Raw genomic sequence first — 553,750 nt, 5'->3', positions numbered from 1 at the left:
GCCAATGGCTGCGCGGGACGCGGCGCGGGCCCGGCCCCCCGCGCGCCGCGCCCGCCCCCGCCCGGCCCCGCGCAGAACCTGCGCGCGAAAACCCTCTCCTCCAGCCTGGGCACTTGCACTTCCACCGTGCGGATCGGATGCATCGTCCCCGCCCGGACGGAGGAGGAGAACTCGTCAGGTGGAAGACGCACCGCGAACTTCACAGCTCCCGCACCTGCCACGAGAAAAGTGCAAGAAAAAAAGAAGCAAGTTTTACACGGGGGGAGCTGGAAAACGGAAGCCAAATAAATTCCAGTTCAGAAAGGGGCCGTCATATCACGGCCGCGTACGTAACCCCCTGCCTGCCTCTGCAAGGCTCTTCAGGAAATATTTGTCGGATGAATAGATTGTTCTGTTTCTTAAATAATTGGTCACCCCCCCCCAACACTGTTAATGCGATTGAACATATGGTTTACTACACATGCTGCTGCTTTTATGTTGCACACAGGCCCCGCGTGTCCGAGAGAGGACATTAGCTGTCATTTCCATAGTTGGTTTATGGAACTTTTTTTTTAAAGACAGAAAAAGGAGAGGTGGGGGAGGCAGAAAATACTGAGATTAGAGTTGATTAAAATGCTAATCTCCAAATTCTATGTGTTTTCCATATAAATTAAACAGCATTTGTATTCAAAAAGGGTGCCTATACTATAACTCCCAGGAGGTCAAACTCATCAATATTAAACATGTCACTATTGTGGCCGCCTATAAAAAGGGGGGGAAAAAACCAGAAAGGAAACACCCTTGGCACAAACACACAAAAATCAGATTTTATGCTATAAACCACCACTTTCCCAAGCAAACCCTTCCAGGCACAGTTTGTCCTGTGACGGAGTTTCTTAACACTTTGACCTCAATATTAGTATAAACACTTTCCCTCATTGTACATTTTGTGACCGTTTCAATTATTTATTTAAATAAATATTTTTAAAGTATTTAAAAAACATCATTGATATCTCAAGAAGCTTTGAGCAGTAAACCAAGATTAAAGTGACATTACTATTATAAATGTTACAAGTATTTAAGTTAGAAGTTCATTGTTAACCACTTTGAAAATATGGATAGCTATCCAACTTGTTAATATTTCTAAATAACCCAGAGGAGGGAACAGTACTACATATTATACAATGCAGTTTCAATGTGGCAAGCAAACGTGTGATATTCCTTTGCATATTATGAACCAACATTTTAAACCTTCCTCAATGATCCTTATCGAAAACAAAACAAACAAAACAAAAAGTTGGTCCTGTAAGTCTTTGATTACTAGTGTTTTTCAAACTATGTTTTTAAAAATAAATGTAACTTAAGGGCAGGTAGCCAGCTGTCCTTAGGTGGCCCTTTGGAGTACATGGTAAATCAACTTTAATAACTTTGCCAGGGTAATATCCCAGTCTTCAAGTGATTCCAGAGTAGTTGAAAAGCCTTTGTTTCCTCTTTCACAAGACTGCCCTTTTCTTTCTTCTAGAATCTAGGCTCCTCAGAGGGCACAATTTGCCTGTGGCTATTAGAATTTTCTGCTTCTTTGAGTGCTAAGGTACTTTTTGAATCTTGATTTTTGCTCTTTCTTTAACAGAACCTCTTTGATTCTGAACTACTGGTTTCCTTATTGTCTTCTGTGATAAATTCTAGAAGCACAGAAGACATAAAGGAGGGAGGGAGGGAGAATGGGAGGGAGGGAGAGAGCTGCTGATTTTCTTTCACATCTTTTGAATATGAAACAATAGGTGACAGTTGTGCAGCAGGTCACAGTTGGCAGAGCTTTATTGCGTGCAAAGGCTCATTTGAAACTCACAAGTCTGGGCATCAAATATAGATAAGTACTCTCAACTCAATAATAATTAATGCGTAAACTCAGGCTCAGAGAGGCTAAGAGATTTGTCCAGGGTCACATACCATCAGAGGCAATACTCGAACCTACAAATTTAGATCCCAAATTCTTTATAACAAACAACACCCATATAGTTTGCCTTTTGGGAACTGGCAAGGATATCACAAAGGCAAACTGCAAAGCTTTGCCAAAGCATTGTTTGGCATTTAGTAGGTATTTAGTAGTTCCAAAGATGCCTGGGGCATGGCCTAAGTTTAACATCATTTGGTCAAGTAAGAATATCATATCTGTGGTTGCAAATATGCATTTAAGAAATAATTAGAGATCCTACCTTGTGCCTGGCCATATCCTAGTTTCTATGATACAACACTGGCTGTAACCCCAAGACACTGGACAACCTCAGTGTCACTTAGCAGGTGACTTGATTATTGACCCCCAAATGGAAGAATAATAGCTAATGTTTATGGAAAAAAAATAATAATAATGATGATGTGACCAGCCCCTATAGTATTCAAGGATCTAACCTAGTGTAATTGTTAGAAAAGTCTTCGGTATTAGTATCCCAAATGGTCACAAAAACTGTTTATAAAATAAAATGTAGTGCTACCCATTTTCCAGCACAGAAAATTGGATATGGATTTTAAAAATAAAATGAGTAAAAGTAGGAGGGGAAAACTCATCTAAACAAACAAATATTGAACTCTAGTTAATAATATGTGTACTCGTATAGTTGGCTTAAATGCACTAATCTCTGCACCCTACTCTAAAATGCATCAAAAAATAAGATGATTTAACGTGTGCATGGACAGATACCTGATAAAGCAAATATAATAAAATGTTAATTATGTAATTTATGTGGTAGATATATGGGTGTTCACTAGGAAATTCTTTCAACTTTTTTATGTTTGAAAATTTTCAAGCTTAAATGAGGAAGTGGGTTATAAGAATATGTGAATTTTGTAGCTTTTTTGAAATTAAAATTATGAAATAATTAATAGCACTCAACAAACACTAAATGAATAATCCTCTGCCTCTTCACTGTTAACCTATTTGTCTGAATTCCATGTCATTTTTTTCTCTCTTCTTTCAGCTCTCTTCCTCCTCTGTTACTATCTTAATTGACTATAAAATATGCTGAAATGTTTTTGATACTTGCTTTTTGTTTTGTTTTTTTTAGTCTCTTTCTACTTAATCTTGGTGGCATGGTTTAGATTTTCTGACAGAACTACTAGTTGGCATTTTAATTATCCAGCTCATCCTTTTCTCTAGCAGGTAAGTGATTTTCCCTTTGAAAAGACAACTTTTCTGCCCTGGTGTCAATTACTAAGTTATTTCCTCCCAAAGCCACCTGGGTCCTGACTTTAATCCTGCCCCCGGGGCCCCTGAACCTACTCCCCAGAGAACAGCGTCCCCCAGTCAATTCCAACATGTCTCAAACTGAACCCATTTTCTGTTGCATATCTCCCTCCTTTATCTGTTCTTTCAATAAGAGCATCACAATCACTCCAACTGCCCAAACCAGAGTTGTTACTGATGCCTTCCTCTCCCTCAGTCCCCACAATGTACCCAGCCATTAAGACTTCTCTACTATTCCTCCTTCATGTCTCTCAAATCTACTCATGTCTCCCAGCTCAACTGCCACTTCTCTGGCCTCCCTTCTACCCTCACCTCCACCTCCCATCTGTTCTTGCCCATTGCCATCAATGCTTCTCACCTAGAGTGATGATTTTGCTGCTTAGGGAACATTTGAAAATGGAGACATTTTTGGTTGTCACAATGGGGGAGGGGAGGGTGATGCCACTGGCACCAGGTTGCTGCTAAACAGAATAGCTCCCATAAGCAAGAATGATTCCACTCCAAATGTCCCTAATACTGTGGTTGAGACACCTGCTTCATCACGACGCCTCTCACAGCTGACAGTCAATAAATGGCTACTGAATGAGTGAAAGAGGAAATCAAAATTATATTTCTCAATTAATCAATTGAGATCAATCACTAAACCAATCACTAAATCAGAAACTTGAAGGCAGAACCTAACAGAACTAATATGATTTGGTTTTTGTGTGTGTTTTTTTTTGGAGACAGAGTCTCACTCTGTTGCCCAGGCTAGAGTGCTGTGGCATCAGCCTAGCTCACAGCAACCTCAAATTCCTGGGCTCAAGCGATCCTCCTGCCTCAGCCTCCCAAGTAGCTGGGACTACAGGCATGCACCATCATGCCCGGCTAATTTTTTCTATATATTTTTAGTTGTCCAGCTAATGTCTTTCTATTTTTAGTAGAGAGGTGTCTCGCTCTTGCTCAGGCTGGTCTTGAACCCCTGACCTTCAGCAACCCTCTCACCTCGGTCTCCCAGAGTGCTAGGATTACAATGTGAGCCACCACGCCACGCCCAACAAATATGATTTTTAAACACTGTATCTATAGTACCAAATATCTTTTTTTTTTTTTTTCTTGAGACAGAGTCTCGCTTTGTTGCCCAGGCTAGAATGAGTGCTGTGGCATCAGCCTAGCTCACAGCAACCTCAAACTCCTGGGCTTAAGCAATCCTACTGCCTCAGCCTCCTGAGTAGCTGGGACTACAGGCATGTGCCACCATGCCCGGCTAATATTTTCTATATATATTAGTTGGCCAATTAATTTCTTTCTATTTATAGTAGAGAGGGGTCTCGCTCTTGCTCAGGCTGGTTTCAGACTTCTGACCTCGAGCAATCTGCCCGTCTCAGCCTCCCAGAGTGCTAGGATTACAGGTGTGAGCCACCGTGCCCGGCCCTATATTACCAAATATCTTAAATGGGGAATTAACTCTTCTCTAAAACATTCAAAATTCCATGACACTATGCAATCTGTATAAATATGCCAATTCCCCACTTGATAACACTATATAATAAGTCCTTGCTCTTACTAGAAATTTTCTGGTAACCAGGATGGAATTTCCAGAGCTCATTTTACAAGGGTGATTACATGCATCACAAACAAGCGGTTAAATACGTTTAAATTTTTATCACCAGTATTCATTTTATCCCCACTGCAGAACTTAAAAAATAAAGCATTTACAAAAATAGAAAAAGTAGAATATTACTTTCCCCAAGCGGTATAGAATGCACTACAGATTTGTTTGTGTGTTAGAAAAGTTAAAGGTAAAATAATTCTAGCTCACTTAAATTCTTCCCTGCTGCAAATGGAACATAAATGCCATTGTCTCCTAACCTCTGGAAAACTCATTAGATTTCTGAGAAAACTTCCCTTCTGGTTTGTAGGCGACCTTTAGTTTTCAGCACATTTTAGCCAAAAAGTTTTTGGATTATTTGTAACTGAGAAACAAAGGAAGACATGAAAACATTTATTTTGTTCTTGTATCACAGAAAAATTCCTACAAGGGTAAAGGGTTCTAGTATTGAGTCTCTAGATATACCCTTTGTAAGTAAAGACATACTATTTCTATCTGAAGGGGACCATTTGGGTTCTAAGTGAGTTGTCAAAACCATTCAGAATTCCCTATAGAAGGCCTTGTGAAAGTGACTCCACCCATAATGCACCTTGTTCGGTGGCAAGAAGTGGCAAAAAGCATCCTAAAGACAGAGCCAATAAGAAAGTAAGGTTGAGGAAGGCCATCTTTGGCTTTAGAGCAGAGCTCTGCACCAGAAATACTGTATAATGTGAGCCTCAGACACAATTTAAAATTTTCTAGTAGCCACATTAAAAAGGTAAAAAAGAAACACAAAAGTAACTTTAATAATATATTGTATTTAATCCAAAACATGCAAAGTATTTCAATTTGCAAAAATCAACACAAATCATCAATGAGATAATTTACATGCTTTTTTCCATACTAAGTCTTTAAGATCAGCACATATTTTACACTAACAGCAACATTTCAATTCCGACTGGCCACATTTCACTTGCTTGATAGAAACTAATGACTACTGTTTGGGACCCTACAACCTTAGCCTTAGATTTTTCAGAGCTTACTGAGCAACATTTAGAACCTGATCCAAACTGTTATGAGTTTTAAAACAGCATTATATATTTTGATGAACTTAAAATGTCATATATATATGTATAAAGAGCACTACATGTTTTCACATGCAGGCATAACATGTCATATTTAATAATAATACATTGTGGAAAAAATTTACAATCCTTTTTTTAGCCATTCAGTTTAATAGAGGTCTAATAGGAGCGAATTCTTGCCCTTGCCAGAGCTTTGCCACTACTGACATAAAGAATTCCTGGAACAGGAAGGACCATGGGAAGGAAAGGAGGGAACTTGATTCTGGTATAAGTATGGGCAAAAGAGGTGAAAGCATATTCCAGAGAACACTCTGACTTTGTCAATATTTTTTTCTGCCTAACTACTAAAATAAGTGCCACCTGCAAAAATTAGGCCAAAGACATGGATTTTCATCAAACTGAGAGTAACACCAATAGTAGCTTGCATGCACATGTGTTTTACCTAATAGATATTAGTTTGTCCATATTCTAATGCATGATATGGATGCTCTTAATATTGATTTAAATCACACGGTTCCCTAAAATCTTCACTATTTATATATATTTTTTAGAAAATGATTTCCCCTTGAAGTCTAACTATCAACACCTTTTCTTAGAATATAAAAGCTAATCTAATTATCACCATATGGAAAAAGACCAGCAACCGATGAAGCAGAAAATAAATGTTTTAATTTAGGGGCAATGGCTTACCTGTTCATGGTAAAACACGTGCCTTAATCCTTTGTGCTTCCACACAGAAATTAAGAGGAACTTGTTCTAATCAGAAAGGGATCCAAAGGAAGTCTTAAACGCACATCGCTCACTGCAGATCTTTCCAGGAAATTGCTCCCAGGTAACTCAGACTTCGCTAGAAAATGGCGTGTTGCTGTTTTTTTTCTGCAACTGAAAAAGGTAGCTTTCACCAGGAGGTGTGCATGAAGTTCGTTTTCCTCAGAAGGGCAGGAAAAGGCTAGTGGGATATTTGATTCTGCTCGCTTGTGTTGGAGCTTCAGCTCAGGGTGATCTCTGGGAAGTGGACGATTTTACTGTACATAACCTAACTAGTATTTCTCGTAATAGTGTAGAAACATCCGTCTCCAGAGTTTCAGGGAAAAGTGATTCCATTATTCACTTACTGGGATTAATTTATCAGTACCTATGACAACACTTTAAACACTTCCTCTCTCAGAGATTAGGAGGGCAGGATAAGAAAACTGATTTGGAAGTCTGCCTTTCCTCGCTCAGGGTAATGCATTAAAGATTGCTATAGCATCGTTAGTGCTTTAATGCTCATCTAGTCTTCTGGATGCTTCCTAGCCAAGGAAATATATTCTAGCCATTTCTTCCTCTGCCCCACCAAAGCTCCTGAACTTCATTTGAGGAAGATGTAAATACAAGATTTTAAAATGACAATAAAATAAAAAGAGTGGCTAAATATGTACTCTCCATTAAACTGGTACTATTCGATCAAAACTTATGTGCACAAATGGAAGTAACATTCATAGGATGTCAGGCAGGTGGGGGGGTGGGCAGAGGGGGTGGGTAAACTCATACCTAACAGGTGCAGTGCACACTGTTTGGGGGATGGGCATGCTTGGGCAATTTATGCCACCAAAGCATTAGGGCCCTTACAATACTCTGAAATAAAAAGAAAAAAAAAAAGTGGTTGAACAGTTGGATTGTTTTGTTTACAATTTAAAACGTCTCTTCTTTGGACATTTTAGAGTTGTTGACTCTGGGATCCTGGGGGAGAAAGGCCCAGGGTGTGCTAACTTGTCTCCACAGAGACAATAGCTCTATGGGCCTCGTGCAGTGATGGGTTAGAGAGCTTCCACCTCAATCAATCCCAGCTGTAGGGATTGAAGTGGGCAGGGTACAACTCAACCCCTCTGCGCTCACCAACCTGCTGGTCTGTAAGATGTGTTAGCTTCACTTCCACCAAGTGGCAGTTCCTTTCAGTATTTGAAGAACTTGAAAGGGGACTTAGAAGACACTACTTAAAGCCTGACCTCCTTGTTTTACCACTGATTTGGTCCATGATTCCTTTAGATTATTTAAGTGCTAAATACCATGCTAGCATGTGGTTCTATAGTGGTGATCAAAACACACTTGCTCCCTGACCTCAGGGAACTTGCAGTATAATAGTCCAGGGCCAAGACAGACAATGGACAAGACAATAAATAAGCACATCATTACGAATTGTGAGCAAGGATTTGGAGGTTAAGAATGGATGCTCTCAGAAAGGGAATAACCTACTTTAATGAGTGGGGTCAGAAGAAGCCTCTTGGAGAACCTGATATTCATGTTAAGAAAAAGAGGTGAGAAGGATTCCAGCAAGCAAAATGTGTGACAGATATCTGGGCAGAGGAAGAAGTGGGAATCAAAGTTAGGAAGCCAAGTAGTTTATTGATAAGAGCAAATGGTAAGGTAGTTCTGTGCCTCCGAATCTATTACCCTACTCTCACAGCATCAAAGATCCCGGGAAGTCTCTTAATATTTTATATTTCCATTCATCACCTATTTTCAATATAACAGAATGGAATATTAATTATTTAATACCTTTTAAGAACTATCTGATCCTTGCAACCATTTATGTAGCTAGGATATGAGGCAAGCAATGGTATGGAATATAGCAACAGAGGTGCATGGAATCACCCTGGGAGCAACTTCAAACTGAATAGGCAGGCTCCTCTTCCCTTAATCTCTGTGAGGTTCAATTTCCCCATTTGAAAAATAAGCATAATAGCAGCTACATCATAAGATCATTGCAAGGATATAGACGATGTATGCAAATGGCCTGGTGGATATTAGTTGCTCAATAAATGTGAAGCAGAGGAAATAAGAGGCAGTTATAGAACCCAAATATTTCCAGGGCTCTTATATCCAAGCCACCCTGGAAATGCAGAAAGGCAGAATTGTTAATTCACCCAAACCGAGGAAGCCTGCCAGGCGCGAGAAGCTAGACATTCTCAAGCTTTGTTGCTAAGTGTGAGGAACCGTTGCCTTGCCAGCAGAGACCCTCTACGGATGCCACCCTCAGATGCGTGCCAAGGGGTAAGCGTTTTTCTGATTGGTCCAGGATTTTCCTGCCCTTAAATGCTGATTTCACTACCACAGCCTCAGCCCACAGGGTAGGAAAGATCGAGCCCTGATTCAGTGCACCCAGCACCTCTAACCAGAAGGTTCCGGCTGAGCTCCGCCTTGAGTCCACTGTAGGGGAGGAATGCTCATCTAAGAATCCCCAAGTGTAACAAAGGGAAACATGAATCCATACTGGATACCCCCAAATCTGACTATCTCTGGCAGGTTCCTCAAAATACGTTTTCTGGGCATGATCTAGTAATAAAGATCAGTAATTTTAGTGAATGAATAAAGAAAATGTGTTGTATCTGTGCAGTGGAATACTATTTCTCAATGAAAAAAGATATTGATTGATACATGCTGCAACATGGATAAACCTCAAAGACATTATATTTTTTAAAAAAGACCATATCTCCCTATCTTCTATGATTCCATTTATATGAAATGCCAAGAAAAGGCAAATCTATAGAGACAGAAAGTAGACAAGTGGTTGCCCAGGGCTGGGGGTAGGAATGGAAAAGTGACTATAAATAGACATGAGTTTAATCTCGGGGGTTGGGGTGGAAATATTCTAAAATAAGATTGTGGTGATGGTTATGCAACTCTATAAATATACTAAAAATTACTAAATTAAAACAGGTGAATTTATGATTTGTACATTATACCTCCACAAAATCATTTATTAAAAAATATAATTTAAAAAAAATCAATAGTTCTCACTTTAAACCTCAGCTTAGAGGCAGTGATTTCCTGATGAGAAATGGCCTAAATCCTTTTACTTTGCAGCATTGGCCCGTGTGTCCAAATTCAGCTCACCTCTCGGGTCCAAAAGAAACCCAAAGTGGTTCCAGGGATGATTGTTCCAAGGCCATGAAGGGCAGGGTGGCTCAGGAATGAGCTTGTCTCCCTGGACAAGATGAGTGAGGAAAGGGCCTCTAGTCGGGATTTAATTGTCATGTTTTATTCACAGGAACTGGCCAGCTACTGTACACATTATAAATTTCAAATATCCCCAGGCCCCCAAACCTTAATTTTTCTTTTTAAAAAGAGATGAGCTAAAGAGAATAAAATGTTTTTTTTTTTTTTTAAATCGCTATGCTGCAAAAATGAACCAAAAATGTATTAACTGTCAGTGGGAGTGACAGGGGCCATCAAACATCTCAGTCTTCAGCCAGGAAGCTTTTCTTAATTAGTTATTTACCTCCCTTATTACTGGTCTGAAAGATACATTGGAAAGAAAATGGCAGAGTGGGAAACTAAATCAAACCTGAGATTTAACTGGTTTCTATTTCCCAGTTTGGTAATCAATGATTAATTACTTCTCCTATGTATAAATAGTCTGAGACAGGGAACATGTTCTTACAAGGAGCCCGAATCCACTCAAGATCCAGGTAAAAGGGTTTTCATCCAAGGACATGGTACATATGGGCATGGACCTCCATGGACAGCAAACGAAGGACCCTGGGCTCTATCCAGTGACTCAAACATCAGCAGACAGCTACTTTCTCTATCTCTGCTCTGTCTTTTCCTCTACCTCTCTCTTTGTATGTGCGATCTCCTGTTTTCTCTGTTTGCTAAACAGTATGCACATGGCCTGAAATGGCTGAGCAAGGCCAGGTTCTGCATAACTTTACACCTCAAGTACTCAGCAATGTTTGACTCATTCCAACTACAGACTGTGTCATCAATTTCAAGTGTCCACTCTGACCCAACCAGATGTGGCCAGCATAGGAGGGTCACAAGGTCTATCATGGTTACATAGGCCCACACTGGAAGGCAGAATGTCAGCTACCAAAGATACCAATATCCTAATCCCCAGCACCTGTAAATATTAATAGGTATGTTACCTGGCAGTGGGGAATTTAGGTTGCTAATCAGCTGGCCTTGAGATGGGCAGAGTAGCTTGGATTACCCAGGTTGGCTCAATGGAATCACAAGGGTCCTTATAAACGAAAGGGAGGCAGAAGAGTTTGAGTTAAAGATGTAAAGACAGAGGCCGGGTGCGGTGGCTCAGGCCTGTAATCCTACCACCCTGGGAGGCCTAGGAGGGCGGATCGCTCAAGGTCAGGAATTGAAAACCAGGTCTGAGCAAGAGTGAGACCCTGCCTCTACTAAAATTAGAAAGAAATTAATTGGCCAACTAAAAGTATATAGAAAAAATGATCCGGGCATGGTGGTGCATGCCTGTAGTCCCAGCTACTTGGGAGGCTGAGGTAGAAGGATTGCTTGAGCCCAGGAGTTTGAGGTTGCTGTGAGCTAGGCTGATGCCACACACTTTAGCCAGGGCAACAGAGTGAGACTCTGTCTCAAAAAAAAAAAAAAAAAAAGGATGTGAAGACAGAAGCAGAGGTCAGGGTGATATGAGGAAGGGGCCATGAGCCGAGGAATGCAGGTAGCCTACAATGGCTGGGAAAGACAAGGAAACAAATGTTCCCATAGAGCCTCCAGAAAGCACAGAGCCCTGCTGATACTTTGGTTTTAACACATCTGACCTCCAGATCTGTAAGGTGTGTTGTTTTAAACCACTAAGTTTGTGGTAATGTATTACAGCAGCATTAGAAAATCCAAAGAATGAATGTCTATGTTGAATGGATTATCCTCAGAAGGGCTTCAAATTTAGCCTTCAGGGCTTGCTCACTAGCAAACACAGGGAAATGTCCTATTAAGAGACTACTGGGGGCCAGGAGTGGTGGCTCCCGCCTTGATCCTAGCACTCTGGGAGGCCAAGGTGGCAGGATCACTTGAGCTCAAAAGTTCAAGACCAGCCTGAGCAAGAGTGAGATGAAACTGCATCTCTATTAAAAATAGAAGAAAAAAAAATCAGCCAGGTGTCGTGGCCTGTACCTGTAGTTCCAGCCACACGGGAGGCTGAGGCAGGAGGATCACTTAAACCCAAGAGTTTGAGGTTGCAGGAAGCTATGATGACACCACTGTACTCTAGCCAGGGCAACAGAGTAAGACTCTGTTTCCAAAGAAAAGAGAGAGACTATTGGGAAAAGGTGCTGGTATCTTGTTTTTCGTGTTGGGTATGAGAATCTTGACTGCAATTGTGAATTTGCAGTATAGCTAACAGATATCTATATAAAATCATACACAAAGTAGTTCATAGTTTGAGACATTCAAGTGATAACAAGATAGATTGAGACTAAGGAATCAGAACCACATCTAGTTTCCTTAACAATTAATTGAGAGAATGAATAACATATAGGCTTTGTTTTATTACAACTTTGGTCTACTCTACCTTGACATATGTAACTGTCTTTCTTAGTGAGTAAGCATCTTCTCAGTTTCAGGAAGATGCTAAATGTTTAGGAAAATCAAGATCATACAATTAATACTTTTATGTTAAAAACATTCACGAATTTCTTTCTTATGTGTAAAATAAGTTGTGTACTAGAACTTCAGCTTTGTAACTCTAAAATGAGAGATGGATCAATAGATTTAGATTTGTGATTTTAGTTGAAATCTTCCTGAGTTGGAATATTTATGTGAACATAAATTCCATTGTATTTATAAGTTCAATTTATTACATTTATAAGAATTACCTAGTATTCAGGGAAGTTTTGTTTATTAGGTCAAAATACTTTTGAAGGAAATGGAATTATTATATAAATGGAAATATTAAATTTGCAAATGCAGTTTAAAGGTTTAAAGACATAAAGATTATAAATGAGGCCAGACTTAGCATTAATAAGGGCTCTCTAGAAGTGACAGTGAACAATTTCTCAAAATAGAATAAGAATACTGTATTAGGTTAAGGACTTTAACACTTTAGGAAGATTTAGGATTTTTGAATTTGTGACTTTAATATGAACATTAATTTTTTTAAAATCTCAATAGACTTTTTGGTATATACAAAATTGCCTCTGATGCAAAATAAAACCAAACCCCTCATATTTGAGATCCTCTTTCAATTAATCTTTTAATCGATTAACCGTTCCTTCAATCTTTCAAAGTTTTTCTAGAATTGTATACATCAAAATTTACTTTTGGTTTTTTGTATTTGTCTCTCTTTTCTACCATCCAGTGAAATCCCAGACTACAGGGACATCATCTTATTTGTATTTGATTCTATAGTCTCTGGCATGGTGCCCTGGCATACAGTAGGTGCTCAATACATGCTGACTGTACACAATACAAAGTATCAGGGAAAAGAGAGAGCGCAGAGTGGCAAAAAGTCTCAAATTTATACTTATTCACTATCAAGTTAGCTGCATCAAAGCAAATTGTCTCACGTGCATGTCTCAGATGATCTGAAACATGATAACCATTTTGGTCAAGTCTCAAAATGCAAAAATCACATAACAGTTTATCTCTGTTTCCCATCCATTTATGCCAGTTAAATTCCACAGGAGTTCCTGTTGGCCTTTTATTTTTTTCAAGATTCAATAAGCTTTATTGATAAACATTACTTGATATAAAGTTAAAAACGAAGAGAGTGCCTACTACAAAAGAATTATGAGAAGGTTCTTGGCCATTTCATTTAAAAGTTAGTTATTTTCTAAAATAGAATATGGTATAATTAGTCCCTGAAAGCTACTAAGTAGCACATCTGATGCATAATCCTTAAGCAGCTACAGAAACTGATGTCAAATTCTGGAGTACACAAGCAGAGGACCAGATTTCTTCCCACGTGGCGTGGATAAGAGGCCAAACATCTGATGATGCACAAGCGAGTGATCCAATGGCAGATGTTCGGATTCCTCAGTCTTCTTTCAGAATTAATCTCTTCACCCCCTTTTTTGTTTAGGCTTGTCGAAGTTTTCTTCCTTTTGTGTGCCAAATGAAATTTTATAGAAGCCTCTTTTCTTTGGATTTTTCCTGCCTTACTCACCTGGATGGGGAAAGACAGATCACAGGCATGTCGATTTGGTTGTTTCAGGTGGTTCAGATATACTTGATGTTAATTTTACGTGGCAGAATATTCCCTGGGGGAATCATTTCAATGCCACAATGAGCAATGCTGTAGAAAAATCCATATGAATCTTCTAGCTCCTTGGTGACAGGGCATCCTTCACCAGGGTATGCATGCGGCTTGTCAAATATAATTGCTTTAATCCTGACCTGGATCCAAGATGGCCACATGTGCTTGAACTCTGGGGATAGGGGAGGGAGAAGAGAATGAGATGTTCCAGCGCTTGTGAGCCACTTTGTTATACCTTTCTGGCTTTTTGAAACAGCCCACATCAAGGAAACAAAGAGAAAGAGCCACGCTAAGGGGAGAAAGCTCTTCATTTCATCAAATCCTAAGCCAAAGTCCATTGGAGAAATAGGAAGTTGTCTCTGTTGGTCCTGTAATGGCGGCCACTTTCTACTTCCCATCCTTGAGTAACACCGATGCTTCTGAATTCATTGACACTAGATCTTGATTTCAAACATTAACTTTGTAAATTGAGAAGAATTTGGAAACAAAAACTTGAGCTTAAGGTCTGATTTTTTCATAAGCCTAATATAATGCACCACCTATTCAGCCTAGGCTGATCACTTGCCCTTTCTGAATATCCTTTTCCTTGGCAGGGAAAGAAAATATCAGTATCTTCGTTACAGCATTTCCGTGTTTATAAAATGCAAGAGTAATTCGTAAACTTGCAAGAACTACACAAATGAAAGTCATACGTGCTATATGTATGTCCATGATAACTATTTCTCTAATTTGTCTTGACAGTACCTTCTAGATCTTTCCTATTTTGAGCACGGTCTGTGGACTGACAGGACTGGCCTCACCTGGGAAATTGTTAAATATGCAGCATCTCAGTCCTCACCACCCCAAAACTACTGAATTAGGGGCTGCATTTTAACAAGGTGCCAGATCATTGCACATTATAGTTCAACAAGCACAGGCTACGTAGAACCGAAGATCTATTAATTTCTCATTGCTGTTGAACTAAGTCAACACAAACTTAGTGGCTTAAAATGCACAAAGGTATTATCTTACAGTTCTAGAGATCAGAAGTCCTAAAATCAAGGTGTCACAGGGCTGTGTTCTTTCTTGGGGCTCTAGGAAAGAATTCATGTCCTTACATTTTCTGGATTCTAAAGGCCACCTGCACTCCTTGGCTTGTGGTTCCTTCCTTCACTCTGATCACTGCTTTTGTCTTCAGATCTCCTTCTGCAACTTTGGCTTTTCTGCCTACATTTTCACTAATAAAGACCCTTTTGATTGCATTCAGTCTACCTAGACAAGCCAAGATAATCTTCCCACCTCAAGATCCTTCAACTTTACTCATTTCTGTAAAAGTCTTTTTCATCTTATAAAGTAACATGTTTACAGGTTCTGGGGATTAGATTATGGAGATCTTTGAGGGCTATTATTCTGTCTACCAAAGATACTTTGTGACTAAACATAGCTCAATTTCTCAGATACCCATTTCAAAATAATGATAGCTGAATGACATGCTCTCATTCATTCATTCACTATATCTTTAGCAAGCTGGCGCCTAAATGCTGTCCATAATTAATCTATGTTCTTTGTTTTCATTACCCTCTTCCATTCCCACCCCTTGCAAAACTCTACTTTTAATCTCAATAGGTAACTTAGCCTCCTATTTCACAGAGAAATTCATGAGCCACCAGGTGAGAATGTCCTCAACTTCTTAAGATTCTCTTTTTTCCCCCTATTTACTTATTCAGCAAATATACATTCTGTATCAAACTATGGACTAAGCACCGTTCTAAGTTTTCAGATAAAATGGTTCCAGTTGTCATGGAGTCGACATTCTAGTTGGGAAGAGATCAAAAGAGAAATAATTAGGAAAGTAGGAAAGGAAGAAGAGGAAGAGGAAATATCAGACAGTGGAAAATGCAATGCTGAGAATATATAATGGACTAGGTACCTACTTAAGAGAAGGTGGTCAAAGAAGCTTCTCTGAAGAAATGAAATTTAAGGTGGGATGTGAACACAAGAAGGAGCCTTCTATGAGAAGGTGGATGGTGGCACCCAGCAGAGGGGAGTGGAGAGGGGATAAGGAAGCTGGTAGTCACTGACCATTGAACGGTTCTGACTGCTCTGAGCCAATTGCTGCAGAGGTGGTGGCTTGGTTGGCGTCCTGGACTGGTTGCTGCAGAGGCTGTGGGTCAGAGTTCTATTGTCATATATGGTCTGGTCACTGTCTGCTTGTATATTACATCTCTCATAAAAATCTCTGATAACTTCAAAGACTGAGTAGCAAATCCCATTGCAAGTCAGGTTATTTTTACTTCTTTGCTTTCAACAGAATTGCAGGAAGGAATCTAGATCACTAAACACTTTTTGATGATAGGTCATTCTAGGCTATTTTGGAATATATCCTGGAAGGAGTTAAGAGAATTAAATAAAATTGCTTCAGTAAAACACCCTTTATTGCTTCCACTTATATGAACAAGGTAATACTTTAATAAAAAGAAAAATATGAATAGAGTTGATGCTGAAATTGACAATTTTTTAATATATAATATTCATCCACAGATACATGAACTACATTTTAAAAGCCCTATTTATCTCTGATAGGAGATATATTTCAAGACTATTTTATATTTTATGTTTAACAGTTATCAAGATTATAAAAATAGCTATATTGTTTTTATCAATTATATACTAAAATAATAACTAACTCTATTTCATTTGTATTTTTATGCAGATAAGTATGATAAATTGATTAACAGGATAAAATTATGTTGGGGAAAAGGTTATAAATGTTCAAGGAATGAAGGTAAAAGTTCTGTTAAAAAAAAGAGTTTGTTCATCTTTTTCAATGTGTGGCAGTGGGTACCAAATTGCAAATATATTTTCATTTCACTGAATGTATTTAAAAGACTCAATATTTTTTATTATGCCAGTGGAAATTACATACTTTGCAACTGTTTATACTTCTAGAGAAAACTTTTAGATGTCAAATTTAAAATGTGTGAATGGCACATATTTTTTCAAACATTTTTTTAGAGCACTAAGCAAAAGAGTTTGAAGACCTGTGTGCCAGGACATCGGTTTTCAATGCTCAGTGTTCAACTTAAGTGTGCGTAGAATCACTGGGAGAGCTTATTAAAATACAGATTGCTGGTGGCTGCCTCCAAAGTTTCTCATTCACTAGATCTGGGGTAAGACCCAAGAATATGCACTTTTATTTTTTTTTAATTTCAGGATATTATGGGGGTATAAACATTTTGGTTACATGTTATGACTTTGCCTCACCCAAGAGAGGATTGGAGGTGTGCCCTTCCCCTATACAATGCTCACCACATCCATTAGTTGTGAGTTTACCTACCCCCAGCTCCCCAACCCCCCGTGAATATTACTACCGTGTGAGGTGTGAGCACCTTAGTGTTGATCACTTAGTGCCAATTTGATGGCGAGTCCCTGTGGTGCTTATTCTTCCATTCTTGAGATACCTCACTTCGGAGGATGGGCTCAAGCTCTACCCAGGAAAATATAAGAGGTGCTAGATCACCATTGTTTTTTGTAATTGAGTAGTATTCCATTGTATTCATATACCAACGAATATGCATTTTTTACCAGCTCCCACATGCTGCTGCTGCTGCTCTGTACATTGAAAACTACTGCTCTGTCTTCTTTTAAAAAACTTCTATTCATGTCTTTTGTCCACTTTTTCATGGGGTTATTTGGTTTTTTGTTTTTTTTTTTTTTTGATGATTTGTTTGAGTTCTTTGTAGATTCTGGATGTTAGCCCTTTGTCAGATGTATGGATGGCGAATATTTTCTCCCATTCTGTAGGTTGGTTGTTTACTCTGTGTTGATTATGTCCTTTGCTGTGCAGAAGCTTTTTGATTTAATCAAGTCCCAATTATTTATTTTTGTTGCTGCTGTATTTGCCTTTAGGGCTTTAGCCACAAATTCTTTGCCTAGAAGAGTTTTTCCTATATTTTCTTCTAGAATTTTTATGATTTCATGCCTTATGCTCTAGAATTGTTAGCCTCCATTCAGTTGACTAAACTGAAAATGCAAATGTCTTTTTGACCCTCCTCTTTCTCCTACATCCATCACACTTAATCATCCAGCAAGTCTTTTCTATTTATTCTGCATGCCAAATAACACGCCAGTGCAGCCACTACGCTCCATCCCTTCCACCATTGGCCCCGAGCAGGGTCTCCTGATCTCACTGGGTGACTGCTGAGACCACTAAGACTCCCTTCCTTCCATTTCTCCACAGTGCAATAAAAGACTTTTCCAAAGCCCTGCCATGATGATGTCACACCCTGCTCAGAGCCTCCAGTTATCCCCAGTTATGCTCAAGATGCAAGAGCAAACAAACTTCTATGTCTCTTACGCTCTGCTCATCTTTAACCCTTCATTTTAGGATAGTACAGTTCTTCACTTTCCCACCTCCAACCCACGACACCACTGTTAGAAACTCCAAAAATATCGAGGGACTTATTATTAATATTTATTGTCCTTTTAATGGGCTCTCTAGTCTTTCTCACCTCTGGGGATGCCATTAATGTGATCTGGAAAACTTTCTCCTCTTCCACTCTTGTGTACTGTGCTAAGTCTCACCCTGCTTCAGATTGCAGATTAGAAGTCACTTCATCCAAGAGCTCATCCTGGACTTTTAATAACCAGCTCAAGTTCCTCCAAGTGTGTTCTCAGGACCCCTAAATTTGGCTTTAATGATTGCACCTATCACATGTTGGGGCTCAAAAACCAATACTCCAAAATACAGTGCTTTGACATGCTGAACTGAAGAATAGGCCTCAAGGTCTCTCTGATACCTGTCCCTACCCACCCACCTGCATCTCCTGTCTCTCAGTCTCTCCATCCTCCTTCTCTCCCAAAGCACAGGATGAAGTTGTTCTCTGAAGTTCCCTTATCTGCCAAAAGTCCAGACCCGCCAAAGAAGAAAACAATTACCTCTGGTCCCTTTCCTGAGTTTTCATTAACTGAACTTGGATCACAGAAAGAAAGACTGAAGTCTGTCAACACATACCAGGGCAAACTTTTATTTGCCCTGTGAGTCCCAGGCCATTCATTATATGTTCTCCAAGCCCTTTGAATTCTCCTAAAGATCATTTATTACCCCCCTAAAATCATCCACACTTCCCATCTCCCTTTCCCCTAAGATGTAACCATCTGTACCCTGTTGTGTGGTGGAGTAATCACTCTAATTTCCCCTGTGCATGCTAATAAATGTGTCTGCCATTTCCCCAATTTATCTGCCTTTTACCAGTTGGTTGTCACCAAACCTTCAGAGGATAAAGGGGAAGTTTTCCATTAATCCCCATGCATATTTTATGGTACTTGCCTATTTCCTTGTCTGTCACTATCCCACTAGATTTCAGTCCTCTGAAGACAAGGCAGTGTCTTGTTTACCATTGTATCTCTAGGACCCCACTCAGTGCCTGGCACGTAGTAGGTGTGCCTTCAATGGATTAACATACCTCGCATTTGCATGGGACTAATGTCAAATGAATAAGAAAGGTTAATATACTCTATGGTTCCTGGCTCTAGCAATTCCACATAAGAATGTGGCAGGAAGACAAAAACACAGAGAAAGAAAAGACAGTATGGTTAACTGTGACAGTATGGTTAAGGGTCTAGGTGCAGCAGAAGTTTAGTCTGGGCACAGTGGCTCACACCTGTAATCCCAGCACTTTGGGAGGCTGAGGTGAGAGGGTCGCTTTAGCCCTGGAGCTTGAGACCAGCCTGAGCAACATAGTGCAACCCCATCTCTACAAAAAATAAAAATAATTAGCCAGGCATGGTGGCACACTCCTGCGGGCCTAGCTACTCAGGAGGCTGAGGTAGGAGGATCACTTGAACCTGGGAGTTCAAGGCTGCAGTGAGCTATGATAGCTTGGGGGACAGAGCAAGACTCTGTCCCTTAAAACAAAGTGCAACAGAAGTTTAGAGAGAGGGGTCATCATACTTGATGGAATGATTGGAGGACACCAAATGATGAGGACCTTGAACCTTCACATTTCCTCTTCACTATTTTTACAGTTCAGGACAAAGGCTTGTTTTTTTTTTTTTTTTTTTTTTGAGCCCTTGGGCAAGGCTGTGAATGATTTATTTAGTGTCAATCTTTTCCCAGAGTGGAGCCATCATGAAAAGAGGGGGTTGGCAGCCTGCCCCATGACCTTCATTTGCAATGAGTCCACGGCTTATGATTTCTATTGATTAGTATTATTTTTGCATTTATTTATATCTGATCACAATGGATGTAGACAGATACAGAATTTCAGATTTTCAAAACTGCATAGAAGCCTTGTTGCATCAAGTAGATGACAAAGAGTGCCTCCACAAGCTAGTTTGGTAATTGCTCTAGTTGAAAAATATATATTAATAACAGTGTCTGCTTTCAAAGTGGTTTAAAGGCTTGTACTTTCATTCAAGTCATAAACTGTACAGAATGGAAGTGCTCAAGGATTCTAAGAATGAGATATTCTTATGTCTAGAATAAAGACAGTTTTAAAAAACCTTTTAGTATGTCAGCCTGGCACTTTTATTAAAAATTTCAAAATTTCTGATAGTAGTGGTTATTAAAACCCTACAGCAAAGATGTAAGTTTTCTGTGTGTGAAGAATAATTTTAATTCTATCCTCACTGTTCCATATGACTATCAGTCAATAGTGGCATTTCTGCTCATATGTTTGCTTTATTTACTTAAAAGTTGTGTGTGTTTATTTAATATACATTGACGCAGATTTCCTGATTATTCCTATTTAAAAAGAAGTAACCACTCGAATGTTTATAGCAGCACAGTTCACAGTCGCAAGAGTGTGGAAACAACCCAGGTGCCCATCAATACATGAATGGATTAATAAAATGTGGTATATATATATACCATGGAGTACTATTCAGCTTTAAGAAACAATGGTGATATATAGCACCTCTTGTATTTTCCCATTCTACTAAATGAAGTATCTCAAGAACGGAAAAATAAGCACCACATGTATTCACCAGCAAATTGGTATTAACTGATCAACACCTAAGTGAACATATAGGCAAAACATTTATTGAGTGTTGGGCAGGTGGGAGGGGGGAGGAGGAGATGGGTATATACAAACATAATGAGTGAGATGTGCAACGTTTGGGGGATGGTCACGCTTGCAGCTCTGACTTGAATGGGGAGGGGGGCATGGGCAATATACATAACCTTAACATTCGTACCCCCATAATATGCTGAAATAAAAAAATAAATAAAAAAGATTATTCTTAACAAAAATGTGCAAGACTGAAAATTTCAAAATTTAAATGACAAGCTATTGAAATAAAAGAGCAAAAAGTCTAATTTGGATTTTCTAGAAAAAAAAAAAAGAAGTAAGCAGAAAAAATTAAAGCACTAAATAAAACCTTTCAGGGAAGAAAAGTGAATTGCTACACACAGATTGGAACAGCCCCGAGTGTAACATGCAGGCAGAAAACAGGAACACTTACAGACTAGAAAGCTCTTCTGGGGAAATGATTTGAGGGAGTGCAGTAAGGAGGTTTATGAATGTTTGTGGGAGGCAGTTCCGAGCATAACGGTCAATAAAAAACAAGGGATGGAGTTTGGGAGTGGGCGAGGCAGACAAAGGGTGCAGTCAGAAGATGGGCTTGGGCAGAGTAGCCAGGGAGTGGTGTGTAGGAGGGTGGAGGGTCAGAAATGTACCCAGATGCCAACTGAATCAGATCTATATGAAGCAGCAGGATGCCAAGAAAAGAATGCAAATAAAAATGTGGCCCAAAGAAGGGTGAAATGTTTGGAGCAGGTGATCTCTAGCTAAAGAGGAAGGGGTAGAGAGGTGAACAGTGAGAATGAATGTGGGGAATGTGTCGCAGTACTTAAAATGCACAGAAAACAAAGTGCACGCATTGCTTTTGTAAGATAAATACTGTATATTCTTCAGAGAAAGTAGCTATAGGAGTGCAAGAGGAGCAGCCAGCTAATTTATGATGCCGAAGAAAAATCACAAAGTCTGCAAATGACAAACACAAGGATTATTTTTTCATGTCATTGGTAGGTTGGATAAGATGGAGGGAGTTACTAACAATTGAAAATAAACCATATCAAGAGAGAAAAAGGGTTTTGTTCAGATGAATAGGAGAAACAAGGTACCACATGCTAAGTAGTAATTTTAGAGTACATAAAATGTATTAATTAAACCAAAACTGTTAAAATTATAATTATTTCACATATCCGTGCAGCACGCATTTAGGTTTAACGAATACAGTAGAGGAATATTAAATATATTTTGGCATCAAAACAAAAAAGAGCCGGTTATAGTTAACTGAATGTGTCCTCCTATAAATTATAGCAGCGCAAATGAGCATCCTCTATAGCCTTGACTAAATGGTCATACGCAGATAACTCATGTTCAAAATCTCAAATGCAGCCACCTGAATGAATGAGCAGATAAGTAAATATTAGTTTCTTCCCTCAATTTATTTGCTTATGAGTAATGAGAATGAAAATATTGAATATGTTTGCATTTTTCTACCGTGCTTTATAAGGAAGTTAGTTTAAGAGCCTAGAGATTGAAAAACAAATATTGACTGGCTGCAGAGGTATTCTTCATTGGAAAATGTATGTTGTAATTTACAAAAAAGCATCTGAAGTTGTTTGTTTGTTTTACAACGCTGCGAAAGCTCACACTCAGCTGATAGAATATAAGTGTCATTTTCTGGCATTCTAGTGTGCTGATAACATTGGCAAATTTCGTGAGAATTGCTCGAATGAAACAAACTTTAAAATTACAGACAGATTATGGTGAATTCTTGCAGGCATTTTTTTAAAAGAGGGAACTAAGCGTTTGAAGTCCCTTCAGTTAGCTTTCCTCACAGGGGCTTAGCGGTTGCTATCTTTGTGTTACAGACGCAGATGCTGAAGCAAAACTCATGGTTAATGACCTTATTCAAGGTCACTGAATAAATCAGTCCTAGGGCTAGTCTTCTAACCACAGAGTCATTATAGGCAGCCTGTCTCCTGAGCCATGTTGCCATTAATTGACCCTTTAAATACTTCGAGTTTTCAAATCTGGTTTAAAAATTTAATGTGATGACACCATAAAAAAAGATCACACCCACACACACACAATTTATTTTGCAGCACCATTTAGTGCCAAGCAAAAACCTAGAAGCCTTCAGATCTCAGACAAACCCAGAAATGTGTAGAAATGTGATATTTGGCCAAGAGTGTGCTGGTGTTTTGAAAACTCTGGTTTTGTATTAGTTGACAACACTAAGAAATTAGGGATTTTGTGTTGCTGGCTTCCTGGCTTCTTTTTAAAAATGTAAAGATCTGGGTACATCGGCCTGTATTCTCACATAGTAAACACACCTTGGAGCTGGGAAGCCCGGCCCCTTTTAATGGACACAGTTCATCACCGTCTGTCTCCACCTGGCTTCTTCATGATTTACATTAAGTGCCCGGCCTCTGCAGGCAAGCGAGTTAGAGAAGCTTGGGGTAGAGGGATTTAACTATGTGACCAGATTAGAAATGTTCAGTAGCTTCCAGCCTATTTTCTGCTCTGTCGTTCAAAGCCTTAGTGATGGACCCTCAACTTATCTTTCTTTCTTAGTCCTCACTTCAATCTTTCTGTTTCCATTCCAACATAGGAAACTTCCTCTCAATATAAAGTACACTATTCTTCATCGAAAGTACTCATTGTGCCCTTAATACAACGTGTCCATGCTGGTGTTCATGGTCCCCCTGGTTTCCCTTGCTTAAAGGGCTTTCCCTGTCCCTCCAGCCCAGGGCAACTTCCTATGGGATTTATTATCAGCTCCAATATTTCTTCCTGAGTGCAGACTTGCTACCTCCATCCTTTCTGGAGTTCCTCATTTCCTCCTCTTTGATCTTCTATCATGGCACATAGTGATTCCCCACCTCCACACCACACTGTGTTTTGTGTTATTTGTAGCTCTAACCTCAGGATCTAAATTTCCATCTTCTTAATTGTCTGGGAGCAAAGTTGTGGTCAAGATCACTGACAGAGCAGTAGTTCATTCTGGGCATAGGCTGGGGTAGCCTTCATTTAGCTGGGGTAAATCCAAAGAATTTTTTGCAAAACAGACTCTTAAAGGGAACGTATATGTCCTTCCCGATTCTTGATTTTCCCTAAAAAGGGGATTCTGCCATGGGAATAGTAGAGTTGCTTGGTGTAAGACCCAATATCCTTTTCCAGACGGGGGATTCCAACAGGCAGCACCACTGTATCATTTGAATATTAAAAGGGGCACAGAGTTCTGGCTCAAGAGCCATCAACATTGCTTCCGGGCAATGTCACAATGTGCTGATCATGAGGAGTTAGGGGCCCTGCTTTAGCCCTCACTGAACCCAAAACCCAAATCAAAATGACGTGTCCAGCCGAAGCCTACCTTTACATTTTTACTGAAGTGGATTATGAGAAATTGAGGTGTTGTGTAGACAAGGTCCTGGTTAGTGTGCCCAGCTATAACTCAACCCAAAGCACTACAGAGGGAAGCTGTAACTGGCCCCATGGAAGCATTTCAATGACCTCCATATGTCTTTCTATAATTCTTGTCCTTAACTGACTACTTGGCCTTTTGAGTTGTTTCCCAGAAGTGGTGGATTTTCTGCAAGACAAAGGAGCTGAGATTCTGAAGGGCCCTGGGCAGACTTCCTGACACCCAGACTCGCCATCTCCCACAACCTGCCCCAATGCACCCACCCCCTTGTTAGTTACTCCACAACCTACCACAAGGCATGTGGGCTCTTCTTTAAAAGCCCATGACCTCCGTTAGTCGGAGAGATGGAGTTGAGGCACCTTCTCCTGTTCTCCCAACAAGACGTTTGTCATATTAAAAAGTCCTTTCTTCCTTAGCAATCTGAATAATTGAATTAGTGTGCAACAAACAACTACACCTACTACTGAAACCCCCTTGTGGTTTCGACCGCAAAGCCAGGTGTACAACCCATATTGCAAAGAAAAGCAACCTTCTTCCCTGCACACATCACCCCCCAAATTTAAGGAACAGCTATGCTCCTTCTCAAACTTTCCCATTTTGGGGTGCTGTATTTTGGTGTTTCCATGATCCCACTATTTCTGAGGAAGCACTGACTGCCAAGTAAAGCGGCAAGTGCAGCCCTCAGGGCTTCACTTCTCCAATTACAAAACACCATCCCCTTCTTGGAATATTCACCAGATACAGCATTTATTAGAAGGATGTCCCAGACCAGAAATTCACGGAATTACCATTATGCTAGAAGTACAACTGCATACTTGACCTTATAGCCAAGACTTATAACCAATGATCCTTTGAAAGGAGTATATTAGTTTCAGAATATAATTTTAGGATACTTTCTATTAATATGAAAAGCATCATAATATCCAATTAAAAATAGTTAAAACACATGTAGCAAAAATTCAAGAGAAAGAATTCTAGGGTTGGTTAAATCAGAAGTACAACTTCCATATCAAGGACTTAGGTGTATTCTATGTTCCCACTTGTCATTTTTTGACTTGTTCCTGTATGGTTTCAAGATGTTTGTTGTACTTCCAGAGATCAAATTAAGACAATGTCTTATTAAAACAAACAGTAATTTCTTTTCTTTTCTTTTTTTTTAACTAGGGAGAAAATTCATTCCAATAAGTCTCCCAGCAATCCCAAACCAGGTCACATTGGCCATGATTGGATCTCATGCTTAGCCCAAACTAGAAGAAAGACTGGGACTACAATATCTGTTATTATCAGACCTATGCTTATCCAGAATGGAGGATGGGAAGTGGATGTGGGTGGGGAGAAGGGGAGATGGCACTTTCAAGGTAGCCCACAATGCCCAACCATCCTCCAAGAATGCAAAGACTGAAATCAATGCCAAAGAATTGTTCCTTTGTTGCCTCCCAATGGACCACCTATGTTCTTGAGTCAGAATATTAAAAACCTTTCACTAACATCATTTAAATTAATTTCTAGTTTCTTATGTACTCTTATCCTGATCCAATTTCTGTCTAACTGCCAATATGAGATGCCACAGCCTGACTCCAGTCTTGCTTTTGTCTACCACTACTTGATGTTTGAACTAACTACTCTAGTGTTTGACTCTTTCTCACATGCTTTTAGCTTAGGCTTACATCTCTGGCTTCTACAACTCCAGATTACCTTAACAGGTGATTTAGTTGCTGGAGACCCCATAGGCAGCATTAGCTGCCTGACAAGAGCAGATGAACTTGGCCTGCCTTCCCATCCTCCACAGTGTCCTCATGGAGCATGCACTTTGTACAGCAAGACCCCAGTTGGGAAACATACAGTAGAATCAACCAGAAAACTTCCTCCCTTCTATTGCCACCAATGATAGGAATTAGGTAGATAATCTTCAGGGACAAAATGATTCCAAATGTTATAAAACAAGAAACTCACAATAATAGAAAACCAAACTGTTGTTCTTTTTCTACCCCTTCCCCCCAAATAAGAAGGCCCCATGTATTGTATGATTCTATTTATATTAATAAAATGTACTGAATAGGAAAATCCATAGAGGAGAAAGTAGATTAGTGGTTGCTGGGATAGGTTGGTTGGAAATGGGGAATGACTGCTCATGGGTACAAGTTTCTTTTGGAGTGTTGGAAATGTTCTAAAAATGGCTGTGGTGGTGTTTGCACAACTCTGTGAATATACTAAAACCTATTGAACACTATAAAAAGGTGAATTACGTAATATATGAATTCTATCTCACTAAAATGGTTTTTGTTAAAAAAAACTTATGTAAGACTTTTTTTGAAAGATCATTCATTGGATTCCAATGATATGATTGCAGCCTCATAACCACTTCCCTAGCCTGTGAATTCCTCACAAATTATAAAAGAAAAAAAATGAGAAGTTGCTGATTCTCTGGTGCTATGTAGGTATTTTTGCTCCTCGGTGTTCAAATCAAGAACTACGTATCACTTGCGGCAGTAGGAAAAGCAGAAGACATACTCTTACTTAGTTAGACGTTGTCTTGAGCAAAAATGCACGCAACATAGTCCTATGGATTTTTTGGTCATTGATGTGATTGCCATGATAAAAAAGTCTTTAAATTAACCCTCCTTTTCTGGGCTAAATCAATGGTTTTACATCATTATCACTGAAATATAATCATTAAGTGCTTAATTTGTCTCATATTAACAAACTCTGTACACTGAGTGTTTTTGCTTAATGACAAAACAGGAAAAATATCACTTTAATAAATGTTTGGGAAGCAGTTTTCCTGGAGTGGAAATGTTCTAGTCTAGTTTTTGTATCTAAACATCATGGTAATCTAACTCCAGGGAAATTTTTCTGTCTCTTCTCTAAGAAATACTACCACCTTCAATATGTAAAGGGAATGTGTTATTGCTAGAGATACTTGGATTCCCAGCAGCTTCCCAGACTCTTTTCAATAATCACCTTGGCTGAGCACCATTAGACATCTACACTTGCAGCTTCAAGCTTCAGAGCTTAAATTGTTCTTCTGATAGTTTTAACTGGCTCTGCAATACAATGAAAAATGCTAAATTTTCACTGTATAGAGCAGCTTCTTTAATTTTTTATATTCTCTATTAAATTATAATAATTCCAAATTATGTACTTATCATATGCATTGACACCAAATTTGGGGAGGAGAGACTATGAAGAGCAGCCTCGACTATTTTGCTTAATTTTATCTTTCTCAGAAACTCCCTAAACAATTAAAAATTTTAAATGAAAAAATAGGCTAAGACTTCAAAGCACAGCAAGAAAACCAAAAACAGACAAATGGGACTATATTAAATGAAAAAGCTTCTGTACAGAAAAGGAAATAATCAACAGAGTGAAGAGACAACCTATAGAATGGAAGAAAATATTTGCAAACAATTCATCTGATTAGGGACTATACTATCCAGAATATACAAGGAACTCTAACAATTCAACAGTAAAAAATCCAAATAATCCCACTAAAAAGAGCAAAGGACCTGAATAGACATTTTCCCAAAGAAGACATTCAGATGGCCAACAAATACATGAAAAAATGCTCCACATCACGAATAATCAGGGAAACGCAAATTAAAACCACAATGAGATATTATCTCTCCCTAGTTAAAAATGGCTATTATCAAAAAGACAAAAGATAACAAATGCTGGTAAGGATGCAGAGGAAAGGGAATTTTTATTCACAGTTAATGGGAAAGTAAATTAGTATAGCCATTATGGAAAGCAGTGTGAAGGTTTATCAAAAAATTAAAAATAGAACTACCATATGAGCCAGCAATCCCACTACTGAATATTTATCCAAAAAAAAGAAGGAAATCACTATATCAAAGTGATACCTCTGCACCCTCATGTTTATTGCAGCACTATTCATAATAGTTAAGGTATGGAATGAACCCAAATGTCCATTAACAGATGAATGAATAAAGAAAAAATTGGTATATACACAATTATTATTCAGCTATAAAAAGAATGTGGCCAGGCATGATGGTGGCTCGTGCCTTTAATCCTAAGTGTATTAGGAGGCCGAGGGGGGATAATTGCTTGAGGCCAAGAGTTAGACACCAGACTGGACAACATAGTGTGGCCTTGTCTCTATAAAGAATAAATAAATAAATAAATAAATACACCAAAAATACCTTCTTAAAAAAATGAAAGAAATTCTGTCATTCATAGCAACATGGATTAGATTGGAGGACATTACATTAAGCGAAATAAGTCAGACACAGAAAGATAAATATCACACATTCTTATTTATATGTGAGAGCTAAAAAATATTGATCTTATGGAAGTGGAGAGTAGAATTGTGGGTGTTAGAAGCTAGAAGGGTGGGGAGAGGGGATGACAGGGAGAGGTTGGTTAACAGATACAAAATTACAGCCAGTTAGAAGGAATGAGTTCCAGTGTTCTGCAGCAATGTAGGGTGAGTATAGCTAATTATAATTTATCGTGTATTTTCAAAAAACTAGAAGAGAGGATCTTGAATGTTCATGGCCAAAGAAAGGACAAGTGTTTGAGGGGATGGATATTCCAGTTTCCCTGACTTGATCACTACAGATTACGTGCATGTCTCGAAATATCACTCTCTATCCTATAAATATGTACACTCATTATGTGCCAACTAAAAATAAGAGGAAAACAATTAGATGTGTAAGATATGTAAAAGCAGTATTTAAAAGAAAAATAAAAGATATGAATAAAAGATATGAAAAAGAGATGGGGCAACACAAAGAAAATTAGATGTTAGGGAAAAGGCCAGCTAATTAAAGGAATTGGGAAATAAAAGCTCTTTAGATAAATCACAGATTATCAGAATCATAAACAAAGATGGGACAGAAATCTGTCATATTTGGAATGAAGAAACAAAGACCCAGTAAATGTAACAGCTTTCCGAAGTTAACAAGCCAAAATTTGACTTGTGATTAAGAAAATAATGCTCATTTTCATATTATCTCTTTGTCCAGTTTAATGCAGCCATTTCATCACACTTTTAGAGGAGATCATAGCCCAGGATGAGAGATCGGCAACCCCATAAGAGATCTTGAGCTACAGGCACCCAGCTAAGATTCATTCAGATTACTGACCCACAGAAATGGTGAGATAATACATGTCTATTGTATTAAATCCTAAATTTTGGAGTAATGCGTTACACAAATTCATTTCTAGGAGTTTATCCCAAGAAAATCAGAGAATTATTCAAAGATGTACGTGAAGTGATAGCCACCAAAGGTCGTTATAGTATAGACAAGTTGGAAATAACATGAACATCCAAAAATCGTGGCTTATTTAAAGCCAGGGCCTATTTCCATATTGGGTGACTGTAGCAGCTACACCCAAGGGTGGTGTGCCTCTGTGCCTACTCATGGGGTGTACACTGGTGTTCTATTTCCTCACCAATCAGGACTCCAGATTTCCAATGATTGATTCCAAAGCTTCACTTCTCGGCCTCAAAGACAAATGGAGGCTGGGCTTAGGAGAACATTTGCATACCTCACATTTGTTTGTTTTTCTGTTTATTTATTTATTTTAAGACAGAGTCTCACTCGGTCGCCCAGGCTAGAGTGCAGTGGTGTCATCATAGCTCACTGCAACCTCAAACTCCTGGGTTCAAGCGATTCTTCTGCCTCAGCCTCCTGAATAGCTGGGACTACAGGCTTTTGTCACCACACCTGGCTAATTTTTCTTTTTTTTTTTTTGTATTTTTTTGCTCTTGCTATGTTGCTCAGGCTGGTCTCACACTCCTGACCTCAAGCAATCCTCCTGCCTTGGACTCCCAAAGTGCTGGGATTACAGGCATGAGCCACTGTGCCCAGCTCATATCTCACATTTTAATTTAGATTTGTAATCATTCTATATCTTGTCACCTTCAATTTGATCATGGGCCATTGCCACTTTCCTAGAATATTCAGATATTTAATCTAATCAATCCAAGGACTATTGATTTCTAATGTTGAGAGTATAAAGATTTGTTATAGGAAGCTACATTTAGAATATTTTTACAGAGAGCTGTGTTTGTTTACTTTAGGTTTTTAAAAATATTTGTTATAGGAAGAGGAATTGCACACCAATCTTGTGATAGTTAACAATACTATGATTTCATCATCTTGTTAAAATAAAATCAATCAGAATGAAAAGTTATGTAGAGTTTCTTGGAGTGTTCCTTTTCTACTCTTTTTCTCTTTGCAAACCTTTTTTTTTTTGCCAAGGATAATAAACAAGTAGTTCTAATAGATCCATTTTAGAGCACAATTTAAAAGTTGTATACAAAACTGTTAACATTCCCTAAATACATCACACTATTTCTCTGTGCCTTTGCCCATGTTTCCCTCTCCTAAAATGATTTTAGCCTCCACCCCATCTCTGGCACCCCCTCTGTGGTTGCTGATTTCCTACTTACCTGCCAAGACTCTGCTAATGCCACCTCCTGGGTGACATCTTCAAAGGCCCTTCCAAGAAAAGTTAATGTCCTTCTATTCCCTAGCACTTTGCCCAAATCTGTATCAAAGTACTTATTTCATTTTACTACAATTTCTTATTTATAACTTCTTCTGCCATTGTGGACTACTTGAGAGGTGCCATACCTTTTTCACTGTGACATTGTCATGTGTGTCCAGGAAGCAAGGGAAGCAGCGAGGGGGGAAAGTCTACGTGAGAGGCATTGAGGGGTAATGAGGAGTAATCAGGTAAACAACGTGGGGAAACATCCTCATTAGCATTTTGCTTTTTTCCATGCACACAGTAGTCTACCTGGAGAAAGACAGGAAAAAGAATAAGGAAAAAAGATCAGCCAGTTGGAATTGGGGGATGTGGGGCAATTAGAGGTAGAACTTCATGTTTAGTTTCATATTTTTTTAACATTCCACATTTAATTTATTTATATTCCTTTGAAAGATGATTCCTTTCCTTGCAGAAAATACCTGCATGTGACATATTTTAAATACATTCCATGTGGGCTCTAGTCATACCCTGAGACTCTCCCCAAAATCTTGACATAAAATATATTTCTTATTAAGAAAATTAGTGAATTATGTGCAAAGTTACCAGCCACTGGGTTATTAGTAGTAAATGAAATGCAATTCTGTGCTGAAAGATGTTTTTCTTTTCTAAGTCTTGATAACAAGACCACATTTTAGAAGGCTGCCATCCTCAAATAATTATCATAATACCTATGATATTGCCTAAGTTCATGCCAATTGCTATAACAAAATACTATAGAGTGAGTGGCTTGTAAACAACAGAAATTTATTTCTCATAGTTCTGAAGGTTGGGAAGTCTCAGATCAAGGTGTCAGCAGATTTGATGTCTCATGAGGGCCCGAATCTGAGTTCATCTCACTGTGTCCTCACATGGTGGAAGAACTGAAGAAGCTCTCTAAGGTTTGTTTTAAAGGACACTGATATCATTCACTTCACCTTCACGATCTCATCACCGAAAGGCTCCACTTCCAAATACCATCATGTTGGGGATTAGGCTTCAATATATGAATTTTGAGAAAATGCAAACATTCAGACCCTAGCAGATATTGACATCATTTATTGCTCCTGAGTTTCCAGACTGAATTAGCCTCAACTATGGTGGAGAGAGTTACTTAGATCAACTCAGCAGAGTTCTCCAAATTGGTCCTTATGTTTCCTTAATTTAAAAATCAAGAAGAGGGGCAAGATGGTGGCCAAGAAAAAACACCAGCCAGAGTGTCTCCAAAAGAAAGACAGATTTTAGAAGAAAGGGAAAAAAATACACAGGCAGACAAACATAGATCGGAAGAGGGCTAGAAGGAAGAGTACCTGAAACTACAGGAGACTACATGGGAAGAAGTTGTGGAGGAGAACTGGAAGGAGAAAGGCCCCCAAGAGGCTTGGAGACCAGTGACAAGGGTAGATAAAGCAGTTAAATTTCCCCTCCCTTGTGCCTCAGACTGCTGGTGGATTCCCGAGAGGTTGGAGAGATGTGCTGACACCAGCCCAGAAGCGGTCGCCTACAGTGAGTGGTGAGCCTCTTATGGACAGGACATCGGGCTCCCAGCTCCCTTGGAGCACCTCCTGGCCCACAGACCGAAGCTGGCTGACAGGTGCCACATTGTTTCATTTCCCCTTCTCCCTCCCTGCCTGCAGCAGCTGAGAGAGACAATTTAGCCTGAAAAATCTACAGGGAATGGGACCTTTCCTTTTGGGGACTGAGGAGTACTCAGACTGTGAGTACTCCCTGTCAGTACTCTCTATCTGCCAGCCCTCCCAGGTGCTGCTAGCCTGGTGACTCCAGGACATCGGGGCACATCCCGAGATGAACAGACATTGTTCTAGCTCAGACACACAATAGGTGACTTGGCAGGGTCACGGATTGATCTCCAGGGCCCAGAGGACAGCTCTGAAGACCAGATCCCCTACACCCAGGTCTCCATCACATTGCCCTGGGGCACAGAAGGGATATTTGTGAATCAACCTACTGAGGTGTGTGTGCCTTTAGGGGCAAATCAGTGTGATTGAGGGGCAACCCTCCTCCCACAGGAAGGCCATGCACTTAGCCCAGGCTGCGATCCTGGGCAGGGAACCTCCCAGGCTGCATCACAGACAGGGGAGATCCACTGGCTTTAGGTACTGCCTGCTGGCAGAGGACTGGGAGAAACTGTGGAATAGGGGAGGGTGGAAAGGAGTGAGGCCTGCTTCAGACTACAGATCTCAGACAACCCCAACCCCACATGCAGGCTTTTTGGCTGAGTAGGGCCATATCAGCCCCTCTCTGGCAGCTTTACCCAGAAGCATAAAACAGATTTTTGACCCCTGCTAACAGCATTTGTGGAGCTTTAAGGCAGGCTCACCCAGCCCAACTGTGCCCAGACTCACTCTCAGACCTTCCCTTACTGAGGTGGAGAATAAGAAGACACCTAGAAGTCCCAGGTCCCCACCCACCACCTGAGGCACTATGGTGCCTCTCCAGAGGAACAAGACCTGGTTACAGGACTCAAACAAAACACTGCAGCCTGCTCCTCGCAGCAAGCACCACCTACTGACAGGGAGATCATTCTGCATACCCTTTAAGTGCATCTACTGACTTGTCATAAAGGATATGATTGAATCTTACTCATATACACCACCTACTGGCTCAGAGACTAAATAGGGTGTGTCAATAGCCAAACAAAAATCTAAAGGTAAGAAGCAACAGCTGATCCAGATGGGAAGGAATTAGCTAAAGAACTGTGGAAATATGAAGAATCAGATAGAAAGCACACCTTCAAAGGGGAACACCAGCTCTCAAGCAATGGACATCAATGAAATTCAGAAGACTAAAATGACAGAAGAAGAATTTTGAACATGGCTTGTAAGAAAACTCAATGATATGCAAGAAAGAAATAGATAACCAACACAAAGAAACCATAAAAGAAATGCAGGACTAGGAAGAAAAATACACTAAAGAAATTGAAATATTAAAGAAAAATCAAAACAACTTCCTAGAAATGAAGAATTCATTCAATGAATTACAAGGCACAGTGGAAAGCCTCAAGAACAGGGTAGGTCAAACAGAAGAAAGATTCTCAGGGATTGAAAATAACTCATTTCAATTAAATAAATCAGTCACAGAGATAGAGCAGAGAAATTAGAGAAAATAACAAAGACTACAAGAAATATGGGATCATGTAAAGAGGCCTAATGTGAAAATCATACACATCCCTGAGGGGAAAGAAGAAAATTCACAAGGGTTGGATAAGCTATTTGAGGATATAATAGAGGAAAAATTCCCAGGCCTTCCTAGAAATGTAGACATCCAGGTACAAGAGGCTAAAAGATCTCCTGGGAGATTCATCAAAACAAGAAGACACCACAACACACAGTAATCAGACTGACCAAAATAACCACCAAAGAGGCCCTCCTATGAGCTGTAAAACGAAAGAAATAGGTAACCTACAAAGGAAAACCCATCCAAATAATGGAAGACTTCTCAACTGAAACCTTATAAGCATGAAGAGACTGGGGCCCCATTCTCACTCTTCTCAAACAGAATGATACCCAGACTAGAATCTTGTACCCCGCAAAAATAAGTTTTGTGTACAAAGGAGAAATAAAGACCTTCTCAGATAAACAAAGACTGAGGAAATTCATCAAGACAAGACCTGTCCTCCAGAAAGTACTCAAATCAGTATTCCACATGGATCAGCACAATAAAAACTCATGAATGTAAAAATCATCCAAAAGCTAAAGGTCAAAGGCCAGATATCAGAATGGCTCAAGAGAAAAAATCAAGCAACAAAGTTCAACTCAACAGGGTGAACAGAAATCTTCCTACTTATCAAATCTCTCAATAGATGTGAGTAGCTTGAACTGCCCACTAAAGAGACATACGTTGGCCAAATAGATAAATATACACAAGCCAAGTATCTTATCTCTTCAGGAAACACATCTAATCCACAAGGATCCATTCAGACTCCAACTGAAGGGATGAAAAACAATATTTTAAACAAATGGAAGCTAAAAGAAAGCTGGTATGGAAGTTCTGATTTCATATAACTTATTCTTCAAATCAACAAAGGTAATGAAAGACAAAAAGGGTCACTATATAATGGTGAAGGGTACAATTGAAAAAGAAGACATAGCAATTCTAAATATTTATGCACCTAACTCAGGTGCACCCAGATTCATAAAGCAAATCCTACTTGATCTAAACAAAATGATAAACAGCAACACCATAATACCCAGAGACTTCAACACCCCTCTGACAGAACAGGATAGATCCTCCACACAGAAAATGAACAAAGAAACAATGAACTTAAACAGAACCCTAGACCAAATGGGCTTGGCTGACGTTTACAGAACATTCTACCCTCAAACCACCGAATCAGCTCATGGGACATTCTCTAAGATTTACCATATCCTAGGCCACAAAGTATGTCTCAAAACATATAAAAAATAGAAATTATACCATACATCTTCTCATACCACAATGGAATAAAATTAGAAATCAACTCCAACAGAAACTCTCACCTCTACACAAAGTCATGGAAATCTTCTTACTTCTTAAATAATCTTCTGCTAAATGATTATTTCATTAATGAGGAAATCAAGATGGAAATAAAAAGATTCTTTGAACTAAATGACAAACGAGACACAAGTTATCAAAATCTGTGGGATACAGCTAAAGAAGTCCTGAGAAGAAAATTTATTTCCATAAATGCCTACATCCAAAAGACGAAAAGATCACAAATCAACAATCTGAAGAATTGTTTCAAAGAACTGGAAAAGGATTTGCAAACCAAGCCAAAACCCAGCAGAAGAAAAGAAATAACAAAGATCAGAGCAAAACTAAATGAAATTGCTAACAACAACAACAAAAACTATACAGAAGATTAATAAAACAGTTATTTCTTTCAAAAAATTAACAAAATTGACATGCCTCTAAGTAGATTAGAAAGAACTCTAATAAGCTCCATCAGGAATGAAAAAGGAGAAATTACAGCTGATTCCACAGAAATATAAAATATCATGTATGAATACTGTAAAAACCCCTGTGCACATAAATTGTAAAATGTGGAGAAAATGGACAAATTCTTAGAAACACACAGCCTCCCTAGGCTCAATCAGGAAGAAAGAGAATTCCTGAATGGACCAATATCAAGTACCAAAATTGAAACAGCAATAAAAAAAACCTTCCTAAAAAGAAAAGTCCTGGACCAGATAGTTTCAGACTCAAATTTTACCAGACCTACAAAGAACTGGTGCCTAGCCAGTAGAAATTATTCCACAGTATCGAGAAGGAAGAAATCCTCCCCACACATTTTATGAAACCAACATCACCCTGATACCAAAACCAAGAAAGGATGTAACAAGAAAAGAAAACTACAGACCAATATCCCTTATGAATATAGATACAAAAATTATCAACAAAATGCTAGCAAACCGAATTCAGGTGCATATCAAAAAACTAATCCATCACAACCAAATGAGCTTCATCCCGGAGATGCAGGGATGGTTCAACATATACAAATCTATAAATGTTATTCACCACATAAATAGAAGCAAAAACAAAGACCATATGATCCTCTCAATAGACACAGAAAAAGCATTCAACAAAATTCTACACCCTTTTATGATAAGAATGCTTAACAAAAGAGGCATAGACAGGACTTACCTCAAAATGGTACAAGCCATGTATGACTAACCCACAGCCAACATCAAACTGAATGGGGAAACATTGAAAACCTTCCCACTTAGAACTGGAACCAGACAAGGTTTCCCTTTATCACCTCTTCTATTCAACATACTGCTGGAAGTACTAGCCCGAGCAATCAGACAAGAGAAGGAAATCAAGGGCATGCAAATGGGGGCAGAAGAGGTCAAATTATCTCTCTTTGCTGACAATATGATCTTTTATCTAGAAAACCCCAAAGATTCTGCCATGAGACTACTGGAGTTGATAAACAAATTCAGCAAAGTCTCAGGTTACAAAATCAATGTAAATATATCAGTAGTATTCCTATATGTCAACAACAGTCAAAGTGAGATCCAAATCAAAGACTCAATACCCTTCACAAGAGCAACAAAGAAAATAAAATATGTAGGAATATATTTAACTAAGGAGGTAAAAGATCTCTACAGGGAGAACTACAAAACACCGAGGAAGGAAATATCAGAGGAAGTAAACAGGTGGAAAACCATGCCATGCTCATGGGTCAGAAGAGTCGATATTGTTAAAATGTCTATGTTAGCCAAAGTGATCTATAGATTCAATGCAATCCCTATTAAAATAGCATATTTTTCTCAGATCTAGAAAAATTTAATTCTACACTTCATATGGAACCAGAGAAGACCAAGTATAGCAAAAGCAATCTTAAGCAAAAAGAACAAATTGGGAGGCACCCATTTACCAGACTTTAAGCTATGCTACAAGGCTATAGTAACCAAAACAGCATGGTGTTGGCACAAGAACACACACAAACCAATGGAACAGAACTGAGAACCAGATATGAAACCATCCTCATATGGCCATCTGATCTTTGACAAAGCAGACAAATACATACACTAGGGGGGAAAAATCCCTTTTTAATAAATGGTGCTGGGAAAACTGGATAGCCACTTGTAGAAGGCTGAAGCAGGATCCACACCTTTCACTTCTCACAAAAATCAACTCACACTGGATAACAGACTTAAACCTAAGGTATGAAACTATTAGAATTCTAGAGGAAAATGTTGGAAACACTCTCCTAGACATCAGCGTAAGCAAAGAATTTATGAAGACCCCAAAGGCAATCATAGCAGCAACAAAAATAAATAAATGGTACATGATCAAACTAAAAAGTTTCTGCACAGCCAATGAAATAGTCATGAAAGCAAACAAACAACCTACAGAATGGGAGAAAATTTTCTCATCCTACACATCTGATAAGGAGCTGATAACTAGAATCTACTTAGAACTCATGAAACTCAGCAAGAAAAAAATCAAACAATCCTGTCAAAAAGTGGGCAAAGGACATGAACAGAAACTTTTTAAAAGAACGTAGACCAATGGCTAACAAACATATGAAAAATGCTCAACATCTCTAATCATCAGAGAAATGCAAATTAAAACCACAATGAGATATCACTTAGCTCCAGTGAGAATGGCCTTTATCAAAAAGTTCCAAAACAATAAATGTTGGCATGGTTACGGAGAGATAGGAACACTCATACACTGTTGGTGGGACTGGAAACTAGTACAACGTCTGTAAAAGCAATATGGAGATACCTCAAAGAGATACAAGTAGAACTACCATTTGATTTTGGGCATCTACCCAAAAGAACAGAAGACATTCTATAAAAAGACATTGGCACTAGAATGTTTATAGCAGCACAATTTACAATTGCAAAGATGTGGAAACAACTTAACTGCCCATCAATACATGAGTGGATTAATAAAATGTGGTATATGTATACCATGGAGTTCTACTCAGCCACAAAAAACAATGGTGATCTAGTGCCTCTTGTATTATCTTGGATAGAGTATGAACCCATTCTACTAAGCGAAGTATCCTAAGAATGGAAAAACTAGCACCACTTGTACTCACCATCAAATTGGTTTTAACTGATAAACACTTAAGTATACATATAGTAATAGCACTGATCGGGTGTTGGGCAAATAAGAGATGGGAGGAGGGGATGGATATATATATACCTAATTGGTGCAGTGTGCACAATCTGGGGGATGGACATGCTTGAAGCTTTCACTCAGGTGGGGCAAGGGCAATATACATAACCTTAACATTTGTACCCTCATAATATGCTGAAATAAAAAAGAAAAATAAAGAATTTATATTAAGTAAGAAAAAGTATACAAATAAAAAAAAGGAAAACCCTAAAGAATCTACCAAAGAATGGTTAGAAATCATAAAAAAAATTACTAAATTTGTAGGTTACCAAATCAACATATAAATATCATTTGAGTTTCTATACACTGACAATGAACTATCTGAAAAATAAATTAATAAAACTATCTCATTTACAATGGCACCATAAAGAATAAAATATTTAGGAATAAGTTTTACAAAGGAGGTGAAATATCTGAATATTATAAAACATTAACTGAATATTATAAAACTGAATATTATAAAACATTAACAACAAAAATTAAAGATACAAACAAATGGAAAGATACAACAGAATTATTATTCAATTCCATATTTCATGATACATTGACATAATTTACTGTTGTTCTTCATCCAGAAGAGCAGATCTTTCAAGCATCATCAGAGAAAGGGCAAAATTCACCAGGCATGCTCATTTCTCAGAAAAACATATATTTTAGGCACTCTCACCTTAAAATTAATTGTTCAATGAAAACACCACTACTAATTTAAAGCTATATTAAGCTTGACTTGTCCGTGCCATTATTGCTTTATGAATAAAATCCTGTCATTAACTTTAGCTCTGTAGAATCTAATATTCTGAAAGGCCTACCTTCTAATGGTGAAGCTCTTTAATATTCATAAATCTCATACTTGCAATTGACCAAGAGGAAAGTGAGCTTCAGAGACTGTCTGGGTCCAGCCATTCTGGCAGCCATTCTGGATGAAGGGCCTCTGAAGTCTCTGCTAGTGTCTGGGCAGGGCAGCAGAGCTGGCTTCCGGCTTTCAGTAATTGGTAAATAATATTACAGTGTGGGCTGCTCTGAGCCCAGCCCCGATGGTTTGAGAGCACTGCTTCTCAGAGAGGAACCAGGAGGCTAATCAGAACTGTCAGCGTAATTCCTCTCTGCTCAGTGTCAGAAAAGGGGACTTGTTTGTTTCAAATTATTGTGCTCAAGAAATTTTATTTTTGCGTTTTTTTTTAATTATTGTTATTTTTTATTTTAGCATACTACGGGGGTACAAGTGTTAAGGTTACTTATATTGCCCATGTCAAGAAATTTTATTTTGACATGGTTCACCACCAACAAAGGTGAACCTACAACTAGGAGAAAGGAACTCTCAAACATTATGAATTTGCTCAATTCTGATCAGTTCAGTTAACTTCTGATTAGATTCATAGAGAGGCTACTATTTTAAAAGCACTGGCTGGAAATCGGAAGACACCAAGTGCAAAAAGAGCTTGTCTATTTTCCCAAGGTCGGTTGGTGAAGGGGTTGGTGGCATTGGGCACACCACACCCCGTCTCTGGGCCCGGCTGCCCCACCTGTGAAAAGCAAGGATTTTAGCGTTTGAATTCTAAACTTCGATTTGTGTTAAAAAGTGATATTTACAAGGAAATAAATTACAGAATTTTCTTAATCTAGGCATTCTAAGAACGCAGAATAGGTTTTACCTTAAGTTCCATATTTTTAAATGATAGTGTCAAAAACATAAAAGAAAAGCATATATATATGGCCACAATGTTTAAATTATTTTATTGCCATTGGTATCAGAATATTGCAGTCTCTGTTTTTTTGCAATCTAGTTTTCTTATTCCAAGAAGGAGGACAATTAAATCACACGATGTTCTAGTATTTTTTCAGAAATTGGAAATTATTTTCTAGCAAAAATGGCATGAGATTCCTTTTCTTCCCTACATGTTTTTGGACATCAGAACCCCTATTGCCAGGTGAGGCTGCTGGAAGAGATGGGTGGAGAGGGGTCACGTTGGGTGGCATGGGCCCTAGGGTCAGCACGCTGGGGGAGTCTCCTCACTGGAGTTGGGATGAGACTGCAATCAAGGTCGAGTGCAGAGCCAGGAGCAGGTGATGGCAGCTGGGCCACAGTAGGGAGATCCAATGAGCTACCGAATGGGCTCAGAGGTGTTCCCTGAGACTTAGCATGAAGTACCACATGGGAGGATGATCAGAGAAGCCAAAGTGAGCAAGAGAAGTTAAAGGAGAGTGCTGATTCTGGAAAATACCTGGGACCCGGTGGATCTAGGCTGGGGTTGCCATGGGAAGACAATCAGGTTTAAAGAGCCCAGCAGCAGGTATGATGGCTCACACCTTAAATCCCTGAAATTTAGAAAGCTGAGGTGAGAGAATCTCTTGAGGCCAGGAATTCACAACCACCCCAGGCAACATAGTGAGACCTCATCTCTACCAAAAAATAAGAAAAATTACGTGGATGTGGGGGCACAGACTTGTAGTCCTAACTACTTGGGAGGCTGAGGCAGGAGGATCACTTGAGCCCAGGAGTTCAAGGCTGCCGTAAGTTATGATCTTGCCATTGAACTGCAGCCTAGGCTACAGAGCAAGACCCTGTCTCTAAAAAAATAAATAAAAAGGTTAAATTGTTTTAAAAATGAAGAGTCTGACAGGTTAACAAGCCTCGTGCTTATGGTGACTTCACATCCGGGCTGTTCTAAGAGAGTCCCAACTTCATATAGCGTTCAACAGCCTGTCAGATCTCGAGTCCCAAGTGCATTCACTGGGCAGTACTTGGAGCCTCTGCTTTGCCAAGTGCTGGGCTGGGGACCTGTGACACAGTCAGAACCAAGCGTAGACTCTACTCTCAGGTCACTGACTGTCTTATGTGGGTGACTAAGGATTACAATAGAGTATGTGGTACGCAGACTACCGTGTAATTATAATAATAATCTAATCTGTCCCTCAATTTGGTTACAACTGCTTTCCATTATTCTGACTTGATGCTCTTTTAGGATATAAAGGATTTTAGCAAAGTTCCCCAGAGGAGAAAACCACGGAATGCTTTGCCCATAGACAGGGTAGAAGAGCATGTGTCCCTGACCTCGGCTATACTAATCACGAGACCTCCCACTTGGACAGACTTGCACTGCGACCTCCTGCCAATCACCTGTATTATGTCCTCCCTTGTTTCTGTTACTTTTTCTCTCACCAGCAGACCGTTTGCTACCGAAAGATTCTCATCACAAAGAAGGAGAAATATTATATAGACAGATGTTTATAGATGGATGGATGGGGGTGGGAGGAAGACTCGTGGGATTGGACACATAATTTTACAAGTCTGCACGAGTCATCAAGGTGCATCTTCCGGTTAGTGGGTTGTCTTATATTCATTTATCGTGTGGGATTTTCATTCGCTTCCTAATTAAATTTGTAAACCTTTTGCAGTAATGCCCTAGAAAAGCAGTCATGCACTGCCCTCTCGTGGCCAATTGATAAAATGACATTAACGCTGCAGGATTCCAGGCTCCTGTCAGCAAAGGAAGTCAACCTTCAAACTTAGACTCCTTGGACCACAGGATTGTTAGACTATATCCAAATTCCATAAGAATCAATGCCTTGTAGAGGAAGGCATTGTTTCTCCATTTCATATTGTGAAAAAGAAGTCTCTTTACAAGTGCCATATTTCAGGGAATGCTTTTTGAGCACGAGTCAGGTCCTGGATTCCAGGGAAAGAAATAGAGACCAGGGGCCTGGCTGTGTGGCTCATGCCTGTGATCCCAGCACTCTGGGAGGCCGAGGCCAGCGGATCCTTTGAGTTCTGGAGTTCAAGACCAGCCTGAGTGAGACCCTGTCTCTAACAACAACAACAAAATAGAAAGAAATTAGCTAGACAATTTATATATATATATATATATATATATATATATTAGCCGGGCATGGTGGCGCATGCGTTTAGTCCTAGCTCCTTGGGAGGCTGAGGCAGTAGGATCGCTTGAGCCCAGGAGTTTGAGGTTGCTGTGAGCTAAGCTGATGCCACGGTACTCTAGCATGGGCAACAGAGTGAGACTCTGTCTTAAAAAAAAAAAAAAAAGAAAAAGAATTAAACAGTAGGGTAGGAAAGTATTGAGAATTACTGATCTACACACAGGTATCTCTGACTGGTTTAAAGAAAATAGCATATCAAATCAAAGCATATTGATGGAATCTTTCTGATTATATAAACAGTAAATATTGTATAAAATTTGAGAACTATTACCCAAAATATTTGCATACTTTCATCTAAATTTAGACATAGGGTTTTTCCAAAAATGGGATCATCCTATTTTCTCTGTTGCTTTTCTGACTTCATATGAGCCCTTATCCACACCATTGGATTATTTTGAAAATCTGATTTTAACCACTGCATCGTATTCCTTAATATATCAAGTCCATAAATTACATCCTACAGCTTCTGCTGTCATCTGCCTCCACCAACCAAATCTGATTTATCTCTAAAAGGGATATTCAATTACTACCATCTTTGGGCAGCTTCCCATTCTAGAATAATTGACTGGACTCCTGGAGCACTGCCATGTTATCCTTTCTTGTGTTAGGATAACAGGTTCTTTATACCATGTCTTGTCTCCTTCTATAGACTCAGAGCTTTTCCCAGGCCTGGTTGCTCCTCAGTTCATAACACAGTGCCTGGCATACAGTAGGCATTCAATAAAGATTTAAGAAGCACAATAAATACAAATGAGTTACTGTTGCAGAGATCTCCAGTTGTCCATCAAAATCCATTCTCCCTTTGGATACACAACTGGACTACATTTCCCAGACTCCCTTGCATTAGGTATGATCATGTGAGCAGTTCTGGCAAATGATGAAGAGTGGAACTGGTGTGAGCCACTTCCAGACCAGTCCTGTAAAATCCTCCCAGGGGCATTTTTTCATTATCCATGCAGATGGGGATGAGGTCTCAGGGGTCAAACTCAAAATAAAATATAGAGACAAATCTCTAAATGCAAACATTTCATCTTAGGAAGCAAGAATTCCAATTTGGTGAATACACTTAGTCTGTCTGGTCTTCGGTATGTCCGAAGGACAAAGAGAAGGCTTTGGAGGTTTTATAACAAAGAGATATGTTACATATTGCTTTGAAAATAAGTTCATTGGCACTGATGAAGTTTTGCAGAGATTTCAAGCTCTGATTGGTGAGTGATGGCAGCGTGTAACCCTAGTGTGAGATTCAAGGCAGGTCATTTCAGTAGCTATTAGATAAAACTGGTTTCAGGTTTCAACAGGCAGTTCCAGCTGTTAGGCTTGCAGAAAATTAGATCCTTGGAACAATGGTATGTGTCCCAAGTGCTTTATCACTCTGGCCTCTCTGTTTCAGTTGGGTGTGATAAGAGTGACCCAATTGTAAGATCAGCTTTCACACAGGATTGGTGAAGACACAAGACAGAAGAACTCTGGGTTCCTGAATGACCCGGGAGAGGAGTCCTGCCCCCCAACCTGAGCACCCAGCCAGCAAGGCCGGATGACACAAAATGCAGTGATATGCCACTGAAGTTTGGGGATTATTTGGAAGGCTATGGGGAGGGGGAGAGCAGGAAGCGACTGTTCTCAAGTGGTGGGACAGATGTCTCGGTATCCCAAGGTCAGGTTCTGTACCGCACTCCACATCCTTCTGTCCCTGTCATCTTCTCAACTATTGACAACATGACTTTTGTACTCAGGTCCACCTTTATCTGGTCTTGTGACATTTCATGATAGTGGTGTATGCACTGAAATCCCTGGGGGAAAAAAAAATAAAAAATAGAAAAATGGTAGCGATGCTAATCCTGAGTTTCCAGTTGCCTTTTCCAAGTTCTGGTCCTGGGAATCTTCCCTCCCTTCCAAATGTCCCATCATCACCCCAGGTTGTCTCCCACGGAGCTCCAGAGGCCGCCGGAGATTCCTGAGCAGAAGCGACGTTGCAGGCGGAGTGGCCGTTACTGGACACCATGGCAGACTAGTCACGTCCGTCCACTGCTGCGTGTGGCTTTAAGGCTGTTGCTGCAGTTGTTGCTTTTGCTTTGTTGTTGATGTGTGTGTGTGTGTGTGTGTGTGTGTGTGTGGTGGGGGGGTGAAGGGGGATTCACAGACATTTGCCTTGGGTAAAAGCTTTTGGGGACACATTTGACTTGATGTGGGAACCTCAGGTCATGTCCTCTGGGGTCTGCCCCGTCACTGGCTGTCCCTTCTCTCCAAGTTTGCTGGACTCGTTGGAGAAGAGCAGCTGTCACCTCTGCCCCTGGACCTCCTGTGCACGTGCCTCAGTGACACCAGGAACACTCCAGGGACACTGCCCTCCCAGATTGCCACCCTGGGCCTACGAGGTACCTGGGGGGGACCGGGAAGTGCTGTCCCCTGCCCTGGTCAGCACACCTGCCGCTATGAAAGGCCAAACTAGTTAGGACAATTCTCTCACCCTTTGAATTTCCCATGCTGACAGGAAATGGTATTTTTCCTTAAGCTGTGAGAATCACTATGCAGAAGGGTACACGAACACAAACCTACCTCTGAATGAGTTGCTACAAATGAACAAACTCCTACCTAGATCAACACCTGAAACCCATGTAGCTTCCAGAAGCTTCCCACCTGCCCCTTCCTGCTCATACCTCGCTCCCTGCACTGAGCAGTGACCACATCATATCTTCCTGATGATCCTTTACTTGTATTCCTGACAATTTTCTGCTTAGTGAACTCCCAGCAGGTCTGGTTTTAACCTGTAGCCTTATCACATCTGTTCTAAAGTACCTGCCTCTGTTCACTAAAAATTAGGGAATTAATAATTAGTGACGCATCCACCTCCGTTGCTCATAAGATGCACCATGGCGTGTTTGTCCATTCTAATGGTGATGGACATTGGGCTGTGCCCAGTTTGTGGTCCTTAGGCACAGGGGCTATGGCCACTCCTGTGCAGGTGTCTTGGGGCACAGGGGCCCACCTGCCTCTGGTGACACAAGCAGGAGTGGGATTCCAGAGTCCTGTGTTATGCTAATACAAGCCCTTTCGAGGTTAAAAAAATTGAAAAGCCAACCATGCAGATGACAAGATTCACATGAAGACAATGAAACAAAAATGAAGGTACACAAAGCATTGGCCATGTCGATTCAGGACTGTGTGTCACAGTCCCAAGCTCTGTGTTTCCCCCACTCCATTCCCCTTGCACATCCTGACCCGGGGCGGCAGGAGCAGGGGGCTGAGCAGGGGGACTGCCCGGCCTCATGGGGTCCAGGCTGCACGGCCATTTCATGGGGGAGATTCTTGTGCTTTGGACGCTCCAGAACCACAAGGTGGGGGTCTGGCCAGTGGGGGCCTGGGGAGGTGGGTGCTGGGAGGGGACAGTTCTGTGCATCATGTAGAATGTGTCCTAACCCTGGGGAGTCCCCGTGGAAGAGTCCCCAGAATCAGGGAAAGGGAGGAGAGGTGAGATGCTGGTTTTGTGGGAAGACAGAGGCCTAAGGGCGGGAGACCAGGGTGAGCTCTGGGCATAGGGTGGGATCTAGGGGTGCTCTAGAGAGAGCTAGAGCATCAGGGAAGAGAATCCCCTTGTTGGGGAATTGCCCCTTGCTGGGGCCAGGGAAGAGAATCCCCTTGTTATTTAGCTCACATTCCTCCTCCTCCTCCTCCTCCTCTCTCCCTCCTTTGCCCAAACCCTGCCTGTCCATCCCCCTCTGCCTCCCCTCCATCTCAGCATGGCGCATGGGGTGCTATGGTCTAAATGCCCAGGTCCCCCCAATTTCTCATGTTGAAATCCTAACCCCCAAGGTGATGGGAATATTAGTAGAAGGTGGGACCCCTGGAGAACAATTCGTTCATGAGGGCAGAGCCCTCTGGAATGGAACAAGTGTCCTCATAGAAGACCCCAGAGAGCTGCCTTCTAACATGTGGGGACACAGCGAGAAAGGGCCATCGATGAATCAGGAAAGGGGTCCTGGCCAGAGAACGAGCCTGCTGGTCCCTCTTGGTCCCCTCAGGATCCCACCTGGGAGAGAACAAATTTCTGTTGATCATGAGCCACCAGGTTCGTGGGGTTTTGTCACAGTAGCCCGAATGAGCTAGGATGGACCACAGGGACGGGCACAGTAGGCTCATACGTCACATTTTAATTTATTTTAAATAACTTTATTCTAGGTCAAAGAAAATGTTTTAACATAAAATAATAATGCTTTGTCTTTATGATAAATATAGGGTAAAATACGGAAAAGGGTACTGTATAGAAATAAATAAGGAAATCAAAATATTTATTCTGAATTATATCCATGTCAACGGTTGTAGCTTTTTTCAAGTGGGAATGCTACTTTTTGTGAAAAACTTTTAGTTTTCTCATAGTTCCAGCAGTACTTGGTATCTGGAAAAAAAAAAAAGAAAAGAAAAAGAAAAGAATCCAATGAGAGTCTGTGAGGTCTTGCTGGTGACTGAGTCAGGGGGCGGTGGCTGAGTAGGACAGACCCAGGCCACACTGGGCTCCTGGGGTAGGATGGGCTGAAGAGAACAGTGACAGCCACAGGGGAGACGAAAACCTTTCGTTGTAGTGCAGACAATATTCATGGGCTTGATATTAATGTGAGAAATGTCAATTTCAGGATTTGTTTTAAATATTCCAAAGAAAATACTAAATTCTGTTATGGGTAATAAGAAGAGATATCGTTTTCTGTACAGTGGATTTTGATGTAATGATTATTTCTTATTTGATCCTATATTCAAAGCACTTTGAGCAAGTGTGCTTTCAAGTAGATCCGCTCTAGGTCTAATCCATGTGTCCACCTGGTTTCTTCTCCATCCCCCCCCCCCCACGTTGCACACACAGCACTTTGCGGGGACACGAATTCCATCGTGGCTGCTGGATGCTCAGCCATCTCTGTGTAGGAGCCACACATCTGGCCGCTTGCACACCCATAACCTGAGGTCACAGTGGCCCCCTTGTCTGCTTTCCCTTTAGAAGCTGTTTGGAAAAACCCAAACCGTGTCCCTTCTCTGCTCTCACATCACACTCAACCATCATCACAGAGCACGGTTGTCACCAAATGTGGGGCGTGTCTCTGCACCACCAAGCAATCAGTCAGTTCTGCAGCAGACACCAGCTGTGTGTCCCTTAGTTCAATTCTGACTCTGTCTACCTGGATAATGAGGGCTCAGTCCCCAAACCACCCTCCCCTTAGACACCATTCGCAAGTCCCAGCCTCCAGGACTTCTCACTGACCGACTTCAAGTTGGGGTCCCACCACCCCGTCTTTTGTTTGCACCAACTTGCTAGAGGGTCTCCCAGAACTCAGGGAAACATGGTTACTGGTTATTAGAAAGGACATTACAAACAATGCAGATGAGGGATGCACAAGGTGGCCATAGGGGAGGGGCTCTGAATTCCACCCCACCCAGGGTGCAGCACCCTCTATGGGCCCCATGTGCAGATATACAGGAGCTCCCTGAGCCCTGTAGCTTGGGGTTTTATGGAGGCTTCATTATATAGGCATGATTGATTCAACCACTGGCCATTGACCATCAACTTAACCTTCAGCCCTTCTCCCCTTCCTGGAGAGGGAGGGTGGGGCTGAAAGTCGCAGCCCTGTGACCTTCGTCTCCCCCTTGGCCAGTCCCACCTGGAAGCTCCTAGGGGCTGCCAGCCCTTAGTCATCATTACCATAAAAAAGCCATTGCTCTGGCTGGAGATTCCAAGGATTTGAGGAGTCGTATGCCAGTAAAAGGGACAAAGACCAAAAACATCTTTCAAATATCTCAACCCCATATTAGAATCACCTGGGAGCCTTTCAAAATACTGATGCCCAAGCCACACCCCAGATCACTGAAGTGAGAATTTCAATCTGTGAGTTCAAGGCATCCATCGCAGTTAGAATCTCACCAGGTTGTCAGGATGGGCAGCGTGATTCAGAGACACTGACCGGACCACCCTGATTTCCCTTCATTCTCTTTTCTCCACATTTCTCTCAAGATTGGCTTCTTTTCCCCTTTGCCTGTGGATTCAAGGCTTCTTGCTGACAGTTTTAATTCCATCAGTCTCTGGTCAATGGGGCTGGCCTGAGGCATGTTGTCCTGTTTTCCTGTCTATCATCTGGGGTCTTCCTATTACAATGCTGCCCCGGAATCATATTTTTAAAAGTTAATTCATAAAATGCTCCCTTACTGCCTCTGGCATGAGGAGTCAAAGGAGTGGCATTTTGGACTCTTTCCTGGACTTGTAGCGATAGACATGGGAATGAAATGGACAGAGAGCAGATGGGTAAGCACCCTATGGTCTATGAGGGTTCATGTCCTGCCCTGTGTAACTACTTCTGCACTGATGTCACTTTAGGGTGCCTTGAGTGTCCTTCAGTTAGTGTCAGCTCAAATGAGTACACAACGTCTGGAGTCCCTGGAAACTCCACCCCACCACACAGCCCTGCACCTCTGGGGCTGAACACAAAGGTGACGAGGCCAGTGCAGGTCTCCTGCCTGTGACCCAGGTTCCAAATTACTTTTTGCAGTGAGCAAAAATGTGCCCACTTTCAACTGTTGTCATTCGCAGGCAGGAGGGAGCCAGAGCAGGGGCCGCTCCTGGGGAGCCACATGTTCCCAAGGGCGGAAACGAAGGAACAATCTCGAGTCCTCACTGCACATTCCAGGCACCCGCTAGCCTGGCAAAGTCACTGATCAACTTGACCACGAGACCAGACAGAGGTCACAGCAGCGGTTGGAGGGAACAAACGTGGCAGAGCAAGGGCAGTGGGAGAGGGGCTGTCGCCTGGCACAGAGAGCAGATGGGGCGCATGCGCGTGAGACCGCAGGTGGGGTTACCTCTGCACCTGCAGCCGAAGGCCTGGGAAACTGCAGGCGACTCTCCACTGGCTGAACAGCGACTTCCTCTCGCTCATCCTCGGTTTCAGGGGTCTCGGGCCAGCGAGCAGGGGAGAGACCGTCTGGGCCCGTGGGGGGAGTCTCAGCTGCACTCCTGGGAATCCAAGAAGGAAAAGACAGAGCAGAGGGAAGAGCAGAGACTTCAGTGACACGAGTTGCCAGGGCAGGAGTCTGGGATTCTCGTCCTGTGATGTGCACTGAGCACTCTCCAGCGCCCTCCCCATGGGGCCAGACTGGGGCTCCTGACCCGCCTCTCCTCCTGGACACCTGGGGCTTGCCAGGTGAGGGCATTGCCCGACAGAGGAGCCCCAGGCAGCCCCACAGGCCCCAGGAGGAGACGGAGGAGGGACAGAGAGCAAGGAGGGGGAGGACCCTGGGGGATAGGAATGGGGGCTGGGAGCTCTGTGTTAAGACAGTCTGAGCAGAAGTGGGTCCTTCTGAGCAGGAAACTGAGGACACGGCCCTGCCATGCGTGCAGGTGACGAACCAGATGGATGGTCACAGGGGAGACTGATTTGGACAGTTTGCAAAAAAAAGTTGCCCTTTATTTCATAAAAAAGGATTAAAGATGGGGAATAAAACCTGGATAAATCAAGAGACTGACCTGTGGGCCCAGGACAACATCGTTAAAAAATTGCATGTAAATAAATCACTATGTAAGTGACAAATCACTGAATTATATAAGGATTAGATATGACATAGTGATAGCTTTCATTGAATAATTGGGCCTCCCTGTCCCCGCCACCCCCAGCCCCGTGACAGCAACACCCAGTTTAGAGCCTCCTGTTTTCCCCTGTCCTTCCCTACCTGGGAACGGCAGCCGCGGGGGCGCAGAGTCAGCGCTGGCTGCGAGGCTCCCGGGCTGCAGGGTCGGCTGCACCTGGCTAAGCCACGGCCACGACCCCACTGCTGGCCCCGCTGCAGCTGCAGACACTCGGTCACCAGGGTGCCTGGCTGCAGCCTGGGGTTTGAAGCTGGCACCTGTGACACGCAGGGAGGCATGTCTCCACTCTGAGGCCCTTGGGGACAGGCCTCCTGTGTGGGAGCTAAGAGGAGAAGAGGCTTCAGTGGGAACAATGCTAGTGCTGTCTTTGCTGCGTCCTCCCAGGACAGCCACCTCTGATGTCCCTGCAGGTCAGTGAGACCACCCGGTGACCGTGCCACTCAGAAAGACTCGTGTCGAGTACACGAAGGAGATGCCACCTGTCGGGTGAGTGTCTGGGGACTCGGAGATGCCGGGGCCTAGGCTGTGCACCCCTGAAGTGGGAAATCTGCCACTGGAGCCCACAGGGCTTTGGTGGACAGACAGGGACACGCCCATATTCTGTTCCTATTAACACTAGTCTTTCATGTTAGAGAGAAGGTTCTAGAGAGGCTGTAGGGCATAGGATGGAGCTAGTGATCTGTTCCCATAGCAAGAAAGATCAGCAGAAGTAGAGCTGAAAGGACTGGGAATAGCATGCAAACGGGTGTTCAGCAGCTATAAATCATGCACCAAATGAAGGAAACTATCAAAGGTTTTGGAGCCTTGTCAATTTCCTGTTTGCAATATTTGACCCATACACACGTGAAATCCACTGCCACACAGAGGGTAGTAGCAGCCACAAGCAATGTAGAAGAGATGCCAGTCTCTTAGCGGAAATGCAGGGCCAGGGGATAGAAAAAAATCTCACCGCGTGGTGCTTCAGGGCAGCAGCAGTGACAGCCCCACCCCACCCCCGACTCCCCCAGTGGGGCCTGGGCAGGTCCCCATGGAGCTGCAGCTCCACCTGCAGAGTGGGGCCACTCAGGATGTGCAGGAGACACGAGGTGCCACACTCAGCAGCGAGCTCGGGCACATGCTGTGCACGTGCTGCAGAGACTGTGACCTGCCTGGGCACCTGCGGCCTGCACAGGGCAGTGGGGACAGGCTGGCAGGGACACAGCCAGGCGCTGGGAAGACGGCAAAGCTCCCAGACCCACCTCATCTCTGTGCAGGAAAATCTGCCCAAGCACCTGACAGGAACCAACAATGTCGCCTGTGTCAGCCTGCAGGGACATGGCTCAGCCTGCACAGAGGACCCAGCACGCAGCGCAGGGAGGCCACCGGAACGCCAGTGAGACTGACCTGCTTCATAAACAGGAGGACTCACCCGCTCCATCCGGAACAGAGCCGACCTCAGGCCCATCAGACAGGGAGGTGGCGCTTCTGGTTGGTTCCTGGCAGTCAGACAGGTCAGCACCAGGAGGGACGTCCTGCTCACTCAGGGCCTGTGACAGTCCGCAACTCCATGTGTCCTCCTGCAGCTCACTGAGGACACTGCTGAGAGGAAGAGCCAAAGATGGAGGCAGGAGGGACGAGACCCCTGAGCAGCCCTCGGGGTCTGACGGGAAGCAGGAGGGTGGGGTCCGATGGCATGTGGCTCCCCCTTCATAAAGAAGGCAGGACACCTCCTCCTCTGCCTTGGGCACATCTCGCTGTCTTGGGAATGGGGGGGGGGGAGAGAGAGAGAGAGACAGAGAGAGAGAGCACACATTAGTGCAAAGTGACTGACACGCTGAGGAGCTGATGAGGAAGGGTCACCAGATGCCCTGTCGGTACAGGCAGGACACACGGCACACAGGGACCCATGACACTGGGTCCACCCTGTGCACAGACCATGGTGAATTTCCCAGGCAGCAGTGCCGGGAACACAGGGCCTGAGGCACCACAGACTCCCTGAGATCCTGTGCGTTCTACGTCTCGCGTTTCAAAATTGTGCCATGGGAAGACCGTTTGGTCTGGTCACATTGCTTGCGAGGACATTCCTGTCACCGACCAAAGGCAACAGTGTGGACACTAGACATGCACACCTGCTGGTCACAGCCTCACACGGGAGAACACTCGATCTATCCACGGGCAGGATGCCCCTGACACTGGTGAGTTCCCTTGGTCACATTGAGCTACAAGAGCCACGAAAGAGACAGACCACGGGACAAGGAGGAGGACACTCTTGCTGCAGGCTCTGCCGGCTCCGGGCAGTGAATCGTCAGGACAACCAGCAGCCTCCGTTTCCCTCGATTATGAAATTTTGGAAACTTGGACCTCATGTTCTGTCATTTGGACACCACCGTGCCCTGCCATGTTGTACCTTTGCTTCTAGTCTCTGATAATTCAATATTACCTGGAGGCCAGTGATTCTAGATCTTCTTCCTCTTCCTCATCCTCATAGTGCTCTGCAAACAAATTCGGCAATGTGCAGACATTAAATATTTCCACCATTAAATATTTCCACATTTCCACCCTGACACACGCGTGGCCTATCTGGGCATGAGACAGACTGTCCGTGTGAGTTCAGGGAACCCTTGGAGAACCGCACCCATCTCGTCTGTTGACGTCAAAGCCGTGAGGAGGGGCCACATGTTGACCCATCCTGTCAAACGTGCTTGATATGGCAGGTCACTGTCATGGTGAGCTCTGACTTTATTGGGAAAAGCTAAAACACACTTGGGTCTCAAGATCGCTGGATACTTGCAAGGTTTCTTCTGGATTTCTCTAGCCATGTGCCCGGCTTTCTACAGGGAGGCTCAGGGCTCTATGTCCCTTTAGATGACTCACAGGGACACTGCTTTAACTAGATCAGCCCCAACATTTAGAGACTTTGTCCCCTCTGGACGTCCATCCCTGGGCACTCGCTGATCCGAGAGTCACAGCTACCAAGCGGCACATTACGTGAGCAGTTACAGATGAGGGAAGAGAAGTCCACGCAGGATAAATCCACCCTCGCCCACAGCTGTGACGGCCAGCGCTCAGCACTCAGGCAGGAGCTGGAGAGACTGTCACTCTAGTGCAGGGCTCGGTGCTCCCTAACACTCTGCCTCCTGCCCCTGAGGCCACATTCCACAGGGAGGACAGTGGCAGTTGGAAGGCCATGGCCTCACCCCAAGTGAGTTTCTCTTCTCTGTTCCCACCCAGGCCCTACTGAGCCTGACACAGCCACAGATTTGGAAATTTGGAAGCAAATTATGAAAGCAGGACTGCAGGGAAATGTATGCATAGAGGTTGAAGTCTCTCGAGACCCGGCACCTGGCAACAGCTCAGAGTCACCAGGGCTGTGGCCACCCACCTGGGCTGAGCGAGCGGGTGAGGCCCTCTGCCAGCCTGCGCCCCTCTGCCAGGTGCTCTCGCCCGCCCTGTCCCTGGGGGTCCTCAGGGTGCTCATGGGTGAGGAGGGCCTGGAGGTGCCCACTGAGGACGGAGGAAGCCTCTCTCCCTTTCCTCAACAGGTGGTGAAGCCAGGTCACCTCTCGCACCTGCACCTCAACGAGGAAGTCCAATTCACTAAGGCGGGACAAAAAGAGAAATGTAGAATTAGAAGTCAGGGAATGATAAGTCATTAGGGGTTGGGTAGTGATTTCATGGCAGCTATGCCTTTGAAGACTTCCAAAGAGAATTCTGGAACACTTTTGGCAACTCTGCACAATTTTTTCAGTGTGACCTCTGGAAGCCATCGCAGCTCCTGAGAACCTGTGGACTCCCAGGTTCGGAACTTTCTAGGCCTTCTCATATCAACACTGTGACACGACATGTTTGCTGCCTACTGACCTTCCTGCTGTGAAATTCCGGTAGAGACCTGAGATGCACTGAGTGGACAGCGAGGGTGACTCGCACCTGCCTGTCGGCTGCACATGGGGACCAGGTGGCCTCTGTGGGGACAGGGAGGCCCTGCCTGGCTCATTCCCCTCGGCTGAGACCAAACTCAAAGCTCCAGAAACTGAATCCACAGCCATGTTTAAGGGGCTACGTCACTGGCGGCTGAGAAAACGCAGTTGGAAAATCAGCAGTTTATATTTCCCCTGCGTCGTGTACGTGGCTACATTCCCCTTGGCTCTTTCTAGAACCCTCTGCAGACATTACCTGCTCTGGTCGTTCATTTGTGGCTCTTTTTCTTCTTCACCCTCCTCATCTGCAGGATTTTCTGCAAATTCAGAAATGTCCAGTGAGACATAACGTAGTTCTCTGTCACTCATCATAGACACAGTGGCCTGTCTGGGCTTGGGGACATCAATATCTATGTGTGATTTTAGGACACACTGAAAGGTCTTGTCTCTCTATCAAGAAGTGGCCTGGTTCAGTTTCATGACCCAGCACAAAAAGTCTCTTTGATCCCATGTGTCACTTTGTTGCATGTTCTGTCTAAAGTTGTGGGAAGGGTTAAACACCCCTTCTGTTCTCCAGGTCACCAGATGCTTGTCCAGGTTCCTCTGGTCTCTGCGTCTGTACCCGCCCTCCTGCCGCAAAGCTGGACCCAGCCCAGCTGTGTTCTAGAACCAACTCCTATCCCAAGTCCCTCTGTCCACCTGAGTCGGCTTCTGTGGCTTCATCCAGGAAAATTCTCTGCGTGCAAAAGGATTTCAGTGTAACCAACATTCCTGCCAGCAAGTTCCTCTACCCCACGGGCCTTACCCAGCCCACACACTGAGGGGCTTTTTACCCTGTCGGAATGCAGCTGTACATGTTCCCACTTTGCATCGCTACGGCTACCGTGCAAGGCTTGGCCACCGTTTTACAGAAGAAGAAGCAAAACTCCAAGAAGGAGAAACCAGATACTTGCTCCCGTGGAGTGAGGGGCGGCACTGGGGACACCGCCTGGGAAACTCTCCGTCCAGAACTTTCCACTCTAACAAGCTGCCTCCTGTCCTTCCACCCTGGCCTCCAGCCAGTGCCCTTGTCCCATCTTCCCAGCCAGGCAGTCCTGAGCTTGTCACGGCCCCAGATGTGACGTGAAAGGACAAGTGAGTGACCAGTGTCACCCGTGGAGGTTTGGAGTCTCTCCTGAGCCTGGGACTGTGTGTGATCAGGGCCTGTGTCCTCCTTGCCGGGGCTGATCGCACGGGTGAGACGCTCTGCCAGCCTGCGCCCCTCCGCCAGGCCCTCCTGGGAGTTGTCACTGTCCTCCTGTGTGAGGGGGTCCTCCAGGTGCTGAGTGAGGCAGGAGGAGGCATCTCTCCCTTCCCGGAACTTCCGGCGAAGCTGGGTCAGCTCTCGCGCCTGATCCTGAATTAGGACGCGGTACTTCCTAGGGCGGGTAGAAAAGAAAAGGTCAGAGTGGAAAGGGGGTAATGACAGGTGGGAAGGACTTTGAAAGAGATGCTGTGACTATCACCCCAGGCAGCTCTTCAACAGAATCCTGCAACACGTTTGCAGAATGCGCATCACTTTTTCTGACATTTCTGCACAGGCAGGTTTATATCTGGGGCATTGCATACCTAGTTGCTTTGCCTTCTTGATACGAACATTCTTTCCGTCTAGTTACTTTGCTTGCTTTGGAGAACCTGCCAGCAGGCTCGGCCCACAATGAAGAGGGCAGGGACACCTGCCTCCCTGATTTTAACCACAGGTCGTATTTGTTTGTGACTATGGAAACCATGAATGATGACACTTCACCGGGCTGACTCTACGTTACTCAACATGAGAACTTCATAGCAAGTGGCAGTCGACACAGGAACAGCAGGGACGACAGCACCATTCCTCATACAGACCCTTCCTGGTCAGCTGATGAGGCCACAGGAATACGCAGCAGATCTGTTTCCCTGCATCTCCAGATGAGATGCCCACACGCCGCCTTAGTCCCCACGAGGAGTCCTTGACTGTCAGACTCACCTGGGGACCGCTGGCTCTTGTCCTTCTTCATCCTTAGAATCGTGCAGGTTTTCTGCAAATGAATTAAGGTGACACAGTCACATGCCACGGTTTCTGCTTTGTACAGAGCAGACACAGGGATGCACATAGTCTCTGGGGGAAATAAAGATATTCTGAGAAGGACACTGCAGGGAACCCTAGATGTGTCCTGCAAGAAGGAGCTGGCCCTGCTTTCCTGAGCCACCGAACAGACGGTGCCTGCTATGACAGACCCTCAACGCGTGTGCACTGCTTACACCCGGGTAAGTAGCTGCACGTATTATTCATTTTCAAGATCACGGGGAACTTGCTCGCTGTGTTCTGGGGGTCACCTGTCCTGGTAGATCCCCTGTTTGCTGCGGATGGACATGAGAGTGTCCCTGACATTAGACTGAGGGATGCAACACACAAACTCTCACAAAGAAGAGTCTCGGGTCCTCCTTAGAGCCATGACCCTTGGCCATTCATAGAGGTGGGGACGTCAGAGCCTTCAGAGACCATCCCCCACCCAGGCAAGGCCAGGGAGGGGTTTATGTTCCAGTGCTCAGATGCAGCTTCGCAGGACAAGCCACTTGGAGGACAGGGACTAGAGCTCAGAGCCGAGGGACCCTGGGCACACCATCTCCATGGAAACTTACAGGGAAGACTGTCACCCTACTTGACGAGCTACAGGTGCCAAAGAAATACTGCTGAGAAATGAGAATTACCCAGAAGGGTAATTGAAGGAGAGAGGAGATATCTGAAGGAGAGAGGAGATATCTCATCATAAGGAGCATCTGTCTGAGGATTCCGTGCACGTAGAGCACAAGGGACAGAGTGGCCGGGACACCCCCACTCTCCCCACTATGGCCTGTCGTGGTGCCCACAGCCTGCATTTGCCACTGAGTGCCAGAGTGACACTCGTGTGCTCTAAGGACTAGGAAGAGTGCAGAGCTCCCCGACACCCCTAATGTCTGTGGTTACACTTCGGACTAGACTTTGGTCCCAGTGGAGGTGGCCTACGGGACGTGGCTGCAGAGAGTCATCTCTATACATCGACGGGTGGGCACAAAGCTATGGAGGCTGCCGGGGACACCCCTGGGGTCCTCCTCCTCGATATGGGAGGACTCACTCTCCATCTCCCAAGCAGCCCAGATGTCATCAGTCTCGAAAGCAGGACTGTCTGGAGCCCAGTGGGTATCAAAGAAGTCTTGGCCGCTGGCAAGGGACAAGTAGCAAGCATCCAGGGAACTCTGCCCCAGTTGGTCCACTGGGGCCTCCTCCCGCAGCTCCCTGCTGAGGGCAGAGGGGGAGGGGAGCACCCTATCAGCCAAGGAAGGATTGGACAATGCAGCATCTCAGCGGCTCCTGATTGGAGGCCTCAGGGAGAGGTCCCAGGAGGCCCAGGGGACATCCCTCCAGAGAGAAGGTAGGAAACCACTCTCCCCTAAGGCAGAACGGGGCTGGGAGGGCAGGTGTGGGTGGAGAGTGTAGCAGGTGCCCAGAGCACTGGCCACGTGACTCGCTGTCCGGGAAGGACAGTCCTCTCCCACTGCCTGGGGCCACTGTGACAAGCAGCACAGAAGGAGAATTGTCACACTTGCTATGGCTCTGCTGCAAGGTGGGTCCCCTCCACTTGTAGCAGGGCAGTGAATGGAGACCCCTAAGGCTGGGCTGATCGTCAGCATTGCAGGCCTTGATCCCTGCATACTGTGACCTCATGTGATTTTGCTCAGTCTAGTTACATTTCTTCTTATAAAATCCCTGGCAGATAACTAAGGCCACCCTTGCAAAAAAAAAAAAAATATGCACATCTCATCTTGGTTTTCCCCATGTGGGAAAGATCCATTGTTCTCCCTGAGTTCAGGAATATCTGTGATCAGTTCACCTCCAGTCTACCTGGCACTGGGTTACTAAAGCTGAGAAACCAATGGAAAATGGAAACCAGGGCAGAACCACCAAGAAAACAGCTGACACTGTAAAACTGCTCATTGCCGAATGAAGGAGACAGGTGTACTCGGCACACTCAGGCTGTCCTGGGTGTGGCCCTCGGATGTCCCAGGGCACCGACAGCCCTCGACTGCGAGTTACCTGCAGGGCATCGGCTCTGTTCCATCCTCCTCCTCGGCAGTGTTCTCATTTTGAACATTCTGCAATGACATTTAGAGAAGCCAGCCGTATCATCCAGTTCCTGCTTCACACGCCACACAAAGCCCTGTGCGATCCCGGGGATGTAAATGTTCTCTCGAGGAAAAAAGACGAGCACATTCTTCAGGGAACCCAGCTGGCGGCTTCCGCCTGTGCCTCCAGGGACGGGGCTGGGCCTGCTTTGCTGAGTCACCTGCTACGTCACCCTCCCATGCCCTCTGCCCCAGTTGGTGCAACAGTGAAATGTGTCGTCTTTGCCAGAGACTCGGGGAACGTGCGTAGCTGCCTTCAACGTGGTGTTCATGCTGCATTCAGCTGTCGCCTTATAGATACGGGGGCTGTCGCCGGTGGGATTGTGCACTGAGACCACACCGGGGGTGGAATGTACAGGACGGTGAGCACCGATGTCTGTGGGAAGGAGGATCTGGTGCCTCAGAGCCCAGGATCCTGCGCGGCTCACAGAGCTGGGAGGTGTCAGCACCCATGTGGATAGCGAGGACAACTCCAGCCGTGGTGGCCGGGACAGGTGCATCTGCTCTGGTACTCTGACGCACCCTTGGCAGGCGTCAGTGGAGTTGGAGGGGACAGAGGGATTGTGACTGGAATACAGGAACTGCGGTAGCAACGTCTCCACAGACACAGGCAAGACACCAACCCACTCGGACAGTCACTGATGCTTTTTTTTTTTTTAGCAATTACCAGCACCCTGCGGGACAGATCACACGTCCCCACATGAAGGATTGGGTAGCGCAGACCTTGCCGTGCACATGCATCAGCGATGGCTGCGAGTGGGTTACAGTTTCCTCAGTCTCCCCACTCTGCTTAGCTGTGTGGTGCCCACCGTGACCTTGTCGTTGAGTCCCAGGGTGACGTGTGTGGCCTGGGATTGGGGCAAGCGCCCGGCTCCTTGACACTCCTAATGTCAGTGCCTAATGCCACCCTGATCCAAGCCAGCGTGCGTCTCCACGGCCTGTCGGCACCTCTCTCCCTGGACACAGGTGTGGGCACAGAGAATACGGAGGCCACCCGGGAGGACACTGGGACTTAGACACACTCGCCAGCTGTGTCCGGGAGGCGAGGGCTTCTCCCTACTCGGGCGGCGTGGCCGCTGGAGAGAGCGAGACGCTGCTCCCACGGTGAGGTCTGCGGGGTGGGATCGTCTCCTCCTCCTCCCGGCTGAGCCTGGGGGTGGGAGGAGAGAATATTAAGCCGAGAGACAGATCGAGATCGGGCAGCACGGCGTCCCCAGCCGGTCCTGAACAGGAGACAAAGGCGGAGGTCCCAGGGGCAGGGAGGCCACCCCTGGAAACAGGAAGAAGAAAACAGCCCTCCTAGGACTGCGGCTCAGGGGGGCTGCCATGGGGCACTGAGGAAGAGGCAGGTGCTCAGTGCACTGGCCACGTGGCATAGTGACGAGGAAGGACACGGCCGTCCCCTGCACGGGGCATCAGGACATGCGGCACAGGGGACCGTGACACTTGCTGCTGCTCCTGTGCATGTTAGTTCCACTCTACGCACCCCATTGCAGTGAATAAAAGCACTTGAGGCATCGTGGACTCTAAGAGATCTTGGCCCTTCTCGGCCTTGTTCTCTCAATACTGGGAAACGACGGGACATTTTTCCTTCTTCGTTTCTTGTCCCTCTATACGACTTGCAATGGAATCACTGCCAACAGCCTAAGGCCACCCTTGCAGACAGAAGCTGTGCCTCTCCCCCAGTTATCTCCCATGGGACAGGGAAGGGGTCACCCTGAGTGCAGGGACACCTGAGACTGGTTAGTTCATCTTGGGTCACTGGACTCCAGCTTCTTAAATTTGAGAACTTAGTAGGAAGTGGGCACAACTATAAAAACCACCAGGTCGACAGACACGTTCTCGCCAGGCAGGATGGGTGAGTAGATCTACTCAGGTCTCTCTGCTGTTCCCTGGAGCAGAGATCGCCAGGTGGCACCGTGTCACTCAGCCCATGACTGTCACACTCACCTGGGCTCCACGGGATCTTGTCCTTCCTCTTCTTTCTCATCACTTTGAGTTGCTACAAATACAGTCAGACAGGAGCAGTCACAACAGGTACTTGCCTCATGATCAACTCAGGGGCCTCAGGGGCCTATGTAATACATGGAGGAAAGTACTGTTGGTGTGAGAACAGTATTCTATGAAGAATATTCCAGGAGGCCTCAGGTTGTGTGTCTTCCTGTTCTGAACCTGCCATTGGAGCCCAGCAGGCACAGAGTCTACCTCTCGGACAATTTGGAGTGCATTCTCTTTATAATAGAGGACTCACTAGCTGCATCCAGCAAACAGAGGTCTCCCTGCTCATCAAACAGGATGGCACTGGTGCATGAGGGCTGGTTGGTATCAAACAGGTCATGGTAACTAGGAGAAGTCAGGTGGCCTTCATCTAATGGGTCCCACAGGACTCCATTCTCCTTCTCCTGGACCTCTCTTCTCAGCCTGGTGGAATAAAGAATAGGACCAAACCAAGAGGGATGGACACCAGATTCTAGGTGGTGCTGATTAGAGGCATGAAGGACTAGTCACAGGGGCCAAGGGGCTGTCCTTTTGAAGAGAGAGAAAACCATCCTCTTATGATGAAGGAAGAATGTGGGTGGCTCGAGGGCAGGAGTGAGAGAGGAGTAAGTGCTCAGTGCACTGGCCACATAAAGAGATGGTGAGGAAGGGGACACAACTGTCCCCTTTGGCACAGTGTTGGCAGGCAGCACACACAGATTGCCACACACTGGCTGAGCCTCATGTGTGGACAGTGTGGAATGTTCCCGCAGCAGCACAGTGAGCACAGGCTCCTGACACTGTAGGTTCAGGAGCTCTTGCACCTTCTAGGACTCCCTCTAGCCATACGGTGACATCATGGAAATATTTCAGTCTGCTCATATCCCTTGCTATAGATTCACTTCCAAAAATCGAAGGCCAACCACGCAGAAAGCAGATGAGCATCTTGTACTGAGTTCAGCCATGGGAAAGAGAACAGGTAGATTCTGTGATTGTAGAAATCCCTAAGACTGATTTGTTTTCCTTAGTTACTGGGAAGTACCTTGAAGACAGTAAACAACCTTGTTAATGGAAGCAGTTTTTCACTGGTTGCATGAATGTCATTAAAGAACAAGCAGTTTCAGGTCCCTTTGCTGTGAAATCTGTGGTTACTTTTCACATCTTGGCCAGTGCAATTGGGCTGGCCCATATTTTACCCACCCTCCCCCAGGTCCTGCTTATTCATTGCTACCTGGGGGCTGGTGCTTCTTCTTCTTTCTCATCCTCCTCATCTTGGTTTTCTGCATACAAACTCAGAAACGTCCAGTCAGACATTGAGTAGCTCCACATCAGCCCTACACACACAGTGGGCTATTGGGGAAGGGGGACATAAATACCAGTGCAGGACACTACAGGTTCACTGATGGAATTAGGCACATGTCTCATATTTCATATTTAAATTAATGGCTTGGCCTGTTTTTCTTATGTACCAGATACAGGTTGCCTGATCTGGTGCATTACCATCAGCTCTCAGTTGTGGAAACTGAAAATAAATGTTTAAAATCTCTTCTGTTTGACAGTTCACAATATACTTCTAACGCTGGCCTGGATTTCTACAACTGCAGCATTCATCCTTCTGTAAAGACTGTTTTCAAGCATGGTGGGAAAGTCCTCTAAAAAGTTAAAAAAATAACTATCTCTCTTTCCTGAAGACATCTGGAGGAATCTCAGTGTTTTGTCCAGCATGTCAGAATAATGGAAGTCATCACTCCTGTCCTCACAACAAGGAAAAACCTCAACAAATGAAACACCAACAGTTCTTGCATCTGTCAGAGCGTGGAGTGAAGAGGGTAGACTGCTCCTGCAAACACTGGAGGTGAGGACAAGTGAACACACACAACGGCCACCGTTAGAGCCGAACACCAGCACATACATCTAAAGGTGGACCGTTTCTATGGTAAGAAAACCTAAGGCATAATTGACTAATTGCTGGAGAACGAGTCTGCAGAAATATGAGAAATAAAACAAAAGGAGGTTGCACTCAAAGAAATGCCCAAATCTTTATGGGAGATGATAAAGATCCCAACCATTTTCTCATAGTGAAGATTAAAGAGGAACCTATTAATGCATCTGGAAAAGGGAGGGGTGCTGGTAGCTGCTTGAACAATACCAAGAGCATTCTGCCTTCCTCACAAATCCTACTCTCCAAACAAAGGATTTGACTAGAGCTTAACCACCTGGGGCTTTCCCAGACCTGACCAGGCCTGTGGGAAGGAGACTCTCCAAGCCCAGGTGCCTCTAAGCTTCTTCTTTCCCCCAAGAAGGAAGAGTGGAAGCAGATCTTGACTTGTGAAGGTCACAGTCCAGGGACTCAGGCTCACTGAAGACTGAGACCTGACCATGAGACTAGGGACTGCCACCCCTTCTTCCACGCCTCACCAGCTCATCTTTAGGGCTCCCATATAATGACAGAAAAATGCAGCCACAATAACTGTATATTTCCCTCCTTATTTAAGGAGCACTCTCTAGGGAAACCCAAGACAACAGAGGAGACAAGAAGAAGAACATTGGAGGAAATTACAGACTCTGTCACCTACAGCTACTGCAAACAGTAAACACAAACTAACCCCTGGTCAGCCAGACAGACAAACTCACACTACACAGCTGTTTACCTCAATTCCTTCTACGCAGAACATCATGTCTGACTTTCATTTGAAAATTAACATGTCAGAAGACAAACCACACAATTTGAATAGATGCATGAGAACCAGACTCAGGCATGGGATCTCTATGGAATATACAGATTAGGATTTTAAAAAATAAACTCTAACAGGGGATGGAGGCTGCCTCCTCACCCAAAGGCCACGATGCATCTGGAGGAAGGACAGAGTGGGAACACTGGGACGTCCACCCTGAGCATTCTGTCCTCTGCTCGGCCAGCTCTGATCCAGTCAAGGCCATAAATGTGATGTGCAAACCAGGACAGCCAGTTAAAGACCCACATGGTGAGTGGAGTGTCTTGTGAGCTGGCACCTGGGAGCAGCTCAGAGTCACGAGGCCTGGGGCCACCTTACCTGGGCTGAGCATGCGGGCGAGGTGCTCTGCCAGCCTGCGCCCCTCCGCCAGGTGCTCAGAGAGGCCCTGGCCCTGGCAGCTGTCCTTGGATGAGGAGGGCCCTCAGACGTTCCTTGAGGAGAAATGAGCCATCTCTCCCCTCTTTCAACGTCTGCCTCAGTTGGGCAAGCTCTCGGGCCTGCTGTTCAATGACCATATTGGCTTCCCTGTGGCATGAACAAAGGCAAATATTAACAGGCACAGTTGAACGATAGATTATATGGGTTTGGCAGACATTTCTGTGAAGACATCCCCAGGAAGCCTTCCAGGTACAATCCTGGCACATATTTGGTGACCTGCTTGTGGCAAAGAGAGAGAAGAATGTACAGGGGAAGCCTCCTCAGCATCAGAAAGTGTCCCCGTGAGATCCCTGACACTTTCTTCCTGTTGTCTCCTGTAAGAAGAGCCAGGTGTCTTCCTGAATCAGCTTCATAACGGTGTCCCTTCAGTTCCTCGCCTTGGCCAAGGCCTTTTCCACGTGGAAACGCACCCAGCACATTCTGCGGTGACTGGACACACAGCCACAGGAAGAAATGTGGCAGGGCCAGCCGGGCCAGGTGAAAGGATGACAGCCACAAGATGGCCAGGCCAAGGAGACAACGTTCTTTGGGTAAGAGAATCAGAAGCCACGTTCGGTCAGGAGGTGACTGTGATTCAGAGTAAATGGCATGGGGACTGTACAACATTTTAAAATTTTAATTGGATGAACGTAAGGGGTTCAAGTGCAAGGTCGTTACAGGGATATGTTGCATAGTGTTAGAGTTGGGATTTAGTGTTTTTATCACCTAAATGCACAGTTTGACTACACTCACTGCTGCTGCATTGGTCACTTTCCTTTGGTTAATTTTATGTTATGTGACTTTCAGCTTAATAATTTCTTGTTTGAAAGGAGAAACCATGGCTCTGAGGAACAACTGTAGCTTGGAATACATTATTAGTTTTGTTTTGTCTTGTTTTATTAATATCTGTGAAAAACGTGCCTGCCTCGTCAATTCCTGCCATTCTCCTGGCCCAGGTGAGCTCTCAGATGTCCCCGCTGAGCTGCCCACTTCAGAGACTCACACTTGCCACCTGCCTGCCCCGCACGCAGTCCCCTCACCTGGGCTTGTCCTCCAGGGTTGGCGTCCCGCCCGCTCCTCCTCCCGGAAATCCAGCCTCTCCCCCAGCACGGCCTCCAGGATGTCCCCACACTCCTCACACTCTGAGAAAAGACACACACGCCTGCCTCAGTGGGAAGCAGGACACGCTACTGTGGCCACTACACACGGGGAGGGAGGCAGGGCCCATCCCAGGGACAAAGTGTCCCCAGTACCAGGTTCTATGTGTGGATTTCTAGGACTTTAATTCTCAACCTCCCACCTCCATGGCATTGATAATCCCCTATTGGAAGATGAGGAAAGGGAAGCTCAAAGGCACAAAAAAGTTACTTGACAAAAATTGAACTGGGGTTTGAGAGAGTAGAGTTCACATCCCTCAAGGTCTGACTCTGATCAGGGGTCACATGACCAAGCCGTGCAGTCTGTGACGTAAATCGCTGCTTGGGCGTGACGCAGTGACTTCTGCACAGCTGGGAGGCCCCGAGGACCACAGGACTGGCGGTTCCCTCGTGCTGGGAATGTGAAGAACGCAGCAGCCTCTCCCAGATAAAAATCGTATCTGGATGCGCTTGGGTGAAATATCAGGCATTAGACCACAAGGACCTGAGAGAACATTCCACACACTAGTGAGACTTGGGTCAACTTGGAAGTCAGAGAACTGTGCACTCACAGTGGTTACTCTTGTCAGGCTCTGCTGTAAAAGCTATGCAAGAATTAATGAATGTTCATTACAACTCAAATTAATAGGTGCTGGGTTAGCACCGCATAAATGGAGGAGGAAACTGAGGCACAGAGACAACAAACAACTTGAATTGGCGCCCGAGACTTTTCCATGGTCCCTGCTGTACACACTGCACTGTGTGTACACATTTCCATTTGAGGAAATAGGTCTTCAGCCTTCTTCCATCTTCTTCCTCTTAACAATATTTCATGTGCTTATGATTAGATGGAAAGGTGTTAATAAAATACAGTTTGTTCTTCACTAGAACTCATCTCTTCACTTTCATAACAGGCTTCAATTTTTATTCTTCTCTTAATTTCTTTTGATTAAAAAAATACTTTTTGATTTATTGGAAAATACTTCATACGAGAAGGATGCAAATTCAGCCTCAGAGTTGCAAGATTCCCCCTGATCCTGCAGGTGTGCACCTGCCCCTGCTCCCAGGATCCCTCAGTCCCTTGAGCTTCTCTTCCTGTGCAGGACAAGGGCTGGCAGTGGCCAGGCGGACTAGGGTGGGGGTGGGGGCCCACCCCCCACACTGGTTTGCTTGTCACAGGGGCTGATGCTCTCCTCCCCCTCATCCCTTGTTCACACGTGGGCCAACATCTCTTAGCTCAGACTGTCACAGTCCACCCGCACCTGCTGGCCATCCTGTGTCTCTTAAAGTTCCCAGCTCAGGGGACACAGGGTGGGAAAGCTTCCCTGACATAGCCAGAGGCACCATCTACCTTCCTGCTAAGTTTCAAATGACTTTCTTGGACTCAAAGTAGAACCCGTGTCCCAGGAAGCAGAGCTTCCCTCCCACCAGGGTTGGCTCCCTGGATAGGGTCACTAAGGAATGTCACAACTGTCACTAGGAGCACTCTACTCTGGAAGCTCCATGAAGCAGGGGCTGTGTCCACCACCTTCCCCAGCGGACAGCTCAGTGCTTTCTTTCCTGTTGGGCCTTAACACAAGCTTGAATTGAATGGCAGCTCATCAGTCCCAGAAATTACAACAGTGACGTTATGTGACTGCAGGATTTGGTACAGTACAGAGGCTCCTAAGACAAACCAGGGTAGCTGGTGCCCAAACTCCCAGGCACTTCCTTGGCAGCTGCAGGAATAAATAACTCAGATTTTACCCCACATCCCACCCTACTCCTCACCTGGAATGGTGGCCAAACTCTTTGTGCCTCAGTTTCTCCATCCTCACAAAAATAAGGTTAAAATACCCTTTTTTCCCTTTCTAGGAATACAACCAGGGTGGAATTTATTTTGATAAAGGGAAGAGAAGCACCACGCCTAGAGACTTTATTTTCTCAGAGAGACACATAGGATCGTTCGTCACTGTGCGGACGCTGAACCGACAGAACTTACTGTATTTCTGCAGCCGGTTGGCCGGGAAGAAAGCCGTCGATTCTGAAATATTCAGCTTCTCCCTGAGGTCTCGAATCTGCTGTTTAGCCTCTGCCAGCCGGGAGCGCAGTTCCCTGGTGTTGTCCCGGACGTCCATCTCCGCCCCTGCCTGGACAGAGGGCAGAGAGACCCTGCCATGCTTCTGGCCGTGGCAGGAGAGGCACAGCCAGGGACCGGGGAGAAGACACCCAAACACGGGACGGGTGAAGAACAAATGAAATCAAACAGGTTTCATGGGGACTGAGGGAGGACCAACACTGTGCTTCTTAACTCACTGTTGGAAAACAGGATCCACACCCCACAGACCTCGACTGTCCTTCGCTTTGCAGTGGATCGGGTTCCAGATGGCAGAGCTCGGTGCCAAAGGCACTGCCCGCAGCTCAGACTCCCACCAAAGTGAGGGCGTGAGCTCAGCGCGCCGGATAACTGTCTGCGGTTGTCATAACAGAATCACGTGCAGGTGCATGGAATGTCAGGGGCCCCTGCTCCCCAGGTGCCTGGCCATGCCGCTACACGATCCAGGTGGCCTCGCCTAAAGGGGACACCATTGATGGGGACACCCCCTGAGCGGCCATGCTCCAGCATGGTGTAGACATGTGCTCACGCCCCAGACCCCTTCATTTCTCAGTAAATCTAAGCATCTTCCTCTTGTCCATTCTCGTGTCTATACAGAAATATCTAGGCAGAAACAGGTTCCCCACGAGTTTTATTTTCTTCATGGTTGGTAAGTAGTCACCCCACTATTTCTTCATCATTAAAACAAATCTCAGGACTTTTCCTAAATTAAAGAATGTCAAACGTTTGCAATATAAAAATGTAGATCTCCCATGACATTCTCTGTATCACCTCCCATCTCGCCAAATCCATTAGAAAGTCTAGAACAAAATGTAGTTTAGGACAATAAGTGAACAAACACTTAGTTTTTGCATATGGCTTCCGTCCTGTCTGAATATTCCTGCTGCATTCCAGGGTTACTTTGGCTCAGTCCTCTCACAGGGGGCTGTGTCTGTCCTTATATCTATGTCAAGTGTGACTTCCCACCACCTACGTCCTCCCCTCTGGGTGGGCTGCTTCGGGTTGTTATTTCATGTCACTGAAAGTTACCTTTCACACTTGTTGCTGATGGATTTCTTTCTACTCCCTTGTATTCTCTTTCCCAGCTTTCACAGTGACTACTCTAGCTTATGTGCAGCTGCTTGAATACACGAGTGACCGTCTGCATTGAAAAGACTTGTAAACCTCACGGCAGGTTTCACGTTTTTGGTCAGGTCACTCTCATTCTGCACAGGACAGGGATCCAGAGCACTTTTAAGGAACCTTGTCCCATAGATCTGTGTGTGTTGACCTGAAACCGCGGAGCTGTGGTTGAGTCCCACTAACCGAGCATGGAAAGGTCAAGGTCATGGTTCTGGGGTGATGAGGATCCATGGTGTCCACGTGTAATGTGGTTTAGAGACACAGCAGGTACGCTGAGGTGAGGAGGGGAGGCAGGCAGGGGAGAGGGACCCCTGAGCCACCTCCTCACGTTCTTGGCTTCCATCCACCCAGGTCTGGTGACCCTGAGATCTGGGAGACACCCATAGCCTGGGTCCCTGCAGTTTAGCTGATGGAGCTGCTTGAGTTGAGGGTGTAACTCCTGTCATCGTGGGCCCCTGGGCACTCATGTCAGAGTGAAGGAAGGAGGACTGCTCAGCCACTTTTGGAAGTGTCCGTCACAGCCTAAACCATCCCCACACTACGCTGTGGATGGTTTTGGTTTCAAGATGTCTGTTAAGCCTCAGTGCCCACTGGGTCCACATTTTCACCAAACTCATTTTTGGAAAAGATAATATTTCTGTTTCTCTAAGCAGCTCATTTACAGCTCCACAGCCTGCAGCCAGTGTATGTGCTATATGTTGGCCACTGTCGTAAGGTTCCAGTCTGGCTCATCCTGTGTCACCCCCATGGGACCCATGTCATTCCCTGGCCCTATAGGCAGAGCCATTTTTCTAGCTTATTTGCTGCATTATAGACCTTCTGACCTGGTGTAGAGGGCCACCATTTGGGAAAACTGGAGAATGTTTTTTCTCCGTAAGTCACCAGGGCTGTGTGTGACATGCCATCAAGTATCTCCCACCCACAGGACACTGATCCCAGCTCACCGATGTGTTCCCCAAAGATTCACTTTCTGAGCAGTTTCCTGACCTTTGTAGAGACCTATTGCCCAGCCAGACACCATCCAAGGTTGTCTAACACGCCACTGCGCTGCTTCTCTTCTTGTTGCTACAGTCTAAATCTGATCTGTCATATAAGCTACATGGAGAGGACCCACACTGAGGATGTGACACTCAACTGGGACATGGAGAGCTGGGACCCTCTCTGCAGGACGTTCTCCACAAGGTTTGGACATGGGTCAGGAGGGAGCATAAAGCCCAGGGCTGTCACTGCTCTTCATCATCATCTTCCTCATCAGCAGGGAGCCTGAGGGCTGAGCTGTTGATTTGCCACCTCCACACGGCCCTGGCTGAGTTCGAGCAGACAACTGTCAGCTCCTCCCAGTGGGGACCGGGGCTCCTGTCCTCTGCTCCCCAGCGTGGCGAGCACAGGGCGCTGCCCACAGGGACCCGTAACTGCCCTCGCTGAGCTCCACTAACTTAGCTCAACGGCCCTAGAGAGGGACAGATGTCGGATTTCACAGAAGGGGACAGGGTGGACACAGGGGTGAAACTAGGGGTGTGGGGGGGTCTCTGTGTCTCTGAGCACAATAGTCACGATGTGCCACAAGCACAGGAACACAGAAAGCGGCTCAGCCCCCGTGCCCTGCTTGTTCCCTGCAAACGTGGAACCTGCTTTATTCCCTCCGCAGTCGTTTTTGATGTGAGATCTGAGAATAAATCATGAGCTACTGGAATTCTAAAACTAGAGTTGTTATTTAATTAATTGTGATGTGACGGGAGATTGGGAAAGTGTGGAAAGCGTCTGACTGAGCGGCAGGAACGGGGGCCAGCGTCCCCTTTCTGCGGACTCACGCGTCCCACTAAACTTGCCTCATGGGGTCTCCGGGTGGCCACGACACAGCCAGCAGCTACTGGCGTCAGCAGGTTTCTCTGGAAACCTCCGCAGGCAGTGTTGACCTTGACACCACCTCGGGGGCAGATGTTGGTGGCGTCCTGGGAGGTCAGGAGGGTCGTGTCCCACAGAGGCCACCCAGCTGCTGGACACAAACAGAAGGGGACCAGGACAGCCACTGATTTCACCCCACGGCGCATGGGACCGTCCCTCACTGTCACCACACTTGTCACGACTCCCAGCCTAGGAGCCTGAGAGCTCGAACGCTGGGATACAGTGTCATTCGTCTCCGTGGTCTCGGTCCCCAGCTCGGGCCCAGCACTGCGGGGTCTCAGCAGTGGCATCGGTGACTGAGGAAAAGTGGTTTCTAACTCCAGCTGTCCCCTCTGCATGCCTTCCTCAAGTGACCTGTGGGGGACACTCTGCTTCCTGCCAGGGAGCTGCACATCTCCTGTAGAGAGAGACCCCTGCCCCACGATATCCACACCCGGGGACAGTCCCCTGTGGGGGTCTGATGGCACTGGGACTGCTCTCAGGAATTCCCTTCTGGTCGCCCCGTCATGGGGACAACGTGTCTGTGACCTCTCCACCCACTCCCTGGGTTGCCACAAGACCTTTCTCACCTGACGGGGCTGGAGAACAGGCCAGGTGTCACTACTTCATGTGCAGGGTCCCCTGTCCCTGGGTCGCTGGCCTAGAGCAGCGTGTCTAGCCCTTCTTCTGCAAAGCCCACCCTGACGTGGAGGTGCCCACTGCCAGGGCAGCCCCGAGGTGGAGGCTGCTGGGGCTGGGCAGGGTCTCAGGGTCACTTCCTGCCCCGTTGGAGTTGGTGCTTCCGTCAGTGTGGACCAGCTCTGAGTCCAGCTTGCGGGTGTCCATGGCCAGGTGCCCAGGGTCCCTGTGCCATGAGCTCCTCTCCCATCCCCACTGCTCAGCCCTGGCTGCCCCTTGAGGGTTTGGGTGATGACAGGCGTCCCTCGGTGACCCCTGATTTCTGAACCCAATTTGTCCTCATTCTCACCCTGCTCCACCATTACCGTGTCCTGGTTTGGGTCATTCTCATCCCCAAACCTGCTGGCTCTCCTCCTTCCATCTGCTCCCTCCGTGCTGAGTTCTCAGGGTGTGGCCTCAGCTCAGGGTCCTACAGGGGACACTCCCAGTAGGGACCAAGGTCAGGTAGCAGCTCCAGGTCCCAGGACACCTTTACCACACAGCTCAAGCCCCAGAGACTCAGACAAACCCAGCAGGAAGGTCCCTGGGACAGGGACAGTAGGATCCTTCACTTCCTGATGAGGAAACTGAGGCCCAGAAGGACTAAGATTGTTCCCAGCTCCCTTCGTGGATGACACTTGATGGCAGCAGGGCCACCTCACACGCCTGGGCCTTAGCTCTCCCTGCCCAAAGCTCCGAACTCTCCCACCAGGATCTCACAGCTCAACTTCCGGGATTTGGGATCCAACATGGATATTTCCACTGTTAAAACAAAATCTCAGCTGGGCTTGGTGGCTCATGCCTGTAATCCTAGCACTCTGGGATGCTGAGGCGGGAGGATCGCTCAAGGTCAGGAGTTCGAAACCACCTGGAGCAAGAGTGAGACCCTGTCTTTACTAAAAAAAAAATAGAAAGAAATTAATTGGCCAACTAAAAATATATAGAAAAAATTAGCCTGGCATGGTGTCACGTGCCTGTAGTCCCAGCTACTCCGGAGGCTGAGGCAGGAGGATTGCTTGAGCCCAGGAGTTTGAGGTTCCTGTGAGCTAGGCTGATGCCACGGCCCTCTAGCCTGGGCAACAGAGTGAGACACTGTAAAAAAAAAAATAACAGCAAAATCTCTGACGGCTCTTTCCTGGGACAGGTCTTTATCACAGTTCTATAGTTCTTAGTCCTGTGTTTTGTCTTTTTTTGTTCTTTAAGAAGAGGGTCTTCCTCTGTCACCGAGAGTGGAGTGCAGGGACGTGAACACAGCTCAAGGCAGCCACACACTCCTGGGCTCAAGGTATCCTCCTGCCTCAGCCTGTGAGTGGCTGTGACAGCAGGTGCACACCAGTACACAGAGCTCATTTATTATTATTATTATTGTTAATATTATTATTTGTAGAGATGCCGTGTCACTATGTTCTCCAGGCTGGTCTTGAACTCCTGGCCTCAAGACATCTTTACTCCTAGACCTCCCAATGTGCTGGAATTATAGGCAGGACCCACTATGCCTGACCTGGTTCTATTATTTACACTCAGTTTTCAATCAATGACTGGTCTAAGGCGACAAAGGAACACAACATATTAAGTTATATGTAACACACTCACAAAAGAAGTATATTTATGTGATTATCTATAAATCGTGTGTCTCTTCAGTAGGAAGATGATCTTCAGCAGACCAGGGACTCTGTCCGCCCTGGTGACGACATGTCCCCCAGTGTCTCCACGAACACCTGCTACAGAAAACAGCAAATACTGGTCAAGTGAATCATTACGTGTCACTAGGAATAATTCACTTTTACCAGAGATGTCTTATGCCAACACCGTCCCAACCAAATTCTACCCTGGGTCAAGTCAGAAGCAATAACAGCACAGCCTCTGCACAGGCAGTCTGAGATTTAAATGCAGTTTTACGAATGCCAGAGATGCTTTAAAGGTTAATTTGTCTGCCCTCCTCTAGGCTATAATCCTCATGTGAAAATAGGGCAGCTCTCACCACTAGGGTCTGGGATGATTAACTAGAATAACACGAAGCTGAAAGGCATCCCAAACCTTTCTAGACACAGAGCTAAAGAACATGCATACGAGTCACTGGGATACTTATTAAAAGTCGCTGGAGATAAGGCCCAAGAATCTATTTCAGGGAAATTTCCCTAGAGATTCTTACATAAGAAAAAAGGCCACCCTTAAACATACATCCTGAGAAAAGGTCCCCAGAGCTCTGGTGGCTACAGGAAGAACTCAGCTAGAGCAGGCCTCGTCCCATGTCCATGGTGGCCTTTCTTTGGGAACTGTCCCCCTGTCCACACAAGGTATCCCCTCTGGTAGGGAACACGAGCGGGAACCCTGCTTCCCCAGCCTGGCTTTAGCTCCTCCATTCCCCTTTAGGTTTCTCCCTCTGATTTAACTGCTGGCGAATCTCAGCTGTCATGTGGGGCATTGTTCTAGAAACATCCTTCTTATTTCATCCCCCTTGGAGATAGCTCGGGCAGAGACGGGTTCTGGTTCTCTGCAGCCCTGGGCTTTCTGCTAAGCCACCCAGGAGAGCTGAAAGCAATCAGGACTGGCAGAAGAAGTCAGGTCAGTACAGAGGGCCCAGAGGAGCCTGAGAGTACGAGGGCAGCCCCCATGGGAGACAGAACCATGCCATGGTCAACGTCAGACCAATGTGGGTGGGAAGCATGTCCCAAGCCATTAATGGGAGGGTGCTGCCTTCAGGATGAAGAGGAAGAAGCAATGAGTGTAAGAAGAAAGAAAAAGGTAATGATTCCAATGAAGATGAAATACTTGCAGAGTCAAGAGCCCAGAGACAAAGTCCCACGTCACAGAGGGTTTGTCCAGGCTTTAAACCTCACTCAAGCCACTCAAGCAACTGTTATTGCTGTTTAATTATAACCATCCTAGTGGTGTGGACCGGTGTCTCATTGTTGGTTTCGATACATTTCCCTAATATCTAATGCTGTCGATCATCTTTCATGTGCTTCTTTGGCATTCACGTATCTTCTTTGGAGAAATATCTGTACAAGTACTTGGCCCATTTTAGTTGGATGTTTGTGTTTATGTACTTGAGTTATAAAGGTTCATTATGTTTTTTTGGTACAAAATCCTTAATAGGTTTACCATTTGCCAGTATTTTCTGGCATCCTATGAGCTGTCTTTACCATCTCTTGTGAGTTTCTTTTGATGTACAGAAGTTTTTAATCTTCTTGGTTCCGAATTTATCTGTTTTTTTTTTTTCCTTTCTTCCTTTACTGCTAAAGTTTTTGGTGACATGTTTACAAAACTGTAAAAACCAAGGTCATCAAGATTTGCCCCTACATTTTCTTCTAATACTTTTAGTTTTAGTTCTTAAATTTGGCTGTTTTATTCATACTCAGTTAATTTTTAATATTTTGTTTGGTTAAGACCCAGCTTCACTGATTCATTCATAATTTTACATGTCTGCATTGTAAGGACATACATCTCCCAGTTAGTGGGATAACCTTAAAATTGCGTATGTATGAAATTTTCATCATTTCCAAATGATATTAAAGAATAATAGCAAATAAACAATAAAAAAAAGTTTCCCTAAGATAACAAAACTTGTTCTGAATGCTAGGCTTTAAAAGTATTGAAGTGGATCAATGTCATTGTCATAAGCAGTCCCACACTGCCCTCTGGTGGCTGCACAAGAAAATGGCACGAATACCGAGGGGCTCCCTTGTTCTGTTGGCAAAAGGGGAAGACATTCATACTTAGATATCCCCATATGCTTATTATTCTAGGCTCAAAACCAATTTCTGTATGATCTTTCCCTCTTCTAGAAAAATTCTTCGTTTTTTCATTTTACATTATAAAAAAGCAGGTGTCTTCCCAAGTGTAGAATTTCAGTGGGTATTTACTGAACACCTGAGTGAGACCCTGAATTTCAGGGTAGAAAACTGAGATGGGGTTGGGATCTCACAGGCCCAGCAGCAGCTGCAGGGAGGGATGTGCTGTGAATACATGGTCTGCATCACAGCTATGGATTGTATTAAGGAAAATAGTGCATCAAACCAAAGCACATGGCTGAAATCCTTCTGATTATAGAAACAATAACCATTTGAGGAAATTTGACACTACCACACCCAATGTATCTGCATACATTCTTCTAAATTTATATATGGAGTTTTTCCAACAATGGGATCATCCTGTATTGTCAGTTACTTTTTCACTTGTTATGAACACTTATCCATGCCATTTAGTGCTTTTCAAAATATGATTTTAATGTCTTCATATTATTCCTTAATATAACCTACAAATAAACTACATGAGTTGCCATTCCACTGTAGAAATTTAAGGCCAAGAACAGTTTTTGATTTTAACCCAAAACTTGCCTTTTAAATTTATTTTAATGAGAATTTTTCTGAAGAGGTAAAATTCTTATAAAAGTAAGATTTTTACAGTCCTCATTCCTTTCACTTTTGATACCATATTGTCATTTGCTTCTAAGGACCTTATGATTTTCTTAATACTTATGCATTTGATGCTGATTTTTTTTCACTCAGATAGCATTTTAAATTTCGTGTTTTAAAATGGTAAGAAAAAAATTGGGGAATAAAAATTACCTCACTATATTAAATTCTAAGTTATGTACTTGAAGGACCTTAGTTCATGTGCCCCATTATATGCGATTCTTCTAGTCTATCATGGTACCTCATTATGACTTTGTTATATTTTTTGAAATAAGAGTGATTTATATAGTATTGCATAATGGTAAGAACTTAGCTCTCTTCCAAGGCACGTTAGTTTTTAAATTTCTTTCCAGCTTTTTGAAGTATAATTGATGTAGCAATAAACTACCAAGATTTAAAGTGTACAGTTTCATGAGTCTTGACATATGTATATATCTATGAAAATATCACTGCACTTACGGCAACACACGTGTATCCATTACACCCCAAAGGTTTTTATGGCTTCTTTATAATCTGTTGTTGGTTTGAGGTACAGATACTTTTGTTTGTCTTTACAGATTTGTGCTCTGCCCAGGGAGAAGGTGGTCTATATGAGGAAGGAACCTCTTTACCCTGCTGCTCTGCATTGACAGGCATCCATAATAAAGGGTAGATCTAAAGGCAGATGTTAACATAGCCAGGAAAGAGAGTTACAAGGGCTGCTGCGGAGGAGACTGACTACACCCTGAAAGCTTACCCGATCTTGCGGGTCTGTGTTGGAGAAAGCTTGGGCAGCAGGCATGGGAGAGGGTCCTAGGGAGATGGACCAAGGAACAAAATAAATGTCTTCACTGGTCTGAATTCACTGATGCAAGTGTGCTCACTTTGGAATTGGGTCCATTGTACTGGCTTGACCATCTGATGGTGGTGTTGGTATCTGGCCTCTAGTGTGGCCTACAGTTAATGGGGCCAGAATGCTGGAATTTCTTGCCCTACTGCTGAGGAAGAGAGGAGGAGTGAGAATGCACAAGGCGGGAAGGCTGGAATGGATCCATGGTGTGCACTCTGCCCAGCCATCCCTCATCATGCCTGCTGAAGGAACCACAGCTCACTCCCTTCCTGGCAGCATTAAGAAGCACGTTGGTAAGGGGGGAGGCACCAGCGTCCTTGAAGAGCTCTGTGCGTGGCTGAACTTTATTGCTGCAGAGGACAGTAGGGGGCATGAAGAGTGGCAGGATCAGGTGGCTCAGTCATCAGAGACAAGGTGTGCGCAAGTCATGCAGACCAGACCAGAGCAGATGAGGAAGAGGAGACCAGACCTGGTGAGGAAGAGGGAGCCAGACTGGAGGATTAGGAGGAGGCCAGACAGGAAGAGGAGGAAACAGAAGAGGAGGAGGAGGTGAGACTGGACTAGGAAGAGGAGACCAGACCCAAAGAGGAAGAGGAGGCCAGATGGCACGAGAAAGACACCTCCTGGACACCTTGCACTGTGTATGGCCAGATCACTGAGGTGTAGCCAACGGGACGTGAGTGGCAGCGATGTGTGTCACTTCTGGGTTATGACTGTCAGATGTGGCCATGCCCGCTCTGTGCTCTCTGCCCCCATCTGCTGGCTGACATTCTGACAAAATGGAAGAAGTCTGTCTGAATGGCGTGTGGAAGAAAACTGCCTATCAGCGAGAAACACCACTGGTCAACACTATGGTGCTCACACAGTAGTAGTAATATTCTCCAGGAATTAGGGGGTTGGGGTGGGTGGTAAACTCACAACTAATGGATGCAGTGAGCATGGTGAGAATTGTAGAGGGGAAGGACATGCCTCTAATCCTCGCTTGGGTGAGGAAAAGACATAAAATGTAACCGAAATGTTTGTGTCCTCATAATATCCTGAAATAATAACAATAATAATAATAATTTAAAAAAACAATGAGAAACACCTGCTTGGAGTGTAGGTGAATGAGCAATAAACATCTGTTACATCAGGACACTGAGATGGGGTAGGGGTCTCTTGATTTTTGCAGCTGGTGTTCATGTAACTATTAATAATACAGATGTTGAGGTGAGTGATAGTCTATATCACTGATGTCATGACTTGTGATTTCCCCAGGTTAACTCTTCACTAGAGGTGGCTGAGATAAGTTGTTTCCTCCCACTCTCCACACTTTTCTTCTTCCATAGTAATAAAATGTTTGATTTTATCTGGGAGTATGATGGCTCAGAATAAATGTGGTGTGACATTTTCCAGTCTCCGCTGTGCATCATGGGTGTGGTCATGTGACTAAATTATGGCCAAGGGGCCAATGGAACAGGAGCATCATGTGCCTGATAATGAGATCCTTCCTTCAAAGATAGATGCTTTGTGCAACATGTCCTTTTCACCTTGGTTCTTTTCTTTATTCTGCTATTGGGAATGCAGATGCGATAGTTGGTGTGCTGGCTGCCATCCTGAATCATGACGTTGAGTGCCTCTAAGGTCAACAAAGTGGTAGGGCTAGAAGGAACCTGGACTATGAGGATTTCATGGCTTACCTACATTCAGAATTATATATGAGAGAAACAAACTTTGAGTGTAAAACACTCCTATTTTGGGGTCTTGGTTATGTGTACTTGCACTGAATTTTCATTCAAATACTTGGTTTTGAAGAGTAAGGAAATGTTTACCAGGCTCAAAAGCATTGAAAGGACACTATAAGAAGAACAATCTATATTTGCTTAACTCTCGTTGCCATACAGAGAAAAAAGTTGTTCACATTGCTCATCTTACAGTGACATTTTGAAGCGGACATAAATATCACACAGACAAAGGGCTGTTTTCTGCCCTGTCTCTCTCCCCTGGCTCCCCTCTGAGAGCTCCTTTGTCACCATTTCCATCTTCTGGGGCCCCAGGGGATGATCAGCCCCACAACTTTGCCTCTGGCCTTCAACCCTCCTTGAATGTGCCCCTGTTATTCCTTCTCCCTGAAATCGCTGGCTCCTCTCCTGATTTGGTATATTGCATCACTGTTTCCTAAGTTGATTTAAGGGTAGGTGGGACACCATTTATTACTAAGGATATTCATAAGTCTACCTTTCCTTCCTGAGACTTGTTGATCCACTCTTCTGGGCACTACCAGTTTCTCCCCAATGCTCCATGACCTGAGTCATTAAGGACAAGGAAGTTCACGCTCTGGTTCTTCAAACTCTGGCTGCACAGGGATTGCTTAGGGTACTTAAAAATACTGATATAGGGGTTTTGAGCCCAACAGATCTGTAAAATAATCTCTAGGTGGGTTCGGTGCTCAGCCAGCTCTGGGAACCCTAATTCTCTCCCGGCATTCCGGTGAGCTAGCATATGTGAGGAAGGCAAAGGGGTGTGAACACTGTTAATGGAAAAAAAGCCAAACTCCGTAAAATAATTTTAAAGAGATTTATTCTGAGCCAAATTTGAGGACCATGACCTGGAGCCACGGCCAAGAAGCCTTGAGCAAGTGGACTCGGTGTGGCTGGGTTACAGTTGGATTTTATTAGATTTCAGGGAGGCAGGGGTTACAGGTAAAGTCATAAATCAATACGTGGGAGGCATACATTAGTTTGGCCCATCTCAAAAGGTGCAGCCATCTCAAAGGTGCAGGGGGACTTACAAGTAAAGATTCTTTGAGTTGTAATTGGCTAAAGACAGGAAGCTTTGTCTAAAGGCTTGGAATGTTCCAAGATAAGGAGCTGTTAACCAGAGACAAGCCACTGGATATATGTTTGTTTTGTAAATTGAGGACCTGCAGATTTATCTTGCATACCCTTAGGCCTGCTAATGGGTTACAAAGGATGTCTCTAAGAAGGAGGGGGGCATGATAAGGCATCTCTGACCTCCCTCATGGTGACAAGCAATTTAGTTTTAGTATATCCTCTTGGCCAAGAGGGAGTCCATTCAGTCAGCCAGTGGGGGCTGAGTCTTAAGATTTTATTTTAGTTCACAATACTCATTGTAAATCTGGTCAGGTCACAAAGTTAGCCAAATAATTGATTGTTGACCTGAATTATGGAATCCTATGATGGTAAAGTTTTAAAATATAACTAGTGGGAAGACAGTAAAAGTTTATAGCAAAATCCTTCTCTTCTGCTTATTTTAGTTTTCCTATCTTCTTCTTTTGGATTTAAATATGACTCAATGAAAAGCCACAAAAGGAAAGGCTCTTTTGTCTTATACAAGTCTTAGATTTCAAGGGAGGGAAAAAAAAGAGAAGAGAGAGAGATGGAAATCAACATTTAATTTAATTGGATACTTTCTATTAATAATTCATTGTATTATATATTGATTACAAAATAGTGATTATCACTTCAATTCTAAATAAAAGGTGACCAAAGCTTGCAGTATTTTAACATGCATTTCTGAAAGACTTAGAATAGTCAAAATAATCTTAAAGAACTAAATTGAAGAATTGTATTATTTGATTTCAAGACTTACCAGAAAACTACAGTTATCAAAACGGTGCGGTATTGGCATTTCAATAGATGTATTGATCAAAGGAGCAGAAGAGAATCCAGACATAGATTCATACTTACATAGCAACTGTTTCTTGACAAAGACACAAAGACATTCAATGGTGGGAAGGGGAATTATAATTTAGGTGCTCTTTCGTGTGACTTTTTCTGTATCCCGTGATGTTTTTGAGATTCATGAATTTTATTGCATTTATCAATAGTTTGCTCTTTTATGGCTGAGGGGTGTTCTATGGTACAATTATCGCACATTTATATGCTTGGCTATTCTCCAATTGATGGATATTTGGGCTATTTCCTATTTGGAGCTGTTATGAATAAATAGGTTATGAACGTTCTGGTAAAAGTGTCTTTGTGGACATGTGTTTTATTTCTCTTGGATGAATACTCAGAATTGGAATTGTTGGATTATAAGGCAGGTATATGTTTATAAGAAACCACCAAAGTGATTGAATAATTTACACTCCCACAAGCTCTATATGAGAGTTCTTGTCATTTCACATCCTCACTGATGTTTGGTGTCGTTAGTCTTTAATTTTTAGCCCTTCTAATTTGTTTGTTGGTACTACATTATGGTTTTAATTTTGGTTTTCCTGATGGCTAATCGTGAGGAGCACTGTGTCCCTGTTTACTGACCTTTTGTAGTTTCCTTTGTGAAAGGTCTAAAACGATGTTTTTGAGACTCCTCAATTTCGTTGTGTTCATCAATAGCTTGTTTCTTTTCTTGCTGAGTAGTAATCTATTGTAGAAGTACACTACATATATATGTATTTTCTTTTGTGGCTGGTTTTGTCCTAGAAAGTTCTATACTTGAAAAGGTCAAACTGCTGCAGAGAAAGGAGTTATATGAGGCAATGTGACTTGAAGTCCTGAAGTTTAAACCAACATGCAATGCTTTTTGTCAGGTTAAAGAGAATAGAGTATAATTAAAGAGAAAGCGTGTCAATTCATAAACTTTGGAAAAATGGCTTAGGAGCAGTATTATAAGTTGAGTTCAAAAATATACATATAATACATTTATATAAATAGCGCAGTCCACTGCAGTGTCTAGAATGGAGAGAAACTCAATGAAGAGTCTTATTGATGCAATCATTTTTTAAGTGTTACAAGGAAAACTAAGATACCTATCAAAAAGATTTTAAAGACTGATGCAAGCATCATTTGTTTTGTGAGTCTTAGCTTACATGCTGACCAGCTCATCATGTTTTGGGGGTTGCCAGAGTCTCAGAGCCCATGCATGGTTCAGGTTTATGTTACTCATCTTTGGGCTACTCAGGTTCACACAGTCAGCATATGGGAACCATAAAATACTCCCCAGATCCGAATCAAAATATATAGCTTGTGGAAGCATTTGCATTTTTGGAGGGAGGGTTTTATTTTTTTCCTTCTACAGAATCTTCTGATTTCTCAAACATTTCCCATAGCTTACTGGCAAATGAGAGGTGTCAAAATAGGCAGAATAAAAACTTAGGGAGGGGTGGAGAGATGAGGATTGAAATCTCAGCAACGTCTCTCACTAGCTATCTGGCCTTAGAGAACTCTCTTTCCACTCTGTTTCAAGATTGCTAGTAATTCTACTCTTACAAACTGCGGCTAAAATACTCTTTAGAAACACAATGTTGAAGAACGTGGGAGAGTTTCCACAATCTGAGGCTCTTGTTCCAACATCATTCTCATCAATATCTTCCACATAATGGAAATGGAGTAGTCTTTGACAGACTATTACTATAAATGATGCTTGTGCCTTTTCATAACATGCAAGTTGTTGGTTAATTCTCATAAAGAATGGCAAGTTCCACTAAAATATGTGCATGACATCTTCGAGAAACAGAAGCAAAAATTATAATGAAGGGGCAGTAAGCAAAAATGCCCAAGAATGACTATAATTAGATCAAGGAACTTCTGTTTCCCCTAAAGAGCAGCTGGCTGCATTCTCTTTCTAACTCTACAAATGCTCTGGGCCATAGGATACCTTTTCAAAAAAGTGTTATATGTGTGTATATATATATACGTGTGTGATATGTATACACACATATATACTCAATAAAAGATGATGCATGCTCATTGCTTAATTTTTGTTAATTTTTATTTTTTTAAAAAATATGCCGGGTAGTTTAAAATATTATTATTAATTTTCACTAGAAATATATAGCTCCTATGAGAGACTAGATAACATCTATATCAAGGGTGAAATGTCTCATTTCAGTCAAAGAAAAAGTGAAATAATTGGAGCAAATATTTAAATCCACCGGTTGGTCATATTTTACACAATTTCTTCCCCACGTAACCATTTGCAAAAGAGAGTGGCAATCCCCCCTCTCCCAAAATCTATTTATCACCTCCCACCAAAGCACTTTTCATTTAAAAATCAACTCATACTCAGTTGATCTTTTCAACATTAAGATATATATTCTTATGATTTATTAATTTTCCACACTGCCAGCCAATGTTTGTTTCTATAGTTACGTTTTATATTGAATAAATGTATGTGAGAGATTAAGGAAGACTTTAACACAATAGGAAACTCCTCTGGTTTCAATATCAGTATGAGTTTCACGAAGAAGTATTATCTATTATCGGAGCATAGTGAGAAAAGCAGTTTCTTTTCTGGCCACCTACACTGAGCTAAGGGGTGACTAAGATAAGATAAAATGGCAACACAGAGGGGGGGGCTGGGCAATGCCCCAGGGAGCACGTGTGGAAATTGTAAATTGAAGACGATTTAATGACAGACAAACAAATTTGTGAGGGAGAGAAATATCAAAGAGATGAGATAAATAAAGATAAAGATACATTGGTAGCTGACAGAGAGAGAGAGCGAGCATGCATGCTCCTTGCTCTTGCAAGATGAAGTCAGGAATTTTTTGCACTAGAGACCATGGTTGGTTTCTATGGGACAGGCTGTGAAACAGCAAAATAGCCATAAAGTAGCCAAGCATGACATTCAGAAAAATGTCATGTCTTTTTTCCCAGAGGAACTTCAGTTTGTACTGACGCTTCTCATAATTTTAAAGTCAGAGCAATAAAATATGAAGCTTGATTTTTTTTTCCCCAGTGGGAAAACACTTTCTGGTGGGTTCAAAGGAAACAAAAACAGAACTCAAAGGAAAGAAGATAAGCATTTCTTTAAAAAGAAAAAAAACAAACAAGGAAAATGCCTCTTCCATGTATATATATATATATATATATATATATATATATATATATATATACAGATAAACATTTTTCTTCACATGCACTCTTGGAATTGTGGCTACCTGTGCAGATTCAGTTTACACGTGCATAACACAAACTTCTAAACAGACGATTAGAAGTGTTTTGCATTGTTATAGTACAATGATGGTTGTTGAAGAAAGTTCTGTTGTATGTAGAAAACAAATAGAAGTCAATGAAACTAACAGTCTGTTTCAGAATTATCCCTTCAATGAATTCTAACCTTTCATACAATAAAAAGCTGCTGCTGTATTATAGACCTCGGATTAAAATAAAGGCAAACGACATTCTTTGTTCAATAATAGTTTTATTTACTTATTTCACTGTTAAACTTGGGGGTAATAATTCACCACAAAGTTGCAGGCATCATTTTATAGTACAGACGATTGACTTTTTTTCAGGAGAAAAGAATGAAAAGGGTTTTGACACACCTGAAATGCCTACTGAGGAAGTGCTGGCCACGAGGTAATAAAAAAAAAAGGTAAAATTCAGTGCCTTTGGCAAAGATGTGGACACTGTTTTAGATGCGAGTATGATACATGCCCCTTGCTTACAAAGCAAATATACACCCATCTGTTTTTGGACAGCGGTTTCTCTACCTACCCAAGTGCATTTCTAAACAATTCTTAGACATTTCCCCAAAAGCTTCCTGTCAAGAGAAATCAGTGTGCTGATTTGCCAACGTGGAAGCCCACTTTAATGCAATGACCCTTCCGGTCTGTACCAGACTTGGTGACAGTCCCCATATGCAAAAGACAGAAAGACCTTGCTCAAAGTGTGGCCCTCACATAGCTCTAAGCAGAATCCCAGAGGAATTTTGTCTGAAGTGTTGTACATAGGAGGTTGCGAATGCCCGTGTACTGGAGGAAAATGACTAGAAAACGGAGCGTTTGTTTGATTGTTTACAGAACACGATAAAGAATTCTCTCCTAATAACTTTCCATGCCAAGCAAAACTACATGCAAGGATGTTTTAGACCAAGCTGCAGATCTTCACTTGCACAAACAGAAAACTTACGTTTATGAACTCTCCGGGCCCTCCTGATATTTCTCTTCCTAAGCCAAGCAACAAGGAGAGTCTCTCTTTGTTGACCAATCTAGCAAAAAAGTTTCTGAGTTCTTGGAATAAAATAAGAGAGTTTATGTTTTCTCTTCTGGACTCTTAAATTATTTATTCATTATCTCAAATCTATTTAAAATATTTCACCCTGTATTGCTCAGTGATATTTTATTAGATTGCCATCTTATTTACGAACCATTTTTCCTTTTCCAACTAAATAACTCTGACTGCAGCAGCATTGGACACTGATGGGCACTGAGTTTTGATAATATTTGTTATCTTAACTAATGGAGTGCTTATTAAATATTTGATGAAATTTATTGAATCCCTGCTGTTTACCAGATACCGTGATACTCGGGAGATAATCTTTTTAGTTTAAGATAGGGTTACTGGATTTTAATTTGGGTGAGGAAAGATTTACTAACACTTCCTTGCAGTTGAGAGTGTGGACCTCTTCTCCATTTACTTTTTTTGCAGACTGTCTTATGCAACTGAGACGTGAACATCCTTGGATCTCTGGGTGATTATTTGGGGCGGTCTTAGCCCAGGCCAGAGCAGTGGTGTCAGAACTCTGCGCTGAGTCTTTGTGGTTCTGCTAGAACAACCGCAGGCCTAGTGTTAGAGCAAAGCATTCGATGTCTCCTTCCACACATCCAAGTGCACTGTCTGTCTCTGTGCGTGGAGCTGTGGGTGCAATGTGTGTCTAACAATATACTAATACTTGCTCATTATTAAAACAAAACATTGTGCAGTTATTAATACACACTTATGCTGAGTATCGTCATTTTGTGGACTTGGTCTTCTTTATTCATTCTCACTATCTTAACATGAGCTTCTTCTCTCAGACAGTAACCTAACCCTAAAGCCAGAAAAAGGAAATGGAATTCTCCACTTCCGAAGAGCACTGGGTTACTACCCTTGAAGCCCATCTCTTAGGTCTGTAATACTTATTCACACAGCATTAATCCTGGTGGAGGCTGAATATTTAGAGCCATGGAAACAAAAGAAGAGAGAGCGTGACTTAAGTCTGTAGAAAGGAAGTAGTAGAACTGTCCTTGCACCTATTAATGCTGGAATTAATACTGTTTTAAACAAGTTTGTTGCACATTGCATTGCAGAAAAATGTTCTTTCAGAGGGGGTGGTAGAAGTAGGGTTGTTTAGACTGAAGAAAAGATAACTGTTGAGTGTTATATTCTATATAGTTTCAGTCCTTTTATGAGAAATACTATTGAAAAATCAAAACAAACACTTGGCTACCCAGAAACTCTATTTGTAAGGTTGCCAGACCTCAGCTGATGGTGCCAGGTTGGAGTGGTATTGGAAACAATACGACTCCGGATTGGCCAACGCATTTCAAGAGCTCCTTAGATTTTTGTTGTGTTGAAATCTAGTAAATAAATAACTTCATGGGCATATAAAATTGGAAACTTTCAGGCATTCACCAGGCATACCATTTTACATTTATCATGGTAGCTAGTGACCTCAGTTTTGACCTGCTTGCTATCCTGCTATCCCAGTTTTGACCTGTTTGAAAGCAAATTAGAGATACTTTGGTGCTGTTGCTTAGTTTGAGCATGAGGAGAGAACAGCGAAGGGACAGGTATGCCTGAGGACATAGACGGTGACAGCGTCTGGCCAAGAACTCAGTGTTCCTCATACCAGTACCAAATTCAATGCTTCTGTGATCATACTGTGCTTCCTGCACTTGTTCTCTGAAGCTCCCAGCGGCACACTGTCCGTTTCTCAGTGGCATGTCCCCACCTTTGAATCGTCCCTACTCAGAGGGTACAGGACACCCTCGGTGACCCCTGGGCCCCACTACAGTCTGCCTCAGGCTTCTCCACTGTGTCCCTCCTTGAGGCAGAGGCGAAGCTGCCGACCTCACAGCAGAGCTCTGCCTCCCGCTTCTCTGCCTCCCGCACAGAGGGGCTCCCGCCCCGCGCAGAGCTAGGGGACCTGCCCGTGTGCGCCACAGGAAGTGTGACAGAGAACGCCGACACGCCTTCCAGATCTTTAGCCACTGCAGCAGCTGATGTGTATGATTTTTTTTTCTGTCGGAGTCTAGAATTATTATATATCCTATATTAAAAATGGAACCTATGTAGAGAGTGGAGGCTGGGTTTAAGAGGCAGAGAGTGATTAGGAAAAGGAGATCAGAAAGGACCAGAGAGGCCACAGGGAGGTGATGGGCAATGGAGAGCAAAGTTGAGGGGAGTAGATGACCAGACAGCTCACTTCTTCTAACTGGCAAGGCCTGGAGAACAGAGATGTGTGTGCCTGTGACAGAGAGAGAGAGAGAGAGAGAGAGAGAGAGAGAGAGAGAGAGAGAGAGAGAGAGAGAGAGAGAGAGAGAGAGAGAGAGGTGCTCTCCACATGTGGTTTATTTTAGGCTTGAGCAATTCTTGATCAATTCTTATTCTTTCAATTAAAGTGGATAATGCCAAAATCTCTGCAAACCTTGTTCATATGCTATGAGATAATTTGATTCCCAGTTTTGGGGATAAAGACATCTTATGTAAATGCTGGATATCTCCTCTAATGACAAGCCCTTTGAGAAATGCATGTGTCACTGATGTCCAGTGATAAACACTCACGACATCTTCAATTATACTTCAAAATTCTTCATATTCTAAAGAATCTATTTTGCTTGTTCTCCTTCTCTGAAAACAACCCAAGAGTTGGACATACCTTTCCATAAACATTCAGCAGATAGTATTTAAAAGCAGGTTTCATCTATAAGAGGCTTAAAAACAATTCTATAATAAAACCAGTAGCAAAAAAGGGGATCTAGACTCTTGGATTTGTCTCTTTTCTGCCAATGTTGGCATCACAGAAGGACAAGGATCAGGACATAATGACGTTTAAGTAGAATTGTAATCAACCCTTGAAGTTCTGCCAAAGTTCAGGGTTGCTCCTTTTCTCACATTTAATTCTCTCTAGTTTTTTATTTTTATTTTTTTAATATATATAGGAAACAGCCCTTTTGGAAGGGAGACAGGATGAGAGTTTCCAAAAAAGATGGGAATTACTGAAGTATTGGGACACTTGAATAAGCATTCACACATTTATTAGTGCCAGGCCAACTTGAGTAATAAAATATAGGTGCAGTTGCTCACTAGACGTTTCACAGGTGGATAATACAACATTCTGTGGTTTGCTATACATGTCAGAAAATAGTCTCTGTTTTTCCTTGTTCTTTGGTTGAATGTGGGCCAAAAAAAATGATTCTCACAATTTTGCTGATTTGATTTTTTTTCCCCTTGGAATATGATTTCAAACACAATGGTGGAGGGTGGCTTTGTTCAGTTCCCATCAGGTGCGACTAAAGAGTGGTTTTAAACACTTAGGTTGAAGTGACAGTTGCCTTTTTATTACCTAGAGTTAGATACTTGCTGATGCCAACAGGACGACATTTTTCTTCTTAAGCCACATGAAAGCTCAATATATTCTATTCATTGCTCGAGTGGACTTTAAAGAACCACTTTCAAAGGACACCACGGCTGAAGACTGAAGAGTAATATTTATCAACATTAAATAAACACTTGGTGAAGTATCCATAAATATTTCTTCATATAAACATAACACGAAATTAAATAGTTCAGATACACAGACACAACTGAGTACACTTCCACTGTTGTCAAAGTCGTTTGTAAACACCAGCCCACACTGAACACAAAAGCAGCTTCTAACCCAGCTCTGGGTGCACGACACGGATGCCCTGTACAAAGGGAAGATTTCTTCGCGGCCCTCCCACCTCCCTCCCCTCCCGCTCCCCACACGGCCCCAGCAAAAGGAAAAGAGGGAACCCCAACAACTACAGCAGCAACAAGAAAGACAACGATGACAGCAGCACCCCAGCCCCTCCCCCAAATAAAACATTGAACGTTTTGGTCAATTCAAAAGATAATGCAAAACTATTTTTTTGCAAAGTGTAAGGAAACCAATTTGAAGCATTTCCTTTCGAAAGTGTCATTCTCTCTTTAGAGGACATGTAACTTAACTTCCTAAACCTTTACCTAGTCCTGGGGAAAGGTTATACAGTCATCGCCAGAAAGCACTGGCCATATAGCTAAGTAACAAAGGTGCAAGCCCTATTTTCTTTTAGAAGGTGCCAGGTAGCAAGAATTCAATTCACTGTTCTCCTTCATTCTTTGTCACATTTCTTTTTGCTCTGCCATATATATATATATATATATATATATATATATATATATATATTATATATTGCTGCATGAGACATTCAAAGGTGACACTACTATTGAGTTTCAAGCAGTTTAGATGGCAGAAATTTTGCTTTGACACATTCAGATCTGGATGATTAAATTCAAACATGTGGGTGTGGCTCATTCTTTTGAGCTCAGAGGGGCCCTGATTTAGCTCTGTTGAGAGAGATGCCAACAAAGGAGACTGCTGACACTCGAAGTCTGGCCAAGCCAGACCTGCCGGGAAGGCCTGGCTGCTCTCTACTCAATATTCTTCAAGGGTGGTTTGTGGAAAACAGCTCCAGTTTCAAAACCATTAAACTGGGCGTATTTCACTTTTAGGTTGTGTTAGGATCCTAGAGAACTTCAGTGACCAAAGTACTGAAAGTGTCTATTGCAGGAGTAATTGGCCAGTTCAGTGTTTCCCGTTATATTATATACAGTGTGTGCGTGCGTGCGGAACTCACACATATATATATATACTTATGTATTTTTATTTGTACGAAACTTGAACTGCACAAAACAATACTTTGCAAGAATCAAGAATCAAGTCCACAAATAGAGTTTAACAAACACACCAAAGAGAAGACAGGAAGCTCTATTGGGACAAGAAGATTTCAGCTTTGCAAGGTATGAAATAATTTCAGAACCGCAGATTCACTAGCTGCTGCGTTGCACGTGGGGTCTGGATCAACAACGCTGGAATCCTTGGGAACAACGTGGCAACTGGGCCAGCTACGCTCATCTGAGGTTCCAAAGCTAATGGGAATTAAAAGACCCAGGCTAATCAATTTGGGTGTATAATTGCTGTGAAGCAATATTTTTTTTCTTCTTTAAGAAAAAAAAAAAAACACTTAAAGTCTATTTCAGAATATATTTCTTTATATTCAGTAGTATGCTTTTTTTTTTTTGCTGAATTGGTATTTGACTTTTTATATTAAAATGGGTTTATTCAATGGATCAGTAAACAGGCAGCTTCTTTCAAATCTGGGTGATAGAAAACATTTTTATCATCACCAGGAATCACCCCCACCCTCACCTTCCTCCTCCTCCTCCTCCTCCTCCTAAGGTTTGTGGGTTGATGTGTGCGTTTTTGTCACTGCTATGGATAAACCTTCACCCTACAAGGCCTGCTCAGGCACGCGCTTGTGGAAAATGACCGACTGTCTTTGCTGGTACTGTTGCTTGCGCCTCTTTTTTTTGTCACACTGGCAAAGCAGCAGCATCTTGAAAGTGGTTCTGAATGTTTTGTTGCACAGGGCATAGCACACGGGGTTCACGGTGCTGTTGATGTAGCACAGCCAGTAGCCCAGATTCCAATAGGTTTTGGGGATGCAGCTGTCACAAAAAGTGTTCACCAGAACCATGATGTTGTAGGGGGTCCAGGTGACGATGAAGGCAAGCAAGATGGCGCTGAGGGTCTGGGCCGCCTTCTTCTCCTTGATGAGGGACATCCTTTTGCGCTTGGTGATCTGACTTCTGGTCTTCAGAGCAAACCTCTTGGCCAGCGTGGCTTCCTTGAAGGACAGAGGTAGAGTGGCCGCGGTCTTGCCCACTGAGGAGTTGATGTCAGAGGTCTTGGCTGTGTCCACGGCTGACTCTAGCTGGATGGGAAGCTTGGAGAAGCTTTTTGGGAAACTGCCTCCATCGTCCACGCTCTTCTGGGCCTGCAGCTTGCTGGCTTTCCTCTCCAAGTCCACCATGCCCAGCTCTTCCTCGGGCACCTGCAGGTTGTCTGAGGAGGGCAGTTTGGTGGAGTTGAGGATGGTGCTGTGCCCTGGAAGCTTGAGCACGATGGAGTAGATGGCTCTGGTCTCCGAGCCAATGTCCTCCTCGTCGGAGGAGGCGGAGTTTTCCAGGGAGGCGGCAGCGTCGTTGTTGTTCCAGCTGTCGCTGCTGCTGTGGTCTTGGTCCATCTGCTCGGCGCTGGGCTTCCAGCTCTTGGTTGTGAACCAGAAGTGGCAGCGGCCGTACTTCCTCCTGGCGGAGCGTTTCACGCTCTGCTGTTGCAGTTCGTAACTGCTGCAGCTTCGAGAACTGCCCGTGGGGTGGACAAAGTTTTCCGCCTCTGCTTCTGTCCCAGAGGCTTGCAGGCCGGCAAGCTCTTTGGTACGTTTTTCGGTTTCCTTATAGATCCTCCAGTACAAAATAGTCATAATGGTGACAGGCATATAAAAAGCAGCGATGGCCGTGCCAAAGGTAATGGTGGGCTCGCTGAGGAACTGAATGAAGCACTCCCCGGGGGGCACAGTCCTCTTCCCTACGAAGTACTGCCAGAACAGGATGGCAGGAGCCCACAGGACAAAGGAGATGACCCAAGCCAGACCGATCATCACACCGGCTCTCTTTGTTGTTCGTTTGGCTCGGTAGGTGAGTGGCCTCGTGATGGAAAAGTACCTGTCAAAGCTAATGACCAGGAGGTTCATGACGGAGGCATTGCTGGCCACATAGTCAATGGAAAGCCAGAGGTCACAGGCCAAGTTCCCCAAAGCCCATCGATTCATGATGATGTAGGTAGTAAACAGATTCATCGAAATGACACCTATAATCAGATCGGCACAAGCCAGGCTTAGCAGGAAGTAGTTGTTGACTGTCTTCAGCTGCTTGTTGACCTTAAATGATACTATCACTAGGATGTTGCCAATGATGGTCACCAGGGCCAGGATGCCCGTTAAGAACGCGATGAAGACCACCTGCCAGATGGTGTGACCTCCCAGAGGGTCATCGGCGGTGCCATTTGGGGAGGAGAAATTCCCAGCTGCTAGAGAAGCGTTGTAGCTGCCAAAATGAGTGGCTGTCCCTGGTGGCAGCCCTGCATCGGAGGGGCCGTGCAGCCAGGAAGAGCTGATGTTTGGAAACAAAGGCGAGGTTGTACTGTTATTGTGCAAGGTCATTGTGACTCTCTGACATAGTCTGGAGAAAAAAAGAGAGAAAAGATGGAGTTAGCAAAATTCTGCCTTCGTTTGTTTGTTCTTGGTGCTGCATATATTAAAAGACACGGAAGACCTATTATAGAACGCTGAATCTCAAAGAAGCCAAACATTTTTACATTCATTCTCTTATTTTAAAAGGGAGGACACTAGGGCAGGCACAGATTGACTTGTTGGAGACAGTATAATTAGTGGCATGCACTGAACGTTGTGCTTTTCTCTACATTTCTAAATATATTCCATGTAGTGCTGTTATCAAACAAAATCGCCCTTACTTCTCTTCTTTTGTAAAGGGGAAAACTAGTAGATGCTTATATGACACTTATTCAACACAGCTTTATCAAACTGCCACTTGATAAATTAACTTGATTTATTTGCATTTATTCATCTGGGCATTTTACCTATCTGAGGCTTCAGGTGTAAATAATTTTAAGGTGATACAAGCCATTTAAGCCTCCCTGGAATGAGCAATGCCAACCCAGACAAGGGGAGAAAATAAGTATAAATTAATTCACATTATATTTAAAACATGGATTGGGAAATATGTCATTCCTTCTAACAATCGGTAACATGACCACCTACAAGGCAGCGATCTTCTGCTTGACCGCACGAGCAAGAGCTTTTACCAGAATGTTTTGAATGGACCAAACCCGTTTTGAATTATTTCTAGTATTTAGATGTTTTTTTTTTTTTGAGACAGAGTCTCACTTTGTTGCCCAGGCTAGAGTGAGTGCCGTGGCGTCAGCCTAGCTCACAGCAACCTCAAACTCCTGGGCTCAAGCGATCCTTCTGTCTCAGCCTCCCAAGTAGCTGGGACTACAGGCATGCGCCACCATGCCCGGCTAATTTTTTCTATATATATTAGTTGGCCAATTAGTTTCTTTCTATTTATAGTAGAGACGGGGTCTCGCTCTTGCTCAGGCTGGTTTCGAACTCCTGACCTCGAGCAATCCGCCTGCCTCGGCCTCCCAGAGAGCTAGGATTACAGGCGTGAGCCACCGCGCCCGGCTAGTATTTAGATGTTTTAACTCCAATAATGAAAAAGTATTTTAGCACATAACACTTGTAAATTATTGCAACTTTGCAATTAGTGTTTTCGTACACTTGCTACCAAAGTATATAAACAACTAAGACTCATTACAATCAAGGTGTCACCAATAAGATCCCCATGGTGGTGTCGCCAGCCTTGGCTGTGACCTGTCCCATCCTCTCAGGACCTCCAGGGCTGTACAGGGACACCACTGGCTCAGGAATTCCCACATCACCAATGGTTGTGGACTAGACCCAGTAAATCATTCCTCAGTGAGTGTCATTTTATGAATTCAAAGTATGATCATCAAAGCAAAAATCTGTTGGGTACACTTCTGTTGTGTTTATGCTCTTGGTTAAAAAAAGTCTTCAACTCGGCCAGGCGTGGTGGCTCATGCCTGTAGTCTCAGCTACTTGGGAGGCTGAGGCAGGAGGATCGTTTAAGCCCAGCAGTTCAAGGCTGCAGTGAGCTATGATTGTGCCACTGCACTGCAGCCTGGCTAACAGAGTGAGACCCTGGATCTAAAAAAAAAAAGTCTTCAACTGTAAACTCTTACAAATAAATATATTTATATGCATGTATATCACAAGAGTCCTAAAGTCAAGCCTTGCAGTATTGCATGCCTAGGGTAAAGTGTCTCTCAAATGAGTGCAATCAGATTCAACAGAAACTTCTGGAAAGGCTTTCTGGTGTAGCGGAAAAGAATGTAGAGACAATAGGGCTTGGTTCCAATCTCAGTTTGACCACTTCCTGGAGGTGGGGTCTTCATGGATATTTTTTATTGGATATTGGGTATTGGATATTGTTTATTCTCTGAATCCCAGTTTCCTTATTGAAAAATGGGCATGACAATTTTCTGAAAAAATGGAATAAATTGTTGATAAATTCCTCCCAGAATTCAATCAAAAGTGATCAAAGAAGATTTGTTTCTCATCGACATATTTTAAGATACATAAAGTACCTTAGAACAGGGCCTGGCACATGGTAAGTGCTATGTGAGTATCTACCATTCCTATCTTATTATTCTTTTTACCGAACAATGAACTCACTTTGCTTTTGGCTGTGAGGATGCTCAGAGCTAAACTTAGTGCAATAATAAATGTCAAAAGAAAATATTTATTGGACATTTACTATGCGGTACACATTGTATCATATATACGATCTCATGTAATCCTTACAAATAATCACATTTTACAGGAAAGGGTGACACAGAGAATTAAGTAATTTGTTCAAGTATTTGAGCTAATGAAGAGGGGTTGAGGGATGGAGAGAGTCACAGGCAGACATTCGGAGCCCACAGCCACCATGTGTAGCTGTGATGTTATCCTGCCTCTCCACCAGCTCCTTCCAGTGTCCGGAACAACTAGCTCCTCCTAACTGGCTCAGAATCATTACATACCTCTTTAAAGTGGAATTGATGTGCATTTAAAAATGAATGAGATGTCCGTTGCCACGAAAAAGACTGGCAAAAATGCAAATGTTCTAAAACATCCAGTGTTGACAATAGTGTGAGGTTAGTTAATACCCATGGTTTTGGGGTTGCAATGGAAATTGGTCAATCATTTGAAAGGAAACTTGGCAGTATCTGTAAAAAATAAAAATGCTAAAATCCGTGATCTCAGAAGCTGTCTGACTCTGCACGTGTGTGTATAGTATGTGCATACATAATACCTACACAGTTAGAGAGAAACACGCTCACATGCACATATATACATACACGTGCCTATTCACTTTAATACTCCCTGAAATAATACAAAATTGCTAATAGTCTAAATATTCTAATATGATACTCGGTTACAGAGAATAGTTTAAATAATTCTGTATAATCTATCACTATTTTCCCATAGATGAAATCTCCCACACTACACTAATTTCTGATTTTAGCGAACTGGTGGGCTTTTTTCTCCTTTAATTCTTTTTACTTCTTTGAATTTAATTAAGTGATGTCAAAGCATCCTCATCTCTGGTCCCCGCTCACTGAGGGATGTCTGTTTGTGAAGTCTCACACGCTGTTTGGAGCACTCCATTACGTATGCGGTTTCTTCCACGGCGCATGTATAGAAGATCTGTCTGCTTGCTCTCTGTGCGCTCAGATCCTGGGCGTTTGCTGTGTTATTCCCATTGCACCTGAGACTAGGATGGATGAGGACAGGCAGCTCAGGACGATGCCCCGTCTCTGAGGTTAATATCTACTATCACTGCTGGTCTACCGGGCATCTCGGCTGCCTCCTGAATGCCCTGCACCCCACATGCTGATCAATGGCACTTTAATTCTTGTTAGATTACCCTTAATCACACATTTCTTGTTTCCCAGCCCCAGATCCTCCTAATTTCTTACATACTCTTTGACCAGCCTTTCTCTTACCAATGTCTCGTTCCCTCCCAAGATTCCTGGACGTAGCAGCTGAGTTTTCCTCGTCCACTGCTTGGGTGGTGTTGCAGGCTTTTGTGCAACCCTCCCTTTGCGACCCAAACCCTCTGAATCTCACAGAAACTTCTACAGCCCCTTTTAAAACTCCTATCCATTCAAACATTTTCTACGTCTCTGCTTTCATGCCCCACGGGAAACGATCATGTTCTGTGGCCTCATTTTCAGGTCTTACGCCATGCTGATTTTATTATAAATAAATATAATGCCCAATAATCCCATGCTTCATATCTGTTCTCTCTCTCTCTCTTTTTCTTTTTTGCTTGCTAAGGTCATGCAGTGGGTGTCTGTTATCTGTCTTCCCTTCTAAAATCTGTCCTTTTAGAAATTGCTTATATGCATTTCAGGACAGGCATTGATTACATGGTCTTGAGTTCTCTGCCACAGTAATGGACTTGAAGAAGACCCAAGCAGGAAGGCCAACTGGAGAATTGATATGGGTGCCGGAAAGAGAGAGAGTAATTCTCTTATCTTTGGGATTACTAGGTGCTGGTCACAGAGCTTTGTAAGGGAGAAGTAAGCAAACATAGAGGAAAGACACAGGGAAGGAAAGAGATGGGAAGGAATACGGGAAACAGAGACAACATGATGATAATGTTCTTTGAAACCTGGATTTAGCCACTCTCAAAGTCAACACCACCTCCTTGACCTTACTGGTTATGTGAGCCAACAAATTTCCTTCATTGCCTGGACTCCCTGAGACAGTGTCTGTCATATGCAACTAAAAGGTTCTTGATTAACATATTTTGTCTTTGTTGACATTGACACACGCTCACTGAAGCCACTGCCAGCTTTGGATTAAGATGATTGGTGCTGTAGAATTCAACAAGGCACAGCCTCTGCCCTCCACGAATCACCCCTAGATGAGAGATGGGACGTGAATAAAATCCTTTAAAAAGCACAAAGTTATTTAGTCAATACCAAATTGCTCCCTGTGAATAATCACATTACGTTTGTATGAATTCAATAGCAACTCAATTTGCTCAGTTGACCTATATTATCTAAGGATATAAGCAAGAATTGAGATTAGCCTAAAGTCAATATTTTTTTTTAGTCCATTTCATCCTGTGAGTCTGTAGAGCACCACACAATGAATAGTTTTCTAGTCCAATTGTGCTTTGTTGGAATATAGAAAACAAAAGAAACCAGAATTGAGGAAAGATACACATAGGTGAGTCTAGCACTCTATGTCATGTTCATTAAATACATGTCTGGATGCTTCTTGCCTAATCATTAGAAAACCTTTATATCACAAACTGTCAGGCAGGGGATCTTTGACCTGTATTTTCTGGCATATCTACCAACGGCCATCATTCTTCTTATAATTCAACACTAATTCAATATCTAATACCTTTTTGAAATTCTTGGAGATGTGTTTTTGCTTATTTTAAAAATGTTCCCTTCTTTTTCTGTCATATAATGGATATAGTTAAGGGCTGAGAAAAAAATTTAAAGCTATAAAGGGACCATTAAAGGGAATGACCTGTAGCAACTTGCTTACCTGTGTGGCACAACATCCAAAGGAAAATAGTTAATAAGTTAATAGTTAATAATAACCATGGCATTCCTGATGACCACCCTTGAGTTTCCTTCTAATAACTGCATATGTGAAAGCAACAAGAAATAAGTGAATAAGTGGTAGATGAACATATCTTTGAGGAAAAGAAAACCTTTTTTTTTTTTTTTTTTTTTTTTTTTGAGACAGAGTCTCGCTTTGTTGTCCAGGCTAGAGTGAGTGCCATGGCGTCAGCCTGGCTCACAGCAACCTCAAACTCCTGGGCTCCAGTGATCCTTCTGCCTCAGCCTCCCGAGTAGCTGGGACTACAGGCATGCACCACCATGCCCGGCTAATTTTTTATATATATATCAGTTGGCCAATTAATTTCTTCCTATTTATAGTAGAGACGGGGTCTCGCTCTTGCTCAGGCTGGTTTTGAACTCCTGACCTTGAGCAATCCGCCCGCCTCGGCCTCCCAAGAGCTAGGATTACAGGCGTGAGCCACAGCGCCCGGCCAAGAAAACCTTTTGAATGAGAAGCTGAAATTATCAATACGAGCAAAGCACATTACTAAAACCCAGTATGACTTGCAGCCATGAAGACAGAAATGTCTAGGAAATTGCAGGCACTCATCTGATGCTATGATGGAATGAGATACATCCATACCTCTTCTAATAATAAATATGATGTTCGCATCATCATTAATCATTTTTCATTAGAAGTCAGCAAAGCATAGTTGGAGAGCCATGGTCTCTGGAGCCTGGCTGATTTGGGTTTGGGTTCTGAGTTGGCCTAGAAGGTGTGTATGTACACTTAGCAAATTGCCCGACTACCCTGAGATCACGTATTTTTTAATCTATAAAACTAGAATTCTACCACCTACACTGTGGGTTATGGAAAGGATAAGAACATTATGGTATGGTAGGCTAATATTCTGAAGTATTAAAGGACATCCTCTCATTTCTCCCAATGCCGGCTTCTCATATCCTCAGGGTCGTGTTGTTACTGCAGAAATGCAGGGAGAAAGAAACCTGTGTGTGCTCAATTTTTGGTTTTGAAGTAGACTTTAAATAATCTGGTAGAGAGAAGGGCTTTAAAGGTAAGGTCTTTTGAACCGCAAACATTTGGTCCCGACTAATAAGAAAGATCTCCCCTTGTCCCACCCAGATGAAATAAGTTGATGCAAATACTACATTTAACAGTATCAAAAACACTGATTTAGCAACGTAACTGCTAGGTATCTACCCTCTAGAAAGTACCGCATATATAAATACACAAAGAGAAATGCGCAATGATGTTTACTTGAAACATTTGTTGTTATGACAAAAATGAGGGAAATGAGGCTGGGCGTGGTGGCTCATGCCTGTAATCCTAGCACTCTGGGAGGCCAAGGAAGGAGGATCACTTGAGCTCATGAGTTGGAGACCAGCCTGAGCGAGAGCGAGACCCGTCTCTACTAAAAATAGAAAAAAAAAAATAGCTGGGCAACTAAAAATAGGAAAAAAATTAGTTGGGCACGGTGGCTCATGCCTGTAGACCCAGGTACTCTGGAGGCTGAGGCAGAAGGATTGCTTGAGCCCAGGAGTTTGAGGTTGCTATGAGCAAGGCTGACGCCATGGCACTCTAGCCCAGGCAACAGAGCAAGACTCTGCCTCAAAACAAAAAACAAAAGCCCCAGGGAAATGTAAAAGACCTCTAATTTGAAATGGACAAGAAATATGGCCACACATAAAAGGGAATACTATGCAGCAGATAAAAGCAATCAACTTGATATATATATATATATATATATATATATATACACACACACATATATATATATATGTATATAAATTCTAAAATATATTGTTGAGTTAGAAAAGCACATTGTGGGATGACGCATATAACACGGTATCATTCAAGTAACAATAAAATACACACAACAATAGTGTCTCTCATATACAAAAGATAGTATGTGTCTTTAGATCTTTTATACTTATATAATTAAAATTATAAAAGGATCGAAAGATACAGGCAAATCATATATTAGCAGTTGACATTTTGGGGGAAGAAGATGATTAGTATTGAGGATGATGGATAAAGAGGACTTTGGCTTCATCTCTAATGTTCCAAATGGAAAAAAAAATCCAAAAGTTACCAAAGGCAGAGGGAAGTGGAGAAGAGAGTTAAAGGGGGTTAGATTCCAAAAAGGGCTTGGAATACTGCCCTTCATGCTGGTGTTGCTTTTAAATGGGGAGAGGGTGGGAGAAAAAAATGAGTCTGATAATGTTGGTGTTGCAAGACTCAAAGGAGATCTGGGCCTCACGCCCTCTCTGTGTGGTCCCCCCAGAGGTGACAACTGCTCAGAGTTCACTGGTGCACTGTGGCCAAAGCTCCAACCGCCTGAATGCACGTAGAAACGGATTCTTACTGCGTCCCACCGTCAGATGAGAACTCAGCTGGGCTGACACCTTGATTTCAGCTTTGTGGGACCCTGAACAGGCATCTTAGAGGTAAGCTGCTAAGTTCATGGTGACTTGGTATGCAGCATGGGGAGTCAAAATGCAGCTTTAAGTTAAGTAATACAAAAATAAAATTCCTGATCTTGCTCACCTGCATATGATGGACTGAAAATATTATGCACACTTTATACATAAATGCCTAATGGGTCACCTCACAGACAGTAAAGCCCAGTTCCCCTCTAGGTCATGGGTTTTCTCTCCTCCCTGCTGCGGGGGCGGCCCTACTTCCCTCTCATTCCCCAGAGGGGATGTTCACCACCTGCTGTGTCTCTGCAGGGGACACTGTGTCTTGTCCCCCAGCCCAGGTGAGGCTCACTCCTGGTCTCCTCGCCCTACTCATGTCAAGGCTGTGCCCAGCTTTATCTAGGAAGAGAGTGTCCCCATGTGGCCAGGAAACAAGATCCCTCCCATGCACCCATTTTTTTTGGATGACTGTACCTAAGACATTTCTTATAGCCTCCTCCCTGGCCCCTGCGCCACTGCACCAGCCTCCCTTCATTCAGAGGACCACGCTCTGGAGGGTCTAGCAATGTAGGGACTCACTGGTACACAGGATGGCATAGGAGAAACTGATGGGCAAGCCACGTGGGCTTCAGAAAAAGAATATCCAGAAATGTTTATTAGAAACAAAAACCACCTCATGTCTTACTTCAGGTTCACTTATTATTTCATGAGTCATACAAACTTCCTAAGAATCAGGGGTTCTGGGTGAGACCCAAATGAAACAATGGTAAACTTGGGCAAAGAGCCTTCAACTTAGGGCGCTTTGCCTGAGATGACAGTTTCATTTCTATGCTCCACGCTCCTCCCTCATTCTGACTCATCAGCTTGTGTTCTGGGGACTTATATTTTTGAGTCAAGGGAGTTCATATTCTGCGCTCATTGAACTCAATATCTCTCCGTGAGCCTTTCCTTTTCATGCTTAGGAAGAAGCAGGTGGTGGGAACAGAGACCCCAGCCAGCCTACTGACCTTGGCATTTCATAAATGATCCCAGGCAGGAGTTGTAGGTATTTAGCCAGAACGAGGGCAAAGGGTATGATCAGGCAGGAGCTCTGGGATCCAGCAGGTGGCTGGAGCTCCCCGCCTTCGCAATGGGTTGCTGGGCATTTGGGCAATGGGTTGCTGGGCATTACTGTCGTAGGGTTTCAGGCACCAGACCTCAGGCAAGAAGTGGGAAACTGAGCATGCTCCTACCAGTGGGTAACTTGAGCATCTTTGAGAGCACTCAGGGATTCTGGGAGGACGGCCCTATCCTTCCACGTGGGTTAGTTACATCTGTGTGTACATATCGGTGGGTTCTCAATTTCATCTCTAAGTGTAGTATATTTTTTTTTTTGACCATTTCCACTTCATTACGTTTAGGAGCACATACACAATAGATCCTCTAAGTTCAAAATGCAAGGCAGCCAATTAGTGGGCCAACACAAGAATTAAAAAAAAAAAAGAAGATAAATTACACTGAATAGGACACATCAGAATACACACCACATAATGACAATAAATATTGTTTCATTAGAATTTTGCCTGACACACACACACATTTATTTTCATGCATATGGTTGTGATGGACATACAATGTATTTTGTGCTTAACAGTGTTCGAAAGCCACTGCAGCAAATATTTTGTCATCTTTTATTAAATTTAAAAGAAGAGGGTGAAATAAAAAAAATATGTGGACCAAAAACAAAGAATTTGAGAGTCCTGAGGTTTGGAGAAATTGAAGGTTAGTTCTGGAAAATTTACCACCTTCCCCTTGGTTATGGCAAAAAAAAAAAAAAAAATTCTGCGGTTACAAACCTGTAAAATATATAGGTAACTTTTCAAAATTAAAAAATTATGTAAAGATCCAATGAAAAAATACACGAGAAATTGCTCAGAGAAACAGAAAAGGCCAATAGATATGTGAGGCACTTTGGTTATAGTGAATTCCAAGGGGACGGACGTATTTTATTTCCTCTAAGCCATCCTGGTACATCTTCAAGAAAAACAAAGGAGGGCTCTCAATTTTTAAACCTCCTGATCTCATTAAATATGTGTAAATCTTTCTAGAAGTCTAAATTAATTCTACTTCTACCATTATCACATTTTTACTCATGACCAGAGAAAAAAACCCCCAAAATATCTTTGCCGTTACAGCCATACTGTTTTCTAAGAACCACTACTTAGTGTTTCACCCCTATTCGGAGTACAGTGTGCATTGTTTTCCAGGGCTCTCTGTTTTCTATCATAATTCATCACAGCATTCAACAGTTAAAGTGACTTTCCCCAAAGCTATCTCGGTCCGGTGGATGAAAATACCACGGCCGGCCACTAGATGACAAAACAGACTCACAGAACGACCTCTCTGCTAACAGGCGTCAAAGCAGCAGCGTGTTCCCCGAGCAGAGCCGGTGACCAGGAACTTCAGCTTAGCTCAGTCATGCAGTCCACGGAGGATATCAAACAAAAGTCAACAAAGCTTCGCCATCAAACGTGTCTTTAAAGGGAATCAGACTTGTGAACTTAGCTCTTGGTATTCATTTCAAGTTGCAAGAGGGAGAGATGTTACCTAATATGGAGCGATGGCTCTTGTTGTGAACAAAAAAAAAAAAAAAAAAAAAACATTTTTGAATGCCAAAACCGGAATAAAATTCCATTTGAAAAGGAGAAAGTTTGTTTTTTAAAAATTGATGCATCATGCTGCCTCCCTTGGTTGCTGCCTTTCATGGGTTTTTAATTTGATTTGACAACGAAAATGCAGGATGCTTGGAAAAGGACTTGTATCAGTACTGCTTTTGCGTAGCTGTCACCGCTGAAATAACACAGTTTTACCTCAAAAAGAAAAATTCACATTGGGCTGATGTTTATTTGCATTAGCACTCTCAAGCCTAATACCTTTTGTTATTAGATTTTGTAGAAAAATGGCATGAAGTAAAAAAAGAGACAGAGTTCTTTTTGAACATTTAGTAAGATACCTTCACCCAGAAAGGGACAGACACCCCTGTCTCTGGACTTATTCTTCTCTGAGAGAAAGAGGAAGGAGTGGGGCTGGAGTCTGTTCTGCAAATCTTTGTGATCTAAGGTTTACTTACTACTTATTCAACATTCAGAAGATGTATTTATTTTATTTGTTTTGAATGCCGTGCTTTTGTAATGGAGCATAAAGAAGGATGCTTTTAAAGCACTAGTCTAGCTAATGCAACTTTGGAAATAATTCTGATGAAAAATCTTCTAGCGAAAACAGTCATTTGGACTAAATATTTCTAAGATGTCAGTTTATGTACCGAGAGGACACCTGGTGAAGCAAGTTCTTTGGCTTAATATTTATGCTTTTATGATTAATTTAAGTTAGACTCGTGATGATTTTTTCCAAGGTCCATATTTATCGGAGTATTTATTTTTATGCCTGGACATGTTCCACACATCTGATTTCCTTTCAAACGCTCTATTAGCACGCCCCAATTCATAAGTGTAGATATGACTGTGTGTTTGCAAGAGTGCAGAAGTGATATGGAGGCTCCTATTAAACAGCCAACAGGCCCTGCCACGGCACATTAGGGTCAGGAAACGTGCCTGACTCTGCCACTTGGGCAAATCGCCTAAGCACTCTGATCTTGCTTCCTCATCTATAAAATGGGGATTATAATACCTGAGGATTAGATGGAAATTGTATAAAGCACCCAGTACTGCCTCTTCCATAGTAGTTTCTCAAAAATGGTAAAAATCAATTTAATCATTTTCTAGGATTGGTTGATTTGAGAGAATGGCCTTTTTCATGCCTAACAAGAGCTAACATTTGTATCGCATGAAGCAACAGTTGCCATCCCAGGGGGACTCTGGCCCTGGGGGGTATTTGGCATTGTCTGGAGCCTTTCCTCTTGTCACAAGTTGGGGAGAAAGCGCTGCTCGCATCTAGTGGGTAGATGCTAGGAATGCGGGTGAACACCCCACAAAGCCCAGCACAGCTCCCTGCAAAAACGTCCTTCTGCCCAGGATGTCCAAAGGGCTGAGTCTGAATCGCTTCTCAGCCTTTTGGCTAAGACCAAGTGTCCCATAGTGCCACTGTGGGGAAACCCTGGCGTATAGAGTGACAACGGAGATCCAGAAAAGTGTGGTAGCATTCTGTGTGTCAGGAAAGTCTGGAAAATGTCCCGGTACTTATACAAGAGGCAAAGTCTTTGTGTCTTCAAGAATCAGCTCCCACTTAGCTTCTCTCTGGAAGTGACACTCTGCACCACCCCAAGGACGCCTCTCACATGCATGGGTGCAGCTCTGTCACTGTGATTTCAGACAGCAGTGACGGCTGAGGGCCTTGGACTTGGGAAACGGTGCTTGCCCTGCAGGAGAGGGGCCACTTGTAGGCGATACCATCAACTAAACAAAATAGCTGCACTAGAGGGGGCAGGGTGGCTAATTAGCTTTGCCTGAGTCTGTAAGGAGGTAGCAAAGAAGGGGGTATTTTGTGAGTCTTGAAGAGCAGGATCCCAAGCTGTCAAACGGTAAAGACAGAGCACCGGCTTCCCGACAGGGAAGAACCTACACCAAGCTCACTCTCCAGTGCTCCTAATGCACCCACGGTTTTCCTGTGGCATTTCCCTCTGTCTCTCCCAGGACACTGATCTTGAACATTCCATCTTCTCCTACTCGGTGTTTTCCCTTGAGACCTGGCACAATTTCTTTTTTACCTCAGACCCAGAACTACTCTCTCCACTCTGCCTCTATGGAGAGGAACACAGCTACACTTGGGATGGGAGAACCACCAGTAATGGAGGCAAAATTCAAGGTCAAGGTAGAGATGGCAGGAGTGGAGGCTGCGTCTGATGGGTGGTACTGGAAGGGACGGAGCATCAGGAGCTGGAGGCTGAGAGGCCAATGTAGGGAAGGAAGGCTCCAGAACCTAACTTGGGCTTCCTCAAAACCACCTCAGATATGGTGGCGTTTGGAGGGGACTCGCCCAAGAAAATAACCAATTCGGTAGAATTCATTTCTCAGAACAGGAAGGAGGTGAACCTGGGCTGCTGCTGCGAACCTGCTTCAGCCTCTCGCAGTGCAGAGAAAGAGAAGTGACTTCTCAGATAAACACGTCACCTCTTCTAATGTCAGTCTGGTCATGGACACGAGGCAGCTAGAATTTTCTGAGGAAAACGAGCATCAGCTAATACAAAATAACCTTGTAATCTCTCTTTGCGGCCCCTTGAGTTTATTCCCAACAGCGCCCACTTAATACTTGTCACATACCCGAAGGTACTGCAAGGTCACGGGAGTTGCCAGCCACCTCCAGTCTGAGTCCCGGCTCGGCATTTAGGAGCCGTAGGACTTCAGGTTGGTTATTCAAGCTCTGGGATGCTCAGTGTCCACACCAGAAAAATTAAGAAGAATAATAATACCATACGGTTGTGAAGCGCTTCCACGAGATAACAGGCAGAGCCTCTGATGCAGCCGTCAGGAGGTGCTTTATAAATGGGAGTCTTCTCTTTGGCCTCCTGCACACACTGGCAGCTGAGGCCCCTGGGACACGCCAGCCAGGTGGCTGTGACAAGGTCTCCATCTGCACCTGTGCTCCTCCTTGCTTATGTCTTTGAAATATCCCTTCCTGTGCACATGCATTTCTATTTTACTATTAAGTTGTCGATCTCTTGAGGACAGTATCAAAAGCTTTTTTCCTTTTTCCTTTTTTTTTCAGTTTCCAAACCTGTCTCAGAATCACCTATCTGTAATTAAAATAAAGCAGCTCCTCGTAGATAAAATATTTAGTGGATCTATATTTGATGCATATGGTTTTGTTAATAATATTCGATTTTTCTTAGAAAATCAGACCAGGCTAGAAAAAGACAGTAACTTGGGATTCCTTTTAAGCAGGTGAGGGCAAAAAACCCCCGAGGAGCAGATTGAATTCGACTGCAGAAGAAGAGGCAGAAAGGGAGGAGGAGGCGATACAAAGAGGAAAACCCTCCCCGGGAATAGGATAAATGGGATGAGATACTTAGCAAAGAATCTTAAACAATGGCTAAGGTAGTAAAAATTATTCTGGGAGGACCAGAAACTATGGAAATGAAAACAAGACATCGGCCGGGTGCGGTGGCTCATGCCTGTAATCCTAGCACTCTGGGAGGCTGAGGCGGGTGGATTGCTCGACGTCAGGAGTTCGAGACCAGCCTGAGCAAGAGCAAGACCCCATCTCTACTATTAGTAGAAAGAAATTAATTGGCCAACTAATATATATAGAAAAAATTAGCCGGGCATGGTGGCGCATGCTTGTAGTCCCAGCTACTCGGGAGGCTGAGGCAGGAGGATCGCTTGAGTCCAGGAGTTTGAGGTTGCTGTGAGCTAGGCTGACGCCATGGCACTCACTCTAGCCTGGTCAACAAGTGAGACTCCGTCTCAAAAAACAAAACAACAAAAAGAACAAGACACCACAATTTTATTTGAATTTCTATTATTTTTTCAGGAATATGCTCCCTAAATTCTTTTTTTTAATGTTTATTTATTACCTCTGGATTACTTATTATACCTACTACAATGTAAATGCTATGCAAATAATTGTTATACTATATTTTAAAATTTATATTATTTTTCTAATTGGTGCATTGTTGAAAATATCTTTTCAAATAGTTTCTTTCCACAGTTGGCTTTTTAATTTCAGCATATTATGGGGGTACATGTGTTTAGGTTACGTAGAATGCCCTTGTCCCTCTCTTCCCCCCAAGTCAGAGCTTCAGGTGTGGCCATCCCCCAGACGGTGCTCATCGCATCACGGTGACCTCAGGGCACTGCAGGTCCAACCCCACTCATGCTTCTACTATTGCCACTGCTGCTGCTACTGGTCACATCTGTGCCTCAAGGAGCCAGGGGCGTTTCCAAGTGATATGCAAGTATTGGCTCATTTCATTCTCACAATAACTACAGGAGGTAGGAGCTGTTGTGATTTCCACTTTAAGTGTGAAGAATCGGATGTACCCAGTGGTTTAAAGACTTGTCGCAAGTCACCTGGCTGGTTGTCAGTGCAGAGGCAGGCTGGCTCCCAGGTCTGCTCCCAACCTCTGCCGTAGTAAGCAGGTCAGTTATGCACAAGCAAAATGTGCAGACAATACCCAAGCTTCTAAAGCAGAAACTCAGTCCTCTTGCCCTAGCCTCTCTCATTCCATGCGCTACAGGTAATCACTGCCAACAGTTTACTTACTAAGTAAATATTTGTTAGATGAATGGGTATGTTCTCCCAAAATTTACTCTTCTACAAAATTATATATGCATTTTTAAGCAATCACTATGTGCCAGGCATTGTTCACTGTATGTACAACACAGTCCTGTGAGTTGAATCAATTATTTAATCACCAGATGAGAAAATGGTGGCATAGAGAGGTTCAGAAACCAGGCCACTGTCACACAGCTCTTAGGATGTGGAGTTAAGTTTTGAAACAGGGCAGTCTGACCCAAAATTTTACTCCCAGCCACCCAATGTCTCTAGCTTGCTTTTTTTTTTTTTTCATTAAACAATATATTGTGGACACTTCCCCCCTTCAGTGCAAATAAATCTCTATGTCACACACACTTTAAAAAGAACTCAAAATATAAAGAGGGACTGTCCAGGATTCAGAAATTGGCACGTTATGTCCTTGGCTAAAATAGAATTTCCAGGGCAGGAAAGTGCATGAGACACTGTGTTTGCCGAAGACTCTTTTAAGTGAAATGTTGCAGAGCTCAGCACCAGTGAAGCCAATACAAATCTCCAAGATATTTCAAAAAAAAAAAAAAAAAAAGCTGGTTTCTAGATTCATTTTCCTCCCTTAGCTCTAGTACAACTTTAGTAAATAAAGCCCCATGTCTCATTTTGCCAGTGTTTAGAGGAGAGAGTCATCAACTATCTGGCTCCTTTCACAAAACTCTGTAGAAAATCAAATAAATGAATAAATATGAAAAGGATTCTGATGAAGTAGGAGACGGATCAAGAGCTTAAACAACTCTCTTCTTACAAAGCTAAACTCCAAGGGCATTTGCAGATTTCAATTTAAACATGAAATGTTAATTAGATCCTTTAAATTTGATATGCAAGTATAAAAAGATGATTATTTTAATGAAAGGACCACCTACCTATGAAATTGAAATGAGTACAGAAACTGTGAGAATCAAAATAAAACAATAATAAAATGTATATTTTGGCACAGGCTATTTAATTAAATAGTAGAAAACAATGATCTCTTGTTTTGAATTTCCTGAAAGCAAATGGAAACTAAAGCTCATATCACTATTAATTCTGGCTCTATGGGATTAAAAAACAAAGAGGTAAAGGAATAAAGTTGAACCAGTCAAACAAAACAGTATGAATCCTTATTCTAAAACCTGAAAGGAATAGGACTGAAAAAAATTAAATACTGAAAGAAAGTTTGAAATCAATGCAAACGGAAACATTTATTCAGATATAAAAGAAGAAATTATAACGAGGCTTATGAATAAAAACAAACAAAAAATAACTTCAGGTTAAATGTTGAGGTTTGGTGGCTGGAATTATTTTTAGAAGAGCCCATTAAATTACACCTCCTCTGGACGGTACAGCATTTGTCACCTGGGCTGTGCACAGAGACCTTGGCATAGAAGGTCTCTTGCATTGATAAGCTGGGATGTGTCATGTCTCCCCACCTGCCTTTAGGCTCGTTGAGAGCAAGGAATGGGCGCATATGCATATGCAGGCAATAAAGTGTCTGATTTGGAGCCGGATACACCAGACTGCAAACTGTCAGTGTACACACAGGTTACAGGGGCAGATGACTCTCTATGGCTTGTCTTTCTCTTTCTGGGGATATTATACAAGCAATGCATAATTGAGTGGCTGATATGGGATGAAGTCTCTATGGTAAATATTATTATTAACTGTATCATCCTGACAATAACACGTATCAAATACCTTATAGAATTAATATACCACAATGGAGTGGCCAACCTTCACGGAAGGAATTCTTTCTTGCAATTGCCAACTCCCAGATGCAAATGATTTTTAGAGTCTTTATGATGCTAGTGAAAGATTTCACATGTCCTACTGTATTAATATTGGAGATTGCACCGCACCATGCACATTGTAGAATTGTTGTACTGCAGGATGCACAATATAACTCATGCCATAAGCAACTTTATAATAGTTAGTATTGCCCACCATATATTGGGTACCTAGTATGTACCACTCCATATATGGCATATAGATTCATTAGATTAGATCTTTATGATAACTCTCCAAGGTAGATATTATTCTCAATATTTTATGTATGAGAAAACTGAGGCTCAGAGGGGTTAAGAAGAAACTTGCACAAGGGACATTTGACTAGTTAGGTAGCAGAGCTGGGATATGGACTCTAAAACTCAACTCTTCACTAAAACATACCCCCATTTCTTTAACCTCCATTATAGTGGGGTCCTCTTGTAGTTGGAGTTAGCCACTTGATTATTGTTTTTTTCATACATTGCCAGTTCTAGAATCAGTACAGATTTGATTCCTCTTTACTCTCTGATAGATAAACCAGGAAATCTATCCTAAGAGAATGAAACACTAAAGGCTCTTCCTAAATTTAAATTTATACTCCATAAGGTAAGCATTGTCTTTCTCTTACCACCTTCATGCTTGAAGTTATCCAACAAGACTGGAATTTAGAATTGGTTAAATCTCTTCTTCTTTTATTTCAATAGATGTAGGGTGTACAAGTTGAATTCCATTACATGTATATCTTGCATAGTGGTGAAGTCTGGGCTTTTACTGTACTCATCACCCCACTAGTGTACACAGTACCCATGATGAGGGTCCTAAGCCACAGGCTCAACCCATCCCAGCTGACTGGCTGAAACACCACCTCTCTTGAACCACTGAAAAAAAATGAATGGATCAACTTATAGCTACCAGCCAACTATGGAGATGACAAAGCACCTCCCTGTTGTCCATTGCTGGCTTAGCCTGCTTGTACCAGCCTGCAAAAGCCATTGCTAAGAGCCAAAAACTGAGGCGAATGGAGTGCTCTGAGCAGGCTTTAAATGGTAGAGGCAGCAACATAAAGATCACTGCATTCCTTCCTCCGACTCTAGCACCTTAGCAGACCTGGATGTAGGAGGCTATTGATGCAGCTTACTTGTTCAGGGAGGCCAATGAACACACTACTTGGCTTCTTGGAGAAGGCACTGGCAATTGCATCAAAACTGACGGAATGCCATGTGACCCTGCCTTATCAGTCTATTTCTCGGTTGCTATTCTTCCTGACATATGAGTGTTGGTGTCAGAATGCATTTATCTGCAAAGATAAACACCACAATAACCATTAAGACCACCACCTCAATGAGTAACCCTTTCAAACTACAAAAGCAGGCTATGACCAAAAGGGCCTTTTACAAAATTTATATTTCAATACATGCCAATCAGGGTCAGATACAGAGTTTGTGGAGACTGAAGCTCATACAATTTTGCTGTCCTCCCCTTTAATAGTAATAAAATAAATACAAAATTATGAATATAAAATGCTATCATTCCTCTCTTCCTCAGGGCCCCCTGTGAAGGGACTTGAAGTTTTAGCTTTATTAGCTTCTGATTTCAATACAAATCTAGATGAACTAGTTATGGTTGAGTACTGAGAATTTAATAAATTCTGTATACTGTATAACTAACGAAAGATATGTATATTCAAACACTTAGAAGTAGTGAAATTCTTCTCAAAAACATCTCAACAGATGCAAATAAAATTCTGGAAATTCTGATGCCATGAGAAAGGAAATTCAACTTGCCTAGGTGTACTGTATTCCAACAAATTAGGTTTTAAAGGTTTAATTAGCTTTTAAAATGGTTGAGAACTCATGAGTTACTACTGCATGCCATCAAATTATCACATTCGAGAAAGAGGTAAATAAGAAACAACGGTGATATAGCACATCTTATATTTTCCTGGTTAGAGCTGGAACCCATACTACTAAGTGAAGTATCTCAAGAATGGAAAAACAAGCACCAGATATATTCTCCAGCAAACTGGTATTAACTGAGTAGCACCTAAGTGGACACACAGGTGCTACAGTAATAGGGTATTGGGGAGGTGGGAGGGGGGAGGGGGGCGGGTATATACATACATAATGAGTGAGATGTGCACCATCTGGGGGATGGTCATGATGGAGACTCAGACTTTTGGGGGGTGGGGGGGAAATGGGCATTTATTGAAACCTTAAAATCTGTACCCCCATAATATGCCAAAATAAAAAAAAAATTAAAAAAAAATTTGGTAGAACATTAAAACAATTACAAAGAACACAAAAAAAAAAAGAAAAAAGAAAAAAGAGAAGGGTAGATTATCTGTGCTGGAAAGCTTGTGTCAAGGCACAACCTAAAGTAATACGGAGTCCCTTTGTAAACACAGGGAACACGAATGAATTGCGAATTTCGGGGGGAAACGGAGAACAATAAGGAGGAAGAGGTCACTCTGATAAAACCGCATGTAGCTCACATGGAAGCCCAGTAACGCTCTTTGGGACCTGGCTGGAATACAATTAGCATACGCTGTGACAAATGGCACCACCTCCAGCGGCAGGCAGGTGTCTACTGAGATTCCTGAAGGAATGTTAAGTTCAGCCAACTTAAAAATTCTTAATTAGAGATCTGGAAATGAATGCTAATGGAATTTTCACATATTAGATTTGCAACTATTGTAAGCACAGGCAGACACATGGAAATCGATGGGTCTGCCCACATTATACAATCTATTTAAAGAAAACCTCTGACCAGATGTTATGCTACCCGTGGCCACTGAAAATAGAAGACACATAGAAGAATTAAGTTTAAATTGATTCCAGGAAATATTTAAATAAGATATGATAATAAGACAGAAGAGCTGGCCCTCAGAAAATGTTTCCATGGGAACATCTATTTTTTTCTTCCCTGTGATAGTTTAAATTAGAATACACATCCATCAGGGGTGGAAACCCTCAGCGTACAAAATTGAAAGTAATGTCACTGGTCTTTAGCAGTGGCCGCTGCTGGCCACCCACGGCTCAAGATCTGCTTTTGTGCTGCCCACGACGGCAGCTAAGCACTTTCCTCTCTCGGTTCACCAGCGTTTCTATATGAAAGAAAATAAAATCAAGGCTCAGACTCCACCTCAACAAGCACCAGGAATCATTCGTTCTCATCCTCCTTGCTTTCTCGAAAATATCACCATCGCATGACTTTCGCTGCCTTGAAATAACGAAGTCGCTTATTAGACATTAGGGGAGCAGCTTATGTGGTACTCAATATTTTGACAAAATTTGGTTGATCATTTAGAAATGCATAGCTACAAGACTCTTCAGAAGCAGCTCCGAGAGCATTTCATCAGCATCCCCTCAGCAAGCTAGCGAGGAGTCAGAGAGGTTACTTTCCATTTGACAGATCCAACAAGGAGAATGACCTAGAAAAATGTTAGCCCGGTGCACTTGGATCATTAGCTATTTAACTTAGGGTCGCCTTTCACTCCATTAGAGTGGCCTAATAGGGACCTAAAGATTCCCTATGGGGCCTTTAAGCAGAAAGCTACTGCAGGTGTTGAGTTTAGGGAGGATTAATGGCTCAGTCAATATTTATGGAAAGCACTGAGCAGGGGTGCCCTGTTTGATTAAGACACAATGGGTTGCAGGAGTCCATACCACAGAAAGGCATTGTTTGGCATCAAAATTACCATGAAATAAACTTCTTTGCTGCAAAAAAAATATACTAAGGGCTTTAGCACAAAAACCTGTAGAGATTCTGCTCTAAGGGTATAAGAATGATCCCAAATAACTGCCAACAAGCCAACCAATAAATAAGATCACTACATATTAATACTTGACTGATAGGAGTTTTCTAGACCAGTGGTTCTCCAAGTATGGTCCCTGGAACCCCAGGATCACTCAATATCTGGTTACTTGTTTGACATGTCGATCTTTGGACCCCATTCCAGATCTCCTTATCTGCAATTCAGAGGGTGAGGCCTAGATAGCTGCGTTTTAATAAATCTTCTTTCCAGGTGATTCTGATGCATGCTAAAGTTTGAGAACCACTATCCTAGGTGACTGTCATGTACATGACAAAAATTGGGCCTATCTTTTTGCTGACCACGACAGTCAGCATAACATAAAACATGCCAAGTTTGGCTGTCCTCTTGCGAACAGAACTATTCCCAGACTTGAGCTGGTGTCTGTGGGTGTTTGCTGGGGTTCTCTTTTCATGTAATCGGTATGACTAGATTTCCTTTGGAACTTCAGGTCAGTGTGTTTTTTAACTGCCTTAGAAACATTTTCAGAGGAGAGATATACTTCCAATAATACTTCACAAAAAGATCAAAAGATTAGAGGTGGGGACAAATATGGATGTCAGAAGTGACACTGTAGACAGGAGACATTTCATTCTTAAGCCCCTTCACTTACACTTACATTTCTTTCATTTATTCATATGTTCAACAAATAAGAATTGATTGTGTATGCATTTGTTCAAAGTAATGGCTGAAGGCAAACACAGCACTAGACTGTGTGGGTGGAAAACACTAGGCCCAAAGGCACAAAAGTTACTTAATCTCTCCATGCCTCTTCATTCAAAATAATATAGAAGCAAATAAAACAAAACAACAAATAACAATCACCTACGCACTGAAGTGGCTCTGCCATTAATTGGCACATGATAATAGGGCAAGTAATTGTTCTCTGTAAGCCTCAGTGTTCTCATGGGAAAAGGAGTATGTTGAAGGTAGTGAGTTGTTCTCCAGCTATACCTTTGTAGACTCTGTGCTTCCAAATCCCTGAGTGCTTATGTTGATCTAGGACTTTACTAATGGTCCTATTCTTCTTATGCCCTGCAGGGGAAGAACCATAAAACTGTTGGAATTATGGGATGTGTGTGTGTGTGTCGGGGCAGTTTTTGTGCTGACAAGGTTTTCTTCCATCGGTGAAACCTGAGCTCAAACAACTTACTTTAAATCCTTATTCAAAGAGCCTGGGAAACAGATGGTTGAGTGTGAGTTCCAAGTCACTGGCTTGGGAAAGCATTCTGGGAAAATTGAGGCCTAGTCTGGAGATGTGGATTTCTTCTAATTGATTTAGGACTTGGGAAGCTTGGGTGAAAATTTGAGGACAAGGTGAGGCAATTCATGATTACTCATGTATATCTGTGGTTGGAGCCTCAATCGATGGGCCATTTTCTTTTATTCTCTCCCTGTTTCTTTCATTTCTTTTCCTTTCTTTTTCTTTTCTCCTCTTGCACTTTCTCTTGTTGGGCCAGTTGGTTGATGGGAGCTCTGGCAACTGGCACTAACTCCCTTCTAGTTCGGGTTATGTTCTTTGATTTGGCACCTGCCTGCCATCTTCCTTACTAAATATCTCACCCCTTCAGCCTTCTTCAGCAGAAAACTGGGGTTTCTGCTGTTTCTTCTTCGGAACGCACTGGAATACCATACAAATTAATAGCAACAAACAGATGTTTGAAATTCTCCATTACATTTCCATGATGCTCAGAAACAGGTTGAACCCTAAATATGTCCACAGTTGTTTTTATAACTGGGGTGGGGGAGGCTTTGACAGAAGCCAAGTGACCAGCCACACAGCTGGGGGTGAGTGTGGAGGGGTGTCCAGTTGACTGGCTTTGTTCTGGATTATCGAGCGCTTGCCTCCCCCCTCCTGCATTCATGGCTCCCGGCTTCTGCACGCTGGGCAGCGCCAGGCTGCGGCCTCACGTTTGGGGGACAGAACGGTGCCCTGCGCCTGGCCCAGCCAGTTCACCAGGGAGCCTGATTTTTAATTCGATGATTCATGGCTTCCTTGCCAGGGGAATATTCAGATTGAAAAAAAAGAAACCTAACAGATTTACGGCTGTCTTAATAAACACAAGCAATGCAAAACCGGTTTCTGAGCTCACACGTGGCTATAAACACCAAATTGATTAAACCTGGAAAGCGCAGCCCATTTCTGACGCCCTACGGGGGCTGTTCCGGCTGTGCCGTTTCAGGCGGGGCTCTGCAGGGTGGCCCAGCAGCAGCAGCAGCGTCACCTGGGAGCCTTGGAGCAATGCACATTCTCAGGCCTCAGCCCAGATCTGCTGAATCTGGAAATTCTGGGGGTGATGCCCAGCAATCAGCACTTAAACCAGCCCTCTGGGTGATCCTAGGCACACTGAAGTTGGAAAACTCCCGGCGTGCGGGAGTTTTTCGGATTCATTTTCTCTCCTGCATCTCTACATTGGCCACTCTCGATCTGGAAAGTCCTGGTTCACCTTCCAGGGTCATCTGGTCAACTCCAGTAAGACACAGCCTTCCTCCTTCCCTTCCTTCCCTTCCTCCTCGGGCGGAAGTAGCTGCCCCTGTCCCGCAGCTGCAGGGGGACCAGCACACACCCGCGCATGGCAACGACAAAACTGAACTGCATCTTCACTGCCCGATTCCCAGCTCCCTTAGCACCTGTGATCATCTCGGGGCAGAAGCTGGTCTTCATCACCCGCCTCTCCCTAATGCTTGGCAAACTGCCTGGCAGGGTCAGTGAAGGGATGGATATGGGGTGTGAGGGAGAAAGAAGAGATTTATTTATTTATTTATTTATTTATTTATTTATTTTTTTTTGAGACAGAGTCTCGCTTTGTTTTCCAGGCTAGAGTGAGTGCCGTGGCGTCAGCCTAGCTCACAGCAACCTCAAACTCCTGGGCTCAAGCGATCCTCCTGCCTCAGCCTCCCGAGTAGCTGGGACTACAGGCATGCGCCACCATGCCCGGCTAATTTTTTTATATATATATCAGTTGGCCAATTAATTTCTTTCTATTTATAGTAGAGACGGGGTCTCGCTCTTGCTCAGGCTGGTTTTGAACTCCTGACCTTGAGCAATCCGCCCGCCTCGGCCTCCCAAGAGCTAGGATTACAGGCGTGAGCCACAGCGCCCGGCCAGAAGAGATTTATTTTATTTTTTAAAAATATAACAATTCTAAAATACTGAGAAGATAGTCATTACTTTATATAATAATTTCTGAAAAAAGAAAAAAGTCTGGATTTTTTTTTTTTTTTTCGCTTCATGGGAAGAAGCATGAAGCAGTCATTTGACACCTGGCTTTGAATTCTCTCACAGAACTGTGTGGCTTTAGGAAATTTAATTCACCTCTCAGTCTCTTCATCTGTAAAATGGGGGTGTTGTCTTTCTGCAGCAATTTTGAAAGTTAAAAATAATGTACAGAAGTCTCTGATACACAGTAGGTGCTAATTAAATGGCAACTGATGCTATTATTTGCCAGTTAGAGTTTATTGCCTATGTAGTTAAAAGCAATTTATTTTATTCTCCCCCCCACCAAGGGAAAGAATCTTGCTATGTTGCCCAAGCTGGCCTCGAACTCCTGGACTTAAACGATCCTTCTGCCTCAGCCTCTCAAGTTAGCTGGGACTTTAGGCATGTACCACCATGCCAGCTTATTTTAGTTTTTAAAAAATAGTACTTTCCCCTAAAGTCCCCAACTTTCTATAGGATTTTAAAGAAAAATGCCTTGCTATTTCAAAACAAAAAGCTTTCAATCAGTGAAGGAATGATTCATTGGAATCTAAATTATCTGTGAGTACCTTTCACAGATTAAAATTGCAAGCAAATGCAATGACCTACAATGTGTGTGTAGGTCATATATGTGTTTTAGAGAGAGAAAGAAAGAGAGAGATTGAGACAGAGATAGGGCAATTTCAACATAAATTTGCTTTATTTTCTGTAAGCCCTTTCTAATGTAGCGATTTTTCAGACATTTTGCACTTGCTCTCTCTGTTGAAGATACCAACTATGATTCACGGAAGGTGAAAACAAAATGACATTTATGTCTTTTCCTGGGAGTTGTTCAATCGGCAGATGACTGCTTGCAAATGTGCCTGCTTTGTGGAAACTCTTTGGTGAACCTACAAGCTAAGCAGATAAAAGTAAGGGTCATGAAGGGAGTGCAGAATAAACTCTAGGGAGCTGATTGTGGCCATAACCCAAATATATATATATATATATAGCATACCCCAGATGCAGAGTCACCTCAATAAAAATCCCTCTGGCTTCTTAGTTTCTGCTGTTTAATCCTGCACTTCTGAAGCACATGATTGACGAGAACGGGTCAAATAGAATTCTCTCTCCCAGGGATGCATATCTGGGACGGAACAGCAGTCAGTAGGTCGCCTGATGGAGACTAGTCTCATGCTCAGTGGAGATAAACATTCAAGGATGTCGTTCCCCACTCACCGTGTATGCAGAGACACAGAGAGAGCTGGTCTGCAGAGGACATCGAGGCACAGCTGAAGACACAGAACTACTTGGGTCCCAATGGCTTCCCAAGTCCCAGTTAGGGCCCACCATAATGCTGGCTCTCATCTGGCCTGCAGGTTCCCTGAGCTACCTCGCTATCACGTCACCAGTTCTCCTTTTTGCTTGCACTACCTCCACCTGGTTTCTGAACCAGGTGATATCTACACGAGCCCTAAGTACTGCTGTGTCAGCAATAAATGCATACCGATATTTTAACATTTAGAAATGAGAACAATATTAAGGGTGTAGGCTCCTCATCTCTGTGTATAACTAGTTGTTGAGGTGTATAGGACGATCCCTTAAAATGAAGCCAGTTGTTCAAATAATTCCTATGGAATGTGCGAATACTACTAAGATCTAGCAGAGAGCTGAAAGTGAACAAATGAGCTGAACAAATGTCTCACTCTTCAGTTTTGAATAATAAACAACAGTGGAGGCCGGGCGCAGTGGCTCACGGCTATAATCCTAGCACTCTGGGAGGACCAGGTGGGAGGATCGCTCAAGGTCAGGAGTTCAAAACCAACCTGAGCAAGAGCAAGACCCTGTCTCTACTAAAAATAGAAAGAAATTAATGGGCCAACTAAAAATATATAGAGAAAATTAGCCAGGCATGGTGGCGCGTGCCTGTAGTCCCAGCTACCCGGGAGGCTGAGGCAGAAGGATTGCTTGAGCCCTGTGAGCTAGGCTGATGCCAAGGCACTCTAGCCCAGGCAACAAAATGAGACTCTGTAACAAAACAAAGCAAAACAAAACAAAACAAAACAAAAAAACAGCAGTGGAGTTATTCAGCATGTTACCAGGGGAAAGGTATGGAGATGCCCCCTTTCCACAATCCAAGGATTAAGATGTATCTCAGTTTGGGGAGTGCTATTTACTTCTTTTTCTACATTTCATAAAACTACCTCCCGAGGGGAGGACTGGGGTGGCAAAAAGTGCTCTGATTTGGGGATGGAGGAACAATTAAATGTAAGTTGCTGCCCTTTAATTCATTTCACACTGTCTTGAAAGAAACAACAGGAGAAACCATAAAAAATATTACACAGAAAAACATTAATTCTCAGTTAATTTTTAAGCAATTGCTACTCCTTTCCCCCAACATGCTGAAATCAAACATCAAGATTGGAAGAACAACAATTTGAGGCAAAATGAATGTAAAGCAATAATGCCTACACAATATCGTCTTAAGACGTAGCCAACGTTGTCAATAAAGACCTATTTCAGATAGGAGTCTACTGTTACAGGACTCCATGGAGCGGGGTATGCTGTGCATCTGTGGATCGAATCCTGCACACTGCCTTACTTTTGAAAGGCCTGTGAGCTGGCAATGGTTTTCATGTTTTTTAAAAGGTTGAGAATAAAATCAAAAGAATAACATTTTGTGACACGTGTCAAGCATATAAAATTCAATCTTCAGGGCCCATATATATCAAGTTTACTAGAGCACAGCAGAGCCCATTTGTCTGTGTGCTGTCTGCGGCTGTTTCTGCACTACAACAGAGTCCAACAAGTCGCAACCGAGGTCTTACAACCACAAAGCCTAAACTACTGACTCTCTGACCTTCTATAGAAAATCTCTACCAGCCTCTGCCACAGAATCTTGCTCCGCTCTTTGTAGCACTCGTCTGCTTTCCAGCCTTCTGAGTCCTGAGGGGCAGAAGTCACGCCTATAGTATCCGTGCTGCTTCTCTTCTGCTGCATGCAACACGAAGTTGACGTCAGCATACGAGCGCTGTCCGGAAAGTATCCAGCCATGCAGTGTGTTCTTGTTATAGTAACCATGGCTGGATACTTTCCGGACAGCCCTTGTATCATCTTTCAAATCATTGCATCCATCGTCAACAAATACCTTTCTGGCATTTTGCTGGTCACGGACAGATACAAAGACATAATAGACAGACTCTGCCTCTTGGTTTAAATTTAACTAGGGCCATTGAAGTGTGTGTATGGGTATGTGTGTTCTAAATGAATATACATATATATATATACACACACACACACACACACATATAAATGAGACTCACACAGTTCAAATCCATGTTGTTCAAGCGTCAACTGTATGTATGTTCCAAAACTAAAGTTGCAAGGAAGCTGCAAAGAAAGCCCACATGTAGTAAAGTTCAAACTGAGTTCAAACTGACTGAGTTCAAAACCAGTTCCATATATTAGTGCTGGTACCTTTGGCAAGTCACTTGTCCTCCTGAACCTAGTTCCTCAGCTATAAAATGGGGATAAAACCTACCTCTTTGGGTTCTTGTGAGGATAAAAAAGGATGATGTATATAAAATTCCTAGTCCGAGGCTGGGCACATGGTATGCACGAAATGAGAACTGAGAGCTCAGTAGGTCCCTTGGTGGGTAATGAGATGAGAGGAGGGGCTGGCTTGAAGGAGACGGTAACTGGGCTGGGCTGAAAAGAGCTAGGTCTGAGATCCCAGAGGAAGGCAGGGGTCAAGAGACGCATGTACATGCAGAGGAAAATGAGACAAGTGTGGCAGTAGCAGAGGGTTCATGGATGGGGAAAAGGGAGAAGGACTGTAGGGACAGAGAACAGCAAACTGGCCAGTGCCCGGCTTCAGAGTTTTGACTGTCACCTAAAAATAACAGAGACCTGCTAAATGTTTTCCAACAGGCAGTGACAGGTGCAAAGTAGTGTTTAGAAAGCTTCCCTTTGCATTATCATCTTCCCAGGATGGTGGACAGTCAGGATTTGCAAAACGACATGGGGATCCCATGAATAGTTGTGTTTCCCTGGCAATTCCTATATTGGGGTCATTTCAAAAGTATATTCTGGAGACTTTTTCCGGTCCCGGATTCTACATGCAGTGCAGGAAGGAAAAAAAAAATACAAACTGGAGGGTGGTTCTGCAAAACTTTTAAGCTGAACAAGAGAAACTTTGACTAAAACACTGTTTTTGTGCAGGTGGCTTTATGCTCTGAAGGATTCAGAGCCTGCTGATTTTTGAGGTCTGTTCATGACATCTCTCACAGCATGTATATTACTTGAAAAAACATACCCATAATGCTAAAAATACTCCACAGTCTAGCTTGACTGCAGGCTGTCAGAATGTTATATTCTGATTTTTATACTTCCTGCTGATATTTGGACATTTTCATGAGTATAATGTTTACCCTTATTTTGTTTTTCTTTATAAAAGTAGATTGCAGATGAATAAGGCTTAAGAAGGGCTGCCTCGGAAGGGATTTGTTTTATAACCCACCATTTCTCAGTTGTTCTGGATAAATGGTTTTGTTCATCTGTGAGCTGATTCCAGGTCGAGGCTGTCTTGCACAGGGGCGAGAAGTCCTGAACTTGGAATCAGCGCCACAGATAGAACCAGCAATCGACAGTAGTTCTCTTTGGGAAGAGTCTCACTTCTCAGGAGAGCTACTCCCTCTGCCTGGCCCAGCAGAGCCCCACACATCGGTTGGAGATAATTGGTGCCATGATTTGTCATAGAAGGTCTGGGCTGGAAGGTCGCTCTGGGACATGACAGTTCATCACCTCATTTTACAGAGATGAAAAGTGAGGCCTTTAGGGTTTCAATCTAAAACTAGAATGTAGCAATGTGACAAAGGTTAGTATTTTGACCACACTTTGCAGTCACCTTTCTGGACACATGAGTCTTGCCTTGACCTAGTGTTTAACAAGCAGCTCCAGGCGGAATACACAAGCTTCCCCTATGTAATGAACACCCTCGGATCCCAAAGAGACCAGTGACTAGGATGGAGGTGAGGTGTGTTGGCCACTTTAACCAAGTTTATCAGAACAACCACGGACTAATTATTTTTGTTTCTGTATTCAGAATTCAATGAACACAATTGTCCAAAATAATTAGCAGGAAGTAGAGAAGCTATGTGTAAATATGGACATATATGTGGATGCAAGAACGTTTTTCTCTCTCGGACCCAGTGTGCCCCTCGTATCTGGCCAATATTTGGGAATGCCACCTTTTATGTATGAGGAAAGGAAAAACTATTCTGGGTTAAGGCACTTATATAAGGTCTAAGGCCGCAATCATGAATGCTCTAGCATCCCTGTAGGCTGGATAGCTTGTGGAACCGTATCATATGAACAGTATGTACCTGTGCAAAATGGGATAACAGCGACATATTGCAAATGAATTAACCAACAAACAGCCGGAGGGAAGAAGAAACAGGCCACTAAGAATGTATTATGGTTGCAGTTCACTGCAGTGCTTACTTCCATTCAAACTGTACATAAAACATAGCACATAATATAATAACCCCATAGGCTGGTCTGTACTGCACCCCAGGCATCCTGCCGTCTTTCAGCCCAAGAAATCCTCTTTCTATGTAACATTATCTATTTAAATAAATTCCATTATAAAGCCAGCCTTCCGCTTTTCTTGACCATCTTCTCTCGCTAGCACGTTTGGAGTGATTGCACCGTCCTAACTTAGCAGCACCCGTGGGGACACGTCTCAAAGCAGAGACACCCCTCTGGGCCGGGGCAGGAAGGGCAGCACGCAATCAACGTGAGTCTGGGCAAAGCAAGACGTAAAGCACAAAATCGCCTCTGTAGTTTCTCATTTTTTTTTTTTTTTTAACTTTGCTCATTTGAAGTGCATCTAGCTTTCAGGTACGCCTCAGGCGAAACCTAATGAATGTCATTTGAGTCAAAAAGAGGATAAACACATGCCCAGCACCTGTGATCACTCACCTATTTAATGCACCAGTGAGAATGACTGAAAAGCAGGATCTCCTTAGACCAGTTCTGCTTTTGACAGATTTTAATATGAAGGACGGTGGCTAACGAACATTGCCAGCTCTTCTAGAAGCATGACCATGGATAGACCGAATGCCCAACACAGAACATAGAGGAGGCACTTTTTTTTTTCCCTTCTCGGAACACCAGGTGAAATTTTGGGGAAAAATCCCCAACGAACGAAAACAAACAAACAATCAAACCAACCCGCACTGCTCACCTCTGAGACTGAGCCACCTTGTCAGCTGATCCATTTTATGTTTGAATTGTTCGTCTGTCTAGCGCTCCCAGGAAGAGACGGTGTTGGATGTCTGGCACGTTGCTAACACTTAACAAACAACATTAATCCTTATCATATGACTTAACTGAAGGCCTGCACAGGAAACTACCGGACAAGGTTTCGTCTGTCCTTCCTGCCTGGAAGGGGTATTTCTACTTATTTGGACAACTGTCACCCACCTGGGAAATGGATGACTGCTCAGCTCTGGGCTCCTCACCTCTCTTAACTTCCCTATGTATACACACGTGACTGTACACAGATGTGACTTCTAGGTCTCTTTCCTTGTCGGCATTGCATACAAATGCCTATTCTTTCCCTCTTTAGATAATGAGCTCCTTGTGTGCAGAGACTGTGCCATTCACACATTCAGAACCCTCCCAGGGGCCCCTCACAGAATGTGCCTTAATCCTCCGTAGTTCAAGTCCCCAGAAGGACTCACCACCAAGAACTTCAGACCGGCCCCCAAACTTAAAGGACTCATGACAGTAGAAACAATAAGCGCAAAATGACCTGTTCTGGAGAGAAGACAGTGTACCCCAAGCCAAATATCGATGACTTGAATGTGACTCCAAGGGCTCATTCTTCTCTCAGACTCTTTTTTTCTTTCCTGATGCTGAAACCTCGGGCACTGTAACAATCGGATGATGAATGGCCCCGTAAATAAATATTTACCGAGGAGGCATAAAAAGAAATTCAGACACAGCCTCTCCCTCCAGGAGGTCCCAGTTTAGGCAAATGAAGACGTATGCACACGAAGAGACAATTCTTAAAAGAGGCAATAAATACTGCAATAGGTACAAACGAAAAGCTCTGGGGGTCGGAGGGAAGGAAGGCTTGGGGGTCAAAGGCTGGGCTCTGGAGTGTGCTCATCCAGGAGGGCGTGACCCACGACTCCAGGCTGAGCCAGGCCACAGGGGACTTTGCCGCCTGTGGCTGGTTCTGTAGCCCTGGCAGAGGCCACTTAAAGGCTTACTCTAAGGACTAAAGAAGCTGCAAGCCTCAGAGTGAAGAGAATTCCGTGCGCTCCCTAATTGCCTAATTATCATGTTCCAGGCTCCCAAGACTGTGCTTTGACTGTGGGTTCTTTTCCGATGGAGGGGTTAGAGCCTGGTGGGAAAGCGCTCTCAGCTCGTGCTCAGGGCTTTGGCTTGCCTTCTCTCTCTGTTTTAGCAAGGGCTCACGCAGATCCTCAGTTTTAACTCTGTCCTCCCCCCAAAGACTCCCTCGGCCTTCAGTTTGTATCCTGTGGCTCCTTTTGGTACATACCACTGGGGACCCTGCCCAGGGCCCTCCCCACCCCCACCTGCTGTGCTGGGGGGACTCGCAGCTGCTCCCCGTCTCCAGCTGGGGCCAACCCTGGGGTGTAGTCTAGGCTCTGGAGCTTTCCTGGGCTCAGGCAGAAGCCATGATCCAGCCAAGGCCCGCCCTTGCTGAGCTCTGAGAATGCGCCTCCAGTAATCCCAGCCCCAGGCTCTGCTTCGAGGGAACCTGACCTCGAAGTTTTTAAAACCTGATTTCTCAGGTGTCTTTATTTCACATGAGGCAAGTTATTATTACCCATCAGTTATCACTCTTGGAGCTGAGGCTCCAACACATGGTGTCACGTGGTCAGTAATGAATGTGACCTCTATCCGTACAAGCCGAGGCTCCATTCGCAGTATCCACCATACTTTCATGAGCTCATCTGCTCCCCCTGCAGGGCTGGGATCAGGCTACAGGATCTGGGGGGGCCTGTCCCTGATTCTGGGCTGCCTGTGTGAAAGCCAAGCCCCTGATGTATTCAGCGGGGCAGGGAGGGAGGCGCAGAGACGTGAGTACTTGTGGTGCTGGAGAACCGATCTGAGAACTCCCTGGGACTAGGTGGTGGACAGGCTTGGAGCTTTGGGTGAGAGAAGACAGCTTAAAATTGATAGCAAAGTGGCCTTTGTTTGGGGCTGTTTATTGTGAGATATTTATACCTACCTCAATTGTCATTAAAAGTCAGGGGCAGTGACTTACAGAGAGAGAGAGAGAGAAAGAGACCACGACAGTGATGGGACGAGCACCTTTGCGTGGTCCTGCGGTGCCAACCCGGCTACACCTTGTGAATGAGTTAATGACAGCTGGCAAATCGACATGCCCAGTGGAAATTTGCACTCACCTACCCTGATGCAGCATTATCATTTAAGGTCAGGAGAGGCCACTTTTGCCACCGCAGCTCCTTTCTGTTCTCTGAAAACACTCAGGGCTGTTGCTGAGCAATTTCTCCCCCACACAATAGTGCCTTCCTGTAAATGACTTCAGGGGTTTGCCTTTCCTGTTTCTTTACTGTGCGTGAAAGATACAGGAGGGAACGGTAATTAAACATTCGGAGCAGGGTGCCGTGGGCATGCCGGCAGGGGCTTTGGCCCCTCTTTTATGTTCTCCCATGGCTGAGCCACGACTGGCTAAACACAAGACAGGTGACAGCGAGCTCCTCCAAAGCGTATGTGAAATGACACCGATCACCAGGAGGAGTCTGGCGCCACATCACTTCCCGGGCCTGGGGACTTTGCAGTTACATAGTTAATCTAAGGCTACCCTTGGAGGCGGAAGATAAAGCAGGAGGCATTGTGTCATCTCTGCGCCGCAGTGGGCCATGGCCATAGAGCTGTAAGACCACACGGTGTTTCTCTGGGTATAGTCTTAGATGCGTCCATCGCATCATGGACCTGTACGTGACTTTTCATCGTCACTTACAAAATGCCCTGCTCCTAGTGGGTATATGCCTACATCCTACGAGCTGATTCGGTTTTCAAACACGCAGAACCATAATCTATGCCCAGCGAACGCTGGTTTTGTACCTGCAGGCTTTGCCACACTTAGCACAATCTTCATTGAACAACGATCCTCTCTAGCCTTAGTATCAGGGAAAGAGATTTATTTATTTATTCATTTATTTTATAATTGCATCTTGTCTTGAGCAAAGTCCCTCTGTGCTGTGGGTATCTGACTGAGGCTCTGGGTTTGAGCCCTGGGCTAGGAAAGATGGCTCTCTGGGCAAACGCTCCTGCCCTGGGGTTGGCTGCAGAAGCTGCAGGAGGCAGCCCAGTACCCCAGCACAGGGTATGGCCCCCACGTTCAGCAGATGCAGGGTGAGTGTGGTTCCACCATACACTAGCTGCGTGACCTCTGACAAAGCAGTTTTCATGGGTAAGCATCCATTTTTAATGAAGGCAGTCTATTTTATCAGATTGTTGATATCCAGTGGCAAGATGTATGTGATATCCTAAGTCAGAATTTACTAATTCCAGGTGCATGATAAATGGCATTTACTACTTTTCATAGATAATTTTCAAAAGAATGGCTAGTAATTTATTCATCTATTACCCAGTCAAGGGAATTTCCTTGCACACAAGTATTTAAAAACATGGGTTGAATGAATGAATATGCAGCAATATCATTTTTCCCCTTAAAACACTTTTGCATTTATTATCTAATGTAACAATAAATGTAAGGATGTGACCCTAAAATTGCCCAACTTAGTGCACTGTGTATTTCTTGCTTCTGAAACCTTGCCCTCCTGTTCATGCCCACTGTCACAATTCTAGTTTACAAAGACATTTAGAACTGAGTTTAATAATGTTCTTTAAGAGCATGGTCCCTGCAGCCAAGTGTCTTGTGAATCTAGGTTCCACCCTCCCTGGCTGTTCTTTGGGCAAGTTTTTTAAATCACTCCCAGCCTCAATTTCCCCCATCTGTAAAATGGGGACAATAGTAGAAGCCTCCTCATGTGACTGTTGGGAGGGTTAAGTCAGGGTCTCCATGTAACACCCTGAGAACAGAGTCTTGCAAGAGGCAAGTGCCCTTGCCCTGTCTATGCCTGCACACCTGGCTGCTCTGTCCCAGTATTGCTCTGGGTACAGGAACCGCAATGGGGACCAGCCCCAGTCTCTGCTCAAGGAGCTGACATTCCGTGCCTTTTCCTTTAAATTCATTCCTTCCCTCAGTAACAGGCTAGGCTTTGAATAGAGCAGGTCTGATCATTTCACTTCTTTAATGAAAAGTCTGTGATGGTCTTGCATTGTCTGCCAAGTATTAGGCAGCCTCCTCAGGTCTGGTACAAATGTCCTAAGAAATGCTGTCCAGCATTGCTCCCTTTGATCTTTCCTCTGCTCTCTCTCTGGTCACCCTTAAATTCTTGCTGACCCTGGAACATCCACAGCCACTCTGTTTTCCAGCTCCACCCCTCTGCTCTAGTGTTTCCATCTCTCCAATGGGAATGGCCACAGGGCTCCCCTCCGCCTCTTACCACTCCCCCAGGCGACGGGTCCCTCTAGGGAATTGGACTGGACCAGCCACTGAACTCCAAATTCCTGCCATACTCCCTGTGCCGCCATGGACTCCTCCTTTTATGCTGATTTTATGTCTCATTTACTTATTTATTAAAAAAGTAACACATTTCCTATGGTTCAAAATTCAAAAGCTACAAAGAAAAATGTTTCCCAGATGACATCCTTACCCCCTGGATGCCTTATGTTCTGCCCCACAGGCAACCAACGTTTCCAGTGCTTTGTGACTCCTTTTGGATATATATGGTGTATATACATGTTTAGATATCCCATTGTCTTCTTTTTACACAATTGGAGTGTTTTGTATACTATAGGCGTCATTCTCCGTTTTGCTTTCTTCTTGTCACAATATATCATGGAGAAGATCCCATGTCCCTTTGTAAGGAGGTTCCTTCCCTTTGTGACTGTGTTGCACTTCATTGTGCGGATGGACTGTAACTTAGTCAATGGTAGCCATTCAGTGGTTTCCATGTTTCTACTATTACAGTCAATGCTGGGGTGTATTTTCTTCATTCTGTACACACATAACACCTGTAACTCGCTGGTGAGAGGGAGTATGCATTTGTGATTGTGACAGATGACATGTGGATTTACACTCCCACCAGCCACATGCCAGTGCCAGGTCTTCTCTCTTGATAATATAACGTGTTACCATAGTTGTTAATTTCCTTCTAATCCAATAGGTAAAAAATGACATCTCAGGTTGTGTAATTTGTATATGACTCTATACCTAGAGAATCAAGGGAAAATCCCTCATTTTTCTAGTGTCTTGTCTGATTGCAGCCATTTCAGTAATAACGGGGATAGTGATTGTCTTTGCCTTATTCCTGATTTAATGGGAGGGCTTCTAGCCATTCCCCTTTAGGCTTGATAACTAGTTTGACAGCTAAGATATTACATTTCTATTTATACTTCTTTTTTTAGGTTTTTTTTTTTTTTTTTTTTCTTAGAGACAAGGGCTTGCTATGTTGTCCAGGCTGGACTCGAACTTCTGGACTCAAGCAATCCTCCTGCATCTGCCTCCCAGAGAGCTAAGACTACAGATGTGAGCCACCTAACCTGGGTGAGGTTTTTTTTTTTTTGGAGGCAGAGTCTTGCTCTGTTATCCAGGCTAGAGTGCCATCATGTCATCGTAGCTCACAGCAACCTCAAACTCCTGGGCTCAAGTGATCCTCCTGCCTCAGCCTCCCAAGTAGCTGGGACTACAGGTGCATGCCACAACACCCAGCTATTTTTTTCTGTTTTTTGTAGAGACAGGATATTGCTCTTGCTTAGGCTGGTCCTCCTGACCTCAAGCAATCCTCCAGCCTGGGCCTCCCAGAGTGCTAGGATTACAGGCGTGAGCCACCGTGCCTGGCCTATCCTTCAAATTTCTACTCCATCATCACTTCCTGAGGAAACCTTTCCTGATCCTTTAACAAGGTCAATCTCCCATTATAGGCTTTCATAGTGGCAAAACACTTGCCTTCAGAGCTTTGCCCAATTGCGATCTTATGTTTATTTGTGTGGTTACTGGACTCATAGTTCTCTTCTCATTTATGAGCCCCATCGCTTGTTTTTGTCCAACCTCGAATCCCTAGGGTATAGTAGAGAGCCTGAATTGTAGAATACACTCAATAGAGTATAATTGGATGTTAATAATAGACATTAATGGTAGGAAAGAAAAGCAACTCCTTAATTTTTAGTCCTGGTTCTCCTACTAAGTGACTTACAAGGTATTGGGGATTACATTTCTTTGATCTTTAGTTTTCTTATCCTATTAATATAAATAATGAGAATAGGACTCAAAGAATATTATAAGTACAAATAGTAGATACGTATGACTATAGGTGGTAGGGGTTAATTTAAAGGGTATTTGAAATGCTTCAGATTTCTTTGATGAACTATGTTACTGGTGTATTTGACACTAAGAATTTCAGCTGCACAGGCTGATTTCTCAATTCTACTCCATCAGTTGCTAGAGGTTGAGCATCCCTAATTGGAAATGCTCCAAACATGACATCACAAGTGGAAAATTCCACACATAAGTATTTAACACAAATTGTTTCATGCACAGTATTATTAAAATCTTGTATAAAGTGACTTTCAGGCTATGTGTATAAGGTGCATATAAAGCATAAATGAATTTCATGGTAGGCTTGGATCCCACCCCCAAGATATCTCACTATGTATATAAATATTCCAAAATCCCCCAAAACCCCAAACCTGGAACACTTCTAGACCCAATCATTTCAGATAAGGGATACTCAATCCATATATGTATATTTAGGAATAATTAATGGATGAAAAAAACATATTCATAATAATTTCCACTTTCAAAAAGATGTACACTTTTATACATGCTTGCTTTAAATGCAGAAATATAGGTATTTATACATTTTAATAATAATAATGTTTTTTGTATGGTACTTCTACAGTTTGCACTGAACTTTCATAGACATTATTATTATGGTCTCATTTTATAAATGAAATAACAGACTCATTTATGATTAAGTGAATCGCCTAAAGTCATAGATCTAGTAAAGGAAGTGCTGACATATGAACAGAGAGCCTCTGGTCTGAGTTTAGTATTCAGTGCCAACTCCCTGGGCAAACTCACATCACCTGCCAATTTTTTAGGCAGCTTCCTTCTCATTGTGTCTGCATATAATTTAGAGAAAAAGGGGCTTCCTTTCAAACAGGTGATTGTGAGGTTCTCTGGGCTGCACGTTGCAGCCTTTGAATCGTTTGAGGTTGAGTTTCAGCAGATTCCTGAAGGTCTTTTGGATCCCAACTGGGGACAGGTCGTCTCTCTCTCAAACTAGTGTTTTGACCAGATGCTATCAGCAATAATGACAAGCAAAATAGTTACTACCTTGGTAAGGTATTGAGTGCCTGCTCCATTTCAGATGCTGTTCTGGATCCATTTTTTTTTAAAAAATCCATTCATTGTATGTAGCTTTTATGACAATCCTGCAAAGTTAAGTATATTATATCCATTTTAAAGATCAAAGACATGGACTTGCCCAAGGCCACATTGCCTGGTAACAGAAACAAGAGCCCAAACCAAGTCTCTCTGGGTCTAAGTTCTTCCCAGTATAGCCCTGTCTCTTTAAGTCATACGAGAAGATCTAAGTACAAAAGAGAGAGAGTGATCTTAGACAAGGCATCTATCCAGCTAATATGCATTGTGCTGGCCACACCACTGTTCAGGCCAGAATCTTTTCTGATTGGTTAGGAAGCAAGCTACATCTGTTGGTACATATTTTTACTCTAACCCCAGATATTAAGTACGTAGTTAGGACCTTATTGATTGCTCATCAAACTTATTGACTGCCTTGTTGATTGCTGAATCAAACATTTCTGAAAAATTAGGTTGTATTAGTTTGCTGAAACATCCCTGCAAATTTCTTACATTTCTGGCTACTATGAATGGGCTCTAATAGACCAAATCTTTGAGTTATATGTAAATATTAAAGAATGAATAAAATAGTCACATTCTCACTCTTACTCGAAATTATGATTGGGTGTGAGAAAAAAAAAAAAAGGTGTAGATTTGCCCCATAGCAGTTCAAAGGAGTGGCTGAATTTGAGGTTCACCTCTGTGTCGTCATTGGCTAACAGAACAATGCAGGTCCTCAAACACGCTAGAATAATCCTGTCCTTCCAGGGGCTGCTTTGCTGAGAGCTGTCTTTTCCCTTCTTCTGCCTATGAGACTGAGGTATGCTAAAGGCAGAGGAGAAGAAGGGGAAGAAATTCTGCTGGGGAGCAGTAGTGGAGCAAGACTTGGTGCCACCTTCTTAATAGGTTGCACAGATCGACTATTTAAAATTCTCACTCCTTTCTCTGGTCCTTACTTGTGTTTCCCTGGAGCCATGTCCCCTTCCTTTCTTTACTTCACCCCCACGTGACATGCTATATATTTACTTTGTCACTGTTTGTCTTCTGCCTTGAGAATGTAAGCTCCAAAGGGAAGGTCCCCTCCTTTTTTTTTTTTTTTTTTGTAAATTTCTATTGCAAAGCTCCTAAAATAGTACCTGGCATATAACAGGTACAATACATAGTCATTGAATGAATGAACCGATGAATATATTAATAAGATAGGACTTCTTTCACGTTTACATACTAATAAAACCTTAAAAGCAGCTGTGATCTACCTTAAGAACAAATTCCCCATTATCAAATCAAAGGTCATGAAGTGGTTGTCCTACGTGTGGCATATTCTGGTATAATAGAATGGCCAGAAGAAACAACTTTCATATGCTTTGGGTATTCAGTTGTGAATGGAATAAAAATAATGATGATTTTATTTATCACAAATATCAATCAATGGTATGAGTAATAAGAAATGGAAGATATAGTGTTCTTTTCTATGCTTGTTCTCTTTGGTTTTTTTCTTATAACTCATATTTACTATTTGCAACGTACTATTCTACATGCTTTACATATAATAATATGTATTTTGAAATTAAATATTATATATTTGTATATATAAAACTTACAATGTCTGACACATGGCATGCACTACATAAATATTTATTTATTTTCAATCAATACTTATTTAAAAACAGCATAAGGTCAATCAATCCATAAAAAAGATGCCTAACCTCACTTGTTAATAGAAAAATGCAAGTCAAAAACCACAGTGAAATATACCACTTCATGCCTACTAGCTTAGCCATAATGGGAAGAAAAAATGAAAAGAAAAAAGAAAATAACAAATGTTGGGGAAGATGTGAAGAAATTAGAACCCTCAGGCACTGCTGGTGGGAATCTAAAATGGTGTAGCCACTTTGGAAAACAGTCTGGAAGTTCTTCAAATGGTTAAACATAGAATCATCATATGACCCAGCAATTCCACTCCTAGATATATACCCCTGAGAAATGGAAACATGTGTCTGAACGAAATCTGTACACAAATGTTCATACCAACATTATTTATAATAGCCAGGAGACAGAAACAACTCAAACATCCATCAACTGAAGAATGGACAAACAAAATGTGGTATTTGCATTCAATGGATTATTATTCAGCCATAAAATGGAACACACCGTGCCACGTGGGTGGATCTCAGAGAAATTACGCTAAGCAAAAGAAGCTGGACCCAGTGATCACATATTGTACAATTCCCTGTAAGAAACATCCACTATAAGTAATTCCATAGAGACAGAAAGCAGACCGGGGGGCTGGGTGGGAAAGAGGAAGTGACTGCTTAATGGGTATAGAGTTTTCCTTTTGGGGTGATGAAAATGGTTTGAAACTAGAAAGAGGTGATGGTTACCAGCACTGTGAATATATTTAAATGCCACTGAATTTTACACTTTAACATGGTTAGTGGTTCATTTTATGTCATGTAAATTTTACCTCAAAAACAAAAACAAACAAACACAAAAACCCAAAATTATATGAGGCAAGTATGATTATGATCTCAGTTTCTTTCAAATGAAAATACTAAGGCACGTATAGGTTAAGTAACTTGCTTCAGGTTTCACAGGAAGTTAGAAAAGCCAAAAGTTAGAAGAAAAGCCAACACAGGAATCCAGACAAGAGTCTGATTCAGAACACATCCTCAAACTACATACTAGAATTTCCCATATTATTCCTTTCTTCTCTTCTTTGATTTGATTCAAGTGACAACAAAAGCTGCGACCCAGCTCTGTAAGGGGAAGTGTGGAGAAGGAACGAGATGATCCCATATATACTCAGAGCGAGTGCATTCATGTGTATGATTAAAGAACAATGCCACTTGGTTCTGCAATATTGTGAAATCCCAACAAGGATGCCAGCTTGTGAGAGCTACTGAAGACTGCTCAATGGGTTTAATTGTTGAAACTTTCTCACTGTCTAATAAGTACGTCATTACGTGAATTAACTTCAAGTCATCTTGCTCTTTGGTAATCAGTAAGATTTACGATGACACCTAGCATGAACTATATAAGCTCTACTTTGTATACACATATTGATAGCCATATTACTAAAGTGTTAACCATTATTTATATATATCTATCTCAGTTCATTTCTTCTTTTTCTGAGGGATCACACCAGATAATGTCCAAAGGAAGTTCAAATCATGTTAGAACAGAAAATAAGATGTCTAAGGTTTCAGGCAGGTGGCGATAGGAGCAAAACATGACTAAAAACCTATGGATAATTGAACAAACTGTTGGCTGACAAATTATTTAACCTTTGTGAATGACAGAACCAGAAAATCTGGCTTTGACTCATTATTATTAGCCAGCTATCTTCTAGGTCTCTTCATGGACCTAGACAAGGTGAAACAATGACACTTTGAGAGATATACCAAATTACTCCAAGAGAACTCTGGCACCATTAAATGGTAAAAATTATTTAAAAATCTTTTAAATAAAAACAAATGATACACACCAGTTGAGTTTCCAGAGGCTCTTTTTGGAGTCTTTATATATACACATACACACACAAACACACATGCACACACACACACACACACACACACACACACACACACACAATTTTTGATTATTTTATACTTTTTCATGTTTTAAAGCAATAAACCTTATCTTTAGAGGAAAGACTATTATTTTGTTTATTCAGTGAAGTTACCATTATATAAATCGACTTGGGACAGGCTCCTTAGTTTTATATACTAAATATAAGAGATTCTGGTTCCAATGGAAATGTCAAAAAGTATTTTTATTCTGGCTCTTTCCCTGTGGGGTATGTGTTGTGACATTATAATTTTCCTTATAAATATTGGGAGCTGTGGATGAAATGTAAGTGTCTATTTTTTTTGTTTTAGCAACTTTCTGTATGTCTACTAACTTGCCAATCACTCATTTCTAACTGCATAACTTCTATCTGAATTTTAAGTCCCTTAAACATCCTCCTACCAAATCACCTAAGTTTTAAAGACACTCTTCAATGCTGCTTGTTTTCAGGAAGCTTTCTCCAGTCAAGTTTCTGCCATGAAGAATTGAAGTACTGACTGGCCATCTCAACTTTTAATTTAGTAAGTGATTCTTTACTATTAAAATGCTACAGAAAGTATGCTATTTGGGGATTCAGTTAAAATTTACCACTGAGCTGAGTTTTACCTACATTCTTTACCAAATACCACTGAAATAGATGTTAGCTTTTCTAGGAAGCATTCACTTATGATCCTAGCCAGTGGTATCCCTCTCCAACTCTTCCCCGTTTCTTCCTTCCTCTTCTCTCTCCTTACTTCCTTCATGCCATAAATCTTGACTGAAAATCATCCATGAGCTAGACACTGTGTCAGGCACTTTGCCAACTACTCCTGCCTTCATGGTTTCTAATCTTCCATGGCTTTTCATTGCCTTGCTGGTAGTGAATTCATACCATTTACACTACACAGAGTGTGTTGGGTTCAAGAACTCTTTCTGACTTGTGGTTGAAAGAGATGGACATGGGGACTTAGAGATGGGACAATTAGTACCAGGCTCAAGGGAGTAGTGGATGAATCCATAAAGAGAATAGAGAATATTGGATCTTTGCGGAGGCAAGTACAATGGGACTAGAGTTTGAGTAGCTTATAATATTTAAGATCACATTCTGAGAAACTGCCAAAAACCACAAAAACATAAAAATTTGTTAACATTGATATGCCTACTGAAGTATTTAGGAGGAAATGTCTGCAACTCGCTTTGAAATGCATCAAATAAATACGAGGGCTTGTTAGATGGACAGAGGGACCGATATGTGATATTACAGTATTATCACAATGCTGATTACTGACTCTAAGAGGTGGGTTGATGGATGTCCACTATAACATTCTTCCAACTTTCCAGTATGTTTGAAAATTTGTATAATCAGAATTGGGAAAGAATGCAAGTTATAATGTAAAAAGGCAATAAAAAAAGAAATGTCCCCTTATTTTATCCGCTGATCAATATATAAGCAGACTGTGATCTATCAATAAAGCCGTTTGTGTGTGTGCATGTGTGTATGTTAGTGAAAAAAGGCCCATTGGTTAGTAACATCCATGAATGTTGACCAGGTTCAAAGGACATCCTGCTATATCGGGCTAAAATGCATTCATCTCACTTGTACTCTGCCTTGTCTATGCATAGTGAAGGAAATGCTTGTCTAATTGGGAGGGAGTGGTTTTGGAAATTGCAATTCATCTGAAGCTTAAATGAAAATAAGCATGAAATTGAGCTACGTAGTTTCTGAATGAATTTCACAATGAAGCTGTTGGATCAGAAATGATCAACTTTAAACCTGAAACCCCCTCTGTAATTTTTTGCTCAAATGCTAAGAAACGTTTTGGGGAATGTACCATGACTTTGTGATTATTTTGGCCATTACAAAGCCATTATTGGAAGGCCAACATTTATTCCATGGACACTCATCATTTATGTGGAAGTTGGTATTACTAAGACACTTCTAGCAAGGTGGGATATGCTGAAGAGTGTCTGAAACACTTAATGCATCTGGATCAATAAAACATATTTCAATTTGCGAAGTCAAGAGTGAAGGGCATTACCAGAAACAACTACATAATAAAGCTGTTAAATCACTGCCGACTTCATGAATGAAGTGACATCTGATTGATGCACAATGAAGGAAATACGTGACAAAGACTAGGAAATGGCTTTTATTCTTGAATCTGAGCAATGCAATTTGTAAAATGAAGCAATTAACTTTAAAATACCTTCCACCTATCTGAATTCTTTTGAGTTCACTCAGTATCCAGCTTTAAAAGAATGAAGGAACTATGCTAGTGCTTAAAGTAAATTTCCCATATTTTCACCTAGGAAAATATTCATGAAATTCCTAATTGCCATAGTGATTTAGGATGACCAGATAAGTACAATCTTTGGAAGTATATTTCTTCCCTGGAAATGATATAAGCAGAGAACTCATGAATCATGATGGATATGACTCCTTAGGTATGGAAGACAAGGGAACAGACATTTGGAAGTCACCAAATGTCTTCTCAGACTCTGTTTTCTGTGTAACATTTATTGTTTATTTATCATACCATTGTTAGTGATTAGTATTCCTTCTTTTTATATTCTTTTATATAATATATATATTATACATATAAATATATAAAAGAACATATTCTTTTATATAATATATATTATATATAGAAATATATATTTTTATATAAAAGAATATAAATATATAATATATATATATTTTTTTTGCAGGGGTAAAACACTTAGAATGCTATGATTTCTTACTGCTGGTCATTTGACTAGAAGACCACTTGCAAGCCCCCAGAGGAAGGGATGTTTCTTTGTTCACTGCTACATGCCTGTGCTGACAACAGTCCCTGGCACATAGGAGTTTAGTAAGTATTTGACAAATGAATGATGACATTAATGACTGGATATTACAAGCAAATCTGGAATTATTTCTTGTTCAGAGGGACTGAAGAATAAGATCATATTCTAAAAGCATAACCATTGTTTCTGACATAATCCTTGATCATTTCTTCATTTACGTTGCCTATTGTAGTCTATGTTTTATTATAAGTTTCCAAATTCTAGAGAACAATGAATTTACCTTAATCAGACATTTTTTAGCTTTCGCATCATGACTTATACCTTAAATAAAGTATCATATACACTCTCCTTAAAGCTGTGTAGGTAAATTCTTTAAAATGACTGAAAGCAAAGCAGTTGCTAATTTCTCCATCAAGGCAGGGCCCATATCAAAATTTGAAGCAAATCAGATCATATCCTTGCCCTTCCTTTTTTCAAGTCTTTCTTTCAAGATCTACTTCTAGTCCTCTGTACTATGGAAAAGGATTGAAACAAAGGTCAATATGATCAGTTTGAAAATTAAGTTTTTTATGGCTTAGAGGCAAGATGTAATTTCTTCCATTATCCCTTCTCCTTTTAACTTAATCTAATTTGATAAATATTGATTTTGTATTGAACCTTTGCATAGAGGAAGGAAGAAGAAGATACAGGTGAATTAGACATGTTTCCTGAAGATAAAGAGTTTGCAATCTATGTAGGGAGATACACACATGCTGGCTAGTTTTTATACAAGAAACAAAAGAGGTAAAAGGATATTCATTTATTTTATTTCTTTCAAATTTAAAATCAGTTAAATTCTACACAAAAAGGCAATGTTTTATAATGTTGGAACTTAGAGATATATTTAATTTATAAGAAAAAGTAATATTTTCATTTAATAACAAAAATAGCTGTTACCTACATTTGGCTAGAAATTGCATTTTTCAAGTCACTGACATACTATTGACATTGGGGAAAAAAAGAAAAAAAGTTTCAGTATGTTGAATTTACTTTACAAAACTTATGAGAGTTTAAAATTTAAAAAAATACATTTTTAAACAGAATCTACCATTAAATTTATTCTAAGAAAACTAGAAATTTATAATAAAATTATATTAAACTTCTAACTCTTTAGATATTAAAAAAATACTTTAGATATAAAAAAATACTTTTAGATATTAAAAAAATATTCATTTGGTCATAGAGATAATATTTAAATAAAATATGTATTTATAAATAAAAACTCATAGGATAAGACCAAAGTTTTATTGAGAGATAAATTTTTCATGATGAATGGTTTCCCTGTACTAAGAGAAACAAAGAAAATAAATATCTTAGCATTCGATTTAAGAAGGTGAAAAAAGAGCAAAGATAAAACCTCAAAAAATAGAAAGAAAAAAACAATAAAGTAAAATAATAAATTCACTTGAACACAGAAAACAAAAGTATAATAGTCTGTAAAACCATGACAGAATATATTAATTTTTTATGAGGGAGATTAAGGGAAAAAGATACAAGTAAAAATCACCATATCAATACATAAATTAGAATATACACAATGATGGATGAATTTTCTGTAGGAATACTGTCAAGTGTAAACCTTTTTCATTTTAAGTGAATGTCTTGAAAATATTTTATGTCATGAATTGAAAAGTGTTTGCTGAATAATCCTGGAGTATCTGAAGAATATTGATAGAATACAGGCAACTGGAAAGATTTAGGTTGGCTGCTCATAATCCAAAATTTTATGCACATTATTCATTCCCACACTATTCACTAAACAGTATATGGGCGTGGTGGGTCTGAACCCTGAGTCCAGAGACCTGGGTCTTGCTGCAAATGAAAAACTCCCTCTCTGGGAGGACATGGTATCACTTCTGTCTGACATTTTATTCAAAGAACATAGTAATTGAGGATTTGGAAAAAAACTGCCTGATTGTTACACACGGCACAAGCACATCACCATGACTTTTATAATGGAAGTGACTTTAGAATTTTCCAGAGGGGGCCACAGGCTCAAAGTTATAAATGACTAGACCAAGTGCACATCACAGTTAAGGGCACTGCCTAATTCCCTGTTTTATTCAAATTCATCAGACTGTCTTTTTTTCTTTACCTCCCTTTTATGAAACAAACATAGGTTTTATTTATTTTTTTTAGGTATTTTATTTTATCTTATTTTTTTATTTCGGCATATTACGGGGGTACAGATTTTAAGGTTTCAATAAATGCCCTTTCCCCCCTCCCCCCACAAGTCTGAGTCTCCAGCATGACCATCCCCCAGATGGTGCACATCTCACTCATTATGTATGTCAAACATAGGTTTAAAAAAAAACAAAAGCGTTTCCCAAAATACTCTAGCATGATTCCTTGCGGGAAACATTTCCTTTATACCCTTTCAACAAACCCAGTGTAAATAAGAATAGGGGAGAAAGTTCCTTGGAGTGGAATTGGAGCTGTTGATCACGTTTCTACTGATAAGGAAGGACAGTAAGGATGGCCGGGAAGAAGAAGATTATCTAGATCAGCACTTCTTAAGCTTCACAATGCCAGCAAATCATCCAGGGATTTTGTTAAAATCCAGACCCTGATCGAGCAGGTCTGGGGTGGGACGTGCCAGTCTGCATCTCTGGGCAGCTCCTCCCTGCCACTGCTGTTGGTCACTTTGAGAAGCCCAGGTCTACTAGATGGCAGGGAAGCCATTTGGAAGAAAGCCTTCCCTTTAGAAACTGCTTTTTATAGAAAGTTACCCCTAGAGGCAAGGAAACTATCCCTTTCTCATACTAGCTTTATGGAAAAGAAACAAACGAATAGTCACTAGGCAAGCAGATGGCTGCGACACTTTCTATAAATCAAGTTCTAGGCCACTGCTGAGAACAGCACATGCCGCTTCCATAAGTACATTTCGATGCTCCTGGGTCCCTAAGAAGGTGTCAAGTGTTGCTATTTATTTCCTATTTGAAAAGGGCTGTGGGTGTCTAATATGTTTCAGGAAGGGTTTTAATCAAACATGGCCAAATTTGGATTCTTAAAAACCTAATTTTCATTTGCCAGACAATTGCATTATATGAAATAGTTTCTTTTCAATGAGAGTGGGGAAAGTAAGAAGCTTAAGCCTCTTTTTCTAGGATTTTGCCTACTCCTGCCAGATAATATTGGAAGATGGCATAAAAACACTAAAAAAAGGTATTTTTTCTTAGCATTTTCAGGATCTTACAGAGTGATGAAAATTCCAACTTAAATAGCTAATTGTTTCTTAATGAAGACTTTTAAAACGCACTAGATTGCTGTCTTTAAATTTTCTTTAATTTCTGAGACCAAGGATTATATTTGCTACATTGCCATTACTCTTCAAAATGAAGTATTTTTCATTCATGCAATTCACTTCCTGTACTTCACCGGAAAGTAGTAAAAGTGAGTTTTCCTATCAATATTATTTTTCCTAAGCCAGGCCAGCTTTGGTTTATTCACTTTTTTTGGAGCTTCACTGTCTTTTGGGATAGAAGGCCTGAATCTTAGGGTTTCTAATAGACATAAAAATGTTGCCTATGCCATGGCCAGAACTTATTTTTCTCCTGCTTGATATAATATGTGGGGCAGCAGAACCACTCCATGTTACGACATTAAATGAATATCTTTTTATCTCTTACCAATGATAACATACAGCAAATAATATTGTTAGAAGCTGGCATATCCCATAATGGGAAACCTAGTCTCCATAAACCTACTGGTTATAACAGATTTCCCAGCAAATGACATGACATTTTTGAAAAGACTATACAGTTGACCCTTGACCAACACAGGTTTGAAGTGCATGGGTCCACTGACACTCGGATTCTCTCCCACCTCTGCCACCCCTGAGACAGCAAGACCAACTCCTCCTCTTCCTCCTCTTCCTCAGACTACTCAGTGTGAAGATGACGAGGATGAAGACCTTTATGGTGATCCACTTCCACTTAATGCATAGGAAATATACTTTCACCCACTTACAATTGTCTTAACATTTTCTTTCCTCTAGCTTGCTTTATTGTCAGAATATAGTATGCAATACATACATGCACAAAATGTGTGTTAATTGTTTACTAAAGGCTTCAGGTCAACAGTAGGCTATGAGTAGGTAAGTTTTTGGGAAGTCAAAAGTTATACATGGATTTGATTATTAGGGGGGTAAGTGCCCCTGACTCTCACATTGTTCAAGGGCCAAATGTGTATTAGGTATTTTTCCAGGAATTTAAACATATTTATATTTAAAAGGGTATGCCAAGTATAAAAAAGGGAGTAGACACATTTCAATAAGAAAACCAGGGTTCATCAGGTGAAGATAGCAATTTCACCCACAATTATATAAAATATTAACAAGAATAGTTAATATTTACTGGGAACTTACTAAGAGCATTTTTTGCAAATACCATATGAGGAAGCTACTGTTATTATCTTATTTTAAAGGCAAGGAAACTGAGGGAACAACTTGCCCAAAGTCTCACAGCTAGTAAAAGGAGAAGCCTCTTTGATCCAGTCAATATCAACCTGCTTCAAAAACTTATGTTTTTAACTACTAACTTAGAATAGGAGAAAAAATGTCAAAATATTTTAATAAGTTTTCTGGTCTTTTTCCACACAATGAATATCAATACAAATGTCTGCATTTTTTTATGTTTTATTTATCATCTGAATTTTATCATAGTATGTCTCAGGACAATTTTTCCAGTATTCAAAGAGATGAAGTCATCAATCTCTATATGCAGTCAGGATCTGAAGTTTGTTTTAGGACTTAATCCCAGGCGTGTAGTGCACCTATAATATAGCAAAAGCATCTGTAGATGGAAGAAGGTAGCTGTTGGTCTTATCTCTGTGCTACAATGAGACTTGAATCATCACCAGCAATGGAGACTGCCGGGACACCAAAGTAAATACGCAAAATCAGAATGGTATTCAGTGTCTTCCTCCATTGATGTGTCGGCTTTGCTAAAAACAGCCCCGATTTTGCCTGAATTGTAAACTAAGCAAATATAACTAGAGGATACATAGGGAACAGATGTTGATTTTTAAAAGACCATTTATCCATCATCACTTTTTTATATAATCAGCTGAAATGAGCATTCAATCCCTTTTCTTAAAATTGCTTAAAGTTCCATAAATTGTTAAAAAACCCATCTAAGCCTCAGAGATTCCAAGGTGAAAATGGAGTAATTTATTTTGAAAACTCTAACTCTACTGTAACTATAGTTTGGTAAAATTATTTGTAGATGGTCAAATTATTTTTAATCCTGTTGGACCAAGAATGTTCAGAACTGTGTTCTGTGCATGCCGTGGAAACACCATGACACATTTATACCAGAGTTAATGAGTCAAGCTGCCTTCTATCTATTCTTGATATAAACAATGGCATCCTGCGTTCTATCCTTGCCTTCTGCAATATTGAGGCGATTCGTTTGACTGAATTTCAATAAAGTCTGCTGGATTTTTTTGAGTTTATAACCAAAAATTACTAGATATCTACTAGGAGTAATAATTTTTGCTTTATGTCTGGATAAATGTTTGAGTCTCCAATAGCCAGTAACTACAGTAGTCCCAAGAATATAATTTTTGTTATAGGCCTTTCAGGAGAAAGCTTTTTTTTTTTCTTCTGAAATTTACTTTAAAAATGACATTGACACTACTAGCTATGTCAGAAAGAAAATTAACAAGGAAACAAATCACAGAATTATGGTATCCACAGGAGTCCTGGCCCAGAAAATGTCTATTAAATCATCGCTTAAAAAAAAAAAAAAAGTTGTAAGATTCACTTTAAAATCACTGACCTGAGATAAGCCTATCAAGATACCATTTCTTCTGTTTCTTCTTCAACAGCTGAAAACTGATCGGTGTATATTTTTAAAAATTTCCCACCTATCCCTCTATTGACAAATTACTTTATACCAAACATTTATTCTGTAAAATCAACACAACTTAAGATCAGTTTCCATAAAGGGAATCCTTAGCATTGATACTTCTTTGGAAAAGCAAAAATAATTAAAGTTAAAAAGAGCAAGCAAAGACCCATCTGGAAGTGTATGGCTGGCGGTGCTACATAAATATGTGTGATTGAAACTTTATCCTGTATCTGCAAAGCAGGCCAGAAGCTATTATATAATTTGGTATGCAAGACCTCAGCTCTCAGCTGTTTTGATATTGTTGTCCTTTAGATTTACTGAGTTGTGTTTTTTTAATGTCTCTTTAGGCAAAATTGTTTCAGGAATAAAATGATGACTTGCTCATTTACTGAACTCTAGCAACTTAAAAAAAATATTCTTAACACTGGTGCAAAGGATGGGTCCAAGTTCAGGTAACCAAATTACAGCTGTGCAGATGACAACGTATTAAAACAGGCCATACCGGAACCTGCTAAAGACACAGAACTGTTGGGCTGGAGATTGACACAGACTCAGCAGGGCTGGAGATTGGACTTTTCAAGAGAAGCCTGTAAATACTCTGATTTAAAAATATTGACAACTAATTATTAGAAAAAACAGAAACAAAGCAAAAAGCAAAACCTAGCAGGGTAAAAATCAAATGAAAGCAAAACAATACAATGTCAGTGGGTTTGAACTCCTAATTTGGTCCACAGGCACCCAGTTATTTATTTACTCCACACCTCAGGGAGGAAGCATTTCCTACAGTTTTCTGGTGTCTCTTTGTTAATTGGCTCTTGCAGATCATTGTGTCACTTCTTCGCACTGCTACTACATGGAGCTTAAGGGAAGATTTACTGTGGAATTGACGACAACCTTTTATCTGCAAATATGCCATTCAGCTCATATGTGTGATCCCTGCCATCTTTAAAATGGGCTAGTCCTTCAGAGGTAGATTAAATCCTGCCTGAATCCGGGGGCTGGAAAACATTTTAAGTTGTCTTCTATAGATGCACGCAGGTTTGCGTTGCATTCCACCTACCAAATTCTCTGGCCATCTTCTCCCCCCTCCCCTCTCTTTCTCCACCCACAATTACCACAATGGGCATCAGTGTCTGGGTTAGCAACCTGGGCCTTAAAGTCAGATGCATGGGGGTGACTCCCTGCTCTGCCACCACTCACCACGTAGCTCAGCATCAGATACTTAGTCTCTCTGCATCGCAGTATCCTTATCTGTAAAATGGGCTTGATAATAATAGAATCTACTTATTGGGGAGACTAAACAGAATAAAAAAATTAGAGTTTGCTCTATCCTAAACACCAGGTAAACATCAGCAAGGGCATTCATTTTATCAGTGTATGGCTCTAATTCTCAGAATTTGAGTGAAAATGTCATTCATTAGTCTTACTGATAACCTTCAGGGCCTAATCCATCAAGTTTCATCCTAAATGTAATCTTAGAGTGAACAGATGTTGTTTGATCCATGTGGAGAGGGGGTATACTACCACCCCCTCTATTCTAGATATTGTATTGCTTCTCCTGTAGTTTGGAATCACATCTGCCATAAAACAATAAATGCATCCTACTAATGATTCATAGTGTGTTCAATGAAAACATTAAATCCCTAAACCTTGATATTTTGCATCCACATACAGAACTTCATATTTTATACCTCCCAAGCCTAAGTAAAAAAGATAATCTGTAGATAGGAGGGGCTTGGGGAGATGTTGATCAAAAGATATCAAATTCTTCCTTGATAGGAGGAATAAGTTTAAGAGATCTATTGTACAACATGATGACTATAGTTTATAAAAATGTATTTGTATACTTGAAAATTGCTAAGAGAGTAAATTTTAAGTGTTCTTACTACAAAAAAAAATGAAACATATGTGAGGTAATGCATATGCTAATTAGCCTAATTTAGCCATTCCACGATGTATACATATTTCATACATTATATATAATACTCATATACAGTTTGGGAAAAAAGCTTGACAAATAATCTCCTCTAGATATAAATTGCCCGTCCAGGATTTGTTGAAAGGGAAGCTAAAACTAGCACCTTTAAGCCCTGGCTTTTAAAATTTTATTTGCTTTTCCCACTTTTTAAGGAAGGAATGGCATGCTACTTCTATGTATGTGGACAATGAAAGTTTTCTTAGCTGGAAACATGTGGAAATGCCATCTCAATCTTAACATCCTTTATTTTCTATCAGAGTACAGGTACTGGATTAATCTCAATTTTCGTATGGGATACCCCTTCTTTTTTATTGGTAGCTAAAACCTCTGCTGAATTCCTTCCTCTGCCTACATAAGACCATTGCTGAACCATTCATGCCTCCAGCTAATCTCCTATATCAAAGCAAATGATAAGTCCCAAGAGAAATGAGAATCCAACAGAGTTTATGATCTAAATAGATTAGGTAAGAAATGTCCATAAATAATTATAGTATGGGTCGGTGTGCCTCCCTGGGGGCTACAAAGGCACTATTGAAGGATGATGAGAGGAGGTGAGTCTCACATTCTGCATCCTGGAAGAATGCAGGAAGGGAAGGCGGAAGTTTGGTAAATGGCAGTGGGGAGTTTGATAATGAGTTCATGGGCAGGAGGATTAATAAGAGCAAAGCCACTAAGTCACCAAAGCATGGCCCTTGTTTGGGGGCAGTAAATTTATATTACCTGGAAAGTAAGGAATAAAAAGCCAAAAAAAAAAAAAAAAAAAAAAAGCAACAAAAGCAACTTGAAACAAGAAAGCCCCATAAGGGGTTTGTCCTTATTTTGTGTGCAGTGCGATCAGATCCACTGACATTTATGGGGGAGGTGAGCAAGATGACAACCACAAAACTTCAGGCTATGTGGTGAAGGACAGTCAAGATCGTGGGGTGTTTGGAAGTAGAAAGACCACTGAGGGCCTGGTGGCATAGTTGCAGGAATGATGAAGACCTGAATCCTGGATGGCAGCCACGGGAAGGGACATCTAAGAGCTCTTGAGGTATGGTGACATCATTTTAACAATTTTTTCAAATCTGCTGCTAGCTATCCTTTGTGTTTAAAATGTGTGTACCTGTGTGTGTGTGTGTGTGTGTGTGCGTGTGCGTGTGTGTGTGTGTGTGTGTGTGTGTGTATGTGGGTGAACCGATGATCCATCTAACTTGGAGGTTTTATGGAGACACTTGGATACCTGATGTCTCAAAGTGAATAAAATTTGGGGCAAAAAAGATGCCTATATGCTTCTGTACTCTTGTAATGTGTTCAGCAGCCCTCTCTCTTTCTTTTTGCCTTCAGCTCTCCCCATCCACCATCAATAAGAAAGAAAAATGTGGAATTTTAAATTCCATGTTATGCAATCACCATAGGACTTAGAGATGGATGACATGGATTCAAATTCTAGCTTTGTTAAACGTTGCATGGCACTGAATCAATCTTTCAATATCTCTGAATCCCATTAGCAAAATGAAGGGCAGCCCATTTCGATACCACCTGGAGATGATTTTCAAACTATCCAGGCCCAAGATTTTGATAATAGGTGCCCCCCCAACCCCCACCTGATGAGAACTCCTTGGAATGAATGAACTCCAAGTTTCCTTCCAGATGTAAAGTTTTATCATTTTATAATGTCATTTTGCACCATTTCCCCTTCAAGTCACGTCCTCATTCTTGCCTGCTTACTTCCAGTTTTCAATCATGAGAGATGGAGACAACTTTTCAGGGCTTTTGATAGTTTCAGAAGGCCTGAAAGACTGGCGCTGTCTTTCCATTGGGAAGGAAAATAGGAAACCAGTTATGCTGATGCTTTCAAAGCTGTTGTTGAAGAGTCACACACCGCTCACGAGGACAAGTGGAAAAGGAGGTAAGTCTAGTCACCTTCAGGGGCCTTGGCCAGCTGAATGTTGGAACCCAGTTTCTACCTTAATTGCCAATGGATTTAGGATACCAAGTCCCACTGCCTTTCTGTTGTCTAAGCGTATAGAGCTTCTTTTTGTGGCAGAAACCCAATTTGCGATGTGTGGGCCTAATGAAAAATAGCAAGTCAACAATTAATGAGCTTTACACCCTATTTTTCCTCCTCAGAGACAGCACTGGAAGTCGGTGAATCTGCACGCAATAAAATTCTACAGTGAATCCCACCAGGTCATTGGAAACGAACATAATTCTGCTTTACTAAAATGTAACATCAGGTTCAGACATGCCCCACCAAGTCCCACATTTCTTCTAAATTCATCTCCAGAGCATACTGACTCATGGTACATTCTGCAAGTTCTATCAAACTGTCACCCCAGGGCCATTATCTAACACATATTACACTGGTATTATTCAAGGACAGGCTGATTCCAGGAGAGAAATCAGAGTTAAGTGTATCACATTTGAAGTCATTCTCTGCCCTTCCAGGTCAGTGAAAGGCAACGTCACATGGCCTCACTAATTGTTGCTCACTACTACAGAAGATGCCACAGGTCAGTTTAACTTCGGAGAAGAGAGTCAGGGTGTCTTGAAGTCCAGTGTGGGTGGATGGCCTCTGAGCAATCTGCTCTGGTGGCTGGGCCTTTGTAAATGGCCTAAAATGACACTTTCTCAGTGTTGGCTGCTGCCCACACGTGCACCATGAATCAAGGGACAATCAGTTCATACGCCAGGGTGACAGCAATGAATATTCATCACAAAGAAATGGAACACAAAGTAACTGTGCTCAATATTCTGAATACCATCCTACAAATCAAAACTCTCCTGGAAATGCTGAAGAGAAAACACCAGGGTGGCTCTTTTCTTATTTTAATTGACAACAGGAAGAATACATGAATGTGAAAATGGTATTTCTATTGTCCTAAAGATTTTGTTTGATGTGACTTTTAAAATCAGATCTTTAAAACATTTTGTTTTCTCTTTATCTCAGAATAAGGGCCAGTTTTGTCCAGGAACAATTCTACGATCTTGCTGTAGATCAATGGTACCCACTACCGATGCCTAAGCCTTTTTCTCCAGGGCAGTAGACTACATTTTGACACTAATGGTCATTTACTTGTTCACAGAATTGAATTCGTTCGTATATTATGTGTCACTTCCCTCCAGATATCAGTTTAGGAGTTCAACTGGAATTGCAGAACCAGATTGCTTCTTTGGGCATGATTAAGAATACAAAATCAATGCTGTGTGACGTATGTTGAGAGCTTCGGGCCACTAATCAGCTCTTAAATGAGTTACGGGGCATAGAAATCAGGTTAATGGGGTTAATGCTCAAATTTTCACAGTGTTCTAAGGTAATTGACTTCTTAATATATTTAATGAGACATAAAAAAATGTCCACCACCAAAGCAAAACTATATAATTCTAAATGCACACATAATGTATAGGTGAATGTATAGACAACTTTCTGGAAGGAGATTTGCTCCAAATCGATGAGTGTGTTTCCCTCTGGGGAGGAGAGTGAGATTGAGTACTGGTCAAGAGGGATGTTTATTCCATCTTTCTCCTGTTCACAGTTTTCAGAGTAAGAATGTATTCATGCATTATTATTGAAATGAAAAAGAAATAAATTTATAAAAATTTTCATTAATAACTTAGAAACTGATGCCTTGGTGGATTGCACTCTATACCAGGGAATGGGGCTTCTCCTTGCAGGCTAGGACAGCCTCACCTGTGGCTCTATCCCTTTCCTCTGCCTTCACTTCTACTCCAGCTCTGAGAGCTTTATGCAAAGGACTGCTCCCCTCCACCCCTACTTGAATGTAATATCGAACTTCCCAAAGATTTACTGTACTCGTTGGTCTCTTTATACACCACTCTACCCTTGCCTCTCTCTCTGTTTAAAGGATGGCTATGAATAAATGGACCCCTAGGAAGTTCTTACCATTGACCTTGAATGTTTTAAAACATTGAAACAGAGCGATAAGTGGTAAAGTTGCTCTTAAGCATTATATTCTGACTTGGATAGTGCGTCCCAAAAGCCAAACAGAGATTTGTCCCAGTTAAACTTAAAAAAATGTGGTTGATTAATATGTAGAACTACTGGAGTGAATTATATCTCCTAAAGTGAATACACTGTATTACAACACATGGTTTAATCATCTCTAACATCTTCAAGGGTGATGTAGATGTCATGGAAGTATAAGGGGCTTTGAATTAAGAGCCACAAAACCTAGCTGCGTTTCAGTGTCAGCATGATTTGGGGCAAATTAATAAGCACTGATAATCTCATTTTCCAGAGCAAATAATAACACTTACCTAGTCTATCTTATGGAGTTATTTGGAGAAACAAGCATTTTAAAAATTCCCCAAAAAGCCAATCAAATTGAATGGAATATTTATTTTGCATCATTCTGTATATTTGAGTATGAATATGATACTCCCTTCTTTTTACCTGCCTCATAGAAAATCTGTCCCCATCCAAGCTTTAATTTTCTAGAAGACATGATGCTTTGTTTGACATTTTGCTTAATCTAATTTGAATTTTCTTGATTATTCCCTGAGTACAAAAGCATATCTAGCTGCATTTTTCTGAAGTGTCAATTTCCCAGGAAAGAGTTTTACATTTCTGCGATAAGAGATCTCTTCTTTACCTATTATAAGGCTTTGCACATAAAAGGGCCCATCATATTTTACGACTTGTGCTAGCAGTACAATGAGAACGATTTTCTGGGGACCCTGTCATATCGTGGGAAGTTCCTGAGTCCAAAAGGAGAAGATGCCAAGTCTGCTTGATCACTTACCAGCTATGTGACCACATGACAATCACCAAACCTCTGTGAGCATGGGTCTCACTGCCTATAGAAAGGGATAAAACCTCGGAGGCTTGTGGTGAGGGACAAATGAGATCACCTGCATTCAAAATTGGCATGGAAATTTTAAAGAGTTTTACGAACATCAAGAGGAGCGATGAAAGAAGGACTGTATTCCCCATGTGTTCTGTTTGCCAATTACAGCCACTGGGATACCTGTATAGTGTAGATTTCTTCAAAACAGCATGGTAACAGATGGTGTTTGCAGTGTAGGTTGGAATCTTTAATCCCAAACATTTGTCTCTGATCAAATCACTCCTTTTGGCCTAAATACCTTCCACGGAGCTCCATAGTCTAGAATTAAGTCGAAGCTCTGTTGCCTGGTATTGTCTGACTCTAAGCTACTTTTTCAGTTTTATATCCCATACTTCCACTTACAGACGCCATTCTTTGGTTAAAATAAACTGTTTCCCATTCATTAACCACTTCGGTACAAGCATTGACTATAGTGGACAGCCACAGATGAACACGCACAGCGACTTTAGCTGACAGTCGAAGGTGTACAGCCGAGCGTTGACTTTAGCGTTAATAACAAAACTTCTACAACAGTACTCTGAATCGAGGCAATACAACCCTTGTACTGCATCAGAAAATCTCATGCCTTTTAGAGAAAGACATTTTCCAGCACCTTACAATAGTGATAAAACAAAAAGGAACAATCCATTAAGAAGATGTATTGTATGCTCAAAAAATAATAAAAGGCGTAGTACTAGATACTATTGTAAACAATGTAATGTTGGCCTATGTGTAGCCCCATGCTTTGAAATGTATCATACCAACGAATAAAATTTATGGTAATATTCAAAAAGTTGCCTTGTTTCTTTATGATATGAATGAAATAAAACTATAATTTTGAATTGACTTTTCTAATTTTTCATTTCTCAAAATAAAATTGTGAACATTTAAAAATAACGTAATGAAAACCTGTATGTATATGTTACCTATTCTGATTTACATGACAAGTAAAGCTGCCTGTAAAGTAAAACAAGCTTTCAGTGCTTTAAAGCTTTCTTCATCACACAAGAGCAAAACGGACTCGTTGTCAATGCACAGCACAAACTATTGTGCGGACTGTGAGTGCCGGCTGTGGGCAAGGGTTCTCGGCCAGTGGACTCCATACCGAAGTGGTTAAATATTCTCTGGCGTTTCCTACCTCACTGTTTATCCACTGCTTAGAATGTTCTCTCCCAGTTGTACACCTCATGGCCTTTAAGACTCAGTCCAAACACCACTTCCTTCATGATCTTTCTCTGGGTCCTACATTCTGAAGGTCTCTCTCTCTCTCTCTCTCTCTCTCTCTCTCTCTCTCTCTCTCTCTCTCTCTCTCTCTCTCTCTCTCTCTCGTCTTTAAAATTCCACAGAGTGTTGTCATTTTACTATCTCTACCTTTTAGTAGCGTTATCTATGCATATAATTTATCTTTCTAATTGCACTGTACCCTCTTGAGGGTAGAACTCTGTTTCAACTTCAAAGTAGCTATAGTTTGGCCCAATACGTTGCACTTAAAAAAAAAGACTGAGTGAATGTGTAATGAATGAATGGATAAGAAAGACTACACTCAGTAGATACAGATAGGAGAATATCAAAAGGAGACCCCTAACTCCAACTCTTCTTAGGAGATTGGGGATTTGAAATAAACACATAAGATCAGCAATCTATGAAATCTGGAAGGAGGAATGTCTACTAATGATGATGTAATTGTGTAGTTAAGTACTTAAGTGCAAAGATATTTTGCTGGCATTACCAAATTCACTACTATCATACAGTTTTCTCTACTTCACCTTAAGTTCTGTGGGGGCTAACTTAAAACTTATGCAACATATTGTAACCACTGAGTTTATTGAACAGATTGGTTGCAAAAGTCAGGGTTTCTAGCTTACTAAGGATAGCAGGGCTGAGAGTGGGAAATGGTGGGGACTGACCCCCACTCCAGGGTCCTTCCCAGCTCAGAACTAATCAGTAATGTCAGGAACAGGAAGATATGGAGACAACTGGGGTTTGATGACTTCCATATCTTCATTCTAATATTGCAATTCTAGAATCTTGGATATTTCTCTGGCTTTTTTGATCCATCATTAAGGATGTCTTAAAGGTATCATTTTATTGGCTCTGAACAGAGTCTTCCAAAGGCAAGCATGGGAATGAAAGAAAAGTAAGATGTGTTCTCTGTGCCTCATGCATCCTGAGAAATGACAGATTCTCAAAAATCGTGGATTAACCAGCATTTCTGTGGATGATCCACGAAGCACAAAACTAAAGGGTTACATTTTTCCTTCTTATAACCCTGTTTATTATGCATTTCTGACAGCAGGAAATGGTGCTGACTGTGTTGCCCAGAGATTCTCTAGACTGCCTCCCCCCACCATCCATCTTATACTTAAAGGAATCTTCCTTTAGGTACTGATTCCTGCACACACTGACAGTGGCCTAGGAGTCCCAAGAGGGTCTGCTGTCAGGTGCAAAAGAACTTTGAGGGTTGTGTACGGGGTTGATGGAATGACTCTGGCTTCCATACTCCTAGCAGAGCACGGTGTTATCAAAGGACAGAAGGCCTCCTGTTGCAGCTCCCTAAGCAAGAAAAATGGAATAGAAATAACATAATTCCAGGGCTTCTTATATTTTTATCAATTGAATTATATTTATATTCTGCTTGTTAAAAAAAAAGGACAAAGAGAAAGATTTGATAGGGTTCCATTCAGCAAACCCTGTGCCAGGCTCAGATGCTTGGTTATGTAACAGAATGGAGAAAAGCACACACCTCCTCTAAAGCTACACCCTTTCTTGGTCTGAGGATAAGATTTTGTTTTTGAGGCAGCTATGAGAGAGAGGAAGATAACCACGTGCAAATCCTGATGTTTTGTTAAGTGTTCCTGTTTCTCATTTGTGCACTGCTGGCTGGGGAATTGGTCACCAAGCTTCTCAATATGAAGCCAACATGCCCCTCAGTTAAAACTCAAGGTCACGCCAGGTGATTGGCTGGAATCTGTAGCCAGCTGCATCCATAAAATACCACCCATGCCTGTGCACACATGGCATGGACCTATTTCTTCTCTTATTAATATATTTCATCAACTCAGAAGAAGTGGCATGGACATAACTCAATTTTGGCAATTTGGATCCTTGGAGCTTATTAGTTTGATGTGGAGTCTCCCACTTCTTCTTTCCTTCAATTTCTTAAAACCTGAACTATAGTAATTGATGTCTATATTTACCGATCCTTCTGAATTAGCGGGCTTCTAAGTTTTTGACTGTGTCCTACAGAAATAAATACATTCTCCATTGTGACCCAGTACACATGCATACACACTCAACTAAGAATAAATTTCATGCAAGAATACCCTCACTCCATGGGAGGTACTCTGATGTTTTCTGTTCGTTACTATTCTAAATAAATACAAATGCTCTTTCTGATGCACTAAGTTGATTCATGACTTGAAATTTGAAAATCACTGTTTGAAACTCTAAGGTTGAAAACCAACTTTGATGAGTCTTTTAGACTGCATTTACACATAGAAGAAAGTCAATAAATCCTATTAAATAAATAGTTTCTTTCCAAGTAAAAAGAATACTCTTGTAGACAGCGTTGTCCAAAAAGGACTTATGATTTCCTCCACTGTGTTGCAGAGAACAGAGCGGGCGTTTGTCAGTTGCTTATTGAAGGACTACGGAAACCTACAAAAGACTCATGCTTTAATGTCTTCATTGAAGGAAGGAATAAGAAAGGGGAAAAGAAAAAAGAAGGAGAGGCAGATCCAGCTCTGTTCATCTTCAAACAAAAGGTACAGGAACGTCCTGGCACAGAGAATCTGGAAAGACTGAAGGTCTGCCTAGTCTCATGTTGGCCGGCAAGAATTCGTGTGATTTATATTGCATCATTGCTAGACAAAACACTGCTAAGGGGAGAACCATATTTAAGTCACAATGGCAATTTAAGGTAGAAATCACTTCTCCCTGCAAGTCTAGCCCCATTACCTGAATCTTCAGCCAATTGGCCCTCTACATCTCCAAGTAGTGAAAATGAACTAATTAGCCTAGAACTAAAGCTTGCTCATATATCCATTTCCATTTCCTCTAGCACTGTCTTTAGACATACAACTGAGGGTAAGTAAGCATTAAACTAAATATATTTATTTTAAGGACATTTCCTAGCCGGATGCGGTGGTGCATGCCTGTAATCCTAGCACTCTGGGAGGCCCAGGCAGGAGGACTGCTTGAGCCCAAGAGTTTGAGGTTGCAGTGAGCTATGATGACACTCCTGCACTCTAGCCTGGGTGACAGAGTAAGATTCTGTCAAAAAAAAAGAGTCTTACTCTTTTTAAGAGTCTTACTCTTGTCAAAAAAAAAAAAAAAAAAAAGGAACATTTCCCTAAGAGAATTTGTTTAATGTACTCAGTGTCACTGAGAGGTTTATCTGCATTGGGTGTGGGGCTAGACAATGGGGCAGAAAGAGAAGTGAATCCTGGACAGCTCTCAGTCTAGCTGGGGAGGCGGCCACGTACACAGCAGGCTATGTCACTGTAGCGCAAGTGTTGTTGTGCCGCAGGGCTCAGCAAAGAGCCATGGATACGCAGAACGACAGCCACGCCACTCTTTCTGCCCTCCGGGAGATGACCTTTGAGCAGAGCTTTGAAGACTGTGCGGGAGTCATTACAAGAGGAAACACAGAGGACATTCCAGTTAGCGGGACTACAGGAACCTGGCTGTCCCGGAGCTATCTTAGGGACTGCATAGTGGGCAGGTGTTTTCGTTGCTTCACGGTCTATCATGCAAGTGGAACAAGAATACGTTGATATTATAATAAGTTGAGGAGACACAGTTATGGTAGGGAGCTGGGTATTTATTGGGCATTTAAACATGTACTACTTTGTTTTTTCCCTAATTGTCGAGTGTGTGTAAAATCCTGTCCTCCCTACTGTGTGCATAGCATGGAATTATACAGCCAGAAGGGGACTCGGGTTATTTATCCCCAAACCACTAATTTTATACACGAAGAAACAGAAGCATAAGTCATTTGGTTAAAAGGGTCTTTTCCCAGGGATTGGAGAGAACTCAGCCTATTTGCATATAGATAGAAAGCAATCTTCCTGCTGCTGTTGTATAGACTGGCTCTCAGTCAAAAAGAAAAACAGCTCACTGTTTATTTAAATCCAGCAGGAAGGAAGCCCGAGAGCACTTACTTGGTTGTGCCCGATAATCTCGCTATTCAGGACACAGAGGAACGTGGTGTAAAGGTAGCTTTGCTTTGGACACCGTCCAAGGGAAGTGAGCTACAGAAGTTCCAGACGGACTTGGCAAGGAGGCAGTGTTGTGCCCAAAGTAATCACAAGCCGGAGCCTCTAAGTCCCACCAGAGCATCTGCTACACTCAGGTGTGAACAGCACGCACTGAAGGTCGTCCCCTCCTCCCCCTCCTCGGGGATTGAAAAGAAAAAGTTCTCTTCAGTGAGCGTGCAGGAATTTCTCTGCTGGTAACAATGAGGCTGCAGGTAGAGGCCAAATCCCACGAAGACCCTGAGTCTGGGAGTATCAGGCTCCTTTGATACGTTCTGTTTCCACCTCCACCGGGATGCAGCGTAAAGCCCACGGGATGACACGTGACCCAGGAGGAGGCTCTGAGAAGGCACCGCCTGGAAGAGTCTGAAAAACTCTCTTCCTCTCACCGGGCTCTTTCGTTCAGGTGGGCATCTCCTGATGTCCAGGGACATCAAGCTTGAGCCTTGACCCGACCACTGTCACCCTAGGCATAGGACACAGCCAGGTGTCTTTGCATGAGCAATCAAGAGGCTTGCTGAGAAAGATCCCGTCCTGAGAGAGTAGCAGGGGTCCTCAAATGTTTTAAACAGGTGGCCAGTTCACTGTCCCTAAGCCCACTGGAGAGTGCGGTGCACATTCCACACATGCGCACTGTGGGCCCCGGATGAGTGGGCTGCCAAGCAGGACAGGCAGCATCGGCAAAAACACCTGGCGGGCAGGATGAATGTCCTCAGTGGGCTGCATGTGGCCCGCGGGCTGCAGTTTGAGGACCCCTCAGTAAAGGGTTGAGATAAATAAGCGCGTTATAAGGAAAAAAACCTCACTTCAGAATGGAATAACCAAGTCATTTTAACCTCTGTCCAGCCCTGGCCCAGCCCTACAACACTGGAGGGAGAGCACCGAATTGAGTCAATGCGGAATTGCAATTTCAGTCAAATGTACGTGAGGACTGAGATTCGAGGCTCTGTCACTTATAGAAGGTGCACAGTGGGCCCAGGGGCGGTGTCCCTACTGCTAGGGAAGGCTTGGGGGGGGGCCTTCTTGGCGTGTTCGGGGAAGGACGAATGCGGTGGGGGGGGGGGGCCCACATTTCTAAGAGTGAAGACAAATGCTAAGGATTTTGCCAATGGAAAAAAAAAAAACCTCATTCAAAATCAAACAAAGTAGCCACGGAATTCCAGACGGGCTTAATGGCAGCGCCAGACTCCAATTTGCTTTCTGCACACCGTGGCAGCTTTTTTTCTCAGTTTGACAAAATTATAAACGGAAAACAAAAATATGACAAAAGGTAATTGGCTGGCAACGAACCCGTGGAGAAGCACGATTTCCTCCAGAAACCAGGGGGTGGCGGGACAAGGGACAGACCACACTGGCTCACGTGCAGCCGTTTTGCTCGAGTGATTTCACCATAAAGCATTCGGTGACAGGTTCTGTCCTAGACCACAAGCAGGTACAGTTAATTATTCTCCTCATTTCCATAAAGGTCATAAGCAAAAAGCGAGCGTGACAACTGAGGCAAAAGTGTAATGGTCTTTTCAGTAAATACACAGAGGAAGCAGATCACATTCGGAATGCTAATGCCCATTCGCCTGTTGGGCTAGATGCTTCTAGAAGCTTTACTGCTTGATTCCTGATAAAATACATAAATACTGCCTTTAATCTACAGACCTCCTGATTTCATGGCCAGGGCACCGGGCGGATTATGATCCCGAATGCTGTGGGCGAAGCGTCCTCCCCTTCCAGGGCGCAGGTCTGTGTCCGGGCCAGGCACCTGCAGGCCTTGTGTTTGCAGCCGAACCTCTGACTTCATTTCCAGATAATGGATATTTGCCAGACTAACTCTGAAATGATAAATGGTTCCCTTCCTTGGGACTCTCAACAGTTCCATCCGTCTCTTGGATATTCTTTCTATAACCGGAGATGAAATTGTGGAAGATGAGTTCTCATTTTTCTGCTTATGTCTCTTACAATGGCCAGGACCTTTCCCACGATAGGGTCTGGAATAGAAATATATTCTTTAAAAAAAATAACATCCAAAGAAAAATGGTGCCTTTCAGTATCCTGATAGCGCGTTCTTTCTGTTGATCAAGAGGGTATTGATTTAGAACTTGGAGGGGAGGGCTGTGAGGATGGACCAGCGGCCAGGGGTGGAAGGACTTCCTTCTCCTGTTCCCCCAGGCCCAAGGGAGTGAGCCCCAAGATCTTCCACAGGTGCTCCCCCCCCCCTTTCAAACAAACCGATCGCAGGCAGCCAAATGATTATGGACGGAATGAACATCCCAGAAAGCATCTCATTTAATATCTTCCGCTTAAGAGTTGAGAAAATGCAGAGGCGAAATAATTGTGCAGAACCCCCTGGCTGGTTAGGTTGCATGGGGTTGGCCCTGTGTCCTGACTCCCTGGTCCGCACTGTTGCTTTTAAGCAATGCTGCTTTTATCTCTCAGTGACATGTGACAAAGCAGTAAATAACGCACTGTTGTACAGCGCTGCCATTTCTTAAATGTGATTTTAAAATGCAAAGCCCACATAAAAAAAAAAAAAAAAGCCCAAACACAAAGAAAGACAATTTTGAAAATCTCCTCATGAAATGAATAGGGGAATTTTCTTTCCACCCCTTAGCCAATTGGTACTAAATGTTCTGAAATTAGGACTGAGGCACCACCAAGTGAAAATACGCTTGTTTCAGAGTGGCAAGAGGCTGCAGGGATCTTGGGTAGGAGCCTGGCAGTGCCACAGCTCAGAGACGTCTCTGGCCCCCTTTGCTCACAGAAGCAGTGCCGCCATATATATGGCCTTGTCTTCCGGTAAGCAACGCTCAGCCATGCGTGGTCCACAGACACGCTGCATTCCTGAATCTTGGGGGCAGCATGTTAAATTTCACAAACACTGCTTTAAGTCACACACATTTTGACTGAGGGTATAGAAGTAAAGAAGGCAGCATGTTTTCCCGCGCTTTGCATACGTTACGTCTTTTAATCCTAATGATAACCTGGAGAAGTACGTATCTTAATCTTTATTCCAGAGATGGATGAACAGAAGCTCAGAAAGAATTCTCCCTCTCCGCCCCCCCATATATGCAGCCAATAAATGAGCACCACAGGATTAATTGAGTTCTTTTCTGATTTGGAAAATCCATGGTGCTTAAAAAGGCACATTTCGCAAACAGTCCATCTTAAATTACAGTTCCAAGACATGGGTATCACTTTATCATTAAAAATAATTCCTTGAAAGAAATGCAGAGATTTAAAATATCAGACATTTTTCAAATTCTTTAAAAGTCAAAGTAGGTACAGAATTTCAGCAGGGAGACGGAATAATAATCATATAGAACCCCTGTTTAGTGTTTCTGTGTGTCAGGCAATGTTCCAAGTGCTTATTAGACTAAATCCACATAGCAATCCCATGAGGGAGCTACTATTGTTATTCCCATCTCAGAAATGGGGAAAGAGAGCACAGAGAGGTTGAACAATTTGCTTAAGGTCACACAGTAAGTGGCAGAGCTGGGCTTCACACAGCTCTTTCTTCTGGCTCCAGAGACCCTTTTTAAACCACTCAGCTGTTCTCTCTTTCCCAGCCTTCCTCAACCTGCAGACTGTGTGAGTCAAACAGTTTTTAGTAAGGCTGTTACAAGAAGAAACACCAAAGACTGATTTACTAAAATTAACCTGAAAATACATGCTTTATAAATATGGAAAGTGAAATACAGTAATGGATAGCAGGTGTTTTAGAACCCTAAAATTTCTGGAAGAATTGTTGACCTCAGTGGAAACTAAGCTAATCAACATGATAAATTCTAAAATTTCTTTCTTTCTTTTTTTTTTCAAAAAAGAAAAAAAAAAATCACCAAGTCCCTGCAGGCAATTAAACTAGTTCCTTCCCAGTGCCCGTGGGCTGTAGCACTTGGGAAGGCCTTTGACCAAATGGGTACCAGGTTATAGTTCTGGTAGGAGAAGCACAGACTCGCAAAGCTAGCACTTTTTCTTACTTTATAATTGAAGAAACGGAGGCTCAGAGAAACCAAGATTCCCACTGTTGGAATTAGAACTGTTAAGTCTACACGTATCTATAGTTAAACAATCCCGTTTGGCACAGAGACTCATTAACTTCACTCTACCTTAAGCACAAAGAGATGGAAAAAAACAAAACAAAACAATAATAAAACCAAAAGCAAGCTGACATAAAGGACATTTCGAGAAAGCACGTGTCTGCACACCTGCTGCAGCAGATCACATAGGGCTATGTCCCCAAAATCTACCGCCCTTAGTACATGGCCTCCGTCAGCAGATCCCTCTGACTCTACTTCAAATATGCCCATAATCTTAGTTCAAGCCATGATCGTGATCACTCCTGCTAGAGTCTCCTAAGTGTTCTTCTTCGTTCATCTTGGACCTCCTCCCATCTACTATGCACACAGCAGTCAGGGGGACACTTCTAAAAACATAAGTCAGATCACATCATTGCTCAACATGAAGTCCCTCCAATATCTTCCCATTTATTTAGAGCAAAATTCAAATCCATATTATATCTCCAAGCTACCTGCCTGACCTTCTCTCATCCCACTCTCCGCTTCCCTCTGCTCTCTGGCCACACCATGTCTGTGCTGTTCCCCGATTCTCCAAACATGCTCCCACCTCAGGCTTTTGCACCTCCTGTCCTCTCTTCCGTGACCTGGTCCCTTCCCAGAGAGCACCATCATTTCAAGCAGTTCTTTGCTTTAAATGTCATTTAAATGTCACTGCATCAGAGAGTCCATCCCTGCATATACTACATAAGCCATCTTATTCATGTTCTGCCCTCTGTAACCATTCTTAGCCATGGTAGTTATTGTCCCATAACATCATGTGTATGTGTGTGTGCATATGTGTATGTGTATTTACACGTGTGTGTATATCTATGTGTGTATGTATATATATGACAACTGTCTGGAAAGTATTCAGCCATTGTTAATATAATAAGAACAGTTACATGGTTGGATACTTTCTGAACAGCCTTCATATGTATGTGTAACTATGTGTGCATGTATCTTATGTGTGTATATATACCTGTTTATCTGTATGTGTCTACATATGTATGTATCTATATGCCTATGTGTTTCTTTTTGTGCATATGTGTCTATGTATATGTATTTGTATCTCTGTGTGTATTTATATGTGTGTATGTATGTATATATAAGTGTGTATGTATATATATATGTATAAGTGTGTATGTGTATATATATTTATTTTTCCTAATAGGAATATAAGCTCAAAGAGGGGTCATATTTACCATTTCATTTGTGTTTAATTCACTATTGCATCCCTTGTGTTCAGAACATAATAGATGTTCAATAAAAATGTGTTGAATGAGAAATGAATAATTTATGATCATAACAGTGAATCTGAAACAAATAAAGAAAGTTAAATTATCTTTCATGTATTGAAAAAAACAGAAAGAATTATATGGTGCACTTTATAATAATTTTTTAATTTAAAATGTTAAAATTATTCTAGTGTTTAATACTTAGTGCTGTAAAAATCTTTGCAGTTCAGTATGACTTACTGACTCAAATTTATGAAAGGGTGAGCTTTTACCATTAGGTGGAACTATGTTGAATTTCTTTTATTGGGTTAAATTTGTACTTAAAATTTTTTTTATTCTCCATGTATATGATGGCTATAGGTTCATCCAGTCACGTAGCAAAAATAATAGAAGGTAATATTTATTGAGATGTGCTATTTCCAGGCCTTGGTCTAAACCTTTTACCCATCCTAAGTCATTTACTCCTCAAAAAGCCTCTAAAGTAGGAACTAGTGTCACGTCCAATTGCCAATGAGGAAACAGAGATACGCAGAGTTAAAAGATCCTAATTGAGGTCACACAGCTAATCAGCAGTGGAGCCGGAACACAAAAGGCAGTCTGTCCATTCTTCTATTCAGTCGCCCATTGTTCAATTTAAAAAACACCTCCTGTGTATCTATAAGGCACCAGGAACTGATTTAAGTAACACGGATACACAATAATGATGTAATCTCTATCATCACGACGATCAGGGCAAGGGACAGAGGAGTGGACCGGATGTCAGGACGCCCAAGAGACCAGCTCCACCTGGCCAGCTGGGAACCTGCAATATCTTACTGAGCAAGGAGTCGGTCCCTTCCCCCACTTTTAATCCCTGTTTTAAGGGTGGAGTCATTAAGCATCATAGAATGATCCAAGTGCTTTGTTTTTCTTCTCTAGAGTCTTCTACTGAAGCCATAAAGAAAGGGATTATTTCAGTAATAAGTTGCCTAAGCTTTCATGTTTGGTTCTGTGGGTGGCCTTGAATTTGTAACTTTGCAGCGTGCCACTCTTGTTGCACTTCATCCAGGTTTTTCTTGACATCTGAAGAGGCAGTATCTCTAGGGAGTATATTTTTGTGTTTCTCCATATGTTGCTTTTTGTCTCCTCACACAGATTGCCAATAAGACTTGTGAGTTCCACCACAGGCCAGATCTGCAACTTATGTTTAGTATTGGCCTGGAAAGAAATATATTATTATTATTTCCATTGGTTCCTGTCTTTCCCTCTATTGTAGAAATGAGATTTTTCTTGCATTTTTCCTCAACAGATTGATGTACTTCCTCCATCCTACTTTGTCCACTTTTCTTATATTGCTCACAGGTTTCCTTCATTCATGATCCGCACCTGCTTCCACCATTTGTCAAAAATCTATTTAACAAATTGCCCTCCAGCCAGGGGTGGGGAACTGCGGACTTAAGGCCACATGTGGGCTTCTAGGTCCCTCAGTGTGGCCTTTTGACTGAATCCAAATTTTACAGAACAAATTTGTTTTGCTGCTGAAGAACCTTCTCTTTTCTCTTTCTCTCTCTCTTAAGTGTTATTTGCAGTTGTATTTGAGTAAGTCTACTTAGCGTGTTTGTTAATTGTATGTTTTTAGTGTTTAGACAACATAACAAATGACAATGAGGATCATAAGATAGATAACCAAAGGCAGGGTCCCTCAAATTTCTTACAAATGAATGGGGTGGGGGAATGAATATATATAAATTTTTTAAAATTTTGGTAAAATACACATAACATAAATTTGCCATCTTAACCATTTTTAAGTGTACCGTCCACTGGCATTAAGTACATTCACACTGTTGTGCAGCCATCACCACCAGCCATCTCCATGAACTTTTTTCATCTTGCAAAACTGAAACTCTGTACCCACTAAACAATAACTCCCCATTCCTCCCTACCTCCGGCTCTTGGCAACCACCATTCTACTCTCTGTCTTTATGAATTGGCCTGCTCTAGGTACCCCATATGAATGGAATCATATGGTGTTTGTCCTTCTGTGACTGACTTATTTCATTTAGCATAATGTCCTAAAGCAGTGGTCTCCAACTGTTTTGGCACCAGGGACCGGATTCCCGGAAGACAATTTTTCCATAAACCAGGGGGTGGCTTTGGGATGATTCAACTTCATTACATTTATTAGGTAGTCCAACCTCCGCTAACAATAATCTGTATTCGTAGCCACTCCCCAACTTCACTGCCTCAGCTCCACCTCAAGTCATCGGGCATTAGATCCACTCAAGGAGCTACTGCCTAGCTCCCTCGCACACCCAGTTTTCAATACAGCTCACGCTCCTATGAGAATCCAATGTTGACACTGATCTGACAGGAGGCGGAGCTTATGCGGTGATGCAAATGATGGGGAGCAGCTGTGAATACCGATGAAGCTTCACTCACCTCCTGCTGTGTAGCCTGGTTCCTAACAAGCCACGGACACAGGTACTGGTCCACGGGCTGGGAGTCCGGGACCACAGTCCTAAAGGTTCATCTATGTTATAGCATGTATCAGAATTTACAAATTCTTTTTTTAAGGCTGAGCAATATTCCATTGTATGTGTATACCATGTTTTGTTTATCCATTCATCCACTGATGGACACTTAGGATGTGTTCACCTTTTGGCTATTGTGAATAATGCTGCTATGAATGTGGGTGTACAAATATCTATTCAGAGCACGAGTAATTTTAAAGGCTCAAAGTCACAGAAATGACAATAACATACATACACCATGAAAACTCACAGCCATACACAAGTTCTTAGGGTGTCATGGGAAGCAGTGAAGTCAAATGAGAACTTCGTGGAATAGTTGAGTGGCACTTCCAAGGTGGCAAGCGATAAGATTTGACAGTGAAGAAAGAGGGAGGTACTTGCCATATTTGTATTGTGCACAGAACGAATGTAAAAATCGAGAAATGAGTGATGTCGAAGGTAGAGCAGGGATGGGACATTTTCTAGGCTAGAACGGATAATATTGGCCTAAATAAATGAGGAGAATTCTAGTCAATTGATAGAAAACATTAACGGCCATGCTTTTACTGTTTTCACAGGGCAACCACTGCAATGAAGAAAGTGTTTTCAGCACTATGAAGGCATTCGCCGGCCTGCGTGTCCTGTGAGGGGGGCCTGGAGAAGCTCGCCCAGCCCTCCCCGTACCCCTGTGCTGATCACAGCCCTTGCACTGGGAGGTGCTCAGTAAATATATGGCAGATACAGGAATGAATGAACCCACTGCGAAGGATGATTGTCACTGATGAAGACAGGCTAAAGCTGAGAAAGCTGGAGTTGCAGGTTTTGTCTGAAGGCATTGGGCTGGAATATCTGTAAGTAGTCATAAAGTCATTAGGTCTGAAACACGTGAAGAAGGAAGGCTCTGTCAGACTAAATGCTGGAACTTTTTGGTTAGGATTTTTTTGTTTCTATCTATTGTCAATACAAAAATGCATTTGTTCATTCCAAGTTACTTTATTTGTTTTCTCACGCTACCTTGCTTAAGAGTCCAAAGTTATTTTAACTTTTTATAACTGATGGGTGTTTTAATAGGTGTTAATTTTTCCCCCTCTGCCCTAGATGTGTTCTTAATCACTACTTTTCGTTTACAAGACTTACTTGTAGGCAATATTTTCTCATTAAGATACTCATAATTCTGAGGGTACAAGAACACAAATGTGATCCTAATTAATAGATACTCTAATTGTTTTGTTTTGTTTTTCTTAGACTGTCTTTATCTCTTACAGGAGAAAAGAATCAATACATTCATTGATTATCTTTTGCTTATCTACAAATAACAGAGGTTTTTATCATTTGCACCTAACTTTGTGATTATTTGTATGCCAGCAATAAATGGAATTCTATCGGCACGGTGCAAGTATTGAATGTTGGGATTTGAGGGGCCTATGCATTAAGCAAGGGTATGAGTCTACATTTCCACATTGAAATACCTCAGCTGAAAGACCCAACAGTCCACCTTGTGTAATCTTTCGTCCTCCGTGGAAGATTACACTGTATTTGCTGACTATTGTTCTCTGCAATGTCTAATTATCAGCATGGCATCTTCAGTGACAAAATTGTGAAGTTTTTCTATTCTGAGACTCAGGATACAAAACGAATGGATATACTTTAGAGAACAAAGATGCGTGATGCGATGGCATGAGCTGGAGTGAAACGAGGCCTCGCCGGGGTGGGGGGGCTGAGGGGACCCCCGCAGGCTGGCGTTCTGTGCCTGGTAGCAGATGGCCACACACATGCTGCGGAGCTACGGGCACAGGCGCACGATGGACCTCGCGGCTACTTTCGACAGTTATTATTCAGGAGCCATTTTCTTTAGGTGTTTGTGAAAGGTCAGTGTCTGATCTAATTCCACCCACAGTCACACAGTTATAGTTTCCTTGACTGCATTTGTCACTGTTTTAGCATCATTTGACATTCTGTTTGCTTGCCAGTTTTCTCGTCAATTCTTTTTGGAAAACTATTTTTCCCCCCCCGGAGGTTTGTCATTTTACTTAAAAAAGAAATCACAAAAGGGTCTTCTATGTTCTTGAGTTGTCCACTTTTTTGGCCTCTCCTATTGTGAAAAATCTCACATAAACCACTTCCTGATGAGAAAAATAATTTATTTAATCTTTACCATATGTTTATAATTATTTTCTGATTTTGTGTCTGAAAGACGACCCCAATGCATTAGTAACTTATCAAACTGAGAATGGTCTAGAGAATCAATTATAATATATATGATATGGTTTGGATATTTGGCCCCTCCAAATCTCATGTTGAAATTTGATCCCCAGTGTTGGAAGTGGGGCCTGCTGGGAGGTGTCCGGTCATGTGGCATGTCCCACAATGGCTTGGTGCCTTCCTCATGGTAATGAGTGAGTTCTCACTCTCTTAGCTCCCTCAAGACCTGACTATTAAAAGGAGCTTGGAACCTCCCTGCCCTCTCTCTTGCTCCCTATCCTGCCACATGACATGCCACCTCCCCTTTACCTTCTGCCATGAGTGGAAGCTTCCCGAAGCCCGTACTGGAAGCAGATGCTGGCACCATGCTTCTTGTAGAGCATGCAGAACTGTGAGCCAAGTAAACCTCTTTTCTTTATAAACTACCTGGCCTCAGGTCTTCCTTCATAGAAATGCAATATGCACGAAGACAACATCTTTTCCATGACACAGACTTGAGGCTGAGAGGCAAGGGAGCAGGGACAAAGGCATTAGGGTCCCTAGGCTGGAAAAACAACACACAGGAAATTAGTGAAAGCTGGGCTTGGCCTCAGGCATGTCCTAATCAGCCTCCCTGGATCAAGGTTGGAAGAATTTATCATAATCGACTTGTTAACTATTTAGGGCACATTAGAGACCATCTTGCTTAAGGAGCAAGGCCTGACCACATGGTACCTGGGAGTCAGTTCTAGTTCTGTGATTCCACAGGCTGCTGGTTTTTACATTCCTAGTTGAATGTGATGCAAATGTCATTGACCCCCAGCCTCAGTTTCCTGAGGGATATTATCTCATCTGCCTCCCTCATTGAGTTTTCTTCACGATGTCATGATATAGTGTAGCATACAGTGCTTTGAAGTTCATAAAATACCATATAAAATTAGAGCTATTAAGTTATGTACAAGGATTATTCACTCACTGGAATAAATCTGTGATAAACTTTCAACCATTGGTTTATAATATTTCAGCCTTGAACTCCTGAGGACTTGGTGGAATAATTTTTTATGATTTCTGACATTAACTTCTTTGTTATCGTTCTTTCTTTCTTTTCTAGTCTACTTCTTTGCCACTTTATAACTATGGGGAAACTATAATTGTTGGATTTGCTTCTCCATGCATGTCCTTTATATTTTCCCTCCCATAACATTACTACTAAAAGTATCTATGTGACTTGGGAAATGGTGCAAATATTGCAAATTGTGCAGGCTCCTCAAAGACATAACTTAACGGAAAGCCCTTTTTCATGTCTCATTCACAAGCAATGGTGTCCATACCACAAATTTAAATTCTATTGATTAATTATATTGTTTGCCTTGCATGTTAGGGTAAACATGGGGTTAGATAATAAGAATTTCTGTGCTTACTAGGGTTATGATAATTTATTTAAATATAGCAATAAAATTTCCTTTCTGGACTGATATCTGGGTCTCACTCTACATTTTTCAATCCAGGTCAGTATTTTTTCTAGTTGTAAAAGATATTTGAAGAAGTACTGATTTGGTTCATGCAGAATAGCGATTCTTTAATAAGCTCACATTCTGTGCTAGATAAATCATTGACATCACTGCAGACCTATCTTTGGATGTTCTGGTTCAACAAATGCACAGTCCCTGGAAAGTAGAAAGTGCGTCTGCAACTTGTGGTACTCAATTTAGCTATCTTTTTTGCCAGTTCTTCCTCCTTGTTTTAGAAACACAAATAAAAGTTACAAGATCCTCGTTGGGAATCCCAGCATTCAGAACCAAGTATGGGTTTTGGTTACAAAAGAGCAATGGTTGCTAATTATTATTTAATTGTGTTGATTTGGCTGCTCTAATTTTTGAAAGATATTATATTCCAGTGGATTAGCTTTCCATCCAGAAGTACTTCCATTAATGCTTCTCTATTAGCTTCTGAATGCTCAAAGCACAGTTTGAGAAAAATATTATAATATATTGATACGATTTAAAAATTCTGTCCCAGCTAAACTTACAACTTCAACAAAGTATTTTCAGATCTGACCACTTTATTTTTATTTATTTATTTATTTTTGAGACAGAGTCTCGCTTTGTTGCCCAGGCTAGAGTGAGTGCCGTGGCGTCAGCCTAGCTCACAGCAACCTCAAACTCCTGGGCTCGAGTGATCCTCCTGCCTCAGCCTCCTGGGTAGCTGGGACTACAGGCATGCGCCACCATGCCCGGCTAATTTTTTTTTTTTTATATATATATATATCAGTTGGCCAATTAATTTCTTTCTATTTATAGTAGAGACGGGGTCTCGCTCTTGCTCAGGCTGGTTTTGAACTCCTGACCTTGAGCAATCCGCCCGCCTCGGCCTCCCAAGAGCTAGGATTACAGGCGTGAGCCACAGCACCCGGCCTGATCTGACCACTTTATATTCCAGAAGGTGTGAGTGTGCATGGCTCATTCCAGCGCCTGGGAGACTGGTGCTCCCAGGGACCACGTGCACCGGGTTCCTATTTCCCACCCCGCACTGGTGAGTGCATGTCCCACTGGAAAAAATTAGGGGGAATATCCTGATTATGGATGTGACTGAAGAGTCACTTCAAGACCAGCAACCATGTTGATGTAAAACGCAGGGAGGCTTCGTTTTGCCCTGTTTCTAGGAGGCAGCTCAGATCTACATCAGTTGCTAAAGTGGGTTAACTGGGGCAGACATCCCTAATGCCATTTCTCTCTCAGATGAAACAGAGATCTATATTTATGTGGCTGATTATGGCCTGTAGCGATAGTATCATTGAAAGTGTTGGTCACCTTCATCCTGAATGATGGAAACACCGTAAAGTGTGAATAAGGCACTTGGGATTTTAAAATCAACCGGATGGCCACCAAAGCCATTAAATCAGAACATGTGGTTCTTTCTGCCGTCCTCCTCTTTGGATGACCCGAAGGCAAATCATAAGACGATGATAAGCCCACATAAATCATGATGGGTATGATTTTCCTAGTCTGACTCCTGTTTGTCAACGTAAGAGAAAGATGAGCAAGAAGAGAAGAAACCTCACTCAATGCCTTCGTTGTGTGAGTCCCTAATGAACAATATGTAAATCTAAATACTATCATTTTTTAAATTTATTTTATTGTACATAATAGATGTACATATTTTCAGGATTCATTCATATAATGACCACTTTCTGGGTAGTAATTTATGAAACTGTTTAAACAAGTATATAGTTTTTCTGTTATTTTTCCTAGAATGCAGAACAGTAAGAGCCTAATATTTGGCCATTTTGTTGTCCTGAAGACCAGCACTGCATATTCCTGATGTTGGGGCTCACAAACCAATGCCCTAAAATACGGCACTTTGTACAATCTGAACTAAGAAAAGAAGCCTCAAGGTCTCTCTGACCTTCTCCCCTCACACACACGAAGATTCCCAAAGCAAAGGATAAATTGTACTTTGAGGTTCCCTTCTCTGCCTAAAATCTGGAGAAAATAATTACCTCCTGTCTGTTCCTTGAATTTTTATTAATCAAACTCATATTGTGGGAAGGGAGACTAACATCTTTTAACAAACCTGGACAGACTTTCGTCACAAACCATTGACTGCTCCGTGGGCCCAACAGACTTTGTTCCAGGCTATTGCATGTTCTTCAAGCCCACTGAATCCCTCCACCCAAATCATCTGCTATCTCCGTAAAATCATCCCTACTTCTCTCTCTCCCTTCCCCTGAGAAGTAGGGAGTGTGAGCCTCTGTCTCTCGTTGGGATATCGGGCAGTCCCTCTGTGACTGTCCCCGTGCATGCAATCAATCAATAGTAATAGATTTATAAAGCCTTTTCTCTTATGAATCTGTCTCATTGTGAGCTGATTTTTCAGTGAGCCTTCTGAGGGCGAAAAATGTCGCCCCTCGGCCCCAACACTGCCTACAGGTCTTTCTGGCTTGTGGATTTAGAAACAGGGCATGCTCTCTCGCTCCCGTCCTCACTGCCCGGGGAGCAGTGAGGCATCCGCTGGACAGGCTGTGTCTGGAAATCTCGGTCAGCGAATGGAGCCAGGAGCAGGGCCACACTGTCGGGGAGAGGGACTTTGAGGGCAGTCAGCCACACAGCCTCTTCTCCTATGAAACCGGAAGGTGACTGGCAGGAAGCAAGCTCCCCAGACTGCTCTAGTCTGCTCTGTGCTCCGACCCTCACCACAAACACCACCTTCTCCGAATGACCCTGTTTGATTCCTCGGCCGCATACATCTGTGCTCATGGTGACAGTGCTTTTCTGATATTCTTACCACATGAGCCTCTTCAATGAGCATTTCTGCACAGAAAATACTTCCCTCAGCCCGTCGTGTGCCATTATCCAATCCTTCCTTACAGGATTTTATACATGTATTGGGCTGCTTTGACCAAATTTCCCTGATTGTTTAAATACATGTGCAGCTCAGTGAGCCCTTTTGCTGGACACTGACAGAGAGTGACAGAGAACTGAGGGCAGAGGCAGGCTGGGCTGGAAGGGACTGCAGACCCCCACTTTTCTCCCTTCAAAGGGGCAGCAGGCCCCAAGGTGATTCCTGATCTCCAGAAATAACAGAAACTTAAACATGTGGAAAGTGCTGATCCAACCCCTTCATGGGCATGGATGAATGAACTGCCTTCTGCCTGACCAAGGACCTCCTGGAAGGCACCTAAGATCCCCACCTGAGACTGCGGGATCCATGCATATCGGCTCGTTTACTTGGGGTGACATCAGCTGGAGAGAGGACAGGGTAGGGGTGCAAGCAGGGTGAGGCTGAGCCCTTAAGGGGCACAACTGTATCTGCTTGTGGGAGCTTCAGGCAGGAAGGAGCCCGGGTCAGCAGCTAAGGACATAAAGGTGATGATTGACTCATGTTAAATAGAGTTTATGGGAGACCATTTTTTTTAACAGATAAGATCTCACTCTGTCCCCCAGGCTGGAGTGCAGTGACACAATCATAGTCCACTGCTGCTTTTAACTCCTGGGCTCAAGCGATCCCCCTGCCTCAGTTTCCCGAGTAGCTGGGACTACAGGCATGGGCCTCCTACAGTCTGAGCCAAGGGAGGTTGTTGTTTGGAACCAGCCCCCTGCACTAAGGCCCCGCAGACCAGACCAAACCAGCTTGGACTCACTTGTGCCAAGTGCCACATAATCAAACTGACCTTTGACATAGGACAGTTTTCCAAACAACAGGGGGATTCACAGCAGCCCATCAGAAGGGGCCCAGTGTGCCTGGGCCTGCATGATTAGCACATCCCCTCTATTTTAACCCTATTAGCAAAATCACTTTGAAACGACCCATCCACTTTTTGTTCCCCGTTTCTGCTTTTTCAGCCCTTTTCTGCCTATAAAGCCAACTCTCTCTACTCGGCTCAGTGGGGCATCCGTTCTGGTTTAGAGAATGAGGTGCTGTCTACTTCTAGAGTTGCAAATAAAAGCCAACGAGTTCTTGAAACTAAGTTTGGTGTAATTTTGTCTCTTGACACACAAAAACACGGGCATCACTAGGACAGGGCATGCTCTCGGGAGCACGAAGGGCCACAGCCATGGGAGGCCGGCATGAGGAGAAGCAGGGCTGTGGAGCTCTCGGTCAATGGGCTGCTTCCGAGCAGAAGCCCAGGATGGGGCAGAGGCACCCACGGGAGTCAACGAATGGAAACCCAGGAGGTGCCAGGGCAGGGAGGGAGCACAGGAAAGGAAAGGGCAGATGTCGCTGTGCCCCTGTGATGTGTATTAGGGACTGAAGCGTGTCCCCTCACATTCATAGATTGGTGCACTCACCCCTTGTGCACCCGTATTTGGAGACAGGGCCTTCAAGGAGATGATTGTGATTAAGGTCAAATGAGGTTGCGGGGTGGAGCCGTAATCTAGCAGGATGGGTGTTCTTTAAAAGGGGAGCAAGAGACACCAGAACTCTCCCGTGGTGTGACACAGAGGAAAGCCCGTGGGACCCAGTCCTGGACTTACCCCCTCCAGAACGGTGAGAAGTGAACGCTCACTGTTCAAGCCACACGGTCTGTGGTATTTTGTTGCGGCAGCCCAAGTGGACTAAGACAATGTGCTAAATACCATATGTGTTATTAGCTCATCTGATTCTCCAAACCTCCGAGTAAGGCAGGCTTTATTATCTCCATTTCCTAGATGTAGAAACAGGTTCAAAAACCAAAGTCATTTCTCTAAAGTCTCACGGCCAGTAAGTGCTTCCTAACATTCGAGCAGGAGGGTGGGGTGTGATGGGGCAGGCTGGGAAGGGGTGGGTAGAGATGCAGGAGCTCGTTAACTGGATGGAATCACAGTTCCCTGAATCTGCAAAGGCAGATTTCTTTCTAAAGGTCTGAGCTTAGAGATCTGTATGTGTGTGTGTGTGTGTGTGTGTGTGTGTGGGAGGGGGCAGGGGGGAAAAGGGGGCAGGGATAGTGGGTTTTTGGAAGGAAGAAATGGGGGTGCTTGCTGCACGTGTGTGCCTGTAAATTTGGGGTGGAGGCACTGGCCGGGAAGAGGTGGGGGAAAGTCAAGGCTAAAGGCAGAGGAAGGCAAAGGCGGTGCCCCCAGTAGCCCGTGGGAAGCTTCCACATGCCTTTGAGGGACCGCAGGAGGGCCCAGGCACCCATGGAGCTCTGGTCTTTGGCAATCTCAGTGGGGCTGGGTTCCATCTTGAAGATATAAACAGTTCTGGGAGCGAGGCAATTAGTGAATGTGACTCATATCAAACTGATCATAAAACCTTGGTTGGGAAAGGAACAGTAAGAAGAGAAAGACAGCTCTGCAGATCACTCAGGACAGGGTGCTTGAAGGAAGAGCTAGCCTGGATTTGGACAGGTCTTCAGGCTTGCACAGCGTGCTGCAACACCACTCCCTGGGCACCCAGGGCTCCAGGGCAGCCCGGGAGCCTTCAGTGTCTGGTCTTGCTGTTCCCACAGCGCAGTGGTGGACGTTCCTGTCCATGCGGAGGGTGACAGGCATAGTAGACCCACAGAAGGCATGTCTATGTGTCTATGTCCAAATATTGTGCAGAGCTTTGGGCAGACACCAGCTCACAGCACCTCGCCTGTGCTCCGGGAGGCAATATCATCCCTAGTTCACAGAAAACGACTGAGGCACAGAGAGGCTGCCTACTGTCTCTGTGGTCACACCAGCAGCAAAGAGCTTAGGCAGGCTTTGAGCCCAGGCGACCCACTAGATTATGCCACTTAGAGGCTTCCTGAAGAAATCCATCTCGCTCTGTTCTTCCTCGACCAGGAGAAGGGCAGGCAGGCCTCGCGGGGGAGCCTACTTCTGAGCTTGGTACCTGGAGGTCTGGGGCTGAATCCTTTCCTCTTCCGCCTGTGCCTCAGTTTGCCTTGCTTTAAACCGTGTCACTCACCCTAAAAGATCTGACTTTTAGACTCTGCGAGGATTAGTGGGGGAACGCTCAGAAGTTATTAATATGGCTCCTCAGGAAAACAGGATTACATGGATTAAAAAAAGAAAAGGAAAAAAAAAATAAAAAGGAGCAGCCGAGTGGAGTAGTAAAGCAGGACTGTATTAGGAAAGACCGTGCCTTTGAAGCAAGACAAACACATTCCCTCGGCCTGAATCAGCCGCAGGGGAAGGGCTGTAGCAGACATCAATCACCCAGCGCCGCCTTCTCTGCATTCTGGATGCTTCTCTGCAGCTCAGAGGCTCTGCCAACTATAGACCATCTAGATGGCATCAACCGGTGGGTGGTGAATCCTCTGGATGCGTGACAATCGGGAACAGGGTGTGAAGGCACTAAGTTGACATGGAAGCCTGTCCTCCCCCCACCCCCCATGAGAAAGTTTTAGCAAAAGAAAAAAAAAAGACAAACTAGATAGAAACATATTTATATCTGATGAACTACAGTGACTCCAGAGATACCATCTATCTAATTTGTCATTGAGATAAAAGTGCAGCACTGATTTTGCTGAAGTGCTGTCATTGTACATCAGTCACCAGGAGAGGAGTCAGTTAAGAGTGAAGTTTAAAGATGCATCAAACCTGGACCTACGGTGTAGCACTACACACCACAGGCACCGTGTGCCCCTAGATCAAATTCAGGTCCCAAGATGAAAATATCTTCCTCGTCCTCCCAAAGTCAGTTTACTTCTGCTCAATGTTTAAGTTTCATTTTATTTTGCATTTGATTTGACTGCCTACAGGCCAAATTAGACCTCCCCTGTGGCAGATGTTCTGGTATTTTCTTTATGCTTGGGTCTAGGAATTCACCTCTTTCAACTTTCCAAATTAGTTTTTGCAAGATGTTAGCTTTCTGAAGGATTGTACTACGTTCTTCGTTTTAATTACTGTAACTTCCAAAATGAGCATAATAGCATTCAAATGAGGATATGGATTTATGCATAGTTTATGGAACCAGAGAAAAAGGCAGGGGAGATCTTAAAAAGTTTTCGGCAATCCTCTTCATTTTGCAAATAAAGAAACTTGAAAAGGAAAAAACTCCATAAAACAAAGTAATGTGAGTTTAAAAGCCTAGTTCAAAGTTACATACTTCCTTTAGTGGGTGAGTCATGAGAATGGGTACATTCTGAGTGGCTATGAATGTACAGAGGAAAGTGTAGATAAATAAGCATTGCTACATTCAATATTATTTACAAATCCCTTTCAACCGGCTTTGACTGTCAAAATTTACTTCATCTCTACCTCCTGCTAACATTATAAAGTGCGGAAAGTGCATTTAAAAAGATCAGTGGATAGTTTGCCGGAGGAAAGAGAGAGAAACGTAAATGGCAAAGGAACAGGGGAAATCAGCAGGTGCTGCAATCCTGTCCCTACCTCTGAGGCTGACCGTGAGTCACCCTAAGTAGCCACTTTCCTGGCTGAAACACAGTGTATCGTTTATGGAACTTCTGTGGACCATGTTTCTGACTAGCGCAGTCACTAATCACGTGCCTCATCCTGGGAAAACTGAATCAGCATAGAAGGCAGTCTCACTGGTCTCCATGACGCTGAACAGGCAGGTCCATGTGGTAGGTACCACAGAAAAAAAGGAGAACAGGTGCGTTTCCTGGGTTGGGAGCTGGGGTGGCAGAGGCAGCTCTGGTTGCCTCTGAAATGCACCTTACATTCATCTCTAGCCCCAGGCAGCTTCAATGTGACTCACAACCATTTCTCTTAAGTGTGACTAAGCGTTAAAGCAGCCAACACCGTAAGCAGAGGAGGTGGGATTTGCTGAGAAATTCATCAAACGCACCGTGCAGTGCCTTTCTTAAAACCAAAATTGTCTCCCATGAGCACGACCTACAACCTATGCAATGCCTGTGAATTTACGATTTTGAAAGACAGAGAGAGAGAATGCACACTAAACGTCTCACTTGAACTTAACAATTTGACTTCTAGTCCAAGGACATCTAAAATTTATTATAACCTATCACTTAAATTTGGACTTAAATAGCCAAAAATATTCCAAATTGGCCTTCTGAGATTATTTCCTCATCAGTTTTTTTTAAGCAATAACTTTCACATGATTATTATGAAATTTGGGTGTGAATAAAAAGAGAGGGCTTTGACAATATAGTAAGGCAGTCTACAACTCTAAGTTTGCTGGTACCATCACTTCATTTTGTTGGAATTTCCCAAAGTCTTTCCGTTTTGGACAAGACCGGGGGAGTAGAAGATAGGTATTTGCTGAGGCAGCTGAGAAAGGTAAATATTTGCAAAAAATTAATTCATGAAGAAACAAGTGTTTTGGTCAAACAAATGTTTGAAATGCTGGTCAGTCCAAATTAGTTTTTCTCTCTCTTTTTTTCAGTATGAGTTTTAACTTCTTAGAACCACTAATATAGGACATGAAACTATGTGACCTTGGGCACTTAACTTAGCCCTATGGGCCTTGGTTTCATTTGTAAAATAAAATACTTTGTACTTGCAGGCTGTTGGATTGGAAATTGAGCAGTGTGCTTGGCACAGCAGAGGTAGACAACAAACCCGTGGGGCTACATCATTATTTTCACTTTTATGATGAGTTGACGCTTTGCTCATTATGATCATACAGTTGGAAACAGATATATGTTTTGCAGTTGTAGAAAAATGCAATTAGTTGCTAGCTAAGTCAGCCTTCCAGACCTCTATACAAATTGACTTTAAGTAAAATCTATGAAAATTTAAGCCATACTACACGGCACTCCTATTATAGTTTGCAGTTAATTATGCAGAAACCCTCTAATTTCCTTTACTTATGTCTTATTTTAAGTAACCCTTTGAGTTGCCCTAACTCGGTGGGTAGGGGTCTCTTTCTCATTATTATCTAATGCCACCATTGTCCAAATGGTGTTAGGTACCTCACTCGGGACACACTAAATCCTCTATACAAATGACCAAATTAATATCTTCCTCGGCCCCACCATCTGAGAAATGTTTAACGATATAGTCTCTCTGTAGTTTCTGGGAAGCCCTGCTATTACAACTTATTAGTAACAAATACATGTTTATAGCAATATTCTCCAGTTGGTAAAGGAAGTTCAGGTAAAAAGTGATTAAGGTTCAGGGAATTCCTCCAAGTTTTGGCATTAGTTCCGGGTGTGCCTCGGTGGCATCCAGGCTCTGGCTGTTTAGCAATCACCCACACCACTGGACTGCCCTTCCCATTGCTGGTGGTTCATCACACTGGTAGGGCTAGATCATCCTTCCTCTGTGTGAAGTGATGGTTTCCATGCAACTAGATACTATAATAGATTACAGCGTGACTCCACTCCAGGGGACAGAAACCCTTCCCCAGGATGGTGGCAATCAGCCAGCTCATGCAGGATTGAAACTGAATCAGGCTTTGGTCCCTGTGCCGAGCCCAGGCTCTGCATTGCCGAGGTACCAGGCATGGTTTCAGGCTCAAGCATGAAGCCTAAGTGTGCTCCATACACAGTAGAAGTCCAAAGATCTGAGAAATGAACTGAAAAATTGTGCAAAAGTACAACTGCAAAGAGACTAACTAGTATTATTATAAAATGTGGCCAAATTTTTTTTTTAGCATAAACCATGAATCTTAAATAGTATTTAAAAGAAGTAAAGAAGTAAACAACCTAAATGGAGACCCCTGTCCACTACAGTTTGTGACACCCCCACTGTATCTTATATGTGCTTCCTCCCTGGAACCAACAGATTATTTTGTTAGGAGAATAGGAGCCATTTTTCAATATTTTTTTGAATTCTAGGGGTTAAAAAAGAACTCAACAGAGCCTCTTGATATGCTTTTGTTAAACAGATGAATAAATGCATAAATAGATGTGAATTAAAAACTGATCTGTGCCTACACTCTGTTCCATGTTGCTTACCTGCAAAATCGACCCCTCATTTTGGTCGCCTCCTCGCACTGTGGCAGTTTTTGCTGCTATACATTCTGTCTCTTTTATTTTGTTAAAACATCCTTACACAGTGGTGCTTAAACTCATATTGGAACAGTTCCTTCTTCCCCTAGAAACTTCCCCTGGAGAAACGTTAAATATTAGGTGGCCTGGTGGCACGCACAGAATATGCAAAGCGTGAGTCACCGTGCAGGTCTCACTCCGGTGTGTTCTGCTCTAACTCCTGAAGGTTAGGCACGGAGGGAACTAGCACATGCTAGACGGAGACTTTGGTTTGTAAGCGTCCTTGTTCTATTTTGGTAAACTGTACTAGGGAAAGCAAGGTATCAAAGGTGTCAGATTGTGTCAAAGGCGTCTGAGAATAGCTGGCGCAATAGAGTTTGACGAGGAGACGGGTGGGGGAGGGAATGTGCGGTTCTGGAAGGGCTGGGCTGCAGCGGCCACAGTGCGGAGGCTGAGGCTGCCGTGAAGGGCTTTAGGAAACAGCCGGGAGCCTGCAGTGCGGGAGTGACAAGATCAAAGTGGCTGGCAAGGAAGATAATTTTCACAGCGGTCTTGGATGGCCTGAGCGGGAGACAAGGGGTCTTGCAGGCAGCATGTCAGCACGCTATCTGGTGCCAATTGTGCCGCCACACCATAAGCGCTAAAATCAATCTAATCACTGAATACTTAGGAAACACCAAAGGGGAGAACCTCACTGTATTGCTCTGCTCTCAGTTTCTAGAGCGTTCTCAACGATGCCTTAAAAGGTTATCTGGACTTGGAGTAAAATCACCGCAAATTCAAATTCATGAACTGTTTACATTCATAACTGCTTTAATATATATATATATATTTAGTTTGATTATGAATATAAAAGATGTGAAGGTGGTTCTTTGTTCTTAGAGGCAAAACGTAGGGTGATGCCTAGGATTTCTCTGGAGGCTGTAGCTCAGTTAGAAGCTATATTCACAGGTACAGGTGTGCTTGGCAGTGAACTTTACACTTATGGACGGCCACTTTCAGAAAGGTTAGCAGGGTATACTATGGCGTGTGAATGAATGGTCAAATGAGGACACTTACTTCACTTAGCCTCAGACGGTTGATAAGCAGGTGGCCGTGTTTAATCACGACTAAATTGTTCAGCCCCATTTGTTAGCTCTCACTAACAAATGATCAAGGTGCCTTTGGCTTTGGCCAACGGCACACTGATAATAATTGTAATTACTCTGAAATTTTAGCATTTGTCACTCGGCCTTCGATGATAGCTATTGGGAAATGCAACCTCCAGTAAATCCCGGGGAAATAACATTTGGGACAAGTGGCATGGTTTTAAATTCTGGAATCCTAACCACATGATTTGGAAATCCTCCCTTCTCCCACCCAGTCCTCCAGGCTGTTCCCTTGGATGATCTGGGAATGAGTACTCCTGGGAGAGCATTTTCTCTCATCTCACAGCAGGAAGTATCGTTATCCTGACTGGCCTTGCCGTCCTTATCTTCCAGAACCACGGTCTGGAACCCCTGCACTGTGGACCAGTACCTGTGCATGGCCTCTTAGGAACCGGGCTGCAGAGCAGGAGGTGAGCAGCAGGTGAAGCTTCATCTGCATTTATAGCCACTCCCCGTGGCTCCCATCATCGCCTGAGCTCCGCCCCCTGTCACATCTGCAGTGTCATTAGCTGCGGGAAAACAAGCTCAGGGCTCTCACTGATTCTGCATTGTGGTGAGTTATATAATTATTTCATTCTATATTACAATGTAATAATAATGGAAATAAAGTGCATAATACATCTCATGTGCTTGAATTATCCCCAAACCATACCCATGGCCTCCCTGGGGCTGTGGAAAAATTGTCTTCCATGAAACTGGTCCCCGGTGCCCAAAAGGTTGGAGACCACTGCTTCAGAAGACAAGCAGCACAGTCCCCTCAGCCCCGGGGAATCTATAGGCTGTGACTTTAGCCCCCCTGTGTCTTCGGGTTCTTTCTGCAACAGAGCTACAGCGGGATGACAAAGCATGCCCTCAAGTTTTCCAGCACTCCTTTAATTGCCTGGGGAATCCAGAGCAGCAAGGATCCCTTTTTGGTGAGGATTACCTCACAGCTGGCGTTTCATCACAGCCCCAGGGATTGCAAGAGGATATGTGGACGCACAGTCATCGCATGCTGGCAGCTGCAGCACACAAATCAGCGCACGTCCCCCAGGCCCGCGGCTTGGCACAGGCTGATCAGCACAATAACAACGGTGGCCGCATTCCACACGTGGGCCTCCTGTGAGCTCACTGAACCTCAAGGCAGATGGGGAGCCTTGCCAGTCAGTCCCAAGATCAAAAATGGCAATGGCCATGAACACCTGCTCCTTAGCTGAGCAGACACTGCCTGCTGCCTTCGCCTTTACTGAGTGGCTCTGCTACCCAGGTGCGGAAAAGAGCATGGCTTCCAAATCTTCTCATGTCATCAGTCAACTCAGGTGAAAGGGAAAAAGGAACGTCTGGCGAAGCAAAAAGGAAAACAACAGTGATAAAAGGTGGGCATAAGCTTCACTCCTTCTGCCCACTTAGTCGCTTATGTCACTCAGTGTGGGGGGACAGACTGAAAGCAAGGAGGGAGGGCGGAACACACGCTGGCTTCAGAGCTGTAATGCTACCGGTTCGGAAGCTGATCTAAGACATTTGGATTAAAAATGGACTTTAGAGTTAAAGACCCCTGACCCAGTCCTTGATGGCATGAGGAAATTATCAAGTCACCAGCTTTCTCCCTTTTGTAAAGATTAACTGGGAACCTCGTAAGACTTTACCAGTAGCAAAAAAGGCAGTATTATAAATAAGTCTTTTTAATAACTGCATGACCAGTACATCAACACAAGCAGTCATCTACGATGGGTTATATAAAAGAATGCTGATTTGATGCTTATAATCAGTGGTGCAATTTCTAGGAAATGCAAATATTTGGGGTGACTATTTGAAAGGCGATTGTGTAAAGTCTAGGAAAAGTCTAACTAAGGTTATGGATAAAACCAGTGGTTCAGCCTGGCTTTTTCTTCATGATCCACTTCTAGTTGCACGAAACAGGAGGGATGGCAGTCTTGTCATGCTCGATTAATCAGTACTTAACAGACATGGCAAAGACTATCGCTAGGCACTTTTGAGGTGACAAAGAAGAGAGTCTCCTCTTTATTCCTTTCGATTTGATCTATTGCTATGACTAGAAAAGATCACCTGTACAGGACTGAAAAGACACGCAGCATGTAATTAAGGCAGCATGAGGCTGTCCCCTTGCACAGCACGACTCTAGGGCAAATTCTATTTGTCTCCCTTTGTTCAAATGTCTAGCATGAGTCCCCACCTTCCCTGTTGCAGATTAATCCTGCCCATAAAATAACCTAGCATTTTATTGAGTGATATCAGAGCCATACTCATTTACCTTGCCTGAAGGTCACGTAGGAGAAGAAACAAAAGAGAGAATTGCAATTCCTTTCTGCTCTTTGGGACTTTGGGGCTGGACAGATTAGGGTCAAAACTACTGGTTTCTCAAAGTGGGAAATAGCAAATGATTATTCATAAAGAATTCAAAGGAATTTTGCAATATGTTTCTTTAAAAGACTTCATTTTTATATAAAGTAATGAATATTCATTGCAGAATAGCCGGAAAACAGAGGGAGGAAAAGAATAATGAGGTAATCATAATGACTCACGATGCAGTCACCAACCAGCAAGTACTTTTATCATTCTGGTGTATTCCAGCGTTTCAGGATATGTATGAGTTTGTGTAAAGCAAAAACTTCAATTACATGTATTCCCAATGTCTTACAGCACATTTGCTTCTCTTACGTAGACTAAAAGGTATGAATTAGATATTTTATTTGATGGAGCTGATGAGCTTAAATACAGCAGAGATCAAAGATGAAATGAGGAAAGCCAGAAAAACATTTCACTTAAATATTTGACTGCAATGCATGATTACTAAGCCAAAGAGAAACTATTTATCTGCCCTGAGAATGTTATTTAAATCCCAAGCCCATTCATGCTAAACAGAGGCAACATTTTCCATTCACTTCTCCAAGGCTTCTCTTCTCCTGGAAGTAACCCCCCTTCAGCACTCCTATTTATGGGCTTAATGCCCACAATTAAGAAGGACAAGTTTAGAAGGTGGTCATTGCCAAAATGATGATATTTGAATGGTAGGTTCACTTTTAAACAAGGTGATTTTTTTTTTTATTTTGTGCCAGTCTATAAACATTACTCTTGCCATAAAACTATAAACTAAACTCCACTAATAAAAAGGCCAGAAGAATTATTTACAATGATGTATTAAGGAGTTTGAGCCACTTTTCTTTTTCTAAAGAAGTAAAAAGAAACTGCATTTTTAAACACTGAACGGCACATAATCTCCTACCTAAATAAGACTTTGGGTTTCTTTCTTGTGTTTTCATTGTGTTAATGACTAAAGCCTGCAGAACAATGTATTTCTCAAATTCTCATATTTTGCATTTGGATGCAAACATCCAATTCTAACCTTAAATAAAGAAATTATATTAATGGGAATTTTCATTATCATCACCATCAAAATTCAGGTGGAGCCACCAGTATATAGAGAATTCTACAGCCAGGAGCAGCCTATGGAATGGTGGCAGGCGCTAGTCTCGAAACAGAATATTCCTTTCTTTGGGGTTCTTCTGTGAGCAAGTTTATTATTTTCATGTCTTGAATGGTAATGGAAGCACCCCTAATATTGCCAGATACTCTGTAATTCTAGCTCTTTTTTCAGCATTTCTCTTTCCTGGCCAGCACTGCCTATTCCGAACAAATAAAGGAAATTAAAAACGGTAAATTTTATGTGGTTTTTTTTTTTTTTTTTTCAGAAGGGAAGATAGCATGTGGATGTGTGTTTATTTTCTATGACATGTGCATTTGTAAAAGTGAACACAGTAATGTTCCATTTCCCAGAGGAAGCCCTGCCAGGGCAGCTCGTGCCCACACTCATTGCTGCCACGTGACCTGCAGCTATGCAGGCCACGAGTCCTGAGCCCTAAGGCATCTGGCCCACTAATTCACTTACTGCTCTCAGTTTAATTCCTGCATCAATCCTATTCTCTTGCTAAGCACGCCCATCTGCTCTCAGTGGACACAACAATGATAATCTCTGGGTGTCCACAGATGTGTGTGTGTGTGTGTGTGTGTGTGTGTGTGTGTGTGTGTGTGTGTGTGTATGGGCCCTATAACTCCACCCCATTGGATACTGTGGGTCTGCTTAACACTTGCAAGTACAAGTGGTTTTAGAAGTGAAAAAGGCCAAAGCAATTTCAAGCAGGCAGTCGGGACGCTGGGAGATCAGACACTCTGGGGTTTTCAGTGGTTGCTCAAAGCTAGGCAAAAGCTGCCACTGAATTGGAAGCTGACAGCTGAGGGCTCATTATGACATCTCAGAACCTCTCTCAGGGATGTGCAGACAGGAGCGGGGTCGGGGTTTTATGTGGAGCTGTGCCAAAGGTGTCTGAGCAGGCTGGGTTCCCCCACAGCCTAGGGGAATCAAAAGCTTTCAAAACACAGAAGTGAGCCCCGGGATATATATATCTATATATACACATTTTTTAAAAAAAAAAATGTGGCAGCGAAATAGCAATTATGAAGATGCTGGGAAGAAACAGAGTGAAAGCAAACCTCTTTAGAATTAACCAATAAGGGAAATCAAGTGCTTTGAAGTTAGTATGGTTAATGATAATAAAAATAATGATGCTAATTATAATCTTCCTTGGAAACTGTTTTATACTTCATGAAGCATTTTAAAATATGCTAGTTCATTTAGTTCTTACAATAAAATGATGAGATATATGGCACTAGTATTCCCATTATTTAAAAAAGTAACAAAGGGATACACACACACACACATACACACACACACATATATATATATATACACACCCACAGCACCCCTCACAGACACCCCCATCTCCCTCCCATCACTGCCCCAAACTTCGGAGAGCTCAGCTGGAGCAGAGGCTTTAAAAGCAGGGAGGAGTCAGTTCTTGTCATTTTTTCCCCTCTCCTAGCTGTTTCTGTTGTCCCCTCCTCCCCCTTTTCTTCTCCTAATTCTCTACTTGTCTACCCATAATACCTAAGTTTATGAGCTTCTTGAAATCAGTATCAGCAGATACTTCTGGATAGATTTGCAGCAAAAGAAATTTATTTGCTAAGTGGACATACATCAGTAAATGGTCCTGAATGAAATGGTATAAATATTTGTCAAATTTCGCTGCAGGCCTATGAGTTATCGTTCATAATTAAGCATGCCGTGTCTTCTGTTGTATACCAGGAGCCAGATAAGCTGTGCTGGACCAGCAGCTTTGCCAGGGACTCGCTGTACGAACCACCCCGAATCTCATCCATTCAAAGGACATGACACCATCCTCTCTTGCAGGGATGAAAGGAGGCGCCAAGTGCAAAACATGTAGCCCAGTGTGTCATGAAGCATAGAAGGCTTCAACATAGGGTAACTATGACTCTTGTCATTTCCACTTAGGTTAGAGCTAAAAGGGAAATAGTGTAAGAGGGGAGGAAACGGGCAAAGGATGATTTCACAATTGTGAAAGAATAGGAGGTAGAAATGAGCTAATGATCTTTGGGAAGAATGCACAGGGTGTAAAAAGGAACAATAACACAGGGAAGTGACAAAGGAGAACATTTCCCAGAGAAGAAAAGAGCTTGCACAATCACAGCCAGGAGGAAAGAAATTACGGGAAAAACGTATAAGCACAAAGTAACACAGAGAGAAAAGAATCAATGTGAGAGGCGAGGGAAGACGATTTTGAAGAATGATAACTCTCCTGCTGCCTCAGCACCAGTTAGGAAGGAGAAACTGCATTTAGCTCATGCAAGGTTGCAGGATTTGGGGACGAAGTTGCGCGTGCCCCATGGACCGATGTGACTGCACGGGAAACATTCTGTGGAGCGCAGAGTCATCCTCGGCTTGTTTCTCTTTGAAACCCAACTTCATAGCAAACTCCCTTAAAAACGAATGGCAGTTCTGACCCAAACGAAGGCAAGACTTGCAGTGATAATAAGGGGTGGGTGGAACCTCCACTGCAGCTCAAAGGCCCTGCGATTTCCCAGAGAGAGTGTAGGACAGAAAACACGCAGAATGAGCAACTTGCACAGTGTGGTCCGTCGTGAATAAAGAGACGCAATAAACAACATTTGAGGCTGCAAAAGGATGAATCGAGGGAAAGAAGTCAATTTCCCCTGAAAGTAATGACATCTCATTTTTCACTCCTGAGTTTTATCCAGCTTCTACTTCATAATATGCTTCCTCTTTCCTGTACCATGGCTCTTGGAAATATCTCGAAAGACTGTCGATTTTGTAAAGCTACCTTCCGCTGGATTTTCACGGTAAAATCGTAAAGCTGTCATCACTAAGGAGAGATAAAAGCTCCCTGCGCGGGGGAATGCCGCCTCTGTCTCATGACCACAATGCCTGCTGCTCCTGGAGGGTATCAGTCCTCTGAGAGCCACGGTTTAAAAGGCAAATGGGTTTGTCTGGCAATGCTTGCAAGCCTTAGAAAGGCGGTTCTGCAAGAGTGAGTTGGTGGCCTGTTTTTCTGCTTCTCTGCAATGTGGCACATGCTCCTAGCCTGCCTGCATCATTTGATTTGATTTACCCTGATCAAATCTCCTGCCTTCCAGACTCGATTTTAGTAGCTAAGACTATAAAATTCATATTAAGAAAAAAAAAACCAAACAAACTGATCTTCAAGAATTTAATCTATGATTAAACTTGAAACCATCAGATCTTTGACGACCAGTGAGGATGAGTAGAGAGACCAGCATTTTCATGAAATTCAAGCCTCCTTGTATCAGCTGCATCTGTCAAAAACAAAAACATTCCCTAGGACTCTTGCCTAACATAGTATGACAACATACTTTCCTGGGAAATGCACATCTTTTAAGAAGGATTCGGTAAACCCACTTATGGTTTTGAAGGGAGTGCAATGTTGGAGCTGCTTGCCCTTGTATTTTTTAAGTACTTATTTAAAAAAAAATGTTCCCACCATATCCAAGCCAGTAAATGATATCAAGATATGCTTGATCAATAAAAGAAATTCTCCTGCAGGGTGTACTCTAAGGGAAGTGGTCTCTCAGGGTGTTGCCACGTGTCTGGCTTTTGTGTTGTAATAATGGGCTATCCAAGTGGCCTGGCAATGGAGTCTCACCCTTCCCAACACTGGGAAGAAGGTGAGACATGTGGCTGTTTCCTAACGTCCTTGTTCATTAAGAAAATACAGCTTTCCACCCTGTTGCCCTAGGAGGGACGTCTCCAAAAGTATTTCATAGTGATCTGAGAGGAATTTAATGTGCTATCCATCTAAGGCATATTTCTATTTTGAAAAGAACGGGAAGAATATGGCAAGGGTTAGCATGGAGGACAGATTGCATATGGTAGATTTTAGTGTTGACTAGACGAGAGATTTCCCTGTGGGGCAGCTTCCTTGAAGCTGTCAATCAAATCTCAGATTAAGATGTAGAAATGCCTACACCTGCCACTTACATGGAAAGGGGACCCTATGACCCTCTCCTTCTTTCCCTCCCACACGCTGTGTACTGCTTTGCTGCTGCTGCCAGGCAACACAGGGCATCGAGAAGCCTTCTCGTGGGATCTTCTGCGAATCACTCTCGGAGCAGGGTGGGGGTGGGGGCTTGAACTGCCTTATGTGGTGTTTTCAGCTCCTGCTGTATTTCCTGATAATGAACTGTGTTAAGCTGAACATATTCTCAGCGACTGATATGAAATAATATACAAAGTGATGTGATTTGTGGCGTTCAGATAATATTTTTTCTGTAGCATATGCTTACTGGCAATTAGCTTGAAGGAGAGAGATGTAAAACTTCCGAGGCTCTGCCTACCCCGGGGTCTGGCAGTGTCAGCTTGTATCATCTCAAAGCCGGTGGGCGTCATCCAAGCCCAAATCCCTACAAAGCCCCACTTAATAGAAACGATCCAGAATTCCTCATTTTCGCCAATGTCAGGGATTCATCATAGGGAAGAGAGGAGAATTAAGTCTATTTCATAGAACAGAGGCCCTTAATGCATAAGAGAAATTGGCCTGTCGCTGAGACTGCTGCTATTGATGCAAATGCTGTGGGCCGCTGGGTACACCTGTAGGCAGTAGGCATGTCTGTCCTTGTCCCTGGGTGAGTTCAGTGCATATTTGGTATCACAAACATCAAAGTAGTAGTATCACAAGCCTATAAAAACACAATGGAAGATTTGTCTGGAAAGCTTCTAGAACATTGAGTTGAATTGCATAGAAGTAGAGAATTCATGTTTTATAACCCTCCTGGTACTACTCTTATTAATTCCATTTGTGTAAGGAAGGAAACCCATTAACTGTTCACCTAGTAATGCAATTCATGAAAGCTCATTATAGACACCATTCGCCTTCAACTCTGATGGCTGCTTGGCAGGAGAAGTACACATTTGTGAGAAAGTATTGACTTTTCTATGAGCCTAGAACCATGGCTCAGTTACTGAACAGAAAACACAGTTAATCTGCTTACTGTTATCATGAAAGAAACAAGGAAGGAGTACATGTTGGTACGTTTCTGTAATTTTCAAAAACACTCTTTGGAAACACCAGGTGTTGCCAAATTGCATGAACCGGCTTTATCTCCGTGGAAAATGGTGCCATCTTATAAACCGAGCCCCAGACACGAGTGAGAGAGTCTGGTTCTAGCACCGGCTGTACCTGCTTCAGAAAGCCCTAAATCTCTGTGGTTGACAGCAGGGACTTTAATATCAGGTGTGTGTTCTGGGGCAAGCTACTCCGCTGCTCTGAGCCTCAGTTTCCTCAGGTCCAAAGTGGGACCAACAACAATATGTACTTCAAAGCCTGCTGTGAATAGTTGATGTAGTCGTGTATATATTTTGCACCATGCCTGGATTTTAGTAAGAGCCCAATAAATGTCTGCTGTTGTCATCAATATTAAAATTTTGCTAATTAGCTATTTAAACCTCCCTGGGTTCCCCATTTTCTCATCAGGACTAGATTTGTGCTTCTGAAATTTTCCTCTAAAGCGCCCCTAACAGCAGATAAGGAACGCGTTCCCCGGCGGCCAACTTGAGGTGTAACCTGAAAGGAGAAACCTCAACTCAAAAAAAAAAAAAATCCCTTACATATATCTTACATTTTTTTTTTTACAATTTACATTTTTCTTACATTTCTCAATCAAATTTTGAATTCTGCTTCATAATAGATATTTAACTATTTTTTTTACAAACATCGTTTAAATGACCTTCAGTTGTATTTGCCACTGTAGGAAGATGAGCTACGATCATCCTGTGACTCTGGCCGCCCACAGTGGGGACAGACCCCACCGGAGGAACACTCTACTCCGGATCCTTGTCACTCAAAGTATGGTCCGCAGACCAGCATTCCTGCATCCCTTGGAATTTCTGAGAGAGGCAGAGTCGCAGACCTCACCCAGACCCATAGGATCGATCAGAACTGCTCTGGGTGATCAAATCGCCCCAGCTGATTCATATGCATGTTAAAGTTGAGAACCATGAACGAGTGAGCTCCAAGTAACTTCCAGAGCCAACCTGCTTTGATTGGGTAATACGGGGAAATCGGCAAACACTCACTGAGCACCTAAAGGGAGCCTGGCACTGTGATGGCTGACGTGAGGATACACAGATGGAAATGACATCTTCCCTTCTTTTGAGGGTTTTCTAGCCGGGAACAAGGGAGCAGCAGTGACCTGGCTCCATGGAAACCTGCCATCTGCTCCATGAGAACTTTTCTCAGCTGTTCTTATTGTGACTGTCCACCTTTAAAGACAACTGAACACAAAGACTGATGATCTCAACCTGGATTGCTCAGAACAGTGAGGAAACTTCTCTCTTCCTTATATCCCCTTCCCCGCACCCCTACCTATCTGCAGCCCTATTAATGAATTCTTCAGTGTTCTCATCTGTCATGTTTATGTTCCTGCATATATCATCAGTGTAGGGAAAAACAAAAACAGAAACCAAAAAACCCCACATGATATGAAGAAGAAACAAATATCTATTTTAACAGACTGATAACAGTTTTGCTAAGGCAACCCTTACGGTGCATAATGAGTTAAGTCTGTGGCTTGCAGACACCTGTTTACAGTCTAAGCTTCCGACGTGCTCTCATTTGGCTCTGTTGCTCATAATTCACGGGTTCATTGAGAGTCACAAGTGAATGAATGCTTTCAGCTATTTTATAGAGCCCTCCTTCCCCCCCCGCAAGACAGGGCTGTGTCGAGTTGTGAACGTTTGACGCTGTGCAGAGTGACATTTTCACCTGAAGACGATGGGATCTGTACCGAAAGACTGTCAAGGCAGAAAAAGCAAAACAGTCAGTGGAAGACTAGTCTGACTGTCCTGTCTACAGTCTACAAGGTGGAACTGTGTCACTAAAAGTGGCAATGGTGGTAAAGTGTGATCTGTTAACATAGGCGCATTGGAGAAGAGGAAGAAGAGGATAGGAAGTTGAGAGACTCCGCGGGGAGCCGCCCAGTTCTTCTGAGCCTCAGCACATGGAAGGAGAGGAGAACGCTCCATCCTGCCCTTTAGAAGCAAAGATCCCTCAACTCTTGCACCGCTCCCTCTTTCATGGCATTTACGATGCCTTGATCCTTTTTCTGCCTAATTCCATGAACATATTGTCACACCAGCCACCTCTCTTTCCCACATGCTCAGTTTCCAGCCTGTTCCATCCAACTCACACTACTCCCCATCCTTTAAGTTGCTCTCTTGAAGTCTACCAGTGACCTTGTAAGTTCCAAGTCTAGTGGCCGTCTGGAAAGTCTTCTACTAAGGGTTTACTTCCATGTCTGAAACCGTTTTTTCTCTTTTAACATTCTCTCTTACATTGGCACCTCGTGTGTTATGATTTTCAACATATCTGGTCTTCTCTTCTGTGTTTCCTTAAATGGCTTGATCTTTTTACCCTGCCTATGAAACACGGCCACTACCCAAAGTCCAGTCCTTGCATTTATCTATTTCCTAGATAGCCACTCAGACAGCTTCAAACAACACTTCACTGCAAATGTCTCGAAGATACACTTATAGAAATCTGAGTTTTCCCCCAGGATCACTAAGTAAAGCTTCTACTGCCTTCCTGATGTTTGCACATGATTGACGATCCTTCCACTTGCCTGGATCGGACCGTAAGGACTCCCCACCATCCCTAGCTGAGCACAAGTCCTGTCTGTACCAGGAAGCCTTCAAGGACTTCTAAGCCAAGAGCAACCTCTCTCTCTTTTCATGTGTGCCAAGTGAGAGCTGCAAGACTTTGCTCTTTGGTATTTCACAGAGCCATTTTTCTCCCTGAGACCGTGCAGCATGGAGCAGTTTCATGTTGTGCAGAGTGGCATTTCTGCCTTGCATTATCCTCTCATTTAGCACATATTTAAAGAGTGTCTACTGTGTTCCAGACACTGTTCTATGTGCTAGGAAGAGAGGAACCGGGAAAAAAAGAGTTTGCCATCAGGTAACTTATACTCTGGATTGGGACGGGGGGCTCACTAATATACAGTTGACCCTTGAATGACACGGGACTTAGGGGTGCTGATCCCCCCTACAATCAGAAATCCATTATAACTTTTGAACTCCCCAAAACTAACTGCTAATAGCCTGATGTTGACTGAAAGCCTTGCCAATTTATATATATTTTGTATGTTATATGTACTACATACCGTATTCTCAAAATAAGCAAGCAAAAGAAAATGCTATTAAGAAAATCATAAGAGAAAATATATTTACTATTCATTAAGTGGAAGTGGATCATCTTAAATGTCTTTTTTTTTTTTGAGACAGAGTCTTGAGTTGTCACCCAGGTCTAAGTGCAGTGGTGTCATCGTAGCTCACAGCAACCTCAAACTCCTGGGCTCAAGGGATCCTCCTGTCTCAGCCTCCTGAGTAGCTGGGTCTACAGGCATGTGCCACCACACCTGACTAATTCTTTTCCTATTTTTAGTTGCCCAGCTATTTTTTTTTTTTTTTCTATTTCTAGTAGAGATAGGGTCTTGCTCTTGCTCAGGCTAGTCTTGAATTCCTGAGCTCAAACAATCCTCCAGCCTGGGCCTCCCAGAGTGCTAGGATTACAAGTGTGAGCCACCATGCCCTGCCTATCATAAATGTGTCCTCATCATCTTCTTGTTAAGTAGGCTGAGGAAGAGGAGGAAGAGAAGGGGTTAGCCTTGCTGTCTCAGGGGTGGCAGAGGCAGAAGAAAATCCATGTATAAGTGGACCTGTGCAGTTCAAATCCATGTCATTCAAGGGTCAACTGTATATATAACACATACCTCTTGTATACGTATTTGTGTGTTTATGTGTGTATGGCAGTAATAAATACTATGAAGAAAAATTTAAAAAATGTAAATGGGAAAGAAAAAATGTGTTCTTAGAGGAGGGCTATTTATTTAGGGTTGTCTAGGAAGCTCTCCCTAATAGGCTCATCTTGAACAGGGATCCAGAGAGTGAGAAAGCAAGTCATGAAGACAACTGCAGGAAAAGCATTTCAGTTGCCGAGACAGGATTGTACGGGACATGGTGGCGAAGCCGGCACGGGCCAGGTAGTGAGGGAAGAGGACGGTGGTAGGAGATGACCTTGGAGAAGCAGCAAGTGTCAGGATGTGGTTTACCTTTCACAAGAATTGCTCTGGCTGCCGCGTTGAGCACAGGCTGGAGGGACGCGCGTGCTCAGAGATGGAAGTGGGAGAGTGGGGAGCCGATCAGAACAGTCGGGGCAGAGCTGACGGTGAGCTGGACTGGGAGGCAGGTGTGGAGTGGGAACCACTGATCAGATAGTATGCAGTTTTGAAAAACATAGAGCCAACAGCGGCAGGAGGGAAGGAGAGAAACAAGGATGATGCCCAGATTTTAGACCTGAGCAACTGGAAAAAAGCAGGTGTCAAAGATGGAAGGAGGCATAGGGTTACGGCTGTGAGAATGTGGGATTTGGTTTTGGACATTTACAGTTTGACGTGTATTCAGTATGAAGCACGTGAGTGAAGAATCAAGAGGGCAATGGATTAAACATGCCCTGGTTGCCTCACTCTCAGACGACCACTGCACCGGAAATACAGCTTTTAAAACACTTCGTAGCAAAAGGAAATAAACCCCACGGGGAACGAACAAACGAGGCAGATCACACAAACAGCTAGGTTCTCTTTTGCATACTACACACCAGAACTAGGCATCCACCATATAAAGTCATTTCTATTATATATTTGAATTATTCCTTTAACTGGGTCTACTTTCATATTTTTAAAAGACTATTTTGGAGCAATTGAGACCTTTTGTCTTACTCTTGATGCAAAAAAAAATATCATAGTGTTAGGTGAAATGAAATAATCGTATAGCTGATGAATTATGTTTATGTTTTTTGCAAACAATAGTGGAGAAAAAGTGTCCTGTAGAAAGCCTCTGAGAAGGGCTCAGCCACATGCTGGGATCGTGGACATGTGCCTAAGCATACACCCTCGAGAGCCTAAGGACATAACTAACTGCATCCAAATGTCCATGGAGCCCACACAACTGATTTCCAGTTTCCATTGATCATTGACGAAACAGTTGATAAATTACACTGAAACTGTGCCAATCTGAAAGGACCGTTCGTGCTGTATGCTCATTCCATGAGATCTGTCTCTCCCAAAGTGTTGTGATTTTTCTCTCCCCTGTGCACACAGATAAAGATCTATTTTCCATTTCCCTGTTTTCTCTGCGACTGCCCTCCATTTCACTCCATCGTTTGTCTGTCTGTTTTCTTTCTTCAACCGTAATGGAAAAGATGGCCTTACAAAGGCCAAAGGAAAATATAAAAATTCTAGTACCTACATGGACCCGTGCAATCCTGGATTCTCTTCTAAGAAGACGGGCTGCCATCCAGGTATGTATTTAATACATATTTTTTCAAGGCAGTCATAGTACCAAATGTCCTAGAATGAACTATAATAGCAATAGGATTTTCAACATTTTGCATTTCTTTGATGAACTTAAAAATATGCTTAGCCAGAAGACTCCAAGAAATTTGTTCCCCATGCCAGAATGTAAATGTCACTGAACACAGTCAATGTAAAAATATCAGCATAAACTCCCCTTACACTTTATCCCTGTGGAGATGATGGTTTATTTATACTCAGCTCAGACTAAGATGAATTGGTCAGATCCAATGTGCTGCCAGCTTGGTAAATGAAAAAAAAAATTCAGTTATTTCAAAACTCGATCCCTCCAAATAAAAAAAAAAATCATCTGTTCATGTAAACACAAGGATGATCAACTTTAAATACAAATTATGAATCTTTTTGGTGTTTTCCTAATTTTGAGGTGACAATAAATCCATCAAGAAGTACGTTTATCACAGATTCATAAAGCACTTTATAGGAAGATGATAACAAATGAGGAAGAGAGAAGCCTTCATCTTTATTCTGAAATGGGGGGCTGTCCCTGCCAGTCTCCAATCGGTGTGTATTTGAACAGTTAACAGGGACTGAAGCCAATTTACACACCATGGAGGAAATCTGTTTCACAAAAGATTAATCAGAAAACTTCCTGAGACACTGAGGTGCTAACTCACAGCATAAGGGGTTGGAATGATGAGTAATTATACAAGTCACTTGCAATGCAATTGGGGAGCAAAACTTACAGTGACATTAGTTGAACGCATATATCTTCTTGGAGGCTCTTGAGAAAAACAACTTTTAAGGACCATCAATAATATCCTGTAAATCCACCTTCATTAAGGTGCATTAATAAAATTTCTTTTAAAGATCATCAATAAAAATATCCATTATTGCCCACCTACTTTTTATGCCAGTTCATTTTTAAAATGCCACTCAACAAATCAAAGTCACAGGATGTTAGTAAGTTACCAACAGAGAAGCTAATACTTTCTTACTTTCAGTTAAAAAAAAATGGTTACTGCATAAAATGTATTTATTTGCTTTTCACATAAAAAGCAAAATATTTATTAAAGGTACTTCTACCCTCTTAAAAATAACCAATATAAGAAGATTGTGAAGATTGGTTAGTTCACATGTGTGAGTTAATTAATGGATTAATGATCTATTCTCATGCATGAATCATGATATAAGCATTTGGGGAAATTATCCAATATCTGATATTTACAGAGATGTGATGACAAATTAAATACTGTTATCTGGCCAACATAAGGGCTATTCTGTTGTTTACAAGACCTATTAAGTTTATTGATATGATCAGAAACACCTTGAAAATATGTAATGAAGCGAAGAGTGATGGGAGGGAGGTATATCAATGTAAAATCAATTACTTAATGTCTGAAGTGGCTTAATATGTTGTAAAACTTGCAAATTAATAAACAGAAACACCACTCCTTGTTCAGAAGGTGGTAATTAAAAGCACAGAGTTAGATCTGAATTTGTATAGCCCAACGCCCACGTTTTACTGGTGAGAAAATAAAAACAGAGAAATGATGTATGAAGAGCCCAGCTGCCAGTAATTAAAACAAAATGCAGGATGCACATAACAGATTCTTGGTTACCACTCCTCTTGCTCTAATGTCTGGAATCTTGCATGTTAATGAATCATCCATTTGAGCTATGCGATGATCAGACAATAGATCTAACACGAATTATGGGGCAGCCCAAGGAAAAAAGACCAAAAAAAGGAACAAGCTAGTTAGTAAGTGGGAGCAGCAGAGCAAGACTGAATTCTAAGGTGTTTGCTTTACTCGTGAGGTTTTCCCTAACCACGTACATGCCATCATTAGAAAAAATAGCGTATCATTTATTACCCTGTGTTCTCTGTACTGTCTCCAGTAGGAAATGTGAGAGCTAATACCTGGCATATCATTTATTTTCCTGTAATCCCTAGACTTTCCATTGAAAAATATTTGCTCTGCGGAAAATATGAATTTTCTGACCTAAACAATTTAAAGCGGGTCATGTGGGGGGAAAGTAGATATTTCATTTCCAAGTCCACATTTGCTCTCACTTCTAACACAGAAGGCTGTGATCAAGTCAGAATTCCCTAAATTCCTCAAAAAACTAAGGAGATATGACAATTTCCCATTTATGGTGCTCTGCTTAATCCTAGCAGATGAAATATTTTCATGCCTAAAAGCTCAAAATAGAAGAGTACCTACAGCTCCACTCCATGACTCCTAATCTGGTATCTTTTAATTCTTCTGCCTGGGCAGTTAGAAAATATTTTGAATGTTTCTAGCAATTGCTTTCCTCAACTTTGTGATCTTATTGTTTACCATCAGTTTTCAAAAAGTCCCTAATGTTGGTTGACATGCTCCTTCTCGTTATTTTATGGAATTATGATAACTGGGTTGAGAATCAGAGTGGTGATTTCCATCTAAGGGGTGGCCACTGGTCCTGTCAGGACCCTCCCTGACAACTTCATCCCAGGGGATGATGACAGGGTCATTGTGATGTTACTTCATCACACTTCCCGAGGCACACTAAATCCCCTCCTCTTGAAACAAAAGTTAACATATAAATATATAATCCTAAAGTAATCCCTGGAGAATTAAGAAACGGGTATTATAATACAATACCTTTGAGAATGGCTATTCATTTGGAAAGGCTGAACAAGAAGATAGCAGTGTTTTACTGAAGCTCTATAATTCATATCATTCTAATATTGAGCCAAGTGCAAGTATGTGACAAATGATGAGAAATGATTCAAGTATACTTGTAGTGTTTCTGGAAAAATAACTATGAGGCAAGTCAAACTCTCCATCTAGCAGCAAAGATCTTCCAGGAATTTCAGGATTTGGCATCCTGCGGAGACTTGTATTATAAAAGATAATAATTTTCTATTTAATGGCTTGTGTAACTAGGCCATTCACAAAAAAAGATGAAGTGCTTGCTGTAAAATGCAAATCACAAGTGTGTCATTCAGGCATATAATTTACTGAAGACACCAGCAACACCATAATTTGATGAACAAACCTCAGTCCTGGGGTCCAAGGCTTAGAATTTAAATTTCATTCTGTGGCCTACTATTTGAATAACCTTGGCAAGAACCACTTAGCCTCTCTGAGCTTTGAACTTTTCAATCTTTAAAATCTATTCAAGTCCTAGTGTACTATAAATTTGTTTGAACACATTTTATTTTTAACAAATTACTATCAATGAAAGCAGAATAATGAATTTGGGAGTCATCTTTTTCTTTTTCTTTTTTAAATAGAGAACGGGGGGGGGGGGGTCTCGCTCTGGCTGGTTTTGAACTCTTGAGCTCTAGCCATCCTCCCACCTCAGCCTTCCAGAGTGCTAGGATCACAGGCGTGAGCCACCCTGCCCTGCCCAGAAGTCATCTTTTTATAATTTGTTGAGTATGAGAAAAAAATTCAAAATGATGTCATTACTTTGTCAACATTAAAATGCATGCTCACACTGAACATGTTTTTTTTTTTTTTGACTTGGACCTACATAAAAGAAAGTAAATGACTTTTGTCTCTGTCGACTCTAAGCCCTTGCCCAGAGCCTGGCAGACAGCCTTTCTTTCTTTCTATCTTTCTTTCTTTTTTTTTTCTTTGAGGACCTCCTTTATTTACACAGACTGTAACTGATAGACAGCTGTAGATTGCAAGATGGTAAAACTGACCAGCACACAGGTGCATGGAGGGCAGTAAAACTCAATGGAAACCAACCAGGGGGCAGAGGAGCAGGGGTGCAGGGGGAGCAGGGGATGGGCGAAAACCTACCTAACTCGAACAACGAGCATTATCTGGGTGACATGCATATTTATCACCCTGACTCCAGCGTTATAAAAGCAACTGGTGTCACCAAAAGCATTTGTACGGCTGCAGACAGGCTTTCTTTATCTGAGGGATGAACATTAATTCCACATCCCAGAAGGCTTTTGATGAACAGACAGCAAGCTCTCAGAGCGCTGGGACTTCTGCTCATCATTGTTTCCCTGGTCTCTGGCACTATGACAAGTCACATAATAGGTACTTAATAACACATAAATAAACAAACAAATACATATCACAGTTTTTCCTCCTCCATAATCCGGGCAGTGAAAGCCAGAAAGTAAGAAAAGCCACAGAAAGAATTAGGATTAGCCTTGATGCCCCAGCGACCAAGGACTCAGAGAGGGAAGCTGGAAGACCAGCACTGTGTCCTGCACGGCAGTGAGACACACCAGGGGACAAGGAGGAAACCGATTCTGCATCTCAACCTGTCCGAGTGCCTCTTTTTCTCACATAACCAGAACTCAATGGACTCTTCTTCTTTTTAAACCAGTATTTAGAGGAGGATTTATAAGAATGCAGATATTTGTAGACACACACATTATTGGAGGGCTTGTACCTGCTAACCTACCCACTGTGGTTCTGGTGGCCATATGCCCTGTCACTTTCTCATCTTCACAGCTAAATCCACAGATGTTCAAGACTGTGTCTTAACACAACTCAGTGAGGAACTGTTTTCTCCTGTCCTACCATCTTACTGTCTGTGCCTAACGAAATAGCTCTCTTTCTCTCCCTCTCTTTTTTTCCCCCAAACTCTCTAAACCAGCAGAGATTATACTAAGCCCTCTTGGGTTTGTGATTTAGGGTGGCAGGGAAAATGTATCACTGTCTCACACATCAAAAAAGAAAACTGATTAGAAAAGCAGAAATGCCCATAGTGGCATTTCTACAGCCACTACACATGCAGAGACAACCAGACCTACTCACTGTTCCCAATTCTCCCTGCTCAGCAAATCCTTTAATGATATTACTGAAACTGTTCAACATGCCCCTTTTAAAGAAATTGCTATTGATCTTGACAATCTGTGGGATGTCCTGTTTTTCCCCCCTTCCCTTCAGGACAGACCCCTGTAGATATTTTCATATTTTTTGGTGGGATTTTGCCAGGAAAAAAAAATACAAAAACAAGTCTCCATTGTTTATCTGTGAATGATTTCATTGCACATTTTCTTCTTAATAGTTACAGATTTACACACTGAGTGCAATTATAGAGATGAGACTTTATCCTACAATTGACTGCAATGTCAACAAAGCTGTATTTTGAGGTATAAGCTCTGATGTCAACAAAGCTATATTTTGAGGCACAACCTCCTTGCTGTATTGCGTTCGTGCTCTAGGAAGTTAATGTGACTCAGGAACTAATGTTCTGAGCAAGAGGTCAGGAAACTTCTCTTCTTCCACTTTTCGGTCTGCTAACAGCTTTGTGAGTGTCTCTGCTTAGATTTCCACAATTGCCAGGCCACAGAAAGGAGGCTGATCTTAAGTAATACTCAAAAGACGAATGAGGAATTTGCAAAATGGAACTAACTTCACATCCATCCAGTGTGGCTAGGAAGGTGGTGTTCTGCTTAGTAATAGTAAAAGTATATGCCTATTTTATGTTGCTTACATACTGTGCAGTGGCACGGTCAGTCCTCACCAAATTACTTTTCTTTTCCTTTGGGGCATATAATTAGATGACATTTTCCAGCCTCTTTTGTGATTAGGCATGATCTGAGTGCTGACCAGTGGGACATTGTAGAAATCATGTGCACCACTTCAAGCCTGGCCCTAAACACCTTCCAATGACCAATCTCACATGCTCTTTTCCTCTTCCAAATGGCCGCTATGAAGACACCCTTAAGGTGATCTTGGAAACCATGTTTGAACATGGTGGAGTTGGAGGACGGATTTTTCCTCAAATCACTCAGAGAAGAGATACCTGACCAGGAAGACCCAAAGCGGACTCTTCCATAAGTGAATATAAGATAATGTTGTCCTGATCTACTGAGTTTTTGATTAAGGACATCAACTAGAATTACTATAATTAATACACATTCAATATCTTTTCAAAGAATTAAAATGGAATAAATTATACTTTACAATTGAATTCACTTTATTTTTTCTTTGTTGATTTAACATGTATTGCAGTCTTTCTCAGGGTTATCATTTGAAACACGAATTCCCTTGAAAGGAGCCATCAGAGTAGGCCTGGAGGAGATTTGACGGAAATCTGTTCACCATAATATAAATGATACCATTTATCTAAATGGTATCTAAATACAATGGAATCTAAATACAAAATGTAAAAAAAAAAAGTCTAGTTGTTGAATCTCAGTGGTTGTGTATTAAAATACTTGCCCTAACTGACACTCAGGGGAAGAAAAACACTTAACTATTTTATCTAAGAACTACAGTGAAATAACAACTACTCATATTAACAACGTACTTTAAATACATATGCACACACACATAAAATATTTTGTGTTTAATCCCCAAGTACACATTGAGATACATAGAATTAACGTTACATGTTAGAAAATTGAGGGTAAGATGTGCTAAGACATTATTTACCTAAGATCAGAGAACTTGCAAATGACAGAGCTGTAATTTGAATTTGGTTGTGCTGATTATCATGTTAATTCTCATGAAAAGAGGAGTCTGAGCTAGTTGTTCCCACTTCTGAGCATGGGCCAACATGATCCCTACAATCCCTGTCTGCTTGTCCGTCTGTCTGTTTCACTCCGCTGAACTCTCCTAAGGTCGCAAGGACCTCTGACTCACTGATACTGTTTCCATCCTTATTTTCCCTCTCTCAAGAAGGCAGGTTATCGATCTTTCCTGCCACTGGAAACTCTTGTTTTGGTTTTTGAGACATGATTCTCTCCTGGTTTCTTCTCTCCTTGAAGGCTCCTTTCAGGCTTCTGCACGGCCTCTGCGAAATCCTTACTACCGAGGCTCTGCCCTCTGCCCTCCTGACTCCTCACTCCAGCTGGGGTGGCTTGACCCAAACTGCCTGCTCCACAGCTTCACCAGCCACCCAAAGGCGGAACGGTCCTTCAAAGCAGATATTCCAGATAAGGCTCTTCAGCTGCTAGGTGGATACCAAGATTTGATGACTTTGGCATTTCAGACTCCAGAAATCCAAAATCAGACTCACCATCTTTCCTTTCCAGTCAGGTCTCCTCCCATCCTCTGTCCGAGTCGGTGTCATTCATCTATTTATGAAAGCCAACGTTATGGGCGAGGTGCCGGATTTGAATGTTCCCCGCATGCTACCCCTGGTTTACTGCAATCACTCACTAATTATTAGTCTTCCTGACTCCTGTCTGGCCCCTCTGCAAAACATTTTACATTAAAGCCATGGTAGTCTTTCTAAAATATAATTCTTACCATTGAATTAGCTTGTACAAGGTCCCGCCATGGCTTCCTGTATCTTCGAACTCCCTGGTTTAGGTACAAGATTTTCCAACACCTGACATTCCTCTCCAATCTTCTCTTCCACTCTGTTCACTGGGTTCTTACCTTTCCTTCCATTATGCACATGATTCCTTAAAGCTGGTTGACTCTACAGTGTTGTCTCTTTTGCCTCAAAAGCCCTATTCCTTTTGCTTTCTGTGTGACATCCTGTATTAGCACCCCCCACTGTGGGAAGGCCTCCCTGCCCTTGGCACCCTGCAATCTGTAGTGGGCATTCCTCCGGGCCCACTGACCAGAGAACACATCTGTTGTAACAACCATCATAAGGCACTGTCTTCCTGCTTGAACTGCTTAGACAAAGCTCATCTCTGAGTAGCAGTTTAGCTAAGAGATTAAACACAGAGATTTGCAAGCTAGACTACACAGGTTCCTTTCCTACTACTCAATAGCTGTGTGGCCCTGGGCAAATTGCTTGTCCCCTCTGGTCTCAGTTTCCTTATCTATAAAATAGGACTAATGACAGTATCTATCTCATAGTAATTCTGGGAGGATTTAAATGAGAAAATACACGCAAGTGCTTAGAATGGCACTTGATACTTAGTAATTTATGATTTGCCTTTAACACAGTAGATAGAAAATATTAATATAATGAATTATACACAGCTGAAGGAGTCAGTGCTGTTATGATTTGTTTTAAAAATACATTTAAATCACACTGCATCTTGATGAATATCCAGTCTTCTTGAAATTAAATGGATATCAGGAAAACTCTATATAGGCTAATACTATTGTAGGGGAAATAGAAAAAATAGATAAAATGTGTAGTTGATGAACCCCTAAATGTGTAGTTTACTCAATCAAGTAATCTGAGACAATATGTTTAAAATATTATACTGGTCAATATCATGAAAACACTTGAACCTACTTCCCTAAGGACAGTTATACACATATGTGCAAACATGTACACACACATACACACATGACAGGATGTTATATACATACATATATATATATATATATATATATATATGTATGAGAGAGAGAGAGAGAATTTTACACAAAGAAAATATTTCCATTCCTTTCCTTATGAAAGGCTCCTCAGTCCCAAAGCAGAAAGGATTTGCAAACTAAACCTTTCTAGGAGATTAAAATAAAAACCAAAGCCTATTAATGGCAGCTGCTTCCACTAGTCAGTATAATTCTCATTTTCTCCCTGAAGAAACTAACCTTTGTCAATCTTAGATGATATCTGTGAATTTAGAAGAAGTGGCCCAAGGCAAAAATAAGGTGAGAAATCTACAAAGCATCAACAGAGATAATAAGAAACTAGATAGGCATTAGGAAATTCTCTTATTTCAGAAAGAGATTCTGTTACTGAAATAAGAGAGATGAGTAGGGAAAACATGGGGAAGGGGAAATTAAAGGGAGCAAAGAAGTCAATGAAATTGTAACAGATATAAACAAACCATCTATGTGGTCTCTATGCATGCAGACAGAAAGCTAGGGGTTTAAACGATTTATTTTTCTATTTTAAAATCTTCAAATGTTCATCTCAACTAAATTCCAAAATCGATTTAAAACAATGCAGGCTTTGTAACTCACAATTTAACTTTAAAAAGTCACACAACTAGGTTTTACATGTCTCCCATCTCCATAAATTTCAACCAATCTACATAAATAAAATACTCCTTAATTAAGTGACAGGGAGTTTTTCTATAATCGTGGACCAGAGGATGCTAGACTTGAACTGCTTGGCCTTACAGAGGAACAATCATACTACAGAGGTTGGAAGGCTTCCCTCTGCCTCCCTGGTTCTATTTGTGCCAAGACCCTCAAATTGTGCAGAAGGAGCTACGAGCCTTGCTGAGAGGTTGCACAGCTGGCACGCGGGCAGTGGAAATATTGCCAAGTCAGCAAACTGACAGATGGCAAATTGGAAGGAGAGCAAGGGATCTGAGGAGACAATGGAAATGCTAGACAACTGTAGGATACAATGTGGATTGGTTTTAATTAACAATTTGGTATGCAAATCTTGCAAGAAATAAAAGAGTTTGAAAAGGCAAAACTAGAATCACTGAAAAATAAAGCTGGAAGGGACATCAGAGATCATTAGTTCTCCTCCTCCCCAGAATTTATCAAGGGAGGAGAGAAATTTAGAGAGTCTCAAATAATTTCTATTAGCTTTGTTGCTATTAAGTTAATTGTCACTACAAATATAAAGAAATAAAAATGAGCACACAAAAACCACAAGGAAAGGAAGGAAGAACGTTAGAAAAGGAATAAAAGAAGGTAAAATAAAAACTTATTTTTCTGGTTTGAAATCTAACAGATAAGATATTGCTTATAATAATAATAGTAACAATGTATTGATGAGTATTGATGATTATAACCAATATATATGTAAAATGAATGACAGCAATGATATAAGGGACAGGAGAGAGAAATTTGGAATACTATGGTATTACATACAAGGTACTCATACTACTCATGAAGTAGGATAGTGCTATTTGAAAGGGGACTTGGATTAGTTGTAAATGTGTTGCAAAGTCTAGGGCAACCACCACAAAAAAGTTAAAAAGAAAGAAGTATAACTGATATGCCAAGAAAGAAGAGAAAATGGAATCATATTAAGATGCTCAATTAAAACCACAGACAACAGAAAAAGAATGGAAGGCAGAAATAGGAACAAATAACTAGGGCAACATATAGAAAAAAACATGCTAATATGAATCAACAAAAAGCAGGAGTACTCATATTAATATCAGACAGAGCGGACTTGAGAGCAAGAAAAGTTATCTGGGACAAAGAACAGCATTGTGCAACCATAAAGGAGTCAGTTCTTCAAGAGGACACAACAATGCACCTAACAACATAGTGTCAACATATATGAGGCAAAAATTTATAGAACTGCAAGGAGAAACAAATGACTCCAGTATTATAATTGGAGACTTTGACATCTGCTTATGAGTAACATAATAGAAAGATCCAGCATGCAGAAAATCAGTAAGAACATAGTTGAACTCAAAAATACCATCAATATAATGGACATCTGTAGACTACTTCATACAATAACAGAGTACACAGTCTTCTCAAGCTCACATGAAACATTCTCCAAGATCGACCACATTCTGGGCCATAAAACATATCTTAACAAATTTAAGAAAATATAAATTATCCAATGCATGCTCTCAGACCACAATGGAATTAAACTATTAATAGAAAACAATCAGAAATATAGCTGAAAAATCCCCCAAATAAATGGAGATTAAACAACTTACTTCTAAATAACACATGGGTCAAAGAAGAAATCTCAAGATAACTTTAAAAATATTTTTAACTATATGAAAATGAAACACTTTATAAAAATTTGTGGGATGTAGCAAAAGGGCTTAAAGGGAAATTTATAATAGCGAATGCATATATTAAGAAAGAAATATTTAAAATCTGTAATATAAGCTTCTACTTTATTTTAAGTAAAAAAAAAGAAGAGTAAATTAAATCCAAAGTAAGCAGAAAAAAAGGAATAATAAAAAATAGAGTGTATATCAATGATATTGGAAACAGGAAATTGGTAGAGAACATCAATAAAATCAAAAGCTGGTTCTTTGAAAAGATCAATAATACCAATAAGCCTCTAGCTAGGCTAAGAAAAAAAAGAGAGAAGATTCAAATTTCTGCTATCAGAAATGAAAGAGAAGACATAGCTACAGATAATATGAACATTAAATGGATAATCAAGGAATATTATGAACTATGAACAAATCTTTCTCATAAATTTGGTGATCTAGATGAACTGGATCAATTTCTTCAAAGTCACAGTCTGCAAAAACTCACACTAGAAGAAATAGGTGATCTGATTAGGCCTATATCTATTAAAGAAATTGAATAAATAACTAATAACTTTCCAAAACAGAAAGCATGAGGTGCAGATGGATTCACTCATGAATTCTACCAAACATTTAAAGCAAATATTACAGCAGTTTTCTATAGTCCTTTTTAGTAGATAGAAGCAGAGGGAATACTAACTCATTCTATGAAGCCAACATTGCGCTAATACCACAACCAGACAAAGACATTACAAGAAAAGAAAACTATAGACCAATATCTTTCATGACCATAGATATGAAAATCCTCAACAAGATATCAGAAAACCAAATGTAACAGTGTGTAAAAGGAATATATACCACAATCAAGTGGGATTTATCCCAGGTATACTAGGCTGATTCAATATTTGAAAATTCATTAATGTAATACATCATGTCAACACAGTAAGATAAAAAATACTATGATCATATCAATAGATATAGAAAAAGCATTTGACAAAATTCAATATCCATTCATTATACAAACTCTCAGTAAAATAGGGAGAGAGGGGAACTTCCTCAATTTGATAAAATGAATATCATAAAAAACCTGTAACTAATATCATAAAAAACGTGTAACTAATATCATACTTACTGGTGAGAAACTAGAAGGTTTACCACTAAAATCATGAACAAGGCAATGATGTTTCTCCCTTCTCATCACTGCTTTTCAACATAATATTGGAAGTACCAACTAATGCAATTAGATAGGAAAAGGGAATAAAAGGGATACAGATTAAGAAGAAAGAAATAAAACTGTATTTGCTCACAGATGACATGCTCATCTATGCGCAAAATCCAAAAGAACCCACAAAAAATCCCCCAAAACAACACAAAACACCACAAAAACCCAAAACTTCTGAGACTAAGAATTGAGTTTAGAAAGATTGCAGGATGCAAGGTTAATGTATAAAATCAATCACTTTCCTATACCAGCAATGAATACGTGGAATTTGAAATTCAAAACACAATATCACTTATATTAGTACCCCCAAATGAAATACTTCGATATAAATCTAACAAAATATGTGCAATACCTACATGAGGTGAACTACACAACTCTGATGCTAGATATCAAAGAAGAACTAAATAAATGGAGAGATATTTCATGTTCATGGATAGGAAGAAGCCATATTGTCAAGATGGCAGTTCTTCCCAACTCATTGTCTATAGATTCAACACAATAACAATTAAAATCCCAGAAAGTTATTTTTGTGTATATGGACAAACTGATTCTGAAGTTTATAAGAAGAGGCAAAAGATCTAGACTAGCCAACACAATATTGGAGAAAAACAAAAGCAGAGGACTGATACTACTTGAATTCAAGACTCACTAAAAGTTACAGTATTCGAGACAGTGTGGTATTGGTGAAACAAGTGAAAAATAAACCAATGGAACAGAATAGACAATGCAAAAATAGGCCCACATAAATACAGTCAGCTGATATTTGACAAAGGAGTAAAAGCAACATAATGGGGTGAAGATAGTTTTTTCTACAGATGGTGCTGGAACAACAGGTTGTCCACAAGCAAAAAATAAATCTAGACATAGACCTCATACCCTTCACAAAAAATTAACGTAAAATGGGTCACAGACCAAAATGTAAAACATAAAATTTTAAGATTCCTAGAAGATAACTATAAGATTTTAAGATTCCTAGAAGAAAGAAGGGGAAAATCTAGATGACCTTGTGTTTGGTGATGACTTTTTTGGTGAATGGTTCCCAAAGTAACCATTCATTAAAGAAAGAATTGATAAGCTGGACTTCACTACAATTTAAAATTTCTGTTTTGTGAGTATACTGTCAAGAGAATGAGAAGACAAGCCTCAGTCTAGGAGACGATATTTGTAAAACACACAGCTGTAAAAGCACTGATACCCAAATATACAAAGAACTCTTACAATTCAACAATAGGAAATCAAAGAATCTGGTTAAAAAATGGACAAAAGACATAAACAGACTCTTCACCAAATAAGATACACAAATGGTAAATAAGCACATGAAAAGATTCAACAATCAACATAAAATGTCCCTAGGGAAATGCGAATTAAAACAACAATTGAAACACCCCTGCACTCCAATTAGAATGGCAAAAATCCAAATCACAGAGAACACCAAATACTGGCAAGTATATGGAGCAACAGAAACTCTCATTTATTGCTAGTGGGAACGCAAAATGGTACTGTTGCTTTGAGATACTGTTTGGCAGTTTCTTATAAAACTAAACATATTCTTACCATACAATCTGGCAATCACACTACTTGGTATTTATTCAAAGGAGCTGAAAACTTATGTCCACACAAAAACCTACACATGAATATTTATAGCAGCTTTATTCATAATTGCCAAAACTTGAAAGCAACCAAGATGTCTTTCAGTAGGTGAATGGATAAATAAACTGTGGTACATCCAGCCAATGGAATATTGTTCAGAGCTAGAGAGAGATGAGCTATCAAGCCATGAAAAGACATGGAAGAACTTTAAATGCATATTACCAAGTGGAGGAAGCCAATGTGAAAAGGCTGCATACTGTATGGTTCCAAGTACAAGACATTCTGGAAAGGGCCAAACTACAGAGACAGTAAAAGGGCCAGTGGTTACCAGAGGTTGGGGGACAGGGAGGAATAAACAGGCAAAGCACAGAGGATTTTTAGGTGAAATATTCTGTATGATACTGCAATGGTGCCATTGTATATTTGTCCAAATGCCCAGAACATACAACACGAGGAGTGAACCCTCACATAAACTAGGAACTTTGGGCAAAAATGATGTACAACAACTGTACCACTGTAGTAAGCAGATTAGTGTAAACATAAGGATAGAAAAGCTGTCTACTTATCCTTCTGACCAGTGACAGAAAAAATATTGGTAGAATACCTTTTCTTGAAGGAACAATAATGGAAATGGAATCGCAATCAGAGATCTCACCTTCCTGAAACTACAAGTTTTAAGGATCGGACTTTATATGGTCATTGCAAGTGTTTATAATCAGAGAAGAAAAAAGCTGGACAAAAAAGGCCAAAATGAATAGGACCTGGCAACCCCTATAATTGTGGCTTTAAAGAGAGGAATTACAGGACTGCACATGGGTAATGTCCAAGTCATTTCTGAATCAAATCCAAATCCCCTAGCTGCTTATCAGGAAAATACTATATGTGAACTAACAGATTCACAATCATCTACCTCACAGTACAGGTCGTGGGTTCCTATGACTGCCCTACAAGAATCCTATAAACTTGCTGGAGAAGGGCCAGAGAGAGGCAGTAGGAATGACCCAGGTCAGAAGGGGGTTGTTCAATTTGTATAAATTCTTGTCTGCCCAGATAAATGTTGGGGACGGAGCTGATGAAAGTCTGTATCATATAAAGGGCACAGGTAAGGTAAACACAGACGCTGTTAAAACCAGGGTTTGGGGAGAGGGCTGTAGATAATGATGCTTTGGAGATTTCAGAAGTAAATTTAGGACAAATAACAGTACTATTTAATCAGCACAGAGTATACATTGGTTACTCATTACTTCAAGAATTGGTAAAGGTTGAAAATATAAAGAACTGCAAAAGATGCCTTGCATAATTTTAACTCTAACAGTTCAATTTTATGTTTTGAGACTATATACTTTTGAGTTTAGGGATAAACTTGATGTGCTGTCAAGCCTACTGCTGGAGTAGACCGTCCAAGGTCACCTAGCACTGCGTTTCTCATAGTCCCCTGAGGAAAAGAAACTGGCCAAAGGCATATTATATAGGTGACAAGAAATACGACTCTCCAACTATTTGGAGGATTCAAATTTTTGGCTATTATACTAATATCTTACATAGAACCTAGAATGCGGTGAGCTCTCTGTGAACATTCCTTTCTTTGTTTTTTATGCACTTAATTTGCATCAAAATAGCATAAAGAATATGGTCAAATAATAGGAGAAAGCTGGGTTCAATCACCTGTGTGTACCAACTGTCCCCCTAATTCTCTAAACAAAAACTTTGTGCCTTGTCCAAATTTGGGACCTAATGTTTATATACTTAAATGTCATAGAGTTAATTTTTTATCTCCCAGAATTCTTCACTGCAATTCAGGCAGTTATTACTATCCCACCCCAAACCGCAGTTTCCAGAACAAACTTTCATAGAATAATGTGTAATTATTTACAACTTTTTAAATAGTCACTGAGCTAATTCAACATCCATCTTATTGCCATATTAAGCAATCCATGTTTTCAATCACAGTACCTTGAGAAACTTTGTCAGGTGTTCTTTGGAAATCAAGAGGGACTGACCTACAGCAATGCTTTCCCTTTCTAGTCTGTTCTATCATAGATGATGATGCTGGCTTGGCTTGACTTTCTTTTAGTGGGCTCTTGTTTATTCCTGGAGACGTCTTCTACTTTCTTATTGTTTACAACCATCTGTTAACAACCTTTTCCAGCATATAACCTTTTCTAGAATAACAGAATGTGTTAACACAGAATAGACAATCAAAATTCCTTGGCTGAAGGAATTATTGCTCTAGCTCATGAATGAAGGATATGCTAGATTATACAATTTATAATCATTAACTAATGTAATCCTTATATCAACCTTAGAAGACATTTATTATTATTCTCATTTCACAGAAGAGAAAACTGAGGCACAAAGCTGATAACTTGTATATTGATAACTCTAGAGTATAGAGTTGATAACTCTATATTCAAGCCCAGGAAGTCTGGCTCCAGAATCTCTGCTTTTAGCCACTGGACTATGCTCCTATGAAAGTAATAGGAGGAATGTACACGGAGACCAAATCATCATTTGTTTAATGGAGAAGACAATACAAAGAAATAATTAAGGACATATATAAACAAGCACAAACAAAAGCAGGGATTCCCCAAACCCATCAGATTTCTCTTATTATAAAACATGTAAGACTTTTAGTCTAGAAATAGCTACGAGAGCTACAACCTCTTATCAAAAATGTTACAATATTGCACTATAGGCAAATCAATCTTTCCTGGCAATTTTCCTTCTCATAACTGAATCTCATTCAGTAAAGGTGAGAACCCGCACTGAACAGCAAACTTTTCTGTTCTTCCTGTCATCACTAGCATTACTCTTAAGCCTCGGCCTCCTTCCCTTCAAATTCTGCCCTAAGACAGGCTGTTTCTCCTCTCCATTTCCCTGATTATATGATGACTGGTGCAATACCCCACATGCTAGTTTGTCCCATAACATGATGCTCTTCTACAATTACTATTTTACAGCACCTTGTGCTTTCTTCCACTAGGCAGTCTAAGCTGGAATCTTGATCAAACTCCCTACAGGCATTGCCATAATGACACGCCACTCAGGGAAAACAGCAACTGCTACCTGGTGCTGAGATTTTGGAAGTTCTTAAAAGTATAAGTTAAAGCTGAATTGTACTTTCTGTTTAAGAAGACTTGAGGCCACATCTTTATCTTTATTATGAAAGATAATATATTAATATGTTTTTAAACCTTTTTCATGGCAAAATTGTTTTAGGTAAGGTTTTCAAAACTGAAAAATTCCTCCCATCTGGATAGGATCTTGAACATGCTCATAGAAAATTCTGTCTCTTAAAAAAGCTGCATGTATTAAATATAAAAGGAGAACCTAGAGTTTCTAAAAAAAAAACTTTTCAGAGAGTAAGCCCTAATTGTGCAAGGCTGCAGCTCGAATAATCTTGAAGAAGTGGCATGTGTTCAAGCTTCAACAGCTTCTTCCATAGTAAGCATAAAAGTGTAACCTGATTACGGATGTGGATGCCAAAGATAAAATCATTGCTTGACACTTTAGTAATTCCCAAAACTGATCTGAATTCTTTTTTAAAACTTACCTAAAGAAGTAAAATGAACTTGTTTTTATCCATGACCCTAAGTCTGATCAGACAAGAGAGGCTATCAGATAAGGGGAGAATATCAAATGGCACTTATTGGGACAAAGTTTTCATTCAGTGGAGTCTCCAAAAAGACTGAATTTATATAAAGAATACATGGTAGGTCTTTTGCTTTATTGATTTATTTTTCCAGATCCTTTGTTTCCAGAGAGCTTGATTCTCCTATGACAAGAAAGGCTCCAAAACTATTGCACACTAAAGTTTGAAGAAGTTATTTCCCCTTCCCCAAATCATTCCCTCTCTGCGTCCCAGAGCAGCTGTCAGAAAGTATCTGATGGTGATAAACAGGCTCCTTTTCCTCTGCGAAGGGAAAACCTTCCTGGTCTTTTTTTATTAGTAGAAATAATGACAAGTTATAGATCAGATAATTCTTGTTTCTAAACTGAAGGACTTCCCCCATATCTTTCTATGATCCAGTGTGACCTCAGGTTTTGGAGAAAGCTGCCGGAAGGAAAGGATAGTTAACATTATTCTGAAACATGATGCAATCCCTCAGACTCATTATTTTATTTAATGAAATGCCTGTCATTGTTGATAAAAAAAAAATTGATTCGATGAAAACTATGGCATCCAAAAACTTCAGCCTCAAAAGAAATTTCATTCTGCATTGGTTCCTAAATTAAATTTTCTTTTTCTACATCCTGATTGTACAAATCTTTCTTTCCTTTCCCCACCTTGAAAGACTAATTGGCTTTCGTGACTAAGCAACACAGGAACTGCTGTATGTTGTGAGCATCTCATTCCTCTCTAATAAACACATGGCCTAGGTATTCCTATTCTATTCAAATACAGTAAAAGCACCTGATTTATAGCTGACCTAATGACAAGTGTAAAAAAAGGAGAAGTGTACCAGTGGACTTGAATAGACACTGAAACTCAAGAACACAGCAGAATCAACCAAGTTTAGTCCCTGCACCCAGACCAACAAGGAAGGGTCCTGGTGCTAATAGCGTGCTGACCATGTGGCACACGTGTGCTAGGATTTAGGTTAGTCTGCCAAGGTAGCCTAACCTCCTCCCAATAGTTCCATAAGAGGTGGTATTTTCTCATATTTTGTAGATAGAAAAAAACATCCAGAGAATTTAAGTAATTATCTCAGGTTCCCATAGTTGGTAAATAGAAGAACATAGAAGAACTAAAATCTTCCTGTCTAACCTCAGATTTTATGATTTTTTTTCTTAGTATCTCTCAATTGAATCACCTACCCATCTGACAACGGCTAAGCAATACTGGAGCAGACAAGTCTCTGCTCACCAAAGGAAGACACTTTTTCCTTCCTTTTTCCATTCTAACAAAAATCCCTATGCATGGAGGTAACAGGGAGAGACTTTTTTAATTAAGGAGGGCTGTGCTCATCCTCACAAGCCTAAGGATTAAACCATGTTTGATTTCAACTAGTTATCTTCATCTTGCTTCCCCTGGCTAGTGACTGACAGCTCACTGGCCACGTGTGAGGGGCAATGGGCTTTAAGCCTGCTAGTAAGGACTCCCCTTTCAGAATTAAAAGACAAAGCAGAGAGAGTCTTTTGATCCTTTACTTTCATTTCGGCCTGAAACATGGCTGTGATTCCCGGTGAAGTAGGTACCCTGCAACCACAAGGAAACAAAACTGGGGATGAAAGCCAACATGCTAAGAAACAGCAAAATAAAGATGGAAAGAGCTTGTTCTCCAAATGCCAGTGTTAAGCAGTTAATTCAATATCAGCAACTGACTTTTTCTAGACCTCTCCATATTTGAGATAAGTAACCATGTAGTTATTTAAGCCATTCTTAATAAGATATTCTACTGCTTGGAGCTGAATACATTTATTATGAATAGAGTCATAAAGTCAACATCTTAGAATAAATAGAAGGTGTGGTTTGACAATGTAAAAAGCTTTTGTTTGTGTTGGCTACTTAGTTCAGGGGGTCCCCAACCTATGGTGATTTGTATAATTATTTCATTAGATAGTACAATGTAATCATAGAAATAAAGTTCACAATAAATGTTACAGACTTGAATCACTCTGCAATCATCCTCCCTGTCTCCCAGGCCACGGAAAAATTGTCTTCCACGAAACAGTCCCTTGTGCCAAAAAGGTGGGGGGCCACTGACTTTAAATGATGCTGAAAATGCTTGCAACTCTTTAGCCATAAAGCAGACCCGAATATGCACTCCCCGCTTACAGATCATTAGTGTAACCCTTTTCTAGATTGGGATGTTTAAATATCGCTACCATATGAATCTATGTTGTAGACGTTCCCAAACATTTTAACTTTCAGTGTAAAATATCTCCTATCATATCGCTAAGAATCTCAAAATATTTCCTTAACTAGAAGTCTTCATCTGCATAGATTTAATGAGTGTTTACTGAGTGCTAAGCTCTGTGCTGAGTGTGAGGATTCAGAAATGACAAGACAACATCTTTGCTTGAAGAAACTCAGTGTGATCATGGAGATGGAAGAGGAAAATAAGTATACATTAAAATAAAATGTTCAGAGCAACTTCTGCCTTTAAGGGACAGGAAAGACATGAGAGAGGAGGGGACATCTGGCTGGGGCTGTGGAGTATGAGTAAGAGTTTGTTGGGAGGGAAAACAGGGCAAAAGCCATTCAGAGAAACACATGGTAGCGGGAAGGAGGAGTCATAGAAAGGCATGTATCCTGGGAGCAGGACACTTTGCAGGCAGGGCAGCAAAACAGGACACAGAGCAGGGCGGACTGTGTACAGCCTTAGATGTCCTGACAAACTGCTTAGAGTTTAGCCTGTAGACAATGCAGAACAACAGAAGGTCTTTAAACATTGGATACTTTAATGTTTTCCTGCAATATAAATATAATACACAACCATGTAAAAATTTAAATAATAAGTATACACATATAAATGGAAACTTCCTTTGCCCTCACATCTACCCTATCTCAGGGAAAGCTCCTAGTAACATTCGCTGTGTATTCTTCTGGGTTTTTCTTTTTTATGCATGCGGTATCATCTATTTTATCTCCTTTTTATTTCTCTGTTTGTCCCTATCTTCTGTCTACTTATCTATCTTTTTAACAAAGATAGAGACATTACAGATGGTTCCATTTTTTTTTGTAACCATGTAAATAAACACAGGATATTTTTGTGATATACTGTTTGATCTAAGAATATATTGTGAATATAATATATTGTCCACACATACACATTTACCACATTGTTCTTAATATCTGCATAGTAATCCTGAACAAGGCTTGACAATTCATAGGCCTAGGGACCAAATCTGGCACACTCCTGTTTTTGGTTAAAAAAAAAAAAAAGAAAAAGACAAAAAGAAAAAAAAAAAGTTTTATCGGAGCACAAACACACCCATTGGTGTATGCATTGTCTACAGCTGCTTTCTTGATCTCAGGGCAGAGCTGAGTAATTATGATAGAGACCATACAGCCTGCAAACCCCGAAATGTTACTGTCCACCCCTTTATGGAAAAAGTTAAATGACCCTTGATCCATACTTTGTACACACCAGAATAAATTTCATCATTTCTGTATTGATGGACATTTAGGTCACCCAGTTGTTTTGTCACAAATAGGGCTGCAATGAGCATCTTGGTACATCTTTGTGCTTGCAACGTAGTATTTCTGTAGGAGAGTTTGCTAGCAGTGGCTTTGCTGTATGAACAGATTTTCATTCTTTTTTTCTTTTTTTTTTTAAGGAGAGAATTCTGGTGGCAGAGTGGAGAGAAGGCTGGAGCTACGAGTCTCATTAGGGGACTATTCCTATAATCCACACTAGAGAAGAGGAAAGCCCTAAGGTGGGAATGGGAGAGGTGTTAGAATCAAAGAGATATTTAAGATGAAATACTGAGAATGACACATGGGATTAAATGAAAGAGGAGGGGGAGGGTGGTAAAAAATGCTTCTGAGATTAGAAGGTTGGGAAACTCATCCACTGAAAAGATTAGCATCATCTGAAATGTGAAACCAAGGAATAATATTTTACTTGAATGTCACTTTTAAGATAATTGATGTAAAACTCATGTGAGTAGTTCATTCACTGTGTGGTAAGCAGGTTTGTGAACAAAGGTCTGTGGTTTCTTTTATAAATGTCAATTATTTTAAGTCCACGTGGCTGTCATCATCCTGTGGTCCCTCCACTCTCCTGGACATGGCAAACCTTCCCTAGTCACCCAAGTAGCCATCTTCCGTGCAGTCCTTTCCCTTACCTCCTCGTAACTGCAGACTACATTCCGAACATGGCAAAGATCCTTGAGTCCTTAAAACCATGATTCCTGAAATGTTTATCCGGGCTTCCAGCTTGCTTCGGAACCGCATTTTTATAAGGAGGCAAATATTTCCTGTCTATATCCTCACACCGCAAGTTAAACCAATTTTCACATTTAACTAAAATTATGTCTTTCACTTCACCAATTTTCACAAAGAAATAAATTTGCCATGCCACGGGCATTACTGATTAAGCCGAGATGAGCAGAGGGCGGTGAAGTCAAATGAAATCTGCAAACACAAACACCGTCTAGGCCCACTCACTCATTTTGGAGCCCGTTCAGATCTAGGGCTCCACACACCTACACGATCCCATGAATTTCGCGAGCGACAACACATGGCTGAAATGAGAGCTAATAAATCTGAAAATGCCATAGGTCAGCTGTACTCTCCAAGCGCTGCAAAATTTTCCACAGTGTGTGTTCAACATATTTTGATATAGAGCTTTTGTGAGTATGAAACTCAAGTGCTCTAAAATCTAAATAGTACTAGAAAAATGAGGTAATACCATTACATGGAGCTTTTTTTTTGTTTGTTTTCTTTTTGCAGTTTTTAAGAGGGAAGATGCCCTTGTTACAGACAGAATTTGGCTAAAAAGAAGGTTAAGTATGGCCCTAAAAGGGAAAGGCTAGCTCCCAACAAATGATTCTGAGCCTGAGGCAAAATAGCAGTGGCGGTACTGAGTGATCGGGAAGAAGAAATACAGCAACAAAGCTGATAGCAGAATGTCCTGACCCCTTTTGGAACACGGTGCTTATACAACTGTTCTACATCCTGAATAGGTCAGTAGTCATATTGCCAAAATCCACATTTTAAAGCAAAGAACATATTGGGGCACTTTGTCTATGAGAACCAGCAACTTTGATACTGAAGTTCTTAGATAACTCTGGGGCCAAGTCTTATAGGTTTGACATAACAATAACATCAATGACTTTGCCTGAGACCTTTGAGATCAGATCCAGGGAAATGCTGGTTAGGACAGATCAAAGTCGTATTAGGCCAGCCCTGGGCACAGCAGTGCTTCCCTACTTAGCCACTGCCTACCCTTGTTCTCCCCACCCTGGGAGGAAAAAGCAACATTCCCATCCCCATCCCTTTCCTTAGAGAGCAACTGAATTAAAGAAATTCATGGCATAGATGTGCAAAATCATGCAGAACATATTCTGATGAAAAAAAAAAATCACTACCATTCTAGACTGGCCCCCCAGGAGAAGTAAGGCAAAGAAGAGACTTACAAGATGAGAAAAGGTTAAATCTGGAAAAGGTTCTCAGGCCTCTACACCCCCCCATGAGCAGTCACTGCAGTGTCTAAAGATTTCAATAAAATATCAGATAAGAAAGAAAAGGAGAATTCCAAATTATTAACAAGTGTTGAGAATTCACAATTCCTCCCTCTATTGCTTTGCAGCATGTTTATTTGACCTGTATTTATAATTTACTTAATTATGCCCTGCAATTAATTTTTTACATGTTTATTTTCCCCAGGTTGAGCTCTTCCTAAAGGCACAAGTCCTGAATTATTCATTTTTCCATCACATATTCACCCCACTGCTTTCCAACTGCAGTATCTACCTGGCATCTATCAGACACAAAAGCAGCTGTATAATTTTACTCTACCTGGCTGCTTTCTTTATTTCTGTGATTTCCCCCACAAAGTCCTATCTCTAAACAGTCAACTTGATGCAGTTCAATGCTTCCAAAGTAAATGATAATCCTGAGACATGCTTTAGAAGAAGAGATTTATACTGCCAAACAGATTTGAAAAATTGGGTATACTTTATGCTCCTTTTGGACAATCACAATTCATATTAACAGATTAAAGGCTCTGAGAAGACTTGGAATGAAGAGATCACTTTTTTTGTTTGAATCCTTTGTATTGACACACTGTGGAATTACTGTGCGTTGCAACTTTGCTATTTGAAATATGGCTCATGGACCAGTAGCACTGACATCACCTGGGGCTAGTCAGAAATGCAGGATCTCAGGTGCCCTTCCAGCCCTGTTGAACCAGAGCCTGATCTTTAACAAGATGCCCAGGTGAGTCACATGCCCATCAATGTAGAAAACACCTGAGGAAACTTTGGTGTAGAGGAAAAGGCTTTAGCTTGGGAACCACCTGATTCCATCAATTACAAAGTATGTGATATTCTGGGAGAAAACATGTATCTTGCATGGTCATTGTAAAGATTAAATAGGTAATATACTTAAATAGCCTGGCATATAATAAATACTAAATAAATTATGGCAACTTATATTATGGTCATTATTCATGCTGCACATATACTTCATTTATTATATATTATATAATTATAATTATTCATTTGAACTGATCAACAGAATTGATTTTTTAATGGTATTGATTCTAGAAGGTTAGTATAATTAATGTATACTTCAGTCAAGAGAAAATTTTATAACCCCCAAAGTTCCTTTTCACTTCCCTTTCAAAGGAGCTGTTTTTACTGTAGGGAATCTATATTTTTAGAGGAATAGGAAGATGTTTTATGCAAGCCTGAGATGTTTCTTTTCTGATTGCCTCCCTTCTTTCCTCTGGAGCAAAAAAAAGAAGACTCAGAATTGGAATTTAAGTCTCACGCCTGAAAGTTTAGATTCCTGAGGACCACACCTTTTATGCTATTAAATTAATACCCTAATATTCAATTAGCGATTCAACTTCAGTTTATCTTAGGCATGTATAAACAATATCCATTTAAAAAAAAATCACACCAGCCTGATTTTCATATTTCATTTAACAGAGATTTACTGAGATATTATCAGAAAGAAAAATATACAAAAGACAGTTGGGGAAGAGGAGAAGCTAAATGAGGAAAAAATATGATTAGCAAGCAAATATCCTTTCTGTCTACATTTTCTATTTTTACTACATAATTTATTATGTATCCTGTGTACTCCGTATTTTGTACCAACAAATGCTTTAAATGGCCTGAACACATTCCACTTTTTCTTAGAATTTTAAGTAAATAAAATTCCTAGAAATGTGTTTCAATCTCTCTACATATAATCTCTCTATATTATATGCTTATGTATTATGTCTCTTATATAAGTATTATAATAACAAGCTCAGAAGGTCCTTTCACAATTACCTCTCTTTAAATATTATAATATTTCCTTAGAGGTAGAAGGGACACACAGTATGTTTCTTAATAGGATATTTCAGAGACCTGGGAAGATTAAGGAACTCACTAAGGGATGTACAGTGTTTTGCAGGCAAAGCCAGGATAAGAACTCAGGGTGTTGTTGTCGTTTTGCATTCTATTCCTTTGCAAAACCTGCTATGGTATCAACATTAAGTCTTCTGAAAGTTTTGGTTCTGAAGTGTGGTTGTCTGCATGTTCTTCAAGTAGCAAAGCTAGTTGGAAGCTTGACTGCCTGTCTTACGTAGAAACCATTTCCCCTCCACCTGGACAGGAGCATGAGTCTGATCTTGACTCTAGGAGCATCCATGTACTTTGTACTTTGATCCCTAGAGTACATTCAGTATCCCAAAGAGAAAACCTTATGAGAGGAAAGGCCAGGAATTTTGTGAAGTCTTTACAACTTGCTATGTATGCTTAATAAATACCAAGTAAAAACAAAAATGCTGTTAAGAGTTTACTTCTTCCTAAAGCTGAAGAGGGTAATATTTTAAACTTCTTTATTTGCAGTATTGGCAGTCTATATTCATTATGCCTAAAGGACTCTTGTTATCCATACGTGCAAGTCTGGGTGACACAGTGTGCTGTGATGCATGGATGTTTTCCCTCCATTTCATTCTCCCCATATGGTGTCATATCCATTTATGGTAATCCCACATTTGATGATAGGCTCTCAGGGTTGCAGTTACTTATACATACCATTTTTCTTCCTATTTATTTGTCCCATTTCTAGCATTTATTTTTGTTAAGAAAATGCTCATTCATTTTATTTAACTTATGTCACTGCCAATTTGATGTTCTCCCCAGTTTGATCATACAAATGCATGTTGCATACATTGACTGCTCAAGGGCCTTTTTAACATGTCCATATATTCTTAACTGCAACCCAACCCATAGGAGTAAGACGTTGTGCTTTTTCCCTACAATGCCATTATTTTTGTGTAAGGAAAGAAGTAGGCTTTCATTTTTATTACCGATTAGATATAAGCAACAACCGAGAAATTCAACTACTAGGCTTTTTTTCCTAAAAATGTGTTGAGTTTATTTCTGTCAAATGTCACCGACTGTCAAAATAAAGTCTGCATAGGTTCCTTGTCTGCTGCTATAAACAATTAGCATTACAAATGCCATAACTAGAAAATAATAAAGCATTAACCGGACGTGACCCTGCACAGGCCTTACCGCCCTAGAGCTGAGTGCATAAGTAGCCGGTGAGGTATAGGGACAAGTGGCAAAGGACCCCGGCGTTTCCTAGGAGGAAACAGAGGGCAGCAGACAGGGCAGGGACAGATTTCCAGGCTGCTTGAGTAGACAGAGATCTGCAAAGAGGTTTGCTGCTTTCCCCGTAAAAAAATCAACATTTATCACAAAAAGACTAGTGCCTTCTGGAACCATCTGGTTAAGGTACCCTGTGACTGTACAGTCTGCTCTTCTCTAAGATGAGGAATCTCCAAGGTCTCTTTCATTTTCGGATTTCTGTCAATCTACGACTCTAGATGGGCCAAGGAATGTTCTTTTCTGGTGTACCCTGAGTTGTACGGAAAAAGGCAGGGCCTTTGGAGAGTCATGTTATTTCAACTTCAGTGGTGGCCAGTCGACTGTGTGACTAACTTCCTTCACATGATCACACTGGCTATCCAACAATAGGCGATTTCTGGCTCATTGAACCACATTCTCGTGAATAGTAACCCTGCGGGAGATGTCTTTACCTGTTCCGAATTTGTCAAGCCAAAAGATAAATCTGACGAGAAGTGGCTAGAGAATAGCCTCTTTTTGTGAAAATGACTGTGTTGAGTTAATGTAGCCGAATTTATCAACTCATTTTCCTATAGTGGGACATAGATTTACATGTTCACATAATTGTTTTCTGTTACAGAAGAAACCGCACTAAGCATCTGTATGTACACACAGAAAGGAGATAAAGCGATTCAGAGAAGCGAGGGGGTGGGGGGTTTGCCCAGCAGCTATGTAAAACTCCTTTGGATTTCTGCAAACCCCTCCTGCACTTCATCACCTTGCCTACGCCCGAGTCTCACGCCCAACACACAGTCCGAGCGGCTGATCTGCCCTGTAGAACACACCAAGGAAGGCAGAACAAGTCAGGTGAAAACTTACTCAACGTTCACCCATCGTGTGGCTTCTATGCTAATTCTTTGCTCTTTTCCTTCTGTTCTAATGGAATTATTCTTCATGCTAAGAATAATTCTCCTAATTAGCATCCATTTAACACTTTCTGCCCAAATTTTTAACATCCACTTCAAGGATCCCTATAAACTTACAACTCTTAAAGAGGCACACAAAGCAACATAAAATGGACACATGGATGGTGGTGGCACAGTAACATAATTACTAATTCCTGTATAATAGGGTAGAAGTTGGCAGATCATCAGTCTATGATATTAATGCCCACCTCACCTCTCAAAGATTTAAAGAGATAGAAGCTTCACTGAGGGCACAGGTCATAGATTGTCTTTCATATTCCCAGTGCCAGAACATGCAAAATAATTAGTAAGGATTTTTTTTTCCTGAATGTTGCCTGAATTCATGGGAGTTCGCTGCAGTACTTTTTTAGGGGGGACAGGTCTCTAGACCACAAACAATAATATTCACTGCCTCCCATTTCAAAGAATTCTCAAAGCACTGCTACATATAGTCATGCATTTGGGATTACTATTTGTTCTACATAGCATTACAGAGACCTCTATGTCTGTCTAGGCTATGTTGTGAATTAGCTACATGACTTAAAAGATTTGAGTTCGTTTCTCTGGGATTGCTCAATTTTATCATCTGTGAAATGGCAATAATATGTCACAGAATAGCTGTGAGGTTTTAAATGATGTTATGTATTCATGATACACTGAAAAGTCAGGAGTTATTTAAATGTTAGGCGTTCTTTTGTATGCCTCAAATCAGTTAGTGTAGTACCCATTGAAAATCTATGACTGCTAATAACCTTTGTCACATTTTTCATTTGCAGACTTCCAACAGTAAGGCTACTGCTTTTGTTTCAGTTTAAGGCAGTGGTTGTTCTTTTTTTATTTGCATGCTTTCTTTGTTACAACATGATAATTTTCTGTATATGCACCTTGTTCTCCCAGAAAAATAAAAAAGCAAACAGGGAAAAAGGGAATAAGGTTTCTTCATGCGCTCCATGTGCAGCATTTTAATAGCTTTTTTTTCTTAAAACCCTTTATTTTCTAATGCTCTTAAAATTAAAATGAACCTAAAAAATGCCACAGAATTTTATAAGAGTGTTATAATTTTGACTATAAAACGATATTTATTTTTGCCATTCTTACACTGCATCTTAGAACAACAGGAAATTTCACTTTTGACTCATTTCCAACTTGTGATTCACAATGGCTCCTACAATCTTACTTGGATCCAACCATTCCTATCATGACATGTGGCTTAGTTTCCTTCTAAAATTTAACACCTTGTAGTTTCATTTACTGTATTTGTGATCTGCTTGCCAAGGACACAATCTTGTATTTTGAGATCATGATTTTCTGTGGATTTTGGTATCGCCTACAAATTTAATGAGCATGCTATTATTACTCCCTCAATTTTGTCACTGGCAAAATTGTAGAGAAAGAATATAGGAGGGGCACGGAGTGAAAGCAAAGACAGGCATATGTATTTAATTTATCTGCAATGTTAAACACAGGGTCCATTCTCACATGGTAATTAATGTGAACATATTAAATGCCCTTTGAGCTTCATAATTAATTCAACTGACCTTTATTAAAGACCATCTACGTACCACACACTTTGTTCTGTGTAATGGGGGATCTTAAAAAGGGTGTGTCACAGAGCCTTGTTCTCAGGAAGCTTACAACACAGTGACAGGCGGCTCGCAGACCTCGAGGACAAACGCAACATAGAACACAGATGTCCTGTAATGATGCTAGGAGAAGGGAAGAGCTGCAAAACTGCAGATGAAGTCACAATCTTTTGGTTCTTCTGGACAGAAAGGGGATTCACAGACTTTCATCAGGGATGTGATGGTTGAACTAGGATTAAAGGATAAGTTAACAGGAAGTCTGCTTCCTGTCACGACAGAGTAAGAGAAACTGGATTTACCCTCCAGCCTCAACTACACAAGTGGCTAAGATACATGAAACAAAGGTTTTCAGACACTGAGAACAGGCAGTGCAGGACAGAGATCTCCAAGAGAAAGGAACCAAAGGAAGTGAACTCTACGATCCCCCCAGGCTACTGCCTGGAGAGAGGGCCAGGCTGCAGTGCAGGGAAGGGAGCCCAGGGTTTCAATGAATCCACAAGACCAAATTGGGAATTCCAGGAGACTAAAGCAGCTAGAGTTGGCAGGGCAGACTGTCAAGGAGAAGAGAGCTGCAAAGAGAGAAAGAGTTCTAGAAATGTGTCAGCTATAACTGATCAGGGCAAGTGTGTGAAGAATCTGCACGAGTCCAGGGACAGGACCACTGGGAAGGAGCTGCCAGAACAATGTGCACAGCACGCAGCCGAGATGTAGTTTGTATTTCAACCAGCCAGCGTGGAAAGACCTCCCAACACGTGGGACGTCCAGTTGAGCACTCTGCAGGGTACTGCCTCAGTAGTAGTGCCAGGGTAGCCTTACCCTAAGGCCCTTTTTTGGTCCCTCTTAACATAGCTTAAAAGAAAGCCTCAAAAAGATTGAATTATTTCCAACTTGAATGGAACAAAGATACAGAACAAAGATAGGACATTTTAGAGGAATACAGAAAATTCAGTACCAGGTGATCTACTCAATATATCTGACATCCAATCAAATAGTCTTTAGATACGTAAACAAAACAGAAACATGCAATTCATAATGATAAGAAAAATCAGTGAATATAGATGGACCAAGACATGACATAGATGATATCTTTAGTAGACAAGGACATTAACAGAGCTCACACACACACACACACACACAAACACACACACACACACACACACACACACACACAGATACACAATCTGTCTATGTTCAAGAAGGTAAAGCAAAGCATGAACATGATAAGGAGAATCATTCAAGACATAAAAAGAACTAATCCAACTTCTAGAGATAAGATATACAAGTGCATTTTTTTAAAAAAATGCACTATCTGATATTAATAGCATATTTGAAACTGCAGGGGAAAAGATTAGTGAGATATAGAGCTATTAACTATCTAAAGGAAACCAGAGAGAAAAAAGACCAGAAAAATATAACAAAGCATCATCGAGCAGCAGGACAACATGCGACAGCCAAATATTTAGACAATTGGAATCTCAGAGGTACTAGAGAGGAATAGGGGAGGGGAAAGGGAAACAGAGAAAATATTTCAAGAAACAGCATCTGAAAAATTTTCCAAATCTGATGAAAACGATAAGCCCCCATATTCAAGAAGCTCGACAAATACCAAGCACAAGAAACATGAAGAAAACTACACCAAGGAGCATCATAATCCAACTGCTTAAAACCGGTGAGAAAGATAAAATCGTAAAAGCAGCCAGAGAAAATACACAAATCAAGTACAGGGGCATAAAGGTAAGAATAACAGCTGAAATCTGGCGAGAGCTAATGCAAACCGCACGTGAACAGAGCAACAGCTTCAAAGGACTCAGAGAAACGAAATAACCAATCCACCTAGAATTCAGAGCCAGAGAAAATATCTTGAGAATATGAAAATGAAATAAGAGAAGAGGCACCTCATGGGGAGACAGTGTCAGAAAAGGTGTGTCAGAGGGAAAAGGCCCAGTGAGTTCAGGAAGAGACAGGAAAGGAACCCGGGTGGTAGCAGATGGAGACGTGAGCAGGCTCTGGGTTGGAAAGGCAGGTTAGCAGCCGATCAAAGAGGCTCTGGACTGTCACGCTACAATAAAGAAACCATTTTCTGCCCCCAAGGCAAAGTGGAGTTTTCAGTGATGATTTTAAAATGGAATGGCAGGATACACAGTATTTTAGAAACCTTGTTCTGAATGAAGAATGGAAAACACAATGGGGAGGCAAAGTTTGGAGGGACATATAATTATAAAATTATTGTAAGTAAAAGTATTCAACATAAATATATCAATAGAACTTAAAGGACACCTCTTTGAAGTAGATTATACATGACCAACTAAGCCTCTATAGGTGCAATCAAAAATAATGTTCTTGCTCCTTAATTAACTAAATACTCAGAATTTTAGTGTCATACAAAGAGCTGGGGCTGCTCTCGTTTGCCCTGTCACTTCCTGACTGCAAAAAATGGACAAAACAAGGCATGACCACACCTGGTTTTCAGAGCCAAAAATCTCTGCATTTTGCAGTGTAATTAAAAATAAATTTAAAGTAACAATATGAATATTTTTGCTAATTACTTTTATATGGAGACTTAAGAGTACATTTAGATACTGAAAAAGACATGATCAGTTCTGCTTCATCTTAAGCAGTAAAAGGGCTAGAGAATACCACAGTTTAATTCTCCAGTCCCTTGTTTTGTGGTTGCATGGCCAAGGTTTATTTGGCATACCCAAAACCCTGTTATTTACTTTGCTGCTGCTCCTTTCTTTTAAAGTATGAGGGCCACCCATATTCATCCTCACTTCCACTTTGATAAATTAATATGAAATGAAATCGCAGGTAAAATTAAACAGATAATATATTAAAGAGTTTGTTCCAAAATAACATATTTTTTATAGAGATAAAATTTAGCCAGAGGTGTGTATGCATATATTTTAAAATATGAGTTTCCTCTCTGCTAAAGCTCGAAGACTTTCTAGGTAAGCCTCTTAAACTAAACAGAGAGTTCAGGGGGAAAAATGTTCAAGTTCTGATTGGTCCTTCACCCCTGCTTTTGTGATTTCAGTATGGAGCCTTTGAATAAATTTGAATGCTTGACTCCAAACACTAAGGAAAAACCTACAAATTTAAGCATCAAGTACCTGATCGTAAGATAGTCTATATATATTGCTGATTCTCTGACATCTCAGAAAAGATGCCTTCAGCTTTGCACCTCCTGACAGCAGGTCTTACATAGTAAGATGCAGGAGAATTAGAAATGGCACCACTATCTCACTTTCATTTTCATGTCAGCCCAAGCTTTACTATGTGAATATCTACAAAACAAAGTTATACACTTCTGAAATTCGTCAGTAGCTGCAGTAATTTACCAAAAAAAAAAACACAACTGACTCTGTACACTAAGAGTTTCCTAAGGGTAAAGAAAAACCATAGAACCATACAATAAGAAGTAATCCTTCCTTTGAAAAACTGCTTAAATAGACAAGCCAATTTAAAGCAGAATTGCTTTTAATAAACAAGCTGGTTCTGAAAAACTGTGAACGCTCCAACATTTAACAATTTCAGTTAACTCGAATTATGAAGCATGAAGACAACTCCTAAAATGTTGGATAAATTTGGAATCATTTACATATGTGCTATTAATACTCTCATATTACAATACAACTGCCAACAATTTTCATGTAAATGTGCTGCTCCTACAATATAATTACAATCATTACATAGCACCTTGTTTGTTGGGGTGGGGAGGAGAACATGTTATCTACCATCCACTGACTCACTCCACTTGGATTTAGGAAGATTTGCTAATGCAAGAAGAGAGCAGGATACTGCAGGGAACATGAAGATGGACACAATGTATCTTCTGCCTATCACTTAGTACACAGGTATTAAACATACTGGATATAAAAGATATGAAAGGATATTCCTTTATCCTAATTAATATTTTGAGACATTTCTTTAAAGTTTCAAGAGCTATAATCCTTTGAAAGTATTTTATTAAGTCAAAGAAGGCTTTTCCCCACCCTCACTCACCCTTAGTGGGAGACAGATTAAACCTGGATATTTGTTATTCATATTGGGATATTTTTATGATGTAGTCAGAGCCCGAAGTTACATAGGTGACAAGCAAAGAAAGGGTTCCTCTGATATATATTATTCTTGGTTATAATGGCCAAAGAGACCGGGGAGTTTCAGTCATCCATGCTAAGTGCTCGAGAGTTGTGTAAGATATTCACTGTTAAAAGAAATATCAATAGTTGTTATTTATACAACAAACTGGGAAGATCTAGCACTACTGTATTGGACAGTACCAGGAATTACTTAATTGTACAAATCAACTTTGATTTCTTAACCTCAGATAAGATGCTTGCAGTTGACTGACTGTGTCTAACCTAGAGTCACTCAGAAAGAGTGAGTTACATTTAAATATCTTCATACCACTGGGATTAAGTGCTTAAGTCACTGCTGCCTTATTAAGGTACCTGCTTCCTTTTGTCTATTTCATGAGATGGGCAAACAGAATACATTAACATTCAACATTCATTTACCAAATGTTTATTGAGCATTAAAGTAAGGAAAGCACAGGATTAAAATGGATTGCTTATATTGAACTTCAACATTACACAGCCACTGGCAAGAACATGAAAAATACTTGCACAGCTGCCACTTGGTTATTCTTAATAAAGATATCATTTCTGTAGTTATTTTAAAATAGGTTGTATATACCGAATGGAGATGTAATATACACTCATTAATAAGACGGGATACGATAAAAAATGTATGTCAGCAGTTGATCTTTCAGTATTTCACTCCTTGATTTAACAACTAAATGAAGTTTGGGATAAATAGTCATTTGAAGCTATTTCATAGACTAAAGGAGATTAAAAAAAATTGCAACAATGCTAAAACTTTGTCTTGAAACTCTCAAAGTTCTTTACAAACAATATTCATAACATCATTGTGTGAGAGAAAAATGGTAATTTTATTGTCAAATGAGAAATTTAAGGCTGCAGCAAGATGTGTGTTCTATTTTAGATTCCATTAAATAGACTATGAATAATTATAAAACTCTGATGATTAGAAGTCACTTGTCAGATGCGTAAAAACTCAAATGATAACCTGCATCTTAGAATATCCTCCTAAGCCAAATATAAACAGTCTAAAAATTTACCTCTGCACAAAATTGTTATGCAAAACCTTGTGTAAAAGTCTTATGTGAAACTGTTATATAGAAAACTCAGAAATAAATAAGATAATAAGAGGCAGCATGGAGTAAGGAGAACAGTTTACCCAAGCTTTCAGCTCTGGGCATCAAAATTTAACTGCAACTCTATGGTTCTGTAAGTCAAAACTTTATACAGAAAACAGGTCAGCTTTTCCTCCCTACCAGTTTTTGCATATATAGCATCCAGTTCATTCTGTTTCTGAGTTTTTTTTATATAATATTTTCACATAATAATTTCACATAATGTTTCGCACAATTTTGAACAGAGGTAAATTTTTAGACTGTTTACATTTGGCTTACAAGGGAATTCTAAGATGCAGGTTACCATTTCAGTTTGTAAGCATTTGACAATTAAGGCATTGTTTATCATTATCATTTCAGCAGCTATTATATTTTTCTCCCTTATCAGACATTGGATATTAGAACCTAAGTGGTCCCATATTTACAAACATTTCAGGGCCACGTATTTGAAGATATCAACATTGATAATTCCCTCCCCGAAATAAACTGATAGACAGAAGCCTACTCTATAAATACAAATGCAATTATATTAATCTGAGTTATTAATAAAGAGATCATAATCTGCTAGGAAAGCTTTAATTATTATGTCGTAGAGATTTTTCATTTTGGTAGCATTGGGTTTCAGTCCAATCCCGCAGTCCTCTTTATTCATAACAGTGCAGACTGAAGCAGAGAAGCTCCCTGCATCCACTGCAACACGCGTTGACAAGTTTCAGCTATATGCATGAACTGCCTTGATCATACGCACTGCTGAGACACTGAGTCCTGATGGATCCAAATGCACATGAGAGAATCAAATGAACTCGAGCCTGGATTAAGAAGTCTGTAGGTCAGAGGGACACACATTCTAGCCAACTACACAGTTTCTTTCTTGCTTTCACTATTCGCAGCTTTCAAAGGTAGATTTCTGAGTTTCACACACGTCTCCCTCCTTGATCTGGTTTTACTAGGGAATAAGATATTCCAAATAAGTCATTTTTCCCCCAGACAATTATAGCCCAGTCTTATAATTATCCCAACTTTAAAACATTCAGAACTCGAGGGGATCCTTGTAAAATGTGCTACAAACTTCGTGACTGCCTACAGTACAGTTATGACAATCGTCAACGGCTCCATCTACATGGGAAGCCGCAGTGCTTCAGGAACTGCCTAGGTGTCAGACCTCTCTAACACAGCAACCTGCTCCCAGACTCTCACGGCCTGGGCACGTCTTTATTATTTTCAGTAGCTTTTTTCTGTACCTTTTCCTTGCTAGGTTATAGGCAGTCTCCTTCTGTGGCCAACCTGAACTATACAAATCTCTGGCTGTTCACTTTCGGTTGGGAGCTAGAAAACCATATCACCAAGCCTCTTAGAATTATATGTAAATTAAAAATAAATAAACTTTGAGGAGAACCTGAAGGTTTCCCATTTTTGGCATGAAAATCAGGAATTTTGTGGCTCGGGCTTGCTATGTCCTAGATATTTGAGGTTCACGGATATGTCACTTCCTGATAAGTGAGGTTTTATTGTGCTGCTGAAATAAAACACAATGGTTTACAAAATTCAGCTGGGGGCTGCCTGACATACCAAAGGTAAATAAAACCTTCCAGAATGTTGATCACTACATGCCTGGTAGTTTTAGAGAGATTTCCTTAAAAAAAATAAAATAAATAAAACAAACAAACCAAAACAGGAGGATAGAATCCTCTGGAATCTTTAACCTGGGTAATAAAAAAGCATTGATAAGGACAAGGTTTAGATTTAGTTTTAAGAGAACAAAGAAAGGATAAAGCTCATTAGAATTAAAAAGAATTTTACCTCAATAAAGTAGGAGGAAATCTCTTGTAAGCTTTGATGGAACAGAAAAGTCTCTTAATCCGGTTCATAATTCTCTTAAGACAGGATAGGACAGTCTTGGGTCTGTACATTTAAAATTCATTAAGGATCTTAGCACGAGAATTAGATTGGGCATGTTTTTCCCCACAATCAGACAAATTATGCAAGAAAATCTTCCACCTCCTTCTGCCTCTATCAGCCTCTGGAGTATTAGCTCATAACTCTTGGATTTGAATGATGTTTTATTCTTCTTCACTGTCCTCGTAAGAACTGAAAATGTCCTGATATCATTCCCAATGCCACCTGGAAGGTGGTACTGCCCCCAGTGCAGTGCTACTTTAGAAACTGTGCTTAAACATCTATGGAAGCAACCACTACCACCGCCCCAACAAAAGCATTCAGGTTAAAATAAGGCCAGCACTGATAGAAAGCCCATTAAATAGTTGCTGCGTCAATATGCAAAAGGTGTTTGGGTTCTAAATTATCTGATCACACGGGACACAAATATTTATGCTTTGTAATTGTGGTCATCAGATACATTTCCTCTGACCCAGCCTCTGCAATCGAAAGATGTTTGCCTGGAGCCTCTCTTAACACCATCTGCACATGACTGTATTTGCCTCTAAACTATAAGCTCCATTAGGGCAGGGTCCTTGTCCCTCTTGGTTGTCACTGTAACCACAGTGCTAAGCACAGCATCTGGCATAAGTAAGCACCAAAATAACAAGCAAATGAAGGAACATAGCAAAGCCTCTACCTGCCATTTAAGATACCTATAATCAAACAGCAATGAGCTCTATTACATGTGATTGACGATATTCGAATGGTCAGCAGAGGAAATGATTTACTTGTATTGAGTTGCTTTTCTTACTCTGTCTAAAACCATCTTATAAAAATTCTCTTGGCAAATATTGACTGTTACCTTTGTAACAACTATGGTCATTTATTAAATGACATCTTCCCAAACTATGGCTTGCTTACATAACCAGGATTCAGCTGAGGCCTCTCTCAGGTTCTTCTGCATTCATTCATTCATTCATTCATTCATTCATTCATTCATTCATTCATTCATTCATTCATTCATTCAATAAAACATGAGCACTTACTCTCTGTATCTATTTGGCATCCCTCTAGATCCTGGGGCTGTATGCTGGTGCACAAGGTGACAGAACTCCTCCTGCCTTCAGAGAGTTATAACGACATGTCTATATTTTTGACCAGAAGTCATTCTAGGTGTTAATCTCTTTGGGAGGGGTTTATATGCTCCCTCCAGCAGATTTCAGAAAGTCTATAAATTATTCTAATCTATCTTTGCAGTCTTGCCCTCCACCTGAAGTATATTATCAAAGTAGTTCTTTCAAACAAATACTGTGCTGCCCAAAACAGGCATTAAAAAATCATTGCCTACCCTCTTCTATGTAAAACTGGCATCATTAAACTATTCTGTTTTTTTTAACATGTTTGAATGCACAGACTTGGCAGTTTTTTGTCGTAACGTGCCTTAACATTATTCGCATTTGAAAATGAAAAACAAAAAATAAATCCCACATGGTACTTATCCTATATTTTTGTTTCCTATAATTTTTCAACTGGGGAAGACATTTAACCAAGATGTTATCTTGCTAACAAGACAGTATTATTTCACTCTATAACACCAAGAACTGAAGCCATTTTATAAGCTGTTTATTCCCACTCACTCATCTAATAAAAGAAAAACCACATAACTATAAACTGTAGACAGGCTTGGCTCATAAACTCAAAGGCAGGCAATTTCCTTAAGACCTGTGTGTGCTCTTGCAATTTCTCTTAGAAGATTAATGGCTCAAGGGGGAAAAAAAAATCCTTCTATTCTTCTATAGAAAGAGAACAGAGGCTGGACATATGGCTGCATAGCTACATTCTTTTTCCCAGCTGCCCTTGCAATTGGGAATAGCTTTGTGACTATTTTTTCCCCAGTGCAATCCGAGCAGACCTGACAGGTGCTACTTCCATGCCTGGCCACAAATCTCCCACATTTGTCGCTCCATATTCTTTTGACCTTCCCATGTACTGGCATGATGCTAATCAGAACGATCTCGAAAAAGACGACATGATGTAGAACTCACTGACCCAGAACACCTGTTGAAGAGCATTAAGTGAATGGTACATAAATATTCCTTGAGCCACTGAAATATGAGAGATCTTTTGTGAGAGCAGCTTATAACTAATACATCGCCTAACTAATACAGCACCTGACAAAGTCTGCAGCATATGAATTCTATTTTATGTCTTCTCACATACCTTTAAGATAATGTTAATATTTTTATAGCTTCTATTTTTTAAATGCTTGGTTTGTGTTACACCCTATATTAGGCCTTTTTCCTGAATCCTATTACATATTCACCACAAATCCTGTCCGGTGGATCATAGTGTTGTACCTATTTTGTAGAAGAGAAAATTGATCCACTTGGTGGATCTGAGATGAGAGTTTCAGTCTGTCTGACTGAATGCCTATGCTCTTTGTTCTGAACTGATAATTCTTTATTTCTCTGGAGTTGCACTATCTACTTATATAATTTAACAGTAGCAAAGAGGCCCAGTATCTAAAAGAAATGATGTTATAAGTAAAAATATCTTAATAAAAAGAATCCTAACAATATATATTTTATTTAGAAGACCAATGCCCACTTGTTCTTATCTCAACAGTGCTAGTCTGTTTGAGATGACTGATATAGACTGCAAATTTATATTGCAAAAATTAAACTGCACAAATTTATAGGGTGGTTGGCACCTTTAGCTCAGAAACCTTGCCCTTGTTTTCTCCTAGAACAACACAAAGGATGCATGTAGGAAGTGACAATGAGTATCACTTCAGTGAACATCCCCTCAAGGGATAATCAAGTTATTTCATGCATCTTAATATTAGCAGAAAACTCCAAAGGAATCCCTTAATCCTTTGTTAAGGACACAAAGAAAGGATACATCAGGAGATAATTTATATTAAAAGATAAACTTTAGACAAATTACATTTAAAAGAGTTTAACTGAGCAAAGAAAGATGTTTGAATCAGGCAGCGCCCTGAACTAGAATAGGTTCAGAGAGACTCTGGCATCGTATGGTCAGAGGGGATTTACGGACAGAAAAAGAAAAGTGATGTACAAAAAACAGAAGTGAGGTACAGAAACAAGGGCACTAGTTGCAGCTTGGTGTTTTGTTTGCCTTATCTGAACACTTCTTTGAACAGCTGACCGCTTTGATTGACCAAAAGTTGGTGACTGGTACAAGAGTAAGTAGGTTACAGTCTATTTATAAATCCAGTTAGGTTTCAGTTCACTATGTATGGAGAAACCTTTAGGCCAAACATAGATGTGTAAGAGGGCAGATTTAGGCTAAACTTAATTTAACACTGGTAAAGAGAATATTTTGGGATGGCAGCAATATAAATTCCTTGGATGGGAAGTCCTCTCATCAAAATGGAATTAGAAGAGTTCACCAAATGATGGAAGAAACACAAGCTGTCAAAGGAAGAAACTTCTAAATAAATTGCAAAAATACATTGGATTATAATAATACATATCACCGGAGACATCCTAGAGTATTTGTTCACCATAGGTTCTGAATGATTTTTTTTTTCCATTTTGTTATTATAGCCTTTCATGTGCTTTTTTTCCAAGTGCTTTTGTATCTCTTTGTCTATCATTTTCCCATTTATCTTCCTGCACACAGTCACTAAATCCTCTGGCAGTCAGTCCATCAAGGACATTACCACTGTCCTGCTGAGTTACAGGTGCACAGATAAAGTTATGTACACATCAGAATGGTAGGAAACGGGTATTCAGAAGGCAGTGGGAAGAAGAGATATCCTGGAATGGACAATATTTAAGATAAAACTTGGTGTAATAGGACAAGTATTACACCCATTAATAAAAATTCAATCTATAAGTAATTATTTCTTTTTTTTTTTTTTTTTTTGAGACAGAGTCTCGCTTTGTTGTCCAGGCTAGAGTGAGTGCCGTGGCGTCAGCCTAGCTCACAGCAACCTCAAACTCCTGGGCTCCAGTGATCCTTCTGCCTCAGCCTCCCGAGTAGCTGGGACTACAGGCATGCGCCACCATGCCCGGCTAATTTTTTATATATATATATCAGTTGGCCAATTAATTTCTTTCTATTTATAGTAGAGACGGGGTCTCGCTCTTGCTCAGGCTGGTTTTGAACTCCTGACCTTGAGCAATCCGCCCGCCTCGGCCTCCCAAGAGCTAGGATTACAGGCGTGAGCCACAGCGCCCGGCCAATATAAGTAATTATTTCTTAAACAGCAACCATGAAGTATCCTAAGCTGAGACTCAAGCCATTCACACAGCTCCTTATGATTCAACTACTGCCTTATCATTTGGCCAGGTAACTTCTTCAGTATTCTACATGGACTATTTTGGCATTTGAGGTCAAGATGTCCCACGTAAGTTTTAATTTGTTCACAACAGAAACTCGTGTTTAACCAAAGACAGTAATTCTGGTTAGTACCTAAGCTGCCCTTGTACAAACGTGCTTCCAGCTCCCTGAAGCTCAAATGCTCACGCAATACACAAAGCTACCCTGCAAACTTCTTGCTGAGCACTTCAGAGTCTAAAGTGATAATGACAACACTTCTGCTCTCCTCCTTTAGGATTTATCCTAAAGTCAAGTTCAGCCAAGCACAAGCGTGAACAAAAATCAGTCTCCCAAAAGAACACGAAAAAGAAAAAAAGGATTCCATTTAAATTCACTACTGCAAACATGTCAAGGGTTAAATAGGGTAAGATGTGACCACCAGTAATGACTCCTCTTTCTTTACCAAATAGTGCCTAACCTAAACCAGGCAGGCACTGAGGGCCCTAGTTCACAAATGCAAGTCTGTGTTTGGCATTCTGCACTGGTGAGAAGCACAGTTTTCGATGCTGGTTCGGTGCCCAGGTTTTCCCTGGCTGCACCTTTACTGAGTGTCTCATATTGATGTCCATTCAGCACCTGATTCCACACGGCCACCAGGATGGTGCTGGTGTTCCGCAGAAGTCATTTTTCCCTCAATAAAGCTAACTGCTCAATACCATGGTCAAGTTATCTCAGCCCTGTGTAAATCTAGAGAAGTGCTAACTTATAAAGTAGAAAGTACATCAGAATATGCATAAACCTCCTTCGTGTTCTGTAAATTATTCCTTGTTTAATGCAGTTGGTGTTTAAAGGCTAATTGTATTCATCAAATGAATTAAATCCATCCATTTTGAACTAATCGCATATTCCCTGATCATTCCTTCCTTCCTTCCTTCCTAACACTGAGGTCACAATGAAGCAAGATATATGCAAATGGATTCTAGTTAATAACTTCACAGTTTAAATTTTTCTGACCTAAAAATTGACTTCAGTGCAGAACTTACTACTCAGCTGTCCAGACATTACATTAACTAAAACACAAAGTATATAGAAAAATTCTATGGAATGAAAAAGAGTAAAGGATTTATCCTTTTCCAGAATAGTGGCTGAGCAAAGTCCACCATGGAGTGGTGGTGATGGGGAATTGATCAGGCTAAGAATTAGAAAAAAAAAAAAAAATGCCAATAAAACTCTGTCCTCACAAGAAGAGAGAATTGACGTTTAGAAAACCAAAATAAAACAAAAAATGAATGTGACTCTGAAAATGAGAACTAATGATAAAAAAGCATTCAACATCAATTAGTGCATATGATAGGCATATGGATTCTTTCTTCTTGAGTGGTGGTTTAAAATAACCGAGAAGTTGGTAATCCAGTACAATTTTGCAGGTCAGTGAAATGTATAGGTGTCTATTTAAACTATAAGACCTTTTCCTTACTCCTTTTTTTTCCATTGTGTTACTTTAAACATCCATGTTCCTAGTAGAACATTATTCTACTTATAAAATTGTTTGAAAACATGGTTCTAATACTTGTAAAATGCAGAACAAGCCACGTATTCTCAAAGTAAGAATTATGTGCCCTGTGTTTTCTTAAATTGCTTTTTGTGCTTGATTGACAATAGGAATTTGATTTAAAAAACAAAAACAGAGGAACAAGAATGTTTTTAATGGGAAAAAATGAAAGCAGCCCTTGCATTTCTGAAGTTTCTTGTTTGTTCCCAGGTTTCTAATCAGAATCCCCTATAAAGCGTTAAAACGTACAAACTTCCTGGAATCCTGAAGGGCAGTTCCTTGCATTTTAAACGGTTCTTTGGGTCATTCTGATGCACAACTCTGGTTGAATTTACTGCAAACTTACACTGAACAACTGATCCAAAAAGGCAGGGACTTGGGATTCCTAACCAGCTCCCAGAACAGTGCCTGGCAGATAGAAGGTGCTCAATAAATATTTGTGCAATGAATGATATTTACTGAGTTCTTTGAAATGGAAATAATACTAGAAACCAGTCCAATTACATGTGGGAAAAATGAAATAATTCATATTTTTTTACAGGATACAAGAGTCAACTTTAACTTTTCTTTCAATTCCATCAATTATTCACCAGACTTAACCAAATATCTTGTTGACGGATTGAAATATTTGGAGTTATAAAGGCAAATCTCTAGTAAGGCTTTTAAGTCTGGCAAAAAGAAATATCCTTATTTCTGAAGACACAAAGACACAGAGAAGAAGCTGAACAAACAGGCCTTGCTAAATTCCCCTTGGCTTATCACCAGTAGATTATGCCCTTTGTCCTCCAATCGTATTTCTCCACGTCTGTCTTCATCAAACCTAAGTATAAAAATACATGGATTTTACCTGTATCTTTGGATATTCATTTCTGAAAAGTTCCTGTGTCACATAAAATTTATACCAAATAAATTTGTATGCTTTTCTCCTGTTAATGTGTATTTTGTTATGGACACCTCAAGCCATGAACATAGCAAGGGGAAAGAATATTTCTTTTCCCCATAGGGCTTACAGAACACACACAAAGAGCTGAGAAGAGCAATATATGAATACACCAGGAAAAAAGAAAATCAGGGAATGATAAGATTAAGCTGAGGGTATAATTTTTAAAAATAACAATGCTTTATTTAACTAAATTTAACCTTCACCCTCACCTCAGTGCACCTTTATAAAAATATCTTCAATGTCAACTTCCTTGGTAGTCAGTGGTACCTCAGAGCAAACTAGAATATCTTGCCAACATTCCAAACTTCCAGCTTTGAAAACTGATAAACAATAGTAAGGAAAAAAAAAAAAAAAAGAAACGATATTTCCTCAAATATTAGGGAAAGCACTTCACAGTATTATTTTTAAGCAATTTCTAGTTGTTGTACTAAAAGACAATAATAGTTTTCTTAACTTCAGTTTTAACCTCGAAAATTCTTGGACTAGAGAACATCCTATTCCTTTGTATTGTTTCCGCCCCAACAGGAAGTAGAATGTTGTTTGACAGAAAGTGACTTTGCTGCTGGCCACGGTGGCTCACACCTGTAATCCTAGCACTCTGGGAGGCCGAGGCGGGCGGATTGCTCATGGTAAGGAGCTCGAAACCAACCTGAGCAAGAGCGAGACCCCGTCTCTACTATAAATAGAAAGAAATTAATTGGCCAACTAATATATATATATATTATATATAATATATATATATATATAATCAGCCGGGCATGGTGGCACATGCCTGTAGTCCCAGCTGCTCGGGAGGCTGAGGCAGAAGGATTGCTTGACCCCAGGAGTTTGAGGTTGCTGTGAGCTAGGCTGACTCCATGGTACTCACTCTAGCCTGGGCAACAAAGTGAGACTATATCTCAAAAAAAAAAAAAAAATCCCTAATGAATATAGATGCAAAAATTTTCAACAAAATCTTAGCTAACCGAATCCAGACACTTATCAAAAAAATAATCCACCACGACCAAGTGGGCTTCATCCCAGGGATGCAGGGATGGTTCAACATACGTAAATCTATAAATGCAATTCACCACATAAACAGAAGCAAAAACAAAGACCACATGATTCTTTCAATAGATGCAGAAAAAGCTTTTGACAAAATTCAACACCCTTTCATGATACGAACACTTCAGAAAATAGGCATAGAAGGGACATACCTAAAAATGATACAAGCCATATATGACAGACCCATAGCCAACATCATACTGAATGGAGAAAAATTGAAACCATTCCCACTTAGAATTGGAACCAGACAAGGCTTCCCACTATCTCCACTTCTGTTCAACATAGTACTGGAAGTCTTGGCTACAGCAATCAGACAGGAAAATGGAATCAAAGGTATCCAAATAGGGGCAGAAGAGATCAAACTTTCACTGTTTGCTGATGATATGATATTGTATCTAGAAAACCCCAAAGATTCAACCAAGAAACTCCTGGAACTGATCAATGAATTTAGTAAAGTCTCAGGATACAAAATCAATACACAGAAATCAGAGGCATTCATATACGCCAACAACAATCTAATTGAGAACCAAATCAAAGACTCAATTCCCTTCACAATAGCAACAAAGAAATTAAAGTACCTAGGAATATACTTAACCAAGGACGTAAAAGACCTCTACAGGGAGAACTATGAAACACTGAGGAAGGAAATAGCAGAGGATGTAAACAGATGGAAATCCATACCATGCTCGTGGATCGGCAGACTCAATATCATCAAAATGTCTATACTACCCAAACTGATCTACAGATTCAATGCAATACCTATTAAAATCCCATCAGCATTCTTCACAGATATAGAAAAAATAATTTTACGCTTCGTATGGAACCAAAGAAGACCCCAAATATCAAGAGCAATTCTAGGCAACAAAAACAAAATGAGAGGCATTAATATGCCAGATATCAAACTATACTACAAAGCTGTAGTAATTAAAACAATATGGTATTGGCACAAAAACAGGAATATTGACCAGTGGAACAGATGTGAGAATCCTGATATAAAACCATCCTCATATAGCCATCTAATCTTTGACAAAGCAGACAAAAACATACGCTGGGGAAAAGAATCCCTCTTCAATATATGGTGCTGGGAAAACTGGATAGCCACCTGTAGAAGGTTAAAACAGGACCCACACCTTTCACCTCTCACAAAAACCAACTCATGCTGGATAACAGACTTAAACCTAAGGTATGAAACTATTAGAACTCTAGAGGAAAAAGTTGGAAACACTCTCCTAGACATTGGCCTGGGCAAAGAGTTTATGAAGAAGTCCCCAAAGGCAATCACAGCAGCAACAAAAATAAATAAATGGACATGATCAAACTACAAAGCTTCTGCACAGCCAAAGAAATAGTCATGAAAGTAAACAGACAACCTACAGAATGGGAGAAAATTTTTGTATCCTATGCATCCGATAAGGGACTGATAACTAGAATATACTTAGAACTCATGAAAATCAGGAAGAAAAAATCAAATAACCCCATTAAAAAGTGGGCAAAGGATTTGAACAGAAATTTTTCTAAAGAAGAAAGAAGAATGGCCAACAAACATATGAAGAAATGCTCAACATCTCTAATCATCAGGGAAATGCAAATCAAAACCACAATGAGATATCACTTAACCCCAGTGAGAATGGCCTTTATCAAAAAATCTCCAAACAATAAATGCTGGCGTGGTTGCGGAGAGAGAGGAACACTCCTACACTGCTGGTGGGACTGCAAACTAGTTCAACCTCTGTGGAAAGCAATATGGAGATACCTTAAAGCGATACAAGTGAATATACCATTTGATCCAGCAATCCCATTGCTGGGCATCTACCCAAATGATCCAATGACACTCTACAAAAAAGACACCTGCACTCGAATGTTTATAGCAGCACAATTCATAATTGCAAGGCTGTGGAAACAGCCCAAGTGCCCATCAATCCAAGAATGGATTAATAAAATGTGGTATATGTATACCATGGAGTACTATTCAGCTCTAAGAAACAACGGTGATATAGCACATCTTATATTTTCCTGGTTAGAGCTGGAACCCATACTACTAAGTGAAGTATCCCAAGAATGGAAAAACAAGCACCAGATATATTCTCCAGCAAACTGGTATTAACTGAGTAGCACCTAAGTGGACACATAGGTACTACAGTAATAGGGTATTGGGCAGGTGGGAGGGGGGCGGGGGGCGGGTATATACATACATAATGAGTGAGATGTGCACCATCTGGGGGATGGTCATGATAGAGATTCAGACTTTTGGGGGGAAGGGGGAAATGGGCATTTATTGAAACCTTAAAATCTGTACCCCCATCATATGCCGAAAAAAAAAAAAAAAAAAAAAAAGAATGACTTTGCAAGAGACACCTAAATATTTCACAGCAGGCTAACTCTTTCTGCTACAACTAACCCATTGTGCTCCACCCCTTTGGGAATATGTCCCATCTGAATGTATCCCACTCTTCTGACTCCAAAGCTAGCACATTTATTCCATCAATGCCCAGAGAAAGGTGAAGCTCCATCCAAACACACATCTCCCTGGGCAACTCTCCCATGTAAAGCATCTCATGTTCCTTCCTTAAGCAGCAGGACAAAGAGCAAAGTCAACTGGCCTTTGGATGTGTAGCACCCACCAGCCAGCAGAGTGTAAGAACAGTCTGAATGTATCAATATCTTTAGAAAACATTTGATTGCTAAAGAAAATAGACACTACGTCTTCTAATATCATTTTCAGTATTTTTCCTGAGATGACTCGGATATGCCCCATTTTTTCTGTGCAGTCTTTAAGACTAGCAAAAAAAAAAAAAAAAAAAAAAGAAATCCTGCAGCATGTGACTGAGGCTCTCTGGGTGTATAATATGATGCTGAGCTCTTCAGAATAATACAACAGCCCAGCATTATGGCATTATAGCTGAGCTGGCTGTTTTCCAGACTGTGTGGGGAACCTCAGCATTCACCATCTTCATTCAGCGTGAATCCTATAATATCTTGTGCACAAAGGGAGTGTCTTGCCTAAAAGTGAATGTGATTTAGCTTGCCTGACGAAAGCTTGGAAACAGTTATGTGATGTTATGGTGAAAGACTGTTACAGTTGGCTTTGATTGGTATGGTTCTGAAAGAGAGAAGCTTTCAGATTTTTTTTTTCTTAGATAAAAAAAGGGCAATACAAGTACAAGTTCTGAACTCCTATTAATAGTCCCTGCAAGCACAGCAGCAAAGCCCAGTGCACACTTGTTTTCAAGTGCTTCTGAAATGACAGGGAGCTTTCAAACAGAACTGGGCAATGCATTTTTCCAATGCCGATGCGAGCCGGGGCTGCTGTGCCCTGTCAAATCTGTAGTATTGAAAAGCCCAACTGGGCACCTACTTGCTACAATGTTCCTGGCTGTTCTCCACCCATCATGTCCTCAGAATCTGCTCAGAGCAGCAAGTCTATTCTTAGGAGCTTCCTGTAGTGAATATTAACAAAACGATTGAAATCTACCGAAACAGGTAGGGGTGATGTAGGCGAGGGTGGTGCAAAAATCTTCCAGGAGCAACCTTAGAAGAGACGTTACGTGTTCTGTGCTTTAGCAGTGACCGAGACATCTAGCTCACCAATAAGCCTTGAATGAAGGTGGCCATAGGTGGATGGATATTTTGCAACCCTTTTCTAATGGCTACATGACTCTTTGAATAATATCTGGTATTTACAAAGGCACTTTTCTTTTAATTTCAAAATATAAAGGGGGTACAAATGTTTTAGGTTACATGGATCATTCTGTAATGCTTGAGTCCTGGCTATAGGTGTGCCCATCACCCAGATAATGTTCATAATACCCATCAGGTTGATTTATACCCCTGGCCTTACCCCCTCTTCCCTCTGGTTGCTCTCCACTGAGCTGTACTTCCTTCTGTGCACTTGTGTGTTCATCGGTTAACTCCATCGGTTAACTCTACTAAAAGTAGACCTACCATTCTATCTAGCAATTCCACTACTGGGTATTTATCCAAAGGAAAAGAAGTCATTTTATCAAAAAGACACCTGCACTTGAATGTTTATTGCAGCACAATTCACAGTTGCAAAGATGTGGAATCAACCCAAGTGCCCATAGACAACTAATGATTTTAAGTGGACCCAGGCATATCATTTTAATTATGTATATTTTAGTGTAACATATTAGAGAAATAATTTGCATGAGGAAAATGTAGGTATTATGTCAATATACAGTTACTTGAACAGAAGTTAGTTTTGGGGAAAAATACCTAAAATGAACCAATAACAATAAACTATTTAAAAATACTTCTGCAGTAGCAGTAATTCTATGCAAATATAAATGTGTTATATAAATGTATTCACACGTTTTCAGCAAGACTGAACTTTCATGCATAACTAAATTGGGAACGGCGAATCAATTTCTATGATTACCCAATGGAATATTTTAAATGGATTCCAAGTTGCAGCCATTTTTGTATGCAATTTCTTTACCAGTTACTTTATTGTACTTTATATTTAAGGAAACAAAACATTAATACCAGTGCTGCCAATGCAATGCTTGGAATGTGAATTTTATTGGCATCATTTTTTATGGAACTAACATCAGCAAGATCAACAATTAATCTTGGAAAAATTTCAAAACCAAAAAATCTGAAATGGAGTTTCAAAACTAAGATATAAAGTAAAATCTGCAGCATTCTGTATTAATATGACAGATGCATTCAACATCTTACATCCTAAAATAAGTCCTTTGTTCCCACAGCAAAAGCTACAAATACACCAATGTCCTCACATATAATGCATGTGAAGCTGGTGTCATTTGTTTTAGGGAAGTATTAAGGTGGAGATGGAGTTAAATAATGATGTATCAAGTCTTACATTATTATTATTGTTAATATTATTATATTAATATTATTATTATTAACCTTATTCTTCAGCTAATAGTAATAAAAGAGGCTGTTTATTAGGAGAGATGGTAGGGTTCAAATCCTGAGTCTATCCATCTAGCTTGTGGGCAGCTTATTTCTTTTCTATACCACTAGGTCCTCCTATCTGCCTATAATTCCACCCTACTCATAGAGTTTTGTGAAGATTAAGGGTGTTAATATTTATAAAGCACTTAGAGCTACATATGGTACATAAGAAAAATACGGTCTACACCAGCTGCTATTATTGAGTCCAGAGCATAATGACATTAGGTTTGGTTTGATTCTCCTTGCTCTCCAGGTTCAAATCTCATATGGGGTTGGGGGGAGGTATTCAAGCTGGGAATCAAGTTGTCATTCATTTTTTTCAAAGCGTCTGCAGAAAGATTCCTTATTGAGGAAGAGGATGACCAGAAAACATCATGGCACATACATGTATCTCCAAGGAAAACCCTCCTGCACGTGGTCTCAGTTGCTGAATTATTTCAGCATAGCCGCTTTCCGATGTGTTTGGGTTCCCATAAATTGTACAATAATGTTAATTTGTCAGCATTCTTCTCTCGGGAGGAGAGCATTTTTCTCTAGGTGACACATTCTCAAGGACAAAAGAAGGAAAAGTAATTGAACCAAAATCAGCCCTCAAGGGCCAATGATCAAATACCGTACTACAGATGGTCAGAAAAAGAAATGTGACAGCAACTTATACCTCCAACCAAAATACTGCTTCATTTATTATTTTTTGTTTTTATTCATCACTTTGATTCCAAAGTAATGAATCCATGTTTGGGAAACAAAAGTTTGACGGTGATCTATTTTGACAAAAACATTCAAAACTCTTCCATGATTTACAATTTGGCTTATCAAGTTTAAAAGAATAATAAACACAGGAAAAAAAGTTGTCTCTCATTTAAAAGTTACCAGGTACATGAAACATCTGCAGCTGCAGCAGACAGTATCAGAAGCAGGTGCTGAACATGATTATTTGGGAGGACAGGTAATGGGCACAGGCAATGTGCTCTGAATAGCCTATTTATGCATCAAGAAAACCAGCATCATCTATAATGTGGTGACAGAAACTATTTTATTTTTGCTTTGAAAGAAGACCTATGCTGCATAAGTTAAGTTAACTTCAGTCACATCATACTGATCTCACCATGATCTCACCAGGGTGGCATTAGAGATGATAAACTAATGTTGCCCTGATTTTATAATAAAGTTTCTGTTTATGTCTCTGAGCACACATATTCAGTCTATTTTCTCCCCCACCAAAATAGGCAAATCAAAAGTATGGTAATTCTTTTCCTGTTCTAACATAACTACTGTTTTGGAACAAATGCAAATGCCCTATATTTCAAATGAATACGGAATATTCTATGTAATACGGAACAGGAAAAAATTTTTTTTCACTTTTAAATAATGGAAAATTTCCAACATACACAAATGTAGAGATATATTATAATGAATTCTGTCACCCAGTTTCAATACTTGTCAACATATGGCAATCTAATTTCATTTAAGTTCCCACCTACTTTTCTCTATCTTGGGTTCTTTTGAAGCAAAGCCCAGATATCTCATCATTTTGTCTACATACTCACCAGTATGTGTCCCTAAAAGATACTTTAAAAAATATACAGCCACTATACTAATGCCACAGCTTAAAAAATAACAAAAATTCTCCAATCCTTACTAATAACATTTCTCCATACCATGCATGTTATTTTATGGTTGGTTTATTCAAATCAGGATCAAAATAGGGTCCAAATATCACACATTGAATTGTTTGGTCTTAACCTGTTAATTCCCAACCCTCTCCCTTTTTTTTCACTTTGTTGAAAAACCTGATTTATTTTTCCTGTGCAAGTTTCTCATCAGCTTTTCTGCTTATGGTTTTGGCAATGATGGATGGTAACTGCCCAGGTTCATTATTTCATTTACAGGTTAAAAAGTGTAGACTCTTCTTCAGTTATAAACCAGAATTCTTCTAAAAAGATAACATTTCCCTCATCAATAACTTGCTATAGCTTAAGGTACAGTTTCCAAAAGAGAAGCTAGAAAAAAAAATCTTCATTTTTTCCTTTTATTTGCCAGTTTTCAGAATGTTGAGTTGTGTCCCACCCCCTTAGCATTCTCCAAAAGTTAATAATTTTCTTTTATTAGTATTAGAAATCCAAGGGATTGTAACACACAATGTATTTCAATTAACCATGAATATTCTTTTTGATTTTCAAATTCTGCCACTGTTCACTAGTGACAGTTCATTCAAGTTGGCTCTGAGTCATTTCAACATGACCCCAGGAGTCCCTGGCTTCTTAGTTGTCTGGTGCAAAAAGATACCCCACACTCACCCTGCATGCTTCCTTTCCCAGACCTGGAGTCTGTCATTTCTCTAAGAATTATTTCCTCTAAATGGTAAGTGATTGTTAAAGGCCAAAATCTGAATGCTTTAAGTGCTCATTGCTATTAGGCTGGTTGCCTTTCACGAATAAAAGTTTTGCTTTATAGAGCTAGAGATGGAGGTAATAGTAATGTCATGGAAAAAATTAACTGACAATGGACTAGCACCTTCTACATTTTGTAAAAGTGTGGAAAGTCTCCCGGATGCAATCATTTCTATCATTGGGAAAAAATGCTTAAATAAAAATAAAATTTGGATTGACAGCATCTTGAATCAAGTTTAATATCTTACGCTAAGGAGCATAAAAGAGAACATACTTTATATTAAATTGAATTAAAAGAAATAAGATATGTAAAAAGATCTAGGAATGACTGACCTATTATAGATGCTTAATAAGTGTTTATTCCCTTTCCCTTCCTTTCTTTTTTCTCCACATAAGGAAAATGTAGTGAAACCAAACATAAGTCAATGTTGGAGTTTACTTCAACTCAATTTCCGATTTAATCCTAAGCCTTCAATTTTATTTCAAAATTTTTTGCTCTAAAAATAAATAGAAATGTGCTTTGTGATAAAGGAATGGTACCTATGTATGCATCTACAGAGCAAAATTAGCACTTATTAATAGTCTCTAACTTATGACTACCTAACTTAAAAATGACTAAATAATTACCATCATGAAATATTTCTCAGATGCTTACTATATGTCAGGCAGGTATAAACCTACAAATAGCCACTTGCTCACTGTTAGTGGGACTTCTTTTGTCTTAATTCTCTCTTTTGTTCATAAGTCTTTAAATTAGCTGGGGAAAGCTCTGGAGTCTTCATTTCGGATTTTCTCTTGCATCCTTCTTGCCCCCGGGGCCTCTTCCTACTATGCAAACTTCAGGGAGCTGCCCAGATGCTGGCTCTGCACCCATCTCCACTTTGGCTGAAGGCCGGTGAACACAGTAGGTGGCAAGGTTTGGGGTTAGAGGCCATTGAGAGGTTTGTAAATCAAGCAGGTCAGAAGAATTTGGTCAACCTAATTAAATGGCCAAGAAACAGAAGACAAAAGGATAAGATGCCATAAAAATCTTTATTGAATAAAATGGCATTTAGGCAATGGTGACGTATGGAAGGAAAATACCGTCACTTGTAGGAATGTAAGCAATCTTAAAATGACATTTGGTTCTCTTTTTGGATAAAATTAGCCCAACTAAACAAGCAGAATGAGATATTAAGTATGATTAATACTTATCTAATTGTTATATGTTTGTTATGTTTGAATCACTGAACTTTATCATTACATGGGGAGACCGCAGAACAGTGCAGATCTAAAGCAAACTGTGTCCTAGAGTTGTGTATCTGATCAGTTTCTAGATCCAGAGATTCTTCTGAGTTCGAACTAAAGGTAAGAGTTGCTAAATAATTCTGTTTGGACCTTTATTACATTTACTCTTTATAATTTAGAAACAATCCTCATGAAGTAGTTTAATGTGTATTTTAAAATGTAAAACACAAGCACATATGGCTAAATACTGGTTAATTTTTCAGTTTTTGGACTATCATTTCTCTGCCAAAACCATCAAGGCCAGAAGTAAAGATGTTTCAGTGTTTTTGAGGAAACAATCTTAATGGCTATATATAGCTCATAAATCATTGGCAATAGATGCGTTTTGAATCTGAACCAAAATTAAAATGTTCTAAGTTATCCGACTGCTGCCAGATAATTAAAAGGGGAAGATTTGTAGAAGAAAATGTTCGCAGTTTCCATATACATTCACATTCACTCCACTCTGTCCTCCCTCTCGGCTCCTCCCTCCTTTCCCCTGTCTTGTTCTCGCTCACGTGCAAACATGCACACAGATTATCACTTTACTCAATGGCACATAAAAACTGTGACAGAATCAATCACTGAATTATTCAGTTATGAACAGATCATCAACTAGGATCTTCCTTAATCTCAATTTTAAATAAGACTGTGTGTATTACGGTAGCCAATCCTCCCTTGCAGTGTAACACCTCTGCTCCTGTTCAGCCTGGCTGTGTTCTCACCCTGTACCCACTGTCTGGGTGCCCGCACGCAGTCAGACCCATAGATTCCCCTGGCATCTCTATACTGATGACTCCCGAACCTCTATTTTTAGCCCCTTCATCTTTCTTACCAAACAGATGTGCACACTCATCTGTTCACTGGCTATCTACACTTGATGGTCCACAGTCCATAAAGCTCAAAACCTTAAACTAAATTTATCAACACCCTCCTTCCCCCACTTCCCCTCCTTTTTGCCCTCTTGCACAAAAAAAAATGACACCACTGTTTTCTAACCACCTAAGTCCAAAACTTAAAGTTACATTTTTTTTTCTCATTCTTCATCCTCTGCATTCAGTTGACGCCCATCCTATCAATTCTACTCAGTTAACTTTGGCGAAACCCACTCCCTTCACTTTCCTCCCTGGTGTTCCTGCCCTAGTGCAGCTTTCATCGATCCTCGCTCAGACCACTGCAATGGATCCCAAATTATTTCTCTTTCTACTAGTCTTTCCCAACACCCAGTTAGCCTCTATGCTACTGACAGAGTTATAATTCTAAGATAGGAATCTTTCAATTGTGCCCCCGCACAGTCAAAACCACGTGCAAGTTGTGCTGCTCACAATCTCTCCTACAGATTCTGCACCCACAGTTTGCTCATGCAACCCAAGCTTGCAGTTCCCAGAACGTGGCACGTTCTCTTACAATCAGTTTCTCTGAACAGACTGTTCCCTCTAAAAGAATGCCCATTCTCTCCCTATTGGCCTAACGTGAACTTGAACTTCAAGATTCAGATAAACTTTAAATCTCTGATAAGACTGATAATGGCCTTTTAGAAGTCTTCTGTCTCCCACTTCTGTGAGTTAGAAACCCTATTTCTGTCTTCCCATAGCCTTCCTACAGACCTTCACGACAGGATCACATGAAGTGTAGCAGATGTAGTTCTACCTCCTCTATCAAACTGTAAGGGTGGAGACCATGCCTTTCATGTTGCATCCCCCATATCTAAAACACTGGTTTTCAAAATTTTTGATCTCAAGTCTTCTTTACACTATTAAAATTATTGAGTACACCAAAGAGCTTTTGTTTATGGGGCTACATATATTATACATACACACACACATATTTCAATATATATCATATTGAAATTTAAAACTGAGAATTAAAAAAAAACAATTTAAAAATAGTATTAAGCCAATCATATTTAAAAACTATATATTTTTGTTGATGAGTGTCTTTGTTCTCAGACAAATATTTATTGATAAAATTTGTATAGTTTTATATCTGTGCAAATTGGATTCATATTGGGCTTAATAAAAGACAGGTACAGGTGTCTTTGCTTCTGAATTCAATCTGTTATGGGATATATTCTTCGGTTGATACATATGAAGGAAATCCAGCTTTGTACAGATATATAGTTGGAAGGAGAGGAGTATTTTAGTAGTCTTTTCAGATATTTGTGGATATTTTACTTTGAAAATATACCCAAACTTGACCTTAATAGTTTCTTAAATATGAAATGCAATGTGGAATCTATAACCATATCTATAAAGTTTCATAATATGTTATATTAAAACCTATTGTATTTTGCATGAATTCTTTACCCATGTATAATTTTGTATCATGCATTTTTTAAAACATTTGTTCACTGAGTTATGCAGCTATTCCAAATTTTGTCACATTCATTATATGATACAAAAAAAGCACATTAATTAATATTATCACCAATCTCATCAGAAAACTGTAACTACTATGAAGCTGTCAAGCTCACTGTGCTGAACAAAGTTTTTCCAAAATTTCAATTTTGATTAAAATCTCAAATTTTATCATTGGTAATAAGTACTGTCAACTGTTTTCCTTGTAGTGACAGCTGACTTTATTCATTTTTGAGAAAATGTCTGCAAAATACCCAAGTATGAATAACCAGAGTGTGTCCTTCTTTCAAGTACAAATGGTGTTCCATGAAAAAGGTAGTTAGTTTGGCTTATATTTGAAATAAGGCCCCAAGTTTTTTTCCGCAAGCAACCATCATGTTTCAATAAGAAGCAAAAATGTATGCCTACTTCACACTGTGCAAACAGAATATTAAAAAGATGTGTACTGAAATATTAATATGTAACAAAGTTAATTTTTTTTTTACTCCTTTGTCATGAACACTCTTAAGTGAAATCCAAGTGAGCAAGGCTTAGTTGAGAATATAATGACTAGTACAGTTTTCTGTCACTGCCTCGAATTGCACTAAAGTACCAGCAATTTTGCTTACTATTGCTTTTACACTATCAGTACAAATGCTAACACAGTAAGTTCATATCCTTCTAGGTATTATAATGAAGAGTTTTGACCTCTTGTACTCCCTGAAAGGGTCTTACAAAAACACACAGGTTCCGCACACCACGCTTAGAGAACTGCTGATCTAGACAATTCCTAAAATACAACAGACACCCGAAACCTTCTGAGTGAAGGGCTGAATGAATGAATTCAGGTTGGTTTCATCTACAGCAATAATGAAAGTGCTTTTGATGGTTCAAAGGATATATATGTGAATGTATATGTGTGCACACACAGTGGAACCTTGTCTTCTTGATAAAAAGATGTAGTAGACCCTTTTAGTCAGTTAGAATGAAAAACAGATTTTGTGCCAAAAATTTCATTCTGATTTTGGGCTACACTAACCTTATTTTATTTACTGCACCACCTTCAGCTTCAAGTGAATATCATCATGTTTTTGCTTCATGTTATAGAGAATTAATGATATTATGATTGTTTGAAAAGCAACTTATTTATATAATACTTAACTGAACTACCATCATAAATTATAAAACATGAGACAAAGATTCAAAGATTTAAAAGACTCAACCCAACTAAGCAGGGATGTTAATGGATGGACATGATGTCTTCTAGAAGATTTATTCATTATATCTACATTACTTTCCTTTATCAGAGAGTCGGTCACATCATAGGTATGTCTTAATGTTACATAAAACAGAAACTCAGAATTTTTGCCAGAACCCCTAAGGTCTCATTATCTTATATCTCAATGTCATTAGAATGGGATATAACCCTGAAAACTAATGTTCAATTTGGCTTGTATCTGTGGGGTGTCATGAAGTGTGTATATGTGAAGAGGTGAGCATAGGCCGGGGGCGGTGGCTCACACCTGTAATCCTAGCACTTTGGGAGGCTGAGGCAGGATTGGTTGAGCATAGGAGTTCGGGATCAGCCTGAGCAATGTAGCAAGATCCTCTCTCTACAAAAAATAAAAATAAAAAATTAACCACTATTGTAGACAGGCACCTGCAGTCTCAGCTACTCAGGAGGCTGAGGCAGGAGGATCGCTTGAGCTCAGAAGTTTGAGGTTGCTGTGAGCTATGATGACACCACTGCATTCTTGCCAGGGTGATAGAGCAAGACTTTGTTTCAGGAAAAAAAAAGAGGGAAGCATAGCATTTGCTCCACTTACAAAAATCCTTATCCACATTGAGCAGAAAGCTAGGTAACTCTCTAATTCTGCCAAATTGTGTAAAAAGGAACTAGATTATGTAAATTAACTTGGCTGGGTATCCCTTCTTGAAGAAAAGTATTTATTGTCCTTTACTCTCACAGAGTGACAAGTGTAATCTTGGCAAAGTTCAACAAGGAAACGTCAAGGGCAGCAAGAATTTCAGAACAATTTGTAAGTACAGTTGGTGTAAAGTGCTTAAGGTGCCCTTGTCCCAAGACTGTCAAATTGTGAAGGTACAAACTAAACAGATGCGGGGTGGTTAGCTGTCCATTCCAGGGAACACACGTGGAAAAACTGTCTGTCAGTGGAGCAAGTTTGCAAATACACGATATGTGAGACTTGCCATTGGTCTTAATGAAGCATGCATAATTCAGGGCTGAAAGCAAATGGTGAGGTCGTTTTTTTGTTGTTGTTGTTGTTTGTTTTTGTTTTCTTTTCCTTTTGTAACACTTCTCTCATGTTCTCTTAAAAAAGTCATTATGACCCTTGCTGATCTGTGGAGGCAGAATGCCCAATTAAATTACTTTCATTATAGAAGCACATACAGCCAAATACTTTTTATAGCCCACGATTCCAAACCTGTAATAAGCATCAAGGAAAAGTAGCACAAAAGCTTTTTAAAATTATATACACTTTCAAACAATTGGTCCTACCAAAAAAGGTCAGAGAGAATGCCTCACTGTGGAAGGTTCAATTGGCAAAGGAATTATGAAACTGACATTTTGAAATGAGAAAACATTTTAATATTCATCCTTTTGGGATCAGGGGAAGGCAACTCAGAATAACAATTATATCCAAATAGAAGATGAGGACCTTCCAGGAAGAATTACCTTCAAAGCAGGCTACAGCCCTCCACTGAAGCATCGCATTAATACATGATAATAACTTACATTTGCTGAGCACTGACTATATGCCAAGTACATCGTTAGTGCTTGATTTGAATTTTTTTTTCATTTGATCCAATAATAACTCTATGGGATGAGTACTATTATTATCCCTAAAGTACAGATGAGAAAACTGCAGCTCACAGCTTAAATAACTTGTGTAAATTTATTGAGGGAGTAAGTGGTAGACCCCATATCCAAAGGCAGGGCTGCTAACTACAGCGCCCACCCTCCCATGGGTACAGCAGCCTTCCAGAACATCTGTAATTCTCTACTGTGTCATTATTAATTATCTATCAGGCACTGCTAGATGCTGGGATTATAATAATAAATAAAGTGTTCTTATTTATTCACAAATGCAAAGTCTTATCAGCACACCATATCTTGGAGTTGGTTCAGTGAGACAGTTAGTGCCATGTCTAATTTCACAGAGGGAAAAATAAAACAGGGATTGCACAGGATTTTACAATCAATGGAAAACAGAATTACTGCTCATTGATTTCACCTAAGCGTTTTGTATACTAGGTATGTCTTCCAGAGAATCAGGAAAGTAATTGTTGAAGCCATAAAAGTCAGTTCTCATCCCCCAAAAACCTGGTACAATCACCTGATAGATGTTTTTAGATACAGGACTTATCTTTATACTTTAACTCAACCATAAGGCAAATGGTAATAATATTTTTTGAAAGGTAAATCAGGATTAGTGAAAATATAAGAAGCTTGGGGGGCAGGGGAAATCTAAATGACCATTAAATGTGGTCTGGTTTTGTAATCTATGGTGTATTAACTCCATGGGATATTATGACTTTTTTAAATACAAAAGTTCAGTACCAATATGAACGCTATTTTAGTACATAGTGAAAACATAATATTAACTCACAATGCACCCAAATTACTTATTAATATAATTAAATTTAGACAAAAAAGAATAAGAAGAGCACATGACCTACAATATGCTTTACCACAGGTCAATACACTTTTCACTAAAGGGCTTTAAGGGTTCCAAAGGCTATTTTACAAATGCAACTACTCAACTCTGCTATTATAGTGCAAAAAGCAGTCATAGACAACATATAAATGAATGGGCATGACTGTGTTCCAATAAACTTTATTTACAAAAACAGGGAGTGGGCCAGGTTTTCCCTGGGTATTGTGGTTTACTGACCTCTGTACTAGAATATATCAGTAAGAGGGGCCGGACATGGTGGCTCACACCTGTAATCCAGCACTCTGGGAGGCCGAGGCAGGTGGATCATCTGAACTCAGAAGTTCAAGATAAGACTGAGCAAGAGTGAGACCCCATCTCTACTAAAAAAGAAAAAAAATAGAAAGAAATTAGCTGGACAACTAAAAATATATGGAAAAAAGTAGCCAGGCATAGTGGCACATGCCTGTAGTCCCAGCTACTCTGGAGGCTGAGGCAGTAGGATTGCTTGAATCCAGAAGTTTGAGGTTTCTATGAGCTAGGCTGGTGCCATGGCACTCTAGCCCAGGCAACAGAGTGAGTCTGTGCCTCAAATAAATAAATAAGTAGAATATATAAATATGAGGGAGTTTAAAGATACTTTTACTAATGTTTTTAGTACTATTTTATAATACTGTTTAATAAATTTTTAAAAAGGAAAATTCTGTGTATCTCTATAATCAAGTTACACATTTGCTCACTTGAATTCAAGCCATTGGTCATTATTTTTACACAATCTACTTTACTTTCTGGAAATAGTTTGCAAATTCCAGAGAAGACTTCGTGGCAAGAAGTCTTTATAAAGTATTTAGCAAGACAGCAAAACTCTAATTACTGTTGGTTAAACAATTGAAAATTCAAGACCCAGCCATCAATCTATCAACAGGAATTTAGATATCAGTGACAGAGTATTTTTCCCTGCTCTAAGATACTTGTAAGACAGTCACCCTGCTGTCAAGCAGTTTAAAATCTAATAAATGAAGCAATAATATCCTATTTATTTATGCAATGAGACAATTGGTATAAAAAGCAAGAGCAGCCATAGAAACAGCAGGCATGTCCAATAACTAGAAACAAAAATATTAATCTATCATGCTGCATATGGTGGAATTACTCAAGTAGGTAATAATATCTTCACTGCATCCATTTTCAGTCGAAGTATATTCAATCTCAGTTTATATGTGTATATTTCTACCTGATATGTTTACTCATCGATTTTATAATAGTTGGGAAACAAATGATCAATAATCCAGTGATTTCAGGTTTTTATTAGTCTCCCAAGCTTTAACTTAATCTTTACAATGGTAGAAAAAGGACATAATCGTTTGGTAAAGTATACTAGCAATATACTAACACAAAAGAGAAAGGCACTGGCATTATTCTCCAGACAATGATAAAGCTACAATTTTTTCTAATAGAAAAATAATTTTAAAGCAATCCTTTACTAAGTACCTCCCTAAGTGTAGAATAGGTTGTTGGAGGAAATTAGATTGAAGAGGAAGCAGCAGCTCAATCGAGAAGGCATCCTACTGAGGTGCTTTGCCACATAAGGCACCGTTAAAAGAATGTAGAAGAGAGAGCACGATTAAGAACATTTAGATGGCAAAACCATCAGGCCTTACCATTTGGCTAGATGCGGGGGACAGGGAACAGAGAGTAGGCAACAAGAATTTCTAGCTCAGACAACTCATAAAAGGCTGAAATATGACCAACAGATGCATCACTGGATCGGAGGGAAGAAAATTAATTGGAGGGAGATATTGGTGAGGTATATTTGGAATATCTACGTGAAGAGAATACCAGATTAGTGAATCATTATCGTAAACTTTTTCCTATTTTAACATTAGCATTTATTGAATGTGTTCTACGCACTAGGCACTGTGCTAAGAACTTTACGTGTATAATCTCACTGAATCCTCACAACAGCCCTACTTGACAAATGCATTTTTCACGTGAGGGAAGTTAAGTGAGGTTCAATAATTTTTCCATTGCACAAATGAATTCAATGGCAAATCCTGGATTTGAACTCATTAATTCCTAATTCTAAAATGGACCCTTAACCCCTACCATGTATAGTGATAAAGTGAAAATACAGCTCAATCTGAAGAATACTGCAAAAAAACTATTGCTTTGCCAGCGTTAGCCCGACAGGTGTACTGTTTGGGCTTTGCCATCTGTCTGCTCACAAATGACTTAATAGAGGGTAATACTCTTATTTCACTTCACTAAGAGCTCAAGAAGTATTTCTGTAAATTTGGGAGGTTTATAAGGACTGGGATATGTTCATGCCCTCCTAAGCCACCATTCTTGCCAAGTTGACATTGGTCCAGCATCTACAACATGGCCAAAAAAGGGAAGGCTTATGGCTTTGGGCCAATATTGATTCAAATAGAGACAAGGGGGCAGATTTGTGGGTTTTCAACCATTTTTTAGCATAACAGAGGTTGTAACAGCTTGGCTTCAGCGACTATCAGCTCAGGGCCAAAATATACCCATTCATAAAATAGAATTTGTTTCCCTACTTCTTGTGGTGAAAGCCCCTGGATTTTTGGCAGGCTCTTCAACCTGGCACTCAGTTGGATTGGTGCTGCCAGGATGCAAACTGCTACTGGCCTCTACCCCAGGCTTCATCTTTAAGTTCTAGAATCAGTGGAGGCTACAGAAGAGGAGGGCCTCCAAACCGTATCAAGCCCCGGGCCAGTTATGATGACCCATGCCACGGCAACTCCCGATCTAGTTCTTAGAAACGTCCTGCACAATTTGACCCAAAGAATGGGGATTGTATTTAACCACCTTCCATCCTGCAAGCGGTTGGTGTGGTGAGACAGAGCATAGGAAGCAGTAAGCAGTCTGGCACACAGGGATCGTACAGTATATGACAGAAATTATTATCAGTTACAGTAGCATAGTTTAATAATAGCCATATGGGAGCTTCATAGACATTTGCCTAAGTGTCAAATTTGCCAGGTTCATATTGATCTATTATTTATTTTAAAGATAAAGTCAAAAACAGCAGTCCAAAATAAGGCACAATCTAGTTCTGTTCATATGATCTCTATTATAGATAAAACAAATGACTGACCTTTCAAAGGAAAATACTGACATTAGCATTTTAAAAATTAAAGCTATAATTCATTATACTTTAGAATACATTTATTTTTCCTTTATTTTATCCTCATAATAGAGTATTTACAGAAATTATTTAGGCATGATTTTATGCTTACTGAACAGAACTGTTTCTTGCATTTAGCATTTCTGGCAAGTAACTGAGACCTGATGTCTGGTAGATAGCTTTAAAAAATGGAAGTAGTTACCTCTTTTCCGTGAAAGCAGATTCAGAAATCACTGACATTCCAACTCAACAGTATTTCTCATCTTACACAGAGGAAATCAGAAATAGAAAGCAGAGGATACTGAGTGAATTCATGTCTCTATTGACTCCAAATGCTAATTTAGATACAACACATTCTTCAACAAAAAATTGTATTTTAATCAAAACAAATTAATATAGTAATGACACAATCAACAAATCCTAGTTTGACCTTTATTTCCCTTTTAATTTTTTACATTCTCTAATTGATATATGCTCGTATCTACCCTGGGGAATATGCTCAAACTTAATAAACCAAGATAAAAGAAATATGATATTCAATAAAGTACAATCGTGTTTATGAATATTCTTATAATAAATGCATAGTTCATCCAGACAAGAAAAAAATTCTGTTTAATGATCATCATAAATGCCCCTCTTGAATATTACTTAGCTCTAAATGAAATGTATTACTTGTATGAAGTTCTACTTAATACCTTAAGAAGATTCCTAATTCCAATACATTTGCACTGCAGAGAATGTGTTTGTTTTGCTCAGTGTGCTTAATGGATAATAATGCAATGAAGAAAAATTAAGACTAAAAGACGTTAAATAACAACCAAAGCCACAACTCCAGTGAGCAATGACATTAATGCTAGAATCTAAGTCTTCAAAGTTTGTTATTTGTGTCCTTTTACTATTAAACTGCAAGAGGAAAGATTTTGTAAGCTGGTAAAAATAATACTATGGAGGGGTGGGAGACAACAATAACATCTGTTCGTGCGACTGAGTACACGTGAGTGAGTGGGGGGTAATGTATGCCACTGGGCACCAAGAAACGTGTGTCAGGTTCTTTAGGCCTTTGTTAGCTATCAGTCAACCTGACTGAAACAAAGATACATTTCACAGGAGTCGAAGAAAATTGGTTTCAGTCGATCCTTTAGCATTTTCCAAGTGACTGCATCGTTATAAATCACCTGACAAAATCAAGTAGTTACACTGCTACACAGACTTTGGCTAGAACATTAAAGAAATTGAATGATTTATGGAGGAGAAGATCAAATAAGCTGAATATATCTAAATGCTTGTCCCTTGAACCAAAAGCTGAATGTGAACTGGCAAATTAATTATTTTTCTTTTTCTTCTGGGATTTCATGGTCTCTAATGCCTTTTGTCATTGGGACAAATTTTGCCTATTTGTAAGGTGCATCTTAAAAAAGAAACTTCACTGTGCTGCTGCTAACCTTTCATGTCAGGTCTGTCTCCCTCTACTCATCTTGTATAACATTTGTATTGTTTTTGTTTGTTTGTTTGTTTGTATCTTTCTTCAATTGTTTCATGAGTACATTTTTTGTGAAATGTATCTTTGTTTCAGTCAGGTTGACTCAATAGCTAACATAATACACCTGAGTGCATACAATCCCCAACTAGATTATATATTACTACTTCACACTTGTTTCCTACTTCCGATGCTGTAAAAAGATAAACCTATTGGTTATTGCATGATGAATTTTCAATGTAGGAGCCATTTCAATGACATGTTCTTCATTTGGACTGACAATATATAAGAGATATTTTTCAGTCCTTTTCAATCTTTTAGGAGGCCACTTCTTCTGTACTTCATTAAAATATAAACTTGAACTTTGACTTACTTTTAGCTTGAGACCTTGTATTCCCTATCAACGAAATGTGTTTATATCATTCATGAGACACATGTTCTTTATTATGTCTTAGAAACCCTGGAAACATTAATGGTTGCTCAATAGGTTTAATGTCATGCCTATAATTTAAACATGTTTCATTCTATTTGATCCTATCATACCTGGATTCCAATCTAACTATCTATATCTAAACTGGGAGGAAAAGTGATTCCTATTGTAAGGTGAACTGGGGAAGGACATTTGTTTCACATCTGTCAAGATCTCATCTTCTCTATTGAGCTCTCTCTCTACAGAGAATTTCACTCAAAGAATTAGATAAGTAATCTTTGGTCATGTCAGCTTTAAGGAACTAATACCCGCTGGGTTTTCTGAGAAATAAGTATCATTATGTCGCATACAGTTTGGGCTTTTGACACATTTCCAGTCCTTTAATTGAGCACTTATTTGACTAGATCACTGGAATAAAATTAAGGTTATTCAAAATTTTGCAATATACAATTCTCATATCATAATAATTTATGGAGATCCTTGCTCAAATAAATATATGTTCCTTTCAAATCAATTTCAGGTGAGTGCAAATTAAGCAAAAATAAATTTCAAAATGCATCTTGCCTCTCAACAAAATACTCCCTGCCACAGTTGTTCAAACAAGAAGTTTTTATTCATGGAGAAAAAAAGTGCATTTAAATCAACATATGGAGCTAACACTTGTTTTTATTTTAATTATATTCAGGAGATGACCACTTAGCTGAAACATGCAGAGACCGAACAATACTCATGATTTTCAACATGAATTACAGTTCTTAAGACTTTGTCTTCTCTTTAAAGCATTCCTGTTAATGCACTGTACATTAAAAACTCTGGAGAATAGGTTAACAGAAAATCTAAAAAAAGAAAAGAAAAAAAAAAAACACATTCCCAAATCTTTACAGATAAAACTCCTTAAAGCTTGAGATTAAGCATTTGAAAATATCAGCAGCATTTTAAAAATATGTTTACACTTAGCTTTTTGTTCATTTGCTAACTGTCTCAACGTGGAAAGGCTGGAGCTGAGTGGCATGAGAGCACTGCCGTCTCATTTTAATAACCCAAGCTTAATTTTTAATACATCTTTTAATCCTATTTTTTCTTAACTGTTTGGATTTTTCTTGAGGGGAGGATACTACTTTTTCTCTGAATAAATGGCAAAATCATTAACTTACCACTAACTATAAGAACATGATATAAACTGTATAAGCAAATAAAATAGGGCAAAGTTTTTAATTTTAGCAAAACTTATGCTCATACTCTACATATTCTGAATTATTCTCATTGGAACAACACGCAATATCTCAAAATGTTGCTGCAACATGACTCATTAGTTTGTAGTATACTCGGCATGTTAAATCCTTTTCCCTGAACCATTATGAGTAGAGATACAGATATAACACAGTTTGCAAGTCTTAGCTTTGCTCCTCACATTTAATGCTATCATAGGTCTCCTGCAGGAGAAATTTTAGCGCCGAGTCCCTAGCTCAGTGCTTAACAATCCTGCCGATCCTTGGGTTGGAACAAAGCTTTCGGAAGCAATTAACTGCTCTTGCCATCTCAGGTGCCAATCACACACACACACACACACACACAATGTCCCTTTATTTGTGGAAATACACACAGATCTATTCTGCATGCGCTCAGACCACAACACAAATATCACCTCTTTCCCACAGGCAGCAGGAAGGATGTGGTTTGAAGGACACAGTTGCTTCATCTGAATGTTCAGTTGTTCAAAAGACTTCTTGTTTCTACCCTGAGTTGCTGCTCTACTAATCACGTTTAAGAAGATGCAACCAGTCCGTGCCCAAAATCCCACTTTCATTTATCTAAAACTGGCATTCAAGTAGATCATGCAGTTTTTTCTTGGCCCCTTACCTTCAATGGACACATGCTGAAAGTGTGCTCATAATCAAAAGACATATCCGTGAGCTGAAGACCCAGTAATTCCTTAGGTATACAAGTCAGCCGCAACAATACGGTACTAAAATCTCCAGATGAAATGATCAGAATTACCCAGTGGCTTGACACAATCAGCTTACTTTTGAGTCTAATCCGGGGATAAATACACAGAAAGCTCCAAGCAGTGGAAACTGTAAACATTGTAGAACTGCCCCCTGAAACTGTAATACTGCCAGGAAAACAAATATTTGCTGAATTGGAAGGTGCTATCTTGGTTTTACCTGAATGCAAATGAAAGCTAAATAATCACAAGCTACTGTTTAAAATGGAAAAGTATAGCACACAGTATAGGGGACTAATTCCACCAACACCATCACCTCCACCCCACATAAAGCCCCCAACTATATACTCGGAACAATCAAACCATCAAAGCTGATTTCTAATGTCACATATTCTGCATTTCTGGAGCTCACCCATGTCTTCATTATTTCATGAACACTCATGGTCTACCTGTGAACCCCTAATCTACAGCCTCACATACTTTACATTTCCCCTCTATTCTTGAGTCCCCCGTTCCTAGGGTGTTAATAGACAATTTCTTTTTCCAGTCTAGCATCTTGTACCTTCCTGGAGCCCTAACTAAACTCAGAATTCCTAAGCTTCTAAGTTTTTCAACTTTGTAAATTCAAAGTCTTTTTTTGGGACTTACCATAGAAAAAGATGTATTGTTAGTTGCCAGTGGCTTCTTCAGCTTTGCATACAATGTCTATGTCTCTTTATGACTCCCCTGCAAAGTTACTAGTTTATGAGAACCTATAATTTAAGAAGAGAGCTTTGGCAAGGGGGTAGGTAAATTGCTACTGGTGGTGCCTTCTGAATTATTCCCTTGTGCTTTCCCTACGTCTCATTTTTACTCATCAGTTTCACTATGTGTGATCCATGACGTTCCTTACAACTATGCAAACAAGCATCAAGAGAAAGAAGAATGGAAATTTGATGAAAATATTTTATCGGTAACACTCAACTAGAAATATCACCTCGGAGAAAGTGTACACAACTCCATGTACCAGGTGGAATATGACTCCCGACCCAGGAAATTATATAAACGTCTGCATCTCCTTCCCCAATTAGAAACAAATAGCTCTGGAAATGTCTGTGCCCTGGTCCTTCAGAAGTCTATATCTGACTTTAAGATGCCAGGAAAATTTCACCTTGTGTCATGCTTCACGCTGAGAGGTTTGTGTAGCTCTTGTGTAAACGTTGGTCTCTGAGACACATTCCATACTGAATTTATTTCAAATTCCAAACTGAGTTTATTCCATTTCACTCACTTAAAATTCCAGTTGTGATTGGAAAATATACACTTCATTTACCTTCTGTGCAGTGTTCAATGAACCGCTTGTCGTGTTTCACCCTCGTAGGTTGCATTTCAATCCTCAGTGTGTCTATGTATCAGTTGATTAGAGCTTTGCTATTATTTGTAAGGGATGTTATAACACACACTGTCATCTTTATTGGCATTTTTTGATACTGTAACACGAGTATTCTGGCAAAATAATATGGTGGTGGCTATTCTTTCCCTACACCTATACCATTTACTTGTCAGTAAACAAAATCATGTTTTCAATGAAGCAGAAATACAGAAAACTCAACTTTCCTATCCTGTTGCACCTTATGCTACTCTCTATAAACTGACATGGCACAAAATGAGGTCACTTGATGAAGTGCTGTAGTAAAACAAATATGACTGCCATTTAGCTACAGCAGGACATGCCACTCGAGGACATTGTCTTGAGGACTGTCAGTTCTAGAGGAGGAAGGATAAAACCCAAGTAAGGGAGCCAGCTCTTTCTTTCAGTATGGGTGAATTTCCTGGACAATGTTTAAGCCAGAAATGACAGGAAGGATGAAAAAGCAAGCCATACCTTAAAAAGGCAACCCCACCCCAAATTTATGCCACAAGAAGACTTTATCATGTAGGTTAATGCCCAGATATGAGGAAATGTTCATTCCAATCCCTAACCAATTCATAACAACCAACAACCACATTAGTCATTATCTACTAACATAAACATTTTCCAATGATGATGGAATTGTATGTTAAAAAAACCATTAATATTTCAATTTCTGCTAAAGGAATGGTCCCCACTTCCCTCTGTGACACTGTTAATGTCCACCATGGCTCTTGTTATTCAACAGGCTCTGTTATATGTGCTTTTGGTACCAGCCTAAGAAAGTCAACACAACTGGTTGCTTTCAAAGCCAGTTTAACCACCCAAGGCTACTTCCTCTGCCAGGGTACAGTTTTAACACACCCATAAGCCGTATTCGCGATCCCAATCTTTTGCAGTTGAGAAATGAATCCAAAAATACTATCTGAGAAGCTCACATTTCAACTTGGATCTTATACGTGAACTTTTCCTGTTTTGGAAGATACGCTCACAGTACCTCTTCTCATGCAAAAATCAAAAGTGATTAAGAATACCTATGTTTTTCTGGCACTGAAACATTTCAATTATTGTCCCTTAAAATGTCATCCCATCACCATCTTCTAGAATATATATTCTTCAGATACACTTGTATGGATGGTTAAAATCAAAGCAAACTAATAAATCTAAACCAAACCAAACACACACGCACACACAAATAATCCAAAACCTTCTTGTATATTCTTATCCTCAGAGAGAACTACATTCTCCTCTCCACTGTAGCTGCATTTGGGATCTTTCCTGCATTTTTCAATATTTTCTAAAGTTCAGGTTCTTTGCTTCTTCCCCCTCCTTCTCTACCTTTCCCTCTTCCTTGTATTCTTTTAATCCCTTTATCTCAGGATATACTTGTTAGTTTTCTTCATTACTAACTTAAAAATATTATTTCTTCACTACCTGCAGAAAAGGCTTTGCTCTGACACCCACACTGCTCAGCTTTATACTTCATTTCTCCCTATGAGTGGCTACCATCCCATTGAGACCTCCTACTTTAACAAAAACTGTGGTACATGGTTTAAAGTCTTAATGTCCAACCCCAAATCATGTATGACTTCAATGTCTTTTGGAATAATTGCCCAAAATCCTGCTTTCTGGTGCCCTGATTACTCATTGTGATAGTCTTAACTTCCACTCGGTTTCAGACAGTCACATCCATGGAGACCCAAAACTCTACTACCGCTGTACTTGTTCACTCTGTGATACTATTCTCTAACCAGAATCTTGTATCTTTTCAGCTCTCTCAACTTATTTCAACCACATCTGTTTTATTAATACAACCTCACTCAGACCTCAAATCCCTTAAAAGTAGCATTTTCTTTACTTCTAAAAGCTCCTTTTGGCTCTACTTTTTTCTCTCTTTTTAACTTAGACATCACAGCCTATCACTTCAAACATCCTCTTGGCAATACCTACTGCTCCCCTGAATTCTTGTCATCCCCATGCCTTCAATATTTCAACCCATGAACAATGCAATCCTATACTTGTGCTGGTAAGTTCTGGATAAATCCATGAGACTGCAGATTGGTGCTAGTGCAAAGCCCAGTTTTCAACATCATTGGGACCTCAATACTGTCCAACTTTCCTTCCACATCTCCTTGTCCTTAAAACTTTAACTGTTCCTTCCAACCCAACATTGTGTACCAACCGCCACTTCTTCACTCTCAGCAAAGCCCTCATGTCCTAATTTACAGGTAAAGTAGCCTATGAAGTGAAAATTAATTCAATTTCCTTTCCTCTGTATAAATTTATTCCAACCTAATTCTTTGCCACCCAACTCAGTAGAAGAGGCATCTTTTCTCTTATTCAATGCTAATCTTTCTACCTTTGTTCTGGATCCTATCTTCCCCACCTTAATCTGCTCTGATAGTTGTCCCAATTCTAACACAAACTTCAACCTGTCCCACTCCATTGGCATCTATGCAGTGACATGCTGGGGCTGGTAGCTGACTCCAGATATCTCTTCTCAAATCTGTATCCAGTAACATCACCTTGACACCCTCACTTTAGCCATGATGAGAATATTTACACCACAGTCATCTGCAAAAGCTACATATCGGAGCTTTTATTAATATTACCCCTCAACCCCAACCTGTTTTGTCAGAATACCACTGCCTGCTCAAAACAAAACAACAACACTCACAAAAATTCTTGCATGTAGCCTTCTTCCTCTTTTAGTTATGTTGCCCTCTATTTTTACTTTTATGTTCTAACTACTTAAAAAACGCAGTGTGTACTCAGTCAATCATTTGCTCCTAACCAATCTAAATCCGCCTTCAATCCTTACCAGTTCCTCAATGAAGCTGATATTTCCAAGGTAATCAGTAACCTCCTAGTTGATAAATCGAATGGATACTTTTCAGGTTTTGCTAACTTAATCTGTGGTATTTGGTTCTGCTGGCCACTCCCTTTTTACAATTCTCTCTTGCCCTGGCTTTAGGACATCATCATTGCCTGAATTTCCCCCTTACCTCGCTGGTCATTTCTTCTCGGGGTCTTCTCCGGGACTTTTCACTTGCCTGCTTGCCTCTTACTAAGTTCTTTCCCTGTGTTTTTCTCTTTCCCATGTATGCAATACCTTACACATTTAACATGTTAGTGGCTTAAGTAAGTATTAGCAAACTACTGGCAAAACCTTGATAGCTCTCAAAGCCCTCTCTTTCTCACTTCTCTTCCACGCGTTGTAGCTACCTTCATACAGCTGTCCGTTCAGGCGGCTCAAGACAGCAGGCATCTCAAACCCCACACTCACCAAACTTCGCCTCCTTCCTTGTCACCTCCCCTCCCCTGGTTCTCCTGCCTCTCAATCTATTCTCCACAGATTGGCTCAGCTGGTATTTTCCAAGTCCAATTCTAATCATATCACTTCTGGCTGAAAGCACTTGAGTCTCTTCCCTACCTTTTGAGCTACTTCTGCAGCCTCGTTTCCTGCAAGGCTTTCCTGCCTGCTGTGCTGTGTGCTTGTGCAAATTCTGTCTTTTCTGTTCCCTCCCAAGCCTGTGCGCAAGCTCCCTTCCCCAGGGCCTTGGCACAAGCTGTGTCCTGCCTCTGCTCATGTCTTCATCTAGGTGTTTCTGATTGATCTTTCTGATCTCAGCTCAAAAAGTTTTCCCTGGGCATCTTGACCAGCTCAAATCCCCTGATTGTGAGTCCTCAGAGCACTCTACACCTCCACCTCTTATGTAAAGCATTATGAGATACAGCATCAGAGGTTCAGCTTTACATTTGTAAAATTAGTGATATCTGTTTCTTCCTTTAGACAGGGAGCTTCATGTGGGCCAAGATTGTCCATTCTTGCTCACCATTCCACACCCAGGAACTTAAGTCACGCTAGCTATGCTTGTCCTGTGAATATTACTGAATGAATGCAGATCTTGGAAATTTCCCAAAGTTCCAGAATTGGGAGACGGGTAAAAGACTAGATTTCCTGTGGGCAAGCAGAAAGCAGTTCTAGGTCAGCAAATTAAGGCCTTGAACGAGACATCTCCTGATTTTGTAAGCACTGCTGGTTAGCTGTACACAGATGAGCTACCCAAATGAGATCAGAGAACTCTAAAGAGCAAGGCTTAAAACCTTAAAGAGCTACATATATTTCTCTGGTTTTATGTATTGTCTCTCATAAAGAATATCATAGAACATCCTTATATATGTTCCTTTATAAGGAACATATATAACATCATCCTTCATAAAGAATATCATAAAACATCTTTATATATGTTTAAATAGGGTGACCACATAATTTATTATCCAAACTGCTGCATGTTTGTCCATGAAAGGGAGTGATATTAATAATTATGTCAGGACAACACAGGTAAACTGCAGAGGTCTCTGGCAAACTGGGATACAGGGTCACTCTAGCTTTGGCTGACATAACAGAACAAAACAGGTAAATGCGAAATTCTCTGGCCATGTAGAACTATGAGGGGAGCTATAGAATAAGCAAACCCGTCATAGAGGAGGGTTTCGTATAACATGGTGTTAGTGTTTGTGCAAACTGTGGAATAAATAATGCATCTTCAATAATGCAGAATGTATGATGAAATTATAGTTGCGTTAATCATTCCACATTTTCTTTGGAGCTTATTCCAAAGAAACAAGCTTTCATTTTATTCCCCGCAACACACCTACCTTAATTCCTCAAAAAGCCTCTATTGAGCAATGGGCCAGGCACAGTTGTGATGTGAAGGAAGAACAAGATGTGAACCATCCCTAGAGAATGCCCAGTTTAATAACAGGGCAAATAGTTTCACCCATATTGACAGATGAAGCACCTGACACCTGGAACTCAGAAATGACTTGGCGAAGGCTGTGCATGCAGTCAATTGTGTGGTTGTAGCTGTAATTCAGATCCCTGATTTCCAGTTCAAAGTTCCGTTCCTTTTTTCTAAGCTGCCTCCCAAAACAGAGATAACACACTTAAATGTATTTTATGCTCTTGTCTGCTACTGAGCAGAAATGTCATGAAGTACGTTTACACAATCTTTGCAGAAGCAGACTGTGCCCGGGCTCGGCGGGCAGAATTTGTGTTGCTTGTGCAGACTTCCTTTTTAGGTACTGGGTTCTGGCCCTGGGACAAGGATTTGAAAGGGATTTAGAAGGCCAAACACATCTCCGATTGGCTTGTCATTGTATCATACCTATGTTTAAATCCTGGGTAATTAAAAGGCCAAAAATACGTCCTTTTACTTTATGGTCAAATTCCATTTCAGAGGAGTAATGAAATAGTCCAGATATTGTCAGCCTCCCCCCAGGGAATAACAGATCATCTCTACTATACAAAATGTGGGTATTTGTTTATGATGAAATGTTTTATCTTATCACTGGAGGCATTCTCATTTATTAGTGCTTTGGGGTTTACAAAATACAGTCTCTACGAAATAGGTTTATTACTATTCTCAGGTCCTTAAAGGAAATACTTTCTGAGATTGCAATTAGAGTGTTAGGGGAAATGTGTCATTATGCTTATATTCTCTTAAACGCTGGCAGGAGGCACTTGTTAAAATGTACGGTATTTTCAGTAGTCAGAAATATCTCAATTTACAAAGATCTCTAGTTTCTCATTCATTCCACCTATGTAGTTCTATTACTATAAGATCCTAATAATAAAGGTAAATTTTGATATTTTCAGTTTTCAAAAAATGGCACTTCACTTATTTTACAGAAATATTTCCTAAGTAAGAGATGACTTTCACACAATCCTTTCCCCTCTTTGACTTGAAGAGAATTCTGTAAAGGACAAAAGGAAAGTCAAAATAGCTCACAAATCAATTAAGTCATTCAAATCACAGTCAAGGATAACTAAAATAGAAGATTTCTAAAGTTACCTGAAATTGGTTGGGGACCAAGGTAACTAAGACCAGTATAGTCAATAAAAGTATTTTTCAAACAACTACAGAATTATTGATCCAACGCTCATGACAAATATGGATAAGATGTGTGTCTGAGATGAAAAACAAATTTTCTTTTTGGGTAGTGTGACAGTTTTTCTTAAAGGGAAAGCTTTCTTTGTTGGGAACCTTTCTGAATAAGCTTGCTATGAGGATAGAATCTGAGCTCATATGGAGCCTAAGCCTGGGGAAGGATCTCTGGGGAAAGATCTGGCTACAGCTTTAAAGAAACAAAAGGAAATGGAGAGAGACAGAGGAAGGGCAGCAGCGGACTGAAGATCTGATGGAAGGAGATCTGTTGTTTTGTAATCTCCTTCTCAGATCCCCTTTCTAGAATTTGATGAGTTTAATTAATGATTTATTGTTAATAATGATTTGTCATTATTTACTGCTATTTAATATTAATATATTTTATTATAATTTAATAATTTATTAAATCATTGGGCAACAAGACTGACTGGTGGGTCTGGGTGCTTGACCATTATTGAGATTCTTGAAGACAGGAGTGTAGACACTGTGGATGGAACAGAAATCAACTTGAGTAATGTTCAAGACTCGGTGGGAAGAGAACTCTGAACTCTAAGAAGATGCAAAGTAGGATGAGGATTAATAAAGTGAATAAAGGCTACCTGATCTCAGAGGAGCAAAAAAAAAAAAAAACTCCAACTTGTCTTCAGAGTTACAGATACAATCCATGCATGATCCCCAAACCTCACAGTGGGGAGGAAGAGACACATGGGCAGGCGATTCATAAGTTCTAAAACTTCTACTGCCTGCCACTGTAGCTGCATCTGAACAAGATCATGGGGCTCCCAAGGCCTCACTTACCCTACTTGGGAACTCACAGAGGCATCATAGGGGAGATGTCATTTTTGCTACATCTTGCAGAATGAGCAGGAGTGGTCCGACAGTTTTGGAAACTCAGGACAGTATCCTTTCCAATTGCCTCACATGGGGTGGGATACGACTGGAGCACAGGAAGACTGCAGAATTACCTTTAGTAAGCAGCTCATGATACAATGAGATTTCATTGCCAAATAGCAACTGATATCCTTTTAAATTTAAACACTGTAGACATTGTTTGGAATTGTGATATCAATTTTCAAACACTTAGGCTTTAAAGATAAAATAAAACAAGGTAGGTAGATTTGCTATCAAGTAATCTTTGTCGAAAATGAAAAATTTTGATCTACCATTGATTATCTCTTTAAACTAATTTGGAATTTAACAACTCAAGTAGAACTTCACAACTTAAAAGAAATGGTAAGAAATTGCCTCATAGGTTAGAGAACTCTCAAGAGCCTGTCCCTGACAACAGTATTTCCAAAAGCAGCTAATGACAACAAGTTAAAGGGATTTGTAAACCCCCTTCAGCAGCTCAATGTCTATATGAGTTCATTCATTCATTCATTCATTTCTTTCAACAAATATGGAGCCCCTATTATATAGGAAGGATGTTCTAGCTGAAGACATAAGGGTGAATTAGACAAAGTCATTGATCAAAAGGAACCTTATTTTAGTGGAGGGCACAAAATTGCAACTAAATTTGTATAGCAACATGAGCTACTTTAATGAAAAAAATAAAGCACGGCATGTAGGTAAAAGTCATTGTCAGAGTATGGCTTTTTTAAAGTTTTTAAGTATGAAATGTCCAACTTCCTTAAGTACTAAATTTGACAGTTGATATCTCTGACATTTTACTTTGACACTTCTTGTTTTCTTTTTGCTGTGAAGGTACATCCTCATTCTTTCAAACGCATGGTTTGACTTGTGATTATCTTTCAATTTTTTTTTTTTTAGAGTAAATTTTGTGAAACCATGGATAAGTAAAAAGTTTGTGTTATTTTAGAATATGAGTTCCCTCGAGGAAGCAGTGATGTGCAGACAGCTTGAAATATCAATGAAGTGTTTGGGAAGGATGTGGCTGATGAACGCACAGTGTGTCGATGGTTTGAGAAGTTCTGTTCTGGTGATTTTAATCTTGAAAATGAGCCATGTGGGTGACCTGAGACCAAGGTGCATAATGATGAGCTGAAACCTGGAGTGGAAGCGAATCCATCTCAACCAATGTGTGAATTAGCAGCAAGGTTTGACATTACTATTCCAACAGCACTGGACAATTTGAAACAAATTGGCAAAGTGAAGAATCTTGATAGATGGGTGTCACATGAATTAAATGAGCATCAGAAGAGACACACTTGAAGCTCTGAGTTGGGTGGGGCAAAGGCAATATATGTATCCTAAACATTTGTACCCCCATAATATGCTGAAATAAAAAAGATTAAAAAAAAAACAGAAGAGAAATCGTCTCAAAGCTTGCTTTTCTTTGCTGTCATGACAGAAAGGTGAATCATTTCTACATAGTATTGTTATGTGTAATGAAAAATGGATTCTTTTTGACTATCACAAGCGTTCAACACGATGCTTGGATAAAGATAAAGTGCCGAAACACAGTCCAAAACCTAATGCTCATCAGAAAAAGCTAATGGTGTCTGTGTGGTGGTCCAGAGCTAGTATTATCCACTACAGCTTCATGAAACCTGGTCAATACATTACAGCAGATGTCTACCGCAACCAATTGGACTAAATGATGAGGATACATATGATAAAGCAGCTGAGATTGGTCAATAGAGACAGGCCAGTCCTCTTGCAAGACAATGCTTGACCACATGTTGCACAAGCAACGCTGGTCAAACTACTGGGATGGACTCGGAAACTCTCTATCACCCACTGTATTCACCAGACCTTGCATCAACTGACGACCACTTCTTCCAGGCTGTGGACCACTTCTTGCAAGGAAAAACATTCAATTCTCAACAAGCTGTAAAAAAAAAAAAAAAATGCCTGTAGCAATTTCATTGCCATTTGCTCTCCAGGCATATTTGCTGCTGGCATAAGCAAGCTACCGTTAAGATGGCAAAACTGTGTTGATAGTTTAGGCCCACACTTTGGTTAATTGTACTGATGCTTGTTTGAGATATACTAAACTACACTTTCATTCAAAATCGGACATTTCATATTTAATGGCCTGATAGCTATGGTGGTCAGTAAAAGCTGCTTCAAGGTGGACGTATTTGAGCCAAAACCTCTGCTCGCCAGGAGGCAGTCTGAAAAAGCATCCTGGACACAAAGAAACAAAGACCTAGGATGGAAACAAGCTTCATGTGCCCAAGAAACTTCAAGAAGGTCAATATGACTGAGTGCTAAAACCTTTGAGTGCTAAATACCAAACATAGTTGCAGAAAAATAAAAAGTAAGAGGAAGCATTATATTTTTAAAGGTATGCAAATAACTTGTAGGACCAGATAGAAAAGAATATGGTTTAGGAAATATAATTGGGCTTAACACCTCTTTTCTTTTCTTTTGTTGTTTTTCTTTTCTTTTCCCACTGGGGGAGAGGGTAGAAGACTATTTATATTGCCAACAAAATGAAGGTTTTCATCCCCCAAACATATCAAACAACTCAGCATAGGCTAATTACATTTCTCTGAGTTAAGAAATAAAATGGGATCCTAAGGAAGATTAATTAATTTTTAGTATTAGTGACTGGTTGTGAGGAGAGGAAAATATAAATTTGAAACTTCTGTTTCATCCATTAAAGAATCATCAGAGAGTACCATGAAACCTACAGATTCCAAGCACCAAATAAAATCATTAAAACCAAATAAAACAGAAATTTAATCGACATATATTTCTGTCTGACTTATTATGTGCTCGGCATTGTTCAGGAAGCAGGCATAACATAGTAACCTTGGCAAAGAAAGTCCCTTTATGGATGGAGTTTGTATTTTTATGTGGTTAGGCACACAAATGAACACATGGAATTATGGGATAAAAGTTAGTGAATAGCCATACAGCAAAAAACAAAGGAGGGTGAGGGGTTGAGAGAGCACGGAAGCTGGAAGTTGGGGGGTCTTCTCTTAGGTAGGATGAGGAAACATGAGAGACCACGAAGGGTTTTGAGCAGAGGAGTGCGTTATAAAATACACTGCAGCTGCAGTGCTAGGGGTAGGCTGAAGAGTGTCCTTGCAAAAGCAAGGAGAAAAACTGTAATTATCTTGCAATCCTCTAGGTAAGAGCTAATGTGAGTTTGGACCAGAGTAAATGGTGAGAATTTGTTCAATTCTAGGTACAGCTGATGAGAGTGCCAATGAACTCAATGTGGAACAGGAAAGAAAAAGGAGACTGAAGGATGGCTCCAAGGTATTGGCCTGAAACACTGTATGCTGTTGTCATTTAGCAAAATGGGAAGACCATATATAAATGGCTTCATCTAAAAATTAAGGTGTTATTACACAGATTCAATTATCCTGCGGGCCACATCCTCTCCCACGTTGCAGAGTTAATATATTCAGTTATTGCCACGGCTCACCTATTAGGAATTAAGTGCATATTTTTTCTTAATGAAATATTCCACAGTATTTGTTTATCAATTTAGAGACAGATCAAAAGAAAGAGTAAAAATAATATTCATAAATGAACTTAATGCCTACCATAGTCTAGAAGATCGTTTCAAGGCCAAGAATACCCAATACTTTTCTATATTAAGTTATCTCAAGGTACGTTTATTTTCAATCCATGCTTAAGTTTAGCCACAGAGTCAGGGATAAAGTAGGATAAGTGAAGGTATTTAATTACTGTTTTCTTTTCCAGATCCTCAACAGAATAATTGCTGACAAACTGTTGCCCAGAAAATGTCTATTGGAATTATTGAGTACAAAAACATACAAAAGCAGTGAAAAAAAGGAGGATGTTTTATTTACATCCTATTTCAAAACCAACGTTTTCATCCTATTATATGTCTTTGCAGGCCTAGTTTCATGTATTTGCATAAAAAATTTAAAATTGTTCCTTAAGTTTTCTTCTAACAAACACTGCTATATTCCTTTGAAAGCATAGATTTTATTCAACTCCCAAACGGGTATCTCATTATTCACAACATTCAGGTTTGCAAAATGACTGAAGGAAACTTTATCCAAACAATAGTTACCAGTTTTGCTAACAACTATCACAGACCCGTAACAGCCATGGGTTTTTCCAAACAGACCTTCTGGTTTCTTTTTTATGGTCCAGCTATTTTCTTTTCAACTCACGAATAAAATAGCAAGGCAGTCCGAGCACAAGCACACGTTTAAATCTATGGGAAGAAATACCTGGAATCCTTTGGTTATCAAAATTAAAATTCACATCCATAATAATGAAAGGGATATGCAGCACTTATTGTGTACTTTATATAGTTTATTTCATCTAATCCTTCAAATAGCATATGACACATTCATCTCTACTTACATAGCATGTTAACCAAAGTGTGCAGGATTAGTTCATTTGTCCACAGTTACCAGAAAATTATTTGTGCAGCTTATGAATAAGGCTGTCTGAAAGATTTCAAACTCTGTGCTCCTCCCACCCCAAATATTGCCTTCACTTTTTCCACGAAAGTTGAAAAAATATCATTCTGCTCTTCATATTTTCCTGGGAATTATTTGTGTTAAGAAATTCAGTTTGTTGTCTGTAGCACATTGGCACGTCTATGCCTGTACCATCGGGAAGGTACCAGTGGCCGTGCCTGTGTGTTTGTGTGTACCTGCAAATAGGCGTGAAACCTGGGGGGAGGGCAGAGAAGGAGCACATTTTTTTTTCTAGATGTTAAGTTTCAAGAAGTTAGTGGAAATCCCTCCAGGTTCTGCTCCAGAGCTAGCAAATTCTACCCCTGCTAAATCCCCAGAAGACAGCTAATCTCACCCAGCAGACAGTGTTTGACAACAGGGCTGTAGGTACTTGAATAAATGGGGGCCTGGTCTGTGTGTCCAGCCCTGGGATGTCCCAGCCATGTTCAGGGACTTTTCCATCTCTTGGAAGTTGAAGGAAAGGTAAAATTTTCCTTCCATCTCTTAATTATAAATTATTTATAAAAATCTTTAAAATTACTTAGAATAAGAAATGTAATAATAATAATAATAACTGAATTTGGCTGGCATGGTGGCTCATGCCAATAATCTCATCTCTTTGGGAGGCCGAGGTGTAGGAGGATCACTTGAGCCCAGGAGTTCAAGACTGCAATGAGCTATGATCGTGCCACTGCACTCCAGCCAGGGTGACCCTGTCTCTAAAAAAAGTAACAAACAGAAAAATCACAAAATCTTACTTCCTAAAGAAATATAAATTATATTAAAATGTATTTTTATTATAAGTCCTGTTTATTATATTTTATTATATACAATATTTATTATTTATTCACATTTATTATAATTACTTATATCATAAATTATTTGTGATTTATATATAATTATAACATATAAAGTATATCATAATCAATGTAATAATTTTAATAATAATTTGAAATAAATAACCTTCCATCCAAATACCTCACTTCAGACATATAATATTCTGACTATTCTTTTAGCTTCATTTTCATCTATCTCTATTATTTATTTCACAACTTTGCATCCCAGTTGTATATAAAAGCATATTTAGGATCCCAAGGTGATTTTATCCCTGTGTACATATTGGCCACAGAGCTCCATTGCCTAGAATAATGTCTATATTCCTTATTTTGAACCTCAAGGCCACTCAATAAATATACTGAATCTGTCTTCCAGCCTAAATGTTGTTTCTCTTCTTTACATACTCTTACAGGTTGATTTGTGCTTGCTCCCCCACCCCCCAAATAAGTTGATATCCTAACCTCCAATATTTCCAACTGTGACCTTATTTAGGGACAGCATCTTTATAGAGATAATGAAGTTCAAATGAAGTCATTAGGGTGGGCCCTAATCGAGTGTGACTGGTATCTTCATAAAAGTGGGACATTTGGACATAGCGACATATCCCGAACACCATATGAAGATGAAGGCAGAGACTGGACTACTGCATCTAGAGTCAAGCAACTTCAAAGATTACCGGCAGCCACCAGAAGCCAGGAGGCAGACATGGAATAGATTCTCCTCCCAGCCCTCGGAAGAAACCAACCCTGCTGACACCTTGATCTTGGACCTCCAGCCTCCAGGACAGTGAGACAATAAATTTTTATTGTTTAAGACACTCAAGTCTGTGCTACTTTGTTACAGCTGCCCTGGCAAACTAACGCACACACAGCAGAATGGCATTTTTCAGTATTTATGAGAAAAGCGAAGGCAGTGTACAGTAAGAGAGGGCATTGTGAGTACTACTGTACTCAGAGATTACTGTACTCATGGTTGGCTTTTTCCAACCACGTTCCATACTTTTTCTTTTCTAAATTTATTTGGAGTGGCTTTCGTTTTCACGTATGTCTACAGAATTTCCTATTATCATATAGCCCAAAGACGTCTTCTATGTAAATTCTTCTGCCGTATCCTTAGCTAGAGTAAATTTGTTTCTTTTAAGCTCCCTCTAACTTTATTTATATCTTTATTATAAAGATTCATCTATCCTCCCTTGCATTGTTAATTATATACACAACTTATCTGCCTGAAATAGTTAAGCCACGACCCCAGGGAGAAGGGCTAACTTCTCCTCCTTCTGGTATTGCTCATGCTGCTGATCACACTGCCCTGCACAGAGAAGGCCTTAATATTGATTTCATTGTGTAAATTGCACAAGAGGGGCCTGGCTACTTGGGAGAGGGTTTTTGTGAACTGTGTTCCTGCTTCCGTGATGAGAAGCTTAAATAAACTTTTATTTGTTTATTCTCTTCTCAACGTTCTTTGAGGTTATATATCTTCTTCCTGGATCTGGTTGAGGTTGATCACATTTTCCTTTTTTTTTTGATCGCCAATACAAAACATTAAATCCCAATTCTGCCAAAAATTCTTCTTTGATTAATTCACTAATACTTACTAATTCACAAGTATTTACCATTTCCACAGCCAGCTCTTTCTTGTCTGTATATTCCACACTTTGCAGCTGGCCACGATGCAGCTCCACTTTATTACTGTATGTGTGTTGGATTCAGATATTTCTGCTATTTTTGACTCAATTATCCTAAATGTTCTTTGTGCAAAAACCATAGCCAATATAGAATATTTGCAAAAAGGGGGCATTTCAAAAACTTTCCCAAACAACACTTCTTTAAAATGAGCATAGCTGGGAAAAGCCTATTTGCACCTTTCTAAAAAGCCTGAAGGATAAATGTGTATCACCTTTCCCAAAGAACTACTTCTCCAAAGTTATTCTACTTCTTCCCAATTGAAACATCAAATTGGATGCAAAAATTAGATATGCCTGCATGAATTACTAAATAAAACCTGTGTTCCTATCGTCCTTTCATTCAGGATGTTTTCTGATTATTCTTTTGTTGCAGTTATGATTTACATGTCTGTTTCCACCACTAGATTCTGAATCCAAAACCTGACAGGCAGTGAGCGTTCACTTAGCTGTGCTGGTGGTATCAGTCCTTTGCATATGCAAATGATTCTGAAGAGTAGGGAATCAAACACAAACTTCAAGAGGATTCACCAGTTCTTACAGGATGATATTAATATTACCACTTTAATGATATTTTGCAATTTGTATCATAATTTGATTAAATAATTTTTAGCCTAAAGCTTTGAGAACAGATTATCTCAAAATTAATAGTTTGAATTTAATGCTTATGTTATCATCTAGCCAAAGCAAGAGGACTTTGCTTGCTTTAACTGGGAAAATAGGGCATATGTTTTGGGGTAAGAAGAGAAAATGAGATTGTCAGGTAACAGTCATCAATCAACCGTTTGTCTCTAGGAATTTTTAAAAAATTTATATGGTAGTCATTTCTCACATTTTTCCTCAAAAAAAAAGGAAAATCAGATTAATAAACATTAATCTTTTTATGATTTCCTTTACATGACACCTCCCAAATATGACTGGAAATTGGAATGGACTCACATTTTGCATTTTGTTTATAAGCCCAGCGATAGTGAAAGCTATTAAATAAGTCATCCAGCTCAAAGGATTTCAGTGTTTTGGAATTTGCAATCTCCCGACAATTTAGGAACTTCCCTTGATACCTGAGGAAGGAGAAACTGATGTAAACTTGCAAGAGAACTGAGCAAAAAAGAGTTTCCCAGGAGAGTAAATGCATGGCTTATTCATGTTGCTCTTTCTATAGATCATCAAGCCCACTGCCATGCATAGTTAGGGACATGGCCCATATAATTCTGGGTGGTGACACAACTTTGTGTTAATCATAACAATACTTGATATAGGAGACAAGATAACAGTCTGTGGGATTTTGAAGTAGTTAAAACTTTTATCAATTTGCATATGGCATCTATTAAAGATTATAAGTGTTGCCGAAATAAATACATTATAAATCAGGACACACAAAAATGTCACCTGTAACAAGCTACTTTCTTTGAATGGGAATTCAGGTCTCCACAGAAATACATAACTAAACAGATTAAATTTGAGTCTTAAGATCTTACCATATAGCAAAATGAGGTGAATTTTATTTTTGTAAATGTTAGACATTGACTTAATATACAAGACAGAAACTTTCTGTAAACTATTATAATACTAAAATTTTTTATTTTGCATTGCTCTTATGAAACTAAAGTGAATTAAAAAAAAAAGAACTCAAAGGAGAAAAGGAAAAGGTTTACTTTTCTAGACTTATATTGAAAACACATGAAATATGCTGTGAATGCTGGTGTATGAAAGTTAGCTCAGAGTAGCACCCAGGGAAAGATTATTTGGCAAAAGGTAGAATTTGTGTGAAGAGTTTTAAAAATAAGAAGTAACTATAGTGCCCTCCCTTGATATGAATTTCAGAATTTAATATAAGACAGCCATGTTTTGGGGGCAGGTAGGCAGCTCTTCAGAAATACTGTTTAGAAGAGCTAGGCATAAATTAATTATCCCAAATGTTGCCCTCAACCTGAAATTCCAAGATCAGAGACTAATTTAAGCACTACCTTCCTTCAAAAGGTAAATATATCAACCAAAGAGCAATGTTTACCAAGCATCAACCATTCGTTTAATGGTATTTTGGGAAAAGTGGTTTATACCAAAGCATTAAATGAAATTACCACTCATCAAGGAAATTTTCCTCCAGCCAGAGGGAAAAACATAACCCAACTGGAACTGTTCAGGAAGTGTTAGTAGAATAATTATTTTCTGTATGTAAGGAGCTGATGTGCGCTGATTAATGTGGACAAAAATAAATAAGTTACATAGAGGAAAGAGGTTTAAATCTGGCCCTTAGAGAGTAGACAAGCTTTGGATAGTTGATAAGGAGAACGAAGAATATTCCAGGTGGAAGAAAGAGCATGAGCAAGGAATTGGGTGAGAATTAGCAAACATGGTGAAGGTTGCAGGGGTCTAGGCTTCATGGAACACAAGATGGGTTGGGAAGGGATGAGATGACTGAGGCCACGCACTCTACAGAGAGGTATTTGCATTTCTCATTGGGATCTATTGAAAGATCAGGAGCAGAAAAGACACGATAAATGTGATATTTTAGGAAAATGATAAGGCAATGTTATGCAAGATGAATTCAAAGTTAGAGATAAGACCCAGCTAGCTGAGCTAGGTAATTACTGGGAAAACTCTAGCCCTAATTTGATGAGGGACAGCTCTCAATCACGAGAAAGAAGAGAACTTGACAGTCACTCTATGGACAAACTTTGCATGCCTTGGCCCCAAGTCTTGGGGAAAGATGAAAGATTCAAAGAGAACGGAGTGTGGAGGACCCAGAAGGAAAGGGGACCCAGTACTTCAGTCTGTTCTTGTTCACCAGTTTATCAGGACGTGACAGAGACAGAAAGCTTTCTGCAAAACACACAATCCTGCAAAGGACTGACAGAACAAGGACGCAAAAGGTCCTCAAAAGTCTGCCTTGTTGGACTGACTTTAGACAGATGATGCTGAGTGGAAACACCTACAAAGTCTTAGGCTTAGGTTAAAAAAAAATTAATCACAAAAGCAAAAGCTAGCAGACAAAATGACTCAGCTGGATTGTCAAACAGTGGGAAAAAAGTCTTAAAAACTTTAGTTATTATTAATTATTGAGGAGACAATTGAAGAGTCAATAAAAGTCAAGTGTGTGAATGGCTGATAAAAAAGTCAAATTGGTTTTAACCCATTAATGTAAGGTAGCTATTGTAGAGTAGGAGGATGACAGCTCTTCTCCAAGCCATTCACAGCATCGTGCTCAGTGAAGGGAGCTGCCCTTTTTGTCGTAACCTGAAATGCCTCCCAAAGTTGGCAGAGACCTTAGCTGAGTAAAAACTTCTGGGAGTAAGAAAATAGGAAGGAGTGTGCCAAACTAAAAGAATAAAGCTCCTTATATCTTTCTTTCTTTTTTTTTTTTTCTCATCCCAAACTCAAGAACCAAGAACTAGGCTGCAGGCTATGGGTGTCTGATTTCTGCTCTAATAAGAACATGCCCACAGTGTACGGCATTGTGAATGTGACATATCTCACAAGGGACAGAGGATGAACTGATAACAAATTTACCTAGGGAAAGGCTTGTTTGGTAGCTCTTTTCAACTTTCTGAAGGGTTATCAGGCGAAATTAGATTTGTTCCTTCTGATTCTTCCAGAGGTAGCACCAGTATCAATGGGTAGAAGTTGCAGAGTTGGGGACTTGCTCTTTGGGGCAATTTCCAACAGTCAGAGAGGGATATCACTCAATTAGACTGACTTGTGAGATAGCGAGTTCCTTATCACTGAATGTGCTCATGCTGAGGTTGAATGAACACTTGCTGATGATGTTCTAGAGGGAATAACATATGTTATATGGGATGTTAGATTAATAGATCCTTTCTTAAAGCTAAGATTCTAACATTATATAACGTCCAGGTCTCAAGAAAGGGAGAATGGAAGAGAACACTGGTGTACCCTAACAGAAAGGTATACAAGTTGATGAGGAAAGAGTCCTGTAGCTATTATCTTGTATTTCTTTTATGAGGACATGTTCATTAGATATCAACTTTCTCACGTAAAAAAAAAAATGAACTAAAAATCTAATGGCATAAGGATCCAGGATTCTTTCTCCTTCCAGAATGAAGGAAAATATAATCCTACTACATAGAATGAAAACTAAGAATAGGAAAAAGGAAAGAAAATGGAAAGTAAACCCAAATTTCTTCCCTATTTTCCTAAGGTTAGTATCAAATGTAGTTGTGATATTCTAACTAATACTAAGAGAATTTTGGTCATGTTTTCATGTTCAATGTTGTTAGGTGGATGATATATGTTTTTTATATTCCCTTTGGGTATGCAGTTTGGTGCAACCAATTTATAAATCTTTAGCAAATGTTCTTATGTTTAATCAAGTAATTCCATTTCTGAGAATCTGCACAAAGGAAGTAATGTGGAATATATAAAAAACTTTATGCACAAATATATTACATTTATATTAATGTTATAAATAATCAGAAACGAACAATATATTATATATCCACTTGTCTTAGTCTGCCCAGATTACTATAACAAAATACCACAGACTGAGTGACTTAAACAACAGAAATGTGTATCTCACAGTTTGGAAGCTGGGCAGTCCAAGATGAAGGTACTAGCCTATTCAGTTCCTGATGAGAGTGCTCTTCACTTGGTTTGTAGACAGATACCTTCTCAATGCACTTTCACATGACCTCTTCTTTGTGCAAGTGCACTGGGAGATAAAGAAAGTGACAGCAAGCTCTCTGGTGTCTCTTCTTACAACGGCACTAATCCCCCTGGACCAGGGCCCCACACTCACGACCTCCTCTAACTCTAATTACTTCCCAAAAGCCCCATCTCCAAATAGTTCAACATATGAATTTTGGGGAGACACAATTCAGTCCATAATATGACTCAGTAATGAGTTTTACAAAACTATGTAATAAAGCAGAACATACTTTTAATACATTAAATAAAAAGAATACAGAAACTGCCTATGCAATATTATTAAAATCATGGTAAGAATATCTTGGGCATAAAAAAAAAAGATTTCAAAGAAAAATACAAATAGTTAACTGTTGCTGGCTTAGTATAAGACTATGACTGGTTTTAATTTTTTTTTTCTTTGTATAACTTATTATTTTCCAGGTTTTAATAAACTAGCAACTTTAAAACTGTGTTAGAAGAATTAGGTTTGTGAGAAAATGCGTATAAATCAACTCATCAAAAAGAACTGATGGACAGTCTATTCTACTACTTCCATAGTACAAAAGTTGGCTCTGCAGGCTAACAGAGACACAGACAGCCAGTGCCTTGGCCACCTAGAGGGACAACTCCCATATACCACAGTCAGAGCTCAAAGGACACATGGCTGACCATCGGTAATTGTTTATTGAACTCAGTGCTTCCACACTAAGATAGTGGCTGAATACCTCTGGCAGCAATGGGAAAATCAGTGTAGTAGTGTAGTTTATTGAACTCAGTGCTTCCGCACTAAGATAGTGGCTAAATACCACTGGCAGCAATGGGAAAATCAGTGTAGTCCCCCCCTAAGCAAGGGCAAAGGGCATGTGTTCCAGTTAATTTGCCTTTTTATTCAGCAGAATTAACTTTTGCTAAGTGTGTATATACTTGACTGGAAGTATGTTTTATTTATCGCATTTGAAATACTATATACTGCTGATCAACTTAATAGCTTTATGGTCTTATGTATTTTACTTCTTCCCCAAAAGAGAAATGCAATTGATATACACTTTACTCTTTGTTGATAAAGTATTAAGTTGAATTCCAGAAAGTCAGGAGAGCAGATAGACATGTTCCTGACCCTTGTGAGGTCCACAACGATAAGTTAAATTATTGCAGCATCTAAAGAACAAATCTGCTTTTAAACTTTTAAGCTATTTTTTCTATGTGCTATTCAAGTCCCATAATATTTCCTTTGAGACTGATGACTTAGGAATAATGATCTTTGAGGAGGAAATAGGAGAGTGATTTCACAAGATTTGAAATAATCTATTCTTAATTATGTAGTAATGTCAAGTATAGACATCATAGTGTTCATAGGACCTCTTGTGGTGCACCGTTGTACAAAATAATTACCTCTTAATGCCTGTTTTTAGAAAATGAATTTGACAAACTTGGCCTGTCATTTCTTTCCCAGAATCTCTTTCTTTTAATTGCCTGTACGTATGAATAATTACCCAGTTCTGACTACACGAAACTGGGGCTGTCAAATTTAGTCACCCTTTTCCTCTAGTTTTCTCTGCTGCTAGTTCTCTCGCACCATTCTCCGTACTTGGATGCCACAGGTATGAAGGAAGTGATTAACGGAATTAAGCTACCTTTATTTTCTTCTTCTTCTTGTTCTTCTTTTTTTTTTTTTTTTGAAGGAAAGGACTGGAAAGTGGTTTATATGTGTTCCTCCTGACTCATTTCCCACTATACATGAGGGTATTGCTGCAAGAAAGCTTTGGAAACATTTCTGCCAAATACTATGAGGGCAATGGTGAAATCGGTGTAATTCTACCCTAAGCAAAGGCACAGGTTTTAGTGGTTCAGCCTTTGAACAGGGCAGTAATTCTCACTCCTTGTTAAAACTACCCTGGTTTTAAAAGTCTGTTGCTTCCCTTCCTCTTAACACTTCTCATGAACTTCTTCCCCTCACGTTTCTGCTTCTGTTCTTAGGGACTAGTTTCTGTGCAACCCAAACCCATCCCCTTTCTAGCCTTGTCATCTGTTTACCTTGATCTGCCCTGAAATCAATTTTGCTCAAATACTTTTCCTTCTGAAACAGGCTAAACAGTGATTTTTATCTTGGCAGTTAGCTGCCAGCTGGTTTCTGTTTTCTTATTGAAGCTTCTCTGTCTATTATGAGCTTTTGTAGCAAATATGCATTATTTAGTTCATAGAAAAACTAAATAGCATAAAAACTAAAAGATCATACATTTTTTCTCCTTTACACACATAATACTCCGAGTATATACAAATGCCACATACAGAAATGTGCCAGTGTGCTGCTGAATATGTATATTTTAAAATAAGGCAATATTAATTGTTTATTTTATGCTAACTACCCGCCAGGCTCTTCTATAATCGCCTTACATGTATTTTCTTATCCAAAATGCTGTACTTGGGTCCTGAAAAGTGGGTTTTTTTTTGTAAGTCTCATTTTGAAGATGAAGAAAGATGAAGAAACTGAAACTCACGCATTTATGAAGGATCTTGCCCAAAATCACCAGGCAGGTAAAAGTGACAGGTGAGATATGAATCCTAGGAGGACAATTGTGTCTGTGTTTCAACCAAGGCACCTACACCGTTGCTCTGAGGACAGCTCGCGTTTTCACAGTATTTTAAAGCTTACAAAAGACAGCGCACTTACATTTTTGATATAAGATTTCCAGACTAGCCATATGGCGGGTATCATTATTTATATTAATATTTTAATGCTGCATAAACTGGATTTAGAGAAGTTAAGCATCCTACCCAAGGCCAGGCATTTCACAAACAGCAAAGTTAGGGCCAGATATCACTTCTTCTGGCTGTTAAGTCCAAACATATACTTTTTACTATTTTACTTGATAAAAATGTAATGATCTCGGTATTGTAAATAATGGTCTTAAGAGAGAATATAACAGTGTATACCTGGAAAGTGTAGAGAAGATGTTTAATTTAGAGGTAATGTATACATATAATCATATATTATAATGCCTATAGAGGTAATTCATTCCTTGGGGGAAAAAAGGAATCAAGATAAAGGATTTTGAAGTAGTTAGGGAATGTGAATTATGCAAATTCTCTAGCATAATCCCCAAACAAGTGAAGTTAAATAACTGTATAAGTCTAGTTCAAAAATCCAATTATAGAACAGCAAACCAGAAATACTTCAAAGATAAATAAATTTTTTTCTCTGGTTCTTAAAAATAATTTCTAAAATAAGTTTCCTTTTCTTTTCATTTCCTCTAAATAGCGCTCCTCTAAAGGGAAAAAAAATCAGTTCATATAACTGTAATCATAGTTTTAAAAGTTCTGAGAGCATAAGTTTGGATTTTTATCACTGTGGCTTGTAACATGAACCTCAGCTTTTTTTTGTTTTCTAGGGAATGACTGTAGCTGAGCACAGAGAGCAGAGGATAATGATTTTAGTCCCTGGCTCCTCAAGATCTACCAGATTTCTTATAAAAGTGAAGCAAAATAAATATACAAGCAATATGAATATGCCAACATATCAAAGCAGTAAACTAAATCATACTAAGTAATAATGATCTATAAAATACTATTTAATTGGTTAGTACTTTGTATAATAAGATACTATACAAAAAAATAAGATGGTAAAATACTAAAAAAAACTTTATACAGAAAAAAATTTCCACAATTAAAAGAGAAATATGTTTTAATAATCAACTCCAACTTTACCTGAATCATCATATCTATAGTATTTTTTGTGTGTAGAATATGTCAATGAAAAATAAATACATAACTCTAAAAGGTAATAAAAAGACATTAATGAAAATGAAAGTGGAATTTTTATTAAAACTACCTATACATATTTATTAATATAAAATGACATATACTGATTTTTTACATTGAAAATGCAGATAAAAATTAGTGTGGTAACAGTAGGATGTTAAGTTTGTCTTAAAATATAAAAGATGACTCAGAATTTTTCTTCAATTTTATTTTCACATGCTCATTAATGTGCAAGAGAATGGAACATTTTAATCCCTTTGATTTTTAAGCTCAGATTCTCAAAGTAAAAAACAAAATATTTTTAAATCAGAGGGAGGAAAATCTATTCTGCCACCAACTAGCAAAACATTATTAACTCACCATCATGCAAGAATGCATTCACTTTCCACATGCACTTTTTACCAAATAAAAATGTCAAAGACCTTTTCTTATTTCTTGGAATGTTAAACCTCGTTTGGAAGATTCAGAACTTAGAGGGTCCTTTTACACAAGGCCACCGTATAGAAGCTGGAACACAATCATATGGCCCATATTGCTGAAATTCCCAGAACTTAAGACAAATGATTTGCGCCTACTATTTTTGACCCAGGCAAACCCCCATGAGCCATGATAGAAAGTGAGGCAGAAGAGGATCTTGTATTCATTATGTGATTTCATACCTAAAAATGACGTAAAGTTGTCTTCATTGCAACTGTAAGTTTTTAGGTTCATCTTGATCTAATTCTTTATGAATAGCACAAGTTTGAGAGGTAAAGAAGCTGATGGGTAAGAGAGTCTTCAATTGCCAACCACAAGACAGACTTCAATTATTTTTGATATATGTAAATCTTCTCTACATTATATATTTCTCAATGTTGATTTTTTTTTGTCTTTAATTCTCTTGGACTCTATGGATACCTAATGGTCTGAAACCAGACTATTAGACAGCATAAAGCTCAGTATATCTCAACGCACAGTATCTAATATATGAACCATTGTTACCTGAAAAGGGATTGGAAATCTTTCAGAAATAGGGTGCCTTTCTGTCATTCACATACTGGCAGAGGCTGACCCATCTTTTATTCATAATGGAAAAACAAGCCCCATCAGGTATGAAATGAATGGAAACTCTTGACGTCTATCTCCTAATCTAATATCAAAGCATTAAACAAGTCCAAATGAAAGGGTATTCTTACACTTCCCTCGTACATCACAGCCCGTCCCTGTTTCCATTCTAATGAGAAACAAAATGTGAGCTTTCCTGAGGCCTCTCACATCACCCTCATCTGGTCCTGACTATGCTGAGTTTTCCTGCCTCTCACTTCTATAGAGGTAATTATGAGGAAAGGCATCTCCCATTTCTAAGGTTTTCTTTAATTAAACTAACTCAAGACTAATGAGATTATGGCCGTCAAGGAGCAAACTTGTGTGTGAGTCTGCTTTAGCTGCCATTAAGAAATGCCACTGAATGCCTTAAACAACAGACATTTATTTTTCATAGGTCTGGAGTCTGGGAAATCCAAGATCAAGGTTCTGGCCAATTTGGCTCCTGGTGAAGGCTCTCTTCCTGCCTTTTAGGAGGCCGCCTTCTCAAATGGCTTTTCCCATGGAGAGAGAGAGAGAGAGAGAGAGAGAGAGAGAGAGAGAGAGAGAGAGAGAGAGAGAGAGAGAGAGAGAGAGAGAGAGAGAATGAGAGAGAGAGAGAGAGAAAACCCACCCATACAGCTTCATTTAACCTTTATTGCCTCCTAAAAGCCCTATCTCCAAAAACAGTCACATTGGGGGTCAGGGCTTTAATGTAGAAATTTTGGAGGTTTCAAAATTCAGCTCATAAAACTCTGAAAAGTCAAAGAACTATTACAACCTTGTAAACAAAAAGGAGATGGAAAAATTCCGTTTTGAACTGGATAGCCATAATTGTTTAGCGAGCCAGAGGCAACACTCACAGCCCTTTTCCTACAAAGCTGTGTGAGGAACACAGGGAGGGAGCACAGGTGTTTGTGCACACAGAGGATCTGACTTCTTACGCCCAAACGCACTAACATGTGTGTTTCTGAAGTACCTGAATAGAATGCACAGAAACTGTTGGAAGGTCAATATAAGGTCAGAATGTACAAAGACAGCTGCACCCGAATGTTTACGGCAGCACAATTCACTATTGCACGGTCATGGAAACTACCCAAGTGCCCGTCAGTTCATGAGTGGATAACTAAAATGTGGTATATGCTCACAATGGAATATTACTCAATCCTAAGAAACGACAGTGAGCTAGCACGGTTTATGCTATCCTGGATTAAGCTCAAGCCTGTAATACAAAGCGAGACGACACAAGATCTGGGAAAGGGGCTACACATCTACTCGTCATCAAATTGGTACTGATTGACTAAAACTACCGTGCTCAAAAAATGGTAGTGTTCAATGGGGATTTGGGGGGAGGGTGAGACCCACATTTTAAGGATGTGGCGAACATTGTTGGGGGGAAGGGATTACCTCTATCCCTTTTTAGGGAGAGATAAAGATATACATTGTAACCAAAATGTCTGAGGAAAAAATCTGTAATCGGGAGGTGGGCAGGGGGAAGGGGGGAGGAGGGGAAGGGTATGCACTTACACAGTGGGTGCAGTGCACACCACCTGGAGGCTGGACACACTAGAAGCTCTGGCATAGCGGGGTGGGGGAGGGGGGCAGGGGCAAGATATGTAACCCTAACAGTATGTGTACTCCCATAATATGAAGTAATAAAAAATTAATTAATTAATTAAAAAAAAGGATGTACTCGAGCCAAAACAAACAGATGAAAATGTATCTTCTCCTCAGCCCAATTCTTTGAACAATTAAATGTCACCATATTCTTTAGTTCCCACTCCTGTTACTTCCCCAAGTTTGACTGGCAAGAAACCATTTCCTTCCTCCATTTTAACACCCTCAGGTCTGTAGTTGCTTTCTGCTTCGTCCCTTACAGAAAGAGCCAAACAGGACTCTCATCTTCGCTCAAGTAGGTATGCATGAGTTTAAAGAGCATTTAATGTCTTGTTGGCAGGCACTTCAATTCTCATAACTTTTCCTGCCTTTTCCTCTGTTATTCTTTTTTGTGATTATCCTGAAAACCTTCTTCAAATTCTCTTGAGTTATGGAACCAACATACTCCTTCGAGTCCCATCAATATTGAGTCTCACTGCAGGATTACCTTGTGGTCCCCTCCATGCTAGTTCTAAAAATAGCTGACAAAATTTCAAAATAGTGAGACACAACAGTTCCTTCCTGAACCTCAGCTGCTATCTTGCATCCCAGGAGAGTTCACTTCTCAAAATTTTATCTAACCACAGATCTTCAATTGTTTCTTATACGGAAATCTTCTCTGAGTAGAGTTTAAATTCCCAGGTGTTGATGCTTGGACCTTAATGCTCTTAAACTCCACATATACTCTGCCCCACAGAAAAGCCTGGTCTACACATATGCACAATTCTCAGGAAGTGGGAGCACCATCCACAGGACCAAAAAATCAAAAGACACATACCCCAAATTATCACCCCGCTCCACTCATACCAGCCTCCAAATATTTATCTGGAAGATATTACTGTTTTATCTAAGACACCTAAAAGCAACAGCACCTTTTTAGATTCAAGAGAAGGAACCTGGAGCAGATTCCAGGAAAGAAGTCTAGAAGGAACCTACATCAGATACCGATGGCATTTAAAATTGCTAATTCATTTTGAGATCATTGCCTCCTCTGGGGTCTCTAGCCTCAGGCTCCCTGTCAAAACACTGAAATAAATACTTTGATTTCATTACTTCACAATAGATCTTTCCAGATGCTTAGTCTGTAGGGGAAATCCTCTAATGGCATGCCTTACTGGGCTTGTAAGCCCTAAGTCTAAAGTAGACATCCTATTTCACATCAAAATATGGAGAGAAAGATTTCATCCACTATTTATACACATATCCGAATTAGACAGCATTAACATAACTTAAGAAAAAAAGGTTAATTACCCATAAAATATTTAGAGTTCATTTAAAATTGTGACTATTTTCTCCCTAGGAACAATATTTAAAACTTAAAATGTATGGATTACTATATGATAAGATACCCGGGTGGACATGAGGGACGCAGCTTAATGTCATTCTAATCAGTCTTCAGATAATTACTTAGTAGTTACTCACTCAAGTTGACAATTTGTTAAAACTAAACTGAATACATAAACTGTATTATCTATGTCTCTTGGCCAAATGATGAATAGCTTGTAGCCTCTGACCTGTAGGATATTTTCTTTTTCTTTTTTTTGTAAGAATCAGGAAAATGTTCTAACAACATGTTGAGTGAGGTAAAATTTTCTGAGCAAACACAAAAAGCATATCCATAACATTTAAAAAATTACTCCTAACACTAAACCTTTGAAAGTTCTTTGTTGCACTTACCAATACCTCGCTTCATAAGTCTCATTGGCTCCTACAGGTTTAAAATGAAAACCAACTGCTTCCTGGAAACCTCAGGTTTGCCCTTCAAGCCGGTCACTGCCCGGCTCCCGCGCTGTGACCTTGGAGGACTTGTTACCTGAATGGGACTGTCTCCTGGCTTCTCCAACCCCAGAGCGGATTCCTGCGGCAGAGCTGAGTGAGGGCTCAGCTTGTGACAGCTCCCATCCGAGCCTGGCAAATTGTCCTGAGTGATGCTAGTTCTGCAGCTTCCTTGGTCCCGCCTAAAGACCATTAGCTAACCAGAGGGTTCTGCTTTCTGCTCCCCTCAGCTGGGGTCCAAACATCCCTAGTACTTCAACCTCAAATATTTTGCTGTTTCTCCTTAACCCTCTGGATTCCTGTCTTCCTGGATCACCACACACACACACACACACACACACACACACACACACACACACACACACGTACAGCATTTTGTTACGAGGAGACAAATTAGAAATAAATATATGCTTTCAAATTTTCAGCCACTACATGTCACACAGACATTCTGAATTTTTTGGAATATTAACAAAAAGTGCAACCCTATGCAGCTCTTTTAAATGATGATCTTTTCTCAAGCAAACAATCATTTATTGTGAATTTCCATATTAGGCGTAATTTTTGAGGAATACAGTCCTATTTTTGAGTGACTTTTTTTTCTTAAGATGATAAAGTAGTTTTACATGAAATATGCTCAATTTATGTCCATGTACCCTCCTCCTTTGTCTCTGGTGATTATTTTGCCTAGCTGGGATTAATTTAGAAATTTCAAGTATTATATCTCCAAAAACTTGCTTTCATATTTTAGTTGGATAAATAAACTGAAATGTGAATAAAAGGGATTCTGGGTGGTATGACAGAAAGGAAATGTACTGGCTTTGAAGAAAAAGAAAACTCCACCCAATTTCCCTTTCTCTCTGAGAGTCAGGACCTATGGACTCAGAAACATGGGCAGTATGTCTAGGGTTCCTGTCCCTTCTCACTCTACCTACTTTTTTCTGGACAATCTCAGCCCTCCGTAGGCTTTGAATCAGCATATAATAACATGAAATATTTTTAAATCTTCCTTCATCTAGCAACTCCTGACTGAAATCCTTACTCTGGCTGAACACTCTATATTTACTTGTGCATTACTGTGCTTTCTATTTCCCCTACTAGAAAATAACTCTGTAAAGGCACAGACTTCTCTGTTTTATTTGCTGCCATAGCCTCAGTGCCTACAAGGACGTTTGGGCCACAGTGTGCAGTCAATAAATATCCCAGTGTCAAGACCTCTCGGAGAGAGGAAGTGTGCTCTTTGAAGACATAGTGCAAAGTTGTCGAAATAAAGGAATTCTCTCCTACAAAATAGGTATACTATACTTGGGGCACAATTTTATGTTTGTTTTCTAATGGGCAGCATTATCAAACATCTAATTCATAAGCACTGTAATTTGCAAATCTTTTCATTCTTATTAAAAACACATTCTAGAGAAATCCACTTTTTTGATTCTTTCTTGTGCAAATAAATGTTTACATAGCCTACACCCGAATGTAAATCTTTCTGTGCACAGAGAGGTGCTCAAAGCTAAGGCAGTGACTGCTCCATTTTCTCCTGCATCTTAAGTCTTGTGACATTTCAATATAGAATTTATCCCTGAAAAAAAAACTCTCATTCTGTATTTTTCAACAAAAAAATTAGTAACATTCAAACAAATCACACTGTCACTCTAATTGCTATGAAAAACTCTCATAGAATGGACTGGAAGGCTTTACGCTATTTTTAAACAAATATAGTAGTAATATATATAAAAAAGTTGCATCTTTTAATTATTATCTTGAACTTATTAGTCTTTAGATCTTTGAATAGCAATTTTTAATTCTGACTTGATGAGTGATGCATTTACCAAATATGACAATTAAAGTGATAGATTCTTTCACTCTGATATCAAAAATAAATAGAATAAATATGATTTCAGTGCAAGTGTAACTATATTAAGAGTACACAGTGATTTAAAGAGCTTTAGAAAAACCTATATTATTGAAAGTAATGTTCTTTGAGTATCATTCCTTTTTCACTCCCTAACACACATTCCTCAAAAGTACCACTGTCAATACTTTGTTACCTGAATTTGATATATGCTATATAAAACAAAACAAATAAAACCCTACAATTATATGAGCTTTCTCTTAATTTAGTACATATCAGCAAACTTTTATATTGTTGCAATGAGTCTTAAGAAAAAGATTAATTTTTAAAAAATACCGTGTTGAATAAACAAAGTCCAATGGTTTATAAACAAGAACAATAAAAGAAAAATCTAAGGAAAAATTGAAGTAACTAGAATTTTAGACTAAATGTAGAAAAGAGAACATAGTTACAATAAAAAGAATGTCAAAGGCATACATTCTTTCCAAAACATTAGTGGAAACATATTATTTTTAAAAAACAATGCTTTTCTTAAAACTTAATTCTCAGTTATTCGAGTTCATCCATTTACTTTGTCAGTTATTAAACAAGCATGCATTAAGTGTCCAGACTAGGCACTACCTTAAGTTCTGAGAATGTAAAAACAAGTGATATGTGATTCTTGCTCCTTGGCTGGGAGATCAACACGTCCTCAGCAAAAACACTACTCTCTGCCACGCTCGTGTGGTTCAAGGATTCTACAGAACTTTAAATACTAAAATCGCTAAATTGTCATCATTTTCTTTAAATGCATTATATTACTACCTAGTATTTCTGGAATGTTTACTATGTTTCGGGCACGCCAGGAGCTGTCAGGCTGCTAGCAGCAGTGGCAGGTTAAGATACACTCACTCTCGTATTTCAAAGATGCATGACCAGGAGACACTGGCTAATCTCTGCACACTGCTTTTTCTTTCCTTCCCTCTGTTTACATAAAATTCAACTATTAAGGTCTCTATGAGGTCTACACTAAAATCACCGTTCTTTGAACTCTTACCATATCCACGTGTAGAGCAAGACCTCTAACTAACTCCCTCATTTCACTGAATCCTCTCAATAGTCCATAAGGGGCGCTCTCTTATCCTCCCTGGCAGAATGGGCAAGCAGAGGCTGAGTCAGGAAACAGGAATTCAAAATTTACATTTTAATCCAGGACTTGAACCAGGGCTGCCTGACCCTAAGCTCATGCCAATAACCGTTAACACTATCTATTTACTATATGGAAGTACTTTTAAACTATAAACACATGAACATGCAGTATTATTAGTCCTAGAGAAAGATGGACATGTGTACAAATTAATATGCATAATGTGTTAGTGGCCTTCGACAATCTTAGCATTAAAATATACAGTATCTAAAATATTAAATATTGCATTGATGACAGTTTGAATAAAGTTCAAAAGAAGTCATTATGGCAGGGCATGGTGACCCGCGCCTGTAATCCTAGCACTTTGGGAGGCTGAGGCAGCAGGATCACTCAAGGTCAGGAGTTCAAAACCAGCCTGAGCAAGAGCGAGACCCCATCTCTACTAAAAATAGAAAGAAATTAGCTGGACAACTAAAAATATATGGCAAAAATTAGCCAGGCATAGTGGCACATGCCTATAGTCTCAGCCACTCAGGAGGCTGAGGCAGAAGGATTGCTTAAGCCCAGGAGCTAGCATGATGCCATGGCACTCTAGCCCAGGCAACAGAGTAAGACTCTGTCTCAAAAAAAAAAAAAAAAAAAAAATCATTAAAACTTTGTTGAAAATCTATGTGCTAAAATGTTTTGGAAAAAAAAGACAATGCTTTTAAGTTAATGGGAGATATATATATATATATATATATATATATATATATATATATATATATAGTCATTCTACAAATAGATAAATGAAAAAAACCTTACAATATATTAAAAGAAAATGTTACCAAAACTATCAAAACTTTCATTTTTTTTCTGACTGGAAACTACCTTAAAAGCAGAGAGTTTGGTGTATTGATATGAAGCACCCAGTATGGCATGACACATTAATAGCAGTAGAATCTGACAGTGGTAAGAATATACAGTCATGTGTCGCTTAACATTGGAGATACGTGTCAGTGGACGATTTCACTGTTATGGAACATCATAGAGTGTACTTATGCAAACCTAGATGGTAAAACCTACTACAGACCTAGACTACATGCTATTGCCTATTGCTCCTAGGCTACAAACATGTGCAGCATGTTACTGCACTGAATACTGTCCCCAGTTATAACACAAGATTAAGTATTTGTGTATCTAAACATATATAAACATAAAGAAGGTCCGGTGAAAATATGGAATTATAATCTTATGGGACCACCATTGTATATGTGTCCATATGTGCTCAATTCATTTTTTTTTTCTCATGAGAAAACCAATGAAACGCCCTTTAATGGGAACTGAGGGGACAATATGATATTCAAGAAGTACTTGCTTTGTAGTAGATATTCATTTATTCCTCACCACAATCCTGGGAAGAAAATGTTACTATTTTGACTTTTACAGATGAAGAAACCAAAGTTCAGAGAAGTTAAATATCTTTCCTCAAATTACAGAGCCACTCAGATCCTGGCTGGAGTTCTGTCACTGGTAGAACTGAGATATAGGTAGTTGCAGAGGAAGACAGAGCCACTAAACAAGCACCACATATACTCACCAGCAAACTGGTATTAACTGAGCAGCACCTAAGTGAACACATAGGTACTATAGTAATAGGGTATTGGGCAGGGGGGAGGGGGGAGGGGGGCGGGTATATACATACATAATGAGTGAAATGTGTACCATCTGGGGGATGGTCATGCTGGAAACTCAGACTTGTGGGGGGATGGGGGGGAAGGGCATTTATTGAAACCTTAAAATCTGTACCTCCATAATATGCTGAAAAAAAAAAAAGAATTGAAAAAAAATATGCAATCAACCTTGACATTTGTTACAATCTAAATGCCCTGTGGCATCTGCCCTATAGAATCAGAGAAGCTAGGTGGAGACTTTAAATTCTGGCGAAATGGTAACTGGGGCTAGAGCAAGAGAGGATACAGAAGAAGACATAAAGGAGATTTTTTTCTCCTTTTAAACACATGTCTCTTTTTGCTCAACTGCAAAGGCATCCCCTGTCTTACCTCTTCCTCTTCAGTCTCCGGTCTCACTCTCTCCACTGTCCCTATCTCAGAATACTCTCATCCACTCTCCAACTACCTTCCTTTCTAACTCACTTTTGTATCCTTTCACCAGTTGCCCAATATTATCCTCAGGGCAATCACTGAGACATGTTGGTCTGGATAATTCTTAGTTGAGGGGGGCTGTCCAGTGCAGCGTAGGCAGTCTGTACCATCCCTGGCCTCTGCCCACTACAGTCCTCCCAACTGTGACAACCAGCTATGGCCCCAGACATGGCCCAGTGTCCCCTGGGAAGCAAAATGACTGGCTGAGAACAGCTGGTTTAGAAAGTAAGAGTTTTGCATTTGGAAAGAAAAAATACTCCTGGTTGCCATGGCTTATCCTTAGAACTTAGATGGGGAATTACTCACGATACGGTTTTCTGTAACTCACTCTTTTTCTATAAAGTGAAGATGATATCCAAGTTAAATATGGGAAAAGTTCTTGATTTTAGAATACTTCTAATGAAATTTATAATTAATCATTATTAATATTCTGATAAAGAATATTGTTTGAAAAATCCCTCCCATGTGGGAATAGGATTTGGGAATCCTAAATATAAGAATTACTTACTCTCTGAGGCACAGCATATTGTTACACTAAGAAATGTAATTTAATTTCAAAGCGAAATTTCACAACTGCTGAGAAAAATTATTTTATGTGTGAATAGCTTATATTACTGTTGATAAGACCATCCCATTGATTTTCTTTCTGAAATTCAAAATGGAAACAAAGTAAAGCATAGCACCTTTAACTGGGTTTGTGTTCTGCCAAGAAAAGTCAGAGATTTAACAGAAAAATAGACAGAGGCATGGGAAAGATCCAAATTCTTCCTACAGAGTTTATTTAGGCAATATATTACCTGACAGGGCAACATTAGAAACTATTCAATTGTTCACAAGTGCACCTGTTTCAAGACTAGTGTTTACAGCAATGCTGTTGTACCTTATCTCTTAATGTTTATTCATATGATTCTAGCAAAGTTGTTAAGGACAAGAGTGGCAGAAAGAAAAAAAAAAGGCTTTAAAGATGGAAATACTGGGAAGAAGATGAGAGAAATAGGCAGCTATGCCTTAATAAAAACAAGATGAGCTACTAACAAAAATATTAGCTTTTTTGGTCTTTTGACTTTGTCTAAATCTTTCAAAAATGATGTCTACCTCTCTACTTCAATAGAGCATATCAGATATGATACGATCATTATTTTCATTGCTCATTACTTCCTATACCTAGTTCAGTGGTTAAGTCAGTTCCTAGCTTTGGTATGATTTCATCTGCTGGTTTAAAATAAAAATGCATTTGAATTATTCATTTACTCATTCCACAAATACTTACTGAAATATGGTCTAAGCATGGAGGATGTTGGAAGAATACATCTTTTGCTCCAAAATAATCACCCTCAAAGGTCAATACATTGGTCAACAGGTGCAAAGTTAGGTAGGTAGGAGAAATAAGTTCTGGTGTTCTATTACACAGTAGGGCGACTATGGTTAACAATATTGCATGTGAGTTCTGTCTGGAAAGTATCCAGCCATTGTGAATATGGACAGCTTTTGTATATCAATATAGCTAGAGGAGGGAATTTTGAATATTCCCGTCACGAAAAAAAATGATAAATGTATGACATGATAAGTATGCTAAATACTCTGCTTTGATTTTTACACAATGTATACATGTATCAAAGTATCACATTGTACCCATAAATATGCACAATTATGTGTCAATTCAAAACAAAAACAAAAGTCAACAAAAGATGCCAGAAAATGACAATTATAAGAAAGTTTGTTTTGATATAATAGTAAATAATCATTAACAAAGATGCATATATTTGAGCCATTTGATGTATTAATATAAAATAATACAAATCTTCACAATCCATTCAATATTACCAAGTATCCATATTGTGTTTTCTGTAAAATAAATAGAGAATATGTTTATATTTTATATTAGTCTGTTTAATGAATCCTAGCCAATTTTATGCCAGTTTTATGGAATCTCTCTGATTAAAGGGAGTTAATAGCAAATTAAACAAGTAGTAGAAAATGCAAGATGAAGTACACTTAAACCAAGGTTAATTTCAGACTCTATTAGATGCCCCCCCCACAAAAAAAGTTCTTCCATGTGGTGGCAATATGGTGGATTTTACAAAGATTTTAATCTTCCTTTATCCTAAACCCAGACACTCAGGGATATAAGGAATTTCGGGGAAAAATGACTTTACATTATTTGAAAAGCTTTGCCTGTACTAATATATAACTCTAACAAGTAAGGGACATCTCTGCCTGAATCCTTTCAAAGAAATTCCTAAAATGGCATGAAAAGAATCTGTGACCTCATTATAGCTCTGTTCACCGCAGAGAAAAATTATACACAAGGCCAGTCCATCTTGATCCCTAAAGGAAACACAAAGGCACCAGGATAGTAAGCATTGTTCTGTGATGTGTCTCTAGGGTGCTCAGTACGTACGTGTTTGTGTGTCTCTCTGTATTTTGGTCCCCTTTTTTTAACCCAAAATAAATACTTAAGAAAAAGCTCAAAGGTCAACTGTTTTCTAAAATTCAGAATAGCTTTGCACAAGCATATTATTTGGGTAAATTAGGTCCCCAAACACACTTTACCTTTGCTGATGAAAATAATTTAGGGTAAAGAAGGTAGTTTTATGCCTCACACATTAATTTAATACCTAGGTAACTGAGTTTATAATATCTTCATTGGTCTCAATTAAGTGAATGTCATACCCACATTATTTGTCAACATTAAACACAGGACCTTGAACTTTTTTTCTACTCTAAATTGTGAAACATTGATGATTTTATATTGAAGACAAACGTTGACACCAGTATGAAATAAAATTCAATTGCATCATGCACCGAGGGTGTGATGTGGACCCAAGTTTCCACTCACCTTCAGTGTGGTTTGAATTTATTGATTTCTTTTAAAATCCTTATTAAAATAGCATCAATATAAAAAAGCACCTCCAAGGGTGCCTTTTCTGAAGAAACTTTCTTTCTTGACACCCTACCTTCTTCCCTACTAATGGGAAATGCAAAGTCTACCATACTGGGGTGGTTAAGAGTCTAAATGAAAGATGTGAATAGCTGAAACAATGGTTTCTCAGGAGGGGGAAAAAAATCTCCACTGCAGTTCAAATAAATAACTGGACTTCCATTATTCATTAACGAAAAGGAAAGTCACCTACATGTCTGAGCAACAGGAGAAAAGACCCCAGAATGTTCCTAAAGGAGGAATATTCAGCAAACATTGTAGGCGCCATATTGTAACACACACCATTGTGCTCCTGAAATAAGGTGGGATCAGGGCACTGACTGGGCAGTGATTTGTATGAGAGGTCAGGGATCCTTATGGCCTGTGGGTCACAAACTGGAGGACCAAGCAGAAGGGACTGTCAGATTAAGCAACAGGCCAGATGTGAGAATCGACTAAAATCGCCTTGTTATCTTCTGGTACACCTTTGATACTCTTTCTTCCATTTGCTCCTGAAATTGAATGTCTCGTGACTCCATCCTTCAACAAAGCCTGAACCCAGATTCTTTATTCAACCAATGTCTAAATGATCACCTTCAATTTTTGCATTATTACTGTTCTTACTGAAAAGGTGTAAGAAGGAACTGACTAGATATTTTTCTATAAGCACAGTGACTCTGGCTGTTGGGTGGGGAATCGATTGAATAGGACGAGAACAGAAATGAGAAGATAAGAGCATCATGGGAGATGGGTGACAGGAAGACGTGGTGACTGTGACTTGGACTAGGGTGATGTTTTGACATAAAGAGAAATGAAGATATTAGAGTACATTCTTTTGTGGCTGCACAAAAGAATTGTTGGGGGAGCTTTGCAAAAAATTCTGCAGCCTGAGCTCCACCCTCAGGTGTTGACTTAATTTTCTGGGGAGACGCCTGAGCACCAGCATCTTTTCACAGTGAGAGCCCAGTCCTACTGGCTATGGAGGGCTTGATGGGTTAGGTGTGGAGAGGTCAAGAAGAGGGAAGTATCTTGTATGGCAACTAGATTTCTGGCCATTTACAGAGAAAAAGAAGACTGGGAGCCCAGATTTTCATGTGAACTGTCCTGATTTTTATTTGGCAATTTTTAAAACAACATAAATATCAGTTTTGTGCAGGCCAAAATAACTATAAAATAAACTAAAATGGATCTGACATGTAGGTGATTAGTTGCAACTTGTGCCTTAAATCAGAGCGGTTAAACTCTAATTATGGATTTTGGACTCTTACAGAATGTACTGGTGAAACTCTTTGAAGAACCTTAGAAACACATCCATTAGCCACTTGACACCTCACTAAGAATAAAGGTTACTTGATTTACTTGGGGCATTGCATTTTTGGGTTAATTTATTTACTCTCCTTCTTTCCTTTCTTCCTTTCCTCCCTCCTTCCTGGCTTCCTCCTTTTCAGATTTAAATAGCACTCTTCCTAAGGAAGTACAAAAACATTCCCAAGGTCATTGTTAAGTAATTAGAGTTAGGTCTTGAATTCACAGCTGATTAATTCTCAAGCCTATGCTATATCCCAAGCTCAGTTTTCAGATTTTTTTTTTTTTTGGCATATGGAAGGAGGAACAGAGGAGTCTTTATATATAGTATTCCTTTTGAAAACACAATTTATATAGATAAGGCACTTTTCTAAGTATAATAAAGTATCCCTTAGTCACAGCATACAATATATACAAACACACACACGTATTATGTAATAATAGGTATAGTGATATGTCTATGTCTGTATCTCTATTTATCTGTTTATCTATCGTTTGTCTGTTTCATGTACTCACACAGTACTCATTCAAGTAAGTCTGAATTGGACAGACTCAAGAGCTAGAAGGCTTATATATTGTGAGAATATAATTTGAGAATATTTGTTTCGAGAGGATTCATTAAACAATATTGTCAAATAGTGTATTTTTATTTTTATGTAATATTTATATCATTATATACCAAGGGAATAACTGTCACAAAATCTGAGAGATCAAGCAATCATTGATTAACTCATGTGTGTAGTCATTTAGCCTACAATTTAGTTACTTACTTTTCTCTAAGCCTGAACTAATTTTGGGGGGGGGGAGGTGAAAGAGGTGATATTTTTTCTGTTAGAATTTTTAACATAGCTACTACATTTATATAAATGCCAGAGTACAAATTTTATTTCATATATCTGATTTCCATAGAGCAGCAGATAAATCATACTATTTTCAGATTCATATGAGCATACAATTTCCCCCCTGTCTTAAAATGGCTATGTTCTTAATTTGAGTTTATCACAAAACAAAGAAAATGAAGTGGTCTTCAGGAGTTTTACACACATATTTTTAAGTAGAAAAGACAAAGGTCATCTCTGACACATGAGTTTAAGTCTTTAGAACAGATTCCATTCTTGGTAGTCAGCTGGAATAGATATACATCCATAGTTATGATTCAAAATGGGGGGGGGTAAGCATATATTGGAAGTTTTACATACCTGTTCCAGGTAGGATCATCAAACCAATCTAATGTATCAAAGACTGTGCTGTTTGTTGAACTTTCCTTGTAGGAGGAAGCCAGGTGCTATGCCACCACAAAAGCTGAAAAATCAAACAAATAAGGAAAGGGTAAATAAATCTAAAGCAAGATAAGAGAATAAGTAGGATACTCAGATCACTAAATTGTGAGATGGGATATTAATTAAATGACAGATTTCAAAAATGGAGATTTATCCCAGCATTTTCCATACATGCTTCATTAAGACATCCTTTTAGTCTACATCTGTTAGCATCCTGCTGAATGAGTGATCCACAACAGTTACTGGGGAAATGACCCACTTGTGTGACCTACCTTCCCACACTGATGCCACATTGTGTGGTCTATGTCTTTTGGTCACATACTCTCAGTTTGAAACTTGCCATAATTAACAGTATTTTATAAGTTTTCCCCCCAAATACATATACATAACATACATATATTCATATTACATATAAATTACAAGGCCATATGCCAGTGCCTTGATTTTGGACTTCCCAGCCTTCAGAACTGTGAGCCAATAAATTGCTGCTAATTATAAATAACCCAGTCTGTGTCACTTTGTTATAGCCACACAAAACAGAGACACTGCTAAGCGTGAGCTTCCCCCACAAGTTTTATAGCAAATAATTTAAGAAACACTCACTTTACCAATTCAGCTTGTTATTTCATGGCAACAAGTATTTGACATTCACTCATCATTTCAGTCAATATTTACTGAGCAAATAATCTGAAGCAGGTATTGGGTTAGGAAAAGAAAAAAAGATAGGGCTTGGTTCCCGTCCTCCAAAAGCCAAGTTTTGTCACGTGGGAGAGGCCAAGTTGGAGCAGATCACCCCAATACAGGGCATGGGGAGCTAAATAACTGCCAGTCCAGAGAAGATACAGGGCAAGATGGTGATGCCACAGAGAAGAGGGCCTTTAAGTTGAGTTTGAATGCTACATAGGAGAGGGAGAGTGAAAGACAGACAAACACAGGAAGATGGGGGCAAGGAGGAAGGAGAAAGAGATTCAGGCAGCATGGTCCAGTGCAAGAAGCTGAGGCAACATGGGATGTTCTGAAAGCTGCATTAATGGGACTCACCACTGCTACAAATGACATGGCAAAACATCCTTTTACAGATTTAAATTATTGCAAATCAGCCTTACAGCACAGATAAAAGCACAAACCCCAAGAATTTCACAGAACTTGAAGCTCTTTCCAAAATCCTGTAAGCACATTATCTTATTTTGGCTTCACAATCTTTCTCCCAGGTGGGACAGTGTGACCTTAGCCGTACCATGTGTCAGGGGAAACTGAAGTTAAGGAACATGCCCAAGGCCACAGAGTGATGTGCAGACTGGGACTAGAGGCTGAAATTTGGGGGCCAGTCCTCCTCCTGCCACAAGGAGAGATATGATGCCAAGATCCTTGAAAAAGTACATGGGGCACAATGAGGAATGGGGTGTGGACATTATAGTCACTGTCCTATTTCATGACAGCAAGTGCTTTGCTGCTGTGTGCTACAAGGGGACTGGGCACAAGGGGACTGTTCCCACTCTCACCCTTCCTGTTTCCAGTTTGATGAATGGAAACATGTGGCAGAAACACAAGATGGTGATTAGGTCCACATTTTTCCACCCTGTCAGTTTCAATAATAGAGCTTTGTACAGCCTTACCGTGGACATATCTGGCTACTGTGTACTGACCAGCAACTATAGAAAACTTAGTAAATCTGTCTGAATCCAGCTGTGAGTCTCAAATTTTCCTGCAGCCTTAATTATTACATAATAATAATTATGTAATAATTATTACATAAACCTTATAGTTTCTGCCTCTGAAGTGCTTTAGATTTTAGCAACTTTACTGGTGCAATTTTGATGCGCATAAGTCAGACTGCCTTGTCTATCAGATGCCAAAGGAGGCTGGTACTCATTTGTTTTGTGGGAAGTGGGGACGGTGGCCATGGACACAGCACAAAGCAGACTTTCCCTGCAAAAATGAAGAAACCTTGTCAATGACACATCCAAGAGAAGACTCATGTAAGGATAAAACAATCTAAAGGAGCTCTTGGAATTCTCCAGAGGATGCAAAATACAGTTGCTGGAGCTGGGAAGACTGCAGAGGATTTTCTCCTTTTCTACTTCCCTCTCTTCCTTTATTTTTCCTTTAAACTGGTGACATGGACCTACGTAGAATGCTTCTTGCTCAGTTCAATTTCTTGTCATGAAGGTGAGAGACTAGAAGATCTTTTGGTAGCCTCCAAATTGCCTTGCCTTATGAAAGAGGTATTTTCAATGCTTTTCCAATTGAGAAACTGTTTACTTGTTACAGGCTTTCCAATACCTTGTAACATAGTAGAAATCACTTTGACTTTAAAGAAGAGTGATTGCTTAAAAAGGCAGCTCCAACTACAAATTCTCTCAAGATAGAAACCAATTTCCAGGCCACAATGAGCAATAATGCTTAGAAAATGGACACCAGGTACGAGACAAAGTCCAAAAGGTGGCACCATTCCTATACATGATGATCTTGCAATGGATGCTTTTGTCTTGCAATTTCTCAACGAACTACACTTGTTACCACAAGAAGTAAGCTTACTGTTCTTGGATAGGATGTAGCAGATAAAAGGTTAACTAAGGTATTGCCTGAAACCAAATCAAAGAAGCAGCAAAACAAATAAAATAAATCTCAGAAACCCAATGGGGGAAAACTTGGATAAGGCTACACACAGCATGCTAGAATGAGCAATTTTTGGAAAAATGTTTATTTTGAGGATGTTTCCCATTTGGTTGTGTGAACACTTGGGGAAATTCATGAGGTCAACAGATCTGACTTTAGTGATTGCAATCTAAGTCAGCACTTGCTGCACAGAGATCAGATCTCTAGAGAACACTGGCAATTGTCCCCTACGGAAATAAATTCTGAGAAAGCAGGATCTAGAAAACTTTGTACCAAAAGAACCTGAATGGGTAACCCATGCACGAAGTTGGGAGTTGGAGGGTTGGTAGATGAAACTAGAGAGGCAAAGACAGAGGGGCGAAGTGATAGTTTCCCATGGTCAGTAACATAGCAGGCATTGATTAAATCACCAAATCATTTATACAATCTTGTGAAATAGATATCACTGTTAACCAATTTACCAGTGAAGAAACTATGTTTTTTTCAGAGCCAAATCCACTTAACATAGAACAGGAAATGGCTCAAGTTGAGATTTGAACCTATGCTTGTCTGATATGTGTTATTTCTCTAATTAAGGCACACTAATTCACAAACAGTGAGCAGTATATGCTTTTTATCTCAATAACAATCAAGAAAATAAATTCAAATCAAAACGAAAATGACATGGATTACATTAACTACAATTGTAAATAACAGAATAAAAATGAAGATGAGACTATTGGAAAATGAACTAATAAATTCATATTTCTGGTGGCATTATAGATGTGTACAGCCCATTGAATCACCAATCTGATTCATACCTGTATTGTCCTTAAATATATTCATATCCTTAGACCTAATAATCCCACTCATAAATTATCCCAAGGGAATTATTCAAATTTGGAAAATGGCATATTTTAAAAGAATGATCCTCATAGCATTCCATGTTGCATATCCTTTATTCAAAAATGCTAGAGACCAGAAGAAGTTCAGATTTCAGAGTTTTCAGAGTCTGGAATATGGAATATTTGTACTGGTTTAGCATCCCTGATCTGAAAACCTGAAATCTGAAATACTCCACCAAAAATTTCCTTTGAGCATCATGCCAGTTGCTCAAAAAGTTTCAGATTTCAGAGCATTTCAGATTTCAGATTTTCAGATTAGGGATATGCAATCTGTATTTATAATAGCTAATAATAGAATATATTTGTTTATACACAGGTAAGAATTTAAGAAAATGTTGGTATATTAATTTCATAGTATATCAGGTAGCCATTAAAGTAATATAATAAGTAGCAATATGGATAATGATAATAAAAGCAGAATATAAAATTGTATGTTCTGATTATAAATATATATATAAAATATATATATGACTAACTAACAGGGTGGTCAGAAAAAAGAAATTAGCTGTACTAGAGCAGACCAATTATAATGTATTAAAAATTGCACCCATTCTCCCAATATAATAGTAAACTATATTCATTTTTAAAAATAAACATTGAATAAAGATAAAGACACAGAAATATTAAAAAAAAACCCACACTTGATATATGTAGGGTATGTGTTTACATGGTTAAATAATTTCTAGCATATACAATGTTGTTTTGTTATATCATTAACTATTTGATAGTAGAGACAGGGGGAAGGTGATACACTTAGTATATATAAACACATATGCACAGAATGATGACAATCCATTTCTTATAATAACAGTTCACGAAAAAATAAGATTACAATAACAGGAAAATCTGTTGACAGTATTGCTATTGTATTTGATTTTATTTTTTTGTGTATGAAAGAAAGTTTATTGAATTAGAAAACAAGGGAAGGCTTGATATGGCTAAGAAAATTGGCCTTGGAGCTGTCATTTTGTCCACCCAGCAGGGTGTATGGGACTCGTGACATTTTTTTGTTTTTGTTTCCATCCTTGTTCTGTGCAGGCTGGGAAGTGACGATGCCCGTTTTGAGGTGAGCATGGCCAACGACAGTTGCAAAGTGCACCGTTTCGATCCCAGCGTCAAGTGGGCTCATGTTCTGGAGGGTCAGCGCCTTTGGTATCACCGTTTGTCCATCGACTGGCGGGACCCCAATCCAGCTGTTGCCACCCCAAAACCCACATAGCAACTCCGGAAAACTGGGAAGCATTTTGAATGAATTTGGTCATCATAAGGTGAGATTTTTCATTTGATTTCATACTTAGATAAAGTGAACAAACCCACAAACTTTTTTAAAAATGCAAACCAAGGATAACAACATTGGCATTGGATAGTTGACGGTCCAGTTTTAATCTTACTAATCACTCAAAATTATTTATGGAGTCAACTCTGTAAACATAAAGATTTGGCAAAGATATGAATATTTAAATTGATTTGGAGATTTTGGTTATTGTTGAGTAATGCTGAAGTCCTGGCCAACACTGAGCAAGAAGACTGAGAAACTTACTTCTGGCATAGGCTGAAGAATACCATTTCTGTTTGGCAATTATTTAAAATTTTCAGAAAGAGCAAACTACTTATGTTGACCTCTAACACAAAAAGGAATCAGAGCCAGGTTTATGTTTGTAAGAGATTGCTTGTGCATTGTTTCTCACTGTTATAACATATGTCTCATGTTTATCACTATTTTGCACCTCTAGGTTCTTAAAGCTCGGAAAATATGTGTAGCTTTGATAAAAATCTACTTTATAAAATTGAATGAACATTATGTATTTCATATAATGATGTCAAAGAATGTCAAATCTCTATAAACATTTTATTGCGAATGGACAGCAAAAATGGAACTGAATCTTTGCACTGTGTTCCTTGAAAGCAATTTTTAGTGTAGTATACCCAAACGAATTGCATTCTGTTGGCAGATACTAGAGTTCTCCTCAAAATGGCTGCGTGAACAGCAGTCTCTTCCACTCTGCATTACAGATTTCACCTGCTCAGATTCTCTCCACCCCATTCCTATCCCTTCTCTGGGGGAGGAGGGAGCTAAAGAAAGTGGCTGAGCTGCAGAATCCCCCACTCCTTCATGCTCCGCCTTAAGGCATGAGGCCATGTCCCCAGCAGGGTGTCCTCTATCTCTGGGAAGCCATCCCTTCTTTGGTCTTTGGCTGAGTAGGAAGAAGGTGCATTTGAAGAAACACAAACTAAGTTTTGGCTGCTTGCTTCTGTCTCCTGTAGGAATAGGGGTGAGCTAGCGAGTGTTCACCACCCAACTCACACACTGCCCTATCCACATCTCTCTAGTCTTGCTGTCATGCCTGGTTTTAGGCAGTAAATTCCCAGCATCTACAGCTCCAAAATATCTCCTATCTTTAGACATGAGATGAGGGTGGGGAAAGTGCATTGCCCACCCCCTGGACTAATAGTTCTTGGAAAACAAAGCGACTCCCTAAGTTTACAAATCCTACAGATCATTAGAAATTCACAAACCCTTGCCCTATTCTCTGAATTATGTTTATACAAGCCTGTATAAAAATGCAACACAAAATTAAATGTAATTCAGGCACTGTTCAATTTCTTTTGAATAAGTTAGCCTATCTTTTAGCCTTCCTCTCACACTTTTTTTTTCCTGTGTGTGTGTGCATGCATGTGTGTGTAGTGGAAAGAAAAAGGCGAGGTTTAAGTGAACTCAGGAACAGATAAAAGAGTCTGTGTATATCTCGAGATTTTGAATATCTTCTCTGACCTATGGCGCTGGACTCCTTATCCATCTGGGTGCCCCTGGCCCTGCTGACATTTATAGTGAGGTTCACCACTTGCATGCATGCCATCAGCATTTCACTGACCTATTGAGGTTAGGTAGACATCTCTTAAACTCAGCTTCATCTTGCCTCCGGCTGACAATGAGGCCTTTTCCGAGGTCTGGCTGTGATGTCCATGCAGCCCTGGAGTGCTGCAGCCTTCAGGGCAGGGCTGCCTTCACCCCTGTGATGGCATCCCTTCCTCACTGCCAAGTCCCCCAGCTATCCCAGGGTCCTATCTATGCCACGCCAGAACTTAAATTCCAAGGCTTTCCTCTGACTGACCAGGCTGAACGCCCAAGTTCACTACGATGTTGGTAGAGCGATACATGTGAAATATTAATAGCTCCCTGTCCTGGAGCATACTTCACTTTCACTAATATACCTCTCCATTCTCTGGGATAAAACTCCAAGTTGGGAAAGCTGGGAGGCACAATCTAGACTACCTCATCTTTGTCCTTTTCAGTCATTCTTGTTCTGCAGAATTCCCCAAACTCAGCAAGGGGGCTTGTTTTTCCTTTTCTGCCTTAGTGTCATATTTTATTAGCACCAGAGAGTGAGCCAAACAGTTTTCTTCTATACAATATGCCTTGGCCCATGATTTTTAAAAATCCGGAAAATTCTTTCTCAAAAACTAACCTAAATTTCCACTTACAGGTATGACAGAGTAAGAACTATGACCTACTTCCCTCCTACCTCCTCAACAAAACAAAACAAAAAAGAAAAAAAGTCTCTAGAAAACCATACAAAATATATGAAATAACTGCTTTCAAGAATAAGGCTGTGACAAATGAGAGAAGGGAAACCTACACCTGGCTTTTTATTTTGGAGAAACTTCTGGATAGCGTGCAGAAAAAGAAGAACCCAAGCTGAATTTGGTTGCTTCACTGATTTGAAGAAATGGTGATCAGAGTTTGAGGTGTCCAGTTATCCTATGGTTAAGATGCTCAAATTAATTATTAGGGAAATGCAAATTAAAGCCACAGTGAGATACTATCACGTAGCCATGAAAATAGCTAAAAGCAGACCAGCTGACTATAACTATGTTGACAGTGATGTGGAACAACTAGAATGCTCATACACTGCTGGTGGGAATGTAAAATGGTACAACCACTTTGGAAAACACACAGTGGAAGTTTATTATATAGCTAAACATGTACTTTATAGATAGCTGAGCAATTATACTCTTAGCTATTTAGCCAAGAGACATTAAAAATATATGACTACACAGAAACTTGTACATGCATGTTGTTCATAGCATCTTTATTCATAATCACCCCAAACTGGAAAAAACCCAATTGTCCATCAGATGGAATGGAGGAGCAAATCATGATACTGTCTTGGAATCAAATTTTTAAAATGTGATTAAAAAGGATGAACTAATGATATTCACAATATCATGTAAAAATTTCAAAAATATGCTGTGTCAAAGAAGCTGGACAGAAAAATTCTTATATGATGCCATTTTTATAAAACTCTAGAAAAAAATCATATAATCTATAGGGCAGAAAGCAGAACAAAAGTTGTCTGGGGCTTGGGTGGGCGTAGAGTGTATGTAAATTAACTAGGAAAGGATATAAGAAAACTTTTTCTGATGATGGAAATGCATTATGGATTGACTTAGTGGTAATAACATGGTAGATACGTTTCTCTAGTCTCATTCAACTATACACTTACAATGAGTGTTTGCTGTTGCATATGCATTATACTTCAATACAGTTGACTAAAATAAAACCTTTCCTGGCTTCTTATTGTTTTATAGTGTCAGAGCTGCTCTCTTAAAATCTAACATTTTAGTTTTAAAAGTCATGTATTAAGGCATGAATTTTGGTATATTCAGAAATATTTTTGTCTTGCATTTGTTTTCAAATAACCAGGTGTTTGTGGGAAAGGGGTTCCACATGGGAGAAACAAATTGGTCAATTATTATTAATTACTGAAACTGAGTGAAAGGTACAGAGGGTTCAGTATATTATTCTCTCTTCGTTTTGAATATGTTTGTAACTTTTTATTTAAAAAGTTTCTAAAATATAGTGGATTGTATTTTTTAAATTAAAATATTTTAGTAGTAGTATATTAGACTTAGGTGTCTATTTTAACTTCCTCCTGTCCACACTATTATCCCTTGATCATGTGTAAAATCTATCTGGCTCTGTCTTGTTTTTTCTATGCCCAAACTAAATTTAGTTTTTTCTTTTTATCTCTTAGTCAAAAGGGCCTTTTATATTAGAATCAACTTGGGTGACATGTACAGGTCAAGACCTGACCTATTTGAGGAAAATTAGTTAAATCTATGAGTCTGGTTCTTTATTTTAAATAATAATGAATTTCTATGCTCTTAAAATTTTCATCCAGCAAAGTACTAAAAAAAAAAAAAAAAGAAAGAAAGAAAAAAAGTAAAACCTGGCCTGCCGAGATAAGCCCCTTTAGGAACGAATGAAACAACAACATGTAAAGAAACACCACTTTGTTAATTGAGCGAATAATAAGTTGCCTCAATAAGCTGTCTGAAACAAACAGAACAAAGAAACCAATTCAACACAATGAAGACAAAGAACAGGAGAGTTATAAAACATATAAAAAGGAAAGGACATTGGACTTAATTATTTTCACCCTACCTTTCCCTTTTAAGGCATTAGAATTCTTGCCTAACTTCAGGGAAAGTTGGCTCCCAGCTCACAGTCACATGAGTAGGGTTTGTGTCCAAGCACCGAGCCTATCTATTCCTGACTGGGCACCAAGTGTCCACAAGCTCCACACTGACAGACTGAAGCTCAGGGTGAAGTCAGTCAGGACAGAAATTGATCACGGATGTAGAAGACAGTTTTCAACTATGTAAGGGAGGGATGCCCTTTAAAGAAATTAATGTCCCTTTCGGTTTCTTAGCGCTGTATCAAATGGAATATGGCATTTCCCCCTGATCCTATTATCCCTACAACTACTTGTTCTTTCTCTGCAAAAGACCCCAAACTGCCTTTCTAATGAGCAGGACTAGACAAAAACAGGAACCAAAAAACCACGTCTTAATGAAGACCAAAGAACCTGAGCTTCTGCAATCCAACTCTGATGTGATAAATTGGAATTCTGTTCTCCAGAAACAAACACATGATGGATGAGCTGAGAATTCTTTTTATTGTTAACCTAGAACAGTAAAGCACCAGAATGTTTAAGCCCTACCCAGGCTGTAGAGAGGCAATGCAAAATTCTATTGCTGTAGAACTCTATTTCTTCTCTAGACACATTCTTTTACACTTTAACTATTTTTACATTTTATTTTTTTTTTTTTTTGAGACAGAGTCTCGCTTTGTTGCCCAGGCTAGAGTGAGTGCCGTGGCGTCAGCCTAGCTCACAGCAACCTCAAACTCCTGGGCTCGAGTGATCCTTCTGCCTCAGCCTCCCGGGTAGCTGGGACTACAGGCATGCGCCACCATGCCCGGCTAATTTTTTGTATATATATCAGTTGGCCAATTAATTTCTTTCTATTTATAGTAGAGACGGGGTCTCGCTCTTGCTCAGGCTGGTTTTGAACTCCTGACCTTGAGCAATCCGCCCGCCTCGGCCTCCCAAGAGCTAGGATTACAGGCGTGAGCCACAGCGCCCGGCCGATATTTTTACATTTTAAATATGGTTTCTTGTACTTTACCCCAAGGGCAATGCAGTGTCATTGGCATGCTTTGAGTAGGAAAATAAAGTGATAGAGACAGTCTTTATATAAAAGGTATTTGAAAGCAATGCTCAGACAAGACATAAAGGGCAAGGGACTCAAGAGGTGGGGGCCAAATCAAATTTTAAAAGTGTGTTTGACCTTAAGTGATGAAGAAAGAACATTTCCAAGTAGTGGTAAACTCTCAATAAAATTAGGTGACATGGAGTCTGCACAGATTCCCAAATATCAAAGCAATGCAACACAAAACACCTACTGCATATTGCTTTTAGTTGTAGAAGCAACACAAAAGAGTTTGTGATAGTTACAAAGGTACAAGTGTACACAGAAGGATAAGTTCAATTCTCACCAGGAGTGGGAAGATAAGGGAAGACAAGACAGAGAAAGCTGATTTGTGTTGGATACTAGAGAGCGGGGTAGGGTTTTGACATGAAGACTTTGAAGACAAGGGGATTCAGACACAGAGAAATACAGGAACACACCCGGAACCCTGCAGCACAGAACTATCCAGGCATATACACTTATGGGAGGTGGCGTATGCAAAGGTGAGGGGCATTTTTTGAGAAAAGCACTGCTCCCCTTTGGGCTTCAGTGTCTTCCTGGAGTTCTAAATTTTCGTGGTTTGGATTCACACTGAAGACCTGTCAAAAAATTGAGTGACAATCAGAGTGTAAGTGATAGGGCTGAGGTCATGTGATCATGGGAACCAGTTACAGTGTGGGGCCGGGAAGACGGATGAGCCCTTAGGGGACACCTGCAAGGGTCACAGCACACAGCCACCGACACGTAGGCAGAGCTAGAGGTGACATGCAAGGGACATTTAACTAGACTTCTCAACTGGATGGACAGAAAAGAAAATGGAGATTATTCACATATTTGTATAATGCCAAGGGACCAGAGGAATAGTAATTCTTGAAAGAGTAAAAGAAAAAGGAAAGTGTCTTTGTGGCGTGATACAGGTGTATAAATTTTAGGCAAGATAATAGTAAATGAGTCTGGGTTTTAGGGATGCTGAGTTTGGTGAGAGGGTGGCTCTATATCTTCACTGATATAAACAATCAGTGACACAGAAATTAAGCCTTGAAGAGATCATTTCAAGATGGAAATATACAGATGACCAGCTGCATAACAGCAACAAGAGAGATTTGAGAGGAGAGGTGCAGAATAGGAAGAAAAGAGAATGTGTCTAATGGGAGAGGCAGAGAACTCACTCTCAGGAAATAATAACGATTTCTTTCAGGTGGCAGGAGTTGGAAAAGAAAAATCTAGCCCCAAACCTAAGAAATAACAGAAGAAGGTGGAAGAACACAGGATTCTGAGATATGACTGATGGCGACGCCAAGAAATACGTAACAACTGTCTCAAATTCTAAGAAGTTTCCAAGGAGATGAACCAGGGGGAAAAAAAGTAGCTTAGGTTCAAAAGGAGAAGGGTCCACTGATAACCTTTAAGACAGTGTCTGGGGACAACTAAGGGGGAGGTGCAAAGCGGCGTTGAGTGCAGGATGAGAAGGACCAGAGGGAAACGCACTCAAAGCTGAGAAGCCGGAGCTCCAGGAGGCAGGACAAGGTCTGGGGACTGGAGGAGACAGAGCCCGCACACAGGGGCACTTGGTGTCGTGGATGAGTCAAAGGAGACAAGGAGGTGAGGTCAGGAAGAATGGGTTAATTCGTTAAGAAAAAAGTTCAATTTTTAATGTTGGAAATGCCAGGGTGAGAAGTCAGGCTTAAAGGACCAACTGAGAGGGAGAATGGAGAGGCCAGGTGGAAAAAGGGAATGTCCCAGCAGAAGGGACATCTGTTCCCCAGAGATAGGAGGCGTGAGGAGAAGACGCGGGCACAGGTGGACCTGTCCCAGGTTCTGGGGTGCAGACGTGTGGGCCTCTAGGTTTCTCCCAGGAGCAGGTGATGGGTCATCCAAGAGAACACTGGTTTGAGGGCAGGGTTTAGAATTTGGGTCAGGAAGGGAGACTGGACTTTTGGCAAAGCCACTGCAAAGCGGCGACTGAGACGTTGTGAAAGGTAGACTGGAAGTGTGTGGAGAAGATAAGAAAACCTACGTTGATAATGGGCCTGGTCCACAAAGCTTCTAGATTTTTCCAGGAATGACTGGCAACACTGAAACATGAGAAGAGAAACCCTTCCGGGGGTCACAAGAGAGCTCAGGGAGGACAGAAGGCGTGAGAGAAGCTAGAGTCTCAGAGAGGGTGGTACCCAGGGAGGCTGGACAAGTCCCTGGTACGGCCAGAAGGGGACTCCCTGTCTCAACAGGAGACTGACTATGAGGAAGAAATGGGGCCCAGAATCCATGAGAAGAGAGTCACAAGATGGCGGCAGGTGGGGGGGGAGAAATAAAATAAACTTTCAAAACTGTACAGGCCATTCTTACAAAGAGACAAGGGAACTTTTCTACATTTCACAGAATAGAAAATGAAAAGGTTTGGAAAGTAAGTATTTTGGATATATATATATATGTATAAATAGAAGGCCCCATTAGTTCTAGGATGAAAGACCAGTCTGCCTGTAACTTTTATGCGAAATCACAAAGAACAAGGCCACGTACAAGCAGAAAATCTAAAAACACTTTCGATACTATTGAATCAGTGACAAATCAAAGACGGAACGGAAGCTGGTTTCCTTCCCAGGCTATGCACATGCACTGAGAGAGCTGAATCTAACAGGACGACTTGCACGGAGGTGTCACTTTCTGCCCGGAAGAACTTGATGTAAATATTTGCAGGCAAAGAGGGTTCTTAGATGCTGCATTCTGATCTCATAAAAATAGTTTTTGAGATAAAGACTAAATTAGAATTTTGGTAATTTTTACTTCTCCGTGGGGGCCAGAAGGAAGACCCAGAGGATAAATTTCAGTATCACATTTGTGAAACTTTGGTTTTATGAAGAAAAAAAAATTAACATTTGTTTTCTTCAAAAAGTTGTTTTGATATTAAAAAAAAAAACAAAAAAACCAAGATTTTATCCTACTGGTCCCCTAACCTGGTGAAACCATCAGAATTTCCCAGAGATTTCTTTAAAGGAGCAGATTGCTGGGTTCAGGAGGCCTGCAGTAAGGCCTAGAAATCTGTATTTTTTAAAGTCTCTAAAGGAATACTGAAAAGTGGTAAGGACATACTATAATTAACAAAGTCAAAATAAATATGCTTAGATTTGCACTGCACAAAATTTAAGAGTACATTAGCATTTTTCAACTCCAGCCTCAGATATAAGACTAGCTTGTTTCATTTGGGAATCAAATATGCAAAGCTTTAGTTTTAGTTGTTCTGCCTTAGAAATACAAATAGGTCTAAAAATAATTGCACAGCACACTAAAATTAATTTCCTGTGTATAGTCTTCCCTTCTCTTACGATTGCAGCCCTCCTGACTATTATGGCATTGAAATGTGATGAGGTCTTCGGTGTGTCTGTCACAGGAAGCGCTCACCTTTCCCTCTTCCAGGGATGTGGGGCAAGAGAAAGAAATGGGAGTGTGTGATGTGAAGGACAGGGATCCAGGAGGTTAGCAAACTGTCGACAAAATCCAGGTGTTAACTCTTTCGAGTTACCTGAGAAGATAAAAGCTGGTAAGTTAGCTGAGGTCAAAGTCAAAGCTTTCGTGGTGATCTGCGAATACAGGGAGTCGGGCAGACAATGTGCAAAACAGAGAGAGCGAAAAAGCAAGGAGCCACCAGAGCACACAGTGGGTGACACACACCCCCTCTGCCCTGGCGTCAGAGCTGCCCCAGCACCAGGACAACACTGCCTACCGCCTAACACCTTCTGCCTCCCAAACCAACAAATGTACCCGAGAGATTAAAAAATAATAAGAAGAAAATAAATAAAAACCAACCAACCAATAACAACAAAAAAACCCAAATCACCAAATGAACACTACTGCCTTTATTAATGGCAATTGTAAAAAAAAAACAAACAAAAAAAAACTAATTAACTTGAGTTCGTCAATAATGAGACTTGTATTTAGTGAGTACCCATCCTGAAGGCTGGCTGGGGCACAATTGTGGGAACCAAATAAACATACTTTCTATATTCATGGGTTATTTCGAGAATTTCCTATGTATCGGGGCTGATATTGTTTTTAAGCTACAATTCAGTTGTGCTACACTCAAAAGCAAAATCAAGATACTCCCAATATTTTACCAAAACTTGAATAGGGCACTATCAGTAACCCAATCAAGAACATTGCAAAATGTCCTGACAAAAAGCATTTTGTCATCTATATCGTTTAAGTTAATTTTATTTCCCAGGGTTAAAAGCTTTCATAAAATATCCTACAGAGATCATGTACAATCATTTTAGAGAAAAGACTGCACCAATCTCATTTCATAGCCATTAAAGCCCATGGATGAAAGACTGCTCCTACTTCTGCAAGGCAGGTCTACAATCATTGCTAGACCACATGGCTTTTCAATCAGCTGGCAAGTAGGCGTTGTATATTTGCAACACTCTCTAAAACAGTGGCTTCCAAAGATTTTGACTTCTTTTCCACAGTAAAATATATTTTTTTTGAATATTCCTTGTGTGCACATATATTTATTATATGTATTTTATATTGTAAGCCAGTGCACCCATACACATGCACACATACACACAGAAACATACAGAAACACACACACACACAGGTATCTAAAAGTATCTAAAACTGAAACAGATGTTTCCTGAAACAATATTTATTCTCACAGTGCACAGTGTGCTTAGATACAATCTATTCTATTCTATTTTTTAATTAGTAGACTTTATTCTTTAAGTGTGGTTTCAGGTTTGCAGAAAAGTAGGACGGAACTATAAAGCACACCCATAAACTTTTTCTCCTCCCTTCCTACCATCTGGCACAGTTTCTCTCATTATTAACATCTTGCATTCATGTAATACATTGGTTATAATTAACAAACCAATACTCAATTATTATTATCAACTGAAGTGCATAGTCTACATTAGAGTTTACTCTTTGTGTTGTGCACTCTATGAATTTTGACAAATGTATAATGACATGTATCCACCATTGCAGTCTCTACCAATAGTTTCACTGTCCTAAAAATATGCTATGTTCCACCTATCCATCCCTCTCTCTCCCCAACCCCTGGCAACCCCTGATCCTGTCTACTGTCTCCATAGTTGTACTGTTTCTAGAATGTTATATGGTTGGAATCATACAATATGTAGCCTTTTCAGATTGGGTTCTTTCACTTACAAATATGCATTTAAAGTTCTTCCATGTCTTTACATGGCTTGATAGCTCATTCTCTCTGTTACTGGATGTATTCCATAGTATGGACATGCCACAGTTTTATTATTTCTTTCTATTTTATTAAATAATTAGAGTATGAACATGGTAAACTGATTTCAGAACCTATTCATATCCATAATTTGGAAAATATTACCTAAAATATATTGTTAGGTGTTTGCTAAACTACAAAAGAGAAGAAAACTTGGTCCATACCACATGTGTGAGATTTTTAAAAACAAAGGGGTAATAACAAAACAAAAGTTAACAACAAAATAAAACAACAGTAGAAGAGATATAACAAAATAGCAGTTCCTTAGCATTGTCGAGGACTAAGAAGAACTGGTTAAGTTCCGGGATGAAACTCTTTACAAACATTTCTGTCACTTGGTGATCATAAGAACCGGGCAAGTTATTTTATATGCCTCAGTTTCCTCATAGGTAAAAGTTATAAAATAGTAACTTTTATCTCACTAGATTCTTATGAGAAGTAAATGAAATCATGGACACATGCTAAGAAGAGTATCTGACATATAGTAAATTTTCAACAAATATTAATATGTTATTATCATTATTACTAACTACTCGATGCTTCATGCTTGTCTGGAATCTCTTAAGACCACAATAAATATCTTTTAAAAGACTGAAAGACTGTAATTTTCACAGGTTTATTTGGTCTGAGAAGCTTCTTAGAAGAGCCAAGACATGAGCCTTGAAGAATGTGTGTCATTTCGTAAGTGCAGAGTAGAAGCAGGATGTAGGAGGATGAGGGGACAGCAAAATACTAGGCTGAAAAGTACACACACAAAAGTAGCATTTGGGGGATAGTGAACAATTTGGTTAAAGAAGAGAGTTAGAAGTGAGGAATGAGAACCTTACCCTGGGCTGCCTTTTAGAGATCACTGATGATCTTTGCAAATGACAGACATTTGAACCTCTTTTTTAATGGGCATGAAAGCAAGACCTCAGTTACCTATGCAGAAAGAATAACGTTTTAATGACTTCAGGCATCCACTGCATGTAATGTGTTAACTTCTCTTCCACTCGTGTTGGAACGGTACTAGTCATGTACCATCCTTGGGAGAATAGACTAGATATACTCAAATGGTTTTGTGTGTTCTGTGGTTCAGATGATGAACTCTAAACGGGAATGTTTACCTGTTGTCCAACAGGGTAGGCACTTGCTCTGTGTGACTGTTTCCAGTATAAATTTGAAACAGAGAATGAAAATTTCCTTTACTCAGGTTATGCTAGTTACATTTCAAGTGCTCAATAACCACAAGTACTTAGTGGCTACTGCACTGGACAGCACAGATGTAGGACATTTCTGTCACCATAGAAAGTTCTCTTGTGGGGGTTGGGCATGTGCAGAGATAGAGACGCACCTGTGAAAGGGAGGGATGGGATGGGAGCTGGAGGTGACAGACAGAGAGGGGAAGGGGAAGTAGAGTTCATACCAAAAGAGAAAAGACTGTCAGGTCCTTACTGAGAGGGGACGGCTCCAGACAAGAGGAAGATATGACAGTTATTAGAAATATCGGGAACAACTGAGGTAGCAAGACCCCGGGCAAAAGAAACTACTGGCAGAGAAGGGGCTGATGTACAGGTGAAGAAGAATTTCTTTCTCCCCAGAAACATAAGGAGCAGAGAGCATGTGCAAACACAGAGAATGTGAAGGAAGATGTAAGAACTCATACCTGTGAACCCTGGGTGAGAGGAAAAACAACCATGGAGAGTAAAGAAGTTAGACTGGACCACTGTTTTCACAAAGTGGGCATGGAAGAAATGCACTTACTAAAAATCAATCAGTAAAATTATTCTGAAGAAGCTCTGAGAGGATGGTCTTGAAGGTATACAGATGCTTTTTATGACTTTGCAACTTTTAGGGGCCAACATCTTTTTTAATTTGTATAGTCATTGATCAGTCAATTATTATTATTTATTGGGTCCCAATATACCAGGTATTCTAAGCAAGCATATGATCAAGATGGAAAACTTGCACTTACAGAAAGGACCTTGAGGACAATATAACCGAGTGCTAAATTACAGGGTACAATTTTGAAATGTTATCTTACATTAGGTATAGCCAGCCCCCAGCCTCATGTTGTGACTCGTGGCTCTTGTGCCTTTTGTAGACATCACAAATCAATCCTGATTCCTTCTGGTTGAGGCCAAAGAAGCCCTGAGATGCTTTCCAACACAGCACCCACCATTCAACCTACTAGTAAGTATGAGACATACAAAGTATTTGTATATCTTGTATAAGTAATACTAGAATTACATTGTCATTCACACAGAGGAAGCCCATGGTAATGCTACAGATCTATTTTGATAAATTCGCTTTATTGCTTGAAGCCCAAAAGTCAATCAGCACTCAGATTAAAAAACTAGTCTCAAATTTATTAGATATTAAACACTGAGTGTCAGGAACTTTTCCTATTTGAGAGATAGAACCACCACAAAAGCAAATTATAAGTGTCAAATTAAAATTAACAAGAAGGGGCACAGAACAGACTGCTTTAAAATAGCCCCAATAAAGTATATTCCATTGTTCTCAGATTTTTAAAGAAATTCTACAATAACATAGCTGTCATAGTGAAAAAAAAAAAAGATTAAACATTGCAATGTCTCTCCAAAGAATAGTAAAGGAATGATGTAGATATATTAATTATATAAGGGACAAATGAAACCCACAAAGTAATCAAGGGCTTTAGAGACAGATGATGTTATTATGTGATTGTGTTTTATTTTAAAAGGTAACATACCAATGTGAACGTTTTCTGAAGTTCAGTGATTTGCCTGTCCATATTTCAAATTATAATTCAAAATGGTATTAAAGTGGTTTTATCATGAGATTTAGTAGCTAAAATATATTTCTGACTGAAGAAAAAAGATGTCAGTGAATAAAGAGGCAATTAAGGGAAAAAGAGCTTCTCAAAGGCCTGTGGTCACCCCAACCATGGGAAGTAGTTCCTACGAGCTGGTGATTTTCCTGTTTCGAGTCATCAGGGTGCATCTCTGCTGGGCCTACCTTGATAGCCCTGCTTCTTGAAGCCAGGCTCTGCAGGGGAAAGAAACTGATAGGGTTGTTGATTGTACCTTGGTATCTCTAAATTGACCTAAACATTGCAAACTGAGTGCAAGAATATTGAGTATTGTTTCCATTTTCCTCAACATGCTTATGTAAAACTGGATCATTCTACAATGGCAGTGATGTAAAGAGAGCATTAGGACACTTCAAGTATTCCAGTTCCTCTTCATGCTCCACTGTAAAATGGGTATCTCCAAAATAGTTCTATGCAATATAATGTCATTAGATAGAATTTTATTAGATTTGAAATATTATATACATATACAGATATACATGTTGGTTCAAATGCAGCTGTTGGCTTTTCTTGGGAAGGGTCCATGTTTATTCTAAGATTAGGTCCTTTCTACCAGTATAGTGTTATACAATATCCTTCCCTTTTTTCTTAAAAAGGCTGACAACAAAGATTAGTTAGTTGCTTTTCAATGGCCTTCATTTTCAAAACCAATAGTTCATAATTTTGTATCAGACCCTAAATGATTTTGAAATCCAAATATTTGAAAAACATTGATATATGAGAAAGTAACTTTTTAATACAAATAATCAGCATGTATTTCAAGGAATATATATATATATTTTGTAAATAAAACACAGAAGTTATAAAAGTAAAGTATAATAACTCTGATTATAAAAATATTTTTAATAGACCGGTAAGGTGGCTCATGCCTGTAATCCTAGCACTCTGGGAGGCCAAGGCGGGCAGATTGCTTGAGCTCAGGAGTTTGAGACCAGCCTGAGCAAGAGCAAGACCCCGTTTCTACTAAAAATAGAAATATGAGTCTCTAGTAAAAATAAAAAACCCAGCCGGGCTTCGTGGGGTGCATTGTAGTCCCAGCTACTTGGGAGGCTGAGGCAGAAGGACCCCTTGAGCCCAGAAGTTGGAAGTTGCAGTGAGCTACGAAGATGCCACTACACTCAACCAAGGGGGACAGAGTGAGACTCTGTTTCAACAACAACAAATAAGGAAACAGAAAAATATTTTAATAATATCTTTTTTAACTCTAATATAAGTAGTATTGTTCATTATGAAGAATGTAAAAAAAATAAATAAAAATCATTAATATTCCCAACACTAAAATTTTTATGTCAGTTCTTTTTCTTTGCGTTTTCTTAATATTTATTTTTACCAAAAGAGCAATCAACTGACATTAAGTCGATTGCTTATTACATATTACTTGGGAAGTCGTTAGACAGACTGTCCGTACACAGGAAGCATTTCAAGATTACAGTAACATTATGCCTGATTGTGCAGGACAATGAACCAACTTTAGAGAAAAAAAGTCATGTGGACACCAAAGTTTGATTAAAAGTGGGATGAAGGCAGCTAATCCTTGGCGTAAAGAATTACGCTAGGGGAGAGAGCTGCCGCAAAGCCACAGGCACAAGGACATCCAAAACATGTTTAATTTTGGACTCTGTGAAGGTATGTTGAAACCAGGGAGCTCCAAAAGCAGGGATACATGGAAGTAAGATGATCTCCCATTCAACAGATGGAAAAAAACCCTAACTCAGCCAACAGTCCAGGAGGTCAAAGAAGAGACTAAAGTTTCTGATGCAGTTTTGAGCTCTATTGTTAGGTCTTGCAAGTTTTTGTAAGAAATGAGAAACAGTTTGACTTTAATTTGCTTGGCCTTTTGGCCTGCAAAAATACTAAGGCAGGCTGACATTTCGGCTACAAATTTTGCAGCTGTGTAATCACTGGGGTCTGGGAGACCTTACTATACTTGGTTCATCTCTTGAATTCCTTTTGAGATCAAGACAATAGAACTTATAATTAGCAAACTACCATAAGTCTTTGAGTATGACACATGAATAGAACTCTTCCTTTTTCTCTTTCCCTGAACAGGAACATAAAAATAGAACAAGTAACTAGTGTATTTGCACTTCTAATCACATCAACTTTTAAAAAATATATAGCTAAAGACGAAATTTGGCAAGAACAATGTCCAGTAGGGGGTGATTATTTTTATTTTCCTATAGTATCGAAGCTTCTTGTTGACATGAAAAAGTCAATGTGAATCTATCATAAAGGTATTTTTTTTCCAAATTGCTGTCCTTTCCTTTACATTCCCAGTATTACAAATCCACCTCAGGGCCTTATTATTTTTCCTGGGGAAAATATGCTGTTCTGAGATGAGGATCTCCAATATAAGTTACACAAGTTCCAAATGCGGGTTTCATTCATTCATTTATTCATTCATTGTTGTCCAACACCTAGTAGGCACTAGGTACTGAGCTAAGTTTGCTCTCACTATCCTTATGTTCCATTTGAAAGATAAAGACACTCGACTTTATGCATATATATGTGCATATATATTTACACACATATGTTTTAATACCCCATTTTATGTTATTTGTGTGATACTACAAAACATATTATTTTATTTAATTGAATAAATATATTTTACTTTGTTTTAACGTTGTTTAGAGCATTGGTTCAGATGCTATGATATAATGTGGTAATTAATGTCACTTCCCAATATAAAATCTCATTACAGTCAGTCAGTCTCTGCAGATGTTAGTTCTCAAATGTGCCCATGCACACACAAAATCTCCCCTCACCTTTAGTGAAGTCAAAATGAATCTAGTTTTTTTAAATATATCAGCTTCCAATGAAATGCTGGTCCCTGGCCACACCATCAGTCTTTAATTGGCTTCCATTCTTTTATAAATTAAATTTAAAATTTTGCCTCTATATCACAAATCACTTTTTCTCTCTGAATCTTCTTTAGAAAGTCAACAATTTCTGTGGCACCCTCCCTGACACTCACTCATACTTCTTTTTCCCCCTTTACACTTATTTGCAAAGTGCTAAGAATTTCGAGTGCAATTTCTTTTTTCTTTTTTTTTATTTGCACAACAATCATGTCCAGCAAGGTGCTTTATTTGCTCTCATTTTGCAGAAAGAAACTGAGATTTAGAGAGGTGAAATAATAACCCCTAACATTGCCAGGCACAACATAAATGTAAGCAGGTTTGACTCTATGAATTTTACAGTGTTCTCATTCATGCTCAGCCCACCTGGGAGAAGGATTGTTTTATAGTTTTTGTGTTACGGAAGAGGCGCCCAGGCAGGAAGGACTTTGTCCCTTGACCCAGACTTACATGTCAGTTGCTGACAGAGCTGGAGTCCCAGATCAGGGGCCTGGGCTCCTGATCACAGTCTCACAGCTGGAAGGAAGGCGGCTGGGCCAACGCACAGAAGGCTGTCCGCAAACAAAGCCCCTGCGCTCAGTACTATGCACTCAGCTTGCTTTCTTCAGAGCCATCCTCCTAAATCCAAAGGACTTTTAAAACTCTTTACCTAATGTGAATTCAATGGAGCACAGGACCACAGTGCCCCACTGCCCAGTCCCGTGTAGGTGGGAAAGGAAGTAATAATCTGAGCACCACTTCCTTTTCCGATCATTGTTATCTATTTGTGCACCAGCATCTGTGCCCATGAGCTGTGCCTCCCTCCTTGCACCTGCCCACGGCCAACCCATCTTGCATGACCTTTGCTCTTGCGATGGCCCCCTTTCTCAGCCATCATCAGTTTCTCCTTCCTTCCTCAACTATTTCCATCATTGCACCAACAGGCTTTAGTATCTCCTAGCTTCAGAAAGCCCTCACTTGGCCCCAGGTCCCACCTCTTCCATCTGAAACACAACCACTGGCATACAACTTTGCTGCTTCTTTTAAAGATCGAGTTTGCTTATGAAGTCATCTGTGTCACCTGCCTCCACTTCCTCAGTTTTAATTCTGCTTAAAACCCTGTGTCAAATCAGACTTACATTTTTCTACTGTTTTAGCCTGTCTGGGCTATTATAACAAAATACCATAAACTGGATAGTTTATACACAACAGAAATTCATTGCTCACAGTTCTGGGGGCCGGGCAGTCCAATATCAAGATACCAGCAGGCTGGGAGTCTTTCTGGCTCATAGACGGTGCCCTTTCATTGAGTATTCACATGGGAGAAGGGCAAACAAGCTCCCTTGGGCCTCTTTTCCAGGGGCACTAATCCCTCATAACCTCCCAAAGGCCCCATCTCCTCACACTATCACCTTGAGGATTAGGATTCTAACATATGAATTTTGGGGAGACATAAACATTCAGACCACTGCGTAGATTGCAAACATTTCTATAACAAATATTGTCTACTGTTGTAATAAAAATATATTAAAATATGCAGATATAATACAGTATTATGTATGGCACTAGATAGACACACATACAGATGTGTGCGTATGTGTACACTATAGCTAAAAAATACTGTGACTCAATAAAACTGTATTTATAGATGTGGAAGTTACTATCTCTAATCCTATGCATCTCTGATTTATGTGTCAGTCATGTCCATTCCTCACTCGAGACTGAAACTCTCTCTTCTTGTGAATCTTCGTACAGAAGATTTTACACAGATACAAACGTCACCAAGTCAGCATGAGCTCTTCTGTCCTGCCAGCAGCCCTGCGTCAGCCCCTTGCACACCAGGCCACTATGAGCAATCTACCAACTGGCATGCAGCTTTTCCTCACGTCTTTGCTTTACCCAAAGCTCAGCTTATCTTTCATACTGCCACAATCCCTTTTGCACTGCCCTATTCAGACTTCCCCTTCTTCAGTTACCAGACCCGGACAGAGGGGCAAGAGCACTAGGGCTGGCTCCACTGAGGGCCCTTTCTAGAGGTACAACTGGTATACCCTACTGCTTATTCTCTTCCACTGCCCACGCTCTGCTCTTATACTTCCACTAGAAACCACCTAAAGATAAACAGGGTGGCCTCTACCATCAAACAGTACCTTTGTCTGAGAGGCGGATAAAGATGAGCACACGATGGCAATGTAGAGGGTGCACTCTAAGATAATGGCTCTCTAGGGACACAGTGGGTAAATTAATTTAGATTTGGGAAAAAGGAGGCAGGAAGATGTATCCTGGATACATTTTGGAGCAACAGTGGAAATTATCAAAGCTAAGTCATGATCTAGTAGGAGGGAGAGGCACTGTTGAGTTTGGGGGTGGACAGGGTGAAGCAGGCATCCTAGAGCAGAGGTACAGAAACTCTGGCCTTCTAAGTCCTTAAGTGCAGCCTTTCGATTGAACCCAAATTTCACAAAACAAAACCTTTTATTTTTACTAATACATTTTTGCTCATTTTTTATATTTTTATTTTATTTTAAAAATGAACATATTTAAAATACCAAAGAATAAAATAAGTTTCAACAAAATAATCCTCCCAGGTTGACCAGCACAATTAGAACATTAATAAACCATAAGGGCTAAACTGATGGCTGCTATGCTCACGATTTAGTCCTAACTTCCCCCACCTGACTGATGCCACTACTGCATGATGCTAGTTGGTGAGTTCATGGGGGTCAAGTACCCCAGTCTGTTATCAGCTTTGGACAACGGTGCACTGTGTTTCCATTTGAAGTGGAATTTGTGAATAGTTGCACAGCTCGACAGTATTTTTTAATTTTGTCTTTTTAACACTCCATCATCTCATAAAAGACCAAGACAATGCTGAAGGAAGAAAACAGATTTTTTAAATGAGAATTGGGGATTACAATATTATCTTGTTTCTGCTAAAGATAAAATGATTTGCTTGCTTTGTGACACTGCGATATCAACATTAAAGAAATTCAACGCTCATCAGCAATATAACACTCATAAGGACCACAAATATTTTAAATTAGACGGAGAAGTGTGAAAGGTTGTATTGTAGAAATTAAAAGATGAAAATTAAAAGGAAATAAACTTCTTTCAAGCAGCACTAAGACCTGGAAATAATGCCACTGAAGCAACTTATAAAGTAGCTTAGAGACTTGGGGAAGAAGGGAAGCCTTTCACGGATGTAGAAATTGGGAAAGAATACATTGTCGAAGTTGTAGGATGCTTAGATCCCGATAACATTTCAAAGTAAAAACAACTGCCTCTTTCAAGGAGAACCATAACTGATTGGCAGCATGAATTAGCCTTCAACTTGACAGAACGACTCCATGCAGTACTTCAAAAGGAAAATATATATTATTTGAACACTTTAGATGAATCAACTGATACTGAATCAGTGCAGGTTTTATACTTCATTCGGGTCATAACAGAAGATTTTCTTCGCTACGAAGAAGTTACTCACTTTGGGCACTCTTAAAAACAGAACACAGGAAATGATATCTTGAACAACTTTTAAGATAAATCTCGTGACGTTGGACTGAATTTGGTCAATTTAGTGAGTGGTATATACAGACAGATAGGGCACCTTCCATGACAGGAAAACATGAAGAGTTTATTGCACAGATGAAAAAAAGTATCAACATATCCAGATGCTTTCATTTCTTTTTCATTGTATCCTGCAACAGCAAAATCTCTATGCTAAAGCTACTATTTTAAGTGACATTTTGCAACAAGTTATAAGTATTGTTAACTATATTCAGCCAAATGCAACATGGCATCATCAGTTTTGTAATATACTAAAGTTGAAGGATGAAGTATTCAGGGTGTATTTGTGGTATCATTCGAAAGTGGGTTGGCTACCAAAGGGACAGGTGTTAGCCAAAATTTTCTCTCCGTGAGAACAGACAGTTACATTTTATTAAGAGCAGAATCAGCAATGTTAATTATTGAAAGAAGATTTTTATAGGAATGTAGCATTTCTGTGTGATATCATGTCAAATCAAAATCGCTTGAATATTTCTTTGCAAAGTAAAACTAAATCTATATATGATATTTGGAAAAAAAAATCCAAGCATTGTGAAAAAAATCTATCCCTTTTCAAAACACTTCTTATATAAAAGGAAATTTCAGGTGAACATTTTCCCAGTTAGCAAAGGTCACTGATGAGTAGCATGATATATGTGAATCATTTGACGAATATGCAGCTGTTACAGACATATTGATTAGAGAATATAATGAAAGCTTCACTGACTTTGAGAATCATGACATCACACTGAAATTTTCATTTCAGCCTCACCTAGTGGATATCACCAAGGCACCTAAAGAACTACAGATGGAATGGGTTGAGTTCCCAGTAGATGACATTTTAAAGTCATTGTTTGATGCTAAGAAAAATCCCATTGAAATCTGGAAAAATGCATTAGAATACCCACGCCTTCGGCAACATGCCCTAAAAAAAATGCTTTCTTGCTTTTCCACCAGTTATTGCTGCAAATCTACATTCTCCTACCTAACCCAACTCAAGATGTTCTTAAGGTCACAAATGACTGATATGCATCTAGAGGATCAACTGAAACTGCAGACCTCCATGCTGCAATCCAATTAGTCAAACACTTTCTAACAAAGAGTTAGGTAACTTTAAAATTAATTAGTTTTCATTGCTTGAAATTATTAAGTACATAGTAGTTAGAGTTTTACAAAATAATGTACATTTTTAAGTATATCTAATTGAAGTCTCTTGAATGCAGCCTTATTTGATTATAGCGAAATTAATGTGGCCTTCCAAGGTAAAAAGGTTCCCCACCCCTGCTCGAGAGGGTCTTTCTTGAAGGGTAAAGAGCAGGCTTGAGGTGAGAAAATGGTGAGAAATGAACCTCAAAAATTAAGCAAAATATAACATGCCAAGGAGTTTTTTTGTTTGTTTGTTTGTTTTTGCCTTTTTCTTTTTCCTTTTAACCCTTTGCACTTGGATGTCAAGTGTGGATAATGTCGAGTGGATAATGAGAAAAAAAGCAAGTGAGTGCAAAGGGTTAAGTAAATGGGGAGTCTGATTATTCCAAACAGTGAAATAGTTAATGTTTATTGAGGGCTTACATTGTGCCAGTTACTATTTTTACAACATTCCTGTGAGGCAGGCACTATTATTTTTTCCATTTTATAGATAAGAAAACTGAGAGGCATAGAAGCCAGGAATGCTGAGCCAGCTAGGAAGTGACTCAATTTGAATTATGATTAGATTTCCATTTCAGAAAGGTTAAAGGGATGTTTTCTGTGTGGGTGTTGCACCTGTTTGACGCACAGAGGGCTAGGATGGAGGTATGGAGAAGCAGGGAGAATCACAGCTCAGTTTTGCCTTCCTGATTTGGGTATAAGGTAAAAACCCCTTTGGAATTGTCCAGTTGGGGATATGGATGTGGACTAGAGAAAAATGTCTAGGGTGAGGCACAGATCTGAGTCATTGGACTAAAGGTCACAGTTTAAGCCTGAAAGTTACATAAGAAGGAAAAAATTCTGAACAAAACTTTGGGGGACTGGGAGAGGGATTCTCACTTTAGTAGTAGACAGGGAAAAAAAAGCAACAGAAATAAAAGTAAAGAAAAAAATAGAAAGAAACTGATGAGAGGAAAGGAGTACAAGGAGATTCAAGGAGAGGGATGGTTCTTGGAATCCAAGGAAAGAGAGAATTTCTAAAAGATCAGCAGTAGCAAAATTTGCTGAGAAGTCAAGAAAGCTAGGGACCAAAAGTTCTTGGGGTTTATTAACTAGAAGATCTTTACTCATTTTGGCAACTTCAGGTGGGGCGAGGTGGTGGGATCTGAGGTCAAACCGCAGTGGTTTGAGGAGTGAAGGGAAGAGGACAAAATGAGCTGCAGGAGTGAGGTCGCCCAAGGTCATGGGAAGAGAAGGTGGGTGAGGCTGAAGTCCAAGGGGAACCTAGGGGGTGGTGCTGTTCATTTTTCTTTTTACTATTCAAACCTATTTGCATTTATATATGAAAGACAAATAATCAAAAGAACTAAAAAGTATGAAGACACAAAAGAGGGCAATACAAAACTGATGTAGGAAGGAAGAAATGAGATCCGCACTTCTTCATGGTGTCTGCTGCATCCATCCTTTCCTAACTCACCCTGCTGCCAGTTCTTGTTTAGTCTTGAATCTCTTCTTTCCCCATAAAAGTGATCTATGTGCATATCTCCCCACTTTCTATTTCCATAAATTGTTGCCCAGTTCATTATCCTCATGGTATTCCTCACTCAAAACTCTTTCAGTGGTAGTCTGTTAGTTTTAAGATAAAATCCAAGCTCTTTAAAGTATACAAAGTCCTTCTCTTGCTGGCCTTACTTGCCTTTTCCCATCCTGACAGCCCTCTCACCCACATCCACACACATCACAACCCTGAAGCTGTCACTTGCGTTCTACTTCTTACCTATGACTTCTTGCAGTGCCCTCTGGTTTCTTTCTGCCTATATAAATCCTGCTCTTTCTCAAGTCCCATAAAATGCCACCCTTCTTATAGAAGGGTATCCCCATGCCCCTGAAACCATATGATAATATTACCTTTTATTCCGTCTTTGCATACCAATTAACACATCATTTTCATAAACGTTTTTCAAAAGCACGTATATGTGCCTATCACTGTGAAAAGCATCCAAACATGCTAACCATAAACACCATGACAACTTGGTTACATCAGTTACGTTTGGTGTCATATTTAACACTCATAGCATTTTTAAAACATGTATAGCTTGTCATCGAAACTGGATTGCAAGCTCTTCAAAGATAGAAGCTATTTACTAAAGCTTTAGTATAGATCATTCAAAATTTCTGTCTCAGGAACATAAGCAGGAATTGAATAACTAGTTTGCTGAAAGGACATGTCAAAATTGGATAGGGTTTGTAGCCTCAGAATAAGAAACAGTGTAAAATTGAATTTTTTTGTTTTTGGCTATGGTACACTGGAATGTAAATATTACACATATACACAATACAGCCTTTTCCTCTGATCACATTATAATCTCTCTTTTTCAATGCATTCTTCTATGTGCTCTGAATTTATTTCTTCTTATACTTGCATGCAGGCTGCATGTTGTTTGGTGCAAAAGTTGTGCCTTTGATTTTCAAGTCCATTTCTAAAAATCATCCATTGTAATTCTAAGTGCTTTCTCATTTCTCTTGGAATGTAATTTAATTTCTTCATGTTATGGAACTATGTCAAAAACCCTGTTTCAGTTAAAAAAGTACCACCTACAAACTCCAGACCTGTATTTTATGAAAGTAAACCTCTATATTATTTCACCTGATTACTCCTGGTTTTCTATGGCTGTTCTTTCATTGAAATGCTTTATAGTCATTCCATAAGATTTATTTTACTTTTGATGTCCATATTCTGATGCTGTTTTTATTTTTGTTGTAAACACTATCTGTAATACGGTTTGATAATTGAACCAACTTATTTTGATTTTTTTGCGTTGTATTTGCTTTGTGTATAGCATAACATAGGCATTTTTTTCTCAAATGTTTCTTTTACTTAAAAATACTATTATTTTCTGCTTTATTTTTTTGTTCCTGGTTTGAATTTTATTTTCCTTATAGTCCAAATGTTCCTCTGAGAATTTAAGCATAGTTTCTTTAAAATGAAATGTTTTCATGTGGCTCATCTCTGGAAGGTTTAATTTTGCTTTTTAATCTGAGCTCATATGATGTATTACAATATCTATAGAGGACTACTGCATTTTCTATCTCCACCTAATGTTCTTTTTTGTCCTGGTATACAAGAGAGACAAAAATACTCAGACCCCAGCAGCTGGCAGAGCCTGGGTTGGGGTGCTGGGTCTCAGGTCTAGACAGGCTACAAACACGTTGGGGACACTTGGAACCTGCCTCTCTTCTATGATACTCTGAGTGCAGCTGAGGTGGGCTCTGCCACCCAGATGTCAAGTTCATTACCCAGCCCCAGAGTGAGCCGCCGCCCATCATGGACAGGGGGCTGGTGAGCTGATGGAGGAACGAGAGGTTCAGTTTGTCAAGGATCATGGCGAACATTCGCGAAGAGTAAGGGGCGGGGAGGCCAGGCTTGGGGGTCCAGGCTTCATACAACCAGGTCCCCGGAATTCCACTCCCAAAGCTCACAGTCTGCTCACGCCCAGGGCATAGAGTGATCTCTTCACCAAATGCACTCCCCTTATGCACCTGGGACCCAAATATGTGGCCAAGGGGCAGGCATGACCCAGGGGAGAGAAGCCCTTTGGACTTTCAGGCTGAGGGTGAAAACCCTAGGGGCACAGGACAGAGCCAGAGGAGGGAAAAGGGTGTGCTCCTGGAACCTCCAATTGTACTGTAGTTTCTAGTCCTGCAGACGTTAGGGTCAAGTCCACTTCTGTCCACTTGCAGCTGATATACCCCTTTTGGGGGATCCAAGCCATGTGTAGGGTGGGGGCCATAAGTGAATATATGCTTGCCAGAAATTTTTGAAATAACTGACACTATAAAGTTAGGTTGGACTCCAAAATCATTTGCCTCATCCCACAAAGTTTCAACATTGCATTTATCAATGAAAGAAAGTAATGGCTGTTAGACTCTTTAAATATAATTCCAGTTACAGGAAACTCCTAAATGGCTAAAATAATAAAATAAATTTCCACATTTTCTATTATCTGTTCTTACAAAGCATCACACAGATAGTGACTATGAAGGCTTTGATGAGACCGTTAATCAAGTCACTAATTCCTTTTTTTTGGTATTTTTAAAAAATCGACATATAATAGTTGTATACCAGACACTATTTCTAATATAATATCTTATAATAAAGACTTACATGTTAATTGATGCTTCTCATCAAAACATTTGAAAATATTTTATTTGGAAACTCTTTATAAATTCAATAGTGTTCTTCCTAATACTTTTTATTTTCTCTTCATTTAATACCAAAAATAGGTACTGAGTTTTTTCCCCCCCAAAAGCTCCAGATAGATATCCAAAATCCTATCCAATTTACCCACATACCATACAAATATTGACATTTTTATGGGTACAGTAAAGTGAAAAGGGTGAGAGGTAGGTATTCAGTTCAACAGAGTTCCATAAGAAAAGCTGAAGTACTCAGGACAGGAAGGGTTGGGGAAAATATTCTCTTATATTGTATATACTGTGTTTTTGGATCACACATATCTACTATTTCTGATTTTTATTAGACATATATCCTTTAATAAAGTGGGTGCCCTTCCTTTGTACAATTTTAAACACAGATTTTTCTCTTGAACAGATCAGCTTCAAAAAATTTTTTTACCATTTTCCTAACATATAATTATCATCTTCCAAAGACCCAAAAGTGCTGTCAATGTGACTGAGATCAGAATGTAAATATTTTATAAACAGCTGTCAAATCTCAATGGCAGAAAACAAAAAGCCCCCCAATTGCTGTCATCTAACCAGGAGGCCACATCATTTAATTGACAGATAAGACATTTTCCTAGTTTCCATTTTTCTTGTCAGCATTTTTAATACATTAGCACGGTGTGCCACTCTGGAGAGTCTCTATGACAATTTACTTGAAGATGGAACAAACTCTGAAATGCTCTAAGGGAGACGGCTAGCAAAGTAACCGCATTCTGTTTCATGGAGCATTTTTTCACACTCATTGTATCGGGAATGTCTGTTACCAACATGACTAAATACTGGCACCAAGGGAATATTATCATGCTCATAAAACAAAGGGGCAAATATTTGCGCCTAGCAGTTCAATAATTTATTATTTCATTATTTCAGGTCTTCATTCAACAAACATTTCTTATTGTGAATGTGCCAAGCTAAGCCAATAAATAAATGTATGTACAATCCAAAGAACTGAGCCCTGTCACCTGTCACTACAGATCAGAAATGTCACCGAGTAAAGACGCTCAAAGTGATTCTGCCCAAGGAGTTACTGCTATCTTCTGTTTAGACCACTGTTGGTCCCTCTGTTCTTCTCCCCAGATTGTTTTTTCATTTTTTCCTCTTTTTCTTTTCCATCTAAGCAATAGATATGTTGGGGACATCTAGATTAAATTGCTTAATTTCTTTGGGGATATTTAACCTAGGCCATTTTCTGATTCTACATGCACTTATTCAATAAATATTTAGTGAGCATCTTGCAGGGAACAGTTATCATTATAGGCATGGTGGTTTGGGCAGTGAATAAAACAGACAAGGACCGGCCCTCGTGGAGCTTAGATCATTATTATGGTGAGAGATAAACAACAAATTACAAACACATGTGACAGAATTCTTTGCGTGTTGTCTAAATCCCTTAAGCCAATATAGGTAAGTATTTTGTCAATAAGGGGGTATTTAAATATGACTTAAAAAAATAAAACTCCCAATTTTTAAAGGGAATTAAACCTGAGTGCCTGGGACAAGGGTCATTTAGAGAGAGAGAGATTAGGGGAGGTCACAGAAGCTGGGATCTGAAAGGCTGGGCCCTGTGGTAGCAAGGGGCAGGGACAGAGCACTGCAAGCCAAAGGACTCTGTGCCAGGGCCCTGAGGGGAAAGAACAGAGAGAAACATTCAAGAAACAAAGACAGGGAGGCTGGCGTTTAGGAAGCAAGGGAGAAACTGCACCAGCAGAAACCAGATCGTATCAGATTCGTAAGTCATGGTAATAAATTTGGGTTTTATTCTCAACGTAGGGGAAGGAGCTGAAGGGTTTTGAGCAAGTATTAAATAGGAGATTAACAAGATGTGATCGAGGTTTCCCAAAAGCAGACACTGGTTGTGAACAGAATGTATGACAAAATTCACCTCCAAAACCGCAATTCCTTGTGCACCAATATTTTGGTGTGTCGAGCCAGGTGACCACCAGAAAGCTAACACCATTGTCCAGGCAAGACAGGATGATGACTTGGAGTAGAGTTGAAGCAAAAGACACAAGAGATTCAGGATGTCTTTAGAAGAAAGTCAAGGACAAGGAAAACACCTGATAACTCTTAGGTTCGATGGGAAGACAAAAAAAAAAATTGTGACTTTGGTACATATGAGAGCAAGTCCCTGCATTAGCAAAGGAGACCCAAGGAGGTAAGCTATTATTGTGTACTAACAACATATCAGAGTATCTTACACTCTCAATTTACAAGTAAGGAGCAAAAGCCCAGAGAGATTAAAAGGCTTTATTTTTATTTTTATTTTTTTTAAGCCACAGAATAGCTGGGCTACCCCCTGCAATCCCGCGGTCTCATTTTCCAGCCCAGGGATTTTTCCATTATCCAACACCTCTGTCCCCAGACTCAGCTCAGCGCCTTACTCAATGACTTCCTCTGCAAAGGAATTTCATTGTATAATTTATCTTCTACTTGCGTTGTTTTTTTGCTGAACCAAATAAGCATGAGTGAATTAATGGAGATGGTTAGGAGAATACTTAATATTAGGAACACAGGTTAAAAGCTGAGTTGGGGTGGCCATACTTACACCATTAGTTCTAAACTCCTATTTCAAAAGAACAAATCACAAACAAAAATGCTCTGAATTAATATTTCCTTCCCTACTTTTCACAAGCAATTCCAATTCAACCTGATTTCCCCAAACAAGAGGTTTCTCTTTTCTTATTTATTTTTTGTCACGTAGGAATACCCCTAGTTTACTTAGTTTTATAATGGATAATCTAATGGAAATTATTGAAGGGTACTGTACTCAAAAGGTTGGTGAATTGACAATCTGCAGGGCCTAACTATAAAATGTAATCAGTGACAGCACAGGCTCCTGGCACCATCCTGTCAGGACCAGCGTTGAAGCAGCCACAGACAGGGAAAGGTACCTGGCGGGTCCAAGATCAAACCTCACCCCGCCACTATCATAGGACAAAGTTCTTAACATCTCAGAGGTTCCGTTTCCTCATATATAAAATGGGGATAAAAATACTCTCCCTGATAGTCCTACTGTGAAGATTAAGTAAACTATGGTAGCACATCTAACACGATGCCCAGATATGAAGGCTGTTGAATCGCTAAATCCACATTTGGCCCAGAGTGTCAAAAAATTTATCAAGCTTACCTAAGTTAGGGTGTGTGTGTGTGTGGGTCTCATGCAACAAGACATCTGGCCAGAACTAGAGCTCATCTTATCTTCCTGCCCCAGTATCCCTGACTGTGGCTTCTGTCTTTGTGATTTCAAGATAGGAATATGGGATAGGAACAAAGGAAAACATTCCCAAAGAATTCTCCTCTTAAAGGTCTGCTCTTGTCATTCAGGAAGGGAAGTGCTTCCCAGGGCCCAGGACTGGGAGCTCACTGGCTAGCGCTGGGTCACATGGCCACAGTTAAAGAGTCCAGGAAGATGAGCATTTTTAATCTGGGCACTTTGCTGTCCTTCACAACATCAGGATTTTGTTAGGGAGGAAGAAAGGGTGAATGGATTTGGGGTGGGATATCAGCAGTGTTTGCTGAATAGAGAAAGCATTATTAATGATAACAGTTAAAAAGGATTGAGCATTTTCACAATGTGGCTGTTTATGTTCACAGATTTTGCACAGCATTCTGAATAAAGGGAACATAAATCAAGGATAATTCTTAAGCTTCCAAGAATTAGGCAAGCTATAAGGTCCAATGTATATATGCTAGGAATTCAAACATTTTTCATTATTTCGAAATCCCACATTATTACTAAGATAAAAATGAGCTTTTGAAATAAAGTTAACTGATTTCAAATCTGAATAAACACGCCTTTCTATTATAATTTTGAATTTGGTGAGCAAATGAACACTAGCTAGCTTTATTAAGTCACAAAAATTGAGCATGACTGACAGTAGCAATTATAAATTGTATCGAAACATCCCAATTTATAAATTTGTATTCCTCATGAATCTGTTCTCATAGATCAGGCCATCAATCTCTTTTTTTAAGCAACGAACTCAACTAGAAAAAGCATCGTACCTTACTGTACCTTACATGACCTTAGCTGAAGTTCTGAATGTCATCTATTTGGCCACTAATCGGAACACAAGTGCTAGAATAAAACAAGAAAATGGGGCTAACAAATAACCAAGACCCGGGAAAGGGAATGTCATAGTTTAAACAAAACTTTTGAATTGGAAGTGACTTTATAGATCATGGTGCCTAACCTCCTAACATAACTGATGAGGACACAGAGGGTCAGAGAAGTTAAGGTACCTGTCACTCACAAAAGAAATGTATCTATTGACTTTCTCATTCTGTAGCCCCATGCCTCATGCCTGCCTAACCTCCAGTTACAAGGAAGGGACACAGAGTGAGAAGAAGTGGAGAAAACAAAAGAAGTTGCTCATCCCTTAAATTTATACATAAGTGATGGTTGCTTTCTTCTTTTAGCCAATTGGTTAATACTGTCTACCTTCAAAGGGAAATCATGAGAATGATCTCTGAGAAGTTCCAGTTTGCTACCATCTCCCAGACATCATTCAAAAAAAAAAAAATATATATATATATATATACACACACAATGATTTTATGATCAGCGCCTTCTCACACAAGGGATAGAATGAAATCTCAGTAAAAACCTCCTAACTCCAGTTCAAATGCTGAAATACACTTTTTTTTGAAGTGTACAGAGCCTGACATCTAGGCCAGAACCTTAGGGAAGCATCTCTTTCAGAGGCTGACCTAGAGAAATAAAAAGAGGTGCCATGGTCCACTGGGGAGCAAAGGAAGCATGTCATTGTGAAGGATGTCACTGAGTTCAGAGGGTCACAAAGGAATGAACCCTCTGAACTCAGCAGAGTGTCTTGGAAGAACTTGAGGGTGAGAACTCCTGATAAGATGTTACTGAATGTTTTTAAAGGGAAGAAGACTTTGCAGTTTCTTCAGACTGGTGAAGGTGACGCCACACGAGCAGAGGACCTAGAAGAGACTGCAAAATGACACGCAGAGAGATCCCAGAGGTGCACGCACAGGGATTTTCCTCAGCAAGGAGGAATGGACTCTTGCCTCTGCAAGCGTGGTCTGAGACAAGATCAGCGCAAAGAGGGAGAGCAAACATTGAGAGAGTTTTTTTTTTTTTTATCACAATCAGACATGCAATTAATAATTTTAAAATAGATTTGTATTTTGCATGTCTTTTTAAAAAAAGTATTAATATGCAAAGGCCTCTTTTTCATCCTTCATCAGTTTGAGAAGCACTGCTATCCCAGAGAGCATCGGCGCTTTGATGCCCTGTTCTCGCCTTCCTCCTCTCTTCGGGGCCTCTCCCTCTTCTATTGCTTGAAATGCTGCAACTGTCAATCAAGGGACCTTCTCCTACCTTTCGGCAAAGGCGGGCACATTACCCAGGCAACACTTCTCAGACTCCTCCCCTCCTTGGACCCCCAGTTGAGGAGTGTCTAATGGAAGGAAGGGCTGGAGCTGATAATTCCTTGAGATGGATTCACTTTATACAAAAGGAAACTGAGACTGAGGGGATAAGTGGCCACAAGGTCAGAACTTGAATTCATTTCTATCTCTTTCCACTAATTACCTTTCTCCTCTTTTAGATACGAGCACATGCTCAGGAAATAGTATCTGTATACTTGAAGATTCAAGAGCAAATTCAACCATATCAACAGTCGCATTCTAGAGGGAGTGATGGATAAGTCGCGAAACAATACTTTGGTGGGAGGATATAATCATTTCTCTCTCTTGTCTTTAACAAAGGGATATTTTCTGCCATTTAGAGCATGCTGATGAGCACAGAATTCATTTTTCACTGCTAATATCCTTGTAGAATCTAACGACTCAAAGGATAAGTACTCTGTTAATTCCATTTAATCATATGCCAGTCCTCTCAAAGCAACCCACTGTCTTGCACATAATAGTTGCTCAGTAAGTATCTGTTGTATGCATTTTATCATTAAAAGTAATAAATATCCAAAATACACTTGCAAATTTTAATTTACGATTTGGAGTCCCAACACGCCTATGTGTTAAGATTGAGATCATTTTAAATAAGTGATTACATATCTCTTAATAATGAAAAATTAAGTAGCACCATTAATGTTAAAATAAAAATAAACACTACTTAATCATTAAAGTGGCTGGTAATGTAAATGTTTTATTCACTAAATGAAAAGGGAAACAATTAATGAGGTTGAACATTCTGAAGTATCTCTGACAAAGTTTCTCCAGTATCAGATTCAGCACAAGATTCGGTCTGAAAAACAGCAAAGGAACTGGCTTTTGGCTTAGCTTCAAATTCATTCTATTGCAAATTAATTGCACATCACATCCATTTAGGGGTGAGCTTCAAATCTCCAAGTACAGATGGCAGGCTTCTCCAAACCCCACTAAATATAGTTCAAAAGGTTATATAATCAAAATATGATTGGCAATTCCAGAGATTACTGTCATAATCATATAGTTAGCCAAAAAAAGAGGAAAACAAAGCTAGAGACAGAATAATAATTATGGAAGGTCAGATGAGAGGATTCTTTCAATAGGCCAACAAAACATTTCTCTGATTTAGGATATATATATAGAAAAAGGTAGTATTATTTTGTTGACCTCTTTAAAGTGGTACTTGGAGATAATGTGGGTTTGGTTCGAGACCACCACAATAAAGGGAATAGTACAAAAAGCAAGTCACACAGATTGTTTTGGTTTCTCAGTGCATATAAAGTTACGTTTGCACTATACTGTAGTCTGTTAAGTGTGCAACAGCATTATGCTTAAAAAACAATGAACATATCCTAATTAAAAATGCCTTATTGCTAAAAAGATGCTGATGGTCATCTGAACCTTCAGTGAGCTGTAATCTTTTTGCTAGTGGAGGGTCATTTCTTGATGTTGGTGGCTGTCAACTGATCAGGGTGGTCTTTGCTGAAGGTTGGGGTGGACGGAGTGGCTGTGGCAATTTCTTAAAATAAGACAAGAGTGAAGTCTGCCACAGCAATTCTTTGATGAAAGATTCCTCCGTAGCATGTGATGCTATTTGATAGCACTTTATCCAAGGTAGAAATTCTTTCAAAGTTGGAGTAAATCCTGTCAAACCCTGCTGCTACTACTTTAGTTTATGTAATATTCTAAATAATCTGTGGTCATTTTAACAATGTTCACAGCATCTTCACCAGGAGTAAATTCCATCTCAAGAAACCACTTTCTTTGCTCATCTATAAGAAGCAACACCACATCCATTAGTTTCATAATGAGGTTGCAGTAATCTTCAGACTCAACTTCTAATTCTAGTTCTCTTGCTATTTCCATCACATCTGAAGTTACTTTCTCCACTGAAGTCTTGAACCAATAAAACTCATCCACGAGGGTTGGAATCCACTTCTTCCAAACTCCTGTTAATGTTGATATTTTTAAATCTTCCCATGAAACGTGAATTTTCCTAATGGCATCTAGAACGGTGAATCTTTTCCAGAAAGTTTTCAATTGATTTTGCCCAGATCCCTCAAAGGAATCACTATCTGTGGCAGCTACAGCTTTGTGAAATGTACTCCTCAAATAATAAGACTAGAAAGTCAACATAACTCATTGGTTCATGGATGTTCTGCTAGCAGGCATGGAAACAACATTAATCTCTTCATGCATTTCCATCAGAACTCTTGGGTGACCAGGTACATTGTTAATAAGAAGTAATATTTTGAAGAAAAGTCTTCTTTTCTGAGCAGTAGGTCTCAATAGTGGGCTTAAAATATTCACTAAACCATGCTGTAAACAGATATATCGTCACTCAGCCTTTGTTGTTCCATCTGTAGAGCATGGGCAGAGTAGATTTAGCATAACTCTTAAGGGTCCTAGGATTTTCAAAATAATGCATGAGTATTAGCTTCGACTTAAAGTCACCAGCTGCATTCACCCCTATGAAGATAGTCAGTCTGTCCCTTGAAGCTTCAAAGCCAGGCATTGACTTCTCTTCTCGAGCTATGAAAGTCTAAGACAGCATCTTCCTCCAATGAAACATGGTTTCATCTACATTGAAAATCTGTTGTTTAGTGTAGCCACCTTCATTTAATGATCTCAGCAAGATCACCTGGATAGCTTGCTGCAGCTTTTACATCAGCATTTGCTGTTTCACCTTGTGCCTTTATGGTATGGAAATGGCTCCTTTCCTTAAACCTCATGAACCAGCCTCTGCCCATTTCAAACTTTTCTTCTGTAGCTTCCTCACTTGTCTCAGCCTTCATAGGCTTGCAAAGAGTTAGAGACTTACTCTGAATTAAGCTTTGGTATTGAGGAATGTTGAGGCTGGTTTAATCTTCTGTCCAGATCACTGAAACTTTCTCCATATCCTAACAGGTTGTTCTGCCTTGTTATCATTTGTGTGTTCACTGGACTAGCACCTTCACTTTCCTTTAAAAACTTTTCCTTTGCATTCACAACTTAGCTAAGTGTTTGGCACAAGAAGCCTAGCTTCTGGCCTATCTCAGCTTTTGACATGCCTTCCTTACTAAGCTTAATCGTTGCTAGCTTTTGATTGAAAAATGTGACTTGTTCTTTTACTTGAACACTTAGAGGAATTGTAGGGTTATTAATTGGCCTAATTTCAATATTGTTGTGTTTCAGGAAATAGGGAGGCTCGAGAACAGGGAGAAAGATGGAGAAATGCCTGGTCAGTGGAGCAGTCAGAACACATACAACATTTATCAATTCAGTCCTCTTATATGGGCATAGCTTATGGTGCCCCAAAACAATTACAATAGTAACATGAAAGATCACTGATCACAGGCTACCATGTCAGATATAGTAATATTAATAATAATAATGTTTGAAATACTGCAAGAATTATCAAAACGTGACACAAAGTCAGCACACGGTGTTGGAAAAATGGCTCCAATAGACTTGTTGACACAGGGTTCCCCAAACTTTCAATTTGTAAAAAATGTAGTATTTGTGAAGTGCAATCAAGTGAAGCACAATAAAACAAGATACCTATTTCCTGTAGTGTAACCCTACCACTCATATTACTATGCATATGCCCTTCTCAGTAAACAATATAACATGTATTTCCTATCCATCCATATGGATCTAACTCAAACTTTGCAAGAGATAGTAAATCTACCTCAGCATGGATGTGCTATAATTTATTTCATCCTTTTACTATTTATAGAATTATGGTTGCTTATTTTTTCCTATTATAAACAATGTAGCAATAATAATCCTTTTATATATGTAGTTATATATTCCTAAAACTATGATTTATGGGTCACAGAGCATTTCCATTTTAACTTTTAGTAGATACTGCCAGATTACTTATCAAAAATGTTGTATCCAAAGCACTTTTACCCCCATAATACTATGAAATAATAAAAAAAAATGATTCTAGCAATTTTGTTTACCCTTTCCTCACCATAATTCTTCCTATCTATTAATGTATCTATTTCTATCTGTATATGTACCTATCTATGTATCTAATTTTTGACAAGAAAAACAATGTTCTCAGAGGTCTTTCTTTATTATCTACTGGGCCACAGAGAGTCTTGCATCCCTGCAGACTGTAAATAATCTTTGGCCAATGTTCCAGTGCTGTGGCACAAGAGAGAAATGACCCTTGGAAAATGTATTTTGGGAAAACAACAGTAATGATTATTCAGAGAAAGAATTTTAAAAGGTTTTGTCTCATATTGTGTTGAAACTACTAAACACTCCATTTGGTTAAGTTGCTCTACGTAGAAAACACATCCTGAGCTAAAAGTCAATGTTATTATTTTTCCCATAAAACTGTAATTTTAAAAATGTCTAACCCACCAAATGGTTTCCTGCAATCTTTAAAAGTTCAAAAAAAAAAATCTATAACAAAGGAAAACGTCCAGTTTTGAAGTTCCTTGATTTTTAAAACAATATTATATTTTTAAAATGCCATTTTTATCCAGAGATGGCTCAGTCCAAATACTTGGAAATGTTAATCACCCTTTTCCTTCTGGTAACCTTTCAGCAGTTTGAACTCAGGTGGCTTATACTTATGGTCCTTAAGTCCCAGCCTCTCCTCCCTCCCCACCTTTTTAAGTCACAACATGGACATGAAAGCCAAGAATGAGGATCTTTGGTCAAACCAGTGGTATAGAGAGCCACCAAACAACAGTGTGTACAGGGGTTCAAAGAAGTGATTTTAAAGAGAAAAAAGTGTTCCACTGCATATATGTACCACAATTTCTTTATCCATTCTTCTGTTGACGGACACTTAGGTTGATTCCAAATCTTGGCTACTGTGAGTAGTGCTGCAATAAACGGGAGTGCAGATATCTTTTTGATACACTGACTTCCCATCCCTTGGATATATACCCAGCAGTGGGATTGCTGGGTCATATGGTAGTTCTATTTTCAGTTTTTTGAGGAACCTCCATACTGCTTTAGTCACAAAAAAAGAATGACATCCTGCCCTTTGAAATGACATGGATAAAACTGGAGAACATTATGCTAAGTGAAATAAGCTAAGCACAGAAAGACAAATCTCACATGTTCTCACTCATATGTGGGAGCTAAATATTAATCTCATGGAGAGATTGATCTCATGGAGACAGAGAGTAGAATGACAGTTACCAGAGGCTGGGCAGGGTGGCAGTTGAGGGAAAACAAAATGGGGCAGGGTAATAGGTGCAAAAATGTAGTTAGATAGAATGAACAATATTTGATAGCACAACAAAGTGACTATAATCAATAATAAGTTCGGATATACTTTAACTAAAAGAGTGGGATTGGAATGTTCCTAACACAAAGGCATGTTCAATGCCTAAGGTAATGGATACCCCCAATTACCCAGATTTGATTAATTCACATTGCATGCCTGCATCAAAACATCGCTTGTGCCCTATAAAGATATACAACTCTTATATATCTATAATAATTAAAGAAAACAATGGACCTGAAATTTAGATTTTTTTATAAAGATAGTTCCAGTAGGAACCAGAGAAAGACCCACCAGTCCCCAATCTTTCTGACACCAAGGACGGGTTTTGTGGAAGACAGTTTTTTAACGGCATCACTGCCTGGGGTCCCCTGCAGATCATCAGGCCTTGCATTCTCACAGGGAGCATGCAGTCTGGATCCCTCTCAAGTGTGGTTTGCAGTGAGTGGGGTTCATGCTGCCCTGAGGGTCTGATGCGGATGCTGATCTGACGAGGGATGGGGCCGGTCATGATGGAGCAATGGGGAGCAGCTGTGGGTGCAGGTGGGGCTTGTCCATAGCTGGCCTGTGTGTGGCCAGGTCCTGACTGGGCTGTGGACAGGTGCCCTCTGCGGGGGTTGGGGACTACAGCCTTAAAGGACCACTAGTGAAATTTGCAATCCAGAATCTCTCCTTTGTAATTGAGGAGCCATTATCGTCAATTACACTTTGAAACTGATTAGACTGTAAGAATTAGTAACAATGTTGATGTAGTTAAAAAGAGTGATTAGGGTGTTGGGGGGGGCGGTAGACTCACAACTGAGGCACGTGGTGAGCATTGCAGAGGGGAAGGGCATGCCTCTAACCCTTGCTAGGGAGAGGCAAAGATTTAAAATGTAACCAAAATGCTTATACTCTCATAATTTCCTGAAATAAACAAAATTAAAAAAAAAAAAAAAGAATTTGAAAAAAAAAAAAAAAAAGAAAAAGCTCTGCAGGCAGATATATTCTTAAAAATAAAAACAAAGCAATGCAGGAATAGTTTGCTCCATGTCTAGGATCTGGTTGTTTGGAGCGTATCTGATTCTTTTTCACTTTTCACACTACTGGCAGGAGGTCTTCATGGTGCATCTTTAGCAGAGGCTGAGTGTGAACTTTGGGCAGTCCTGACTTAGTGCCTTAGTTTTCTCACCCACAGCCTGAAGTTAAAAACCATCCATTTATTCCCATGTGACACTAAAAAAAAAAAAAATCCATTTACATTGGAAGAATGATACAGTAACTATACCTTGAAGAAAATAAAAGGAAGGGAAATATGACATCTAAATATCAACGTACCATCTTTTTAAGTGATGTGAATGTACATCATCATTTTTTCCCTAAGATTCTTTTTTCCAAGTTTTGTTTATTGTTTTTGTATTGTTTTTTTTAAAGGGGCACGTATTACATTCTAATGAAAAAGTGACTTGAAAACGAAACTCCTACAAGATGAGGCCTGAGCTCCTATGCATGGTAGACAGGAGCAGACTAAGCTCTGTCAGCCTCTCTAAACTTCAGCTCCACACTCCCCCTCTGGACTTCTAGCATCTTCCGTGGCTTACCACTCTGCTTATAATTAAAAGTTATTCCTACTGATTTATTCATGTGTCTCTCTCTTTCGCAGGATGGTAAGGACTGCATGCCCCAAATATGCCCTACATCCACATTGCTACCCAGATAGACAAACGGTTAAGACCAGAAGAAATTCGTAAAAATGTGACACTGGGTACATTTTTAACTATAGCACAACTCTGAGTATACCACAACTAAGCCGAACTCCTTAGGAACACAGCTGATAAAAAGAAAAAGAAAAAAAAAACAAAGAAACTGCAGGCAGAGATTTATAAATGCTTCTAAAAAGCAGGATGCTTAGTGATACTATTATGAAACAATAATAGTGTAAGGGCATAAAAGGGTCTGTCACAAGCTATTCAATCTAGACAAAAAAAAGAACCTCCAGTGTAACACTACAGTGGCGATTTTATCTATAGATTGTTACCAATTGTGAGTGTTGGCGGGGGCAAGGAGATGGCAATTAATATTAAAACTCTACATCATGTATGGTATGTTTTATGTAATTATGCACATAAGCAACTGTATATACTTGAATGCCACATTATAGGCTCAAAATGGTTTTCAACACTTCATCCTCTTTACAAATGTTAAGTCTTGCTGTTTATTATAAAGAGCCAATGGTACTGTCTGGTTTCTAATTGATGAGTGACCAAGAGGATAGTATTTAGAGTAGGCAAAATCAAGCAATCACAAGATACTTCACAGATTTTTACAACATTTCCTAGATGTCCCAAGAGCTCCACAATATTCAAAAAAGGGATTCATTGTTCAAATAAGTTTGGGACATATTGACTTAAATACTATGTAACATTATCTTTACAATGGGATTACTCAGAAATGTTAAAACTGATATGTGCATTGTGAATTTCCTAAAGGCAGATACATTCTGATTCTTGCTTTTCCCAATCTGTTTGGGCATGTGAGGTTTTCTTGGGGGAGCTATGGTAAAGGCTGCATCACACAAACAGCTCAGGTTTATTCTCTACTTCCGTACCGGAAAAAATATCTATTCTATGGAGTCTAGCCTAGCTGGAAAATGAATTTGCTCTTGAGTTTGGGTAAGTATTTACCCACACTTCATAGACTCTATACCATCATGAAAAATACATTTTCCTTTCTAAAAAGAAAATACCACATGTTGCAGTACACAACAAAAACTCATCGATGTGACATACATTAAAAATCTGATAACATTATTTAGAAATACATATTTTCAAATACCACATTTTGAAATGCAACCATGACATTCTTAGACATACTCTTGAAAATATAATGAGCTCCTAAAACTGTATTTAGCTAAAATTTCAACCTCTTAAATATTTGGAAAGGTCAATTTTGATGTGATGAAGTATAATTTTGGCAATTCCTATTGTACAGCTGTTCCCAGGAAATATAACACTGCTGGTGCTGTAAACAACATATTTGATCAGATTCCCTTGAGTATTTCTTGTTCAAAATCTTTCAGAAAATGCTCAGATGCCCTGGGTTAGTGTAGCTTTTTCCTGCTGGCTTAAGCAATACCTTTGATTAGTAAATGGTTAACACACACTGCTCAACAGCAGCCTGCCTGGAGCCCAGTATACCCTAGATCCATGGAGAAAATGCACAGAGAAAGGAGCACCTTAAAAGGAAACCTTCGATTAAAAATTACATTTTTAAACAATAGTTGCACGGTATTTCCTCTATATTATATTAAGTGGCGGGGGGGGGAGCCCAAACAACTTAGATATAAACTTGTGTGCACAACATATCCACAATCGTATAAACACGAATATATACACAAAATAGTCTTTAAAAGATGTACAGAAAATTTAGGCCTAACCAAATGAGTTTGCTGAGTGAGCAAGTCAAAAAATAAATTACTGGCAATTTTGTATAGTTCAACTTGCAGATCAAAATGTTAATAGTGGTTTTAACTTGGGAATTGACAATAATTTTTAGTTATTTATTTATTTATTTAGGTGCTTTCACTTTTTTCCAAACTGTTCACAATGAGCATTCGTTGGTTTTTAAGTAACGCTTTTTTTTTTTTAAAGAAGAAATACAGAGGCAAAAACATGTTGCGAGATTAGATTGGTTATTGGAGAGAAAGATAAGAAACAGAAGGAAGGCTCCAGGCTCTGGTTTAGGAAGCATTTTCAAAAGTTGTATACAGAATGCAACATCTCACTATAAACGTGGCATGTAAGAAAAGGTCCTAGCAGACCATAACTTCAGGAAGAAACACCTGCTGCATTAAGTTTAAAAGAACCGTCTTCCTTTTGAGATCAAGTCGTGGGGCAGAAGGGTGTACCATCAACTGCACCAGGGATGAGGCACTATCGTAACGGAGATATTTGTATTATTCACGTAGTATCATTTTTCTTTCTCGCTTAAGATATTTTCACGCTTTTTAATTTGTGAGTACTCAGATTAAAATCCTGCACATAGCTATCACAGTTGTGTAAGTTGTATATTGCCTGTGTGTGGCTGAACAATCAATGCATTCTAATCACCTCACTTGGTCTTTCCAAAACAGAAGCACACGGGGAGATTCCTGCAGTCCCAGTGGCAGTTGATCAAAGAAGTGTCACTTTTCCCACTTGGTGGAGGCCCCAGTGTTGGACCAGGGGAGGAGTTTTTTCTCCTAATTCATAGCTGATAACATAGAAGTATCTGTGTCTTCCCTTAGAAAAGTCCGCCTGGATCTTAGATTTCAGCGACTCTCAATTTTTGTAAAATAGAGGTGCCTACCTCACACAATTTTTTGAGAGTATGAAATAAAATAGCATATGTAAAGTGTATAGCAAACTTTGGACACATAAAAAGTGTTCAGTAACCGAATGTTACTATTATTATTTAATGAGGAAGTGCCCAAAGTGTGGCAGCAATAGCAGGCCCTCGCCTCACATGTCTTTTTTTCTTCAGGGTATCTGCCCCAGCTGTAAGCTCCATGCCTGGCTTATCTGAAAGGCTCCTTGCATTTTATCTGAGTTTAATACCTTTGCATTTCATTTTCCTCTTTAAAATTCCATTAATCCAACTGTATCTGAAATAGTCGTTACTTTGAAAGGTATTTCCTGAATTTTGGGCAATTAGACACTCATCTTGGGATTTAAAATTACACTAAATGTAAGTGCATCTGCAACTTACAAAGTCATTTCCACCTTTGTGTGAATTAAAACACACTACTGGCCAGGTGCAGTGGCTCACACCTGTAATCCCAGCACTCTGGGAAGCCAACGTGGACGGATCTCTTGAGGCAAAGAGTTCGAGACCAGCCAAGGCAACACAGGTAGAACTCATCCTTACAAAAAAATATTAAAAATTAAATTAGCCAGGTGTAGCGGCATGTGCCTACAGTCCCAGTGACGAGGGAGGCTGAAGCAGGAGGATGGCTTGAGCCCAAGAGTTTGAGGCCTGTGCCACTGTACTCCAGTTTGGGCAACAGAGTGAGACTCTGTCTCTAAAAAAAAAAAAAAAAAAAAAAGGAAAAAAAACAGAAAAAAGTCCACACTGCTATTATTTAACCACATACAATATCAGCCATCCTGAGAGAAAAACATCTTTTGTTGGATAAGGTAAAAGCTAGTTTCTTACTATCTAAAAGGAGGCATGAATCATTGGGAATCTGAGGTACAAGGAAAGAAAGGATTAAGGAATTTAAGTCCAGGGTTTCTTTCTTCAGGGCTCAGTATAAACTTATTTTGTAAATAAGCATAGAAATTCCAACGAGCATTTCCACGTCTTCCAGCATAACCTGACAGTCACTGTCCCACATCACACACATAATGTAACGAACCCTTAAACTTGAATTTTCATTTAAAATTTCATAGTATATGTAACATTGCTCTTTTGTATCTTTAGGTTATTCATCCTCATAATGTTCTCCAACTTCTGTTCCAATGTGTTTAGTCCTAAGGGATCAATATGATTGTGAATGTTTTCAAAATAGGCAGCCACTGCCCCGGGTTCTGCATTTCCGCACAAGTCAGACTCTCTGACAGATTCACTTCTTTTTTTTTTTTTTTTTTTTTTTTGAGACAGAGTCTCGCTTTGTTGCCCAGGCTAGAGTGAGTGCCATGGCGTCAGCCTAGCTCACAGCAACCTCAAACTCCTGGCTCCAGCGATCCTTCTGTCTCAGCCTCCCGAGTAGCTGGGACTACAGGCATGTGCCACCATGCCCGGCTAATTTTTTACATATATATATCAGTTGGCCAATTAATTTCTTTCTATTTATAGTAGAGACGGGGTCTCGCTCTTGCTCAGGCTGGTTTTGAACTCCTGACCTTGAGCAATCCGCCCGCCTCGGCCTCCCAAGAGCTAGGATTACAGGCGTGAGCCACCGCGCCCGGCCTAGATTCACTTCTTGATAAATCTGACTAATCACCCTGCGTCACAAAACTTGGCCTTCAAGAGAGCACAGGTGGGATACACGGATATTTGAACGATCTTGTTCTTTTCTTTTTTTTTCTTAAATGCGAGGCGGTATCCTTCTTCACTATTGTTGTCAACACTTTACGTCTCTGAGTAGTGAGGGGAGTTATGTGCACACATGTGAGAGAAAAGGACAGAGATACAGGGAAAGAGAAACAGAGTGAGGCGGCATGAGACAGTAACAACCACGCAGGAGCAGAAAGACACTGTCAGGGAGGAAAGACAGAGACAGGCACACAGATATACACGTACTCAATGGCAGATATTTTTTCTTCTTCTCCCAAAGTATTTAGCTTACAGCTCCTTTGCTTTCATTCCCCTGTATCTGCTACTTTCGTCATCTAACATTACTCCACTTGAGCCCGAACCCCTTAGGCTTCTACTTTTTGTGTGTGTTGGTGGGGGCTGACTGTGAATTCTGCTTTTTTATGTTGTATTTGCGATTGGGAGACATTTCAAATACATATGCTATGTGATCATTGTTTTTCTATAACTACAAACCCTATATTTAAATATGCATAGAGATGTAACATTGTCTTAATTCTCTTTTTTTTTTTTTTAAAAAATTACATAATTTCTTGCTCTGAAATTACTTGTTCTGCTCTAAGCTACTGGTCATTCGTGAGAGATAATCTCGAATGAGGCAGAAACAGCCTTAAGGGTGACTGAACGTTTGGTCTTTGCTTGTGCACACCCTGGGCACAGTATGTTCTTGGCAGAGCGAAACTCTGGGCTTCCGCTCTCTGCTCCCTGCTTAGGTTCTCCTAGGAGTGCTGAGAGAGCCACATGGAAAATGATGAAAGGACATCCCAAATCATATCTGCCTATATTGGGATAGAGTTTTCAGCACCATTCTCCTAATCTTGAGTTTATATCCAAGAAAGAAAAATAGCATACATCTCTGGTGCTTGCTTAATCCAGGCAGTGTCCATGAATTACCCCATGAAAGCCTCCTGGTAATTCTGTATATGGCAAAGGGAGTGTTATTATCTTCCCTGTAATCAAGAAGGGGAAAACTAAGGTCTGGAAAAGTTAAGGAGCTCCCTCAAGATGGCCCAGTTAGCGAGCAGCACTGTCACAGCTGAGTCTGGGTCGTGCGGCTAGACTGCCGGAGCTCCTGACCACTGCGCTCTTCTGCTCAGCTGCTCGGTGAGTCGGTCCCACCTCACTCTACAAGGACACTCACAGTTGGGGGTAAGCTCCTCTGAGAACTAGGCATGATGGTCATCCTTTTAGGGGCATGCCTGCAGGGAATGGGAAAAGAAATCCTGGAGAAGAACAAAACTAGAAACTCACTGCTGCTGGGAGTGCTGGCGCGCCACCCTGTCCAAGTCGACATTTCTCAGTGCTTAGTGAAGAGTGAGGTTGGCAAGCAGTGAGGAACAGGCCGGTGTCTGTTTATCTGTGGGTTTGATTGCTTTTCCTTATCTGTCTGAAGAGGAGAACACACAATTTACAGAACAGAGAAAAAGATGTTTTCTGATTTAAGGAAAAGTTTTAAATCATAAAGAGGACCTTCCCAAACTCAAAAAGTCTTGAAATCCTTGGTTTATAAAAGTGACTATTCAATAAACAAAAGCGTGCACTAAAGCCATATGCAAATTAATAAAATTACCTACTAAAAACTAAACAAATGCTGGTTAATGTTATGTGATATTGTGTCTTATGACATACCAATTAAAATAAAAATTAAAGACTGGGCACGGTGGCTCATACCTGTAATACAAGTACTCTGGGAGCCTGAGACAGAAGGATTGCTTGAGCTCAGGAGTTCAAAACCAGCCTGAGAAAGAGTGAGACTTCGTCTCTACTAAAATATGAAAGAAATTATCTGGACAACTAAAAATATATTGAAAGAATTAGCCAGGCATGGTTGTGCATGCCTGTAGTCTCAGCTACTCGGGAGGCTGAGGCAGAAGGATTGCTGAAGCCTGGGAGTTTGAGGTTTGAGGTTGCTGTGAGCTAGGCTGATGCCACGGCACTCTAACCCGGGTAACAGAACAAGACTCTGTCTCAAAAAATATATATATAAATTAAAAATCGGGCACATGTCTATGGAGAGAAAGGAACACTTATACACTGCTGGTGGGACTGCAAACTAGTACAACCCCTATGGAAAGTAGTATGGAGATACCTCAAAAAACTAAAAGTAGAGCTACCATTTGATTCAGCAATCCCACTACAAGGTATTTACCCATTGGAAAAAAAGACATTTTATAAAAAAGACACTTGCACTCGAATGTTTATTGCAGCAAAATTCACAATTGTAAAGATGTGGAAACAACCCAAGCGCCCATGAATTCATGAGTGGCTTAATAAAATGTAGTATATATATACACCACGGAGTACTACTCAGCCATAAAAAAAATGGTAAACTAATACCTTTTGTAACAACCTGGATATTATGTAACCAAAATGTTTGTACCCCATAATATCCTGAAATTTTAAAAAAGTAAAACTATATGCAACTTAGAATACATGAAATGTATTATTAAAAAAAAAAATTGGCACATGCCATTAAGAGTCTTCCTTCCAAGAATCTTAGAGTAGTAGAAATTGTGTTTTTTCCTTTGGCATACTGAAATAATGAGATCGAAATAAGGCATGGTGTTTCCAACCCTGTCTTTAAGCGGACAGAGATACTGACTGCCAAGGTAATGAGGAGATGATAAAGACAGAGAGTCAGATTACGGAGCAACAGGGCAACCTTAGCACCGCAGCTCTGCGACCCTGTCTGTAGTTAAGTCATTTTGTCAATAAGTCTACGTGTATAAATTCATCTACACAAAGTATAATCTTATGTATTGTACTTAGAATTATTAAAATCTATTACATTTTTTTTCTTAACTTCATTTTTTATCACCATCACTTACATCACCACCCACAATCTTAATTCAAACCCACTGATGATAAGTTTTCAGTGTATTTGTCTGCATTTGCCATATTAAAGCTCCAATGCAATAATTCCATTGCTCAGAAAGAAAAGACTCAAATTAAATTTTTTCTTAGATGCAAAAAACCATGTCACTTGCAAACCTTAGATTTGGCCAGTGTTTAATGGAGTGTCTATTCAATACTCTGCCTTTGAAAGTCACGCTGTCAAAATGAGCATATCAGAGTGTATCACATTTAATGTGTATAATGGATGAGAACTCAGTTTATAATTTTTAGATTTTTTCCAGAAGCTTAAATATATTTTCTTTCATCTTGTTAGATTCATTTTGTCAATGTTATTGCTTGGAAAGGGAAATAAAGCTAAATTCAAATTTATTTATTTGATTTGTAAAAAGCTTCATTGGAGGGAAAAAATTAAGGCATGGTTTGTAATCTGCTGTTAAAAAAAGTCATTACTATTTAGGTTTTAAAAAAAATTTGAGCCTTTCAGAGAGGTACAGAGAATGTGCATACTGGAGTCAGACAGCCTTGGTGTGAACCCTAGCTTTTCCACTTACTGACAACCTTGGGCAAGTGCCTTTCCTTTCTAAGTTTTCTCATTTTTAAATGGGATCACAATACACACAAGCTGTTGTGAGGACCAAATTGTTCAATGCATGCAAAGGGCTTAGAACAATGCCTTGTAAATAAAAGTGCTATCTACTTTCAGCAATTATTGTAAACTACATAAAGCTACAATGTTTTATAAATATATCACAGATTAGGAAGAGCATTAGAGAGAATTCAAAACCATGATGTGAGAAATGGGAAAGTAATATGCCATTAAAAATAAATTATAGTTATGATCATCTCAATATAAGGAATATATCTCAGTATCATAAAAGCTATATATGACAAACCCACAGCCAGCATCATACTGAATGGGGAAAAGTTTTAAGCATTACCACTAAGAACTGGAATAGGACAAGGGTGCCACTGTCTCCACTTCTACTCAAGATAGTGCTGGAAGTCCTAGCCAGGGCAATTAGGCAAGAGTAAGAAACAAAGGGTGTCAACATTGAGAAAGAAGAGGTCAAACTATCACTTTTCACTGATGATATTATCTTGTTCCTAGAAAACTCCAACAATTCCCTTAAGAGACTCTTAGAATTGATAAATAAATTCAGCAACATCTCAGGATATAAAATCAATGTACAAAAATCAGCAGCATTTCTATATAGCAATAACAGTCAAGCTGAGAGTCAAATCGAAGACTCCATACCATTCACAATAGCTCCAAAGAAAATAAATACCTAGGATTATTCCTAACCAAGGAGGTAAAGGATCTCTACAAGGAGAACTACAAAACACTGAAGGAAGGAATTACAGGTGACCCAAACAAATGGAAAAACAGATCCTACTCATGGATTGGGAGAATTAACATTGCTAAAATGTCCATACTACCTGAAGTGATTTATAGATTCAATGCAGTCCCCATCAAAATACCAATGGTATATTTCACAGTTCTAGAAAAAATAATTCCATGCTTTGTTTAGAACTAAAAAAAATTAAAAGGCCAAAAAGCCAAAGCTATTCTGTAGATATTTGTTAGGTCTATTTGATTTAGAGTTTGGTTTAAGTCCATTGTTTATTTATTTTCTGCTTTGTTGATTTGTCAAGCTCTGATAGTGGGGTGTTGAGGTCGTGGCAATTACTATGGTGCTATATATTTCTTTGCTTAGCTCTAGTAAAATTTGCTTTATGTATCTGGGAGCTCCTGTGTTGGGTGCATACATATGTAGAATTGTTATGTTTTCTTGTTGAATTGCTCCCTTTACCATTATATAATGACCACCTTTGTCTTTCTTTACTAATGTTGATTTAAAGTCAATTTTATCTGATATGAGAATGGCTACACCTCCTTTCTTTTGATTTCCATTTGCATGGAATATTTTTTTTCCATTCCTTCACCTTGAATCTGTGTGTATCCTTGTGGTTTATATGTGTTTCCTGCTGACAGCAGATACCTGGGTGGTTTTTTTTTAAATCCATTTCAGTCAACATATATCTTTTGAGAGGAGCAATCCATCAGTTAACATTAATCGATAGCACTGACAGGTGGGACACTGGTTTGTTCATCTCGTTGTGTATTTCTTTATTGCTTTGTTTTACCTCTTGACCTCTTGTTGTTTTATAAGAGTTGTGGGTTTGGATTTTTTTTTTTTTTTAGGCGATTTTACTGGTGGGTATCTGTTATGCTGATTTGTGAATAATACTGTTCTGAATATTTGTAGTAGGCAGGTCTAGTCATGGCAAATTCCTTCAGTGTTTGCTTGTCTGAAAAATACTTAATTTCTCCATCAATTGTGAAATTTAGTTTTGCAGGGTATGAAATTCTAGGCTGGCAGTTGTTCTGCTTAAGTCGATTGAAGATGGAGCCCCAATCTCTTCTGGCTTGTAAGGTTTTAGCTCAGAAGTCTACATTTAGTCTTTATAGGTTATTTGATGCTTTTGTCTTGCTGCTTGCATAATTTTCTCCTTTAACTTTGACCAGGTAGACTACGAGGTGTCTTAGAGATGACTTATTTGCTATGAATTTTCCCAGTGTTCAATGTCCATTTTTTATCTGTATGTCTGAGTTTCTGGCAATATCAGGGAAGTTTTCCTCAATAATTTCTTCAAATAGCTTTTCCATGCTTTTAGCTCTTTCTTCTTCTCAGGGATACCTATAACTCAAATGTTTGTTCACTTCACATAGTCCCATATCTCAATCAGTCATTATTAGAATTTTTTATATTCATCTCTGCCTCTTTGAGTGACTGGGTTATCTTGAGAGCCCTGTCTTCAAGCTCTGAGATTGTTTCTTCTCCTTGGTTTAGTCTGTTTTTAAAGCTTTCTTCTGTGTTATGAAATTCTAGAAATGGCTCTTTCATTTTTTTTTAAGTTCTATTATATCCTTTCTTATGTTGTCTAGCTCTCTAGTGACTTTTTCATTTTTTATTGATTTGCTGAAATATATTTTTTACTTCTATTTGTTGGTTTTTAACTTTCCCTTCAGTTGCATTCATCTTACTTGCCATGCATATTCTGAATTCCATTTCTGTCATTTCAGCTGTTTGAGATCCTCACTGATACCCTCTTTTACTTTTTCCTCTTCCTTCTCTGTTTCACAATTTTCCTCCATGAGGTACCCGGCAGGCTCTGGTATTTCTTCCTCTACCCTACATCTGAGCTGTGTCCTTTATCCCCTCTCCTTTACCTGAAATACTTCCTTCCCTCTGGGATGGTCCTGTAAGTGAAGCCTCTAGTCAGCCATCTTGCCCCTTATTATGTTGCTCTTGTTGATGACATCACTTACATGCATACACATACATCAACACTTCAAATTGCACACTTTAATATGTACAGTGTATAGTACATCAATTAGGCCTCAATAAAGCTGAAAAACAATAAATCAACTATAAGTTTCAATTTTCAGAATCATGCAACTTATGCAAACAGAAAATAAAGAAAAAAACGGGGCTCTGCACAAAAAATGATTTCCGATTCAATTGCTATATACATGTTTAATCTATTTGTGAAGTTAAAATTCTTCTTAGAGCAAACATTATGTCTAATAGTTTTATATTTGGAAACTTTTGCTCAATATTGCTACTTTTTCCCTAGTATTAAGTAATGGAATTCATAAATGTTGACCTTCATTAATGTCCCTGTGTGTGCTGCAGGATTAGCAGTACCATTGTCATTCTACTTCATTTTCAAGGTGGTGCTCATAGATACGAAATGTTCTAAAACACAGAACTATCAAGGTTTATTGTTTCGTGGTTTTGGCAACTGTAGCTACGGCACTTCCTTGTATGTGAAAGCATTCATGGTGCTTATTTTAGGACACACACAAAAATCAAAATAGATGGAAATATCTAAGAGGAAATATCTTTGCAAGCAAGAATTTTGTCAGAAAGGCTCTTTTTAGAAACTCTAATTTATTAAAACCAAGTTCATTTAAACAATAAGTATGTGGGAAACATTTTCTAAAGCAAAGCAACCTTTGAACAACAAGGCAGCCATATGTGATAAGCAGACAAAGACTCAGATGGCAGAATACTTGGACTATATCCTACATCCATCATGATGCATGTTCAGAAATTTCAGCAAGTGAGAAAGGAATTTGATTCATTTATAGCTAAATGACTTAAAAATAAAATTAGACATAAACTTTAAAATTGTACTATAACAAAAATTATATTTAACATTGGAGATGAGTGTAATTTATTATATTTATTATAATAAAGTGGAACCCATGAAAATAAAGATACTTAGAACCTCATAAAGTATGAAAACAGCTTTGCTATTATAATAAGTACTTGGGCATTTCTTCCAGTACAAAGACACCTTCGTTTTAAAGTATATAAACTCCTAAGAAGCAACAAATTAGTTGCCTAATGTAAAGTTTCTCTAATTCTAAACAGAAAGCAAAGAATGCACACTTATTTTGCAGAAAGAAGAACACAGACTATAACATAAAACATTTTTAAATATTCAGTAGAAGCAATAAAGCAAGCCTTGTACTTCTGAAGCATTACAGCCACTTGCAGTGCAAAAACACTTCCAATAAATCTCAGGCAAGTTAGGCTTAGGATACTTTTTCAGGTCAAGTAAATTAATTTGTGACACACACACACATACACGTATAATAGAATGGCTGATTTAAATTAAGCCTGTTTCAGTTTTAGCTTTCCATTTTAATGGCATTCCAGTGAGATAAATTAAATACAAAAAAATACTTTCCTGTGAGAAGGAAAGAGCTGAGTCAGGATTTTTTTTTAATTTGCAAACATTGCAAATTACTGAAGAAACTGACCCTATCACTAATTTCAGTCTCATATGTACTTTTTTATTCCTCGGGGACATAAAAGCAAAAAAAAAAAAAATCCAGGCAGCTTCCAAAATAAGAAACAGTTGTTCCAACAAGATGCTTTTGCATTTGTTAAAGGAAATTTGACAACTCTTTTTTTTTCAACATAAAAAGAAAACTTACCATTTTTTTGTGTGGTTACCATATGCTAGGCATTATTCTAAGCACCTTAAATGTATTAACTCATCTCTCACAACAATCTTGGCAGATACTACTATTATTCTCCTTGTACAGATGAGATAGAGGCATGGAGTGATTAGGTAATTTACCCCAGGAAAAGCATACAGATAAACTTTCATGAACACTGCTCTGACATGGAAACATTTTTCATTGCTTTAAGTTTTAAAAGATCACATATTTTTCACCTAAATGAGCCCTCAGCAGCAAGAGGGAAGCAAGGTCACGTGGGTGAGAATGTGAATCCAGAACTCTTCTACAGAGGGTGGAAAGAGAGTGTAGACAGGGGACTCCAGTGTTGGGTGCTTCCTGGCTTACGTGATGGTAACATTTTTAGATGCCTTATGAGAAATTGTGGTGCAAAGAAGAGACAATACAGAGGCTTACATTTGACTTGAAACTTAATTTTCAACTCATTAAAGTCACATATAAAAACCATGGCTCCCTTAGGCTTTTTACTTGGTCTACACCATCTTATCAACCTGGTCATTTCAACAGTCAATCTGCAGTAATCGGTCTCAAGGTTTCAGCCCTCTGGGTCCCTTTACACTTTTAAAAATTAATGAGATCCTGGCCGGGCGCGGTGGCTCACGCCTGTAATCCTAGCTCTCTGGGAGGCCGGGGCGGGCGGATTGCTCGAGGTCAGGAGTTCGAAACCAGCCTGAGCAAGAGCGAGACCCCGTCTCTACTATAAATAGAAAGAAATTAATTGGCCAACTAATATATATATACAAAAAATTAGCCGGGCATGGTGGGGAATGCCTGTAGTCCCAGCTACTTGGGAGGCTGAGGCAGGAAGATTGCTTGAGCCAGGAGTTTGAGGTTGCTGTGAGCTAGACTGACGCCACGGCACTCACTCTAGCCTGGGCAATAAAGTGAGACTCTGTCTCAAAAAAAAATTAGTGAGATCCCTACAGTGCTTTCTTTTATGCAGATTAAACTTATCAATATATACCGTACTAGAAATTACAACTAGAAATTCGTGCAAAATATTTACTTAACTCACTTGAATTAAAAATAATAAATCCACAACAAAATTAACATAATTAAACATAAAAAATATCTTTTTATAAAAAAAGTACTATATTAAAAAAAAAAAAAACATGTAGTGAAAAAGTGGCATGATTTACATTTTTGCAAAACTCTTTCACATCTGGCTTAATAGGCCACAGCTGGATTCTCTTCTCTGCCTGTGCATGGTCTGTTGCAATATCACACTTCCTGAATCCTCTGGGCAAGTCCACTGCACACTGAGAGAGGAAGGGTGACAAGGCAAGTAGTCTCTTAGCAGCACTGTGAAAATAGTTTTGACCATGGGAGACCCTGAAAGGACCTGGGGAGCCCCCAAGGTCCCAAGGGCACACTTTGGAAACTGATCCTAGTGAGACTTTGAATGATGTTTATTATCAGTTGATATGGGTAATTCTTTTTAAGCGTTATACACGCCTGAACAGAAAACTTTCTTAAGCTCTACAGCAATTCTCAAAACAGTGAATACATTGACTTTATAAATGCCATCAACCTTAAGTTATCTAGAATATTCTAGTGGAGAACACAAACTTAGTGAGATTTTTTTACTCAAAATTCCAACTTTAAATGGATGTTATGATTATACATTTTAACTTGGAATTATCAGCATAACTCTAATAGGACAAATTCTCTTAAAATTACATCTGTAAATTATCAAATAGGAACAGATTCTCCCCTAAAACAAAAATATTAATATTATGGTCTTGTTTCTTTTAAACATTTATATAAAGTAATGTGTCACTTAATGACAATGATACAGCCTGAGACATGTATCCTTAGGCAATTTTGTCATTGTACAAACATTTACATAAACCTGGATGGTATAGCCCACTACACACCTAGGCTATATGGAATAGCCTATTGTCCCTGGGCTACAGATCTGTACAGCATCTTACTGTGTGAATACTGTAGACAACTGTAACACAATGGTAAGTATGTGTGAATCTAAGCAGAGAAAAACTACAGCAGAAATACAATATTATAATCTTATGGGACCTCCATCATACATACTGTTCATAGCTGACCAGAACATCAGTACGTGGCACAAGACTACATTTAAGATGTTATCTAGCTAACTGAATTTTGGTTCATGTGATCCTTTTTGCTAAAAAAAAAAAAAAAAAAAAAGGTGTAATTTCAGTCCTTAAATGACTTCATGAGATATATAATACATTCTAACTTCATAAAAGTAATGTCAAATATAATTTGTCTATTAAAATTTTAGTCACTAACTAGTGCCTTTTGATTGGCAGTAAAGAAACCTTCAATGAAATGATCCCAAATAATCACTGATTAAGAAAGTAAAAATAAATTAAACTCACTCTGTAATTAAACAACTAGGAAACGCCGTAGACAGTCTTTAAAAAAGTGGAGAAGTTTTAAAATATCAGTTGACATTCCTCTTTCTTCCACAGTACCACTTCAGAAGAAAACTATCTGCAGGACTAGCAAATCCCTGGATTAAGGGAACAATGAAAGTATCTAAAAATTCTCATGCTGGAATGTGTCAGATGGCATCTGCGCTGAGATCTATTCCTCTTGGATTATTTTAAGCCACAGAAAATGATGCTAGCCTCTGGAGATGCAGGGTCCGTCACTTCATTAGAAGGCAGGTGCCACCTGACACATTGAGCATACAGGGCAAACGGAGCCAGTGGAGATTCGCTTGGCTCTCGACATAAATCTCAGAGACTAAGTATATCGTTAGACATACTGTCAAAGATTATAGATGCTCTTTCCATTTCTTAATAATTTCAGTCCTAAGCTGAAAGCAGTGAGAATGTGTTCAAGAATCCATGTAGCTTAAGAAGTATAAGAGTGGAACAGACAAAACATAGGAAGGAACAAAAATCATGGTATTCAGAGAAAACTTTATTATTTCTGGATTGCTTTTGTTGGTGGAAAAAAAAAAATCCAGCCTCAGTTTTCCCAGGTAAGCTAGGGGTTTTCCAATCCATTTAAAGTTTTACTAAATTTCCAACTTAATAAGTGCTATTTCTTAAAGTGTAAATAATTACCTTTAACTTATAGAACACAAAGACACAGACATGAATTGTCTAATCAATCATCTGAATCTCAAACTTTACAACAGAGATGTTTAATTAAAAGAAAAAGGGTTTAACAAGGGAAGAAATGTTTTAAAATGTATTTTGATTTTTAAATTTATATTTTATGCATTGTCTTCTTTCTACTGACACATACCTGAGTACTTTGTGGTTCCTATCCAAGTTCATCTTCTACTGCATGGCTAAAACATCATAATACTACCAAAGAAAATCAAATCAAATTTGGGGCATAATCTACTATCACCAAATAGTAGACTATTTGAAGTAGCAAATGACTAAGTTACAGAAAATTATTTATAGTTATAATCTTTTCTCTAAATAGAACTTAATACAAAACTATTTAATTTTTATGGTGAAATTTATCATATCTATAAACTGTCTATAATATGTGCGTGTACATATATTTAAAAGAACAATAAAATAAACGCCCATGCACTCAGGACTTAGCATAGAAATACATTTGAAGACCCCTGTGAACCCCTCATGCATCAGTCATGTAAGGCTAGTTTTCATGGAATCTTTTCTTGGGTAAAGCAGAGGGTTAGTTTTTTAGATGTAGATAGGAAAAAAAAAACAACAAAACACCACCAGAAACCTTGGCTATAAAAACAGTGAAACCCAGCTTACCAGCTTTGACTATACATGCTGGCTTAGTTTCAGAACAAACATCCTTCCTAAGGCAAGGAAAGACTGAAAAACCATGGCCAGGCGAGAACGCGGGGATGAGCAGTGTATAATTAGCATAATTAGCACGTGCCTTCTTTGTCCAAGGCAACAGAATCTGTGACCCTGGCCTACCATTGAATGGTAAAAGTGATAACATCTGCTCAGAAAAACTTAGATATCCCTAAAACAATTGCTTTATTATTGATTCTTGCTTTATGTATCTATCTATTCCAAAAATCTAACTTGTCTATGTGCTAACTTTTAATTTATAAGGATTTCTTACCAAAAAAAAAAAAAGCGATAAAAAATAAGAAGTATTCTACTTCTAAAAGATGTTATCCTATTGTGCTAAGGGACTGACAAAGACTACCATGGAGGGCATTATGCTATGTGAAAGTAAGTCAGCCACAAAAAGACAAATGCTGTATGATTCCACTTATATGGGGTATTCAGAGCAGGGATCCCCATCATTTTTGGAAGTCTCATAGAAGACAATTTTTCCATGGACAGGGGAAGAAGGGAGTCAGAGCTCTGGTGGTGATGTGAGCGACGGGAAGTAGCTGTGAATACAAACCAAACCTCACTCACTTGCCCGCTGCTCGCCTCCTGCTGTGCACCCCAGTTCCTAAGAAGCCACAGACTGGTACCTGTCCACAGCCTGGAGGTGGGGACCACAGATCCAGAGTAGTCAGATACTTAGAACAGAAAGTAGAACGGTGGTTGCCAGAGGAGGAATTGAGGAAATCAGTTTAAAGGGTAAACAGTGTCAAGTCTGCAAGATGAATGTACTTATTAACATTACTGAACTGTAAGCTTAGAAATGGTTAAAATGGTAAATTTTATGTTAAGTGTTTCAAAATGAGCACTAAAAACATGAGTTTAAGTGATTTCTATGTTTTCTCTTAAATTCCATCATGTATATATGGAATACTCATTTGCACCTAAAAATAAAATGATTATTGTTACAAAAATAATTTTAAAAGGATTCTATACTGTAAATTTTAAATAGAAAATTTAATGAAAATTTATGCAACAAAATTTTCGATGCTTCAATGCTGGATGAATATTACTTACACTATCATTGCAAATAACTCTACAAAATTTTTTATAGATGTTTAGTAAAGTGCTTCTTGTCTTATATGGGGACTGCCTCCAACAAGCTTCATAAATAATGGCTTGTACATTGAACTTATTAATAATTCAACAAATATGTATTAGTCACCTAGTATTTGCCTGTTATTTAAACTGCTACATTTAATTGACACTTTTATTTTATTAAATTTAGGATGGGCTTTTCAGGTCACATAGATAATCTATGTTCCCCCAATTAAATGGACCACTAATGAAAATATCATTAGTTCAGCATCTCACACTCCCAGTTATTTTCTTTTCAAACCAAAATTCATGATCTTAAATGGATACTTCGCCTCTAACAATACCTACAGTTGTCCAGGTTTGTTACTGTAATGGATTTTTATTGTAAAATGATAATCTTAAAGTCAGAAGTGGGTCCTCTAAAAATACAATTTTAGAAAACAAGATCCATGTATTGACATCGTGGGCATTTGTAAAGTAACGAGATTGGCTCTAACCTCACTCCCATTCCTTTTCCATTTTATTACTCAATAAGCTTTGCCAGATTTTCACGCATATTGACATTTCCTTTAAGAAAATACAGTTCAAAAACCACTTCCAACACAGGGGACCAGTCCGGTCAAAAAATCATTTGCTTGTTTTATGGACCAGGAAATAACCCAACACCGCCATTACTCATGTCCCCATCTCTCATGTCCCATGCCTCTCTCAAACCTGCCATGGATCACCAAGCAGCATAGACCTCAGCAAATGAACTGGGGAAGATACAGGGGTTGTTAGTGGAGGGTGCAGGAACTGGCTGAAAGCAATGTTCCAGCCTGGGGTTCACTCCCTTAGGATAATCAATACCTTTCTTGAAATGTGAAGACCCACTTAAGAAGTTACATAATCCTCCTCTCCATTGGACTCTTGTAAATACTATCTCAAATGAGAATGATGATTCCTGCCACCTATCACTGAGCTTTAAAATTACTCCCTTCCCCACATTCTTTAAATCAATGAGCTTAAAAATTTGCTCAGAGACTGATGAAAAATTAAACACGGTGAACAGAAAGAGAGGAATAAGGAAAGGAAGAATGCATGGAAAGAAGGGAGGGAGGGAGGGAGGGCAGGAGGAAGGAAGGAAGGAAGGAAGGAAGGAAGGAAGGAAGGAAGGAAGGAAGGAAGGAAGGAAGGAAGGAAGGAAGGAAGGAAGGAAGGAATTTGCATTTGCAGTTTAATATCTTCTGTGGAGAAAAGCCATCCATTTGCAACAAAAGTCATCTTTGTTTCCATTCTTTTTCCAGGAGATTAGTCTGAGTAACACAGTCTGAAAAAATATCCATCGATTCACATGTTAGTATGCATCAAGAGAGGTGCACACAGAGTGTAGCCCAAATCCCAGTCTCTCCACAGCTGGAGTGCAGGCCTGTCCCTACGGATTCGGATTTTTAACCACTTAGACTTAACCAGTTCCACCCCATGAAGGGGCAAGAAAAGTCTAGGGAGGCAGTGGATGTTGAAAGAAACTATATGCCACGGACTCTTTCATCCTCAGAGTGGAGGAAGTCACTGCAAGGTTCTAAGTAGGTGGGTGACATCAGACTTACAATTAGTAGTCCATTCTGCATAAGAACATGCAGGTAGGGCTGGAGAAGTGTGGCACTAAAGACAGAATGACCAGTTAAGAGGTGCATCAGTCTCAGTGCTGGTGGGGAACAGGCTGGCATACTCACAGGGTTTAACTGAAGACACCATAGAGAAGCAGCTATTTGCAGAGGTGTTCACAGAGTCTAGAGGACCATGAAGTAAAGGTGAAGCACCCAGGAACTAGCAGCAATGAAAGGATGTTACCAGCCAACAGCAGAAAGAGGCAGGGAGAGAACAATGTTCTTGGAGCCTGGTGAGAAGTGGGGAGCTCCCTAGGGGAGCTGTGCTTCTCGAGGAAGGCAGCTAAAGCCAGAACCACAGGGACCCAACCTTTCTTCTGCTGCCCAAACTCCGCCAGGGCCTCCCATGGATCTCACACAAGCAGAAGAACCCACATTGGGGTCAGCCTTCCAGAGTAGGGTGCAGGATGGGGATGGACAGAGAATCTACCAGGGTGGCCCGCAAAGATTAACCATCTAAATGGCTACCAATACAGTCACAGAAGAGATGAACCAAAGGAGCGGAGGTGAGGATGGAGCAGAAGGGGCAGACACTAGAGAGTTTTTGTGAGTTAAAAGAAACATGACTCAGTTATGAATTGGATGTGAAGGGGGAAAAGGGGAGCATTCAGAGATGACTTTGAGATGTCTGGGTTTGGTGGTAGATGGCACTGCTTTTAATCAGAAGAAGAAATATACAAAATATACACTGAAATGCAAGTTTAGGAGCAAATCAGTTCTTGTGTGTGTGTGTCATAGGTGAGAGTTGGTGGGACAGCCAACTGGGCATATACAGACAGTCCTTCACTTACAATGGTTCAACACTATTTTTGACTATGCTGGTGTAAAAGGGGTATGTATTCAGGAGAAACCAAACTTTGAGGACCCACACAACCATTCTGGTTTTCATTTTCAGTACAGTATTCAATAAATTACATGAGATATTCAACAATTTATTATAAGATAGACTTTGTGTTAGATGTCTTTGCCCAGCTGTAGGCTTATATAGGTGATCTGAGCACAATGAAGGTAGGGTAGGCCAATCTGTGATGTACGGTAGGTTGGGTGTATTAATCGCATTTTCAACTTAGGATCTTTTCAGCTTCTGGTGGGTTTATTGGGGTGTAAGCCCCTTATAAGTCGAGAAGCATTTGTACTGTAAGTTACGGGGTACAGGTCTTTCACTCCTTCAGTGGTATGGTGGGAGATAAACTTTGGGTATAATCAGTAAATGGACAGAAGTTAAAGCCAAGGGGAAAAGGTGAATCCCTTAGATCCAGTGTCAGAAAAGAACAGCGGAGGATTTAGGAGCAGCCTTGCAGAACATTAACTTTTAAGGATGGAATAAAGGAATAAAATGCACCAGGAGCCTGCAAAAAAAAAAAAAAAATACTGACAATTGATGAGAAGTAGCAGAAACTACAGAAGGAGAGAGCACCTGGGGGAGAAAATTAAACTAGGGAAGGATGGAGAAGTCCCCCATGGATCTGGTGGTGAACTGGTCATTGTTAAGCCTAGAATGAGCAGTGCTACTGGGCAGTGAAGGAGCATACGTGCTGCGGTTGACAGAGCTGGACACAGGAAATAAAGAAGCAAAGAAAGCAAAAGGCCTTTATGCTTTTAAGAAGCTTCCTAGCGAAGGGAACGTGTGGAGTGGGGCAATGTCTACGGCAGAAGGCAGGACTGAGCAAGGAATCTCTTTAACCCAGGAGAGAAATAAGGTCCCCAAAGAGTTATCACAGGCAGAGGGAACAGCTAGGAATGGGTGAGGGAAGAGCCAACACCTGAGTGCACGGGACGCAAATGTTTGGGTGGCTGATTGGGAAGCGGAGGCTGCTCATGCTTGCCCAGTGGACAGCAGCATGGGGTAGGGGTGAGGCGAGAGAAGACACGGGATGTCCACACAATCTTGCCTACTCTGATTTCACAGCCCATATCCCCAAATCTGGAAAAAAAAAACACTCTTAATTTTGGAAAAGAGAGAGAAGGAGAAAAAGGAAGGGGGAAAGGCAAAGAGCGTTTTGGATGCACTCAAAGTTTAAATATTTGAACTGTTTTCCCCAAACAAGTCAGGGGCCGCTTGTCTCTGCTCTGAATTATCCAGGACCTCTTTTTCAAACCCTATTTGTTTCTTATGCTTCATCAGGAACCTTTACTCAAGCAACCTCTACCATTTCAGGCTTGGATAAAAGCAAACTCAGTTCAACATCCCTTCCATCAGAACGCAATTATAAAGGCATTTACGTCCCGCATTATATTAAGACAAAGTTGCAAGCTCAGGCTTAGAATTAGGATCCCCATGAGCCTTCGTCCAGCAGCCTTTTCATTACACCAATTTTACAAGACCATAAACATGATGGGTACGAATTCATCTCAGGGCACATTCGAGAAGCAAGGGAGCCAAAGAATAACACACTTCTTGGTTTCTCTGGGTCAACACAGATCCCACTCTAAGCTCCTCTGCTGGGCTGGCAGGGAAATCTAAACAATAATAATAACATAACAATAACAATAACAATCCTGATAATGACTGAGGCCTTTCCAAGATCCCAGGGTCTTACACAGGACAGAAGCAAAAAGGAGGTCCTTGCCACCCCCACCCCCCGCCCCGGGCACTCACCTGCCAGCAGTACACGCCAGTGTGGCCCCCAGAGCCCCAGGCCCTGTGCTGTGTTGTTTATGTGCTAGGCGTAAGCCATAGGAATTAATTTTACAACTAAAAATTGCACGTCTAAGTCGAGCCTCACTGGAACTTCACCCAAAATCTTGCCTTGTCCCCGGGCAATGCCACCGATTTGCACATGGGACTCCTGTTCTCAGAGACTCAGCTGTCAGAGAGGTTTTTTGGGAGAAAAGAGGACTCTGACATTTTTTTTTTCTCTCTTCTTATTCAGTAGCAAAATCCTATCAATAAGTTTAGGCTTTTACAGAAGATAGGAAATGCTGTTGATTGGAAAATAAAAATTAAAAAAAAAAAGAGGTAAGGAATACTAAAGCATTTTAATGTTTTAAATATTTTAGTATTTAGTATTTTATGCTTGAAGTGGGGTAAAGGGAGCGTAGGGGTAATAAGCACAAGTTAATATTGTAATCATCTGGCTGGATTTTAATAAGAGATGAAAGAATAAATAAAATATATAATTAGAAACGATTCATGATGAGAAAGCTAACTGCAGATATTGCATTAAAAAATATTCACTAAATCAGAAACTTCGGAAACCGGAGTTTTTACTGCGGTTTGCCTTCGTATATTGGACAAGATCTCTCAGCATGTGCTACAGGTTAGCTTCTGATGACTGTGCTGCCACACACCATTTTAGCACTCAGAAATAAACTTCTCTCTTGATAAAGCCATTGAAAAGAAAATAAAGGTGCAATTTTTTTTATAGCACAAAAAAAATAAAAACAGGCTGGAATCACTAGAGGGCAGAGAACGCATCTTATACCTTCTTGTATCTCCAAGCACCCAGCTCACAGGAAATGTCCTCAAATGCATTTTGATGATGATGATAATAAAATGCTAGGATGAGTTAAAAGGGGAATATTCCCAAGAACATAAGTTGAAGTGATTTATAACAGAACTTTTATCCATAAAGTCTTTTGGCTTATTTTATTTTATATGCTTAATTGTGTTTATTGTATTTCACTTTTTATTTTGACTCTTCTGTTTAAATGATGTGCTATTTGGAAAATCACAGAAAAGTTATTTTCTTTGTGAAAAGTTAACTTCTTGCTCTCAGATTTCTGTCCTCCCCAATCCTCCTTTCTATAGACACACATAGGAAAATGAAGCTTGTTTTGCTTTCTGTGCCCTGATCTTCTTAAAAAATTGTGGTCACTTGTGCAACACCTACACGATTATATAGTAGTTGTATATATGTACCAATACTCAGAGAAAAATCCACTTTTCTGCCCCCTTATTCATTACCTATCAGCCTATTTTAAAATCATGTGGGTCCCAGAGATGACATCTGTTTCCTCAGGATGTATTTCATATTCTGGAAACTGAAATACACATTGCTGCAAGAATGCACCCTTCTCAAAGCATGATGATTGAAACTGGAGTTCATTCCCTGAGTTTAAACAAATCCGTTAATTTATGAAGTAAACTTAAAATTTATCAGCTAATACGCTTACCTCTAAAATACACTTTGATCCATCAAAAAAAAAAAAAGAGCAGCATTGTTTGTAGCTATTTTTAAAATTTGTCATATTCATCAGTTAGTAAAAACAATGGGTTGGGTTTTTGTTTTGTTTCTTTTAGCTAAAAATTTTTTGTAACAATAGAGACTCTGGTTCTCCTCCTAGCAACTCTCCTCCACAGATGAGCTGCTGACTGTTTCTCCTTTTGTACTTGCATCTCTCCTTCCACTTAAAAAATTAAATAAAACTTTTAGGGACATATGGCTTTTCTTCCACCTCCATGTTTCAAATTTACTTCAAGACACCTACACAGAGTTGGAGGTTTCTAAAGTGTCAACAGCTGAAATGTCCCAGGAGCTGCAAATGCCTTTCATGTAAAGAGTCAGAGATGGAAAATTACTAGTTTTAAAGAATGAAAAAGAAGACAGCCTTACGAGTGGTTATCTCAACATTGATTTATTTCGGAGACTTAAAACGTTCTAATGAAAATCAAGAGATGGAACAAACATTAAATATAAAATTGTTTAAACATTAAATTTTAAAAAAAGCATCCAGGTAAAATACACTTCAAAGTAGATTTTTCTTTTGCTTTAATTAAAAATATGAAGCATGAACTAACCAATGATTCTTACTATAAAGTCATTATGCCATTCAGGCAAGGGTCTGTCTCTTAAAAATAATGTATTATTAAAAAAAAAAAATGGGCCGGGCGCGGTGGCTCACGCCTGTAATCCTAGCACTTTGGGAGGCCGAGGCGGGCGGATCGCTCAAGGTCAGGAGTTCGAAACCAGCCTGAGCGAGACCCCGTCTCTACCAAAAATAGAAAGAAATTAATTGACCAACTAAAAATATATATACAAAAAATTAGCCGGGCATGGTGGCTCGTGCCTGTAGTCCCAGCTACTCGGGAGGCTGAGGCAGTAGGATCACTGAGCCCAGGAGATTGAGGTTGCTGTGAGCCAGGCTGACGCCATGGCACTCACTCTAGCCTGGGCAATAAAGTGAGACTCTGTCTCAAAAAAAAAAAAAAAAAAAATGAACCAGTGTAACTTGGTATTCAAAAGTATGGGATCATCTGTAAAATGAAAGAAATGAAAAATAAAATAAAAAAAACCAGACCTATATTTAGGCACTGATGTTTAAATCGGGATATATTTCTCCAGGTATACAATCCAATTTTCAACAACACTGGAGCTAATTTTGCCATTTTAGAGTGAAATGGTTAAAGTAAGTTTGACTTGTTTGTCTAAAGAAAATTCTAATCTCTTCCACCCAAATGAATAAATACTGAATATAGTCCCAAGATTACTTACAAATCTCACAGGCTTGGCGAATTGGGTAATTGAAAGAGAAGTTACAAAATGCTCTTTTATAACACAAAGAAAGTAAGCAAACCTCTTGGAAATACATGGTTTTCAAATACTTAAATAAATCCTAGGATTTTGTGCTTTATAAAAATAAAGCATAGATAAATGACTTTAAAAGAACAGGTCTAGATGAGTATGTCAATACCTTAAGACATGGAAAATATTTCAAAGACATATTCTCCTTTCAGTTACTCAAAATAATACTACATTCATCTCTTGGAATCCATCAGGGACTGGTTCCAGGACCCCCCAAGGATACCAAAATCCAGGCATGAGCAAGTCTCTGATATATAATGGCATAGTATTTGCATATAACCTATGTATATCTCCCCATATACTATAAATCCTCTCAGGATTCACCTATAATACTTATTACAATGTAAACGTCATGTAAATAATTGTTATACTGTATTGTTTAGGTAATAATGATAAGGAAAAAAGTCTGCACATGCTCAGTATAGACATAGGATTTTTGCAAATATTTTGATGCACAGTTGGTTGAATCATTGGATGCAGAACCCACGGATACAAAGGGCCTACTATATTACTTTTCTTAAAAGACTTTCTTTTAATGGTATATTCTAGAAGTTTTCTCCATGCCACTGGAATTTTAGCTATTAAAAATGAAACAGTGAGAGATCAAACTGTGAAATGGCCCTAAATGTGTCTGAAATTGTACTTTCTCAAAAGTTTGAAACAGTGAAGACAATTGTACAAACAGACTTTGAACTAAAATGAGCATTTTTTTTTTGCCAATGACAAATGCACTGCATAACAATAAATTCACAGGTTTTAGACTAGAACCTATATACCAGTACAACAATACCACTGCTATATTCACAATAAGGATATTCTTGTATGGATACAAACTGTGCTTCTTGTAAACATAAACATCTTGCAAAATGTATTCTTTGCCAGTGCATCTTGCATCTCGTGATACCACATATAGAAAATCTAACCCATTTGGGGAAAAGCTTTGTTGCTGCCACTTTTAGCTTCCTAACAAAAGTCAACAAACTCCCAAGTAGTACAACTGTGCTTATCAAATTTGTCTGGCTTTAGAAATGCAGTTTGGTACCCTTGCTGGTAATCAAATGAGTCACTTAAAAAGTACTTCACTTCTGATTTCCAAATGTTAAAACTAAGAAACGTTAATTTGTGTCACAACACAGAAAACAGAAATAATCTATGCCTAGTAAAATAATGTAGACATTAGAAGGGAGAAAAAGCTTCTCTACTTATACTTTTTTTTAGCACTTTCTAATATATGACATGCCTGAAGATAATTATTAATATAGCTTAAAAGGGAGGAAAAATATGTTAACGGTATGGAAAGTAACTAAGAGCACAATTAAAGTGGTAATATAGAGCAATGAATGATGAACTTGCTTTTCAGTGGATTTGAACATTAGGGTTTAATTACAATTCTGAAGATTTACTTACAATTTAATGGCAACTGATTTTGAGTAAGGGTAATAGGTGCTAAGGATTGCTTTTGGACAAGCTTGTAATCAGCTATGGTGACATGTCAGGTACATTAAGGACTTCTGCTCTCCTTGGGCCTGAATGAAGATCTCCCATCAGTGGCTGCTTTGTTTAACTTGGTAGCTCACTGACAGTCTGACACTGTATCCTCAAGTTGAGAAATGTTACCCTGCTGGACTACTCACAGTTCATCTTTCAACTCAAATATCTCATTGTGTGCTTCTGGAGAAACTCTTATTAGGAAATGTCTCTGTTCTCTAGGATGAGGTTACAAATAGGCAATAAGGTGAAAATTGCTACTTTCTGTTTATTAGTGGATTCATAAGTATACACTTTCAGAGAAATCTGTAAGAAAAAAAAAGAGAAAATAAAGCAAAAATCCAGCCATTTGTTTTTGGAAACGGAGACGGAAAAAACTGGGGATCAATTGCTGAAAGTAGTATAGCCATTATATTTTTTAATACAGTTAATATAGTTTTCTGGCAGTGTGAACTCAATATTGAATTATAACAGTCTACTACACAGATCACAGAATTGATCTCAGTCAAATGAAATAAATATTTTGAGTTTTCTTGTTTTTTGTTTTTGTAAAGAATGGTCTAAAGTAAGAAATAAATCAAGTGAATCCAATTACTATTTTGGTTCAAAGCTCAGATTGTGAAAACCAAAGAAGCAATCAGGGCCTCAAGTACCTGATTAAAAGATCATTTAAAACAAAACAAAATAAAACAAAAATAAGACAAAACCTCACAGTTTTTGAAGAGAAAAAAAAAAAAAAAAGCAGGGCTACTCTAGGTAAAGAATAAATCTTGGTTTTAAGGTCAATCATGGTGGATCACAGCATGTTTTTAAAAATTACAAGGTCCCAAGTTTCTAGACTAGATATATTTTTGAGGGACAAAGCAAAAACCACTTCATTACAATGAAGTTTTCAGAGAGTAAAATTCATTTTTAAATACAGCTATGCCACAATAATGTCTAGGACACTAAGGGAATGCATTGATGTCCTGTAACAGGGACTCTCTCTATTTTTAATGAAGACACGGTGAGAAGGCCTAATTCAAATGAATAAGCTCCACATACAGAAAGAAATTTACCTTGCCAGAAAGAAAATAAAAGACTGGAACTCTGGAACCACGGGACCATTTGTTCTGCCAGCTCAGAGCTCTCGTGCAGGGATTCAAGGCTTAAGAGTGACCAATGACGAAAGAGTGACTTACCAATCAAGGCCTTTGAACTTTTACTTGCCTGGCCTGAGCCAGGCAACTGTCTCTTGTATCTCTCTTAAGAACATGGAAATGACGCCTCTCTTCCTTATAAAAATAAGCAAAGTGCTATCATTTTTTTAGGACATAAAATTTGTAGCAGGTTTCAGCTACTTACATAAAACTTCAAAACTGTGTTACTCTATTACATTCTCCAATGCAGGGCCCAATAACATGCTTGTTAGGGACTCAATTACTCTGAAATTTCAGCTGACAGCCCATCCATTTACTTAAGCAGTTATGAAAACTCCAATTCGGAATATTAGTTCAGAGTAATCCTGTTTCTTCCTCCCCCCCCCACCCCCCAAGAAAAGACTGCATGCATGGTGAATTCTGCTATAGCCTTGACTTTAAAATGAAAAGAAATAACACTTTCTAAGTAGTCATTTTAAGTCATTGTTTTAGCATGTTGAGATGGCATGACCAGATTCTTTCAGCTCAGCTGTGAACTGCATATAAGAGACAAAAGAACAGGGTAGGATGATGATAGCTATAGGTGAGACAATTAAGTATGTAAGCCTTGTCTATGGTGCTAGGATGTGTCAGAAAAGCAGAGGCAAAGGACAATGAGAGGGTAAAGGAAACCAGAGCTTTCTACCTGGGTGGATGCTACGCCAATATGGCTAGTAATGGAAGTATTGCAGGGAAAGAAGCTTGTCTGGGGAGGGAAGCCCAGTGCAACTTTACAGAAGGGGCACTGCCACCAACTATAATGAAGAAGATTGAAAAGATGCTCAACAGTTGGTCCAAACTAGTGATCAAGATGAGTCCAGGGCTAGCCCAGAGATGTAAGTTTGAATGTTCTCTTCATAAGAAGCTTTCAGGCTTTTGCATAACGTTCCATGTGACACACATGACCAAACTTATTACTTTTCATATGTGTTTTAACCAGCTCTCAGCATAATAAGCACAATACTTACTGTGACGTGGCGACTGTTTCAATTATGCCAACTTAGATCAAGAAATGGAGTTAGGTTTTTAGCAACCACATCCTACAATGGGCTTATAATTGAGTTTGCAGCCACCCACAATTCTCAGACCTTTTTTTTTTTTTTTTTTTTTTTTTACCCCATTTAAATCAGTGCTTCTCTTGTCTTTTATCCGTATGATAACTTTTTAAATTTAAATATAGGATTTTATGTTTATTCCCATTATATTTAATCTTTTTGGGTTTGATCCAGCAATTCAGCCTGCCAAAAATTCAGATTGCTAAATAAGGGATACCAATCAGTTGCTTTATATCTTCCCTGGAGAAATGAAGGAGCTTCAAGTTTAAGATGCATCATGAAGAATTTGGATAAAATGTAAAGAATTTCCTAAAAAGAGGGTCAGAAAAGCTGGAATAGCTATAGGGGAAATTTGCGATCTCTATTTTCTTTTAATTATTAAAGACTTTTTAAAAAAATTCTAAGTTTCAGCTTATTCAAAAATGGTTAAAATAATCTTAGGAAACTTTTATACCTACCTCAAGGAGAACTGGCTATTTTAAAATTAATGATGCTTAAAATGTTTTTTTTTTAATAAAAATAAAAGCACCTCTATTATTTTATATTTATCACAAAGAGTTTACGGCATTGGAATATACATAATCTTATTTTTAAAGTCATGCATTTACTGGGGACTTACATAGTGCTCCAGATACATAGTAAGAATTATATAGTTTTATGTAATTTCCACAAATGTGCTTTGTTTTATACCCGTAAAACATATTATCTTTTGCTTATCTGTTCTCTCCTTCTGGTAGACTGTAAAGTCTTTGAGGACAGAAATCATGTCTTTTTGGTCTTTATATCACCACATATACAATGAGCATTTAACAACTATTATGTACCAATAATAAATTAATAATAACTAACTAAATAAAATATAATTAATGATTCTAAAAATATTTTTATAAAAAATAAAAAGCATTTCTATTATTTTATACTGATCACTAAGGCATTTGAATACACATAATCTTGTTTCTAAAATCACGTATTTATTGGAGACTAATATATTGCTTCAGAAGCATAGTCAGAAATACACAGTTTTATGTAATTTCCAAGCACTAATATGGGACTTTTTTGCACGAACAATGCTTGCAATTTTCACTTTAAATTATCTTTGGCAGAAAGACGTCTACACAGGTAGGAGGCTGTTTCACTCAGTTGAGTGATTTAGTAGATATTAAATTTGGATTACTCATTGTAATAGTACAGTGACTATTGATGAGAATTAATGCTTTTTCAGTTCTCACTTATAAGGATGCTTCGATAACTCACTAAGATAACAGTTTTGGTTTCTTGTAACATCTACAGGTCTAAGATGGATTTGTGAGGAGATTTTCTTTTCTACAAAGTGGACTGTGCATTTGAGAAATATCACATCCATGTATATATGTGTATTCATCCACCACTCTGAATATCCAAAGCCTGTGCAGTTTTTTTTTTTTTATAAATGGTAACGCTCTCCAGAAACACAAGCTGTGACTGTTATTAGCAACATTTCCCCAAGCTTGTGCACCCTGCCCAGTGGCATTTTGGTTCCTTTTGTCAACAGAACAGGACATGAGGGCACAAGACAATTTAAAAAATATTTTTCCAAGTGCCTCATTGGTCTTTCATTTCCTTTTAATTTTCAAAATCATCTTACAGTTACAGGAGTAAGAGGACTATATACTGAATCACTGGTGAATAACATCTGAAAATGTGAAATGAAAAGGACAACTGAACGTTTCTATAGACAGTTTGATTATGGCCACATATTGAATTAGTGAGCATGGATTCAGTCAATAATTACTTGTTGAGCTTCTCCTACATGCCATCCACCGTGCCACATAATGGAAGTCCACGGATTCTTTGTTAACAAAATAAAAATACCTCCATACAATAGAGAGGCACTTTTGGATGCATTACCTCATCTCTAACACAATACACAGTCAACTGGACAGAGTGAAGGCTGATCAATATTCTAAACAAGAGTTTCATAAATACTGTCCCTAGATTTATCTACTCACAGGGAGCTGCAGGAGATGGTATTTTAACTAGCAAATGAAACAATCTGCATATATGCTTAAATCAAGTTTGTTTAAAATTAGCAAATGGAATAATGTATTCAAAAGTTTTTATGCAGTATTTGCCTGGGATTTAAAATATGCTACATGCTTTGAATTAAGAGAGCAGAGATGTGTAGCCCATCTATTGGTCTGATCAGATGTTTAAAAACCTAATTTCAGAAAGCTCTGTACTTAAATAACTTCAAAAGAAAATGAAATCAGAAGGCATACACTTATTTACTGGTCTAATAAAAGTATCATTAGCATATGTGGGAAAACCAGAGTGGTTAAATAAGATCTGTAAAATTTAAGTAAATATGAAGCTTCTTTTTTTGCTTAGCAAATGAGAAAGTTTCTTTATATCTCAGTCCGAGAAAATGTTTCTCTTGTCCAGAGAATGCTTAGTGACGATGGCTTTAATTCCTGAATTAAGCCCTGGAAAAATGACTGTGTTGCTGCTTAGGGGTTAAGAGAAACTGAGAGGGGAAGGAGTGCAGGGCAGAGAGACAGGCAGACACATAGAAAAATGAAATGAAGACTATTAAGTGACTACAGCTAACTTAAATAGTCTTGCCACCTGTGAACTATCTCTCACTGCAGTTGGTTTACAATTTCCCCTCATACCGCAGGGGCAGCCCTTTGCTTCCTCATGTTCCTGCCTCAACTTGTAAATGAATAAATTTCTTGATGAGAAGAAAAGTCCTTTCTGGTTGGGGCGGGGGAAAGATGGATTCTCTTTCTACCTTTGTCACTCTTGTCACCATATTCTTCATCCAAAGGAAAAAAGCTGCAGGAAGGTGACTGGGAAGAGGCTGGCCTCTTGCATGACAGAGGGCTTAGTCATCCTCCAACAGGAAACAGGCACCATGTCACTGTCTCTCTGTGGATGACAGCGGATCTCCAGAAAGCCACCAGAACCCTCCTCGCTGCCCTGTTCAGCACAGGGAGGTGAGGCTGAAGACCCATTTGCCAGAGGGTGGCCAGGAAGGTCACCGTGGCGTGATTGTGGCTTGCCTGTGACAGAATGCGTGAGGGAGAGCTGAGGTCAACCTCCCCCTCGTGATGGAAGTGGACCTGCCCCCAGCTTCTTTGTAAGCCTGGGAAGGATGGGCTTGAGGGAAGGTACGGGCTTGAGGAGTTAGCAGGAGCCCAGATGTCTCCACCAGCCATGGTTTCAAATCCAACTTTACCAGAAAGACCTGGATTTTCAAAGATGCCAACATCCATCAGAAATAAAGCTAAAATTTCAACCTTCCTTTTTCTCTATATTTCTATCAGACAGAATCTAGGAGGAAGAGGCAAAAAAAAAAAAAAAATAGCACCCCAAACTTCCAGTATCAACGCTAGAACTGGCTGTAGCTCAGGAAACAACACTTAAAGTGCAGAAAATAATTATAACTTACTCGGAAAATTTAAAGAGCTTCACAGCACTTTTTCCCTAAGTGTCAAAATTGTAAGTTTCCCGCAGGAATAAGGAGGAAGTGTGCAACATATCTGCTTTCTAACAACTCAAAATATAAAATAAAAAGAACTGAAATATTTCTAAAAGAACAGCTGAATACTTTACAAATAAATTAATAGGGAATGTAAAGTATAATCTCCTTGAGATGTGGAAAAATGGGAAGGGGATTATTTTCTGTCCTCTAGTTTTGGTTCCAAGAAGTATCTCAAACTTTATTTCTGTCTATGCTTTGATTCATGAGTATTCAAAGCCCTGACATTTGCTTTGAGAAATTTCCATGCTGCAAAAAAATAGGCTGCAATCCAAGCTCACCTCCACAATTTTCACATAAAGGCCTTTATAGCTTACACGGGCCACAGATATGTTTTAATAGCCTTTGGTGTCATTCCAGAGCTAAAATCCACAAAAAGACAGTAACAAAAAAACACCTATATAACTTTCAGTCGGTTTTGACTCGGTTTGGCCTCAGACATTGTTTTATAAAGAATCTAAGCATCTTTAACACATCAGTTCACAGATATCAGAGGTCACTGGGCCTGTCTGCTTCCACAGGGAGAGCAAAAGTGGGGAGAGGTTGAGGTAGGAGGATAGCTTGAAGCCAGGCGTTCAAGGGCGGCCTGGACAATATCATAAGACCCTGTCTCTACAGAAAAAAAATTAAATTAAAAATTAGCTAAGTGTGATGGTATATGCCTGTAGTCCTAGCTACTTGGGAGGCCGAGGCAGTAGGACTGCTTGAGCCCAGGAGTTTGAGGCTGCAGTGAGCTGTGAGTGCTCCACTGCACTCTAGTCTGGGCGACAGAGCAAGACCTGCCTCTTAAAATAAAACGAGAGAAAGAAATTATTCTTTCAGAGAGACAGCATGGAGGATTAGAAAGTGGATGAACTGCCAATACATCAAGATTTTAATCATGATTTATTAGTTAAGTTCCCCTAGGCAAGGGTACTTTACTGGGACAAAGTATTCTCATCTCTAAAATGGGAATGATAAATAAAAGCAGCATTGCTGGGGAATTATTTTTTTAATTGAACAAAGTACTAGGGAAATTATTAGGGCAAATTAATGTCTAGTTCTTTTTCTTTCTCTTTGTATGCTTTGCAAAATTTGATATAAGAGGGATACTATATTTTACAAACCAAGTTAATCCTTATACGATCATTTAAAATTCATATTTTATCTTTCTGCTTAAAGTACAATGACTTATTGAAATACAAATGTCTACTGACTTTTATAACATCCAGTCTGAGAAGGAGAGTAGTAATATATCTGCTAAACATTTATCCCCACATCGAACTGTTATGGTTAGATATAGCTACACTGGATCAACTCAGCTCAGAATTCACTCTTGGATAATGCTTTGGAGGGAATGGCTCATGGTTAACCTTTATGACAAAATGATCAAAGGGGAGGTGTTTCTCCTACCCATCTCTAATCCATGAAAGGTTACAGACCATTCTGTTTCACGCATATATCACACCTTTACTCACTTTCATTTTAGTCATTTCCTTTAATCTTAGATCTAACTGCTCAAAATCTTCACCTACTGACTTCAGTTTAAACATCTCTCAGCTCACATCCATCAGAGACACATTTCTCTCTTGACTAACTGGCTGAGTTCCATAAAGGCACTGAACACCTGCTTTTTCTCCAAGATAACTCATAAGAGAACTTATAATCACAAGAGAAAGAAAGGATAACCACTATTATTCCAATGTAGTTTCCAGATTATTATCCTCCTTTTAGTATGAAAAGTTCCTCAACTATATTTGCATATGAATATGTGGCTGAAAGTACATATAGACATATATATAAATATATATATACACACACACACATATTATTTGTGATATCACCTTAGAACCATTTATGTAATTTTGCAAGTTTTAATTGTTGCATGAAGAACCGTTGCCTCTTTAATAGTTGTACGTCATGAGCCTATTTGAGTAACTCTGATCAGAACCTACTTCGGAAACTCACAACATTTATTTGACTTTAGGATGATAATATTGATATCTCAGTGAACATGAATTTGAAGTGTTAATGAGCTTCATGAGCAGCAAGAACTTACAATTTACATGCTGCTGGCCAACACAATGTTCACACAACCAACAGACGTTTTTCAAACTGGCTTTTGAATGTGATTATGAGAAACACATTCTGAGTTTAGGGGAGAAGATGTCACCATACTTGGCGCTTGGTGAGGGGCTAAATCTGCACACTAATGAGAAATTCTCTAATCCCAAATCTCCCTGGCTCTATTTCTCACCCCAGGATTTTATACACTCTCATGAGCTCCCAGAGAACTCATCTGTTATGTCATAGTTTTTGTTTTTATAGTCAATTTAATGTTTACTGTTCTCCTACCTCTCTTCTTTTCTTACATTTGCTCTTAAATACACTTCTCAAATATTTGAATTTAGTTTAACAAAGCTATAAAATAATGCTTATTTTTAACACATCTCAAGAGCCCAAGAGTTTGTAGACTAATCATCTCTTTGTGATCTCAGCCCTCTCGGAAGAAATTATTCCAATCAAATCTGAGAAAAAGACAACCTTGCTGTGACATTCTGGTGCAGAGCATGGGCTGGGAGGAGGTGACAAGTTCTGGAGCCAGGAGGCTCCAGCTGGCAAGGGGCAAAGCAGATCTTTCCTGTCCCTCAAGGCTTAATCTAACAGAGTCATGAGGTTGCAGTCTGTGGTGTGTTCACTGGCCAGCAGGGTAGGATAGAACGCATAATTTAAAGCATTTTTTTCTAAATAGTCACAAGATTTTTGCAAAACTTCCCCAGCTAGAGTAAATAAAAATGAATCATTAGTAATCATTCTGACAATAAAAATGTGCTGGGTGATAAAAAAATAAAACAAAGGCCTTGTATGGTGACTACAGTGATGACTTTATGCTGTCATGATGCCAAATGAAGGAAATTAGATAAATCTTACATTTCTGTTCAGAAAAGTGAGTGAGAAGGAGGAGGAAAGGGAGAGGAAAGCAAGTCAGAACTGGTATTAAAGAACTTTCCAAGCAGTTCTTAGTGAAGTAAGTTCTTATTAAGTAAGTTCTTAATAAGTAAGTTCTTAGTGAAGTAAGTTCTTAATCAGTAAGAGTAAATTCTCAGAACAAGTATCCCAGTACTAAGTTGACCTACCTCCCCATAGCTCTTTGTGTGACATGCTACCTTCACAACTAAATTTTCTAAAACTCAAAGACATGGATTGTGCCTTATAGCTCTCAAAAACAGCACAGTGCCAACCACAGCAGAGACATTTGTTATTTCTTAAATGAATGAATTCTTCCTTTTGTGTCTAGCATTTAGTAAGCACTTAACATCTTTTTGAGACTGATGATATGTTTGACCATATCCATGTTTCATAAACTCAGTGAGTCACTTATAATTAAGTTATCTACAAACACATATGCATATTTAATACAAAATACACAAATAGTATTAACATACTGCCTTCCCATATGGTTCATTCATACATGAGACCCGCCTACACAGTATTTTCCTCTTCTAAGGAAAACAGATATTAAACCATCCATTGCTCTGAAGTATTGGGAGTATCATGAGGGACGTTCACGTGGTCCAGAGTGAGGAGAGCCTCACTGAATGGGTGACAGGAAAGATGCTAGCCAGTGCAGTGAGCCAGCTCGTGTTGACAGCATGGGTCTGAGTGTGTGCACTCATCAGAGAAACAGAAAGAAACACAGGCTGGCAGTGGGGAAGGGGAGTGGCTTATCGGACTCTGGAGAGCTCACGGGGACCATGTCAGAAAGTGTCTCCCAAACCAAATCAAAGCCATTGGACTTGGTCTTAATGGAAGATGTGGAAACACACTGAGTGAACTCTCAGCCTGATCCCCCGTGGCTTTTGGAAATTTCACACTAGTCGCTGTGCGAAGAATGGATTCTGCAGGGGAGAATAGTGGCATAGGTAAGTGGCTAGCGAGGGTGCTGTTTCAGTATCCAGGTGAGAGGCAAAGGTGCCACGGATGAGGCTGGTGTCACTGGAGAGACACATCTAAGAGGGTGGGGGAAAACACCATGCTCGGTTTGGGAGGTTTTGTATTGGAGATGCCTGCAGCACACAAGAGGCGACATGCCGTGAAACGGTAGATGTGCTATTCTGGAGCCCAGAAGGTCTGCGCTAACCAGGGAAATCCTCTGACAGCCATGAGCATACTGGCTGCAAACCAAAGCCACCTTGTGCATGGTCTCTCGGGGACACTGTGTCTTGTGAGATTTACCACCTGAGTGAGCTGTTTATTTACAGGAAGAACACTGAGTTAATGATAAAATAATTCTCAAAAGGCAAGTACAATAGGCATATGTATTTTGCACAAAAAAATCATTCTTTTTTTACACAAGATAATGATTCTTTTTTACATGACATAATAATATATGTTAAAATAAATATTTTTAGCAGACAAAGTAAGCCTGCTTCTTTTCTAAATGTGCGGTGTAAGACCAGCACAAGTGAAAAATTCACAAAGGTTAGCAGGTTGGCATAATTTGTATGATCTGATAGGATCTTAAGTTCATAGTACATGAAAAGTTGGTTTTACTTAGTATATAACTTAGCTTCACTATGTTCTCTTACAAGAAATTAAAAGTTTCAGTTATTTAAATGGCATGTATTTGCAGAGTGCTTAGGTAAAAAAAATCCTACAAATATTGGGTATTTTCCAAGTATTTTTTTACATTATTGTCACAGTATGGCAGTGATGAAAAAAGCTAAAAAGAAAGATGTCACGAGTTATTTATAGCAGCTGTCCCCAACCTTTTTGGCATCAGGGAGCAGTGTCATGGAAGACAATTTTTCCATGAACCGGGGTGGAGGGAGAATGGTTTGGGGATGGTTCAAGCGCATTACATTTATGGTGCATTTTATTTCTGTTATTATTACATTGTAATATATATTGAAATAATTACACAACTCACCATAATGCAGAACCAATGGGAGCCCTGAGCTTGTTTTTCTGCAATGAATGCCACTGTTGATCTGACAGGAGGCGGGACAGGCGGTGATGTGAGCGATGAGGAGCAGCTGTAAATACAGATGAAGCTTCACCTGCTGCCCACCCACCACTCACCTCCTGCCGTGCCACCTGGTTCCTTAACAGGCCACAGGCCAGCAGTGGTACTGCGCCATGGCCAGGAGTTGGGGACCGCGAATTTACAGAACTTGTAGTGCACTACTCTGTATTATAGTTAAAAGCAAGAAAATTTCTTTCCTGATTTCTATTCAGAATAGCAAAGTGGCGAGTGGTGAGCCACACAGGCTTTGGAGTCAGGCAACCCAGGTTCAAATCCTGGCTTTCCCCCTTCCTTGATAAGTGGCATTGTAGAGAAAATGTGATTAAAACATTAGCATGGTGCTGGATACCTGTAAACCGCTACAAACAGAGTTGATCACAGTAAATGGCATTCAGTTACTGATTTGGTTTTAATCATGTCAGTACACAAAAGGTGACAAGCACAAGGAGTTTAGCTTTGCAGGTCCTCAATTATAAATGTTTGCCGATGGAAACCTTGTAAAGCATTTTGAACACACGTACACAGACACACACACACACATACATGTACACACAGAGGCAAGTCTCAGCAAGACTTTCTTCCTCCCTAAGAAGAAAGACCAATGATGTCAGACAGGCCTGTATTTGAATCCTAACTTTGTCACTTAGCTGTGTGACCTTAAACACGATCTAAGCTTTGATTTCCTGACCTGACAAAGGACAGGAATATCTACTTCATAAGGTTGTTTTAAGATGTAAAGGAAATAACTTTTCCATAATAAGTCTTCAGCAAATGCCTCTTTCTTCTCCCCCTTTGTATTATTAATAGTTATTCAGAAAACAAAGCCATGCTTGTAAGAGCACAGGTTCCGCAGTAGTACTATATGGCTCGTTGCCTACCGTTCTACCCAGAAATCCCAAATTAAAATGAACATCAAGGGTTGTCACGAGAGGGTTAGAAAAAAGTGACAAAATGAACATTTTGAGTATCTTGAGGTTTGTTTAAAGGGCAATGTACATAGGCCACTGCCACATGCTCTGAGTAAGATCCAAAGTGTATACATTTGGGTAGTCAAAAACCCGAGAGGTAAAGAATGCCCTGCCAAAGGTGGAGAGATGTGAAATCTGAAAAAACAAGCAGAAGGAGCACTTCTGCTCAAAACCTCTGCACGTTAAAGTAACATAAGATTTCATAGATCCTTAACACATGTATAATGAATTTTATATATACACACATTGTATATATATATAGTATACACAGATATATGTGTATAGGTGTGTGTACACACATATGTGTGTGTATATGTGTGTGTGCATATATATATATATACACATACATATACATATATATATATATATATAAATAAATTGGGCAAAGTAGTCAGTGGCACACCTAAAATCACATACAAGTGAGAGGGGGCATGGTTGATACTATGAGACTAGGTCTGGATGTCAGATCAGAAACACTCAATTGTACTATTAGTTTTGATAAATCCTAGACAACCACAAATCAGTCACTTGACAGTTTTTTCTTTTGTTGAGTGAGAATCACAGTGACTTTCCAGCAAGGCATAAACAGTTGCTAAACTCTTTGCCAGAAACAGAAGATTATATAAATAGTTGAAAAGTGTGAACAGTAGGGAGGCATTTTAGTTTCTTTCTTTGTTAGGTAATAGCATATTCATAATTCGATTAAAAGAGAAGAAAATGTGGAAACTGATAATAATACTCAGTTGAATATGTTTGGTCAATTTTGTTTTTCAATTTATGATGTGTGTGTGTGTGTCTGTCTGTCTGTGTGTGTGTGTTTTCCACACAGGGCAGAAAGGTATCAAGAGACTGGGGAAATATGAGGGGAAAAGTAATATCACCTTTGTACTTACGAATTCTCTTAGTGACAAAGAAAAGTAAAAGTCAGTCAGAATTAATGTGGATACATAAGGTGCTCATCAGTGGATTCATATGGTACTAAGATACGGACAAAAGCCACATAAATGATGACAGCTAAGTGAAGAGGTAGACTAGCATAGTAGTTAAGAATATTGAAGCCAGATTGTCTGAGTTCAAATCTCAACTGAGACATCTATGAGTTGTAGGGCCTTGGGAAAATTATTTAACTTCTCTGTGCTACAGCTTCCTCCTCTGTACAATAGTGATAGTAATACCTACCTCACAGTGTGTATGTGAAGATTAATTAATCATCAGTTAATATGTATGTACAAAATACATAGAGCAACGCCTGCCACACAGTGAGTACTAAGTGTTAACTATTATTAAGGACTCATGACATTGTAAAAAGTCTAAAATACAAAATCAGCTGAAGTACACCAAAATTATTAAAGGCAATAAAATTGGAGGGGGGGGGAAGGAAGCCTACATTTACTGCTTTTTATTTACAAAGGCAGTAATGGAATTATGCTATTGGATTAAAAAGAGAAAGTGAAAACTTGCCAACTTTTAATATATTTTTGTCATCTCTGTCAAGAAGAATGAGCTTCTAGTGAATGTGAAAATTGCTAAGGTGAGATCTAAATCCTAATTATGTGAATGCAGGGATTACACAAAGGCTACTCTAAGTGAATTCCAGTATTCTGACTTCAGGTCAATTGCCTTTATAGGTACTGAAATAATCCACAAGTGAAAATCTTTAGCTATGGCTGGCAACCTCTGAAACATAATATAAAACAAGAGTTCCTAAAATTCTGGAAAATGGCACGTGCTGCTCCAGTGGTTTGAAAGCCATTTCAAAACATTGAGATCAGTATGTTTGATATTCCAGAAGTTTTTGCTAATGGATTAGCACAGCAATGGGCATCATGAAGAAAAACTAGGGAATCCCTAGGAACAGTATGGGTTTAACAAAACCAATATATATCAAACTGATTTCATTTTTTTCTTTGGTACAGTTGGTAGATTGGTCATCAAGGAAAATATGGAATATAATAAAACCAGAGGTTGAACAGAAACTTTTCTAAAGAAGACAGAAGAATGGCCAACAAACATATGAAAAAATGCTCAACATCTCTAATCATCAGGGAAATGCAAATCAAAACCACAATGAGATATCACTTAACCCCAGTGAGAATGGGCTTTATCAAAAAGTCTCCAAACAATAAATGCTGGCGTGGTTGCGGAGAGAGAGGAACACTCCTACACTGCTGGTGGGACTGCAAACTAGTTCAACCTCTGTGGAAAGCAATATGGAGATACCTTAAAGCGATACAAGTGATTCTACCATTTGATCCAGCAATCCCATTGCTGGGCATCTACCCAAAAGATCCAATGACACTCTACAAAAAAGACACCTGCACTCGAATGTTTATAGCTGCACAATTCATAATTGCAAGGCTGTGGACACAGCCCAAGTGCCCATCAATCCAAGAATGGATTAATAAAATGTGGTATATGTATACCATGGAGTACTATTCAGCTCTAAGAAACAATGGTGATATAGCACATCTTATATTTTCCTGGTTAGAGCTGGAACCCATACTACTAAGTGAAGTATCCCAAGAATGGAAAAACAAGCACGACATATACTCACCAGCAAACTGGTATTAACTGAGTAGCACCTAAGTGGACACATAGGTACTACAGTAATAGGGTATTGGGGAGGGGGGAGGGGGGAGGGGGCGGGTATATACATACATAACGAGTGACATGTGCACCATCTGAGGGATGGTCATGCTGGAGACTCAGACTTTTGGGGGGAGGGGGGGAAATGGGCATTTATTGAAACCTTAAAATCTGTACCCCCATAATATGCCGAAATAAAAAAAAAAAACAGAGGTAAACAAGGCATTTAACAAGGTCTGTTATGGTATCTTTTCATTCATTCACTTCATCATTCATTCAACGAATATTTATTAAGTGCCAAAATTATGCCAGAATACAGTCTATTTCCTTTATTTGAGATAAGTGGTGAAACATTCATGCTAATAAATCTAGTAATAGACACAGAGATATTTTAAATGTAAAGTTAATAGGACCTAGTAATTTAATAGCATGGGGATGAGGAAGTCTGGGGTTGCTGCAAATTTCTGAACTTGGGCAATTGTGGATATTAGTGGCTCTCAATGGTCTATCAGTATATGCTGATCTGGTGCAGAAGAGTCCCCTGGGGAGGAAGTTACAACTGTGCATTCCCCAGTGGGAGACGTGCAGATTCTGGGTCAGGGGATTGGATAAGGTCCTCGTGATTTTTTAGTATAAAATCTTCTTCACATGGTTCTGATATTCATGAAAGCTTGGGAAATGCTGAAAAGATCATAACTAAGGAAGGGCATAACTCAGGATAAGAAGATTCATTTTTTTTAAATCGAACACATCATGACCTATACATTCTGGCTAATCAGGTCATTCTCAAAATAGTCACAAAAGACGTTATATACTAATGCCAAAGACTATCATTTGACCAGAACGTGATAATGTACTGCTTTTGGAATTTCTTTCAGATTCTGCAGAGTAAGCTTTTGAAGATTTTTTGAGCTTTCTTTGTTGACCATGATAGTACATTTTGACCTTTATTTGATTTTTGGAAAAAGTTCAGTTATTCAGAGCTAACTAAGATAATAAATAAGATGCCATAAGCTTTCTGAATAAAGTGATGTCACTGAAATATATGTAGTATATCTCTGTAAAACTCAGTAAATAACACTGCTGGGTGCTAAAATATGAAATATAATATATAAAATAAATATAGAAATACACACAAATATTTCTTGGACAATTAACTGCAAAGCCACAAGACACAGATTCATGAATTTATTTAATATAACTGCACACATAGATGGAGCTGTAAGTTACCACAACATAGCAAAGGCCTAACTGACCTTCTATAGAGACAATCATCTCTGTGATCTGGCTCTAGAACTCTCGTGAACCTACACCTTATTAAAAAAAAATTATTTCCTTGGTTCACTGTAGACATCTAAAATCAAACCAATAGTATTCCATTTCTGAGGCTTACAGCATTGACCATCACAAAAATTCACACACTCTTGGGAAGAATGCCATAGCAAACTCTCACGGATATATTAATGTCTTTATATTAATAAATCCATCGTTTCCTTTATGAACAGGGTTTTGCTAGAAGTGTAATGATTCCAATGAGGGGTCAGAATGTCTGTGATGAGCATTTTAGAGGATGGCAATGACAAGGGAAGTGAGGATGTTGCAAACAGGGCTTGCTCCTACAGGAAAATGCGTGGCTTGGGCATATGGAAACAGCAGCCAACACATAAATCTGACAGGAAGCAAGGTTTGGAAACATGTTTAGGATGTTATGTTCAAATCTGACTGATTTTATGCAGAATCCTGTGACGGAATAGGTGCCCGTGAGAAGTTATTAAGCAGTCTGTGCTCTGAAGCAACCATTATTCTGAAATCCAAGTGCATGTTGCTAACAACTGTAAGAGCTTACACAACCAATCATTCTGCAGCTGCCAGGCAGACCAGGGATCATACACGGCAGTGGGACATGCCACTGTCGTTCGGGCCCCATGCATGAGAGGATCGTGTGTCAATCCCAACCGAGCTGGTCGTACACGTTTACTCCACCGTTGCCTCAGATATGAAAACTGTACTCATTATGTATTTTCTCTGAACAGCTTGTTTTCCAGTATTTTTTCCAATGGGTTTGAACAAATAAAGAAGCACTTCTCATAGCATAACCTTATCCATGAATAAACACCAGAAGGAAGGAAGGGAGGGAAGGAAGGAGGGAGGGAGGGAAAGGAAAGGAAAGAAAAAAGTAGACAGCATAGGAACAGAATAAACCTAGGAAGAAATCCATTGGAGACCTCTGGATTCCAGCCCTTTACAAATTCTAGAGAAGCAATCACAAACAAATGAAGTGTATAATACTTCATTTTTAACCTAAAGACTTCAAATGGTCCGGAAAATTCTGAACTGATTATGAAAGTCATTTGTTTTTCTTTTCAGAAATACTTTTACATGGAGAAGTATGTAGCCTAGCTTTAAAGCTAACCTTTACTGAGAAGGGTCATGCTTGCATGTGTTCGTATGCACAATACGTGCTTTTCAGAGGAGATGTTGGGCTCCTTGCTGTGATGAAACATCTGCAGTCCACGGTAGCTGTGCAGAAATGGTAAAATTTCATATTCACTCATCATTAAATGGTTCCTCCATTAATTCTCTCATCCTCACTTTAAGAGTCATTGCAACGATTTCTAATGTCACTTTCTGAATAATCTCATGTACATCCTATATCCATTATAATTTCATTTACAAGTGCCATTAACTATGATCTCTGCTGGTGGAGAGGTCAGGAAAACGTAGTGTTTATTGGTTCTAGCCTCTCAGGATGAATGGATAAACAAAATGTGGAGTCCACATACAATGGGATATTATTCAGCCTTAATAAGGAAGGGAATTCTGACACATGGAGGAACCCTGAAGACATTCTGCTAAGTGAAATCAGCCAGTCACAAAAGGACAATTACTGTATGATTCCCCTACCTAGAGTAGTCAAGCTTATAGAAACAGAAAGTAGAACAGTGGTAACCGTGGGGGGGGAGGTGGTGGAGAAATGGAGAGTTATTGCTTAATGGGTATGGTGTTTCAATTTTGCAAGATGACAAAGTTCTGAATATTGGTTGTAAACAATGTACGTGTACTTAACACTACTAAGCTGTACACTTAAAAATGAGTACGATATTTTTTATCGTAATAAATAAATATAAAAGTTCAATAAATTAAGAAAAGGACACAGCCCTGTGGGAATGCAAACATGTCCTCATGTCCCAGGCCCTGCTCAGGCCTAACTGATGACCGCCCATGGCCCTCAGTGACTAAAGCTGCCTGTGCTGGCATGGACGCCTTCCTGGCTCCTTCAGGGTCCTCTCTGGCCCTGATATTCCACAGTTTCCCAGCCTTTATGGAGTCGTACTTTGGCACAGAACCCAAACGACTGGCTCAACCTAGGAGAAAACATGAACCGTTTGAATTCAGAAACACTGTAAGCCAAAGAAAATACTCCAGTTCCTGCTCTGGGATTCTTGTAAGATATTAAAAATAGAATAAAATAAAATATTAATTAATTTGTGTTGTCCCTAGGCTTTCCTAGGACTTGCAGTTTCTCCCTCTTCATTCACAATAGACTGATGACTTTGGTCGGCTGAAGGTATAAGGAATATCCCTGAAAGGCTGCCTTCTATACTGTTGATGACATTAAAGTCAAATCATCAATTGAGTAAGACTAATACTTCCATTCAGCGAATAATTCTGAATGCCTAATATACGGCACACAGTGTTCTAGATCAAAATAATAATAAGTATAATAATAAGAAGAAGATGAAAATTATTTTCCTCATTGAACATGATATATGGTAGAAGGAATAAGACAATAAATACTAAACCCAATATAAAAGTAAATTATAAAGAAGGCCCCAGAGTGATCACTACATGGCAAAAAAGAGTAAGTCAAGTAAACCAACAGTGAAGGGCAGTGGCTGGGACGTGGTAGCCAGGAAGGAGGACGTGTTGCTCAGTTAAGTAGGGTAGTCTAGGTAGGCCTGGCAAGGGAGGTGAGATTCCATCAAAGACTTGAAGGAATTGAGAACGCTGGCCAGTGCATATCTGAGAGAAGAGTGCTCCAAGCCCAGAGCTGGAGCAAAGGCTCCAAGATAAAAAAGCTTGTAAGACATGAGCCAGGGCCAGCAAGTGCAGTGGCAGCTGGAGAGAAGTGAGTGACAGAAAGGAGGAGGGGAGGAGACCAGATGTGAAATGGACATCCAAACCTGGCCTGGCCTTCGGACCTGTAAGGACATTGGCTTTTCCTCTGAGTAACATGGGAAGCCACACAGGGATTTGGGCAGAGAAGTAACACTCTCTGGCTTAGTTTTTTACAAGCATCATTTTGGCAGCTCTGCTGAGAATAAGCTAAAATGGGGAAAGAAATAGAGACAAATATCTCTTTTCCTTACCAAAAACTAGTTGTATTCAGATAGAAGACTAAGCTTTGATTGTTCGGGTACCTTTGAGTGGACCCCTTTTAGATAAGATGATATTAAGGTCGTCCTGGTACATAGCAAAGAGCACTAGACCAGGGCAGACAAGAGACCAGATCCAGCCTCCACCACTTAACTAACTAACTAAATATATCAATAAGTAACTTGCTAATGTGTGATGGGGGCCTTTTGTGGAAGACGAGGTCCAGAATGATAAAGCTAAAGGAAAACGGGTTATATGAAAACCATGGGTTCAGAAACGAGAAATTTAAAAGGACAAGATTTATACATATACAAAATTCTCTGAGCAAAAACCCAGTGAAATATTTTAAAGAGAAGAGAAGAGTTGACTATAGAGTGAAGAGATTTGCCCTGGGACCTGAGATGAGCTAAAGATCTCGGCCAGAATACATACACACAGGCAGAGAACTATAGGATATTTTAAAAACATTGTGCGCACCTGTATTGCATTGTTTCAGGAGACTATGTACATTCAGGACCATTTTTTAAATATAGGCTATGCACCTTTACTATAACTTTGTTCTTATCCCAATAACTCCCATGTAGTAAAATCATTAAATGACTTTAGCAATTAGTTTGGAAAGAATGTGGCTTAAGGAAGAAAATTTCTCAGGACATACCAGGAGAGCCAAAGGTCAAGGCTTTGGCCCTGGGATGTATCAATGTTAAATTAATCAAAGTAACTTTCTACAGAGAGTCTTTTTTGGACTACATTTCAATATAATATTACTCAGCATCTTCATCTATTTGATTATCTTCACCCAGAGACACTCAGTAAAACTGCCTGGATAGCAAATTGCTATAGCAATGGAAAGGCAGAAGCAGGGATGAGAGGTGAAAATGGGAAGGTGACAGCCAAACTTAGGGATGTGGGAAGCATTGTGGGGGGAAGGGCATACCTCTAACCCTTCTTAGGGAGAGGCAAAGATATACAAGGTAACCAAAATGTAAAAAAAAAACAAAACAATTTTTATCAGGTGGAGGGCAGGTGGGAGGGGGGAGGAGGAGAAGGGTGTATACTTACATAATGGGTACGGTACACACCACCTGGGGGCTGAACACGCTTGAAGCTCTGGCACGTGGAGGGGAGGGGTGGCAGGGACAATATATGTAACCCTAACAATATTTGTATCCCCATAATATGATGAAATAAAAGGGAAAAAAAAAGTTGGGAAACACTGGCACTGAATGGTAGGAAGAAAAAGAAAGCCAGAAAAGAAGACACCCTCGTGATGGAAAGAGATGTTAAGTTAAAGAGAAGATACGGAAGCCATCGGTGCTAGAGGTGCCCACAGGAGTACCAAAGTCAGGTCAAACCCTCCAATGCCCAAGAATCCCTGGAAGCTTAGGGAAATATAGAAGGATATTCAACTAAATGAAGAAGGTGAGAAAATTTTATTAGAAGTGAAAGCAAAATTCTAAGAAGGATATAAATAATCATAGACAAGGAAGGGCTAGATATAAAGTATAGAAGTTTGTTTTTCTCTCTACTTTGACGTGTTTTGTGAAATACTTAATAACATGATTGTATTTTTTCTCTGAAATGAAAATCATCACTTCAAAAGAAATTTGAAATGATGGGTATATGAGGTCTGTCCAGAAAGTATCCAGCCATGTAATATGAAAAACACCATTCTTGTCATATTAACAATGCTTTCTGGACAGACCTCATATGTATGAATCCTAGATCACATTCCTTAAGAGCTGGCATTTACTGTCACTATTTACTTAACTATTTTGACTAAGGGAACATTATTACGTCAAAATTATGTATAAAAAACCAGTAATCCTTGGAAGCCAGGATATGATATGGTAAGTACCGAATGGAAGCAGAAACCATCATTTTAATAAACGGGTTTATAAATTCAACAACACATCCAAAAAATAATCCAACAGGACCACGTTGTCTTCACCCCAGGGATGCAAGGATGGTTCAACATATGTAAATTAATAAACATGATTCACCACATAAACAAAAGCAAAAACAAGGACCATATGATCATCTCAATAGATACAGAATATGCATTCAACAAAATCCAGCACATTTTCAAGATACAAACCCTCAACAAACTAAGCGTAGAAGGAAAATATCTCAGAATTTTCATACATGACAAACCCACAGCCAACATCATACTGAATGGGGAAAAGTTGAAGGCATTCCAAGAACTGGAATAAGACAAGGATGCCCACTGTCACCACTCCTATTCACCATAGTGCTAGAATTCCTAGCTAGGGCAATCAGGCAAGAGAAGAATATTAAAAGTATCCAAATTGGGAAAGAGGAGGTCAAACTATCACTCTTCACTGCCCATATGATCTTATATCTAGAAAACCCCAAAGATTCCACCAAGAGTCTCCTAGAATTGATAAATAAATTCAGCGAAGTCTCAGGATACAAAATCAATGTACATAACTCAGTAGCATTTCTATATACTAATAACAGTCAAGCTGAGAGTCAAAGAAAAGACTCAATACCATTCACAAGAGTTACAAAGGAAATAAAATACCTAGGAGTATACTTAACCAAGGAGGGGAAAGATCTCTATAATAACTATGAAACTCTGAGGAAAGAAATTGCAGAAAGTACAAACAAATTGAAAAACAGATCATGCTCTTGGATAAGCAGAATCAACATTGTTAAAATTGCCATACTACCCAAAGTGATTTACAGATTCAATGCAATCCCTATCAAATTATCAAAGTCATACTTCATGGATCTAGAAAATATAATTCTATGTTTTGTTTAAAGCCAGAAAAAAGCTTTAATAGCCAAAGCAATCTTAAGCAAAAAGAACAAATCGGGAGGAATCACACCATCAGGCTTCAAACTATAATACACGGCTATAGTAACCAAAACAACTTTGTATTGGTACAAAAACAGAGACATACCAAAGGAACAGAACAGAGAATCCAGATATAAAACCATCTACCTAAAACTAACTGATCTTTGACAAAGCAGACAATAATGTACACTGGGGAAAAGAATCCCTATTCAATAAATGGTGCTGGGAAAATTGGATAGCCACATACAGAACATTGAAACAGGATCCATATTCCTCACCACTCACAAAAATTAATTCAAGATGGATAAAAGACTTAGATCTAAGGCATGAAACAATAAGAATTCTAGAGGATCATGTAGGAAAAAATCTTCTAAATATTGGCCTAGGCAAAGAATTTATGACTTAAGACCCCAACGGCAATCATGGCAATAACAAAAATAAATGGGATTTGATTAAACTAAAAAGCTTCTGCACAGCTAAGAAAACAATCAATAGAGGAAATAAACAACCTACAGAATGGGAGAAAATATTCACAAGTTACACATCTGATAAAGGGCTAATAACCAGAATTTACAAAGAACTCAAGCAAATCAGCAAGAAAAAATAAATAACCATATTAAAAAGTGGGCAAAAGACATGAACAGAAGCTTCTCAAAAGAAGAAAGGGAAATGGCCAATGAACATACGAAAAAATTCCCAATGTCACTAATCATCAGGGAAATGCAAATTTAAACCACAATGAGATATCCTCTTATCCTAGTCAGATGGCTTTTATTAGAAAATTCAAGAAAAATAGATGGTGGCATGGATGCAGAGAGAAAGGAAGACTTATACCATGTTGGTGGGACTGTAAATTAGTATAACCTCTATGGAAAATAGTATGCAGATTCCTCAAAGAACTAAAAGTAGACTTACCATTTGATTTAGCTATCCCACTATTGGGTTTTTACCCAAAGGAAGAAAAGACTTTTCATCAAAAAATATCTGCACTAGAATGTTTATTGTAGCACAATTCACAATTGCAAAGATGTAGAATCAACCCAATTACTCATCAATTCATGAGTGGACTAATAAAATGTGGTTATATATATACCATGGAGTGCTGCTCAGCCATAAAAAAAGATGGATTAATGCCTTTTGTAATAATATGGATGAAACTAGAGACCATTCTCCTAAGTGAAGTATCTCAAGAATGGAAAAACAAATACCTCATATACTCATTATTATCAAATTGGAAGCAACTGATAAGCACACATGTGCACAGAGGGAAATAAAACTCAACGAGAATCAACTGGGCAGAGGTGGGAGGTGGAAAAAAACCTACCTAATGCATACTATGAACATTATTTTGGTGACGGGCACATCTACAGCCAAGATTCAAGTATCACAAAAGTAATCCATGTATCCTATAACTCTTGTACTCCCTTAATATTTGAAATAAATAAATAAAACATTTTTACCCCCTTAATAATTTGAAATAAACTGATTTTAAAAAGAGCAATGGAGACAAATACAAATTTATGAATTTGCTCGTTGTTAATGATTATTAATTGTGATGGACTTTGGCTGGAAAACATGTACATTATCCTGAAACATGTACATTATATGAAACTAAAAAATCTCATTTAACATGACCTTCATCAATATCACATTTCTAACAAGAATTTGCAGACAGACAGTCTAGAATTGGTGACTCAAGCTTCAGTTTCAGGCAGAAAAGTAGTAATATCTATTATCTACTTCAGTGCCTGAAGACTAGGACTACATTTGTAAAACCTTTTACATGGAAATCTCTTCTCCATTTCATCAAGGTGGTCCAGAAATTCTTCTGCAGTCACTGGGTCAACCCTTGGGCCTCAAAGTCATTACGGGTAAAGGAATATCTCCTTCTATTAATAACATCTGCATCTGGATTCCCCTGCACATGTGTAAGTCCTAGCTTAAAATTTTCACGAGTTTATGGTGGCAAAATGGCTAAAAATACAGCTTTTGGCTAGATCCAAGATAAAATGGGAAACGCTATAACTTTCCAATAGTATGTCAATAAGAGTTATTTAGACATTATATGTAAATTACTTAGCATAGCCTCTAGCATATGGTAATTTTATAATTAAATGGTAGCAGACAGGATATACTGGCAGAGCCAATGCTTGGGAAAGAAGTCAGTCCTACTCCACGAAGTATTGACCAGTACAGGGAGGTTTAATTCTAGTAGAAAGAAGAAAATGTTCACCTGTCTATTTACATTTACAAGTTAGCACAAAGGTACCTTCTAAGAGAAAAGGAAATGGGGCTCCAACTGCTTGCATTCAAAGTTGGACACACTGGGGACGTCTCTGGTGGGCTGGGATTGTGCTGAAAGGGCAGGAGAGAGCAATGAAGTGCAGGGGACAAACACCTCTGTGACAGCAAGAGATGGCCAAAGCAGTGCTAGACAATGTCAAATGCTGTAGGAGCCATGGTGGATATTATTCCACTATGGGGAAAAGGGACAGTTAGTGGCAACTCTGTTTTGACCCAGCCATCCTAAAAAAGGCTGGTGTCCACAGTGGTTCCTTAAGGCATGAATGAGGACGTGTCTCCAAGACTACCCTACACCAAATGACCTGGGCTCCAAGGCGTTCTGTAACTGCACAGTCATGCACCTCAGTGTGAATCTTAACTCACTGAAAGTGTCGGACAGTCAGTGTGCCTTTGCAATCTGGAGGCTCCTGTCCTCTAGTTCTGAGAAGTGTTTTTGCACTGTTTCCTTGTTAAAATTTTTCCCTGCCATTTTCCCTGCACTCACTTTCTGGAATGCTTCTGTTAGAGGCGTCTCCCCGCATGGCTGGTGATCCTTGACTGTCTGTTCTTAATTATATATGCAAGGCCCTAACAAGCTGATTTGGAAGGTGTGGCACATAGGTGGGGTTTGTCCACTTTATGGCAAGGAGATCTCAGGCCTGGTCACCTGTTTAACTGGAGGCCCCTTAATTGTCATTATCCTTAGGTCATTTCTCTGGGTAGATTCAATGTATCCAAAGAAAGATCCCCCACGTTGCTACTACAGCCAGCCTTTGACATCTAGTGCTGGGCAGGGAAGGAGGCTGGGAGCAGGGGTCTCCAAGTTCACTCTGCAGACTTTCATCTAAACCCTGTGTTTAACCCAGCACCTGCTCCTCTTCCCATTTCCCTAGAATCATCAGTTTCTTCTAGTATCAGTGAAGATGGAATCTGAGCTTACTTTTTGTTTGCCAATGATTCTCTAGATGAGAGAGGAATGGAAACCGCTTTACTCCATCTCAAAGCTAGTGGTTCAGATCACCTACATAAGCATGCCCCATGCACTATGGTGACCTTTCAGTTACTTCTCTTGGGAATTTTTTTAAACACTAAACTGCCTCACATTTTCAAGCAAACTAGATGATTTGAGGGACCATCCCGTACCATTTCATCACTTTTATTTGGAAAGCGCCATCAGCTGTCAATTATTTAAAAACAATGGACATAATCAATGTTCAGCTGCAAGCAAATAAAACTGATCTGCTAGCTTTAGTGTAGATCTGACTATATCGACAAACTGTCCATTCAGAAACCACTATGTTCCTGTTGATGTTAGTAACAAACAGGAAAAAAATAAAAGGAAGAGATTTCCGTAACTTGCACAGCTCTACTCCCTCCCCTGGCGAGAGCAGGAACTTCTGACCTTTCCATTTTAGGAGCATCACCCCAACCTTGCTTTGTTTTGTTGGTTTTTTTAAAACATAAAACATAAATGTCCCTTTTGATTTCCTTGGAAGGGAATGGGTAGCCAACTTTAGAATAATCTTCAGGATTCAGTTAAGCCAGTAAAATAATACACGGTGGGGGAAATCACGTATTTGCAGATATCATATTAAAATTCAAATCTCTTGGGCCTTAAGTCAGCTGCATAGCAGCTGTTGCTCTGTGTACCCCCATTCTGGATATTTGGGGGCACGATTCCCCACTATGGGGAGACCCCTGACTCAGCCTTGCCACCCAATTCTAAGATACCATATTAGGAAACTGCCTCGCCACTGATAATAAACCAACATTTCCTGCTTCAGCTTTATTAGTAATGGGAGTGATGCTTTCTTCTTCCATCTCTCAATAATTTATTCTTATTTATTATTGGATGTAAACTTCATAGTAGGAAGAAAAGTGGAACTTCTTAAACCCTATCATATGACTACTTTCCAAAGCATATATTTTGTAAACTGATTGACATAACCTATTGCCAATACATAAATGTATTTCCTAATCATTTGCATTTTCATAGTATTTAAATTTCTCTTAGTTTACAATAATTACAAAGGCCCTTTTGACAGTTCTCCTTTGCGACCATCTGAGACATTATATGATGAGTTGATGGGCCTGATTTGGGAAATGAGTCCCTCGGTGTCATAAAAAGACCATTAGGAGACCTGTCTTTAATGCTCTTGAAATCTTTATCTGTCAGTGCACCTAATAACTGTTTACCATTTTAAAAAATAATCTTTTGAAGTATCTACTTTTATATCCATAACTTTAAGAAAGCAAACAGAGTTAAGGAACTTTCTTAGTGTCATGTAGCTAATAGGTGGTATCAGGAATAGTATATTTACATATGAGTGTATGCACACATCACATATATGTTTAAATATATTAGATAATGTGCTTGTAAATATTAACCGAAAATACTGTACTTTTTCTCCTTTAATTTTGGTCTTGTACAGCCTTTCTCCTTCAGCGAAGGGCAGAAAATGGATAAAACTTGAATTGGGAGGCATTAATATGCCAGATATCAAACTATACTACAAAGCTGTAGTAATTAAAACAATCTGGTACTGGCACAAAAATAGGATTATTGACCAGTGGAACAGATGTGAGAATCTTGATATAAAACCATCCTCATATAGCCATCTAATCTTTGACAAAGTAGACAAAAACATACACTGGGGAAAAGAATCCCTTTTCAATAAATGGTGCTGGGAAAACTGGATAGCCACTTGTAGAAGGTTAAAACAGGACCCACACTTTTCACCTCTCACAAAAATCAACTCACGCTGGATAACAGACTTAAATCTCAGGTGTGAAACCATTAGAATTCTAGAGGAAAATGTTGGAAACACTCTCCTAGACATCGGCCTAGGCAAAGAGTTTATGAAGAAATCCCCAAAGGCAATCAAAGCAGCAACAAAAATAAATAAATGGCACATGATGAAACTACAAAGCTTCTGCACAGCCAAAGAAACAGTCATGAAAGTAAACAGACAACCTACAGAATGGGAGAAAATTTTTGCATCCTACGTATCCGATAAAGGGCTGATAACTAGAATATACTTAGAACTCACGAAAATCAGCAAGAAAAAATCAAATAACCCTATTAAAAAGTGGGCAAAGGACTTGAAAAGAAACTTTTCTAAAGAAGACAGAAGAATGGCCAACAAACATATGAAAAAATGCTCAACATCCCTAATCATCAGGGAAATGCAAATCAAAACTACAATGAGATATCACTTAACCCCAGTGAGAATGGCCTTTATCAAAAAGTCTCCAAATAACAAATGCTGGCGTGGATGTGGAGAGAGAGGAACACTCCTACACTGCTGGTGGGACTGCAAACTAGTTCAACCTCTGTGGAAAGCAATATGGAGATACCTTAAAGCGATACAAGTGAATCTACCATTTGATCCAGCAATCCCACTGCTGGGCATCTACCCAAATGATCCAATGACACTCTACAAAAAAGACACCTGCACTCGAATGTTCATAGCAGCACAAGTCATAATCGCAAGGCTGTGGAAACAGCCCAAGTGCCCATCAATTCAAGAATGGATTAATAAAATGTGGTATATGTATACCATGGAGTACTATTCAGCTCTAAGAAACAACGGTGATATAGCACATCTTATATTTTCCTGGTTAGAGCTGGAACCCATATTACTAAGTGAAGTATCCCAAGAATGGAAAAACAAGCACCAGATATATTCTCCAGCAAACTGGTATTAACTGAGTAGCACCTAAGTGGACACATAGGTACTACAGTAATAGAGTATTGGGGAGGGGGGGGAGGAGGGCAGGTATATACATACATAACGAGTGATAGGTGCACCATCTGAGGGATGGTCATGCTGGAGACTCAGACTTGTGGGGGGAGGGGGGGAAGGGCATTTATTGAAACTTTAAAATCTGTACCCCCATAATATGCCGAAATAAAAAACAAAACAAAACAAAACAAAAAAAAACCTTGATTATCTTTAGCAAGAGACACTGAGATCTTTAGCAAGAGATACTGAGATCCAGATTATGTAAAGAGAAAGGGCTTGCTGAATTCCAGTCACTGTCTTTTACTTTAACAAGCAGGTGGATTCAGAGTCCAGAGTTCTCCTGGTGAGTAGAGACCTTGTCCCTAGTCATCCTAGGGGACTACTTATCAGGCATGCATCCAGAAGAAGCATAGGATCTAGAAAAAGCTACCCTTTTATGGGTCCTGGGGCATGGACAGTGGAAGCAGCGAGGAAGCTGAGGAAAGGAGAGAGAAGGAAAGGAGGCTAAGGGTGAGAGGTGTATGTTCTAGTTCTCCTTCTATCCACACCGTCCATGGGATGGGAAGGTAGATGGCTGAGGAGAGGATATCACCAGACGAAGCTGGGCTTTGGTTCCACTTCCCCACTTAGGACCCTGGAGAGAGGCTATCACACCAGCCTGGGGTGCAGCTGCCGCATGAACGCAAACCTGGCTGTCCAGCACAGCTGGGTGAGGGACAACTTGCGACCGGCGTTTCCTGGTCCTCCCTCAGTTGCTATGAGGTGAAGACAGGTTCTGAAGTGGCTAATGGATTGCCTTAGAGAGCAGCCAGAGCAGGCCGTCAGAGAAGGAGGAAGGGGCCGCAAGAGAGCCCAGTAGGAGCCAAATGGGACAAAGTGTAGATAGAGCCACTAAGGCCCAGACAGAACCCACCAGCAGGAGTCAAGGAGAGGCGGAGGCTGCCAGGGAAAACACCAGTCTCTGACCATGCCAAAACAGAGCAGCCTCTGTGTTTCCGCGAAGCCAGGTTCCATTCTCAAACACCAACAAGGCAAGTGGAGGGTGGGGGAAGACAGCATCCTGGAGCCTGAGGAGACAGCCAGAAAGCCCTCCCGCCCAGGCTTATAACTCACATGCTCCACAACATAATGGAGCCACATACTCACCTCCACGCACAGATGCAACTCAACTCATGGAGGAGGGAAGGTGGCTTGAAGCCAATCACTTCCTCTACAGAAAGAGCAGTATCTAAGGCTCTGTTTAAATTATTGCTTTAAGAAAAATTCTACAGATTTTTAGCTAAAACCAGTAGGTTAGAGTCAAAATAAATGTTATGTTTTTGTGTACATATCTACTGCATTGTATTGAGAAAGAATCCATCTGTTGTTTTGAGAAATAATGTATCTATTGGATTGAGAAAGAGAATTTTAACTGCATCATACAGGATTTTATCAAGCTGTTTTTGAAATGAGAAAGCAAGTGCCTAAAGAGAGCTTACCAGTTATTTTTTGTTTTGTTTTGTTTTGAGAGAGGGTCTCACTCTGTTGCTCAGGCTGGATTTGAACTCCTGGGCTCACATGATCCTTCTCGCTCAGCCTTCTAAGTAAGTAGCTGGGATTACAGGCACCCAGTTCACCAGTTTTAATGAGGTTATAGACAGGTTAAATAGCCCCTAACAGTAATTTTTAAATATTTTTTAATAGGGTAGTTACATTTTTGTTCATTGTTGGGAAAGGAAAATCATACAATTTTATTAATTTTATATTCTTGAGATGCTTATGAAATCTATATCCATGATTTCATACTCCATTCAAGCACTCAAATGCAATGATGATTTTCCTAAAATAAGCTCTTCCTATCATTACAAAATAAAGATCCAGATCTGGTTAATTTAACTCTCTGCTAAGTTAGTAAATTTCTATGGAGGATTTAGGAATTTAGTATTGAAAATACATTGGCATTCAGACACATCATATCTATTGTGGTCAATGAAAGGAATTGTATTTGTAACCAGAAGAAAGCCGTGTTTTATTGGATTATCTCGATCTGGTAGCACTGGCGGATCTAAAACTCAATACTGAATTGTAAACATTTCTTCATGAAAGTTAAGGGATAGAATCCGCTTCAAAATTCCCTCCAAGGTTAATTTTCTAAGAGAACTCTTCATGTCTCTTAGGGAATTAATGTCCTCTAGCATTTGACAGCAATTTAGGATAAAAAATAAATAGTTAACCTGGGTCCAAATGATTCTCAAAAGGGAAAAACATATAGAAGAGCTTGAATGAAAGGAACTGAAATTAGACTGAACAACTCTGAATCAAAAGGTATAATGTGTTTTAATAACTACAATGTCTCTTTCCATTAGCAGGTATAATTGCTGCCACTTAAGGAACTAATATGCCTTTTCTACCTCCTATTACTATGATAAATTGCTAGTGGAATGCATTCCAAAGTGAGTAATGTCTTGCTGGACATTGGTAATTCACTTAAAACTGGTTAACATAATAACAGATACAATGACATAATCTCCGGATTCACATTAATATCTATAGCTTGGTCTACTCTTTCAGACGTGCTGTTGAATCAAAATTAAAGATGCTTGGAATGAAAACAGTGTTTTGCCTATGTGATGTTTTAACATATATCATTTTCTCTGTTGGAAATGTTATAATACAAGACCAGATCAGAGCTGTTATTTTATCTTCTTAATTTCTTTACTGTGTTAACAAATTACCTGAACATGAAGAAAGTTATCACCAGAAAACAAAGCAAAACTAACAGGAGAGAGTTATTCACCTAATTGTGAAAATTTTAAAAGTCTACTAGTAAGTATTCCACTCTGCTTCCACAAGTGCCATTTAAGTAAAATGTACCCAGAAAATTTGATAAAAGAAATAGATTTTTACTAAAACATTTAAAAATTATTTTCTACACCATTTAGAACAACAAGTTTCATAGTTAAGACCTCAGGAAATGGAACCAGCTAAAGTATCCGGGGTAAATAGTAATTGGAGCACAAAGCTATTATTTTCACCCCAAATACCATCTATCCTGCACCATAACAGTCGTGGAAGCTTTGATTAGTTTTATTTAACTCTAGTTAACACCTACATTCCCATTATGTCCCATATTCCCATATGGTCCTTAAACTCCATTAGATTTAAAGCTACTTGAGAACAGGATACTACATGTTGCAGTATGTCGTAGCATGAATAATGGTCGTAATCATTAAAACCCCTCCAGGATCTTAATCCCTGGAATCTGTCAATGTTACTTTATTTGGAAAAGTGTCTTTGCAGATGAGACTAAATTAAGAACTTTGAGATGAGGAGATTAGCCTAAATTATCCATATGGAGCCTGTAACTGTAACTGTATTCTCATAAAATATCTGAACACCATAGAGGAGAAGATGGAGGCAGATTTTGGAGGGATGAAGCCAGAGCCCAGGAATCCTGGCAGTACCAGAGCTGGAAGTGGTAAGGAACGGATTCTCTCCTGGAACCTCCAGGGAGAGTGTAGCCCTGTTAACAACTTGACTTTGAATTTCTGTCCTCCAGAACTATGAGGAAAAACTTTCTGCCATTATAAACCACCAAGTTCATGGTTCTTTGTTGCAGCAGCAATAGGAAACTAATAGATAGCATTTTATTTCTTTTCCCTCCAGATTCAAATAAAATTTAGAATCAAGGAAAATCTTATATGAATAGAGGTACAGCTTTTAAAAATTGTCTTCACATACTTTTTGCCTAGCTGTGTCTCCTTAATGGCTCTGGAGTAAAATAAAGGCAAAAAGTCCAATCATAATTGCATTTTATTACCTAAAAAATATAGTCAGTTGCGGTGGTTAGCATACATGATTCTTTAAAAACCATGAGACTGGAAAATGGTTTTAAATACATAGGTAATATTTTGAATGGAATAAGGAATTAATTTCTCTGTATCACTTAGGAAAATGGCTTTTTTTTTTCTTTGTGGAATTTATAAACAGATGACATTTAATACCTTGAGATGATGAAAAGATTAAATAAAAAGATAATTCTGCCCATAGATAATTAACTGTACTAAAATATTTTTCCAGGTTTCCTCTGGATAAATTCTTAAATTACACGATTTAAGTATGTTTCCTTTGTCAATTCCAGTTCTTGTATCTTTTGGAGATTTCACATCACATTTATACCAGTTCTTACGTTTTCTTATTTGGAACAATTAAATGTAATTTTATTAAATGTGATCTATGTTCTTCACATTAGGCTTTCTGATTATTTTTTCAATGCTTAGATGAAATCTTCAGTACTCTGTAACATTAATTCTAAGTGTTGAGTTCAATAGAGTATACTTTTTCTGAATGACACATAAGCAGGTGTGTTTCCTCATCTTTATTCTATTAAAAATTCTTCATTCTACAATAACTGCTAAGCAATTAAAATTAGAAATATATGCACTGGCTCATTAAAGACTCTGAAATGGCTAAGAATTGAGCTTCTAAAAACCATTTTTTGGTATTAAATTTTTACAGAAATCTGGTGCAGGAAACTCAGCATGCATTTTGAACCATTTCCTGTCCTTATTCCAGTGTTCATGAAAAAGAGGAACTCTTTAGATAAACCAGCTGCTGGAGTTCCTAGAATAGTAAATTACTCTAACACTCCTATTTGATGTGATCCTGCCACACTCTTTTTGCCTAGCAGGATTTCCTCATTTTTCACAACTATTTGTTTCCACCCTAAATTACCTTCCTACAAATAGCCCCTTGTCAGATGTGTACTAAGCTCTCTGCAGAGTTACCGTAAATAAAGAGGACCTTCCTCCAGTTTTTTATACTCACCCCTCTTTAATTAAAGTCATAAAACACACATTTTTTTTGTTGAAATTGTGCCTTCTTCCCCTGAAATAGATCATGGCTATAGTATACACACACACAAATCTAGATTCTGTGAATCCATTTGGAAATATTCTTGATTACTGAATTTTTGTTAAATCTTTTAGATTTAAAAATTGCAACAATAAAAAGATAATTCTTATATTTGGCGAACTGGCAGAAAGGTAATTCAAGGCTCTTTTACTTTTCTTTAGCTTAAGCCACTCTTACATTTTCCTACGCTCCCAAATATTGGTCATTTTAGTGACATTCTGATTAATCATTATTAAGTTAGCTATCTTGGGAAATTCTATGCCCACTCTGAGCTGACCTCATCACCCTGACTTGGGGTAAGTCATTTCTGTGATGATCTACTTATTCTTAGAAACAAATATTAATAAATTTTGATTAAATAAGAGAGAAAATTTGCACCTGGATGTATCTCTTGGTGATCTCTTTCCTTGTTGATCTATATCAACTTTGAAATAAAGGAAACATCACCATTCTTGAGAAGGCAGTGAAAATTCGGAAGGAAGAGTATCTCAGTGCAAGAGCATCTCAGCGTATGAGGAGGAAAAGAGTTGGTTTGGCAATTATGTGGGAAAGAGGAGGAGGATGATAGGAGATGAAGGGGGAACACTGAGCAAGTTGTGGTCACACGGGGCCCTGCCAGCCCTGGAAGAGAATATGCATTTTATTCAGGTATTGTAAAAGCCCTTGTAGGATTTTAAGCAAAGGAGTGACATCATAGGATTTTTGGTTGTAAAAGATCACACAACTTCTCTGCAGAGAATTGATTAAGGATGGCACGAGAGTGATCGTGGGGAGAGGAGATGAGAGGTTCCTGCCTGCAGTGGTTCCAGGCAAGACTAAATGAACCAGATGGTACCTGGAAAGTCAGAAAGAAAGCAGATGTGGGAGGTGTTCTGAAGACTGATTCAACTGACTGAGGAATTGAATGTGGGGAAAGAGGGAAAGGAGAAAAATAAAGCGTAGGTTTTTGCCTATATCTCCTAGGGAAGGAATGATCCCTGGAGAAAGGAGATGAGACAGGAGGGGGAGAAACAAGTTATGGGGTGGTGTGGGAAAACCTACAGTTCTGTTTTAGATACATTAATTTAGAGCTACTCCTTAGGCATTCAAGTAAAGATGCCAACCTTGTGTGGAGAGTCTGATCTTCAGAGATCAGGTCTGGAGCTGCCATATGGGGGACAATGGCCTCAGACACTGTCAAAGATTTATATGCAAGGATGTTAAAACAAAATAACAAAAACGTTGCAATACAGAATGAGAGAAAAGAAACTAAGTGGTCACTTATACCAGATAAATAAATATGGTACATCCCCACAATACAATGATACGTATTCCTTGAACTGTACTTTATAATAATCTTTAGAGGAATGAAAAATTTAAATATGCTGTTATGCGGTTGAGTGGTATGAGTGATGTGATCCCACATTTGTGCAAAAATATGTAAATTTCAGAAGTCTAGAGTTATGAAAATATCTGTGAGTTATTTTAGAGTTTTTAAGTGGTAAGATTATAGGTGTTTTGTATTATTTTTGTCTTTTTTGTATTTTCAAGATTAGGAAATATGGAAAAATTAATCACCATAAATACAAATATCATTATAAAGATCAGTCTATGAGTTACAATAAAACAATTCAAAGCACTAAAGAAAGACTTAGCAAAAATGGTTTAACAATATTTCATTTCCTATAAGTATTGTAAAGTTATTAACTAAGAATATGAAACTATTGATATATTATCTAATTAATTTACTTAAACAATGACACTTTAAAATATCTATTTAGCAAACAAAAATTTCTAAGTATTTTTACCTGTGCTTTACCCACATAAATTTTTTTGTACCAGAAAATTTTGTATATCAAAATGCTATACTTTATCATTTGTACCTTTTATTAGGAATAAGTGGTTTGTAGTTAGTCCATCCATCATTCTTAAATTTACTTCAATAAGTGCAATGTGACATCCCCTGCTGTCAATCCCAAAGTAAATGGGCTGTGGTCGTATATGTATTGTTTCCCCTTTAAAGGCTGATGTGGATGACACACTGGAAATGATCAATTGTGTGAGGCCTGATCCCTACAATGACATAAAGGGGAATATCTTGGACAAGGCATGCCATAGTCATTGGTATAATGTTCTACAGATCTGGAGTTACGGAATTAGTGCAATATATTTCCTTAACAAGCATAGATGCTCATCGTCACCAAATGAAATGTAGCAACTGAATCAATTCAGGTGCAAAACATGTTGGTTAGCTTCTCCAAACTAACAATAAATGTCTTATTTTCAAGGTTAAACCAATCATTGTGCTCTCTCTCTTGAAATTCTTCCTTTTACTGAAATCATATGAGAGACATGTTACATTTTAAAAATAAGCCCCTCAGAATTTGGGGCTAGAAATTTGACGTTGTGGTTAAACTGTCAGTCGTTGGCATTCTACTAAGCTGTCTATAATGAAGCAATTAGGGAAAATGTGTTTCATATGATCAAGGTTAAGCTGTAACGCAAGATTCCATTAGAGCATAATTTTAAGAGATACACTCTTATTAGACACATAAATTGGTGAACCCAAGAAATACAATCATGATGCAGGCTCGGGGCACCGATTGGTTACCAATGGCTTTCTACAGACAATGAATAATGGAGACACATTGCTTTGTCGTATGACCTTTTCACGTGTTATAAAGCTCATAGACTTAGGGAAAAAGGAAGTCAAAGGAAAAGTGACAGGAGATGGCTGTTGTGCAAATGATTTTATGTTACACTTATTACAAGTCTAGCAAGAGTTAATATCAGTGGAATAGTGGGAACAAGGAGATATGGAAGGCCCTGTTGGTGGAGCAGGACTGGTAGAGGCCCTAGATGTTTCTGGGCACGGTCCATATTTATCGAGCATACTCGAGGTGTCCCACACTGTGAAAGTTTGTACCTAGGGTTACAAAAGAAAATCACCCATGCACATGTGAGAGGACCTCAGAGTCGTTTTAGGGACAGGAGGATAAACACATACAGAGTGAGTGATTTCAGTTTCATTTACTGAAAAATTAGTAAATAAAGCAAAGGAGCTGACTCGGGTGACTCAGTATTCTTACTTAAGGCAAACACTTTTGACTAATATGTCAAAGAATGAGTAGACATTTTCCAGGCAGAGAAGGGGGAAGCATTCTAGGCAAGGGGAACATGGCCTAGTCCTAGGACCCACTAACACAAAACAGCTGGAAGTGTTTGATCGTGGAGGATGCTGACCAAGTCCCAATGTTAGGTGCGTGCCAGGGTATGGCTGGATATGAGTTTGGAGAATTTCTTGAAATCAGTTATCACAGACAGGGCTTCTGATTCCCAAGCAAAACGTGTCTAGATTTAATCTCAAGGCAAAGAGCATGTAGATATGGGAGGCATTTACACAGAGAGTAAACTACTCAGATGTGTGTTACAAAGGAACTCCAATGGCAAGGACACGAGGGACCAGAAAGAAGTAATGTTGGAGTCAGATCATTAAAAAGTTTATTGCTCCCATCCAAGTACTAACCAAGCCCGACCCTGCTTATTAGCTTCCGAGATCAGAAGACATCGGGCTCGTTCAGGGTGGTATGGCCGTAGACTACATAATGAGTGAGATGTGCACCATCTGGGGGATGGTCATGCTGGAGACTCAGACTTGTGGGGGGAGGGGGGAAGGGCATTTATTGAAACCTTAAAATTTGTACCCCCATAATATGCCGAAATAAAAAAAAAATTGTTGCTATAGTCCAGGTATAAAAACACAGGGCCAAATAGCAGTCAAGGCAAGGTAAAGAAGAGGACAGTTTTTTTTTTTTGTTTTTTTTTAAATTATTTTTTTTATTTTGGTATATTATGGGGGTACAGATTTTAAGGTTTCAATAAATGCCCATTTCCCCCCCTCCCCCTAAAAGTCTGAGTCTCCATCATGACCATCCCCCAGATGGTGCACATCTCACTCACTATGTATGTATATACCCGCCCCCCTCCCCCCTCCCACCTGCCCAATACCCTATTACTGTAGCACCTATGTGTCCACTTAGGTGCTACTCAGTTAATACCAGTTTGCTGGAGAATATATCTGGTGCTTGTTTTTCCATTCTTGGGATACTTCACTTAGTAGTATGGGTTCCAGCTCTAACCAGGAAAATATAAGGTGTGCTATATCACCATTGTTTCTTAGAGCTGCATAGTACTCCATGGTGTACATATACCACATTTTATTAATCCATTCTTTGATGGGCACTTGGGCTGTTTCCACAGCCTTGCAATTATGAATTGTGCTGCTATAAACATTCGAGTGCAGGTGTCTTTTTTGTAGAGTGTCACTGGATCATTTGGGTAGATGCCCAGCAATGGGATTGCTGGATCAAATGGTAGATTCGCTTGTATCGCTTTAAGGTATCTCCATATTGCTTTCCACAGAGGTTGAACTAGTTTGCAGTCCCACCAGCAGTGTAGGAGTGTTCCTCTCTCTCCGCAACCACGCCAGCATTTATTGTTTGGAGATTTTTTGATAAAGGCCATTCTCACTGGGGTTAAGTGATATCTCATTGTGGTTTTGATTTGCATTTCCCTGATGATTAGAGATGTTGAGCATTTCTTCATATGTTTGTTGGCCATTCTTCTGTCTTCTTTAGAAAAATTTCTGTTCAAGTCCTTTGCCCACTTTTTAATGGGGTTATTTGATTTTTTCTTCCTAATTTTCGTGAGTTCTAAGTATATTCTAGTTATCAGTCCCTTATCGGATGCATAGGATGCAAAAATTTTCTCCCATTCTGTAGGTTGTCTGTTTACTTTCATGACTATTTCTTTGGCTGTGCAGAAGCTTTGTAGTTTGATCATGTCCCATTTATTTATTTTTGTTGCTGCTGTGATTGCCTTTGGGGTCTTCTTCATAAACTCTTTGCCCAGGCCGATGTCTAGGAGAGTGTTTCCAACTTTTTCCTCTAGAGTTCTAATAGTTTCATATCTTAGGTTTAAGTCTGTTATCCAGCGTGAGTTGGTTTTTGTGAGAGGTGAAAGGTGTGGGTCCTGTTTTAGCCTTCTACAGACAGTTTTAAAGGAGGTTTGAATAACACTGACGGAGAATTCAGATATAAGGATTAGTTTTGTTCCGCAGCCAGCAGAACAGAGAAACACGGGTGTCAGAAGCAGGACAACTGGGTCACCTTGATCATATTCCCAGGCAAAAAAGAGAATCAGAGCAAAGGAAGATAACTCCCTCCCCTGCTTAAGTAGGCTTTACCCTACTCAGCACAGCCCTGGAGGGTCTCTTAGCCCCGGGCATAAATGAAAGAATGAGATTAAAGTCCATGATCCAGTTACTTAAAAAAAATCTTTCATTAATATATCCTAAGCTTGTAACTGATGTCCCCCCAAAATAAACAAATACAAGCATCACTCCATTCAATTCAATTTGATTCAATTCAACTAACATTTACTTCCTCCCCCCTATGTGCCCTGCCTTTGTGTTAATCTCCCTGGGTGAGTTCATAATAAAAGCTGAAATAAACAATTTGGAACTCTTTATAAATCATGCTTTTTCCTTGCCATAGTTTCTTACCATTTCTATCTTGCAACTTATTTTATGTGCCTCCACCATGTGGAAGCTGTGGATTTATTCTCAGCTTATGGAGGCCTCTGACATTCAATAATCTGTTTAATGTTGTTTAATATGCTTAGTATTAAGAGTCTTAGACACTGAAATGGAGCTCTAATTGCTTCACTTTTAGAGTGCTACACTTTGTAGGCTGTTAGTACTTACAGTACGAACCCAACGATTCTTTGTCAACAATTTCCACTTTGGCAGAGATTTCTTTTATATTTGTTCTCTATGGAAGTAGTGGGAAAAAGAAAAAGTTAACATTAAGATACTATTTGCATTTCTCCACCTCAATACTGTGTCGCCCCGTTGCCAAAAAGCCATCAGATGTTATCATTTGACTACACTATTTTTTTAAATCTCCATATTTTTAAAGATCTAAATTAAAACATGAATTATCAGGAATGACTCTAAAATCCTTTGTGACTCATCTGTGTATTCAGCACTGATTTTTACATCAATGGCATGAAAGCTGAATAATCGTGACTTGGGAAAGCCATCAAAATCATGTATTCAGAGAACCTAAAAAGTAGGCAAGTGTTCAAACTTCAATCTGTGCTTCATGGAAAGAAAAGGAAATATTTTTAAAAGTACATGCCTAGTTATGTTTCTCACTTGCCTCAAGAGGCATGGGCTACTTTGTCCATTATTGCAGAGTTTGAGCCCTACTTACTGGCTGACTTTAATAAAGAATTCATTATATTGTATCCAACAATCACTAAAAATGATTGATTTACTTTCCAGTTGGAAAACTGGCCCAGCACAGTGCATGACTGACACTTTGTTTTTCCGGTTTTTGAATTGTTCCTTTGTCACAAGCTCTTAAGTGCAAATCCCATATTGCATTTCTAATTAAGTAATGTATATAAATCAGTGGCTCTAGTTCCGAAATCAACTTCCATGTGATTAGATAATACAACCTCAATACTTTTGTGTTCCTCCACCGTTCAGCACAGAGAGGACTTAAACTTTGATCAAAGAACAAAAAAAAAAAAAAAAAAATTGAGAGTGCTTCTCTACCTTTGGTGAAACAGTGACTGATAATTTTTTTTTTCCCCTTTAGGTCTCACAGTGTTCAGGTTTTCTGCCCACCCCTCACTTCCATATCCACTCCCTTCAGGACCATCTGATGATGTTGTACAAAATATTCGTGAGGATTTCTCACTTAGATTCTACAACACCTCCACGTACTTTTAGAATGAATAAAGAAAATAAAATCAGAAACGTGAACCATTTGAAAGCCAAGACGCAAAGATTTTATCACAAAATTCATTTTTTAGAAATGATCAAAATACAATATTTTGGTGAATAAGAATGTCAAACTTTGTAGCCTAAAACTGTGTTTTCTAAAATAAATAAATAAATAAATAAAAACTGTGCTTTAGAAAAGTTGAACCCAGGCATGGTTTTTACTATTAAAAAGGAGTTGTTTTTGTTTAAAATAAATGTCTTACTATTTGTATATACATATATTTAATGTTTTCTCTTTCTACACACATTCTACCCCCTTCCTTTCCACATACTCTAGCCCCTGATCTCATCCATTATGGCCATCTAGAAACGCAAATTCTGTGAGGACAGGGGCTTTGTCTATTGTTCATAGCCCCTGGGTCTACCACTTAATAGAGGGTCAATAAATATTTGCTGAATGAATACATGGAATGAATACCTGAGTTCTCTGGCTTCCAATGTTCAAACTAAACTAATTTAAAACATGACTTTCTTTTCAGATATTTTAATCCCTTCAAATTTCAAATGATTTCAAAATATTATAATTATTTTCTTTATTTAAAAAGCAGGTGTTTAATCAACTTCTTCAAAAATAGCTCTGCTTCTTAGGTTTATTTGTCCCTACATTAATATTTTCCTTGTCTGGGTAAATGGCACAGTCAAGCACACATCTAAAGGGCCAGTAAAACATGTGTAATATATGTCCATCCTAGAGATGAGCAAAATAGGGGGTCAATCAAAAAAATGCATTTCAACTGATTGAGTTGAAAAGACAGAGTTAATATGATAGCCTTTGGGGTGTGGGGGAAGGGCCTGGGGTAGAGGAAGCACTTGCTTAGACCAAGAATCTCAGTCTTCACTGTATGGAATCAATCAATTACATGACATTCCTGCTCATTTCACGGCATTTACACCAATTATTAAAGTGAAAGAAATAAGACATAAGAAAAGTACGTTAAATGAAGACATTGTTTGACCTCTATGGATAAAATGCTCAATCTTAAAAACGGCTAATGCTTTCTCCTGAAGGATTCCTATTGTATCCACTACTGAGGATGCATCTCATGCAGATGCAGATTCTCATTTTTATGTATCTGGGCTGCTGCAACAGCATAGAAAGGGAAATCTTTCATCATAAGTTTAGAAGCTATTTATTCTCCAGAATACTAGATAAGCAAAGGGTTAATCAGAAGCATATTATAGTCTCAAAATTAATTTTAGTCCAAAAATAAGACTAGTGTTCTATTCGCACATATAAAAGCATTTATATGTCGTCTTACAGTGGTGAGACTGACTTCTTTACATGGTACTTGGAAATCAGTGTTACAAGTGTAGGTTATCTACATATGTAAATGAGCAGTGGACACCACATAGTGTCCATCTCCTTGCTTGTACACAGAAGATAACAGTGAGCTCCTTGCAGAGTCGTTGTGAAGACTAAAGGACAATGTGGCGAGGAACTCCACTGTACAGGTTCAATAAACGGAAGCCACTGTTATTATTTCATGTCAACACACAACTGTAAGTCTTTTAGCTAAAAAGAATGTAAGAAAATAGTTGCCAAGACATTTTAATCTTCAAGTACATAAAACAGAGACTTAAAAAGTTATCAGTAAACAATTTGGTCTTTTGTCAAGTATTATCTTTGGAAATATTTTTTTTTAAAAAAACTTCATTCAAGAATGCATTATAGTTCTACCTGCTTGAGCATATCGAACAAAGTTTAATAATGTGATAACGCCTACATTACTCCTTTGTATTTCTGCTTACACAACTGGATGGATATTCTTGACATATGATTTATTCAAACATCACTTCTTTTTGCTGGATGCATGTCAATCTAAAATAGCTCATACAGTGAAAACTGAAGTAGCCTGTCAGCCTGTTTTCCTCTCTTAAAAATGTCTTTATTAGCTTAATGCTTTCCAATTGCTCATCTACAGCCATCTGTGAAAGCTGAGTTGCTCAAGAAAATTTGTGCTTCTTATAACTCTAGCTCTGTAGCCCATATTGACTTCACTGCATATAACTGGCATAAACTAACCAACAAAGATGCGTGCCCAGTGTTAAAACACTGTTTTAGTAAACTTAGTGGTCTTTCATTTTATAAGAAACCTGTACAATGGTACAATTTCAGTTATAATGGTACAATGCAAGAATAAACATTTAAATTAAACAATTTAAAGTCCTGCTCTGAGTGAAATACAGCTACTCATTTATTGATATGGAGGGATTTTTTTGTTTGGTTTTGGTCAGGTTGTTTTTCACACTGCTTTTAAACAAATAGCTCAAACCAAGAAGTTTGAGTACGCTTAACAGCTGGACATAATGACTTACACCTGTAATCCCAGCACTTTGGGAGGCTGAGGTAGGAGGCTAGCTTCAGGCCAGGAGTTTGAGGCAATAGAGCAAAACCTGGTGAGAAAGAAGGAAAGGAAAAGGAAAGGAAAGGGGAAAGGAAAGGGGAAAGGAAAGGGGAAAAGGAAAGGGGAAAAGGAAAGGGGAAAAGGAAAGGGGAAAAGGAAAGGGGAAAAGGAAAGGGGAAAAGGAAAGGGGAAAAGGAAAGGGGAAAAGGAAAGGGGAAAAGGAAAGGGGAAAAGGAAAGGGGAAAAGGAAAGGGGAAAAGGGAAGGGGAAAAGGGAAGGGAAGGGAAGGGAAGGGAAGGGAAGGGAAGGGAAGGGAAGGGAAGGGAAGGGAAGGGAAGGGAAGGGAAGGGAAGGGAAGGGAAGGGAAGGGAAGGGAAGGGAAGGGAAGGGAAGGGAAGGGAAGGGAAGGGAAGGAAAGGAAAGGAAAGGAAAGGAGGAATACACTTACACACATTTTCCACCTTTCCCAAATCAGATTAATGGTAGGAACCTTCCTTGGATATAAGAAATATATGTACAGAGAGAGTATATATATGCGTACTTTATATTTATGTGTATACACATACACATATATATACACACACATAAATATATGCTTTCATATGTATACTTTTTTAATAGCTTATTATGAATTCAAGTCCGGGGTGTTGAAAAAAAGTATTCAAAATGAATACAATAATTATTATGATAAAATAAAACCTAAAGCACTATTTTAAAACTTTTTTCTTACTAACTCATATAGAGGAAGACATTCCACCCTCAGTTAACACGAGATCAGATAATGCCTCATCATTGTTGAAATGCTGTTCTAAAAATAAAGTATTTGAGCCCACCCAGAGACTAAATAAATAAATAAATAAATAAAATGCTTAACAATAAACTAAAAAGGTTGTTAGTAGAGTCAGATATACATGTTTAAAACTCCTGTTATTTTTTGCTAAAAAGGCTTAAAATGATAGAAACATCATGGTAGGTTAAAAGTTGCCAGTTTTCATTTTTCTATTTATGCCTTTTAGAGATTTATATTACTAACAATTTTAAGAGACTATACGTTTTAAAGGACAGTCCACAGAAATCTTTGTACCATGACGAATGTAATTATTTTCTGTTTAATCTAAGGACGGAAGATGCTATTAATCCTTTCAATCATTAATTGAATTGGTAACTATCTGTTGAGTTCTGGACACTGGAGAAACAAGAACGAGTAAGATTAGGACTGCCCTCCACACGCCGACAGCAATGGGATAGATGGTTGTGTCAAACAATCACTGCAAAAGAAGTGAGCATGGTCTATAAAGAGGCATGCGCATAGCACAGAGGGGAAGAAAAGGAAGGGAACTGTCAATTTTAAGAGGAGGACTGAAGGAGTTTTCAAGGATGACAGAGCAGATAAACTGAGTCTGGAAGGGAGAACAGGCATTTGATTGATGGACAGAATGTGAAACACGAGCGGGCCCATGAGGTCATCTTTGCAGGCAGGTAAGGGGGGTGCTTGTAGGTGGACCTTGGTCAGCAAAGAGGCAGAGAAGATCTGCAGCAGACACAAGAAACAGGGCCATGTCCACCTTTCTGAGGCATTGACAGCTCACTGTGTCCACTTCTAGTCATTCTTCAGCAGGCCCTCGCCTTAAGGGACCCATCTTCTGCTTGGCCTGCAATACAGCCTACTCATGCCCAACTCCACTCCTAGGCTTTCATGCTTCCCCCTACCATGATTATGTTATGCATAAAGTTGAAGCTAACTGTACCTTCTTAAAACCCTGCTGACAAAGATTTCATCCATCTTCTGCCTCCAAATTATATGAGACTTCAGGTCTGAAAACCCCATTCTTTGCCAGATGCTATGTTAAGCCAACCTTAAAAAAAGCTGTATGGAGTATGTCATAATTATTCCCATTTCATTTCTCAGAAACTGAGTTTCTTGAACTACTCTAAATTCCTCAATTAGTTAATAAATGACTTTGGATCTAGGGCTTTCTGATTCTAAAATCTGTGCTTATCATGATAATTCCATACTCCCAAGAGAACTAAATGGTAACTTACTATCACACAGTGATCCTAAACACTTGACCATATTGACTCATGTAAGCCACATGGCAACCCTACGTAATAAAGGTATGATCTCTTGTTACTAGCCTCATTTTGCAAATGCACAAACTAAGGCACAGAGAGGTTAAATAACTTGCTCAACTTCCTAAAGCTAAAAAATGATGGAACTGGGTTGCAGCCTCAGGCAGTATGACTGTAGACCCTGCATACTTAGGCACCATGCTACAATATCAGCAAGCAAATATGTCACTTATCATTAGTATTTTCATTTAATTTATATGCACACATTTTGTTTACATAATAGACCACTGCTCTTACAGTGAAAATCATATCTAATTTCCGGAAAAGAATTTGCAAACCATTTTCATTGCACGGGCTTGGTTATATAACTTGTTTAAATTTAGTGGAAAAGTCTTTTTCTCCATATTACTGAATACATTTGTTAGGATTACACTCTCAGCCTTTCATTTTAAATAGGCTAGCTGTAATGTGCTAGCTGGAAAAACTGGTCATATGAAATCTTAAAAGGATTTTAGTAAACAAAGGTATTAAATAGTAATATCTGATCAGACTCCCGCACTGTTTCCTTAGTATTCTGAAATTAAGGTATACATAAAAAATATCTAACGTATCTTTGTCCTCCAAATGTAAATACCTAATAAATAAAATCTAATAAGGGAGTAGATATTCCGGATGGCAGAAACAGAAATTCATTATGGTCAGTGGGGATTGGTGTGTGCATGTTTATGTCAGAGACATGTTTTCTCATATTTCATTTAAACATAATTTTTTAAAATACAGAGAATTACTTTGGGTCATAAATGAAAATTAATGATTATTTTATTATTTATCTCTTAGGTGAAGAACATGCAAAATTTTAGAGTGCATTAACCAATTTGGAAAGAAAATTATGGTCACAACTTTTTCCAACTCTATTTGTACCATTAGTAAACCACAGATAATACCATTTATTTTATATAGTGTTCTACAGTTAGTTAATAATTTCACCTTCATTACCTCATTTGGCTTTCAAAGTAATCTTATAATGAATTAGGTAAACCAGAAATTATTCCTTTAATTTTTCAGATGAGGAAACTGATGCGTAGAGATTAAGAGACTAGTCGGATGACAAATGTTGAGGCTGAAACTAAAAATCTGAGTATAATTCTCATTCCATGACCCCATGCATATCATAAATGGATTATCAATATGATAAAGCTATAAGTGGAAACACATACAAAATTACAATAAAATTAAACTGCCTCAAAATAGAAACAAGATAAAATGTTTAGGCTTACACTGCTTCTAGATATATTTAATATTTAAGAACCAGATATACTGAAACTTGACAGTCACTTTTTTTATTCCCTTAAAGGAGAGGTAAAATTCCATATTTCTAAATTCTGCCTATTTAGAAACACATGTATACTACCATACTAATATATATGATAATAGATGTTTTATCAGGGTCCTTTATTTAACAATTGGTTGATATAGACTGATGAAATCTAGCCATATTTCATGCCAGCAACATGAATACATGTATGTTATACATTTTTTCATTATCATTATAAAAGTACGTTCTCTGTTGAAAATCTCGCATCTAACCATGTGAATGATATTGAAATAAAAAATACCTACCAATGAAGAGCCTGGGTGTTGTACATCATGTTGGGGATGGATACAGTTTATTCAATCCACAGTCCACGCAGCAACCCCTCACCAAAATATGTACCATCACTGTTCATATCTAAACAGACACACAAGATGACAAAATCAGCCAGTTAATATTATTTCACATAATGTACACAATAGCATCTTTCCAATCTGTAGCATAATACTAACAATAATATTAACGGAGATCTGACAAGCAACCCAATGAAAAGACTGTTTTCTGCACAATGTGAAGTACAGCCATTGGAACATGCTGCACTTAAAGTATTGATGAATGGTAAACAATAAAGGTTCAGCCTGATTAAGAAGTAAATTTATTAATAGCAGTACATGGGCATAATGTTTCTGGGTAAGCCACAAGTATATCAGTAAGAAACAAATCAGGTAAAAAACCAACTTACTCTCCGATATGGATATTTTTTAGCGCCTAGGTGCTGAGCGGTACACTATGTCTGCATATGACATTTCATTTAGTCTTCACAACAAAGCTGTGACATGGTCATCTCCCTTCACAAAGTTTAACAGTCGGAGAAGTAAAGCAGCTGACCTAGGACCCTGCACCCCACAGAACATGCTGCTTCACTATATCATGTAGCAAGTATAGTGCACATCTTTCTTCCTATTACTGTCCTATAACATGAGCAAGAAATATCAAGAATATTACATAAAGATATATCTCATTGGTTCTATGTCTCCCCTGTAGTTTTCTAAATGACAACCATTGTATTCTACTCATCTTTGTATGTCAAGACAGATGTGAAGTGAGATCTCACTTTGGGATATAGTGCCTGGCACCCATAAACATTTGCTAAGTAAACGAATGAATGAACAGCAACAACAAAAGTAGGCACTGGCATCTATTTTTTGTCTTGATTCACACTTTTGTTTTGTCAATCCTTTAATTTTCTTGCCAAAGCTATCTTCCTGTTTGCAACACAATCTCAAGAAGAAAAAATAGAAAGAATAATCTGAAAAATCATCTGAATGAAGTTCAAACATGTTCATTCCAAAACTTACACTCCAGTTAGTAGTCAGCTTAATTTAGTTCAATTAAAGCATTTCCTCAAAAACAGAAAAAAAGGTTAAATAATAAGAAAATTTTCCAGACAAACAAGAAATCCAGCTTTTGCCTCTAGATAAGATATAGGCTTGTTAGGGGGACCTATACATCTTCCCTATTCCCAGAGAACAAAGGGAAACACTGCACCAATATACAAGAAAACTGAAATTGTCAGTCTATAGGTAAAAATGGCGTGATCACAATGACTAAGAAAAGCTGCTCTGGATTAGAAATGCTGTACTGAAACAACCAGCTTGGAAATCCTAATGGTCAGATCTCAATTTACCCTGCAGGAAAAGCAGTACCACAGCAAGCTGCCCAGAGCCAGGGTGAGCTAACTCCAGCCCTGCTGCTGGTTTTTGTTTAGCCTGTGAGCTAAGAATGGCTTTTACATTTTTAAATGTTTGAAGCAAATTAAAAGAATTGTGTGAATTATTTGAAATTCAAATATCAAAGCCTATAAATAAAGTTTTATTGGAACACAGCCACAGCCATTCATTTGCATATTATCTCTGGCTGCTTTCATGTTACCATGGCAGAGTTAAGTAGTTGTAACAGAAACTGTATGACCAATGAAGCCTAAAACATATACTATCTGACCCTTTAGAGAAACCATTTGCTGATTTCTAATCTAGAGATTTCTTCAATCTCTATTTGGAGGAGATTTTATTAGAGGAAGGGGGTACTTGAGGGCAGATTGGAAGTAGAGATTGGTCATTCCTCTCCCTACAGAGGACCATGAGCCCAGGGCAATGGCATAAATGGCAGCACTGAGTAAGGCAGGGTATTTCTCTAGGGATAGCAGGGTGTTCCCTGAGGGAGCCACCAGAAAGGAGGTCAGACTCAGTCACACTTTGTGTCTTGCACACAGGCTGATCCAATGAGGTTGGAGAGAGACAGCTGGTCACTAGGACACAGTTCTCCTGAAGGAAATCTCAGGGCTCTGACTCCCTCCAAACAGTTGCCAACCTTCAAAGTGGCAGATAACTTAGACAACCAGCCCTCCTGTTGAAGGTCTGAGAAAAATGATGATAAGAGCAAACAGAAAAGCTCTAAGCAGGTTAAAACTCAGCCCCATTGAAGGGCAAAGAGTGAGCCATAACAAGGATGCATAAATGAGTGAAAATGCAAACACAAGAAAGCATAAAAGCTCTAAAAAAGAATCTGCTACATAACATGACTTCTATGGACAGCAAGTGGTCACTTTTGAGAAACACTGAAGCAAGTGAAAATAAATTTCATAGAACATCTGCTTTCTACTCTCAGTAAAATTTGAGACAAAAGAAAATAAAGCTCCAAAGATTTATCTTCGAGCAGAGGAGTTAATTAAGCCCAAATAAAAGAGAAGACACCTAAGTGGTTTCCCTTTTAATTGTATCCTAGAGGCGAAGAGAAGATGGGTTTTGGCTGGAAGACTTGGCTCTGAACATCAATTCCAATATATTCTTGCTGCTTGACCTTGGACAGTTTACCTCATATTCAAAGCCTCAATTCCATCACTTCTAAAATAAGGTTATTGTGAGAGTCGAGAAACAAAATATGCATGGAATGTCTAGCATACCCCCTGCCATATGGGAGGTACACAATGTTTGCCACTTTCTCATCTTCTTTCAGATCTGGCCCCAGCTAACTTTCTCCCCCTTCCTTTCTAACACTAAAACTCATCTACCTTGATTATTAAAACTATAGGAAAATGGTTGCCAAACATGCAGGTCTCTCCTATGCCCCATTTTTGACTTTGCACCTCCTATTTTCTCTGGGTAGGCTGTATCTTTTAACTTTGGGCTCTTCTCTATGTAACTGTTAAGCTAGTATTTACTTGAAAAAAAAATAATTTATCTCAGAGGCAAATTCCAAACCATCCTTAGTCCCTTAAGCATAAATACACAGCCATAACATTTTAGGCATAAATGGATTGATATCACTCATATTAATATCTATTTACATTCTGTCTTCCCCAGGAGGCTATACTTCAGTCATCCTGACTGATACGATATAATATCAAGATGACTAATTGTAGTCTCTTGCGGAAGACAGACATATTTAAAAACATGCACACACATACATATAACTGCGTATCCACTGGCCTAGCCGTGGAGATTACACAAGGGTCTTCTGACCCTTGTTGAACAGATGGCACTTCCTTCATGACAGGTACAACTGGAGTACAAGAGTGACTTCAGGCAGGACGCAGTGGCTCACGCCTGTAATCCTAGCATTCTGGGAGGCCGAGGCGGGCGGATTGCTTGAGGTCAGGAGTTCAAAACCAGTCTGAGCAAGAGCGAGAACCTGTCTCTACTATAAATAGAAAGAAACTAATTGCTCAACTAATATATATATAGAAAAATTAGCTGGGCATGGTGGCGCATGCCTGTAGTCCCAGTTAATCGGGAGGCTGAGGCAGGAGGATCACTTGAGCCCAGGGGTTTGAGGTTGCTGTGAGCTAGGCTGATGCCACGGCACTCGCTCTAGCCTGGGCAACAAAGTGAGACTCTGTCTCAATCAATCAATCAATAAATAAATAAATAAATAAAGTGACTCTGGAATGGCTGGGTGCACAATAGATTCTAATATTTGTTGAGAGAAAGAAATGAAGAATGAAAAAATAAAGGAAGAGTTATGGAAAAGTAACCTTGGTGAGAAAGTGGCATATAAAAACTGAACACTTAGAATACTGATGGTGGCACTGACCATTTGATTATCTTGGAGAGCCATCTGAAAATACCCACACATTATGTAAATCTCTCCATTTTACAGATGTGGTTAAATCAAGTTAAGTTAGTTCCCAGTAACAATCATTTCTCATTTCTTGAGCATCTACTATGTGCCAGACTCAGTGGAAGGTACAACCGCTAAATCAGCTATTATTTGTATTTGTTCAGAGAAAGATGTTGAAGGTAAAGAAAAAAATAAGGATTTTTTTTCTTGACTAAAGTCACACAGACAGTAGGAGCTTAAGTACAATAAGTCCTCACTTGATGTCATCAATAAGTTCTTAGAAGCTGTGACTTTAAGCAAAACAACATACAATTAAATCAATTTTACCATAGCTTAATTGATAAAAACAAGAGGTAAGTTGCCAGCAGTCATAGCGCCAGTTGGTTCAATCAAGGAATAAATGTTTGCAAATCAAAAATTATCAGGAGTACCTCTGACCTCCATGAAGTTCAAAAACCAACAATCACCAATATGGCGGCCCCCTGAGCACTTTCATACCATGTGGTTTATTGTGCATTTGTATGATTATCGTACACTTGATGAATTTTTATTTTATAATAATTTGTATTCATTCCTTCATTCCTTTTCCAACCCACTTGTTCTAGCTTGGGGTTGCTGGTGGCTGGAAGCCCATCCTAGCAGCTCTGGACACCAGGCAGGAACCAGCCCTGGACAGGACGCCATCATGGCAGGGCATTCCGGTATGCAAGCACATGTGTGCACACACACTCACACTGGGACAATTTGGGCACTCCAATTAACCTCACTTCCACATCTTTGGGATGTGAGAGGAAACCGGAGGACCTAGAGAAAATCCAAGCAGACATGGGAAGAACATGCAAACTCCACATAGACTGTGGCCCTGGCCAGGCACAGTTGTTGTATTTTTTTCTCATCAATATTGTAACAAAAAGATGTTGAATAAAATGACATTATTCAAGGACCTGCTGCATATCGAATTCTAAAGTATAGGCATTTCCACATAACAAACTCAGGTGGCTTTCTACTTGGTTAAAATATGCTTTTAATAGAATATTTATTGCATAAACAGTCAATAAATAAATGGTAGCTGTTGTTACTGCTATTATTAACACCATAACCCAACAACATGGAAACAGTTTAACATGATGGCATGTTGAACTGTTAAATTTATAAAATGTTATTGCTATAAGTATGGAAGTTATGCTGACATAAGGAAATGTATATAAAAATGCAGAATATAAAATGGTATGTATGGGCTAACTATAATTAAGGACAATATTGTGTATGGTAGATAAATAAAAATTAGAAGACAATATGATGAAAATAATGAGACTGTGTGATTATACGTAACTTTTTTGAAGTTCCTCAATTTCTTTGAGAGAGTGCAAATTTGGTTGAATTAAAATTTATGTTAAAAAACACACAATGCGCATAAATCTCTGAAAATGGTGGTAACATCCCATTCTCCAGCTTAAAATGTCATTTCTTCTTTGAAGAAGATAATAAATTACTGTTATTTTAGTAAAAGCTGTTTGTCTATTTATTTTACTATTGAGAATGGAAACATTTAGAGGCAGATTTTTTTTCAAACAGCATTACCGAAGTGAAGTTTTCTTTAAAATGGAGTCAAATGTCTTCATGTGGCACGTGACTGTATATAAATATATGTGAGGGGGGAGGGAGCAAAGGAACAGGGTGGGGGAGACAGAGAGAGAGAGAGACAGAGACAGAGACAGAGAGGAGAGAAAGACATTTTAGCAGAACCACGACAATAGTGACAAAAGTTATTACTAAAAGAGTAAAGGATATTTCACAAGAGCGACAGCTGAGACTCAAAAACATCTTTGTGCTCAGCTGTGGAAGGCTAGCCCCGCTGGGGGGTACCTAGCTCAGAGCTCTTCTTAACTCAGCCTTTCATGTGAAGGGAGTTCTACCCAGTGTCACTAGCTCACAAACCAACTGATGTCCTCTTATTCTCATTGCATTATAACAGAACAAAAGCACAAAGAAATTGAAAGAATTCTGTGTAATCAAAGCATCTTCTAACAAAGAAGGTACAGAAAAGTGACCTTGATTATATAGCGATGGAACTTAATCATCAAGGAATCCGAAGCAGGTCCTCGTGTGCGAGGGGGTGGTCTTTCTTCCCCATCACCACCCTGCCCAGAGTTTTACATCTGATAGATCCCTGTCTCAGGCACACTAAGGGTTGGGTAGGCCTGGGGCAAATGGTGATATTCTGGATAAAAATACACATTGTAGCAAGATTTTCCTTAATTGAAAGAGTTCCATAAAAAGTATTTGTTCTCTCTTTGTTAGGATCCTAAGGTAGGAAATAATAAATCAAAGGGAAAGACAGCTTTGATGGAAACGGTTCAGGCATAAAGGAAAGTAAGAGGTAGATGTCTAAGTTTGTTTTAAATTGCTGCTGGGTAGGTTTATGTGTGTGTTTACATTTGTAATGAGGCAACTGTCACTTCGTATTTATACTTATTGGCTATTAAACTTTAAAGACCAGTTGTACTGAAAATTAACTTCTATGTTTATTCTACATTTGCTATGCTGGTGTTGTAATTACTCTTTTCTATTAAGTTTCAGTAGGGACAGTCAAATTAGCTAGACTAAAATCGGTGGATTTTTTTTTTCATATGTAATTTACAAAATAGAGACAGCAGTTTCAAAATCTATTTAAATTTTAAATCTAGCTCCAACATTATCTAATTGTGTTGAAACATCGCTTTGGCAGGCAGTGGGTAAAGGGCTCTCTCATGAATCAGAACTGTCATAATGGTACAGATAAATGGTCAAGGTGTTTGATCGAGGGGCGAGGTGTAGTTTTGCTAATGCAGAGAGGAGGTTCAAAGTTAGGCAAAAGGCTGACATGGAGAAAGAGAAAAGCAGTTTCTATTGGCATCTTCCGGGAGGGAGGAAAAAGGAAAATAATAACTTTTAGGAAGACTCTCGTCATACTTTGTAATTGCATAGAAGATGAGAACTATGTAAATTATAGGAAGGTATACATGGAAAACCTTCCCAAAAGGCTAAGCCACAATCTTATTATTTTAGCCATTATGTGCTCCTGCTTTTCTCTTTTTTCTTTTTCTTTCTTCTCCTCCTCCTCCTCCCCCTTTTCTTCCTTTTTTTCTCTTTTTTCTTCTCATCCTTTTCAGCAGAAGCAATATCATAAATAACATTGCTCATGTGCCTGCCCGCATGCCCAAGCACTTTGAGGAGTGATTTGCATGCATGTATTTTTCCTTTTCACAATCTTCCAACATCATTGTTGTTCTCTGTGTTTCAGAAAAGCTGAGGTTCATATAGATTGAATTTCAAAGCCAAACAGTGAGTGGGCAAAGACAGAAATCAAACCCTAATCAGATTCTTTTATTAATAAAAGAATGGTTCTCAGGAGTAGAACTCTGTAAATGCAGAACTCAGTGGAACATCATAGACCCTGAGCGTGCAAGAAATTAGGATGAAGAGGGGTGGGAGTTGGGAACTGAATTAAGTTACTCAGCAGAACAAAATTCCATATCCGAAAGCTACTCAACTAAATGGTCTTTTATGAAGAGGCAATAGAATAAATGTTAAGGGAACAAATGGAATTAATTTCAAAACCGTAATGTTAAGAGGGACAATTATTAGAAATGATGTACCAGTAAACTTACAGGTGGTAAAAAGAAGAACAATTGTTTCTAGACCAGGCGATAGCTCCATTGGAGGAGTGGTTAAGGGGATATTTCTTTAACAAACTGCAACAAAATTGATAGTCAACCTATGAATGCCTCAGGCATCTGAAATATTCTAGGGATCCAGAGATGGAGCCCAAGGAAGGAAAACTTAAAAGTCAATTTTGAAACCAAAGAAAGAAAAGAAAACCAAATATAATTATCAGTTCAAGACCAAATAGAACCACTCCTGGCATGCTGAAGCTTTCTATCAGAATACATCAACATTGGCAAAATATTCATTTAGATTGGAATGGAAATGGCTCCCTTACCATCTCTTCTAAACAGTCCATTAGGATGCATGATAATTTTCAAGTATTCAAAAAGCTAGTGCATTCTGAAACCTGAAACGACCTTGGTTTTCCTGAAAGCACAGAAAGAAGGAAGGCAGCCAAAAGAACATAGAAAACATTAAGACCGGAGTTTTGCTGTTTTACACTACCAGTCTGGGTATGTAGATGGCTAGCTTCATGAAAGTCTTTGGATACTTTTCCTAGTTTTGTCCCGCAAGGACGTGAGTTATGTCTCAGAAATCAAAGAGTTACTCCAGGTGGGTACAGCAAATTTTAAACAGATGATAGTTTACTGATATCTTGAGTACAGAGATGTCTTGGGTATTTTTTTGGAGTTAGAATATTTACAAATTTAACAAATATTCCTTAGTCTCTCGAACTGATAACACTTCCTTTAATGTCAGGGTAGAGTCAAAGACAACTGCAGTAAGCATTCCAAGGATGATGATGGTTATGTTTTCTATGTCAGCAGAGATTGTATGCCATTGGAGGAGGATGACTTTAGCCAAGACAATACAAATAACCATGTCCTCTATCTAGAACTTGTTGCTCCTCAAGACACTGTCTATTTTGGGAACTGGAAAACCAAAGTCAAGTTTAGAATTTGGGTAATCAGTCCCACAGAAGCAAACCTGAAACCACAAAATAACCCATATAAATCTAGTGTTATTCCTACATACTTGATTCTGACTGCAGAATGGAATTGGTGGCAACAGATTTAAGATGCCTACCCAGACTTGGAAATGCAATGCCACCATGGGGCCCATTAAATAGTGCACTTCCAGGAGTTCAAGGCATAGCAGTGAACTATGATCATACCAGTCTTGGCAACAGAGCAAGACCCTGTCTCTGAAAGAATAAATAAAATAAAATAAATGATAATAATAACTTTAAAAACCACTGTTCTTGCACTTTCCCAGCCAGCTTGCAGTTGGAAAGCTAGGCACATTGTTAGTCTAGTCATACCTACCATATTTAACCTGCGCAGGCTAAGCTACATTCAAGGTCTAGTTCGAGGCCAAACTGCCACGTTCAGTATCCAACAGCTCAGCTTAATGGCCTCCTTGGCATGCCCTTGTCTTTCTTCAAGTCTCACATGTGGCCCTGCCCATCCACAGCCACTGACCTCCATGAAGTTGACTCCTTGATCCCAGGCATCAAGCTTTAGAATTCTTAACAGTAGCTCAGGTCAGAAATGTGTTGAGAGAGATTCCCAAAGCAGAAATAAATCTAGGGATGAAGGGGGAAACATCTCCCCTGTGGAACAGGTTTCTTAGGCCTAACCAAAAATCAAGGGCAGCACAGGAGCCTGAAGAATTTGTTGACAAGAGCGTGAAAGCATTTTCACAGCCCAGAGCCCACACTCAATGGGGGTCTGGGTGCTAAGACACCCAGGGCCCAAAGGACAAAAAGGAAATGGAAAGGATTTGAAATATATTAGACAGGAAATCAAGGTTTCTTACATAAAGTGGTGACTGGAGCTCCAGTCGAAGTTCAGATATGAGGAGCTCACCACTGCAGAGAGAGGAGACAACACACGTGGAGGAGCGCTTTTTGCACCAGGTATAATAAGTAGATGATATGGGTAGTAACTTCGTGTTTGGTTTTTTTTAGACAGAGTCTTGCTCTGTTGCCCAGGCTAGAGTGCCACGGCATCAGTATAGCTCACAGCAACCTCAAATTCCTGGGCTCAAGCGATCCTTCTGCCTCAGCCTCCAGAGTAGCTGGGACCACAGGCATGCGCCACCATGCCCGGCTAATTTTTTCTCTATATATATATTAGTTGGCCAATTAATTTCTTTATATTTATAGTAGATATGGGGTATTGCTCTTGCTCAGGCTGGTTTCTAACTCCTGACCTCGAGCAATCCTCCTGCCTCGGCCTCCCAGAGTGCTAGGATTACAGGAGTGAGCCACCATGCCCTGCCAGTAGTAACTTTTTATCAGAGGATTTTTCTCTCATTGAGTTTAAGTTCACAGTATGTGGATTCAGGGTCACTGGCACTGATTGATTTGTACTCTAGTGAATCCCAAGTTTCTCTCTGTCCATCCTCCTTCACTCAGCAAATACTGAGTGCTGAATTAATTCCACTTCTGAGCTTCTGATAAAAGTACACTTATTTGGTGGAAGAACGTTGTAGGAACAGACCAGGCTGCAAATGCTGAAAGTCCCATCTAAAAGGTAAGCTGCCCAAGAACAGGGACTCTTTCCCACAGCTGCAGCTATAGCATTAGCACAGTGGCTGGCATGCAGTAGACTATTTTTTAATGGATAACTTTTCTTATAAGAAAGATAGCATCTTCAAAATCAGTTTTTACTCAAGCTTAGCAGCTCCTAGCAGTGGTACAGTACCCTTTATTTAATGATAGCCTTACTTAAATCACAGTTAGATTATTATTTTTATTATTCACTACTGTTGTTGAGGGTCTCCCCATGAACTAGGTAAAAATGCTAAATGTTGCAAATATGAACTATATCATTTAATCCTCATCACAACCTTGAAAATATAAAATAGCTTCATTTTATAGATAAGGACACTGATAATTCAAACTTAGGTTGGGTTTTGCCTAATTTCATTCCCTTTCCTCTGTACAATAATTTACGTTTTTATGTGTCTTCTGTTTCAGAAAATGTCCTTGAAATCAGAAATAATTTTCTGATTTAAATAATTTTTTGATTTAATAATTTCTGAAACCAGAAATAAGGTGAATATCTGGAAGTGAGATGTGGCTGCTAATTCTGGGATGAGCATGTAGTTATAGGTAGGATATTAACCAAGCCAGTGATCCATTTCCCAGGCTATTAAATGGGATTAGTCCCACCAGCTTCAGCAAGTTAAATGAACAAAGTAAGGCAATATTTCTGTGAAAATGCTCTGAAAATTAAATATGCATAGGTGCAAATTAGTATTTATGCTCTTGTAAAATGAACACTTTCATTCCAACACTCATGTAATGATGAGGAGAGGAAGCAGGAGACGTCCCCAAATCTAGCAAGGTCTGTGGAGTAGGGACGTTAAAGGTGGCAGCCAGATTAGCCCGACCGATGATGCAGTGTTTTACAATCATGGGAAGTTTGGCTTAGTTAATGGGAGCCTTATGTTGTATGTTTCATTATCATGTCCACATACAAATGGAGGAACAGAAGGAATAGAATGCTTTTCTTTTCTACAAAAGGAAAACTTGAAGTAATTTGGCCTTTTTTTTTTCCTTAAAGGGGAATAAGAGTGCTTCAAAATGTATTATTTATTGCCAGCCGAGTGCTATGGAGAGCTAAAGGATGTTTCAGAATTATTCAATTTAAGATTTTCATTAAAGGGTCATTTTGCAAAAATCGAGAAGTGTTTTTTTTTTTTTTTATGCAACAAATGAATTAGAGTGAAGAGCACTTAAAACACATACATAATATTTTAGCTGAATCTGCCTCAGTCCCTTTTGTTCTCATTTCTTTAGAGGAAGTCATGTATAAATTTACAGCAAAGATTAAACTTCACCAAATAGTCTTTTCCTTAATTACTTTTTCCCCCATATTCTCAATTACATTCATACTACTTAATCTTCTAGTTTTCATTACACTGTGCTATTTTTTTTAGTATTTTAATGTTTAACTTTATCAAGTAAAGTGAAACTCCTACATATCCTGTCTGAAAAATTCTCCGACTTAGAAACCCATTTTAAGGACATTCTTTTCTATATGTTGAAGTACATAGTTCTTTAGAAGTACATTTTCTTTAGAAAATAACCAAGTATATGATATTGTACAACACTTCATAACTCTATTTTAAGTAGACTTACAGAAATTGGTACTTTCTACCATTCTATGAGTCCTGACACGATCAAACTATAAAATTTATGCTTAATACCTAAATAAATCATTGGTGCTTACAAAAGGTTCCTGTGTACATAAAATCATTGGCCATAATTTTAAGAATTTATTTTTAGACTCTCAATTCTGTTCCCTTGTTTTATGTATTCATCCTTATGCCAATATCACAATGCCTTGATTACTATGGGTCTATATTAAGTTCTAAAATCAAGAAGTTTAAGTCCTCTACCTTTGTTCTTTTTCAAAACAGCTTGGTAATTTTGGGTCCCATGAATTTCCATTTAAATTTTTGGGTCAGCTAGTCAATTTCTGCAAAAGAGCCTAATAATAATCTCTAACAAATGTTTTCAATTTGTCTATTTTGTTCATGTGCTTTCAAGATTTCCTCTTTTTCTTTCAACAGTTTGATTATATGTGTCTAGGCATAAATCTCTTTGTGTATATCTGACTTGTAGTTGGTTGAGCTTCTTGAATATGCAGACTGATATTTCTCATAAAACTTGGGAAATTCTGGCCATTATTTCTGAAAATATTTTTTCTGTCTTGTCTGTCTGTCTTCTTCTGGAACTCCCATACATTGAATATGCTTACTGCTGTGCCACAGTCCTTGAGGCTCTATTCAGTTTCCTTCATTCTTTCTGTTTTTCATGGATAATTCCTATTCATCAATATTCAATTTCATGGAGTCTCTCTTCTGCCATCTCAACTCTATTATGGAGCTCCTCTAGTTAATTTTCATTTGATTCTTTTATATAATTTCTATCTCTTTATGAATATTCTCCATTTGGTAAGCAATGACTTTTACACTTTATTTAAGCAGAGTCTCCTTTAGTTCTTTGGTCATACTTACCATAGCTCTCCAGTGAAATCCACTGCACTTTGCACACAGAAGTATACAAAGTTGGGCCATGCACTATTTCTATTCATTGCTTCTTTTTCTTTAGTACGAGTCACACTCCAAAAGTCCCATTTTCCTTAATTAATAATTTTAATTATTAATTTAATTTTTATAGACACACAGCCTTGAGCTGCTTGCTTTTTTTTTAATGTCAACATAAACTTTAATGGATGAAGCAATGTAGCTAAAATGTATCATATTAGTTTCAGTTCACTTGTTGGGATAGAAAGCTAAATCTGAGGAGATGAGAAATTGGTAGCTGATTCAATAGTGCAGTTAATTAATTTGATCTACGCTTGGAGAAGTTTCTTGTCAAAAGTAGCAAAAGACATGATAGAGTTTGAGAAGCTGGGGAGTCAGTTCGAAGAAAAAGTTTGTTTGTCAATTAAAAGTGTTTTTAATAGAATAAAAGGGTTAATACTAGCACCTCAAGCCAGAACTGAACCTGTGTAGAGCAACATTTGAAGAGAAACAGCTGTTTGTTTGATGTAAAAATGAATGATAAATGAACAACATAGAAAAGTAGATATTTAACCAAGAAAAGTAACAGATATCATATATGTTAATCTATCAATTATTTGGGTTCAAAATGAAAAACTTTTGAAATCAGAACTTCACATATTCCCTTCTGAGACTATCATGTGCTGTAGTATATCAACTCTGCAAACAAAGCAGGACTTGCATGCATTTCTCCGGCAGAGATTTTTTATATCTTATTTTCTTTCTTGAGAGGCAACCATTGCTGAAACACTCTATCAAGTGTTGGAAAAAGCCATCCATGGATTAAGAAGTAAATGGGAGGTGAAGGAAGGATCTAACAAATATAGGCTCCTCTTTTCAGTCTAAAGGAGAAGAGGAATCTCCATATTAATTTATTTGGTTATTCTAGAAAACATTATTTTGATTGCCTCTATCCCTAAATGAAATCAATCTTTCATTCCCATGTCTAACCTCTGCTGCTCCAGGATCTGCAGGATCTACTAGAAATGAAGAATACCAGGTCCACTATCCAGCCCTGCTTTGGCCTTTAGTAATAGCTGGATTACTAAAATCCACAGGGGAGCACCTTATTTACCCTGCCTCTGTCATGCCCTGCACTTGCAGACAGATGGCCACAAGTCCAGTGCAGAACATAAGAGAGGCTCCATGGAAAGCATTTATCCTCTTGTCAGGAGAGACACGCAAGCAAGATTTGGGAGGTCTCTCAGTAATCGACACTTTACATACTCTCTGTGCAACAGCAGGAATCAGGTACTAATAAGACACAATCTAAAAACTTGCTATGTCCCATCACACAAAGAGGTCTATCTATGTGTGAGCTTGCAGGCAAGGACAGCTGTGACTTGCCATCATCTCAGTATAAGAAAAAGAAACTAGTGATGTGAAAAGAGTTTTCTGCCCACCTAAATGCATAAATCCATTTACTCAAACCTATTAGATAACGATGGTTGCTGACATTTACTAAAAGCTTTCTATGCTAATCAGTTTTATGTTTTCTCTTGATCCTCATATCAGCCATATAAGGCTCATCATTTTAGAGATGGAGGAGTTAAGTAACTTGCATGAGCTCACAGGTTTCCATTCTGGGCTTAGCACTTTGCAAAATATGGAAATACAAAATATATGTCATCATGCACGCCCTCATAGAAAGCAACCATGTGATGTGAGAAAAATATTTTAAGAAGTTGTAGTACAACAAGATGGTAAGGAAATATAGTTAATATTTTAAAAATGCTTGCTATATAATATGCAGTTAAATATTTTATATTCATTATCTCCTTTAATTTTCATAAGCCTCTGATACAGATTCTTTGATTACCTTTATTTTTGTAGGTGAGGAAGCCGAGGCTCACAGATGTCAATTAAACCATCAAAAGTTACTAGCTATCAAGAGATGAACGCTGTGATCGAGATATTTACCAAGTGCTGTAAGAACACAGAGAAAAGGCAATTAACTGACGTGGGAGCTCAGTTAAGGCTTCACACAGAATTGTTTGACATCCGAACTGAGGCTTGAAAATTGTGAGTGGGAGTTCACCTTGAAGGAGAGAGCAACATTCTCAAACCCAAGGAACAGTACGTAGCAAAACCGGCAGTTGTCACAGATCTGGGAACACTCAATTGGTCAGCGGTGCTCAAGGAAAAGGCAGATGGCAATGGCAGAGAGTGGCAACACAGAGCTATAAATGGAATGCGGACGAGATTTTTTAAGGCCTTGTTTTTTAAAGAAATACAGTTTTCACACTACATGGTCAACGGCTCAGGCCCTGGGAATTCAACAATTCTAGGCTTGAATCCTTTAGCACTGTCATTTATTAACCATGTTACCTTGGTCAAGAAACTATCCAATCCATTGCTTCTTCGTCTGAAAAACGGGCATAAATATAATAACTATGTTGTAGGCTGTTAGCATTAAACAGCATTTGTGAAAGACTTAATATGTTATGTAGATACAAAAAGGATCCCATGAAAGTGAATTATTCTCATCATTATTAATATGGTTATCACCACGGATAAGGCAGACTTGGTTTGCAGCTGGTGGAAAATAAAATGTAAAAAAGAAAAAAGTCTGATAAGTGAAAAAGAGCTCTTTTTCCCTGATGCTGGAATTAGTCTTACCCAATGCGGCTCCGGTCCCCAAACCCCTGCTCCCCGCCTGCAGCCTGTAAGGACCAGGCTGCAGAGCTCTATCACCCCCGGCCCCGGGGGTGGAAAAATTGTCTTCCATGAAGCTTGGGGGGTGGGTGCTGCACAGCAGGAGGTGAGCAGCCTCCCCATAGCTCGCATCACCGCCTGAGCTCCACCCCTCACTCCCACTCCTAACCCCAGTCCGTGGAAAACCAATCTTCCATGAAACTGGTCCTTGCTGCCAAAAAGGCTGGGGATCGCTGCTACAGCATCGACATGAGGCGCATTCACTTGCACTGAATAGCCTTAAAGACTCTAGAGCAAGGCTGGGTGCCATGGTGGCTCACGCCTGTAATCCTAACACTCTGGGAGGCCGAGGTGGGCAGATCGCTCAAGGTCGGGAGTTCGAGACCAGCCTGAGCAAGAGCAAGACCCTGTCTCTACTAAAAATAGAAAGACATTAATTGAACGACTAATATATATATAGAAAAAATTAGCCAGGCATGGTGGTGCATGCCTGCAGTCCCAGCTACTCGGGAGGCTGAGGCAGGAGGATTGCTTGAGCCCAGGAGTTTGAGGTTGCTGTGAGCTAGGCTGATGTCACAAAACTCTAGCCCAGGCAACAGAGTGAGACTCTGTCTCAAAAAAAAAAAAAAAAAAAAAGAAGAAGAAGAAGAAGAAACTAGAGCAGTGCTGTGCTTGCTGAGGGTGGAAGATAGATGTCTTTGTGACTAAAGCTATGGAAAGACCAACCCAGCCAGGGGCTTCCAGCAAATACTGATGCCCAGGCCAGCACTGGTATTCACAGAGGTCAGACCAAGTGGGCTGGTGTGCCCAAGTTGCTGATCAAAACACTGAGATGAAGTGGGGTTGCTGTGCCTCTTGATTAACATATAAAAATGTCAGTTATTTGGCCGGGGTGGTGGCTCACGCCTGTGGTTATAGTACTCTGGGAGGTTGAGGTGGGAGGACTGCTTGAGTTTGCAAGTTCGAGACCAGCCTGAGAAAGAGCGAGACCCTGTCTCTACCAAAAATAGAAAAATTAGCTGAGTCTTCATAGCGTGCACCTGTAGTCCCAGCTACTCAGGAGGCTGAGGCAGGAGGATCGCTTCAGGCCCAGGAGTTTGAGGTTGCTGTGAGCTATGATAAGGCCACTGCACTCTACACTCTGGCTCTGGGGGGGTTGGGGGGGAGCTGGGGTGAGACTGTCTCCAAAGGAAAAAAATAGTCAGTTATTCATTGACAGTTCAACCTCAGCTACAATTTGGAGGTTCAGAAAGAAAGATTTAGTTCCACAGAGAAAAGGATCAGAAACACACACACACACAAAAGTAAGTGGTGAGGTACTAATCTAGACTAGATACAAGACAGGTTAGGTCAGGCGATCTTTCTTAGGGGCATTTCAGTATGGAAAGACTGAGACAGGCAAGGGTGTAGGCAACAGGGGAAGATTCAGGGTCAAGGCAGGGTTTGTTTTAACACACTAGGTGCGAGTAAGGCTGGCAACACAGCTTAATTCTGATTACCCCCTATGATGGAGCTCAGACCGCTTCCCTCCTTCCAATTCCCCTTCAAACCCAGTTGTAACTCCATGATCGGTCTAAACCAGTGGTTCTCAAACCTGGTTGCCTGGGGGCATCATTTGAGCTTTAAAATGTACTGACGCCTGAGTTCCACTGGAACTGGGGTGTCCTGGTTTCTAAAAGTTCCCTGAGTTGATGGTAAGCAACATGCAGCCAAGGTGGGGAACCACTGGGGTAGGCAATGTGTTGTGAACTGCATTCTCATCTCCTGCCTGTTTGCCATTGTTCCAAATAACAACAAAACAGAAAATTGTCCTGTAGAAAAATGCGTCACTATGAGAACAATTAGAGAACTGCAGATTCAATCTACCTTAAGGCATTAAAGAAATTTAAGCTGTCATACAAGATAGTGGGTGAGGGGAAGGTGAAGTGGTATATACACATATATTGCCAGTCCATTCATTTATTTTCTCTAAAGAACAATCTGGAAATATGTCATAATTTGTATTGTTCAGCTTCAGTTGAACTTTTGGATTAAATTCCAAATAAACAGCTTAATCTGTATGTAGGTGTTCATATTATATATGATTTAAAGTTCAAAGGAAATTTAAAAAGAGAGAAAAAGAAAACCAAAATGTTTAGCAATATAATAACTGATACTCAAATCAGGATACAGCAATGTGATATCAAATGCTAGGTAAGTAATAGTTATATGGAATATTTTAATACATGGAAAATTTGTATAACAAAAATGAAGCAAAACACAGAATAATATATTCTGGTTAGTACTTTGCAAAGGATATTCTAACAGATTGGAATGCTTGAACTTGCTCTTTTTTTCACTTTACCAAAACCCAATATATTCTTTAAAATTCTTAATGTATCCAAGTATTAAAATGGGAGATAATTAGATTCTCTTTAAATGATAGATTTAAGAAAAATCAAAGAGTAGTGGCTAAAAGCAATCTTTCTTGATCAGGTCTTCTGAACTCAGCCAGGCTACAGGGCAAAACAGTGAAATACACTTAACTTTTATCATTTTCTTTCTTTAAACTTCTTACTTTTGTTTAATTGCCTAATTTTATTTATTTTTGTTGTTAAGGTAAGACATGATTCATCCTGATTACAATTTAAAAATGAAAAGCAACCTGGTTTTCATGCTCAGTAAATTCCAGTTTCTGGAGTTCACTGGTATTTAACAGAAGAACCTCTACAATAACAATTTTCCTAATTGAATTTATCCAATTTTACCTGAGTTTATAGTTAACCAACCTTGAAAATGGATTTGGCAACATATAATTGATTGATCTGTCCATATTTTCAAAAACATACCACTCAACAGACATACAGAACAATTTCTCCAGGATGATAACTTAAGTATTACAAAACGGAGAATTGGTAACTTAGATAAAATGCCAGATTGCTGCAAAGAACAAAGAACTCACTTCTTGAGATAAAAATATATGCTGTCAGTAAAATTTGTACTTATTTAGAAAACCACACAAAGCCTGTTTCTCAAAAACTTAAAAAGACAAATAATATGAGATATTGATGTGTATATGTATAATTATCAGACCTGTAGGAATCTAGAATTAACAGAGGTGGGGCTATCTGAGTTTGCAAAAGTATTACAAAGGTGGGATGCATGTTTAATGGGTTTAATACTTAAAAGCTGAGAAAAGTGGCTGTAACTCTTACAAGAAGACCATAACTCAGGGTCTCCTGGCTGTCAGTTTCACCCTATAGATCCTATTTCCTAATGAGCTTAATGGATTTATGTACTCTGTGTGGTTTCTCATCATGAATATTCCAATCATTAATGTATTCCTGTATTTTTTTAATTTCCTGATCTCACTACTCCATTTCTGACTGTAAGTAACCTCACAAAAATCTAAACAAAAATATTTTATCTGATGCCATCACACTCTTTGTCCCATTAATTTCATTTTTATCTCCTTTCACTATAGCTGTATTTTCAGTCTTAATGAAACACATGTTCCAACAAACATGCAGTAGTTGCTCACTGATTGTTATTGGGTGCCTCTGTGGCACACTTTTTGTTCCTGGTTCTGTTTTGATCATGAAAATAGACTAAAATCAGAAATTGGGAATTATCATATGACAATAACAGAGAGACATCAAATGGAAATTAAAAGAAAAAAACATTTTCACACCCTGGGCACAATGGATTCAGATGTTATTTTTATCTTAAATAACATCTGTCATTCTGATTATTTGCATTCATCAGCTTATCTATAATTTTTAAGTGGTATTTTCATTTGTAAAACATCACTGCTGTGAAATTATGTTCCTATATTGCGGTGCTAGCACGTAGGCTAGTGGTCTGTGAGCCAGTTGCCTTGTTTAGACTTAGGTTAGTTAATCTATAATATGTAAATAGTAGGTATCAAGATTTTTGAGATAATGTAAAAAGGTATCATGGTGTTCTCTGACTTAACACATTCAAAATAATTATATCTTGTATATTGTGAGTAGTCAATAAATTGCCATATATATGCATATATATAAGACATACATTCTGTATGCATGTTCATATTAGCATATGTTAGCTACATATGCAATCAAGTCTGTGTTTGTCATTTTGTTCCTTTTTCACTGCTGTTTCTCAGGCGGGTTACACAGGTGGGAGGAGTCCACACAATACCACACACAGGGGGCTAGATTAATTCTCCCCTCCACTGAATAAGGATGCCTGATCTTAAGAGGACAGGGCTGGAGCCTTCCTGGGCTCGGGGGTTCACAATGGACACCCAAGGGGTAGTAACACTGTACACTGAAAAAGGATTTTGCCAGTTCTAAAAAGCACAAATTTTTGATAGCCCACTACTTTTCTGCTATTTGGCCTTTGCGGAAGGACTTACACAAACAATGTATGAACTTTTGTAGGGGAATGTTTACAAACATTAAGGCCACATATTCTTGGAAGGAGAAAGTAGATTCAAAGCCTAAAGACACCTATCTGAAGTATGTCTCTACCTCCTGATTTTCAGCAGCCCAGAAAGCCCATGTTTCCGCATGCATAAAAGCAAAACATGCAATGAACATGTATGTTCAACCAGTGTCTGCTACCTACTGCTGCATAAAATCATCACCCCAAAACAGAGTGGCTTAAAACAATTTAATCATTTATTATCCATCATGGTTTCATTTAGACAGGAATTTAGGAAAGGTTTGGCTGAGTAGGTCTAGTTTATGGTCTTTCATGTAGTTGTACTTATATGTCGGCTAGACTTGGAGGATCTGCTAAGGGCTTAACAAGAACTGGGTCATCAGTTTCCCAAAAGGCTCACTCACATGCTGGCAAGTTGGTACCAGCTGGTGTCCAAGATCTTCAACCTCTCTCCATATGGTCTTCTAGCTCTATAGGGTTTCTTCAAATTCCTCGTGACATGGTACCTCCCCAGTTGCAAGCAACCCAAGAAAGTAAGTGGACTCCACAAAGCCTTTTGTGACATGGCCTGAAAGTGACACACCACTGTGCTCTATTGGATGAAGCAGTTACAACAGTGGACCCATATTCGAGAAAAGAAAACATAAACCCATCTTTTGACAGAGGTGTTTCTATGTCACAGTGTAAGAAGAGCACTATGGCTGAAAAAACAATACGCAGTCTTCTCTTGGTATCCTGGGAAGATTGGTGCCAGGAGCTCCACAGATACCAAAATCCTCAGATGTTCAACCCTTTATATAAAATGGCATGGAATTTGCATATAACATATGCATATCCTCATATATACTTTAAATCATCTCTAGATTACTTACAATACCTAATACAATGTAAATGCTATGTAAATATATGTTATACTGTATTGGTTTTTTATTTGTGTTATTTTTACTGCTGTATTGTTATTTTTTATTGTTTCTCCCCCAATATAGTTGATCTGTGGTTAATTGAATCCACAGATATAGAAGGCCAACTATCCCTGCCATGTGCACAATCAATGTCCAAAAAGTGCACTGAAATTCCATGCCTTTCTATAAAACTAGTGCGTTGAAGAAATCTTTTGACAACTTAGCAGAATTCAGATGGTATAGTATTTTAGCATCAGAAATCACCTCAAATATTTGGCGAAAAACAAGAAATGCATATTTATATTCATTCTAATTATGGGAAAGCATTATCATTAGGTCAGCACTTGAGAATGTCGGAGAATTTGGTGGGGCACAAATGTTCAGTGAACAGTTCTGGAAGGAAGCTACCTTCCAGGAGGATGAAGAAAACCCATTTCCTTCTTCTGTACTCAGAGACTGAGTGTCTTCACAAAGCCACTATGGCCCTCTGACTCTAGTGGAGCCGTAACTCTACAGCTATAATAGCCAGGAAAATAGTTCCTTTTGTCTGTTATAAGGAAGGTAGGAACAGGGCAACATTAGCCCGACAGTGACCATCTGTCCACTGCTGGAGAGCCTGAAACTGGTCTATGCACTGACAACTACAAAGGAGGATCTTTAGTCTTTGCCTGAGAATTGAAGTCTAGGTTTGTTGCTGTAGCTGGAAGTAAAGATAAAAGACTTCTGGATGCTGCCAAGGAAATGTGGGAGGACCATCTAATCCAATTCATTTTAATATAAACCTGCATAATAAAATATATTCTAAAAGATTTCCTTTACATGTCTATTTTTGCACTCTCACTGCCAATCCTGATTCCTTCGGGTTCATATTAGGTCAAATCTCTGTTTTTTTTTTCTGTGCTTTATAATTACATAACTCCAAAAAACCAAGATTTTTATCAGGATACATTTGAAACCCTTCATACATTTGCACTAACGGTGTAATGTGTATGTACAAAACACCTTGAATTGAAGTTGCCTTTGGAAAGTCAACAAATGCCTCAGCAAATACATCAAAGCTTTCCTAAAACAGAGTCAATATTGGATCTGCCTAAGACAGCTTACTTCTGCAAGAGCTAAAAGGACCTGGTTAGGATGCTATTTTAGTTGTAAGTTTCACTTAAATTATGACACACATGCTATAATTGTTAAATACTGGAATACTTATAACCATGAGCCCTTTCTTATCACCAAATATTCCCGATTTCAACTTAAATTTTTGTATTCATTTCTTGGGCACAAGAATACTAGTACATCGTGAGGGTTAAACAGATAATTTTTCCTCAGCAATAACTGAGCACATTTAGAGTTAAACATTTGTTATTTGACACATAAAACAATACATATTGAACTTTAGGAAGAGGTAAGTGAAACAATGAGAACTAGTTTTTAACCACATGAAAATGGCAAAGCAAGTTCAAATGGTAACAGGTGAGAATAATTCTCTTGTAGATAAAATATTTGAGAAGTCAAAACAAATTTGATTAACATTGAATATTATCTGCTAACAACTGTTTAGAGTCATTTCAAGATAGGTCTTGTTTTGATGATAAAAAGAATATTTTTTGCCTACTTTAACCCAACTTATGAACTGTTTTACTTATGAATAACTAAAAATTGAAGTGTCAAACACAGAAAATCATTTCTCTTGTATCAAATAAAGAATCAAAAAAAATTGGCAAGTTAATTTTGGTATATCTTAAAGCATACAGAAGAGGCTATATTTGGTATGACTGCCTCATAAAGAATGCTTGATTTCAACTACAATATTTAATCTTGGAATTTTAGTTTAAATTTAGAATTTTAGTTTAGTTTCCTACAGAGGAAAATCTGTATAAATTTCTATTTGTCCAGAAAATTGTGCACAACATGCTAAATTTTTATATTATTTACACTGAAGAAATTACATTCAAATTATCCCTAAATTATACCCTTAAACTAAATTTATATCTAAACATATGTCAATTTTTGTAGCTAATCCTGAGTACAGGGGAATAAGATATACCAATCTTACTATAATTGTTAGATAGTGATATCCGAAATGTGAAAGAGGTAAAGCTGAGAAAAAACCAGAGACTATTTACCTAGTATATAGTTGGGAAATGGAAATAAAATGCTATTTCTTCTTTGAACCTGTCCACAGGTGATTTGCAAAATTTTAAAAAGTGCCAATTCAAACAAAAATAGATGTTTATGACTTTTCAAAGGCAAGTCGAAATTTCTGACTCAAATACCATTAGTCCACCATTCTGTGGTCATAAAAGCCTTTGTATCAGATACGGACTGGAATAAATGCAGGAGGAACAGGAATGGGACAGGGTTAGCAGCCCAGCCACTGTCCCTGTCCTTTAGACAAGGAGATTCATCTTGAACTATGGCACACTTTCCCCTCCTAAGTACTGATGTATAGATTTTCCCATGATGTCCCTAAATCATTTTATTGTCTTAATCGGAGTAATAAGTTAATTTCTCACAAGATTTTAATTTAACTTACAAGTTAACTTCCTGCCAATGGCCTCTGCCTTTTTTTCTCCCAAACTTCCAAGTGCCAAAAATTTCATATCTATAGAAAATCTGTATGGTCTTAACCCAGGTGGACAAATTATCCACATGTGGCCACATTTGCTTTCTCCATCTCCCAGCAGGAGCATCTTGTGGGGCGTGTCTTTTGAGGACCTTGGTTTGACAGATCATAAAATCATAATTCCACTGAAACTAATAATCTAGCCTCCTACTCATATTATGTATCCAGTCCAGTTGTGAAGTTGAGAATGATTCAGGTTGGGTGGCAGTGGGGTTAAATGAAGACTGGACTTCAGATCAAACCCACATTCATCTGATTCTCTTTCATGAAGGGATGGAAGCCTTCAGTTGCATTCCCTACTCCCCTGCATTTATTTAATGAGTTGATTACTCTGCTTATTACAGATAGCCTGCAAAATTTATTTGGCTATTTAGTCTTCCCTCATGCTCTTTAAAAAGCAATTAAATTAAAATGTGTGGAAATTGTGTTTATCTCATCAGATACACTGATTATTTATCCCTGCTTTACCATACTTAATTTTAAAGTAGAATATACAAGACAGAGAAATTGTCCTTCTTAAAATGTGTCCTTCAAAAACGCTCATTCCTAAAGATAAAAGTCGTCTCTGGGGTGTAGAGGGAGGATTTGATTTCCGATGGTAAAAATTTTCTTAACTCCATGACTCTTCTAGAAAGTCTGAAAGATACTCTTGGCCTGGCTGCCATTAAAATCAGCTGGTAATTGAGTACCTCAGATATTACATATGTTTTACTAAATTCTGAATCATCTTTACAAGGTATATGATGTTGATAATAAATTCATGTTGTTAATTTGTTTATGATCTAAATGAAAAACACTGCAATGGCAAGTAATGTAAAATAAGTGGAAAGTGAGGTTTTGGGGCCAAAGAAAATTTTAACTCTTGCTTACTCACTTAGCTGTGTGAATGTGGGCAAGTTATTTAACTCCTCTTTATCTCAGTTTTCACATCTGTTGAGGAAAATAACCAATCCCAACCCAACTGTCAAGGTTTCATAGGAGTAATGCAGTCAGTGATAAAAAACAACTAGCACTTTCCAAGCACTTACTACGGGCCAAGATCTACATATATTGCCTCCTTTAATCCACCCAGAAGTCCTGTAAGGTGGTTGTACTAGTTTTCCCCATTTCAGAGGGAAGGAACTAAAGCTTCAAGAGATTATGGAACTTCTACCAACTCATACAGCTAGCAGGAAAAGATCTGGCATTAATCATATTCTTTGATATAAAAGTATCAAAATCTTTGATATGGGAATAGGAGCTCAAAAAATACCTAAAGGCAGATCGAATACCATTAATATTTATTAAAGATATCTTTTGTGCAAGGCACCTTCACATGCAGTATCTACTCTAATTCTCACAGCAGCCTTGGTAGGTAAGTAGGATGCCCATTTTGCAGATAAGCTGTAGGTCAGAGCTTTTAAGTAATATTTTCAAGGTTGCAGAACCTACTTGTAAACCTCTTAACATATGCAGCCATTATCCTTTATTTAATATTTGATTATTGTTTGCAATGTTCTTCCTGCTGGGAATGCCCCTCTGTTCATACTGCAAATTCTCTCACATCTTAGCTAATGAAGAGAAGGCTAGATATATCACAGTGGAAGGACCAGCCTACAAAAGGTTGTTGGAAATATGCTCTAAGCTTTCTGAAAATCCAGTCAAAAAATAAAAAAAGGGAAAAAGCAGTGAGTTATCCAGCTCTTGATAACTATTAAAAGGAAGATTACCAGGGGTAAGATGTCCTACCATCATTCCATTCAACTACTAGGCCAAAGGCCAGCAGAGTCTTAATTTCATAGGCCATGCTCGTAAGAAGTTCAGAGGCTTTCACTGACATTTTATCTTAATAAACATAAAATACAGTGAATTTTAGAAATCTAACTAGTAATTAAGGGTACTATACTCTTATTTACTATGAAGTGAATAAATCTCAATTATTTTGTACCATCTTGGCAAAATGATGACAGAGTTCAGCACATTCCAGAACATTTTATCCATTTAAGATGTGGATTTCTGCCTGCCTCAAAATGTAATGCAAGGAGTTAAATGCATTGCCACTTCTCATTTCTCACAGTAATTGTTTGTCTGCAATGCATTTGAAGCCATGCAGCACACTCTTGGAAAAAATAAATAAGTTAAAGTCCAGAGAAACAATTCCCTCTTTGTTTATTGCAGAAAAATGAGTTTGCAACAGACATAGATCTTCTTGAAGTATAAATATTGTGGAATTCTTTAAGCTAAGGTAATATATTCCACCAACAGCACCCTTATCCTAGAATTAAAAAAAAAAAAAAAAAAGAAAACATGTGAACAATTGCAAATTATCCAGGATGTCCTACTAAAGTTATAAATACGTGATATATCTACTGATTACTTAATATGACCTTCAAAATTTAATTAATGCCTTTTTGTAAAGTCAATATAACATTTATAATCCACATCTAGTCTTCTCGCATTATTGGGGAAAAATTTTTATTTATTAGTTTATTAAGAATCTTAAAGAACTTTAGATTTGAATATTTGGTTTGTTTTTAGGGAAATATATATATATATTAATCAAATAAACACATTTTTGATATTAAAAATATGACCTGTGAATATACATACTGATAGAGAAAATAAGGATATCTTGATACACAATTTAGTAATATACTTATATTTTTGTTATTTCTATAAATATATTTGACAAAGGAAAATACTGTCAGTTCTCAAATTGTCAATAGGCTAATTTAATCTTCATTTTGGGTGGTGACATTTGAGTATAGAGGATTATATGATGAATTGGGAGAGTTCTTCAAATTTCAAAATTTTATTTCTGCCATGGTATAACTCCAATAATGAAATATCTGTCTGCAAGTTTTCTTTTAGATCAAGGTCGGCAGTCAATAGTCAGAATGGGAGGACAGAATTAAGTCATGCATATAAAACACACTTAAATTCTATACATGGAAAATGCTTAAACCCAGGAAGCTTAAAAAAGGCACTTCATGAGAAATTAGAAGCTTTATCATTAAGATTGGAAACAAGGATGTCCCTTCTAACCATTTAGCAAGGTTAAAAGAAATGTTAATATACAAAAGTTAATTGCTTTCCCTCTGTACCATTAATGAATAAGTGGAATTTGAAACTTAACAATACAATACTATTTACATTAGCATTCTAAAAAATGAAAGACAAGTATAAACCAAAAATATGTGCAATATCTACATGAGAAAACTATAATTCTACAGTGAAAGAAATCAAAGAAGAACTAAATAGGGAGATATTTCATGTATATGGATAGGAAGACTTAATATTGTCAAGATGTCAGTTCTTCCCAACTTGATCTACAGATTCAATGTAATCTCAATTAAAAGCCCAGCAAAATATTTTATGATGCTGACAAACCTATTGACAAATTTGATCCTAAAGTTTATATGGAGAGGCAAAAGATTCAGAAAAGTTAATTTAATATTGAAGGAGGACAAAGTTGGAGCACTGACACTATCTGACTTCAAAGCTTACTATAAAACTACAGTATTCAAGATGATGTGATATTGGTGAAAGAACAGATAAACTGATCAAAAGAACAGAATAAATAGTACATAAATAAACACACATAAATATAGCAACTGATCTTTGAAAAAGGCAACACAATAGAGCAAAGACAGTATTTTCGGTGCTAGAACAAACAGCCAGACATTTACATGCAAAAAAAATAAAAATAAAAATAATTTGGACACAGATCTTACAACCTTCACAAAAATTAATTCAAAATGAATCATGGACGTAAGTATAAAATTTAAAACTATATAATTCCTAGAAGATAACATTGGAGAATTTCTAGATGAACCTGGGTATAGCAATTACTTTTTAAAACATCAAAGGCATGATCCGTGAAACAAACAATTGATAAATTGGATTTCATTATAATTAAAAATGTCTGCTCTATGAAAGACACTGTCAAGAGAGAGAAAAGATGAGCCACAGACTGGAATAAAATATTTGCAAGACACATATCTGATAAAGGGCTGTTAATCCAAAATATACAAAGAACTCTTAAAATTCAACAACAAGAAAACAAGTTACAAAACTAAAATACAGGCCAAAACCTGACCAGACTCCTGATCAAAGAATATATACAGATGGTATGTAAGCATGAAAAGATACTCAACATAATGTATCATTAAGAAACTGAAAATTAAAGCAACAATGAGATTATACACCAACTATGGCCAGTGGCCAAAATTCAAAACACTAAAATCACCAAATGCTGGTGAGGGTGTGAAGCAATGGAAAACTCTCACTCATCGCTGAAGGGAACGCAAATGGTTCAGCCACTGTGGAAGAACACCTTAGAACATCAAAAGCATGATCCATGAAAGAAACATGGATTCCAAGTATCTGACATTCTGGAAAAGACAAAACTATGGAGACAGTATTAATTGGGGGGGGGGGGGCAGGCACAGAGGATTTTTAGGGCTGTGAAACTATTCTCCATTGCACCATAATGGTGGGTACATATAATTATACATTTACCAAAACTTATAGAAGGTGCAACACCAAGAACCTATGGATTTGAGGTGATAACGATGTGTGAATACAGGTTCATCACTTGTAACAACAGCATCACGGTGGTGTTGACTGTCGACAGTGGGAGAGGCTGTGCCTATGGGGGTGGAGGGGCCACATGAGAGCTCCGTACTTCCAATCAATTTTCCTGTGAACCTAAAATTGCTTTAAAAAATAAAATCTAATTTTACAAAGAGTAGTGCCTCACATGTGAGCTGTTCTTTCCAGCACAATTACTAACAGCATTATTATTTTCGTTCACGAAACAAACTCTAGTTGAGCAAAGTAAACAACATGCTTGCTCCAGAAGACTGTTAGAGATCTGATATCAGGAAGTGTGTTTCCAAACTGAATTTCCAGTGCCTAAAACAGTGTCTGCCCAACTGTCATAAATATTTGTTAAATGACCAACTGACTTGTCATATTCATTAGTTGTATCTTAAATAATAGCAAAATGACTTAAAAAAAGATAATTTATTGAAAAGTTGAGAATTTTTGTGAATGTAATTTACAGAATTTTTTTATTTCTAATTGTTAGAAAATTTGTAGAAAATAGAAAAAGACAATGAATAAATAAATCAAAAAATATTATTTTGAAAATAAAGACAAAATCAAAATCGATAGATCTAAGCTAATTTGATGAAGACCCTTTCCCCCTCTAAAAAAAAGATCAAGTTAAGATGGTAAAAATTTAGTGGTGTGCCCTTATTGCTATTTTCTACTATATTTTCAAAATACCCATGAAAACATCAAAAAATATATCACTGGAAAATAAGTTGGTATTAAACTAACTTAAAAACCTGGAATTTTGTTGTCAGAAATATGACCCATACTGTAAAAGCCCCTTATACCATGAAACACCTATCAAAGCTGGGGAGGTGGGGTGTGGGGCATGAGAACATGTACCTTTCAAAAATGCATGCCTGGCTTGCCTCAACACGAAGACAGGTATATCACTGGATCCGAGGAGAGGAGGAGAGAGAGTGAAGGTAACGCTGATGGCCAGTAGTTAAGCAGGCCCCAAACCCACAGATACCCTGGGCTATCTGCCTCTCTGCTCATTCAATAGTCTTGATTCTAATAGTTTTTCAAGGAAAGAGATTAAGCCATAAACCCACACAAGATATGGATTTGGAATTGAAGCCTTTACATAAAGACAGATGTCTTAGAGGGTTGTACCATCAAGAAAATAGGGCACCAGAGAAATAATGTCCACCAACAAAGGAATAGAAAGAAAGAAGAATAATTGAGAGAGGAGGGAGGGAGGGAGGGAGGGAGGGAGGGAGGGAGGGAGGGAGGGAAGGAAGGAAGGAAGGAAGGAAGGAAGGAAGGAAGGAAGGAAGGAAGGAAGGAAGGAAGGAAGGAAGGAAGGAAGGAAGGAAGGAAGGAAGGAAGGAAGGAAGGAAGGAAGGAAGGAAGGAAGGAAGGAAGGAAGGAGAGAGAGAAAAGGAAGGAGGGAGAGAGAGATGGAGGGAGAAAAAATAACTACGACTTTTCAAAGAGAATAACCAGGCTGAGTATCCCTAAAAACACTCCAAAGATCTTGGCAAACATCAGTGGAGTCAACAAAGGAGAATGAGAAAGGGGGTCAGAGAAAGAGTCCTGAGGCCCAGGACTTTGCAGCCTCACAGGCTTTCCCTTGTAGCCACTTCTCTAGGAGATCTCTTAAATAAACTAGGCATTCATCAGGTACAATTTGTTTAACTGAATTTAAACACTAGAGCCATCAGCCAGACTCAAATGGTTCTCACATTTCTCTGACCACTCACTCTCTTGACTGCCAGCCCTGAATTCTACTTGCAGCTTAAGACCTGTTCTGGGCTTTCCAATTTTTACATCAAAGTCTGGCTGTCTAAGAGTGCACTGGGATTTCCACGAAAGCCACACCCCAGCTGGGCCACCCACTTTCTGCATTCCTATCTCTCTTTCAACCCATCATCCTGTCCACCCACCCACCCACCCAGTCAGCCTTTCACCTTTCACACTGGTTTCCTCCATCCAGTTGCCATGCCAACAAACTTGTCTAAACCTTCATCTAGTAGAATCTCCTTCCTTCTTTTTCATCTTATTCCTCCAATCCACAGACTCATCATAACCAATTAATATTCCTACAGTGTTCCTCTCTATAAATAAGTGAATTTAAAATGAACTTGCAATAAAATTCACAGTGCTCACTCATTATAATTTCAATTACCATATAAAAAGCTTATTTTGCTTTCTGGATCTATTCATTTGGCAATGGGAGGATTTTATCTTTTGCATTTTTCCTCTTAATTTCCCATGAAACATGTTTCATTTCAGTCAAGAAGTAAATCTGAAAGTAAGTATCAATCTGTACTTCATGGAATTAAACTTAATAAAAATAAAGATTTGATTTGTTATATGACAGTCAAAAAAATCTCCAAACTTTTTCTAATACAATCTGGTCCTACTCCCAAACTAACTGAGTATAATTTAAAATGGAATATACGTAGCTAATCTTTTTAGAAATTTATTTTTAAGGTGAAAAATAGCCATATAAATCAGATTTGCTACTTTTATTTTTCAATGCTTAAAAATACTTAATCTCACAGGAGGAAAATGAACACTTACTTTCAGTTACACAGTAACAAAGTTACAACAGAAAATTATGAATCTTAGCTTTATAAGGCCTTGATTGTAAGTGTAACTATAAGATCGCCACTACAAGAAAACTACAAACAGTAGCCAATAACTGCATAGCCATAGATAATTTACTTAATGTGTAATTCATTTTTAAAAGATATTATTGGTAGAATTGGAAAGTTATATCCACAGTTCTAGCTGGTCTTCATACTTGTTAATAAAATAAAACAACATGCAAACAATTTGATTAATAACTTTGCAATTCCTTGCCTTAAAGCGCATAAATATAACCATGTACCATGTAACGTTCCTCATTTGTGAAGGTTTTTCAATTCTTTGTATCTTGCACGTTAGCATTTGGGTTCATTCCACTTCTCTTATAGAGATGTTTCTTTCTTAAATATTCTATTTCTAACTTTGTTGCTGTAGTCTCATTTTGTTCTTTTGGAGTATTCTATCTCACTCTTAATGGTTCAACATCTATTCTGTATCTGTTAGGACATTTTCAACTGCAGGTAAGACAAAACTACACTCAGGCTAGCTGATTTTTTTTGTCACATTACAAGATGTCTAAGGGATTAGTATGGGCTCCAGGCACATTCCAATCCGGCAATGTTACCAAAGGATGTAGATTCTCCCCATGTGTTAGCTGTGCCATTAACTTCTCTGTGATGGTCTCAAGACAGCATTTTCATGTCCCCACATCCAGAGGCAGGAACAATATCTTTCCATTTCTCCTTCTGATGAACAAGAACACTTTGCAGAAGCCCCCACCTGATTCCGCTCATGTCTTACAGACCTGGACTACTGTATATACTCTCTTCCATACCAGTATTGGTAGAGAAAATATGGTCATCTTGTTTGGTTTAAACTAATAATCTGGAAATAGGATAGAATGTGGGCAAATCAACCTCAATGACAATTACAGCTTCTTCTGTGATATATCAGAATGCTTACGCCAGAGTAAATTGCTTTTGCATCTTAAAACTTTTAAAATTGTTGACTAAGAAGATAAAACTCAGCACACACACAATTCCTAAGCAAAATTAATGCTTAGAAAGACACATACAAATATTTTTATGTACTGAATTTAGTCCAAAATATGTGAAAAAATATTTAGTACTATTTTTATAGACATTACAGTAACATAAACAAAATCTGGAAGAGCATCTCATTCTTCAAAACTGATTCTCTCTGCCACCTATAGTATTATATCAACAATTCCATGTTAATAGGTATGTTTCACATGATCCCAAAAGCTCGTGAGTTTCTTGGCTGGAGTAATCACATGGAAATCAACTCCAGCTGCACCTTGAGGGAAACGCTTGCAAATATTTTATATATTTTTTTTTCCGGAGTAACAGGCATGGATGCTGTTGGATGGAAATCCTAGGATAATTTCCTCTTTCTAGAAATGAAAACAGCATATAACTGGGTATTCCCATTGATGAAATTTATTAAAATAATCCCAAGATCATAATAACATCTATAATTATTCAAGAGTTTAAAAAAATGTCCTTGCTATAATGTATCCCAGAAGGGAGTGTAACAGGAAAGAATATTTCCCAGAAAATAATGTTAATCGAATATATTCACTCTCTGCCTGCACTTTTTCACAGAATGGTTTAGCTAAATCAAGAGACTAAAATACTAGCTCTTGATTCTGAAGACCTTGTGCTTGGAGCCAAAGTGACAAATTCCTTATCACTCTAATACCTACTTCAGATGGTCAATAAGTGTCTGTTAGGCTGGAGACATTTTACACAGTGTGAGTTGGAGACCTAGTCTTTTCACTGTATATCCAGTGTACTTATTTGAAACAGTTTCTTTTGACATAAATTCCTGCTTTTTCTAGTCTTCCCCACTGCGTGCAATTCAGGTAAAGCTGATGTTTTTTCCCACATATTCTAAGCCATCATTGTCCAATACACAGCTGAGCCATAAACCTTAAGAGTGTATCGTTCTATCGATGAAACCAAAATAGAAAGACTAAGTGCCTTATCCCATTTCACAACATAACTAGTCAGAGATAGATCTGGGATTGGAGCAGCGCTCATTTGATATTTGATTCATGACTCAGTTAATCAATAATTATATGTTGAACACCCACTATGTCAAAAGCACTTTGCTAATAATCTCTAGGGCAGATTTCATAAGAATGTGCACACTGGAATTATAAATAAGAGGTTATTGGTGATTATGCTTGAGGCGGAATCGTAAGTATAGAAACCGGACATACATGAGTGGAGGAAGAGAATACAGACCAAAGACATATCATCACTTTTACCTCAAACCTTAGAAAAGAGTATCATGAATATTAAATTGCAAACAACAAAACCAAAATAATTAAAGCATGACCAAAAAAGTTAGTGATGCAGTTCAAAGAAAAAAAAAAAAGGATTCCTTTATGTTCATATGTGGTACTTAAACACATTATTTACATTTTAATGAGAACTTTCTGACATTCATGATAATTTACCTAAATTCCAGAAAATATTAGGGTACACAGTTTGAGGTCCCAAATTCCATTGTACAGAACTGCTCAACCTTATAATTGCCCTTCATATTCAACTATTAACTAATCTTAAATGGAAAATGTGTAGCTTCACCTATTTTTCTGAAATCTAACTTTGGAGAGCTGATCTAACTGGTTTTTTTTCTTTTTCTTTTCTTTTCTTTTCTTTTTTTTTTTTTTGGAATATAAATTTAAATATAATTACTAGTCATTTCCAAAGACTCCCAGATTTAAAGAAGAAGCTTATCTGGTGTCACCTTCTCTGTGAACTCTTCCTCCATCTCTCCACTCAGAATTAATATTTTCTGCGTTAGGCTCCATAGCATTTTGCTTGAAATAATCACTGCATCCTGCCTGGCATTTTTATCAGTCATATACCAAGGAGATTTTCTCCAATTGTGTCTTCCATTATCATTCGAATCTCTGTTTTTCTCACAAGCACAAAGCTCACATTTTCAGGAACTCCTTTATAAATTATGGGGATATCCTCCTCGCATCTTAAGCCCCACAAGTTCAAAACAGAATTTATCTTTTTCACTCTCATGCCTGTTCTTTAACGGTCCAACAAGCACAGCTGTGCTTGACATACAAAAGTAAATGAGCCCAATTCCATGAGTTTTAGTCTATTCATATAAACAGGGCCATAAACATATCATTGAAAATATACACAGTAAGCACCTGGCCCATTTAAAGGTGACCTCTTTACATTTTCACCACCCTCATTGTCATCATCACAAACAGTTATTGAGTACTTACTATGTCTCAGCCACCCTTCTATATGTAAATTCCACTAATTTCTCACAAGGGTAGAGGTAAGTACTAGTATGAGACCCACTTTTAAAGCTGAAGAAACCCAGGCTAAAAGAGATCAAGAATTGTCTTAAAATACAGAGCTGACAGTGAAGCTTTTGGTTATGATTAAACTCTCATTTAATTTATTAATATCATCAATTATATTCCAGTATACATATTAAATTCATATTAATAATGCAACAGTAAATAAAAATATGTTATGAAATAAAAATTATACATAAAATTATATAAATCATAGAATATAGATCACACATGATTATTAATATATACTAATATAATTAATTAATAAAATAAAAAGTAGGTATTCTTAAACTCCATTATAATGTGGAGTTATTAAGGAATAGAAATCCTTTATTTTATTCATAGCCATGCAGGGCTGAGTGGGGCATTTTATTCTAGTCATTCCCCAGTGTGCCCTTCTACCTTGCAAGACTATATGATCCAAGCCATGGTTGAACCTCAATTCAAACACTTCTCAAGTGTCTTTCACTTGCTTGGCACTGAGGAGGTTATTAAGAAAAAGGCTCCTGACTGCAAGTATCTTTACATTTACTAGACAAGGAGGACCTATAGATAATAGAGCATGCTAAACGCTAAATAAAATAGATATACCACAGAGGAGTTGAAGATCAAGCAAAATATACCCAAGGTGTCATTGTATATAGTAACTTGTAAATGCCCAGAACCTAGAACTATTTAAAATTTTATTGGCTCTCTGTTCTTTAAAAGGACAAGAATGGAAAGATACATTTTTACATGAAACTCTTAGAAATCAGTTTACATACAAAATCACATCTGGCTTTGTCAGACACCTACAATTCAGCTCATGATGTTAAGGTGATGTCCATTATAGCATTGTCCATTGTAATGGACATCACCTTAACATCATGAGCTGAAATGTTAATCATTCATTAATCGGTCAGAGAGACAGTTTTCCTGTAAGCTCTCAGAAAGTCTCTACTTAGGAATTATGTTTCCCTGTTTTGCTTATTAATAAAGCAAAGTTGTGGTCTTTTGCAGATCCAACTGTCCCCTAGAAAACTTAAGATTATACACAAAAAAGAGATGTAAGATTCATTAGGTAGAAACTTAATCTTATCTAAATCAAATTAACTTTTTATGGAATAAACTATTTCTTGTAATTTACTGTTGTAATTACTAAGTAACCTTAAAAAATAAACACAGTGATTACAAAACCCAAGAATGCATGTGACTAATAATCACATTTAATATGTTAGGTATTTTAAAATCTATAAATCATACCCATCTTTACAATTTGAATTCTTACTGTTCACGGTAAAAACTTGACACTTGCAAGATTTTTCTTTTAGTTCTACCAGGCAAATGCCTTGATATGTACTTACATATGATTAATCAAAAGCCAAATAAGGCAAATACATAACTCCCCAAGTGAACAATCCTCTATGTCCACATTTTGCTAATAGTTTCCATCACTGGGACCTCAGTCTAGCTCCATTTGCAGTGCTAGGTCCCATTCAGTCAGTACTCATGGCTCTACCCATGCCAGTCGGTAAATTACTAAGTTAATAAAAAATAATTATTATTATTAAGGGTATACATCAGTAAATAAATAGCTGCTGATTGACTTGAGTATTGCAATTGCTTCCTTGTTGCCCAAATGTCTCTGGCTCATATCCTGAGACACCACAGAAGTTTCCCCTGGAGAGCCGATGAGTGACAAGGTGGGATCCCTGCTCCAGCCCGCTGGCCGTGTTTGTTCTGATTGGCTGCTGCCTGTCCCATTCCAGTTGTTTAAATGATCTGCCTATCACCCATACTCAGTTTCTTCTTCTGATCTTCCTAAAACATTGCCAACCGCCTCAATCCATGCCAGATGTCATCACCCTTAGTCTCTCCTGGCTTTACACTTCCATTTACCTGTCTCCTGATACCTCTGTGAAATAGAGAGGCAGGAAAGAAAAGGAAGCACAAAAAATGAGTATCTGTAAATGCCTCAACCTTTCATTATTCTTTCAAGACAGTAACTTCTAGATGAGGAAAGGAAGACCTCGGAACAGACGCTGTGATCTACCACAATTCAAGCAAAGCAAAGCAGCAGAATATTCGATGAGGCCTGTACGTAATATGCGAATTTTTAAAAAGACTGCAAGCAGAGACTACAAGAATTTTTTTTCCCCATTGGAATAAAAGCTATTCTATGAGTAAGTGACTGTCACAGTGCATTCAGATACGAAGAGTGGAACATTGAACAATGTCTAAGTGTACCTCAATACAAGGATGATTAAAAAAGAGGACCTGGGACCTGACAAAGATATCATTTCATTTTATCTTACTTGAAGAAAGAATTTCTTGAAGGAGAATGAGATGGGTTAAAATTCTGAACGATACAAATATTTTTGGTAAGTTGTTTAGGTGCCATATACGTATATATCCACATATATTCAATATTAAGTTAACTGTCTATTCAAGTGCACATAGTGTGAATTCAATTGGGCTAAACTACTGGTTTCATAACTAATACACCGTTTGTATTTAAGAAATTCATATTTGATATTATTAAAAAGCAGTACTTGGACTAGCTAATTTCAACTGATGATAAATAATACTCAGGTATGAATTTTAATTCCTCCTTATGTATACCTGCAAATAGGGGATTTTAGTTCTGTACTCAGTAGGAGCATAGTAACTAAATATAAAACTCTTACTGTTATCAGCCTTACTCCTTCTGAAATCCCTACTGTGTGTTTGCCAGTCTATCTAATATGTTTTAAAGCTATTCTTTCAAAACAGTTTTCAAGAAACTATAAATAAACTTCCATCTTGTAAATATGTGATAAGAACAACTTCCCACAGATGAATTTAGCTGAGATATTTTTAGTACAGGATGGATAGAATTTTTTTTTAACTCATCTGATAGGGTTTTGATAAAAAGTGGCAACCTGTCAAGTAAGGCCTGGTCTATTGTATTTAGTTCTGCAACAAAACACATAGTTCTCCAGATAGTAAACTAAGATCTTCCAGATGAATCCTGTAGATCTGACTGAGAAATTTTATTAGTCAATTTGTGTGAATCTACATGAAAGGTAATATCAGCCATGAATAACTTCACCAGTTGTAGATTTCTAACATTTAAGTATTAAAAGAAACAATTCCAAAGAGTCTTTTGCTCTTAGTATTATTTTTTTCCTTGTAAAATCCTTCGCTGTCAAAATACTAAGTCTGTGTTCTAGTTTGGGTTCAGCTACTGTCTCAAACTGTAAAAGGTTACTGATATTTTTGAACCTCAGTTTCTTCACCTCAAGAAGGGGCTTGCAAATGCTGAGTACTCAGGACTACTACATTTCTCAAACAATGTATTACTGAGGTTCTGAGGAGACTCAATAAATACTACCAGTCTTCTCAGATGAATTTTGGACAAATGAAGAATAAGAAAAAGAATCAGGCGGGCGCAGTAGCTCATGCCTGTAATCCCAACACTTTGGGAGGCTGAGGCAGGAGGCAGGAGGATCCCTTGAGTCCAGGAGCTAAAGACCAGCCTGGGCAATACAGTGAGACGCTGTATCATTAACAAAAAAATTATTTTTACTAAAAAAGAATCAGTATATGGAGGACTTTATCAAGTTGAGTAGTACTGATAAAAGTTGGTCTGAGGAACGGGTAGACTGAAGCAAACTTTACCCACTTTTTTGCAGGGGACCAAGCAGGTCCCCTCTGCCAGGGAAAGGGTTTACACCTAAGTTCACATCCTGGCCCAGGGCATCAAAGGGCCCCTCTCTGCAGACAGAGAAAAGGGAGCATCCATCCCTAAGCAGAATATGCCGTGCTGTTCTGCCAACATTTCTTATCAGCTAAGTCACTCCTCCCCAGGGCGAGTGTGGGTGCGGGAGACTAAGGGGGTGCAGTGCGTCCAGGCATGTTCGAGCCAAAATCTCTCCCAGGAAATCAGGAATGGGGAAGAAACATTTTCCTTTGACAAATTAAACTCTGATTCCTGCCATATCCACTATGAGGAAGGAGGTTCAGGGTTTAGGGCAGATTGGTGGGCAAATCTTATTTATGCAAAGCAGTCTTCTGAAGAACTTCAAAATAACATCACAAGGAGTATCACAGATCACTAACTGAAAGAAAACATCAGGTAGAAGAGCAGATTTTACGGTGTTGACAGGAGGTAGTCAGTTTGGCACTGGTGAAGTCAGGTTTTAGGAAAGAGCAAAGAGTGCTCTGTGAAAATGTCACACGGTGGCAAATACAGGGATGGAGAGAGCTTGAGGCTAAAACCCTAAGTAGGGAAACCTCACAGGTGACACAGCATATTCTAGGAGGCAGGGAGCTCTAATGTTTCTCCTCCCACGAAGGTTCTCTACGATCAATGAAGCTCAAGTGGAATAAGGACACCTCAAAGGTACCGGAAGTTGGGTTTAATATCTGGCAAAATCCACCTATCATAGAAAGAAAAGGGTCCTAAGAGAGAAGGTGGGGAAAGTTTTCAAAGGGGAAGAGCAAGACTTTGATGAGGAAGTACTGAGTTCACTAGGGTAGGTAGTTATCTGCTGACTTCTTGGGAATGAAAAGCAATATAGCTGGGTGGCTGGAAACATAGAGGCTGCCAGGGCTCTAGTTTTCATTCTGCACTTACTAGCTATGTTTACTTCCACACATTATTCAACATCTCAGTATCTTTGAGGGTCAGATTCCTCATTGCCAAAATGTATCCAGTTACAGGTTTTACCTCATAAGGCCACTGTGCGGATTAAATACATTTATACACATCACACACTTGGATGAGTGCCTGCCCACAGTTAGGAGTGTGTGAGTGTTAGCTAGTATTTGTTGTTGTAGTATTTGCTTCACAGCAACTGCTCTGCACTCCACCCTTTAAAATCAGAGGATTTCAAATGCAAGCCTTATACTTACTTTTTCTTAAAATAATTGGGAGATCAGGCCAACACTGTATGTTCTCCATGCTTGAGACTGACAACTGGGAGATCAGCAGGCTGCTCCTTGAGATGGTTTGGCTTCCCGGTGTGCAACTGCCACCCCCCAACCGATGCCTTCCCAATATGGAGGCCAAGTGTCATTTGCAATCTATCATTGAGCTTGAATTTTTCTTTTTCTTTAGTAGACACTCTGTTCTACTAATGAATGGGAGAATGTTCAGCAAAAATCAACTTCCTTTCAAGACTGTCATAAATACAGGCATGTGCTACATTCCTCCACCCAACAACATGGGACAGATGAAAGTGTAGATTTACACAAATGTATGAACTGGAGTTTGCTTAGACTTCCTGTTATGTGAGAAGGCTTTATTTTACGGAAGCCTTTGTTATAAGATCCCTCTTGATTTTTACCTTTGCTTTCTCAGAAGACAGAAGCCTGAGGATACGAGCTTCTCACTGGGTCCATACTGCACCACTGGCTCTTGCCTCTGCCTGTGTAGGATGCCAGCCCCCATACCATGTCCATCCTGCTCCTGTTTCAAGGCCCAGCTTGCTTTCCTTCTAATAAGTGTGTTCTACATGTTGTAGTTACATCCTAAAAACATTTTAAATTAAAGATCTTTGGGAGATCTGGAGGGGATGTTTCAAAGCTGAAAAGACTACACATTTATTTTGTTAATAGCATTATGTTTTTCAACAAAGTCCATTGTGGTTAAATTACTATTTTCCTTCCTGTACAAAATAAGCATCCGAGAGAAAGGTACTTAAATTAATAACTGTGTTAGAAGGAAACAACAGTATCCTTGTGTATAATCCACATTTGCTGTGATACCAAATCATCATTTTAGCCACTTTAAGGACACACAAAAGGTGAGGGTAACAATTTACTCACAAAGTGGTTAAGTAGGGAGGGAAGAGTCATGATTTGTCTCCGCTTTATTAATACCCCCACTTTCTGTTTACTTAGACTCTGTCTCTGAGGTGCTCAAATAATTTTTCAGACAGTATCCAATTAATCTCTAGCTACGTAGGTGGCAGCATTTCAGATTAAATTATCTCTCAGTCACTTCCTCATTAAAAAAAGAAAAAAAGATGTCAAGCATATGACAAAGCATCTTGTCAAAATGATTTCGCAGTTGAAGAAGGCTTGCAAAAGAAGAGCAGCACATCACTCCCATTTGCTCCTGCAAATCCTCTCTTTGGAGGGACAACCATCTTAGGCTACTTACGTTCAATCTTACTGGGAAGAACAACAGTGAATAGTCTCTTCCAGGATTGTACACAGGAAATGGAAAATCAAAACTGGGAACCCAAGCAGGGTATGATTCCTTAATTTTACAGAAGCCACAGAAAGGCAGTTTGGCATTACAATGACAGCTTATGGCAATGAAAGCTTCTTAACAGCTTTGGGAGAGGAACTCCAGTCTCCTACTGGACAGCATTCCCGAACTTCATCTTAGTAAATCTGTATTTAACACTCCCCCGTACAATGAAGGTTAGAATAATTAGAATGTAGAAAATGTTGCAAAGCATGTAAAGCAATTTTTTTCAAAAGCTTTAACAATCCATTAATGATACCATGTTAATACTAGCATCCTCGAAAGATTCCCTTTCCCTTTGGAATTTAATTTCAGAGGGCAGTGAACCCAAAAGAAAGAGTGACCCTAAAAAGATTTATGTGAATCAAATAGCACCTTTTACAGATGTGATTCTGCAATCAGCAGCAGATAGCACAGTGACTTTCAGAGGCCATGAGAGAGTGACACTTGGGAATTAGAGGAATACAAAAAATGTTAACATGAAAAAATTCCCGAGGAATTTAGTTTTATGAAAACAAAAATAAAATAGTTGCCTATGTTTTTATATCATGTTATTCATTCAATCATTTGACAAATATTTACTGAGAGTCTACTAATTTCCAACCACTAAGTTAGGCACTGCCCATAACAGATGATTATGAAAGCTGTGAAACAAAACTAAATGAAATGTACAGCCAAGTGGGGAGCAGAGACACCCTACCCACTGCAACTCAGTGTAATAAGAGAGTTGGACAGTTCAGAGTTATACAGAAGCAACCTAGGTATGGAATGTCAGAGAAGGCTCCCTGGAGGCAGTGACATTTGATCTCAGATACTAACAGTAGGGATTAGACAGGTGAGCCGGAGTTGGTGAGTGGGTATTCTCAGCAATAAGGTTGTCTTGTTTTTGCTGATAAACGAAACAATAGCTCAACCAGAGTATGTGGATTTGCAAGCTCAGTCCTGTTCCTTTGCAGAGTAGAAACTTGAAAACTATCTTTTCTGGCTTCCAGTCCTGTGAGTGCTTTTGTCCCCTAAAGGGCCACGGTGTTACCCGTCAGAGTTGCACGTCCATGTGGATAGAGGTTCTAAAAAAAGTCATGCAAAAAAAGAGAAATGATATATTCAACAGTAGTGTGAGAAAATGCTTGTTCTATGAGTAAGCAGAGTGGCTTGCAAAAACACATGGGTGTCACTGGCCTGTTATTGCCATACCCAAGGTAGTGGCAGAAGTGACACCAGAGGAGAGAGAAGTGAAAAACAAAGAAGTTGGGCAAGAACACAAGCAAGGCTGGCTGGGAGAGAATGAAAGAAGAAAAATGAAAACAAAAAAGAAAAAGAGAGAGTCTTTGCAATGGAAGAAAGGACTGCCTTCAAAACTAGCTTCAAAGAAAGAACTCCTGGCCAGATTAACCTTCCTAAAGTTACATTATGTTTGAGGTACATCTTGCTCAAAACCCATCAATGACTCCCCCCTCCACTCCACAATATGGTACCATTTACCTTCCAAGCTCATTATTTCCCCCCAAAACCTTCTATTATGCCAACGCATATCTACACTTTGATGCCTCCCCATGTATGTGGATATCATTCTTGCTACCTATAGAGATATACCTTGTATTTCAACCCCCAAAATACTACCACTGCAATCAGTATCTGTTCAAATATCACCACCTACATTATGTTTTATTCTGAGCCCTCCTACTTATTTCTGTGTTTGTTTCTTGTATCAATATCCAATGAAATTTCACTCTTCAACAGCAACATCCTTTTCACTGAAAGTTCCACCAATACTAGTGCTTATATACCAGGGCATTTTGCAGGTACAAAGCAAAGAAAAAAACAATATGTCCGCTATCCCAATAAGCTTATGCTGTGACTCTTCCATTCTAGTACAGTGAAATGAGCAAAGATACGATCTATTTATTTTAAACTAAGCTTTTTAAAATGAAAAAAAGAGTCCTAGTATATGGAAAAATTTAAACAGTGCCAATACCAAATGAAGTAAAAAAAAAAAAAAAAAAAAAAGTACAGTAAAAAAGCCTTAACTGCCAAGTTCTAAAATACTGCTTCCAAAATTCAAAATCTATTAGCAGTTTGAAAGTATTATTAGGAGATATTCTCTATGTGTATATCTGTGCATGTTTGTGCATAAAAGCATACATATATACAGATATACATATGGAAACACACAGGTTACTGTACTGGCTTGGACTTTTTCCACTCAAAATTAAGTATCATGAATATTGTTCCAGGTCATCACACTTAGATCTACCCCATCCTATTTAACAGCTGTAATATTCCATTGAATGGAAACAGCATAATTTATTAAACAGTGTCCTATAGATAGAATCAAGTTATTGTCTGTCTTATGTTCCTACAAATAATGTTAAACCCCACACATGCATTTTGGAGTACAAGGGAACAAAGGGCTAAAATTCTTACTCTGCAACTTAGTGGCTGCAGGACATTGGGGACGTTATTTCACTCATCCGAGCCTCAGTTTCTTATTCTATAAAACTAGGGCTGTTGTAGGATTACCTGAGTTACAATGGACAGAGTACATTTCCTGGCACACAGGAGGCACTTCATAAATTATATGCCTTATTTTTCTAGGACTGTGTTAAGTATTATGCAAGATACTGCTCCTGTGCTATGTATCTCACAGGACACCGTTACGTATAAGCTTTGAACAGAGCTTTAAAGATAAACAAATATATGTACATAAACACACACACCCACACACACAGGAAAAGAGTCCTTTTTTTTACCTACATAATTACACTTTTTGTTTTGTCCATTTTTTTTCTATGGATTGGATCTTTCACCTGGTATCATTTCCTCTCAGTCTAAATCACTTTTTTCAGTATTTCAGTTAGTGCAAGTTGGCTGTTGACAAATTGTCTTAGCCTTTGTCTGCCTGAAAATGTCTTATGTAATCCTTATGTTTCAAAGGCTATTTTTTCCTCGAGGTAGAATTCTAGGCTGACACACAGTCACGCATGACAACATTTTGGTCAACTATGACCGTGTGTGTGACAGGGGTGCCTCGAGATTACAACGGAACTGAACAACTCCTATTGCCTAGTGACGTGATGGCCGTTGTACCATCATAGCACAGTTGTTTCATTTTATTTTTTTTAATATAAATTTAGTGTAGCCTAAATGTACAGTAGGGTACAAGAATGTCCTAGGCCTCCACATTCACTCACCACTCACTCACTGACTCACCCAGAGCAACTTCTAGTCCTGCATGCTCCATTCATGGTTAAGTGCCCTATACTGGTATACCATTTTTTATCTTTATACTGTAATTTTACTGCATCTTTTCTATGTTTATATATGTTTCAATACACAGATACTTAACATTGTGTTACAATTGTCTACTATACAGAACGTCCTCTGGGTTTCTTCCCTGTATCTGTGTGTCTCAAATCTCCCTCTCCTTCCTCTTATACGGACGCTGTCACTGGAGTTAGGGCCCACCCTAATCCCGGATGATCTCATCTCAAGGTCTTCAATTACATCTGCAAAACCCCTATGTACAAATAAAGTCACATTCACAGGTACTGGAGGTTAGGACTTTAACATACCTTTTGGGGAGCACTGTTCATTCCACTACAGAGTGAGTGACACAGATAGGGCTCAGTGAGTAACACGTGAGGGTCACCAAAGACCTGGACCTTCACCTGAGACTCGAGCCAGTTCAAGGGAAGGGATGCGCACCGTATGGAAACAGGTGGTTGGTGTTTTGGAAAGGAGGCTGTCAAAGGAATACTCTGAGAACGTGCTCAAGTTTTATATCTAAAACATATCCCCAAGTTAGTTAATGTCCAGGTTGAAGATTTTCACATAATAGTAATGATTATTAAAATAATGCTTTTTCCTTCAAACACTTGTTAAGAAACTTCAATGTGCTAGATGCTGAGTATAGCAAGATGATTCATATACAGACCTTAAAGAGCTTACAGTCTAATAGGCAGAGATATATAAAATATCTCTATAATAAACATAATATAATTATATTGCAATATAATAAATTGCACAAACATTGTATCATTTGATCTTCTACAACAATTCTATCAAATAAACTAGTTTTAGAAGAGGAGACTCTGAGACCTAAATTGAATAAATAATCCAGATTTTCTTGCTGGATAAACGTGAATGGGAGACTGACACTCAGGACTTTTGACTCCTCGTATAATTTATATTGCTCTTTGCCTTGTACCTTTTATATTAATTAATGACCTTATGAATTTTGGCTTCCATAATGCTAGTGTGGTTTTTCCTTCTGTAGGAACATATTAGTCTCTTGGTATTATTTACTAATAATGGTTTGCTAGTGAATTCATTGGACTGTATGGAATTATCTCCTGCTGCATTTGGACTTACAGTCCTATCTTTCCTAATTTGGCTAAGAGATTGGCTTTATGGGGCCTCATAGTAGATACTTGAGTTCAAGGTCATGCTGAATCCTTGTAATGGCTTTAGTACATGAGAACATCAAAATTAATCATTTAAGGCATATTATGACACTAAATTCAAAGAGAAAATTGCAGGAATAGCATCCAATTTTCACTGTTTTAAATTTCAATATGTCAAATGCTAAACAGTAAAACAGTATTGTCCTAAATACTTAAGTGCACCATCTAAAGCAAAGAATTTAAAGACCTGACTGCTGTTTCTAAGAGCTAACAAAAAGTCCTCCCAAAATAGCGAATTTCATTTATATAGGATTGGCAACCATCGCCCTCATTTTGCCAAAAAACAGAATGCCAAACATTAACTTCAGCAACTTTAATTTTCGAAGAGAGAAAAATTATACTTTAAAATAAGTACATACTGAGTCATTATTCATAGAAAAAAATATATATTTACCATCATAATGGTAAAAACACATTCCAAGAATAAAGGCACATGAGGACTTCTCTATTTTTCCCCAAAATTCAGAAGCTTCCAAGAAAACTAAGTAATAACCTTATCACTTGATACAGCTTATTTCCCTTATCAATAACACAAGGAATCATGGCCACTTTTTTCACAAGCAGTAATGAGAGTCTATTGAGCTCAATGACATTTTCACTCTGGGGACAACAGGAGTGAGTCAGAGTGGAGAGAGGCAGATATATCTTTACGCCTTTCACAAGGATATCAAAGCCCATTCCATTACTAAGACAAAGTTTTGGAGCTTTTTAAAGAAAAAAATGTAAGGGGCCATGTGCTTTTAGCATAATTCCATCTGTTTTACCACTCAGAACTCTTTAACACCCTCAGACTCCGAAGAGACAAATGATCACATTTTGTCATTTTTTTCTTCTTGGAATAAAGTTGGGAGGGGGTGGGGAAAATTGGTGGAGAAAATGATGAATTCTATTTTAAGGAAAACACTCTGGGAAATACAGAAAATAAAAGTGATTCAACCCCCTAAGCAAGAGAAGAGCATGACGTTAACCATAACTTGCTTTAACCCAAGATTCAAATTATCTTATCAAAATGTATGTGCTATTCAGTGTTAGCATGATAGCTGTGTACTTTAAAATAAAGCCAATAAGTAAAGCTCATGGAATATGTCCAGTACCACAGCCATAATCTACCCAGTTCTTTTTTTTTTTTTTTTGAGACAGAGTCTCACTTTGTTGCCCAGGCTAGAGTGAGTGCCGTGGCGTCAGCCTAGCTCACAGCAACCTCAAACTCCTGGGCTCGAGTGATCCTCCTGCCTCAGCCTCCCGGGTAGCTGGGACTACAGGCATGCGCCACCATGCCCGGCTAATTTTTTATATATATATCAGTTGGCCAATTAATTTCTTTCTATTTATAGTAGAGACGGGGTCTCGCTCTTGCTCAGGCTGGTTTTGAACTCCTGACCTTGAGCAATCCGCCCGCCTCGGCCTCCCAAGAGCTAGGATTACAGGCGTGAGCCACAGCGCCCGGCCTACCCAGTTCTTTTTTTAATGTCAGTATATCTCTTACTCAAGAACTAAAGGCATTTGAACCAAACAACCTGCATTCATTCATTCATGATTGAACCTGTTCATCTAAGGGAATTTAACACAAATGTACTTTTTTAAAAGAAACACAAGCACTCCTTTTTATGGTATGCATTCTGTTTGATGTCCCTATGGATGGAATTCTTAAAGTGATGGGATAACTTTCTTAATTGCTAAGTATACTGTTTGTTGAAATAAAAATATAAGGCTGGGCATGATGTCTCATGCTTGCAATTCCAGCACTTTGGGAGGTTGAGGCAGGAGGATAGTTTGAGGCCAGGTGTTCAAGACTAGCTTGGGCAACATAGAAAGATCTGTCCCTATAAGAAAGTTTTTTAAAACACACCTGTAGTGCCAGCTATTTGGGAGGCTGAGGCAGGAGAATAATTTGAGCCCGAGAATTCGGGGCTATAGTGAGCTATGATCATGCCACTGCACTCCAGCCTGGGCAACAGAGTGACACTCAGTCTTTAAATTAAAAAAAAAAAAGAGAGAGGGGAGGGGAGGGGAGGGGAGGGGAGGGGAGGGGAGGGGAGGGGAGGGGAGGGGAGGGGAGGGGAGGGGAGGGGAGGGGAGGGGAGGGGAGGGGAGGGGAGGGGAGGGGAGGGGAGGGGAGGAGAGGAGAGGAGAGGAGAGGAGAGGAGAGGAGAGGAGAGGAGAGGAGAGGAGAGGAGAGGAGAGGAGAGGAGAGGAGAGGAGAGGAGAGGAGAGGAGAGAAGAGAAGAGAAGAGAAGAGAAGAGAAGAGAAGAGAAGAGAAGAGAAGAGAAGAGAAGAGAAGAGAAGAGAAGAGAAGAGAAGAGAAGAGAAGAGAAGAGAAGATCCAGAGAAAAGATCAATAAATTTAATCACCCATTTAAAGAGGGCAACAAAACACTTCTTAATATTTTAAAAAATGTATTACTCTTTCTCCAAGGTTACAGTACCTTTAAGAGAGACTAGAAAAGGCACGAGGATAGGTGTCTGAAGATCTGAACTGTACTCCTAGTTCTGCACTTAATTATATAACTATGGGAGATGGATTGAAATCTCTCAGGCCCAGTTTCCTCACTTTTCTAATATAGATAAAATACCATCCTCCTATCTGTATTATGGGATTTTTATGAACCCAAATAAGTTTAATAGAGAGGTAATTTATAATTTAAAATGTTAAATATTACATAATAAGTAACTGAAAATGAAGAACCTTCTTTTTGGAAATATAATCGACCCCAAATAACATGGATTTGGGGGCACTGACCCACCTGCAGAGTGAAAAATCCACACGTAACTTTTGCCTCCCAAAAAGCTGAACTACTAATAGCCTACTGTTGAATGGAAGTCTTACCGATAACAGAGTCGATTAACCCATATTTTATGTGTTATACGTATGATATACTGTATTCTTACAATAAAGTAAGATAGAGAAAAGAAAATGTTACTGAGAAAATTATAAGGAAGAGAAAACATGTTTACTATTCATTAAGAGGAAGTGGATTGTTACAAAGGTCATCCTCTTCTTCACATTGAGTAGGCTGAGGAGGAGGAGGAGGGGTTGATCTTGCTGTTTCAGGGGTGGCAGAGGTGGAAGAGGTAGAGGAGCTGGGAAGGGAAGGCAGGGGAGGCAAGCTCACTTGGTGCAACTGTCATTGAAAGGAATCTGCATATATGTGGACCCACAAGTACAAACCCGTTTGTTGTTCACCGAGAAGCTGTGTATATCAGCCGTCAGACTCGAAGGATTGGAATTACTCAGTATGATGAGGCATTATATCTGAATCTAAGTTACCCGCCCAGCAATGTGGCCATGAAAGATACAGAAGTGTAGAAAGTTGACTCCTAGCCTTACATACCTCCCGTTTAATAGTCTGGCTGTGGAAGAGAAAACAAGCACGATGTCACAGGTGGCAAACAAAGGGGAGACTGCCACATAGGGAGACTGAAGTGCAAGCTGCGGTCAATACCACATTTACATCTTTCTGAACTATATGTTTGGCTTTGGCAAAGAACACTTGGCCTATCAAGGGATATTAAAACCCTTGCCCTGTCATTCAAGACTCTTTACTCCTTGTTGGGAGGGTGGGAGGGGGGAGGAGGGGAGGCGTATATACAACCACAACGAGTAAGATGTGCAACATTTGGTGGATGGACACGCTTGAAGCTCTTACTCTGGGGGGGGAGGGGGCATGGGCAATATATGTAACCTTAACACTTGTACCCCCATAATACGCTAAAATAAAAAAATTTAAAAAAAACATTTTATCATGTTTGCTTCAGATATTTTTTGAGGCATACCTTATGCACAATAAAGTATATAAATCTTAAAAAAAAAAAAAAGACTCTTTACTCCTATTTCATCCTTGCAACTTCAGTTGAATTTTTCTTTATATATATCCTGGGCTGTAGTCAGAATGAGCAACCCATTGGCTTACGTCATTTCCAGATTTTCGCTTTTCCTTATGCTATCCCATAAACTTGGAAATCTCTGTTTGTTACCTCACTCACCTCCAGAGAGCACAGAGCATAAGCTCTCTGTGAAATGAGAGACCTTATACAGCTCTGTAATATCAGCAACTAGCACAGTGCCAGACTGGCATATCATGGGTGCTTAACATCGATTTGCTCATTGTATAAATAAAATTTAGAAAACATCTCATCTCTGTTTTATTTTTTAATATTGTGATTAAACATTTGCACAGAAAATTGTGTAGGCACCTAAAGAAACTGAATTAGATTTTAGGAGAATAAATCAAATTTAGAGGCATCCATTTGGAATTCTGCACGGAGAAACTCTGACTCATCTCTCTTTTATCTGTGCATTCTGCACATTTCAGGAACTTGCAAGGTTGCAGTAGACATTAATTGTGCCTGTTCTTTTAGGAAGCACAGGTACACATATACACACATAACTTTAGGATAGTTTAGGCCTCAGGATTTTGAACTTTATAACAATTCAACTATATCATAAAAAATATTTATGCATGTCCTTCAAATAGAGGCATATTTGCACATAAATTACAAACATGTATTACATATTATCATGTATTACTGTGATATAAATGATGTACTAAATAGTAATTTTAAATTATGTAACAAAAACACATAGCATTGCATATTATGATACTTACTTGCTATGCCCAAATAGATCATTTGTTACATCTTATTTTGGAGACCATTGCTTTAGGGAAAGTCTCAAATAAAAACATAAGTTAGAGTCAGAAATCATTACAGTCCTTTCTTTAACAAAAAGTAACGGGACTATCTCAGAGTAGTCAGAATTTTTACAGGGTGGCTCAGGGCATCAACAATGAGAGCTCCAGGAGAAAGAAAACAGAAGCTGCTGGTATTTTAAGGCCCAGAACTAGAAATTGGCCCAGTGTCCTTCCTGCTATATGTGTTGGTCAGAGCACTCCAGAGCCTGCCCATATGCAAGGGCAGGGGACACAGAAATCACTTCTCAGTGGGAGGAATGTCAAATAATTTGTGGCAGTGTTTAATCCACCATGCCGAGAAACAAAAGCAAAACTGCAAGTATGCTTATATCATTGCAGAGTAAAGTGGTATATGACTTTGGGGCTGAAACAGAAGGCGTTCCAGATAAGGGGGAAAATGTCCCCATGGAAATGAAGCCTAGAAAGCGTTCACAGCAGTGGGAAGTAAAGTTAACCATAGGAAGAGGCAAAGCCAGACAGAAATAGAGAACGCATGCCCATGATAAGTGGGAAAATATGACATATTGGTTTTTAGATTCTAATTGTAAGGGCAGATAGGCGATAGCTAAACTTTAATTTGCTGAGAAGATCATCGTGAAAGTAATATTTAAGCAAGATGAATACTGCATGATTTTACTTATATGGAGTATCTAAATTAGTCAAATTTATAGAATCAAATGGTGGTAGCCAGGGGCGGGAGGTAGGGAGAAATGAGCAGGCACTAACCAATGAACATGAAGTCTCAGTTAAGTGAGCTGCGTGAGTTCCAGTTATCTGTTATACCACATGGTAGCTATAGTCAACAAGGATATTTTATAAAAAAAGAAAAGAAAAAGGAACAAGACTAGAAAAATACCTAAATGTTAACAGTTAATAATTTTCACCTAATGATGGGATTATGAGCTGTATTTTTTTCTTGACATACTCCTATAGTTATAGAACCTTTGAAAAGTGTATTGAATGAATAATCAGGAAAAAAATAAATACAGCAGTGACAGTTTAGAACGGAGAGACCTTGGACTCCAAAAATCTCAGCTAGGGGGCTTCAGTTCCAGCATGGAATGAGACAGCGGCAATGCACAGTTCACATAGAAAAAGGGTAAAGGAATCAAGATACAATATTGTCATGAAAGTTGTTCAGACCTCACCAGGACAATGTATGAAAATTAGATTATATGTAGCAAAAAGCAGTCTGACCTTGGCTGGAAAAGAATGCCTTATATAATTGGAAAACTAATCCAATCAGCTATTATTAATATTTATTCATTCATTCACTCACTATCAGTATCTATTATATACCAAACTCTGTGCAAGATGCTTGGTATTATTTCATCTCATCATCAAAACTATCATCAAAGGAGGTGTGACTATCACTCATTTTGTTACCTATGTTTGTTCAATTAATTAGTTACACATAGTCTAGTTGAATATAAAAACGCAGCCATGTATTTTAACTACATAAGGTAAACTGCCTTTTCTGTGAATTAGGACTCATAAATTTCCCCCTCATGTATTTGCTGAACTGGTTATCAAAAAATTAATTTTGTCAAACTGAACTAGGAGAAATGTAATGCCAAACATCCAAAATTGATCATATCAAATGTCTGAACTAAAAAAGTACTTTTGCCTCACACTGTGGAATTTTAAAATTCTGTGCTAATATAATGTGAAATAGCAAGAAAAAAGCTGCAAAAATAGCTGTTAAGTAAACTTGAGATACGAATCTAAAACCTCACAAAATTATTGGTAGCTTCAAACACTCTGTAGGTACAAAAAGTTAACCCAAGACTTTATTTTGCATAGTTATCTCTTTTAGAGCTTTTTCTGAGTAGTTTAATATCAATCATCTATTTTGATATCCTAATCTGCCAGAAAAGTAATTGACTTCTAGTCAAATTATTTTCACACATACCCTACAAGCAGCTGTAAAAGTATGAACATACAATATGAAATGATATTTTTTATATCCCTGGATTCATTAGATTATAAAAACAAAACAAAGAAGTATTTATAGTCTGGCACAAGAATAACAATACAAAAAAGTTGTTTGGCTTTTTTTATGAGTATAAAGTTTATAAAGAATTACAACTTTTGAAGCAAATCAACTTTGAGTAACTAAAACTAGTTCCTGGTAATGTGACAAACCTAGTATAACCCAGGGTACATTTTCTATTTACCTGTTTATATAACAAAAAGGTAAACGCATCTGCTCAGATACAACTGCTTGTGGGAAAATAAAACGAATGCATCCTCAGTTTTCGAATTTAGTAAACGTTCCCATATCACCACAATTCCCACTTTAAGCAAAATCAGCATTTAGACATTTTACATTTCGGAAAAAGACAAAAAAAAAGTTCACATTTATCAGTTAAATTGAAGCAGAAAACAGAAACCCAACCCATTAAGTACATTAAACATAATTTTTAAAAAATTAATATGTCTACTCTGCTGAGAGAAGAAGTGGCATTTCCTGAGGGTGGAGAGGCCAGAGGACAGGTACATTGGAACGTAATTTTTTTTTCCCATAGATTTACTTACATATATATTTTTAAATGGGAGTGGACTGCAAATGCTGACCAAGCTAGTAGAATGAAAGCAGAATGTAACCAACCTAGATGTCGCCAGAGGATACAGGAGGAGATGGCACGTGCTGGCCTCTTGGCAGTGCCGGGAGACAGGCAGCAAAGGGGGAATGAAGACGGTACTAGTAACCTTCCTTGGGGAAAGGGCATGCATTTGCATGTTCTGGGTGAAATTACATTGTGAATCAACCAGAAATACCACGCAAAGAGCTCATCCTGTCAAGGGAATCACATTAATTTGTGTATATATGAGATAAGCACATTCTCTAAGTTTGCTTGTGTACAATGTGCATGAAACGTACACAAAAGAGAAGGAAAATAGATGTAAAGAAATCACGACAGTATAAAGGAATCCAATCCTCCCACAATGTACTTTATGAAAAAAAAACTTTTTTGTATTTACTATTAGCATCGCAGATGATAGTCATTACTTCACACAATGCCTCTTTATTGAGAACTACGGAAAGTTCTCTCTGCAGCACAGGAATAAATATACCTCTTCTAAGAATCCTTTCTAACCCAAAGGACACTGCATTTTACTTTGTATTCTCCTTTTTTGTATTGATAGCTGAAAGACTATAATCCCATTTGCTTTCCATCACTTCTAAGTATGCACAAATTAATGGTATTAACTCACTGTCAGCTTCTGCTAAGTTTTATATAATTATTTCCCTTATCTGCTTTCATATCGTCCTTTAATTTTATTAGCTTGTACTTTATGTAGTTTTGAAAATCACCTTAAATTTTTTTTGGAAATTTTTTTTTTTATTTAAAGGAATTATGGTAGGTTAAGGAAGGATGTTTTCCTTTAATACAAGGATGGATGATATAGACTAACAGAAGAGAATTGCCCAAAGCAAGTATAAAAAGAAAAAAAAAAAGACAACGTAAAACAGGATCTCAGGTTAAAAGCAACCCATTAGTTTCATTGGTTACAGATCATTCTGGGATAGGGTTTGGCAGCAAGTCTATCTCCTGATATGAGGACATTTCTTTAGCATTAACCATAGATAAGGAGCTCAGGTTGATGAAGGAGAGAGGTCTATTCTTAATACCCCGGATCATTTTAGCAATAAGTGGCAATCCTTAAACTAGACTGAAAATAAAATAGGAGTGGAAGCCCATACTCAAAGAGAGAAGAGAGAAGTACCAAGAACATTATGCAGATCCACTTCTTCTTCCCTGATCCTTTTTTGTTGTTGTTTTACCTTTCCATTTTCCCCCTTACTTACTCCCTACACTTTCTTACAAGCAAAGGGATAAACATCCAACCTGTCTCCTTCTCCAGGAACATTCCCTGTTCAGAACCCGCTCTGGAGCAAGACTGTGTGTTTGAATCCCAACTCCACCACTTTCTAGCCATGTGACTTTGGGCAAGTCATATAACTTGTGTCTTGATTTCTTCATCTGTACCTTCCTCATAAGGCTGTTTGGAGAGTTAAATTAAATGAGTTACTGTGTGTAAAGGCCCTCAATAGAGCTTGATGCACACTTACTGCTAGATACTTACTTATTCGATAAAAATGGGTACTTTGAATGTTGACATCTTTAAGAAGACAGCTAGCTTATTTCAAAATGCATTTGCATTACATTTTCAGGAATATTTTGAAGTACTTTTAATAAGAATTTTCTAGAGAAAATATTGGAGGTTACTTCACCAACATAATTTCTGCTTTACAGAATTGCTAGACAAAACTATCAACTGTCTACCTCAGAGTATTAGCCATCCCCTCCCTCCAAAAAAAAACTCTCTAAAAACTAAAATGAAAACATAAATATTACTGCATGTTGCTTTCATTTGCATATAATTATCAATCTTAATCAAAGATGCGTAGCATTGAGTGGAACTCACTTATACCCTTAAAACCATTCCTCTTAAAAACTGGTGTTTAAATCAAAATAAGGATTCTAAGGATAAGATAGATGAACCTGGAAAGTAAGTGAAATATAAAATGATAATTATTATTATTATTATCATCAATATTCGTGGGAAGATTCTATTATACAGGATACAGGAAAATTTAAGAAGATTAAATACATTCTTACAGACACCTTTAAAGCAATATATTTTCAGCCATATTTTACTGAAATCTAAGTGGATAATGTAGCAAAACTGTATAAAATGATTTTTGTATGCTCGTTATTTTTTGGTTTTCATTATGACTATTGTTTGTAATTATCTGATGTAGAAAAGACTCAATCTTGTGTAACAAAATTTTAAGAAAAGATAGTTGATTTTTTCCTTTAGATTTGGAAGGACTCCAGATTGTAGATGATGGTTGACCTTCATCCTACTTCTTTGGAAATATCATTCCCACACCTCTGACCACTGGCCCATGTTACAAAATCCTGTGTCCACATCTCCCCTCAGTCAAAAGAAACTCTGAAACCTTGACCACTTGGGGGAGAAAAACAGTTAATGTTGGGAAAAGATCTCTAACTACAGTGAAAACAATTCTTTTAAAGAGACCCCCCACACACAGCCTTGTTCAACATAATACACCATTTCTGTACAAAGGGCATAAATAATTCCTGTACATCTAAGGTGCAACTAGCCGGAGTTGCACTCCTCTGGTGCTTCTCCTATTTCTTCTTCCTGCATTCAGATGAGCACAGCCTTATTTCAAATTTTTGAGTCTGTCGTCATTATCTTCACAATAATACCAAATGATTTCTTAATCTGTCCGATGAGGACCTTATAGAAAAAATAAATTAATACAGGCTAAAAAGAAACTTTTTTTTTCCAATCAAGGATTTACCACGTTTGAAAATTCCTTCAAAATGCATTCAAGAAACAACCACTTTGGATTGTATATGTATGAAATTTTATGAATTTAGACAAAATAAGCCTTATTATCTTAGTTACTCTGCTTTGTTTTATCTATATTATCTTCATCCTACATTGACTTTACATATACTAAGCACTGAAATTTATCATTTTAGTACTAAGATAATAGGGACTTCTGTTTTGAAATAAGCAATACGTTTCTTTTATCTGAAGCTTGCTTTATCTATTAGTTAAAACCACACTACCATCAGGACTAATATAGCCCTGATCATCATTGAGCTCTGTTGCCCAGACAGACACCTACCATATCCCTAACCCCAGCAGCCGGTCATCTTAAAAATATGGGCTTTTATATCCAGTGGCTTGAGTATGCCTGGATTATAACAACAGTGATAATTTGTTCACTGTAAAGTGCATAATCGATGGACACAGTTTATGGTAACCTTGGTCACCTTAAAAACAAGATCTTCTTCTCAGTTTTATTTTCCTCCATAGCATTTACCACCACCTAACATACTACATATTCTACTCTTTTCTTACGTATTTTCTTGTACTATATATTCTATTTTCTTTTTTTCTTCTCTCAACTATAATGTAAGCTCCTTGAGCACAAGGTTTATTTTTGAGCTACAAATCTTCAGCTGTCACTGTGGCATGTACTTCCCTGGACAGCACAAGCACAGCGTAACTGAAATGTAACTGATACCCACAAAATTTATACTTTGCCAAGGGAACCATTTCTATCACTGGCAGAAGAAGTGATGAAGTAGTTTCACAAATCACTCCGTTTGGGTCCACATTATAAGCCATATTCAACTCCATCCTTTAATTTAGTTTATAATCTCCCCAAGCTATTTCACTTTTTCTCGTCTCCTTTATGAGCACCCTCAAGCGGTTAATAATTTTATGGTGAGCATTTTTCACAGGGAAACAATAGTACCAAACATTGTATCACTTCTTGATTAGTTAACTGAGCATCTCTGAGGCACCGGCATCTTGGCCTTGGTCTAGACAGGGATTAATAACTTGCTTCCTTTTATACACCCCAAAGCCCTCAAAATTTATTTTTGTCCCTCAGAAATATGAAAGCTTAACGCACTTCATGGAACTATGCTTTTGCTTGCAAATAGGCAAAACCTCAAACTGAAAATCTACATCACAAGACAAGGCCCTGACTTTGTACTTGATAGATCTCTGACACCATTTATTCTATGCTTTACATTAAATTGAAGGACACAACTGGAGCTCGCAAAACAAGGCTAGTCAGCTCAAATGGAAGCAATACATACAGCACTACCTGGTTATTTCTGGAGAAGAGTATAAAATGCATAGATAACACAAGGTTATTCAAAAATTATAATCCCAGTAAAAACCGCTACCATTTTAGGGTGCTTAACATAATGCCAAGCATCATACTGAGAGGTATATATGTGTTCTCTCATTAAACCCTCAGTTTCAGTCTTTGGTTCTATTATTATTCCCAGTTTACAGTTGAGAAAACTGAGGCTTAAAAAGTTAAGTAACCTGCCTGTGGTCATATAAAGTAAGGGCGAAGTGGGGAGCTCAATCTAGATCCCAGTGACTTTGCTCGCTTGGCCTGAGAAAGGATGACACACGGCAAAGATGCGTCCAGCTAAGGACTTCCGGGAATCAACAGCAGCAAGCTATTTAGTCTGCGGCCCGCTCTCAGAACTGGGGTGGGGGAGACCGAAGACACCAGACCACAAAGTGGAGAGATGCACATCTACCAGTAGACGGTGAACAAGTCAGAAGTAGGCAAACTGTCAAATGCTGTTCCTGTGGAAAAGGGGTATTTTTACCTTTTACGGATTGGTCAGGAAGGTGGCCACCATGGTTTCTGCTCAGAGCGTTCTTCAGTGGGGCCTGCTGTAGGAAGGGCAATCTCCTGACAGCCCCCAGCTCTGTACTTTTCCATGCATTACCACATGCACACCAGGCCGGCCGCACTCCCCTGCACCAGCCCCAACCCTCTCATGCCCCACCCTGGCTACTCCCAGCCCACGATCACCGACGGCAGGGTACTTGGGTCAGGCTATTCCTGTCCAACACTTTGGCTTGGAGCCTTCCAATGACGTAATAAGAAATATGTACAGTTATGCTTTGCTTAATGCCAAGGACACATTCTGAGAACTGAGGGGTAGGGAACCTGTGGCCTTGGGGCCACAGGTAGCCTTCTGGATCCTCGAGTGTGGCCTTCTGACCGAACCCGAGTTTATCAAAGGGATTTGTTCTGTTACCGTACTGGATACTGTAGGCAACTGTGACACAACAGTAAGTATCTGTGTATCTAAACATACCCAAAGATACAGTAAAAATGTGATATAGAAGATAAAACTTGGCACATCTGTATCAGGCAATTACTATCACTCTGGAGCTTACACAACTGGGAGTTGCTCTGGGTGAGCCAGTGAGTGAGTGGTGAGTGAAAGTGAAGGCCAGGACACTACTGTACACTACTGTAAGACTTTATAAACACTGCACACTTAGGCTATGTTAAATTTATAAAAATATTTTTCTTTTTTCAATAATAAATTAACCTTAGCTCATTGTAACATTTTTACTTTATAAACTTTTAAATTTTTTTTTTAACTTTCTGACTCTTCTGTAGTAACACTTGGCTTAAAACACAATGACATTGTACAGATGTAGAAAAATGTTTTCTTTATGTTCTTATTCTATAAGCCTTTTTTCTATTTGTAAATTAGAAAATTTGCAAATGCTGTTTTATTTGTAGCTACTTTTTCAGCTTTTTTGCTAAAAGCTAAGACACAAGCACACACATTAGCCTGGCCCTACATAGCGTTAGGAGCATCAATACCACTGTCTTCCACCCCACATCTTGTCCCACTGGAAGGTCTTCAAGGGCATTAACAGGCATGGAGTTGCCATCTCTGATGATAACAATGCCTTCTTCAGCAACACCTCCTGAAGGACCTGCCTGAGGCTGTTTTATAGTTAACTTTTTTTTAGTAAGTAGAAGGAGTACACTCTAATAGCAATTAGGAAGCAGTATAGTAAATACATAACCCAGTAAGATAATTATTTATCATTATGAATTATTATGTACTGTACATAATTGTATGTACTATACTTTTATATGACAAGCAGTGCAATAGGTCTGTTTACACTGGCATCAACATAAACAAGGGAGTAATGCGTTGCACTACTACATTACCACGGCTCTGTCACTAGGCTATACAATCTTATGGGACCACTGTAGTGTATGTGGCCTGCAGCTGATGAAAATGTCATTATGCTGTGCATGACTGTATTTGGTCTCTGCCCCTCTTTCATGGCACACAGCTCCTAAAGCTCTTGGGATCTCCAAAGCTCTGTCTTTTTGTAGGCTAATGAGATGACTGGTAGCTTGAGGCTCCCTGGGTAGCTTCATCATTGGGCTTGTTGCAGGGGAATCAAGTACACGATCAGAGGGTTGGAACTTTCAGCCCCACCCCTCTGGGGAGGTGGAGGATGGAGGGCACTGAAGGTAGACATGATCACCAATGGCCAATGATTTCATCAATCATAATGAAGCTTCCATAAAAACCCAGAAGAAAGAGATTCAGAGAATGTCCAGGTGCAGGGAGGATCACCTGCCTGGACAGGGCTTGGAAATTCTGCACCCCTTCCCCTACAACTTGCCCTGTGCACCTCTTCCATCTGGCTGTTCATTTGGATCCTTGTATAATAAACAGGTAAACATGAGCAAAGCATTTTCCTGAGCTCTGTCTGCCATTCTAACAAATGATCGTCTGAAAAAGAGGGTCATGGAAACCCCCAATCTATACCTGCCAGACATTCTAGAGGTGGGGACTTGCTATTGACACCTGAACGGGGTGGCGATTGTGCCAGACTAAGCCCTTAACCTGTGGAATCTGACTCTACCTGCAGGTAGATAGTGTCAGAATTGAGTTGAATTGTAGGACACCCAATTGGTGTTCTCTGAAGACCTGCTTGGTGTTTGGGAAAAAAAACCAACACATTGTGGTGATGAGAAGTGTGTTGAGTGTTGGGAGTACAGTAGGATAAAGCAGTTTGTTAGTTTATTATTTTTTTCCTACTATTATCCACTTCCCATCAACCCGGGGCTAAGACTTTCTCCCAACTGCATGGCAATGTGCGGCTCTCGCATCCTAATCATCCCTTCACAGGTGGGAGTGGTTTTCCTTCTCCTTTATCCTTTCACATGCATGTCCCCCTGCAAACCCCATAAATCTCTTATACATCTCACCTTGGGGCCTGCTTCTCAACTGACACAGTCAGATTTGCTTGTGAGAATAATAACACTTTTAGAATCTTTGCAGTGTCCAAGATTATCTAATAGAATGCATAATTAATGTCTTGTCTAGTAGAATGCATAATTTATATCTATGTGCATCCTTTTGTTTTTAATAGCTAAACTTGTTCATTCATTTTGGCACATATCCATGTTCATTGTGGGGAAATACAAGTAGGAAATATCTTGTTTCTAAAAAGGCATAAAAGGTGTTTGTACAACAATTTCGTGCACAACTGTACAAAGATGTAGCAGCTAATGCTATTTGAAACAAAAGCATAGATGTTATTTATAAATTTAGATGAAACCACATTTAAAAAATTAATCTTTGTCTGAAAATAGGCATTTTAACTTAGCTTTTGCTACTATAACACACTGAACAGCAGCACATCCATTTTTACTTATTATTCTGAATTAGCTATGCTTTCACATTGATAAACATAGTAAGGTAGGAATAAAAGAGGAAAAGTCTAAAATTTTTCTCCTCATTTCTCAGAAGTAAAGTTGAAATATAATGGAGAGGTTAAATTATCTTCATGACAGCATATTGAGCTTGAAGTTTTAAGGGCTTCTGAGCTAATTCTCTTTCCTCCAAGTCTGCTTTATCATCCCCCAGCGTTTAATTAGAAGCAAGCCTAAATAAAGAAAGAGTATGTTTCATCTTTTTAACTTTCATTGCTTTCTGGAATAGGAATGACTTTCTTTTTAAATATAACTGTCAGATATTAATCTAGAGTTCTGCCACAATTTATACTCCCTTTGGGTAATGAATTTGACATATCCATTAATTCTTTGTTTGCAGATGTCAAGCGATAGACTCTGATTGATACTACATTGTAACACTAAGCTTACATCTTGGTAAAACCTGTTGGTTAGTTACAGCGAAAACTGGTATTGGAAGTACTGGAACATATTTAGTAGCTCAGTGGTTCTTTAGGGAAAGATTTTTAAAACAGGAAACCACCCTTAAAATCTGGGCTTAATGAAGTAATTCATTCCTAGAATTCCTGAGGTCTTTTTCTTACTAGAGTCTCAATTTCCTGTAACTGTCATTGGCCACTTATTGTAAATATCCATGGTTGGGTAATGAGACTAATTGTTAACTGCTTAATAATAAACAATATGAACTTTTTAAAGACACGAATTACAACTGCCTTCTATTATAGGGTCAGTGATTTTTGTTACATTGGTGGGACTCTAAATCAAAGCTAAAATAATCAAATATATGGATTCACAACTATTTCACATGTGGACCTTTTTTCTTTCATGTAGCCTAAATGAGGGTCCAATACAGATTATTTGAATTATAACAATGAATATCAGCTTATATTATGAGAATGGTGTTTATCCATTTCTCATATTATGATATGATAATATATATGATAAGGATAAAGAACATTTTTTTAAAGGATGCACACAATATTTTATGGGTGGTATAATTAAGCAACAATGTAGTATAATGTAAGAACAAATATAGGGGTAGCACAGTCTGTTTAAATTGCATATTTTCTTTAATTTCAAAATATATTACATTTTAATCAGCTTAATAGTAACTATTTAAAAATATAATAAAAGTTATTCTAAAATAGAATATTCAATTTAAAACACAATAGAATCTATGGAAATAACATCAAATATATTATGTGTATGCACATTTTGAATTACTTTATGCATATAGTTTGCATTCAATGATACTTAACTGTAGAATGTATTTTTTAATTTTTTTATTATTTTTTGGATGGGCACTTTCCTATTGGTTATCAAGTTAAATTTATTAAAAAGATATTATTGAAGTTTGAAATCCTTATTCGGTGGAAAACCTGATTAAAGGAAAAAAATATGTTCCAGGCACTGTTTCAAGTGCTCTACATGTTTCATCTGCATGACACCTGTGAAATGAGTACTATTATTATCCCTGGTACACCAGTGAGGAAACTGAGGCACAAGCACTGAAGTGGCCCCACCGTGCCAAGCCAGGATCTGAATCCAACTTCTCAGCTCCAGAACCTCTGTTCTCAACACGCTAACGTGCCAGCCTGCCAAATTCTTGATCTGATTGATCTCTTCTTCCCTAAATACTCATTCTTCGCAATACTCTCGGTATTGTCTGATAAAATTTATAAATTTAATTCTGCAGAATTATAAAAGACAGGCTGTTTCATTTCACTTCAAATTCAAACTTCTGTGGTGTGCTTCGTTGATTCACTGAGTATTTATTAGGCCTATAACAGACAATGCTCAAATGTAAAACTGATATTGTGCCTTGAACACTGGTTTTATATGTTAGTTCATTACTACAATACACAAATGTTCTATTTTATAAGTAATACCTCAATACTTATTTGAGAAAAATGATTTAAAAATTTAAGGAAAGATACCTAATCATATGAAGATAAATTATTAACATCTTATAGTTCTACATGATACAAACTGAATATAAAACCAATGTAGGCATTTACAAGCCTGAGTCACCTGAGATTTGTATAACAACTAGCATGGGCCCCTCATGCATTGCCAGGAAAGTTTATATGCTTTTTTTGTAAAGATGTTTTTAAAGCTAGAGTAATTAATTTTTTAAAAAGTTTTCTAAAATACTCAAAATCACAAGTAGAATAAATACAAACTGACTTTTTATAACCATATTTATTCTGTATACAGATAACACTGTGTAGGAGAGAACATCTCCTATCTGGGCCAGATGAAAGCCAGTCCTAAAATTAACATATTGTAATCCCAGGATTGTTTTAATGATGTGGCAGAAATGGCAAAATTTCATGTTTTTTAATACCATCAACAACCAAGAAGCAATTTATAAAAAAAATACGATAACTAGTGACAAGCTAGAAATCTCTAATTTGATCTACAAATTTTAACACAGCCATATTTTTCATGGAAGCCTCCCTAGGTTTAAAAATGAGTAAGATATAGCTCTTGCCAAGCTGGAGTTTGTAGTCTAGTGGCCGAGAGAGATGAGTAAATAAATCATTAAAATATACTGCGATGAGTCCTGCCCTTGCAGGAAAAGCACAGTGAAAATGGCACTACTGCATAGCATTGGCAAAAGTGCTAAACGATGCAATTTCTCTAGGGGCCCATTTGGCAGTATATTTCAAAAGTATGAAAAATGTGCATACCCAGGAATTCTTCTAGGAATTGTTCCTGCAGAAATAGTTCTAGATGCACCAAAGAATTATTTATAAGGATATTTTCATGCTTTGCCTATAAAAGCAAAATATTTTAAATAGCCTTGATAGCCAACAAAGAAGGAACTATTGCATTAACTATGTTCTATGTCTGTGATGGACTATAAGATCTATAAAGATTTGAAACAGATTTATTTCAGATCTATAAAGATCTGAAAATCACGTTTTCTAAGACTATTTAAAGATGAAAAATGGACAAGATCTAATGGTAAGTGGAAAGGAGAATATAAAAGTATGCAAATCAGTTCCCAAGTTGGTTTTGTTGTTGTTATTGCTTGTTCTTTGGAGGGGAAAGATGGATTTGTATAAAATAAAATTGAAAGGAACTACAGTAAAACACTACTGATATTTATCCCTACTGATATTTATCATAGATTTATGGTTGGTATTTATTTTTACCTTTCTATTCCTATAATTTTCTACAATGTATTTTTGTTACTTTTATAATCAGTTAATAATGTTTTTAAAACAAAAGAAGAGATAACTAAAAATGCTTTGGAGAAAACTTTAGAATAAAGGGAGCATTTGAGATGGGCCACAGAAGGATGACAAGACTCTTACAGGAGGAGGAGGGTCAAAAAGTATTCTTGACAACATGCACAAAAGCGGAGCCTTGAGATGCTGAAGACAAGTGAGATCTATTTGGCTGCAGGAAAAGGGCACAAGATGTATAACTTGCAAAGGTTCCTATATTATTAACCAGCCCAGGACACTCATATTTCTTACATAATTCTAAGTTAACAGAATTTGAGAGCCTGAACTAAGCCCCCAATAATTCACATTGCTTAAGCCCCCAATAATTCACATTGCTTAAGGCTGATTTACAAAAGACACATTTCTTGAGCATTTCTTACATTTTTATTAGCCATCTACCTAACATGTAGCTAAACAGGGACTGGAATTTAGGTTTTCTTATTCTAAACGCATGGCTCTTTCCACTCCACTTTGCAATAATGCCTCTGTATGTTATAATTTTACACACACACACACACACACACACCCCTTAGAAAGTGACAATTCATCCTAAATAGAAAGCTGGTTAAAATGGAGTCTAGTTTAGTAAATACTGTAATTAACTAATTTTTTTCTTATCTTAGTAGCATCTATTCTACTTAATACAAAAGAGAATTTGGAATCAGCTGCAAATTTCACCCTCCCCCACTTTTAGGTACTCAACTTACTTACAGGATGGAGTATGTCGCACACCCTTCTACTTTTAAAGTCTTCTGCAAGCTCATACAACGACCTTTATATTCACCTTGTTTGCAAGTTTAATGTGTGTTACATCATATTGTTCAGGTTTTTGTCCAGCAATTTTCTTTTGTTCTTTTTCTAAATGATCGGCTAAAACACTTTTTTCTTTAAGAAGACCTAGTTGATTACTGCACTATTAAAAACCTAAATAGGGTTAAAAATGCTAAAATCATAGTAATAATTTGTCTGGGGTTTGACCAGATACACTAAATTGAGCTGTCATAAGCCTTCTTAATTTATTTGCACAGCAGAATTGTAAATGCAGCAGAAAACAGCTTACTGTAATGTAAACAGAGCTTTCCATGTACTGCGCACAGGACAAGTTTATTTAATGTAATATATTACACTCACCCATCATTGCTACCTTTCAGTTTATACTTTTATGGTAACAAACGGTTATAATAAACAGAGCCGTTGTGTTAAAATCAAATAGAAGGCTAGGTATTCATTCTCTAGCTGAAAAAAATCTGATATTCCTCAACTTTATACTTTGTAATACTAAAGACACTCAAACCACAGGATTTTCACACCAGAACAGTCCTCAGTTCCTAATATTGATGTATGAAGAGTTTTGGCCTAAACTTTTTATACTTAGCTCACCATCTAGTATCTGTTTTCATGGTTTAGCTGATTTGTAACCCGATTCAAAAAAAAAAAACTATGTGGCTGGAATAAAACTATTTGGGTGCTTTATAGTAGTAAAGATTATTACAAACAATTCTGTCTTCTTTTAAAATCATCTTGTAACTACACGAATATTTCAGTCAAAACGAGAGAAATCTGTTAAAATAGCATTTTGAATGTTATAAGGAACTATTTAATTTTTAGACAACTTAGGGAATTTCTCACACAAGGTAAAACTGGGTTCAGACCTGTTACAAACTTGATTTAGTGCACGTTTTAAAAAATCAGTCATCTTTACCCAAACTTCATAATAAATGTTACATGTTTTTCCTCAATACTTGGCACAATCCTTCACTAAATTTGAGAAATACTTTAATGAAATATATTCTGACTCCATCCTTACATATTAATGATTTGCCAAGCACATGCTACTCTATACAAACTATTTTTAATTAAAGTGAATAATTTAAGTAATCAGTTACAAAAATTTCTAAAGTTTCCAATCCAGACTGTGGAATATATAGACTATTGCATCCGCTTTCAGAACCGACAGTGGAATAGACAGACACCTGATGGGTGTCACCAGATTTAGAAAAGACATGCTAGTTGAGCATTTATTATGCTTTCATTGTTGTTGTTATTTTTATTTTCTAAACATTTTCACATGGTGTCTTGTTTAATCCCCCCAAATTACTTTATAAATTACTGTCTTTAGTTTAAAAAATGAGGACATTGAGGCTTAAGAGAATTTGAATAATTTGCCCAAGATCATGTAACAGTGAAATGGTAGAACCCATACCGGAATCCACGTCTGTCTAACTTTCTAGCCTGAAGTGCATGTTTTGTCAAGCACAAAGTGTCAGATTGGGTTTACACCCAGCAACGTGGCTGGGATGAATCTGGAGCTGAATGATAACACACGAAACCTAGCCCCCAAAATCAAGAACTTATTAAAAGGGACTTGGATGCCAAGACAAATACTAATTTATAGTGTCAATTCCAATGATGCCTTCTTGATAAATGTATGCCAACTTTAAGTCTCTCCTTTCCTATATGGACCAAAAGCTCCTGCTCTAATATTAAGCATTTATGATTTTTGGTTGTTTGTGTTTTCCTGGCACCCAGATTCTTTCGAAGAAAAAAAAAATACGTGCAATTATTTTTTCTCCAGAACTTTGCTTTCTCCCACCCTCTCTCTCCCCAAATTCTTGTGATATTATGAGAAATGTACATAGAAACTAACTTGTATGAGCTACTTTTACTTAATCCTCTCTTTCTATATCTTTTTTATAAAGATTCTTAAGATTTTTCTAAAATAATATTTTTAATATTGAGCAGTCATGAACCCCTGTTACGTTCTCTTTAAAGAAAAATACATTGCCAACTCTAACTTATAAAAATACATTGCCAACTCTAACTTATAAATTATACAGAAAAAAATCAAAGTAAAATAATTTAGTGAATATTTTAAAATGCTAATCAAATTTAAGTTGGTGATGAAACTGATTGCATGCATACATGCTCATGAATTAGATTCTAATTAAATAATATTTATAAAGTATAGAAAAACTGAAAGAAAAAAGTTACTTAAAGACTTGCTACCCAAAGGTGACCACTGAAAACAAAACAAAAATCCTCTTTTTCTGAATATCATTATATTAATGACATTTTACATACATAATTTTTGCATCTTGCTTTCTTTCTTTCTTTCTTTTTTTTTTTTTGAGACAGAGTCTCACTTTGTTGCCCAGACTAGAATGAGTGCTGTGGCGTCAGCCTAGCTCACAGCAACCTCAATCTCCTGGGCTCAAGCGATCCTCCTGCCTCAGCCTCCCGAGTAGCTGGGACTACAGGCATGTGCCACCATGCCCGGCTAATTTTTTCTATATATATTAGTTGGCCAATTAATTTCTTTCTATTTTTATAGTAGAGACGGGGTCTTGCTCTTGCTCAGGCTGGTTTCAAACTCCTGACCTTGAGCAATCTGCCCGCCTGGACCTCCCAGAGTGCTAGGATTACAGGCTTGAGCCACCGCACCTGGCCTGCTTTATTTCTTTGATATTACTTTGTGAACAATTTCCATGCTGCTAAATAAAATTACTAACATCCTTCTAAATGTTCCTATAGAACCACTGTTTACACCTACCCACTGCCCACTTCTAAATGGGTATTTTGGTTGCTCCAATTTGCTCCTACTTTAAATAGTGCTAAAATGGCAATGCACATTGCCTTACCCATACTTAATATTATTTCAGAAGAACAGGCCCTCAAATATAAACTTACACATTGCCAAGTTATTTTCTTCAACACACTGTACTATTGATACTACCATTGGTGGTACATGAGCTAGCCTGTTTCACTGCAAATTGACAAACACTGAAAATGTCAGAAAATTGTGTCTTATTTACCAAGTGAAAAGTTCACTCATGTTGGTTTTAATTGACATTTCTCTGATTACTGTTTAAGTTGTAGTGTTTTTGTTCTTATTTAGACATTTCATTACTATCAATATCTGGTAAATGATTGTTCACCTACATTGATCATTAATCTATGGGGTGCTTATTGATTTCTTAAGAGTTCAATTGATAACCATTATATACTAAAAACCGTTTTACTTTATTTTGCTACAAATTATATTCACAGTTTATTTGACTCCAAATTTGATTTCCTATTCGCTTAAGAATGGTAAATAATGCATTTCTTTGTTATTACTTCTGTTTTGAAGGTTTAGAAAGTACACACCATTTAAAATGTCTGATAATTAACTCAATCTTCTTCTTCTTTTCTTCTTCTTCTTCTCCTTCTTCTTCTTCGTCTTTTTTTTTTTTTTTAATGAATCAGTACCCTCTGTAGTTGGCAGCTTTGCCTTCCTCTCCCACCAGATTGTTCCTTAATGACAGACAGTGTTGTTCATCTCTGGATTCCCTGGTGTCTAATAAATAGCACTCACATTTACTGGCTTTATGAATGGGTGGATGGATGATGAAGGTAGTAATATAGTAACAGCTAATGTTATTTGACCTCTTATTAAGCACTATTCCTAAAACAGTGTTCTAATCACTTTTATAAACATTAACTCATTGATGCACTACATTTTTTATTGTTAACCGCCTTTATATAACAATCTTGGCAAGAGTCAGAAATCCACTTCCTAAGGCCTGCTTTTTTAATGAAGGGGCTTTAGGCAATTTTCAAACTTCTACCCCACATCTTAGAGGATGGCTGCACTGTCTACCAGCAATTATAAAACAGAAGTATCTGAAAAGTTCTATGAAACATTAACGGCATCTTCCATCCACTCCATTTCCTGTGAGTCCTGAAACATGTCTGCCATATAGCTGATCACTCCCTATTAAGTTCCCTGTGTCTTTTTCCCTTCATCAATAAGAAGAAAATAATAATAGAATCTACCTCATGAGGGTGCTATAAAGGGTAAATGGGAAAGTACTTAGGGTAATGCCTGACACCTGGTCAGAGTTCAAAAACCCTCAGCCATTATTATCAACATCATTATTATATTAGACCAGTTAGCATCATCCATGTATTATTCATTCTTTCTCCTCTGCCAAGCTAGACAAGTTTCTGGAAAAAATTATTTCATAGCTGCATGGTTCAACTTCCCCAATTTTCACATATTCTTCCACGTTACAACTGGATTACTACTCATTAATATAGTTTCTCCAATGTCAATGATCTCCTTGTCACCAAATCCAATGGTCTCCCGCACAAAAGGAAATCATCACCGATCACATCAAACCTGCTCATCCCTCTATTTTCCCTGTCACTACTGTCATAGTCCTCAGGACCGCTTGTGTTCTTTCTCTTGCCGCCTGCCCTGACTGGCAAATAATCATCAGATCCAGTCCTTCTACTGTAGGGACATTCTCCTTTTCCTCTCTACGCTCTTGGTTCATGCCATTTCTCTGGGCCACTAAGAAACATACAATATTCTCTGGTCTTTTTTATTTGTTTAGTTTCTTCATCTCATACCTTTTATATACTTTTGTCAGAGTTGTTATTCTGATTATATCATCCAATTCCCACCCCCCTCTCCCGCCCTAAATTCCCTCCATTCCTTTCTGTTCATACTTGGCCTCTCTCCTTGACAAAGTCCTACCCATCTTCCAGATCCCAGCTCCTCTGGCAGGGCCTCAAATGGTCTTTCCTCTTCCCTCCAGCACGAATTAATTGCTTCCTCTTTTATAAATAATCCCTAGTATTTTATATACTCTTCAATTTATTCACAACATTCTTCTTTATTACAGTTGTGTATGATATATCTGTCTCTCCTATCATATCGTAAAATATCTTGTTTATCTTCGTGTGACCCACGGTGCCCAGTAGAGTATGTGTGTTATTTAACTCTTTCAGACCTTTACATTTTCTTCTTTTTTAAGAGAGGAAGCAATTTAAAATATATAGACACAGTTGAAATATAGTGGCCTTTCATATGTTCCCTGGCACATAGCAACTGCGTGACTCTTACGGAAAGACCCAGAGCCAGGCCAGGCTAAGGTGCTTTATGCATCAGCAAAGCCGAATCCTAACAACTAAGCGGAGAGGTTCTGGAAAGACCCGAGATGACATATCGCATGCCTGGCCAGCTGTGCGGCTCCAGTACTCAAAAATCACAGCTGCAATTGTTAAAAGCAAACATCTCACAAGCATTAACTAAGACAATAAATGCAGAAGGACTCTGAAAACCTTAAACTATGAAAACATGTTTCACACAAATGAGCCCAAGTGATATAATTGGGAGAAGGAAGATCTCAATGAAAGCTTGTGGAATTGAATCCTCTTTCACTTCTTTCAAATTCTCTCTGATGAATGAGGTTTCACTCAACTATTCTGAGGATATCTAGCCTTTGAGGAGTTAAAATATTATACTGACTAATGCTAAAATGAAGAAAAGTATTTTCCTTAAGATTTTCATTTCCTAAGCGTTTCTTCAGATTCTTCATTAAAGTAAGCACTTTCCGACAAAATACTCTGGATTTATTATACACAGCTTTCAATGTCAAAGGCACCTCAAACAGCCGGAAAAATCTTATCCTAGCAGCAGTTTTTCTTCACAGACACTTTGATGTGATCTCTGCAATTCCAACTTCATCTGTGCTTACATAAATGTGGTCCAGTTTTGACGTTCTCATAATTATTTATTTAGAGGAATTGATATCCATTTTATGTTCATGACAGCACAAAGAGAAACTTTCCTTAGAAAAGTTCAGAAAACCAAAGTAAGAAATACTTATTTTAATACCATATCGGGAGACTTATAATCAAAGACAAATCATAATATCATCAGATTATTCTCAGGCACACATGACTATCGCATAAATGACTTTCATCCTCTATGAACACCAAAAGCTGTAATCACACATGAAAGGAGTAAAAGATCGTAAACTTACTTCAAATATTTCCATATGAGAACAATTACCTCACACTTTTGTAATTCACTGTGAAATAAAATAAGCTTTGTTATCGCGCTACAAATTAAATACATAAAACCATCAGGCAGTAACACTTTGGGCAAGCAAATAAAAATGTTGAGGATAGGTGGATCTATTAAATTAAAATTGGTATTTTATCCTTAGTTATAAATACATTTATTGAAATTTCAGACTTAATTAAATTGCTTGTTATTGTTCCTTCTACCCTGCAACCCAAAGACACGTGGGTAGTGACAACTAATGTACCCACTGTCGGAAAGAGAAAGGCTCAGTACTGAGAATTCGCCAGAAAAGTACCTCTTAGTATGAGATAAGCATTTTGTCTCTCCTAGCAAATCTTTTGACTATCTGAGAATTTGTAAATATCTGCCACTTCTAGACCCCTTGTAAACTCAAAAATAAAACTTGTGTCATAAATTTAACCAACTTTGTAAAATGCCCTGCTTATTTTTTTCCTTCTCTAATCATAATGAAAGAGTGAGAGCATGCTCTCTCAGAGCAACTTCAAAGGGACCCATCCAAATTCCCTATTTATGCTTCAAATTCCCATTGGCAGAGTAAAGATTTTTGAACATGAAAAGAAAAAAAAAAGTTTTCTCTACCTATGCATGCATCAAGAACTAACATGTATTTATTTATTATTATTATTTTTAAAAATTTCAGAATATTACGGGGGTGCAAATACTTGGGTTACATATATTGTCTTTGCACCACACTGGTCAGACCTACTAGCATGCCAGACCCCCAGACATCACGCACTGCACCCACAGGTGTGAATTTACCCATCCCTTCCTTCCTCCCCCCTCCCACCTGCCCAACACTCTATGAATGTTACTTCCATAAGTAACGTAAGTATTGACCAATTAGTACCAAGTTAATGGTGAGTATATGTGGTGCTTGTTTTTCCCTTCTGGTGATATTTCACTTCAAAGAATGGGCTCCAGCTCCAGCCAGGATAATACAAGAGGTGCTAGTTCACCTTTGTTTCTAAAGAACTAACATGTATTTGAACTGCCTTTAATGCCCCATGACAACCAGTCTTGGACAACCTGATATTGAACCATAAGCATTTGAGAAAACATGCACATTATATACATTTTGAAAATTAATACATGGGCTATCCCTTTTTTAGGTAGACAATGAAATTGAAATAACATTGGACGCTGAAAACAGAAATGATATATTTGGAGTTTTATCTTAATTTCTCTTAAACATTGATTTGCTATCAAAGATTTTAAAATCTTTCATCTGTGCTTGGAAAAGTGAGAAAATAGTTCAGCTGATGAGCAGTGTACGGATTCTCACACACACAAACATCTGTATAACAAATTGGTCATGGCAAGAATTGAAGGAGAGTTTTGTTTCATATAAAATTATTAGCTACAACTATAAAAAGTAAGCAACAGTATTAACCACCTAGGAAAGCCTTTCCCAGTCTCCCCGAAAGGACTTCTTTGAAAGAATTTTCATTGTTTTATTTTATCATGGGTCGGAAACAACATTTACATGTCTACGGACCGTTTCCAAATCTGCTGACAGCTGGTTTTGTCCATACTTTGCTACGTTTGAACAAAGCCAGTCTACTGGTTGGCAGACAGATGTGCCAACTATAAATCTGTTAATTCCTGGACCCTCCACTTGTAGATACAATTCTGCTCAAATTTGGAGAAATACCGCAGCTCTGAGAGAGAAATGAAGCAATGGAAATGCCAACTCACCCTCTGACTTTTTATAGGGACAAGAGATTTTAAAAACATTTTATTAATAGTAGATACTGATGAAAGGTACAATTGTCTAAGACCTTACTTAGAACAGCACAGAAAAGCATGAGAACCAGCTCCAATTTAGGTAACAACTGTGTTACTTAATTTTTTATTTTTTCTTACTTTTGCTTAACTCATACAGGAACCAACAGCTCTAGTAATTTTTCCAATTATGTATGTTCCTTCCCATTTTTTTTTTCCTTTTCAGATTTATCAGCAAATAGTGATGTGTACTGAAAATAACAGTCAATAGTTTTGGGAAACTTTACAAACTCTTCCACTAGTTAATAATCACAATCAGGAAAATCAGTTTTTTGCTTATTTTTCCACTTCTGCCCTCAGTATGCTGGTTTATGGATTTAACTGTCAACACTAAGAGTACTAAGCAATCAAAAGACTGTCAAAGTGAAACACCATGCAAAGTAAAGTGTGACATACAAACAGAATAAACGTAAATTCAGTCACCCCAGGGAGATCGAGCTGTTTATAGAGTTTAACCATGAAGATGCTCAAGTTAATGTTGCAGGTTTCCAGACAAGGATTAAGTTAAGAAATAATTTTATTAGTTACAATTTTGGGGTTGTACCATTTTAGCTTTATTATAAAGGATACATTTGTTAATTGGTGGAAGAACAACAGAGCACTGAGCCCAGTTCTCTAACAAAAAGTAATTCACTCGACCGATGTTGAGTATCTACTGTGAGACAGGATACTTTAAGAGAGACCAAAATAAACATCATTTTAATGATAAATATGCTCTATATTCCTCTAAATTCCAAACTGGAACAAATGAACACTTGCATATAGAGTCAGCCCTGCCCTTAATTCTCCTAAATGGGATAACGTGCATATTACACAAGACCAGCAGCTCAGTCTCCAGACTGCATTTTCTGGTCTCTTGTCTTCTTTTTGCTTTTCTTTGTGACTCACTTCCAAGACCTACCTTCTGTACTTTTGGCTTATATATAAAGTTATCAGGCTCATGCCCCCAAATTACTGTCCCCATAGAGAGGTTCTTAAACTTCCTTATATCAACCATCTTATTTGCACACAAATTACTTCCTATAATCTAATAACGTGACGCTGCGCCCTAAAAAAAAGGCACGATGCCTGCCTGTTCCTCCCTACTGAACCTTCTCTGTCCCGACAGCCCCACCCCGTGTCCTGACATGTCCAGTCTACATCACTCAGGTGTTAAGGTGCAATGACCACAATAAATCACAATAAACCAACAAGAGCTAAATTTAAAGGAGCTTTAATAACTTGTACTTAATGATCAATTTTTAGTATTAATAGTATGTTGTTTCATTACATTCTCCATTATTCTTGGAAAAACTAACAAATAATTAGGATCTGTGCAATAAGCCCTTTCTTATCCTTCTTTGACCCAATTTCAATCCCTCACTTTCATTACCCTTACCTAGTCCCTGGTGCTGCCAAATAGCAGTCCAAAGTGCTGACTCCAGCCCCTCGTATACCTGTCCTCAAAAATACCATGAATTCTATTAGTGCCTCCCTTTCTTCCATTCCGTTTACATTGTCCCATGTAGGACTAAATATAGAATCTAAGACATGCTAGTGTGATTACTATTATTGTAAGCAGAGCTATTCAGATTTAGGTGTCCGGGGACAGTTACTATCTTGACCTCACCACATAGGATAGATATTCCAGGGTTTCCAATACTACACAAACTTAAGGAGCATGTTTCAAAACATGCTCCTTAAAAAAACAGGTATTTTTCCTGACCACTCTCTAGAGGCCTTCAGAGAAACTGCTGGTCAACTCAAAGCACAGTGTGCCTTTTCAGTACCTGCCACTACATGACCTGAGCTATAGATTTGCAAACTAAGTTAGCCGAGAGAAGACACTGCAGCAACTATTTGAGAAATTAGATATGAAGTTAGGTCTACCTTATACAGCTATCTGGGAGAGAGGTTATTATGTTCACGAAGGAAACTTCAGTTTGGATTGTACTTTGAGTCCATATGAAACATTTCTTTTGTCTCCAGAGTCCCTAAGACATCTTAATTTGGTTTTTTATTCTTTCATAACAGGTATACATTTGGGCAACGTTTTGCTTATGTAATATGACAATTCTGGAACAGGTTTCAGAAGCACATCACTACTGAAAAATAGTGCACTGAAAAATAGCTGTGTTTTTCTTAGGTTGGACACATAATCATAAAGCCTCAATGCTCTTTAAAAGGCATTTACATCTTTATTTATTTATTTTTTTATTTTTTAAAGGCTGGTCAAGTGAAGCAGCGGGAGTGGAGAAGGAACAAAGGAATCTGTAACTGATTGTGATCAATTAGTTGTAAACACCACTGCACTCAGACCAGCTGGGATTCATACCTTTATAAAAGTAAGCATCATCTCCTCTAACAGATAGATCTTTTAAAGCCTTTGTAGCCCGTGAAATTTTCCCAAATCTCAAAAATAATGGCACAACAGTCCCGTTAAGTTCAAAGTAACAATAGTTCTCACTGTGACTCCATATCACAAGGATAATCTACAGGAAGGAAATTATATGACAAGCTGTGGTGTTATCAAAGCAAAATATAGAAAGGGACTTCGTCAGGGTCAACATGTCAAGATAAAGCAGAGAAATGTCAAATAGACATGCTCATGCCCTATTTAACTTTACTAGTTAATTTTATCAAGTGTAACTCCATTTTCAGTTGGATGTGGGTTTGAAATCAAACACTGAGCTATCTTTGCATGAATGTCTGTGTATGTGCATGTGTGTGTGTCAAAATTATCACTGTTTATAGATAACATTTAAGTTCTATATCCCAATACTTTAGCTATAGCTTTAGGGAACAAATCTTTCTTAATTATTAAGAAAGATTTTTCCTAGGGTGGAAATAAGTATAAATGTACTTAAAATATAAGGAAGGATCATTTAAGGTGAGAATATTAGTATTACTGTTTCATTATGTCTTAAAATGTAATGTGGTTATGGCTGAAGGAGAAATTCAGTGAACAAGAAATCATTAATGAGCTTTATTTTTTTTAAGACTAGTCAAGTATATTAGTGAGAAGGGGGGGAAGAGTAGAACAAGGAGTTCAATCTGTAACTCACCGTAAACAATCCAGTGAGATAATTCACTACCTTTGGACCAGCCGATGAACTTTAAATCATATGGTTTGGGGCTGGGCACTGTGGTTCATGACTATAATCCTAGCACTTTGGGAGGCTGAGGTAAGAGGATTGCTTGAGGCCAGAGTTTGAAATCAGCCTGCACCAAAAGTGAGACCCCGTCTACACAAAAAATAGGAAAAATAGCCACATGTGGTGGTGCATGCCTATAGTCCTAGCTACTTGGGAGGCTGAGACAGGAGGATCAATTGAGCCCAGGAGTTTGAGGTTGCAGTGAGCTATGATGATGCCACTGCACTCTAGCCAGAGTGACAGACGGAGACCCTGTGTCAAAAAAAAAAAAAAAGAATTCTATGCTCTTATCTGCCTTTCTATTCTAGACAACCTTTAGCGTGTGATTCCTCCATTCCCTATAACCATTATCCCAGGAAAGATCACAGTCACCCACTAGGCAAAGCATTGGGAACATAATAAGGCCTCAGAAATTTGCAAGAAGAATTCAAAAGTGCTTGTGGGGTATTTTTTGTTTTGTTTTGTTTTATCTTTTCAATGACATCTGGTGTCAGATTTCAGACTCATATTCCGAGTTGTTTTGGTGAACCTTTTGGCCTCTCATCATTACTGTGCCCATTTCCCTCTTCCTGTCCTTCAACAGTGCGCACAGCCCCAGTAAGCAAGCCTTTCTTGCCATCACAACCCCCGAATTCACCAATACCACTGAGGGAGCAGCCCCTTTCCCAGAGGAGTCAGTGGCAGAATTTCAAAGCTCTGAAAGAAACAACAATGGCATCAAGAAATATTTAACTGGAATAAAACAATTAAAAATTTTCATTACCCACTAGATTGTAAACAGCATAGGGTCACTTATTTCTGACAAAAGAGTTGCTGCATGAGATATGGTAAGGTACCACAGGCTTAGTGAGCCATTCATCTGCTGGCCTCGGACTGGAAATCTCATTGGAGGACACTTCATTGGGAGCATCCTTAATGATGAGGTCAAACAAAAGATGGGTACACAAAAGCATAAGTCCTGATAAAGAAGGAATGATAGCATTAATCTAGTTAGGGTTTTATCCGGGAGGGGTGCTGAGGAAAAGAACAGGGCACGAAGATAAAACCCTGCATGGGCATGTTTGCCCTGGAAGAGGTAGCTGTCAGTCACCCTGAGGTTTTGGAATGCAAAGCATTTGAAGGTAGGAGGTTACAAGAAACACCATTCAGAAAAAGTATCTGAGCACGGTTGGTTAATGAATGCGAGAGAAATTCATAAAGCTTCCCCACTTTCAATCAAGATAAGGGCAAGAGACTATCCCCTGGCTGTTTCCACCAGGTTGGTGAGGTAGATGAACGAATACAGCAGGAGCTACAAAGGGGCAAATAAAACTTGTGTTATCTCCGGACTGCACACATACGCGCTGCCACCATGGAAATGCTAAGGTGGTAGGTGACGCCAGACCGCTCATTTTGTAATGGTCTAGTAGGACACTCAGCCCTCTCCACTTACAGGACAGCAGGCATCCACCCTTCAGTCCCTGCTCCGCAACGCTTGGCACTAGCTGGATACCTCCAGATTCCAAGCAGGTTATATTCCTTCAACTCCCCAGCTCAGAAACGACTTGACTGGCCCAAAGTGGTACCTTTTCAACTAAATGTTTACAATCTGCTGGAAAACTTCGGGAAAAGTCTCCATAAAGAAACTTTACACCTTTTAAAGTACTAAACTAAATAGCAGTAAGGTTTGTCTCCCTTTCTTATGTGCCCCACACACATGCACAAGTACATTTATACAGACACAAATTCATTTTTAAAATATTTGTCTCATAATCCAATATTAAAGTATCTTCTAAAACTATTTTTAAAAATACACATATCTTTAATTCTTAAGAGAAAAATGTAATCCTCCTAATAATGCCTTATCTATAGCCCTAACAGTGCATACTATTACACTATGGAAAGGAAAGAAAAAAAAAGTAGCATAAAATACTTTTCCAGGAAAATCAAATGTTCAAATTTGAGTTCAAAATTAAATCTTTAATTTTACAAATTAAATTTATAAACATGGTAGAATTCACTACCACTAGGACACTCTTTCTGTAAAGCATAGGAAACACTGAGTATATTTTTATAAGTATGGACACTTACCAAAAAGAAGCATAAAACTTCCAAATGCCAAGCCTGCGTCACATCTTGATTTGGAGGAAAAGCTGCAAGCCCAGGCATGCATTCACTTCTTTATTCAGTATTTCCTTGGGATAACATCAAGTGACAATCCCCCCAATGGTAGTGGGAGAGTTTTTTTTACTGCACTCTTAAAAGCAGCATTACTAACTAGTCTTTCTAAAACTTCTGAAAAATGACATAACTTCATATAATCTTCTTTACTACAAGTTTTCTTAAATATTTATCAATAGAAAGAAAATGGGAACAATGCTGACATCCATAGGCAGCTGATTCTTACAATGAAGTTATGAAGCAATTGGCTGCATGAGAAGAAAAGAACCTCTCGAGGACTTCTGCAGGTGGCCTGCTTCCCTTTCCATAAGCCAGTGATTTGGAAATCTCAAATTCCCAACCAGAACGCCCATTATCGTTTCCTTTCAGAGAAATTACAATCCCCCCGATTTAATCTCAATTCTTTCTGTCCCTTTTTCCTTGATTCTTCTGCGCTGTCTCTTTCTCACTCTCTAGTAAATATTATATGCTAGAACATAAATTCATGTATGCAGGGATTTTTGTCTTGCAAGTACTTAAATGTCTGGTGCATAGTAGGTGCCCAATAAATATTTATTGAATCGAATTGAATATGCCCATCACTGGGAAGAGAGTGATAAATAAGACACAGTTCCTGCTCTCAAGGCAGCCACTATGTGAGGAAACCAGCAAGGTTATCATGTAAACATATGCCTCAATTATAGAAGGCATGTACAAAATGTTCTTGGAAGACCAACAGCCAGCACAGCAACACCACTCCTATATAGATAGAGTGTCTTGGGAAATATCCTAGGGAAGATGTTTATCTTGAGTTATGAAAGAGGTGTAGGCATTAGTTAAACAAATGAGGCAAGAAAGGGCCTTTCAGGTAGAAGCAAACAGGACATGTAAAGACATGGAGTAGGAGATCAAAACCCATTGCCTGGGGGACTACAGAGAGACTTGCTGAGAGATGAGGGTACAGAAGTCACCAGGCATAAGGGCAAAAGTGTAACTGAGGGAAACCTTCTAAGAATTTCCAACGAGACAGTAATCTGATCTAGATTGTGAGCCTCAAAAGAGAGTTCTGAGGTCGTGGGAAGGACTGCGGCCAGATTAAGGATTAATTGCATTTGTTTAGGCAAAAAAATGAGAAAAGCCTGAACTAAGGCAATAAAGGTGCTTTGGAAGCAAAGGGAGTGAATAAAAGAGCTATTTAAGGAGGCAGACTTGGCCTGGCTGAATGACTGTTTAGAAGGAGGCAGTCAGAGCAAAACAGGGGTATTTAGGCTCCATGTGAGTTTTTCCAATGGGGCCACTGAGGCTCTCTGAAACCAAAGATAATGAATAGGAGCGTATACTTTATAGTCTTAATATTAAGAATTTAACATCTAATATGAGAATACTATCCTATTCTTAAAATAGGGTAGCAATATTTTTAAAAATATATAGGTTCTGCTATTTGGGGAGCAGTCAGCGTGGGTCATGAGTTTGACCTTGGGATTTAGGGTATCTGATGGAGAGATGTGGCGGGATAGCTGGAAATACAGGTAAACAGGCTGAGCTGGATGGAAACCACGTGAGGTTATGGCTGAAGTCATGGTGGATAAAGTCAACACTCGGGATAAGCTATCCCAGAGAGACAGAGAGAGAGAGAGAATAAAAGAAAGGACAGAATGCAATAAATAACTGTTGAATTAATGAGAGGACCAAAAACACCATCCTGGAAAATCTCGGTATTCAAAAATAAAATAAAAGAGCCTATGGGAAGAAGCTCAGAAAGTGATACTTGTGTGTTATTTAATAGACCCTTATGATTTTTAGATAGAAAATGCATTAGACTGAATGGTTTCTCTTTCGATTTTGAAGTACCAAAGAAAGCTCAATCTTCTCTGTAAATTACATTAGTAAACAATACCGTCATTGTCTTTTGTAAATTCCTCCATCTTGCTAGTTATCACAATGCATTTTTATATAATGAACATCAAAGCTAACCTTTCAAAGCAAACAAAGTAGATGTCCTAGCATAGCACTTATAAATGACACATTTGGGAGTCAGTGTAAACTCAGAGCAGTTCACGTTTGCAAAAGCAACACTGCTCACAATATACCTACAGAGCTTTCCCCATTTACTCTCCATGTAACAAATAGCAACAGCACACTGGCAACTAATTAGGTAAGATTAGACACAAATGAAACCCAGATGACTGAAGAGGAGGATCAATATATTTCAATATAAATAGAAAATATGGATTAATTTTCCAATTTATCATGTCAAATCAGCAGGAGCACAGGCTGTCTGATCCAATGCCCCTGAGAAGTCATCAACGAATAACAAGATGTTCCCCAGGATTTTACCAGGCAAAAAGCAAAACGCTTATAGAAATGACTGAGTAGGTAATCACCAAATAAGACCATTTCTACATGGGATTTTGAATTTGAGCCGCTCACCTGTCTTCCTCCTCTGCCCCATCTAGAACCCTGGTGACAGTCATCATCTGCAATCCATCTTAGAGCGACACATTGCGCCTTCACTTCTACTCTCAGATCCAATCCTTCCAGGATGAGGGAGCTGGTCTTAAAGGAAAAAGTGTATTGAGTTATCGACACCTGGGAAGCCTGGGTTCCTAATCTACACCTACAGGCAGGGCCTTGCTGAGGTTTATTTAGTTATTTATTCGTTTATTTTAGCGACAGGGTCTTGTTCTGTCATCCAGGCTGGAGTGGGGTGGAGCCATCATAGCTGCCTGCAACCTCAAATTCCTGCCTCAGCTTCCCAAGTAGATGGGATTACAGGCGCATGTCACCATGCCTGGCTAATTTTTTTATTTTTCAGTTTGCTTTTTTTTTATTATTTTTGTAGAGACAGGGGTCTCCCTATGTTGCTAAGGGTGGTCTCAAACTCCTGGTCTTGAGTGATCCTCCAACTTAGGCCTCCCAAAGTGCCGTGATTACAGGTGTGAGACCCCACACCTCACCTTGCTGGGGTTTTAAAACCTGTCATAATTATGGTTTTAGGACTCTAGCAGATTGACCCTAAACAGAAGATTCCTTGAGTTTGGGGGAAAGAATCTGGATCCAGTAATATGGAAATGGGACTAGTTTAGGATTAGAGTCCAGAAGTTTAGTTAATTAGCATTTCAGATTCCCTAAGGTAGAGAAAGGGTACCCTTGTCAGTCTAATTTCTTCAAAGGGTAGCAAGCACCATTCTTTACTACTTTGTATCTCTCCTAGTCTTCATAAGCACTAATTGAATAAAATTCTTTGTGAAGTACAGAGCATGGGAAAGGTGGGAATCTCCAGGAACTTACACTGATAGTTTTTCTGTTCAAAAAGCAATGTCTGAACTTGAACGCTGGGTTTATTTTTGTTCCAACCTCAGTCCATACTTAGTAAATTTTAGGGATAAAATTTATTTCCTTGTTAGGGAAAAGGCTGTTGTGTCATGTAGAGCCACTGAACCTTGTTAATTTCATTATTTGGTATGCCTAGTTGTATCCTCAGGCATTTTAATTGCTATTTTATAGCCTTTAAAAAACTTTTTCCTGAAAATGAAAATCAATTAAGTAGATTCGATCATCTGTGGAGGATGGATAGAACAAAAAAAACTGTTATGTAATCCTTACGAACCTTATAAATTTATTTTAAGTGGAAAATAAAGAAGTTCACACAGACCTATTATGTTAATTAATTTTACTTCTAATATACACCACAGCATTTTATAGGCATAGTAGATGCCCATAAATATTTCATAAACAAGTGAGTAAATGAATGAATTTCATTAGATTTTTCAATGTGTAGGGATTATGAAAGTCCTACTCTCTCATTCACAGTGGCGTCTGGTTCTGAGTATAACATTGTATGGATCAGAGGCAGAGATTGGTTTAAAAGAAATCCTGATGTCCATTAAAAGTAACAGATGTCATGATTTTCAATATAACATCAATACACTGAAAATGCTTTTATACTATTGACTTGATATTGAAAGTAACAGATCTCCTTAGGTATTGTTCTCCTCTCATACTCTGAAAAATCCTGTCTCACAGTAAATTCACCTACTATAGAAAAATCAATGTACTAGGCAACATTCCAATGCAAATAAAAATGCTAAAAAGAAAACAGCAAAAAGCTAAACTCCAATCAGGCTGTTGAGTTATATAGATATTAATACATATTTTCCCCATATATATGTTTACATATATACAAATATATACACATGCACATGTGATGTCTGCATATATATATATATATATATATATATGGTCTGTGTGTGTATGTACACACACATATATATCAGGAAGAGGAAAAAGAAAACTGTGATTTTAGGTATGGAAACTGCTTTTTAAAATTAGGTCTACCAAGTTTAATGCTTAGGCAGTTATCTATACCAATGTTCAATTGTCACATGAAAACCATACCTAGTCTCTTGTAAATTTCATACCTATTTTGAACAGATTAATAATTTTTAAATGTTTATTAAACTATATGCATTTTGGACATCTATTTAATCTGAAATCAAGTGTAAAAATTTTTTAAATATGTAGTCATAAATTTCACTTATATTTATACAGCACAAAAATATTTAAAAGACTAGGTGTTTATTTACTTAGTCAAATGGTTTTACACAATTTGAGCATTTATTTCATTTAATTTTAATCCAACACTTAATAAATTTAAGATGCATAAAGATGGTAGAATTCATCTGTAGGAAGTTTGGGAAAACATAAATGAATTACCATTGAGACATTAGTGGAGGAAAAACTCCCAAAAATGAAGATGGGCAAAAATGTCAACAGAAGGGAGAAAATAATTAAATGTAAAGAAAAGAAAAATGCAATCAGGCTAACCAAATAAAAATACCAGGCATGAAAAATCAACACATTGTCATCAGTGTAAAAGAGCAAAGCACAGAAAATATGTGCCTCACACATGAGCTTTTCACTGTAAAATACTGAGGAAAATGCTGTGAAATACATTCAATGAGCACAGGTTAATAGCAATTCCATACTGGTTTGATAGCATATGTTACACCAGGTATGACTATTAGATCACAGGCTAGCTCTTCTGATATAGTTGGAAGTATAGTATTATAGTAAATCATGGTTAAATTGAAATGAATCACAGATAATTACTTAAGGATCATGTATTAAAACCTTACTTGCCAGATTCAATTAATATTCAATTCAATAAGTATTTGTCGTCTTAAACTTTGTACTCAGGGCTAATGGGTTTTAAGTCACTTTGTTAACTTCCCTCTTACCCAGAACTATCACTATTTACATTCCAGCAGGCTTAATGATAAAAACCACTAGATTTGCTCAGGCGAAGGAGTTTTCAATCATGAAAAAGCTGAAAAAAATAGAATTCTATTTATTCCAAGGCAAGTTTAAGAATCAGTAATACTACATATTCCTTAAATGGCATCAAGATACAGCTCAAATCTTTTGCTCTTGGACCTAGTAATTTGATTTCAGGAAATCCAAAAATTTCTTGTGGAAATAACCGAAAACTCAGTAGAAAAAATTCTGGGTACCAAGACCTCATATGTATATTTATAAAAATGAAAAATGTCAATCAACATAAATACTCAGTGACAGGGCAAGAGCTAAGAAGACCATCTTAAATCTTTTAGGTAGGCTGTTATTCAGCCACCAAAAATGCTTATAAAGTAATATGGAGATTGCCCACCACATAAAGCTAACAAGGAAACACCATACACAAATAGGTATATAATATGCAGAAAAATGCACATAAGTATAAAAGTCTGGAAAGAAATTTATCTAAGTGATAGATATGAGTATGTTAGGATGTTAACAATTCTGTTGTAGTTGTTTGGTTAACGAAGTTAAATTTTGTAATGGAAAAAAAACTAAGAAGGAAAATGTCACTTTTACTGATCTTTGGTAAGATATCAAGCATTATAAGATGAAACCATTTTCCCTTTCGAGTATTCCCATGACTAAATTTTATTGCATCTATTTTTTATTTCATTTCATTCAACAAACATGTATGGAATGTGTGTTATGTACTGTCCCCTGCCCTATATGCATTTCACTCATACTCCAAAGTGCTGTTCCCCTGACATTCCCTATTAAATACAAAGACTATCTTTTTCCTGTAAAGTATCTCCTATGCTATGATTTCTGACTCCTTGTCACTTCATAGCCTGGTCCTGTCTTGCCCTCTGAAATATCTATTCACTGCACCAGACCAAGACTGGCGTTGCTAATCATTTATGTAAAACAGTCCGCCACCATTTCTGAAACAGAAAATACTGAATCTCTTGCTCTTGCATCTGCTACTGTCAGACCCCAAGAGGACTGCAGAAAGAAGCAGGCTCCTCCCATGACCCTTGCCATCTGCCTCCCTTCCTTGGATAATGTTATGGTGGACTGAAGTTGATGATGGTCCATCTCCTCTCATAAACCTTTCAGAGCTTGTGCTTATAGAGACAGGGTCAGAGACCGGGCAGGAGATGCAGGGACTGAGGTGGAGTCCACGATTTGGGGTGGCAGACTTTCTCCCCTCCTCTTCATGTGCGATGCAAGAATGATGACAATGAGTTTTACAAACCTGTTCCTGTGGCTTCCACCAATTTAATAACGTCATGTGCAAATCATAATACAATATAAAAATAATCACCAAGGACCCTACATGGCTAATTTGCTGGGCACTCTTTGGATTTGTATGATTAGATTTTTATCTTGCATGTGTGAAATTGCTGATTGTTTCCTCTTTCTTAGAACATCCTCTTCTCTTTCAGCAAAACCATTCACTCCTGGTTTTCGTCTAGTCTTTCTGGATGCCACTTCTCGAGCTCCTCCTTCCACCCATCTCTTACAGGTTGGTGCTTCTCAAGGTTCCATCTTGTCTCAGTCTCTTAAGATTGTCATCTCATTGGTCATTTTCCACTTGCCATTCCAAGGCCACTATCCCACTATCCGCCTTTCTCTACCCGGCTCTGGGACCAAGGAGGATGGCCTCTGTGGAGCCTCAGAGCATTTCCTTGCCCTTTGGTTTCATGATGGATTTGGCCAATGAGCGGCCAAAGATCAGAGTGTAGGAACAGAGGGAGATCATAACGTGCACTGCCCAGAGCCCTCTCCTGCTAGGCCACAGTGGGCAGTGCCTGAGTTCCTCTCTCCTACAGCCACATAAAGGATTCAACTTCTGCTTCCCCACATGATGGTAAACATTCCTTCCACTCAACCGTCCAGGCCTAGGAGTGGAAACGGCTCTCTGTGGTTGCTAGTGCCACTGGGTTTCATCATCTCAGTTGGTTTTTCCAAATTCTGCCCACAACTTTTACGAGTAGTCTTATCATCAAATTCTCCTTAATTACCTCATTTGAGTGTGACATCTGCTTCCTGCTGGGATCCTGCCTAACACTCCCGCTTACTCTCACTGAGTTTTAATTACTGCCATATGATAATGACTTTAAATCACTATGGCCCAATCTCTTTCCAATTTTCAAACACGAATTGCTAACCTCCTTCTGAATATTCTCAGACAACTCCAGGTTCTTATGCCCCAAGTGGAGCTCACCTCCTTCACTCACCTCTGCCTGTCCCACCCACACCCCCTTCACCCATTTCTCAGCCTGTATTTAGAAAACAGACAACCATCCACTCGCCTGACAACCTAGAAAATTGCCAATTATCCCCATTCCTTACTGTCTCTCACCTGTTGTCACGTTCTTTTGGTTCTACCTCCTATATAATTCTTAAATGTGTTTTCCCCTCTCCATCAGCATGGCCTGTACTTGAGTTCAGAATCCATCCTCATTTTGTTCTACAGGAACCTCTGTTGTTGTCTCTCACCAAGGCTGTATCCAACTTGAGGAAAGAAACTACCATCTGCTATATACGCCAGTGAGTGCACTGGCTGAATGAGCAACTGAATGAATTAAATGTAAAATGAAGGTGAAAATAACAGAATTGCACTTTTTCTGTAGGTCTTACAAATAGCTCTAGTCACTTCAACCCACATACACACACATGCATGTACACGCGCGCGCGCACACACACACATACACACATGTTCAAGAGCTAATTTAACCCATTTAACCCACTAAGCTTAGTTTGTTTTGTTCTGTTTTGTTTTGTTTTCCCAGGGGCGGAGGAGGGAACTGAAAGCAATGATGAGCTAGAAAATAATTAATGACTGGCTTCAGCAGAGGAGAGCCAAAGCCCTGATTTGTAGCTTCTGCCAATTTCCATGGTGAAAATATTCCCATTATTTCTTACAAGAAAGTCAACACTCATGAATGTGGCCTACAAGGCCCTACGTGAGCTGGCCCCACTGGCTTCTTCCATCGAACATCCCACCACCCACCCTCCTCCCCACTGTCCATGGATTCCTTTTAGGCTGTCGAGTGGAGTCTGCACACACTACGTCTCTTGGTAGGAATGCTCTCGCCTGATTTTGTATAGACTCTGTCTTCCATGACTAGGTCAGGCTGTCTCAGAGCACCCTGGAGCTCTCCTCTGTGGCATTTATCACAGTTACAAATGCGTACTTTCTCTTATGCTATTTGATTAATGCTCCACTCTCTTGCTAGTCTGTACGTCCCAGAGGGAGAGGCTATATCTGTTTTTACTCAAGTGCTTGGCACAAAATAGCTGCTTCATAGGTGTTTGCTGAATGAATGAACAAAATGCCATGTTCATTTCAGTCCCCACGTCTTTAAAGATTGCTCCCATTCCTGAAGTGACCTCACACCCCTGCAACCCCACCACAAATGCAAATCTGTTATGCTATTTCTTTCCATGCCTGGCTCAAAACCCATTGTTTTACTCAACAAATATATATATTTTTTTTAATTATAATGTTCCATATCCTGTGCTAGGGACAAAGACTATATGGGTACATAGGATCTTAGCAGCTTCCACGAAGAATGCCTGTTCCAGCCAGGAGGATACCCTACTAGTTGTCATTCTGTATGCCAGGAGCACTTACAGAGGTACACAACATTGGAGAAATAAATTAGTAAAGAAAGCCTCACAAAGCAATTGGCTTAGATTTTTAGGACTTTCTTCTTTAATGGTTTCCTATTTCTTAGAAAAAATTGTGATGATAGTATGTATTTATTTTAAACCTACTACTTATTGGGCTTCTACTCTACACCAGTCACTCTGATTGAGGCTTTTTGTAAACTGCTAATTTAATCCTACCTCAGAATCTTTTCTGACTTGAAATTTTAGCAACACAGATTTATAATAAAATTCCACCTAAACATATAATGCATGGTTGTTATTTAAATTGTTTCACTTAATGTCTTAGCTTCCCAAAATACTGCTCAAAAGCTGTAATCTGATATTGTATGTTTTTTGCATTCCCCACTCTGCGTCCTTTTCCATAGTGCTGTGCTAGACACAAACAAAGTGGTTAATAGATACCTTTGGATAAATGGAATCCAGGTGGTCTTTGAGTACACGTGGTAGAGAGTTTCTACTCCAATCGAAGTGTTCCACAAACAAGTTATCATCATCCTGAAAGTTTTAACTTCTTAATTGCATATGATTTTCTTTTAAATGCAAAAATATGAGGATCAACACTGCACACCTGCTGTACATATTTTTTTAATGCATGTCCTTAAAAAGACTGAGAAAAAAATGAGAAAGAAAATAAACTTTCTTTAGAATTTCAATCTATGTCCTATGGATTCCCTAGAGACAGACAGCGTGCAGGTGCCTCTGCCATGCTTTACTTCCTTGAGTCTCAGCCACAGCCTCATGACATTGAAATTGACATTGCCATCTCCAAACGATGGATAAGAAAGCAAGGATCAGACAAACTTCATGAAACCTGTACAAGACCAAACAAGACTGGCACCCAGAACATCTGGTCTTTGAAGCCCATCCTCTAATCTCGTATTTCCTTCTATGCAAAACTCCCCAGTGAATTGTTTTATATGATCGCTGCTTTCATGTGCTAGATGGATCTTATTCTTATCAAAGTGCTTCATAAACAAGTAATGATTTTTATAAAAATTTATCTTCTTAAATGCATGAGATTGTCTTATAAACATAAAAATGGGAGGCTTGGCATAGTAAAACTGCAATCCGCATTTTTCCAGTGCTTGCTCTGAAGGCACAAATTAAAATAGGGAAAGGACAAAACATAAAGTAAAAGTAAAAACTACTTATTGACATCCCAGACACTCTCTGAATACATAAACTTGGACAGCCACTCTCTAAAGATTTAAAGGTCTAGAACATTAAGTTACTGCACAGAATAAAACTCTGAAACCTCAGCTGGAATGTGAGCAACAGGAAAAATGTAGTATATGCCCAAATATTGTAAATTCAAAGCTTCCTTATGGTATTGCTTATTCTTGAATTAAGTAAAAGTATTTTGTAATAAGCTAAACTCACCCCCTCCCCTTTTCTTTGCCATAATCAGTAGGCTGTTTCTTGCATCATTTATTATCTCTCGGCTAAGGTGTCCCATGACCCTCGTTTTCCTGTAATGTTATCTGTTATAACTTTAATGGTGACATCATCTTAGGAGGATAATTGCATCTGAGTGCCTTACAATTATTGAATTTTGCACATTCCACAGTGTAATATAAATTATAACCCTCATTCTCAACAAGTTAAAAAAAAAAAAAAGATTTGAGCATCTTCTTTAGCCCAATAAAAAAATCTGGCATCAGTATGATGTGGTTTGGCAAAGAAGACTAGAGACTGTAAAACTAGCCTAATATAGAGAAATGGAGAGATAAAGAGTACATTAGAGATGACGGATTCCACAGCATAAGTTTCACACTGATGGCTGGAATTTCTGAATAAAAGGTTAACACTTAATATTTCCTAAACCATGTTATGGAGGTCAAATCAAGAGTGATAGATCAGTTAATATCTTTACAGAGTAAAGCAGTTATTTTTATAAACAAAAGTCACACTTGCAGAACATACATATTAATAAAAATGGTATATAAAAATAGTTTTAAAAACCAACAGTATTTACTGAGTATTTTAAAAGGGAATTTAATTTTTAAATATAATTGAATGATAAATATTTATTAGCAAAAATGATATGTATGCTTATAAAATCAAATGGAAATGTATACCCCCCCAAGTCATTTTACTCTACTGAAAAGGTCAATGTCCCCAAATAAAAGAACTTAAAACATTATGGCATTTCGTACAAGGGAATCAGAAAATGAAATGGGCAAATGAGGTTCACTACTTATCACTAATGATGCCATATTTCCAAAATAACTGCATATACAACCTGAAAATTAAAAAGTGAAAGAATTTTTCACAAGCATTTTGAACATAGAGCATAACTTGCCATTTTATGACAGCCCAATGTATAGTATATCTTTTAAATATATAATAAATGTTTGATGAATAATTAAAGAAAGGTAGGTTCAGTCTTTAATATTACTATTTATTCACTTTTTCACAAAACTAACTGCCTAGCTTGCCACCTATTTTAGAGGTTTTATGCACTCTTTATAGCCTCCTTTGGCATTTTTCTCCATTAAAAACAAAAATTCTTAAGTAAAATGAAATAACTTACAAGAGATTAAATAAAGTTATGAAATGACCACCAGACCTACAGGTTAAATATGAGAAGAGTGACAGATTTGCATCTGCCCTGGTGTGTCACTGTTTTAATTCATCGTATGCTTACAAAAGTTTAATTTCCTTTTTTTCCCCCCTTAAAACTAATGATATATTGAGGTCAAAGGTACATTTAAACTTTGGACCATCAGGATCAAATTTATGGAAATACAAAAACTGGAAAAGTAGGCATACATTTCTCAGAGGATTTACACTGAAATCAATACCTATCTATTAGTCTTAAAAGATAGAGGCTATTTTTAATAATCTTACTCAGAATGAGGAAAATCTGGAAAAAACCTCCCAAGATTTCTTTTTACGAAACTCCTTTTTAGGTAAAAATGTAAATGTTCCTTAAAGTGTGTCGACACTATTAAGTTTACAAAAACTTAAGGAATGTCTAGCTCAGTGGCTCTCAACCCTACTATGAATCAGAATCCACCGAGGAACTTTCAGATCGATTGAATCAAAATCTCCCAGGTGGAGTCAGGGCATCTGACTTTCTCAGAAGCTCCGTAAGGGGGTTGGGCACTCCAGTGATGAGCCTATTCATTCAGCACGTACCCTCTGGTGCATACGCTGAATGTATTCCTAGGTGAATGTATTCCTATGTGTCTACCACTAAGGCATCGAGACAGCAAAGACGCAGAAACATTAAGTCCTCGTCTTTAAGGAGGGGAAACAGTCGGGTACAATAAAGCAGGGTGAGTGTTAAGATAAAGTACATAACAGAGGAATTTGGAGTAATGAAAAGGAAGCCCAAAAGCAGATGGGGCTAGGAGAGACAGATCAAGTCTCCATAAAGAGAAGCCTTCTAACTCTCCTCCTTAATGGCCCTGGCTAGGACCTCGCTTTAAACCATGTTAGAACTTTCCCTGTGATATGGAGCATACCAGTCTAATTACTAAATTGAATCTGTGTGTGTGACCGGAAGACCAGAAACTCACTGGACAGCTGACTTTTCACACAGGGGCAGGGAAATGATCAGTCTTACTAAGAGGTCAACATGAGAGGATAGAAGGAAGATATAAATAAAATGGCTTTAAACTGGCGCCACACAAGTTGTGCTTGTTCAGATCAATGGTTCCGTAGATAAGCTATTGCAAAATAAGGCCACGAAGAATGATGCAATACACAGGGAAAAAGCTGAAGATATTTTCATTTTGATCTTTATATGCAATAAATTGCTCTTCAATCACATTGTGATGGGTGCATGCTGACATTGCTAACATTTAATTTTACTAAATGCGGGAATATATGAACAAAATGGGCCACCAAATCCCCAAGTGTAAGAGCTTTAATCAAACACAATCTGATTCTTCTTTCTAATTATTATCCTTTAAAATAACAGGTGGATGTACTAAATATCCTTATATGCTCTTTTCCTGTGATGTCCTAACATCGGAATGTAGATCCAACTGTATATACTGTCGCAAACTGAAAGAAAAATCCAAATGTCAAGACAAGTTCTATCGCCACGTGATTAAAGATATGAAAAGCAGAACGCTTCCATCGCGTCTCTTCCAAAATGGTTAATCTGTAAGAAAGGTTGCGTGGGAACCCTCGCCACTAAAATGACCGTAATAAGTAGACTGTACTTACAAAAATCCTGTTGAGTGCTGGACAGCTAAGGTCAGAGCAAGTCAAATCATCAAATTGATTGAGGTGATACTATGGATGATGGAAAGAAGGAATAGATGTGTCTGCCTTCAAAAAGAGACATAGTAACATAGAGATTCACAATATAAGAACCTTTAGACAAGAATATGGCTATTAGTCTTGCTTTCACTCTCTTCCCTCCTACTTTAACTCTGTGTTTCAGACGCACTGGGTTCTTCCCCATCCCCCACCCCTAAATGTGCCTACCAGGGCATCTCAGGACGTCCTCTGTAAACAGTCCCTCTGCTTCTGAGAGCTTGCAGATCCTTCAAGGTCTATTTCAAATGACATGCTCATGGTTAATACACACTGGATTTTCTCTTTCCTTCCAATGAGGCCCCATCCTCTTACTAGAATGAGGTCACCAAGAGTGCCTAGCCATTGGGTGAAGTGGCAGCAAGGGAACCAACCACTCAAATGACTGATGAACGTGGGCACTGCTTTCCTTCCCAGGAGTTACTCTTTGTCCCACTGCAATATCAACAGCCCTTAGGCATTTTCCCCGAAACACAATTTGAGGGCAAAAAGAATACATTCAAACTTTCAGTTCCCTTGGTTTTCTAAGAAGCAAACAGATTTTAAGGAACCGTGCTGTTAATAATGAAAAACGTCAAGGTTTTCAAGAAATTAAAAAGATAACTACAAAAAAAAATTCTCCCCCAAATATGAAAATTGATGGAATCAAAATCACAAAATGCTTCTATGACACAGGTTACAGCCCAAGTAATAGAACACTTTGTGTGCACAGTGTCATGGACCACACACACCGCTGCTGATCCCTTAAGGTGAACGCTGGAAGCTGACTGCCTACCAGTTAGATGTGAGCCTCAGAAATCTTCTGTTTGCTTCCCCATGCAATATTTTTTTTTAATTAAAAAATGTATAAAGCACATCTAAACATTGCTAAAAAGTTATGTTAAAAACTTCATTTTAAGCATCTCGTAGAAATACAGATCTGGCAGCAGAGGGTGGGCATCCTTTGTGGTATTTTTAAGGCAGGCTCAGAGTCAGCAATGCGTGGCCTGCCGCAGGGCAAGCCGCCAGAGCCCCATCCCAGGGGGTCCCAGTGCATCAGCAAGGCCACTGCCTCTCTGCTGCAGGCACTTCTGGTTCAACTCCTGAATGCATGCACGTTTCAGCAAACCGTTATGAAACATTGAGTTAATAGAGCGGTCATTGCAGTCTAGGAAATCTGACACTCAGCTTCATTTCTTATCAAGATGTATTGGCATCTTATCTTACATACTTTCATCTTATCTTGCATAGTTTTATCTCAGAAGCAAATGTTTGGTGATGTTGTATACACAAATTCCACTGAAAAGGGAAAAAAATCTGTTAGAATTGGTTATCTGCTATCAAATAGTTACAACAAAATTTATGACCTGGGCTATTTTTTTTCTTTCATTGTGTTCATTTGTCTAGGACAAAAAGACAAATCTTTTGCTCTACTTTACAAATTGTCTTTAGTTAACAGGGAAACCTATGGAACTCAGAATTAATAAATTAATTCTCAATGTCTAAAATTTTATATTCGGAATAATTTAAAATATGTTTTTAATAGTTAAATCTAACTTCTAACACTAAATCAGAGTCTAAAGATATATACATATGCAGATGTAAAATGTTATGAGAAAAAGCAAAAAATAAAAGAAATTGATTTTAATTTCTCAATATCACCTACTAACTTAAAAACACAATTTATGATGACTATTTAGGATAATAAACATTATCACCATGCACCTATAATTCACTGTTCATCATGAAGTTAGCCTTTCATCAGCTTCTTTGACAATCTGCTGAAATAAAAGATATGCCACCTGGCCACAGGATACAGCAATTCATAAGGGCATGTCAGAATAACTCCTTAAAGAACCAAATGGAACAAGCTCAAAGTTTACCCAGAAGCATAGACCACTTATTCTAAAATATACCATAGTATATATTCCTATGCTATCATGATGTCTATGAATTTCATTTCATGAAGTTTTTCTCCATTCACACATTTTTTTCTTTTAAAAACAGCATGTGTGAGCAATGCATATTCACAGCTGAAATTGTTTTCTTCACATCTTAGAAAGATGATGAAAAGTTCACTTGCATCTTCCTCCCCTAAACTCAGAAGCAGATGGTAAGGCTGATTGCAAAATCACCTAGTCGGTCTGTTGCTAGGTAGCCTCTGATACCATGAGATGCTGTCATTTTCAGGCCTTTTTTATTCATCCTACAAATGGACCCCCGAATTCTCTAGACTTTATAGATTATCCTTCTTGATCCATGAAATTGCCAAGCAATTTTTGCTACCACGTTCCTCCCTGCTGGTTCTCCCACCACTGTCCTCATCAACAATGTCGTGACACACTATTTCATTTTCCTTTTCTGTCCATCTTCATACTTATTGAGAGAGTCGAGGTAACTTACTAGCTGGCAGGGATTTGGGCTTCCAAACCATATTCATTGCTAATCTATTTGGAGAAGAGGAGAGTTATATATAAACCCTTCCTGAAATTTTCCTTGCCTCCCAACCATGGAATGAATCTGAATTCTAAGAACATATTTCTGGTTAAATCTTATCATTTAAACCCTTTCATCTTGACTTAAAAATGAACAGTTCTTGAAATCATTTTCTGAAAAGAAGGAAAATATTAATTGGCAGCAAAAAAAGAAGAAAATAATTCACAACTTTTACTGATATCTCATAGTCATTAGTATACAGACCAATATGTTTTCATCGGAAAGAAGATACAAGTATATTTCATTCTAGTTCATGTTGCTGAATATTATCCTTCAGAACAATAAGATTCAATACAAAGGGAATGGAATGCCTATCAGAAACTCTACTATTCATTCCTGAGAACACTAATATTGTTCTATAGAGAAAATCTCTCTTTTCTCAAGGGGGAAAAATCCTCTACTTTACTAGATAAGACACCCTGCTACAGTAGTTCCTATATTGATAACTTATTGTTTGAATCTAAACTTTAGGGGAAAATCAGTGATCAAACCTGATAAAAATTAGTCCACAAAACTAAGTTACCATTTAATAAAAACCAACCTATAATCATTGGAAAATCTTATGAAATATGGTATGTAAGATTTTATTTTTTTAATAGATTTTAGAATTCATATCAGATTTGGTTTCCCCACAATACTTAATTCTGTTCCTGAAGAGCCTCTTTTATTTATCTTAACAGGTGAGATAAATAAAAGAAGTGAGGCACAATGGCAGGATCCGCTAGCACATATGTATATTTAAGCTCTGCTTTTCTTCCCTTAATTTTTATCTACTTGGGAAATTTATGCCAAACATAGGAATTAAGGATTTCTATATGTCACTGCTTATACTAACAATTCGTTATTTACATAAGACCACTGACTCAGTACCTACATTACATACAGAACATTATTCTCAGTGCATTGGATGATCCTACTTAGATGAATGAACTAACAAATAATTAGAATCATGTTATAAGTCTAACTTTAAAATTGTTTTTTCTCCCGCCAAGCTATTGTTTAAACAATCACCTTGGTCCTTCTTGCTGTAGCTAATTTGCTAATGAAAATTTATTATCCTGGGTGTGTCACAGAAATAAAAATAAAGAATTACACTTTAGATATATTTAGTTGTTCCCTATCTGAATTTGGGTTTCTTAGTTGTTAACAACTTTATATTTTCCTCCAGTTCCTTTTATTTTCCTACTTTTTATATTTCTTTCTGGCCTTAATTTTTCTTAATTTAATGAGTTGTTGATATTATAAGAAAAGCAGAGCTGTTCAGATACAGATCATGCCTAATCATTTTTGTAAATACTAATACTGATATTTTTACCAATCGATTACTTTATATGAAAGAGTAAAACTATGGTTTTCCACAAACTAGTAGTATTTTCAATACTAACCACATGTTCCTTAAGGACAGGGGCTTCCAAGAAACTGACCAAAATACTTTGCATAAAATACATATTCAATTTCTGCTCTATACATTTCATTAATTCTCCTTATTTTCAGCTGGTTTTAATTTAAGGCACTCTATGAAATCACGTGTGCTTTCTATGCTAAACTAGCTTTTGAAAAAGTATGTTATCTGATCTAAAATATTTTGTTTTGTTCCAGATTTCCTACTACCTGCTTTAGGACAAACATAAGGGAGAGGCTGATGTTTGTTTAATGTCATATAACACAGACAAATTGGAAATATTGGAGAATGGTTTGTTCCAAATACCATCAAACTGCTGTAAACACTTGCCTTAGGCAGACACAACCTAAATGAATATTCAAAATTGCTTAGGTTTATTGAAATTAACTGGGGAAGAAATTAACAACTTTTTTTTTTAAAGTAGGCCACTTGTAGCATTCAGTGTAGAAGGATCCTTTTCATTGAAGTTAAAGACAAGCATTTAACTGTCATCAAAGCGTGTGGGCTCAATGCAAAATTAATTGTGAATAGAAAGAAAGCAAAGGAGTAAATGAAAAAAAGAGCAGAGCAGTGACAAGGCGTGCCAATGCCCCAACATCCAGACACAAACACGTTTAGATTCTTAGCTCTACAGACAGCACCTGCTCCTAATGGCAACCTGGGGGTTGCTCCTAAAACTACCATGGATGTGCCACAAATGGCAAGAGCCTAGCATAGTTTAAAATTCAAATTCTTTTCATCAGGAACCTTGATTTCTTTTCAACAAACACCTTACCCTTGGGTTTATATTATTTTGATATTATCTATATGATTTAAAATTATATTATCAACATGATTTTAAAAACCAAAGCACGCATTAACGATGACAACAGAAAAACAATCTGACATTTAGTTCTTTATTTAAAAAATATGTATATGTAAATGTGTGCATCCTTCACACTCTAAAACTATACTAACTTTAAAGTAACATCTAAATCCTATTAACCTTGACTCTTTCCCTTTAATTAAATTAACTAAATAATCTTGATAAGTGAGTTCTCCATTTTAACATAGCCACTCTCTCATTATTTCACATCCCATAGTTTTGTTTAAAATAACATTGAAGGAGTTAACAGAAGCTCATAAAATCTAAGACACTACTAAAAGACACCAATACATAATTTAAATACAGAGTTTGGTCCACTCCTACCTTCATGGAAAATGAGCTTATCTTGCCAGGCACAGAGCGTAGAAAGGTATGGACAGCAGTAGTAAACTAACAAGCCCTGGTTAGATTGGAAACAATTGTCCTTCTCTCCTTCAAGTGATTATCGGCTCTGATTTATCCTTGAAAGAAGTCTGCAGTATAGGGGACCATTAATAATAATTCTAATAATTACGATTATATAATCATCCTGCAAGGTCTTAACTTATTCCACAGTAACCTACCACTCTACTCATATTATCCAATAGAAACATTCCTATGAGGTAGATAAGATAATAAGAGAAATATAAATAGCAATAAATACAGTATATATAATAGCAATAATACCTTTTTTGGGTTTTTACTATGTGCCAAGTTCTACTGCGCTTACACATGTACTCCTTTAACCTTCTTGATGGCCAGCAGAGGCAGGTATAATAATTTTCCTTCATTCTGAAGATAATGAAACTGAGGAACTCTGAAGAAAAGGTACAATGGCGGGGGGAGTAGACTAAAGGAAATCCCAAGACTACAGCTGTATGGCAGGCTTGGAGAGCACATAGTGCTCACTGGGGTGAAGGTTGGATAGCCTATGGAGAAAGGAAGAGACGAAGGAAGGAAGCAAGGGAAGAAAAGGAACACTAGATCTTTAGCAATGGACACCAACCAAAATCAAAATATTGAAATGACAGATAAAGAATTCCAAATATGGATTTATAAGTTCAATGAAATAGAAGAGAAAATGGAAAACCAACATAAAGAAACCACAAAAAAATTCAAGAAATAAATAAAAAATTCACTAAAGAAATTGAATTATTTAAAAAAAAAACAAATAGAAATTCTGGAAATGAAAAATTCATTCAAGGAAATACAAAACACAGTGGAAAATCTTAAGAATAGACTAGACCATGTAGAAGAAAGAATCTCAGAACTTGAAGACAACACCTTCAAATTAAACAAATCAGTCAAAGATAAAGAACAGAGAATTAAGAAGAAGGAACAAAGCTGAGAAGAGATATGGGATTATGTAAAGAGGCAAATATAAGAATAACATACATCCCTGAGAGTGAAGAAGAAATCATTTTTTAATCTGTAAACACACCTAGCACTGGGCCTGTCCCACAGGAGATCCCAGTACATTTTATTTTTTCTCCTTTCCATCTCCAAACCTAATAATAACTGTATGAACCAAAACTAAAGTAATACAAAAGCTTAAAAACCCATTAGTGACACTGGAATGCAACAACGGTGTAAATCATATTTAAAAACAAAACAGAGTGGACAGATCTAGGCAGGACTTTATCTTGACTGTACTTCAGTGATGAAAACAGGCAGATTCTCCAGCTGGAACACAGCAAGTTTAAGGATGCCCATAGCAATGAGGCTGAGAAAAGCAGTTAGAAGCTGGAAGATAAATAAAACCATGCTTATGTATTATTATTTTGCCTTAGAAAAATATATTGATCTTTTGGACTTCTCAGAAACCAAGTATTAAGGGGCAGGTTAGTAGATGTTTTAACGGAAATCCTTCTTTAGGGACAGCAGGCGAGTCAGCTCTGTGGCCAGGTCTGGAAGGACTAGAGGTTCTCAATGGAGAGTTGATGGAGGAAATGTGTGGAGAAGGGACTTTGTTTAAACCAAGGTGCAGCACTTCTCAGGGGAAGAATGCACATGGAAATTGCAGGACTTCGAGGTGTGAGGGGGTAGGGAATCAATGCTCTCCCACCTCAGCCAGAACACTCTGATGGCAGGATGTGTCTTCTGCCCTGGTAAATGACTGATGCATGCATTGTACAGAGATGACATCATCCCCTAGGGCATGAAAATGGGTTCTTAGAGAGTGAAAAACACTTAAGATTTTGCAATGGTTTCTGACACCCCCTAAGTGGCCTTATTATTTGAACAGATATACAGAATATGTATGGCATGAAAATTTCATGATCTGGAGACATGATTAGGAAAAAAGTCTGAAAAGCTCCTTAGTGGGATGATAATAAAAAATATCCAGTTACGAAATACTGGCTTAAGAGAAAATGTAAGAGGAAATATTATGGTTGGAAAAGTGTGGACTGTAAATTGATAAAAATTGAAAAGGCACTCACAATTCTGAGAGCATGAGAGCATTTTATAATTAAAAACCATTTTTTAAATTGATAATGGAAATCTCAATACCATACATCAAAATATTCTTAAAAATGATGGAAAAGAAAAATTTGATATCCTCACAGCAAAATTGCTCTAGTTTCTGTATCATGGATTTTATTTTAACCAAAGATATTCTGTATTCAGGGAATTCCTTATTACCAACCCCAAACATCTCATTACCTTTTAGAGATATAAGTGAAGCTCACAAAAATCCCAAATCCAATTTGACCATGAACTTCCATGTTATTCTAGTAAAATAACCATCCTAAATTTTTAAATACCTGTTTAGAAGTCACACATGTACATGGATGATTTTCTGCTTCAATTCAGAACCCAAAGTTTTCACGTAGATATGGGAGATGGGAAAAATTCAGGCCCAGCTGAAGTCTGTTCAGGCCCTGTCAAAATAGTTTGTAACCTTGATTGTGTGTGTGGGATTTGGTGGCCTCAGTTTTAAAGAAACAATGTCTCTAGCGCGTATCTTCTACCCCACCAACTTCAGATTGAAATTTACAGTTCTAGACTCACCATAATGCTCGTGTCAGTATCCTTCAAATTGGATTATTTATTATATTATAATATTTTTAAAGCTATTTCTCAACAGCAAGAAAATTACCCGATCCATCTAAGTCCCACTAAACTGAAGCACCCAGAGGGCAAGATCCTGTCTTCCTTCCTCCTCACTCTCTCTCCAATATGGAGCAGCATCCTGGCATTGGCATCTGCTCAATAAATATTTGATGAATGAAAAAAAATAAAAGAATACAGTACCTTCAAGTTTGTTTAGCAATATTTCAAGACTTAGATTTTAAAGTTGAAAATTTTAATAAAATATACCATTTAGTTATTTTAAAGAGCCTCAGACTAATTGAATCACTAGAAATCATATTAATCATATTCTAGAAACCAGCCAAGTAATATAAAAAACTAAGTGTCTTGTGACACATCAAAAGCATCCTGGGCCAACATACTTTTGATTACTATCACATTTTACATAGTGGCACATAATATTAATAGCTACTCAACTATTGATTTCCTAAGGTATGCCACTGAAATCCAAATTCAGAAGAGCCCTGCTTCATCTTTCTCTTCCATTTTATGACCTAAGGAATTCCTTTACTTCCTTTTTAATGCATATGCTCATCATAAGCAAGTGAGCATTTCCACAAATTTTTTTTGAAAAATTTGAAATTACCAAGTCCACTCTCTCTTATTTATTTCTAATAGAAAAATAGCATTATTGGAAACAAAGCTAGGAATACTCATGTAAATCTGATTGAATGTGCTAATTTATGTCATTGTTCTTCCAGTGTACCATGTTATAACTTATTGTAAATAACAATATTAGTGGTGATTTTAATGTGAATGTCCAAAAGAAAAGGCCCTGGGTGAAAACAATATAAGACTGGGTTTGTCAGTTGTCCTTTCTGCAATTAAAAAAAAAAAAGTGACCTTGAGTATTCATTTATTCAGATGGAATTGTTTAAAAGCCTATCTTGGGCCAGACAGTGTTCTAGGAACTAGAGATTTAGCAACTTAAAAAACATATCTGTTAAGTCCTTAGTCTCATAGAGCTCATAGTGTAGTGGGTGTTTGCAGTGGGTGTTAAGAGACAATAAGTGAAAAAATAAATATATTATGATGTCAGGCAGTGGCAGATGCTATGAAGAAAAGGACAGCAGATTTAGGAGATGGTGAATGATGGAAGTGATGCACGCTACTTAGATGAAGTGATCACAAAATGTAGCCTGATCAGATGGCATTTGAGGACAGCTCTAAAATAAGTAACGAAGCAAGCTGTATAGATTTCCGGAAAATGAGTGTTCCAAACAGATATAATAGTAAATGCAAAGGTTCTGAGGTGGAGTGTTCTTGGTATACATAAGAAACAGCAAGAAGTTTTCACTTGTAAGGCAAGTTTTTCCTGAATCTTCCACCTTGCATCTATCTCCACCTATTTAAATTTAAAGCTCCCCATTAGTTGAATTTAGGCCAGCTTTTGGTTCTCTAATGGTGACATTAATGGTGATGACAATCCTGGTCTACACATGTGACTTGCCCAATCTAAATTTGGTTTATACTTCATTTTCTTTGCACTTTTCTAACTCATGGTAGATCGAGTGAAGGAATCAGGCTGAAAGGAATTTGGTCCTTTAAAGTATCTCTCTCAAGGGAAATCCCTTAAAGGAAGAAATTCCTGGTAACTCTCCAAAATGATTTGGCTTCCCCACCCTCTGAATCCTAAGAATGACTTGGCTCAGATAACTCTCTTTTACAAGTTGACATATTTGTAGATTATAAACACACATCTAGGGTCAAGATTTTGCTATGAGTTTTTTTATAGCCTTCCTGCACCTAGCTGCCTTATAATGATATTGTCCAAGCTGCTTAGGAAGTCAACATCAGCATCTATAATTGGTGTGGGCTTTGCAGAAATTTATAGTGTCAGTGGGAACTATTTTATAGCTCAGTCTGGTTTGGATTTGGAAAGTACACAATATGGCACCCTGAGTCTTCCGTCTTAGACATGCGGAGTTAGTTATTTATTTGCTGAAAAGAGGATGGGTATACTCCCCATTAGTTGAATTTAGGCCAGCTTTTGGTTCTCTAATGGTGACATTAATGGTGATGACAATCCTGGTCTACACATGTGACTTGCCCAATCTAAATTTGGTTTATACTTCATTTTCTTTGCACTTTTCTAACTCATGGTAGATAGAGTGAAGGAATCAGGCTGAAAGGATCTAGTTTATTTTTTCTTCTGTCATCACAGGAAAATGAAACTTTTGTTTCTCACACACCTGGAAAAGTAGCATACTCCCTGGAGCCACCAGTGCAGTAATCTATATCTCAGTTTGCAAAGCCTAATTTAACTTTTCCATATAAACAAGACACTGGTCAAAGTATACTGGGAGGTCCCTGTTTATCTTCAAAAATTCATGTGACTTTAAAAGAGACTTCTTTCTTGTCCTCCACATGAAAAGGAAAAGAGCACGTAGCCAAATTGAAAAGTAAGTGCCAGGGAGTAAAGAATGGTCTTATTTAAAACATGGAGTTCATGGGACATAACAGCAACTCCTAACTCCTACTCGGGTAAAATTATTATTATTATTATTTTTACATCAAGTGTCATCTTTTTGTTGTTGTTTGGTTTTTTATATATATTTTTTTTATTTTTTTAATTTCAGAATATTACAGGGGTACAAATGTTTTGTTACATGGATTGCTTTTGTAATGCTTGAGTCAGCATTGTAAGTGTGTCCATCACCCAGATACTGTACATTGTACCCTTTAGGTATGATTTCACTCATCTCCTCCACCCACTCCAACCCGCATGATTTCCTTTGAGTTTTACTTCCATCTGTGCATGTGAGTGCTGATCAGTTAGTTCCAATATAATAGTGAGCACATGAGGTGTTTGTTTTTCCATTCTTGCAATAATTCACTTAGGGGAATGGTCTCCAGTTCCATCCAGACTGTTGCAAAAAGTATTAATTCTTTTTGTTTGTTTGAACCTTTCAAAACCTGACCCACTCATTGGACACACAAGTACAGGTGTCTGCCATCTAGTGGCAAAAATCAGTATCAGCACTCTAATTTTTCTAGAAAACGGTCAATATTTTTTTTTTTGAGAAAAAATTAATCTAAGCCTTATCTTTAAGAAGAAAGGCCTAGGGAAGGCCACACATCTAATTGGCCATACTATGCTAATACACTCATCTTCTCTGATCTTGACACCAGGTGAGGGCAGGCCTGCTTAGAAATCCCCTTAGACTGTACCAGTCCAGACTCGGAGGATTTTCAAGAGGATATAAATCCTTAAGGGCGCAGCATCTTGTCCTGCTTATCATCCCTTTATCCCTAGCACTTAGAACCCTGTGTGATACAATTCAGGAACTTAATAAATTTAGTGAGCAAGTGAATAATCAACAGAAGGGCTGGAAATAGACCACACTGTAGGTCACCTGGCTCCAGGGGCTTTGCTATCACAGGAATTTTGGAAATTCTAAGAAACAGAGGGACTGTTAATTTTTTGGGTTTTTTTTAAGTTAATATACTACTTTACATTTAATTTGTGAAAAATCATTAATTGTATGTCATTTTTTTTAATATTTACTCATTTATAGAAGACCTTTATAAAATATCTTTTAATGGATGGGCAAAATCAATCTACGTTCATTTGTTAGAATGTTCATGATGATCAAACTAGTATGCACACAGGCATCAGTTCTAGACTATTTGTATTTGCTTTTTCCTGCTGTTCATATCAATAATATATGTGATGTACTTGCTCAGAAATGTAACCCCTAAATATAGCATTATACACATGCAAAAATATGGTTTGTTTATGATAGCTCCCTGATATAACTCAAGAAACAAACAAAAAAATGCTAAGAACTGCCTAAATTTGAAATAACAGTTTCTGTCTTTACAACACCTTATGAACAATATTAACCATATTTTTTTCCCAAAAAAATATATTTAGATACAGTAGGATACATTTGATGGAAGCAGCTTCATCTTAATTCTCCAATTGAGATCTGAGTTCTTGTTCCATTATGTTTCGGTTCCAGTGGGAAAGAGCACTCTACCCTTTGGAAGCCTGAGAGACACCCCAAATAGAATATGAATCATCTTACTAGATAGAACAGCCTAAGATAATGTACCCCTTTCTCATCCAAGCTATTAATCTATTCAGGAAAAAAAAAGAAAATGTTTCTTTCTCTCTCCCTCTCTCTCTCTTTCCTCCTCCCTCTCTATGAATTTGTGGGTCTTAAAATTTAGCAAACAGAAGTATCATCCAAGGTACAGTATTTATTTAAAATGCAAATTGACGAATGCTGTTTCCATTCTGATTAAGCTGGTCTGGTTTCAATCTCCAAGACTGCATTTTTAGCAGCCATCCCACATGATTTTAGTGCATATCATCCTCAGCCACGGTTTTGGAAACATCACCCAAAATCCCTGTGATGGAAACCTTTCCAGTGGTTGCCAAACTGGCTACTTGATGTAGCTGATGAACAACCAATAATGACTATTTGAAAAACACTAGCAGTTAAAAATTTTCTGGTGAGAACCATAATTTGGAGGATGTTGTCTAAAAAAAAAAAGACCACACCTGTTAACATGTGAGGGTCACCAGCACAACCATTATATCTACACTGGCAATGCTTCAGGCAAGTAAAGTTCTTAATCTCATCTGGGAAAGTTCTAATATGTTCTACATAACACTCATCCAGAACTGATTACTCTTTACAAATGTATAAAGTATTTTGTTATTATCAAGATACACTGAAAGCTTCTAAATCTCAGATTTCTTTTTCTCTCCAAAATGCACAGTAACAGTGAACTCACTCAACAAAAAAAACTTAATGAAAGTCTATTGTGTGTCAAGCAGGCCCTTGGGATGTATCAGTGAATAAGACATAAAAATGTCTGCCTACAGAGGGCCCTAAAGCATCCTTTAATTTAGTGAGATTCTACAAGATATAAAGTCCTGGGGATAGAGAAACAAGTGATAGGTGGCTCCTAGCGACAAGTTCGCAATCTGAAGAAAAAGATCATTAGTTACATAATTTATTCTAACGCAAACAAGTATGGCAAATGTTATGACAGGTATGAGTACGTCACCCCAAAAGAGTGTGGGAATCAAAATGATGTACATCGGCCTCCCCATATTGGCGGGTTCCACATCCATGGATTCAACCAACCCTGGATCAAAAATATTCGATAAAAAATTGCACAGAGTTCCAAAAACCTAACCTTGAATTTATCCCTTTCCCGGTACTAGGCTGAATCCACTCTAATGAAGTGCTATGCAGGCGTTGTATTAGGCATCACAAGTAATTTAGAGACGATTTTAAGTGTATGGGAGACTGAGCATAGGTTGTATGCAAGTACTATGCCGTTTTATAGAAGGGACTTGAGCATCCTCAGTTTGTGGTCTCTGCCAGGGGGGTCCTGGCACCAATCCTCCATGATACTGAGGGATGGCCGTATTTTCGGGAATGCAGGCCTCCTAATATTTGGAGAATTGCCACAGCCAAGCCAGGGACAGCAAACTGCAGGAAGTATGGAGCCTTCATGGAAATCCGGAGGCAGGAGAACAGAGGCACAGCCAAGGAACGTCAAGCAGGCTGATGTGGCCACAATGGCAGGCAGAGGGAGGAAGGAGAGACCGAAATGAAAGTTATGTAGAGGTGACACTGTATATCTCATTATAGAACAAGTAAAATCCAAAAGACCCTGGAAATGGGAGGCATGTTAGAGGCTATCAAAGCTGTGCAAGGGGGAGATGATGGGAAAACCTGTACCAAGAAAGTAGTAGTGGGAACAGGAGGGAAGTAATTAATGAGATATGGCTCAGGAAAATCCAACAGGATTTAGAAACAACATATAAAGAGTGAAGGTATAAAGGAAATAAAAAATTGATCCCCAGTGACTTAGCATGGAAGTACACAGAAACTTAGGCTAGGAGTCTAGAGAGATTCAGGCTTATTAATTTTGTGGCCTTGAGTGTAGCATTTAACTTTTTGGGATCTCAATTTCCTCAAATATAAAATAAGAGACCCAAATTAGCTAATCTCAAATACTACTTTAAAGTCTGCATCTGATCATATTACAAAGGACTTATATACAAGGCAAAGGAAGAGGGACTGATGATGAGGGCTGAAAAGGAGCAATCCAAGTTGAAGAAAGCATGAGAAGTGAGCATCTTATGTACCAAGGAATGAGGGAGAACCAAAGTAGGAGAATGAGTGGAAAGGCTGTGCAGAGAGCACGCTGCAGTTTTAACTTCGGCACTGAGTGTGTTAATGCATAATTGTAGGTGGTCATTTCCACAGAATGATAAGAGGACCACATTTCATAGGATTGCAAAAACAAAGTAGAAAGAAATGGAAGCAGAAAAACAGAGTCAGAGGGAAGAGCACTTTGAAATCAGGAGAAGACAAAACACAGAATGGTAACTTGAAAAATTTCAAGACTAGGAGAAGGTGCTTTAAGCAAAGTCAAATATGCCATAGTCAGAGGAAAGTATCTTACAGAGAGGAAAGCATGGAAATTGCAAGTGGGTGGTGGAAGTTATGAGGGTACAATAGGAAAGTGCTATTGGGCACCGATTTCTGTTCATGCTGAAGCTGGAGAAAGGCCCCACACTGTTTCACCTGGCACAGCCTTCTGACCGAGGGACCAGTTTCTTTATTCAGCTTGGTCTGGTCTTTAAGGCCTGACCATGCCAATCAGTATTTCACCAATGGTTCAAAAAGGGCTAGGTCTGTCCCTAAGACTGTGGAAATATTTCAGTCCCTCCCAGAATCTACTTCCTGATTTTATCTTCAAGCCTAGACCTCTGGATTGTTCTTTTCTTTGCCTGCTTCCCTGCTTCTGATAAGAAAGGCATGCATGTATATTACATAAAAGCCAAGATAGTAAGGCCTGGGTTCATTCGACATTATTAGGTATTTAAGCACGGAAAAATTTCTTAACCTCAGTATGTTTCAGTTTCCTTTTCTGTATATATATACAGAGATAGACAGACAGATGGATAATAACAGTCTCTATTTAAAGAGGGCTGTTGACTGCATGGTACTGGCACAAAAACAGACACACGGACCAACAGAACAGAACAGAGAGCCCAGAAATAAATCCATGCATTTACGGTCAACTGATCTCCAACAAAGGTGCCAAGAACACACAATGCAGAAAGGACAGTCTCTTCAATAAATGCTGTTGGGAAACCTGGATATCCACATGCAGAAAAATGAAATTGGACCCTTATCTCACACCAAATACAAAAATTCAAATCAAAATGAATTAAAGACACATTTAAGCCCTGAAACTATGAAACTACTGTAAGAAAACACTGGGGGGAATGCGTGAGGACACTGGCCCAGGCAAAGACTTTTTGGGTAAAACCTCAAAAAGCAACAATAGACAAATGGGATTACATCAAACTAAAAAGCTTCTGCACAGCCAAGGAAACAATCAAGAGAGTGAAGGGACAACCTGTAGAATGGGAGAAAATATTTGCAAAGTACACATCTGATAAGGGGTTAATATCAAAATATATAAGGAACTCAAACAGCTCAATAGCAAGAAAACAAATAGCTCAATTAAAAACTGAGCAAAGGACATGAAGACATTTCTCAAAAGAAGTCATTCAAATGGAACACTCCTACACTGCTGGTGGGACTGCAAACTAGTTCAACCTCTGTGGAAAACAATATGGAGATACCTTAAAGCAATACAAGTAGATCTACCATTTGATCCAGTAATCCCATTACTCTGCATCTACCCAAAAGATCAAATGAAACTCTACAAAAAAGACACCTGCAATCGAATGTTTATAGCAGCACAATTCACAATTGCAAAGTTGTGGAAACAACACAAGTGCCCATCAATTCATGAGTGGATTAATAAAATGTGGTATATGTATACCATGGAGTTCTATTCAGCTCTAAGAAACAATGGTGATATAGCACCTCTTGTATTTTCCTGGATAGAGCTAGAACCCATACTACTAAGTGAAGTTTCCCAAGAATGGAAAAACAAGCACCACATATACTCACCAGCAAATTGGTATTAACTGATCAGCACCTAAGTGGACACATAGGAATTACATTAATTGGGTATTGAGCAGGTGGGAGGGGAGAGAAGGGGATGGGTATATACACACATAATGAGTGAGATGTGCACCGTCTGGGGGATGGTCATACTTGAAGCTCAGACTTGTGGGGGGAGGGGAAGAAAGGGCATTATTTGAAGCCTTAAAATAAAATGTGTACCCCCATAATATGCCGAAATTAAAAAAAAATATGAAAAAATGCACATCACTAATTATCAGGGAAGTGCAAATTAAAACCACAATAATGTATTATAATAAATCGCCTCATACCTGTTAAAATGACTATTATAAAAAAGATGAAAGATAAACCAGTGTAGGCAAGGATGTAGAGAAAAGGGAACCCTTGCACACTGTTTGTAGGAATGTAAATTAGTATAGCTGTTATGTGTAAAGGTTCCTTAAAAATTAAAAATAGAATTATCCTTTGGTGCAGCATTCCCACTACTGGGTATTTATCCAAAAGAATTAAAATCAGTTTGTCAAAGAGATATCTGCACTCCTATGTTTATTGCAGCACTATTCATAATAGCCAAGATATGGACTCAACCTAAGTATTCATCAACGGATGAATGGATAAAGAAAATGTGGTACACTTACACCATGTAATGCTATTCAGCCTTAAAAAAAACAAGGAAATTCTCCATTTGTGACAACATAGATGGACCTGGAGAACATTCTGTTAAGTGAAATAAGCCAGGCACAAAAAAACTAATACTGCATGTTCTCATTTATATGTGAAATCTAAAATACTAGAACTTATAGAAGCAAAAGGTAGAATGGTAAGTACCAGGGGCTGGGGGAGTGGTTGGGAAGATGTTGATCAAGGGTGTGAAGTTTCAGTTAGATAGGATGAATAAGTGTGGGAGATCTATTTTGCAGCACAGTGATTATGGTTAATAATAATAACCACTTGATGCTGCGTGTGGTTGCTCATGCCTGTAATCCCAGCACTTTGGGAGGCTGAGTCGGTAGAACTGCTTAAGGCCAGGAGTTCGAGATCAGCCTGGGCAATATTGCAAGACCCCTATCTCCAAAAGAAAAAAAAAATTAAAAAACAGAGTTGTTGCTTCAGTGATGTATTATCTGAAAATAATGAATCCTTATAAATTATCAGAATTCACCATTATAATCATCATCATCATCACCATCATTACTTTTTCTTGCTTCAGGATATCCTACATTGACTTAAAAATTGCTTCCTTTGCCCATGGTGGTTGCTGGCATTTTCAGACCTCCAAAGATTTGTCTCTTTTGATTCACTTTTAAAGTACGTACTTACTTTTTTTTCTTACCTTAATATTTGAGCATATTTTCATAGGTATCATTTTAGACTGTATATTTCTAAATTATATCCTGCCCACTTCCCAAATAGAATCTGAGAGAGATTATATTAATACTGAAAGTTAAAAAAAAATACTAGAAATAAAAAAGAAGTAATATACTGAAAAACCCAAGCAAAACTGGCTATCATGATTGAATGTCATTTTTAGATTGGAATTTCCCAGTAGCCACTGCAAACTAAAAATAAAGATGGATTAATTTTATTAGCAGGTAATTGCTTGCATTATTCCCAAAGAGGTTCAATTTTCACTTGTACTAAATTCTAAAAGAAATATATAATACCATAAGGAAGACATAGTAACTAAACCATGGACAAGTTTTCAAGGGTTTGAAAGAATATGTAGAAATATTCTTCAGATAATTTCCCTAACCCAGACTGCAGAAGTCTCATACTGTTTCAAAGCTGTAGCCCTTCATTATCTACTGTAAGTTTCTTCTCCCTAAGACACAAACTGTTTTGCTGACAACTCCAGTTTCCTCAAACATAATCCTGCCTTCCCTCCACTCAGGAAAATGGTCTTCCAGAGTTTCACCACAGAACTGATTGTTTTAAAAATGAGAAATACGGCAGCAGTAACAAACATTCGTTATTATTAAGAGTTATCCCTCCCAAATTCCAAGAGAAATATTGATTTTCCCTTTTATAGGGATTTTCCTCCCAACAAATAGCTTATATTGTACCCTCAGTTATTGGCATTCTAAACCATAGCTCATATGATGTTTTATTTTTGTTTTTCATACTGCTTCTCCGTAAATTGTAGTTTTACTAAATATATGAAAATGCTTTGTTAGATCTTTCTTAAAAATTTTCTGTTTTTATTCCAAGTGTACATTCATTCACAAAACAAAAAGTAATACTCCTAAATATTAAAAAGTTATAGATAAATATGCACACATTCAGAATTCAAAATTCTGAATTTAAAGAATTCTTTTCACATTCTAGAGAATGTGAAAGCTCACATTTCAACAGACAATCCAGCAATCTAAGAGTGTATGACATTAAACATGATGGTTTTAATCTAGCGTCAAATATGAATGATCACTCCTCTCCATCAGTCCATCACTCAACGTTAGCCGGAAGGGTTCACAATAGCTTGGGCCTTTTAGAGCAGTATCTGTGCCTTACTCTTATAAATACAAAGTGTCTAGCACAATCCAAGGAGCAGACAAACTGCTGAATAAAGACATGCTTAACTGATCAGAAATTCAAAGCAAACATATTTCTACATTGCTAGACCATTTTAAGCAGATTGATTTTATGCAGTTAAATCAGTCAATCATTTGGAATAAGTTGCAGATTTTAAAAAGAGGAAGGTAGATTTACATTTGAAGTCAAGTTGCAAAAGTCTAATATTGTACCAGTTTTGTACAGAGTCAATGTTAGGATGTGTATAGAAAAATATCAGAGGATTATGCATTAATTTGTTAACCATATTTGGGGAAGCATTGGGTCATGGTGGACTTTTACTTTTGATATTACATATTTCTGTAATGTTTGGATTTTGTATCATACATAATACTATAGTGAGACAACCAGCACAAACACTGTATTTACATATTTTACATGTGGATGTGCATTTTGAGCATTTATGGAGAAGACTCTGTACTAGGTAACTGAGGACACTCAAAGACAAATGAAATATGGCATCTTCAAGAATTTCATAGGTAGGTACTTGAAACAATTTTTGTATACATGCACATATACACACTAAAAAAAAAAAAACAAGAGGGAATATAATCAGTGATAAAACTGAGATTCTGATAAAGTACTAGAAGATTAATTCATAGGGAGAAGTGTCATTTCAAGCAGTCCCTGACAAACTGCCAAAATTCAGACCCCTGAAGATGTGTACCTGCATCAGCAAGTACTCAGGGGGAAGTGAAGGGTGACCTTGAGACTGGAGACTGAATTTAAAAGGTATATCCAAGTCATGGAACAGGATAAGACCACCGAAAAACATTTAGTCATTATTCAATAGGAAATGGAAGGAGATGTCAAGGAAAGTGTTTAAGGGTAAGAGAAAAACTATCAGATTTGGTCTTCAATATGAGTAATCTGGGAATGGTGGCTCGTGCTGGTAATCCTAACACTCTGGGAGGCTGAGGCGAGAGGATCGTTTGAGGCCAAGACTTTAAGACCAGCCTGAGCAAGAGTGAGACCCTGCCTCTACAAAAGCCAGAAAAATTAGCCGTGCACCTCTAGTCCCAGCTCCTTGAAAGGCTGAGGCTGGAGGATCACTGGAGCCCAGGAGTTTGAGGATGCAGTGCACAATCATGACACCACTGTACTCTAACCCAGTCAATGGAGCAAGACCTTGTCTCAAAAATAATGATAATAATGATAATCTGTCTAAAATGTATTAAAAGACCAGAATATATTCTACAAGATCGTCTGGGAAGCTCAGTGCAGTTCAAAAATTCAAATTTAATAATTTATGCATTACCATTAATACACACATGTTCCTATGTTAAGACAAAGAGAAAAGTTTAAAGGTATAACTCTAGGCCTTTCTTCTCAGTGTAGACTGAGCCTAAATGAGCACCGTCTACACCCCCTGGGAGCTTGTTAGAAATGCAAACTCTTAGGCCCCACCGCGGTCCTCACAAATCAGAATCTACATTTTTCCCAAGATCCCTATGTGATTTGGAAGCACATAAAATTGGGAACAGCAATGAATTAAGGTGTTGATAGCAGGAAAAAAAAAAAAAGTAGCCAAGAAGTTTGAGATCTTAGTTGGTTGAATTATTAGAATTTGTTGCCTAGCTAAATGTGGGAGGCAAGGGAAGAGAATAAATCAAGATTACTTGATTTATTCAGAAAGTTTGAGCTGTAGGATGGTCATGCTATTCATAGACATAGCAACCCCAGGAGGGGAACAGGATGAGAAAGAAGCAGGGGAAGGCTGCACTACCCAGCAGGCGCACGGAAGTGCTCCCCGGCGAAGCCAGGGCGGGCTTGGAGACAGCAAATGAGTGTGGCCCACACGGAAAGGCTATTTGAAACCGTGAAAACAGATGACATCATAAAAGGAGAGGCAAGGGAGAAAAAGCACGGGAGTCAACCGAGGAGAAACTGCTGGAGAGACCTACATTAGGCAGAAGATGAAGGTGGGGAAATCGGAAGGAGAGAAAAAGAACCAGAGCAGAAGAAAGCCAGGGAGGTGTAATGTTCTGCAAATTAGGGAGTATAAAAGTGTTGCAAAGAGATTAAAGAGGATAGCCAAGAAAAGGGCTACTCCTTTTGTGACTAAGAAAGACGTTACAAAGCACTTTTGGAAACGTGGTCGCTGTGCACCTCCTGAGGATGGAAGTCAGAAGCCCAAAGTTCAGCACCAGCGAATAGTGAGGTTTAGGAGAGTGTGGATGATACCCACTGTGTGTAAATCAGACAGCTACGAAAGAACGTGACAGTTTAAGAGTGGCACATAAAGACCAGGGTGAATTGACTTTGAACTGTTCCACTTTAAAGGGTTTCTTATGGAAGAAAGATCAGAAGTGTTCCCATCCTAATTCTCAGTATTAGGGAAGCAAACAGGCACAGTGAGTAAGAATTAGATTTTTTGGCTCAGAAAAAAAAAGATCTGCCTCTCACTGCTCTCCGGGAATGGAACAGGCTGCGTGTGAGTGTTAATTTCTGAAAGCGCGCAAGACCGCACAGTTGGAAGAACACCCATAGGGAGTCGCAAAGTAGAAAAGTTGTTCATTGATGGTCTGGGTGGTGGCCCCCCAAAAGAGATGGCCACCCCTCCTGGTGATCCCCAGTGTCTACAGGATTACCGTATGTGGCAAAAGATGTGATGAATTTAAGGCTTTTGAGAGGAGGTGCTTATCCTGGATTTCCGGGTGGGCCCTAAATGCCATCACAGAAGAGGAGACACACAGAAAGAAGAGGGGGAGGCAATGTGACCACAGAAGCAGAGACTGGAGTGATATGGTCACAAGTCAAGGAGTGCAGACAGTCACCAGAAGCTCAAGGAAGCCAAGAAGGAGTCTCCCCTAGAATCTTGGGAGGGAGCATGGTTTTGCCAACACCTTGATTTCAAACTTTCTTGCCTCTGGAATTATGAGAGAATAAATTTCTGTTGTTTTAAGCTCTAGGAAATGAAAACAACATCTAAAATCCCTTCCAACTCAAATGTGTTGAGCCACTCCCATCTCGTGTTGATCGTATCCTTCTGGAAGGCAGAGCCCTAGACCAGCAGCCCCCAACCTTTTTGGCACCAAGGACCATTTTCACCAAAGACAATTTTTCCATGGGCCTTGGTCAGGGGATGGTTCCGGGATGATTCAAGCACATTACATTTATTGTGCAGTCAAACCTCTCTGCTAATCTCTATTTGCAGCCACTCCGGAGCGCTAGCATCACCACCTCAGCTCCACTTCAGATCATCTGGCAAATTCTCACAAGGAGTGTGCAACCTAGATCCCTCCCATGGCCAGTTTACAGTAAAGTTTGGGCTCCTATGAGAAGGAGGTGGGAGTTTATGCCATGGTACAAGTGATGGGGGACAGCTGTAAATACAGATGAAGCTTCACCTCCTACTGTGCAGCCCAGTTCCTAACAGGCCACGGACAGGTAATGGTCCATGGCCTGGGGTTTGGGGACTGCGGCGCTAGACTCACCCACCCTGTGTATCCAAAGCAGACTATCCATGGTGCCTGGCACATAAGATAACAATGAAACGAAAGAATTATAAGAGAGATATACACCCATGTGTATATGTGATAAGCACAGACAGATTAGATAAAGAGATTGATAGGTAATTGAGAGATAGAGTGATTTCCTCATTCTATTCAAACAAGTATATGTTAAAATTTACTTATCATATACTCTCATGAAGTTAACTTCTTTCAAGAGAATGAAAGTAAATACTACCTAGGTTATCCTTGAGTGTCAAATTTAATGTTAAAGATAGTAAGTACTACCACGTTTCAGAGGAGAGAGACATGACTTGTAGTTGCTTAGTCAGATAGGTTTTTGGTTTCAAATATTCAAATAAATCAAGTGATTTAAAATAACTTATTTTACTTCAGGGAAAGCAAAGTGATAGCTGCATTCAAGGAAAGCTGTAAAAGTCTGTCTGGTCCTTGGATGATGGGAAAGACATGGGGTGAGGAGAGAGGAGGACTTCATATAAAGAAACAACATGGCCAGTCCAGTTTCCTTTCAGCTCTCCCCTAACACAACATACTATACGTGGTGTGTGTTACTGTGCACGTGAGAAGCCACAGGCAAAAACAGGACAGGATGATCATAGTATCATCTGGTGAATGAGAACTTCTTTTCCATGTAAATGGTTTGAGGGATGTACACATAACAAAAATTGTGCTTTTTAGACTCTTTTGCACTAAAAGTTGAAAATCACAAAAATCACTGGGTTTGATAACACTTCTAAATGAATATGCATATAATCATCAAATATATTGTTGATTTGAAACCAAGAACCCAATACTTGAAATGTATATGGATGTTTTCTAAAGACATGGAGTCTTGCTGTGTTGCCCAGGCTGGAGCACAGTGGCTATTCACATGGGGAACTATACACACAGCAGCCTGGAATGCCTGGTCTCAAGCAATCCTTCTGCCTTAGCCTCTTGCAGAGTTGGGACTACAGGTGCATGCCACTGTGGCCAGCAGAAATTGGTATAGATTCACAGCCTGTGAAATACAACTGGACTGGGGTCTAATACAGGTGAGAGCAAGCTTGATGGGACTTCAAACGGCTGTGGGCAAGTACTGCCCTACGGTGAGCAGTAACCAGCTTTCTCTTCTGTCCGGATCCCACAGGCAATTCCGGTGGGGAAAAATGTACTCCAAAGTGACAAGTTTAAAAATGTACACAAAGGCTGTCAGCAGATCCCTATTCCTATAGCTCTGTGACAGGATATTTTTATATGAATCTAATTCCAGGCCATTGCTACCTGTGATAAATGAGAAGGCTTCCATAGAAGAGCATCAGAACACCTCACAGTCATAAATGCAGGGTTCCCTGAGGTAGACATCTGGGAGAACCTCTATCTGGGTACCCTCTCCAAAAAAGGCTGAAAATATCTTGGTTTAAACTCACCTGAATTTTACTGGAACAGCAGCAGTTGGAGGATATCCTGCCTAAACCAGGATGCCTATATTAGCACCACTTCCTGGCCTAGAAGTGAGTGACTGAAGGTAGACTATAGCATGGCTCAGCCACTATGCCGGATTTCAAGGAAAACACGGGGACAGGAAATAGGGTAGGACTAGACTAGAACAAATGACCTCAGGAAGGATTAATTCCATAGTGGATAGTCAGCAACTCAAATTACAGCGGCCAGGAGGCGTGTAGAGAACTGAGATTTGATCCTGCCAACAATGACAGACAAGGCAAATGTATTTGTCAAGTGGAACTTGGCAGTACCAGTCTCTGGGCAGAAATGATACGCTGCCAGGAGGGTGGCTGTGCCTTAGGTCCCAGGGTTGTCCACACTGGGATTGAATCAGAGGCTGAGAATAGAAAAAATGGGGTCTTGCTCCTGCAAAGAAGTTCTTGGCAAGGGTATGGCTAATTGTCAAGGTCATAGCTAAAGTCTTTCCAGGTAAGACATTAAGCCCCGTACTAAAAACGCACACTGAAAACACAAGAGAAGCCTAATCCTTTGAAATGGCAAATATCAGAGGAGTTAGAGACACTGAAGTTAGGGGGCATGGAAACTACCAGAGCTCGCTAGGGTTAGTGCAGACTCCCCTCCTCTGTGCCCTGCACTGGTTGTAGAGTCAGAAAGGCCAGGCCCCTGAGTCCCATGCAGAGCAGGGACTGGAAGGCAAGAGCTCAACGCCCATAGAACATCCGCCAGCTACTATATGTCTAATTGTACTGGGGTTTTTTTCCCATTGTTTTTCTCAAAGTGTTCACGTTTTAGTTGGGTTCCGGATAAGCTGATGACACGACTGGATGAAAAGATGGCAGTGGTTCAGAATACTCCTTCTGTTGACTTCCTGTCGTCACTAGTGGCCCCTGGGCCTGTGTCAATGTGGGAGGCCACAGCCTCAGCAGCGAAGTCTAAAGAAGGTGCACTTCAGCCAGCGTCCTTGCCTTCAGCATGGTATGAGCAGGAAGTCACAACAGGTGGGAGAATGCAAACCACCAGCCTTAAGGGGTGAGCCTGCCAGAAGCCGGGGAATCTGCAAGCTGCCAAAACTTCTGGACAAAAAGGCACACACAGCAGCCAATGCCTGAGCCAGCCGGCGACTACCTACGAGCGCTCAGTGCTCTCTGTCAAGGAGTACTGAGGTGGTGGCGGGTCCCAGTCACATGCTGCATTTCATAGTGTTTTAGTGTTTGTTCACAAAGCACTTCCACAAGTATTGGATCCTCAAAACCACCCCAGGAGGTGGACAGAGCAGCTACTATTGTCTCCATGTGTGTGCAGGGGAGAGAAATTCCTAAGAAGGCCATACAGTTTTCATATAAGCTGCATTGTAGTTTCATATTTTCAATTGCTTCACTAAACCAAAATTATTTCTCTATTTGAAGACAAAGCTAATGCAGATCTATACTGCCCAGGATTAGGGAAGGTAGCAGTCTAACACAGCCCTCCAGCTGCTGAGTTCACCACTGACAGGGGGAACCTTTATACCTGCACATCCTGTCCATGGAGAGCGGATTTTGGATAAAAAAATCTCCTTTGCATTTGATCTGAACAAGGGCCTCTTCCTTCATGGAGAACACAGAGCTCAGCAGACACCAGAAATTAACTTCTAATGTGACTGACTTTGCCTCCTGTCAAATTCATTAGAGTATCTCTTCATAAAATCAAAACTTTCCATGGAGGTTGAAATTCTCTTCCAAAGTCCTATCAGGCTAACAAACCAGGACAGGGCTTCTACCGGTCTCAATGAACTTTATAGATGAAAATCTGTGCAGCACTTCAGTGGTATCACATCTAGGAAGACTATGCATTCAATGATTAAGAATGAGGCACACTGTATCATGCTGATTGAATTTTAAAAATAAACATGTGAGATATTTGATTACTTTCTTATTGGCCCCATGTATACCTTTGTAAATAACCTTCTCCTAGGAAAATATATTTTAAATTCACAAACATATTATATAAAGGAAAAAATTTCCAGTTATCCACAGATCTTTTAGAATCACATTGTGAAAATAATGCTATTAGTCATAATATATTATGATATGCATTAAGTGAAGGACAGGTGCATCTCTCTGCATACTGATTAGAGTCTCTGTCTTCACATGAGTCACAGTGCATTCATCTCCTGGCTAAAGTGCCACCACAGCTGTTTTCAATATAAACTTCCCCACCCGCAAACAAGACCCAGGCCATTTAGGAGTAAGCAACTAATTCAGCCAATGTTAACAACGTTAAGCAAGACCAATATGTTGGCTCAAGAAATAATAGGACACGTTAGGTAAAAATCTGAAAAAAAAAAGTATTACTTTATAATATATAAATACACAAAACAACTTTGTTTTTAATCATATACTTTAACTTTCTATTCAGTTTACTAGCGTGGATCCGAGATATTCTATTTCTGCCAATTTCATATTTTTTCTATGCTCACTTTCAACAGGTTGCCCACAAATAAAGGCTAACATATCATTAGAAGTTCATACTTTTACTTAGTCTAGCTTAAAATAACAAATTTTCTCTGTGTAAGAAAATAAATCATTTGTCTTTATAAGGAAAAAAATGAGAAGGTACACTCTAAGGAACTTTTACGCATGCCTAAATAACATTCAGAAATAAATAATGCTTTTGAAGTGACATTTTACTCCCCTCCCAGAAATAAAAATAGGATAGTGAATATTCATAGATTTTTTCTAAACTTTAAAGGAAAGTTTCCTAAATAAGCTTAAACGTAGGTTTAATACAGAACTACTTTTATTATAACACTTTTTCTTTCTCTAAATCTTCACCAATTCCATGCTTGCTCCTTTTCCCAATTTACACTTTTCCCTTACAGTAATTTTCCCTGCAAAGGATTTATAGCCAAAGACATTTTTAAAGTCGACTTTTTATCTCATTTTCTTTTTCAACTAACAAGTCCATGTGCATAATTATCCACTGTTATTTAAAAAACAGTATTCCAACACTACTATTTTCATGTTAAATATGCTTTCATAGCACCCTCCCCCAGCCTACAGAACGCATCTGAATCAGATCTGCAATGTAATCTTTTTTTAAATTAATAATTTAAGCTAAAGTTATATTTCCATATGGAAACCACTGCAAAAATAACGTGTTTTCTAGCCCAATAATTGCTAATTATGTATTAGGGTAATTTAGATTGGTCATGTAAACAAAATCTAAAGACAGGTTATTCAGTGGTATGATGTAACCTACATTTCTGTGGCACGCTGGAATGCACACAGCCTGGGAGCAGCAGGCATGTTCCATGCACATGCATACTTAGAAATATCAGCTCCTACAAGAGGGTGCGTCCAACACCGTCAAAAAGACCTTAATTTTTTTTTTTTTTTTATTACTATGCTGCCACCACAATCCTGGCCACATGCATGTGTTTGCTCTAGGTTTAGCATTCCTCTTTCGGAACTGTATATATTTATGCAGGGTCTCTCTCTTAAGTACATACACAGGCATTGTTTTAAACACGGGAAATAGTGATGAGTAGTAGTTCATGCAATAATACAGTGATCTCACAACATAAAATTATTTAGACGACGTAATCGTTAAACCCACTTTAAAAAGATTATTTTTTTCAAATAGTAGCCTACACAGAAGCCCAAAATGGGCGGGGGGGGAGGGGGAGGTTATCCGTCTTCTTGGTACTCATAAGAGGGCAAGAGAGAAAGGAAAGGTCTGTGCAAAGGGTACTGTGAAATAACCAGTGTCCTTAACACAATCTCTTTGACAAATACATTTCCGTCCCACAAAGAGCGGTGCTCTCTCCCTGCAGATACGGACACCGGCAGGGATCGTCTAGGGGACCTACCCTTACAGCCTCTGGACAGGTTCAAACGACACGTGCAGACACACGACGGTTTGCATTTTTTAAATCTGTCCATATGGATGCAGCTGCCCAACCCCTGCTTCCTCTCTACCACTTCCAACCTGCGTGCAAAGAGAGTCGCACGACACGCACAAGCGTGCGGAATCGGATCACAATTCCGGCAAGCACACGGCGAAGTAGGCAAGCGGATTCCGCTGCTGAAGTCAACTGTCCCCCCTCCGCCCCGCCTTTTTAAAAGCACGCAGAAACCTACCCCGCCGTAAGAGGCTGTGCCGGGTAAGGGCTTCAAATAGGAGACCCTATGCGGTCCGGCGGCCGCTACCCCGCCAAGTGTAGACTCTCCGTGGGTCAGTGGAGACGCGCACCAGGCTACGCGCCTTCGCCTAAGTGTTAAGCAAAGTGCCAGATTTGCCTATGTGCCCCCCGAAGTGCGATCCGGACGGGCGGCCTCGCTGCGAGGTTGGCGGGGGTCTAGGCATGGAACGGGAGAGGGGAGCACACACGCACAGCACACGCGCGCGCTCACACACACGCACAACACACACAGACACACACACCGAGCCCAGCAGCTCTGCTAGCTCGGACACTTGGCGCTTCCAGTCGGGCATTTGGGGAAGAGAGAACGGAGCAGGAGAGGAGAGCAGGGTGGGGCGACTCCGGCTCTCTCCCGGCCACCGCGGGCACGATTCTGGTCGCCTTCCCAGCACTTGGGTGCCACCCGGCCACCCGCCACCCGCAGCCCCAGAGCTCCAACCCCGCGCCAGATCGCGCCCTCGAGATTCAAATCCCCCTCCCGCCCCCCGAACCCAGCGGCCGGCCTCTCTCGCCCCTCCCCAGCCCTTCTTTCAACTCCCGAAGCAAAGACGTCCCCTACCCGCGCTGAAAACTTTTTCCTCCTTTTCGCCAACGAGAGGCGAGGCGAGAAACCAGGTCAAGCAGCTGCCGCCACCCGCTCTGCCCAGCGCCCGGGCGGCGGGCGCCGCGCTCACCTGGCAGCGGAGCTCCAGGTGGCCGTCCCACGCCGGTCTCGCGCGCCTCCCCGACGCGCGGGGGCCGTCCGGGCCCCTGTCCCTTCGCGGCCCGCCGCTCGCGCGCGCGCCCAGGGAGCCGCTGTCCTTAGGCTCGCGCGCCCCTGCCCGCAGCCGCCCCGCGGTCCATCGCCCGTCTTCCCAGAAGCGCTGCCGCCGCCGGCGGGCCGAGCAGGAGGGGAGCGGGTCCGCGTGGCGCCGCCGCGCCCGCCTGTGCGCTCCGGTCCGGGAGCGCTCCGCCCGCGGGCAGCCGGGCCGCGTCACATGCCGCCTCCGGGCGCGCCGGCACCTGCCCCAGCCGCGGCGTCGGGCTCGGCAGTGCCGCCCCCCGGCCCGGCCCGGCCCGGCGTCCCGGGCGCCCTCTCTGCCCACGCCCTTTTTCCGCCTTCTCCGCCTCACTTTTCGGCTTCTTCGCGTCTCCTTCTTTATCTTGTATTCCCTCTCCCCCAAGGCTGACAGAAGGCGCTCCGAGGGGGAGGAGGGTCTTTTCCTCCTCACGAACTCTTCTCTGCCTGGTGGTGGCGGTCGTGGCTACTGCTGGCCGCTCCTCCTTCCCCTCCTCCTCGCGTTCCTCCTCCTCCTCCTCCTCTTCCTCCTCCTCCTCCTCCTCCTCGGGCTGCGAGCGCGGGTGTAACGCGCCCGCCGCCTGCTTGAGACCCAAACCTGCGCGGCTTCTGAGCATGCCCCGTGCGCCCGCCGGCGCCCCGCTCGCCCCCCGCGTGCCCGCCCGCCGCGTCCTCGGGGGTGGGCTCGCCGACGGGCGCAGAGAGCCTCACCCACCCAGCGCGGCCTCGCCTGCTCCCAAATCGTGTCCCCCGGGCTCCAAGGGTGGATCGTGCTGGTCAGTCAGTTTGGCTGCGTTCTCTTTTAAATCGATTCCCTTGGACTGCTTAGAAGGGCTGCAAGGAAGTCGATTCCTTGGACACAACTTATTGATGAATGAACCCCCAGCTCAGTCACAGTGCAGGACTCAGTGGGAACCCTTTCCCCGAGGAACAGTTTGATGCATCTACTTTTTGACATGTGGTGAGAATCTCTGTAGGTAGAGCAGACCGGTAGAGGACGTCTTGGCTTTTCCTGCCCAGGGCGTTTATATCTTAGGAGAAAATGAGATGAGCATCCATGAAAAAAGACACAGGGGTGCACACCCCCCCACACACACGCACACACACTTTTTAAATTAGAAAATAAAATAGAAAGGTATAATTTTGCTAGCCAGGCTTTTAAAGCTCATATATAACTCTAGAGGGATGAGAGAGAGAATTGCTTACTACATACTACTGTCAGCTAACTAAATAAGGAAAACGTGGAGAGATAATCAAATATCAAAGTTGCAAAGATAAAAGGAGGCTGCACCATAACGCTCTGGAGGTTTTTCTCAAAATCATGTAACAAAACAGGCTAGGAGAATCCCACAAGAAAGGACAAACATCCTAGTTGTAACTCTTGGGGGAAAAAAACAGAAAGAAGGAAGAAGAAAGAAGAATGAAGAGAGAGGGAAGGAAGGAGGGAGGGAAAGAAGGAAGAAAGAAAACAAATGAAAGAAGAAAAATGTACAAAGTATGAAATGAAACTTTAAACAATATTAAAGGCACCAAAGTGATTTTAATTTTAACTGGAACAAGAAAATAAACAGGAACAGATAGAGTTTTTTGAAAATATAAGTGATGTTAAGAGCTTAGAAAAGCGTAAGTATACAAATTCCTTCCTAAGTCTATATTCTCTTTTGGGTAGAGCAATCTTTAGGAGAGAAAAGACTATACATTGCTTAGAAAGAATTGAAGTCATAATAGGAAAAGAGCTAGTGAGAAAGTATGTGGCTACTTAAATTAATTTAAATATCCAGGCTAAAGTTAACTGTATACTGGAATGATAATGTCTGTTAGCAGCTATCTTGTTGGGATACTTCTCAGAAGGAAATGTAATAGTTGCCTTCATATATTTCTCTAATTTTCAAAACAAACATTCTAACAAGTATTTTATCCCCATTTAATAATGGAGAAAGGCAAGGATTTACAGGAATAAGTGAATTGTTCATTATACAACTAGGAAGAGGAACATGAATTCAAATTTAACATATCGTTCCCATTACATAGAATTGCTATTTGCCTGTAGGAACCGGAATACCATTGATAATGTTTGGCAAATCCATAAAGAACAGATAGGGACCAGAAGAATGGTCAAATAGAGATTATCTCGTTTTTTTTTTTTTAAGCCAAAAGGTATATTCTGATATGTATTCTGATATGTGATTAAGTTTGAGACTGTGCTCTGGCAATATTCTAGAGAAGATCTTGAAATGTATCATTTGTGAGCAGTAAGAAAAGAAAAGGAAACAACTACAATTTGGTGAAAGTATTGTACCAGACTATATTTCTTTCTCTTTATAAATAGCCACTAAACTCATACATAGGGTATTTCCTGACTCTAACCAACCTTCTCATTATTTTTATGGACAAGATAAATGTAGATCGCCTGTTTGTATTGAACAAATTACAAACCAACGGTTTGGACAGAGTTGCCCCAAGTTTCTTGGTACATGGATTCATGCTGGGTTTGCTAAGGAAGGTACTTGGTTCTGACCTCAGTGCCCTATTGTTCACCAGATTTATCAAATTATGTTTCAGAGGAAAATATAAAAAGGATACTTAGTGGATTTGAAAATGAACCAAAGTAGGGGTAGGGCTAATTTGGAAGAGTTCGAAAATCAGAAACCAAAATGTACTTACCTTTGGATGTTAGTCTAAAACAAAGGAAATCAAACTAGAGCCGGAATAAGTTTTGAAATCCTGCATGTTAGCTTTCCTTTTTTTAAAAACACACACAGATGATAAGCATAGAATTTATTAAATTATTTATTTATTTATTTATTGAGACAAGATGAGGTCTCACTCTGTCACCTGCACCACAGGCTAAAGTACAGTGGTGTCATCATAGCTCACTGCAACCTTGAACTCCTGGGCTCAAGCATTCCTCCTCCCTCAGCGTCCCAAGTAGTTGGGACTACAGGTTTGCACCACCATGCCTGGCTTCTTTTTTAATTTTTTGCAGAGATGGGATTTTGCTCTTGCTCAGGCTAGTCTTGAACTCCTGGCCTCAAGAGATCCTCCCACCTTGGCTTCCCAAAGTGCTAGGAATACAGGTGTGAGGCACCGCACCTGGCCAGGATTTATTCAATTATTAAATGAGACTTTGGTATGAGCAAGACAGATAGCTAATAGTACTCTTACCCTTCCATCATAAAATAGCTATAAAACCTGGAAAAACTGTATAAAACAACAGAATTTTGTTATCAACAGCAGCCAAGATAGGGCTATAATTTGAGGTGATTAGAGTCACATGGGGTGAGCCCATTCCCACTGATTATTTTCTTAGGGGACTTTTTTCCAGCATAAGTACTGGGATGTTGACACCAAGCAGAGAACTGTAGCATCACTGGGAGAGGATGACTCAAGAGCCTGCAGCTGTAAAGGTAACTGAGATTATGAGGGTCGAACACAGTGACAGAGGGGTAGGCACAGAGAGGCAGTCCCAGAAGTCGTGTGGCAATCCCCCTCAGTTACTTGGCTGATCTGCGAGGCTGCATGTGCTCAGGGCATGATTCTGCAGGCCTGATACCAAGAGTGCGGTGGCTGACAGGCTGAAATTTGAGTAGAGGTTCTTGAGATCACACAATTCTGAGAAGTTGGAGTCTGGGTCCAGCCAGTCTGGAAAGACTTTGGTGAACACCATAAAAGTTCAGTGGAGATCCCCTGACTGATAATCCTTACATGTAATGATGATGACCTAAGAGAAAGAATAACCCAAAATAGACTTGTCCTACCGAAACAAAACCCAGGCTTTTGCAGGATTCAGGCAAGCCACCAATGATTTAACAACCTGCTAGAACGTGACCCAAAGTTCGTGAGAGGAAGAAAATATAAGCTAGAGTCTCTACAAATGTAGCACACAATCAAAACTCACCAGACATGCAAAACAGCAGAAAAAGAGTAACTGGTAACCAGAAAAATATACCAGGAAATGATCCAGATTTTAGAATTAGTAGATAAGGACTTTTAAGTAACCATAATTAATAAGTTATATAAGCTATCCTGGAAGTGAGAAAAATGAGTGAAAAGACAGAGCATTTCAGCAGAATATTGGACTGTATGAAAACCAATCAAGTGCATTTTGCTGAACTGCTGAATCAAGAAGTAGATAAGTTTTAAAGCTACCTGGACACAGCAGAAGATAAGTCCCTCGATGGAAAATATCCCAAAACAGCAGAAAGAAAGGACAGAGAGGATCAGAAGCAATATTTGAAGAAATAATGGCCAAGAACTTTCCATATCTGATGAAAGATATCAGCTGTGGAATTCAAGAAGCTCAGTGAATCCTAAACAAAGAAAACTCCAACTAGGTCTGTGAGAGTCAAAATTCTGAAAAGTGAAGGTAAAGAAAAAAATTAAAAAATAGCCAGGGGTGAAATAAACATCATTTTTGGGGACATAATGTAAATGAACATTGACTTGAACAGAAAAATAATGAAAGGAAGAAGATAATAGGCATATTTCGGGTACAGAAAGAAAAGGAAGGAAGGAAGGAAGGAAGGAAGGAAGGAAGGAAGGAAGGAAGGGAGGGAGGGAGGGAGGGAGGGAGGGAGGGAGGGAGGGAGGGAGGCTGTCAAAGAAGAATTCTGTGCCCACTGAAAGTAATTTAAATATGAAGATGGAAAAAGATACACTCAAGCTGACAAAAACTGAGAGAATTCACTGTCACTTGACCATAATCTACTGAAGAATATTCTTCAAGCTGAAGGAAAATGATCTTGGATTGATTCACAATAGTGTAAACAAGAATGAACAGCTCCAGGATAAGTAAATGCATGAGAATGTACAAAATACTGCTTAAGTTATAAATAATAAGAATATTTATGGAGCATATACTATTAATATTTATTGAAGTAAAATCTTAACAATAAGGTGAAAAGGGATAAATATAAGATGCTTGCATTTTATGATGATTTAAGGTAATAGTATTAAGGATGATTTTTTTTGTGTGTGTGTAACTAATGCAAAAATTATACCAAAAGTACGACAAGAAAAAGTAATGCCTAAAATTAAATTAAATTATAAACCATACTTCATTGATGTAAAAGAAGTCAGGAAAGGAAGAATTAATGAACAAAGAACAAATGGGGCAAACAGAAATAGTAACAAGATGGTAAACTTAAACCTCAGCAGTACAACTACTTACATTAAATATAAAAGACCATTTAATAGACAAATATTAGATACAAAACACTAAGTTTGGAGAACGCAAACTTAAATGACACCTAATTCCTGCTCTCTCAAAAATGGGGACACCTGGCTTGTCTAAAGTTCATGTAATAACTTGAGGTTAATTGTTAGAAAATTTGTACAACTTTCTTCTCCTTAAGGGAAAAAAGTAGTAAACTGATTAGGTGATAATTCCTTGGAACTCTGTTTTTCCACAGAATCTTCTTGATTCTTCTGAGTTAATCCACTAGATTTTAAGGGATGAGAACTAAGGATACAATGATTGAGAGCATTTATTCTTTCATGCATATCCTTACTCATTCATTTACTTTAATGGACTTATTTAACTTTGCTAAATGTCAGGTACTAGGCATGCTCTAGTCGAACAATAGTTATAGGATGCAGTTCTTTTTAGAAGACTCAGAGGATGTGAATGGTTCCTTTGAACTTTTGAAGAAAAAGTAACAAGTTATTTAGGTCTAGAGGAAGCCTCAAGGGCACATTAAAAGAGACCTAGCTGTGGGGCAAAGGCAATATATGTAACCTAAACATTTGTACCCCAGTAATATGCTTAAATTAAAAAAATATATAAGAGAGAGTCCTCGCTTAACCTTTATGAAGCATACATTTGGCCTAAGAAATGGTGAGATTTTTATCTCTGGCAATATTTTGATATAGAATAATAATAACAATCACTTTTAACCTTATGTTTTTGCTAGGTAAGGAGCTATGCACTTTGTATTTATTTTAACAACTACCTTATCAGGAAATTCATATTGGTGCCCTTTTATAAATGGGGAAATTGGACAAGTGACAGGGCAAAATCCAAACACAGCTGACAATTTCCGTCTTTTAGATGATGATTTCTAAAGAATATTGCCACCGGGATTCTTACAGTGTTGGAGGATACATATGACCTCTAAGATCTTTTCCAACTCAAAGATGTTGCATGTAGAGTGGACCCTAGTTTCTGAAACCCGCAGTTTATACAATTTGGTGAGTTTTCTTCAGGAGTAGATAACATGCATTTATGAATATTAACATAGATGCAAAACCTGAGAAGGGTGTTCTTACAACTATGAGGCTCTGAAGTTTGAGTTAGTCACTTCCCAGTTAATTATCTCCTGCCTGTTTGTCATGAATGTCTTTCCTAGGGAGCTGATAATGACAGGTTCCTCAGACCTAGGCTTTCTCCCCACTGCTCTGAATTCTACACTTGAACAGTGTCATCCACAGTCAAGGCTACAACTGGATGATGAAAAATTCACCAACACCCATATTTCCTTCTCCTCTCCATTTCCAAACCTATTTCGTCTGAATGCTTTGTTACCAGGTGAATCACCGTCTTTCCAGTTCATTACAGAGCAGTCCCAATTCCTTGGACTCAACTCTCCATGCCTTCAATAAGTCATTAATTACCATTTAATTCACTCCCTAACATTTTCCCAAACTTGTAAATAGATTGCAGATTAAAACTCAGAAAGGTTATGGGAGATACCAAGATGAAGAAAAAATTTAAAGCAAGAAAATGATCTCTAATTTAGTAATAGAGGCAATGTCATTTCTAGGAACAATATGATAATATTGTGTTTAACATTTATATGTAAACTTTTAATACTTTAAATATTTTCATTTTTATTATTTTAATCTCTAATGTCACTAACTCATTTTAGAGGGGAGGGGAAAAAAGACTAAAATAGGCATGGATGTCTTGTTAAATGTGACAGAAGTGAATAAATGGCAGAAGTGGGAATCATACTCAGTTTTCCATTACCCTTGAAATCACGCAGAGATGATTTCTGCTTACAAATAAAACTAGCCCAATGAGGAGAACAGCTGTTCTTAGGTAAAAATAAAACAAAAACAAAAACCCTTTATTCTCTATATTATGAATCAAATTTCTCCTCTCACATAATTGTTTTAAGCTATGTAAATTTAAAATTTTAAAACATGTGTCTCATTTACTTTGAATTATCTGTGGTATAATTTTGACTCAAGAATTTCCCTCTTGCCATCCTACAAAATTTGGAGTTCTTGTGCTCTGGGGAACATGTGCCCAGGAACACAAAGTAATTATAAGAGTTGCTAAGGAAAGAAGCAATAATTTAGAGATTGAATGTATTTGTAAAAATAATACATAATGAATTAAAAAGGCATATATATATTACTCTTGATTATCTGTTGAATTATTAATACTTATAATTGAGAACTTAATTACAAATCATTAAATACATTGGCTGATGCTTCCAGAGCTATTAACCATATGGATTATACTAAAATGACCCCATCGTCTTTTCTAGACAGTGTGAGAGTGCATTTTGACTTGTAACATAAACTTCTTTTATGGTGTCAGTCTCGATCTATAAAACTTTCATTGGGTTTTGAATTTTAGAGCTTCCTTTCCTCCTTCTCTTCCTCCTCCTTCTTTTTGCTCCAAGACATTTTGAGGTTCTGAATTACCTTCCTGCTTCCCTCCTTCCTTCCTTTTTTCCTACTTTTCCTTTCTTCCTTTCCTCCCTCTTTCTGCTCTGGCAGTCCATATCCATAAATCAACAGTCCTCCTTCCCAATATTTAATAACTACTTAGCAGCAATTTTTAGTTCCACATATGTGTCTGAGACCAAGCATTTTATTTACCTAGCATAGTGCCTCCTTAGGAGGTCATTTTATTAATTGCTCAATTGCATTTACTCAAGTGTTCTAAACAACTGACACTTCTCTTCTGAGATTTGGGGGAAGATTCATCTAGCTACTCTCCCAACTTCTATACTTGATCGAATCCTCCCCAGAGCAGATAGAATAATATTTTGAAGTCTTTTGGTAATATAATTCTTATCTTTCCACTCTCTGGGATAGGAGAATCCTTTAAAACAGATTCCTAGATAAGCCTTCTAAAGCCTTTTAAGTTTTAGTCTCTGCTTATCTATTCATATTCATTTTATTTCAATTGCCATCCCCTTTCTTAGGGAATTCTCACCAACTCTCCCCTCTCCTAAAATGCCCTTAACTTGATTTCTCACCTAGCTAACTATTTTTCCTACTTGAGATCTCAGCTTAAAAGTCACTTTCTCACAGGAACTCCTTAGACTAGACTGGTTTCCTATATGCCCAGTACTCTTTCTTTTGAAAAATCTTATGCTTAGATTCTGATGTTCCTGTAGACTGTAGCCCTACAGAGATAAGTACCTCATTGCTTTTCTCATTACTGTATCCATATGAGTACCATGATTTTGTTCTTTGTAAGGACAATCTTGCTTATCCTTAATTCTTTATATTTCCACATGAATTTTACAAGCAGTTGTCATTTTCCACTAAAAATCAACTGGGATGTTCATGGGGATCACATTCCATCCATAGATTAATTTGGGAAGAACTGACATCTTTATACTATTGAGACTTGCAGTCCGTGAATATAATTTATCTGATTATTAATTTAAATATTCTTTAATTTCTCAAAATGGTGATAAGTTCCTATAGGGCATAGATGAACTTAATCTACTCTATCTTGATTTAATTTGACAGTCAGTTTCTTCAGCCTTGGAGGAAATTGCACAATTTTTAGTTTGTCATGACTTCCAAGGTTTAGTCTTAAAAGGCTCCAGCTGAATGCCTAGGGTGGTTACAAGGGAACCTACCTCTTCACTTGGCCAGCCCTGAAACTCAATTTTTGTTTTCCCATGAATAGGATTGCTCAAAAATCTTCTCTGCAAACCTAATCCTTTAGTCCTCGCATGAGACTTGGCTGTTTGGTCTCTTGGCTCAGGGAGATAAATGTCTCTAGGGGAAAGGTAGTGCATCATGTCAAACTCACCCAGATGTTCGCTTCTCTTCTCTTTCATGTTAGTCCCTGTATCTAGGTTGCTTTGACAACATCTTTGCTTTAAAAAAAATTATTTATAAATTTTAGTTCTTGAAAAAGTTGATTTGATTCATTTATGGAAGTCTATAACAGGGTTAGGCTTGAAGGTTATGTATTTAGCAAGTCCAAAAGCATTATAAATTAAGAGTTATAATTATGCAGGGATGACTAAAAACATAGCTGTGGCAATACTTGTCAGTGATAATGGTGATGTTTTACCTTCTAATCTGGTCAGGTCAATTTCTTGATGCATACCTGAGTTTCCCATCCCATCCCTATATGTGTACTTTTAGAGTTAAATTTAACACATATATGATAAGGCCTCAATATTAATATCAAAATTAAATAAGATAGAGGCTTATATATCCCACCCATAAAAAATACCTAAAAGTATGATAAGGCCACAGTTATCAGGGAGGCATGTTCCTTCTAGCTTTCTGCTTCAGCACCTTTAATTTCTAGCTTTTATCCATCCTCCATAGGCTCTGTGATGGCTGCTGGTGTTCCTGTAATGACATCTATGTTTCAAACAAGGAAAAGAGGGGAGTGGCAAGAAGGAAAAGTAAAAGGGCTTATCTCTAGCCTGGGATGGTCCACTTTAAGGCTAAAAGATACATCAAGTAACTTCCCCCTTCCATCTCATTGACAATTCTATGTGCAAAGCAGGCTATGAAATGTGGTGCTTTGTTCAGAATGTAATCTGAATTTTGTAAATAAGAAAGACAGAGAAAATGCATATCTGATAAAAAAAAAAAAGAAAAACACTAACAATCTCTGCTTCATTTCCTCTTTGTTGTTAGGATGAATATATCACATATTTTGAAGCATTACTTCCTAATTCATCCTTTTATAATTCTACTGCAATCTACCTTTCTGCCCATATAATCTTATTTATAAAATGGAGTTACTTATATAACTGATCACATACTAAATACATATACTTATACTATCCTAAACAAACCCCATCCAAGACAGGATTAAACGTAGTTGAAGAACATAAAGGAATAGTAGGTACTAATTGCTTTTGTTCTTTTCTAAAGTGTAGGCTCTTTAAAGGTACAAAATAAGTTTTATTCATTTACATACTTCCAAAACTTAGTCAAAATGTTATCTTCTAATGAAATATGGAAGCAATCGAAGTAAGTCATAATAAATAAATAATAATACAAATTAATTGAGAAAGAGTGAAAATTTTTTCTAGACTCTAAGAGTTGTGGAGTTTTCACTGATTGATAGTAGCAACCTGACTTAAAACATTGTTAGTTGGTTTTTAGGCCTGTATCTGTGTCTTTTGCAAAGCAATGGGCATGCATTTTAACAAAAGTAGTTTTTAGTAAGGCTATATGGCTACCTCTATTTTGTATGCATTTATTGCATGCCAAAATCATACTTCCTTCAAACCAAAGATAAAACAAAGTACACAAACAAATGAAATTAATCCCTTATCTCTGAATTCTCTGAGCTTGGTAAAGGCATACTGCTTCAAGATTCACAAGCACTGTTGGTATTAGAAGTCACCTCACCTCATTCTTTCAAATTGACTCAAGTTTTTTCTTTAACTTCTTTTAAGTCTGGTATACTTTTAAGTTATTGCTAAGGAGATTTAGGTGTTAAATCTTTACCTTCAACCAGCTGTTCATTTCTCAATATCTCTCTCTCTTTCCTTTTTCTAAAATCTATAACCAGCTCAGTTTTTGTTTTTTTTTTTTTTATGGTCTACTCAACCACAAACTCATTATGATGTCAGTCACTATCCAATTTTCAGAATATGTTTTATTTGGGATGTCTTCATGTTATTCAATGCTGTATTTTTTCCACTTTTAAGACTGAGGAATGAATGAGGTCACTGGGGAATAAAAATTACCACACATATTGATTTCTTGATATAAAACTTGGACCAATTGTAGTAGGTGAATTTTCAGAGTTATTCCTACTAAAAAGTTATTATTGTTTCTAATTTTACTTTAACGGACAGTAACTGGCTGAGTGGAAAGAATTTGAAGCAGATCTCAGAATTCATTCATTCACTGGACAAATGTTTGTTGAATGTCAGTTGCACCAGGCCCTATTTCTAGACATGCTAAGATGAACACAGAATTTCTGCCAAAAGAGAGAATGAGGAAGAGAGGCGGAAAGGAAAGGGAAGGACAGAGATTGTGGGGGGGTTGGTGGGAAGAGAGACAGAGACAAAGACAGACACAGAGAGAGAAAACACAAGACTAGATAAGAAGTTAGGCTCTATCTTACACAGATGAGTTCAAATCTCATATATCTGTACTAACAACTGGTTAAGTTATTTAATTAAACTCTTTAAGTCTTAGTTTCTAACTTGTCCTCTAAAAATAGGGACCTCTGGTTCAAAGGAATGTTTTGAGGAGCAATTGATTGCAAAGTTATTATAACAATACCTGAGACACATTAGATATTAGGAATAGAAAGAATTTAAATTCATCTGGAGAAAATTGATTATGATTTCATATCATAAACTGACAATTACTAGAGTGACTTCGATCAAACCGTGATGTTTTGGGAGTACTGACAATGGCTTCTGGATCCAGCAGGAGTGACTGTGGTGTGGTTGTGGTGGTGAGTGTGGCATCAAGGGGTGGTTAACTCCTATTCTGAATCTGAATACATAAGTAGAAGTCACATAGAAAACGGGAGAAAGTGCATTCCAGGCAGGAAGGACAATGGGAATGACAACATGGCAGCAATATGTAACATGGTGTGTGTGCAGAGAACTCAAAGCTGCTGTATAGAGCAGAGTATTTGCAGCAGAAAGCAAATGTGGACGTTTGTTAACAAGATCTGTAAGGTTAGACTTTGGAAGATTTTGTGTCTGGATTGCCACGAGAATGTGTTTACGTTTCATCTTGTAGTTAAGAGTGCCATAAAAGGATTTTCAGCTGAAGAGTGAAATGGACAGCCATTGTGTGGCTTGAAGTGGAATTGCATGGCAGCAAAGGAGTTTCTTAGGAGGCTGTTTTGTAAGATAAGCAAGAAATCAAGAAGAACTGATGCAAGGCCATAACTCCAGGTGATTCATGGGCGAATGTGGGTGATGACATTTAAAACAGAGGCCATTAGTGCTTGAGCATCACTTTAGTTGAGTGAAGATGGTGAGTTTTTAATTTGTCAACAAAACAAGTACAGCAACAAATTTTCTTTGGAAAATGGATATGGAGATGCCTATGAAGTATTTAGAAATAAAACTCTGAAGATTACAGTGAATTTCATGCTAAGGACATACATCCATACATCGATGGGGGTCCCTAGACAGCTGGGTTCCTGAGAGTCAAGGAGAATATTTGGGAAGATTGTTCTCCAATGTGTCAGTGGAACTCTGGGAAATCATCACTGTTCAGAAATCAGAACAGAAAGGAGAGACCACACCAAAGGAAGACAAGGATCTCTTAGAGTGCTATAGAAGCTGGAACTGGAAGACTGCAGTGTCACAAAACCAGTGGAGTAAAAGAACTCAAGTAGCGTGAGTTATCACAAGTATCACATGCACGAGAGACTACTGGTAAAATAAGGATTAAAAACTTTTTTTTTGCATTTGTTAATTCATTGAAGCTATTTCTCAGTGACAGGGTTTGGAAACCAAGTTGTAATGGGTTAAGAAATAGGAAAGCTAAGGTACAAAAATTTTTAATAGGTTCATTGAGCAATGATTGACATACAATGAAGTGAACATGTTTAAAGTGTATAATTTGATAAGTTCTGACTTGTGTGAATGTGTGTGTGTGTGTGTGTGTGTGTGTGTTTATGACACCATAATCATGATTAAGGTAATGAACTTATCTATCTTCTCAAAAGTTTCTTCCCGGTCCTTTTGTAACTCTTCCCTTCTCTTCTGTCTGGTCTGCCACTGCCAAGCAACAACTGATCTGCTTTCTATCACTAGAAATTAGTGTGTATTTTCTAGAAATGTATATGAATGGAATTATACAGTATGTACTCTCTTTTGGGCCTGGCTTCCTTCATTCAGCGTGATATTTTGGGATTTATGCATACTTTATTTATTTTTTTTTAATATATTAAAAGGTCATGAATTATGCATACTTTAGTATGTATCTGTAGTTAATTCCTTTTTGTAGTAGTACTGAGTAGCACAGTTTGTTTAGCTGCTTACTTGTTGGTGGACATTTGGGCTTGGACTATTATGTACAAATATTCTATGAACATTTCTGGACAAGTCTTCTTATGGATATATACTTTCATTTCTCTCACTGCCCCGGTGTGGAATTATCTGCTAGTACAAAAAGTGTATGTTTAACATTTTGAGAAGCTGCCAAACTGTGCTGTTTTACATTTTGACTGGCAGTGGATAAGAATTCCAGTCTCTCCACCTCCTCGCCAACACTTGATATGGTTAGTCATTTTAGTTTTAGCCATTCTAATAGGTGTGTAGTGATATTTGATGATGATTTTAATTTGCATGTCCATAATAACTATTGATGGTGAGCATGTTTCGTGTGCCTATTTGTCATTAGCATATCTTTGGTGAAGTGCCAGTTCCATTCTTCGCCCATTTTTAACTATTATTTTATTACTGAGTGCATGTGTATTTACATATGCATCTCACCAGAGAGTTTCTTTATCATTTAGAGAGTTACGTATATATCAGGATTCCTTTATTTTAACACTGTAACCAGAACATTCTTGGGTAGGAGAGAGGAATTCTGATGGAGAATTTCTTAGAGCAAAGCATGTGATCAAAGGAATGTTGCGGCAATGAGTACAGCTAGTGTTACAGCTCTTGACCGGGGAAAGAATTGAGTAGCACATGAAGAGTCGGAGAACAGCCTTTATTCTTCCACAGCAGGCTCAGCTCAGCACACCTAGTGCTACAGCTCTCTTCCTGTCTTCTGATCTTTTGCCCCCCCTCTCCTTGTTCTCCTCCTGCTTTTATACCCTTGGTAGGGCTCAAAAAGCGTCCAATCAACTACAAGCTTTAACATCCAATCATCAACAAGTTTGAACATCCAATCAGCAACAAGTTTTAACATTCAATCAGCAACAAGCGTCAACATCCAATCAGCAACAAGCTTTAACATCCAATCAGCAACGAGCTTTAACATCTGGCCGGATGACTCACGATAGGGCCAGGGCAGGCCCAGCGCAACGGCCTGCCCTGGTGGAGGGGGCAAGTAGCCATGTCTGCTGCCTGACATTTTCCACATCAGGAATAGATGGTGGGGTTGGTTGAAAGGAGCTGGCATAATTGTCTTCCATGACCAGAGAAGGGAAGGCAAAGGAAAGCATTGACATAGAAGCATAAATGGCTAAAGAGAACTCATATGAAGCATCTCACTGTTCTCAATTCATTCTAAGAAGGGGCCTTTGCTCGCTCCATGGCCTGGTACAGATGGGAAGAAGTCTCTGCCAGTGAAATCGAGTTTCATAGTTCAAGACATGGTGCTCCTCTAACAGAGATAGCTCTAACACATCCTGGGGAGAAAGCCACAGGCTAAAACTTTTTAGAGAACCAGACAAGAGAGGTTTCGGGACAATAAGCAGGAATTTGGGAAAGCTTTGGGAAACTTTGCTGTGTGTATAATTCTGTAGTACATCTTCTAGGGAATGCACTATAGATGCCTACTATTCTTCAATGCTTTTGAAGCGAAAATTGTGTTTCTTTTGAATGCAAAGCTTTCGTAGGAGACTAATGTTATGCTAAAATTTACATGCACATGCACACACTTTGTAGGTAGTGGCGTGGATATGGTGAGAAATCACGCATAATGGCTAAGCAAAACTCACAGGAGGTGGCGGATAAATAGTCACTGAGGGGTGGAGCATGGCGTCTGAATAATACGTGTATGAAGAGTAGTAAAGAATGGGGAGCTCTGGGAAAGTCATTATGGAGATGAGCAAAGAAACTGAGAAAAGATGAAGCGACATTTTTACATGCTGTTCTGAAGTCCCAGCTAAGTTTTAACACTGCAAGATTTTTAGGCCATTATTTTAGCAACCCTCAGCTTTCAGGGTGTAGGAGCTAGGATTACAGTATTAAATGTTCTGGGCCCGGATCATGGAAGCCTAAGAAACAGGCTGGGCAGGAAAGGAAGAAAGGCAAGGAAAGGTGAGAGTTCTGAGGGTATATGCTGCTGATGCCACAGTGGCTGGGAATTCCACTCAACTTTATCCTTCCATGTGGCTTTGTCAAGGAGTTACCCAATAAACCCAATCTTCCCATTACTTTTATCACCATTATTACCAACTATCGGTATGCCAATATTGGTATATTGTAAATTTCGGAACGAGTACTACACAGCACATCTGTGCAGTATGCTAGGGGTCTATAAAAATAACCAAGACCCTACTGATGACATTCCTAATATTACACTTCATTTTACAGACTTTCAAAGTCTTTTATATCTTCAAATAGTCTTAGCACGTCAATATTTCCTAATTAAATAACTTCTAGTATTCCTTATAATTAAGATGCTTTTGACTGCTATTTCCCCGTTGTTACCTTGCATTGTCTAATTCTTCTGTGAATGATGTTTCCAGCTTATATTTCATTTGCCTTAGTAAAATAAGATACCTATGGTGACAAGAAAATATTTAAAGAAATCAGTTCTGGTGCCCTATAAAATGGCAACTGTTTGAAATCCTGTCATATATTCCCTCATCATTTTGTAGATGTTAGAGCTTCTTGTTCTTTTCCTATATTTATAGTTGACTCTCCTTCTTAGTAGTTCACTTACCTTTTCCCAGTATTATTACATCCCTGGGATATGAAAATAGGTTTAATTGCTTCATTAACCCACATCTTTTGTGCTTGCAAGGAATGGGGCTTCTAGCCAAATATCTTTACCACTCCAGTCATTTATTAATGGACCAATAAAACATACCCTAAAGTGCCTTCCTGCTCTAATAGAAATCGTAGCAGACATTTAGGTGGGAGTTTTCATTCTGTGATATTCAAAGCACATGGCAGATTTCTGCAGTCAAACTTACTGAATTTATGAATAGCAGAGTATCAATTGATTGATTGAGCAAGGAAAGGTATTGATTTTCGAAATACAAAATTCAAAGGGAGTGGCTACATGAGAAAAAGGAAAAACATCTTAAAACACCTATGCTTTCTCTGATGCTACAAGACAATGGTCTCTGTCATGCAGGAAAATTTTGGATGGAAACAAAATTACCAAAGTGTGCTCTGAAGGGGGCAGTGGTAGGTTTATAAGATAGAAGGAAAGACAAGAAAGTTAAAGAGTGAGTTTGTGAGGGAAAACGAAGTGGAAGAATATAGGGAGCAAAATGAATGTTTCTGTTGGGCATTGTGCCACTTTGAACCCCACCCTACGCATTGTGAAAGGTTACATGTCAGGAGCAAAAAATAATCTCTGCATTTGTTCAGCTGGTATAGGCTGAAATCCTAAATATTAGGAGTCATCAACTCTGAAGGTCCAAAGACTATAATATCCCTTTTTATCCAGTTTTACCTGATAGGCAATTAATTTTCACCCTTATAATTCATGGACAAGAATAACAAAGTTGACATTTAAATTTCATATTTAGACACGGTTTAGGAATCCCAATGCACCAACAATATGCTTCATAATTAACAGGGGACATCTATCTTGTAGGTTGAATATATGACACAGGAATAGTTTAGAGATGTCAGAAGAAAGAGAAACATTTCTATTTTACTCAGCAAATAGATGAAAAGTGTAAGAGTTCTGGGAGGCCGAGGCAGGTGGGTCACTCAAGGTCAGGAGTTCGAAACCAGCCTGAGCAAAAGCAAGACCTCTTCTCTACCAAAAATAGAAAGAAATTAATTGCCCAACTAAAAATATATATAGAAAAAAAAAGTAGCCGGGCATGGTGGCACATGCCTATAGTCCCAGGTACTCGGAGGCTGAGGCAGAAGGATCGCTTGAGCCCAGGAGTTTGAGGTTGCTGTGAGCTAGGCTGATGCCATGTCACTCTAGCCAGGACAACAGAGTGAGAAGCTGTCTTGGAAAAAACAAAGAGAAAAGTGTAAGAGTTAAATATAAAATCCATATTACATTATTCTTTCTTAAAAGAAAGAATTACCTCTGTGAGGTAATTAGTAAACAATATCATACATTCTGTTGAAATTAATACAAGTTAAATTTTATTACTGAGTAGAAAACAAACTCATACGAGTTTTTAAGATGAAGGAGAAGGTTTTGAAGAAATCACATGCTGTGGTTAGATACTTTGAGCTATATGGCCAGTCCCCCCTCCCAAAATACAAATACATTTTCCTCTATCTTAGGGGGAATTTGGTGGATAAGTTTGAGCTTCACTGCTATAAGAGAACAGGTTGTAGAAGTGTCCTAATAGGACTCTGACAGCCAGTTTGTAATTATCAAATCACTGATAAATCTAGTTAATACTATTTGAAAAGTAAGTTATGAGAAAAAAATGGGAGAATGAACCATTTATTGCAACAAAGCAGCTTTAGTTACTCCTTCCATATAATGGCCTCTAATAAAGCTTGTATAATCACCTGCTGTGAACAGGAATTTCCTTTCAGCATGTCTAGAGTCAGAACAAAAGAACTATTTTACTTTCTCCTTTTAACATCTTCTATCAAAGCCAGTCCTCAGTAGAGCTGAATTGACAACCAGTTATGTGAAAGGTGGGAAGATTTGGAAAGTGCAGTAAAGCCTTCCTGTCTCCCGAAGTTCCAACTACCCCTGAGTCACCCCCCTGCTTTTTGGGTAGACACTTCCTCACCACCAAAGAACATCAGGTGACTTGTAGGGAGAAGGTCACTGTCATTCATGTGTGCTACCTAAGAGGGTTGTGTAAGACAGGGGAAAGAACCTGAGGCCAGCATGGGATTTGTGGGCTTGTCTTTCTTAGTACATTTCCTATTAACATGGTTTGCTTTGTTGCATTCTTTAGAAACAGATAGAACCTGCTATTTATGTAAATTAAATATATATATATATAGTTACAGCAAACCGGACTGGGAAACAAACCGAGAGCCACACGAGAGTATTGCAAAACAGGCTTTTATTGCAAAACAGGCTTTTATTGCAAAACAGGCTTTTATTACACCGGCAGGCTCGGAGGGGTCTTGCCTCCAAATTCTGAGCAAAATGGGGTCTAAGCATGGTGGCTTTTATATGTTACAGAAACAAATGTTTACGAAGTCTGCACAAGCTCGAGGTCTAGTCAAGTGTTACTCTATAGTCTGCACAAGCTCAAAGTCTAGTTACCTGTTACTCTATAGTTACAAAGTCATGCTGTTTTGCAGCTATGCACAAGATTGAAATACAGTCAAAAGTCCCTCTTTAGTTGTATGCAGTTTTGCTACTATTAGGAAGGGAGTGGAAAAATACTCCCTTATAATATAAAGCCATGGACTACTGAGGCACTAAGAACTGTATGGAGGGAAAACATTTAAACTTAAAGTGCTTTTTTTATTCTCCCACTCAAAACAGCAATCAACACAGTAGACTTCTGTGACCAAGTGTGGGAGGTTTCTCTCTACCACCAAGCAAGCAGTCGGTTCTGCAGTGGACACCAACTGGGTGTCCTCCAATTCAATTCTGGTGCTATCTACTTGGAGGCGGCATCAGATCCAATAGAGTGAGGGCTCAGTCCCTAAGACTGTCCCCTGCTCCCTAAGACATCAGTTGCCAGTCTAGGCCTCTGGAACCTCTGACTGATAGACTTCTAATTGGGGTTCCCATGTCCCCCTCTTTGGGTTCAATTAACTTGCTAGAGTGGTTCACAGAACTCAGGGAACAACTTATGTTTACCAGTTTATTATAAAGAATATTACAAAGCATGCAGATGAAGAGATATGTAGGGCAAGGTCTAGGGGAGGGGGCACAGAGCTTCCATGCCCTCCTTGGGTGCACGACCCTCCAGTAGCCTCCATAGTGTTCAGCTTTCTGGAAGCCCTACCAACCCTGTCCTTTGGGTTTTATGGAGGCTTCATTAGGTAGGCCTAATGATTGATTAAACCATTGGCCACTGGTGATTAACTTCAGCTACCAATCTACTCATTAGTATACAAGAAGATATCACTTTGGATATTTTAAGAATTTTAAGAGTGGTATGCTAGAAAACAGGGTTAAAGACCAAATATATATTTTTATGTTGGGGCAATTTTTGAGGCAGTTTTTTAAGAATCTTGATTGTTAAAAAGAACTTCATTGTTAAAACTGAATGTAAGCAGTTTCTGGCATAAGATGGCAACTTAGCAAAGTTTCTGCTCCAGCCAAAAAGCAGAAAAACACTGTTTTCATCTGTTATTAAATTAGGATATATCTCTATGATTTTGAATCAAAATGTATGATGATGAAAAGAAGTAGAAATAATATTGAATAAATTACTTCACGAGGTAGAGAAAGTTCAAATATCCATGTCCATATACAGATATAGGTATATATCTATCTACAAATGGAGTTATCAGTGAGAAGAAAGCTGATTTGTTCTTTAGAGTAATAGAAAGACTTATGAAGCTGAGGCACCATGAGTATAAGAAGGAGTGTGTTTGGAGGTGGGGCATATGCTTGGGGTAATTTGGAAGTTTGTGTAAAAGCGGTGAGATGCTTAAGACATACCTCTATCTCACCAGCAATCCGGCTTATACACTGGATCAAGACTTTGAGGGGTCTTTCTCTAGAAACAACCATTCCAGAGAGGAAACTTGGATTCTGCCATTTATTGATGTCCAAAGGCCACCTGTGCATCTCCAAGTGAAATCTCCCAGTCAGAACACTCTGCCATTCACACAGAGCTTAAAAGCAAACTTTACCTACAAATAAATAGCTAAGCATCTCAAAACTTTTTGAGAAAAGCCCCTAGCATGAAAGTGAGAAGCCAACAGCAATAAATAAGAAGCTCAGAAAAAACAGAGGTACTGCTGAAAGCAAAGGAAACTTCAAAGAAATTGTAATTAATCTACTCAAGAGATGTAAGAGAAGATGTTGGACCCATTAAAGAAGAGCATAATGCTATGAAGAAGGAATTGAGATCAAAGTAAGAGCTCTAGGAAATTAAAAACATCATACCAAAATATTTTTAAACAAAAGCAAGAAGTTTGGGGTGCTAAAGTTAGGGAAAACAACTACAAAATAGAACGTACATGCAAACATATGGATTGTAAGAAAGAAAGTTGTAATTGTTTCAGAAACAATCCAGGCAAGGCCCAAATAATAAGAATTTCAGAATGTGAGAAAGTAGACTTTGGCGAGGAGGAAATAATTGAAGAAATAATAAAGAAAAATTCACCAAAACTGGGGACAGGACTCTCCATATTGAAGTGAATCAGTGATTGTTCAGAGTGATAAATTAAACAAAAGACTTAAACTAGTCACATTTTTAAAGAGAGTTTTAAATATCAGATCATAAACGTTCCTAGAGCAAAAGGACAGATATTACACAAAGGATCACAGCTTAAAGGGGTGTGGAAGTTTTCCATAATGACATTTTAAGGTAGAAGGCAAAGGATGGATGAATTTAAAACTGTCTCCAAATGTTACTAATTTCAGGGGTCTAGCTCAGTAGCAAAGCATTTGACTGCACAAATGTTATAAATAGTTAGGATATGAGATTTACAGAGAGAGAGAGAGAGAGAGAGAGAGACTGACTTTGAGGTCTGAATCCCAGTCCAATTAATTTACTCTAGAACCTTGTGTCTACAGTTATCCTTTGTCTCTATTACATCATTTTTCTCCTGCTTTACTGCATAATTCTCTTTAACACACAGATAAGCTCTAATAGGTCTTAATTTAAAAAAAAAATTACAGACATCATGTCTCCAGCTCCTATTCCTTTTATCTGCCCATCTTTACAACGGATCTTAAAAGATTTGCTAAGTTCTTTTTGTTTCTTTCTAATCCGATTAGCTCCCATTTACTCTTCCATATACTTTAGTTGGACTTGCATTCTTACCACCATAACAAACTGTTCTTATCAACGTTACTATCTCCATATGGCCAGATGTAATGGCCAATCCTCTGTTCACATCTTCCTTGCCTACTGAACAGGATTTCACAGAATGAACCTCTCTCTGTTCTTTGAAATAAGCTATTTGTTTGGCTTCTGAGACACTACCGTGCACTTACTTTCTGCAACTAACTGGGTCCTCTTCCTTTATCTACTCCTTCTCCTCTACATGACTTCTCTATTGAAGAGTCTACTTGGATATCTGACAGGAATCTCAAAATATTTCCAAAACAGAGCTCTTGTTTCTCTCTCTCTCAAGCCCATTGCAACCCCATTCTTCTCCATCCCATTAAATAGCACCACAACCACCCATTTACTCATGGTAATAACTAGGAATCATCTCCTTTTTCTTATAGTTCAACCTTCAGAATACATTCTGAAACTACCCTCTTTTCACCATCTTTATTTATAATATCCTGGTCTAAGCTACCGTCAATATTCATATGCTTGGCTTTTCTGTTACCATCCTTATCTTTTCCCTACACAGCATCAGTATAATATAATCAAAGGGTGAATCATATTGTAACACCTCCTCATAATCTTTTAAATACTTCTCATTCTACTTAAAACAAACTGAGACTTCTAGCCATGAAATATGAGGCTCTATATTGGTGGGTCCTTAAAAATACAATGTAGGCCACATATGTAATTTAAAATTTTCTACTAACTACTTTAAGAAAAAGGAAAACAAGTGAATTAATAGCAAAAATATTTTAAACTTATTCCAATGTATCCCCAAATTGCCACTTCAATATATAATCAATATAAAAATTATTGAGGTATACTGTATTCTTTTTTATACTATATTGTCAAAATCCGGTATATATTTGTGTCTTATACCTACAGTGTATCTCTATTCAGATTGGCTTGATTTCAAGTGCTCAGTAGCTACACATGGCTCTTGGCTCCCATATTGGAACCACAACTCTATGTGGCTTAGTCTTAATTACTTCTCCCATCTCAGCTATCAATCTCCATATCCTTGCTCATATTCAAGTCAAAATAATCCTCCTTCTATTCTTCAAATATGTTAGGCTCATTCCCACTCTAGGCTTTTGCATAGGCAGTCCCTCTATGTGGATTTTGGTTCCCCAAAGCATCTCAGAAGAGGTTCCTTCTTGTCATTCACATATCAGCTCAAATGCTACCTTCTCCCAAAGGTCTCCCCTTACCCTCCAATCTAAAGTAGCACTTCTGCAGGATATCTTAGTCCTATTAATCATGTTTAACATTTTCATAGAATTTACATGTTTCATTTTTATTTAAACAACTGTGCCACTATAATGCTATCTTGAGTATAGGAACCTTATGTAGCTTGTTCACAGAGCTTAGAACAGTTCCTGGACTATTTTCTGAATGGCTGGCTGAATGAATAAATGAATGAATGAAGGGATAGACATTACAATGCTAACAGTGGTAATGCAAAGAGCAGAATTCAGTCCATTGCATTCTCTAAGTTTGCTGTGACAAACGCATATTACTTTGGCATTAAAAAAAACACAAAGGTTTAGTAATAAGTTAAAAAAAATTGTGAAACCACTGGATGCTAGACTGTGTGGAAAATTAGCAGTAGCAAAAAGAGTGTCACCTCACTGGTGAAGTGAATGTAATTCCCTCCAAATAAGAGATTTAGCTGCATTGCAGTATACATTCGATGGAATGTTCTAACATTTGATGCTGAACTGACCACGCGTATTGTTTATCTCAGAGGTTGTAATGGATAAATATTGCTTATTATTTGACTCTAGTATTTTTGGCATTTGGCCCAGGGCCAAATTATAATGCTCATATGACATGTACCTTGCATAGCAAATCTCTTTAGGTGGCATAGTAGAAAATACATAAGGGATACAAAAGAGCCCTTTTGCCTTAACCCTAACTCTGAAGCTGAGCATGGTGAAGTCACAAGTGCTTGATTCTCTCAGGAAAATAGGTGTCATTTTCTAGTCTCAATCTTGGAAAATTCTTGAGAGTGCACATTCTCAGTGTGGTACCCTGTGAACCTGCATTTCTAAAAATTCATTCCAGGAGATTCTCCTGCCCTTAGTTGTAGAGCACTGCCTAAAGTCAATGATCCGTTCTCTTTTACAAAGCAAGTTCTCCTGAGGAGAATAAAGTGAGCTGCTGTGAGCTACTAGCCATTTAGAGGATGAGATTTTAGGCCCTTTCTAACTGGCAGCCTACTGAAAGCAGAGTTAAAAGAGAAAAGGGTAAAGATGTTTGCAGAGTTCAAGAGCTTCCCAGAGAGAGAGTCTGTTGTAATGGAATTCTCTGAGCTGCCAGGGCTCAGCTAGCATAAGAAGAAGGGGCATGACCAGTCTGCAAGCAGATGGAAAGGTATCTAAGAAAAGCAGTGCCCACTGCACAATTTTGTCAAAATGTACAATTGCATTGGGAAGGAAAAAACCCTATATATAAACACACACTCAAATTCAAAGAATGAAGAAAAATATTAGTACTTTGGAGCATAGACATAAAAGTAGCACAATCCCTAGCTCCCCCCCTGTTAAAGGTTCATTTTAGAGATTTACAAAGCTGAGATGCGGCAAGATGAATCGTTTGGCAAGAAGCTCCAGCAGCTATCAGTGCTGAGAAATGAAGCCTGCATCAGGGCTCTTAAGGACTCTGAGTCACCTGGCTATTAGCCTAAAGTGAAATCAAGCAAGTATTCTATCTTTTCTTTCCCCATAAGCTTTAGGTTTAGCGAGCTAGTTTACACCTACGGCAGATGAATCATCTTTCTAAATGACCCTGCTAAACCATACGCAGTTAATTATAAAGATTTTAGTGCTATGTTGTGTGAGAGGGTTGCAGATTACTATTGCCTGACCACATCCCCAATAAAACCTTACACTGTCATCAGACCACAAATAAAAGAGTGGATTCTTCATTCCCCATAGCTGTAGAGAAGGGAAAAGTGGTAAGACTCTCATAGTAGGAAGTAACTCTGCTCCAGTCCGTCACGTCTGAGTCCTCCCTGTACACAGCTAACCCAGAGCCCCATCCGGGTCTCTTCTGTCTTTAAGCATTTGTATCTTTGTGGATGACTGTGTGATTGTGTCCATGGAAATAGAGCAAACCTCTTGTTACAAAGTCAATAAATCTAACACCAGGAACAGAGAATTACATGGAGGAAAATACAGATTTGTGTGGCCAGATGATTTTAAGGGTAAATTATTCTCGTAAATTATACGTTCATTGTCAAGAGAGATGAGCAAGCCAACCAAAGACATGTAAACAGTGTCTTCAGCATTTGCCCCAGAATAAAAATAATTCTCTTTTTCCATTTCAGAGGGAATAAAAGTTATTAGACTGTGGGCTGTTCAATGTCACATACCTTAAAGTTCTCACTAGCTTGAGGAAGAAAGTGACATCTGTGTTTTAAAAATATTGCTGGTCAGAAATTTATCCCCTCCCCAAGAATTCACATTAAATATATCAAATTTGCAATTATTTCATTTTATATTTATCAAAATATTCTGTGGCATGAACTTAATGGGGGGACAAAAACCCTTTCTATGCCATTTCCTATTCAAGAAGCATTTTAACCTGACTTTAACACATGTACTTAAAAAGGCTTTTAATGCAGAAAAATGTAAGCTTTTTTTTCCCATTTAGCTATAGTCTAAACATCCATGTAGAATTTTAATAGCAAGCACAAACATACTTAATTGTGGGAAGGGAATGTATGAAATTATAGGCCAATAAAGCCAATTTCAGGTTACTTATGTGAAAAGAAGCAAAATAAAATACATTAAAATTCTAATATTTTACTTGACATAGAACAAAATGCAAACTGTAGAGCTTTTCTTCCAGAGAAGTTTAATTTTTTTAAGTAACCCAAAATTTATTTTAACTGAATTTTTGTCATTTCCTTATTACATGTTTTGCAACAAAGCTCAGAACAGAACTAAATGAAATGGAAACCAAATAGCAATACAAATGATCCACAAAAAAGAAAATTGGTTCTTTGAAAAGATTACATGTTTTACAGAAAAGAATGTGTATCAATGTGAAAAAAATTTAAGAATACAGAGACAAAGAGAAAAATTCCTCTTAATTCATCAACTAAATGGCTACATAATATTCCATTGTTTGATGTAGAGTTTATTTGACCAAACCCCTAAGTACTGGATATTTCTTCTCCAACTTCAGTCTTTATAATCAACATTTATATGAATAGATAATTATTTAATTGATAGTAAAAGTAAACACATTTTCATATAGTTACTACCTATTTATATTTCTTATCTATTAATTCATTTACTCCTTAGCCTTTTTTAAAAATACTTGTGATATTTTTTTTAACTTCAGATGCATTGTGTTGAGCTATAGAACATTATTATCATTGGTTTCTGAAAAGTCCAGTCCTGTTTTGTTACCTCGTTTTATGTTTATATTTGTTTATACACTCCATTTCCCACATTCCGTTTCTCATCTCTTTTTCCAAGAGGAAATAGTCTAAAGTACTTGTGCGAAATTTATTTTGCTAAAAACAGAAGCTGTAGATATCACCTAATCCTTTTCACACATTTGGTCCAATGTATCAATCCAATTCATTGAATAGAAATTTCTCTTCACACAGAATTAAAATGGTAAACTCATTTCATGCTCAGCTCTATTTTGATCTGGACTTACTGTTTAATTTCATTACTTATTTTATTAGACATATCCAGTGCTTTTCAATAAATACAGAATTACTATATGGTTTATTGTTGGGTTTATCAGGATAACTTTATTTCTTATTTTAAAGTTTAGAATCAATATCTGCTTCTTGTTTTAAAAAATGAAAATACAGTATATAAAGAGAAGTTAATATTCTCCTCCTTCTCCTTAGAATTTCTTACTTCCCGTGGGTTACAATTTGTTAACATTTTCATGTCTATTCTTCAGTAAATTTTCCTGTCTTATATAGAAATATCTTTTTTTTCTATTTTTAAAAGAAACGGGATCCTAAAATACACATTATTCTACAACTTGCCTTTTTTCACTTTATAATATATCATAGATATATTTTAAATTTCTTATAAAAAGCCTTTTATCAGTTATGGCAAAGTTAGTAAAACCATTAAATGAACCTTTCTACAACACCATTAACTAAACTACAGACTTTATTTTCACTAATTTCCTACTAATGTCCTTTTGTTATTGCTGGTTGTTCCACGATCCTATCCAAAATTCCAGATTAAGTTTAATTGTTATGTTTCCTCAGTTTCCTACAACCTGTGACAATTTTACGTTCTTCCTTATCTGTTATGACCCTGACTCTTATTTAAGAATACAGATCAGTTATTTTGCAAAATGTCTTTCAGTCTGAGTTGGTCTGATTACATTGAGATTACACATTTTTGGCAAGAAAATCATAGAATTGATGTTTCTTTCTTGGTGCTGCCTATCAGGAGCTATGCGATGTCAATAGGTCTTATTATTAGTGATGTTAAATTTGGTCATTTGGTGAAGATGCTGTCTGAGTAAGGTGTTTTTACTAGCCAGGTTTCTGCACTGTAATGTTACTGTATTTCCTTATGGAATTACGAATACATCTGTACCTTGGAGAGTTACTTTTGTCAGTGCAAACATCTATTTTCCCATAAACTCATTTTCACATCTATCAGTTGATCTTGCCTACATAAATTACTACTGTGGTGGTCTAATTTTTTCAATTTCCTTCATTCCTTTCACATTTAATAGTCATAATTTTTATACAAGTAAGAGTTGTCTCTTCTCATTTATTCTATCATTTGTTTATATCACTATGGGTTCCTAGATATTTTACTTTATAGATTATTCTATAGAATATATATGTTATTAATTTCAATGCACACCATTTTATTACATAGATATATTGGCAGAGTCATCATACTATGACCCACTTCTAAACCAATGTCTGTGTGTGTATATGTATATGTGCGTAAGCGCTTCTATATCTATAGAATATATTATGTCTTATTTTATGGCTCAAACTGTCTCATCCTTGACCATTGGCCATTTTAGGTCAACTGCTATGTCTTTTAGACATGTCCTCATCATTTTCTCCCCAACATTATCATACTCTCCGGCACCACGGGATGCTCCAAGTTCATCAGATACTTTCCATGTCCTAGTTCAATGACCAACCCTTTCTCTAAGCAGCCCTGGTTCCTTTCATAGGAGGCTGTTACTTAACAACCAAGATCTGAATAGCATTCTATTGTGTATGTTTGTCAAATTTTCTTTATCTATTCATCCGTTGATGGACACTTAGGTCATTTCCGTATCTTGGATATTGTGAATAATGCTGTAATAAACATGACAGTGCAGGTATTCCTTTGATATATCGATTTCAATTTTTTTTGGCCATACCAGAAGTGGGATTACTGGATCATATGGTAATTCTATTTTTAGTTTATTAAGAAAACTTCATACCATTATCCATTAGGTCTGTACTAAATTACATTCCCACCAACAATATATATAAGACTTTCCTTTTGACCATATCCTCTACCACACTTGTTATCTTTTTGGTAAAAGCAGTTCTTACAGATGGGAAGTGATAGCTCATAGTTTTAATTTTCATTTCCCCAACAATCAGCCGCTAATGCTGAGAACTTTTTCCTGTATCTATTGGCCATTTTTTCTATTTTGTCTTTTTTTGAGAAATGTCTGTTCGGGTCTTCTGCCCATTTTTCAATCAGGTTATTTTGTTTTTTGTTTGTTTTTCTTTCTTTTATTTTTAAAATTTGTTTGTTTTGCTATTTAGCTGTTGGGTGTTTCCTATATATTTTGGATATCAATCCCCTATTAGATACATAGTTTGCAAATATTTTCTCTCACTCTGTGAGTTGTCTCTTCACTTCGTAATTGTTTTCTTGGCTGTGCAGAATATTTTAAGTTTGATTCCATCCCATTTATCTATTTTTGCTTTTGTTGCCTTCATTTTCAGTATCAGATAAAAAAAATCATTGCCCACACCAATGTTGTGGGGTTTCCCCCTGTGTTTTTTTTCTAGTAGTTTTACAAAAGGGGGAAGTCCTATCTTCTGCAACAACAGGGATGAATCTAGAGGACATTATGCTAAGTAAAATAAGCCAGGCAAAAAAGACAAAAACCACATGATTTCACTTATTTGTGGAAACTAATAAAGCTGGACTCATTGAAGTAGAGAGAGAACTATGGTTATCAGAGGCTGTGGGTAGAGTGGGGAGGGATGGTATGGAGAGTTTTTGATAAAAGGGTATAAAGTTTGAGATAGACAGGAAGAAGAGTTTTTGTGATTTATTGCTTACCAGGGTGACTATAGTCAATGACAATGGATCATATATTTCAAAATATCAAAAAGAATAAAAGTCAAATGTCTCACCATAGAAAAAGATAGGTAAGTGAGGTAATGGATATGTTAAGTAGCTTGATTTAATCATGTCACATTGTATACCTAGATCAATACATCACATGGTACCCCATAAATATATACAACAATGATTTGTCATTACAAAATTAAAATTAAAATAAAATACCAAAGATCCAGTATGGTAAGAAACTTTCAAGTTAAGGCCATAATTACCCATGACTGTGAAATTTCCAGACCATGTATGTGATCATAAATAGTTGAAATTGAGAGGGACTGAATGGGGCTGGGATATATAAGAGGAGGTTAAGAAGAAATTTGCAACACAGTGAAAAAAAATGCTGAGACATCTAGGCCATTACAAATATCCGGGTGAAACACAAAACTATGGAGAAAGCAAAAAGATCAACAGTGGGGTGGGGGTGGGGAATGAATAGGTGGAGCACTAGGGACGTTATAGGGCAGTGAAACTACTCTGTGTGACACTGTGATGATGGATACGTGACATTATATATTTGTCAATACCCATAGAATGTATGACACCAATAATGAGCCCTAATGTCAACTATGGCCTTCAGATGATAATTATGTGTCAATATTGGCTTATCAACTTTAACAAATGTACCACACTAACAAAAGGTGCTAACAAGAGGGGAAACTATTTGAGGGGAGAGGGAGAGGATATAAGGGACTTCTGTGCTAGTTGTTAGCCAAAACTGTAAACCTAAAAAATGCTGTAAGAAAGTATATTAGTCAAAAGCAAAAACCAAACCAAACAAGAGCAAAAAAAAAAAAAAAAAACAAGATTTGGGCACTAAGGTGCGATCATTGCTAATAGGATGTCATTGTATGTGTCATGCATACATACATAATATATACATATTCTTGTACATATTTTCTAGCTTTTTCCACTGAAGGGACCTAGAAACAATAACTAATAGAAATACATGCATATACATATACACATCTAGAGCTATGTGTGTATATACAGTTTTATTTATATATATACACACACATTCATACATTCATATATATAGATGTACCTAGATATTCTTTTGAAGTTTACAGTTTAAAGCTTAGGGATAAACTAGATAGTTCTAAATTTCTCTAAAGGCAGTTAGTCTTCAAGTATATGATGCATTTGAATACACATTTTTTTTTAAGTTGTGGAAGTCTCTTTTTTAATCACATGCCTTTTAATTAGACCTGAACCAATTTAATCAAATTCATTGGAACAGATATTAACAAAATACTTATTTCCATTTTGTGTCCTCCAATTTTCCATTCCTATGACAAAAAAAAATGAAATTGTTAACTGATTTGGGGAATTTATTCTTGATAAACTTTTCAGGGTGTTGACTATTGAATTGCTGCAAAATTGTTAAGTTCACAATGAAAAGGGCTCAAAACCCGTGAAGACAGTGCAGACTCAATGTCATTATTCCACATCCTTTTCAACTGAAGTCTCCTTGAAGGAGTTTCATAGGCGGCATCAGTCAGAGTTACTCGATACCCTATTTAAAGAAATCAGCTTTCAGTGAATTAAGAGAATTTCTCTGTGTTCGTGTGTCTCTCTGTGTGTGTGTTTGTGTGTGTACGTGTGGTGGCTCAAAGATCCAGATATAAAAACAAGAAGGAATAAAAGATAAGATAAACTTCCATTCTGGCATGTTTACAAAGTATTTATATTATTTTATTTTATTACTTAACAAACACCTCCTCTAAGGATTATTAAATATTGATTCATTTAATTAATCTCTTGATGGCGTCACTTTTCCGTTGGGGACTGAATGCAGCCGTAGCTCTCCGGCACCACATCTCATCTATGGCTACATCAGGCCCCTGGTTCAGCCACTCCAGGTTCAGCCACTCTTCAATGCATTTCCTCATCTAGCTCCCTCTACATGTCCAGAGCCTACGACCTGCCTCTCATCCTTCAGGCCCCAGCTCAAATGTCAAATTCCTTCATGAAATTTTCCTTAACTCTCTAGACAATTATTTACTCTCCCGATCCCCTACTGCTTTGTAGTTTTCTGTATTCTAATACTTACAATTTCATTTCTCCATGATATTCTGGAGTCTGGGATCCCTCAAATCAGAACCTGCACCTTAGTCATGTTTAAGTCTTCGGTGCTACACCCGAGGTCATTGAATAAATGCTACAATTGTTGAGCAAAGCCTGAATTCTTATGGGGCTGGAATGAAGGGAGAGCCAGGAGACAGAGGTTCCTGAACACTTGATGGTTGGCCTTTTACTCCATCCTTAATTTTGGGTGAAGATTAAGGCATTTTACTTTATCCCTCATCCCTTCACCTCCACCCGTTAGCCTAGGAAGAATGTCACTCTGCTTCCTAGCGACTGAGTCCTGTGCCACATTAAATGCTGAGTGCATGGTCCATGCAGATTCTTCCTCCCGTCACCTTCTGTAATGGTGACTCTGTAAGAAGTGCTTCAGTGTGGAAGCGGATTGGAAGCCAATGGGCCCATCTCTCTCCCTTCTTCTGTATACCTGTCCAGGCAGTAAGAGTATCAGTGATCAACATGGGTATTTCTCTCTCTCTCTCTCTCTCTCTCCATTTTCTCTTCTCCAAAATGGCAACTGGACACAGGAGGAAAAAAATGGTAAAATACCAGGCTGGACACCTAAAACAAGGTTGATTGGCACCATCTAAATTGGTGTAGCAGCATCCATGAGTGTAAACTGGAACCCTTTCTCTGCAATGCTAGCTCTGGGAAGAGGGAGGCAGATACTTCAAGTGCAGCCATTGGGATCTGGAGAGGTATGGGCTGCAGGCTTGGGAAGAAAACAACAGATGATTTCAGACACATTTATGACACACACACACACACACACAGGCTCTCTCTCTCTCTCTCTCTCTCTCTCTCTCTCTCTCTCTCTCTCTCTCACTTTTAAATGCATATGTCTCAAAGTTTTGCCCTGGAAACACCTTTATTCTAATTACTCAAGGTGTTTTCATAAATCAGTAGCCTTTGGGAAGGGGGATAAAAGGGATCAGGCACCACCATTTTTTAAAACATGACCCATAGATAATTCTCATACATATGTAAGTCTGAAAAGTGTTGCTGTCTAGTCTCCCACTTGGCATTTCTTAAACTGCAAACTGCAGTTCTTAGATCACCTTAAATATTTGTGAAAAAATACTCCCTTTCTCCTAGGTGGGTTGAGTTTTTATAACTTTAACCTGCTACTTCCTGTTGA

At 39.2% G+C, this 553,750-nt stretch overlaps 1 protein-coding gene across 2 annotated transcripts; it reads right to left on the bottom strand.

The window, feature by feature from the left end:
* Positions 1–87,024: 87,024 nt before the first annotated feature.
* On the bottom strand, positions 87,025–522,186 carry CHRM3 (cholinergic receptor muscarinic 3). 2 transcript variants are annotated; one of them, XM_012738300.2, is made up of 4 exons: positions 522,098–522,186; positions 404,457–404,565; positions 291,068–291,170; positions 87,025–90,339 (listed from the first exon to the last, which is right to left on the bottom strand). In XM_012738300.2, exon 4 carries the CDS (start codon positions 90,318–90,320, stop codon positions 88,548–88,550), a length of 1,773 nt encoding a protein of 590 aa, XP_012593754.1. In that variant the 5' UTR covers positions 90,321–90,339; positions 291,068–291,170; positions 404,457–404,565; positions 522,098–522,186; the 3' UTR covers positions 87,025–88,547. The 2 variants fall into 2 exon arrangements, with proteins under 2 accessions (XP_012593754.1, XP_012593755.1); XM_012738301.3 differs by lacking the exon at positions 522,098–522,186 and adding an exon at positions 521,983–522,091.
* Between the last annotated feature and the right edge of the window lie 31,564 nt (positions 522,187–553,750).

This window comes from Microcebus murinus, chromosome 19, assembly GCF_040939455.1.
Source record: "Microcebus murinus isolate Inina chromosome 19, M.murinus_Inina_mat1.0, whole genome shotgun sequence".
Classification (NCBI taxonomy): domain Eukaryota; kingdom Metazoa; phylum Chordata; class Mammalia; order Primates; family Cheirogaleidae; genus Microcebus; species Microcebus murinus.
The sequence above is the reverse complement of the archived record's forward strand: the minus strand, read 5'-3'. Positions and strand labels throughout refer to the sequence as shown.

What these genes read in the sequence shown, in the direction of transcription:
- CHRM3 (XM_012738300.2), bottom strand. Translation starts at nt 90,320, where the DNA reads ATGACCTTGCACAATAACAGTACAACCTCGCCTTTGTTTCCAAACATC.